The 576,716-nt window shown below is 37.0% G+C and overlaps 3 protein-coding genes and 1 pseudogene across 34 annotated transcripts; 1 reads left to right on the top strand and 3 right to left on the bottom strand.

Moving 5' to 3' along the window:
• Positions 1-5,165: 5,165 nt before the first annotated feature.
• PPIP5K2 (diphosphoinositol pentakisphosphate kinase 2) lies at positions 5,166-79,731 on the bottom strand. Of its 12 annotated transcripts, XM_060009067.1 has the most exons (32): positions 79,455-79,731; positions 71,915-72,299; positions 68,911-69,106; positions 66,308-66,398; positions 64,977-65,062; positions 63,783-63,937; positions 62,273-62,374; positions 60,991-61,152; positions 59,479-59,600; positions 58,117-58,218; positions 49,558-49,644; positions 48,875-48,950; positions 48,682-48,791; positions 47,870-47,955; positions 45,375-45,500; positions 45,014-45,135; positions 44,560-44,742; positions 39,190-39,331; positions 38,362-38,585; positions 32,317-32,444; positions 31,622-31,736; positions 27,959-28,066; positions 27,753-27,869; positions 24,525-24,692; positions 21,983-22,156; positions 20,614-20,686; positions 18,875-18,994; positions 17,912-17,974; positions 15,929-15,988; positions 14,170-14,310; positions 10,891-11,016; positions 5,166-6,874 (listed from the first exon to the last, which is right to left on the bottom strand). In XM_060009067.1, exons 2-32 carry the CDS (start codon positions 72,026-72,028, stop codon positions 6,762-6,764), a joined length of 3,792 nt encoding a protein of 1,263 aa, XP_059865050.1. In that variant the 5' UTR covers positions 72,029-72,299; positions 79,455-79,731; the 3' UTR covers positions 5,166-6,761. The 12 variants fall into 12 exon arrangements, with proteins under 12 accessions (XP_059865050.1, XP_059865052.1, XP_059865051.1 ...); XM_060009069.1 differs by lacking the exon at positions 15,929-15,988 and having other exon boundaries at positions 45,014-45,132; positions 79,506-79,731; XM_060009068.1 differs by lacking the exon at positions 15,929-15,988 and having other exon boundaries at positions 79,506-79,731.
• Positions 79,732-79,841: 110 nt separating this feature from the next.
• Positions 79,842-108,680, top strand: GIN1 (gypsy retrotransposon integrase 1). 4 transcript variants are annotated; one of them, XM_060009080.1, is made up of 9 exons: positions 79,845-79,935; positions 87,666-87,734; positions 89,553-89,698; positions 91,329-91,522; positions 93,129-93,434; positions 99,860-100,051; positions 100,147-100,323; positions 100,803-101,088; positions 108,000-108,680. In XM_060009080.1, exons 2-9 carry the CDS (start codon positions 87,724-87,726, stop codon positions 108,272-108,274), a joined length of 1,587 nt encoding a protein of 528 aa, XP_059865063.1. In that variant the 5' UTR covers positions 79,845-79,935; positions 87,666-87,723; the 3' UTR covers positions 108,275-108,680. The 4 variants fall into 4 exon arrangements, with proteins under 4 accessions (XP_059865065.1, XP_059865063.1, XP_059865066.1 ...); XM_060009081.1 differs by lacking the exon at positions 87,666-87,734 and adding an exon at positions 87,590-87,629 and having other exon boundaries at positions 79,888-79,935; XM_060009082.1 differs by lacking the exon at positions 87,666-87,734 and having other exon boundaries at positions 79,842-79,935.
• A 33,734-nt stretch (positions 108,681-142,414) lies between these two features.
• PAM (peptidylglycine alpha-amidating monooxygenase) lies at positions 142,415-423,103 on the bottom strand. Of its 18 annotated transcripts, none has more exons than XM_060009087.1 (29): positions 423,028-423,099; positions 381,901-382,008; positions 327,420-327,529; positions 302,445-302,501; positions 293,567-294,011; positions 292,498-292,618; positions 255,784-255,841; positions 243,839-243,926; positions 231,975-232,060; positions 230,376-230,459; positions 207,819-207,867; positions 206,293-206,360; positions 205,131-205,211; positions 204,780-204,856; positions 204,358-204,461; positions 198,240-198,424; positions 197,098-197,163; positions 184,328-184,648; positions 176,241-176,370; positions 165,600-165,716; positions 163,826-163,898; positions 162,506-162,716; positions 161,776-161,976; positions 159,689-159,804; positions 154,832-154,931; positions 152,710-152,763; positions 146,829-147,032; positions 143,885-143,941; positions 142,415-143,238 (listed from the first exon to the last, which is right to left on the bottom strand). In XM_060009087.1, exons 5-29 carry the CDS (start codon positions 293,653-293,655, stop codon positions 143,063-143,065), a joined length of 2,916 nt encoding a protein of 971 aa, XP_059865070.1. In that variant the 5' UTR covers positions 293,656-294,011; positions 302,445-302,501; positions 327,420-327,529; positions 381,901-382,008; positions 423,028-423,099; the 3' UTR covers positions 142,415-143,062. The 18 variants fall into 18 exon arrangements, with proteins under 18 accessions (XP_059865070.1, XP_059865069.1, XP_059865076.1 ...); XM_060009086.1 differs by lacking the exon at positions 327,420-327,529 and adding an exon at positions 335,028-335,149; XM_060009093.1 differs by lacking the exon at positions 327,420-327,529 and having other exon boundaries at positions 143,885-143,938.
• A 69,424-nt stretch (positions 423,104-492,527) lies between these two features.
• On the bottom strand, positions 492,528-492,683 carry LOC132422429 (large ribosomal subunit protein eL39-like; annotated as a pseudogene).
• Positions 492,684-576,716: the final 84,033 nt, after the last annotated feature.

Below are 576,716 nucleotides of genomic sequence, written 5' to 3' on the forward strand. Positions count from 1 at the left end.
TGGTTTACCAAATTAACATTTCATTTGATCCTACCAACATTGTACTGCAGGCAGGACTGGCATTATTAGCTTCATTAATAAAATATAACTGGGATGAGAAGACATGGGCTTCTCCTTTTCTCCTTCCTCCTCCTCCTCTTCCTTCTTGTTAAAGGACAGTAACAAAAAAAGAAGCGATTCCCAGTTTGAAAATAAAGGAGGAATTATTTCTCAATAAAAAAAATTATCCCCAAATATAAAACAGAAATATAAACTGTCTTCAACACAACTAGAAGACACCTGTAACCTCAGCCACAGTATATGAGAAAGGGATGACATATGTAGTCAAGGTCAAACAGGATGATGCCTGGAGAGGATGCTCACAGAGCAGATCTCAAAGTCACTAGACCAAAAGACTCCAAAATAGATGGCATATTTGGAGGGGCAAAGCCAATTCCTTGTCTGAAAAAATGGAAATGGGCTGAGTGCCAGCAGGAGGGAATTTTCTGAACACTACCTGGTACCACAGAGTAGCAGGAGAGGCAAAGCCAAAGAAGGAAATATAGACATGTCACATACAAGAAGCAATCTGTGGATGAGTCAGAAGGGAGGAAAGAGATTCCAAAGGTGAGTAGCTCTGCAGTTGCCAACCCTTGTTAGCAGGAGAGAACAAAAGGCTCAAAAAACTCTCTCAGACCCACAGTTCTGTCATAAGTAGCTTCACTGTAACCCAGGAAGAACTATTAATCCAAAATGGTGCCCTAGGGACTTCCCTGGTGGTGCAGTGGTTGGGAATTGCCTGCCAATGCAGGAGACATGGGTTTGAGCCCTGGTCTGGGAAGATCCCACATGCCGCGGAGCAACAAAGCCCGTGCGCCACAGCTACTGAGCCTGCGCTCTAGAGCCTGTGAGCCACAACTACTGAGCCCACATACCACAACTACTGAAGCTCGCACGCCTAGAGCCTGTGCTCCACAGCAGGAGAGGCCACCGCAATGAGAGGCCCGTGCACCACAACGAAGAGTAGCCCCCGCTCACCACAACTAGAGAAAGCCCGCGTGCAGCAACAAAGACCCAACACAGCCAAATAAATAAACAAATAAAACAAAATGCTGCCCTATCCACCATATGAATTTATACCAAATAGGTGAGCCAGAAAGAAACTTACCTCATCTAAAGAAGAGTAATAAATGAGAATGACCTCACACAGTGCTAACATAAACACACTCCAAGAAAAGGAGGAAAGGAACAGAAGAAACAACAGCAGATAAAACCATTCAACAGAGAAAATGAATTTGCTGAGCATACAAAATATGTGACCAAACATACCATCAAAATTCAAAAAATTTAAGGAAGTGAAAAGTTCATCCAGATATACAGTGATCAGAAACCACCTGGCAAAACAACCAAAGGCAATGCAATATGAGCTAACAGAGTTCAGGAAAGAAAGAGAAAAAATAAAGACATCCCAGAAATAAGGTCACACCAGAAAGAATACAGTGGAAATAAGCGAAACTAAGAGAAGGCAAAGAAGAGATAAGGTGAAATGATTTCTTCATCTTGATTAACCAGGGGTTCAAAATATAACATTTAAATTGATAAGCATGTAATAAGGCATAAAAATATTTATAAGAGTTAAACACAGGAAGAACCAAGGAAATCAACCAAAACTGTGAAGTAGAGAAAAGGTAGAAGGAAGTGCACTAATTGGACATTGCTCATAGCAGGGAGTCAGTAGCACCTAAAAAATTAAATGTATAATACAAAATTATAGTTAAAAAGAAAACTATTAGTGGAACCAAAGAAACTATAGCAAACATGGATAATATAATTGATAGTGTACAGTTTATATTGATTACTTATTCATTATCCATCTCCCTACCTCTCCCTCCTATCAGAACCCTAATTTATGTCATATATCCATCCTTTCTTCATACTGTCATGGGCTCTAGGGCACTGTTTCTTAACTGAAGGTGATTCTGCCCCTCCAGGGGACATCTGATCCTGTCTGGAGATGTTGACTCTCACAATTTCGGGGAGGATGCTACTGGCATTTAGGGTAGAGGCCAGGATGACGTGACTGGCTCCAGGCCAAAATCCTGTATGTGATCTTTCAGACCTTATCACAGGCAATTACAAAGGCTTTGCCTGACAGGATTCATGGGGAAAAGCTGCCCTTCCCACATATAGTCTTCCAAGAGAGTTATAATCAATAACCTCTGGGCCTGCATGCTCATATGCATATCTGCATTCCTAGCCCAGGCTTATCAGGAGACCTTGGCTGAGACACACTTTAGATCTCTCCACTGAGACCTCCTTATGGGGCGGGCCTTGACCAAGACATTTTTCTCCACTATGACTCAGTTTTTTCACTCATAGCCTTTCCTCTAGTCCCCTTGGTTCATAAAATGGCAGGAACCTTTTATTCCAGGCTCCTCAGCAGTAAGACAATTTCCTCCACCTGTACTACCTGTCATTTGATTGATCCTTGCTCAGTGCCATTCTATGGGGAGTGGGGGTTTGGAACAGTGAGGAGTGGGCACTGTTTTCCTACTTTCCTTTTTGGCCTCTCGCTTATCACAGTAAGTAAATAAAGACTTGATTGTTACTTTCATTTTGGCTCACTGTCTTAAAACCCTTCCAGCTTGGTGCAGGGATACTGCTAAACATCTTACAACGCACATAACAGCCTCCCACAATGAATTAACTGGTCCAAAATACCAACACTGCTGAGGGTTTTGGGGAAATCTGACCCCATCACCAGCTCTAGGGCCAATAAGTTCATAGGATTCTCCTGGTGAATGTTATTCATCCAGAAAGTAGACAAATAACCAAATAAGTTAGCCCAGTCACACTGAAGAAGATGACTTACTATTCCATGGTTGAAGGAGAATTTTCCTCAATTTCTGTTGTGCTGGACATGAACAAGGCAACATGAAGCCACTGGTAACCATCTTGTGAACATGACGGAAAACAACTTTGGGAAAAAGTTTATTCTATGCTAGAGGAAACAGGGAGAGAACCTAGGCCCTTGATGACATGACTGATAGAACTGTGGCTGAAGCTCACCGTCTTTGGACCTTCAGAAATGTTTAACAGTGAATTTCCTTATGATTTTAAGTTAATTTCAATTGGAGTTTTTCCTACTTGCAATGAAAAGTATTCTTTTACAAAAAGATCAACTAAATAAGCAATAAAAACAAAACATAACTAAAAGCAAAGATATATTACATATAAATAAATACAATTAGACTACACTAATAAATGAAATAAGATACTAAAATAGAATCACAAAGCAAAACCCACTATATAGTAAGTTAAAATAAAATACCTAAATAAATTGACACTATAAAAAAATAAAAGGATGAATAAGGGTATATCAGGCAAATGCAAGCCAAAATAAAACAGGTCATAATCTTAATATCTGACATTTCAAAAGCATCCAATGAGGAAAAAAAATATTGTTATAATGGCAAAGGTAAAACCCACAATGGAAATTTAACAGTTGTGAATTCATTTGCAACAGAAAACAGCCACGTACTGTACAGAAAAAAGTAAAGTAAAAACCACAGATAATAGGAGGAGAACTTAACAGTAATCTGTAAGTGGAGAGTTTAACTTACCTCTCTCTCAAGTCATGACTAAGCATGTGGATCAAAGGAAAAGTCTATAGAAAATCTAAATAATATCTTTAATCAGGATATAATATATATAAAGTATAAAACAATAAAGAGATTTTGTATAGTACTCCATTCTCTGAAAATAGAGACTAGATCTTCCACAAAAATTGACCCATGTAAAGAAAACTTTACATGCCAATAGTTTGGTACCCAGGATTCCATACAAAGGGACAACTGTTTCTACTTGGACTCCTTATCACAAGGGACTCCTTCAGAAGGAGTGTAAAAATTGTTCCCATGGGCAAGAATGCTGCTATTTGTGGTAGCACCAGGTACAGAGAAAGAGAATTAGAGAGAGGCTAGAGAGGGAACTGCTGGGCCATCACAGAAGTGATCCCAACCTGACCAAGAATAGTATGGCTGCCTATACTGTCCAGAAAATAAGGCAAGGGTAAACTGACAGAAAACTAATGAATGCTTTATGTAAGGCAAACTTTGATAAGCACACAAGTAAAGATTGAGAATTTTTTACCAAAGTATGAACACAAAACAAAAAAGTAAAATCTTAGTTCAAACTGGCATGGAAATAAATAATAGTGGACGTGCAGGGTAGATCAGAGTCAGCAGAACCTGGAGAAAAATCTAGGTGACCTTGATCAAAAAACTCTTCCTTTGTCTAAAGAGTTTTAACAAGAGAGTTCTTGAAGAAGAACTATCATTTAACTTTTCTCTCACAATTGCCATCTATCACCCTCTTGCTCTAGGTATGTATATATTAAGCATACTGCCACATGTTCTCTGTTCATTTACTGTCTACCTTCTGCCTCCATTTCCTACTCAAAGGAAACATGATATAAAGTGTTCAGCATACTTTTCTCCATAACCCAAGATTGTACAACACCCCCAAAACATTTTCTAATAGTTAAGAATGGACTACAAGAACTCATTAGAACCAGAGCAGCAGAACCTGCTGGCACTGGACTTCAAGGGCAAAAAATAGGTTTGAGTTCATATGCAGGGTTTTTAAGGGGAAAAGATTGAATAATGCACTATGAAGACTAACAGGCCAGGATAACTGAACAGTACCTCAAGCTGGGCTTTCTCATCTCTTTGCTGGATGGAGGATTAGCTATGAGAAGAAATCTCTTCTAGTATTTAAAACAAACAAAAAACACACTTTACAGGGATAGAATCACGTGAGAAACAGATGCTTCAGTCAAACTTCCATTGAATGGTGATAACTATAATTTCATTTTGTTTGTTTTGGAAAATGAATCTAAGGTTCTTGCAAATAAAACTGTCCTGTCTACACAGCAGTTATTACCAAGTTTGGCGACTACAGTGAAATCACAGTTCTTGTATATCAATGGAAAAATGTGACTTGCACTGAACTTTCTAGTTAGTTTCTATTGTGATAGCTATGGCCAATACTAAGAAATTTTATCTAATATCTAAGATGAGCATTGTTTAATATTAAAATACTTTTCCTCATTCTACTTTGAAAGTTAAAAGTAAACGGTCAAAGAAAAGAATAAAAAATAACTTGCCATTTAAGCCATCCTCTGATTCTAGAAATAAAATATTTTAATTCAGTTCCATTTAAAAAATAATAGTAGTTTCTTTAATCTGACAATGAGCACATTAACCACATTTTCACATACAGAAAGCTTAGGTACATTCAACTGTTTACAAGACATGTCTCCATGTAATACATTTACATTCATGTGAAATATATGAACTTATAGAATTGTATATACTTGTGACTTTTGCATCTGGTACCTTTTAAAATGAACACGTATTATGCTTATTTTCTAAAGTCAATTCATATATGATGATTTAAGGTTAGGAGAGTCTCTACTGAAGGATTTTAATAGCTGCATTCATACGAGAATTCAATAATTTTTCTAAACATAAGCCTCAAACTAAAGCTTTAGCAATTTAAGTTACCTAACTGGCAATGGATGCAATTCTTATCAGGATGTACTGTTTGGTTTACAGTTTAAGTCATTTCAAGTGGTTTATACAATAATTATTTGTGCATCAGGGGAAAGTAAGCACCAAGGATAATAAATATTTTTTCACATTATAGATGAAATCACAATGCAATAATCTCAATTTCCCTTCAAAACCTAACCATTTGAAATGAGAATGTATTTCAAATGCTCAATCTTTAAGTTATCTTAGTGAGATCAACTGATATTCTAGAGATAAGAATGGAAATGGTAAAAATAGGTGCTATACATAGTATCTACTAACAATGGAATTCAGATACTCTTCTTACATTGATTACCTCCATTCTTGAACTCAGTTTTTTAGATCTAAAAAGAACTCTGAAAATAACTAACATTTATAAACTTGTCAACTATATCTTAAAGAGAAACTCTAAAGATGTCTTTCTTGCCAATATACAAAGAAAAATTGTCCTGACGAACAAAAGCACCTTATGGTAAGGAAATATATAAAGAAAATATTTTCTACAAATGTATGTGCATAAAGGTATAGTTATCCCAGCTGCATATGTAATATTTTAAATAATACACAATAAAAATTCAAAGCATAGATTGAAAAAATAACCCATATGCCAATACTCCAGTTATTAAATATTGCAGCATATATGTAATCATAACAATTGGGGAAAAAAAGGTTTCTAATCTATATGGTCAATGAAATCTCTTTGGAAATATGCTTTTTAAAAGTCCCCAGTATGGTCATCAAATTTTAAGCTATAGGTTTTTGCAGCCCAGATGTGATCCTCTGAAAGTGAAAATGTGTACAGAGGCCACCTCACAGGTTCTTCAGCAAACAGCATTACTGTGTGACATTGGCACAGGCTGTCTGGGTTTTCCCATTCCTCTTCTTTACCACAGGCACACAGTAAACATCACATTCAGAACAACAGATCTTTATCACCATAAGTTTTGCTACTCATAAAATGCTAATAAACATTGTTTTAAACATTTCCATATCATGACAAAGGCCTTAACTGAATATATACAAAGAATTCTCTAGATGTCATATATCTTTAAATTAATACAGAGATGTATAAGGAGACACAAATTACTTGCTTTGATACTTTTCAGTCAAGGTTTATTACGTGTCTCTTTCTACTGAACACGTGATTTTTTATAAGTATAATGAGTTCCAGCTTCCGCTAAGAAGATTTCATTTTTTTTTCGCAGTGTTTTTTTTGTGTTCATGCATTTCTGTTTTGCTACTCACACCCTTTTTCCGAGATGAGGTATTGGGAACAACCATACTAGAAGGTCCGCTGGGAGCTATACATAAAAAGAAAAACTACTGTTTAGATTTTCACAAGCAATCCAAGTTCAGATAATACAAAATAATCAACAGAAGTTCAAATAACATAAAACAAACTTCTCTTTTTCCCTGCATTCTTCCTGGGAAACTCATTTATTCCATCATTTTTAATTAACATCTAATGTCCTAACGACCTTCAAATTTATACTTCTGGTCCAGACCTTTTTCCCTTACCTCAAGATCTGTATATCCTGTACATCCTACTACAAACCTCTATATAGATATTTGACAGGAAATATAAACTTACCATGTTTAAAACGGAACTCATCATTTTCCCTATAAACATCTATTTTCTTCAGTATCTCCTATCTTACCACTATCTAAAAAGCTGAAAGATTAAAGAACTAGAAACATTCTTGACTTGGGAATCATCCTTTTATATCCAAACCAACATCAAGCCCCAATGAGTTATCAAAAAGTTATTCTAAGCCAGGTTAAACTTTTGTATGGATGGGCAAGTTCCTGCCAGACCAATCCTCCTCCTGCAGGTAACAAGTATAAGTGCAGGATAAAATATGAAAAAAACAACTACCTGAAGACACTGAAGAATGAACAAAAGCAGGCATATACTAGAAAAGAATCAATATTTGGAAGAAGGGAACGACATGGAGTTAGTCCCCCATGCCCTTTTTAAAAAAGCTTTAGGCTTAAGGACAGGATCCAGTCTGCCCCATGTGGAATGGCTAAAACTACAACATAAAACTCAGTCCTACTAGCATGAAGAACCAGAAGAAAAGTATTGGGGCAAAAATAGCTGCTTGGAAGTCCAGTGGGGAATCCCAAATCTTTGTGTAAACCCTGATCAAGTGTGTGACTTGAGCAGAGTAAGCTCCTAAGAAGTCCGGCTCAGGCTAAAAGAAGTGAAGTGAAATTTGAGCTGTCAGTCACTTCAGAAGACATAGGTTTGCAATCTGAGTTCAGCCAAGGTTAACTCTTTGCTTTAAAAACAATCCAATACTCTTTGGAGGAACATAAGAGAAACAACAGAGTCCAGTGTTTGTCTAGGATACAATCCAAAATTACTTAGTATATGAAAAACAGGAAATAAACCTTCCTTCTTGGGAATGAGAAAATTTATGAGACCAATCCTGAGATCAGCCAGATTAATAGACAAGAATTTTAAAGCAACTATTTTAACTATGCTCAAGAACAAAGGAAAATATGCTTATAATGAATAAAAATATAGGAAATCTCTGAAGGAAAAAAACTACAAAGAAGAATCAAAACAAATGTCTAAAACTAAAGAATAAATATATGAAATAAAATTTCACTGGATGGGTTTAACAGCAGAATAGAGATGACAGGTAAAAGTGACTATCAACCAGGATTTTATTACCAAAAAAAAAAAGTCCTAAGCATGCCGCAGTCAGACTTCTGAGAACCAAAGATAAAGGGAAAACACTGATAGCAGGCAGAGAAAAATAATCCATTAACTCATTGCATACATAGGAACAACCAATTCAAATTAACAAAAATTTCTCATCAGAAATAAGAGGAATGACAAGATAGTGGAACAACATCCTTAAAATGCCAAAAGAAAAAACTTTCTTCCCAAATTCTCTGTCCAGCAAAACTACCTTTCAAGAATGAAGGTAAAATAAAGATTTTTTTTTTTTTTTTTTTGAGGTACACGGGCCTCTCACTGTTGTGGCCTCTCCCATAGCGGAGCACAGGCTCCAGACGTGCAGGCTCAGCGGCCATGGCTCACGGGCCCAGCCACTCCGCGGCATGTGGGATCTTCCTGGACCGGGGCACGAACCTGTGTCCCATGCATCGGCAGGTGGACTCTCAACCACTGCGCCACCAGGGAAGCCCAAAATAAAGATTTTTTTTTCAGATATAGTAACAGATCTGAAGTATAAGAAATGGTAAATAGATTCAAGTTGAAGGGAAATGAAACCAGATGGAAACAAACACTTAAAAGAAGAAATAAAGAACATTAAAAATAGCAAATATGTGGATAATTAAAGACTTCTTTCTCTTTTTAATTTCTTTAAAATACATATGACTCTTTAAAGCAAATATCATAACATTGTACTGTAGCCTTTATAATACATGTGGAAGTAACACATATGGGACACTATGTGTAAAAGATGGAAAGAAGGGAAGGTAAACACACCTATACAGTTGGAAGGTTTCTACATTTTACGTTAAGTGGCACAAAATTGACTCGAAGTAGACCATGAAAAGCCAGAAATATGTATTTACTGCTACCAATAAAAGAATAATGCAAAAAGGTACAGCTAAAAAGCCAATAGATAAGTTAAAATGAAATTCTAAAAAATACTGAATAAAAAAAACAAGAAGTAAAGAATAAAGGAATAATAATCAGAAGGAATAAACAGAAAATATAATAAAAGAGTAGACCTAACTCAACCATATCAATAATTACATTAAATGTTAATGGACTATAAACACTAACTGTAAGGCACATACTGTTAGAATGGCCTTTTAAAAAAGCCAAATATATGCTGTCTAAAAAAGATCCCCTTAAATATGAAGATAGTTTGGTTAAAAAAAATATACACGTGCATGAAGACCTAAATAGTCATTTCTTCAAAGAAGACATACAGATGATCAATAGGCAAATGAAAAGATGCTCATCATTGCTCATTATTAGAGAAATGCAAATCAAAACTACAATGAAGTACCACCTCACACTGGTCAGAATGGCCATCATTAAAAAGTCTACAAATTACAAGTGCTAGCGAGGGTGTGGAGAAAAGGGAACCCTCCTACACTGATGGTGGGAATGTAAACTGGCGCAGCCACTATGGAAAACAGTTTGGAGGTTCCTCAAAAAACTAAAAATAGAGTTATCATATGATCCAGCAATCCCGTTCCTGGGCATATATCCGGAAAAAACTATAATTCAAAAAGATACATGCACCCCTATGTTCACAGCAGCACTATTTACAATAGCCAAGACATGGAAACAACCTAAATGTCCATCGACAGATGAATGGATAAAGAAGATATCGTATATATATATATATATATATATACACAAAGGAATACTACTCAGCCACAAAAAGAATGAAATACTGCCATTTGCAGCAACATGTATGGACCTAGATGAATTTCATGGACCTAGATGGACTTCACTTATCACACTAAGTGAAGTAAGTCAGAAAGACAAATACCATATAATATCACTTATATGTGGAATCTAAAATATGACATAAATGAACTTATCTACGAAACAGAAACAGACTCACAGATATAGAGAACAGACCTGTGATTGCCAAGGGGGAGGGTGGGTGGGGGAGGGATGGATTGGGGGTTTGGGATTAGCAGATGTAAACTATTATATATAGAATGGATAAACAACAAGGTCCTACTTTAAATTAAAGCACAGGGAAGTATACAATATCCTGTAATAAACCAGAATGGAAAAGAATATGAAAAAGTATATATATATATAAAACTGAAACACTTTGCTGTACATCAGATATTAACACAACATTGTAAATCAACTATACTTCAATAAAATAAATTAAATATATATATATATATATATATATCATGCATACAGTAGTCATAAGAAAGCTGAAGTAGCTAAATTCACATTAGATAAAATAAACTTTAAGACAAAGCATTACTAGAAATCAAAGAGGGAAATTTCATGATGATATTGGGGCAATACATTAGGAAGTCATAACAATCAAATGTGTATGCACCTAATAACAGGGTTTCAAAATTCACAAAGTAAAAACTGACCAAATTAAAGAGGGAAGCAGACAATTCCACAGACGCACAGGCTCAGCGGCAACTGCTCACAGGCCCAGCCGCTCCGCGGCATGTGGGATCTTCCCGGACCTGGGCACGAACCCGTGTCCCCTGCATTGGCAGGCGGACTCTCAACCACTGCGCCACCAGGGAAGCCCCTCTAGTTGCTATATATATATCTATATCTATATATATATTTTTTTAATTGCTATATTGAATCCACAAATTCACACACACTCCTAACCTGGTTTGCTGCTTGCTTTAGTACTCTTTATGGTAGCTTCTGGCATTGGGAGGATCTTTGCAGGTGTATATGTATTTAAAGATACTTTTCTTCTTATTATTGGACTGGAACGTGAAGCTGAAGAGGCTGGAAAAAACAAACAAACAAACCCAACATGGTAATTCAATAATTTTCTGACAATTCTATCAAATCTAAACTAACTAGATTACAAATAATTAAATCAGATTGTCTTCCTATATCACCCAGATGAGATTTATCTTCAAGCAAAAGAAATTTAAATATTTTTTTTTCTTTCTAATTAAGGTGGGGAGATTGAGAGGTGTGAAAAGGACAAGTAGGTACAATTCTTAAGTATGAAGTCCTCTGGGAAAGGATAGGCTGGAGTGGGGGAGCTATTGGCATGACCTTTTGGGTTCCTAAACAAAGGGAGTTAAGGAGATAACAAAAGACCGATTTGCCTATTACTGCAATTTTGGAAGAGGACCTGATAGCAATAAACACTGTGTCTCTGAAAAAATCAATATGTGGGCCAATTATGGCAAATGTGCCTTTGGTGGTTGATACCTACACTGAATGAATACAAATTTCACTGGCAGAAGATCAAAGTAGCCATTAATAAAATAATACACAAATGATTAAAAAGTGCCTAAAACATCCTATAAAGCACCACATCATTACTTAGCTCTTTTCTGCTTGCATTTTTTATCCTATTATAACTTCCACCTCTAACTTATCCAATTAGTATTCTCACACCTTTTCCACCAACCTGATATTGTCAGTGCCTCATTGTAAGCTATCTACTAGTTACCACAAAATTAATTTTGTCCTAGGTGAGAAAAAAATCTGTGAATGACAGATATTAACAATGTCTTCTCCCTTGTTATGAATGCCACAAATTCAGTATAGTTCTATATTATGATGCTACTTCCTTGACAATCCAGGGAATTAAGTATAAATTACATAAATATATTGTGACTACTAAATATTTATTCTGCAGTTACACTATACAATACAGGATTCAGATACTTCCATCATAATTGGAACCCTATTTTCTTTAATCAAAGAGAATGGAAAAACCATACACTTTAGGAGACCTGGGTTTTAGTCTTTTTTGAGCACTAACTGGTTAATTTCCTCAATGGTGTCTCTAAGTTTTTCTCTTAAAACAGTAAGCTTTTCTCAAATGAAATCTTAAATAAAACAAATCAAAGCAGAGACTCTGATTGAAGCAACCACAGAAGACACAGGCCTAATCACTCAGCATCCTTCTCTTCCTCATGGAACTTCCTAAAGCTCTTGGGAATATACTTTGAAGACCAATGAATTAGATTAACTCTAAGGTTTATCCAACTCTATGAACTGCATTAACTATACTTACTTTCTCATCTAGTTCCCTTAGTAAGTAATGGAATGAAATTTTAAGAGAACTAGAGGGGTTGGGGTACAACTTGTGTCCATAATATAGAGAAGAGTTAATGAGAACTAGAAAAGGAATTTAATATTTCATTTCATTAATATACCTCAATAATACACTCTGAGGAACTGAATTCACTAACCACAGAAATGAAGCCATCATAAGGTAGCAATGCCACAGCATAAACATTCAAAGATTATCTTTTTGTAAATATTCCACCAAAATTCTCTTTCCAAAACAGATGTCATTACTGCTACTTTACCTTTAAGTCATTTACTGAAGATCTTCTAAACTCAAAGCAGCATTAATGCCTACCCTAAATTCTTATTTACTAATTACAGTCTTTCTTTAATCTCTATTTTAAGATTATAAATCCCTGACCCAGGGAAGCACTGAAATGCCAAGTATAAAGAAAGGTAAACGAGAAAATGAGAATTTATTTATTCAGGTTCTCTACTACGTTCTGAGGAGTAGCATTGTCCATTCTATCAGCTAACAGAGAATATAAAAGGAAGAACATCCTTCAGTTTCCTGACTTTGACTTTATAGCTTGCAGGTTATTTCATTTGGAGTATTATCAATTCTCAGAATCAGACACATTCATATGTACATTTAAAACTGAAACCTACTTCCCCAAACCATTCCTAAAGTGAAATATTTTAGAACATTCACACCAAGATACCTCTCCATTACCCTTAATGGTTAAAAGCTGACCTCTGCCACCAGATGTGAAAGAGAAAGGCAAAAATGCAGGGGGCACGGTTTGGACAGAATACACTGAATAGAACTCTGCAGAATAATACATTGTGGTTCCCCAGGAAAGGGAGGAGAGTAACAGCAACACACAAAAGTGGCTTTCATCCCAAGACCTCCAATTTCATTCTTGGGAAAAACATATTTACAACATTCTCCTTACAAAAAGGAGTTGGTATACATAGAAAGTTTGTACCTTTCCTAAGATATGACTAGGACTAGCAAGACTTTTAACTCTAAGCAGAGCATTCTCTTTCAGAATGAATGCTTCCTAAACTGGAAATTCCAATGTGTCAAAGAATCCTACAGAGCTGAAAATGACAACAGCCAGCTGACTTCTCACATCTAAAAAGATAGCCCTGAACATTTCCCAAACTGAAGTCCCTCAGAATAGTTCTACATGATGTTTAAATGCATTACCAAAAAAAGTGTTTTCTCAGCAAGTAAGTTCTGGAAAATGTGGGTGTATAGTTTTCTTTATAGAAAGAAGAACCTTAGCTGTTTATATGCTGATGAAACTACACCTCTTGAAAGGGAGGTGGGATATAATAAAGTTTCCAAAACTTACTTAGCCACAAACCCCTTTTCTTTTTTTTTTACACAGAGGAATTAACCTCTTCAGAATATTTTCTGCAGAACACAATTTAAAAAACTGTTGTCCTAATTTGCTCTCTTTAGTTAAGGGCTCTTTCTGAGTCTATATGACTGCTTATCAAAAGTGGTGAAGGGATGGGCATGTGGCATGTGTAGGTTAATATAGACTGATGTTTTGTCATTTTTAAAAAGCTTATGATAAAATGACATACAATAGGAATGTGAAAATAAGACCATGACTCTATATTACATGTTGCTGATTTTATTGCTGGGTCTTAGATTTTTCCCCCCTTTCTGTAAAAAAAAAAAAAAAAAAAAAAAAAAAAAGTCTTTGCGGAAGAGTCAAGACAACAGCCTGGTACATTGCATATTACACCAAAGAATTCTAAATAATGTTCTTCTCTTTCTCTCCTAAAATTCTATTTACTATCACTATTGAATTTATGTTTTTATAATTATTTTTATATTCAGATAATCTCTATTGCCTAAAAATCAAATAATAATAATAATTTTCCTACAAATTTCAGGGGTCTTCTGTGGAACTTCACTTGATGGAGAAGCAATGGAAGCAAGAAATTCATCCACCTGCTTTAAAGACAGGGCATTGTGAAGAGTTTCTAGAGGACAAATAGATGGCACCATCGAATACAATTCAAAGCCTGAGGGGAAAAAAACAAAAACAAAAACAAGAGTTGGATATCTTAAAAATCATTAATTAAAAAGGAAGAAGACCATTGCTTAGAACCAGACAGTTTAGACCTTTTCAATCTATCACATGCAAACACACGAGATCTCTGAAGTCATGACACCAGATGCTATGCAGTATGGGGTTGGATCAGGATGTGACAAAGATTTCATTTTAAATGTAACCACATAGTACAGCATGCACACAATTTCTTTCTCTATTTTGGTAAAATCTAAGAATAATACTTAAAGAAAAAAACCTGGGGGAATAATAAACAGAGAAAAATACAGGTTTTTTAGTTTTTACTTTTTAGAATCAGCTCTATTTGATAGGTGAATAAGCTGATGCCATAATGTGTCCCTGATGCCAGAATGCTAAAGGTAATTTCTTGTTGAAAAACAATTAAGCGATTACTTGTGAAGAGTGATTTTAAATACTTTTCTAGTCATAACAAGGCCAATAATACTCTCTAGTGTGACCCCAAAATAACATCCATTCATTTACGCTGAAATTAAAATTCCAAAACATATTTCACCTACCTTTATTGAATTAACACAATAATTCTATTTTTGGAAATTGCTAGCTGAGTGAAGTCAGGCCAAGTAAAAAGCAATACAAAATACATATATGTTTGCATTCAACAACGGCACAGGAATACAAAAATTTCATGAAACAAACCATGCAGATATGTATTAATACCATCAGTGAAACAAAAGCACTTAAATATACAGTTTTTTTAAACAAATAGGACATAGGTTATTCACTTTTTATAAATATTGCCTACTTTATTCAACTGAATGGCTTTTAAAATTGCTTTTATATACAACTAAAATAACAAGTCTTTCTGCATGTACTTTTTCAAAAATTTAAACTAGTTTTCCTCCAAAAGAAATACTTTTAATGTTTAGTTTCTACATAAAGTCTAATATTCTTAACTTAAAAGTAAAAATTAATTAAACTCAAATAGACTGGAAAACTCTCTGCTTCAATAGGCATGTGCTCATTTTAACACTGACTGATACTTATTTAATTTTGGGAGAAAATACTGACCTAAGAACTGTCTAATTCTTAGTTGCAATAGGGAAACTCTGGTTAAAAGAGGATCTATCTTTCAATGAAAACAACAAATCCTTTGATTAACAAAACTGGTATGTTTGATTTTGAGGTGCAAACCAAAGCATGACAGAACATTACATATACTTAAAACAAAACAAAACTATAATACCATAGCAGCAGCTAAAGCACCTAAGTTAAGCACTAAAGAAATTAGGCTTCCACAAGTACTACATTTCTTTAGAAGTACAAGATTCATGCAAATAAGCGCAAACCCTTTCCTTGCATTATGCTAAACTTAATACTGTGGCTTTTTTATCCTTTCCTCAGAATGTTTATAAGTCTTTTGTAACAACTATTTTCTTGCACTTGCCTGTTAGATTTTATAACAGGCAAATGACAATATAATCAAGCCCCTTTGGACTACATCTTTTTCCATCTATCCTTAGTAAACTTTTTCTTTAATGCACAGTGAAAGGGTTAGCGCAGCAGTTTAAAAAGCCACCCTGCTGTCATGTTTAGAAGCTATAAAAACATACCACTGGAGCCTAGAAATTCCACAGAGGAAACGGACCAGCACCTATAGAGGTGTAGGTGTTCTGCACAGAGGCCCAGAAAATAAGGTAAAGCACTGTCAGAAGATACTTGTTTCACCATGTTCTCTGAACTAAAGATGAAGGGGAGGGGTAAGTCCATAATATGTGTTAAGATGGAAAAAACATGAAAGTTAAGGAAAAGAAAAAGAAAGAGTCAAATGACAACTCATAGGACAGATAAGACAACACAGCATAAAAAAGAAAATTTGAAACCCAAAAGAAATATTTATAGAATTGAAAGGGATGCATTTTATATGCATCAAGTCACACAATGTGTGGAAAATCCACATTTTTAAAAAAGTCTAAACCAAAAGAATATAAAATTACTCTATTTTCTGTTAAACTTAACAAAAGCTTTTTTATTTTTAAGCTTCAGTAAACAAAGATTTCTCCTATATAAAACTTGCAATACTGGCTATAAACACATAAGCATTTTGTATAAAAACTATAGTCAGTCTTAAATCTTCAATGTCTCTTCTTTAGAATTTTGTGACTTCGGTTTTCCTTGTGACTTCGGTTTTTCTTGTGACTTTGGTTTTTCTTCTAAGAAGTTCTTATGCATGTGGGTTCTTTAGAAGCTGCAGCTGTATCAAATAAGCATCTTTTTTCTTCAAAAAGTAGCATTTAAACAGCTACAATGGAGGGAAAGCACATTTAGCTTTAAGGCTAAATTTTCACTTGTTGAGGATTAGATCTTCTTACTCCACCTTCAAGAAGTATTAGTGCACTGTTAACTTAGGTGTGCTGTTAAAGGATCCAGAAGGAGAAGAATGACTATAAACTTGTGTTCAATCCCTGAGCTTCATAATAGTTTCTGAAAGAACTGACCTGAGTTTTTGAAAGACTTACTTACAATTAAAAAGAAAAAGAAAAAAAATTGCATGGATAAAAACAACTTCATTCCGAATAAAAGCAAAAACATGTATGTTTTCTTTTAAATTCTTTGATTCTGAGTTATTTAAAAATGATTAGTAAATATTCCCTCTTGTCCCACATGAAAAAAGCTCTATGTAAGAAAGCTGTAATAGTGCAAAATTCAGCTTATAAATAATGGCCACAAAACCTTCCTGTTCAGCCTCAAAAACTGAATTTAATTGAACTGGTTGTCTAGATTTTTAGCCTAGTCTTCTTCCGATCAGGAGCCCTCCAAATCCTAACAAAAAGCAATGATACCCCCCCCAAAATTGGTTGCTCGACAGCAGCAAACCATATTGCCACATGAGGACAAAGTGAACGCTGAATGAAGTTTTCAGAGTGCTCCAGACCAAGTTGGGTTTTGCTTTAGACAGGGATAAATAATGTTACACAGTGAAACCTGCATCCCCTGGTTCCCAAGAAGTTTTCAAAGACACATCTCATTTGGCTATTTGACAAGTGTGGTTCTGTATTTTTGTTAAATAGCTCAATGAAACAACCATGTGATCATGGTTGGGAGAATTGGAAGATTGGGATTGACCTATATATACTAATATGTATAAAATAGATAACTAATAAGAACCTGCTGTATAAAAAAATAAAATTCAAAAATTCATAAAAAAAGAAAATAAATTAGAAAGAAAAACACATTAAAATTATTAAGAATTAAAAAGAAAATAAATAATACTAACTGTATTTTTAAAATTACATAGATTGATCACTTGAGAAATCAGAAGGAATTTTTAGGTGCTAATTAAGTATTAAAACTCATCATCATTGTGGTCATTTAAAAGTTTGATGAGTAGTGCTAAATTATTGTCTAAATTACAGATGAAACAGGGAGCTAGACAGTATCAATATTTTGGGTGAATAATAAGTTAGAATTGTATGCCAATTGAAATTAAGGACTGAGAAATGAATGATACTGTATACCCCACATATTTTGAAACAGAAGAAAAATAAAAAAGGATGAAGCAGGGGATTATCTTTTAAAATAAAAGCAAAACGTACCATTGGTTGGGTGTCGAGCAAATGAGATAGAAAACCTTTTAACAGCAGAACCGCGTGTGGCGTCTGAGAAAGAGAAAAACAGGTACCTGAAATTCATAACAGCTACCAAAAGAAGGACACTTAAAAAAAGAGAAGGAAAAACAAATATATAAGGAGGTTAGAATTAGGTGACATGCAGAAGGGATGGTGAGAGAGAGAAATAAGCCAAAAACTGGTTAAAAGAAGTAAATGGCTTGATGATAGAGGCAAAGTGTTTAACGAAATATACAAAAGAAAGAAAAGCAGGATGAGCTGGCAATTCTGGGAAAGCCATGTTTTACTGAGTAAAATAAATTTGTGGATACATGAGAAAAAGTTTCAAATAAAGCTAATTCAGAAAGGGCTAATAAACACTCCTATTAACAAAAGGGGCAAGCTTCTGTGAGCCTCAAGAGATGTTCTGAATACTATAATTTAAGGTGTATTAACAGTAATGAGAGGATTTCCTTCTACTAGGCGTCCTAAAATATTCTCATCTTATGTTTATTCTTATAAAAATATTGCCAATATGATATTTTCTTCTACTTATAAACATTCCATTCACTTTATTTATTTAGATCAATACTAGTAAATAAAATAAGGTTTAATAATGAACAACCGTTTAAAAGATCAAAGAAAGATTTACTCTTTATAATATGGCTTATCAACTATTTAAAAGAAGAATACATATGATGTAGCTCTAAATTTCATATTTCAGTGAAATACTCACTGAACAAGTACTGTAAGTCTAACTACAATTAACTATTTGATGAAACATGGACCCAAGTAGTGAATAACAGAGCACTGATAGTCACTTAGGCAAAGGGTGCTAGGATTCCACTTGCATCAGTTAGTGGCCTTAGGCTTGCCTTTGAGAAATATCGTATGCTCATGGGTGTGTGCATGGGTGTAGGTATGAATCTGTGTGTGCATGTGTGCACATACCATCTATGCAGCCAGAAGAGGTCAGCTTTTTACGATGAGTACGAGCATAATCCTGTAGGTTAGGTGCGCTTGAAGAACCCCCGAGCACCGAGGTGCTAAACAGGCCCGCACAGTGAGACCCTGATGGGAGTTAGAGAAAATACATACAACAACGGGTGTTCTTCTATTCACATTGGGAATTCATGCAGCATGCAATAACATGGCTCTTACCACACATACTTGGCAGTGCCCTGAACAGGCTCACAATTCACTTTTAATGCCAACTTAATACAATCACCACCACCATTTATCATATGTACAAATGGAGGCATTTTACACTGGAGAAAATGTTCTTTGAGGAAAATAATATGCCCACACAATAATTAGACATATACATATTTAAAAAAACACTATCATAAAAATTAATTTAGGATGATAAGGAATTCTGTCAATCAATTTGCGTGAGCAGGCCATATAAAAAAACTTCTCCTAGCATAAATTAAATCATACTAAATCAATATTTTTGAATGTATATCTGTAAATGAAGAAGCTTTCCTGATGCCCTTGAATTTGAGTTATCAATATCTATTATGAAATTTGTGAGAAGACCAGGTGAAACAATTCCTTTTAAGTGGTCATTCAGGCCTAAATCACTCTAAATTCCTAATACTTAAATGATTTAAGCTCTTAATTAATAAGACCCCAATCTAATGCTTAACTTGTAGTAAAAGTCTTTATACCCAAGTAAAACTTTTACCACTGGGTAAGGATTAAGTAAATTTTTATCAGATGCATTATAATATATAAAGAAAGGAGTTATATATATATATATATATATATATATATATAAAAATATAAATAAAATATGTATGTATATATATATACACACACACATATATATATACACACACACGTGTGTGTGAATGTGTATCTGGCAAGACACTGTGGGAATATCAAAAGTTATCAATTAACAAATATGTAATTAAAGAGAGATTTTTCAAGTATGTAGGCATCAATGGACAGTTCATAAACTTAGTATAGAGATCATAGTACATACATAGTCGAAACATAATGAAATTTATTTATGCTGTTATTAAACTGATTTAGACAACTATTTACAGAAAATAATACGTCATTATCTCATGTAGTTTATCTATCATGACCTTAACACTAAAATAAGTTTAGAAAGGTCTTTTTCAATGTTGCTTTGCTTGAGTGTTAGCAAAGAAACAATTATGTTCTGTAGGTCAATGAAGAATTAACATTGTCACTGTACATTAGTTTTGCTTTGGCTTTCCTTAAGAGATGACCAAAACCAAAAGGATAATTAATATACCCAGACAGGGTTTGAAACACTCCCCACTTAAAAATTTTTTTGATCAGAATAGTAGATTCTTTTTGTATGTGATAGCATATTTTCATCTTTATCAGCTGGGAAAAATGAAGTTTCCTTCCTAAATTAAAACATGTTGGGATTTTAACTTATAGAATACAAGATTAAAAATGAGCACTGGCAATTAGACTAAGTAGTTTACATTATGGGCATTCAAAAGGGTTATGAAACAAAATTAATGCTATTTCGTATTTATTTCATCAAAACTTTATATTTTGAGCTTTATGACTCAACATTTCTGAATTAGTGTATGTTAAATAAAAACTAAAGCATAGCATTTGGTCATGCTTTCACCTCTGAAGAGTTTTACATGTGTGCAAAATAGTGAGTTTAAGATTTGGAATACAACTTCCTTTAGACCACATACCTACAGTAGGGTTCTGCTTCTGTTCTACAAGAGTTCGTGGTGTTCGCAAGTAATTAGCATTTTCAGATACAACCTGCACAAGGAAAGCAAAATAAATGAACTAAAACAGTAAAATAAATTAAAAAGTCCATACTTCATTTGCAGCCTGTTCCAGACAGACAAAGGTTAATAAGCTGTATGATAAATATTAGTAGAAATACACAAATTATGAAAGATCATGCAAGATCCCCTTCTGAAGGGAGTCCATTTCATATGAGGTCCTTGCAATGAAGTGGTGCGAAGCAGGCATTCAGAATTAAATATCATGTATGAAACAAGACAGATGAAAAGAAACAATTAATAGACAATTAATAATTTCACTCTCTCTTAAAAGAAGCCAAATGCCCATTCTTAAACGGCTCCTGTATTTGAAGGGGGAAAAAACAATCACAAACAAAAGAAAGGACAGACAGACTGTTGAGATCACCATACAATTACTGATCCATGCACAGGCTTTATCAGAGTAACCTTTAAATATTCACAGCCTTAATGGATACCATAATCCCTTTTCCTGTAATCAATGCATTATATTTCCAAAAGGAAATTGCTGAAATTCTCGGAAAAGTCATGTGTATGAGCAGACCTTCCATTGTGAAAAAACAAAAAACTAAAAAAACCCACAGTATTTTAAGTTTCCAAATGTCATCACAAAAAGTCCTTCTGAAGAAATTTTATTTTGACCCCTTTTGTTGGGGCATATTATTGATGGGCACATATACATTGTCCCCTTTTATCTTAAAGAGAGCATTAAGATATTATACAACTAAAATAACCCATACTGTATGTAATTATTAGATACTTCCAGATAATAGAAAGCGAGGGAGAGAACCATCAGTATTAGATGTATCCTGCTAATTAACATAGGGCCACATAAATTTTGATATTTAAAAAAATGTTCACATTCTCAGCAAATTCCAAATGGAATCTATTTTTCAATTATGGGGGAAAAGGTTATTAAATTTTCTTATCATCAAATTATGTAATTTCATTTCTGAATGTTTTAAAGAATAAGTCAAAAAAATGATTTCTTTACATTTAAAAAATTTTAATTAACAAGCTAAAGTTCCAGGAGTATAAAATTTATTGACTAATTTTAAAATCCTGGATATTTAAAACCCCCCCAGTAAAAATGCTAAACACATGCAATGTAAGTGGTTTCTTTCCCTCAAATATTGTGAGACATTACAAGCATTTTTAAGTGAATTCAAAATTTAAAAACAGAAGTATTTACTCTGATGTAAAATATAAGGGATTAGATGTCCTCAAAGACAGCTGTTTGTTGCTCTGAATGCGGGGAGGAAAAATGTTTAATGAAGTAAAGTTTAAAAACCTGTTGCCATGAGCCAAAAATACTGGATGTGAAAGCCAATGATTTGGGGGAGACAGGGGAAGAAGTGATTTGTTCCCCTGATCTGCGTCTTCGACGCCCAGTACCCACACCACTGGTGTAATGCAGCCAGGTACCAGTACCCTCTGGGCTAGACACACTCAGGGGGCTCTCTTCCTGGAAGTGAGAAAGGGGCAAAAAAAAAAAAAAAAAAAAAGCAGAGCATGCAAAGTTAGATACAACAGAGCCAAATGATCAGAAAGAAAAAAAAATACAGTTTGTTTGCATTTGTTTATCAATTTTTAAAAAACTATTAAACAGTAATTTGGGAGCCAAATATTTTAATATTTGAGAAATTGATCGGAATGAGTTATAAATCTAATTGTAAGTAATAATGATTATGAGAATTACATTACTATCTTAAATATACAAAATATTTATACTGCTTAATAGTTGTCACTTCCCTCTTAGAACTTGAAAGATTTTAACAATTTTTTATCTTAGCAATGTTAAAAATATGATATTCAGGAGGTTTTATGCTATACTGGGCAAACTTTTCAACCCAAAGCACTAAAGAATCCTGCAAAGGGTTAAAGAGACTTCACTGTATATATGTATGAAAGGAAATCTGTCTGCCAGACAAAAAAAATTAGAGATCGTAAGATGGAGGATTCAAATTGCACTTGTTTACACTTTCAAGCTATCTATTTATTTACCCCCTCCAAAGATTATTTATAGAGTTCAGTAGGCAAAACATGCAGCAAACATTCTCATTTTACATGTTTGCATGTTCAGGTTTCAGACAGTGAGGACAGAGTAAAATCTACTTGCACAAAATGAAGAGAATAGTCTTTTTCTCTGTATGTCTTTTGGAAGTACAAACTTCTGATATCCATGGAGATGATGGACGCTGGAAAAAGTCTTCAAGGTTTTACTTGAATAATTTACCTTATGGAAGTAAAAGTTTAGCATGGCATAGAAATAATCTCTTGAAAGCAACTATTTAAGTATTTACGAGAAAAAGGTTTATAAATGTGTTCTGCGTTTTAAGAGTTAACAAAGGGCAGTGATTTTGTTGAAGATTTCACAAATACAGATGAGACTCAGAATACGTTTGACTGTATCAGTGTTACAGACTTCTTCTGGAGTTCAGAAAAAAGGTTTAATGGTGAAATTCTGAACAGTCTGATGAATTGCAGATTGCTTTGTTCAACAACACCAAAATCACTGCCCTCACGCAAATGGTATTTTAGGTTACATTAATAAATGTCATTTCCCAATTTTCTGAAATTAAAGATAACTGAACATAACCCCAGGTTTCTCATTCTTAAATTAAGCTATAATAGAATAATCCCAAATTCTACAATTTTTAATCATCCTCTTTTTATTGGGTTGGCCAAAAGAGTGCAGGAAAAACCCGAACGAACTTTTTGGCCAACCCATAATTAACTTAAAATATCCCATTCACGGGAATCCTAACTAGTATACATTTTCAACTGTAAAATTACAACAATCTATTTTATCGAGATGTTTTTCCTATACACCATTGTCAAATTGGGACACATACATTTGAAATTTGAGAATCAAAAGCACATATGTTTGTATAATTTGGGGCTATAGAAATGAGCATAATTCTCATTTGTTGGTGTTTACGTTCCTATTCACCAACTGCTAGATGTTATACCTAACTCTTAAGATTTGGCATATTTAATCATCAACAAAAAATATTTTTCTAACTTAAAAGTTGATGGTTCTTCCTATCTTATACTTTTACTTGAGCATTTAGAGAACATTTTTAAGCACTGATCTCAAATCAGTGCTGGGGGAATCATCCTATAGAGAATATAAATAACCCAAAAAGAAGGTATTCAGAGTATAAAAATGTATACAGATGTTAAAGATTTACTTAAACTTTACTCCAACTGCTCAACTTTCCTTTCTTTTTTTTCAACTTTCCTTTTAAATGTTATTTTAGTAGTTATTTAAATGTTATTTTGTTAGTGAGCATAAGAATTAGCCTAAGTTATTTAATTATAGACCTTAATATAATACAAAGGTAAATTTTTCAACCATAGCATCAAAATTTCAAATTCCTATACTGACTTTAGCAATCAGGTTAACAATTCAGAATCTCACATCTTATTATACAGTGTCATTGGAATCAGTTGTTGCTGAAGCATCTCTGGCAATTCCTCACTACTTTTAACCAAAAATTATTCCTGATCCATTATATCAGACTTTGAAAAAAGTTCTTTATTAGAATAACCTAAAGTGACAAGAAAATAATGGATCAAGTCTTCAAAAGGCCTTATTTTACTACTTCTATTCAACTTTGCTATGAAAACTATAAAGCTCCAAATTCTAAAATTAATCTTTGCATTTTCTAACTGCCTCTATATTTTAAAAAATTTATTTGAAAAATAAAGTTGACAATTAAAAATCTGTTAGGTTCCCAAGCTTGATAATTAAAGCTGTATTTTCTTTTCTGTTTTATTAAAATATAGTTAGTTTACTTCATAAAAAACATGCTCTGATATATACTTACTTCATTTGCAGCCATCTTCCTAGATCTTGGAAGTGGAGACTTCCTGTGTATATGAATTGGCTCTGATACCATAGGTTTAAACAATATCACAGCTCGATCAACCTCATCTTTTTTAGAAGTATGTGGCTCATCATCACTATCAATTTTAAAAGATCTCCTGCCTTCACTCTGTGCAGAAAGAACATAACATAATAAAATTCAGATAAAACAAATCAATCTCTTCAGATGAACAAATTCAACCACCAACTGGTGTAGTCACTTGCAGTACATATACAAGTTTGTTTATTCAAGTAAATTAATAATTGAATTCTTATGAAAGCCTAGTATTATTCTGGATATTGTAAGACAGATGACAGAGTTCCTGACTTCAAGAAATACATACTCTTTGGATACATTAAACCATAAAACGACAATAAAGAGCCATATAAAACAAAGTACTTAATTAAATTTCATCCAATGCCCAAATAAATAAGCAATAATAATAAATGACAGTAAGAAAAAAGAGATCAGTTTTGTTACCAGTAATGCCATCAACTCAATCACAAACTGAAACAGTATCTGAAGTTATAAATTTTAGAAAATTCAAACTCTATGCCAAATATTTCCAACAAATGTAATGACTGCATACTTAAATAACCACCATTTGATGACTCACTGAATATTTAGTGAGTATGTACCATGTGCCAAGACACAGATGAATAAGATACTGTCCCAAATTATAAGAATCTCACAGTATAGTACAGAAAACAGATACGTTTGAAAAAGTTACACTAAATATCCATCTAAATAGAATGGGTAGGGCTTCCCTGGTGGCGCAGTGGTTAAGAATCTGCCTGCCGGGCTTCCCTGGTGGCGCTGTGGTTGAGAGTCCGCCTGCTGATGCAGGGGACACGGGTTTGTGCCCCGGTCCGGGAAGATTCTCACATGTCGCAGAGCAGCTAGGCCCGTGAGCCATGGCCGCTGAGCCTGCGCGTCTGGAGCCTGTGCTCCGCAACGGGAGAGGCCACAACAGTGAGAGGCCCGCGTACCGCAAAAAAAAAAAAAAAAAAAAGAATCTGCCTGCCAATGCAGGGGACACGGGTTCGAGCCCTGGTCTGGGAAGATACCACATGCCGCAGAGCAACTAAGCCCGTGTGCCACAACTACTGAAGCCCACACGTCTAGAGCCCGTGCTCCACAACAAGAGAAGCCACCGCAATGAGAAGCCCACACACCGCAACGAAGAGTCACCCCTGCTCGCCACAACTAGGGAAAGCCCACGCACAGCAACGAAGACCCAATGCAGCCAAAAATAAAAAAATAAATAAATTTAAAAATAAACAGGACGGATAAATTGGGTAAATTACACTAAAACACATATTTTAAAGCACTAAGAATGGGCAAACTAAAACTAATTACATCAATGAATCTTATGAACGTACGTTAGTTTAAAGAAGCCAAGCAGAAGTACATAAAAACCTTCATCAAACTAAGGGGTATAGAAAATAAAGATAAACTTCTTCAACCAGGTAAGGATATCTAAAAACTTGAAACAATCATCACAATTAATAAATCACTGGAAGACAAGAGTGCCCACCATCACTAAATCTATTCAACATTTTGCTGGACATTTGTCATCATTCACAGATATGATCATATACATAGAAAATTCAAATGACTCTATGTATAAATTATTAGAATGAATAAACAGCATGCAGTAAGGTTGTTAGTTATAAAATCTCTCTATAAAAATGAGTTAAAATTCAATATGAAAATAGCAAACAGAAAATGAAATTTAAATAAGCCATTTATGATAACATAAAGAATTTAGGAATTACCCTGACAAAGAAAATACAAGACATTAAAAAAAGTCTTAATTTTATCAAGAACATATAAAGAATAGCTCACTAAATTCAGAGCTGTATATCAAGTCCTTGGACTAGAAGATTCAATTCTGTAAAAGTGTTACTTCTCTCAACACTGATCTGCAGAGTTTATGTAATTTCAATCAAAATTCCAAAAAGTTCACTTTGAAACATGACCTTTTGCTTTAGTTTGGGAATGAACAAGGATGATACTAAGGATGCTTAGTATCAACACTTCTACTCAACACCATACTAGTCCTAGCCAGTAGCACTTCACAAAAAGCATATTCAAATAACCAATGAATATAAGAAAAGGTACTAATCCTTATTGGTCATGAGGGTAATGTAAATTTAAGCCACAACAAGATATCACTACATAGTCCCCAAAATAGCTATATTAAAAACACTAATCATACCAAGTGCTGATAAAGATATGGTAGTATCTTTGGAAAGTTATTTGACTGTATTTTAAAAAGTTGAACATATGCATACCCTATAACCCAGCAATTTTACGCCTACATATATATCCAAAAGAAATGTGTACATATGTTCAGAAAAAGACCTGAACAAGAATCTTCATAAAAGCATCCATCTTCAAACCTTGAACTGGAAACAAATCAAATGATCATCATAGTGAAATGGATTAATAAACTGCACCATATTTATTTAATGTAATCCTACATGGCAACAAAAATGAAGAACCGATGAATCTCAAACACATAATGAAAGAAACCAAACCCACTCTCCACCCCCAAAAAGCACATATTTTGTGATTTCATTTGTGATCATAAAGTCCAAAAATAGACAAAATTAATCTAAGTCATGATAGTAGGTAACTTTGGGGAGAACGCAGGGAGGTTGTGAGAAAGAGGGGGCACAACTGGTTCTTCTAGAATGATCTTCTATCTATAACCTGGCTAGTTGTTTTACAATTGTGTTCATTTTGTGATATATCATTAAACTACACACTTATGATTTAGGTATGTTTACGAATATGTATTATAGTTTAGTAAAAAAGGTTTAAAGCTGAGTACATATTTAACTTTTGTAAGGTTAAGAATTAAACTGCAGTAATTCGTAACAAGTGCTTAGCATAGTAAAGAATGGACTAGTCCTCAAGTAGGACTTGAGGACAAAAACAAAAATTATAGTTATCCATGCTAACTACTGATCTTAAAAATCCAAAAAATCTAGAGAAAAGATAAAATATAAAATTCTAATATTCATAAAAATGTTGTCTACCCAAATCATACTTCAAGAAATTTAAACCATCTTGCTACTTAGTTGAGATAAGAATTATAGTACATAATAGAAAATTCTTAAAGAAACCTCATTTATATTTAGAACTGTAGTAACTAAGCAATGAAAATTTCATCTTCATTACCTCCCTTGAAGCTGGTCTATATCCATAGCCAGATGGTAAATTTTTGTCTTCTTCACATCCTTTGGCTCCTGGACTAAAATGTAATTCAACATGAAAGCGTTCCTCAGAGGAAAGATCCTAAAAAATATTACAGAACACTTTCAAAATGAGAAACTTCAAGTTATTTATTTACCTCTGGTAACACACGCAAATCAAGACTCTGTTACCTTGTTAGGATCCTCGTAAAGCATGATAACAATCTGAGTCATGTAGTTGAGTTCACTGACAACATTTAAATAATCCATAGCTCGTTTCCACTGTTCATCCTTTGATTCCTGAACAAATGGTAAGCATTTTCTCATATTATGTTACTTTAAAACCACTTTATTTTCATTATGGTAATTTGTTTAATCCTGATTGATACCACACAAATGAGGTGAATACTTAATACTCAACAAGCTTATATATACTCAACAAGCTTTCTTCTACTGCCACCACCCTAAGTGTAAACTACATCATCTTTCTTTAGATCACTGTGATAGCTCCCTAAATCGTTTCCTCATATCTACTTCTACTTATCTATTGTCTACACAGAAACCAAAGCCATTCACTTCCCTGCTTAAAACCTTTTAATGGCTTCCCAATCCTCTTAGAATCCTCAAGGCATGGCTCTCCAAACTTATCTGTTACAATTTTATGCATCACTCACTATTACACTTCAATTATAGGCTTTCTCTCCATTCTTACATCTTCTATGTTCTTTCTACCGTATAAATAAGTGCAAGAAAGTTAAAAGGTGACCACATAAGAGATGTATCTCTCCTCCCCTAAAACAATTCCATCATTACTAATGGATATATAAGCTCTTGCCTTGCTAATTAAGGGTCATTTTTTTCTCTATTTCTTTTATTAAAGCTCCACTAATCCTCATATGTATGCAAGGGATGCCACTTTGCTATCCTATTAAGGAATAAAAAAGAAATAAAAAACAAGAGAAAAGAACATATGAATTGGAAAATTTGACGGGAAAAGAACACTTACATAGTCTTAGGGTAACTCTGATAATAACTATTCATCAAGGCCCAATGATAAGAGAAATTAAGAATCAGGAGACATATACCAAATCTTCATACATTTCACTGACTGCCCTTTATTTTAAAAAGTACAAAAGAAAACAAAGTTGAATTCATTTTCTTTTAAAGATTATTTTTTTATAGATGTGCATAAATGTATATGCTAATATATATATATATACACATAAAAAGTTTTTTAATTCTTATTTTTTGCTAGTTTGGAGATGGCTGAAAAGATATTTTTGATATATAATAGAAGTGACATTGTATTCTAGATAATTTGTGGTTTGAGTGTACTGAGAAAGAAAGGGGATATTAAAATTTCTAAGTCTGTGTGGTTATCACTTCCACTGCCAATCTCTAAAACATCATTTTCTTTATTTTTTCACATACAAACTTCCTGGGAATCTTATTAATAGCCACTGCTTCAGCCATCATTAATATGTTGGCTTACCAACTCTGTACCTTTAACCCAAACCTCTAGCCTTATATATAAACATACTACTGGTCATCTTCACTTGACTAGCCTACTAGTGCCTCAAATTCAAGCTATCTAACCTCATTACTTTCCTTCTAATGCCTGATACTCCCCCAAGTGTTACTTATCAGTGAATGATGAGTAATTTTGTAGATGATCCTGTTAGAAATATGGGAACCTTTCTTGACTCTCTTTTCTTTCTTACCTTCCACACCTGTAAGCAAAGAAAGGGCCTCAAGGAGAGTGTTGGTGAAAGTTAAAATGCCTCAAAAATAGAGTGTTAGTGAAAGCCTGAAAGGGCACTGAGGAGGTTGTTGGTGAGGGACTATAGGAAGGTTAAAAAAAAATCTTACTGGAAACTATAGGAAAAAGAACCCTTGTTATGTAGTGGCATAAAGTGTAGAAACACTATAGCCTGCAGACAGTGGAACTCAATGAGCTAGCTACCAAAAATTCCAGGAAAAATTCTCAAAAGGCCACCAAGATTCTTCTCACTACCTGTGATGAACTATGAGAGGAGGGAGATAAACTACAGGAAAATGGTTAATTAAAGGAGCCAAGACTTGCAGAGTTCAGAAATAAAACTGTTTCTCATTCCTAGCCTCTCCAGAGAGCAAAAAATGCTATAGTTAAAAAGTGGCTTCCAGGAAGAACAGAAACACAGGAATCTGTCATGAAAACATGGGTGTGATTGTAAAAACACTTGCTAAGACTTCAGAAAGATTTAAGGCTCACAGACCTTTCAAAGACGCAAAGACTTTCTCAGGATTATACTACCATGTCTCTCAGATACTCACTATTAAGCAATAAGGACTGCTGAGTACTATCCCTCAGTAGACACAGAGGGAGCCCAATGTAAAAATGGGCTTATTCTTAAGATTTGTGGGTGTGAACTGTTTAATAAAGTAGATTATAAATTACTCCTTTTTGTTTTGTTTTTTAAATTATACCATCTAAAAATAAACAGACCTTTGGATCCCCAAACTTCCTTGGACAGGACGCAGGTTAAAGAAAACTACTTAGCTGCAAATGTGAGCTACTTTTTATGGAAAAGGAAGGATGACCTAGATGAAGCAATTAAGAACCCAAAGTATGAAGCCATGAACCATTATAAACAACTCCCTGGCAGTAATGACAGAGCCCTAATTAAGGAATGGGCAGTAAGTACCTAGGCAGATTTCAAAATTGCTATGGACCAGTGACCATGGTGTAACTTCTGTTTTCCCCTCTTTTGAAAAGGTTATCTACAGCAGTTATTCTATGCTTATCCCACCACTGTATGTCAAATGTATGAAGGACAGACAATTGGTATCTTCAGTTCATAGGTCTTTGAAACCAGATTGAGTTCTCCTGAGTACTCAAGGAGCTCTGCCCAAGGAGTCCCATCCACACCTGGACCTGATTTAGATAATGAGATCCTGGATGTCAAGTTTATGCTATAATGGATAAGCCTGAGGGAATACTGGAGGAGAGATTACCTGAATTTTGCATGAGGGAGAAATATGGATTGTGTGGGTAATGGACATACTGTGATAGACTCTGTTTTCCAAATATGGCCACCAAAATACATCCAATCCCAAGTATTCATCTTACAATAAGTAAGTGACAGTGATACTCCACTCATCTAGTAATATGGGTCTATTCCCCACCCCTTGAACCTGGATGGGACTCGGTGACTGCCTCCAAAAATGCTCAGCAGAAGTGATACTACGTAACTTCATAAGTTAGGTCATAAAAATGCTTTGTGCTTGCTCCTTGCTCTTTTAGGAAGTTCACTTTTGGAACTCAGCTGCTATGTTCTGTGCATCAAGCACCAGACATGAGAAGAAAGTTGTGAGATGACTTGAGCCCGAGCCACTGTCTGACTGCAATATCACGAGAGGCCCAATGCAAAACTGCCTGATCACAGTCAGCCTTTAAACCATGAGAGAGAAAAATAAAATGACTGTGGTTGTTTTAAGGCAGTAACCTTTGGTATGATTCATTACCTAACAGTAAATAAGAGTCACAATGTCCAACCAAACACCAAGTCCTATTGATTCTAACCTCTAAATAATGCAAATTCATCAGTTTCTCTTTATCTCACTGCCACTGGCCTGTAACATTACCTAAAATATTTTGTATTATTGTTTGCTTAAATGGATCTTCTCCAAAGGGAAGAGAACATGTCATTATCTCCAACATCTAGCAGAGTGCTTGGTATAAAGTAGACCCTTGACAAATGATGGTAAATAATGAATTATTAAAAACTGCACAGTAAAAAAATGGTGTTAGTGATTCGATTATAAATTCAATAACACATATTTGTTAAATAGATTTATATAACTTATCCTACTTACATCACATAAGGCACCATAGCGAAGAATAGACAGTAAAGAATGTACATGACTTTCACTGGTGAAATATAATCTGGTACGGACATGACGTTCAGGTGACAGAACACCCCTGGAATACCTAGAGTAAGGAGCAGACACTGTTAAAATGTAACCATGCAGTTAAAACTTAATGAAATTATTTTGTAAAATGGAATTTAATCTTACTAGAAGTAAAAGAACATAGTAAGCAAATCTATCACTCTTCCAATAACAATTGAGGCGTTATCTTAGCAGGTATTCCTCTAACATGAAGATAACTGGAACTAACTGGGACCACTGAGATTAGTCAAAGAAGCATTAATATTAGTCAAGTTCACTGTAAATAGGTTATTTAAGCACCTTTATTAACAACGAAAGAGGTCATAGCACTAAAGAAGCTCACAGGTGTTAATGCTGCTGAATGAGGATGATCACTGATGATCACATGTGAATGATAACACACATCCTCTTTCCCTGTTTGCCTCAGTTTTTTCTCCAATTTGGAGCCAAAAAGAACCTTGGTTGGAAGTTAACTATTAGAAATACCTAGGTAATATTTATTTCCACAGTGTGCCAAGTGATACACTCCTGATTTAGCCATAGGAACATTAAAAAGTAATTAGATTTGAAGAATGCAAAAACAGATGCCTATAGACTTAAATACCAGTACAGTCTCTTACACAGGATGGAGTTTATTTACAGTGTCATCATCTTGTGTCCTTTGAAGATCTGAGCGAATTTTTCTAACTAGAGGAGTACAGTAGCCTTTGGCAATCTCCAGTTTTTCAGCTTTAGTTATACCATATTCCTGAGCAGAACATACACAACATTAGAAAAAGGGTATAATAATAAAGAACTCCAATAAAGGTACTACTAAATTTAAGAATTTTAGTGAGCGACAAGTATTTTTATTCAGCCTCTTTTGAACATTATACAATGCTCCTAGTTTACATTTCTGCAACTTCAAGTACACTATTCCCCAAAGTATTGAGTGTAATTAGAAGAATTTTATTTTGGTGTAAATGAAAAAGAAAGTAATTTCTAAAGAGGATAGGATGAATGGATGAATGTAATCTTTATGAACAGTATTCAACTCAACCAGGTTTTAAATGTAGAAACAACCCTAAAAGAAAGATGGATTAAGAGCACAAACACTAAAGCACAGAACAAATAGTCAATAAACATACAGAAAGAAATATAAATTGAAACCATGAAATTTTTGTCTATTTGAATGTCAAAGATTAAAAAGGTTAACAAATTATTTAAAAGCCTTTGGCCAATACTGTAAAGGTTTTAACTAGTGGTTAGCCAAAAATGCCGTGAAATTATCAAACTTAATGAGCTCTATAACCATTATAAGTTAATTAAATGAGGAATTACAATCCAAAGTGTTAAGAAAACATAGTAATTGTAAGAATTATAATAAAAATTACAGTTCAAAGAGGTAGATGAGAAAATGACCTGATATAAGAAAAAAATCTGTTTTGTGTGTATAGATGGGAAGAGAGGGTATAAGAGGAAGAGGGCAGAAAGTGGGGTGGAGGCGGAGGAAGGCAGGGACAGAGAGAGAAAGAAGGAAGAGTAGAGAAGAGGGAAGAAATAAGCACACTCTTTCTCTCCCAGTTCCTTCTGGGATACCTGTATTTAAAGGCTACTTGCTGTTATCAGGTACTTCCCAGATGGCAAAACTTTAGTATGGATAATAAATCTCAAAACTGCCTAATAAAGAAAAGGCTGATTGATTAGATGGAAGACGTATGAAAATGGAACCTCTTGGGTCATTTACCTTAAACACAAAAGCTTGGTTAGTTAATTATCTCACCAACATAGATGACTGTGAAATTGGTATGAAAAAAAGAAATACGTATGCAATTGTGTATGTATGTGTAAACAAAAGGAAAATGTTGAAATTAACATCATCAAAGGAAATTTTTCTGTTGTTATTAGCAAGGTGTAATGAAACAGGCACTCTCATACACTGCTGGTCTGTAACAAAACTGGTAAAAGAGTTCTGGAAATCTTCTTGATTTTATGTAGAAGACATATGTATAAGGAGAGTGAAAGAAAGTAAAAGAATCCACATTTCCAAATGTGAGAAATTGATTAAATAGCTATTATTACATCACATCATTCAGCCATTAGGAAAAATGAAGTATATTTAGCTTTACTGATTTGGAAAAAATTTCTTGATGCCAAGAAAAAAAAATCAGGTTATAAAATAGTATGCATTTCCTGGTTCCATTTTTGCAAAGAATACATTTGTCATATATACGAATTTATGAAAAAAATTTTATCCATGAATTTAAGGGAAAAGGCCTTTTAGAATTTTCCAAAACAGTGAAATGTTTTTCTCTAGTTGGTAATGGCATACTGATTTTTTTTTTTTTGGCTATATCTATATTTTATAACAAAGATATATTACTTTCATAACAAAAAAACCTTTCCCTTCAAAACAGTGACATATTTTGTAGAGCTGAAAAAGCAAGCTGCCATAACCAACTAGGACCAAATAATTAATTGTTGGATACCCAAGTTCTCTTATTTCTTCCACAAAAAGAACTGATTAAAATAACCGATGAAGATATTTGAAAGCTTATTATATGGTGATATTTAACGAGAGTATCATTGGACTTTATATTGCAAATGCTATTATAAAGAATCCTCTGCATTTCATAATACAATCACCAAAGAAATGATCTTCAAACTTCAATAAATGTGTGCCATCTCAATTAAGACTCTTAATAACAAATATAATCTTTAGATGTTCTTATCTTCCATCATACCATCGAGGCTCTTTTACTATTTACTTAATTTACTGAGGTAACATTGGTTTATAACATGTCTCATGTGAACATTATATTTTGACTTCTGTATAAACTACAGTATGCTCAACACCAGAAGTTGTTTCTACTCATCACCATACAGTTTACCTCCTTTACGCAATTCACCCCCTTTCCCTTCTGGTAATTATTACTCTTTTCTCTATAAATACATGTTTATTTTGCTTGGTTTGTTCATTTATTTAAAAGAAATTTTAATATTCACATTTGAGTGAAATCATATAGTATGTTTTTCGTTGAATGACTTATTTATCATAACACCCTCAAGGTACAACCATGTTGCCACAAATGGCAAGACTGTATCTTTTTTATGTATTCCACTGTATTATATATACTACTTCATCCATCCATTCATCAATGGGCACTTTCCATATCTTGGCTATTGTAAATAATGCCACAATGAACACAGGGTGCATGTGTCTATTCGAATTAGAGTCTTCATATTCTTCAGATAAATACCCAGAAGTGGAATACCTGGATCATAGGGTAGTTCTAGTGTTAATTTTTTGAAGAATCTCCATACTGTTTTCCATAGTGGCTGCACCAATTTACATTCCCACCAACAGTGTACCACACTTTTTTCCACATCCTCTCCAGTACTAGTTATTTCTTGCCTTTTTGATAACAGCCATTCTAACAGGCCTGAGGTGATCTCTCACTGTGGTTTCGATTTGCATTTCTCCAATAATTAGTGATGTTGAATATCTTTTCATGAGCCTCCTGGCAACCTGTATGTCTTCTTTGGAAAAATATTTAGCTCCTCTACCCATTGTTTAATCAGACTGTGTTTTTGTTGTTGTTGAGTTGTATGAGTTCTTCATATATTTTGGATATTACCCCCAAATTGAATATATGATTTGTAAATATCTTCTCCCATTCCGTAGGTTGTCTCTTCGTTTAGTTGATGATTTACTTTACTGTACAGAGCTTTTTAGTTTGATGTAGTCCTGTTTGTTTATTTTTGCTTCTGTCTCCCTGCCCAAGGAAACATATCCAAAAAGATATTGCTAAGACCAACTTCAAGGAGCATACTATGTTTACTTTTAGTTTTATGGTTTCAGGTCTTACATTCTAGTCTTTAATCCATTTTGAGTTTTGTGTATGGTGTGATATAGTGGTCTAGTTTCATTCTTTGGTATGTGGCCGTCCAGTTTTCCCAATACTATATTGAAGAGACTATGCTTTTTCCATTGTATGTTCTTGGCTCCTTTATCATGAACTAATTGTCCATATATGTGCGGGTTTGTTTCTGGGCTCTCAATTCTGTTCCATTCATCTACATGTCTGCTTTTCTTATCTGTTATAAAAATACAACTTTTTATTGTGTAAAATAAAACCTCTTTTGCAAAATAAAACTTCTATTTAGCAAATGAAAGATGTTGTCAGAGACTAAGTCCTTGTTTTCTAAGCCTATGTTTCTTATAGTGAGGCCCAAAGACATATTCTTGCAGTATGAGATATTTTTATCCTCTTTTAAAGAGAATTTATTTGCAAATCACTGATTTATACAATATACTTAAACCTGTCTACATCATATACACTGACCAAACAAATAAATAGTTGTTCTTTCATGCTGCAAGAATAAGCTAAACTTTAACATGTACACAAATACTTATAGGTAAGTTGTGCAGCCTGAATTCCCAGTTTTTAAAAGTCTCTAGTTTTTCCTGGATATTCTGTGAATATTAGGAAAAGGACACTGGAGGGTTTTTTTTTTTTTTTTTTTGCTGCGCTGGGTCTTCATTGCAGTGCATGCATTTCTCATTATGGTGGCTTCCCTTGTTGCAGAGCACGGGCTCTAGGCATGCAGGCTTCAGTAGTTTCAGAACGCAGGCTCAGTAGTTGTGGCTTGTGGGCCCCAGAGCACATGGGCTTCAGTAGTTGTAGTGCACAGGCTCACTAGTTGCAGCTCGCGGGCTCTAGAGCACAGGCTCAGTAGTTGTGGCACATGAGCTTAGTTGCTCCTCAGCATGTACGATCTTCCCGGACCAGGGATCCCCTGCATTGGCAGGTGGATTCTTAACCACTGTGCCACCAGGGAAGTCCTGAAGTATAGTTTTAATTGTAGTAGATTTACAGTATTGTGTTGGTTTCAATTGTACAGTAAAGTGATTCAGTTATATATTGGGTTGGCCAAAAGGTTCGTTCGGGTTTTTCTATAACATAAAAACCCGAACGAACTTTTTGGCCAATCCAATATTTTTTCAGATAATTTTCCATTATAGGTTATTACAAGATATTGAATATAGTTCTCCTTGAGAACTAGTATATAGTAAATCCTTGAGAGAATATAGTAAATCCTTGTTGCTTATCTATTTTATGTATAGCGGTGTGTATCCCATACTCTTTATCATTCCCCCTCTCCCTTACTGTGTTTGTTTTCTATGTCTATGAGTCTGTTTCCACTTTTTAATATAGATTCATTTGTATTATTTTTTAGATTCCACATACAAGTGATATCATATAATATTTGTCTTCCTCTGACTTAATTCACTTAGTATGGTGCTCTCTAGGTCCATCCATGTTGCTGCAAATGGCAATATTTTGTTTTTATGGCTGAGTAATATTCCATGGTGTGTGTGTATGTATATGTGGTGTGTGTATGTGTATATACGTATATGTGTGTAGAGAGATATATATATGTATATATATACACACACCACATCTTCTTAAACCAATCATCCACTGATGGGCACTCCAGTTGTTTCCATGTCTTGGCTATTGTAAACGGCGTTCCTATGAACACCGGGATGCATGTATCTTTCTGAATTAAGAGTTTTTATCTTTTCTGGATATATGGGAGTGGGATTGCTGGATCATAAAATAGTTCTATTTTTAGTTATTAAGGAACCTCCCCACTGTTTTCTATATATGAGTATCTTTAAGTGAGGCTACTTTTATATACAATCTTTACACTTTTCATGTACAGTGACCCTTGAAAAACGTGGAGGTTAGGAGCACCAACCCTGCATACCACTGAAAATTCGAGAATAACTTATTTGTGGTTCTGCATCCCTGGCAGATTCAACTGTGGATATGTGGATCATGCAGTACTGTAGTATTTACTATTGTAAAAAAATCTGCGTATAAGTGGACCCACTACAGTTCAAACCCACATTGGTCAAAAATCAACTGTATTTCATTTTTCCTGCTTTTTAACTTTGGTTCACAGTTGGAATGTGTGATTTACTCCAATCTCCCTTTTACAATGTCCAAATGATCTTTTAGTAATGAGTTGAAAAAAGTTCTCCAAAGGGCATCTGCAACTGTTTTCTTCTAACACATTTCTTATCTCAACTTGTCTTGTCACCTGTCTCTTTATTATCATCTGATTCTCTGTTTAATTACATTTCAGTTAACTGAATTTTGGTTACACCTCTATTTTTACTCTCCTATAATGATAAGGCCCCCCGTTCCACCTCTACCACACCCCACAAATAACTACTTACATCCTGGCCTCTAAATATTATTTTCAAAATACTTCCACATAAGGTAAAAAAACTTCCAAAATTTATATAGGGACACAACTATCTTTTTCTCCCACTTTGCACACATTCCCATAGCACAGAGCTGGTAGGTGCACAATAAATGCCCAATAAATACTTAAGTGATTTATCCCATCCTATTTTCAGTTGTCTTGTTTGTTGTTAGCATATTAAGAGTATCAATTCTTAAATTTTAAAAAGTCACTATAAACTATTAAAAAATCAAACAATGATTTAATATAACAAAAAGTTTAAAATATAAATTCATAATTAGTTACTTTCCTTTTTAAAATTATAGGCTTACTGGGACACAAAAACCAACTATCTTTTATCCACTGATAGACGTTTTAAAAGTATCTATATAACAGTACAAGAAAATTGATATGTAGGAATTACTTACCTGAGGGATAACAATATCTGCTAATGCCTTTGAAAGCCTATATAATTCCATTGTGTTTTCTAATTTCAAGGAACCATTATGCTGGACATCATATTTTATACAGTCATATATGTCAGGGATTTTACTAATATCATATCTTCCATTCTTTGTTTTAAAGTCTTTCTCCAACTTGGACCATCTACGTAGCATGAGCTCTAAGGTCTCACTATGATAAAGCTGAATATCTAAAACAACATAACAGTTTTAGTGTATTAAACTTCAAAATCAGATAAAGAATATATATTAAAAATTGGTAGTTAGAAACTTCTTAAATATCAAAGGTAAAATTGTTAACAAGCTAGGAAATGTTATCATAGGCATATACTATTAGCAACCATATATTTTGTAGACTTGAATAAAGGTATAAATACATGGGTTAGGAACTGGTTTTATAGAAGACCTTCCATATGTTACATACGTTAGTTGCCCAAGTTATTAACTAAGCTAGTCTCAGAGCCAGAGCACTGATCACCTTCCTGTTGCTTGCTCCTTCTTATTATGCTGCCTATTTGCTGCTGAACTGTACAGTAATGCTACATAATTAACCAAATAAAAATGTTTTATTATCCCTTTCATGCTACCACAGATAAAAGCAATTATAACTTCGCTATTATTCTTTTGCTGGATATATACTAACTCAAATTACACCTAGACATACCTATCTAATGCTAAATATAGCATTAAAGGCTTGAATTTTTTATGATTGGCACATCTTATTTAAAAAATGTTTATAGCAACTGGATAGTGCCTTTTATTTGTTTTCTAATCTAAGGAAAACAAAATATTTACCTGATGATTTGGGATCTTCCATTCGATGTCTGATTTGAGAAGTCAAACTTTGTATCAAGAAATACACTTTGTCACAGGTCTTCACAGGATTTTTAATTAAATGCATTGATTTGATAAGAGAAATGCTTCCAGATGGAGTAAGCTACAAATGAATAGAGTATATATTTTTACATCTGGTTATGCTCAATTGGCCAAGAGAACAATATACAAAATTTTCCAGTAGCTGCAGAATAACTCAAACTACAAATGAAGATACCCCCAAAATACAGAAATAAGATCAAGGAGGAAATAAAAACCTCAAAATTTCATGTTAAAAAAATCCTAAACCTTAGCTAACATTAGATTATCCACAGGGAAAATCTAATAGAAGTACTCTAATTTACAAGGAGATTTTATTCTAATATTTTGCAGACATTTTGCTGATTCACTTGGTATTTGCAAATATGGTTTAACCATTTGACATATATTTACATGGAATAACCTCGAGACTATTATTTTCATCACTTTTTCCAGATGAGGTACTTAACAGAGGTTAAAGCACCTTCCCTAAAATCAAACCATTAGTATGCAAAGAGTGAGATTAAAAAAGCAGGTAATCTGGCTAAAGAGCTGTGCTCTTAACCACCATGTAAATGCCTTTGTGATGAGATTTTTTGCAAGTCAACAAAAGCCATTAATGACAAATAGTTTCAATTTTCACTGTTGAAACTTTGCTTGGCAAGTAATTTAACCCCATCAAATAAATTTGTATAAATATAAAAAATGTAAAGTGGAATTCCACTTCTTGTTATGGTGAACTAGGTAGTTTAGGCCAATCTAACCACTGAAGATTAGTAAAACTCCTGGGCAAAGAACTTCTATACTTCTGCTTTAAGGTATCTGAGAGATAAGATATTAAGAATTATTAAGAATTATGGAAACCAAACTCTCTGGTCAGAGATCCAGAGAGTGATACTGGCTTTTAAGGCTGTTTTTGCATTGGAGACATCTGTTGATTCTGAATAGACAGCAGACAAGAAGAATAGAGCTTTAATATCATTTTATGTTAACGGGACAAAAAAAGTGAAGTCCAGGATTTTCAAAGGTGAAACTCTGGTAAACTCTACATTTAGGGTTCAAAAAAGGGATAAACTGGAGTCTGCATTTTTAACAAGACCCCAGATGATTCTTAGTCAAGTAAGTTTGAAAAACACTTTAGTTCTAGAGTCCTTGCTTTGTCCAGGAAGAGGATAAAAGCATGATGTAAACATTCAATTTGCAGATGTCATAGAAGCCTATTGTTCTCTCTTGGGTAGTGACAAAACAAATAGTAAAATCAAATATAATTTTCTAACTACCAGGGAAATAAATAAATAAAAAGTACCAATTCCAATGAAGCAAGAAAGGAGAGAAAAATAAAAATAGGCAGTATAAATATAAAGCACTTAAAAGGATAATAGATTCATATACAAATTTCAGTAATTTATAATATAAATAATTGTCCTAAACAAAGATTTTCATGACAAATTTTTTAAAAATCTATATGCAGATTTTAAGAGATACATCTAAAAGTATAGTTTCAGAAAGACTGAAAGTTAAAAGATAAAAAAGATACTGTACAAACACCAAGTAAAAGAAAAAACAACTGTTTTAGCTATATTAATCTCAAAGTAAATTTTGAGGCAAAAATACTGATTGAAATATACCAATTCTTAATTTGTATGCATTTAATAGCATGACATCAAAACATGTAAAGCAAGGCTTAAGAGATTACAAAGACAAGAAAAATCCACAATTATAGTGGGAAATTTTAACACACAACAGTAAAGAAAGAAAAAACAGACCAAAAAAAAATCAGCAAGAATTTTTGTTTTTACCAAAACGATATAAAGTTAGAAATAACAAAAATATAACTTAAAAATGCATAGGTTTGAAAATTTTAAAAGTACACTTCTAAATAACATATGATCAAAGAAATCACTAAGGAAATTAGAAAATGTCCCAGATGGCATAAACCTCAATTTATGAATACAGTCAAAACAGTGCATAAAGGGCCTAGAGTGTGTATTTTACAAAAGATTGAACATTCATGAGTTAATAAGCATCCATCTAGTGACATCAGTTTTTAACAATTAGAAAAAGAGCAAAATAAAACTACAGAAGTAGAAGGAATAAAATATTAAACAATAAAAATTAATAAAATAGAAAACAAGTGCATAATTTAGTGAACCAACAAATCTGAAAGACAGTTCTTTTAAAGGGCTAATAAAGCTGATCAACTATGGCAAAACTGATCAAGGAAAAAAAAGGGGGGGAAGACTGTACAATGTTACAAAACAAAAAGGAATATCTCTACTGATCTTGCAGACATTATAAACAACTTAAGAGGAGTGTATACACAAATTTCTAGAAGAATGTAACTTAATACAGACACAAGACATAATAAATGCAAACTACTAAATTACTCTGGAAACCACAATTACAAGCTTTCCCATAAAGAAAATGCCCATGGGATTTACCAGTAAATTTTACCAAACATTTACTGAAACATATATACATGAATTATTCCCCCCAAACAGGACTCTCTAATTAATTTTATGAGAACAGCATAATCTTGATATTGAAAGCAGAAAAAGACAACAAGAATAAAAAAGTAAAGGTCAGTATGACTCATGAACACAGATGTAAAACTCCTAACCAAAAATATTAGTAAACCCAAACCAGTGATATATATATATATTTTTTAAATGAGCTTATTCTAGGAACCACGGTAGCCTCTCCCCCAAATCATATGATGTTTAACAGATAAGAAAATATAAAATTTAAAAACTTGTCATGATAAAACCTCTTAAGAAAACAGGAGTAGAATGGATTTTCCTTATTTTGAAAAAGAGTAGCTTTAAAAAAATCTACAGAGACCATACTTAATGGACAGTGTTAAAAAGATTTCCCTTTGAGAATATAAACAAAAACAGAAAAGCCACTTCTATTTACTATCACTTTGATGGTACTAGCTATTAAAGTAAAGCAATAAAAAGAATTAAAAACATAAAAACTGGAAAGGAAGACAAAAACCTGGGGATATGCTTTGAAAAGATTTTTTTTAATCTACAGATAAATTACTAAGTTAATAAATAAGTTCAATAAAGTTGACACATATAAAGTCAATATTAAAAAAACTATTTGTACATAGCAGCAACAGATAGTAACCTTTTTAGAGGGAGCGTTTACAAGTACACAAAATTTTTTTTTAAAGATGTAAGTTTTCACAAACTATAGATCTAATGCAATCTAAATCAATATTCCAACAGGATTTTAGGCCAGGTTATTTTAAAATTTATATGGAAATACAAGAAAAGCCAAGAAGAACTTGAAGAAGGACCCATGTAGGATTTGGGAGATCTTATTCAATGGCCCAAGAGTCAACAAAAGAATACGTTCTAGAAACAGAGAACACACATATGATAAAGCTGGCACTACAGAGTAGTGGGGAAAGGATGGTCTTTTCAGTATGTGGTGTTGAGACACCTGGATGTACATATGGTTGGGGGAAAACATCAATTTTGACATCCTTATCTAATAGCACACACAAAAGTCAATTTTAGCTAGATTGTAGATAAATGTGCAGGGAAAAACAGTAAAGTATATAGAAGATCGTATATGGGAATACCTTATGACCCCACATTAGAAAAAGGTATTATACTGTATGCTAACACACATATATGGAATTTAAGAAAAATAAAAATGTCATGAAGAACCTAGGGGTAAGACAGGAATAAAGACACAGACCTACTAGAGAATGGACTTGAAGATATGGGGAGGGGGAAGGGTAAGCTGTGACAAAGCGAGAGAGAGGCATGGACATATATACACTACCAAACATAAGGTAGATAGCTAGTGGGAAGCAGCCGCATAGCACAGGGAGATCAGCTCGGTGCTTTGTGACCACCTGGAGGGGTGGGATAGGGAGGGTGGGAGGGAGGGAGATGCAAGAGGGAAGAGATATGGGAACACATGTATATGTATAACTGATTCACTTTGTTATAAAGCAGAAACTAACACACCATTGTAAAGCAATTATACTCCAATAAAGATGTAAAAAAATATATATATATAAGAATAAAATATAGGTTTAATTGTTGAACCTATGATAAATTAAAAAAAAGAAAAAGGTATTATAAAGAATGCATTAAAATGCACTGAACGTAAAGGAAAAAATTGACCTTGAAATACATGGGAAAAAAAAAAAGAAATTCATGGAAAATAAGAATTTCTGCTTATCAAAGGAAATCATTAAGGCTCAGAGTAGATGGCAGTATTTAGAACACATAACAAAGAGCTCATATCCAAAATATACAAAGAAATTCTACTATTCAATAAGAAAAACACAGGCAACTAGTAGAAAAAAAGGACAAGACTTGAAGAGCAGGCCTTATGAAAGAAGATACCTAAATGGTCAACGAATATTAAAACCACAGTGAGGTACTACTATACATCCACCTTCAGAATAGGCAAAATTGAATGGTCTGAAAATACCAAGAATAGAGACTATGTAGAGCAATAACAATTTCCATGGACTTCTGGTGGGAGTATAAATTGCTTCAATGACTTTGGAAAACAGTTTGACATCTACTAATATTGAAATATTAGCACACTGTGGGGCACAACACTTCCACTCCTAGAATACACCAAAGAGAAACATATGCTCATATGCACTAGGAGGCATATATGGATATTCACGGCAGTATTAGCATAACAGCCCCAAACTATAACAATATTAGAAAGCATATATAAATTGGCATATACTCATAAAATAGAATATGGATCAACAAACTAGGCCATACATGACCTGTGATAGCCTGTGAGCTAATAAATGGTTTTTACATTTTTAAAAGGTGGTGTAAAAAAGAAAAGCATATGCAACAAGCAACTATATGTGATCTACAAAGCCTGAAATATTTACTATCTGGTCTTTTATAGAAAAAGTTTGCCAACCTCTGAAATGAAAATTCTCAAAACTATGGATGAATTTCACAAACATAACACTGAGAAAAAGAAGCCAGACATAAAAGAAAACATTCTATTACATGAAGCTTAAAAAATACCCCAAACTGAGACTATGGTAGCTACAGATACATACTTAGCCAAATAAGCACTCTGGGTATAAGACTATAAAAAGTTAGGATAGTGATTATTTCTAGCAGATAGGGAAGGGGCTGCAACTGGGAAGGGACACACAGAGGCTAGAGTTGTTCCAACATTCTGTATCTCTGTACTGATTATATAACTCTTTGCTTTATAATATGATAAGCTCTAAGTTTACATTTTATGCACTTTTCTATGTGTATGTGCATGTAATATTTGACAATGCAAGAGTTTGGTAAGACCCACCTTTTCATAATCTTCAGCAGTAAAATCTCTGTCTTTCTGAAGTATTTCATGAAGTCTTGCTTTCACACGTTGCTGACAACTGCTCAAAGAGTCACTATCACTATCCAAAAGGCCATTCATGTTTGCACTTTTCACCATCTGAACAAGAATGGGTGTAAGTTCTCCTTCTAGAGCTAATAGCCCCTAAATACATAAAATAAAGCCAAAACAGATTAAGAATTAGTATGCAAAATAGAAGGTATCTTAATAATTATCTTGTTACATGCTGAATTTCACAAGGTGTAAGCTTACTATTTACAATAAACTTTATTAATAATGCAACTTGTCATTGCCATTTCAGGGCTTTAGTTAGAAGTTTCAAATTTAGAATATTAAAATAATACCTTAGTAAAAATCTTTTAAAATGCTATATTAGATGAAAATTCTAATAATTCTAAAAAACATTTATTTATACCTTTGCAAAAGCAGCTGCAGTCATCTGGACTCGTCCTTCATCAGAGGCGTATATTTTAAGGTCATGTCGGTAGGTACTGTGTAATCTAAGTAAACCACAACCAGGAAATCCTGCATAATCTCCTGAAAATAAATCCTCAAATCACTTAAGCTATATTTTTACCTCACTGTATTTCTATAAATATTTAATAACATCTCAAAATTAGGATTTGAAAATATGATGTATGAATTTAACTGAATTAAAGAAACTCCAATATTTACCTTGACCTCCAGGATACATACACCTCAAAGCTCTGCCAAGTTCTTCAGCCTGGACCCAGCCTGTATGAATTTAACTGAATTAAAGAAACTCTAAGATTTACCTTGACCTCCAGGGTACATACACCTGAAAGCTCTTCCAAGTTCTTCAGCCTGGACCCTGCCTGCAGGGGTTAGTTCTCCTCCCCATTTTAGAACCAGAAGTAAGGATGGCTCTTCTCTTCGGCTGTCTAAGATACATGTGAATGAATAAAGCAAATGTCAAGGTTTTTTCTTCTAAACAGACATATTTCAAGATTAATTTTTTCTTTGTGTCTCTTCTGCAGTGGAATATGGCCCTTATGTAAATTATTTTGTTCCCTAAATATACCTTTCTTGTAGGCTGTTGCTTCTGCTAGGAATACCCCTTGCTCCACCTGTTAAAATCTTACTAAAATTTCAAAATCTCTCCCACACTCTAGAAAGAAGGCTCTTTCCCAGTTCTCTAAAAGGAAACTTCTCCCTTCCCTGCTCTCAGTGGTATGAGAGCAATGGTATTTGCCCAATGTATTTAGTTGTACTACATATACTAGATTAAGAGCTCCTTGATGACAGGATTCAGATCTTGGCTTTATATTAAGAGCCTCCTGCAGTGCTGTCACATAAAATTTAATGTTATCTGAAGTGAAGAAGATATACACATTTTTATGATTAGTAATCAGTGATTTGCATAACTTTCAAGATGTGAGATGACACAGCTTAATATTTATTATAATTTAAACTTATGGGTGAGATATACAATAAAATATAGCCAAGAACAGCTTTTTAAATTTGGAGTTGTAGAATCTGTATGTTCCAGACCAAAGTATATTCTCAGATATAGGGGAGGTCTGAGTTTCTATATTTAATTTTGACTTGCTCTTTATCACGTCCTAAGATCTGTGCTGGATTACAGAAACAAAGGTCATTTAAAAGTTAGCACTATAAGCACTAAAGAATTTGATGATTCATTAAAAGTGATAGAAAATCACCCTTTCCCCTGGGGCTAGTTAGTAGCTGTATGTGCTTTATCATGCAAGCCAACATTTATAGAAAGGTAATTAATTGACTTGTTAATTATAGTTGTTTATGGATTTTTTTGATATAAACATCAAAATATAGAAAATTAATCTGTGTTGCTATTAATCACAAGGTGTGACAAGAGCAATATATCAAATTTTAGAATATATAAAGATCAACATAATCAAATTTGTTTGCATTTAAAATAATCATTACTTCAATTTTTGCTACTATAAATAATGCCACTGTGAATATCCCTATAGAACAATCTTTCCCTCAATATCTGATTACCCCCTTGGGATAGATTCTTATAAGTAGAATTAAGGTCAAAGCATATGAAAAATTTCTGAAGTGTTTTTTTTCCCCCCAGCTGCACTGTGTAACATGCTGGATCTTAGTTCCCCAACCAGGGCTCGAAACCGTGTCCCCTGCAGTGGAAGAGTGGAGGCTTAACCACTGGACTGCCAGGGAAGTCCCCTGAAATGTTGATATATATTGCCAAATTACTTTTCAAAAAATTATGTCAACGCTTCCCTGGTGGCACAGTGGTTAAGAATCTGCCTGCCAATGCAGAGGACACGGGTTGGAGCCCTGGTCTGGGAAGATCCCACATGCCACGGGGCAACCAAGCCCATGTGCCACAACTACAGAGCCTGAGCTCCAGAGCCCACGAGCCACAACTACTGAGCCCACGAGCCACAATTACTGAAGCCTGAACACCTAGAGCCCGTGCTCCACAACAAAAGAAGCCACCGCAATAAGAAGCCGGTGCACCACAACGAAAAGTAGCCTGCACTTGCTACATTTAGAGAAAGCCCACGCACAGCAACAAAGACCCAATGCAGCCAAAAATAAAATAAATAAAACAAAGTAAAAAAAAAAAAAAGAGTTATGTCAATTTACAATCCTACCAGTAAACTGAAATCTTGTCACATTGTACTCTCATCAGCATTCTTTATTATCATTTGAAAAAGAAGAAAATAAGAAAACACTTTGCCAGTGTGATAGGCAAGACTGATTATTACTATTATCATTATTGTATTGGGCATCTCCACTTCTCCGTAAAATGGCTTCCCAATCCCTGCCCATTTTTCTTTTGAAAAGTAAATGAACTTTTGTGCTCACTGCTCTTAGGAGACTAATTTTAAATGCTTATTCTGATTTATTGGCAGAGAAAAATATCTATTTTAGAAACAAGGTGATTACGTATTTTTTTAAACAATCTTTTCATATTTCTTAAGTTTTCTTCCTGTATACCCTGTATGGGATAGGGACCCATTAAGTAACATTTAGTTACAAACAAATAAGCTTTCAGAAGAGTAAAAGAGAAGTCCTAGACAGTTTTCAAAATAATAAAAGGTATCTTTTACCTAAAGGATAAAACGTAAAACATCTTTTATTTAAAGGATAGAAGGCATAGTTAACACAACTCCATGTTATTTTTCCTCTATTCAGCATGCTAACCCCTAAACTATTAGACAGAAGATTACAAAGGTAATCAACAACGAGTAGTAAGTCCCTACATATAAATAAAACACAATGGGCATTAATAGTGACATACCTTCTTCTTCACTAGATGTCTTAGGACAACCATGAGGGAGATAGGTTAATTGGACCTTACGATTTATTCCAGAAAAATGGCCATACCTGAAAAATAAAATGGCAAACAGAACAGACAATATTCAATAAGCATGCAATGCAACCTCCTAAAGAAAAACTAAAATCCACCTGGACAAAAACTAAATCTTACATATTAATGCTTCCTATTTGTAATTACCTTGCTGAATTCTTCAAAATATCCTAGCGCAAAATCTGTATCCTAGGTAATTATTCTAACCACGTTAAAAATAAAAATACAATAAAGTTTCTCTATAAAAGCTGGAGAATTTTGAATAGATGCCAAAGTATATAAACATTCAAAAACATAAATGTATGTGTCTTTAAAAAAATAAAAGAAAAAACGATTTTAAGTGGTCAAGGAAATAAAGTTTATAAGAGGAATATTGGTGGTACCAATTTCATTTGATTAAAACATAGTTCAAAATTATTTTTCACTTAAACAGCACTGAATCTGTGGTTAACTTAGCAATGTGGCCTTCATCCTAAGTAGTACTTCATACAAGATCTAAATGTGATGCCCTCTTTTGATCTTCTCATCAAAATTAAAACTAAAACAGACACTTCAATACAACAATCTCTTTTCTCACTGTTGAAAATAAAGTTCTTGTTAGATTTCCACTAATTTCTCCTCAGCTACAGTGATAAAGAGAAAGAAGATAAAACTGTGAAGGAAATTAACATGAAAAGTCACATATTAAAAAAAAAAGCACTATAAGTAGTTACCAAAATTATAGGTTTCAAAAAGATACTTACATCTCTAACACGGTCTTAAGTTGTTCAAGTTTTGACTTGTTTTCTTCAATTTCAGAATCATTATTTTGTCCCAACTCTATAAGAAGTTGTCGTGCAATATCCAGCACTTCCTGTAAAATAAATAAAGAATTGAATTTTTATGTAACTTTGCGATTAGCAATTTAAAACCCAACAAGAAATCAGATGCACTTACCTGTAATTGTTTTGGTTTTTTCAGCTTTAATTTCCCAGATTTATATCCATCACACTTTTCAAAAAGATCAAAGAATCTTATAAGAAAGACAGAGCACTGTTAGGCATTTGCAACAATATTACCTCTATAAACTAACACAAATAATTACAATAAATGATAGATATGGGACTAAAACAATAATTAATAATAGATATGGGACTTGGGGTCTATGGACTTCAAACACTGTGTGCCCTCTTTCACTATATGATGTCGCTCCTCTACTTTGATTGATAAAACTTAGTATTTTCTTAAATCATATCAAACTAATAATCACTAGATTCACTGAATAGAAGCAACAAACTTTCATTCTACTAATTTTCATCTAGAAGGTTGAGAAGTTAATGATTCTCAGAAAGCAATGTAAGAGAATAATAACAGAAGACTGAATATTTACAACAATAAATAAAAGCTAGGTCAGGATGATGACCATATATGGATATTGCTACAGTAATTTTCAGATGCTAAAATATACAATTTAAAATGGATTTTGTTGGATTTTATTGCTTTCCAGTGGTTTAAATATTAATGGCCAAGAAGTAGTGGTAAACAGTTTTTCTATATGAAGTATTAATCAAAATAACTAAGCACCTATCAGAAATCTTAAATTATCTCCTAGGAGTTAAATTATTCCCCTTTAAACATACTTTTGATGCCTCACTTCCATTTTCATTTTTTGTTTTGGTGTTCGGTCCCCATGACGTATGACAGCTATGACACATCTAAGTTCCATCCTAAAATTTAAAAAATAACGTTCAATTTTCTGACAAAGATTTGTGTTATATAATTCAGATTAATATATCTAATTATATTATAGAACCATCTTTTACCACTCTAAGATATTCTCCATGAAGCATAGTGCTTATAACAAATAGTCTTAATTTTATCAAATCAAATCCTAAAAAGAATTTAAGAGGCTGGAGGGGGAGTAATATTAAGCTACACAATACCTGCTTCTTCTCTTGAGATGACTATGCTAACTCTAGGATAAAAGTAAATGGAGGGGAGACCTTAAAGATGGTGAAAGAGCAAGACGTGGAGATCACCTTCCTCCCTACAAATACATCAGAAATACACCTACATGTGGAACAACTCCTACAGAACACCTACTGAACGCTGGCAGAAGACCTCAGACCTCCCAAAAGGCAAGAAACTCCCCACGTACCTGGGTAGGGCAAAAGAAAAAACAGAGACAAAAGAATAGGGATGGGATCTGCACCAGTGGGAGGGAGCTGTGAAGGAGAAAAGGTTTCCACACACTAGGAAGCCCCATTGCAGGTGGAGACTGCGGGTGGCGGAGGGGTGAAGCTTTGGAGTCACGGAGGAGAGCGCAGCAACAGGGGTGCACAGGGCAAAGCAGAGAGATTCCTGCACAGAGGATCGGGGCTGACCTGCACTCACCAGCCCGAGAGGCTTGTGTGCTCACCCGCCGAGGCGGGAGGAGCTGGGAGCTGAGGCCCGGGCTTCGGAAGGTCAGATCCCAGGGAGAGGACTGGGGCTGGCTGCATGAACACAGCCTGAAGGGGGCTAGTGTGTCACAGCTAGCTGGGAGGGAGTCAGGGAAAAAGTCTGGACCTCCCTAAGAGGCAAACTTTTTCTTGCCTCTTTGTTTCACGGTGTGTGAGGAGGGGATTCAGAGCACCGCCTAAACGAGCTCTAGAGATGAGCGCGAGCCACAGCTATCAGCGCGGACACGAGAGACGGGCATGAAATGCTAAGGCTGCTGCTGAAGCCACCAAAAAGTCTGTGTGCAAGACAGGTCACTATCCACACCTCCCCTCCTGGAGCCTGTGCAGCCCGCCACTGCCAGGGTCCCGTGATCCAGGGATAACTTCCCCGGGAGAACACAAGGCATTTCTCAGGCCGCTGCAACATCACGCTGGCCTCTGCTGCCGCAGGCTCACCCCACATTCCATACGCTTCACTCCCCACAGCCTGAGTGAGCCAGAGCCCCCTAATCAGCTGCTCCTTTAACCCCGTCCTGTCTGAGCGAAGAACAGACGCCCTCAGGTGATGCAGAGGAGGGGCCAAATGCAAAGCTGAACCCCAGGAGCTGAGCGAACAAAGAAGAGAAAGGGAAATCTCTCCCAGCAGGCTCAGGAGCAGCGGATTAAATCTCCACAATCAACTTGATGTACGCTGCATCTCTTAATACCTGAACAGACAACAAATCATCCCAAATTGAGGCAGTGGACTTTGGGAGCAATGATATATATATATATATACACTTCTTTTTTCTCTTTTGTGAGTGTGTATGTGTATGCTTCTGTGTGTAATTCTGTCTGTATACCTTTGTTTTTATCATTTGTCCTAGGATTCTGTCTGCCCATTTTTTTTTAGTATAGTTTTTAGCACTTCTTATCATTGGTGGATCTGTTTTGTGGTTTCCTTGCTCTCTTCTTTCTTTCTTTTTTTTATTACTTAAAAATTTTTTTATTTTTAATAATTATTTTTTACTTTAACAACTTTATTTTATTTTATTTATTTATTTATTTTTTCTCCCTTTTATTCTGAGCTGTGTGGATGACAGAATCTTGGTGCTCCAGCTGCGTGTCAGGCCTGTGCCTCTGAGGTGGGAGAGTGGAGTTCAGGATGTTGGTCCACCAGAAACCTCCCAGCTCCACGTAATGTCAAATGGCAAAAATCTCCCAGAGATCTCCATCTCAACACCAAGACCCAGTTCCACTCAATGACCAGCAAACTACAGTGCTGGACACCCTATGCCAAACAACTAGCAAAACAGGAACACAACCCCACCCACTAGCAGAAAGGCTGCCTAAACTCATAATAGGTCATAGACACCCAAAAACACACCACCGGACGTGGACCCACCAACCAGAAAGACAAGATCCAGCCTCATCCACCAGAACACAGGCACTAGTCCCCTCCACCAGGAAGCCTACACAACCCACTGAACAAACCTTAGCCACTGGGGGTAGACACCAAAAAAAACAGGAACTACGAACCTGCAGCCTGCAAAAAGGAGACCCGAAACACAGTAAATGAAGCAAAATGAGAAAACAGAGAAACACACAGCAGATGAAGGAGCAAGGTAAAAACCCACCAGAACAAACAAATGAAGAGTAAATAGGCAGTCTACCTGAAAAAGAATTCAGAGTAAGCATAGTAAAGATGGTCCAAAATCTTGGATACTGAATGGAGAAAATACAAGAAATGTTTAACAAGGACCTAGGAGACCTAAAAATCAAACAAACAATGATGAAAAACACAATAAATGAAATAAAAAAGTCTCTAGAAGGAATCAATAGCAGAATAACTGTGGCAGAAGAACGGATAAGTGACCTGGAAGATAAAATAGTGGAAATAACTAAGGCAGAGCAGAATAAAGAAAAAAAAATGAAAAGAATTGAGGAGAGTCTCAGAGACCTCTGGGACAACACTAAAAGCACCAACATTCGAATTATAGGGGTCCCAGAAGAAGAAGAGAAAAAGAAAAGGACTGAGAAAATATGTGAAGAGATTATAGTTGAAAACTTCCCCAATATGGGAAAGGAAATAGTTAATCAAGTCCAGGAAGCACAGAGAGTCCCATACAGGATAAATCCATGCCAAGACACACATTAATTACACTATCAAAAATTAAATACAAAGAAATAATATTAAAAGCAGCAAGGGAAAAACAACAAATAACATAAAAGGGAATCCCCATAAGGTTAACAGCTGATCTTTCAGCAGAAACCTTGCAAGCCAGAAGGAGGTGGCAGGACATATTTAAAGTGGTGAAAGGAGAAATCCTACAACCAAGATTACTCTACCCAGCAAGGATCTCATTCAGATTTGATGGAGAAATTAAAACCTTTACAGACAAGCAAAAGCTAAGAGAATTCAGCACCATGAAACCAGCTCTACAACAAATGCTAAAGGAACGTCTTTATGCAGGAAACACAAGAGAAGGAAAAGACCTACAAAAACACACCCAAAACAATTAAGAAAATGGTAATAGGAACATGCATATCGATAATTACCTTAAATGTAAATGGATTAAATGCTCCAACCAAAAGACACAGACTGGGCGAATGGATACAAAAATAAGACCCGTACATATGCTGTCTACAAGAGACCCACTTCAGACCTAGGGACACATAGAGACTGAAAGTGAGGGGATGGAAAAAGGTATTACATGAAAATGGAAATCAAAAGAAAGCTGGAGCACCAATGCTCATATCAGACAAAATAGACTTTAAAATAAAGACTATTACAAGATACAAAGAAGGACACAAATAATGATCAAGGGATCAATCCAAAAAGAAGATATAACAATTGTAAACATTTATGCACCCAACATAGGAGCACCACAATACATCAGGCAAATGATAACAGCCATAAAAGGGGAAATTGCCAGTAACACAATCATAACAGGGGACTTTAACACCCCACTTTCACCAATGGACAGATCATCCAAAATGAAAATAAATAAGGAAACACAAGCTTGAAATGATACATTAAACAAGATGGACTTAATTGATATTTATAGGACATTCCATCCAAAAACAACAGAATAACTTTCTTCTCAAGGGCTCACGGAACATTCTCCAGGATAGATCATATCTTGGGTCACAAATCAAGCCTTGGTAAATTTAAGAATATTGAAATTGTATCAAGTATCTTTTCCAACCACAACACTATGAGACTAGATATCAATTACAGGAAAAAAAATCTATAAAAATACATACACATGGAGGCTAAACAATACACTACTTAATAACCAAGAGATCACTGAAGAAATCAAAGAGGAAATCAAAAAATACCTAGAAACAAATGACAATGAAAACAAGAAAACCCAAAACCTACGGAATGCAGCAAAATCAGTTCTAAGAGGGAAGTTAATAGCAATACAATCCTACCTCAAGAAACAAGAAACATCTCAAAAAAACAACCAAACGTTACACCTAAAGCAATTAGAGAAGGAAGGACAAAAATCCCCAAAGTTAGCAGAAGGAAAGAAATCATAAAGCTCAGATCAGAAATAAATGAAAAAGAAATGAAGGAAACGATAGCGAAGATCAATAAAACTAAAAGCTCGTTCTTTGAGAAGATAAACAAAATTGATAAACCATTAGCCAGACTCAGTAAGAAAAAAGGGAGAAGACTCAAATCAACAGAATTAGAAATGAAAAAGAAGTAACAACTGACACTGCAGAAATACAAAGGATCATGAGAGATTACTACAAGCAACTCTATGCCAATAAAATGGACAACCACAAAGAAACAGATAAATTCTTAGAAAAGCACAGCCTTCTGAGACTGAACCAGAAAGAAACAGAATATATAAACAAACCAATCACAAGCACTGAAATTGAGACTGTGATTAAAAATCTTCCAAAAAACAAAAGCCCAGGACCAGATGGCTTCACAGGTGAATTTTATCAAACATTTACAGGAGAGCTAACACCTATCCTTCTCAAACTCTTGCAAAACATAGCAGAGGGAGGTACACTCCCAAACTCATTCTACGAGGCCACCATCACCCTGATACCAAAACCAAAGATGTCACAAAGAAAGAAAACTACAGGCCAATATCACTGATGAATACACATGCAGAAATCCTCAACAAAATACTAGCAAACAGAATCCAACAGCGCATTAAAAGTATTGTACACTATGACCAAGTGGGGTTTATCCCAGGAATGCAAGGAATCTTCAATATATGCAAATCAATCAATGTGATACACCATATTAACAAAAAGAGGAATAAAAACCAAATGATCATCTCAATAGATGCAGAAAAAGCTTTTGACAAAATTCAACACCCATTTATGATAAAAAACCTCCAAAAAGTAGGCATGGAGGGAACTTACTTCAACATAATAAAGGCCATATTCGACAAACCCGCAGCCAACATCATCCTCAATGGTGAAAAACTGAAACCATTTCCACTAAGCCCAGGAACAACCCAAGGTTGCCCACTCTCACCACTATTATTCAATATTGTTCTGGAAGTTTTAGCCACAGCAACCAGAGAAGAATAAGAAGTGAAAGGAATCCAAATCGGAAAAGAAGAAGTAAAGCTGTCACTGTTTGCAGATGACATACTATATAGAGAATCCTAAAGATGCTACCAGAAAACCACTAGAGCTAAACAATGAATTTGGTAGAGTAGGAGGACACAAAATTAATACACAGAAATCTCTTGCATTCCTATACACTAATGATGAAAAATCTGAAAGAGAAATTAAGGAAACGCTCCCATTTACCACTGTAACAAAAAGAATAAAATACCTAGAAATAAACCTACCTAAGGAGACAAAAGACCTGTACGCAGAAAATTATAAGACGCTGATGAAAGAAATTAAAGATGATACAAACAGACAGAGAGATATACCATGTTCCTGGATTGGAAGAATCAATATTGTGAAAATGACTATACTACCCAAAGCAAGCTACAGATTCAATGCAATCCCTATCAAATCACCAGAGGCATTTTTCACAGAACTAGAACAAAAAATTTCACAATTTGTATGGAAACGCAAAAGACCCCAAATAGCCAAAGCAACCTTGAGAAAGAAAAACGGAGCTGGCGGAATCAGGCTCCCTGACTTCAGACTATACTACAAAGCTACAGTAATCAACACAGTATGGTAATTGCACAAAAACAGAAATATAGCTCAATGGAACAGGACAGAAAGCCCAGAGATAAACCCATGCACATATGGTCACCTTATTTTTGATAAAGGAGGCAAGAATATACAACGGAGAAAAGAGAACCTCTTCAATAAGTGGTGATGGGAAAAGTGGACAGCTACATGTAAAAGAATGAAATTAGAACACTCCCTAACACCACACACAAAAATAAACTCAAAATGGATTAACGACCTAAATGTAAGGCCAGACACTATAAAACTCTTAGAGGAAAACATAGGCAGGACACTCTATGACATAAATCACAGCAAGATCCTTTTGACCCACCTCCTAGAAATGGAAATAAAAGCAAAAATAAACAAATGGGACCTAATGAAACTGAAAAGCTTTTGCACAGCAAAAGAAACCATAAACAAGATGAAAAGACAACCTTCAGAATGGGAGAAATATTTGCAAAGGGAGCGACTGACAAAGGATTAATCTCCAAAATTTATAAGCAGCTCATGCAGTTCAATCTCAAAAACAAACAACCTAATCCAAAAATGGGCAGAAGACCTAAACAGACATTTCTCCAAAGAAGATTTACAGATTGCCAACAAACATATGAATGGATACTCAACATCAGTAATCATTAGAGAAATGCAAATCAAAACTACAATGAGAGGGCTTCCCTGGTGGTGCAGTGGTTGAGAGTCAGCCTGCCAATGCAGGGGACACAGGTTCGTGCCCCGGTCCGGGAAGATACCACATGCCACGGAGCAGCTAGGCCCGTGAGCCACGGCTGCTGAGCCTGCGCGTCCGGAGCCTGTGCTCCACAACGGGAGAGGCTACAACAGTGAGAGGCCTGTGTACTGCAAAAAAAAAAAAAAAAAAACCTACAATGAGGTATCACCTCACACGTGTCAGAATGGCCATCATCAAAAAGTCTACAAACAATAAATGCTGCAGACGGTGTGGAGAAAAGGGAACTCTCTTCACTGATGGTTGGAATGTAAATTGATACACCCACTATAAGAGAACAGTATGGACGTTCCTTAAAAAATAAAAAATAGAACTACCATACAACCCAGGAATCCCACTACTATGCATATACCCTGAGAAAACCATAATTCAAAAAGGGTCATGTACCACAATGTTCATTGCAGCTCTATTTACAATAGCCAGGACATGGAAACAACTTATGTGTCCATGGACAGATGCATGGATAAAGAAGATGTGGCACATATGTACAATGGAATATTGCTCAGGCATAAAAGGAAACGAAACTGAGTTATTTGTAGTGAGGTGGATGGACCTACAGTCTGTCATACAGAGTGAAGTAAGTCAGACACAGGAAAACAAATACCATATGCTAACACATATACATGGAATCTAAGAAAAAAAATGGTTATGAAGAACCTAGGGGCAGGATGGGAATAAAAACGCAGACCTACTAGAGAATGGACTTGAGGACATGGGGAGGGGGAAGGGTAAGCTGGGACAAAGTGAGAGAGTGGCATTGACATATATACACTACCAAATGTAAAATCGATAGCTAGTGGGAAGCAGCCGCATAGCACAGGGAGATCAGCTCAGTGCTTTGTGGCCACCTAGAGGGGTGGGATAGGGAGGGAGACGCAAGAGGGAAGAGATAGGGGGATATATGTATATGTATAGTTGATTCACTTTGTTATAAAGCAGAAACTGACAAACCATTATAAAGCAATTATACTCCAATAAAGATGTTAAAATAAATAAATAAAATAAATATAAAAAAAATAAAGTAAATGGACTGTAATCCCCTAACTTCTTTAATTATCTGCCCTGTAGCACAGATCACTATAGACTGAGATTTCATTAAATCAAATAAAATAAAGCTGCTATATTTATTTTGCCCACGTAAGAAGAAAAATATTTCAAACTCAAGTTACTGGAAGATAAAACTGTCTTAGCAGGAATGGTAGGGTACAATTTAACACTTGCCAGACTGTGAGACATAGAACATAACTCTATAGAATAAGTTACCCAAAAATATGTTTTGTGTTAAATAAGTTTGGAAATATTGGTTTAAAAACAAAATTAAGTATTTTTGCCCTCCTCTCCGCCCCAATCAGGACTCCTAAGAATATTTAATACGCTAAGATAAAGCTCTAAGCTGTGAATATGAAGCATTTGGTCAACTCACCTGAGTGACAGGTGAATTTCAAGCAGTAACTTTCACTAGAATTTATGAAACACTTTGGCAATGTTGGTCTAATTAATTTACTTCAAGATATAACTGTATATTTTTCCTTTACATGATGAGAGCACTAAAGTTGTATGACCACTGACCACGAACCTTTAGGGAACACATCTGTTGGCACCTCCTTTATTCTTATGGCTTAATTCAATAGTTCTATAACTATATAAGCATTTTTCAGGATTTTATTTGGAACAACAGAAAAGATCTTTAGTCTAAATAGCCCCATGTAAAGCATATAATCTATTTCTCCATCTGCAAAGTCAATCATATGAAAACATACACAGTAGAGTGTCTAATAATTATTCAGAAATATAATCTTCACTGTAATAGCACTAACCAATGGGGAAAACCCAAGGAGTTTCTAAATGAAAATATTTAAACTTACATAGTTCCAGATGTAGTTGGTACAATCGGGATATCTTCAGCTTCTAAGGGTATGGACCAGGGGATATGAAACTGTGGAGCAAGCTCTCGCATTACAATATTCCTTCAAGACAAAAAGAAAAGAAAAATTAAACTAGTTCATTTCAAGACAAACCTGGGTATTTAATGACAAATAACTGAGTATTATAGGAGGTAAAGTCAAACTATCTAGTGATTATGTGAATACAGCACATAAAAAGTAACCTAAAAAATCAATCCTGGTCAAGAAAAATTAGATCAGCAGTGCTAAACTGTTGTATAGAACACACTAACAGGATGTCGTGAATTTGGCTTTACTTATTTACTCTCATGTTAAAAATATAAATTACACAGGATTCAAGTAAATCACTGTAACTGCGTATCTACTTACAAAGATTCTGAAATCCAAGATTATCTCTTCTGTGTGGCCATTGATCATTTCTTTCAGTTTTTATTTATCACCTGCAAAGCTATTTTAAACTATTGCTCATGTTTAACAAATTTCTTATTACTCTTTGCTAATAAGGTTAATAATGAAAACATGTTTAAGTAATTATAAGACACTTTTTGTTTTGTTTAAATTTAGCATTTATTTATGCTAAAATTTAGTAAGCTCCCCCAAATTTCACTTTAAGGGTAAGTTCACAAACCTTTGAAATATACTATAACAGCTGACCCCAATTATTAAAATACATTTTAAAGTGTAAGTTTTTTACGGCTTTGTCAAATATACTTTGAAATGGTTTAAAAATAGTTCTTGTCTTTCAAGTCGTCTAAATCAGGATATAAGAAAATAAGTCAAAGAATATAAAAATGGCATTTCTATATGCAATAATTTCTTTTATATTCACTTCATAATCTCATGAGATTATTTTAAAGTAACATATGCGTGTAGAAAGCAGAATCATTCAAAAGAATTCTAAATTCCAGATATTTCTATTTTATTCTGGTTACTTATTCTGGTTAATTTTGAACCATTAAGTACTATAATTACATATCAAAAACTTGAGAAACAAAATAATCAAATAAATTAGCCATTTTGATGAATAACCACTGTAATAATCACTAAAAATCACTGTTACAGCATTTCTAAATCTATGAAGTTAAATACCTTTAAGCCTTTATCTATACTGGTCATATATTGATTTGTCTTTCATAACCCAAAGTGTAATTCAGGATTTGGCATGGTCTTTGGGCATGTCATTTTATGAACATTGACTTTTACTCTGCAGTGTTTACAAAACCCTGATCACTTGATGTTTACCATTATTTGGTTTCTGAATAACCAGTATGCATTAGCTGTAACAAAAGTAAAGAGGAAGAAGTATAAAGAAGAAAATCTTACCCAAGTATTTTTGCACAATCATCATAATACTTCATGGAATTTTTCACAAAACTGAAGCCATTGACATCACAGACATAGGACTGTCCATTGGCCCGTAACAAATCAAAGCCACAAACTGTTTGCTATTTAAAATAAAGTATAAACTTTAAAGTTCCATTTGAATTATGACTTACAGTTTTCCAGTCTTATTAGAAAACATCAAATTTTATAACTGCCTAAAAGTATATTACTGCTTATCAGTTTACTTCATAGCAAGTAAAAACAAAGAAACTACGTATCTGTAACTTGAATACTCTGAAATATGCATGTCATATGATTATTTAAGTTCTTCCTATGAAGTAGATGTAGAACAATAATGCTTACGGGACTAGAGAGGCAAGAAATTCTTCAATTAACATTTTATTAAAAAATAAAAGTAAAAATTTTTAAAGGCTTCAATAAATTCTGTGCTAGTAGAAATTACATCATTTTAATCCAAAAAAAACCACAAAAAGCTAAACAGGAGAAAGTTTTGAAGACATATCCCAGAGGAAATGTCCCATTATCCCTATGAATCTTTTAAACGCTGATAACCACATACTTGTGAGCACCTGAAATAAATTTACTTTATTTGGGAGAAAACAGTTGAAGGCTTTGAATTTCCTGCTCGGGCTCCAGGAATTTTCTGATCTTCTACATTTTATATTCACATATCACATATTAGTATAATGTTATTTTAAGTCAAGGCTTTTGGAATCCTGGTATTACAAAATTAAAACAATTCACATAAAGCTATTAAAACATATTTCAGGCTAAGATTCCTTCCATGAGAGACTTCAAATTACTAAAACACAAAGAACTTATTTATTATTTAATAACCAGTAATATACACTAGTCTTTAAGTTACATATCCAAGGCAAGGCTTCAACAAGGTAAAGTTTATCCTTTATTAGATTCAAGTTGAACTACTCTATTTAAATCTTTACTGTACAGTACAGGCAAAGCCTAATAATACAGATTGAGAGAACTAGTCAAATGTCATAAGTAAAAAGTTTTCTTTAGGAAGTGTATTAGTATAGCTTTCATGAACATATTTTACTATACATAATAGGCTAAAGGATCAACTGCAAAGGCTAGAAGACTGATGACATTTTTTATTTAAAAAAATCATTTATCAACTCTGAATAGATACTTGTAATCAGTTTTGGTTATAGGGGTATGTTAAATAATACTCCTGTAATTCTACTGTTTCAGTTAAGTTTTCCTCTGTAATTGTAGTTTCTGAATAAATTGACACGGTTTCCTTCTATATAATACAGAAAGAATAAAGAGAAACAAAGGTCTTCATTTATTATATATTTTTAATATTAATGGCACTACAAGAATCCCGTGAAAAGTACATAAACCATTCAGATATACCACTTTATTTTCTCTGCTTCTCTCTCCTGTTATAAGCCCAAATAACATCTCATTTACTCAAAAAAAAAAATTAGAATTTTTACAAGAGTCTATATGGCCTGCATAACATCTTACCTTAAATGCAAGGCAAACTCTCCAAGCAATTAATTTCTCTCGTGCATTGAGAATAACAGGGTACCTTACTTCTTTTCCTTCACTATCTCGTTCCACCTTGCCATCAAGTGCAGGAGATTTTCGAGCTTCAGCATGGGCATAATCTGGACCTACTGTATAAACCTTTCAGAAATATTAAAATACATATTTTACTTAAAAAAAATATATATATATAAAAACAGCAGACAACAAATTCAAATAAAAATAATAAATAAAAAATACCTCAGTGTCCAGACTATTTTTTCACACATCTTTCTATTTTACATGTGAAAATTTTCAATACACTGGAAGAGGTTATAAATAATTAATTATACAGCAAAAATTGGTAAAGTAAGGTCCTGTTCTCTATAAAAAATAATTATACTGAACATTATGAGGGAATACTAGAATGCATATGATGTGACCCTTCTCAAATTGTTTTAGTTTAACAAAGTAGAGGTACAAATAAATTTAAAAATTACAGAAGGAAGTAACTGCCAAAATAAAGATTTAAAAGGGGGTGGGGGATGAGGGACAGCATGAATTCAAAAGCAGACAAGAGACGGAAACGCACTCTAAGCAAAGGTAATAAACACAGACAAAGGGCAGAGAAACAAAACAGCATGATGTATTCAGGTAACAGTACGTATTTGATATGGTTGATAATGTAAGAAATAAGGTTTGTAGGACAGAGGGCAGACTGTGAAGTATCTATGCCAGCCTTATAAATCTGATTATTACCCTGTGGTCAATGAGGATCCACAAGAGAATTTTTAAAAAGAAGTTCATGATCAGGTTTACACCTAAGAAAGAACTCTCTAGACACAGACTGGCTGAAGGTAAAGCAGTTAAGACCTTATTTGTCACCAACAGAAATCACACCTATTTTTTTTTAAATCACTTTATAGTTGTCAAAGTTCTCAAAATATCATTTACACTGATCAATGCCTGGAAACATCGTGGTGGCTATTAGACCCTTAGCCACTATATTTTGGGTTGGTTTTTAAATATTGAATAAAATCTGTCTCCTTGGTAATCCTGTGTGGTTTATTTTAAGCATTTAAGAACATTATCCTGTATAAAGGGTCCATAGGCTTCAGACTGCCAATGGCATTCATAATACAAAACAGATTAAGAATCCCTAGTTAAAAAGAAAGAGATTCAGAATAGAGGTTATGTATAGCTAACTAAAAGGTAATCTCTTTTTCTGAGATCACTGGTAAACTCAAAATACAAAATAAAAATATACTTTAATCAATCCTACCTTAACATCAGTACCATCTGTGGGCATAAACTCTTCATATATATATGAGCCTGTTTTTCGTACATTGCTTTCTGGGGAATAAACACTACTTCTACTGCCAATCTGAAAATAAAAGAAGTCTATCAATGTAAAAACTAAATTATTCTCCTCATTTTTATAAAATAACACTTTTTACCATCTATTTCCATCACTGATATTTCCAAAAATTTTTTTAATCAACAAATATTTAACAACACATTACATAGTTGACACTATATTATTTTTTGCTCTAATGGTAACTTGAATAGCGTAAAAATACAATGAACACTAAGAACAGTGTTTCTAAGATTCAACCATATTGCTGCATGTAACTACTTTCTTAATACTATAGAATTTTCCTCTGTATAAATAGCCCATAATTCATTCATTTGCCTATCAATATATATTTAGGTTGTTTTCTAAGCTTTAGCTAGTAGAGCAATCTTGCTTCGAACTTTCTTTTAAATATCCCCATGGCACACGTGTGCAGGAGTGTTTCTAAGGCATATACTAGAAATGGAATCGCTAGGTTATAGAATATGCTCACATTCAACTTACCAAATAATGCCAAAATCTTTTAAAAACTGTTTTAATAATTTCCAGTCTCTCCAGCAATGTATAAGAGTTTCTACTGATCTACAATTATCTATATTTGGTATTGTCAGACCTCCTAATATTTGCCACTCTAATGAATATAAAACAAGTACCTCATTGTGTTCTTACTTTGCATTTCCATGACTGTTTATGAGTGAACGTGTACATTTTTTTTTTTTTTTTGGTACGCGGGCCTCTCACTGCTGTGGCCTCTCCCGTTGCGGAGCACAGGATCCGGACGCGCAGGCTCAGCGGCCATGGCTCACGGGCCTAGCTGCTCCGCGGCATGTGGGATCTTCCCGGACCGGGGCATGAACCCATGTCCCCTGCATCGGCAGGCGGACTCTCAACCACTGCCCCACCAGGGAAGCCCTGAACGTGCACTTTTAATCCTGATATATTGCTAAGTTATATTGCTAAGTAGAAATGTTGCTAACAACGTTTGGACTTGTACTTGTTTTCCAACTACCTCAATCTTTTTGATCATGCTAATTCAAAAAGTAATTCAATGTCATTACCTTTTAGACTTTACATTTATTTTATTATGGGTGTAAAATTTTGAGCATACTTTCATGTATTTAAGAGTTCATTGGCATTACTTTTTCTATGAACTATCCATTTGGAAGGCCATTTTTCTTAAAAAAAATGCTGATCTTTACCGAATTTCTCACATGACAGATACATAAATGGAAGGTAGAAAGAAGATCAAATAATTTTCTTGGTATTCTGTAGGTAAGCTTTGCTTTTCTAACAAAGTATTGATATGATATCAGTTTTATTAATTTATCTCTAAATGATACATTGTTAATCTTAGTTTTACTAAATACTTCATTACTTTTAGTAAAATTTATACAACAATGTATTTAGAATAGTATTCACTAGGGTAACAAAGGTTTACCTTTCGAAAAAGTCTTTGACTTCCACCACCAGCAGATGTTGGATAATAAATGTAAACATTGTGGTCTTCTGCACTGACTGGCTTTTCTACAAATGGCTTTTGGAAAACTTCCCCATTTACTTCTACATGATCTTCCCCTTCAATCAGATTACATTCTATAAATCAAACACAATAGCAAGAAAAATTATATATTGTATATTACCTAGATATATTATTAAGGACTTTTTTTGTTTTTACTATAATAGAGATTACAAAGAAAAGTTACCTTGGATAATGTACTGATTTGATTTTAATTAAAAATATTTATGCAAACATATGATCTGTGACATTAGGAACTATATTCTTCAAAAATCTAATGGACTGGCCATTTTACCCTGCCACCCCATAGAATTCAAAGTTAGATATGAAATGATACACAAGAAAGATTGAGAAATAACTACATAATGCTATCATCTTCTGAAAAATGTATGGAATCATTATACCACAGATACCATAAAACATGAAATTATTTAAGTTAGAAAATTAACCAATATACAGAGTAACCAAGCAATCCAATCAGCAAGTTGTACCTCTAGACAAATGAGAAAAGTTCCCTGTTACAGATGGTACTATATCTGGTTTTTAATAAAAATTCCTCTAATGTACAATAAAGTCATCAAAATTCCCCCAAATAGTTATCAGAATATTAAATATTAAAACATATAAACATTTATCTTGCCTTTTTAGACTAAGTGTAACTTACATGCTATGCTTTAGATAACCAGGAAAATGAAGCAAAGGGTACTTTAAAATATTAATAAATAGTAGTATTTCAAAATTCCTACTCATCAGAAGTTTAGTTGTGGCATACTAACATGAAGTTTCTAATACTTAAATCAATAGTCATAGATGAATCACTCATTTACCCCAATCAATACAAATTTATTAAGCATGTAATTTAAAAATTCTTCTTTATGATTCTGATATGTCAAATGTAGACCAAAGAAATGTAGGACATACAACTCCTGATTATTAGTTAGCCTTGTAGTTCATAGTGTCACATTTTTATTGAAATTTAATTGCCTATTTGGATCATTTTTTAAAAATTGAATAGAATAACATAATTTAAATTCTTTCCATTTAATTATAGAAGACAGTGGCTCAAAAGTATGTTAAGTGACAAAAGATAGCTTGTTTAAAATCTCTTACTCTTACCTTTGGGATTATTTGGGTCACGATTCAAAATTGCGTAACGAGGAAGTAAAATACCTTCAGCTTGAAGAATACTATATACTTCTCTCCTGAAGAAAAAAGAAAATATCCTTACTGTTTTATTGTTCTGTTTCACAATGAGTATATTGCTGTACTGTTCATAAAGTACATTATTACTGTTCTATCATTAAAAAAGTCATGCATATAAAGTCTTTTTTTAAGTAAACAAATGTCATTTAAAACATTGAAAAGCTGTATTCTAAATAAATATTCAGCAATATTAGAACAAAAGTGTATGTACAATACTTTTTATGGCATATTAAAATACTAATTTTTAAAATTGGGAATGTAAGTGTATAAAAAGAAATGGTTAAAGTTACTATATCACAATGACAGAATATTACCTAAGTATTAAAACCCTTATACAGTACTCAAAGAATATTTAACAATGTGGGAAAATGTTTATAGTCTTTTAATAGAAATGTGATGCTAATTTTGTAAAATATAAGTGCATATATGTATTGCTTTCTATATTAAAAAAATATGGTAAACGTAGTGGCAGGGTTAAATGCCTTTCTTCATAATTTTATTTTTTAAATTTCTTAAAATGAATATGCATTTATATATATACATATATATATTTATACTATATAAACATGTAAACCTAGGACAAATGTTATAAAAATTGAGATATTAACTATCTGGAAAAGGAAAAACAAAAATAGAAAAACAAAAAACTATAGGGCCTTACACTTCATATATCATTTTCATATGTATAACCTCATATTGTAATGCTAAGACAGAATAAAATAGAATACCGGTGAAATTATAAGGGTAGCCAGTAGAGTGAAACACCAATTAAATGAAATATATAAATGCATTTGTATTTTACAATTTCTTTTAAATATCTATGCTTTTGACCTGTTAAATGAATTGCTAAGATATACAGTAAAATATTTCTCAAAATGGTTCCACTTTACCATTAAAAACCTAGTTATAATGGGTAAAGCCGTAGCTTCATCATCAGTCACATGATAGAAAAACTGTTCATAATTTTCAGTGGTTTAGTAGGGTCTGGAAATTAAACAGACCTGGTTTAAGTCCTTGTCCCACTACCTGAGAAACTACTTGTGACTTTTGGCAAACTAAATGATCTGCCTGATTTTCAAGTTTTGTCATCTGTAAAACTGGGTATAAATACCTATTTCTAAGTATTATTTCAAGGATACCACAAATTTATATATGTATAAAAACACCTGATACCATGTCAGTTTAAGTAGATACTAAATAAATGTTAATTTTCCTTCCTTAATTTAGCCAACTTAACCACTCACCTATCTTGTATGAGATACTGCATATTCAAGTCATTGATTACAAATGGATTCCTGAGTTTTGCATAGGCAACTGCCTTGTCCAGTGGAAATCCTAAGAACACATATTAACATATTCTGTAGAATCTCAAGATAAGTTGACATCTATAACTTAATCAACTTGAATTTATGCCATTTCCTATAAAAGACTAATTTCATTATGCATGTAACTGCTTTCTTTAGAAGATAGAATTATAAATACACAAAACTTGATTTATCTTGTACTAGTAAATAAATCTTATTTTTTCTTAGTGAATTTGATAGATAAGGCACAGCAAGCCAGTGGTTACATAACCCAATTTAGAGCACTGACATGTTAGTTGATGCCTGATTATTCAAAGTCACCTGACAGAAGGTAAGACTACCTCATACACAAATAGAAATCTATATACAAATAAGTGTTTCACAATCACCTGGTGAATTTTAAAAAATTTATATAACTCCTCTTCTTCTAACGATATTTTGATGCATATACATATAAATTAGCTGATAATTCAAAGAACTTAAGCATCTTCAAAAACAGCAAAAGAAAAATTAATTTACATTCAACAGATATGCTCAAAATATAAAATATATGAGCAGAATCATGCTTGCTGTTAACTAAGTCAATAACACAGCAGAAATTAAGTCCTTACCATTTCTAGACTTCGGTAAAATTACTAATTACAATGAAAACAAATCAAATGGCAGATATAGTAAGAGATCTAAAAAAAAATCTAAATAATTTTAATGATTATACTTCACTCTCTGTATTAACACTAAAAGACTCCAATTTTATCCATCAACGTATAGTTTATGATTAAGAATGGCAGTATACCATAGATGTTAAGAGCATAAACCAAGGTTCAAACCCTAACTCCACCTTTCATTAGCTATGTGACCGTGGGCAAATTTATTTAATATCTCCAAGTCTCTGATTCCCAGCTGTAAAGGGGTATTTTAACTAAAAGGGTTTTGGGGAAATTAAATATAATACCGTATATAAAACACATTACAATACCTGGCATAATAAGTGCTCAATAAATGTTAACTATTATTATTCCCTAAACAACAATATTTTAATAAATAAGCAAAAGCGTAACAATCATCAGGCATACATAGCTTTAGCATTTAACTATAGTATGCTACAGTGTATCTGTGAAGACACTGTATTTTGTAGCATTATCAGAATAGTTAGTAGAGGAAGGAAGTGTTAAAGCCTACTGAAGTTAAAAAAACAAAAACAAAACAAAGAGCTATGGTCAGTTAAAAAAAAGATTTAATCCTAAATTCCTCTTAGCTTTTAACATTTAATTAGAAGTACTCTATACCAAGAATCAATGGGCCACAAATCACAAACCCATCTAGTGTTATAGACTCCTAAGAATTCATCACTTACTGTAAAGATGTCTCAATGTCTATGGTTTGAAGCCTTGTAACAGAATTCAGGAAATAAGAAACGCCTATACAGTCATTACCCTGCTTTTGTTGCTGTTAAAGAGGCAGCATGTGGGACATGACCTTAGGTAGTATCTAGTTTTTACAAGCAAATAACTAGCTTTAACTTAATAAATAGGAAGAACCACGTGACAGTAAGGGAAGAACACCTTACCATCAAGGATAAGCAAGTTTTAAGATCCTCTAAAATGAATGACTTCAGTCTGTAAAGAAGACCAGGGACTTGACTTCTCTATGAAATAATGAAAATCAATATAGGGTATGGGAGCACAAAAAATCTTAACCTGCTCCATCCCCTTCTTGCTGAAGGGGATGCTTTTTAAACACCTAACTAAAGTGAGACTTTAACACACCTGGAGGCTACATTAGTTTGGTAACAAAAACGATTTAATATGAATACATTTATAACTGAGTGCATATCTTTTAAATTAGAGCTCTTAATGAAAACTCACTTAATTCACAGATTCTTAGGTTATAAATTTTCAGACATACACTTAATAACTTTTGATTAGTGGACTTTACTTTGAAGAAATACTTAAGCTTAATTGATATTTCAGTTTGATTTATAAAAGACAGCAAGGAAAATATAAAATTCAAATATTAAGTTCTTAAGAAATAAAGCATGAATATGTATTGAGGAATGATAGATCATCTTCTATATGGCAAAACATATGGGCTTATAATATTTAAAAAATCAAGAATTTGTCCTAAGAAACTTACAGTTGTAAACAAAGACATACATTCAAAAAGTTCATCACAACCTTATTTTTAATAGTAAAAATTGGAAACCATCTCACTTTTAGGATATTGGCTAAGTATGATATAGATATAGTACATTCACAGGATGATATACTGTGACACCATTAAAAATCAGGTTTTTGACAAATGATATAGAAGGGGAAAACCTCTTGATGTAATTAGGTTAAAAATTAAATATAAAATTACATATACACTATAACACTAAATATGTTTTTAAAAAATACACACAGAAAAAAAGATTGGAAAGAAATATATCAAAATGTTAATATCACTTATCTGTGAGACTAGGTGAGTTTAATTTTATTTTTCTATTTTATCTATTAGTTTTATAGTTAGAAAGGATAAAGAGGTTTCCCTCCCTGTTTTACTACCTTTAGAATGAAAAGAAATAAGACAATCACACAAAGGCCAGTTTTCCACCGGTTCATTCAAAATAACATCTTCTTCAAATACTACTACTGTGATATATTTAAATAAGGAGATCCGTTCAAGAATTTCCTTCATTGGTTTGGATTTGGATTTCTTTGCCATGGAACATATTCCAACCACAATCTGCCTTTCTGGTGGCTAAAACAGAAAGAAAACAAAAAATCAGGTTGACTTGATAACAACTCCAAAGTACAGCTATCTTAAATCTCTGTCAGAAGTACATAAAGTATGTGATGAATCAATAAAAGTGACACATTACCCGAACAGGCATTTTTCAAGATTATATTGTTATAATAAATAATAATAATAGTTTTCTACAAAGGTCTGGAAAAATTTTTTTAAAGTTTCAGAACACTGTTACTATTTTCATTCAGATTTCAAACTTAAATACTTCCTTAACTGTCTCTAGCGTTTATTTGCTAAATAACAATTTAGCAAATTGTTAAATTGCTAAAGGAGCAAATAAGGCCTAAAGGGCCAATAGGAGTGAGATAAAGAATTCTCTTGCCTAAAATAAGATATTTTCACTACAAAGCTATGCAGTGTTAAAATATTTTTGTAGATTGAGCTTAAATATGAGTTGGTCACCAATGACAACTTAGAAGGAAATTTTGGAGAAAGCCACACTGCTAAACAGAGGTGTCTATGCTCTTTGACACCCCAATCTTCGTACTCAACATTCCTAGTTTATAGTGTTGCTCATCTCTGGCACCCTTGCTACAGCTCAAAGGCCATGATTCAGCCTGAAATTTAAAACGCAGAATATAGAAAACTTATGAGTAGCTCATGGGTTTATAAAATTACTCAAGATTCATTCTGAGCTCTTTGCTTTCAGGTACTTTGAGAGTTTTATCAAATATAAAGCTGTGTCCAGTTTTCCATTTCAGTTCTTCTCTCTTCTATATTTATTTATTTCATATGACATTATAATCTGGGCCCAAAAGTGTTTTACTAGACCTTCTCTTATTATAAATCTAAAAATAAAACAGGGCAACATCTGAATAATTCTTCTTCTTTATGCTTAGCATTATTCCTCTCACTCATATGAAATTTAGAGTTCAAATTGGTATTGGATTTGATGTTACCATCAAAGATTGTAAATTCTAACCTCCCTGGGATCTGCTGTCTTTCACCCTCTGATCATCTACTTTTATGTTCCCTTATTCAATTCTTTCCTGATCAAAAGCCTCGGCATAGCTCATTATGATGTTCCTTAAGTAGATTTCCCTAGACAACAAGAGTACTCAACCTAACGTCTTTGATACCTTAACAGAACAATCTGGAACAAATCATTTTATCAATCTACAGGTCAAATGAACCAAATCAAGCTCCTCAAAATGTGAACTCAATTTAATTAGTACCAATATTCCAAGAATTATGCTAAGCACTGAAGAGTTACATACACAGAAACTACCTGTCATCAAGCACTTTGAATCTAACAGGAAACACAGTAATCATACAGTACATAGTGATACACAGAATAGAAGTATATAGTCAAGGTATAGAAATGGTATTGAGGAAAAAATGTTCAAGTTTCTCATGGGGAAAAGAGTAAGGAGAGGGGGAAGACTGAACAACATGAAATCTGAGGTTTTGAAGAACGAAAACTGATTCACAAATTATCCAAAAAGGAGGGGTATTTCACAGAGATAAAGAAGTACATACAACAGCAAAGAGGCATGGTACAAGATGGAATATGTGGGAAATAAAAATCTGATTTTGCTAAAACATAAAAGGTAAAAGAGAAGAGAGACAAGTACAGTTCTAGACATAGGAGAGAGATAAAAATCCTTATATGGAAGAAGACTGGACTTGATTTATCAGCGGTGTTCTCATGTGCTCAGAAGAACTCTAAAGAAAAGGGGTAAGCGTAGCAGAGGCAGAATCAAAAGTACTTTCTAGTCTAAGTCAGTTAGAGAAGCTCTGCTTTTATGTTTTAGTTACTGGACTTCTACATAAGACTTTAGATGAAGAAAAGTTTTGGCTGGTATGAGAAGTTTGAAAACCATCATTTTTTTCTAGAGGTGAGGTGGGGGGGTGGGATAGATTTTAAATGGGTGACAGTCTGATTTTGCATTTCAGATGTATAACTGCACTGTGAAAGGTGTTGTTAAATAACAGTGAAAAAGAATTTGAAGAGTCATCTAATAGCTATTTTTGGTTCAGTTTTACTACTTACATCAAGTATAACAGGTTTTTGTTTTAAAACAAAATTCTTTTTTCAATTGGAAATATAAGAAACACATATTTTAAGTTTGTATTTTAAATAGGTTCTCAAAGTAAAGCAATCTCTAATTGTAAAGGGACAAAAATGATGAGTAATAAAAATGTTGAGCTAACATAACCATAGCAAAATAAACATAATAAATGTGTGTTACTCCTAAAGATCCAGTATGGTTTACACACATACACACACACACCCGTAGATACTTGAGGTAGTTTCTCCTAGTCACACAGTTTAGACTTCTGAATAGTTAATAAAAGGGGTATCTTCAGGTCAGCCACTACTTGTGTTGACAACATGACAAACTTAATGAAGCTGGTTAAGCAGTTCTTCTTTAATACCTTTAAAATTCTTTATCTTGATGTATTTGCTGTAGCACTTCTACATACAAGGAACCCTTTTGATTTATGGCCCTGATTACTCTTTCTCCTTGTCACTTTTTCTACCTAACCCTGTGTTATATTAGACATAGCAATGAAAGACACTAAATTAGTCATTATTAAACAACTTAGAAATCTGACCTCTAATTGTCTTTCTTGAAGCACTATAGATTCAGTAATGTTACTAATGAAACACAGTATGCTTTTTCAGTTTAAAACTTTCCAACAAATTTCTATATGAAAAAAATGTCTTAATAATTTAAGACAATGGTATCAATTCCCCTTCACAGTGATCAGTAAAAAGCCCAGACTGTATTGGTCTTCACTAAACAAACAACTTACAGATTCATCCTCCTCCTCATCATCTTCATCTGCATGGTGGAAGAAGTGTCGATAATTTCCAGGGTTTATTTCTGTATCCTCAGGTCCAACAAAGAATCTGGGGCCTTCACTCATTTTTATTTCATTTGATATAAATATAACTTAAATGTGATATACTAAAACTGTTTCTAAATAAACAGCATCTGAAAAAAGCATTCTCTCTGTAAGAGTTGACACATGGGTCTGTTGCAGCTTGTTTCTGCTTATACAATCACTTGAAATTGTGATGACAGTTAGTTGGCAAATGTTCATTTGTTCTCAGATATTATTGCTTCATTGTTGATGCAGTTTAAAAGACAAGACAGTGACCTATTGCTTCAGTGAGTTGATATGGCAATCTTTTTACCTAAAATGCAATTAAAAAATTAATTTTGGAGACTGTACTTCAAAATCACTCATGTAAAAATAACTTTAAATGACACTTGTAAAATCATTATCAATAACTTGATGTATACCTTCAAATGAAAAGACATTTTTCCATAAACTTAAGAAATTTAGACTCTCATCTTCAATAATATATATCTTGGCAATTTGACAAACTGATACAAAATAACAAAAAAGAGTACACTAAATTCAAGTCTAAAAATATCTAAGGAATTAGGAGAAAATTATTCAAATTATAACAAAATTACACTAAAAGCTAAATCCCTCGGGCTTCCCTGGTGGAGCAGTGGTTGAGAGTCCGCCTGCCGATGCAGGGGACACGGGTTCGTGCCCCAGTCCGGGAAGATCCCACATGCCACGGAGCGGCTGGGCCCGTGAGCCACGGCCGCAGAGCCTGCGTGTCCGGAGCCTGTGCTCCGCAACGGGAGAGGCCACATCAGTGAGAGGCCCGCGTACCACAAGAAAAAAAAAAAAAAAAAAAAGCTAAATCCCTCTGCACATAGCTCAGTAATATCTGAATAGAATGGAAAAGGATAAAATATAATGTGGATTTAAAAATAATTAACAACTATACACCAATCTGAAATTACATTAAATCAATTTTTAAAAAGGCTTCAATTTGTAAAAGTTCAATTTGCAAACAGGTTTTTTGGGGTACATAACCATTCTTCATTTTGGTCTCACATATAAATCAACAGAACAAGATTAGAATGAAAACAGGATTTCATTATAACAGCAGCTCAAAGTTTTAGAGTCACAAACGCTTTTGCAATATTTTATAATAACCATAAATGGAGTATAACCTTTAAAAATTGTGAATCACTGTATTGTATACCTGTAACTTACATATTATATGTCAAGTATACCTCAATTTAAAAAAATAAAGCCTAAAAAAAAAAACCTGTGGCAAATCTACTAAAATCTATGGATCTTCTCAGAAAAAATACACAAGTACACTAAATTCTGCAAGCAATTTTATGTGATTGACAGACATCCAAACTTCCACAAAAACAGATGCCCATGAACATCAGTTTAAGAACTATCATACAACAGTGATATAACCTCAGAATATTCCTTAGCAAAGCTGTTTACATGTACTTGGTTCCTTGGTCATATTAAAACTAATCACCTACCAAGATGAAACTACATATCAAATACTTTATTAGATTACTGGTAATACAAGAAATTACTTGATTAAATATTCTTAGGAGCTGAATGATAAGCTAGCTAGAACTGCAAAGCATAATGCCAAAAGTCCTATCCCTAAAGATCTAATTCCAGTTTAATTGGTGGCTCCCTATGAAACATTAAAACTAGTTTACCTTGGGCTTCCCTGGTGGTGCAGTGGTTAAGAATCTGCCTGCCAATGCAAGGGACATGGGTTCGAGCCCTGGCCTGGGATGATCCCATATGCCGCAGAGCAACTAAGCCCGTGCGCTACAACTACTGAGCCTGAGATCTAGAGCCCGCAAGCCACAGCTACTGAGCCCACGTGCCACAACTACTGAAGCCTGTGCGCCTAGAGCCCGTGCTCCACAACAAGAAGCCACGACAATGAGAAGCCCGCGCACCACAACGAAGAGTAGCCCCCACTCACCACAACTAAACAAAGCTTATACACAGCAACGAAGCCCCAACACAGCCAAAAGTAAATAAATAAATAAATTTATATTAAAAAAAAAAAACTAGTTTAACTAGCCAGGCAACTACACTTTTATGAAATTTAAAACTTTGTCATTAAAGAATAAAAGCAGAAATAATTCATTTTATGTATCAGTGCTTTTTATTCCTATTTCCCTTGCACTGTTTCATACATAAAAGATGTTTGCTGAAAAAAAAAAAGGACGTTTCCAATTGTTGTAAAACTTGATGGTAGTGAATAAGCTGATCTCAGTTCTTCTGTTTTGTATCAAAAGGCAAACTTCTTTGGTTTCTTTTTAGTTTTTAACCCCTCCCATCCACCTAAAACCAGCCCTAATATTGAATATTTAGTACCAGAAAGGGCATGTGTTTCAGAGTCAGATATACCTATTTAAATCTGTCATTACGTAACAAGCAAGTTATGCTAGTTTCTCTAAATTTCTTCATCTATAAAAAAAGGGGTATCATAGTACCCTGTAACTCTGTGAAGAGTAAGTAAATGTTTGGCATATACTAAACACTCAATAAACCTTAGTTTCTATAGGCACTCTATAAACCAAGCTCCCTATTAACATAACATAAAATCTAACAAAATGAATATTGCTCATTACTTGTTGACCTAAATCACAAATAACTTTTATCCTATTACAGAAGGCACAGTATTAGGTGCTAGCAATATAAAGTCAAAGTAAACATGAACCTTTTTCTTAAGCAGCTTAAGGTCTAGAAAGAAGACAGCCAAGTAAATTAACATTTTCTGTTTTAGTGTGATAAGCACACCAACAAAACTACAATAGAAATATGCAATAATGTCTCACTTTTCAGAACGGCAACAGTGGGAGATGTATTTCAGTGCATATAAAGATATATGTTTACTTATATATATATATATATATATATGCATGTAAGTATGTGTATGTGTACACTTTATGGCATGATTTTAATATTGTACTTTCTTCTAATTTAGGTGCTTTAATGAGTGATAATAATCCTGTTCTACAGAGCTGAAAATTAATTTTCAAAAACTGTAATTTTAGAGTGTTCATCGTGAAAAGTCTAGAATGCATAAAAATGAAAATTTATAAGTCAGTTAATAATACCATGACCCAGTGGCAGAACTACTGGTTGTAGTTCTTAGTTGTGGAATTATTGGGTTGTATTTCCTACTAGTCCCTTTACTCTATATTTTCCCAAATTTTTGAGCTACTTTATATGTGTATTATGTGTGAGTAGAAATCAGCTTTTGGAAAAAAATGTGTATCCTGCACATTTTTTTCCAAGAGTATAAATGAATGACTGATCTGTCCCCTTCTCTTCACTTAGTCAAATTTTGTTTCAGTCTTCAATGCTGCTTCAAATACATATATGTCTTCAAATACATATATGTATGTCCCCCATCTGATTATGGGTTTAGGTCTGAAACCATGTCTCATTCACTCATTTGGAGAGAGACGATAGACAAATCAACAAATAAATATATGATAGGAAGACCTCCCTAATATGGTGACATTTGAGTAGAAATCTGAATTAATGAGGAAACCAGCCATGGGGTTATATGACAAGAGCATTCCAGACAAGAAACAAACTCTAAAGGCCCTAAAACATAAATATTTGGCAGATTTCACATGATCAAGGAAAAGTAAGGAGAACATTGCAGCTGGAGCAGAGCAAGCAAGTAAAGGAAAAATGGTAGAAAATAAAGTCGGAGAAGTAGCTAAGATACATACAGAGGACTGAGAAGCCACGGTAAGAATTTTCAATTTTATTAAATGTGATTGGATTGCTTTTAAGAGAACGGGAGAAGAAGAAGTAGAGACAAGCTATATTGACAATTCTTTTGAAGGGCTTTGTTATAAGGGTAGGCAAAGGCTTTATTTTTTGTTTTCTCTTCTGATATATGAATGATACTTACAAATACCAGAAATAGACAGAACAGGCTAGTGGTTAATAGTATGGATTCTGGAGCCAAAAACACTTGGTGTTAAATCTTAACTCCAGTAGCTGTGTGACATTGAGCAAGTTAATTAACCTCTAAGAGCCTCAGTAAATTGTACCTATCTTTCAAGTTATTTTACAGATTAAATTATATTTAGAAAGTTCTTATATCCCACCGCTCAGGCAATACTCCATACCAATTTTATCAAAATATTTGGGAGAAAGGCCCAGGTATTTTTAAGGCTTCTCAGATTCTAATGTGCACCCAAGTTTGAGAACCCCTGTAGAACTCAAAAAAAGGAGGGGAAGTGTAGAACAATGGAAGTACATGGCAAGCAAAACCTGTGTTTGCCATTGTTAGGGGAGCATGCTATTATTACAGGAGATCTGATGATCTGATAAAAAAGGAGACAAAGCTGATGAAGCAGAGTCTTTGTCTTCTTGACGCTTGGCACATCTCAAGTACCCAAAAAATATTCCCTCACAAACCTTTCCTTAACAATTTCCAAGATTTCTTCTCTGAATCATTCATTTTGCCCTTTGGTCACCTCTAACTTTGGCATTATTTAGCTGTTTTGGTTGTGTACATCCCTTCAAAACACGATAAGCTTCAAGAGAACGAACATTTATTCACCATTGCTACCTGGTATGTACTTAATTTGTTAACCCAGAGCCTCGCAACACATTGCCTCACCATGAATGAATACTTTAAGTATGCCAAGTGTGGCAGCTGGAACCCCCGGCCAGTTGCCTCCAACACCACTCTCTTCAGTTTCTCCTGGAAACATCGTACAAATACTATCACTTTCTATGAATACTCTAATATGAAAAAAGTTGGGAAGCAGTTATGACTTTGTGATTTAACAATTATTCTTAGCAATCCTGGGATTAGAGATATTTTCCTCGTTTTACAAATGCTTCCAGTACATAGATAAATGTCCATCATTTGATTATAAATGAGGACTTGAAGCTCAGAAAGTTCAAGAAATTTGACTGTAACCACACACCCAATAAGACCTGTAAAAAGAAATCAAATCCAAGTCTGTTTAAACCAAAGGCCATCATGATCACTTAAGGGCAAAATCAGGACTCCACAGTCCTTACCATAGTATTACACATATTACATAAATACTTATAAAACTAAAAGTATGAAATAAATGTATTTTTTGTTTCCCCTACCCAAGTGATATGTATACTGTAGTACAAGATGAAATTTTATGGGCATGATAGGAAATCCAGGATATTCTAATGAATTGCTATTTCACCTGAACCCCTGACAAACCAAATATACCTTATGCATTTCCACATTATTTAGCATTTCGACCAACCTACATCCTCCATCATGAATTCCAAAACATATAACTGGCCTTAAAGATATTACATTATTCAAGTATCAAAGTTGAGCCTTTCTTATTTTTAAGATTCTTTGTATAGCAGTAGTCCCATAATAAACTGGCTACATCAGAATTATCTGGGACATCTGTAAAAACTCAAGTTAATAGACCTCCCACAAATTTTCTACAGCAGCATTTCTTAACCAGATAATCTATATTTTAACAAATCAAAGTGTAGCCAGGTTTGGTAATCTGTTTAAATTTGTGCAAAAGACAAATACCTATTAAGGCTGATTTCTAAATTTGAAATTAGTATCATGCTACTAAAGTACCCACACTCAAAGCACTGGTTCTCAAACTCTAGAATGCACTCAAATCACCTGGAGGGCTTGTTAAACTACTAAACTAAAAAGTCTGGAAGTCACACCTTTGCTAACCCCCAAATACACATCAGCACCCTCTTCCATCCTCTATGTTCCACAGCATTTTGGATCTATCGTTACAAATATGTTTCCACTACAGTTACAGTTTTCCTCCCCAACTTTTTATTGTGAAAAATTTCAAATATTCACAGAAATTGAAAGAACAGTTCACTGTAAACACCCATATACCCACCACTGGACTCAACAATTGCTCTACCATTTGAAAGTAAGTTCTAGACATCAATATGTGTCATCTCTAAATACTTTACTATGCATCTCCTAAAAATAAGGACATGCTCTTACAAAACCACAGTATCATTTCCACATAAGAACATTAATAGTTCCACAATACTATTCATATGTAGTTGCATGGGAGCTTTTAGAGAACGAGGATGTCATCTATATATTCCCAGTACTTAATTGGTGCATAGCACTTAGTTGGGTGATGAATAAGTGTTCCACCAATTGTTAAGTTTAATACCCTCACAACTACCCTGCAAGTCGTGAGTTTAAAACTTAAACAGCAAGCTTTGATTGCACAACCTGCACCTTCTGCCCACTAGTTTAATCACCTGCTTTAAACAAACCCATGCAAGTTTAAGTATTTTGGTTTCTGAACTATTTAATTCTGCATCAATACTGAAGCTCCATGAAGACAGATGTCACATCTGTCTGCCTTCAGACACCTAAATAGGCATACCAAATATTTTTCTAATGAATACTTTCAGCTACTGAAAACGTTAGTGAAGAAGTTGGAAGCAATGAAGCACAACGGTAGGACAATGGTAATGTAATAGTTAAGTATACAGATTTTGAAGTATGAAAAACCTGCTTTCTAGTACAGGTTTGTTCAAACGTTTACCAGTAGAAAAAATTTACTAGAGCAAGTTAAGTGAGGCTTAGAGATAAGGCTCAGTTCCTACCTCTGTAAAATGAGAATAATAATCTAATACAATACACCTCATGGAATTGTTGAGAGAAGTATATGAGAAACTATGTAAAGCACTTGGCACACATAAGAACTCAGTGAATGGCAGCTATCATTATTTTTTTTATTTGCTTGAAACAAAACCTTTATTTTTCTTGAAGAATTTTCAGTAGCAAAGCAAAACTCTATCCCACTGCAGAGCAAGGATGCTAGGTGCCTAAGTCAGCAAGGAGGCTTCCTACTTCCACAACTAAGCTTTTCAATACGCTAAAGCCAAGGTAAGTATCATCCACGGGACTCCAAAGGTCGCAAACTCCCAGGAAGTCCTAGTAGATGAGATCCAGCGGTCACCACCCTCGCCCCTTCCCCCTCGAAGCGCGCGAGGATGCAACACTCCAACCGATTAGGGGCGGCAGTGACCTGCAGCCTCCTTCCCTACTCTGGAAAGCTGCAACGGAAGGGGCTTTTGGTCTCTTGTAGTGGAGTGGAGAAGCCGAGGAGCAGAAGGACAAAGACTGAGGAATGAAAATGAAAATAGCCATCTCTACCCACAGCAGTCCCCAAACTCGAGACTGCCTACTTCGGTGGAACGAGACCGCAGCCTGGCGTACCAGCCAGAACCTCGGCAGTTCCCTTCGAGCTAAGATGAAACCTCCGGTATCTCAAACCCAAGAAATGGAAAAGGGAAGTGATGGAGGAGAAAGAGAAAATAAGACACGGAAAGACCCTCAAGGCTGTACTGCCACTCGTCCACACCCACGCTGCCTCGCTGGCACATGCCCCTAGGAGGAGCGCGTGTCTAGTCTCCCCCAGAGCGCAGCAGGAGACAAAACAACTGCCCAGCAGCTGCCGCAAACCTCGGGGGACCAGGTTCCACATCTTGATTCCTTCGGTCACTGGGCCCGCACCTGCCACGGCTGCGGTCGTCACGCGAACTGCAGGAAATGACCACGCCCATTCAGGCCTCGGTTTCCCCTTTAATCCCCGGGACAGAACTGAGGTGTTCATCAAAGAGACTCCAGCTGTTAGCTTGAACCTGGGTCTTCTCTCTTCAATAGCAGCTGGAAGGCCACAGAGAGATACTGTAGGCAACACTACACCTCGCCGAACCCTGGTCACGCCTCTTCCCCTCCCGCCTCGGGTCTCACACTGAAACCTCACCGGGCGGAACGATTTCCGGCAAGAACCAAACGATCCGCCCTAACCTTTTGTGACCGAAGCTCCGAGGCCCCCGTAAACACTCCTCTCTTAACCACACGGGTAGTTCCGCTTCCGGCAGCACCACATAAATCGCGAGAGGACGCTTAAATCTTGACGCTTGCGTTTAGGACCACTTCGGTGAGTGGTCGTTTTGGTGTGTTCACACTTGATGATTTTTTAAAATGAGGCGTGAGCTGACAGTAATTTCAAAACCATTCGCGTCAACTAGTTTAAAGAAGGGTTTAATTGACTTTGTGGAGATTGCGCAGGCGCCCTTGGAGCGGGAGGGCCTTGCTTGGGCGTTGCGATGCCCGCGACAGCTGAGCAGGAAAGGGACGTGTTCCGTTGTCGGGCCTAGGGAGGTGCTTTCTGCGTGTGACCGACTTTTACTTATTGGTCGTTTTCTTGCCTACGCTAAATTACCTGGACCTTGCCCTTAAGAATTAGTTAACGAGTAACCCAAACTCTGGAAATGCTCCCTCAGAGTAGCAAATTCAGAAGTTGAGTGCTGCCTTTGGCTGACAGTAAAGAATTCTCCTCCTTACTTTATCATAGTTGTCATTTAATCTTTTGCCCCAGATTAAAATCTCCTGTGGCGGGGAGAAATGCGAGTTTAAGGGAGAATCTTGCCCTGTTGTTTTAAAGGAAAATTACTATCTCTGTGGATGTTCTTTAAATGAGCGTTTCTGAACCAAAGTAGAGAAATAATTTTTAAAATTTAAATTCATTTATCACATGTGGCTTCATGTTTATGCATATGGAGATGAAGGCGTTTTTGTTAAATGAATTTGCACGTTGAAGTGAAGCAGATTATAGGGAAGTGTATTGTGTAATTAGATTTCCCAGTCGTTTTCGTTACATAAAATTGTGCACTTCCAGTTTTTCAGAGATTATAATAGAATAATTCAGAAGTAAAATTAATGATCCCAAGTAAATATGTTTATCGAAATATTACAGATTTTAAGTTTTAAAGTTGGGACATATGCGTATTATAACCTTTAGAAGCTTAAATTGGGTTTTGCCCTTGGTGAAACACAGTTAAATCCTAATTTTATTTAAAGTGGTACCTAACTGCCTTTATTGCACACACAAGATAAAATTATTAAAGGAATCAAGTAATAAGTATTTACACCTACAATAAGTATTCATTGATTTCATCTAATGTTGTACCAGGGACATAGTGTAAAAAGCTCAACCAAATTTGATCCTGACAGTTCCTCAATTAGGATTTGTAATAAGACACCTGTACTGCCTTTTCTCATCCCTACATATTTTAATACATGAGTAATTATTTTTTTTAAGAATTCTTGAAAATATGAGCATATCCAAAAAAGGTGTAATGTAATCTTCGTGTTTATAACTCAAACCACTTAATTCTCCCTTGTAAATTATACCTTTGTTTAATAATATTTGGGAATAGGAAGATATTTATCTTTGTTCTGAGTATTATAGCCTAAAGCCATTTGCTCATATTAACTATTCCATTGGATGGTTTCTAGGGACCAAATATTTCTTTTGAAAAGGAAAAAACTATTAGTTCTTTAAGTTATACCTATATATAAATAGCAAACATTAGCAGGAAACTTTTAACCTTCCACTTAGAGGACTATACTTTTTGTGAACTGATTTTTCTTTCTTATTCGTTTTCTATTTCTCCTTGTCATCTGTCTTTAGTGCCAGAACCACAAACTTGTGAACCCAATTAGACTATAAACTCATTATAAAGTATACAACTCTTGATTCTTCTGGGTTTCGTGTTTAGCAGTAAAACATAAATAAACATTGCTGTGTAACATTAATCTCGTTCCATTAATGAAAGGAACGAGATTTTAAAATCTTTTTTTCCTTGAAGATAAAGGTTTTGAGACAAGAAAGTTCTTTGCTACTTTGAACAGTTTTATATGGATGATAATAATACTTAAAACATTTTAACAGTAATTATATGTTGCGTTACCATTTGCAAAGGACTTTTCAAATTCATAATTATCCCATTGATCTTCATAATTGTGAAAAAGGAAAGGTAAGTATTATTTCCTTTTTGTCAAACATGGATACTGAGACAGGTAACTGTCACATGCTAGAAATTCTGACTCCTAAAAGCCGTACCTTCTTAGACAGGCCCTACTTGTAGTACCATATATCAATACATGCAAGTGAAGTAATGTTTGCTGAAGTGAAATAATAGTCACCTTTGGAACGTGTGCTCTTTTTAAATTCAATGCTACCTCTCCTGTCAGGAAATGCAAGTAATTCTTACTCATTTACAAATAGTTGAATGTCCACTGTGTCCTGAATACTATGTGAAACATTAAAAACTAACAAGACCTTCTCATTCCTCATTTATAACCTAAATTATTTATTACAAAAATCACTTTATAACTTTTCTAGCAGAGGCCTGAACCAAGTATTATGAAAGCTGAGGATGACAAATAATTAAATTAGTGTGTGTCAGGGGACGGACCATGAAATTTGAAGCAACAGAGACCAAGGTTTAAATTTAAGTCAATGGATGCATTCACTAACTGTGTTGCCTTGAGTAAAGTGGATGATCTCTCTGAACCTCCATTTTCTTATCTCTAAAACAGATGTAAAACTAGTACCTGTTCCATAGCATGTTGTGAGGATCATCACAGTAAAGTGCTGTATAAATGTTTGCTATTATTTTTAAAATCTGCTTTTGTAGTTATTTTTCAAAAATCAGTTCAAAAAATTGTTTCCTCTCTTTATAGTTTTGGCTTTTCCAGATGTCATAAAAAGACTGGCGTATAGTATGTATGTAGCCTTTTGTGTCTGCTTTCACTTAACACAATGATTTTGAGATTCCTCTCTATTGTTAAATGTATTTGTAGTTCCTTTTTGCTGAGTGGTATTCCACTGTGTGGATCTACCACAGTTTGTTTATCCATTCACCTGTTGATGAACTTCTGGATTGTATTCAGGTTTTGGCTGTTATGAATAAAGCTTCTAGAAACATTCACATACACATTTTTGTGTGAACATATACTTTCATTTCTCTTGGGTTAAAACTGTTTTCCAACATGTTTACACCATTTTTTATTCTTACCAGCAATGCTTTTCATGCTTGGTAGTACTTAGTATTGCCAGGTTTTGTTTGTTTTTGTTGTTTTTTGCCATTTTGGTGGATTTGTAGTGGTATCTCATTGTGGTTTTAATTTGCGTTTTTGTTGTCTAATGGTGTTGAACATCTTTCCATGTTTTTATTTGCTAACCATACCTTCTTTGATGAAGTGTCTGTTCACACCTTTTGCCCATTTTAAAAATTGGATTGTTTGTTTTCTTATTATTGAGCTTTGAGAATTCTTTATAAATTCTGGACCCAGGTTTTTCATTATATACGTGTACTGCAAATACTTTCTCTGGGCTGTGATTTCTCTATTTTCTTAAATTAAAACAGAAGTTTTAATTTTTTCTTTTATGGGGTTCTTTCTGTTTGTTATCTGAGAGTCATTGCCTAACCTAAGCTCACAAAAATTTTCTTTTTTGTTGTCTTCTAGAAGTTCTGTAACTTTAGGTGTTACATTTAGGTCTGTGACCATCGTGAATAATTTTAATTTCTTCATATGGTGCAAGGTATGAGTTGAGATTCATGTTTTTTCATATGGATGTTTAGTTAGTTGCTCCAGCATCATTTGTTATAAATATTATTCTTTCTCTATTGAATTACCTTGGCACCTATGTCAAAAATAAGTAAACACCATTTCTGTGTGGCTATATTTCTGGATACTCTATTCTGTTCTGTAGATCAATGGCTGTCATTTTGCCAGTACCACACAGTTTTGATTACTATAACATTAAAGTAAGTCTTGAAACCAGGTAATGTAAAATTTTTCAACTATATTCTTGTTTTTCAAACTTGCTTTAGCTATTCTGAGTCCTTTGGTTTTCCATATCAATTTTAGAATCAGCTTGTCAGTTCCTACAAAAGAGCTTGTTGGGTTTCTGATTGCATTGCATTGATTCTATAGATCAGTTTGTGGAGAACTGACATCTTAGTGAACTTATCCAGTTCTTTTCTCATTGTTAGGGTAGGAGTGACTTTTTTTTTTCCAGCTTTCTGCATTCTAGGCAGAAGCCTATATGGGAATTTTTTTTTTTTTTTTTTTTTTTTTTTTTGCGGTACGCGGGCTTCTCACTGTTGTGGCCTCTCCCGTTGCAGAGCACAGGCTCCTGACGCGCAGGCTCAGCCACCATGGCTCACGGGCCCAGCCGCTCCGTGGCATGTGGGATCTTCCCGGACCGGGGCACGAACCCGTGTCCCCTGCATCGGCAGGCGGACTCTCAACCACTGCGCCACCAGGGAAGCCCCTATATGGGAATTTTTAAATGCTGTTTCAGAAAGGAATAATTTACTTCCATTGTTGAGTATTATAATTTACCAGTCAATTTCAATCTGAATTAACCACTTGAAGTCTTTTTTCTTATCTGGAAAATGGGATATTGAATCACAGTCACTGGGCTTCCTTTTGCTGCTATATTAATGTGTTCTTTAGTCAAGATCTAATTTTTCAGTGTGTGATGTGGTATATTTAAGTTTTCAAAAATCTGTTCATCTTTCCCTACTTCTTGAAGATTAAATGTATTTTAATATCCTTTGCTATATTATAATTGTGTGAAAGATGCAAAAGAATAGAAATAATGAAATAAACTAACTCTCCTGTTAATAATGATTGGTCTTTCAAATTAGAAAGCCTTATTTCCTGAACTTTTTGGAAGTTAGAAGTACACATCATCAAGAATGATGTGTATGTTTTAAGAAGTGTAAAAATTAATTTTACAAAGAGAAAATGAAATAAGAAACCTTTTTCTTCTGTGAAATTACCTCTTGCCTTTTTTCTTTATTTAGGAAGTGCTTAGAAAAGAGATAAATGGAATTGACCTGATAGGTGCTTTTTGTTATACACTTAGAGAACTTAGTATTAGCATTGTCATCTGCCAGGTTTTTTTGATTCCAGTTAAAGGAATGTCGAAAACTTTTAGTCTGTACCTCTGAGCGACCTATAATTTATAAATATCAGTGTTATCAGTCTACAACCTTTTAACATCCAAAAATTTAACTTAATAAATCCAATTTGTATTCACTTGTTAAATGCCTTAACTCTGAATTGTCAAGCTGTGTGCCAAGGCTTCCTAGCGCATCATAGTGAATTCACAGGGTGCCGTGAAACACTGTAAACTTTCAAAGGAAACACAGGTGTATTCAACATCTATCATATCCCTTGTGGACCACTAGTTCACAGTTTCAACATTAGGTCACACTACATTCCTTTTTTTTATATCTTTGCAAGACTGGTTTTTGGATGTTTGCTGTGGTAATAATGCAGATACTGTACGAAAATCAGTACGGAAGAAGAAATGAGGGTGGCAGTGTCTAATCTAATTCCAAGGTTTGAGAAATTGTACACTGACCAGAGGTGCAGGCATGCCATTAGTAAGTAACTATAGTTACCTCAATGCTATAGACAATGTTTGTGTCCCCCCAAAATTCATGTGTTGAAATTCTAACCCCTAATGTGATGGTATTAGTAGGTGGCATCTTCGGTAGATGATTAGATCCTGAGGGTAGAACTCTCAAGAATGGGTTAAGTGTCTTTATAAGAGAGAGCTCAGAGAGCTCCTGAACCCCTTCTACCATGTGAGGACATAGGAAAGATGCCATTTATGAACCAGGAAGCAAGCTGTTACCAGACACCGAATCCACCAGATTGTTCTTGAACTTCCCAGCCTCTAGAATTATCAGAAACAAATGTTTGTTATTATTAAGCCACCTAGTCTATAATAAATTACCATAGCAGCCCATATGGACTAAGATACCCAGGAGAAGGGAAATGGGAGGGGTATGGTGGGAACTTAGAAGAGAGAGGTTTTTAAGTATAAGGGCAAGATATAGACATCACTGTGCTTTATGCAGACATTCATGTTTTCCAATGGCCAATTTTTTTCTACCAGTTGCAATTACCCACATCCCTCTGTGTTTTAGTATGGTGTATCACATTGATTGATTTGCGTACATTGAAGAATCCTTGTATCCCCTGGGATAAACCTCTGTGTTTTAGGACCTGTACTTCCTTTGAGGTGTGAGAGTTTGGTCTTTTGCTCCTGCGGGCTTTTTAGAGGCCTGAAAAGGCTTCTCCCCTTTTCTTTTTAATGTCCTTCAGGAAATTTTGCAACCTTTACTGGTCTCTGAAATGGAGGTAACAAAGGATTTTACCTTTTTAAAATAAATTTCATCCTCCTACAGGTAGCATGCTCCCAGTGGCTAGGCTGGGATGTTTTAACGTTTTCTTTTATGATTTAGAACATTGGTGGTCCCAAAAGCCATTAAGGGAAAACAAGAATTTGGGGTCATTTATAATATATTATAAATTTTACAGAATATAGACCATAATGATTTAATGTAAACTAAGAAAGGACGGGTCCTTCTATCTCTTGAACTTGGAAGAGCTTGCGTCAGTGTATCCTAGAGATGAAAATAAGACAGAGAAAAATGATTTTTGCCTGTTTTTTGGTTGATTTTTTAAGAGTTAAGGAGAATTATTAATAATACAGAGCTAGAATGACAGGCAGGCAAATGGATAGGTAGACTGACAGTCTATATTCCATACTTAAAACCACACAAGTCTTCCTAAATTGAAAATTGATGAAGGGCGTAAGTTTGCCACAGAATCTTTTGGCAGAGGAAAGGCTGTAGATAGGATGACATGAAAATAAAGGCATCAAGGGGTCTATTGTCACAGATTTCACAGTTAGTTTGAAAAGCACTGAGGTTTAGAGCAACACGGAACTGGAAAACAACAGAAGTGTCTATAGGGCAAGGACTGAGTATACACAGGGTAAAACCTCTTGATGCCTTTACTGTTTCCAGTTAGGGGTATTATGACTATATAACATCTATGAAAATTTTTATACATGTCTTCTGATACTCATATACTCATTTCACTAGGATATAAACTTAAAAATAGAATTGCCAAGTCCTTAGGGTAAACATGTTTAGCTTTAGAAGAAACTGTCCGTTTTCCAAGGTGGCTGTACCATTTTACACTTCCACAAACAGTGTATGAGTTTCGGTTACCTGTCCTCACAACCCCTGGTGTTGTCTCTGTTTTTAAATTTAGCCTTTTTAATAGTGTGTAGTTGTAAATCATTTTGGCTTTAATTTGCATTGCCCTAGGGGTAATGATGTTGAGCACATTTTCACTTGCTTATTAACCATTTGGATATTCACTTCTTTGAAATGTAAGATTTCCCCCCCCTTTTTTTTTTTTTTGCGGTACGCGGGCCTGTCACTGTTGTGGCCTCTCCCTTGCCGAGCACAGGCTCCAGACGCGCAGGCTCAGCGGCCATAGCTCACGGGCCTAGCCCATGGCACGTGGGATCTTCCCAAATGGGACACGAACCCGTGTCCCCTGCATCGGCAGGCGGACTCTCAACCACTGCGCCACCAGGGAAGCCCCTCCCCATTTTTTTGTATTGAGTTTTATCCTTTTCTTCTTGATTTTGTAGTAGTTAATTATATATGCTGGGTATGAGTCTTTCATGAGATATATATACATTAAAGATATCTTCTCCCAATCTGTGGATTACCCTTTCCCTTCTTAATGGTCTTTTGATGAACAAGTTTTGATTTTAAGGAAATCCAACGTGTTATAATTTTTTTCTTTTATGAATAGTGCTTTTTGTGTCCTGTTTAAGAAATCTTTGCTTATCCCAAGGTTTTGAAGATCTTCTTCTGTGTTTCCTTCCAGAAGTTTTATAGTTTACTTTTCACTTTTAGGTTTATGATCTGTCTGGAATTACTTTTGTTCATGATGTAGGTAGGTGGTCAATATTAATTTTTTTTTCTGATACAGATATCCAATTGCTTCAGCATCATTTATCGAAAAGACCATCTCTTCCCACATCGTATTGATGCCTTTGTTGTAAGTTAATTGACTGCATACATGTGGATTTAATTCTGGACTCCCTATTCTATTTCAGTGACCTGTTTGTCTATCCATAAGTATTGGCTTATGCCAGTACTTCACTGTCTGATTTACTGTAGTTTCATAGATGGTCTTAAAATCTGATCCATTCATTTTTGAGATGTTTTAGAAACTCTGATAAGGTACATTTGTTTGATTTAGGGGTACAACCATTTATTATAAAATGAAAAAAAATTTATGTATTTAATGGAAAGTGAATTAAACTTAGAATAAGCTAATTGTTTTATAGAGATAATTGACCTGTTTTTAGGTTATGATAGGAGAGAATTAGCTTTGCAGAACCTTTGCTTTTAAAATGGCGTACTGATATCCCAAAGTTATGAAAAGATCGGAAAGATGGTTATTAAATGTGCAAAGTGCTGTATCATTGGGAAAGAGACTTAATAAGCTTTTTAAGCCATAGTTTATAAGCATGGTCTATTCTGCTTTGTTCTAACACTCTCTCTGCAGTAATATTTTCTTGTAGCCTTATCCCTGCATCTTCTAGTGGTCAGTAAACATCTATATTGTTTTTGGATATTCAGAATTTTAAGCATTTGTATCAATTATAGTTCTAGCAGGAAACAGAAGATATACTCTGCTAGGATTTTAAAGAAAATTTAATGAAGTTCCTGTTTATAAACATATGATGGAAAGGGTCAAAGAAACCAAGATGGCACCTGGAGACTAGCAACAGCAGAAAATAGCAACCACCTCTAGGGCTGAAGCAGCAAGAAGAAATGTTGTTACAGACTTCCAGTGAGAACTAGAGACACAGAAGATGGGCTTCCTGACAGGAGCTATGATTGTAGAGGGTTGCAGCTTAAACCAAGGAAGGAGCCGGGAAATAAACATCCTGACCTCTTTCTTCTGCCATCTGATTTGCCTGCTCGTATCTCCCATTGGACAAGTCCAACCAGAAAACTATAAATGCAGTCTGCAAGGGTCAGTCTGCAAGGGTACAGCAGCAGGGAGAGAAAGGCCAAACATGTATCTGGATCAGCGGGGATGGTGGCAAACAAAATAACCAGCGCAGAATAGTTCGTTTTGACTGAAAATATGAGGGAAAGGTTTTTTTTTGAATGTAGTAATGGTTTTCCATATGGCTTAGGTCTAAAATAGAGAAGTTTTGTTTTGGCCAGTCCAGCCAGATTTTTCTTTATAACATAGGGAAAGTACACACAGAACAAAAGTCATTTCTATTCAAGAAAAATTAGCTTACATGTAGTTCAGAAGAGTGTATGAGATCTAGCATAGCGAAATATCTTCATTGCCATTTATCATTTGAACATTTCTAAAATGTATCTTTCTCATAAATGATTTGAGAATTTTTTGCATTTTGCAATGACCATGAATATATTTAGAAGTAATATAAAATTACATTTTCCCTCTTATAAGCTGTCATTTGTTCAAATGTCACATAACAGAACTATCCTATGTTAAGTAACATTTCAGTTGATGGTAATAGAGACTTTAAGCAAAACTTTGAAGTGTGCTTGTCATTTCCTTTTTTCCCAGTATGTGGAAATTTTTCAGTATTTCTTTTCACAGGGAAAGAGACGAGATAATGTGTCATGCTGTGTCTCAAAAATAGCATTTGAATATTTTAGTTCATCTACATCACACACTTTTCTGTACTACAATTATCTCTGACACAGATAATATTCCGGGAATGTTCAGTTCACATGTAAGCAGAAATATGACAGAAGGCTAAACTGAAATAGCAACTGAATTAGTTTATCATTTAAATTATATCTTTAAATACCTTTTACCTAGGTTCATGATGGTTCGTAGTGGAAAAAATGGTGACCTTCATCTTAAACAGATTGCATATTATAAACGAATTGGTGAATATCATCCAACTACACTGCCTAGTGAGAGAAGTGGCATAAGAAGAGCAGCAAAAAAATTTGCCTTCAAAGGTAAAATTAATGCCCCCAATTTTTAGTATAGAGTTTATATAGCTGTTTCTCCATATGTAATTCCTTGTGGAATCCTGAGAATTTCTGTAGTAATTGGTCGTTGCTTAACAATTACCATTTAAATTGATAATGCCATTCAGTCAAAAGCAAAATAAAACTCACATTGAAGCTAACTGAAGGCCAGTAAGCGTGAAAAGGGCATTTTAAATCATAGACAGAAAATGATACCATGAACAAAACAAAACACTTACCTAAATTAATGTCACCTGCTTTTGTCCTCAGGTGATTCCTACTCTAGTGGTACACTTGTAAACATTCGTGTCACTCTCAATGAAGAACTTATTTGATGCCTAATACTGAAAATGTTGACAAAGTTAACTTACTCTACTTATTTCTGTGGTTCCTCCCTCTCAGTGCCATTAAATAGTCTCAGGATCATATTTATTTTTGAACTCCTAATCCCCCTGAATGAATTAAATATTTGAAAGACAGTAGAATATTTATCTTGAAAGGTTATGATAATTTTCCCCTCTTTCTCTTCCTCCTCCAAAGGGGAAGAGAAGTTTGGGATGAGATAAGCAAAGACGTACAATCACCAGATGACTAAATGAATGTTGGTACTATTAATGGGAATTTTGCCTGTAGGTACAGAATCAGGCTTTTCTCAAAGCAGGTCAAGAAAATTCTAAGATAATAAATAAATACCTGCTTATTTTTCCCTGTGTACACCCCTTCCAGTAACTCCCTTAAGCTTAAGAACAGGCATACCTATTACATCTTAGACTAAAGAGGATTCATTCATTCATTTATTTAATCATTTATGCAACAAATGTTTACTGAGTTCCTCCTGTGTGCCAGTCACATTTTAGGCCTTGGGAACATGTTGATGAATAAGATAGATAACTCCTGCCCTTAAGTTGCTTACTTTCTAATTCAAGTAAGGAATGTTCCACTCAGCATGTGCTTAATTAAGCATACTAATAGCTTACTGGTGTATTTTGGAGTTTGAATAGCTACTCATCCACACTGGAGAATTAGCTATTCTCTTCCTGCCCTGATTACTTCCCAGCCGTAGACTCTTTCCAGGTGTCTCCAAAGGAAAACAACTGCCCTGAGGATTAAGGTTTGCCCACTTTCTTGGCTTTATGAACCCTATTTCCTACCCAAATCCTGAAAAACTTAAGAGAGGTGGTTGCTTACAAAAATACAGCTATGATGAAATGCTATTTTGGAAAATTCTATTCCAGAAGTTGCTTATCTGTACATAATTTATTTGCTAATTCCTGCCTTTTTTAGGAGGTGCCTGCTGCAAGTATTTTTCTAGTTTGATTACTCCCATAGAAGATAATTTTATACTCCCATATTTACCATGTGCTTTGGTGAACAAGCTAGCCCTACTTGTGTTGATAGCTACAAAACTATAGCGGCTAGTTCTACATATCTATTAGTAAGTGTAACAGCTGAGGACCTTTCAGATTGTATGGTAGCATCATCACAAATATTCTATATTAGAGGGAAAAGGATTTAACAAAAAAAACCTCATGGTTTGAAGATAAGGCTATGATTATCTTAAAACTATATAGATATCTAAAAATTTCAATTATATTTTTTTGGTATTTTTTTATTTCAGAAAAAAAGCTGTTTTATGTCGGAAAAGACAGAAAACAAAATCGTTTGGTAATTGTTTCAGAAGAAGAAAAAAAGAAAGTCCTAAGAGAATGCCATGAAAATGACACTGGAGCCCATCATGGCATATCCAGAACCCTTACTCTAGTGGAATCCAGCTACTATTGGACTTCTGTGACCAATGATGTCAAACAGTGGGTATGGCTTATGTATTTAGAATATTTTGAATAATGTCTTTGTAGTATATATCCAAAATTCATGTTTGCTCCAGATTAACTCTAGATATCACTTCTCATTAAGTACTTTTTGTCTGGGTAGTTTTTCTGCAAAACATTTAAAGGGAGTTTTATTTCCCTTCAAAAATCTTCTTTAAAATCACTGAAATATAATTTGAACTAGAACAAAGCATTATTTAAATATTTGAAAATACTCTGTTTAGATAGATTATCTAGAAACAGATTTTCATCATTGAACTATCTTGTGTAGGCAGAATTTCAATGGGGCTGAAATTTCTTTGACCAAAAATTAATCATTACCTCTTTGATGGCAGTCATACAATCTTTTCTTGAGAGGAGAATATGTTCATTATAAGTCAGGCCCCATGTGTGTCTCCTCTTTTGTCCGTATATTGTCTTGACATAGAAAATGTCAAATATGGCAGAAACACCAAACCAACTAATTGCAAAATCAAGTTGTGAAGATAATGAAATTAGTCCGAGTTTTGTAACTTTATAACCCATTAGGACCTCAACTTCTTCTAATAGAAAATTCACCTAGGAGTTCTGGGATTCTTGCTGCTACTTGATCCCTACTCTTTCTAGTGTGCTCCATATAGCAAATGATAGAAATTCCTTAGTATGTATGTGAGAACCCGTTAATAATCGTAATAGTGCATTAAAAAGACTGTCATTTCAGGCATAAAGAATTAACACAACATTTAATTTAACTAAGTATCATTTGTGAGTCTGTGCAGGTATTCCAAAGACCTCAGTTTTTGTATTTGCCTTTAGAACCTGCCACACATTCCTTTACAGACATTCAATGAAATCTTTGTCACATCTTTATCATTTGAAAAATGATTTTGGGAAATAAGGTAATTTGTGATGAGAATTAGTTTAAGTTAGAAAAACTAGAAGATAAAAATTTTGATCAAAAGTAACTATAATGCAAAAAGACTGGTTTAAAAATTTTGTTCAGGACTTTGTTTGAAAGTAGTTTCCAAAGTGTAATTCCAGAAATACGTTGAACAATGGCACCATCCATATGTTGATCAATTGATCTCATCTCACACAAATGAAAGCTCCATGACAGCATGGGCTTTGTTTTTGTTCATTCTCTTTTTCCAGGACCTAGTGGAATTTCTGGCATCTGTAAATATTGTTTGAATAAAGTTATATTTTAATGAATATTATTGCATACATGAATGAATGAACTCAGTAGAGTGATAACTTTAAAAGAAAAATTTTTTTTGCTTATAGAAATTATATACTCACATACTGATTTAAAATTATAGCAAACATGTTTTAAGATCTATTCATTTAATAAATATTTATTGATTGTAAACCAGAATTATGTTCCATGTGAATAAAAACCCTTAAGGCAGTCATTGAATAGTAGTAGCAAGTAATATTTGCTTATATTCTGAATAGGTTTTATTTTATTATGAGAATAGTCCAAAAGTTTCTCCTTCAAAACACAAAGTACCTATCAACCATTTCAAAGTTCAGATTTATAAGACTGCTTTTATTATATTGAATATATTAACATTTGTATACCTTTTCTTTATTGTATGCCTGTTTTATAGGTATATGCTTGTCAGCATTGCCAAGTGGCAAAAAATACGGTTATTCTAGCACCTAAACAGCATCTTCTCAAAGTGGAGAATCCATGGAGTATAGTTACTGTTGATCTGATGGGCCCTTTTCATACAAGCAGCAGAAGTCATGTATATGCTATAATCATGACAGATTTGTTCACAAAATGGGTTGTGATTTTGCCTCTTTGTGATGTTTCAGCATCAGAAATTTCTAAAGCTATTATCAATATATTTTTCTTATATGGACCTCCTCAGAAAATAATAATGGACCAAAGAGATGAGTTCATTCATCAGGTAAGACAAACTAGTTAGATCTAGGAGCATATTTTACTCACCTTTCAGTGAGCAGCACAACTTACATGGTACTTAATAAGTTTAGAAAATTCCTACAGATATAGAGGTTTAATATTGTATAGTACAAAGGTAGTTGGACTGGAAATTAAGGATTTTAATAGTTACTATGCCACTAAGTAATTGTAAACCTGTCTTTAGTTTTCTTCAAAGTAAAATGAGGAAGTTGGACCAAAGAGTCTTTTTTTGCTTCTAGCTTAAAAATTCTGTGATTGATATGTAGAGGGAGAATTGACTAAATGGAGAAATACAGTCATGCTTGTGAATGAGAAATTCAATATTGAAAGATACCAATTTTTCCCAAATCAAAATTAATTTATATGTTAATGTATTTCTAATCAGCATTAAAAAGGAGGGAGCATTTTCCCTTGCCCTGGCCTTTATCCGCATTAAAGTTAACCTGAAAGAATAAGTGGACAGGAATACATACAAAAATTCTAAAAAAGGAATATAACTACTATACTTAAGGCATATTATTAAATTTTTATAATTGACAGGGTACTGGTGTAAGAAAATAACCAGACTGTCTAGGTTCACGGCACCTTTGATATCTCAGTCCAAAAGAAATACCTAAAATGATACTTATCAAATAGTTAGGGCTTGTGCCAAGGGGTCCCTAAGGTTATCTCCAGGTTTTATAATTCACTAGGAGGACTCAGCAGATGTTCATACTATGGCTAAGATTTATTATAACTAAAGGATACAAAGCAAAATCAGCAGACAAAAGGCTCATGGAGATAAGTCCAGGGGAAACTAGGAACAAGCTTCTAAGACATCCTCTCCCAGTGTAATCACACAGGACATGCTCAGTTCTCCCAGCAGAGTTATAGCAACCCATGTAAATTGTTGTCTACCAGGGAGGCTCACTAGAGACTCAGTGCCTAGGATTTTTACTGGGAGCTGATCACATAAGCACCAAAAATTCTAGATTCTCAAAAGAAAGAAGGTGTTCAGCATAAGCCACCTTGATTGTATAAACAGTTTTGGCACTGTGAGCCACCCTTAATCAGTTAGGGAATGGTGGAAACCCGCACGAAATCCAAGGTCCTAGACACCAGCCAAGGGCCAACTTTGTAAGCAGGACTTTCACAGGATAGCAGCCTTAGTTCTGCTATGTTAACTCTTTTTCTGCACAGGTCCAAACAACTTAGTATTTGTATCCTAACCACTTAGCCATTTAAAAAAATAGTAGTCATAAATTGAAAGAAATAATATTTTCATTTCATTCATTTCATTTCATTTTCATTTCATTCTTAAATAACCACAGTTAGTTACTAATGGGATGTGTATACCTGTTTACCACTGCTAAGCTTTTCAAACTTTGGAATCAGTTTGGACACTGCCATCCTCATTTCCTGTTTTGCATTGATTTTTATACAGTCATTGCTTTTTATCATAGCGCCTGTCAAAAAACAGTTCTGTAAAGAAACATCATCAAAAGGAATGTAGTCTGATCTATTGTTGAAACCATAAACTACCTTAAGCTAGTAGTTTTCAAGGTGTCCAACAGATGTTAAGGAGGCCCTTTGGCACAGAGTTTAGTAACCATGTTTAAAATGATAGAGCTGGTATCATAAATGAGTGGAGTTAGGGAAGGATTATTTAATAAATTTAATTTAATTAACAGCATAGATAACAATTTTCTAGTTATTTCTATAATATGATTTTAGAATTACTGCACACCAAAATTGTTTTCAGGTAAATTAAAAATTTTGTTTTTTTTAATTGAAACAAAAAAATACAATTGACTTTTTTTTTTTTTCAATCTCTAGAGACTGAGTTAACTTTCCAAGCTTAGGGAATAGTGGCATAAATTTAAATGGAAAAATCACCAACTTTGGCTGTTTAAAAATTAGAAATTTATATGTGGTAAAATCACCAAAATGTACAGGCCAAGAAATAGGCCAAAAAAATAAAGCACATTCATGCAGGAAAGGGCTAATGCCTTTATTATAAAAGATTCAAACAAATTAAAAAATTTAGTCAATGGCAGAAATGTAATTCACAAGAGGGAATAAAAATAATAAATATGGAAAAATGTTCAAACCCAATAGTAATGAGTAATGTAAATTAAGACTTTTTTAAATTTTTTGTTTATCTAAATCAAGAAAAATAGTAGTAATACCAAAAATACCAAATAGACTACAGATAAAATAATATAGCCTTACATTACAGGTAGTATAGCAACTTGAAACTAACTCTTGTAAAGCAGTCTGCCAAAGGTCCAGTAAGAGCCATATATATATATATATCTTGGTGAACGATCCTATTTCTAAGAATTCTAAGGCGATTATCCAAAGTATAGAAAAATAGCTCTTTTACGATATTATTTACCACAATGCTATGTATATTAACGAGAAACAGGAAATGACCTAAATATCCAAATAAAGGAAGTGTTTCAGAAAAACGTCAAGCCCCATGATGAAATATTTTGTAGTCATTAAAAATGTTTACAAGAAAAGGAAATAACATGGACACTGATTAAAACATGTTCAGTTAAAACTCTGGGTAAAAGATTTTATTACATACATTATGTATACATATTTTACACAGATAACTATGTAAAAAATAGATGTAAAGAAACTAAAATAAAAATTTATATGGTTAACCATGGAGTTTTTAAGAGTAATGAGATTATAGGTTTTTTCCCTTAACTTTTCAGTTTATATGTTATCATTATGTTGTTTTTATAACTATTAGTGATTAAAATATACATAATCATCTGTTGTTTTGTGATATAAATTACTACTGCTTAGCAATAACTAGTTCTCCTAGCCTTCCAAACATAGACGACTGTCCTAGCCTCTTTCAGGTGGGCAAGCCCAAGTAACACATCTGGGCAAAGAAGTTGAATGGATGAATGTGTGCCCCTTTCAGCCTGAGGTATTGAAAACTTCATCCTCAATTCTTCCTTCTCCCAGTCTTATTCTGTCTCTGGAGAATTAACTGCATATTTCAGATATTACCCTAAAGGGTAGTGGATTTTCTCTCATCCAGGATTTCTGAGGCACCTAGGTGCTTTGGAGAGACACCCTGACCTACAGCTGACCTTGTCTGAGCAAGTAGTAAAATTTTTGAGTTAAACCACTGAGCCTTGAATGTGTTTTGTAACTGCAGTATAATTGCCTACCTTGACTGACATAGCAGTGGTCTGCAAAATGAGGTGTGCAAGACAATCTAGTTTGTAGGATGACAATATTAGAACTTTTGTTTATAATTTTTATCTAATAAGAAAGAAATGAAGCTTTTACTAATAATATATAGAGATTCATAATAGCATCCTGAGTCAACAAAGCAGATGATTGTGTGTCGCACATGGTACGGGAAGGTATCTTGGGAAAAAAGTGAGAATCTGCAACATGTGGGAGTCCATAGTGGTTCCCTCACTCATTCTTTTGCTTTAGCAGCAGTAATTAAATTTATGGATATTGTCCAGTTTTTGCCAAACTACCCTTCATAGAATAACTAGGTGGCTTAATTTTCTTGCAGTGAAACAAGATCATACGAATAATGCAATCACCTTTCAACCACAGGAAAATGATAGAGCTGACACAAGTAACTTCTAGTACTAGCTCTTTCACAGATACATTAACGATATAAAAATAAATGTGGACTAATCAGATCTGATAGGAAATTGGCCACCAAAACTCAAAATTATCAAGAAATCTATTTGAAATAGTCTTACTTTTACCCTTATTAATGAAAAGCCTCATCCTAAATGCATATAGTACTTCAAGATACTAGGTAATGACAATATGAAACCATTATGAATCACCAGCAGTCTTTCCAGTCATGTTTAAAGTCATATGATGTATACATTATTGGTACTATGTATAAAATAGACAGCTGATGGGAACATACTGTGTAGCACAGGGAACTCTACCTAATGCACTGTGATAACCTATATGGGAGGGAAGTCCAATAGAGAGGGGATATCTGTATGTGTATGGCTGATTCATTTTGTTGTGCAGTGGAGGCTAACACAACATTGTAAAGCAACCATACTCCAATAAAAATTAATTTTAAAAATAAAAAAATAGTCATATGATAATCCAAGACTTTGAAAATTTTACCAAAAGTAACAATAAATGTTTATAAGCCTCTTTTATGAGGTTTAACAAAAAAAATAAAAATCACATGTGATTAAGAAAATTTGTTCTTTTTGCTGTGATTTATACGGCTTAAATATTATACAGCAGGCATAATCGTGACAAAATAAAATGGGTTTTTTTGTCAGCATATACTGACATAGGAAACACTGCTAAAGTATTGAAATAAGATTTAGAACATTATACACAATGTGGGAGGTTTATTATAAAGTTGATGAAAGTACAGATGTTTCTAACATATCTCAGCTTAGAGCATTTGAGTATTTGCTAAATTGTTTCAATAAAATACACAAAGACCTTTTTATAAACCTGTGAAGAAAAGAGAATTAACATTTGTAAAGGAAAAATTATTTCTTTAATTTTAAAAATGTGTCTTATGGAAAACTAAAATTGTGACCACTAATGGAATGTCTGGTTTGATGGGGAGAAAAAAAGGCTCTTGGGTTAAGGATATCTAGGTAGCATCTCACAAATGGATTCACTGGATCAGTTCTAGGCAACCTCTTCAAGTTGAAGCCTTTTCCAAAAGTCAGTCATTTTTAAAACCATTAATTATGACCTCAGATTGAGGCTGACCCAAATAATACCTATTTTCTGGGATTTCTTTTAGATTACTTTTGATTTAAAAGGAGGTGGCCTAACATATATACAGTGGAATATTACTCAGCCATAAAAAGAAACAAAATTGAGTTATCTGTAGTGAGGTGGATGGACCTAGAGTCTCTCATACAGAGTGGAGTCAGAAAGAAAAACATACCGTATGCTAACACATATATATGGAATCTAAAAAAAAAATGGTTATGAAGAACCTAGGGAAAGGACAGGAATAATGACACTGATGTAGAGAATGGACTTGAGGTCACGGGGAGGGGGAAGGGTAAGCTGGGACGAAGTGAGAGAGTGGCACAGACTAATATATACTACCAAATGTGAAATAGATAGCTAGTGGGAAGCAGCCACAAAGCACAGGGAGAACAGCTCGGGGCTTTGTGACCACCTAGAGGGGTGGGATAGGGAGGGTGAGAGGGAGACGCAAGAGGGAGATGTGGGGATATATGTATATGTATAGCTGATTCACTTTGTTATAAAGCAGAAACTAACACACCATTGTAAAGCAGTTATACTCCAGTAAAGATGTTAAAAAAAAAAAGGCGGCCTTCGTTAGTACATATATTAGGTAGGAATTGTATTCCACTGTGAGTAACAGAGAACCCTTCTCTTCCCTCCAATATATAAACTCCAATAGGAGTTTATTTTATACTTAGGGAAAAGAAAGCCAGCTTCTCCAGGGTTGGAAGGGTAACTCTGAATGTCATTGGGAACCCATGCTTCTAGCATTCTGTTCCACCATCTTTGAGATGTGACTCTCAATCTTATGCTTACAATATGGCATGCCACAAATTCTACATTTCTGGCAGAAAGAAGGGAGAGGTTAATGGGCAAAAAAAGCTAGAACTAGCTGAGTCTGCCCAACAACTTTCACTTAAATCTTTTTGGCCAGAACTATATCACTACCCCACTACTATATCACTACTATCTGACTACCCCAATGAAAAATAATAAGAAAAAATAGTTTGAGGTGTAAATAAGGTAGGAAAAATAAGTTAACAGGCTTATTCTTATAAGTTTTCTAAACTCATTTTGACTTATTAGGCCCTGCCCATAATAAATATAACAACAAAAATAATAGTAACATTAAGAGTTATAAAGTGCTTACTACTTGCCAAGCACTGTTTTAAGTGCCTTATAAACATTTATTCATTTAATCCTCAAGAGAGTCGTGGGTAGGATTTTCCTCATTTTACAGATGAAGAAACTGAGTACACAGAGGTTTGGTGATTTGGCCAAGGTCATGTAGCTGTCAAGTGGATTATGTTAACTGTGTTTGAGAAACTGTCTACTGAATTAAAATGTTATCTGAACTCAGAGTTAGTGTTAAATTCTGTTCTTCCATTTCCTTGCTGTATGTGTGTGTCTGGCAAGGCACTTAACCTCCCAGAGCTTCAGCTGCTTATCTTTAAAATGGAGTTAATATCTCATAAGATTTTTGTCATGTATAATGACTGTAATGTAAAGCATCAGCACATAGTAAGGACTCAATAAATGGTAGTTACTCTTTTAAACAAAATATGTATGTTTTCATAAAGACTGGCTATGGTCAAGGAAAAGGCAAGATTCAAATTCTTTTGCAACCTTTCAATCCAGGGAAAAATAAAATACAGATTTTAAAATCAGCTTTGTTTTTTATATGTTTTTCAGATCAATGTAGAACTGTGTGAATTGTTTGGTACAAAGCAAATTGTAATTTCTCATGCCTCCCAAACTATTAATCCAACTGTAAGTACACCTAGCACAATCAAAACATTTCTTTCCAAACACTGTGCTGACTACCCAAACAACTGGGATGATCACCTAGCAGCTGTTTCGTTTGCCTTCAATGTTACTCACTCGGTATGTACCTTTTTATAATCTGTACTTGTGAATTATGACTATTTCTTGGCTACATAAATGTTTTATTACAAATTGTTGTTTATTTTTCTTAATAGGAACCTACGAAAAATACACCGTATTTTCAAATGTTTAATAGAAATCTTTACATGCCTGAGACTTCAGATATTCTTCGTGAAGTGGATGGTAATAATACAAGTATGTTTGCCAGAATTCTAGGTGCAATTAAAGAAGCTGATAAAGTAATGGAGAATAAGACAACTTCAGCGGGCCAGGTGATTCTATCTAATAGAAAAAAACTCTATAATCTAAAAATCTATAAAGTGATTTTTTTTTTAAATTTCAGCATACACTCACATACCTATGATATACCCTAAAACCAATTTTTTTCCATTGAATTCTGCATGTTTTGATTAAACAGTATGTTTATTAGCTATGAAATTCTGAGAGACATTACCAGGAAAACTATGTGTTTTGGAATCAAGGTAGAGCTGAATTCAAATCCCTGGTTTTGCTTTCTAGTTGTTTAACTTGGGCATGTTACTTTATCTCATATTACTTTATTTTCTTTATAAAGTTGAGGTAATAATACTGACTTTGAAATATTGTTTTAAAAAATTAAGTGGGATTCTTGCCTAGCTTTCAGTAGCATCTCAATAAGTAATCTTTTTATTATAATATTATCTGTATATACCTTCAAGAAACTCTAGCTCTTTCATCCCTTTGTTCTTTTTTTTTGTTTTTACACTTGCAGATGGAGAACAACAGTTTTGATGAACTAAATAAAAGCAAAATCATTGTTAAAAAGAAACCAAAGCAATTAAATCCATTTCAACTAAAAGTGGGTCATGAAGTTTTAAGACAAAGGAAAAACTGGTGGAAGGATGGTCGTTTCCAATCTGAATGGGTTGGTCCTTGTGTCATAGACTATATTACAGAAAATGGATGTGCTGTTCTGAGAGACAACACTGGGACAAGACTTAAAAGACCCATTAAAATGTCTCACCTCAAGCCCTATGTAAGAGAATCCAGTGAACAAGGTAAATATCTGTCACTTCTCTACATTTTTACTTTCTTTGAATGAAGAGAGAAGTTAAAAATACAAGAAATCTCACCCGCCTCGCACCCCTCCTTTGGTTAGTTTTTCTTTTCCCTTCTCATTTTTATAAAATTTTGTACAGTATTGGAGCCCAGGTAGTCTTTTTTATAAGCATGTGTCTTCTGGAACTGTCAGGTTTGTAAGAGATTTTATCTTGATTTCTAGTGTTATTTTCACACACTTTCCCACAGTTCATGTGGGAGACACTGAATGTGTTTCACAGAAGGAAGAATTATATCTTCATTATTTTCACTTTCAGAATATTTTGTCACTTTTAGCATGAAATGATAGTAACTAAGATAAATAATGCCAAAAACAAACATACTCTCTAGAATTCTGTTGTGAGATAAATATATTAGGGGACATTTTAAAATGTGATTAATTTTTAATGTTGCATCTTAGTCACAGTCATGGTGGATGCAGGGGAGGGTGAGAGTGGGAGATACTCAGAATGCTATAAAGTGCCATTATAAGAAGAGGTAAATAGCACACTGGACAAGGTAATACTTGCCTCAAAATGTGATTACGAATAGTCAAGATATCCTGATCTTCTCTAACCCTTTCTTTCATAGACTGGAGCTAAATGACATGGCTTTCAGATTAAGTCCCACTTTATGTCCTATTTTATGTGCTCCTTAGAGTTTCTTTGGAGTGGATAACTTAGAGGGAGTGAATTGGTACCTTAGCTAGTTAATTTTGTTTATTCTATAAAGAAAGATAAAGCATCAGTATTATTTGAATCTGAGTAGCAGTTAAGGAAGATACAATTTAGTACAATTTTAAACAATATAAACAACTGAGGTATTTAACAAGCTTAAGTAAATAATAATTACAAAAATGATGATAATAGATAACCCTCTTTCTTAGGATATGAAGCCCTTGGGGCTGCTTTGTAATAGCTCAACTCTGTTTCTGATCTGGGTCACAACTCTCATGTTAAAAGCTCTGAGTACCTTCCTTTCTGCTTATGGCAGAACCAGTTGCTCTAGTAGCAAACTTAGCTTGGACTGTTTCAATTCAGAAAGCTCACAGTACCTTCATTCTCGTTGTTAGAAGATAAGCACATTTATTCCTTGTGCCTCCTCTTAGTTCTAAGCTGCCCTTTATGATTTCTCCTTTCTGCAAGTTAAGTAGGGACAAAAGATTATACAGGTGCATGTTGTCCTTTCTTCTTCTTTTGATTTTCCCTTTAATCTTTGGTGTTCAGGACTTGCTCTCTTCTAATGTGTTAACCTTCCTTAATTAATACAAAATTTCTGCTTAAAATGTTGTTGTATCAGGATCTGTTTCAACATTTTGCAATTTGCTCTTGCTGGAGAATTTCTTAAGGAGACCTAACATTTTGCTACTGCTGAACATTTCAGAATCCAATTGAATAGAACAATTTCTAAACAGAGGCAGTACAATTATTGCCTCATGCTTGAATTCTCTGCAGATTATTCTTCCAGTAATACAAAGGAAATTGCAGTATTAGTACTAGTGTATACATATAAGGAACCTGAGATTAATGGGTAAAGTTGTTTTTTCTTATTAATCAAAGGAAGTACTAATCTAGCTATCCTAGAGCCTGGTTCTTGTTTACTCTTTGGTCCGTTTTTGTCTGTTTTTCTTATTTGTAGAAAATTCAAAATAAATGTGATTTCTATCACATATTTTCCTGAAAATCTTCACCTCAAAAGCTGATTTTAAAGAGTCTTTGAATTTAAACTGAATTTAAACCAAACAAAATGTCTTTGAATAGTCATCCCATTCTTTTGACATAAATTTGAATAAGGTATAGCCAAAAGAACTATGAATTTGTCTGCATTGTTTCTCTTACCAGCATTGAGATTTCATAGCTGTATTAAAGTTCACTGTACAAAGCAGATATGCTTCCATTGCGAACTTATCCATTCTTATCTAGAACATAATGTTGAGGGAGCACATTCAGTACTAGGTTGACATTGCTATTTTAAGTAGGCCTATTTGCCTTTTTGTCTAGTTCAGTGCCAGGCACCTTTTCAAGACTAAGTATTTTAACAAGAAATTTTTTGACATACCATAGTGTCTCTTCATAATCGTAATGTTTCCCTTTGAAAGGAAAAATGTTATTGACCCATTATTCTATCTGACATAGATTTTGAGTAGTTTTGTTCTGAGTGGGAATTATTGTGATCAGTTTGTGTCTGCCTCCCCTAAAGGCTTTGGTATGATTGCCCTTCACAATTTGTGAAATGGTTTTTATTCTTTTATAAGTTTCCTATTGCTGCCGTAACAATTTACCACAAATTTAGTGGCTTAGAACAACACAAGTTTATTATCTTACAGTTCTATACTTAGAAATCCAATGTAGGTCTCGTTGGGCTAAAATTGAGGCATTGGCAGGGCTGTGTTCCTTTCTGGAGGCTCAAGAAGATGGTGTTTCTGTGCATTTTCCACCTTCTAGAGGCTGTTCCCATTGCTTGGCTGTGGTCCTCTTCCTCTATCTTAAAAACCAGCAGTGGGGTAGAGTTCTTCTCACATTTATTACATCACTCCATCCTCCTATTCTTCCTTCCCCTTCCACATTTAAGGACTCTTATACTTGGGCCCATCCTGATAATCCAGGATAATCTCCCTGTTTCTCCCTGTTGGTTGGTTAGCAACCATAATTCTATCACTACCCTAAGTCTCCTTTGCCATGTAAGGTAACGTAATCACAAGTTTCATGAATTAGTACATGGCTATCTTTAGGGGTCCGTTATTCTGCCTACCACAATTATGGTCTACATTCGCAAAACAAAATAAAGCTTAGTCCCTATATTAGTATCAAGCCCATGAGCTTGACTTTATTATTAATACACAGTCATCAGTTGGTATCCACAGGGGATCAGTTCCAGGAGCCCTGTGGATACCAAAATCCGCTCATGCTCAGGTCCCTTACATAAAATGGCATAGTACAGTACCCCCAACCTTTATCCCCTACCCCACCCGCACATCCATGGATACGAACCCTGGGATATGGAGAGCCAACTGTAGTTTTAGCAAAGCAGCTCCCTTTGACCTCTAATTATGTAATCTCAAAATTAAAAGTCATTCAGTTCTCTGTGTTAGTATTGGTTATCTATTATGACAATTATGTGTTATGTATCAAATTGTAGTTATTTGTTATTTTATCATAAGAAAAGATCAACTAGTATGGCAATACATTTGTAATAGTTTTAGGATATCAGGCCATGTATAGGATTAGTCAAGACACCTCACTTCACAATAAGAAAATTAATTATTCTGAAACCTTGTACTTTCTATTTGAAAAAATAAATTAATCCAATCACTCAGACTTTTCTGAGGCTTTGGTTTTAACTTATTTTTCTCCCTAGGGAAATTTTAATACTCTTAATCTCATTTTTTTTCTCCTTAAAACTAAATAAGAAAAAGTGTGTCAAAACTGCTGATAACACCTTCCTGAAATGTCTTGAAAATACCTCTGCTTCTAAGAAACTAAAGACTTAAGTATTCAGTCCAGTCAAAACCGAAATAATGCTTTCATCAAACATGTCATAATAGTAACTAAATAAATAGAATGAGAAAATTAAAATAATTAAATTCTATCGTGTAATGTGACTGAGTAGAAAAGTCCTTTAATACGGTTTTGTTTGTTTATTTCTCTGTCTTTTTATCTTGGGTGCAAAAACTTATCTTGTTCTTTTCTGTATCCCTAACTCAGGACTGTTCTAGATCAGTACTGTCCAATGGATATGTAATGCAAAAACTATGTAATATAAAATTTAAAATTTTCTAGTAGCCATGTTTAAAAAGTAGGTGAAAAAAATTTTAATAATATATTTTATAGTTACCCAGTATATTTAAGATAGCATTATTTATTATCTATCTAAGATAGATTATTTCAACATGTATGTAAGGCCTCAAAAATCTCTTTCTGGTAAGTCTTTGGTAATCTTTTTCGAAGTTAAAGAGCATTTCTCTTGGGTCCACTAGATTTAGAACATAGTAGGAATTGAAACATATTTGACCTTTATGAATGAATGAGAATTTTGTTTTTTCCTACACAAAGAAGGCTTGAAATCTCCAGAGTAGTTTTCAATTGCATATAGAGTGATTTGTGTAGAATTTGCTGAGTATAATCTTTATTCTCTACAGTTTTATCACACTAAGTTACTTTAAAGTTTATTTAAAAGAAAGTGTGTGTGTGTGTGTGTGTGTGTATGTATATTCAGATATATATTGGTTACTTTCATATAGAAGCTGTCCTCTTACAAACAGGTGAGGTTGGTAAAGTCCATTTGTTTCTAAGTCTACTGTAATTAGGAGGTGCTTACGCTCAAGGTCTTTGAATGCATTTGCAGGAAATCAAAGTGATAACTTCTAAGAGCTTTACATCTATCCATAGTTTCCCTGTTGATACATGTTTACTGGACATATTTTACTACAATAGACCCGCTTTCTGTATGCAAAAAAATTTTTGAGACAGAAAACTTCCTTCATCAAAGATCTCTGCAAAGATCCAATTTGGAAATACTTTAAATGCTATATTGTAGCTGCTGTCACTAATACATTGCAGCAGTGTACCCTGAACTTATGAAATTCTTCATGGCTTATTAGAAAAATTTCATCAGCAACATTTTTACCATATCTAACCTTTTTAAGTTCTCTTTTAAATTACAACCTATCTTTCTCTAGTATTAACAAGCTAATAGCAGACTTTGATGTTGAAGCTCTAGCAACACATTCTAAAAGTGTTTCAATTTCACTGATCATTTTTTCTTCTTTCCTGCTACTCTTGGGCATAGCACTTCTCATGGGTTGCATGATTTTTGTATCTTTCAGACTGGTTCTCTTGTTCAGCAATACATCCCCTACTAACACACAAAAATCATTTTCTTATCACCTTCAATTACCCATACTTTTATTTCCATCATAAGTATGTATATCTTCTTAACAGCCTTTTCAATCTAATTACTACTTTTGCATTAATAAGAATTGGTGGGGTTAAACTTAGAAAGCCTCTCAAAACTAAAATACCAACTACACTTTGCCTAATGAAGAAGTAAATGGGCAAAACTAAATGTCCATACAAGCCCAAGTCTACTTATGCCATTGTTGGGAGAGAGCATAGCTTTATTTGATCTTTTTTTTAATATTCTTTTTTTTAAGTTTATTTATTTGTTTGTTTGTTTATTTTGGCTGCATTGGGTCTTCGTTGCTGTGTGAGGGCTTTCTTTTAGTTGCGGCGAGCGGGGCCTACTCTGTTGCAGTGCGCGGGCTTCTCATTGTGGTGGCTTCTCTTGTTGTGGAGCATGGGCTCTAGGCACGCGTAGTTGTGGCTCACAGGCTCTAGAGTGCAGCCTCAGTAGTTATGGCACACGGGCTTAGTTGCTCTGCGGCATGTGGGATGTTCCCGGACCAGGGCTCGAACCCATGTCCCCTGCATTGGCAGGCAGATTCTTAACCACTGCGCCACCAGGGAAGTCCTGTTTGATCTTTTGATGTTTGTAAATTTAAAGCTCATAAATGTGTAACTTATAGGGTTGGAATAGATTCAGTTAGCTTTTCACATATTAGTATGAGGATGGGTAGGGTGGAATAATGTTCTGGGATATATTACCAAATTTATCTGCTCTGAGAAACTTTCATTGATCTCTAATCTAAATGGATAATTAATGTTCCTTTTGCTATTTATTAGACTTAAAATTTGAGGATTCTTTAAGGTATTAAAATCTTTAAGAGAATCTGTTAATGTTTTGGGAGAAAATCCAGAAAGAGAAGGCAGGGGTCCAGGAAGTTAATCAGCGGCGGTGGAATAGTTCTTTGTTGTAATGAATTAAAATATTATGTAGGGAGAAATTCTTTTATATAATTAACCTTTATTTATAAAGATGATGCTACTTTGCCATGTGTTTTTCATATTAAGCATTTTTTTCCTGATAGTGATGATAAATTTGCTCAAAATAGAATGAAATGCTGACAGGGAAGATTCCTCGTCTCATTTTAGTATGGATTTAGCTACACCTTTTAAGAGGTCATGAGCATTTTAATATTAAATTAGACTTAAGTAAGCTAAGCTTTTTAATCTAATTCGTTGTAGCCTGCCTACTTTCACATTCCTATTATATAAGCCTGATTCTAGGAACTTAATCTTCATTTTAGTTTATCATTTCATATTGTGACAATTTAATATTATTGCCCTGATATGGATTCTATAAAGACCAGAGAATTATCTAAAGTTGTAAATGTAAGTATTTAACAATTCCATTTGTTAAAATATCTTTCGAGATGTTAATTCACCCAGAAATGCTTTGCAGAAGTATATTAAGAATATCATCAATATCAAAAATATAGTTTTATAACTTTCGTTTTTAATCTATACCATGATTCTCAGCCCCTCACCCACACCTACCACCCACTCCACCCACACCTACCAAACACAGGTCAAGAGAATACTCTGTAATGGCCAAATGGGAAAAGAATCCAAAAAAGAGTGGATATATGTGTATGTATAACAGATTCACTTTGCTGTATACCTGAAACTAACACAACATTGTAAATCAACTATACCCCAATAAAATTTTTTTTTAAATCCTGTAAAAAAAAAAATCCCTTTATATTATTCCTTTTTTTTTTAATTGGAAAAAAAAAGTTTGGCTCTTTTAAAGTCCTTGATCTTTCCTGAATTCTGTATGTATGCACTGTCAAATTCATATGTCATTTTATTCATTCTTTGACATATTTATTTAGGAGATACGAGAACCCACCAGAAATTAATCTTGATAGTTAATTTGTATTACTTGGAATTTTGTTCCTCATTTAACATTATTTAATTTTAAAGTGGTTTAATTATAATTCTAAAAGGCAAACTTATGTTTCTTCTTTCAGACAGTCTTTATCTCTTACAAGGTTCAGTAGTGGCAGATCATGACTACATTGGAATGCCTGAAATTTCAGTCGGAGCATACCAAGCAAATATTCTGGTAGAAGATGCGACTATTGGAGTAGTCGACAATGAATTACTGACATCAAGCAAGGATCGTGAACTGTTAGAATATAGAAATGCCAAAATCTCTCCCTTGATAGAAGATCATAGTACTCTTGAAAAGCAGACTTTTAGTCTCTTGGACTCTTCAAACCAAGTCCTTGAGTACTTAAGTTAGTGAACACCAAAATTCATTTAAAGTGCTTGTTTAGAAAGTATATCTCCTTGAATCTTGTTATCTTTTCCATTCAAAAAGGTTATTTAGAAAAAGTATCTTGACAAACTCTTAATGACTAAATCCTGAAGATTTATTTTATAACTATTTATTTATCTAAAGTTGTGCCTCATTTGAATGTCAGTGCATATATATATATATATATATATATATATATATATATATATATATATGCAAAGGAAGTATATTACATAGATGTCATTTTTTCTTCTAAAAAGAGAACAGGCAAAGCATGCTTGCTTCTTAGGAAGTAAACTAAATTCTAGCTCAAAACTTTGTTTGATATTGGTACCATGTTTTCAGTTTTAATTTTTTTTTTAATATTCCCCCCTTTTAAAAAATGTTTGAACTACCTAGAATTGCATTAATAAATATTTATTAAATGTGATAAATGAAACCTCTTTCTGTGTCATTGGAACGTCTAAAAACAATATTGTAGGAAAAAATTTAGAGTTGTTTAATGGGCTCTTACAGTGTATTGGTAAGTTCACCTTGTTAGACAGGCTCAGGATTAGGATCTGAAACTATATATTGGTTTGAAAACATTTGTGCATTTCCATAGTATATATTAAAGTCAGAAGCATCCATTAATAAGATTTTTTCTTCAGCCTTAAGTAAATAATAATTATAAAATAACTGATATCAAAGATTTTAAACTATAATTTCTATGATAGTTATAACTTTGCTCAACAAATATTTGTTATAAAGCACTTTGAAGAATACTGTGGGAAAAATAAATGCTGTGTGTGCCTTGTCCCCAAGAGAGACATACAGTCCAGTAGGGAATATAGATCATATAAGCCATGTACAACAGTAGTTACAAGTTATGTGCTAAGTTCCATAAGAAAAGTACAAATAATATATTTAGGGAGGAAGAAAAGAAAGAGTTTATTTCTGGATAGGAAACTTAGGCTATTAATGGAAGAAGGATCTTTTGAGCTTGACCCTGAAGAATGAATAGGATTTGGTGAGAGGGTCCAAAAAATTAGAGGAAAACAAATGCACAGAGACAGAAAGTATTGTAATGATTTACAGAAAGGCAGGGCTTTTTGTTGTCTACATTGCCTCCAGTGTAAGGTGAAATGGTAAGGTATGGGGAGATAAAGCTGAAGGGGAAGTAGGAAACCTTGTGGAGGGCTTTGAATACTGTTAGGGGTTGAATTGTGTCCCCCTTCCTCCAAATTCACATGTTGAAGTCATGTTGAAGTTGTAAACCCTAGTACCTTAGAATGTGACCTTATTTGGAAAAAAGGTTATTGCAGATATTGATTAGTTAAGATGAGGTCATGTTGAAGTAGAGTGGGGCCTAATCCAGTATGACTGATATCCTTACAAGAGGGGGAAATTTGGTCATAGAGTCAGGGAGAATGCCATGTGAAGATGAAGGCAGAGATCGGGGTGATTCATCCACAAGCCAAGGAATGCCAGAGGTTACCAGAAAACCACCAGAAACTAAAGGAGAGGCATGGAATAGACTCTTCCTCAGAGCCCAGAGAAGGAAGCAGCCCTGTCAACACCTTCATTTCAGCTTTGTAGCCTCCAGAACTGTGAAACAGTATCTTTTCTTTAAGTCACCAGGTTTGTGGCACTTTGTTACAGCAGCCCTAGCAAAGTAATATAAATACCTAGTTAAATTATTTTTTATTTTCTGAGACCCATTGAAGGTCTTTGTATAGGGAAGTGTCATCAGGACTATGATTTAGGAAGCTTAATCTGGCAACTAGTAAAGAACTGATTAGAGGAGGAGAGAAGCAAAGCATGGAGGATTAGTTATGACTTTGAAGTGATGATGAATAATAGGAACCTGAACTATTCTAGTAGCATTAGTAATAAATGGAGCATATCTCAAGATCTACAGAATATCTCATATTTTTGGCATCAACCATACTGAACAGTGATATTGAAAATAGAAACCTGAGGTGAGGTATTACAGTTACTCATTTAAGAAAGGTTAAATTATGTTTAATATAGGCTAAAGTAAAAGTGATTGGAGGAAAGAAATCAAGGACTCCATCTTATACCACAGACAAGTGAATTCCAAGTAGAATTCCAGAAACAAACCTTTAGAAAACAGAAGCTGAACCAAGATGGCGGAGTAGAAGAACGTGCTTTCACTCCCTCTTGTGAGAACACCAGAATCACAGCTAGCTGCTGGACAGTCATCGACAGGAAGAAACTGGAACTCACCAAAAAGATACCCCACATCCAGGGACAAAGGAGAAGCCACAATGAGACAGTAGGAGGGGCGCAATCACAGCAAAATCAAATCCCATAACTGCTGGGTGGGTGACTCACAGACTGGAGAACACTTCTACCACAGAAGTCCACCCACTAGAGTGAAGGCTCTGAGCCCTACGTCAGGCTTCCCAACCTGGGGGTCCAGCAACGGGAGGAAGAATTCCTAGAAAATCGGACTTTGAAGGCTAGTGGGATTTGATTGCAGGACTTTGACAGGACAGGGGGAAACAGAGACTCCACCTTAGAGGGCACACACAAAGTAGTGTGCGCATCGGGACCCAGGGGAAGGAGCAGTGACCCCAGGGGAGACTGAACCAGAACTACCTGCTAGTGTTGGAGGGTCTCCTGCAGAGGCGGGCGGTGGCTGTGGCTCACTGTGGGAACAAGGACACTGGCAGCAGAAGTTCTGGGAAGTACTCCTTGGCGTGAGCCCTCCCAGAGTCTGCCATTAGCCCCACCAAAGAGCCCAGGTAGGCTCCAGTGTTGGGTTGCCTCAGGCCAAACAACCAACAGGGAGGGAACCGAGCCCCACCCATCAGCAGTCAAGCGGATTAAAGTTTTACTGAGTTCTGCCCACCAGAGCAACAGCCAGCTCTACCCACCACCAGTCCCTCCAATCAGGAAACCTGCACAAGCCTCTAAGACAGCCTCATCCACCAGATGACAGACAGCAGAAGCAACAAGAACTACAATACTGAAGCCTCTGGAACAAAAACCACATTCACAGATAGACAAGATGAAAAGGCAGAGGGTTATGTACCAGATGAAGGAACAAGATAAAACCCCAGAAAAACAACTAAATGAAGTGGAGATAGGCAACCTTCCAGAAAAAGAATTCAGAATAATGATAGTGAAGATGATCCAGGACCTCAGAAAAAGAATGGAGGCAAAGATAGAGAAGATGCAAGAAATGTTTAACAAAGAAGAAGTAAAGAACAAACAAACAGAGATGAACAATACAATAACTGAAATGAAAACTACACTAGAAAAAATCAATAGCAGAATAACTGAGGCAGAAGAACGGATAAGTGACCTGGAAGACAGAATGGTGGAATTCACTGCTGCGGAACAGAATAAAGAAAAAAGAATGAAAAGAAATGAAGACAGCTTAAGAGACCTCTGGGACAACATTAAATGCAACAACATTCACATTATAGGGGTCCCAGAAGGAGAAGAGAGAAAGGACTCGAGAAAATATTTGAAGAGGTTATAGTCAAAATCTTCCCTAACACGGGAAAGGAAACAGCCACCCAAGTCCAGGAAGTACAGTGAGACCCATACAGGATAAACCCAAGAAGAAACACACCAAGACACATAGTAATCAAATTGGCAAAAATTAAACACAAAGAAAAATTATTGAAAGCAGCAAGGCAAAAGCAACAAATAACATACAAGGCAACTCCCATAAGGTTAACAGCTGATTTCTCAGCAGAAACTCTACAAGCCAGAAGGGAGTGGCATGATATACTTAAAGTGACGAAAGGGAAGAAGCTACAACCAAGATTACTCTACCCAGCAAGGATCTCATTCAGATTTGATGGAGAAATCAAAAGCTTTACAGACAAGCAAAAGCTAAGAGAATTCAGCACCACCAAACCAGCTTTACAACAAATGCTAAAGGAACTTCTCTAAGTGGGAAACACAAGAGAAGAAAAGGACCCACAAAAACAAACCCAAAACAATTAAGAAAATGGGAATAGGAACATACATATCGATAATTACCTTAAACGTGAATGGATTAAATGCCCCAACCAAAAGACACAGGCTGCCTGAATGGATACAAAAACAAGACCCATCTATATGCTGTCTACAAGAGACCCACTTCAAACCTAGGGACACATACACTGAAAAGTGAGGGGATGGAAAAAGGTATTCTATGCAAATGGAAATCAAAAGAAAGCTGGAGTAGCAATACTCATATCAGATAAAATAGACTTTAAAATAAAGAATGTTACAAGAGACAAGGAAGGACACCACATAATGATCAAGGGATCAATCCAAGAAGAAGATATAACAATTATAAATATATATGCACCTAACATAGGAGCACCTCAATACATAAGGCAACTGCAAACAGCTGTAAAAGAGGAAATGAACAGTAACACAATAATAGTGGGGGACTTAAACACCTCACTTACACCAATGGACGGATCATCCAAAATGAAAATAATAAGGAAACAGAAGCTTTAAATGACACAATAGACCAGATAGATTTAATTGATACTTATAGGACATTCCATCCAAAAACAGCAGACTACACTTTCTTCTCAAGTGCACACAGAACATTCTCCAGGATAGATCACTTCTTGGGTCACAAATCAAGCCTCAGTAAACTTAAGAAAACTGAAATCATATCAAGCATCTTTTCTGACCGCAACGCTATAAGATTAGAAATGAATTACAGGGGAAAAACCGTAAAAAACACAAACACATGGAGGCTAAACACTACGTTACTAAATAACCAAGAGATCACTGAAGAAATCAAAGAGGAAATCAGAAAATACCTAGAGACAAATGACAATGAAAACACGACAATCCAAAACGTATGGGATGCAGCAAAAGCAGTTCTAAGAGAGAAGTTTATAGCTATACAAGCCTACCTCAAGAAACAAGAAAAATCTCAAGTAAACAATCTAACCTTACACCTAAGGAACTAGAGAAAGAAGAACAAACAAAACCCAAAGTTAGCAGAAGGAAAGAAATCATAAAGATCAGAGCAGAAATAAATGAAATAGAAACAAAGAAAACAATAGCAAAGATCAATAAAACTAAAAGCTGGTTCTTTGAGAAGATAAACAAAATTGATAAACCATTAGCCAGACTCATCAATAAAAAGAGGGAGAGGACTCAAATCAATAAAATTAGAAATGAAAAAGGAGAAGTTACAACACCACAGAAATACAAAGCATCCTACGAGACTACTACAAGCAACTCTATGACAATAAAGTGGACAACCTGGAAGAAATGGACAAATTCTTAGAAAGGTATAACCTTCCAAGACTGAACCAGGAAGAAATAGAAAATATGAACAGACCAATCACAAGTACTGAAATTGACACTGTGATTAAAAATCTTCCAACAAACAAAAGTCCAGGACCAGGTTGCTTCACAGGTGAATTCTATCAAGCATTTAGACAAGAGCTAATACCCATCCTTCTCAAACTCTTCCAAAAAATTGCAGAGGAAGGAGCACTCCCAAACTCATTCTATGAGGCTACCATCACCCTAATACCAAAACCAGACAAAGATACTACAAAACAAGAAAATTACAGATCATTATCACTGATGAATATAGATGCAAAAATCCTCAACAAACTACTAGCAAACAGAATCCAACAACACATTAAAAGGATCATACACCATGATCAAGTGGGATTTATCCCAGGGATGCAAGGATTCTTCAATATATGCAAATCAATCAATGTGATACACCATATTAACAAATTGAAGAATAAAAACCATATGATCATCTCAATAGATGCAGAAAAAGCTTTTGACAAAATTCAACACCCATCTATGATAAAAACTCTCCAGAAAGTGGGCATAGAGGGAACCTACCTCAACATAATAAAGTCCTTATACGACAAACCCACAGCAAACATCATTCTCAATGGTGAAAATCTAAAAGCATTTCCTCTAAGATCAGGAACAAGACAGCGATGTCCACTCTTACTGCTATTATTCAACATAGTTTTGGAAGTCCTAGCCTCGGCAATCAGAGAAGAAAAATAAAAGGAATACAAATTGGAAAAGAAGAAGTAAAACTGTCACTGTTTGCAGATGACATGATACTATACATAGAGAATCCTAAAGATGCCACCAGAAAACCAGAGCTAATCAATGAATTGGGTAAAGTTGCAGGATAGAAAATTAATGCACAGAAATCTCTTGCATTCCTATACACTAATGATGAAATATCTGAAAGAGAAATTAAGGAAACACTTCCATTTACCATTGCAACAAAAAGAATAAAATACCTAGGAATAAACCTACCTAGGGAGACAAAAGACTTGTATGCAGAAAACTATAAGACACTGATGAAAGAAATTAAAGATGATACAAACAGTTGGAGAGATATACCATGTTCTTGGATTGGAAGTATAAATATTGTGAAAATGACTATACTACGCAAAGCAATCTACAGATTCAATGCAATCCCTATCAAATTACCAATGGCATTTTTTACAGAACTAGAACAAAAAATCTTAAAATTTGTATGGAGACAAAAAAGACCCCCAATAGCCAAAGCAATCTTGAGGGAAAAATACGGAGGTGGAGGAATCAGACCCCCTGACTTCAGACTATACTACAAAGCTACAGTAATCAAGACAATATGGTACTGGCACAAAAACAGAATGATAGATCAATGGAACAGGATAGAAAGCCCAGAGATAAACCCATGCACCTATGGTCAACTAATCTATGACAAAGGAGGCAAGGATATACAATGGAGAAAAGACAGTCTCTTCAATAAGTGGTGCTGGGAAAACTGGACAGCTCCATGTAAAAGAAAGAAATTAGAACACTCCCTAACACCATACACAGAAATAAACTCAAAATGGATTCAAGACCTAAATGTAAGACCGGACACTATAAAACTCTTAGAGGAAAACATAGGAAGAACACTCTTTGACATAAATCACAGCAAGATCTTTTTGATCCACCTCCTAGAGTAATGGGAAAAAAAAACAAAAAAAAACAAATGGAACCTAATGAAACTTAAAGTTTTTGCACAGCAAGGAAACCATAAATAAGATGAAAAGACAACCCTCAGAATGGGAGAAAATATTTGCAAAGGAATCAACGGACAAAGGATTAATCTCCAAAACATATAAACAGCTCATGTAGCTCGATATTAAAAAAACAAACAACCCAATCCAAAAATGGTCAGAAGACCTAAATAGACATCTTTCTAAAGAAGAAGACATACAGATGGCCAAGAGGCACATGAAAAGCTGCTCAACATCACTAATTATTAGAGAAATGCAAATCAGAATTACAATGAGGTATCATCTCACACCAGTTAGAATGGGCATCATCAGAAAATCTACAAACAACAAATGCTGGAGAGGGTGTGGAGAAAAGGGAACCCTCTTGCACTGTTGGTGGGAATGTAAATTGATACAGCCACTATGGAGAACAGTATGGAGGTTCCTCAAAAAACTGAAAATAGTATTACCGTATGATCCAGCAATCTTACTACTGGGCATATACCCAGAGAAAACCACAATTCAAAAAGACACATGCACCCCAATGTTCATTGCAACACTATTTACAATAACCAGGTCATGGAAGCAACCTAAATGCCCATCGACAGACGAATGGATAAATAAGTAGTGGTATGTATATACAATGGAATATTACTCAGCCATAAAAGGGAACGAAATTGGGTCATTTGTTGAGACGTGGATGGATCTAGAGACTGTCATACAGAGTGAAGTAAGTCAGAAAGAGCAAAACAAATATCGTATATTAATGCATGTATTTGGAACCTAGAAAAATGGTACAGATGAACCGTTTTTCAGGGCAGAAATTGCGACACAGATAGAGAGAACAAACGTATGGACACCAAGGGGGGAAGCCATGGGGGGTTGGGTTTGGTGGTATGCTGAATTGGGTGATTGGGATTGACATGTATACACTGATGTGTATAGAATAGAACACTAATAAGAACCTGCTGTATTAAAAAAAAAACAAACAAAAACAAACACCTTAAGAAAACATAGTTGTCTCAAACAGTGATACCTATCCTGCTCCTATTAGCAGAACAAAGTTCATGATGGAGTCATACTGAACTCTCTCTGGTAAATATAAGTGGTCAAGTGCCCTTTTCTTGGCTCAAATAAAGTGACTTTTCTTCAGTGATCATCTGACTCAAAGTCTTTTTCCATTGTAACAGGGTAATTAGTAATGAATCATTTTAGAATTACAATTCCTAAGCATTTTTTTTTTTTTTTTTTTTTTAGAATTCTATCTCCTCTAAATACTTTCTCATCAAACAGACCTTTATCCTGTGTGCACTGGTCATGCTGGGTTACACCAGGTTGTGTCTACAAACCACCCCAAAATCTTAGTGGCTTAAAATAACAGAGTGTTATTTCTTAGCCACCCTCTTGGTTCATTAAGCATCCATTTTCATCCTCACTCCAAGATGCAGGCTGAAGGAACCTGAGTACTGGAATACACCAGTGACCATGGCAAGGGGAGAATACGGTGAACTGAGCACTAGCTGTGAAAAGACTTGGTGTGTAATTATGCACATCCTTCCTACTCACATAACAAGGGTAAAACCTAGTCACACACTGCTAATGGGTACAGGTTTCTTTTTGTAGTGAAAACAATGTTCCAAAGTTAATGGTGCTGGATGCATAACTGAAAAACTACTAAGATCCACTGAATTGTATTCTTTAAAAGGGTGAATTTTATGAGAATTATAGCTCAATAAAATTGTTATAAAAAGAGTCTAAACCAAAGTTTTAAAAAAAGAACTAGCCACATAGCCACACCTAATATAGTCCTACTATATTCCTTGAAGGAAGAAAACTAGAATATAACTGCAGTAACTGCCATACTCGTCTTTGTTTGCAAATTCTATTAAAGGCCACCTATGATGAAAGTTATTTTTATTTCCTGATAGCGAATATAAGCTATTCAAATAAAATGCTGATTTTTTACTGAAATCTCAGGATTCTAACGTAGAGATTCCAAATACAGATGTTATGTAAACAAATAACAAATTATATACATATACATAATCTTGTCTCTAATGTTTGCAGGGCCCTGTCAAGAGTGAAAATGGATTTCAATATACCATATACCTAAATATTTAGAAGTTATAAATTGAGCTAATAAACTATTCCTACCTTGGCAAATGTGCCTTAAGGTTCCTAGAATTCTTGGACTCTTCAAGCTTCACACTAATGAGTGGCAAAGCAGGGAGAGCTGGTCATAGAGAGTTCTTTGTCTCAACTCCATCCTCTCCCAAGAACAACTCTCCCCGCTCCATTGCTGCCCCTCTCCCCCATTCAAGCTCCTGCAGATGCACCCTTTGACCAGCCCAAGCCTTTGGGATGTGCTCTCCACCTCTCTGTCCACCGCCTTAGGAGGGAGGCCTTTGAAGAGGTTCTCCAGGAGGGGAGGGGCACATCCCTGAGCCCTGTGATCTTTTCACCCTACAGGGAGGAACATATGCTCAAGGGGGACAGAGCCTAGCCCTCAAGCAAAGGGTCGAGAGTGAGGTCCCTCTTGCCTGGATTTAAGCGAGGTTTTCTGTAAGTATATAGTAAAATTTTGACCAAAAAAATTCCAGTGTCTTTATGAGGTTTTATATGCCACCTTCTGGTATTTTTATGAACACTTCAAACCATGATATAGAAAGAAATGGAAATGCTAAGCTATAATAAAGGAAAAAAATTTTTGAATAATTTCCTCATTTGAAAAGTTATTTTTAAATATCATAATTAACATTCCAAGTGTAAATTTTTTCTTATATCACCATCTTTAAAAAAGAAGTAACTCACTAAGATTTACAAAATAAAACTTACTAGATATTTAGTTATGGGATTCATTCATACACTCAGAAAAGGTATGTATTAAATGTCTACGATGTCCATGTACTGTTTTGGCACTGAGGATATATCAATGAGAAACAAATATCTCTGCCCTCCTAGAGCTTGCATTCCAATAGAATAGTGACCAGTAGTTCTTAACGAATACATTACTTACATCCAATCTTAAAATCTCATTGATAGCCTTTTGCACAGACATCTTGTTGGGATCCCGACCTTAAGCCTCTTCCACTTATTTTTTGACTGTGTAGAAAGTTCTGTTTTTGTTCAGAGGTCTAAAAAGGACTGGGCCACTTCCAGCTGGAGTTTCTAACCATTATGATTAGTAATTAAAAACAAAATAAACATTTAAAAAGCAAATTTTTTCCAAATTTTTGTTTTCCACAAATGCATCTGTTGATTGAGAGGGAAATGCCAGCTTTGTGCAATGTTACAATTGATATTAAACAGGCAAGGATCAATTCAATGTCATCAAATTAGAAAGTATCTAAATTGGTAGATTGCCCTGAACATGAGGACCAGATCAAATGGTTCTCCTGCTTCCTCTAATCCCTCAATTTCCTCCTCTCTCCCCTTTCTTACTTCCTCACCCCCCATTAATACTAGTTCCTGGGCTTCCCTGGTGGCGCAGTGGTTGAGAGTCCGCCTGCCGATGCAGGGGACATGGGTTCGTGCCCTGATCCGGGAAGATCCCACATGCCGCGGAGCGGCTGGGCCTGTGAGCCATGGCCGCTGAGCCTGCGCATCCGGAGCCTGTGCTCCACAACGGGAGAGGCCACAACAGTGACAGGCCCATGTACCACAAAAAAAAAAAACTACTTCCTTTGTGTACTCACCCAAAACTTGTTTAGAAGTTAAGGAGCATTGGGTCCAGGGGACTTCGCTTATCTGACCGCCTCACTGTCCACACATTGAAGTTCCTTGTGAAGAGCTCATAGTGAGGAAAGCCATTTCCTTGGCCTGGTGGGTAGCTGGAGGAGACCAGATAGCCAATGACCACTTCACTCCCTCCTCTCCCCCCACATCCCAATGAAGCCTCTGTTAGTTCTGAGAAGAGGTCCCAGGAAATGAAGTGACGAACAGAAGAGAAATGAAAGGAAAGGGAATCTGACTTCCTTCCTTCCTGTGTATTATTTTGAAATAGAGGTGAAGAAAAAAATACTAAATGGAATGGTTCTCTTCCTCCAATATGTTTTCCTACTGCATTGTAATATATAATCTACAGTCTCTGGATTTCTGGAGAGTGTTTTATTCTGGGTTTTTGCTCTTTCCATTTAGAATTTCATCCTTACAAACAGATGCATATATTATTCAGTTAACAATTTTATGTGGTAAATAAACAGTGATAAAATAATCATAGTGGTGGTTTATATTACTTGGTCATAGCTAGAAACAAGTCAGTGGCAAATCTGCCTAGACTTTGAGAATAGGACTTACAGTCAATCCCCTGTTAAGCCACACTGATCACAAACTATGTTTAATAATCACTAATTCTACCTGAGGTAGCTAATATGTTATCAGTTAAAAGGGTAATGATTTCTTTTTATGTAATGTGGAAAGTCATAAAATCAAGAATATATAAAAACTCTTGTAACTCAACACACAAAAAGACAAGAACCCAATTTAAAAATGGGCAAAAGACTTGATTATACATTTCTCTAAAGAAGATATACAAATGAGACACCACTTCACACTTACTAGAATGGCTGTGATAGTTGGGGGGAAAAAAAAAGGAAAATAAGAAGTGTTGATGAGAATGTGGAGAAATTGGAAACCTTGTATATTGCTGACAGGAATGTAAAATGGTTCAGCCACTATGGGAAACTGTTTGTTCCTCAAAAAGCTAAACATAGTATTACCATATGACCCAGCAATTCCACTTGTAGGTATATACCCAAAGGAATTGAAAACAGGGACTGGAACAGATAAGTGTATGCCAATGTTTATTGTAGCATTATTCAATAGCCAAAAGGTAGAAACAGCCTAAGTGTCTATCAACAGATGAATGAATAAATAAAATGTGGTATATACATGCAGTGGAATATTATTCGGCCATCAAAAGGAATGAATTTCTGAATAATGCTACATGATTGACCCTTGAAGACATTATGCTAAGTGAAATATGTCAGACAAAAAATGAAAAATATCGTATGATTCCACCTACATGAAACATCTAGAATAGGCAAATTCATAGAGATAGAAAATAGATTAGTGTTTACCAGGGAATAGGGGAGGGGAAATGGGGAGTTGATGATTAATGACTACAAGGTTTCTGTTTGAAGTAATGAAGACATTTTGGGAATTGTAGTAATGGTTGCACAACATTGTGAATGTAATTAATGTCACTGAACTGTACACTTAAAATGGTTACAATGGCAACATTTATGTTATATATATTTTACCACAATTTAGAAAAATTAATAATGTAATATACCAAAAACTACTGAGTTATTCACTTTAAACTGGTGAATTGTATGGTATGTGAATTATATCTTAATAAAGCTGTTTTTAAAAGTTTGTGGGATGTAGCTCAAATTGTGCTTAGATGAAAATTTATGACCTACATGATTATACTGGAAAAAAATAAAGGCTATAAAGTAATGAGCTAAGCATCAACTTAATGTGGTATAAAAAGAACAAGTGAATAAGCCTAAAGAAAATAGGTTTGAAATCATGAACATAATAGAAATTAATGGAATAGAAAATAAGCCTATGACAGGATGAACTGAGCCAAAATTTCTTTTCTGAAAACACTAATAAATTGAGACAAACCTAGCAAGTTCTAATTAAGAAAATCTTAGAGAATTTATAAACAATATTGTGATATAAAAAGGGTCAGAACCACATATAATGCAGATATTTAAAAGATAAATGATATTATAACTTTATTCTAATAATTTTGAAACCTTAATAAAACTGATAAATTATAGAAAAATTTAACCTGCAAAAGTGGTTCAAGAAGAAATAATAAGCCATATGATTTTACCAAACATTTATAACAAAATTTAAGGAGTACATAATTTTAATCTTACACCAATTATTCATGGTGCAGAAGCAGAAGGACTGCTCCTTAAATCTTTGGCATGAGGGTAGCATAATCTTGATACCAAAATCTGCAAAGGACAGAATGAGAAAGGAAAATAACAGGTCATTCTCCCATGAACACAAAGACCTAAAAATAAATTAGCAAACCAAATCCAGTGACCTATAAAAATATGCATTATGACCAAATTGAGTGGATCCCCAAAATGCAAGTTTGGTTTAATTAATGACTGCATTTCTAAGAGATCTGGCAAAAAAGAGATGAAACACACAAAACATTTTAACTGAGGAGAATTTAAGGAACTATTTAAAGATTAATGGAACCCACAAGGGATGGTGGGACATTTAGTAACTAGCAATAGCCAGAAACCTCTAGGCTTGAAGGGGCAAAGAGTGAAAATGTCCACTGAGAGACGAATTCATGGAAAAGAGTTTAACCATCAGTGGTGGTAGTCATAGAGGAAAGCAACCTCTGCCAGAACAATACAAGTTAGAACAGTAACAATCATTGTTAAAACTGTGACCATAGCAGGGTACAACCCTCCCGTCTCCTGCTAGAGCCTCTCATTTGTTAGCCCCCATAGGAAGTCAGTGTCAGGGAGCTTGGGGATGCAAGCAGTTAAGATCAGCCTCCTAGGGAACAGAGCAGAAAAGGGCAGAGAATGGATGTTGGCATGTGATTTGAGAAGAACAGGCAAAACCACATGATCAGATGTAAAAAAGAAAAGTCACATAATCATCTAGTTAGGTGGCAAACATTTTCCGTAAAGAGCTTAGCTAGATAGTAAATATTTTTCAGCTTTGCAAACCAAACATTCTGTTGGAACTACACAATTCTGCCATTGTAGTGTAAGCAGCCATATATACACACTAAACAAATGGGTGTGTCTGTTTTCCAGTAAAATTTTATTTCCCCCCAAAAAATTGTGGACTGGATTTGGCCTGTGGTGTAGGCGTTTGTAGACGCTTGATCTAGTAGATGCAGAAAAAGTATTTGCTGAATGTTAACATCCATGTGAAATTAAAAAAAAATTCTTGGCAAACTCAGAAGGGCATTTCCTTATCCTGGTAAAGTGTATTTTATTAAGAAAACAACTATAGTAAGCATTTATACTGAATGAAGCATATATTAAAAGGATTCTCTTTAAGATCATGAACAAGACAAGATTACTACTATTGTATTGGAAGCTATAGCCAGCATATTAAGGCAAGAAAAGGAAAAGTTATAAGAATTAGAAAGAAAACTAATCTTGTTTGCAATAGAAATAATTATCCACCTAAAGAACTAATATAAGTAAATATGAAAAAGATACCCTAATATAAAAATGGGCAATAGTCTTGAATTGGTACTTCATAGAAGAGAAAGAGAACGGCTCCTACAAGTATCTTTTGTTTGCCCCTATATACCAACTTCCCACTGTTCTTCACCTTGTGCTCCGCCCAGGATCCTGGCCTCAGCAGAGTTCCAGGTGGATTTGGCCAATGGGGATTCCTGGCAAAAGATCAGAAGGAAGGAGGAAAATGAGGTTGAGATATTTGTTCTTCTTGTCCGCGTCCTCATTCTGGCTGTTACTTTCAAGAAAAGGCCCCTGCTTTACAGTACTCTACTCTTCTGGGTTTCCAGTAACCTCTTCTTCCTCTGGTCCTTTGGGATCTAGGTGTGGAGTTAGGTCTATTGGTAACAGTCTGGGTTTTGCCTACATCCCACGCACATCTTTGTGCTTAGTCCCTTTGATTATGCTAACTTGTCATTTGTTCACTGTTGAAATCCAGATACAACCAATAAACACATTATAAGATGTTCAATCTCATTAATAGCCAGAAAAAAATGCAAATTAAAACCATTATTAAAGATGATTTAAAACCTACCAGATTGGGGATAATTTAAAATATTAACAAGGATGAGAACAGACAATACAATTATACATTATTGGTGAGTGTATAAATTGATACAACCATTTTTGAAAAAACAATTTAGTATTATATAGCAAAGTTGAAGATGCACAAGCCTATAATCCAGCAATTTTGCACCAGGAGCCATGTTCAAGGAGGAATTTTTGTAATAGCAAAACATTGGAAACAACATAGATATCTATCAACAGAATGGATAAGTGGATTGTGGCTTATTCATACAATGGAATACTTAATAGCAATGAAAATGAATAAATTACAGGTACATAAAAAAGCATGGAGGAAGTCAAGAACACAAAAGGGAGCAGAAAAATCAGCTTAAAGAAGGTGAGACATGGGCAAAGATTTGAAGAAAGTGAGAAAAGGAGGCATGTGCATATCTGGGGGGAGAGCATTCCAGAGGAGAAGAAACAGCAAGTGCAAAGGTGCTGAGGTGTTTGTGTTTGGTGTTTTGAGGAACAGCAAGGGGCCCAGGAGACTTAGAGTAAGAGGGAATACTGTATAACAAAAGATCAGAGAGGCAAAGGGGTAGAATAAGTTGTTTCAGGCCTTGTAGGCCATTGTATGGAATCTGTTTTTAGTGTGAGTAATATGGTAACTCACTGAAAGTACTTGAGAAAAGTGACACGATCTGACGTGTTTTTAGATAATCGCTTTGGAAGCTGGAATGAAAATGGACTGAGAAAGGGCGATGGAGGACTGAGAAGGGTTAGGAGGATGTTCCAATAATTCAGGTGAGAGATGACATGGCACTGGTAGCAGTGGGGTGTGGCGAGAAATGCTTAGTATCTGTTATATTTTAAAGCTAGTTTACATGGAATTTGCTTATATTGAATGTAGGTATCTAGAGGAAGACAGGAGTCTGTGATGACTCTAAACTTTTTAGGTTTGCATAACCAGAAGGATGGAGTTGCCACTAAATGAGATGAGGAAGAGTTTGAAGAGGTGGGTTTGGGAAAGAAGAAAGAACTTCAGTTTTGAACATGTTGCATTTGAGATAAACATGCAGATGGATATGTTGGGTAGACATTTGGATATAAGAGCCTGAAGTTCAAGAGATAGGCATTCAGCATTCGTTTATGCACATTTCAGAACTCTCCAAAATAAAACTTTAATATGCGTCCTTTTGAGAGACCAAGACATTCTCTTTGCTGCAGAGAACTGCACTTGCTGTCGAGCCACCACACTTCTCGTTAAATTATTGCTGAGGCAGCAATCCAAAGCACCTGGTGATTGATTACACATACTTGATGGCATTATTTATACTACCTGGCAGAGCAAACAGATGCTTAAGCAAGGTTCCTAGCTTTATGAATGACGGCAGCAGAGCATTCAACTCCCTTCCCCCTTTTGATGGATATAGCTGATGCTAATATCACATTTGAGGGACTACAAATAAAGCAGGTAAGTTCTCAAGAATCTCATTCTCATCCGCCAGTGGAAACTGAATGAGGCAGAACATTAGCCTCTGCAGCAACTTATTATTTTGCCATCACATAGTACTTTGTCTTTCCTAAGGAATTTGCAATCCAATGTAATTTACATAGAATTTCTGAAGTTGTTCTTACATCATTTTCCTATTTCCAACTCAATTTGCATTTGAAAACTGGAGAGAGAAATTTTTTCCCCAGAATAAAGATCAGATTCTTTGGAATATCTTCTCAAACTTGAAGTTATTCACCCTTAATTCTAATCTTCCTTGTAATTCCTGTCAGTGAATTATAGATTCTAAAAGTCTTAGCATTGTACATAATTTTACTAAGATACCTAAATTATCAAGGTCACTGGGATACAGGGCTTTGCTGAAGCAATAAGACATTTCTGTTCACTCAGAGGAAGACAGTGTGTTTGGCTCCAGTGGTAAAAGGGTTTCATTCGAATTGTGATCAATGACTGGAAGGTCATGTACCACTAGGGAAGACAGAGTGGGCAGTGAAGGCAGCACAGCAGCAGAAAGAAGAATATTTTCTGTTCTCCCCACACACCTCGTTAGCTCTTTCCATAGTTAGCTTCACATCTCTCCCCACTAAGAGGCCTCTTGGGCTTTAGGTTTCCAATCTCACAGACTGAGTCTCCCTGAGCTGAGAAAGCTAAAGTAGGGAGTAGATCTGCCTGATGGTGGGATGCAGGGGCTGGGGGCACGGTTTAATCCATGGCAAAAGGACACCACCTGGCAGGGAGATTCTGCTGTGGGACGACACAGACTTCCAAGGAAAAATCACCCCATATCTGTGAGCCTCTCCCTAAGCAAGGAAGGCAATGTTGCAGGACACCTTGGGGAAAGGTATAGAAAAGCAGACCATCCGCAGATGTTTCCACCAGTGTAGGTTAGGTAATTACTTAACTAGGCCCCTGGAAAGAGTTGGAATAATTCAGTATTCAAAGGAGCCATGACAGTTTGTGGAAGCCAAGAATGCATTTCCACGTGGCCCAGCTGTAACTGGGAGTTTTCAGGCCTTGGAGGTGGACAGGGATTTATCTGGCTTGAAGGTTATTGGACAGTTTTTTTTTCTTTTTTAAGAGCTTTGTTGAGATAGTTTACATACCATACAATCCACTCATTTAAGGTGAAAATTCAAAGGCTTTTAGCATTCAGAGCTGTGATTTTAGTCATGTAATACAGAAACTCTAACTGTAAACAACTTGAAACCAGCTGTCTGAGGGGTGGCAGTAAAGAGCAGAAGAGAGGGGTGCCTGCTAGCTGCACTCCCCTGTTTATTATTCCTCCTCTTTTTCCTCTTCTGCTTCCCCGGAATCCATGCCCATCTCTTTGTAATCTTTCTCTAGAGCTGCAAGGCCCTCTTGGGCCTCAGAGAGCTTTCCTTGCTCCAAGCCTCCCGCATCTTAGCAGTGCACAAAGGTTTGCTCTGTGTGTCTAAGATCAAACTTATGGTCCGGGTGGGTCCAGGCCTCGGCGAGGGCAGTGGTGTCACTTTTATTTTTTAAAATGGCAATAGATAAGCATTCAGTGACTTTTGAATGGCATTATGTATGTATGTTTATTTTTGCCTCCTTAAGTGTTCATGTAAAAAATAGCAAAGCAATTTCACAATTTTCTGTTTTCTGGTTAGAAAACAGCAGTTAGAGAAGAGCAGGCATGGATACCGTCAGTATCTATGTGACACCTGACGTTTCAGATATTTTCAGATACCTGCTTGGCATGTATTAAACTGCACCCTGGGGCTTCCCTGGTGGCGCAGTGGTTGAGAGTCTGTCTGCCGATGCAGGGGACACAGGTTCGTGCCCCGGTCCGGGAGGATCCCACATGCCGCGGAGCGGCTGGGTCCCTGAGCCATGGCCGCTGAGCCTGCGCGTCCGGAGCCTGTGCTCCGCAACGGGAGAAGCCACAACAGTGAGAGGTCCGCGTACCGCAAAAAAAAAAAAAAAAAAAAAAAAAAAACTGCACCCTGCAGGCTTGCAAGCCTTGTAGTTGCACAGCCTCGAGACTGAAGTAAGAGCTCAGAGACAGCGACAGTGACAGCAACATCAATGGTTTATTGGATGGGAGATCTTACTCGTCTGAAGCAAAAAGGTCCTGGAGTGACCTCCCCACGGTATACAGCAGGCAGAACACGGCAGACTCCTTCTGGGAGAAAGAGGCTACCATTTATAGAAGGAATTGATGCCAGTTCGGCTCATCAGTTACCAGAGAAACCGGCAGCTAGGGGCATGTCCTCACAGACCCCTCAGGTTAACAAGTATCACAAGGGCAGATGTTTCTCTTTAATAAACTAGCAGGTGGAGCCACCTGGCCTAAGGATTAGAACAATCACCAGCTTGGGCAGGGGACAAGCACGTTCAAGTGCGTAGGGACTGGTGGAGCAAGGGATGTACAAAGAGCAAGGGCACAGCTGTCTTGAATGACCTGACTGTATACTCCACCCATACAGACCCTGCATGACCCTTACAATCTTGGTCCAACCCTCTTCCTCGCTACCCCTGGAGTCAGTTATGTAGAGGTGCACTGCAACCAAATACCACAAATGCAATACAGGTAATAGCAGCTAAAGAGTATCAAGAGTTCAAGAGCCAGGTGCTTACTGAGTCAGTTTTTCACAGAAGTTCAGAGGACGACACCAACATCTCACTGTAGACTCCACAATCAGATTCATTTCACAGTGAGGCCACTGTTCTCACCCAGTCAGAAGAAATTCCCTCCACTCAGACTAGGGATGAAATGGGAGATGTTTAACAGGCACAATGCAGGGAAGATCATGACCATTAAGTAAAAAAAATAGCGGTGACCACATTCTGAGATAATACCACCTCGTGTGTCGTTTTTGTCCTGACCTGCAGAACCGTCCCGCCTGTTCACCCTCGGAGCCCACAGCCCAAGCTGAATCCTGGACAGGCAGTGTAATATAATGGTGCCTTTCTCCAGTAGAGGGCCTGGATTAATTACTTTAGCAGTCTTAGGCGAGGCTGGTAGAACACCGGTGAAATCGGTAAATCTCTTTCTAATCCTCTTCCCCACAGGGCAGCAAATCCAAACCACCGGGGACTCACCTGCCGGTCCCAGAGCCATTTTTTTTTTTTGCGGTACGCGGGCCTCTCACTGTTGTGGCCTCTTCCGTTGTGGAGCACAGGCTCCGGACGCGCAGGCTCAGCGGCCATGGCTCACGGGCCCAGCCGCTCCGCGGCACGTGGGATCCTCCCGGACCGGGGCACGAACCCGTGTCCCCTGCATCGGCAGGCGGACTCTCAACCACTGCGCCACCAGGGAAGTCCCCAGAGCCATTTTATAATGTGTTCCCCTGCGGGTAGCTCCCGTGGCAAGGGCAGAAGTGAGCTATTGTCCCGACTGGTAGTCGGCAACGGTCTGGTGGTCAACAGCTGAACTTGGCTGGTGTTGACTAGTTGCCTCTGGGTTAACACGGCCTAGGCACTGGGATGATTGCTCCTGGATGTTCAGTTATAGCTCATACGGCTTGAGTTAGCCTCCTGGTCCACACGTTGAGAGATCAGATTTCTGGCTCACTCTTAATTTAAGTCCATTCATCCTTTTGATTATCTAGCAGCAGTGGGGTTCTAAGGCAGGTGGAAATGCCAGTGTATGGCTTTTTTATCAGCTCATTCCTGAACTTCATGGCCTGTGAAATGGGCTCTTTGGTCACTACTGATGTCCATTGGGGTCCCCTATTTCACACATAGCTGTTCTAGACCCGGAACAGTGTTGTTTTCCCTTGCTCCAGGACTCGGGTAAGCGTTTTGTAATGTCTTCCACCTGTTTATGATGCATTGTAGACTGCATATAGCTGTTGTTCCGTCACACTATATGGTTGCTCTGTCCCCCTCCATAGCTGGGATCAGAAACCCAAGAGTACTCTTTTTATTATTTTGCTCTCAGAACAGGCCCCAACCAAACCTTTCGGGAAAACTGGTCACGTCAAATACACAAGCCTGTACCTGAGTTAATATCGCTAAAGCCTGTGTCTGTAATTGTTTAAGGGTAATGGGCTGGGGGTATCCAGGTTCTTGCATTTTGTCTGTACTCACCAGCTATCCCGCTGCAGTCAGATGAGTGCAAGGCTCCGAGGTTAACAGGATGTCACCAATATAATGGAAGAGAAAGACATCTCTCATGGTAGACAGCTGTCACAGGGCCCCATATGCTAGTGGACGGCCACCTCTGAATTACCCCTGCAACCTTCCATTCTCCGTCCTTATTTCCCGACAGCTTGGTGCTCACGGGAGTTTCCCCGGCCTCCTGGCTGGCTCATTAGTTGTTGGGCTGCACCCCGCAGGCCTGCAAGCCTTTGTAGTTGCCCAGCCACAAGACCAAAGTAAGAGCCCAGAGCCAGCGACAGAAACATCAGTGATTATTGGACAGGGGACTCTTACTTGTCTGAAACCAAAGGTTCTGCAGCAACACGCCTACTGTGGACGGCTGGGGGCAAGCAGCATATGGCAGCAATCTATGCTACTTGGGAAGAAGGAGGCTACCAATTATAGGGGAATTGATGTCAGGTTGGCTCATCAGTTACCAGGGAAACTGGCAGAGGGGCATGACCCTCACAGCCCCTCAGGTTAATGTCCATCACCAGGGCAGATGTTTCCCTTTAATAAACTAGCAGGTGGAGACGTGTAAGTGAAGCAGGCACTGGTGGAGCAGGGGATGTACAAAGAGCAAGAGAACAGCCATCTTGAGTGGCCTGATTGTACAGCATGATGTAGCCATAAAAACTAGATGACTAGCAGCATTTTAAATTATTCTTCTTGAAGACAGAGCCGTCATTCACTGAATAGCACCTCTTTCATGAGTGCAAAAATCCATGCAAAATTTTTACTAAGTTTTACCACCAGATGTCAGCCGTTCACTGCACTGGTAACAACTACCCTGAAGCAATCTTGAGGAGACATCTATAAATGTGGATGTCTCTTTCATTGCTCTTTCCCTCTGTCTCTCTTTCACCCCTTCCTGCTAATGACTGTCAGTCTATCAATCAATCATCTATTGATCTAGCATCAATTTATTTACTTGTAATGCACATATTTATTTTTATCTATCTAAATAATAAAAGGGATATACTAGGTATTTTAAGAAAAGTAACATGACAAACAGTTTAACTATTTACATATACAAATGTGAAAACTTCACTAAAAACATTTTCTAAACTTTGGTCTGTAATTCAGACTCTTTTCAGCCCAGGAACTGTGGGACCAATGCAATGTTTTGCAGCCTTTGTTTTCAGAACATACTTTCAGCTGTCACCTGGAAGTTTTGTTTTTTGGAACTTTTTTTAGATTCTTGTTGTTACTCTGGAATTATATTCTTATTGAAAAAGTATCAACAATATATTGAGAAAACCATACAATACTTGATTTTTAGAAAGGCTCTAGGGTGTTTGATTAAAAAGCTATTGGAGGGCTTCCCTGGTGGCACAGTGGTTGGGAGTCCGCCTGCTGATGCAGGGGACGTGGGTTCATGCCCCGGTCCAGGAGGGTCCCACGTGCTGCGGAGCTGCTGGGCCCGTGAGCCGTGGCCACTGGGCCTGCGCGTCTGGAGCCTGTGCTCTGCAATGGGGGAGGCCACAACGGTGAGAGGCCCGCATACCGCAAAAAAACAAACAAAAAAAACCCAAAAAGAAACTCAAAACAATTAAGAAAATGGTCATAGGAACATACATATTGATAATTACCTTAAATGTGAATGGATTAGGGCTTCCCTGGTGGTGCAGTGGTTGGGGGTCCACCTGCCGATGCAGGGGACGTGGGTTTGTGCCCTGGTCTGGGAGGGTCCCACGTGCCATGGAGCGGCTGGGCCCGAGGACCATGGTCGCTGGGCCTGCGTGTCCGGAGCCTGTGCTACACAACGGGAGAGGCCACAGTGGTGAGAGGCCCGCGTACCACAAAAAAGAAAAAAAAAATGTGAATGGATTAAATGCTCCAACCAAAAAACACAAGCTTGCTGAATGGATACAGAAACAAGACCCATCTATATGCTGTCTACAAGAGACCCACTTCAGACCTAGGGACACATACAGACTGAAAGTGAGGGGATGGAAAAAGACATGTCATGCAAATGGAAATCAAAAGAAAGTGGAATAGCAATACTCATATCAGATAAAATAGACTTTAAAATAAAGAATGTTACAAGAGACAAGGGGGGATACTACATTATGATCAAGGGATCAGTCCAAGAAGAAGATATAACAATTATAAATATATATGGACCCAACATAGGAGCACCTCAATACATAAGGCAAATGCTAACAGTTATAATAGAGGAAATTGACAGTAACACAATAATACTGAGGGACTTTAACACTTCAATTACACCAATGGACAGACCATCCAGACAGAAAATTAATAAGGAAACACAAGCTTTAAATGGCACAATAGACCAGATAGATTTAACTGATATTTGTAGGACATTCCATCCAAAACCAGCAGATTACACTTTCTTCTCAAGTGCACATGGAACATTCTCCAGGATAGATCACATCTTGGGTTACAAATCGAGCCTTCGCAAATTTAAGAAAATTAATATCATAGCAAGCATCTTTTCCGACCACAAAGCTATAAGATTAGAAATCAGTTACAGGGAAAAAAACGTAAAAAACACAAACACATGGAGGTTAAACAGTATGTTACTAAATAACCAAGAGATCACTAAAGAAATCAAAGAAGATTTCAAAAAAATACGGAGAGAAAAATGACAATGAAAACACAACGATCCAAAACCTATGGGATGCAGCAAAAGCAGTTCTAAGAAGGAAGCTTATAGCAATACAATCCTACCTCAAGAAATAAGAAAAATCTCAAATAACCAATCTACCCTTACACCTAAAGGAATTAGAAAGAGGACAACAAACAAAACTCAAAGTTACTAGAAAGAAAGAACTCATAAAGATCAGAGTAGAAATAAATGAAATAGAAACAAAGAAAACAATAGCAAAGATTAATAAAACTAAAAGCTGGTTCTTTGAGAAGATAAAAAAAATTGATAAACCTTTAGCCAGACTCATCAAGAAAAAGAGGGAGAGGACTCAAATCAATAAAATTGGAAATGAAAAAGGAGAAGTTACCACAGACACCACAGAAATGCAAAGCATACTAAGAGACTACTACAAGCAACTCTATGCCAATAAAATGGACAACCTGGAAGAAAGGACAAATTCTTAGAAAGGTATAACCTTCCAAGACTGAACCAGGAAGAAACAGAAAATATGAACAGACCAATCACAAGTACTGAAATTGACACTGTGATTAAAAATCTTCCAACAAACAAAAGTCCAGGACCAGATGACTTCACAGGTGAATTCTAGCAAATATTTAGAGAAGCGCTAACATCCATCCTTCTCAAACTCTTCCAAAAAATTGTAGAGGAAGGAGCACTCCCAATCTCATTCTATGAGGCCACCATCACCTTGATACCAAACCAGACAGAGATTGCTACAAAAAAAAAATTACAGATGAATATCACTGAAGAATAGAGATGCAAAAATCCTCAACACACTACTAGCAAACAGAATCCCACAACACATTAAAAGGATCATACACCATGATAAAGTGGGATTTATCCCAGGGATACAAGGATTCTTCAATATATGCAAATCAATCAATGTGATATACCACATTAACAAATTGAAGAAGAAAAACCACACGATAATCTTAATAGATGCAGAAAAAGCTTTTGACAAAATTCAACACCCATTTATGATAAAAACCCTGCAGAAAGTAGGCATGGAGGGAACTTTCCTCAACATAATAAAGGCCATATATGACAAACCCATAGCCAACATCGTCCTCAATGGTGAAAACTGAAAGCATTTCCACTAAGATCAGGAAAAAGACAAGGTTGCCCACTCTCACCACTCTTATTCAACATAGTTTTGGAAGTTTTAGCCACAGCAATAAGAGAAGAAAAACAAAGGAATCCAAATTGGAAAAGAAGAAGTAAAGCTGTCACTGTTTGCAGATGACATGATACTATGCATAGAGAATCCTAAAGATGCCATCAGAAAACTACTAGAGCTAATCAATGAATCTGGTAAAGTTTCAGGACACAAAATTAATGCACAGAAATCTCTTGCATTCCTATATGCTAGCAATGAAATATCAGAAAGGGAAATTAAGGAAACACTCCCATTCACCATTGCAACAAAAAGAATAAAATATCTAGGAATAAAGCTACCTAAGGAGACAAAAGACCTGTATGAAGAAAATTATAAGACACTGATGAAAGAAATTAAAGATGATACAAATAAATGGAGAGATATACCATGTTCTTGGAATGGAAGAATCAATACTGTGAAAATGACTATACTACCCAAAGAAATCTACAGATTCAATGCAATCCCTATCAAATTACCAATGGCATATTTTACAAAACTAGAACAAAAAATCTTAAAATCTGTATGGAGACAAAAAAGACCCCCAATAGCCAAAGCAATCTTGAGGGAAAAATACGGAGGTGGAGGAATCAGACTCCCTGACTTCAGACTATACTACAAAGCTACAGTAATCAAGACAATATGGTACTGGCACAAAAACAGAATGATAGGTCAATGGAACAGGATAGAAAGCCCAGAGATAAACCCATGCACCTATGGTCAACTAATCTATGATAACGGTGGCATGGATATACAATGGAGGAAAGACAGTCTCTTCAATAAGTGGTGTTGGGAAAACTGGACAGCTACATGTAAAAGAAAGAAATTAGAACACTCCCTAACACCATACACAAAAATAAACTCAAAATGGATTAAAGACCTAAATGTGAGACCAGACACTATAAATCTCAGAGGAAAACATAGGAAGAACACTCTGACAAAAATCACAGCAAGATCTTTTTTGATTCACCTCCTAGAGTAATGGAAATAAAAACAAAAATAAACAAATGGGACCAAATGAAACTTAAAAGCTTTTGCACAGCAAAGGAAACTATAAAGAAGACGAAAAGACATCCCTCAGAATGGGAGAAAATATTTGCAAAGGAATCAACAGACAAAGGATTAATCTCCAAAATTTATAAGCAGCTCATGCAGCTCAATATTAAAAAACAAGCAACCTAATCCAAAAATGGTCAGAAGACCTAGACATCTTTCTAAAGAAGACATACAGAAGGCCAAGAAGCACATGAAAATTTGCTCAATATCACTAATTATTAGAGAAATGCAAATCAAAATTACAATGAGGTATCACCTCACACCAGTTAGAATGGGCATCATCAGAAAATCTACAAACAACAAATGCTGGAGAGGGTGTGGAGAAAAGGGAACCCTCTTGCCCTGTTGGTGGGAATGTAAATTGATACAGCCACTATGGAGAATAGTATGGACATTCCTTAAAAAACTACAAATAGAACTACCATACGTCCCAGCAATCCCACTACTGGGCATATACTCTGAGAAAACCATAATTCAAAAAGAGTCATGTACCATTTGTTTCCATGAGCACTAAAGAAAAATGTGTATTGTTGTTTTTGGATGGAATGTCCTATAAATATCAATTAAGTCCATCTTGTTTAATGTATGATTTAAAGCTTGTGTTTCCTTATTTATTTTCATTTTGGATGATCTGTCCATTGGTGAAAGTGAAGTGTTAAAGTCCCCTACTATGAATGTGTTACTGTCGATTTCCCCTTTTATGGCTTTTAGTATTTGCCTTATGTATTGAGGTGCTCCTATGTTGGGTGCATAAATATTTACAATTGTTATATCTTCTTCTTGGATCAATCCCTTGATCATTATGTAGTGTCCTTCTTTGTCTCTTCTAATAGTCTTTATTTTAAGGTCTATTTTGTCTGATATGAGAATTGCTACTCCAGCTTTCTTTTGGTTTCCATTTGCATGAAATATCTTTTTCCATCCCCTTACTTTCAGTCTGTATGTGTCTCTAGGTCTGAAGTGGGTCTCTTGTAGACAGCAAATATATGGGTCTTGTTTTTGTATCCATTCAGCCAATCTGTGTCTTTTGGTGGGAGCATTTAGTCCATTTACACTTAAGGTAATTATCGATATGTATGTTCCTATTCCCATTTTCTTAATTGTTTTGGGTTCGTTATTGTAGGTCTTTTCCTTCTCTTGTGTTTCTTGCCTAGAGAAGTACCTTTAGCAGTTGTTGTAGAGCTGGTTTGGTGGTGCTGAACTCTCAGCTTTTGCTTGTCTGTAAAGGTTTTAATTTCTTCATCAAATCTGAATGAGATCCTTGCTGGGTAGAGTAATCTTGGTTGCAGATTTTTGCCCTTCATCACTTTAAATATGTCCTGCCAGTCCCTTCTGGCTTGCAGAGTTTCTGCTGAAAGATCAGCTGTTAACCTCATGTGGATTACCTTGTGTGTTACTCGTTGTTTTTCCCTTGCTGCTTTTAATAAGTTTTCTTTGTATTTAATTTTTGACAGTTTGATTAATATGTGTCTTGGCATATTTCTCCTTGGATTTATCCTGTATGGGACTCTCTGTGCTTCTTGGACTTGATTAACTATTTCCTTTCCCATATTAGGGAAGTTTTCAACTATAATCTCTTCAAATATTTTCTCAGTCCCTTTCTTCTTCTCTTCTTCTTCTGGAACCCCTATAATTCGAATGTTGGTGCATTTAATGTTGTCCCAGAGGTCTCTGAGACTGTCCTCAGTTCTTTTCATTCTTTTTTCTTTATTCTGCTCTGCAGTAGTTATTTCCACTATTTTATCTTCCAGGTCACTTATCCCTTCTTCTGCCTCAGTTATTCTGCTATTGATCCCATCTAGAGTATTTTTCATTTCATTTATTGTGTTATTCATCGTTGCTTGTTTCATCTTTAGTTCTTCTAGGTCCTTGTTAAATGTTTCTTGCATTTTCTCTATTCTATTTCCAAGATTTTGGATCATCTTTACTATCATTATTCTGAATTCTTTTTCAGGTAGACTGCCTATTTCCTCTTCATTTGTTAGGTCTGGTGGGATTTTATCTTGCTCCTTCATCTGCTGTGTGTTTTTCTGTCTTCTCATTTTGCTTATCTTACTGTGTTTGGGGTCTCCTTTTTGCAGGCTGTAGTTCCCGTTGTTTTTGGTGTCTGTCCCCAGTGGCTAAGGTTGGTTCAGTGGGTTGTGTAGGCTTCCTGATGGAGGGGACTAGTGCCTGTGTTCTGGTGGATGAGGCTGGATCTTGTCTTTCTGGTGGGCAGGTCCACGTCTGGTGGTGTGTTTTGGGGTGTCTGTGGCCTTATTATGATTTTAGGAAGCCTCTCTGCTAATGGGTGGGGTTGTGTTCCTGTCTTGCTAGTTGTTTGGCATAGGATCTCCAGCACTGTAGTTTTCTGGTCGTTGAGTGAAGCTGGTTGCTGGTGTTGAGATGGAGATCTCTGGGAGATTTTCGCCGTTTGATATTATGTGGAGCTGGGAGGTCTCTTGTGGACCAGTGTCCTGAAGTTGGCTCTCCCACCTCAGAGGCACAGCACTAACTCCTGGCTGCAGCACCAAGAGCCTTTCAGCCACACGGCTCCTTAATTTGGGATGATTCATTGTCTACATGTATTCCACAGATGCAGGGTACATCAAGTTGATTGTGGAGCTTTAATCTGCTGCTTCTGAGGCTGCTCGGAGAAATTTCTCACAGCTCCCAGGGGCTCAGCTTTGGATTTGGCCCCGCCTCTGTGTGTAGGTCGCAGGAGGGCGTCTGTTCTTCGCTCAGACAGGACAGGGTTAAAGGAGCCGCTGATGCGGGGGCTCTGGCTCACTCAGGCCGGGGGGAGGGAGGGGCACGGAGTGCGGGGCTAGCCTGCGGCGGCAAAGGCCGGTGTGATGTTGCACCAGCCTGAGGCGCGCCATGCGTTCTCCCGGGGGAGCTGTCCCTGGATCCCGGGGCCATGGCAGTGGCGGGCTGCACAGGTTCTCGGGAAGCGGGGTATGGATAGTGACCTGTGCTCGCACACAGGCTTCTTGGTGGCGGCAGCAGCAGTCTTAGCGTCTCATGCCTGTCTCTGGGGTCCGCGCTTTTAGCCGCAGCTCGTGCCCGTCTCTGGAGCTCCTTTAAGCAGCGCTCTTAATCCCCTCTCCTCGCGCACCAGGAAACAAAGAGGGAAGAAGAAGTCTCTTGCCTCTTCGGCAGGTCCAGACTTTTCCTCGGACTCCCTCCCGGCTAGCCGTGGCGCACTAACCCCCTGCAGGCTGTGTTCACGCTGCCAACCCCAGTCCTCTCCCTGCGCTCCGACTGAAGCCCGAGTCTCAGCTCCCAGCCCCGCCCGCCCCGGCGGGGAAGCCGACAAGCCTCCCGGGCTGTTGAGTGCCGGTCGGCCCTGATTCTCTGCGCGGGAGTCTCGCTGCTTTGCCCCCCGCACCCGTTGCTGTGCACTCCTCCGCGGCTCCAAAGCTTCCCCCCCTCCGCCACCCACAGTCTCCGCCCGCGAAGGGGCTTCCTAGTGTGTGAAAACCTTTCCTTCTTCACAGCTCCCTCCCACTGGTGCAGGTCCCGTCCCTATCCTTTTGTCTCTGTTTATTCTTTTTTCTTTTTCCCTACCCAGGTACGTGGGGGGTTTCTTGCCTTTTGGGAGATCTGAGGTCTTTTGCCAGCGTTCAGTAGGTGTTCTGTAGGAGTTGTTCCACGGGTAGATGTATTTCTGGTGTATCTGTGAGGAGGAAGGTGATCTCCGCGTCTTACTCTTCCGCCATCTTCCCGGAAGTCTTGAGCATTTGTTCTTATGTTCAGTATTGCCTGTGGGCATTTGAGACTACCTTCACGAATACAGTGGTGTAGACTCATCACTCAATGTCCCTTTTTAATGTTATAGTTTAACCATCACACACATAGCTATTTCAGTAAACCCCTTTATCTGAAAATATGGTTAAGTGGTTATGGTCTTATGGTAATAGTAGTGAATATCTGCTATTTTTTTCTTCCCAGAATCTACCCTATTCAACTGGCAACAGTATCTGAAATTTTCTTGGGGGAAGTGAATCCTTTATAAATCGGAAGTGTGGTTACTGTGGGACGTGACCCTGCCCAGGTTCGATGCATCACACTTTCCCTGCCCAGAGAGACTGGTTCTGAGGTTGGTGCATGAACCGGATCAGGCCAATTAGTCAACGTATCGGAACCCTTTAGAAAGAGAAGCTTTTTGTCTCAGTTACTGCTGGTAGGATTTAAACTTAGAGCTGCTGAATGCCACTTTTATTACCACATGTGGAGAGTCTGCATGAAAGTGAATCCTAGAGGGAGGGGAGCCAAACTGAGGGATGGAAGGAGGCAGAATCCTGATAGCATCATCTGAGTCTTGGAATCTAGTTATGTGTATCAGTCAGTAATAATCCTTTTTCTTGATACATTATTAGTTCCTGATTATTATTTTCATTATTATATATTATATCATTAATTCTTAACAAATAAAAGTTGTTCTTCAGCCTATGTTTTTCGTTTTTTTTTTTAAATTGAAGTATAGTTGATTTACAATGTTGTGTTAGTTTCAGGTGTACAGCAAAGTGATATATATATATATAGGTTACTATAAAATATTGATTATAGTTCAGTGTAGGTCCTTGTTAGTTGTCTATTTTATGTATAGTGGTGTGTATATGTTCCAGCCTATTTGAATTGAGCTGTAATTAATGACTGAAGAAGTCTGACTAGAACTTGTTTGCAGAGCAGAGGTAGGGTCACAGATGTGGAGGGTAAACTTGTGGTTGCCGGAGGTTGGGTGGGGAGCACAGGGGGGAGGATGCGTTGGGAGATTGGGATTGACATATATACATACTACTATATGTAAGGGTAGATAACTAATAGGGACCTGCTGTGTAGCTTGGGGAGCTCTTCTCAACACTCTAGAATGACCTGTATGGGAGGGGAATGTAAAGAGTGTACATGTGTATGTGTGGCCAATTCACCTTACTGTGCAGTAGAAACTAACACAACATTGTAGATGAACGATACTCCATAAAAATTTAAAAAAAGAAAAGAAGCCTAATACAATGGCATATAAAATCATCAATTCTAGAACTTGGAATTTCAGATCATTCTGCTCTTAACCCAGTGTCTTTCCAAACTGAACATTGGCTAAGACTGGGCCATGCTAATGAATAACATTTTCTCCTTATCTAGAAGTGAGCTGTAAGAACAAGTGCAATTTTGCTGTTCCTTCCACATGCATGCTTGTCCCACAGTTCCCGCACAATATGTTTTTTTCAAAAGACGTGGAGAATGTTGTAGTACAATAGAGGAAAAAACAGAGCATTCTCAATTGACCGGTTTATTTATTTTAGGAGAGAGTATGTATAACGAAATGCATTTTTGCTCAGAAATGAAAAGGGTACTATCTGCTATTGTCAAACTTGTTTTTATGAACTCCTATTTTATATTTTACTTTGGTATATCAATCTTGAGTACTTTATTGTCAGGTCTTCATTGGTAAACCCCTTCCCTACGACAGTACAGTGTGTACTCAATTTTGGAGCATGGAAAATACATGTACTTGTTTTGTACCTGTAGTTTGGATATATAACTGACATCTTTGAGCTTTGGTACTTCAAAAATTTTAAGGCCGTAATGAGGAGTCACATTTACAATCATCAATATATTCTCTACAATGAATATGCTCCCTTAATTAAATGATGATGCTGGAAAAACACACCAAATGGGTTTGGTTGATTCTTGTCTCCTTTAGATGTGATCCAACCCGCCCCCAACACTTTCACTGCCACAAAAAGAAACAACAAAAAACCCACAAAAAACCAAAAACACAAAGTCTAGCATGGTGACCTGCTGAAGACATGAACATATCACTTGTATTTTATCTTTTGTCTCTGATGCTTTTTTTAAAGGAGGTTATAGGGAGGTCCCTAGTAGCCTTTCTGTGTATGCATCTAAGTTACTTCCCATGGTGGGATAATCGGTGTTAGGGAACTATAGAAAGAAGCTGCTGGTAGGTAAGTTCTGGCCCTGAAGGTAATTTGCATCTACGTTTTCTGTGATCTAGGTTTGAGGAACTGGGGTGGATCACTTCTGGGCCAAACCATCACTCTACAGAGACCACATATTTGAGAAAATGTATTTGTGTACCTAATAATTTGTTTTAAGGCTCAGCTACTCTCTGGAGAACTGTATTTCTTGGAGACAGTCCATGGAACACCTGGATCCAAATCACCAGGGATGTTTTTAAAAAACGCAGCTCTTGGGCTTCCCTGGTGGCGCAGTGGTTGAGAGTCTGCCTGCCGATGCAGGGGACACGGGTTTGTGCCCCGGTCCGGGAGGATCCCACATGCCGTGGAGCGGCTGGGCCCGTGAGCCATGGCCGCTGAGGCTGCGCGTCCGGAGCCTGCGCTCCGCAATGGGAGAGGCCACAACAGTGAGAGGCCCGCGTACCGCAAAACAAAAACAAAACAAACAAAAAAATGCAGCTCTCTAGGCCCCATCCAATGTAGTGAATCAGAAACTCTGGGAATGTGACCAAGAGTCAGTCCTCTTCAAATAAGTACCCCAGTTGGTTCTTACATTCATTGAAGTCTGAGAAGTACTGCTATAGGCTACATCAACTTTGACTTACATCAACTTTGAGCTACTAGGTGATGACAGTCACGGGAATAAGCTCAAATACCACATCTGTGGCTTCTCTTGTCATTCAGCTACTTAAATATTTAATTTATATAACATCTGAGTGAGACTTTAAAGATGCATGAGAACTTTGAAAAAGAATATGCTGATTTAATAAACTAAGAAGAAAGCTTAGAAGAAAAGATTTTATGCATATGATAATTCAGGGCCAACTCAGTGAATGACAAAGCTATTTTTTTAACTCCCCCAAATAATATTCTCTGGATAATTTATTGTAAAAAAAAAAAAAAAATCAAGCACAGCTGTTTCCCTTTGCCTTATTAATAAGTCAATTATGCCTATTTTAATTATCCAATTTAAAGCATTTAACAATTAAGGCATTCAGATCTTGGTACTAACGGTCATATCAAAACACCTCAGACCCCATCTTCTCTCTCCAAACATCTGTAAACTATAATTTATGTGAAAATATAGCTATCCACTTGTAGAAACTGGCAAAGTAAAACAGCCACTCTCAAAGACAGTGGTTTTCAACTCTGGTTGCACATTAGAATTACCTGGAGAAATTAAAAAATATGACCTATAGCAATATCCTATGGTAAGCCAATCAAATCAGAATTTCTGGAGGTAGTGTCCAATCATTTTTTTCTTAAATTCCCCAGTGATTCTACTGCGAAGGGATCCATTCCTTTAGGTACTTCCCAGGCAGTGCAATATCTAACTCAATAAATGAAGTTCAGCTAAGAACAAAAATCAGTGAAGAGATTGCCTGAAGTCAGTGCAGTTCATTCATTTCCAGTTCGCCATCTTTATTTAAGCCAGGTTAGTAGAATAAGGGTGGTGTTCTAGGACAGGATGGTAATGCAGACTTTCTTTTTCTGAATTTTCTTTTTTATAAGGCCATTTGCTTATATTAGGCATATAATGCCATGTGCTATATTAAGGGACATATGTAAGAACAGACCTGCAAATGTATTTGTCTATTCTATGGATATTGTTGAAGATTTTAATTAACACAACATGGTGCTATCTTTCAGAAGATACTTGGGAGGAAATTTTTCTGATCTTATTATTAGGAATTCTAAATGTTTAACTGGCTCATGAATCATGTAACTAGTCAAGTTTTACTTAATGAGCTGCTCGAAAGTTTAGAGCCAAATTCTCCCCATGAACAACAAAGATAAAAATGTGAAAATTTATACAAGAATAATTATCTTTGTTTTCCCTTTTTCTTTACCACCTCCTTGTAACTTATCATTTTGATCTAGTTTTTTTTTTTTTTTTTTTTTTTTTTGCATCCATGAGCCACTGTAAAACTGTTTAGGAACAAAATTAGGCATACATAACTTTAAAGATATGTAACTAATAGAGCTGATGATCTAATACAGTACCACAAAAGATGGCTTTAGTGTAAGTCAACTAATTTCCTCAACGTAAGAAAAGTTGAACATCAAAGTCAGCCTATAACATAACACATTCTGATGCTGAAATACAAACATGTAAGATATAGTGAACAGGCACACATACACCAGAATAGTGTTGTTGTGATTCTACATTTACATGTTTACCACTAACGTGGTGAAAGGGGCATAAAGGAGTGGTCAGAGGGAGGAAAAGTGTGTTCTTCATTTGAAAAGGAAAAAAAAATCTTTCAATTAGCTCAATTTGGTGTAAATTATGAGGGAAAAACATCTAGGTTAAGTTAGATATTTTAAATAACTTAGCTGGAAGACAATTTAATTTTTTTGCAAAGTACTCTATATTGCTTTCGTGATTAGTCAGTTAAATCTATAACATGCTACTACTAAGATACCTGAATTGCAAGTAGGCATTTTGAAGAAAGGGTTCTAGAGTCTGATTATTATAAAAAGAAAAGTTATCAGGTTCTTACTAAATTGCATTGATTATGAAAAAGGTGTTTTAAAAGTAATTTGTAGTCACTTAAGAGATGAGTATTCCTACGAATACATGAGTATTTGGAGTAAAATTATTCTTTAAAAAGAAAACCATTAGTAGTAACCTATACTGATGGATTAATTTGCGTATGTAATTTGAGACACAGGTTTCCTCTTAGCTATGATCACCTTTTATTAAAGTATTTACCTTCTGATTGATATACAGGCAAAAAACCTCTTTGAATTTTAAAAGAAAGCCTGGTTTTACACATGTATGTAAACTCTTAGGCTGGTTTTTAATTTATATCAGCTACATAATAAAATACCATCTTAATTTTAATACATTTCTTTTGGTTGAAGACATTGAATAGGTTTCACTATATCTGTGGTTTGTGTAATTATTACAAAAGTTGTATACAAACCCTGCAAATATGCAAAAACTGCAAAATACACTCCGACAGCTAATGCTCTGAAAACACTTTATTACACAAATTACATTCAGATTCTGAAAATAGTGATCTAACAGTGTAACCATCTAAAAATAAGACATCCCCGAAACACACCAACTGAGGAAGAAAATTTAAAAAAAGAATTTAAATAGAGACTTTTTTTTCTTTCCCTCATTGCAATATAATGTTAGTGATTTTAAAAAAATAGAAGGAGATTTAGCAGCTTTGTTGTCATGTAGCACAAAGTTTCTCTTTACTGCCACAGGCTGAGAATGCTGAACAGGAAAGGCACCAAAGAAAGACACTGGCAATGGAGGTGCTATTGGGAAAATACTGTGTTCAAGCAGAGAATGGGGTTATTTACAAACTACAGAAAAGTCTCAAAAATGCAGATGAGCAAACCTTCCATCATTAAATTACTAGTGTGATGGAAGAAGAGAACTGTTTATTCTACGTTCATATAAAGACAATGGCACTGTTATGAACTTTTAGGAAACTCCTCAACTAGAACCAGAAGCCAACTAAACCAAAGTAAATAAAATGTGTACGGTCCCACACAGACTAGTACAGTTTACAATTAAATACACAAAACGCTAAACGTGCTGAAGGGAAAGGAATCTGGCATTCTTGGCAAATTTCATCAACCTAAATCAAAGCCCCGTTTTCAGGAGGAAGGTGCGGGTACAGGCAGAGGTGCTGAATACTCCTCTTCTGACTCACTTCCGTCATCATCTTTCTCCTGGTCACTTCCCTCCGTGCTAAGGCGGTCAAAGCCTTTTCGGCTATAGCCTTTCCGGCTTGCGAAGAAGTTTCCGAGGTTTAAGCCTCCACTTCCCTTTCCTGCAGAAATCGAACAATGACAGAGGATTGAGGTAACGTTTGCACAAATGATTCTCAGTTTCCTTGTAAATTCTTATGGGGATGGGAAAGGGTAGATATTAGCGGGGGGCGGGGGGGAAGTGACATAGAGAGATACTTATCCTACAGAGTCAGAAAGATACGATTCCACAGATTCATTAAAATAAATAAGGAAAAAACCCAAAGCTCCCCAGGATTATGTGTTTCTGCAGGATTATTTCAGATTCACTTTTCACCTCCTGCCTGTTCCAGGCTCTCTGGAATGGGCATCCCCTTGAGCAGCTCTTCATTTCAATGACTTTACGAAAAGGTCATCTTCACCAAGACATGCACTGACACGCTGACAGAAGTGATAGAAAATATAGTGAAGATAGATGAAGCCAGATGCAAAGGCAGGGGAAGAGAATTCGATAATACAGAAGAGCAAGCTGGGAAAATGAAGCTGGAGAACCTGCACCAGAGCCACACACTTCGGTCAGTTGATGGTTTGCATTCTGGGGATGCTGTGCTGCACAAAGGGAGTTTAATTTCCAGAGAGAAAATAAAAAATATCTCCCTGCTTTTTACAAGACACGCACTTGTTGACTTTGAATCACACGTGAAGGATTCTAAAAGGTCACAGGCATACCTCTAAGTCTTCCCAGAACTCTTCCCGAACTTCCCTCAAGTTTACGTTCAGAATCTGCTAGAAAAAGATGGCATATTTCAAAATGAGTCCCAGACACCTTCCTCAATCCATGGGCTCAACTTTCAACACAAAACAAGGAATTAATTCATGAATGATTAATAACAAGGCCTGGCTCTTGTCTGTATGTATTCTTAGAATTCTAAGGGAAAATAAAGGCAATATATTATTGTGATGTATACAAAGGCCAGAGCTGGGTTTGACTCCTGCCTGTGTCTCTTACAGGCTGTGCAATCTCAATAAATTACTTCTCTGAGCCTCAGTTTTCTCTTCTGAGAAAAGAGAGATCAATGACAATCTCTACCTTTCTGTAAGGTTTAGATGGGATACTGGCATGTGACATGCTTAGAACAGTGCCTGGTACACACACAGTAAATGCTCAGTAAATATTAGTTACCTTTATTAGGACAAAATTCAGTTACCAGTAATGTGTAAAAATTTGGAAGCTTATTACAGTTTTAGGAATATTGGTCTTAGGTTTTTGTCTTTCTATTAAGAACAGTACATGTCCTGCTTGAGAAAGATTTGGATCCATGTACACCATTACCTTTTTATGTAAGACGGAAGGCAAAAAACCTGAAACCCTGAGTACTTTCAGCCATACAAGGTGACCCCAATTCCAAAATTTGGGCTCCCCAAATTCCAGCCCATCTCCATGAAGAATTGACTTTCTTTCCTTAGTTGGAGGCAGAACTCCTTATGGACTTATTTCTCTGTGTGCTGCGTACCTCCCTGCACTCATTGCCCTGCTTCCAACACTCCCTTAAGGGCTATGGTCAGGGAAAGAAGGCTCAAAGTCTCTAACCAGGAGAGGCGGCAGCATCGTGGAGAAAGCTCACAGGCGAGGACAGAGCAAAGGCAGGAGTTGGTGGAGAGAGAAATAGGCAAGAAAAATCTGATGAGACCATTAGAAAGCCAACAAATTAGACTGTAATTTCCATAAGGATGAGGGACAGTCCCTAGTCAGTTTTGCATCCCCTGTGCCTAGGACAGTGTCTGATGTGGAGCTGACATGCTGTAAGGGTGTGCTGAATAAGTGGAAAGCCTTTCATGAGGGTTATTAAAAACCCTCAGAGACTGGATAAGATCTATCAGGAACAAATGTTGAAAAAAGGTGAAAGGCTGATCTACTTTTAGAATTAAATGTATTAGACTGAACCGTATAAAACTGTAGTTTTCTAAATAAAACATGATTGAACAATGGCAGTTTCATATGGTTCGACCTGGGTCCCTGTCTTCCCAACACACGCCTGTAAACTCAGTATCCCGGTAACAGTGCCACCCACGCGTGCTCACAGCAAACAGGAGACACCAAACCTTCTCGACTCCCCAGCCACTCCACCTCCAGTGTGGGTTGATTACCAACATTCCTGCTACCTGCCCCCAGGCCCCATGTGTTCCTGATACTCTGTGTATTTATCACTGCACTTACCACCCTCTCTTAATACCTTTATGTGTCATTTCTTTTTTATGTGTTATCTATTCCCTGAGCTCCATTTATGTATTCAGTCATTTTCCCAATGACTAATTATCAAACCCCTAGTGCCAGGAACTGTTATTTGTGCTGGGGATATATCAGTAAACAAGTAAACATACAAGATTCTTGCTCTTTTGAAGTTTCCATCTAACTCCATGAAGATAATGACTACATTTACTTATCTTTGCCTCTGCTTAACACAGTTCCATACCCGTAACAAGCGCTCCATAGCAGACCCTTTTGGGAAGAGTTAGCTGTATTTCTGCAGAGCTTTACTGATTGCAGATGAAAAGCAAAAGAAAGTCCTAGAAAAATTCCCTTTCACAAATTATTAAATTAAATCCTCTGGTTTTGTTTCTGTGTCAGGGCTTTGCCATGGGCACTGAATCCCTGCCATGGTTGCCTTGGCCTGAAATACGATCAGATGCGCTGTTTCTTGATCAAATGCTTCCTTCCACCCTGGTCCATGGACGCCTTCCCAAGCATAGCTGTAACCTCCTGCCTTAGGACCTGGGGACCCAGCTAAGGGACTGTTCCTGACAGGTGAGGATCACAAGTTGGATTATTTGTTTATTTATGTGGATACCTTGAAAGGGTCCTATAATATGATAATGATTTGATAAAATACTGACACCAGTATTGGACCCTCCCTTGTATGGTTAGGGAAGGCTGATGGCCTAAATTATGACTATTTAAAAACTATCAAATGGTTTCTTATAGAAATAGTTGGTTTCCTGAGAGAGCTGAGGTTTAAGACAAGTATCTTTTATGACTTCTTATGACATTTATTAATTTATTACCAATGATTATTCCTAATAATTATTGGTGGTATTAATTGAGCACTTACTAAGTGCCAGGTACTGTGATAAATGCTTTATGTACATTATTTCATTTAATCGTTACACAACCTTGTGAGTATTTTATCCCCACTTTATAGATGAAGTGGCTTAGAGAGATTAAGTAACTTGCCCAAGGTCATGTAGCTAGGAGCTAGAGCCAGGACTAGGGAAAAATACTACTTCTAAAAAACTGACCCAGGCATTTTGAGGACTGGGCCTGTTTCTAACAGAAGGGATCTCCTCCTTCCTGACCCTTCAGCTAATTTATACTGACTCTACTTATCTATGCAGTTTCATATGGAGACATTAAATGGGTTTAAGCCAACGCTAAAAGGCAATAATAAAGATTATATTTTAATCTAACTATCCAAATTTTGAAGCTCCAGATATATTTTCCACTGTGATACTAACTATAGACAATATTTGGAACATAGACAATGTTGAAAAAGGTAGAGAACACAAGAAAAAAAACAACAACACTGAAAAACATCACAACCAAACTTTGAGGATAATCAGGCCAAACATTCTTTCGAAGGTCAGGTTCCAAGTTCAAGGGGCTCATTTTACTTGCCTCCAAAGGCCCTTGATTTTTTCCACCGAATAAATAAGGCAATGGCCAGCAGGACAACCACCGGAATAACCAGAAGGGTTGTAATGAGAATCACGGGCACTCCCGAGCCTGGCTCTTTGATCAGTTTCTGTTTCTCCTGCATCTTCTGCAATTCTGAGGAGGTGGGTTTGTTCTCCATTTTGGTTTCAACAACTGCCTCGGATTCTTCAGGGAAAGAAGAGTTTACAATATTCAACTAACTCAAAGACTCCAAAACCCTCCCACCCGCCCCTACCCAGTCAAATTAACAGCTGCTCATGAAGAACCTGTTGAGCTCAATGCATGTGGGGTTCATATTTCAATATCTGCATCTACCGAGCTGGCAATTGTGACTAGCAAATTCCCAGTGAATGATTTTTCACCTTTAAATTGGGTTTCTTTGGTTCTGCTCTTTGTTCCCTCTTTAACTATAATTCCACAAAAGATATATCCTACTTTTGCATTTTTTCAAAGTTAAAATGGACAGGCAGCATGGTGTAGGGGACAGAACTGGCATGCACGGTGGAGTCAGATGAATCTGGGCTCAAATTCCAGTTCTCTTACATAGTCAGCGTGTGTAACTTTGGGCAAGTTACTTAAGTGATCTGGGCCTTGGAAACCTCCTCTGTATAACTGTAATGATGATAACAACCTCCTTCATGAAATTATTGAGGATAAATGTTTATCATAAAAAAGGTGCTTAGTATTTGTTTCCTTGTGTCTTCAGTTTATGAACCTCTTTCATGTTCAATGAATTATTAGTACCTCACATGCATAGTTGCACATATTAATTCTAGAATTAAGAAATGGAAAAAGGAACTGTGTCCTTTCCAGGTTCTTTTCTACCATTCCCAGCAAGCTGTAAGTGCACACAGATGCACTGTATATCCATTTGTTGTTGATGAAAATAACTTTCACAACTATTCTGTGATACTGGCAGATACTGGGTAGATATCAGGCCTAAAGTACTGCTTGGGAAATTGATACAATAAAACCATATAAGCAGCTGCAGGAATCTTAATAACTACTGACTTGAAAATGAGGTTGAACCTTGAGGCATTCTTGCCCCCAAGAAGCACATATATGTGTTTGTACAAGAACCCTGTGTGTGAAGGCTGGAAGTGACAACCATGTTTGCCAAAAGGCTCACAAGGTTTCTGAACTTCAACTTCTTGGTGTGCCCTCTGCCCTATGATACAGAGTGCATCATATGGCCTCATGGAAATTTTGACAAAAATGGCAGGGATAAGTGGTTTAACATGATCAGGAAAATCTTTGGTTCATATTTAATATGTATGGACACAGCTTAGTAGCTTGCTGGACACTTCTCCAAGGAAGCATTTCTTAAATTGCTTAAGGCATTGTAAACACAATTTATGATACACACAATTGGGAGGTCCCAGGTTTTTGCCTCAATGTTCTGAGCCAGCCTCCTTCCCAGTCTCAGTTAAATCTATCAAGCACGTACTCTGTTTCGGGCATTGTTCTCATTTAATCATCACACCAAGCCTATGAGTGGGCACTATTATTACCACCATTTTACAGATGGCCTCACAGTCTTCATTTCCTTCCCTGTACTGTGATTAAGGGGAGACCATTATTTCCCTTCCTTTATCCACTGAAGTGGGTCTTGAAACTTCAGTGGGAAAGAAGGAAGGGGATTGGTTCATAGATCTAAATGGTTCAAATTTAATCTTTTAAGTCTCAGTTTCCAAGAGGAATATGAATGTGATTCTTACTCTTCCTGACCACTAGCTGTTTTGTCTTTTTCTTCACTGTTGTAGAAAAGGTATACAAATTGTTCTCTATTTAAGCCTGTTCTATATTTAAGCAAAAAATAACAATAAAGAGATGATAGGATTTAAAAATATAGGCCAAAGATATAGATTGGTAGTCAAGAACTTGTTGCCTTGGAAGAAGGGTTTATTTCTATTTGAAAGTGACTATAATCAGAGTAATTACATAGCACTTCCTACCTGTCATTCAGTGGTTTACCTACACCTAAGACATTGGCTGTACCAGTTCATATCTAGTTTCATCGATAAGGCAGAGCTAGGATCGGGCTCCAATAAAAGGAAAGAAGAACTATGAAGTAGGTGACAGACTAACAGAATCATTTTACCATTCACAGTAAGTGTGCTGAGAATGAGGTAATGAACTTGCTAAGATACGCACACTGCACTGCACTTTAGAAATTCTTGATTTCCACATCCCTTCTGCACGCTGAGTGCCATCTACTAAAAATAGTTGAACTTTCTAACTTTTGGAACCAGCTGAAGTATGTTTAGATTTTAAAAGATGCTCTACATTTTAAAGAAAGAGGATAAAAAATTTTAATTTCCCAATATAAAAGAAAAAATTGCTGCTCTTCTTAGAAGCCGTTATAAGTGGAGTAAAAAGCCTAAAAAATCATTATCACTTAAGAGACTAAGAATTCCATTCAAAGCGTAAAGAACAATCTAAATTCTGTCACTTTTACTTTTTATCCTAAATTCTTTAATTAAAACCCCCAGTAATTTAGAGCATCCCTGATGAAGATGGAATGGAGAAGCTCTAAGATTAGCCAGGACCTGGGGCTTCTGGAAGGTGGGGGTACCCCATGTGACATTGTGACATTCTCCTATATAAGAGGCCAGATGTATTCAATCTGCAACAAAATATGTCTTCAAACAAGCTTTCTTGGAATCTCTAGAGATACTTGGAAATAAAAAGAATTTTGAAAGCTGATGTATAGGAAGTTTTTTCCTTCTTCTTTAAAGCAATGCATTTAGAAAGGGAGGCTAGGTGCACTCCTGTGTGAGCTCACATACACAAGAACGTGCATGTCTCTCCCCCCTTGACAGAAGGAGAGAAGCCCAGAGACCACCTGGAGTAACCGGGACAGGAAAGGACAGACATTCTTAATACAGCAACATAGCAATTATGACCCAGTCCATCACAGATGGAACTGAAGGCTGAAGGTTGTAGACGGCATACTGGCAAGTAGCATGTTAGAAGACATGAAAAGTACATATAGCACCAATGAGATTACAGGCATACTTTGGAGCTGTTGCGGGTTCAGTTCTGGACCAACTCAATAAAGCAAATATTGCAATTAAGCGAGTCACATAAATGTTTTTGTTCGCCAGTGCATATAAAAGTTATCTTTACACTATACTGTAGTCTATTAAGGGTGCAACAGCATTGTCTTAAAAAAACAATGTATATACTTTAATTAAAAAATAGTTTCTTGCTAAAAATGCTAACCATTATCTGAGCCTTCAGCGAGTTCATAGTAGTAACATCAAAGATGGTGATCACAGATCACCATAACAAATAATATTGAAAAAGTTTGAAATATTTCAGGAATTTCCAAAATGTGACACAGAGACATGAAGTGAGCAAATGCTGCTGGAAAACGGCGCCGACAGACTTGCTCAATGCAGGGCTGCCATAAACCTTCCATTTGTAAAACACACAAAGTGCGTATCTACAAACTGCAATAAAACGAGTATTCCTGTACTCATTTTTTGGTTTGTTTGTTAAATGCAATGTGCTTCCCCTACAATGTGTTGCTCTCCATAAGGTCTAAGATGCTAAGTGCTAAAAACAGAGAATTTATTTTTATTTTCTTAAGTCTGATTTGCCATCATCATCTTGTACGGTGGGGGTGGGGAAGGGGTGAAGGGCTATGCTTTTGGTGGGATATTGGCATGTCTATTTTATCCCTAGTAACTTTATTCGAAAGTTTCAATCCCTTTCCTAAGTTTCTATCATCACAAATTCTCTTATCCCTGAAACTCCCTGAGAACACAACACTGGTTCTGAAACTCTATTACTGATCGGTTGTGTAACCTTTCACAGTGGGGATGAGTGTCATCAAAGGTTACTCGAATTTCAAAATTTACAATTACCATGTATCTACAGGGCTGTTAAATCTGGGATGGTGTTTCTCCCTCTCTTTGTAAGAGGTGGTTTAAATTAAGCTTCCAGATTTTGATAAAAGACAAACTCTTGGAGATCCAGAATGATTTATATTCCTTTTTGTAATAAGAAAATAATCTTTTATAAAAAAGTTTAATGAGAGTCATACGGATTCAAAGAGGACTAGAACAAGTTCATTTGGGTTTGGGTATTCCTAACTATTAAAATGGAACTGTCATGACAAGGCATTTCAATTAAATTGACTATTTGAGCTGCTGAGAGGTTTCTCCACCAAACAGACTCAGTGGTGTGCAGCAGAGAGGATGTGGCCAGTGGGTGAGATTAGTGTGGCTGGGCTGTTCACAGCAGGTCAACCAGTATAGTCTCAGAGTTTTGGTGGGATCTATTTAAATAGAAACGGTTTGAGGCCATTTCGAAATCCCAGAGATTTCAGAGTAAACTGCAACCATCTGCAACCTGTAGTTCCTGGAAGAATTTATGGTGAATGAATTGGTGGTATTGATCTCTCCTCAGCACTACAGTAATAGTGGTTAAGAGCATAGCTTTGGTGCCCGACTGGTTTAACTTCTGGCTCTGCCATTTGATATCTTAGTAGTAATTCTGACCCTCAATTTTCTCACATATGTAAAATGGGGATAATAGCAATTAACATATGGCTGGTGTAAGGATTAACCTTAATTCTCTGTATAGTCCATTTTTTGTCCTCCATAAATGACAGCTCTTATTAATAATGGTATCTTTTCCAACGTCTTTATTCCAGGGCGAATAGAACTTATCGATAACTCTTTACATAACAATAACAGAAAAATAGCAGATCAGAAACTTCTTCAATATGTGTAGTATGAATGTCACTCAGTAGTGTCACCTGGGTAGAATCTCTACAAATGCCAAACAGTTGCTATTTATTTATTTTATAATATTATCTTACCCCTTCCAACCTGGAGCCGGCTATATTTTCTTATCTGCCTATATAAAAGCCCTAAATTGCCTCTTGGTTCTGGCTTCTCTTCCTCTCTTTTCCACCTGCTTTCATGAAAAAGGAAAACAAGTAAGCCTAGGCTTAAGTCTTAATATCTGGGAGAATCATTTGTAAAGCAACTAAGAATTGAATCACTTTGCTACTTAAACATTAGGAACACCTCTAGTGAGTTCTTAACTACACGACAATGTCAAATCCCTGAAAATAGTAGAAAATGTATCAATATAAACTGATCCTAAGAAAGGGAGAAAATAATTTGACTGGGATTCCAAATGAACCCAGTAGTTTTGCCAGTAGCTAAATTCCATCCCCCCATGTCTTACAATACATACCAATGATGTAGTACTTATTTCTATATATGAATATGCATGTATGTATGTACACACACACACAGAGTCCTTACAGGCTATAAGTCTCTTGAAGTCAGGCAGTTCCATTGCTATAGTGCCTTACACATAGATGGCCCTCAGTAAATGCTGGGGGCTGAATGGTACTAAGATTGGAGCTTAGGGAGCAGCTAATCTTTTCAGGCCCCTATATTATTAACTCTCCAAAGATATTTTTCACTCTAAAGATTAGAGCCCATTAAAGAAGGCCTTTCCCAGCATGCTGGATGTTATTTTTCTACTTGCCTGAGGTTAAAACTTCCAAAAGTGACTGACTGACTTTTTTTCCACTCTGAATGCCTCTGACCCACTTGTTGTAGATTTCTTACATCCCCAATCACTTTTCATCACTTGAAATCAGTGAGTTTGAGCTCATTATTACTATTCCATTTTATCAGAAAAAGCAGTGGCAGCATGTAGGTTTAAAGCCTCAAGTACACAGTAGATGTTATCGATAATTTACCAGATTATATTATATTTTTAGCCTGATAATATTTAAGTGCAATCAAGAGCCATAAAAGAATTCAACACACATAGCCTTGGGTTTCAAAGTCACAAGAGGAATCTGACCAACCTTTGATCTCCTGGACCTCAATGCCAGCCTTTTTAACTGATCGATGTTCCATTTCTGTAACACAGTACAGCAAGGAGAGAGAAAATCAGAATCCCCAAAAAGAATGTTTGAAAACTTAATTTTGATATTAATTGTTCTCAGTAGATAATATTTCTTTAATTCATCAAATACATGAGTATATTAGAAAAGAGTTTGATACAAGTCACTAATGAGGTGCCAGGTCCATGAATCCTAGATGAAATCCTCCTAGGGAAAGCTGAAATAATATTTCCAAGGTCTTCGTATCTAAAATGAGATTTTCCATGTGGAGTTTACAATTCTGTATTATTTCTGAAATATCAAGTAGTTCTGTTTTCATGTGGACATCTTAGACTGACTACTAGTTCTGCCATGTTTATCAGTCTTCTAGTTGACAGATTGATTTGACTAGTTAAATGCTACAACATAAATATACAAGACACTTGTTTAGTCTTCTACGGCAGTCCTATTGTTCCCAAGGTACTGTTTTTCCCATATTTATTATTTGGTTGCATTCTGGACTGCGCAGAAGGCTTTTTCTCTTTCATAGCTGAATGCTATATTGTAGTGCTCCTCAATCAGGGGATATTTCAAAACAACTTGGGAAGTCTTTCCAAAATACCCATATTATAACTCTTCTTCTTTCTATAGGTCTTGAATAGGGTCTGGCCATGTGTGCTTTGAAAACCTTCTCCAGGTGACTTGGATATGCATCTCTGTTTACTACCAACAGCTAGGGTGGAATAATGAGCCTTAGACGGGAATCTTAATGAGTTCAAGTATCATATTCCTATCTGTAAAATGAAGATACTAGTTAGATTTCTGAAGTTTTTTCCATCTTGAAAGGTATTTATCCATCTTTTATTCTGACAAGCCTGGGTTCAGTCATGCAATTGGGAATTATCCATCTCTCTTTGCTTTCCTGTCTGCCTACACCTTCTGGTTCTTCTTTGAGGAGGCAGGTGGTAGGAGAGGCACACTTGCAGGGGAATGTGCAGCTACTGCTGGAGGGGAATAGTCCATGGGCACCTCTGGACACTCAGCCCTAACTGGGTCCTTATTACAAAACAGCAAAAATTACTCAAAGGACAATTCTGAAGACAACAGTTACCAAATTAACTTGGGCTCCAAGACCTGTACGGTATATGATTAAAGTTTTTGGACTCATGATTTTACTTTTCTTTGTTATACCTTGTATTTTTTCCTTGTTGTAATTTGCATTTTTCCTTATTATAAGTAGTATTTCTTATCTTCATCAAGTCCACAAGTCTTTATTATTTCTCTATTTAAAACTGCTGTTGTAGGTCCTGATACCTCAAATTTATTATCCGCAATTCTTTTCCTTAACCTCATCTTCTACTGTTTGGACCCTGCCATATTTTAAAAGCATCTCTGGACATTGAGGTTTGTGGCTTACTAAGCATCTGGTACTGTTCAATTTAGAAAACTTAAGTTTTTAGTATGGTATCGGTGGCTATGTTAGTATACTTTTTAAGAATTAGAAATAGTGCTCAAATTGCAATTAGAAGTCTCCAAACTATCTGGCCTGATCCTGACAGAGAAACTCTTCTGTCCCCAGACACACTTTTGGAGTTACATGAAAACATAGTTCAGTATTTTGAACAAGCTGAAGTGTAAAGGGAAAATGCAGAGGGCTTCCTGTTCGGGATGATATGTGTCTGACTCAGATGCTGGTCTTCCAAGATGCTCAGCAGCTACTGAGAGCTGAAGAGCCACGTGGGAAGGGATGCCTCAGTCAGGCCCTCTGCTTTGCCAGAGTCATCTCCTCCTTCTGGAACTAAGTTGGAATTAACATTGGCTTTCAATGTAACAGACATTACTTCAGGCATCAAGAATTTCCTGTGGAATATCTGTGGAAATAAGGGGATAATTGCCAGCAGAAAAAAAAAAAAGTTTCTTTCCGCTTTTAAAAAAGTTAATCCCTGAAATGACTACCAACAGGTCTTTTAACAACTGCCAGTCATACCTTGATTCCCTACTCTACTCCTAGCAATAAAAAGAGACGGACATGCAAATTTTTTGACATGTTTTTAAGCAATAAAACTGAGGGAAAATGTGGACAATAATGCTGTAAAAGTCATACTTTCAGTTGAGGTGAACTTCCATACGGTATTGGTGTGAGCGTCTCCAACATACACGGTCCCGTCTTCAGACGCAGTGATGTCATGAGGCATGTCGAAGTGCTGCCAAAACAAGAAGCACATAGTGTGGTGGTGAGCCTGTACTTGAGGTCTTCATGAAAAGGGAGACAAACACAGTACAGCACACAAGAAGACCGTAAGCATGTTACTCAGACCAGAGAAACAATGATTCCCATCAAAGCAACTCTAGGCCAGAAAGAGTCATCCCTTCACGCACTGGACACTGCCTCTGCCAGACATAATTCTGTGTGCTGGGAAACACTGAGGCAGCCTCCTCACTGACTTTCAAGTCTTTTAAGAAGTGAACAGGGCTTCCCTGGTGGTGCAGTGTTTGAGAGTCCGCCTGCCGATGCAGGGGACACGGGTTCGTGTCCCGGTCCGGGAAGATCCCACATGCCGCAGAGCGGCTGGGCCTGTGAGCCATGGCTGCTGAGCCTGCACGTCTGGAGCCTGTGCTCCGCAACGGGAGAGGCCACAGCAGTGAGAGGCCCGCGTACCGCAAAAAAAAAAAAAAAAAAAAAATGAACTGAACATTTACAAGCAGATTATTTTTTTACACTCTTGATTAGTTGGTGTTCATTATTTAGCTAATTATTTATATTTATAAATAATAATAATATTTTTTGCCTTCATATTTCTTCTACCTTTAGTCATTGTCAAATTTGCCAGTTTTAATTTGTACAACTAAAAAGGACCAGGTCTTAATTCTTGTTATTATTCTCATCAAGCTATCATAAGCTTCCTTAAAAAGTACTTTTATATTACTGATAAGAGGAATCATTTCAAAGATTCAGGACATTCAGATTATTTCTGAAATGCATACTAGGCGATAAGCAGTAAGGTCGGGTTTTCTACTCTGAAGCCCAGTGTTGACAATATTTTTGGTCAGCAAACGAAACAAACTGAGTGTGCCCTTCAGTATTTCCTGGTTTTTGTACTTACTTCAGATACACTGGTGTTTTAATATGTCTTTCTTCATGACATATTTCCATATCAAATCATGCCATCTCAATCATGAGGACACAGGAGACAGGGGAGCCCTTTATGTGACTTTATTGGGGTCACCGAGTTGGTTTCTTGAAGAGCAGCCTTAAGATGTGCTGCTTCCATTTCCATCTGTCTACTGAAGATTTCAAGGGTGCCACGTCTTGGCTAGTTGGCAGGATGTGGCTGATTTTTTTCATCTTTGAGGCCAGGAGGCCTGCTTGAGTGTACCATTCTCAAAAATATGATCAGTGAGTATGAATAGGAACATTATCCTGACTTCTGGGCTTACCAGATAGCATCTGTCCACTTTGGTTTGCTGAGTACAAAGGGTGCTAATGAGGCTAACTGCTCTTCTTAGCCCGCTGTAGGAGGGGCAGAATACATGCTCTGGAGAAACTACTGTGCTTTGAAAATCAGCAACAATTTGTCACATTGAAAAGAAAAATGAGACAGCCATGCTGAGGAGGCTCATTCCTTCGAACTATCAAATGAGCTTGACAAATGTGCAGGAGAAGGACAGAGAGCCAGAAATCAAAACACTGCCTTGCTGAAATCCCCCAAACCAGTCGTTAAATGTTCATCTTTATTTTGGGTTCAGCTAATAGGTGGCAACAGAATTGCATCACAGGGAGCTCTTCCTCTATGCCAAAATACGTTTTAAGAAACTGCTTTGCAAAAGATGTGGTTGTAAAGTACTTCATATTTTCTGATGGGAAAAATATTATAATAGGTGGAGAAACAAAGGTGAGGGGGTAATGTTTGAACTATTCATTGGTAAGGACTTTGCTTTAATCACAATATGTCATCAGTTCAAGGCTAGAATAACAATCAACCTCTATCTGTGGTTCTCAAACTGATCCAGGGAGACAGTGTTCAGCTGGAAATATTTTGGGGCCACAGGAGCGGTTCAGGGGGAAGCTTAGTGATGGGACTTTGGGACCTCTATTCCTACTGCAATCACAGGCACTCAACTATAATCTTTTAAATGAATTATTCTACTGCTCTGTGTCATCTGAAACAAAATTATGCTGTAAGGTTTAGTGTTAGGTTTTAAGGCTTCAGAGTTGGACAGATTTAAAGATCTACCCTAGGCTTCGAAATCTTCTCTTGAGGTACTTCTCCCTAACAAAATAAAAGTGATCAGAGAAAAGAATGATAGCAACTTCCTGGGCATCTGGTGACACAGCCCAGGGCAATCTGCCCTCAAAATCTTATATTCTGTCTTAAAAATTCATAAGGAATTTGTGTTCTCCATATCCTATGTTTGCATTAACACAAAATAATGTTTAAACTTACTTCATATTAAGCAAAGAAGTTTTCTAAGAAGTTGTACCAAGTTATGTTATGGTTTAATATATCCCGTGGCCTCAGTATTAAACACATTTTCGAGTCAAAAAGACCTGAGTTTAAGATCCAGGTGTGCTACTTACTGTGTAGCTTTGGATATGTAATTTCACTTGTGTGAAACTTAGGCTCAAACACTGTCAAATACTGTGACTTTAATCTCCATTGTTAAGGTTGGAGAAATAACACGAATCTGGGGTTACTATTCCCTTCTTTCTATCTTTCTGATTTATTTTATTTTATTTTTTGGTATGGAGCAGTGGGGATATTCCTTTCCTTTTCCACATGAGCATCTGTGCAGAAGAAAGAAGACAAAAAAACGCCTGCCTGAGGGGTGTATGAAAGCCGATGACAGGGACCATAGTCCTTGCTATGATTATGGGAGCAAGAATGTGGGGGGCAACTATGTATCTTTTGCCCTCAGAACTTTTTGACACCATTTGATAGAATCATCTTCTTTATTGTCCTACTGTCTCAGCTTCCCTGCATAGAGGTAAAGATGGAGATCATACATTCAGACATAAACATTCCTAAAGAATGTAATAGAAGAGGGAGAACTGAAGTGTATGAGGAGATAAGTAGTGGACAGGCACAAACAGCGGGATAGACACATTATGTAAAACTTGACTTTTGACTTGCAGGAAAAATCACTTCTTACATAGGAGTCAATACACCACATTATTCCCTTCACCCAAACTTAATCTTTGTGATGATAATCTAATTAAGTGAAAATTCTGAGAGATTCATAAACCGGTTTCAGTTTACTGAGTCAACACAGAACACATTTCTATGTTTTGGTGTAATATCAAGTCTTGTTTATTGAAAGGAAAAGCAAATTTCATCTTGGAGTTAGACTCTCTTTTCAAGTTTGCTGTATTGACCCATATATTGTGACTTATTCATTGCTGAATGTCTGATGACTACTGATGTTTAGCCACAAGGCTGTCTGAAAATTTCATTCAGGGCTGCTCTCATTTTTACGAGAGTACGGCTCATTTAGAATCTAGCCTCTAGCTTAGCACTTAGTGTTGACTTCTAGATGCATATTTGAATTAAAAGTTAATATCCTGATTGACATAGTTCATTATTATTAAAAGAACAATCAAGCAAACACTGTTAATGCAAAGTGAAGACCTGAAAGGAAGTGAAGTATCTCACTTTCTTTATCAATAGATATGAAGAAGCTCAAAGCAGCGAAACAATGAAGATCAGATAATCAGTCAGGATCTGAAACAGTACTGAGGTAAAATACCTATCATCGATGTAGTGAATTTCTTTCTGAAGGGCTATTATGATTGGATATTTGATTGCTTATTGCTTTTCAGGTGAAATACTTCTACGAAAAGTCCTGTTTGTTATGTATCAATAGAAACTCCAAAAAAAAAAAAAAAGAAATTTGTACAGGAATATTTACTTCAGATTCAGTTTGGTTCAACTTGGATCCTGTAAGTTTTGTTAAACTTCAACTGAGGGAAAGGCTGTGTCCTGTTCTGTTCACCATCGTATCCTTAGTATCTAGCATAATGCCTGACACAGAGTAGGTACTTAATTAATAGCTCTAGAATGAATTTTAATAAATCCCAGACTGGCTGTCAGTGTTCTAACATTGGCATTGTAAAGTGTTTTTTTTTTAAGCTAGCAAATTTGGTGTCTTAGAGAATACTATAGGAATTTGAGTATGGAAATATGGTTTATCTAGTGGCTTACGACAGCTGCATTTTGATCCATCAAAGCTGATAAATCTTTACAAATTTTGAAAAATAACTCTTATTTGCAGCATTTTAGCTAAAATCTATGTACCACAAGCACATTCAGGCAGTGTATATGAGCATTCTGATCATTTTGGCAATCATTTTGCAAAGAAAGCAAACTGAGGAGACAGAGGGCTATGGGCACACCGCACCACAGTCACTGTGTTTGTAAAAAGCACTGTTAGAATAAACAGTGGTATACCATTGTGAGGTCAAAACTAGACTTTAGTCTTTTACCTAAACCAAATCTCTAGAACTTGAATACATTCTAAGAAGTGCTATTTTCAAGTCTTGTTGCTCAGTGTAGTCATAGCATTAAAAAAAAGCAAACACGATTTCTGTTGAATCTAAGAGAACTATAAAATTATAGTTTAACATATTGTGGTATCTTCTTTACTTGGATGAAACCAGGAAAAGACTTACATTTTAGATAATCTAACTACAGTGAATTTAAACCTGCTCTTGTGTGCAAATCAACTAAGAACCTTAGAATTGCGTACAGTGTTAATTTGCATCTGAAGAAATTCACTGAGGAATAGATAAGGACATTTATTCTAAATAAAACATAGTATACAGCACTCCCATCAACCTCGCTAAGAAAGTAATCACATGTCCTTTAAGTTTTTAAAAACTTATTCAAGTATAAATCGAATTCCAAGATTCATATTTTAGTTTTATTCTCATGAAAACTGATACATAGTTAATGTATGTGAATACCTTGCGCACTGGCTTGAAGACGTCTATAATTTCCCCATTGGAAAAGTTCATCACAAATCCTTGTACAGGTTCTTGGTCCTCAAAGTAAGCCTTCCCATTCACCGCAAAGAGCAAACCTGTGAAAACATATCCAGTCAACCTTCTTTTAAAATATGGATAAGACGGGCTTTTCAATACATGTGTGTACATCACACAAACAAGAAATGTAGGGTCAACCTGGTTCCTCCAATTGGCAACAAAAGTAGAAAACAAAATACTTAGCAGATGTCTCTTTCTGAGTAATAAGATAAGGGGCAAACAGGTTAGGAGACTAACTTCCTTGTAATAGAAAAACCAGGAACTGCAAAGCTTGTTCCACTTAGGAAGCCAGTAGAAATCAGGAATACATAGATATGGAGGAGATGACATAGGTAGAGGAATAGATATATAGACATCACAGGTATTCTAAATAGGGATGGGAAGAGTCAGGTTATTTAAGGCAATCATTCTGGGGTATCAGATCTTTTAAAAAATATGTAATATCTACTATAGCTACAAGTAGAATCAGAGAAAAATATGCAAAGAAAGTGAAGTTACACTGTAGATAGAAGAATGGTCCGATTTTAAACAACTAACACTTGAAAATGTGAGATGCATATTTCAGATTATCAAAGACATTTTTTCCTAATTAAAAAAATTAGACCATCTTTTTATATTAATTCCATGAATACTCTTTGAAGTAAAATTATATTTCTTAGTATAGTAGTGTTTATCCAAAATAATGGAAACTGTGATGTTTTGGTTAAATAAATACTTCAGATGATTGAATATTATGTTTTAAAGAATTAAAACACTAAAATATACAAAATACTAAACCAGTGTTGAAGAGTTTTTCATCTTTCTCTAAGGATTTCAGGATAGGGGTCTTTAGCACATCATATTAAGAAAAAATCAACACTATCAACATCAATTACTATTGTGTAACGTTGTAGAGAGGATTCCAATTATAATACACTTTGTCTTTTGCTGAGATTCTCTTTTTAACCAGATTTCCTCTCATCTTTTCTCCTGATTGTTTTTCTCCTCATATTTGATTTATTTTTTTTCATTATGAACTGGATCACCCTCTTTGTTAAGTAAATCGTCTTGCCAAATTTATTCTTTAAATATGAGGTAAAAACGAACACGAGAATTTATCTTTCATTGACATTAATGAGTCCTTTATTACTTTCTTTTATTACTTATTCCTTAGTGAAGCCAAACTTCTTCCTATTTCAGTCACTTGAGTCCCTTTATTCCATGTCCTAAATAAATTGGGGGCTGCCTCAGAAGATAGTAGCCATACACAACTTTAATAGCATAAGAAATATAAATATTATAGTGATAACCATGTAGTTAATGCAACTTTAATATAGGTATAGATATATTTACTAAGTAATTGCAAAAATTGTATATAAATTCTAGAAATATATTTTCAGTTGTTCAGTATTCATGATATAAAGAAATCTTATGCTAACTTATTTTTTAATATGAATTAAATGAACTTTATTTTGTAAGTTTGGATTATTTTTCTGAGTTTCTTTAAGTCAAGAAATCTATTTTGAAAATGAGAAAAAAATTCCAGATTTCATTGATCATTTCTCCTGACATTTACACATAAGCCTCACTTACATCACCTATTTATCTTTAAAAAATTGGCTGACACTCTTTAAAAAAATGTGAAGCAGAAGTATTTTGAATACTGGTTTTATCAACATATACCATCTGTTGATGATGTGTGAAGACATAATATTAATCATTTAATAACTAAAGCAAATGACCATAATTAAGGAAAAATAAAAATCAACGTTTGGGAACCATTTTTTAATCCATCACAAACAGTTGCTAAATCTTTTGAGTTCTTCATTATTTCCAGATAAAGAACAGTGGCACTTGAGTTGAAAATGATGTACAATGCACTAACAGTTTTAAAAATTTTAAGATCTGATATATAAGTCATCTTCAATCCCTTAATAAAAAAATTACAATGAGAGCGTATTAAGATAAGACAAACACTTTTTAAGAATAGAGTGTAGTATGAAAAAACACAAAAAATAAAGATGAAATACCTGGTATATATGAAATTGCAAATACATTTCTTCCAAATGACGCATGCTTAATCTCTCGCACAAATTCTTTGGTGTCAGTTTTAAAACACTGGATCCGACCGTTTTCCCTGTCTGCCACACATAATTGGCCCAAATGAGGCACTAGGGCCAAGCTGTGAGGAACATTGAACTGGCCTGGTTTAGGATTGCTCTCAGTAGACTCTACAGAACAAAGAAAAACCTCAGATTTACAATTTGTAAAATCACCCAAAGTCTGACTCTAAAGTTTTATAATTTTCAAAATTCATGATAGTAAACCACTAAGTATCTGGAACCAGGGGAAAAAGAAGTTAAAGCACTTAATATCTCTTACCCACAAACACATTACAGATTTTCTCCCTATTTGGACAAACTTTAAAGTTTTTGGGTAGAAGCATTCTTTTTCCTCTTATAAGACTCGTGTGTGTGTGTGTGTGTGTGTGTGTGTGTGTGTGTGTGTGTGTGTGTGTGTGTGTGTGTGTGTGTGTGTGTGTGTGTGTGTGTGTGTGTGTGTGTGTGTGTGTGTGTGTGTGTGTGTGTGTGTGTGTGTGTGTGTGTGTGTGAGAACAGCCAACTGGATGCATAAGGAGGCCCTGTTTTCCTCACTCCAGGGGACAATTACATCCTAAGGAATGTGAGGGGTGGCCAATCTCTTGTTCCTAATGATGTTGGCCAATAATTATAATGAGAGATCAAGAGTCTTACTGAGTACCTTCTCCCCACTGTGTGATGAACTTTCCACTTGGTGAAAACTGCACGATCCGACTGTTGCAGTAACCATCTGATACATAGATGGTTCCTGTGTCTGGATCCACAGCCACATCAGTAGGTTGACAGAAGTGATTCTGGTCACTGCCTGGTTGCATGCTCTTTCCCAGGATTAACAGAGGGGCTTCTTCATTGTTTGCATTCAGTTTGAACACCTTTTAAAAAAAGAACAAAAGCCTTACCCACTTTGCATGGTTATAACTGACACACACCCACCTGACTAAGGCAACCAGAGCGTAAGCTTTCAGAGACTTATTTAAAAGCAGGTACTTTTCAGAACTGGATGGGACTCTAGAAATCATCTGGTCTGATTCCTTCATATGAAAAATGAGGCTTATAGAGATTAAGTGACCTGCCCAAGGTCATCCAGGTCATTAGTGGTGAATGGAGACTAGTATGGATGTCCTGTTCCACCCATCCCCACACTTCCTTTTTGTCTTTCCTTAGCTAATAGTAGAACGCTCTCCAGACAATACAAGAGCAATAAATGTTTACTGAGATGATGTTTGAAGACTAGCTATGCCTTCTGAGCTCTATTTTCTTTTCCTACTTCTTTCCCATCTACTCATTAAACAGGTATTAAACATGAGCTTATCTTTTAAGGGAAAGACATTATGATATATACCCTAATGGAAATATAACTTCCTATAAAAAGAACAAAGATTTGCTGTTTTACATATAAACGTATATACTAGAGACTTTGGCTCAATTTATAGAAGATTAAGGTAGCTTAAGAAAAATACATAAAACACATAAAGTGATTAAAAAAAAGAACTAAGACCTGGAGACAGAGGAAAGAAAAGCAGATATGGAAAAAAAGAACTAAGACCTGGGGACAGAGGAAAGAAAAGCAGATATGGAACCTAAGGAGGTTGGGAGAGCCCAAACAGTTGGTAGAGTGAAGCTTCACATCTGGCCCTAAGATTCCTGCCAGCCACACAGAGAAGGGTGACTTGATCATTTACATGTAAGTTTTTCCTAGCACTGAGTTCTAAAAGCACCATTTCAGACATGGCTGTTCCATTCTTTTGCTATAAACTTTCTGGGTCACAAAGAAAGACCCAGGGGGTGGTGGTGGTCGAATGAACTGGGAGATTGGGATTGACATATATACACTAATATGTGTAAAACAGATAACTAATAAGAACCTGCTGTGTAAAAAAATAAATAAAATAAAATAAAAAAAGACCCAGACAACTCCAGAGTGTTTTGAAAGCATAACTTCATTAACTTCTATTTGAATAACTGCCAAATGGAAGATTACCTGATGAAGAGCCACATCTGTGACCCAATAATTTCCATCTTTATCTATACTTAAGCCATGTGGCAAGTAAAACCTGCAAAATAAAGATAATTGTCTTAATTATATAATTACTCCCAAAGCATACATGAGAGGACATTTTTTTGCTAATTAATTTGTAAAGGCAATATAAATTTAAAAACTGATAAATGTATACCTGTATTACTAAAGAAAAGACCAAAATGAATTGTTAAATGAAAATACCCACAAGGAGAGACCTCCTTGTGAAAAATCTTAAGCGGTACTTAACCATCTAAAAATCTATACACGAAGCCTACGTATCAATTACAAATATTATAAAGTATGGTATATTAAATAACACAAGTAACATCAATTTGAAAACAAGTTCTAAGATCCTAAAGAAATGTGTATAAAACAAATTGTCTAGAGAATTATAAATGGATTTATATGGTTTGAATATGCTGCTTAAATATGCTGCAAGGTAATATAATGCTGTACTAATATAAAATATTAAATATATGACTGAAAAGCTTTAAAAGTACCTACTAAAGACAGTAAAACCCAAAGAAAACAACTTCCAGCAGACATGGGCTGTGATCATCTGAGCAAAGAGAAGTGGTGTGCTGGATAATTATTAGAGAAGGTTAATCTGTTTAACAAATCAATTGGAACGACCTGGATAAAAGAACTGTAACGTGGACAGAGACTCACAGGCTTAAGGAACTTGGACAGAGTTAAAAACACATGGACAATGTCTTAATGTGATTGTGGTCAAACCTGACAATCCACAAGCTACGTTTGTCAGCTTCTAGCCTTTGCAAGGTGTTGTAATCATAGATTTTTTTTTTCATGAGCCAAGAATGTAACACCCTGATCTTGACTAATAAACTGAACTAGATCTCTCTTTTGGTGACTGAATGTGAGACTTATGATTTGCTTTCAACATAGAAACCCCACTGTTGGCCAAGCTGATTTAGCAGCAGTTGCTCTGCCTTCCTCTTTAATTCCTTTCTGGAATGAGATGCTTCTGATTAATGGGTAGAGCACTGAAGAGACAGGTTCAGACACAATGAGTGCTGGGGCTGGCATATTAGAAGTTGGCCCCTGACTCACCATCTTAGAATCCTATAAAAAGCTAATTATTACCATCTCCATAAGCAGCTGCATTCAAAGTGGATGGCTCCCCGCCTTTCAAAGAAGCTGGCTTTCCCTGTGCCTAAGCAGATGGAGTAGGGTATAGCTCCTAACGCTGCCAGGTTATAGCTGTTGTGGACACTCTGTAAGCAGGTGTCCCTTTCTTTCAATGACCATGAATATCAGCCAACTTTTTTTGGCTGCCAAATGCCATCTAGGAATAAGACCAAATAATGAGCAGCTTTCAAAGTCAAATTACCTATGCATGCTATGGAAAGCTGAAAGTGACATTTGTTTAGTCTTCACTTTGAGATGGGAAGAGAGAAGGCTTTTTTCTTAATGGTGATTGGTTGGTGAATTTGGTTATGTAACTTTTCTGCTCAAGAATTTTTTTTTTTTTTTATCCTTCAGATCTAGCTGAGTAGCAAGTCACTTCATTAGCATGTGTATCAATTCTCTCTGAAGCTTGACTACCTACTAGAATCACCTGGGGAGCTTTCAAACTACTATTTTGATACCTGGGCCCGCTCCCAGACTAAATCTCAATCTAATTTTTGGAAGCGTCCCAGGTGATTCTAATATTCAGTCAGGGTTTAGAACCACCTCTTTAGAAAATGAAAGATAGTCAAGTAATTTAACTCACAGATTTTTTCCACTGGACTGGAGTACTGCGGCATTATTTGGATCTATGACAAGAATGGTGTCTTCTTCAATTGGCCCGAGACCTCTTTGCTGGTAAACAAACTTACTGTCAAAAGAGCTAAAAAAAAAAAAAAAAAAAAAAAGCATTAGAATGGAAAATAAACCAATCAGAAACATCAGTGAACTTGAGAAATGCAGACCATTCACTTGAGATTTTAAATAGAGAATCAAGAGAAGGGCTCAGATGCGCCTGACTTCACTCTTTGACTCTTTGCCCTTCACACTTCAGATATACCATTAGCCTGAAGAACTAGTGAATGGTCAGTGGAGCAGCAGCATGGGCAGTGCCTGGAGATGCAAGGTTTCAGACGTACCAAATATGAATCGGCACTTTCACAAGATCCCCAGGTGAGTCATATTCACATGAGACTTTGAGAAACACTACCTAGAACTCTTAAAGTAACTAATTTTTTTCAAAGGCTCTTCAAAATGTTTTAATTCAATAGTTATTTTCTTTCAAACTACAAAAGGCATAACAACTTTTTGTGCAATGATAAGGAAAGTGTAAATGATAGCAGGAAGGATAGTGATCAAAACTATGTTTGCTATTTTACTTGCTGTAGGTACAACATGCAAATACATATTTTAGGATGTAGAACGGAATGTTCAAAATATTTCAAAAATATAAACCATAATTGATTCTTGAAGCAAAAATGTGTTTAGAGACATAAAACTTTCTCCATATAACAATTTTTCTGTAAGTACAAAATGGACATCTATATAATAATTAATGTAAACACTAAAATGAATATGACAATTTCTGCTTTTTTAACTCTGTACCTTCCAGGTTATTATAAAATATTATGAACATGTATGTTTATATATATTTTTCATTTATATTTCTATCTGAATTGTTAGTAGTATCTTTCTTTAAGTTGACAGTTATCACAGACATTGTACTTATTTAAATACCTGTTTTGGAAATTATTTGGGATAAATAACAAAGATAAGCTCTTCTAATGTAAGCTTATGTGAAAGAGGAAAATATACAAAGTGCCAAGAGACTAACTTATATTTTCAAAAGCAAGGAATTGATCAGCACATAGTTAAGCCATATGTGTGTGGGTGTTGGGGGGCATAAAAATATATAATATATATATTTTGCCAGATGAATATTTCTGTAAAATAGAATTTCCCTTATAGAATCAGACAAGTCTGTGAAAAAAACTATTAATATTTTGTAGTTCAACTGTAGAAGCAAAAGAATCTGAATAATATTAAATATTTATGGAGAGACATTTGCAAATTTGGAAGGCGACAGACTGCTCAAATCTGTCATACCTCTATTGATTAGTTGGTTAGTATTACTTATGCAAAGTCCCAGTAGGAGAACAAACATTTCAAAATTACATTCTCTTGCCATTAAAAATATACATCACAATTATTTGAGCTTCTTGACTGTCATAGTCTTTTGGGTATTTTTTTCCTGAAAGATACTAATAAGTCCCTGAAGCAGTTCTTATTAATGATGCATTCAACTGAATAAAAAATATTGATTCAGCTTTCTCAACCTAAAACTTAAGTAATATTGCTTACATACGCTATTACGTGTAGTTAAAACCACACACCAGTACCTAGAAAAAAAATACCTAAGTTAACAAAATGGAAGTAACATCACTAACAGAGCAGATTTTATAAGACAGTCATGAGATCACTATTAAACTGAAATATAAAATTTTATTAGTTCGAACCAATGTAAGAATATACAAGGTATTATTAAATCAGGAGACACTGGTAAAGAGCAAACGTGAAGTAACTCTTTCTCAGTACTATGAAACACCAGAGTTTATCCTATATCTGAAACTGTATTTTCAATGTGACTTTCTGTACTAAAAACATCATACCAATTCCCCTAGAAAACAAAGGTACTGGATTCAACCATCAGTGATCTATATTTTTAACAACTTGTCTATGATACTGGATAACTTAAGTTCAGTATGTCTAGGACTCATAGTATGTTACAGTTTTATATTCATATGTAATAGGATAAAGTCTCTTCATTTATCATTTCTTTTAAGACCTAAGTCATATTTCTCATTATTCAGAAACATTTCATGATTTGTAGTGGCATAATGGTAATTTAAATAATGTGAAAATTATGTTTTCTCTGACTTTAAGGAGTTAAAATTTGTTTTCCCTTTTTTTTTTTAAAGAAAATTTGAGATAACTGTAGATTTACATGCAGTTGCAAGAAAAAATAATACAGAGAGATTCTGTGTACACTTTACCTAGTTTCCTCCATGGTAGCATTTTGCACAACTACAGTACAATATCATAACCAGGATACTGATATTGATAAAATCCACTGATTATACTTAGATTTCCCTTTCCATTTTGTATTTCCTAAAATTTTCATTTATTCTTGCAGTTTATTTACTTGGGCATGGAATATACTAGTACATTACTTCTCCACCCCACCCCCACCTAGGAGTTAGTAATATGGAAAGTTACCGAGTCCTCATAATTCTTACTAAGTGCTATCCACTTGACATGCAGACAGTGTTCTGACCCACCACTGACAGCTAATAACAGTGGCAGTCCAATTGCCTATTGCATATCTTGATAAAACTGGAGCCTATCAGACCTCAGCATACCTAATTCCATATCTCTTATCTGCAAAATGACAAAGCATAGAGGAAGCCTGACATATTTACTTGTTCATGATTTCCTCAAGCAATAGGTTGCAGCAACAGCAATTCTTTGGTCTGTCTTGTCATTCACTTAAATATTCACCATCAGTCTTAAATCTCTGGTCCTACTATTTTAGGAAATAACATTCCTACAACTTATGATGGAGAGAAAGTACATCTCCCCACCCCCACGTTCAAGAGCATATGTTGACCTCCTCTAATTTAAATCATGTTTTTTATAGCTTCAGCTTATTTCTCCAGACACTTAAATATTTAAAAATGCAAACTCTAGTTTAAATTACTCTCTGGCAGCCATGTAAGCTCAAAGTCAAGAACCTGCGATATTGAGCTTGGCTTCCAAGAAAACAAGCTATGTCAAGGAAGAAACATAAATAAACCCCGACTCACAGTCCCAATGCTAGTCAGATCGAATGAAATGTAGCTGATGCGTAGGTAAGTGAAAACATCCTTTATCAATGGTACTGTTCTGCACTGCTCATGAATACAGAAAAAAATGTATCAAGTAGTTGATATTTTGCTGTCACAAACCTAAATTGTGTGTGGGCATCTATACTCACAATCTAGAAATGTCAGATTTCTAATGGTGGGAAAAATAGCAAAATTAACTAATTTGAGGATCATACTCTTTTATTTTATTAACCATTTTTTGGTGATGTTATAATAAATTGTGAAATAGCAAATGAAAGCCAAAAGAAAAATAAGTAACAAAGTAAATAAGCTACAGAGTAAATAAATCAGATTTTGATAATAAAAATTTGGATACACAGAAAATATCAGATCTCTCAACTTATCAAGATTTTTTTCTTAGTATCTCATTACAATGTAACAACTAATAATATGGTTTGTTTTTTAGTGTTTTTTTTATTATCACAAATTACTCCCATGTCATTAGCATGTACAGAGGGCATTTTATGTGACGCTTTAGACTAACCACTTTTCCTATGGTATTTGGCTCTATGATTATTAGTCATAGTATTACTACACTTCCCCATATCCATTAAGCATCTCAGTGATTAGGCAAGTTCTTGAATTTACTGATATTAGCATCATTTGAACATACTAATTTACTTCAGTAACATAAATAACAAATAATAACATTCTAGAATTCTTAGAAAGATCATAGCTTTAAGGAATTAACCACAATAGGCCCAACCATTTCACTGAAAATCTTTTGTGATACCATTTACCAGATGTCTATATGTTTAAACTGGCAGCATCAAGGGACATTCAGTCCCTCAGTGGATTGGTTGATGAGCCCTAATCCTTTCACTTGGGATCACTGGAGCCTCATGCAACTAACAGCTGGCCCCTGGCAGTTACACAGGGCAAGTAATAAAAGGAATTGATGTTTTTCTGAAATGGGAAAATCACACACACACACACACACACACACTCACATTAAATCTGCCAAATAAAGTAATTTATAAACTCTTTTCTAATTCAAAGAAAAGTAACGCTCTAATAGTTCACAAACAGATGTCAGATTACAGAGCTGGATACACTGTTGCTATAGCAAACTGCTTATTTAGTGTTCTAAAGCAGCTACCCTGCATTATATGCTGCAGAGAGGTCTTTATTTCAACCACATTTAACTTTTTACAGGATATAATAATACCCTGCACATTTCACATAGTGCCTGGAGCACTGCTGATTTCTGTTTGCTTCTCTGAAAAAGCACTCAGCGGAAAAGACTGAACTGTGGGCTGGAATCCATCAGTTCTTTATTTTAGAAATTTGAATCCCCCATTAATGATTTTGCACATTAGCAGCTAATCAAACAGTTTAGATAAGGATGAAAAGAAATGCTTTGCAATATTCTCACACAAAGGAACTAGAATAGGGAGAAAATAAACTTCTGTGCCATCAGTCAAAATTAAGGAAATGCAAAATAAATAATAGCAACTGAAGAGAGAAGTAAAATATAATGTTGTAATTATATAAATTAAGAGGCTGGAGAAAGGACCATAGGTTTTCAAGTGAGAAAATAAGTGGAAATGTACCCTCAACATTAGGAAAGCAAAGACATACCATAATAAGACCAAAGACTTTAAATGGAATATAATTTAATACTATGTTAAAAACACTTACTTCTGAATATATACACATTGAAAAATTCCTATGAGGAAGAAAAAAGGTAGGAAAAGAAACCAGTGTGACTATTTAGTGTCCTGATGGACCTACCACTAGAGACATCTCAAATAGGGATGAAAAGAACAAAGAACTAGGTATCACAGCACTGGGCTCTGTTCCATCAATAAGGCCACAGGGAATGAGTCACTTAACAAAGTGCTTTTTATTACTCAACAGAGTGAGGCACTTTTTAAAGTCTTCATTTTTTTGGACTAGGGAACAGAGTCAGGGAGTTCACATGTCTTGATACAGGTCTCAAAGGTAGGAGGTGGTAACCAAGATTCAAACCCAGGTCTCCTGTCTTCAAAAACATGTGGTTTTCTCTTACTAGGATTGACCTCACTGGACTGGAGAATCTCCCCTCCAGTTATCAAATTTAATTTGTAGATGTAGAAGAGATAGGAAGAATAGTCACATAGCCAAGAAGAATCAGAGAAAGTGGCATAAAACTGGAAGAAAATGGCTTGAGTAAAACTGGAAATGGCAATATGAGAGAAAAGGGTAGACTATGGAAACATTCTTTTTGTAGAACTCCTTACAATTTTCTCTCAGATGTGAAGATACTAAGGTACCACTCAGTCATTTTGAGTTCAATTTTCCAGGCCCAATTAATCTTAAGGTATGAAAGAATTTGCAGATACAGAAGCAGGACCTCAAGCAGATATATCTTAACAGAGACTCCAGAAAACTAGGGAGGCAAATCTTGAACTGATTTTTATGAAAGTTAGAGAGCAGATAGATTTCTGAAACAATAGAACCTCACAAGGGTCCATAAAACATTGATGAAGAGGTGGTCTGTGAACAAATTTTTGGAGGGCAAATGGGAGAAGATTCCCAGAAGACCACATCTCTAAGGACAAAACTTGCTAAACCAATCATTCAACTATTCAATTTTATAAACAACATGTATAAAGATGTGAAAGGCAAGCTCATCAAACAGACCTAATACCAGGCTGGAAAGGACAGCTCATTCTCTGGTTAATTAAGAATAAAATAATATCTGTAAATTGAAGCAATGCTAAACCTAATGAGTGAAATGTAATTGGAATAAAATCCTGAATTCAGTGTTTTTAAAGCACTGCATAAGTATAAATTTCCAGTAAAAACTTCAGCACAATTTCATGAAATACATTTGGAGATTCTAGTAGATTACAAATTCAACACAGAGTAACAAGGCAACACAAGATATGACTGCTGAAGAAAAGTGAATAGAACCCTTTTACACTAATAGATATCTAGAATACACATCAAGGAAAGTAATTGCATTGCTGATCAGCTAACACATGAGGTATTGTGGCCACTTCTCAACCAAACACTTTAAAGGACTGAGAAACCAGAGCACCTTCAGATGAAAGTATCATGTCAGTATGAAGACTGGCTGAGGGCCTGGGGGATATTTAGTCTGGAGAAGATAAGACTTTCTTTAAATATGCAAATAATTGACATGAATAAATGGGAGTAAATTCATTTTGCATTTGGCTGTCATGAAGGTGAAGTTACAGGACACAGATGTGAGTTTAACATAATGAAGAACTTTATGACATCTAGATGAGTCCCATAACTGGAAAGTATGTCTCATATCTAGGTCATTTGTTGGCACTGAGAGTTCAAGCTCCAGATGACTATGGAAGATTTTGTTTACAGATGTCCCAGCAGGAAGCTGGAGATGAGCTCTCTGGTGGACATTTGCTATTCTGGGTGCCCAGGGTCTACTGCCCCATTTTGTGCTAATGAAACCTCAGTTTTTCTTTAGTTGACCCAACATTCTGAGCCTCACTCTCAGTCCACTTGCTTTTGATAATGTCAACTCTACTCTCAATTCCAAGGATAGAACAAAAAGTTAGGCTAAGCGAAACAGCAGATTTCAGGGCTTCCCTGGTGGCGCAGTGGTTGAGAGTCCGCCTGCCGATGCAGGGGACACGGGTTCGTGCCCTGGTCCGGGAAGATCCCACATGCCGCAGAATGGCTGGGCCTGTGAGCCATGGCCTCTGAGCCTGCGCGTCCGGAGCCTGTGCTCCGCAGCGGGAGAGGCCATAACAGTGAGAGGCCCGCGTACCACAAAAAAAAAAAAAGAGTGGATTTCATTCCTCTGCCCACAGTGACTGGTTTAGGATGCAAGAAATATGACCTAAAGTCAGGTAGAACACTGACAGTGTTTTAGAACACTGAAAGTCTCCATTTAAGGATCTCCTGTTGACCTACATCAGGGAAATAGACTACCTCTTCTATAATTCTGAAGCTGCAAGTGGGGAGAAAGATCAATCAGGGTCTAAGAATGGAGCCAACCAGGAGAAAATTGTGTTAAATAGGTGCTGGTGGTGTCGTTTGAGCTACCATACCCTTAAAGTTTTTATTTATACAAACTAATAAATTCCTTTTCCTAAGCTAGTTTGTGTTGGGTTTTCTCCCTTATTGGTTACGGAAAGAATTCCAAGTGATAAAACTTCCAAAATCCCTTCCAACTGCATGTGAAGAAATGACAAGTGGTATAATGGAAACACCTTTTAGCACCTAAAAATTAGGGATAAAACCCATGATTTACTTAAGAGGGTATGTGATGTGAGGCCGGCACAGTAGAACCTCAGCTATAGCTGAGATAAATAAAAGAAAGGCCAAGAAGCAAGCCTCTGACAATGGTGGTGATTTTGACAGAGACCGAGGAACAGCTGTTACTGAGGCAGGAGCTACCCAGCTCCTGCTGGGAGGCATTTAAAGAGCTCTAGCTGCCATGCTGCCCGAGCACCAGGGCAGACAAGAGGCTCTTTAAAGTTTCATTACACCCTGCTGGTAATAGGCATTTCCTATTTTAACTAGAAGAAGCCATACTGACAGGGAAGAAAATGGAAATCAAATTGAGAAAGGGAGTTGACAGTCATCTTTCAGAAGGGTAAGTGTTTTATCATCATCATTATTATTATTACTACTATTATTATTATTATTTTGTTGCTATGCTTATTTAGCCTGATTAAGTAGAAAAGTAAGAGTTGATCAAGGCTATCAGGTAGAAATGAAGAGTAATACTACTTATAAAGACAGTTTTTGTGATATCAAAAGACCTTTGAGTACTGAGTATTAATTAGGGATTATTATTAACTCCAAGTACTGTCTGATACTTAAAGAATGATCAACTACAAAAAATTAGGGGATATAGACTACTAAGATTTGATTTAGAACAAGCTCTAGCCTTATGGAACTTATAATTTTGTGAACATGAGAAGTATCAGGATGGGAAAGATTCTGAGGAAAATTAATACAGGATTTCTCATCTTTCTATCCAAACAGTGGTAGCAACAAGAATGCAATTTCCACCCCATTTTTAATTTCCATTGTCTCTCACTAACACATAATAAATTATTCTGGAAAGTGCTGTCTTTTTCTTTGTATAATCCTTGGATAGTCAATGAGGAAAAAGAAAAATTATGTACGTGTCTATTCTATATAATGCAACTTATACATGTAGGAAGGATGGTCATGTATGACCATTCAACGAGCAGGGCCCACACATCCGAATCTATTTTCCTACAAAATAACTAACAGAGTAATCCACTTCTTATTCCCTTTATGAATATTAAAGCAGACAATGTTAAAAGCAGAGATCCGAGTGCCAGAAGAGAACTTCCTCACAACCATGGATTGCAAAGGCTGCTAGAGGCCAACAGGAAATACAAGAGAGGCAGAAGGAAAGAGAGATAACAAATATTCTTACACCTGAAAGATAAAAAAGAAGAAGAAAGAAGAAACAGATTTAATGAGTTAAATCAGCATGACTGCCCTGAAAAAGTCTTGCATTTTTGGCCCTTTGTCAGTGCCATTTATCAGGGTAAACACACTGGGGCTTTGGTAATGGAACTGGAATCTATTTACACATGATACTGGTTATCTAGATGAAAGCAAGAGGCCAGGAAAAAGCAGGTCTTCAGCTAGGACGGCCATATATGTCCCAGAAAATGTTCTTATGTGGCTCTTGTTTCACAGTCTTGTGTCATCTACCCCAAGCTGGCCTTTACAGATCCCTTTTTATTTTTTTCTATTAAACGATTCCAGCCTCTGCTGTTTACTTGGAATGAATATCACATTAAAATGGAAAATTGGACTTTGTCCGATTTAGCTTTAGCCAGCTGAAACAGTATCAATGGGAGAAAATGATGCTGTAATTTTCTCGTCTGGTAAAATGTGGCTAGAAATCCATGCGGAAAATGTAGCAATATTCATTAAAATGAAGAATATGTTACAATGAATAGTAATAGTTTGCTTTTGAAAGCGCTTGTGAAAATATCATTAGATGTTCAATAATGACTAAGATGATGTAACAGAGATGTATAAATAGGGATGCTGAGTTCGATGGCTTTGAACTCTGAATTGATCTCTTCCTCAGATTCCATTTTTGAGTGTGACAACTGGAAAGGACAATTAAACAGTAACAAAGCTATCAATCTATTTTGAAATGCTAATTGAATTCCATCTTCAACTACACAAAGAAAACTACATACATGCGTATGTGACAGAGCAGGCTTAGCCTAAGTTAAATCAGTATCTCTGAAAATGGAGGAAGAAAACAATTGAACTGTGTATGTGGATCCTCAATTTTCCAAATGAAACCCTACAGTTGTACACTTGAAAGGAGAGATTCATTACACTTAATTCATAAGATATTAAAAAATTTACCTTCATATGTAGATTTGTGGTAAAACACATGAATAAATGGATACTCATTACTCAGGAGAATTAAGATAACCTGCTAAATTTTGGAATAAGCTTTTAAAAATACAATCATGTAAATGTGCTCGTAATCCTCTAAAAGGCAGTAAGTTTAACAAACGGTAAGTAGGCTGACTCTGGAGTCAGATGGAAAGGAACTGAAGCCTGACTCTGCCAGGCTAACTGTGAGGTCTGGGGCAGAACACTTACTTCCTCTTGGTTTCTTCACCTGTAAAACGTGAATGATGATGATAATAACAGTGCCTAAATGTTGTGAGGTAATTTATGTAAACAGAACAGTCACAGGAGCACAGTAAACACTCAATGAATGTTAGACTTCTTTACCAAAACTCCCTATAAGATGATAGTGGAAGATAGAATAAAAGGTTGGAAAGAGAAACCCAGAGGGAAAAGCGGGATATTAGTCTTAGTGTTATTCTCAAGTCTTGTTACTCTTTAAGTTTTCGGTGCTCATGAAAAATGCAAATTTGAGTAATAAAATTAATCTGTATGGAAATGTGAAGGCCAAGGTACTGACTATTTCTATAATATGGTGGCCAAGCTGCTCTAACTACAGTCTCCAGAAGGCATTGTTATCATGCCAGGGAGCAGTCTGATGGAAAGGGAGAGTCCCATGGCCTTACTATGGTTCTGTACCCAGTACATGAAAATAATGAAGTGCTTTATTGTAGTCAACTAGTAACTTTCTTCGTTGATCATTGATCATGATGCACTTTTTCTGAAGTCTTGAAATGCCTCAGCCATGTACTGCCTTAACTGCCTTTAATGTTACTTTCCTTAGGAATGTGAAGGTAGCTTCAAGGGGGAGAGAGCAAAATGCTAAGTAGGCAGAATCACAGACTGTTATCGCCTTCTTTCCATAAACTAGTTTGTGAAACTACCTTAATTGTTTTCAAATGCACAAGACTTTCTCTTTTCTATGTGTCACAGTCATATACTAAAAGAACAAATATGTTTTGCTCACAAAAATCAAGTTCAAAGAAAACCTTGATAGTTCTCTCACCATTATTCTCAGTTTAATGAAAAGCAATGCATGCTATTTTTATCTTCATTTACTCCTTCAAGGAAAAATTATTACTTACTTTCCATCCCAGACATGGTTACCTCTGTGGAAAATCACCAGATTATTCGTAGGGTCCAGAGCTATCCCAGAAACCTGGCCTGGTAACAAGTATACTCCAGGCCAATCCAGTGCCTCTTCTACATGGAAATCTAAAAGATAAATCCATACATTTAGTGTAAAAAAGAAAGCTAGTATAACCTCATGAAGATTCACAATGATTATAAGAAGTTCATGCAGTAATGTCACTAGATGCAAAGAAAAAAAATCAAGCCATGCTCTACATAAAATATACCACATGCACATGCCAAGGAGCCTCCTGAGCTATGAATAAAGTAAGTGACTGTGAACTTGTTTGGGGATATGCTCTTTTCCTGTTGATAAGATGCTCGTAAAACCAGTTTATCCTTAAGCCATTAAGGGGCAAATTTGAGACAGTCTTCTTAACAAGATTCTTACTTTAAATTAGTATCTTTGAAAAATATGGCAACATGGATGACATGATTTTAATACAAAGCTTTTAAATGTTGTAAATAAATAGTATTCTTAGGCAATAAGCCCGTTTCTGTGTGTTTGTGTCTGTCTTTCTCATCTAACTTCTGTGTAAATTGTGGATGTTCAGAATACATTAGACCTTATAATAAACCATCATTGATAATACCTTGTACAAGGAACTATGTAAAATACCAATCTCATTTCACCTAACTTTAGTGTTCCTATAACAATGGGAATGGAGAGATATTCTTTCACTGCTTATATTTCACTGTTTCCTAACACAAGAAAGGAAAACATAACAGGAACTCTATGACTGAGTGATTTACAATCACTCTCACTTCTGATCAGAATACACTTATACTTAGAGAATACCTAGGTTCAATTGTTAACCCCTTTTATAAAAATGCTCATGAATAAAGAGGTACCATGTACAGAGTAGCTATATCAACTGAGGATATAAAGTTATGAAGATGCTGTGAAATCCTTTGTATCAGTGTCAATATTTCTTTCCCTCTGAAACGCTTCAACAGAGATGCTGAGAAGTAAAAAAGCAGCAGTTTGAGTCTCCTTTCTCCTTCAAATACTCTGGAGGATGTGGCAACATGCAGTGAAATCCTCAAAGATAAACATTAAAGACTGGAGGAAGAAAGGGAAACACAGGGCTTGTACAGTCAGCTTCTGAAAGCCTGAGAGGATGCTGGTGTGAGAGTAAACACTTTAAGATAATTCTCTCAACTATACAACAGGAAACAGTAACTTTTCACTCAAAATATTCTTACCTTTGCTCATTTAATTTTTAAAACAAAAATTAATAACACAGCACAATCTATAGGATGCCTGGAACAGTTGTGTCTACAACCTTTGCTGAGGCATATTCAACAAATATTCCCTAAGTGTATTGTCTATGTAAGGTGTTATGTTAGATTCTGGGGACACAAAGAAATAAAGCATGGTTTTGGTTCTAGAGGGACTCATAGGATAAAATGAAAAAAAAAAAAAAACCCCAAAAATAACCAAAAAACAAACAAAAAACAGAAAGCAAATATTTATGACACAGTACAGTGCAGGAACACAGGAAAGGGCCCATAATCCTTCCTGAGGCTTGGCTGGGAGAGGGTAGGTGTTCTCACTTAAAGTTTATTGAATATAGAAGTAGGCAGAGAATATTTCAGTCAGAAAGATGGAAAGTGAGGATGATTATAATTGCAGAATGTGTTTCAAGATCTTTACGTAATTTGTATGTCTTTAAGGATATCTGTGTATGTCAGGAGCGGGTATGAGAGTGACAGGCAGGATTAACAGACCCCAAGATCTAGTTTAGAAGGAAAATATACATTTGTACAGCACACGAAGGTATGGATTTAACAATGAATTAATGAATGTAGTTTTGAGCTGTGGTGTCTTGATCTATACTGTGATTAATTTTGAGGTATGCTGCAAGTACTTTATTAATAGCAGTAAAGCACAAAGCTTGGGAATAATTTACTTCTGAAATATATTAGAGCACGCAAGAATGTCATTCTCACTCATGTGTGTTTTGCTATGTCTTCCTGAGTTGGGGAGAAGGGGGCAGAGTAATAACTGGCGTGCCTAAATTTGCACAGCAGTGGATGTAAATGGGGCTGCTAGGATGAATAGCATTCATCATCTATCACGCTTATTATCTATCATAATAGGAGAAAAGGATGCAAATTGTGACTATAGGCGACTGGGAACCACTGAAGGTTTTCAATCATGGGGTGACATGAAAAAAACTGTGTTTCTGAAAGTGAACTCAGGAAGCAGGGTATAAGTATTATAATTAGAGACGTATGGATGGATTCCCCAAAGAAAATGTTTCAAATTATTTTTAAGTTGCTTGAATCTCAGGTTGTACTTCATTCATTCTCATCTCAGTTACAGCTTGTCTTTTCGGTGGTCATTCGGTACTCATTCAGCAGCTCCTGAAGATTCTGGATGGGCTCCAAGGGAGACTTGAACCTCATAACAATACAGATATTTAGTCGCTTTCATCAGCTTCTCAGGGCCCAGCACCACTACAACTAGATGGAATTTTGTGAGGGCAAGGATCATGTCTTATTCACTGTTTTGTCACTAAGTCTTGCACGGGGCCTGGCCCATTGTAATGGCCAAAAAAATGCACTAAATTGAACTCTATGCTCCAGTCTCTACTTGCTTATGTTGTCAACTAGCATTTAAACACCCTTATAATCTTTTAGTTCACTTGTACTACCTCTTTTTACCCCTAGTATTGTGCTGAAGCTACCGTGAAGAGACTAAAAAAAAAGCTAATTGGCTAATTATTTTCATTAAAGACAATAAACAAATGTCAGGTTTCCTGGAACTTTTCTATTCAGTGGTCCACCAACAGGTACTGGAAGCGAGGTGCTCATGAAGATTCAGAAATATTAATTCTGATAGAAATATGCAATGCAGAGATATTAATTCTGATAGAAATATGCAATGTCCCAAATATCAGTAAATACACTATTCTGGCTTCAAATGGGGATTTCATCAAATATTGGAAATACTGTATAAAGAACCTTAATCTGGCTGTGAATAACCCTAATTATCACTGATCTTAGATTGGTAAGCACTCAAAAAGCACTGCCTAATGGGTTGTTTACCTATATAAGAATCCCTTTTGGTTGGGAATTTTCAAGAAGAAAAAGCAGTGTAAATATCTAGAACATATTTATATACTTTTGGTAAATTTTCAAAACAGCAAAGGTGATATGTGAGGAAATATATAAGAGGGTTAACACTGTAAGAAACTTTGCTCTTTTTGTCAATGCAAAGAACTATTTTGTGCACAGCAAGAACGTTCAGAGAAATTATATTAAATTATTTTGAATTTCATTTAAAAATATCATTGTACATTTATTAAGATTACCCAGCCAAGACCTCAAAACTTTCAGGACCTCAAAACCTAGGTCTCTGTGTTAATTACAAATTCTAAAATAGTTAAAGGAAAACTGAGTTCACATCCTCTTTTGTGAACACTACCTCAGTTAATTGATGTTTTTGCTTCCAGTGTCATCTTTTTCATTATTAGGCAGTTAAAGGCTGTTCTCTTTAAGATTAAATGATCAAGAACAAAGCAGTCATTGAGGACAAGTGCTGTATGGATATGGAATAAATACTGATGTTTTCCCAATCCCTGCCCAACTTTATAAGAGAATCACAGAATGCTAGAACAGGACTGGCTCATCCCAGGTCATTTTCTCTATTCATAAAAAAGGAAATACAGGCTTGGGCAAGACTTCAGTCATCAATAGCAAGGGTGATTATTTCCTAATCCTCAATTACAAATATTTCAAATCCTTATTAAAAATTGTATGACAAAATATATTTGGGTTCTAACTTAAACTTAACATTTTCAATCATGGAAAAGTTAAAAATTTGAGTTCAGATTCCTCTTAGTTTTTATCTAAGAAGTAATTCAGTGTATGACTAATGTTGTAGACTTACAGTTTTAATTTGAAAATTAAATACAAATTTCTTACATGTGACCTTGGGCAAGCCAACTCCAAGTGTCAGCTGCTCTAAATTCACATGTCAAACGACAGGATTATTTCAGAAGAATCTTTGTATTCATTATAAATAAAGGTAATTGTGCAGCCTCATATTCCACCATATATTTAGAAAAAAAGTTACTACTCTCAAAAAAAAATTAAATATTACTATTAAAATTGTATCAATAAATCACTAAGAGGATTAATGAATTACACCTTTCCAGAAAAGATTAATGTTAGTAATCAATGCTGCTTTCATATGAAATTATTAATAAGCATTTAAAAGGGCATTTTCATTTATCTGTGTACATAAGGACTAACAGACAAAGTTGAGAAAAAACATAATTTCAAACCTAGGACTATGACTTAACTTCACCATAACAAGGCTCTTCATATTTAATCTTAAGGAAAAGACCCTAGTGAAATCAGTAGAAGATTTCAACAACAAGAACAAAATAAAGTGGTTGCTCTTTCTACACTTGCAAATTCTCGTTTAGTGACGAAAAGATGCCTTATTTTGGTCAGGGATTGTTATTCATCAGAAGTGCCAACAATAACTATAATTAACTGAAACTATAGGAGAAATATTTATACTCAAGTGAGAAAGAAAACAGGAATAATTATAAGGTCTTATTTAGTGGGAGTGAAGTGAGGAAGAGAATTAAGACATAACTAGGGGATCAGAAGTATTAGCAGAGTTCCTTTTCTTTTAAAAATTTAACTGCAAACGAATCCTCACCTTAGTCAAATTGTTTGGATATTGATTGAGAAAGTATGACCAAAGGCAATCTACACCTAGAGTTATTACAGTTGTAGACAAGATGATGGGATGATTGGAAAAAACCAGCATATCTATCTTATCTATCTATCTATTATTTTATTTTATTGTGAGAGGCAGAGTAATAAAGTGATTAAAAACCAAGACTTGGAGCAAACCTGCCTGGCTTTGAATGTTGGTTTATTGAGCTGTGGCACTTTGGATCCATGGCATGACCTTTCTATGCCTCAGTTTCTTCCTCTATAAATGGGTTTATAAATAGGGTTGTTATGAGAATTAAATGAGTTAATGCATCTAAAACACTTAGCCTGGCTCACAGTAAGGGCTATGTGTGGGTTTGTTTTCACTATTCTCCTCTCCTCCAGAGATGAAAATTCAGCCTACTGAATGCTTTATTTTACCCTGGGAATTCTATAAGACTTGAACCTAGGGGTCAGCATATGACTGAAATATGTTAAAAGTAATGGACTCTGAGTCAAGAAAAAGTTGTCCATAGAAATTAAGTAAAATGTAAATGTATCATAACAATATTTAAAGATTCTGTGCATTCTCTTATCTGATGGGAAGCATCACACAAATGCAGATGTATTTTCTGATGTCCAAGGGTGTGTAACAAATGTTGAATCAGGCTTCCATATGCTAGCAAATAGCAGTCCAATCAGATCTGACAGCAAGAGAATAGCTGTCTGCAGTTTTAAATTTATTTTTCAATGAATCTAGTTTCCAGAAGGCAACTAGAATAAAGACTATGATTTCCTTTCTACTCTATTAATGCTGTCTCAATATAGATGTCAAACTAACGGTAGAAACCAAACTGTTAAGTGTAAAAAGGAGTGCATTTGCCTCTCAATTTACCAGGTTGCATATTTTCACACTGTACATCACATATTACAGGAAAACATCAAGGCAGATCAATGTAAGTGATCAGCGATTTGAAGAGCCACAAACTCCCATTACGGTAGAACACTGCCAAGTCATTTTCTCAATTTATCAACTCAGAGTGCCAATTTTTGCAGCTTTCCTACACATTGCAAGAAAATTCTCTCATGGATGCTACTTAAGCTAAAATAATTAATATTTAATAAGTAATTAAAATAATAAATAATAAAACACCAACTACTTTGGTGTTTAAATTTTTGAAATCTTAGTCCAACTTGACATTAATGGTAGCAATTATAATCATAATTATTGTTAACATATAGCACTTATTAAGTGCCTTTCTTTAATTAAAGTTAGATATTAGATAGTGTTATGGTAAACAGTGAAAGAAAATTGAAAAGACTTTTAGAAATAGCTTACCTAAATATGAGTTTTGTTATTTTGCATTTAATTTTTAAAAAATTTTGAATCAGAGCAGTGAAGTAACACTAAAATAAGTCATTTCAGAAAGGAAATATATGCACATCTTCTTCCTGTAACTAGAATTTGTGCTCTGTTTCTGTAACTCATTGTTTTATTTATTTCAGTGACATTCACCCACATACTTAAAATGAAAGGAAACTTTCTGAACCAGATCCTGGAGGAACATTTTTTTCCTGGTCACTGCCATTCTGACTACCTTGGAAGGTATAAGGAGATTTGGCCAGTAAGTGTATTTTGAGTATTTTAAGCATTTCTTTCTTAGAAAAACTAAGTAGGTTTTAGGAATACAATTCCTTAAGTCAAACTGTGATTTTTACATTGACATTTATGATGCCTATAAATGACCATGATATTATTTCACATCAAAGAGTAATAAAGGCAAGTCATAGATAACTAGAAACTAAATTTTTGGTGGTGAGCACACTGTAGGGTCTACAGAAATAAAAATATACTGTTGTACACATGAAACACATATAATGTGATAAACCAATGTTACTTCAATAAAAAATAAATACTTCAATAAAAAAAAAGACAAGTCATAGAATAAAGCAGGATGCAACTCTTAACACTTCATGCTTGAATAGAATTGTATTCTCACCAAAGAGGCCCCTTTCCCTTTTATATTTATATGTTGTTCGGGTTACAATTTACTGTCCTTAATATAGACGTTCAGACAGACACTCCAGTCTTTCTATGAAACGGATAGGGGCATGATAAACTGCAGATTTCTAGACATCATACTCAGAGATGTCAATTCAGTTGGTCTTCAGTAGGATTCAGGAGTCTAGATTTTTCATAATCACCCTAGGTGATTCTGATGCAAGAGGGTCCAGGGACCACCTCTTGAGAAACACAGTTTTATTAGGTAAATTTAGAAGGAGTTAGAGCAGGGCTGACCCTGTTTAAATATGAAGAGGTAAAAATCTGGGCTCCATTTAACATCTCATAGAGACTATTAGGCCAGTCCTAATGGTCAATGATTGAAACTCCTGTGTTAGCAAAAGGCACTGCATCCTAATTTTTTTCAATTATAAATAAAAATCAGTTGGGTGTTGGATAATTTATGGCTTCCTGCAAAGCTCTATTTGAAAACATCAAGCTGGCAGCCTGTGCCATTCCAGCCCACGCATGGACAGCTGCCATGCATGCATATCCGTTACTTTTTTGGGGATTATCTCCACATGCTGTATTATCTGGCTTTCCACATTAGCAAGTAACATGAAACACAATCAATATCACAGAAGCCACAACACAATTAAAGACAAAGATGAGGCATCCATAGCTTGCTGGTACAGAAACCTGAAGGGAATAAGGTATTGTCCTCTAATTACAGAAGCCAATCCTGGTTAGAAGTAAAGATAAATCTGATAGTTACTGACTTGCTGGAGGTCCCTTCAGATATAACTACTCAACTTTCCAATTAAGATAGTAATTGATAATGGAACTCAAGAAATCAAAGTCATAAAAATGGTTACATTTTACAAGTCAATTGGATGAGAACGCTGGAAGTGTAAGATTCCTCTGAGAGGAATTTAATTACCTTAAAGGAAGGTAGTGTATAACCATTTCATACACCGGGACTTTACATATCAGGTTTGAATTTTCAGTTTATTCCCATTGAACTAAATGGAGAATGTTGATTTTGTAAGAATCTGTTACCCTGAATTTCATATGCCACCCTCCCCAATATGATCCAAAGATTTTGGGTCTTAGTAATTCTGGCTCATCAACTGAACAGAGATTGAATTTACGTATTGATAGTACTGGACCAAAACAAAAAGAAAAACTCCTCAAACAAAGGTGACATCTGACAACCCAAATCTGAGTCATGTTTTTTCTAATGATAAATCCTTTTCATTGATGAGCTTTCTCACCCATTAATTTTTATTCCCTTCAGATTTTGCTTATGTGGATTGTAGCGTTTCACATTTTATTCTTTAAAAGAAGCCCTAAACGCACCTCCTGTGTGTTCTGGTTCCCAGGTGCCTTCACCGGGTAGCGGCTGCTGTAATGACAAAACTCTGCTCTCTGCTGGCCTCAAAGTAGATGCTAGTCTGTGGAATTTGTGAATTCTATCTCTGACAAGAAGAGCATTGTCCCTCTCATGTTCTGCACTCTCCCTGGCATCAGACTGACCAAGATCCTTCTTTTGGACTACGTTTGCAATCTCAGCTACCAGGTCTGACTCTGATTCTGCCTTTTCTGTAGGATTATATTTATGCACATGAACAACATCTTCCCTTTCTCCTAGCAGCTTGGAAAGTAGTGAATAGAAATCACCTGTGAAAAAAAGAGAAGAGATAAGGGGTGGAGAGTTGATAAGATTGCAAAATTTACAAAATTTTGTGCCTTAAATAATATCATCTGATTCCTCATAATAAGTGAGAGGGAAAGTTGCTCTCAGATGTTCAAGCATGGGGAGAAAAAGATGATTTTCCAGAACAATGAGAAAATAATATGCTTCACATTTCATCTTACAAACCACCCATTTCCTTCTGTTATCTCAGGAGCCAACGACACTAAATAATCTCTATTAGCATAATAGTAGAAACAAAATAATGTGTATGTGACTGCAGGGCATGTTTTAATAAATGGTTTTCACAAGGTTAGTTTGGATTGATTTGGAAGTCAGAGTTCATCAGCTTTCTAAAACATTATCAACACTACAACAGAAAACAGCTATCTTCACAGGCAAACCCTTTGAAGTTGTCTTCTAAAAGCCTATTAAAGTGTAATCCACAAAAAATTAAATGTTGGGCTTCCCTGGTGGCGCAGTGGTTGAGAGTCCGCCTGCCGATGCAGGGGATGCAGGTTTGTGCCCCGGTCCGGGAAGATCCCACATGCCGCAGAGCGGCTGGGCCCGTGAGCTGTGGCCGCTGAGCCTGCGCGTCCAGAGCCTGTGCTCCGCAACGGGAGAGGCCACAACAGTGAAAGGCCCGCGTACAGAAAAAAAAAAAAAAAAAAAAAATTAAATGTATATTTTTGAGCAGGTGCTATAAAACACAAAAAAATCTAACATCCACTTGGCAACTGGAAAACCAGTTTTATTATTTTGTTAACTGTGTTAATGTAAGTAGCTCCAGTTGTTTATTTTAAATAAGAAACGAATAAATTTCAGAAAAATAATTTTGTGAGAAAAGAATATTTTTAAAACAGTTTCAAGCAAAAGAGATTTTAACAAACTAGTATCATTGGAATGATACATCACTGAAATGTATTTCATGTCTTCCTGTACTAAGAAGTAAACTTGGATATGATAATATAATTCCATGAAAACAAACTATTTATAAAATATTACAACAGATACAAAATATGACTATGGAAGGCTCATGAAGCATTTTAATCCTCATCAGTTACATCTATGGTTTCAAATCCATTCACATCAACTGTGTGAATGGGAAACATGTATATTCTCTATGGAATCATAAATCTGCTATTCTAACCCAAACCCAAAGGAAACCCACAGTTCTTCCTTTTCTCACTCTATACTAAGTGCTGCTAATGAAACTTATGATTGTGGAGTCCTTTTGCTTATGTTTTAATTACATTTATAGCATGATCAGAAAACATTTATAAAATCTTTTTTATGACCATTAGGAAATAAAAATAATAACTGGTTTAGGCAGGATACATTCCACTAAAGAATATGTTATTAAAATATTGGTGCAAGGCGATATGAAGTCTTTCCAAAATGATGCTGAGATCCTGTCATGTTTATAAATAATCTTGGTTTAATGATTCAAAGTAGGTTTTCAATTCTTGCCCATGAAAGCAGCTTATCCTAGGTGAGATCTTCAATCAGAAAATAATTACCAAGTATTAGGGCCAATATCAGTAAAATGAACAAAGCAAATTACAATGCAACCAATTCTGGTAGTCCACAGTGGCATTCTGCCTTAGAGAAAAGAAATTAACCCATTACTGTGTAATTGTCCTGCCCCACACACTAAATATAAATAGCTTAATACGCTGTTGTGCAATGAAACATTTTATATAGAAGATGAAAACAAGATGACTTCAGGAACAGAAAAAGAACACAATTTTAAAACTTGAATCCATGACATTAGGCTAATGTTGATGGAGGAACACAGGCTTAGAACTATGCATAGTTATTGAGGTTTGTCAGTAAAAATCTAAAAGCTGTGATAAAATACCAAATACAGAGTACTCGGTTCCTTTGAAATGATCATTTACAATGATCACTGGATTAGGAAAACAAAAATTTAGCAACGTAAGAGGCTTGGCTTCACACAAATGCACTGGCCTTGTGAGAACACAGCTTCAGAGCAGCATCTCACTTCTAGAGGTTACATGCAGGAGCCCACTAGATGGCTATCTCTTACATTCTTATACACAAACCAAAAAGGTTTCTTTTTTTTTCTCTTCTGGTGTATGGAGTATATGAAATCCCAAAATGTTAACCGTCTTTCTTAGTCATATTAAGATCGTGATTGAGGAAATCTACCTAACCTTGAGTACAATGGATGGAATAGAATATAAACAGAGGAAGTTGGGTGGTCTCTACCCCAGTTTCATTTCTCAATATTCTCTTTTTCTTTTCAGTTTATATTATAGCCATATTGGACTTTTACTTCCTTGAATGTCAACTCTAAGAAGATGTTGTTTCTTCTTCCTGGGACATTCTTTCCCTAGTAATCAACTAGTTCCTCAACCTTCAGATGCTACTTAGGCATCACTTACATCCAAGAAGCCTGCCTTGACAATTGCTGCTAGGTGCACCTACAGCACTCTGCTCTTTCCTTGTATTGTTATTACCCGATGTCTGGTCTGCATTTCACACTAGTGTTCGGATCCAACCCCTGACACTTAATAGCTATTTTCTGTGCCTTTAAGCAAGTTACTTAGCCTTTTAAAATAGATAATGACAACTACCCTTAAAAATTGTTTTGTGGATTTAAAGAAGATAGTTAATGTAAAATGCCCAGTCCAGTGTATTTCATAAAGTAGATATCACTAAATTATAGCTATTATAATTACTAATGACAAAGATATAAACTCTAGTTGCAACATGCATCTGATTCAACCTATTGTTTACCTAAAATTTTTCAAAATCAGTCTCTGTTTCGTATTGGTATTTTCATAATGGAAAAAAGCCACCTTTAAGTTTACAGCCTTCTATTTTCTCAACAAGTCATTACGGCTGCCTTTGTGATTTGCTTCCTGATTTTGCCAAAGAAGGTTGTACCTGCACTTCTGCACTTTCTCTCTCTCTCTTTTTTTTTTATCAGTCTATTTTTGGAGAAAGAACTATCCCTACCCCAGTGTTCTGGATGCCAGCCCTCCCTGAGCCTTCTAAGGCCTTTCCCATCTCCTTTTTCTTTCCTTTTCTAATACAATTACTCTGCCAAAGATTTGACTCAGGCTATAAACACACTCACTTTGGGCTTATCTTGAGTGGTCATGGAGGTGAGAAGAGACCCTCCTCTGACACAGTATGTCTTTCAAGCTTTTTCATTTTCCCTCTTTCTTTAACAAGTTCCAACACCATCTACAAGAGCTTTCTATGATAATGGAAATAGTCTATACCTGTGCTGCCAATATGATAGCTCCTAGACACATGGGACTATTGAGTATTTGTAATGTGGCCAGTAAGACTAAGAAACTTAACTTTTAAGTTTACTTACTTTTAATTCATTTATATTCAAAGTTAAACAGCCACATGCGGTTAGTATCTACCATACTGGACAGTGCGGGGTTATGTGCTGCTTCATCCTTCCTCATATCCTCTTTCTTCCTAAATCGAAGGCATTTGCTTCCACTCCCTACTTCACTCCTGTATGGCTTCTGCATGAGTTGCTGAAGAGCTCCTAGTTGCCAAAGCCAATAGACTCTTCATCCTGACCTACTGGTGGCATGTAGCACTTTCATAGTTCCTTCAGAACCTCTCTCCTTACAATATTGTTCTTTCCAGATCTTCACCTGTCATCTTGGCTTCCTCTTATTCTGCCCAACATATGGAATGTTCCTGTTTTCTGAGGTCTATCCCTGGCATACTTTTATTGTCCCTGGCTAAGACTTCTTCCTACTAAGTGATCTCAGCCACTCACAAAGCTTAAGCTGCTACATTCAGACAAGTGACTCCAAAATCTGGAGATTTCCTAGAACCTAGTGGTACATAAAACTGCCATCTGGAAATTTCCACTTGGATTGAATGTCTATTTCAATGGGATTTTGAACTCAACATGTCTAAACCTGGGCGCTTAATCTTCTCCCCATACTTTATTATTTTTTTTATAGTATCTCTCTCAGCGATGAAACCATGTTTTGGGACCATCAATCCAGAAAACTAGATTCATCTTTCTCTCACCAGTGAATCACAAAGTCATTTGATTCATAGATGCCGATTTGTCAACATCACCTTTTCCCTCCCTCCCACCAGTACTCACCTGAGATTCTTATCACCCCATAATTGTCGTGCTGGAGGACTACCCCTTCGTCTTCAGAACAGACCCTCACCCCTGCCTTCGATGGAAAAGTCTGTCTGGAACGGTATTAAAGCTGCTTGACCTTTGTGCAACTGACTTGTGATTGAGGGTAACCTGCATCCCCTAGATACTTCCCAGTTATGACCCCTTTTCCTCAGCTCAGTTAACCTATGTGTTTCGGGGTAGTATTCTCTAATTCTATTCTGGGTCCTGCTGCTAAGCAGACCATATAATTTAATTACCAAACTGGGACACATTTGAGAAAGGAAAGGGGTGTTGTTAATATTTATACTAGGCATAAACGGTACAATCCTGGAAAAACTGGGAGGTATAATTACCCTACTTATTCTCGACAGAGATAACATATAAAGAAGTACTTTATAAACTACAAATGACAATAATAGTAATAGCAGCTAGTACTTTTTGAGAGCTCAGCATGACCAAGTCACTTTACTGAGTGCTTTATACGACAGAACACATTTAACTTCCGTGGAATACTTACTGTTCTCATTTTAGATGAGGAATCTAATGGCACAGTACTAAGGTGCACAGCTGGCAGCATGTTGCACTTGGATTTGAAGGAGACAGCCTGACAGAGGGATCCACCTTCTAAGTATCACTATACTGGATCCAGGTTACCTTATCTTCTCTGTACTGGCTGTATCTCTTTCCTGTGAATTCACCTCAGACCTGTCAATCTTAGTATATTAATTTTTTTTTCTTTTTAAAGTAACAGTCTACTGAGCTCAGGTGCCAGGTTTATGATTTAATTGAACAAGTTTCTTTTTTTTTGTCCTATCCTGGCTTGTCTTCTTTTTATTATAAGACTCTAATAAATTAGTCAATACAAACATATACAATGTATATGCAAAAAACTGGCCTAAAGAATAATGACCGGTTTCTTTTTGGCTTGAAAAAGTAGAAAAGTTTTCTATTTTCTATTCTCTTTAATAGTTTTCACTTACCACTGGCAATATGCCTTACATGTATGATAAAATTCTCTAAGATGATCCAAAAAAACTTTTTTCGTACATTAAAATTATCTGAGAAGGGACAAATGGCAAGGTATAAATGTGATTTTATATAAAAATAACCCCCTCTCATTTCTTATATATTGTCATATTTCCAGTGATTAGTACTGTTCCTATTATAGCAGATACTCAATAAATAATTCTGGAATGAATACTGTGTTATAAATGGCTTCTACATTAGTAAAGATAAAAATTTTTCCTTGATGATTTTAGGCTGCAGTGAGTTCTATTTCTTTCTTTTCCTCACTTCAAACTTTGATTCTTATCTTAAGAAATGCAGAAACGCTCTAGGTCTTTAAGTTATTTGGCCGAGTGGGTTTGGTATTTGGGAAACACTAGTGAAGTAGCAGCTAATGTGTCAGGAAAAGGAACACAGCATAACACAAGAGAGTCTAAAACACTACCAACTAAACTCCAAGTTTGTTAGCTGTGTGCTTGTTAGCTATTTCATGGCTCAATGTACATTTTTCTATTTAGTTGGGATCACTCAGTATTCCCTCCCACCAGCATGGAAGTTTCTCTGGTTTACTTTCAGGAATATGGTAAGATCAAACTAAACAAGATGGAAACATACCTTGAAAAAGTGCCCCATGCTTTTTTCTTTGAATAAAATGCTTTAAGATTATTGGATTAAAAATTAAGTACCCCTACTTTTAGACAGCATAAAATCTTAATTGTGGCAGGCATTTTTATTTTTAAAGTGATCAAGAGCCTCTTGGTAATCTTTCAGAATATAAACCGCCATTTCCCACACAAATCACTAGTACTTCATTACCTAAAACAAACAGCTTTTGTTACTGCTTATTGCTCTGTGATTTCTATGGTACATGGAGAGTAAATAGGATATTCATTGGCAGTTTAACCACTGACAAAATATGCCAAGTAACCAAGCTAATGAGATCACAATCATGCAACAACAACTGATTAATAAGGGGGATACGACGAATGAAAAGATAAAAGCATTTCTTTTTAGATTTTCGTATTTTAGTTTATGAGTCAGTCATAGCTGACACTTTGCCTTCTGGTTAAAGTTGATTTGGCTTACTGACTGTTTACTTATTACCAACCCACAACATTTATCCTACTAGCCTTAGGGAAATAAAACACATGATCATGATGACCGGCTTAAGGATCATACTTTATTACTTTTTCCTCCTATAGGACTCATCTGATTGTGAAACAATCAGAAATGGGCCTTTTAACTCTTTTCTTTTTTTAAGAAAATGAGACAAATGTGAAAAAGGAGAAGTTAGGAGATGATGACTTTTGCAACTGCCATACATACTGATCTATATCAGAAAGGCCAACCATGCGATAAATGATCATTCATATCTGCCTATTCTGTTATTAGGAAACCAATTCAGAAGAGCATCCCCTCAGCTTCCCAGAGCCTTGGGGGATATTTAGAGTTGTGTTTGATAGATGAGTTCAATAAATAAAGACTTGTGAGCTGCTCATAAATCATAACTGAATGGAAATACAAACAAGACTTGTATCTTCTTTAAAACAGCAAAGTGGTATTGAGAATGCTTGGAATAAGCTAAGAAGATGCTACTAAAATCATTTGGAATTTATTAGGGGATGAAGGGAGTGTCCTATTTTGAACAACAAAGGAATATAAATTTTAACTACTAAGCCCAGCCTGTGTTTCGCTCTTCTCATAAATGGTTTATCAACTGTTACTTTAATAAGCTTTTACAGTAGACTACTGTTGTGTTAAGTTGCAACCTTGTTCCCTTGATTCTGCTTACTTGATGAAACATGCCAATGGTAATTCATTTTTGTTAGCATAAAACCATTGTGAAATTATTCTGTTTCACAGAAGGTATCTGAAGACCTTTAACTATCTGGGGCCATGGAGTGTTTTCCCTCTACAAATTGTATTTTTGTCATATTCCTCCTGCTTTGGGAGTATAGTAGCTCATGCTGACCTTTGAGTATAAAGATTGATTATATGAGGGCATGAAGACTACAGTGAGAAGAGTTTGGAGCAAACTGAATAAAACATGCTAAAGGTCCTATCTGCAGCAAAAGAAATGCTGTCCAGAAAATAATGTACAATAACAAGGACATACTGGTATTGCAGATTTGACTTTCAATTCTGCCTTGAGGTTTTTTTTGTTTGTTTAAAAAAATTAATCAATTAATTAATTTATTTTTGGCTGCGTTAGGTCCTCGTTGCTGCGCGCGGGCCCTTTCCAGCTGCGGCAAGCGGGGGCTACCATTCGCCGTGGTGCACGGGCCTCTCACTGCGGTGGCCTCTCCCGTTGTGGAGCACCGGATCCAGGCGCGTGGGCTTCAGCAGTTGCGGCTTGCAGGCTCTAGAGCGCAGGCTCAGTAGTTGTGGCGCACGGGCTTAGCTGCTCCGCGGCATGTGGGATCCTCCAGGACCAGGGCTCAAACCCATGTCCCCTGCTCTGGCAGGCAGATTCCCAACCACTGGCCACCAGGGAAGTCCCTGCCTTAAGTTTTTTTTTTTTTTTGCCGTACGCGGGCCTCTCACCGTTGTGGCCTCTCCCATTGCGGAGCACAGGCGCCGGACGCGCAGGCTCAGCGTCCATGGCTCACGGGCCCAGCCGCTCCGCGGCATGTGGGATCCTCCCGGACCGGGACACGAACCCGCATCCCCTGTATCGGCAGGCGGACTCTCAACCACTGCGCCACCAGGGAAGGGAAGCCCCTTGAGTTTTTTTAAGACATAAAATCTTCCCAATACAACTGACGTAAGTTTCAACAGTAGATCTATACTCTGAATTTTAAAGGAGAGAAACACCCAAATTCAGAACTCCTAAATGTAGTTGTATAGATTCGTGCTTGAAGCTGGCATGCCTTTTAGTTTCAGCCCACATTCCTTGCCTAAACAATGTTGATAGAACGTTCAGGTTGTACCTTTAGTATAGTGAACATATATAAAAAATCATAATGCATAAGAAATAAAGAGAAAAAAAACATGCCTTAGTTTCCTAAAAGTGCCAACCAGAACATATAAGTAAAGGATACATTTGCGTGTGAAAAATCTCCACATCTTTCTCATTCTGTATAGTCTCCTAGGATTCATTTCCTCCACCCAGAATCACTGTCTAGTTGGGTTTTATTGTTTAGCTTATTGTACTTATTACATACACAGGGAGTTCTTTACTTACAACGTTTTCAAAGCTTGGTGACATTTCCATTTGTTTTGAATAGCCATTAGTGTTTTTCTACATAGAAGCAGGCATAATCAACTCATTCATCTAAGCTCACCTGTAGACAAATAGGCTATTTTCAAAGCACTATGGGCAGGAATATACACATATTATGCAGTCATTAAAAATCCTGCATGCCAATAATTTTTATAGTTGGAGGAAATATTCAAGATATGGTATTTTAAAAAGAAGATACAAAAATGTGTATATATTATGATCTAAATATTTTTAAAATAATATACATATATATGTAAAATATATATTTCACACAGGGTGTACATATACACCCATATTTCTGGGGATTATGGATGATTTTTGTTTACTTCTTAATACTTTTCTATAACTTCCATATATTCTATAATGAATATGATTAAAAAATTCTAATAAGCATTATTTTAAAAAAATCTCTGCAGATTTAATTAAAGCCTCATTAAAATGTTTTCCACTGTTGGGCTTCCCTGGTGGCACAGTGGTTAAGAATCCACCTGCCAATGCAGGGGACATGGGTTCGAGCCCTGGTCCGGGAAGATCCCACACGTCATGGAGCAACTAAGCCCGTGCACCACAACTACTGAGCCTGCGCTCTAGAACCCACAAGCCACAACTACTGAGCCCGTGAGCCACAACTACTGAAGCCCATGCACCTAGAGTCCATGCTCTGCAACAAGAGAAGCCACTGCAATGAGAAGCCCGCGCACCGCAACGAAGAGTAGTCCCCCTTCGCCACAACTAGAGAAAGCCCGCATGCAGCAACAAGACCCAATGCAGTCAAAAATAAATAAATAAAATAAATAAATTTATTAAAAGAAAATGTTTTCCACTGTTGCATGATCCAGGACAACCTGATAGGTAAAGATGTTCATATAATGAGGTTCCTCTGGTGTCTCCATAATTATACTTTTTGAGATAGAGTCTGAGATACATTTGCCTTTGGCCAAATTTTGTTCAAGAGGCAGCAAAGGCAGACAAGGATGCTGCAGCAGGTTAGTGTGCTTGTGAGTAAGCACAGGGTGGGCAATTCTACATGGATTCACACAAAACTCAGATGGCTCTTTCAAACTAGTTAACTTCTGGTCAAGGTTAATATTCTGGTGAAAATTAATAGCTAGCAATTTTAGTGGTAAGAATTTCAAAGGAAATAAAACACATATTTCTCCTGCGGAAAAGAGTATTACATAAACCTGTGTTAAATAGATTATTAGTTTGCTTTGGTTTTTTTTTTCTCTCCATGTTGGAGGTACCTACTACTTCCCGTCCATTTGTGGCACTGCTACATTTCTTTTTTTCAGCCTATGGCATATGAGTCTTTCTCTCTCTCTCTTTTTTTCTTTACTACCTCAGTAAAGGTCATCCCTTCTTTCCAACACAGCATTTATGACATATCATGACCTTTATCTTCCTGCCTGCTTTGCCAATGTATTAAGACAGGAAGCAAAAAAAAAAAAATATTGTTTGTATTATCCAGGTAGAACTTTCTCTATTATTTAGTCACTGATGGGTACAGAGCTTGCCTTTGGTTACATGTCCTCTTATGTTTTGGGTCTTTTCTTCCCTGCCCCTCAACTGTTCTATTTCCAATGGGAGTTTTATATCCTGTGTGACCAACATAGATGTTGTCTGTTAGTTTATGTCTAGCACAACTGAAATAATTCAGGGCTTTTATGTATCAGATATTTAAAATATTGAAAGAGTCAATACAACCAGGAGGAGTACTTGAACATAACTTGTTTTTGCCAGAATACCAAAATAAGGCAAAGGGTTAAGTCTGAGGGATTTCTTTAAAAATCAGCCTACGTGGTGTAATTTATTTGAATAATTAGAGCCCTCCTATCATCTACTTGGTCAATTTAACACCCCAGGGAATGAATACAAATAGACATTTTGTGCAAACAAACATCTCTGAGAAGAATGGGATACTCTCTCAGTAATGAGTAGATTTGCCCTGTGTATTGCAAGGAGATAGATTGATCTCACTAGCAAGTCAAATAAACTATGTGTACAAATATGCATTTGGAATATTTCTATATTTCTCTTTAAATTCCAGGACTAATGGAATAATAGAGAGGCTACATTGGTCATTGAAATAGCTTTTGGTGAGGTATTTGTCTTCACATAATCTAGGAGGTGACATTCTGATGGACCTACTAATTTCAACATATGAATGCCACAGCCTATTTTCTGCAGTATGAAAATTGAGTCAGACTACTGGTTTTTTCTTCCCAAGTTAAATCACTTTACAGCATTTTTATTCATAAGTAGAATAAAATGGTAACTACAGGAAAATAATTTATGTATCCACAGAATTCTTCTCTGAAACCATTAAGACTATACTGGGTATATAGCCCAATATATCAATAAACATATAAGGGTATATTTAAGCTTCTTAATACTATATGTATATGCTATCAAACATAAAAGGGTAAATGAATGGCAGTATATGAAAGTGTATTAAAGGATTTGGTTTTTAGGCATACATGACACCATCTAAAATCCTATGGTTTGAAAAGAACAGATTAAATCTAATATTTAAGGTTCCTCTGCTAATAAAACCTCCGTGTTTCTAATCTTTCAGGGGTTTCAATGTCTTTCTTGATCAACTCATGTAACTTCAAAAGGAAAAAAGTCCAGCCTCAGTTTCCATAGAAAAATTTTACAAGCTGCACCTACTAAATGGTGATCTCATTCCACACTGTACCACATATGCTGGTATTTGGAAATTATTCCAAAGACATACAGTTCAAACAGTGTGTGCAATGTCAAAATAATTCACTTTAAGTCTGATTAAATTTCTGGACAGTTATAGTAAACACTTAAAACTACTATATTTAAGCTACAATTATTGACTTCCTTACAAATTATATACACAGGATTGACAAATTTAGCTATTTTAAGTCATACTCAATAGTTCAGTAGGAACCACTTAGCATAAATTATTCACTATAAAATCATCTCCCTTTTTTTGACTTAATACAAAAATAGAAACAACTTCGAGCTAAGTTTATTTTTAAGCCATTTTGTTAGAATGAGATATGTTCCATGTTATGGAACATACTCTATATAATTTCAAAACTTTTATATTATAGTTTACCTTATTCTCCTTTCAGAATGCATTTTTTTCCTTTAAAAAGTCTGAGTTTTTAATTTTGCAAATACTATTAGTGCAAGAGTACTATCTTTGACATAGACTTAACAGAACACATTTTGAATAATTCCTATAGTGGTTTACAATACCCAAAGAGTCACAAATTTCTATAAGTTGCTAATAGAAAAATCCTATCTATTTCCTATACACTTTATGTTGTTAATAGAAGCATGTTTGCATTAACATTAAACTAATGCTTTTAAATATATTACATCTAGGCCAAAAACGACTTGATAACATACTTCAACACCTAACACAAAGTACTATGTTCCAATTTAACTGGCAAGAAAGCAAGATTCAGGAGAATAAATTTTCAGTGCCAGCACATACAGTATATGACCTACAACATCAAATATTACCACTTTAAATAAATAGAACAGAGGAAGAATGAAGCTTTCCTGACTCATCAGATGGCAACTTACCACAAAACTACAAATGCGTAAGATGATAATCCCGCCTACCTTAACTGAAGGCAGAGAAGAATGACTTAAAAGAGAGGCAAGATATGTTTAGTTCTTAATTTCTTTTTTTCTTGAACCTCAAATATAGTTATGAACACACCATACAAAACATACAAGAATTTAAATGTTAAAGGTCATAAGGTTTCAAAAGCAGCCCACTGATTGTTTCTAATGATTATATCTGCACTTACTTGCACTATATATAAAAGTTACAACATTAAATAAGGTAAAACAAAGACAGAAAAATCTAGTGGGACTAAATTACATTAATACTTTTATTTTCAAAGCCAAAGTGCAACATTTGACCATTTTCTCACGAATTATGTATTATATAAAATCAGCAATATGTAGGGTATTAGGCTGATAAAGAAAGACCTAAAATACCTCAATAACTTTAAAATTTGGTTGCCTATTTGGATAAGGAATACTTTTATAGGCCTAGTTACAGAAGTAAGCATACATACCCTGTTCTAATACTTCTTCTCGTTTTGGCTGCTGTAGTATAGAAGTCTTATCTTTATTCACTGTTTCTGTAAAGGATCAAAAGAGCTGAGCATAAATTTGCAGTATATATTACATACTTTAAATAGTTTATTGGAAATATGCTATCAACATAAAAATATTTTCAGGGTCTTGTATTTCATAAAAACAGTAGTATTATGAATTGACATGGTAGAAATGCTCTAATTCACAAAAAACTCTAGCATAACTACAAAGTACCAGACTCTGACTTAATAACTGGATCAACTACCCTTTCAGTAATATATAAATGATGCAGAATTTTAAAGATGCATTAATAAAACTGCTTGTATTTTTTAAAAGTTGAATCTAGTAATAATTTTAGGATATTTTCAGAACATTTTAAGGTACATTTTATAAATATATTACGATTTTTATAAATGACCTGATTGCTATGTTAATTTCTTTTATAAAATTTCCTATAGAAAGAAATAAGAAGTTCTGGCATTAAGACTGAACTTGTAATACTCAGTAAAGTCTCAGCATACTTCCTCCAATAAAACAGTATGTGGGTTTTGCAATTTTAAACTAAAGAAGTGACAATCAATATGACCATTTTGCAGATGAACAGTAAATTAAAGAACAATTTAGAGAATGAGACCAAAAAGACTAAGGCTAGTAATGCCTCATAAATCAAGAACTGTTCTTTGCTTGAAGACTCATTCAACAGATAATTTAGGGTATGGTCGGAGATGATAACCATTTTCATTGGCAAACTGTAGCACTCTTTAGAATATGGTGTATAAATTCATAAACTGAATCATTCATTACTGGTTATGGGAAGAATGAAACGAGGAAACTAGAAACACAAACTAAATGAAGAAAGATCTACATTTATGGAATTGGTCTCAAATGAATCTGTTTCATCACTAGTTGAGAGTTTTCACTTTAACTGTTTTGATGGGGGAATGTCAGGAGGGGAGATAGAGGATAAAGAGGGAAAAGAGGGAATCAGATTATGTGTACATATGCGACTGTTTGACAGAAGGAGGATGATTTTAAACATTAATCATATAGTCAAGTGAGACACATAAGAAAATATAAAATACAAAATCATACGTTGATTTAAATTAAACACCAATTTTACCTTTGTGATGTCCATGCATCATAACCATATCAGACTTCACAGGAATTGGAATGTTGGCCTCTGGTGGTATGGTTCTGAACAAATCTGGAGCGATATTCTGTGTACAGGTCATGAAAGAAACTGCATGCTTGGCTTCCATGTAATACATAATGTATAAGTTGCACATTTCATCACTAGATGTGCCACTGCAGGCAAAACAAAAAAACAAAAAAAAAAAACCCCAAAAAAACCCCAACCAAACAAACAAAAAAACCCACAGACATGACAAATCAGTCATTCACATAAAACACATTCTTAATGCAAGAAAAATGCAACCGGTAAATCTTCCAACAATGGATTCAAAGATGGAAATATTGTACATTTATTTTATAGCTTTCATTAAAACCCATCACAGTTTTCAACATCAAAAGCACACTTTCAAAGGCATATTTCCACTTAATAATGGAGTATTCTTTTGCAGTCACTCCATGGATATCACCAAATACTACTGACGGTAATGGCATTTCAGTTGCAATGAGATGCTTTCTTTCCTCTTCTAAATCCTTTTATTCTTTAGTCCTTCTTCTATTTGTTAAAACTCATAGATTGAGTAAAGTATTTATCTCATGGAAAATCTTAATTATTTACTTAATAACAATAAAATTCAGAACAGTTCAACAGAAACACCATATATTAATTACAAGTTTATATAAAAGTGGCTTTTTCCATTTAACCCTTAGAGTCAGGGATCTTGGTTTTGGTAACTGCCTGTTCCTCAGGGTGAGATGAATCCAGAATCATGTGTTGATACTAAGACATCATAAACGTTATCTCTGGTATCTGACTTGGCACCTTGACTTCTATAGCAGGGAAGAAAGAATGCCTGAGGAATGATACAAAATGAAACCAGGCCTAATGTCTTCTAAGGGCTCAGACCTGAATGGGGTAGTGCCGTACAACTGAAAAACTCAACGTTGAAGATAGATTTTAAAACAGTGGGGTGGTCATTTCCAAGAAAAAGTCCCGAATAATATAAATCATGCCTAATAGTTTATAGAACATGTTTTCTTCTTCCTCAATTCACATGGGTTACTAGGTACACCTTCACATAAACCACCTTTTATAAAGCAGCGTGGTTTGGGCAAAGCAACATTTCCTTTTTGGTGTTAGTTCTGACAATTTTTAGCAAGCCTCTACTAATAAAAAAAACAAGCTCTGAAATGGATTATTTGCCATACAGAAATACATCAGTGTTGATTTTTCCAGCAATGTCATGTGGCACTTATTTCCTCTCCATAGCAACAGTAATGACATCAGCAAGGGAAGGAAAAAAAAGAAAAATCTTTTCCAAACAGGGATGTGGTTCCTCTAAGCTCTGAAAATGTAGAGCCTGAGAGACCACAGGAATGAGCCCCTGTTATGGGAAGCTCCGTTTGTGCTTTTGAAAATAATTTGTCTTTTCACTCTCTGAATCTGATACCTGCCAGTGTAATTGCCTTTCCCATGGAATAAAAGCAAAGAGTGAAGTGCAAACCCGAGCAAACACCTGTTCACTACACACATCTTCATGTGTCAAAATGCCATTGCTAAGAATTACATTTTAGCAGCTTTGGAGTCAGAAAATTATGTGCTATAAAAGGAATGGCTGGTGCCAAAGTAATAAGCCAGAGCTCCCACCATATTATCCACTCTCCCCTCATTCAAAATGAGGAAAAAGGTATAGATCAAGAGAGTGAAATGAGGGAAAAGTAATTTAAGATGTGGCCCTGGCTTAGAAAACCTTGAATCATTGTGCAGAGAGGGAAAGCAAAATGAAACCTTCCCAAATTAATGAAAGGAGAAAAACTGAATAAATTTGTATGGTAATAAATGAAACTTGCAATTAACCAATGGATAGATCCTTCTATATTTTTTGTTTGGGAATGTCATGCCTATGTTCATCTCTAAACACATGTGATTTTGTGAAACAGCCTAATCAGCTCACTAATATAGCTCATTTAAGGTATTGACTCTATGATACAATATTGAGCTGATTAAACAATTTAAGAATCTTCGCAATCACAAAGAAAATTTCATTAAACAGCTGAAGAAAAAGAAAAGAGTCATACTTTATTCCTTTCCATCTATAATTGAACTTGTAGTCAAAGTAACTCTAAGTTCCTATCTGACACAGAAACTATCATATCCTAAACATGGTAGGATTCAAATCATTGTTAGTATCAGCAACATGGTGTGCCTGTTTTATTCCACATTCATCTTTATTTCACCCAAAAAATATCTGACTTTAAACCAAACTGCTTTCTATGTTCCTAAGGGAGAACAGTGATACATCTACCCTTCTTCTCCATAGAGAACAACATATGCAATGCAACTCTGTCAATCTAATGCTTGTTAACATGAGAAAGTATGGAGGGACACTGTGTTCAGACTTCTGTGCTGGCTCTGCTGAATGGTCCTTTCAACACTCCCTAATGCCAATGTGATTCCCTAAATGATGATGGCTGGCATCACCTATATCCCCAAATTACAGTGGTGCATTTCTTTCCTCTTCATGCATAATAAGGTGCTTAAGTGAGAACTACTTCTTTTATATAGGCTAGCTTTAAATCTGACAAAGTCTGGTGAGCCTGAAAATAGTACATGCTCAATAAATATATGTTGAATGAGGAAGAAGGAACAATCTATCTTAACAGATGTTTATAATGTATTACAGCATAACCTGTTACCCCTAATACACCATACTGCTGAGTCAGGTCAATATTACAAACTCAATTTACAGCATTTCTGAAAAATATTGAGGTCTATCTGTTTATCTATCTTTCTTTTATCTATCTATCTATCAGGGTTTTTATAAAAATATATCATTTCATATTATAAAGATATGTAATTGACATTTAAGAAAGTATCAAATATTGTGAAATGTATCATTTATAAAAACCCAAATATTATGGAACACCATGACTATGTTTCAGACAGTGATGCTCCACTCTGGTGATTCCCTCATCCCTAGCCCCTGCCCCTTACACTCAACAGATGCTACACTTGAAAATAACCAATGACAATAAAAGACTAATTTTGGAAAGAAATATGAACAGGTGCTAGACTTGAAAATAACCAATGACAGTGAAAGACTAATTTTGGAAAGAAATATGAAAACTTTAAAGAAGTTATTTTACAAAGCTTTGAATTGTTTCTTAAGAGGTTTCATGGTACTTTAAAACTTGTACATTAAGAGGCTATTGATCATATAACTTTATTTGCATATAATACACTTTAAATGCTGATTAAACTGTTGTGCTTGGTAACTACAAATATTTATTAGACCTGCTCATATGTATATGAAATAACTGGTCCCAAATGAAAAATATCACCAACAAACTGACCAAACTGGTAAATATTACCTACCAATTCTCAAGAATTAATTTAAAATTTTAGCATATACACTTTTAGGCAAATTAGCTGACTTAATTAGCTTACTTGGCTGACTCAATTAAATTCTTTGTTTGTTGTTTAAACTTGACTAAACATCTGAAATGAATTTAGAGAAGCATCATGTTTAATATAAAATATGTAATGCAGTCAGGTAGAAAATATTGCTTCTTGGTAGGTTAATTAGTACTATATTGTCAATATATACATTAGCGCAACTTTGCCTAAGATATATTACTCATATTTACTATTTAAAAAGAAACATAATATATCTGGATTTAAAATGTTACCATTAAGTAAATTTATTAACATAATTTGTCTTAAATTCACCTGTTTTTTAATGGTTATATTTTGAGATGAATCCCTGGTATGGAAAAATCTGTCCCTAGTTTTTTAAGGGCTTTTTATTAGCTAACTATGATTGCTCTACTTAAGCTAAGTTTTCTCCAGTCCTAAAATTTCTAGCTTAATAGAGTTAAGCTAGGATTGGGTAGAAGAATCACTCAAGTGAAAATCTTCCTAGTAGGCCACTGATGGTACAATTTTCCAGTAAAACCTAGTTTCCAGGTGGCTGCAGAACAAGAAGGTAAAAAACTTGAAGCCCATTTTTCTTCCAGTGCTTGAAGGGGGCATCTGCTGGTCCCATATGATGTTTGGGTAAGTGGGACTTGTATTTAAGTCAGCTTCATGCTCAGGGCTCAAACCTGTGCCACTGGGAGTACATGTTTGTGTATGTGGGTTGGGGGTTAGATGGGAATAGAGAAGATAGAGAGGAGATTTACAGAGTATCATTTAATTTAAAAGACATCATAAAAATACTAGTTTTCTCTTTCTACTGGTTACATTCTCAATTGTGATTCTATAGTACCCTACGGAGGTGGTACCTTTTACTTTACAAAACAGATGCATTATTGTTATTACTAAAAAGTATATTAAGTGCTATAAGAATGCTTTGCATTATTATGAGGATTTAATTCATATTTAAGTTTATTCAAAATTTTCTGCTTCCTTAGTTTAAATTAAATATTCAGAATATGGATTCACCCAATAAGTTAATTTCCTGTAATTTCTTTCTGTTTCATTTACAAAGTGGCATTTTCTTTAGTCCACATGAGAGTTACAAAAAGATAGATTGGTATAGTCATTTTGGGTATTATTTTAAAGCAAAATGCACATTTTAAAAAAGACTAGAATTATTCTGGACTCATGAAACCGAAAGAGGCCCCTAGAGATCACTTTGGCCTCTCATCCTGGTACTATAACAAGTCATTAATTTCTATGGCTGATAATTGTCTCACAGAGGATACTCAAAGGATAGAATCTGGCCAAAGTTACAAGCCCTCCAAAACGGCACAGGAACCTCTAAGCAAAAATATTCTACTTATTCCACACTTAAACTTGTAAGCTAGTACAAAGAATGTGTTGAAAGGGGTTTTTTTACTCCTTTGTTTGTCTATTTCAAAGGTTAATAAAATAACCAATGGCGTTTAAGTTAAGTTCCAGAGGCTCTACACTTCATGTATTTAAAGATTGTTAATAAGTGAATTATTAGACTTTTCAAATCTAATTATGTTTACTTTGTCAGTCCTTTTGTTACCATTTTATGTAACTCAGTAATTTTATTGCTTTACTCAAGTCTCCTTCCCAAATTTATCAGTCATCCAAAAGCAAAGCTGTTAAAAACTTCTTATTTAATAATAACTTGATGACTTTTTTCTATTTGTTTTATCTTTAGCCTTAAAATTGATGCTTATTAATACAAAACCCTTTTAGACTGACATTAAAAAGTCCTATTCCACCATCTCGAATGCTTTTTTTTCTTTTACCTGCATCAGTACCTTTTCTGTTTCCCCTGACAACCAACAGCTAGTGTTGTCATCATAAGAATCATCTTCTGTACATCTAATGCATATTTTCAGACGCCTATTCTCTGTAACTTCTCTTTGATCAAAAGATAAGTGGTTTAAAGCTCCATCTTCTAGGTGGCATCATAAATATTTTATAACCTAGTTTAATATGGAAAGGAGGCTCCTTGGTTCTTTTCTAACAGAAAGAAATGATAAGAGACTTTATCTTTCATTTCTAATTTAGGCAAACCTTTTTTGAAACAATTCATAGTGTTTTGAAAAATTTACTTGGTGTTATAAAGTATACTTATTTCAAAGCAGCTCAGTATTTTGAAAATTATTTAAAAATTCAACATTCTCTTATGGAAAAGGTACTGCATAGTATTATTCTCATTTGGTTTCTTATCTGGAAAACAATGAATACATGAAAGTTTTAACAGGTAGAAAAAAATCAATGGTTCTGAGTAATTAAGGGCCACCACTACATGCAAAACCTATATAATCACCTAAAGTTGAACACAGGGCAAAAGGACACTTGAGAAAAAAAAGTTATAATCATTACATTTTTCTTTATTAAGATGTACAGGAAGTAATACACACTCTTGTGGCAACAATAATATGTAGAGGTGTGATCCTGAAGGTCTTGAATAAGCAGGAAGAAAGGAAGCATGAAAAAGTAAGCACATGTTCTGGAGTTTATCTAAATCAATCAGTTCTAAAATCATAAAATGCTATAGTTTGCTGTAATTGTTCATAATAGAGAAAAATGTGCCTGCCATTCATTCACAAAGACAACTGTCACCTATACTCATGCCTTGTCCTAATGAAAATCATTTTAAATAGTGGAATTTGTGAAATCATACCCAATGTGTGTGGCTTCTGTCCTTCCCTCACCAGTGAATACACATCTTGCAGCCAGTATGTCACCGAAACTAACATCTACTGGGTGTTCTACAGGGTAGAAAGCCTGCAAAGAAGACAAATACAATGATTCGTTAAAATCCTCAATAAAACCCAGAACCACATGCCTTAATAACGTGAGGCTTGGGGCACCCTGGGTAGAGAGGATGAACACACACTTCACCACCCTGCTTAGAAATATTAAGAGAACTGATAAGGAAACCATCAAGTTGGAAAAGAGGTTATATACAACTTAGATATACAGTAAAGGTAGATTTAGAGATGTTTAGATCCTACAGAAACTCACAAGGGCTCTATGAGGGTTTTTTAAATTACTATCTGATTAATATTGTTTTCTCTCAAAATTGTACTAGATTCTACACACCTGTGGCAGCTGGGGGCTTTGGTGTCCAATCAGTGTCCACTGTCCATTTCTTACTCTGTAACCACTTACTACCTTACCTGCAATGAACACAAATTATAATTATATAAGGTATTAGAAAAATAAAAGGCATTATTTTTCTTATTTCAAAATAAAATATGAATATTTTCAGAACTCCAAATGCTAGGCATTTTCATGAAAACAATATGATCAAAAAACATGCAGAATTTCAAGGTATTGCACAAAATCTCTTTCACTGAAACAGATTTAAGGTCAAATATAATTTACATTTTACATTTATAGCATTAGCAAGGACAGTGGTATATCATCTAATATGTAGTTTAAAGTTCTTACCTAAATGGTGGGTGTGAACTCTGTAGGCAAAGACATGCATTGGATACTTTTTATAATGGCATGAAATATCAGAATTCACCACTGTTAGAAATGAAAACACAGAAAAAAGTCACTATTCAACTGGAAAATAACATTATTCTTGACTAAAAGTATGTATAGAGTATTCACAAGTAGCTAAGCATGGGGGTTTGAGTAAACATATACTCATATACTCAGCAGATATTAAGCACTTATTTTGTGCCAGCTACTTTACTAAGATGAGTTAAGAACCCCTTACCCTCATATTTTATTTCACTCATAAACAAAATGACTAGGCCAAATCAACAGTGAAAACATAGGCTTAATTTGATATCTTTATCACGAAATTTACACAGTTGAAAAAGCTTAAACATTTGTTTTTATTTTTAGAACAGAAGGATTTTTGAAAAATTGATTACAGATACCTAAGATAACAAGATTGACAGTTCCTGTTGAGAAGGAAACATTTCATATACTTTTCCTTCCTTGCAGACTAACACATAGTAGCTATTCAACAAACGTCTTTTAAAATAAGCCAATGAAAAGTAATGAGATCATACTTGTCATTAACTTTAAAAGATTCCCAGTAAGAACAAACAAACAATATTTAATATGACACTTTCACCAAAGGATAAGATACACTGATGAATAATATTATATTTATTCCAATAGCTTTTTGTAAGTTTAGGAGAAATCAGCTATTATTATCCCCATTTTACAAATGGAGAAATAAGCCCAGTAAATCTGTGTTCAAAGACTTGAGTTGCACCTGGATTTGCTGGCTTTTGATTCTGAATCTGATATTCTCTGCAGTAGTTTATGCCACAGTATGATATGAAATTTGTTTCTGGCATCAGAAGAATGGATGATTGATTTGTAAAATACTCAAGAATTATTCTTTAATTTGTATAACCCTCTACTTACCCATGGGCCTCAATTCTTAGCATAAAAACTGGAAAATAATAAACTACTGGCTTGGAATAATACAAAAACCTATTTTAACTCCAAGGATAATAAAGAACTGGTGTATTTTTCAGGGACTCAAAAATATTGGTCATTTCAAGTGTTTTGAAAAATATACTGTAAATCCATTCTTAAAGATTAGGTAATGAGGTAAGGGTAATTCTGAAAGATCATTACTCACCTTTCTCTCCTGCTGGTATAACAGTGTCAACAGACATCATAAGGTACATGCCAGCAATTAAAGGCTGTCTGCAGAAAACAGTAATATTTATCTCAACTATTTGCAAAGTCAAAACTATTGCCTTGGAAAAATAAGGTATACTTCAATACATTGGTCTGTAAAATATGATTCATGTGAAAATTAAAATAATATGGTAGAAGAGGTAGAATATATATTTTTTTCTGGAGAAAACTTTACTTTCTTGGGCAAATAATACACATTTTTGTGGCACAGTAAATGTGGAAGGCAGTCTCTTAGTGGCTCCTGTGATGGTTAATTGTATATGTCAAGTTGGCTAGGCTGCAGTGCCCAGTTGTTTGGTCAAGCACTAATTCAGATGTTGCTGTGAAGGTATTTTTTAAGAAGTAGTTGATATTTAAAACACTGACTTTGGGTAAAGCAGATTATGGTCCACAACGTGGGTGGGTCTCTTAAGGGAAAAGACTAAGGTCCCGGGAAGAGGAAGGAATTCTGCCTCCAGACTGTCTTTGGACCCAAGATTGCAATATTGATTCCTGCCAGGATTTCCCACCTGCCAGCCTGCCTTGAATATTTCAGACTTGCCAGATCGGACAACTGTGTGGGTCTATTCCTTAAAGTAAATCTCAATTTCTCTTTCATTCTCTCTCTCTCATACATTCTGTTAGTTCAGTTTCTCTGGAGAACCCTGATCTATACAGCTCCCAAAGACCCACAGCTCTGACATTCGTGCCCTTGTCCAATCTTCTTCCCTTGATGTGGGCTGGACCTAGTAACCAGACCCAGTACTTTGTTATTTCTAACAAACGGAATATAGCAAAAATGACTTCTTTTTCTTCTCCACTGGGTTCAGAGTATGAAGATTTGTTGTTAACTATTTTCTTCACCTATCAGGCTTATACATTATATTCAGTAACTTCTGAAATGAGGATACAAAATGACTCTCTGGCTTCCATCCTGCTCACCCTCTTGCTTTCTCCCTTGCTAGCTGTGATGGACACCAGCTGCCATGCTGTGAGCTGCCCTGTTTAGAGCCCACACGGGGAGGAAAGGAGGGAGTCCTCCAGCCCACAGCCAGCAAGGAATTGAATCCCGTCAATAGCCACACGAGAGATCTTGGAAGCGAATCCTCCTCGATCAAGTCTCCAGATGGCTGAAACCCTGGCCGAGACTTTGACTGCAGCCTTTGTGCGAGACTGCCAGCCCTAGCACCTAGCTAAGCTGTGCCCAAATTCCTGAGCCACAGGAAAATGAGACAATAAATATTCATTGTTTTAAGCCACTACGTTTAGAATAATTTGTTATACAGCAATAGTGGTTTTAAGCCACTACGTTTAGAATAATTTGTTATACAGCAATTGTTTTAAGCCACTACGTTTAGAATAATTTGTTAACAAATAGAATAATTTGTTATACAGCAATTTGTTAACTAGCACAGTGGATTTCCCACTTTTAAGCTCTTGAAGATCTTAAAGTTGTCACTCAGCTAGGATAACAGTAGTACTTACGGCAGGCGTGTAAGGTGTAAGGAAACACCAGAGCAGTCTTTGTGATTATCTGAAAACACACACACAAAATACACATCTTAAATATAAAAATGTGAAAAATGGATTTCAAACTAAAAATGTTAACTAATCACAACCCAATACTACATAAAAACCCTACATACTTCATTTGTATGGTGTTTTATAGTTTACAGAGTACTCTCATATTCATGAAATCCATTTATTTCCAATGTATCCCAGAGCAACAACAAAACTATCATTTCAAGCAGTCTGTAGCTTTTTTTCTTGACTCATCAAACTGACTAGTTATCTGCTTTCCTGCAGATACACTAAATACTAGTCATAAGCTCACAGAAGAAAGCTGTGGCTTCTCTCTATGCATTACCTGTATTGTTGAAACATCCAGAAAAGTTTGTGAACTGAATGGTTTGTTCCATGGGGCTCCAAACAACTAGCTTTTCTACTTTTCAAGAACTGAAGTAGTCCATAATTTGGGCTTTCAAGATATAACCATTTTTTAGAGTCTGTAATGTCTCAAATTTATGTATAGGGATCACCTTATTTGGTTTCTACGCCTCGTTCATTCCCACCTTCTAAACAGGAACCTGATGTTCATTCTTTTTACACCCTAACTTCAGTTGAGAGCTGCTAAGTATCTGCATCTTTGCCAAGGACACATCAGAGACCTCTTACAAATCTTCTCTCTTCTTTCTTCGTCTTCTCCAAATAGAAAGAAGGTAAAAATTTAAATTACTCATTCAAATTCTGATCTCTTTTGAAGTTGCTGATCTCTAACCACAGAGACCATGAAGAGTAACTCAGACTTACTCATTCCTTCCATTTCTGTATATGTTAAATCCTTTCTATTTCACATTTTATTCTAGTAATTATAAAACTCTGTATCTCAACTTTAAGAGTTGATTTTAATGTAACTATTGTGTATGTGTGTGCAAGATTGATAGATTTATATGAGAAATTAAGAAGTGAAGTATACTGGACTTCCTTGGTGGCGCAGTGGTTAAGAATCTGACTGCCAATGCAGAGGACACGGGTTCGAGCCCTGGTCCGGGAAGATCCCACATGCCACGGAGCAACTAAGCTGGTGTGCCACAACTACTGAGCCTGCGCTCTAGAGCCCATGAGCCACAACTACTGAAGCCCGTGCGCCACAACTATTGAAGCCTGCACGCATAGAGCCCGTGCTCCGCCACGAGAAGCCACCACCAAGGAGAAGCCCGCGCACCACAACGAAGAGTAGCCCCCACTTGCCACAACTAGAGAAAGCCCGTGTGCAGCAACGAAGACCCAATGCAGCCAAAAATAAATAAAATAAAATAAAATGAGAATAGTGGAAAGTATACCATTAATTCATACCAAACGAATTCTAAACTCCAGAGACTCACCTAATTAGCTTGGTTGTTTTCAGAAAACATTTCTCCTGTATATAAACAATGTCATATCTATCTTCTAAGGCTATTTTGAGAAATGGTACTCATCCATTCATTCAGTTAATATTCACTGAGCAATTGCTATACTCAGGCGCTGTTCTACACAATGGGGATTCAGTGAAAAACAGTATGTTCAAAATTCCTGCTCTCATGGTGCTTATGCTCTAATGGAAGTGGAGGAGATAGGGAAATGGGGTAGGTGGGACAGGGAAAAACAAAACACCAAATACATAAACATGATAATGTCACACAGTGAACTCAACAGGATAATATGACACTGGGTAGCTTTTTTATCTACTGTGGCCCAGGAAGGATATGGTGGCCAAGAGGCTGGAGACTGTCCAGGCCATGCAGAGTGTGTTAAGAGCCTGGGTTTTATTTTCTGTCTGCAAAGAAGCCACTGGAAGATTTTAAGCAATGCAGGACAGGATCATATAAGGTGTCCACCTAGCACATTACCTAGCACTTACAGATTACTCACTAATTACTTAATGTCGGATTTTGTAATTTTTTGTTTTAATTAACAATATCAAGTGAGAGCTTGTTTTCTCCCTACCATGTCCATCCAAGCAAAAAGTTCTATGTACAATGAGAACTGTCTCTTGGTTTTACATTATATCCTTGTGTTGAAAGAATCAAGTTAATCACATTTTGATATCCAACTTGGCTGATTTTCTTTACCATGACTTAAAAAAAAAGTAAATGGGAAAAATAAATAAGTTAACACATTTCAGGAACTATTAAATAAGTTTATTATTAAAGCTGAAATGTGTCACCAAATTAAGAGTAGCAGGAGTGTTACTAATAGTAACATGCCAGCTATTGCCAGTAACAAGGCATCTTCCTGTTAATGTTCTTCATTAGAACTGTCTAAATTGAGTAGATTTTTAGTCAAAGAAAAGCATGAAAATAAGTCAAAAACAAATTTTAATTTGAAGACATTTTCTAAGCACACATCAAAGTTTTCTCTAAATTAAATAATAGCAAATAGCCAATTAAATAATTTCTATATAATTGTTGTCTGTTTGATTCCCTGTAGAGATTAAAAAGTGAGCCACAGTCTCACCACTCCAGTGCAAAGTACCAGGTTTTCTTTTGATCCCACATGTTTATCAACTACATGCCATATTCTGTAAGAAAGTCAAGGATATCACACAATAATAACAAATCAGCTAAAAACTCAAGTAGTAATATGAGATGTTCAACACATTCTGGAGAAAAATATACTGAACTTCTGACTTAATGTATTATAACATAATGACTTTGGGGAAAACTGAATTTTAGAGACTCTAAGTTTTGTCTTAGAGAATGTAAATCTTATATGGGTAGAGGGCTGGTGAATATACACAGATTCAAAGTGAAAATCTTACCTGTTTTACAAAAAACTCCAGAAATCAAAATATACAGAAGGAAAATTAGTGAAGAAATACACTTAAGAGCCACCCTAAATAAGAGTTGTTTACATCAAATTTATCTTGTCAATCTGATCCACTGAGTCAGCAAAAAACGAGGCATTCTAAAAACTGCTGTGTGCATGTGTGCCTGTGTGTATGAGTGTGTACATACTATGCTTTACATTTTATATAATCATCATTATTTATCCATGGGGTAATAGAATTACACTACTAACTGTGTGACCTGAGGAAATTCTGTTACTTAGTAATGGATAACATTTTTTTTTTTTTTTTTTGCGGTACGCAGGCCTCTCACTGTTGTGGCCTCTCCCATTGCGGACCACGGGCTCCGGACGCACAGGCTCTCAGCGGCCATGGCTCATGGGCCCAGCCGCTCCGCGGCATGTGGGATATTCCCAGACCGGGGCATGAACCCGTGTCCCCTGCATCGGCAGGCGGACTCTCAACCACTGCGCCACCAGGGAAGCCCATGGATAAACATTTTAACGATGATACTTTAGTAGAGCAAAATTCTAGGAGTTATCACAAAGTAAAGAAAATATTTATAAAGCATATTCATATACATTTTAGACATCATTTCAGTCTATTGCTATTTCATAGAGTCATTATTCCAAAATCAAATTTTATTATTGTAAATCATTGTGATTTCTTCTAGTTCGACTTTCTACAGTTTGACCTAAAGAGCCCATGTGTTTGTATATATACATAGTGAGAAGTCCCAGCAGGAGCAACTTGAACTCCCTCAAACAAGGCTGTCTCGAAGTCTGGAGGGCTCTCGGACCACAGCTATTCCTATAGCAAGTGGCAGCTTTGGAGAGAAGCATATTTCAGTCGAGTGTTTGGTGTGAAGATTATGACCTTTTAACTCCAACATGATCTTTACCACAGTGATGCATTATTATTTCCATAACCTCCACACTGATCTTCCTTCTGGTGAACTCAGAAACTTCAGCTAGTTTTGCATATTTTACTGATGATTTCCCAGTGTGCTCTGACTTGCTTGCCCTTCTATTGTAACACAGTGCTTCAGCCACAAGATATGAAGCCTCATAAGAATTAATTCATTTCAATTCACTAGGCTATAAATGAAATCTGTCTCTTAAAATGGATGAGACTTTAAAGGTTTACTACCATAAAGAAACACATCAGTGCTTCTGCTAATATTTTACCACATAAGATGAAAAACAAAATCAGAACTGAGATAGTTAAGAAACAGAGAAAATGAACTCAGAGTATCAAAATCATATGCTGGCTGAAAAAGCTAGTCAAAAAGACTAATTCTGTGACTAGAATAAAAGTAAACAAAAGAGAGGAGAGGAAATAGATGGGAAAATTAATGCAGAGCCGAAGAACCAGAGAAATGGAATCCCACAGCTTAAATAAAGATCGGACAGGAGTGAGTGAAATAACTAAAATGGCCTGAAATCACAGGATTGAATTTGTCCTAATGAAAGGTAGAACAGGAAATGAGGACTATTCCCTGATTTATATTTCAGCATAAATATTGTACATTTACAACATACAATATGTAAGATTTGTTGGGTGGAAAGTTTGGAATTAATTTTTACATTTTCATCACACACAGTTATTTGACCATAGTGCTTTACAAGATCATGACCAGTTTCAACTAGGTGCTCAATGAGTTCCTTTGTTTAAAACGAGCAGGATCTAGAAAGTTATCTATTTAATACTTGGTAGATTAGTACTCGTGATCAATATTGATACCACTAAGAAACTCCAGTCTATAAATGAGACAATCTATAATATGTAAAGAATGTAGCACTCTATTTGGAGCATAGAAAAAATCCAATAAATATTAGTTCTTCTTCTTCTTATTGGTAGATTCCAAAAAATTTCAGCACATGAATATTTTACTTTTAAGAAATATATTTTCATAGTTATAGGTCAGGAATTTCTTTAACTGAAGAAACTAAAGCACATCAAATTTTTCCAACTTAATAACAGGAATAGAAAAAAGGGGGAAAACATGGGAATATTAAATGAGTAAGGAGACAGTTAAAAAAGGAATTAGAATTGAAATGGTATGTTAAACATATTGCACAAAATAGATATTTTCAAAATGTAAATAGAAATGCTGATTCAGAAAGGTATGACCTAGGGAGATACAGAAGAGAGTCATCAGTGATATAGTGAAATTGTAGTAAGACATAAACATCACGGTCTGGCTAAAATGAAATTCTTGGATTAGGGACAGTAGGATCTCAAAGAAGTTGATAATACATTGTTTCAAAGGCCTTCCATGACTTTTAGCAATAAAGCTCCCTTTCACCAGACTCAAGACAACCTGCTTCTTTCTGAGTTCTGGGTCAGAAGAAGTTAGTTCAACAGGATTCTGTGTTTGTAGAAAAAAGAGTGAGGCAATTTTTATATTGATACTGCAATTGTTTTTTTAATCTATGTTTATTCATTTATCCTGTACAGCTATCATTATGCAAAAATTCTGACAACTCTTCTTTCCAGGTATCTTTGTTTTATTTTAGTCTTCTGCTTCAAAAACAGATTGTTCTTTCACTGTACTGGGCTATAGGTGCACTCTCTCTCCAAGGTATACTGGTGAATACTTGACTTTTAGCTATTAATGTTCTGTGTTTACAGATCTTTCATGATTGCTGTTCTCTTTCAGTGAGAAATACTTTTAGCCTGATTGATTTCAAGATATAATGATGAAACTTCATTCACCAGATAGGTATCAGATGACACTGGGAGGTATATTTCATTTTATGTCATTACCGTCCAGTATAATGTCATATGTATGTACTAGAAGTTTTTATAATGGTAAAGATATTAACAGTGAATCTCTTAATGAGAATCATTTTTAAAAAGAAATGTAAAATCAAGTCTAATAATGCCTTAGAAGCGTATCATGGCATAGGAGGGTACTGCAGTACTGTAGGTTGAGTGGTAAGACTTCTGAAGAGTAGTCTGATGATGAAAGAAACAAGTATTTACAGACACTGGATGAAACTTGAAAATAGCACTCAACCCAAATCTAATCTTGAGTAAGATGAAAACTGGATGACCACTCGCTCCACAAGGGTCTCAGTTTCTCTTTTTTGAGAAATTGCTCTCCTCTGCTTAGGCAGAGATGTATAACCACAGCAAGGTATTTTATCAAATATATAGACTCATAGAATTTCAGAACTGGAAGGGACCCTGGAGATGAAGGAGTTCAAATCTTGCACTTTATAGACAGGGGAAAAGAGGCTACCGAGACTGGGTGTTGGCCAAAGCAATTCAGCTCACTGGTGACACACCTGGGTATCAAAACTAATTCTCGAATGTTAGTATTTAGTAAACATTATTTACGTAAAAAAAAGAGTTCTATTTCTTAGAGACTTCCAAAGCATTTTATCTATGAAATGTCCTGAAGTTAAAATAAAGGAATTAAGCAAGAATTGATAAGTAACCAGTGGTACTTAAGGATATCCACTTAAGTAGGAAGTACATTTCTCTTAATGTGAGGTGAATGCATGGGATATGAGGTTATCCATTCCATACTATTTAGCTTGCTTTTCTAATAATAGCTTTTAGTTCCTGCCTGGATTCATAGCTAAGTAGTAAAGTAAGTATGTAGAATAATGCATGATAATAACCTATTACATCTTAGGTCCTTAGAAGTCTGTTGATCTCTCCTAATCTTTCCCTCAAGAGATACACTTCATGAGCTCATCTTGTCCTGGTTGTTTCCTGCTTCAATTAAAAAAAAACAGGTTAATCATCAATCCTGAGGGAACCAATGTGTTGTTATACACTACATCCCACTAACTGGAAAAGTCCTTCAGAAAGACAGTTGTAGAGTGGATTTTAATTCACTGCACTCTCCTCAGAAGATAAAGATAAAGGATAAAGCACACCCATTATCTACTATCCCACCCACAGTTTTAGATGATGGACCCTTTCCTTATGGAAGTACTGAAAAAGCATGCCTGGAACCATTGCCAAGTCTTATGAAAAACAAAGAAGTAACATCTTTAATAATAAAAATGTATTTTAGGAAATTTATGAGCAAACAGTAAACTGTATCATACCTTTCCACCCTCTCAGAGTGTTCTGACATAATTTAAACACCATCTTCTTGACTTTCTGCCTATCTTGAATTAACAGACAAGAATGAATCAAGGATATAATACACACCAATATTTTTTCAATAATATATGTACACAGATTTTGTAATAACTATTTGACCGTTAAGCTGGTTTGATCTTTACCTTATGGTTCTTTGTTCTGAATTAACAACATTAAATTGATGGGACAGATCAATTGATGGCACTTTGCTGAGATTAAATCATGGCTCCCAAGGTGACGAAGAATAGGAGATTACCTGGGGATTCATTTCTATAGTCAGGAAAAATTTCATAGAGTCAAAATTACTTGGAAAATCCCATAGGAGAGTGGAGAGTGAGGTCTCTTAATAGATCGAACACAGCCAGTTTTCTTGGCACTGGAGCAGATGGCTGTCAGTTTTGTCCGTTGGGCCATGTTGTTTTTAAAAAATGTTATTTCTATATAGTTGGACTGTGTTGTTATATAAGAAAGGTTATTTCTGTACATTTGAAACCCTGCAGCAGCAGAGAGACGGACACAAGCACAAGAGGCAAATAGGAAACCGCAGAGGGAATAGCAGATAAGGGTCTCGCGTTCATTCTGGGTACAGGCACACTGAATGAAACTCTGGTTTTAATGAAGGTAAGACACAGTTCCTTTATTGTTTTTTGGTACCACTGGATTATAAATGCAGGTCCTAGAGTCACTTAACAGTACTCAGTAAAAAGATGATTCTCCAAATTAACCAGAAAATGCATATATTAAAGTGTTTTGTTAGAGTTTCCTCAAAACAAATTCTCAGTCACCAAATTTCTCCTAGAGAAATCACTGAAAACATATTTTCGTATGAGGACTCTCCAGTTACAGATACATTGATATAAAATAGTCTCCACTCAAAAAGCACTAACACCTTAAGCTGTCATGGCAAACGTGCATCTGCTTAGCAAATATAACTGAAATAGGTGCACTGTTAATACATGACACAAACTGCACAGAGGTTTTCCTGGGGGCTGCTGAAAGCTGGCTTAGCAGACAAGCCTTGGTGCTAAATAAACCAGCACTACCAAAAAAAAAAAACTTCAAAAAAGAATTCCTTTTGAAGCTGTCACTGCAGTGAGTTAGCCTCTTTTGATTTTGTACTCACTGCTGTGGGACTAGAAATTACTAGCTTCCATTTGTCCTGTGGCAAGGAAGAGAAAATGCATTTTATCCATCCTGCAAGAAGACGACTTTCACAAATGATGGCCTGTGCTGTTCCCAAAAGAGATCAAATGGAAGGCAGGCAGGCAGGCTCACCAACGAGCTTTTATAATCGCTCTGTGTGTGGAGAATGTTGCGGCGAGACTAATGTCAGAGCACTTTCCTCTTTCCATCTTTTATGAATGCAAAGAAAAGAATCCATAGTGAAGCTTATGATTTATACTATTTCTTCTCTCAGAATTATGAGCCTGCTCCAGAATCATACTTCCAAGAAAGTAAAATTAAAAGAAAAAAACCCACGAATCCTAGGTAAATACAGAATTTTTTAAAACGTGGCAGTTTTTTTTTTTAAATTATATTAGCACTTTAATATCTATGCTTTTCAAGGTGGAAGTGAAAGTTATTAAACACTTGACATGGTGATTACTTCTTTTTTAAAAAAATTTTTCAATTTTATTTATTTTTTTATACAGCAGGTTCTTATTAGTCATCAATTTTATACACATCGGTGTATACATGTCAATCCCAATCTCCCAATTCATCACACCACCACCACCACCCACCCGCCGCTTTCTCCGCTTGGTGTCCATACATTTGTTTTCTACATCTGTGTCTCAATTTCTGCCCTGCAAACCGGTTCATCTGTACCATTTTTCTAGGTTCCACATATATGTGTTAATAGAGTTTTTAAATTAATGATTGTTTTTTGAACTTTTCGTTGAACTATATAATATACAGAAAATTGCACAAATCAGAAGTTACAGCTTCAGGAATTTTAAAAAACTAACACACTCCTGTAACCAGCACCCAAATCAAGAAGCAAAAACCCTCCACTTGTGGCCCCTTCCTGAGGCATTAAGTTTTAAATCTTTATTTTGTGTACACAGCATATTTAAACATTTATTTGCCTTTCCGAAGGTGCTGTCTTCTGGCACCTTTAACTAGCTTGTCCACTAGCTTCATGGGCTTTGGTCGGCAGTTTTTAAAATACTATATCTGACTACTAAGAGTTATTTTATTATTTCCCCTTTCTCTCAGTGAAAAGTCCTATCAACCACTTTTTACTTCTGCATCTCAGTTTTTAATATATATTCATTTTTTAATTGAAAGTCTAAGCTTTCTTTTGCATTCTCCCAATTATTGTCTGTTCTCCCTACTGAGGGCAGAATGTAACTGCAAAAGTCTAGGAACCACAGTAAAGGTACCAGAAGAATAAGTAATGGAATGAAAAGGAACTTTAAGAGTTTTAATCAAAGAAACTTTTAAATTCAGTTTGAAATATAAAGCTAAAAATCATATTTCTCATATAAAATGCTCTATTATGAATTTTTGAATTGTCTGGAGGATATTTTTTATATACATAAAAGGTTTACCTTTCACCCCCTTTGGAATTCTCAACTACTTTGTGCAACAGTATATTCTCCATCTTTTATTTAACTTAAACCGCTAAGTGCTCATGAATGATAAGCGAAGAGAGGGTAACCTAGTGGCAATAACATCCTGTTTTGTTTTGCAAACAGGAAGTTTATAGTCTGCAAAAGCGGTAATTTAATTGGAATATATGCTTTTTGAAGCTCAACCTAAAATCAGTGGCTGTATTTTCAACCCAATTATCTTCATCAGCTTAAAATACTATATCGTGTACTGATTTTGGTTCTTCAATGAAAAAATAAATTCGAAGTAGCTAATTTACATATAATTATGCATGCACGTAGTCCTCGGTATTAATTAGGAAATATACTTTGAATATTATAGCTCATATATTTGACTTGGCATTAATTTTCAGTCATTCAATATGTTTACATTGTAATTGGTATGAGGATTAATAAAGTTAATCTTCATAAAGCACTTGTGAGTTGAGAAGTAGTATGGAAAACACTGAAACTGCTCAGTGACCCAAATTATCTCTCAAAATTCCCTGAGACCTTAAGCAAATCTTCCTAATGTAAGATAAAGGGTTTGTTTAGAAGGGTTTGCAGTTACTGCTCAGATTTTATTCTCCTTTCTGTTATTATAGGTGATAGATACATTACACTTAAGTTGGGGAAACAAGGGTAAGGAATACTTGCAAAGAAATGGAGCTAGAAAAGTGTTGGGTAGGGGAGATATCCGTACAAGAAGACAGCCTCTGGAAAATTTTCAAAGATGGAGAAAAGAAGAATTAATATAGAATGAGAAGAAACAGGGAGCAGGACGAAGGGTTTCCAAATGGGATGAAGAGGAGAGCAATGTTTCGTTGGCAGAAAGAGGGAGGTTAGAAGGGTCTCTTCCAGGCCTAAGGAAGGTTGGATTTTATTTTTCTAACAGTTATTTTATAAATGTCATGAGATGTCATATTTGAATGGTTTTCATCAAATGTCTTTTTGGTCACATATTTAGTTAGGGTATCTCATTTTACACGTAAGACAGTCAACTAACATAAAAAAGGAATTAATAGAAAATAGGAAATAGAATGTACAAATCCTAGCCTCTCTAATGACTTCCGTCTTTTACCGTACTTCCTAGAACACAGTAAACAAACGTAAACATGCCAAAGCAATGAGGGGATTAGTGAGGGACAGGGTGTGGAAACCAGCCTGAGTATTTGTGGAGTGTGTGAAAAAATGCCTTGGATCTCCTAATTTTGATGTGAACCCATGAGCAAGTAACTTTATTTTTCCTCTTAATTTCTTTTGGTTAAAAAATAAAATATTATCCGCTATTAATTTAAATGAAAGTAATTAGTTAATGATTATGTACCCTGACCAGTTTAAAAAAAAGAGTTAATAATTAAGGGTGATTAAAAAATCATGAGCTGCAAAGGGGTAAATGAAGGTAAAGTATAAGGTTGTCTCAAAAACAACTAGAAAATAAAAGCGAAATGTGAGAAACTAAATAGTATTAGGGAAACTTTTTTTCCCTAGAAGACATCACTTAAGCTAAACATTATATTGTTCAATGTTACATTGCTCTAAAAAGTACATTTTAAGGAAAAAAGGACATTCTGAATATATTCTTTAAAAAGCAATAATACTGCAGTGCTTTACATATCTTTTCATAACCAAATGAATGAAAATGCAATTCCTGATACTTAATGACCATATTTAGGTATTAAAATAAACAGGTGTCCCATGGAATGAATGAGATGAATAAGGACCATTAGTCCTCCAAACTGAAGATGATTAACAGAATTGAAATGCAGGAAGCTAGAGAATCAGGGAGCTTACACTGGCAAAAGCCAAAAAATATTTCAGGATAATAGCCTTCTTTTGGATCATTTGAGAGGCACTGAATAGTCCTAAAATCATTCCCATGACTCACAACAAGCTGCTTGTGTATAATTAAGGTTAGAGAAGAACATGAAGAACATCCTATTATAATTCTTCTGAAATCAGTGGGATTATCAAGTAACCTGGTGTAGAAATATCCCTACATAAGGGAAGTGGATTCCTTCATACATCAGAATGAAAAGGCATAAATGAGATGAGGTAAGCAACTCCAATCTTTATTCATATTTATTCTATTGTGCAAGGATAATTTCATTCCTCTTCCTTCCTAGTGGTTCAAAGGATTTTTAGAAGGACTGACTCCATTATTTGTTTTATATAGTTAGGACATGAACTTTGATAAACTACACATTAGAAATTCAACACAAATTAAATTCTTTTAGCTTTTAATACCATTGGACTAGTAGCTATACCACCTCTGGCAAGTCACTTAACCTTTCTGAGTATCAATTTCCATTTCTGTAAAATAGAGGGGCAGGGCTAGATGGTCCCTTCCAGTCACACTGCTCTCCTTCTATCACTCCAAAGACTCAGTCTCTGTGTTAAAAACAAGTGCTTTAAAAATGAATTAGTACATAACACATAAGATGTACGGTTTTTACTATTTTCAGAAGAAAAGGAAATCAAAGTCATGGTTTTGTTTTCAATAATGCCTTTTCAGCCATGTTGCAATCTCTTCCCTTTATCTGAAAAGGCCTAAGAGGCTGTGGAATTTCATGCAGGTTGAATGTTACCTTCTTGCCAATCATATCTCTCTCCGAGTTGGTCTCATGGTCTCTGCCTTTCATTTTCTAGTCCCTGTCACCCCATATATTCCACTTAAAAATCAAAAATGTAAAAAAATGGAAGGATATAACTTATTTTTGTTCATTGTTCAAAAAGGTTTATCTAGATTAAGTGTCAAGAAGGAAGATTTGCACCCCTATACATGAAGAGGAGTGTGTCCAAGAAAGTCATATATGCGTTGTGTCGTCTACCATAATAGTAAAATAGCATTTTAAATCCAAACACCAAATTTTGTGAAAAACTTAAGAATAAATATAAACTCTCCTACAAATTTCTAAGTGAAATAAAAAAGTGCTAGAATAACCAGACAGTAAGGGCATTTTCTTCTTTCAAAGCACCCCTTTTCTTAGGAAGATTGGGATTTAATTATACTTATTTTGATAAATGCAAATTATTCTGCTCATGTCCCAAGCCCCAGGAGATTTCCCTGATACACCTGTAGTACAGGAAAAAAAAAATGTAGAAGTAACTTCAATCCTCTAGGAAACTTTGCTCCTCAGTTGTCAAACTTTAGTTTGCATAAAAATCAACTGGGGAGCTTGTTAAAATTTCAGAATGCTGGGCTCAGTGATGTGCTGGTAACACACAAGCTCTCCAAGAAAAATATGCATGCGTGTGTAAATATACATTTATTATAGTTCTACTAATATAAAATGTGTGTAGGACATAATTTACAAACAATAATAAAATAAATAATATTCTTTATCATAAATTCCATATAACCAGTTGAATTTCACAGAATTATTTCCTTAATTTTGTTTTCGTTTTTTGATTTTTTTTAAAACCAGATAGAAAGTTTACTTCTGATTCACATTAAAGTCCAATCTTATAGGAGTCCAGTGAGGTGGGGCTTGATGATCTTCTAGGGATCTGTCTGTATTTTTGCTTTCTCCCCTAGGATATTGCCCTCTTCTGCAAAGCCAAAGTTGGCTCACCACCACCATGTCTAAATGAATGCCCCTTAGAAGTGGAAAGAGCTATGTCCTTAATTTTTCCTTAATTTTTCTCTAGCCAATCTATGGTTATAACTGACTAGTGAGTCGTTTGGACAAGAATGTTTGTTGATATCCTTGTTTATTGAAAAACAAAGATATATGTTGGAACTGTACTTGCTCGTCAACAAAGTGAGCAAAATCTTTGCAGTACTGGATAGTAGTTTTTGAATACTTAAAAAAAAATTTCTTCAAAATTTTTGGCTATTCACAGTAATCAGCATTACTAATATTTTTTTCATTGTTTTCTTAAATCTAAACAACCAACAAAATAATTTATGAAGCACTGATTTGTAGCATTTTTCAATTTCGATGGTGTAAATTTTCCCACTACAGTTAATTTCAAGCTACCAATGTGACATTACTGAACACTGGGTTGGAAAGACACACTATTTTATAGTGTTTCCACGATACAGATACAATAGACATAAATACCCCCCAGAGCAAAGATAGTAGTAAAGTGTAGTAAAATAGTTAGGGAAGGATGACCTTTGAGTATTTATTGCCTTTATTTTTAATCAGGGCTATACTTAACAATCAGCTCACTAACTATCTGAAAATTAGCAATTGGCTCTTACGGGTCAATATGAATCAGCTCTAGTACACCACTGCCTAACCTCTACTTTTTGTGCATTTGATTCAGTAGGTCTGGTTGGAACCAGGAATTTTCATTTTAAAAAGCACTCCAAGAAGATTCTGGCACAAGTAGTACACAGATCAGATTTTGACTGTACATGGACTATGTACTATAGAGGTAATTCTATTAAGAACTTCCAGCTAATTCTAATCCTTTTAATGAAACAGTAAGAGGAGTTCCTTGGTTTAAGTAAACACTGGGCAAAATGTTTTAACTGTGAAAACATCTAGTGCAGGTAAGGATATGAGGTTTGCTCATTCACTATGGATTGTAAATTGGAAAAACTGTTGCATCAGGTAATTTGGTGGAATCCGTTAAGGTTTCAACACTCCATAACCCCCAAATCCCATTTCTAAAAATCTACGCTGCAGTAGCAATACATGGTTACCTAAAACATTTCTAACGTTAAAGTTCACTGCAGTATTGCTTGTAATAACAAAAAACTCAGAACTTAAACGTCTTTAATGGGGAACAGGATATATAAATTATAATATATCCACACAACAGAATACTAGGCAGTCATTATAAATAATGAAAGAGCTTTCCATGTGCTGCCTTAGAAATCCCAGAGTACGTTGTTAAATTCAAAACAACAGCAGATGCAGATCTGTGGAGAGTGTGATCTGAATTTTGTCCAAAAAAGAAAAGAAGTGCAGATATACATACATATCTGTGCTTTCTGTGAGTATAATATAGAAATGCTGGGATAAGCATATGAAAACCTGGCAGATATAAATTCAGTTACCTGGGGGTTGGGGTTGGGGTAGAAGGAAGATGGGATTGAAGAAGGTATATTATAGATTTTTTTTCTTTTGAATCCATATACCTTTTCTTCAATAGCTTTACTGAGATATAATTTACATACGTTACAATTCACCCCTTTAAAGTGTACAATTCAATGGTTTTTTAGTATATTCACAGATCATATGTAACTGTCACCTCACATTATAGATTTTTAAATAGTTAGGTATTGTGAGTAACTTTTGTACTTTTCTTTTTAATGGCTTTTTGTATTTTCCAAAAAATGAAAAATAAAGTTTGGGATAGATTATTTTAATGGGAAAATATTCAGATATATCCAGAGTCCTCCAATCCTTGTTAGTATTTTAACCAATTAACTCAAGTATTAAGGAACAGGTTTCTTTGTTCCCATACTAGAACTATTTGCAATTCTGAAACCTGAAAAGTTTTGGAAGCCTAAAGTTTTTTTTCATAGCGTTTGGCAGCAAAATCCGATCTGAATGATGTGATGCTACTTACGTCTGTCTTTATCCCTTGTAGTGTGACCATTTGAACGTTTTGCTAAAGGAATATTAGCATATTTGATTACGGATAGTGTCTCAGATGCCCAGAGGTGATATAATGTAATATATGATTTATGTACTTGAAAACCTTTCAAAAAGGTTTCAAGTTCATAACTCCAAACTGCATCTGTCCCAAAGCACGTGAATAAAAGTCTGTGCCCCCACATCAAGGAATATTAGACAAATAGAAAGTGGGAGGTGGGGAAGGAAGAAAGGAGACTTGCTGCATGGCACAGGTATCCCAGCCTTGGGAGAGAAAAGGGAAACTGAGGTCAAGTGCACCCTTCCTGGGACCACAGGGCTGCTGTCCCTGGAGTTGAACTTGGGAACATTATGTGTTCCCCGGAACAAAATATCATGTTGAGAACTAACCTTCTATAGGCCGGAAGGGATTAGGCTTGCTGGAATGTGTGCATGTCAGGGTCTCATTCAGAGAAGGCCAGGCTGAATGTTAGAAAGGTGCCATCTCTGTCTCCTTTAGTGTAGAGACTCAATGGCTTTCAGGCATCTCCCCGGGGGAGGGGAATCATTAATAACACCCTCCACATTTGGAGTTTCAAAGGAGCTTCTTAAACATGGAAAGTAATCCAGAACACCTGAAAATACCTGGGTTTAAATACCCCGACCCACAGCATCCCTCACTTTGCAGAGGAGAGAGTAAAAGCAGGCTTGGTATATGTCTCCCTGGAAAGCATGCAGGAGGAAGCTACTTCAACAGATTTAGACAAGACAACACAGGCAGCAACAGGGAGCAACATTCCACCAGTTTCCCACTGTCTCTGCAATCAGGTATCAGGGAGTCAAGAGCACCTCTAATGATTACACTGAAGTCAGAGTAGTCTGCTTTATACTGGAATGAAATAATTTGAAGTGTAGCTGCCCTGCCACTGATCTATGCTCCACCTTGTTCAAAAATGCATTAGCAAGGGATTCTTCCCCGGCCCACAATTTCAAAGCTTTTTCCATAGCTTCCCGGCAGAGTCTTGTAAGAGGCAGACATGCAGCAGGAGTCATAGTGGGATTAGAATTCCTCCAGAGTCCTCTGTTTTCCCTTCTGCCTGCCACTGTCTCCCCTCCCCTCATGCTCACCCTACTACTCCTTCAGTGGTGGCGAGGAAGGAGCCCCTTGTGTGTGTACGTGTACAAGTGTGGAGCGCGCATTTCACGAGTGCATGACCTATGTCTAGTAACACCCACCTGTCTGGAACTAAGCTATTCAGAAGCCACACCAAAACGGATCATAGCCAGGGTGGAACAACACAGGAGGGAAGAGGAAATCAAATCTGAAGGTTACCAAGTCCAGGCACTTGTGTTCCCATGATTTTATTCAAAAAGTTCCCTCTAAGGGTTTCAGTTCAGAGTCTGTTTACCCTAAATTTATAAACAATTATATGAAATTTAGCTGCCTAGATTCCATATCATCAATGTAGTACAAGGCAGAAGGAGGCCTGTAGGAAATCAATCTGGCAACATGAAATCTTTTTCTAAACTAGGTGTGGTCTTGTTTGCTTCTCAACCCCCTCTCTTATTGCACAGACTGTACTGGCTCATGTAATTACAGTTACTGTTTTATTTTCAATTGCCCCCATAGGATGCAGGCAAACTTTTGTTCTTACTCATCTTTGCCTCCATGCGCTGCTCTGTTTGAATTAAAATGAGTTGAAGTGGTAGCTTGACAACAGAAGAAGTTACATAAAATAGAGAGAAGCAGATAGAAGAAGGCAACAAGCCCAGTAAGATGAAAAAACTCTATCTACTCCTAAAATTTGGAGGGAAATAATTGTGCAGTAGCTGATATCCAGAATGATATCCCAAAATTATGAAGGAAAGGGAGAAAGGGATAAGGAAGACAACTAACATTTATTGCCAGTCTGCTCTGTGCTGGGCACAGCATTAGGTATTTAACATCTGCACCTATTTTAATTTCATGAGACGCATTATATATTTGGGAAAGATTTCTGTCCAAAATGTTTTAAGGCTATAGTACTTAGAGCGTTAAAACCTTAGCTTTCTGGAAAACTTGGCTACTGAAAATGATTTGTTCTTTAAGGGTTCTAACTAGAATTTTGTGATCTGATTTTACTAATATAACCCCAGAAATTTGGAGAAGAAACTTCTTAGAGCTCACCCTTACATAATGGAGAGTCAAAAACAGAATCCCTCGGTTTCATTCATCTCATTTAGAATATAAGTATTAAACATTCACTCGAAGGAAAATGAATTGTTTAGCTGTACTCCCAGGAACATGCTAAACTGTAGGTGTACTTTGAGGGCTGTGATGAAGGAGTAGAAGCAAGCTCTGGATGTGTGTGTGTGTGTGTGTGTGTGTGCACGCGTGTGTGTGTGATCTGTATCCTTAATAATACCTGTTAGTTTTCTTAAATGCACCAAGAGCTTAAGGACAGTAAATAGTTTATAGCATGGAAATTTTGCCAACTCAAAGACAGAGATTATGCACTTGGGAAGAAATTCTTGCCTCCTTTTTAAGATATCAGCTCCAAACTTCAGTTGGTGAGTGCAAGAGTTTTCTAATTTGAGAAATGAGTTATTGTTGGAGACTAGTAAGCTAATGCCGGAAACTCTGTAAAGAAGAGGCCACTTTTCTTGATTCCCCTGGGCCAAAACACCTAGAAGAAAAGTGGCAAATTTCTGCAACAATCTCAGCAGAATTTTCTCTATGGAATAAAACTCTATAGAAAAAATTTGGCAATGAAAGAAAGAAAGAAAGAAAAAGGACCAGGAGGAATCTCTAAATCTCTAGTTGCTGCTATTCTAATTTCCTTAAGGGCAGGAACTTGGTCTTACAGTTTATCTCTGTATAACTGAACTATGAATAATGAAAAAGTCTGTGGAAAACAGGAAACAGAGCATAACTAGGAAAAGTCCACTGGCAACGTGACAGACATAAATACAGTTCTGTGTCTAAACATAACAAGAAATTTTGACACCCTTGAAAAGTAACCAACATATTCTTTATATTATGGGCAACTATGGCAAAAGGTTGCATTTAGGGGAATTTATATCACTTTAAAGCCTTTTATGGGAACTATAACGATAGTAGCTAACATCGAGTGCTTACCAGATAACTTTATAGGAACCATTATGATCCCATTTTATAGATGAGGAGGTCAGAGAAGTTTAGAAACTTGGTGAGGATAACAAAATTAGCAAGTGCATTGTCAGGCCATCTGGTCTTAGAGTTTAATCATATAACCAAATACTATGCTTACACTGGACACACATTTCTAATTGGGTTATATTCTGTTTTCCACAGAATATTAATTTATAAAATGTTATAAAGCTTACATTTAAAAAAGAACTCAGGGCTTCCCTGGTGGCGCAGTGGTTGAGAGTCCACCTGCCGATGCAGGGGACACGGGTTCGTGCCCCGGTCCGGGAGGATCCCACATGCCGTGGAGCAGCTGGGCCCGTGAGCCATGGCCGCTGAGCCTGTGCGTCCGGAGCCCTGTGCTCCGCAACGGGAGAGGCCACAACAGTGAGAGGCCCGCATACCACAAAAAAAGAAAAAAGAAAAAAATAAAAAAGGACTCATTCTGGCCTTCCAGAGCGCCTTCCAGGCTCGCCCTGGCCTCCTAACACCCCAATCTTTCTTCATAAGGCTGGTAGCTTTCCCATGCACTCAAGCCTAGGACTGAAGTGAAAATCTGATCAGGTTACTGCTGATAAGCACTCTGGGTGCCATCTCTCTTCTCCTTTCTTGCCACTTACCCCTTTGCATTTCACCCTCCAGTAAGGCCAAATCACCAAGAGTTCCTTGCGGACATGAGGCTTTTCACTCCCCCATGGCCATGCACATACTTCTACTTCATCGGGAACACGTCTTACCCCTGCTCCCACTTATCTGCAGTCTCCTGATCACCATTCAAATCTTTGCAATGGTTCCATCTTCTAAGGAGCCTTTCCCAGACAACGTCCCACTGCCCTTCCAGGCAGAGCTGTTCCGCTCCACCTCTCCACGGCCTCCATATCTGGGATGTGTTTCTATTACTGCCTATAGACACACTGTTCCTGTGCTTGTCTCTCCTGCTAGAATGTACTATACTCCTCTGGGCAAGAAGATCAGTATACCCAGCACTAGCCCAGGTCTGACATTGTGATTGACATGGCATTTAATAAAGTTGGCTCCTTTTAAATGACAATTTACAGTTTCACATTCTGCTCAATTTCCAAAACAAACAACAACCAAAACAAAACAAATATTTTTGGTATCCCACAGACCTATCTTTTCCTACTACTAGGCCTCCCAGTCCAAGATATAACCAGCTGGCTTCAGGTTATGTTCTCTCTGATACTTTATCACATGCCAACAAATTTGAGAAGATATTTTAACTTCACTGTTGATGCTTTATTAAAGAGAAGTCCTAGGCTTCTCAACTCTCTAAAACCTTCCCTATGTGCAAAAATGCTCATACCCTTAAGCCAAACATTTTCCCACTTTTCAATAGAGTGCAGTGATTTCCTCAGAGTGTTAATCTGCTTCTGATTTATAATTTATATTCTTAAAAATATCATCAATAGTTCTAATACCGTGAAGTTCAAATCTTCACTGACACTAAGATGATTATGTATATATATATAATACATATATAACATATCTATAATGCATTTTTAATCATTAAAAGATATGTTATAATTCCACTTCTAGGTTCATCTGGAGATAAGTGTGTGATCACAGTATAGAACCTTTTTAAAGTGTAAGTCACTTCTTATAGTTAATCAGGCACATAAAGATTTACTTTAACTCTTTTTTGTCAGGAGGGTATGAGTGGGAATGCAGCGCACAAACTGGCAGGTACTGGCAGGTATCTAACATAGTGCTTATATTTGTGGAATTTAAAAACATGAAGAGAATGTTATAACATTGTAAAGGAAAAAAAAATCACATGATCCTGTCTCTCATGCTTATTGACTATTTCCTTTTATTCCTTGTTCCTTATAATCCTTGGAAACATACAAGCATACATACGGTTTTATGTAGTCTGTATAAAATTTTATGATTTGCTATTTTTGTTGTTATACCATTTATTTAATTAGTCCCCTATGAAGGGACGTTTGTTAACTTTCCAGGTTTTCATATTACTAGTTAATGGTATATAAATAACTGTGGGTAGGTAGCTCATTAGAAAACAAACCAAAAAATCCAACAAAACCCTTCCTTTAGTTTAGGATGAAAGCCTAGAGCAAGATTTTAATGTTTTATATAAAATGTATATAATATGATAAAGTTGCTTTCTAAAACACTGCACTAATTCACAAAGCTCCCCAAACTGTAGCATATTCATCTAAGCCCTGGCAGTCCTGGGTTTTATAATTCAATCTCCACTCACACCCAATTAAGTAAACGCAAAATGCTCTCTCGTTGTTTTAGTGAGATCTGATATTTTCCCGCGCGTTTACTTACTATTCTAAGCCATGTATAGTTTAAGGCACAAGATAGTATCTAATGCTACTGAAAGAATTATACGGGTGAAATTTTTTTGTTTACATTCTTATTACATTATCATAAGATCTATGAACTATAGGTCCTACCTCATATGCACCTTCTTTTAGAAAAAAGGTTCTCAAGTGAAAAGTGAAACTAGTATGAAAGTTTCTAATCAGTCTCTCATAGTAAATAACTATATATTTATATATTAAATATCAATACTTTTAAATTACCCCATATTAGACATAAATTATAAAATTAATTCCTCATCGGTAAGAAGTTAATTTAAATTAAATTATTACAGTAATATGTTTTAAAAACTAGCATATTATATGTATCACCCATTTCCCCTGGGGTATCAGTATGGTATCTGTTAGGAGGTACTACAAAGCTCAGAGGAATTAGGCTGAAAAGTCAAGTCTAGGGTTCTATAGAAGGATGGAGAGTAGGGGTGGGGTCCCGTATGTGTGGACACTACCAGCTACTTTAGTTGTGGTAATTGGGGAAAGCCTTCCTCACTTCTTTGGAAAAATAATAGTCTTGTCAATGCTTTGGAAGTCAGCAGTCTTAGAATCTGCCTGTTCCCCTGATAGCAGATAATTTGTGTCTTTGTTTCTCAAACATGAACATTATTTATTCCTCTGTTTTCAACAAAACCTTGGCTCAGCACTACAATTAACAACTTAAGATTTTAGGTCCTGTTCCAAAAATGGAAAGCTATTTATACATAACTCAAAGCATAGTTTTTATAAAAAACAGGTTTTACTTGGAAGTTAGGTTCATGAGCTGGTCCACAGGAGCTTGTTTAATCGATAATATATCTGATTGTAGTACTAATTATAATTTTTCATTATATAAATTTATTCTTTTAAAAAAATTTTATTGGAGTGTAGTTGACATAAATTTATTCTTTCTAACATCCTTTTCCAGAGGAAGACTGCATTTATTGTCCCAGTCCTGAATGCTGAGAACCTATGGAAACTTTCAGCATGGGGCGCTCTCAGCAAAGGCCCCAGAGGATATTTCATAGGCAGAGATGGATGTGTACTTCTAAACTTAGTGGCTGGATAGAAAGCTAATGCATCTAGAGAGCAAAATGTATTAGGTTCGTTTGTAGAAAAATTGTGTTAGAGAACTCAAGAAAACACGTAGAGGTCAGCAAGACAAAGTAGAAAGGCTGACAAGCCAAGAAGACGACTGCTTAACATTTACACTCCTGTGAACACCAAAGTGTGAACCTGGAATGCAGTTGGAGTTTGACTAAATGCAGCAGAAGGAATAATAAGCCCAGTCTTGGTTGCCTTAGGAACAGGGCCCCTTCCTCATGTTAATGATTCTATGATAAGAAAAGGAGCACTTAAACAAAGTGCATGGTAATATGGGTAGACCAGCAAGTGTCTAGGGCAGTGTTCAGCAGCCTCTATGGAGTGGGTGGGGTCCGTGCATCGGTGCAGTGGGCAACAGATGAAGTGGCAAGTGTGGATTACAGATAAACCACTGACATGAACCTGAGCATTTGAGAACTTTTAAAAATTTTTTAAAAAAGAATAAATTTATATAATGAAAACTTATAATTAGTACTACAATCAGATATATTATCGATTAAACATGTTTTGTGTTACAAAACATGCTGACTCTCCAGTGGCTTGCTTCTAGTAATATAAATAAATTACTTGTCCCTAGTCTTTCTGACAATGTTGCTAAGAAGGAATCTAATAGGAGACGGTGGATAAGATAATACATTGGAAAGGAAGAGAACCCTGAAGTCAGCATAAGAGAAAGCACAGTAGGATGCATAAGAGAATATGTGCATAAGAGATTATAACTTTCAAAATAAAAGTCATTTCTTCAATAGTCTCAAATTCCAAGAGACAAAAGCAGCTGTTTACTAGTGGGCAGAGGGTGTAGTCAATTCTTCATTTTATTATATAGAAAACAGTATATATATTTTAAACAATATAGTATTGAAGTTCAGCTTAGTTCCAACATTTCAAAACTTACCTCTAAAAGCACTAATATCCCCATAGTGTACTTGTAGTACAAAGTATTTGCTTCCAGTCTCTCCTCCAACTCTGAATCCAACACCTGAAGATATTCAAAAGAAGATAAATTAATATTTTAGAAATGGAAGTTAAATAGAGCTAATCAAAGGTTGCTGATCTATGAAATCCAAAGGGAAAGAAAATAGCACATAATATATGAAATTATGTTATATGAAAATGGAAATAAACTAGGCATTCAATGAAAATCTCTGATATAACCTATCATTCCTTCTCTAAGCTCTGATAGAATTACACTCATAGTCTCCACTTCAGAACCAGAGTGATCACTTACACTTTAAGAGGACAATTCATTCATTTTTCAAGAAACAGAACAAAACAAAACAAAACAAAATTCTGTCCCTGTTGATTACATAACAGACATACATAAACCCATTCTTTCATTTTGTTTTGTATTATACTCATATTCATTTTTATTTTCTGATTGAATATAGGAAACAGACTTCTTAGGACCATCTCAGGAAATTGTTTTTCTTCCCATACAAAATCAGGTATCTGCAAAAATATCATTTAAGAAACCAATTACCTACTAGATTACAATGTCAATAAAGTTTTGGAATCTGAAGGGTGCCTAAGAGTCTTACTGTTAGTAGAGTTTGCTAGTAAGCTAAAAAAAAATCTACAGAGAAAATATTTATAGACAGAGGAAAAAAATTTTTTTAATCTTCTCTACCAATGGATCTTAAAAACATCAACAAATCTATGACAAACCTCCCTATTAGTTTCCAAACTTGTTTGATAGTGGCTGCCTGGTAAACTCTAGAGAGGATTCTGACACTCATTTGAAGTAAAGCAAAACAGAAATCAAACTATTGGGTGAAAGAGAGGCTCAAGGATGTATTGCACAATGCATGGAATATAGTCAATATTGTGTAATAACTATAAAGAGAAAGCAACCTTTAAAACTGCATAAAAAGGTTAAAAATATTAAAAAATTTAAAAATTAGTGCAGGCATGAGTTAGGGAGGCATCACAAGATGCCATCCCTCCATCCCTAAACCACGGCAGTCTTATTCTGTTTCAGAACTATACGTTCACTTTGATACTAAGAAAGATCCAGGTAATAAAGGAGAGTCCGTTAATTCACTCACACGTTGGAAGCTATGAACGGTTTAGAGGTGAATTCAGAAAGCCAGCTGAGGTCTGGCATCACATTAAATACCCAGGTTCCAGGACTGTTAAAAATCTGTCTGCTGAAATGGCAATTTATTTAATTCCTAGCTCTCTTGGCTCGTGAAATGCTCCTGCTGTCAAGAACCAATGTGTCTCAGGCCAAAGGTGGCTTGAGGTATACTCGTTATTTTCTAATTCTATCTAAACTGTTGTGTGAGCCAATTACTTATCAAACAGAGGCAGAGAAAGAAGAACAACCTCAATGAAACCTTTTCAATATAAAGCAGGCAATAAGGGTACTTTTTAGCGTGAAATTGCAACATAGAACATGGTCAAGAGCTGTTGGAAAGAACATATAATAAAAAGTACGTTGGAATCAAAAACGAAGCAGTTTAATATAAGGCTATCCAAGAGGCCTCAGGTATACCTTTGGGGAGTCTGGTTGGGGGAGCATTTCTTGCCCAGGCATATAGAATATTGGCTTTATCTGTACAGGTTCCTTCATCACAAAACCTGAAGAAAAAAAAGTAGCTATAAGTGAAGATTCAATTAGTAAAGTGCATAAATCTCTTCCCATGGGAGGAGTGGGGAGGGAGAGGTTTTTGAAAACAAGGTAAAGAAAAGTACATCAATATACCATCATTATAGTCATATCAACTTTAAGACTGTAAGGGACACTGGAGCGAAGAACAATTTTATATGTGAAAAAGCACCTATAAAGGGAGATTTGTTTGTTAGTTGCCTGATGTGAAACAATCCTGTGAGGTAGATATACAGTTTAATTCACCATTCTTGGAATGTACTCTATGTAATCAGGTAGAAAAGTAAGCATTACACAAAGGGTGTGTAAACCAAAGCCAATGCAGTGGAAATTTGGAAGTGGATTAAAAGAAACATCATACTCATTTCCCATTTGGGGATCGGTGGCATTTATAGTCCTACCCTTAGTAGGGTGAACAATACAAGTATATCCCACTCACAGGGTTCTTGTGGCTTTTTTAAAGTTTGTGAATACGGGTTATGCCATTTATAAATTGTTTCAAGTCACTTAATCTTACAGAGCCTCAGTTTTCTCTCTTGTAAAACAGGGATAGTTATACTTACTTCAAAGAGTTGTTCTATAAAGTAGATGATATAGAAATGAAAGCACTTCATAAACCTCAAAGCACTATACCAGGGTTCTGCATTATTTAACAAAACATTCACTTTATCTAAAGACTCACTGTTGAGAGGCAGTGTTATATGCTCAAAGGAGCACAGGCAGAAAGACATCTCTGGAGTTGAATCCCACAACCTCCCCTTAATAGCTGTGTATCTTGGACATGTACATCAGCCCTCAAAGGCCCAATTTCTGTGTGGAAACCTCTCTGATGGGGAGAGTAATACGTGTAAGTCACCCAGCACAGTAACTAGCACGTTGGTATCTATATGGTAGATCCAATTTCACAAATGGTAAGCTGTCTGACTCCAAACCACACATTTTTTCCCCATTACACTACATCTCTTAGTTGATTCTGTTATATAATTTGACTTGTTCAAAACAATGTTGGGTGACATTTTCATGTCGCTTTTATATATTTGTGTTTTGAGAAACTGGCACCAAGCAAGGTCAGAGTCAGGAGTTTAGGCAGATCTGAAAGGTCTGAGGACCGTCAAGGACAAGGACAAAAATAGCTTCTTGGCCGGGAGGTTGGCTCACACAGGAGAAAAAGTGCATTGCCCATGGCCTGGAAGGGAAGTGAAGGCAGACCGTGGCAGCTTCCTAAACAGGTTAGAAACTGAGCCTAGAAACCTGGAGAAATTGAGCCTAGAAACCTGGAGAACACCCAGGCCATGTCAGAGGCAGGGACTCCTAACATGCTTCCTGGTTACAGCCAGAAATGGTGGGAAAGGATAGGCAATAAGTGCAGACAACAGTTATTCATCTGAATAAAGGGCCAGGAACCAGGAGGTCCCTATAAGGTTATATTTAGCAAATGCTCTAGCTTCTCTAAATCGGGCTGTAGAAAGAAATTGGGTAATGTGCAATGTAAAGCACGTCACCCAGTGGTTTCTTACTGTTCACTGTCAAAAACGATATACTTATGATGCAGGATCATTAGCATGTGAGACGCGTGCATTGGAACAAATGTCTGTGACATCCTTGTGCCAAGTGTGCTAAAAAGCTTGGGGTATTGGACAGTGCACAAAAGCGGAATTTCCCTCCCTGGCCTCATGCTATAATAGTTTAAGAAACGAGATTGCCAGATGCGATGAACTTGGTATCTCACTGCTGTGAGCTACTAAAATTTAAAGATCTTGATGGCAATTTTCATAGCTTTCAACAAAGATCATAAATATACAAGTGCTTAACAGCAATGTGATGACAGTCTTAGGTTAAACAAGATAATTGCTTCCTCTGATATGGAAGTCAATTCAGTGTATGACTAGAAAGAACCAGAATGAAATATAACAGAGAAAACTGGTTTAGTAAAATTTTCTAAGCTACATATTTGACTGTGTCATTTGCTGGCACAAATTCTTTCAAATGTTTCCCAAAAATAACACCAAAATAAAATCTAAACATTGTAGTATAACACATGAGGCTTTTATGATCTGGGTCCCTGTTATATCCCCAGGAAAAAAAAACCCTTTTCAGTCATGCCAAGTTGCTGCCAATTTCTAACTTCTCTCTTCTCCACTGTTCTCTTTCTGGAAAACCCCTTCTCCAACTCTCTGCCTGACAACCTTGTTCTCACCTTTTCATTCAAGATTCACTTCAACTCTTCCTCCTCAGGGAAGGAGGAAAAAAGCCTTGATCAACGGCTCTGATGCCCGTCCCACCCAACTTGCATTCTTTAACCATAGCACGCATCCTAAGTATCACCTTGCTTATCTCCTCTCCAACCAGACTGTGTAGACTTTGAGGTTTGGGTCATATCTTTCACCCTGTACTCCCAGCACCTGCAGCTCTGCCTGGCATTTAGTCAATATTCAAGAAATGTTTGGGGAAGTTAACTTCTAAATACATTTTTAACTTTTTATATACAAACACTTAAATAATTGAATTGGCCTAAGTTTTATTGTACTGTCAAGTATAACATTTAAAAAAAAATTAAATGACAATAAATTTGAATTATCATTTGCCTGGAATTCTGTACAAATTGGCTCATACTCACTCTCACAAGTCATTGCAAGTAGGTTATACTTTACAGCTGAATAAGCTCAGAGACTTTAAGTAACTTTCAAAAGGTCACACAGCCAAGCCATGATTCAAAGCTCTGGCTGTCACACTCCCTTATATCTCTATTCATGAGACTGACTTACAGGCAGAGACTTCATGGTATTATATGAAGATCAGCTTTGATGATTACTCTCATACCTGAACTAAGCTGCAATTCGAGTATGCAATTCTAAAATCAAATTTTACATAAAATAAGTTCTTATTTGCGAAGAGACAATGTTTCATGCTCTCAACAGGTCTGGTAAAAGAAGAGCTCCAAAAGCAAACTTTGATTTGGTTTTAAAATCCTGTTATAATTTTTAAAAAATTGTATAAAACTCAAGGCTGAGTAAACGATGACTCACTGGAGGGCCCTGGGATATTGAAACTCATTCTAAAACTTAATGAGTGACAGGACTAAGTGAAGAGGAAAAACAAGAGGTCAAGAGAAATGAGTCCTACAATGGATAACATAAAGGAGTGGCAAAGAACATTTGGATAAACTCGCCGCATCTTTTCATTTTCAAATTTCCATTTCCCATTTTAAATGGAAACAGTGTCACATTTTCTCCACATAAAATGACCAACAGAATAAAGGCAGTATTGCATATGTTGGCTTTCCAAACAGTGTCTTGTAAAAATAGTGAGAATTTTTATTATTCTTATTGCGAAGAAGAGTATTAAGGCTAGGAAGCAAAGCAACCCTTGATCAACGGCTCTTGTAATTTCAGGCCTCATCGACCAGGTTTCTTATTCTTATAATTCTAACAGCTACTCCTAAAGGCTTGTCTAGATTAAGCCAATTAATTGTGAAAAGATTCACATAGCTCCCTAGTGGTTTCTTAGTATTCATAGCAAAAATGATGAGAATTAACATTTGAAAATAAAACTACTCCGGATTCTTAGACCTTTGCTATAGAACCTTTTCACCTCTAATCTATGGGGAAACCATTCAGATGGCATGAATATTTCCAGACTATGCCAAGCTCTGAAAAGTGCTAGCCTGTCATTTTGAATTATCCAGATAGAGCATAATTGACTGTTAAAGTACTCCTCTGGTTCTATCTGTGAAAGGTTAGTTAAAACCCAAGGTTACTCAGAGAAAATCAGAACTGATAAGTCATTTCTTCTTTGGTCTGAAAAAACTAGTTTTAATAAAATTGTCATGCCCTAAAGTTAAGTCTGTACAGTCTTCAATTACAATTTTAATGCATTAAGCATCTAACAGAATCACAGGAAAATTAATCCAAAGTCAGAAAGTTTCTTTAAGAAACACACATAAAAATCAATGGCATATGTGGAATGTCCTTACTTTTCAAAATTACATCCAGCGTGAGTCAGGTATTCAAATTTCATTAACTGCTCTATAAACCCACAGAACACATTTCCCAATTCAGACAAATCCTATGTGAATTTTAATGCAATGTGTATGCATTAACATAGTAATTAGAAGGATACTTAATGGGAAAACTAAATAGGAGAGGTGATTAAAAGGCACCAGCCTGAAAAAATAGCACCACAATATCTAGGCATCATCCTCACTCCCCACCCTACCCCTCTCCACCAACAGATCAGAGAGGCTCTAAAGTCCACAAGAGCAGAAGGTATATCTGTTTTGTTCACACCAAATTCTCAGTGCCTAAGAATGCCCTTGGTACGTAGTGGATGGTTAATATATATCTTATTAATAAATGAATAAAGAGAATAGTTACCATTTATTAAGTACTTCTATGTGCCAGGCACTGCACCAACCGTATTACTGACATCCCCTCACTTACTCTTTGTGATGGTCCAATCAGGCGGGATTAGTAGCCCCATTTTATAGATGAGGAAACAGACCAATAAAGATTAAATAATTTGACCAATGTTTATTACAACAATCAAGTAGTAGAACTGAGATTTGATCCCAAGATGCTCTGATTTCAAAGTCCTGGCTCTATATTAAATGTTATAGCACTGTGCTATAACACTGCCATCCTATTTAACATAAATACTCATCTTGTGAGAAAATAATAATGTTCAAAATTATGTAATGCTGGTTTCTGTTTAAACTCTCAAAACGGTTACAACCATGCCATTCTATTTTATTAAAGTTGACACTAGTCCACTAAGAATTGGTCAGTTGCTAAGGAACTCCTATCAACACCTCTATTACAGGCACCTAAAACTTAGACGAGGAATATGATCATTGGTGAGCAGAAGTTAGAGCAAGATGCCAACTCTATTTTAATGAAGATTCTTTATACCATTCAGATATGCAGTATAATAATATGAATCTATTACAATATTAAAGGAGAAAAAGGAAAAGGATGCAATTAATTTTAGCCTAGCAGTAATTCATGTCTAAACTTTGCTGCTACACTCAAAGACACATTTTATAGTGCTTAGAACAAGGGGTAGCACAGATTTTGGAGACTGTGTTATTTTTATTTATACTGACAAGGAATTTATGTATGTTAAACTTTAGAAGTCTCATCATGGCAGAAGAAACAGAGGGGATTGCAGAAGACATGCTGTGAATCTTGCTGTATAGTGTATGGATGACAGGTAGCTAGGATGTGGAGAGGGTGCATAAAGGCAGTGTATGCAAATACCATTCTCAACCAAAGAATCATTATCATCATAAGGGAGGCAACAAAGCTGTAGACTTTTCTGGAAAGTGATATCACCCTAAAAAAAAAGGTCATTTAAATGAGTAACCAAGCAAGGTGTCTCACATACAGGACTCTCTCTCTCTCTCTCTCTCTCTATATATATATATTTATATATATATATTTATATATATATTTATTATTTATATATTTCTATTTATACATATTTATATGTTTTAGCTACTTTTCTCTTTCCCCTCATCAGCATCTGTAACCCTGTGAAGACAGTGGCATTTAAAAAGACACAGCAGGTGGTTAATAACTAGAAGCAGTTGAAAGGGATCTTAGCTAAAGCTTCATAGGATGGTAAAGCACTACTGCTTTAGCTTGAGAATGATTCCAAGTTAGAACAGCTGGAAACAGCCTCATCTAACCAGCTGGGATTCTTCTTTTCAAAAAAGATTCAACAACCTGTAGAAGCCCCCTTAGATTTGTAAACAGTAGCTGGTCATAAGCATCATTAGAAATAGTTTCCAAATCAAATATTAATTAATAAGACTGAAAACAATAATTTTAGCTCTGCATAGATTTTGTCAAAGTACAAGACGTAATACAGAAGAAGCCCATTCACTTTAATCACCCAGTATTGTGAACACACAATCTTGGGGCTTGCAGTCCTAAGTTGCCTTAAGCCCTAAGTCCTGTGCTCAGCAGAACAGAAAGTGCTTAAGACTATACAACCTCACATCACAAAGAGAAAGTGCTCCAGAATTACTCCAAATGCCAAAACAATGTGTATAAACAAAACTATGATTTTCAAAGCTTGAAACTCTGAATAGCTAACCACTCATTATTTTTAAAAAATGATTGTTACAGTAAGAATAAAGAAAGGTATTCATTGAATAGATAAATGGATATTTCAATTTCCAAGGTCTCCTAAAATTTACCATATTTTCATGGAGAGCAGGAATAAATTTTTAATATCTAAATTACCTAGTTTTCAGCACCTCATTTCCCTACTGACTCCAAAAAGCCACAAAGAGCATCTGCTCAGTTATGGCTCACATTCAGCCAACAAATCTGGGGAACTTAGAACTGCTACACCTTGACTTAAGTCTGCAAGCACAAATGGAGTCCAACAAATCGTGCTATTGCTATGCTTGCTCCAATCCTGGTGCTATTACTTTCCCTTGGTGCCTGGATGCAGTAATTGTCTCCTCCTTTAAAAGTCTGGGAAAGAAGGGATGAGACTTAATCTGACAGGTACTGCTGCCTTCCTGACATGGGCCAGCAGAGCTGCTGCTTTTCCATCAGCTGGTCCTTATTTGCATCCTCGAGAGGTCTGTTAATTTAGAATTGAGCACCAGGCCCACTCTAACTAGAAAGGGACCACCCCACAGTATATTAAAAGGTTCACATCAATGTATGCAATTTAAATGCACATGCATATAATTAACTAGACACATTACCAGTGTGAGCTGCTAATTTGGAACGAGACACAAAAGACTGGATGGAATATGTGGAGAAAAAATAACTTTAAAATTAAAATGACTAAATAATGAAAACTGCTTCATGCTGTGTCTACTATTTTCATGTGAACTTAATGTAACTGTAAATATCTTTTAATGTACAGTAGAAAGAGGCAATTACAAAGAGCAAAGGAGGGCAGCACAACAGTAAAATGTCATTAGAATAGCACTTTGCCGTCATATTAAAAGTGCTGCCTGAAGACAGGGGATGAATTATAACTTCATAATTTCAGGGGGAAAAATGTTTACTTTATTACAGACACACACCTATTTGCCAACTTGCTGGCAATGAAAACAGAAAACTAAAGTGAAAATGGGGAAATCCTAGCTAACAAACAGAAAAGAGAGGAAATCTGAGCTTGACGCTTTGGTTGTCAACAAAATAAATTAATCAATAGTGAATCTAAGAAAGAAATGGAAAATTTTATTTGAGCCAAACTGAGGTTTATAAGCTGGGAGACGGTCTCTCAGAGAGCTCTGAGAACTGTTTGGAAAAGGTCAGTATATATGTGATTTTGGTGCAGGGAGGGTGTGCAATCTAGCACACATCTCAGTGGAAGGTTGCTGCTAGTCACAAGGAACAGACATCTGAGTTCATGGTTTTAATGCTTTTCTAACTACGGGAAGATGCAAGAAACTTAGTTCATAAAATTTTCTCCTGAAAATGTCTATCAGAGGGCCAGTTTTGCCAGTTTTCCCAGAGCACAAAGTGCTCCATCGTGACCTTCACCCTGAACTCCTTTCAGGGTGTACTTTAGGTCCGCAACTGCAGTGGCTAATGGCTTGACTCTTGTAGAACTGGATGGTGGGCAACATTCTCTATCTTACAATTCCTTCTCTTTCAGTCTTAATTTCGACCAAAGTTTGGGAGGCATTTCGTGACCAATTTGTCCCTTGTTGCTAGGGATGCTCATTCCCAGACCAGGCAAATATTTTGTTGATAGGCCACTCAATGTGCTGTTACTGGACTGGGTCCTGTTATCAGTAGCCAAAAGCCTCTGGACCATCTGTCTTACTAAGCTGTTATGGTTTCCTCTTGCTGCTTTTTCCCATATCTGGAGTTACACTATTACAATCATTGATCTTACAGGACTATATATTTGGTCAATGGTTTCAAGTCGCCTAATCATCATTAATTTTATCTGAGGCTCAGTCACATATTTGGTAGCGTAAGAAACAATTATCTTGTAAAATAGGCAGAATACAAATGATACTGCTAGTGACATGAGTAAGGTCATAGGTGAGTATTTAAGCTAAGGACTTACATTAGGGGTAGCCCAGCATCTCCCAGATTGTCTGACCAGTCAGTTCTCCACCAATCTCTACCGTTAAGGAAAATGATAATTGCCACTGTACATAAAGTTTACCAAAGATGTCTGCACGTACAAGGTGAGTGGTGGGTCATCGTGAGCCCTGACAGGATTGAGAAAGGAATGCTGTCTTCTAAAGAAGTACACGGCTGTTGCCAGAAGAAGAAAAATTGATCTTTATGATTGACCAGATATTTCTGTCATTGGGGAGGTCTGATTAATGCATAATGCAGATGCACAAGGCACACTAGAGGGGAGGGAGGAGGCCAAAGGGCAGAGAAAAAATTTATGTTTAAATTTTTCTCGTCTTGCCTTAAAATGTGAATTTTTAATCTCATCATGGTGTTAAAATATCCTCTTTGCTTATCTTCTTTCACTAAAACAGCTTTGTATTCTCAAAATGATTTCCTTAGGGTGTGAATGAGTTCTTGATATTCTTACACATCAAAAGCCACTACTGGTATCATAACCAAAAATATATGTGAAAGTCTGGGAATGTTCATTTAAGTACTGTCTATATCACGGAGCAACTGAAGAATAGATTTGCATCCATAAAATGAGTGTGATAAAGTCCATGACTCAATGTAGAAAAATAATGCAAGGCTTTTGACACTGATAGATTTTTGTTATTAGTGTTATAACTCAGATGGGAGGATAAGAGGTTAAGCAGTCGGAAAACATCTGCTGACTGTCTCCAGGGCTGAGCCTGAGTGGCATCGGGGGTAGGGAGTAGAGGATGTTTCTGTGAAGCAACTGAAAAGTTCAGCCCACGAAATATGCTGTGAGCTGTAATGCTTTAAAGAAGCATGGATTTTGCCAAATATTGGGGGATAAAAAGCCCATCCCATTTTTAAATGGAGAATAAGGCTGGATTGTTAAAGCCAGGTCACTAGAACAGTTTTAGGTAATGTACATTTACTAGTTTGCATACTGAACAGATTCTATATATGTAGTGAAAAGATCCTACTTTTAAATGTTAGATGAACACTTTGAGCTGGTTAAAAGCATCAATTATTGTCCTTGGTGTACGGTTATAAAGTCGATTATAACTACTCTATAGATTAACAGGGAATATATGCTGCAAGGCAGATTTTAAAAATCCATTTAAAATGACATGGGTATAGGGACTTCCCTGGTGGTCCAGCGGTAGAGAATCTGCCTTCCAATGCAGGGGACGTGGTTTTGATCCCCGGTCGGGGAACTACGATACCACATGCCGCAGGGCAAATAAGTCCATGCGCCACAACTACTGAGCTCTCACCCCTCAATGAGAGAGCCCGTGTGCTGCAAACTACGGAGCCCACGCACCCTGGAACCCACACGTCACAACTAGAGAGAGAAAATCCACGTGCCACAACTAGAGAGAAGCCAGCACGCCACAATGAAGAGCCCGCACCACAACGAAAGACCCTGCATGCCTCAACAAAGATCCCACATACCACAACTAAGACCTGACGCAGCCAGAAAAAAAATAAAGAAAATAATTTAAAAAAATAAATAAAATGACATGGGTATAATGTCATTAAGAATTCTAATTATTCAGTGATGCAACTCAATGGCAAAACACAGTGGCCTGTCTGCTTGAGGTGAGTTAACAAATGCAACTCACTTATGTCTCCAACTCCTAATAAAGATGTCCTTCCAATCTGACTCAGCATTTGTATACAATTTATATTCACAGAATTATGGAATTTTAGAGCACAGAGGAGTTCTCTAAATGATCTAGTGTTAGTCCCTTGCTAGAATGAAAAAATCAAGACCAGCCCACAAGGGATAAATAATTTACCCACGGAATCTAGACAGTTAGCTACACGTTCACTCTATAACGCTGTCTTTCAAGTAATAATTTTAGCAAAAAAAATACGTGCAGCAATTACTTTACTCAAAATTGCTGTTTTCACTTTCACATTTTTCTTTGAATTCTCTCTTTCCCCAACCTGGAAGTCTTTTGGAAATATATTTTATAAACTTAATTTCAAAATAGTATATTTAAGAATATTAATATTTTAAAGGAGGCAACATAATGTGTTTGCTCTGATACTCCCTTAACATGAGAACGGTGAACTACACTTAGTTCACTGTACGTAATTTTTCTTAACAATTAGGGCCATAATAACATTTAAGTGATATTTTATTTTTTCATTCATTCTCTTGAACCAAGAGAATCTGCTAAAGCAGGTTCCCTCTAGCCATTTTCACTAATTCTAGTTCAAAGGTAAATATTGCTAATTTCACAAGACATATTTTTAAAACATAAAGACCAAAATGTGTGATTTGCTGAATAAGATTCAGAAAAGGCTGTCACAGAATAATCTTTTAATGCCAGGATTTTATTTACAAAAATTTACTGAAGAGCAAAAACAGGAATGTTGATATCAACGGGTATTAACTGTGATTTGCTGACTCCATTTTTATATAAACCCAGTCATGTGAGCTGGGTTCCCATGTGATACGCCCCTTTCATCAAATAACTTAAGCCTATTAACAAATGCTTTGATGGTACTTGGTCCATGGAGATTTCCACTAATTGCCCCATGCTTTTAACACTTCCAAATACATATTACAATTGTTTATTGTAAAAATGACTAGAAAGCAGTCGCTGCATGCCTCGAATCAGCCTGATGAATATTAGGATGCACAGAGAAAGGTCTATCAGTCTACACGATCATGCAGGGGCAGGACCACAGAACAGACCCCTTTCCAGTGCAAAGCAGGACACACCAGTCATTCTGGATTGTTAAATATGTAACAGTGATTCTGCCTATAGGTGCAAAATATGAGGCTTAAAACACACGGCTATTTTCAAAGATCACTGATCTTCATGAACTACCAAAGAATAAAATGAAACGGAAGATCTCAAGCCATAATTATGCTGTAAGCTTCTGGGGGTAGAAAATTATTTATCCTAGAACATCCCACAGCACCTGCTGCAGTTCTAGCATATAACAGGCATTTAACAGATGTTTATTGATTGTTCAAGACATGATATTAAGATTCACTGCAGTGATTAAATTCTAAAACTGCAACAGTTACTTGAATAAATGGGAGGCACTGTGGTAAAAGAGAAATAACTTTAGATTTGGAATCTAACAAACCAGGGTTCAATCCTGGTGTGACACCCACCAGCCATGTTACCTTGAGCAAATCACTGAATCTTTGAGCTTCAGACTCCTTGCCTGTAAAGTGGGGACAATAATACCAACTTTGCAAAGACGTTAGGCTAAATTTTAATTTTCATTTTAAATGGGGTATACAGATCACCTAGCACAATGTCTGGGATAAAAGAGTACTCAGTGAACAGATCTATGGTGCTCTTTGGGTTGAATCATGAACTTAAAGAAATAAACATCAGAGTATCCATTATCTCAATTTCAATCTTTCTTCACAAGCTGTCTCCACCTTGACACATTATCTATGACAACAGACATATATTTATAAAGTCAGTGACAAAGACTGATGGCTGTGTTCCACAGCAGACTAAATAACTGTGATAATCAAACCACGGCAACCATGTGATGCAAAAAGAACAACATTGTTTTCTAAAAAAGAAATGTTCTGCCTATTTACTAATCAGTTGTAAAATACCTGCAGAGATGCACTTTGTACTTATAAAAAACACAGTTTCTCACCCATCTATGTACTATGAACCCATCCCTTACCAGTAATTTTCAGTGGACGCTGGCATATTGCATCCAAAAAGTAGCATATGATGGACAGTATCCATGCTGGCATGGGGTTTGAAGTCAACTGTTAAGAGAAAATGATACATGATCGTCAATACAAGTTATACTTCTGTGCACAAGTGTCACAAGAGACCCCAGCATTCAACATTTCAAGTAGCTGTATAACAAAGATATTTTGATGCTCTTATGACAGAATGCTCTGGTTGTATAAATTATCTTATTCCTTAAGATGAACAGCATTTGATAATTTAGTAGGATAATAAACTATTATATAACAAAAGAGAAAATAATAGGCTGAAACTACAGATATACCCACACACACATTAATGAAAGCCCCCTTTTAAAGTGATGAGAGCATTGTGTGGGTATAAAATGAAAGCTCCAGGCTACGTATTCACAATATATTTCCTTCCAGAATTCGGTACAGTTCTGAGCACCATACAATACTGCACAACATTGTACTGAAACAGAAGCCACAGTGAGTGGTCAAAACATAAGCAAAAGGATTCAGAACACAAATCTATTATCATCTTAAAATAACAGTAGCCACTGGATTGTGATATGGAGAAACAAGTTACTAGAAAAGAAAAGAAAAGTGGAAAATGTATCTTTACAAAAATACACAAGAAGAAAAATGTCCTGGATGAGTACTGTGCACTTGTTAAAGGGATACTGAAACTCGCACATTGTCATTTCTCTTTTTGTCCTAATAATAGTGGTTGAAAGACATTAAAATAAACAAAAGTCAGTTCAGAGGTAGAACAAAGAAAAATCAGGGGTAAGTTATATTATTTAGTATGATCAATATCGAGCATGAGCTTTCTTTCCTGGTTTGGGTGTGGCTCATCCCCTTTTGTCCACATTCAAAATGCTGCCCTACTGGGCAGTTTTCAAGTCACCTTTACACATAAAAATGCTAAATAGTCTAAAATGATCTTAAGTCTTGGGTGTGTGTAAAACTGCATCTTTTAGCTCTTTTTGTCTATTTGATAAAATTAATAAAACACCTTTTATTGCTGAAATGTCTATCTGAGACATATGTATTTATAAAATAAAAGATGTTCTACATCAAACTATAGCACCATGACTTGCATAGTGTGGTTGATCAGAAAACACAAGGTGCCTACTGTGAGCCATCTTGACTCCCAACTTTCATGGAAAATAAAAAGCCATTCATTTACTGCACTGAAAATAAGAATTAAAGCCTAAAAATCACATCTTGAGATTTTCATACTGCTATTTAAAAAACCAACAGAGGTTAGCTGGAAAATGGACTTGATATAACTTGAGGCTTTGTTTTCTGTTACCAAAGAATATAGTAAGCCTAGGAAAGTGAAGAAGACACTTTGGAAGGAAAGAAACAATTAGAAATTACAATAGTTCCCAAATCATAGAAAAGCATATCATTACCAAGACTAAGTTTGTTACAAAAGAAATGGAAGAAGGATTCTACCTCCATAGGCTCACTCTCAAGTTGAGTGCGGGATTTCTTTCCCCCCTTCCAGAATCCTCCCAGGAGATCATTCCTCTAAGGAAGCAGATTGAAAAGGCCCTGAGGTGGGAGCACCTAGCCTTTGTCTTTTACTCACTTTACATTTATTTTGGTATGTGATGCAATTTGCTATCTTATATTCATTTTTATCAAATGGCTTCTATCATTCTATGGATGTCTATAACTTTTTGGTCTGATTAAATCTACCTCCCACTCTTTTTTTTTTTTAAAATATATATCCCTATGCCAGCCAGTCTATGAGGGGCTGTCAAATGAGAGGCTGACTCCTCTGCTTTTTCAGAACCTATGTAGATGATCATAGGGTTCCCATCCCCCTTAGATTCTTTGATTATGGGTGGATTATATTAATAGATTTCCCATGATTGAATCATTCTGGGAGTTTTGGTAATAAACCAACATGGCCACGTGCATTTTATCAAGAATTAAACTGCTGGATGAAAAACAATGTGAGTTCGAGGTGTCAGCGAAAAATCCAGGTGTAATGATCCAGCAGAAGATTGGAATTCCATAACTCTTATTCAAGGAAGAGATCAGAGAATTACATATTTGGGAATCACTCAAAAATTGAACCCTGAAGCCATGAGGGTAAACAAAAGCACCAAAGGTGATAATAGGAACCATAGCTAAGGCTCAGGACAGTTTTAGGGACAGCGCTGAGCTGTCAGGGTCTGTGTAGTAGACCCTAACAGTGTTTTGGGTTTTTTTTTTTTAATATTAATGCAGTGTGTGTACTGTTGTGAAACAAAGCAAAAACCTTTTTGAAAGAAGAGTGGGCTACCATTAAATTTATAAAGTCAAATATTAAGCAAAAGATTCAGGTAAGGACAGAGAAGAGACCTATTGGGAGAAGAATAGATCACGAAGACAACAACATACAGTCTCTGTGGCTTTTCACTAGGAAGCAAAGCCAAAAGTTTTGCTTGGGCTCCTGCTTATGCAAGAGGATCTTCTCATTGTCCTTTGTACAGGGCAAACATTATTCAAAGTATAACTTCTCTAGCCACTTTCTGATTTTTTTTTCCCTTCTTCTGACATACTATTTTAAGAAGCACTTATTTGTTCCACAGTGAACTCTTAGTAGACATGTGTTTAATTTTAGTTTCTATAGCGAGAAAGAAGTCAATATCTTTAAGGGGTAGTAAAAGAAAATCCCTCAGGGGCTTCCCTGGTGGCGCAGTGGTTGAGAGTCCGCCTGCCGATACAGGGGACACGGGTCCGTGCCCCGGTCCGGGAAGATCCCACATGCCGTGGAGCGGCTGGGGCCGTGAGCCATGGCCGCTAGGTCTGTGCGTCCGGAGCCTGTGGTCCGCAACGGGAGAGGCCACAGTGGTGAGAGGCCCGTGTACCGCAAAAAGAAAAAAAGAAAAGAAAATCCCTCAAAGTTCCCTTTCATAAAAACTTATTCTCACTGACTCATACATTCCTGCAGAAACTCAAGATCTAATTTAAATGCCAAGTAAATTATTGGTATAGAGTGAAAACAAACAACTAACCATCTTTTTCATCTCCTAAAGAAAGAGTATAATAAACTATTCATATAATTGTATCTGGAAGTAAAATTCATTGCAAATTGAAATGAAAAACACATCCAGCAAAATAAATGTCATATCAAAATACAAATCTAAACCAAACAGTAGATGCCATAAAATAGAGCAAAGATAAAGCAGGACTTGGACAGTTTCATTGAAGGGCCTGCTGCCAGTACTGGGCAGAGGTCAACTGGGAAAAGATTAGGCTGACAGGTCCATTTCCTGGGTTTGTACCACTCCTACTTATTATTCCTGGCTTTGCAAAATAAGACCCCACCCCTAGGGAATAAGAATAATGTCCACTGAGCACAGGATACACAGATAGCTATGCTAGAGATTTCAACACTACACAAAATATAATATGGAAAAATATTTAAAAATCACATCTTAAATTCCCCCTTCTTTCTTTTTCTCTCATCATACACCAAAAGAAATAAAGGATCCAAGGGGAAGGGAGCTAGAGGATAATACTGAAAACAACTGCATTTAAGTGTGCGATTCTGACAGGCAGAATAAACAAAGGCAGCCTTGGGATGGTGACAAACAGGCAAAGACCACTGCCTTGCGAGAATGCAAGCGTGTATTATATCCGATAAGATTAAAAGTGCCACTGACTCCTCTAACTCAATAATAAGATGACAGTTGCTTAAGTGGAAATGGTTCTTCAGCCTCAATGGGTGTTAGCAGTTCAGACGGCCTAATGGATAAGACCAGGGGAAATTTTATAGGCAAGTTAAGTGCGAGTGAGTCCTGGGAACCAAATACTTTTGAAGGACTAAGACTCCAGAAACAGAGACTCAAGCACATTAATTAAAGGAAATGTGATAATACTGCAAGTGCATAGGTTGGAGGATTTCTCAAAGAATAATTTCATCTGAAATGAAAGACTTGAAAGTACATGTGTGGGTGACATATTGAGCAGAGAGATAACTAGGTCTATTTTCTGGAGTTCTAAGCAAAATTTGTTCTAACTGCATGAGCTTGTTCAGGATTTATGGCCTCTTTTAGCTAACATCAGACTACAATCAGGGCCATAAAATTTTCTAAAAATGTGACCTAAGAGAGAATTTCATTTAGCACTTGGCTTTCTCTCCATTTTTCCCTTCCAAGTGGATATCCAGGTCTGCATGTCAAATTCTGATGTATCTGCCAGACCTAGGACGTGGAAATATTTCAAAGAACTCACATAGCCAAGTGGAGGAATATGCAATTTAGGAGATATCTATGTACACATATAACCAACCCCGAAATACCACTGGAAATGGGAGGAACACCCTTTTTAGCCAAAGGAAGGCAGTAGAGAAATACTACAGACCATGGATAATTAACCTATCAAATAAAAAAGAGCTGACTTGCAAATGCAAGTTTGAATCTCCAAAACTTAGGCATTCCTGAATTATTACCTATATGTATCATCAGAGAAAACTGTTAACTTTATTTCTTTTTTCCTCTTAGTGGAATCATATTACACACAGTAAACAGCTTATTTCATATACTGTGGATATTTTTACATGTTATTAAACATTTTTTGTCAATGATGCTTTTCAGCTAGTGCTGTGCATTAGAATTATCCTATGGAGTTTGTTAAAAATACAAGTGCTCAGGGTCAATCCTAGATCAGTCCTGCCCCTTCCCCCATCAATATCTTATTTGAATCTCCAAAAGTTGTTCCAGGCAAGTGTCTCTTTGCAAAATTTCAAAGGTGAATCAGAGGTGATTCTGACAACAGTCAACATTTTCAGTGGCAGTGGCTGAATATATTCTATTACGTGAGCATATGCAGAGTTTACTCATCTTAATTAACTTGGGTTGTATAGCTCTTTTAAATGTACAGAGTAAACAGTAAAGACAAGGTTTCTTTTAAAACGAATTTATAAATGTTTCTGAAGGCAAAAATTAGTTGATCCTTTAGAATTGTTTTATTAAAAGAGATCATTGGAACTCTACATTACGTCAGGCAGTTTTAGCTGTATCACCTAAAATCGTTTTAGGGCTGAGGTCTGAAGCAAGCATACAAATGGAACCCCTGGTGAGTATGTTCATGTCTGTGATAGAGTCCATTTTCTAATAATCCTAGTGCTTTCAAGCCATTTTCAACATTGAGAAAATAGAGAGATGTAAGGTTCAAGAAACAATAATGTAAAAGAGTTGTCATAATTAAAAAAAAATTATCAGTTCCCCAATCTTAATATCACTCCCATAAACATTTCTTTATTTCCAAAAAATAAAGATTATACTTCAGAAACCATTCATAGGAACTGAAGATAATGCTCTAAATTGCAATTTAAGTGTAGGCTATGATCAACCTTAATGTTCATAATCTTGCAGTTGGGCGAGAAAAGTTCAGACAGATGTAAAGCTCACAGCAGCATAGTCCATTTGGCTGCATGTTGAAAACCCACAGCAATGGCATATTATATTACCTTCTGCCGGCTTTCTGCAAACCATAAAGCAATTCTACACTAAAATGAAGACCTCTGCTTGAACATTTTTAATCAGAAAGTTTAAGAGAAAAGTTATCGTTAGCTCTCGCTAGCTTGGACAATGATATACAATTCAGAAAGAATCCTTAACGTGGTTTATGAGGACTTTAAGCTGCTGTTGCCAAATTAACCAAGAAATAAGACACGCAAGCAAGTCTGTAAATTGAACGCAAATTTCAAGTGAAATAATCCTTACCGCTGAATAAAGGAATTTCAGCACAAAAAGAATTAAACTTCTAGATGAAATACCTTTTAAAAAGGAACTTTCTGGTATATGTCAGAACCAACTAAACGGTCAATAAATAGACTTTACCAGCCAGACTATGCAAGATAAAATAGCATAAGCTTCATTAAGCTCTATTTTTGTAATGTCATCTCTGTAACATCCCCCTATTAATTTCCCACAGAATCAAATCCACATTCCCCTCTTGCCTTTCCAGAATATCGCAGCAGTCTCCGATCCTGCTACATCTCCAACAAGACAACCTCCAACATACACTCTGTGCTCTCACTGGCTGCCCTTCTCACCTAGTAGCCATAACCACTAATGTTTACTGAGGGCTTACCCTGTGTATGGCTCATTTACTGCTCACAACAACCCTATGAGTCTGGTCCTTTCCCCCTCAAACAGATGAGCCTGAGTAACAACCGCCCATGGCCATGCAGCCAGCAAGTGGCGAGGCTCACGCGTGTGCCCAGTACGCTCCTTCTGTGCTCATATGGTTGGCAGCTGGAATATTCTCCTCCTTCTGCAGATCCAAATAGACCATCTTCCCAGACCCAGATCAAACACTGCCATCTCTCTCATGAAATTTTCTCTGACTAAAACAGTTCACACTGGTCTTTTTAGAGTTGGCCACTGAAATTGTCCCCACTGAAATAGCTGAAATGGATACTTCAGAATGACTGTCAAAATGCCAAGAACGCCTAGACACTGAAGGACGTTTTACACATCAAACCTGATCCAACCCTGGGCTTTTGGAATTGGCCATTTTCTGGGGAGTGGGGAGGAGTGGCATTTTGACATTACTGCATTAAAACAGCTTTGTCAACATGTCAGTTACTTTTTGGTGACCTCTAGATGCACTGAATTGAAGACATTCCTAAGTCTCAGCTTCATAAAATATAATGAAATGGTTCCTACCCCTCCTCTCTGTTTTATTACCTGACAAAACTCTGGGGGCTTGGGGGGGCTGTCATGTTGGAAATGTGGGTATTTGGGTGACCAAAGGATAGAGGACATTTAAGAAATATGCTGAGACAGAGTGCATAGCAACAGATTCTCCTTCTTGATTATGACCAAGCAAATGAAGTTTTAGCCACTCATCAGAGACCTCCAGTACAGTGTATCTTATTTGTGCTACTTCAGCTCTCTCCAAGTAGCTTTCACTAAAAAACTAGAATAGCCTCTGAGTATGGCTGCTGGGAGGTACCCAACGGTCACGTGGAAGTCAGAGACTAAATTATTCATGTTGGAGAAAATCCTAGGTGAAAAGAGAAGTATATGTAGTCAATCAATTGGAAGCAGAAAGGTGACAGAATGATTGCATTGGGATGGGGACTCACACACACACCCCCTTCTATTTACTGCTGTCAAAGCCATAAAATGTGGATAAATGAGCACTGAACCCTGCCAGATCTTGGTCTTTACAGTCATACTATGTAGCTGACCCATAAGCATGATCAAAATTAGATTGCTTCTGTAGTTTCTGAAGTAGCCCAACATCACCTTAACATGTGCTTTGTTTAAGACAGGTCACATTTGGAAATATTCAAGTCTAACTGTACAATTCTGCAGTAGGAATTGTTTCACATTCAACAGAGAAGCCCAAGAAAATGAAAAGCAATGAATCATTAGATTAATTTTCATCTATTTCTAAATTCAATGCTTCTATCTGATGTGTATAGTGCAATTTGATAGATAGGGACCTGCCATCATTCACTAAGGAAAAGACACATTTATTTACTGGTCATCCATGTCAGGGAAAGCAAGTGGATGAAGATGACAGTCAAATTTCTTGGCTGAGTGGGCTGCTGTCAGAGCCAATTCTTCTGAGTGTCTATAAAACACCTTTCAGACAGCAACACAGTTCAGTGGTCAAATGTAGATTTTATCATACCCTCACCCATTCCAGTTCTGTGGTTCTTTATTAAAACAACAAACAAAAGCAGTGCTCTAGGGAAAGCTATCATTTTGTTCAGAAGATGAAAATTATACTTATCTTCATTATAGTATTTTCTCAAACACCTACTTTAATTCACATTTAATAATTCAATGCTAACATATAAACACATCAAACATGTTGGACAGGCTTATATGTACATATTACAGGCATATGCACATGAAATTCCATGATAATTGTGATGGTATCTTCTCAAAATTAAGAAATATGTTTACTTAAATGAGTTACATAATTAGTCACACAAGTGTAAAAATTATAAATTACTCAAAGGCAATTTTGGCTTTTACCACCATCAAGAGAGTTTGTTTTAGTCCTAACAAGCAGTCTGCCTTTTGTAATTTTCTTCAGAAATTTGAAAAGCAAAAGAAGAAAGTCCTTTTTATATGTTGTAACATTTGTATTCTTGTCTTCTAGAATTCTGCCAGGCTGTGATTTCCTTGAATTTGTATCATACTACATCTCCACTGCCTAGCCCAATAACTGGCACACGGCAGAATTTTAGAAGTTTGCTAAACTATTTACAATAGCCAGGCTATGGAAGCAACCTAAATGTCCATCGACAGATGAATGGATAAAGAAGATGTGGCACACATATACAGTGGAATATTACTCAGCCATAAAAAGAAACAAAACTGAGTTATTTTTAGTGAGGTGGATGGACCTAGAGTCTGTCATACAGAGTGAAGTAAGTCAGAAAGAGAAAAACAAATACCGTATGTTAACACATATATATAGAATCTAAGAAAAAGAAAAGAAAAAAAATGGTACTGATGAACTTAGTGGCAGGGCAGGAATAAAGACGTAGATGTAGAGAATGGACTTGAGGGCACGGGGCGGGGGGGAAGCTGGGGCGAAGTGAGAGTAGCATTGAGATATACACACTACCAAATGTGAAACAGCTAGTGGGAAGCAGCTGTATAGCACAGAGAGATCAGCTCGGTGCTTTGTGACCACCTAGAGGGGTGGGATAGGGAGGGTGGGAGGGAGACACAAGAGGGAGGGGATATGGGGATATATGTATACATATGCCTGATTCACTCTGTTGTACAACAGAAACTAACACAGTACTGTGAAGCAATTATACTCCAATAAAGATCTATTAAAAATTTTTTTTAAGTTTGCTGAATTTATGAACAAGTGCCTTTCTTAGAAAACAATTATTCCGTTATATTCAAATGAGTATAATTTAAGACAAAAGAGTAAATTGTCTACTATTCAATATGTTGCCTTATAAAATGGCCAAACAAAACACTTTTTTAGGGTCCACTCATGTATAAGCAAGCAATTACTGAGTCCCTACCATATCCTGTGGCACATATCCTGCTGGCATTCAAAAATTTTAAGGGCACAGATAATGAAAACAGAAGGTGCAAAATAGTAAGTGTCTTAAGAAAAAAAATGAACAAAGTTTTATAGGTGCTTACAAGTCTTCATTTCTAACCATATTTAATCTTATGATAAGGCACCCTGAGACCCAGAATTTCAGACAACACACAAAAAAGCCAAAATTTCATTCATGGAAAAGCCTTGGTTACCCCACAACTAAAACGTTCACTTTGGGAATTGGGAATGTATAATCACCCTCCCAACATATAACCTGTATATCCAAGCCCTTTGCCTTCTGCAAATGTTTAAATCTTCATGTGTATTGGGTTTTATTTCATAAGATGGTTTGAGGTTTATTTTACTTTTTGGCAGAACTGACCAGAGTGTTCCCAGTAGGGAATGAAGGTAAGGGAATGAAAGAATAATTGTTTTTAATGTGAGGAAGACAGAGATGTGCGATTGCTGTATTTCAGCTCCTTCTATCCATTTGATAACTTCTTCCCTTTATCCCCTGTATCACTATCCCCACACCTAAATCTGTTATGATTTAAATGGCATACATGTAGGGAGCACATATATAGTAAAAGCTTCTTAACCTCTCTGACCTTCTGTTTCTTTTTCTCTAAAATGGCATAAATACACTTAGTTTTCTGTACCTTAGTGTCTGGCAAGTCCTCAGTAAACGATGGCTGGTGGTGGGCTGATTATAGGAACAAGCATGCCTATAATAGGACAAACTATTGTCCTAGCACCTGATTAAATCACAGACACAGATGTTCCTGTCTCTGTTTCTCTATATGAAATAGGACAACCTACAATGCTGTCCTAAGAATTAATGAGATTATACATGCAAATTTTTCCTTACTTATTCCCTTATATAAATCATTGTTGGTACTTCTCTTTGGTTTTCAATTTTCCAGTTCTATTTTGCCTACACCTAAACTTCTGTGGTTGCTGAATTATGTAAACAACGGTAACCACAAATCTCCTGGGGGTAGTATATTAAAGGACTAACACTGAAAATGAAATAATCATGTTTTGAACAGGTGACAAAATGTTTAGTATTCACGCAATCCTCCCAGCAATAAAGAAGAAATACTGAAAATAGTTATAATTATTCTTATAAGATCCTTTAAGGACGTTAGAACTGGAAACAGTTTAATCTTAGATGAGAGCTGCCTAAGAAAAATGGACAAATGTTTAACACCTGGTTGTAATATAGCCCTTTATGTGTTTCCTGTGAATATTTTTCTTGACTGAATATGTTGACTTGTACTTTCAATTTTAAGTTATGTGAAAGTAAACACATTTATATTAGGAGAGCAATAACACATTCCAGGATATATATTTATAGGCCTTAGAGTCACCAGCTCTGAAATCATTTACTACCACTACCTCCAGAAACAAGCCAGTAACCTATTAATATGAGACCTGTAATACTGCTCTGAAACACGACTACCATATTTATACAGGTGTGTAGAGGGGCCTTCTCTTCAAAAACAGGAGGAAGAAAGTCTACTCCTAAACTTGGACAAAGAAAATACAAAATTAGTAAAGAAAAACTTCAGGTACAGTTCCTTTTTATTAGTAAACATTGTTTTCTCCTAAGCTATCGAATATGTGGACATGAAACTGAGGAAAGCTTTACTGTTAATATTTTAATTATGAATTTATATCCTAAATCACTTTTGGTGTTACTCAAAGCACGACAATTAGGAACTTAAATTATTTTTCTCCCTTTAAAGTTAAAGTTCAGGATCTGGAAGCACCATACTTCCTAACTTTTTTCCTGGTAATGTTCAATTGTTACACAAAGGAACATCACTCAGGCAATGTTCAAATTCTCAAGGCTGACTTATTTTTAGGAGTTAACTATGGAGCAAATTTTGTTTAGAGTGTTGATACAGGTTGTATTTTCTGTTGTGATTGCCACCAAAGTGTGTGAAAAAAATAGATGCACATTGTTCTGGCTTTGAAGATCTATAATGTATTTTCCTGTGGGGAACACCTCATGAGAGTTCATCCTCAGATGGCCCCAAGGCTACTGTACACATTTTACAATTCATATAATAGCCATTTCAGACAGTCCACTTGAAGATTAGTTTCAAGGGAACAAAGTACAACTCTCATTACCATCACTTTCTCTCCAAAATCAACATCTCCAAGTAGAAAAACAAGGGACGGGGGCAAATCCATGAATAATTTGCCAATCACATGTCTTCCCTAAACAGTTAAATGTCTGTCATAAGGGATGTTTAAATTAAAACCATCTAGATGAAAACAGATGGTGCTCTGTCACATTTTCTATCTGATTTAAAGGCTCAGCTGGGGAAGGAGCTGTCATTTAAGAGCCCTCTTATTCTATAATATAGACAACAGGGCTGAGGTTCCTTCTGTCCTCCCTCCCTCCCTCTCTCTTTCCCTTCTTCCCTTCTCTCATTCACTCCTACTTTCATTCCTTCCTATCCATCTACTTGTCTGACAGGTAAAATCTTACATTCCCCAATGCTGATTCTGAGTGCAGTCGATTTATAGCATGAACCAGCAGGTATATAAAGAGTCTGTTGAGTGGAGCGGAATTAAGCATCCAGCCACAGACAGAAAGCCAATACTCTACAAATGGGACCACACGGCATTGGGAGCCATCGACATCTGCATGCAACTCCTTAACTACTATTACTCATAAGTCTCTCCAGATACAGTTTGTAATCTTGTCTCTCAGTGGCTCACTGGTTTGTTTCTGCATTAGGCATTATAAATGCATTTTTAGAAACTGACAGTAAAAGATTAATATGTTCATAACCATCAAAGAGAACCTTTCACTGATTTCCAATAGCTGCCCTTCCTTCAACTGCCCACCCCTCCACACCATCCAATTAATACTTACTCACGAAGGCTTCCTCATCCATTGGCAAATGCACTGACATGCAGAAGTACGTATCAGACTATTAAAGAAAGAAAGATACAAAATATGAATTAAACTGCTGCTAGTAAAGAAGAAATAACTTGTAAAAGCATGGGCTCTATGACTGAAAAAGAACTACTGGTCCAGTGAGGTGAAGTTGTCTGCCAAATGCTGGGTGCCAGGTTAATGGAAGGGCTAAGCCTAGAACTTAGGTTCCCTAAACATTTTTCTATGATTCTTTCCTAAACAACGTCAAATCCTATTTATAAAACCAATTATCATGAGTAATATTTCTAATACTGTCACAGTTAAAAGGCAACATTTTAAATGCTTCTATATAAAGTAAAACAATTCAATGCATTTGACTTTAAAATGGTAGGAGTTAGTTTTGACCATCTTTGCTATTTGCATAATTAAATATTTAATTTCTTGAATCACTTTACAACTTCCCAAAATATTAATTAAAAAGATACAATGGGGGGCTTCCCTGGTGGCGCAGTGGTTGGGAGTCCGCCTGCCGATGCGGGGAACATGGGTTCGTGCCCCGGTCCGGGAAGATCCCACATGCCGCGGAGCGGCTGGGCCCGTGATCCATGGTCGCTGAGCCTGCGCGTCCGGAGCCTGTGCTCCGCAACGGGAGAGGCCATGACAGTGAGAGGCCCGCGTACCGCAAAAAAAAAAAAAAAAGATACAATGGGAACTTCCCTGGTGGCACAGTGGTTAAGAATCTGCCTGCCAATGCAGGGGACATGGGTTCTATCCCTGGTCTGGGAAGATCTCACATGGCACAGAGCAACTAAGCCCATGTGCCGCAACTACTGACCCTGTGCTCTAGAGGCAGTGAGCCACAACTACTGAGCCCATGTGCCATAACTACTGAAGCCCGCGTGCCTAGAGCCCATGCTCCGCAACAAGATAAGGCACCGCAATGAGAAGCCAGCGCACCGCAATGAAGGGTAGCCCCCGCTCGCCATGACTAGAGAAAGCCCGCGCGCAGCAATGAAGATGTAACGCAGCCAAAAAATTAAATTAATTTAAAAAAAGATACAATGAATAAAAGTTGGTTTTGAAATATATTATGTCTGGTTGTTCTCCCTTTATTATTTTTTAAAGATTTTTTTTTACGTGGACCATTTTTTTTTAAAGTCTTTATTGAATTTGCTACAATATTGCTTCTGTTTTATATTTTGGTTTTCTGGCCCTGAGCCCTGAGGCATGTAGGAACTTAGCTCCCTGACCATGGACCGAACCCACACCCCCTGCACTGGAAAGCGAAGTCTTAACCACTGGAACCCCAGGGAAGTCCCTGTTTCCCCTTACTTTAAAATTTTTATGTAGTGCATTGAAGAAATCAATATTAACTCATTATTCTTTCTTTTCCAGTTATTAGTCTCTTATCTAAATTGCCATTTTCTACTATCAAATACACTAGCATCAAGAATTTTTAGTGATAAAAATTGCAAATTAAGGAGAATGGGCATCTGTTGATCTATGTATTCCACTTCCTTAATGGAAATCCATATGTAATGAAGATGTGCTATGATTTATAATATACCCAATACAAATAGAGACTGAACTCATTTAATAATTCATACTTCATGGATTATTACTGCACAGTGGTGGAATCAAGAGATTCCGCAAACATGGATAGAGATAATCTGGGTTTCTCTAAACCTACTGGTCAGCACCAAAAATTGTGAAATTTGTACTTCTTTTTTCATTTCTGTGTTGGCTGGGAAGCAAGGAGATTCAAATACACATCAAAGAAGTATCTTAAAATTTAAAAAATTAAAGAAATATGATTCAGTCTTTATTACTACTTTTATATATACCATTTCTTCTACTGGAACAAATCGTTTCATTTCTTAAAAGGCTTTATAGTTATTTAGATTCATTCATTTTGATAAGGAGGAAACAGGCTGGGAAATGTTGAAGGTTGCACAGCAAGAAGGTTAAGCCACATAAATGCTGGAGATGTGACCTCTGTATCCAAAACCCAATATATTGGGTTTGGAAATATATTGGCAAAATACTGCTTAAAGATCTTACCATCATGTATAAGATTGCTCATAAATATTTTTCCAACCTCTGAATTACTAACGTTATAAAACAGACCTACTCTGTTCTAATAGAAATAAGAAATTCAAGATTCCCTTCTAGTTGAACATCCTGAGCCATGAGTAATTCGGGACTGAAAGATATTTAGTGGCAGACTATAGCTGCTGCTGCTACTAATACTACTTCTAGCCAACAGTTATTGAATTCTTATTATGAGCCAGCCATGGTTCTCAATGTTATATATGTATTGTATCATTTAATAACAAAAACAATCCAATAAAGACCCAACAGTATCCACAGATACTATTATTAACTCCTTTAAAGACAGTAAGAGTAAAAATTAGCATTTGTTGAGAGCTTACTATGTGTAAGCACTGTTCTAAGTGCTTTACATGTATTAACTCCTTTAATCCTTAAAACACATTCCTATGACACAGGTACTATTATTATCCCCATTTTATAGATGAGGAAACTGAGGCAAACCAAGATTAAGCAGTTTTACTATTCATTCTGGCCAAAACCTGGTAATAGGCAGATAGGCTTCTGAACCCATCTTAGTGCAGTTACTTTAGAAAGCTGGCAATTGTAAATCTTTTCTCTGCCTCTTTGAGTTGTAAATCTTCTATCCAGAACTGTCTTCTCACATCAAGGAGATAGTTCTCAGCCAATGGATGTCCTGCTCTAAGTTACATCACTGCCTCCTGTCATAAAGATAGAAGTTTGTTTTTCCTCTGGATAAGTGCCAATCAACAAACCCAGATGGCCTAGTCACATGGACTAACTCCTCCAATCCCCCTCAGTGCCTTTCCCTTAGCATAGCTCAGCCTTTAAAATAAGGTCTCCTGCTTTTTTTTCCAGCAAAGTTGAATTCAGTTCATGCTGGAGCTCCTTCCTTATTTGCAATAGTTTTTATTGAAAAAAATCTGTCCTTCCCACTTTAACTAGTGACCACCTACACTAACAAGTGTAGGAGCTGGGATCTGAACACAGACAGTCTGCCTAATGCATCACAGTTCACTCAAAGCAATATGAACAATTAATGACTTAGAAGCAAATATGAAACAAAAGTAAAATTTAAAGTAGTTAAGCATATATTTAGAACAAGAAATGATCCAAAGGTTGCAATGAAATGCAAACCAAACAAGTTCTTTTAAATTTGTACTTATAATTTTTGGGTTTTATTTTATCTTTGATTTTATTATAAGCCACCTCAAGTTATTTTTGGAATAGAGAAGTTATGGGCATAAATAGGTATGACAAATTCAGCAAGTTTGTTCTTTTGATTAAAAAAAACCTAAGCACAATAATGGTTACATACACAGAATAAAGAAAACTACTTTTTATACTCAGAATTGATCAGAACCGTATTATAATTCTTTTTTTTTTTTTATAATTCTTGCTCTTATCATCAGCTGCATAATTTTAAATGGCAGAACAACTTGGGAATGTCTTTCTTCTATAGATTTATATTTCTTGGCTTATAACTTCTCTAATGATAAGAATGTGTTCAGATTTCAAATGTTTCTGTCCTATTCTGTTAAAGCCAGTTTAAAAAAAAAGAGAAGAGATGACATAGATGCTCCACAGAATAAAGAGTATCCTACAAAATTATTTTTCGGAGAGTCTATATTAGACATTGCATCAGTGGTCTACCATGCACCATCATACTCTGATTTAGGATTTTACTTATGCTCCATTTTCAAGATAAAGAATAATTCTGTTAGAAAAAAAGAAGGTAAAACTCTTCTTTTTAAAAAATGAGCACATCAAAAAATGCAGTGTGTATCAGATCAATAATTAGCCTTCAGCTGAAAGCTCTGAAGACCACAGTGCAATAGAACAAAGAATAGCAAAAAGTAATTTATTCTTTCTCTGCAACTATAAAAGGTATCAGTGACTTTGTTCTCAAGTATTCTGGTACCATAGTTTGATTTCTAGAATTAAGTTGAAAGCTCAAGTTCCTTGGAAAGAAGATATGTTCCTAAGGTCATTTACATGGTTCGATGGGAAAAGCCAAATCTCCAAGGTCTGCCTCCCTTTGGCGGGCTGAGTAGAAGTAAGCACACTTTTGTGTTACTTCATTTTCTTCTCACAATTATGCTGTGAGTAGGTCGAAAAGGCACTGCAACTGTTTTATAGAAATGCAAACTTTCACAGAAAGGTTACTTATCCACCTAAGGCCAAGTAGTTAGTGTCAGAACTAGGATTAAAAATCTTCAGGTTTAAAAAATAAACAAATGGGACCTAATGAAACTGAAAAGCTTTTGCACAGCAAAGGAAACCATAAACAAGATGAAAAGATAACCCTCAGAATGGGAGAAAATACTTGTAAACGAAGCAACTGGCAAAGGATTAATCCCCAAAATATACGAGCAGCTCATGCAGCTCAATATCAAGAAAACAAACAACCAATCCAAAAATGGGCAGAAGACTTAAATAGACATTTCTCCAAAGAAGATATACAGACTGCCAACAAACACACGAAAAGATGCTCAACATCATTAATCATCAGAGAAATGCAAATCAAATCCACAATGAGGTATCACCTCACACTGGTCAGAATGGCCATCATCAAAACATCTACAAACAATAAATGCTGGAGAGGGTGTGGAGAAAAGGGAACCCTCTTGCACTGTGGTAGGAATGTAAACTGATACAGCCACTATGGAGAACAGTATGGAGGTTCCTTAAAAAACTAAAAATAGAACTACCATATGACCCAGCAATCCCACTACTGGGCATATACCCTGAGAAAACCATAATTCAAAAAGAGTCATGTACCACAATGTTCATTGCAGCACTATTTACTATAGCCAGGACATGGAAGCAACCTATGTGTCCATCAACAGATGAGTGGATAAAGAAGACGAGGCACATATATACAATGGAATATTACTCAGCCATAAAGAGAAACGAAATTGAGCTATTTGTAATGAGGTGGTGGACCTCGAGTCTGTCATACAGAGTGAAGTAAGTCAGAAAGAGAAAAACAAATACCATATGCTAACACACATATATGGAATCTAAAAAAAACAGTACTGATGAACCTAGTGGCTGGGCAGGAATAAAGACGCAAACTTCTCTAAGCAGACATAGAGAACGGACTTGAGGACACAAAGGGGGAAGGGGAAGCTGGGACGAAGTGAGAGAGTAGCGTTGACATATACACTACCAAATGTAAAACAGATAGCTAGTGGGAAGCTGCTGCATAGCACAGGGAGATCAACTCGATGCTTTGTGACGACCTAGAGGAGTGGGATAGGGAGGGTGGGAGGGAAGCTCAAGAGGGAGGGGATATATGTATACATAGAGCTGATTCACTTTGTTGTACAGCAGAAACTACCACAACATGGTAAAGCAATTATACTCCAATAAAGATGTTAAAAAAAAAAAAGTCAAGTTTATGCCTTCCAGATGATTAGAAATAATTACGTATCTTTCTTGCCACTTTCTTACCATTAAGTTTTAATCCAGTTAAACTGTGATTCTGGCAAGTCTTTCAACCTTCATACCCTGTTTTTTTAACTATGAGACTAAGTCCTATACTTTAAATAAAATTTAAGACTCTTCATAAGTAAATGAATAACTTTTTTTTATAAGATATGTAATTTGTTCAAGAATGGAGTAGACAATGCCTTTGCCAAACTATTATAAGTTCATAACAGCATGGGGAGAAAAAAGATTATTTAGGTGATTACAAAATACTGTTTTATCAGTAAAGGTTAATTTCTATAGCAAGTCACCAAGAATGGACAGCACTTTTTTTTTTTTTTTTTTGGACAGCACTTTTAATTCCATACTGTAAGCAGCAGTCAGTTTAAGAATTTAAGACTACACTAACATGTAATCACATAGTTAACTACAACCAACTCTTCGATGAGAAACTTTTTTTTAAAGCAAACCCTTGTGAGGCAACAACATTAAGAAAATTGGAACAATACATCTCTCAAAGTAATAAAATCATTACATCACTGATATAAATAACCGACTGTGTTTTTCTTTTCTTCAGGATGAACACCAAGAACACTATTTAACAATATCCTGATTAGGTAAATATGATCCCACAACCTCTATCATTCAACAATCCAAAAATATTCAACTGATTTAAACATACGATCAGTACTTAGCATATGATACCCTGTAAAAGGAAGAACATTTACCGCGCATTCTAACGTCACTCTAGAACCTTCCCATCATAATTATTTATCATGGTAACATCACCAGGTAGGTATTATAGACACTACTTTAAAGATGGAAAAACTGAAGTTCAAGAAGGTAAGTAACTTGTGATTAAAAAAAAAAATTCTCAAAACTGATGAAATGGGATTTGAACCCAGTTCACTAAAGCAGTTCTCTTTCCACTATAGAAAGATAGCTATTAAAAGGTTGTTTTTCAAATCTAATATTTGAAAAGAAAATGTCAGTTCTTAGACACAATTTTAATTGTTTATTTGATTAATGGGATAAATAAAGGAATCAAAGGCATAAAATTTAACAAGAAGTTTTAGTCCAAGTCCTCTAAATTTTCAAGGGCACATGAGAACATTTCATGACAGATTGTTGACAAACTGCAGTGAACCAGACTAGAGCCACAGCTATTTAATTTGGTCATCATTTTGTTTCTGCAAGGTAAAGCAATTTGAAAACGTACACATAATTCAGATCAATATTTCTCTCTAACACTCTCTAACATTCTGAAGACACAAATACAGCACCTAATTGCCCATTACAATAGGTTCTTCATTTGAACACACTGCCCTAGAAAGGATGCTTCTGTAATTCAACCTGAACTGCCAGTGCAACCTTTCACGATTTTCCATATATCATCATCATGAATCTTCTTTTTCTCTCTGTGGGAAGAACACCGTATCTGAGCTTGGTGCCAGGCGACTGTCTGTAAAATACTGCAGATTCAAACTGCTAACATAAGGCTCAGATGTACAAAAAGGGAGAAATAATGTGCATCTACATAGCCATGTCTCTCCTTGCTATCTCTTACAGCACATCAGCCAAATCTGAATTAAGAGGGATATGATATTGCTGATGCCTCTTTACTGCTGCTTACTGGAAACTATCCAAGAAAAGCACATTTTCCTGACAAAAGAAGATAGTGTGGTAAAAATGAAAAAAAACTCACTTATTACTAAAGAACTCCTATTATATTCTATTATCACCCATTTTAAACTGAGTTCTCATGTAGACAATAGTGTTCAGTAATACTTTGCTTACATTATTTAAGAAAAAAGTGTTCTTTATTTTGATTTAGTCATTTGTGAGACAGAGATGCAGTGGATTCTACGGAACAAGTAGTTAATAAAATTGACTCCTTATTTAAATTAATATGGGACAGACAAAACCATCTATATACTATTACACATGAAAACTGTTCACATAAAATCAGTAGTTTTTGTTTTGGGAGACCAGAGGTACCATTCAGATTCTAGTATTGAGCACCTTTCGTTTTTTTTTTTTTTTTTTTTTTGGAGGCACGTCGGTCTCTCACTGCCATGGCCTCTCCCGTTGTGGAGCACAGGCTCTGGACGCGCAGGCTCAGCGGCCATGGCTCACGGGCCCAGCCGCTCCGCGGCATGTGGGATCTTCCCGGACCGGGGCACGAACCCGTGTCCCCGGCATTGGCAGGCGGACGCTCAACCACTGCGCCACCAGGGAAGACCTGGACTACCTTTCTTAAGGAGACTATACAATGTGGTGACACAAACAGATGTAGGAACAGACAACATAACCCAGTTTTAGCTGAATATGGCCCTTTTGCTTATATCTGTGGCTATTTGCAAGTTGGTTGCTCTCTGTAAATAAGCCACAACCCATAGAAATGTTATACTGTGTATTAGGTCTCTGGTAACTTTTCTCAGTCATCCTTTGTTAAATAGCCAAAGCAGGGCAACCATCTCATGGTGGCTATAGTGACTTTGTGCCTTTGTTACCCAAAAAGTAGGTAGTAACCTTTCTCTTAACCCAGACCATGCAGTTTAAATCTGATCTAGACAAACCACAAAGGAGCCATCAAGCCCTACATTTTCACACAGTACCACTTAGGGTTCAAATAACTTGAATTCTGCAAAGAAGTAGAGGAAACCTCAGGGACTGACAGTAGTACTGCTAGACCAACAAGAGAAAAGTATAGAAAGTGATCAAGTCTCTTTGACAAGAATTTTGGTTATTGGAGGAAGGAAGCATTTGGAAAATTACTTTTCAAAGTTTTCTTTTAACTGATCCAGATAGATAATAGAATCAAATTGCTGTTTCCCAAAGTAATTTTAATACGTGCATAGTAAGTTTATACTCATTCAGTGGTGTTTGTACTTTCAACATTTTCCTAGAATAAAAGGAAGCTAGGGCAAAAGAAAACTACACCAAAGCATGCACGATTTTTTGCAGTGAAAAATTCAGGTTTAAAAAATCTACCTCTCGGGCTTCCCTGGTGGCGCAGTGGTTGAGAGTCTGCCTGCCGATGCAGGGGACACGGGTTCGTGCCCCGGTCCGGGAAGGTCCCACATGCCACGGAGCGGCTGGGCCCGTGAGCCATGGCCGCTGAGCCTGCGCGTCGGAGCCTGTGCTCCGCAACGAGAGAGGCCACAACAGTGAGAGGCCCGCGTACCGCAAAAAAAAAAAAAAAAAATCTACTTCTCTTACACCAGAATTTAAAGACACTTAATTACAGATAAAATTCCTTAAACTGTCACTTTTGGATGTAGTCTGTTCTAATTTTCCTTTTCCTATTGTCTTTCTCTTACCATATAAATAAAAGATATGTTGCCTATTTATTAGGCTCTGGCAGAATAATTAGGTCTTATGTTAAAACATTCCCAACCGACTAAAAAAGAGGGTGTTTTCCAAAATGCTCTACTCTGTTCCTTACCATTAAACTACTCTCCATCCTCACCAACTTTTCGGATGTTTATCCCAACCTACAAAGTTATCTTGTAGTAATAATGTCTGCTAGCATCCTAAGCGTTTAGAACAATATCTGGCACATACTGAAAGCTCTATAAATATTTGTTGAATTTTGCATGTACCTTCCTCTTTTGCTGGCAATAAACTCACAGTTTAAGAAAGGCTGAACTGAAACCTGTATTATAGATGCCACCTAATTAGGGTTTTATACAGCATCACTTTTTCATATGAATTTTATCCTTCAGTTAATTCATCCCAGAATCCCATTTGCATTTTTAAACTATAATCACACTGGGCTGATAATGACAAGATTCTCAATGCCAAGTAGTTCAAACGAAAGCTACTTTCCTGGCAAGAGCTTTTCTTTGGGAATTACAAATCTGTGCAAGCAAATGATGAAGGAAAAAATATTGTGGTGAGGGAATACCTGACTTAGAGCTCTCACACACTTTCATTTAAGAGGAAACAAAAAGGAGCATATTAATAATGGTCTATAATTAATCGCCTACGCACAACAGGTGGTGACAATCGCAGGCTCTTCATTGGCTTCCTGGTTATAGGGGGAGTTACGCGAGGGGAAACTACCGTTCTGAACAGGGGTTGCTGTTGACCTACACCACTCATCTTCCCCAAGCTTAAGCCAGTGCTTTATGTTTTTCATAAGTTTCCCTTAATATGAAAGCAGTCAATTTTCTGAACCTTTTGCTAACATTAACTGCTCCACCCATGTTTCTCTCCTTTAGCACAGATGATTGGAAACTGACTCTATCCAACCTGTCTGGAGATGCTGTCAAACAAAAAAGCCTCCACAATCACTACCTCCAAACATCATATTTCTTGCTAACTGGCTACATTTGATTTGGGGACAAAACAGCATTGTGGAAGAGAAGCTCTAGACTTGAATGGGTCTGTCAGCTCATTTACTGATTGAGTTGTATTCTATTCTCTTAAAGTTTAAAATGAACCATCCGATACCAAAGTGGTATACACAATTTCTGTTCTTTCTGGGCCTGTTGTCATATATCTTGCCATAGTTATCCCATTAATACTTGCCTACCTTTAAATCTCTTTTAATGCCTACGTAGAAATCCATTCTTCCATCCATCTACTCATGCATCCAAGAAACATATATGTTAAGCAACTCCCAGGAACCAGACACTGTGCTAAACTCATAAAACTGTGAGCAGAAGTACACATGGTCTCAGTCCTCACAGAGTTAGAGGCTACTAGCATAACAAATAATCACACAATTAAGTATTAAATGTTTTCTGTTTTAAATGATACATGGGAGAAATACAGGTTACCACAAGAGCCAGTAATTCAAAGGAAATGATCTTCAGTGAAGGGAGTTGGCAATTGTTTTAGGCATAGAAAATAGCATTTTCAAAGGCCCTGTAATTGGAGAGAGCTAGGTGTGATTGAGAAAAAGACCAGTTCATACAGAAAGGGGGAACAGGTTTTAAATTAGACTGGCAAAGTAGATGTGGCACACAATGAAGGACTTCATTTATAGTCCATGTTAAGGACTTTGGTTGTTTTATTTTGTTTTTCTTGAGAACAACAGAAAGCCAATGAAAACTTTTTGTAGGAAACTGACATGGAGGCTAGAATTAATTAGACAAGGCCAATAAAAAGTCACGTAGTTGTTCAGAAAAGTGATGATAGTAGCTTGAAAATGAGTGATGGTGGTAGAGAAGGAGCAAAGAGGACAGATTCTGGAGACATTTAAAAGATAAAATAGATATGACTTGGAAGTGGACTTGAATAGAAGGTAAGGCAGCAGTGCCGAGGATGATTCCTAGATTTCTGGTTTGCATAGCTGAATATATTTGTGGTAGAATTCATTGAGACATAAAACACAAGAGGACCAGATTTGAAGATGATGAATTTGTCATTGGACATATTAAGTTTAAGAAGCCTTTGAAAAACCTACATGTAAATATCAAATGGGCAGCTGGGTCAAACAGAGTTTGAAGGAAAGGTTGGCCAAGAGATATAAATTCATGTGACATGAAAGTTGGGCAGTGGGTATGGAAGAGGCTGCTGTGTGAGAGTAGAGAGTAAAACAGAAAAGAGAAAGGCCAGAGTTGTGAAGTAGTCAGCCAAAGAGAGAGCAGCCAGGGAGTTTACAGGAAAAAACCACAAAAGTGTTACATCATAGAAGCCTAAAGAAGAGAATGTTTCAAGGAGCGAGCAGCTGACAATGTCACTAATCAAAATCCATATGTTAACAGTGTTCTACTGGGGATGGCACTGTAAACACTAACAACTGGGCATCGACTTTCTTGTGTGTTAATATTCCTGATTTATTTAAGGAGCCCAGTTCTTCCCTGCTGCTCCTCCTATAAGGACTGTGACTGTGGAGACTCTGGCCTCACGACCCAAGCCTTCTCATAGCTCCAGCCACACTCACTATCCGAGTTACTCACAGTCCCTCTAGAGCTGACCTCTACACTACCTCCCAGTAAAGGAATGCCTGCAGCAACAGTATACAGCAGAGTCACCACAGACTTCCCCCACCAGCTCCTTCAGTGATGGTCACAGAGCATAGGGTGACTTGGGAAATAGGAAAGAAGAACACCAACAGAAAAAACACGGATTTAGAAGGCTGATGAAAAAAGATGGGCCAATAAGTCAGTTTTAAAAATTCCAAACATTCAAAATAAAACAATATAAAGAAAAAGTATTTGAAGAAATACTGGTATTATATAAGCTCCAACAGAGTATACTGCCACCACGCAGTGAATCTCTGTTACGGCCTGCCGATTTCCAGTCTAGGAAACTACTCGTGTTCTATAGACTAGTGGTGTCAACACAAACCCAAGAATCTGAATGCCTGAGGTACCCTTTTAGCACAAATTGATTTAATTTCTTACAATGTATTAAGAACTAATGAGGTGATGTACTATAAAAGTACATACTTTTCACATAGAGTTAGAAAAGAGCAAATATTACAATATTAAAATAAGCAACTTTTAGTAACAATCCAACAGACTTCAGCATAACTGTATAAATGCTACAAGTTCTGGGCAAGGCTTCCGGCTTTCAGGCCTTACATATTTGCAAGGAGACTAGTATTTTGAAAATATTAAACTGTTGTATTCACACTCCTCTTCCAAATAAATCACACTTGGTTCCCTCACAGCCATTCTGTTATCATGGCCCCAAGAAAGGAGGCAGGGCTAATGCTAGCTAAGAAAGGGAGAAGACATGACACAGTGGAATACCCTTAAAGGAAGGAGGTGGAAATTAATGAAAGTCTCTGGCCAAGGGGAAATTAATTTCATAATCACAGATAAGGTGCCAGAGTTGACACCAATAAAGGGAACAAAGCTCATAGGCCCCATTCGTTTGGGATCTCTTCCACTGTCCAAGGCCATTCATAGATCACCCCTTTGTGTACACCCAGATATTATCCTGATGAATAAAAAAGGGAGGAGGTGGGGAAACAGTTTAATCAAAAGCTGAGCTGGTTGTCTTGAACCCAAAGAGAGTGGGATTCCTTCAATAGATACTTTTAAGGCTTTCTCCTCTTGCTACCCAGAGGGTCAGGGGTTTAAGAAGGTTAAGTTAGATCGGTTTTAAAAATTAAAATCCTATTTTCTTTGTATACTTGAAGAATAGTGTGTGAATTGTGACTCTGCTACATACGTAAGCAAAGAACAATTTATAAATTAATGTATTACTTGTATTTTTACTTTTTGTTATGCATGGATAACTGGCAGTAGCAAAGTATACCACTGACTGATAGGTTTCCTGTAGAAGAAAAGATGTAAAATATGCAAATAATCTTGTAAAGCTCAAATACTTTTATGTACTCCTGGCACCTATTAGCAGAATTTTCGATCTGAAAGATGATTAATTTTTTATTTTATTGCTGGTGGCACTTAAAATTGGTACAAAGATTTTTAAGAAAACAATATGGAAATACATAGTTAGGAGGAAACCCTTTTTTCCTTAGAGTGGATTGAGCATACAGTCATGAGGACATATCACAAAGACCACAGTAAATCAAATATATGCCATCTCAGTCATATGCAGGAGGCCTAAGAAAATGTTAATCATCACTAAGAATAAATCTGCAAATTACAGAAGACCAACTCAAAATGGCTTAAGCTAACAGAGATGAGGCTTTCACGTAATGAGAAGTCCAGAAGTAGGACAGATGCAAGAATGGTTATTTCATCCAGAATTTCAACAACATCATCGAGGACCTAGGTTCTTTCCATCTTCCAGCCTTGTCATATTCAATATATTGCCTTTTATCTGCAGAATTCTTTCTTCATGATCACAAGATGGTTGCAGCAGCTTCCAGTATCATATTCTCACAAAGCAATTCCTAAAGGCCAGCAGTGGGAGAGTCTGTTCCTTAAGTTCCTTTTCAAAAGCAAAACTTTCCCAGAAGCACTTCACCTCCAACAGAATTCCCTTCACATATAAATGGCCAGAACTGTGTCACATGCCCATCTCTAAACCAATCACTAGCAAGGGACATTTTCTGGGCAAGGGAAGGCCAATGCTGGATCAAAAGTGGGGTTCTGTTAGCAAGAAAGAAAGGGAGGAGATGTATGTGGGGTAGGCAAACAATATGTCCTGACAAGCACATTTTTGAAAGCAAAAATAGAAACTTCATAATTCTAAATTTAACCAGAGGTCGATAATCTTTGGGCAACTTGGTCCATCTCCATGTATTAATCTTCAGTGTTCAGAATTTTTGGAACCTTGTCTACCTCTCTAATAAAATAACCATGTCAATTCTATATTTTCAGTTAGACATTTTCTGCTGCATCTCTTAATTAGATGCTACAATACACTTAGACATAGGGATCAAGAATGGATAAAATGCCAATTCCCAGTTCAGCAAGCCTGACAATCTTGAGGGAAATAAGACATAGAAAGCCAATTCAATTCTAAATTAAATAAAGCCAACTGTGCCTTCTAAAAACCAAACTTTTTTCTTCAAAATAACAGGTATAACAGGCCTAAGATACTTACGTTTAAGGATGAAGTCATATATTTAAATATAACGATCAAGGGGGAAGTCATTCTGCTTCTGTCCACCTCCCTCACAGCAATTCCGTTACCTATTCATTTTCCTTAGACTTCCAACTCACAAAGAAAACATTACAACAGATTTGCATCCTTTGACTTGAACTTCTAACAGGAACTATAAGATCAAATATAAAAATATTCTTTGGAATGTTCTTTGCTTTTCCTTTTCACTTCATAAACATCTCTGTTTCAACATTAGGCAATTACAACAAAGCTCCTTGTTCGCTAGTCTGTCTCCTGCTATTGGACTATGTTTTAAGGGCTGAAACCCTGACTTATTCTTGTTTGTATTCCCAAAGACCAGGTGGCATTAGCACTGGGTATGCCGTGAATGTTGGTTGAATTAGTTCATTGAATTTTGTTATGCTACATGACTAAGAACCTTTCATAAAAGACCTATTCCTACAAAAATAGCTCCAGAGCATTGAGTCATTTTTTCCTTTAAGGATTTTATATATGCTTTTCTGAAAGGCTATCAAACCAAATTTATCCCACTGTAATTTTCCAACTTCCAATAAAAGACAATATTAATAATTCAAGAAAAGGAATGATGCTACAAAGGTTGACTTCTCTTTGTACCGAAACTCCCAAGGGTGAATACTTGTCATAAAGTTAATGGAGCTATTATTATAATGAACCAAATAGCTGTAGAAACTGCAAATGTTCATTTTCCAAATATGTTTTTACTTGTCATCAGTTCATTTTACATTATAAACACAGCACTTCAATGTATCCTTCTTTAAGTCAGCTTGGAAACTTCCTACTACTAAATGAAAAAGTAAATTCAATGCTTTACAATTAAAATCAGCTTTATTTTCTTAAATTTTCTCAGACTCACACACACACAAACATGCAGCACGATAAGTACAATAAAACTAAATAATCCTAAATGATCATCATTATATAATTAGGTTTGTATAGTCAGTGGCCCTTAGTTGGTGTTAAAGGAAAACTCAACCTTTTATATCCAGCAGTTTATAGAATATAAACTGTACAAACAATATAAACTGAACTTAAGAGTGATCAAATAGTTTATGGGGGAATCCTTCTTTTTATAGAAATATTTCCACTGACAAATTCAGGAGGAATGACAGATTAGGATACCCATGATATACAACTTCTAATGAAACTAGACAATGATAAATAGCCATGGCTGCTTACACCAATAGATGAAAAGTTGATAGGAAACTTTATAATGGATTAATCAATCTCACAATTCCTAATGTAATAAGATTAACATCATAAGAAGAAAGATAATCACACATTAGATGTTTCCTGTTGGTACTATATAACATCACCTTTGAAATATTCTTGCCAAAAACCCTAACCTAATCTGATCAAGCCTGTAGATGTTCCACTACAGGCAAACAAAGGTCAGAGGGACATGTTAAATGATATTCTAATGATGCAATCAGCAAATCCTAGAATGCAGAAAACTCTTTAGGACAAATATCACAAAGGAAAAAAACGAGACAAAGGGAAACTCAAGATTATTTTTTTTTTGTATTTTTGAATTTTATTTATTTTTTTAAACAGCAGGTTCTTATTAGTTAGCCATTTTACACATATTAGTGTATATATGTCAATCCTAATCTCCCAATTCATCACACCACCACCACCCACCCATCACTTTCCCCCCTTGGTGTCCATACGTTTGTTCTCTACATCTGTGTCTCAATTTCTGCCCTGCAAACCAGTTCATCTGTACCATTTTTCTAAGTTCTACATTTATGCGTTAATATACGATATTTGTTTTTCTCTTTCTGACTTACTTCACTCTGTATAACAGTCTCTAGATCCATCCATGTCTCAACAAATGACTCAATTTCATTCCTTTTTATGGCTGAGTAATATTCCATTGTATATATGTACCACATCTTCTTTATCCATTCATCTGTCGATGGACATTTAGGTTGCTTCCATGACCTGGCTATTGTAAATAGAGTTGCAATGAACGTTGGGGTGTATGTGTCTTTTTGAATTATGGTTTTCTCTGGGTATATGCCCAGTAGTGGGATTGCTGGGTCATATGGTAATTCTATTTTTAGTTTTTTAAGGAACCTCCAAACTGTTCTCCATAGTGGCTGTATCAATTTACATTCCCACCAACAGTGCAAGAGGGTTCCCTTTTCTCCACACCCTCTCCAGCATTTGTTGTTTGTAGATTTTCTGATGATGCCCATTCTAACTGGTGTGAGGTGATACCTCATTGTAGTTTTGATTTGCATTTCTCTAATAATTAGGGATGCTGAGCAGCTTTTCATGTGCTTCTTGGCCATCTGTATGTCTTCTTTGAAGAAATGTCTATTTAGGTCTTCTGCCCATTTTTGGACTGGGTTGTTTGTTTCTTTAATATTGACCTGTATGAGCTGTTTATATATTTTGGAGATTAATCCTTTGTCCATTGATTCATTTGCAAATATTTTCTCCCATTCTGAGGGCTGTCTTTTCATCTTGTTTGTAGTTTCCTTTGCTTTGCAAAAGCTTTTACGTTTCATTAGGTCTCATTTATTTTTGTTTTTATTTCCATTACCCTAGGAGGTGGATCAAAAAAGATCTTGCTGTGATTTATGTCAAAGAGTGTTCTTCCTATGTTTTCCTCTAAGAGTTTTATAGTGTCCAGTCTTACATTTAGTTCTCTAATCCATTTTGAGTTTATTTTTGTGTATGGTGTTAGGGATCAAGATTCTTAAAAGAGACATATCAGTAAGATTTACCATGTGGACTACATCTGGATCCTGATGCAAATGAACCAACATTTTAAAATATAACAATAAGAGAAATTTGACACTGCTAGATAGTTGATGATATAATGGTAATAATGGTGATTGTGGTTATATTTAAAAAATAAAGTACTTACCTTTTGAAAATATATAACAAAGTACTATGAAATGATGTTTAGTAGACACCTCAAAATAATTCAGTGTGTGTGTGTTGGGGAGGAATCAAGTAGAGGAATATAGATAAAACATGAATGTTGATAATCATTGATGGGTACATGGGGGCTCATTATACAAGCTCTTCAATTTTGTGTATATTAGAAGTCTTCCATTAAAATGTTTAAAACTAAAAAAATACAGTTTGTTCCCAAGAATCTTTGATACCAACCTACCAACCAATTAATGTAACAGCCAACAAACTGAACAACAAATATACATTGATTCTATACATATTTTGCTCCTGGGACATAAGATTAGATAGGAAAAGTCCTCTTCCTTCAGAAACTTCAGAATCTAATAACGGAAACAAAGCCTACCACTAGGAAACAGTGAAGAGTTAAGCTTTGCGTTAAGGGCTGGGAGAGTGATAGGAGTTCAGAGAAGGGAGAGATCCAAACGGATGACCTGGTTCCAGATAGGACCTGTCAGGATTCAGGGGAAGAGGGCCACTTGGATGGGCCTAATATTCAGAGCGTCTTTTCTCCTAACAAGTTTAAGCAGAAAGTGAGAAATACAGACAGGACTGAAAAAAGACGACACATCTTACACCTTTTAACTTGTGTCCAGATTTCACCACTTGTAATGCACAGACTTAAAATATTTTACAAATCCTGTACTTTTATTGTGAATGACAATATATATGGCACTGCATCATTTCTAAAACGTAAGCATTAATTTGCTGGGTTTAATATTTAAAATATGTCAAGATTCCCTTAGGAAATAGAAGGTACAAACAAAGGCGGCAATTGAGGAGTATTTAACCAAAGAACCAAGGACATAGCTGTTGGTTAGGTTAAGAGAAGCATGTAAGGCATGTTGAAACACCCTAGGGATTTATAAAGTAGCAAGCTGTTACCACTCAAAGATATGAGTCAAGAAGAGAAAGAGTTATGAAACCCAGAAATTTTACAGCCATAGATGACAGGAGCTATGACATAGGGAGAGAACCCAAATCACTGTCAACTTGCTGCTCAACAGAGAAGAAACCAAGGAAATAAATAACCTGATCTCATTCTGCTGCTTTCCAGCCTTCTGCCAGTTCCTCCCACTGACTAAAGTCAACTAGAAGCCAGAGAGCAAGAGAGCCTATTGATGGCACCCATAAAGGTCAGTCTCCTGGAGCCTGGAGTAGGCTGGAGTGGAAAGTACATCAGGAGAGGCCAACGGAGGACAGCCAGCATATAGTATCCATACCTGCTTTTATATTCCTGCTTTGGCATTTCTTAATATTTAAAAAAAATGATCAAATGGAAGCTCAAAAACAAAAGGAAGTGACCGAGGCTTCTCTTAGCATCTGAGAGGCCCTGAATAGAGAAGCTGAGTCTCTACAAAGGGGAAGACTTCAGACAAAGGTAATAAGAAGACCTGAGCTGAAAAATTAGTCTGAACAAAACCCAGAAATGGGAGTAAGTGTGGTAGAAGGAGAGATAAGGAGGTGAATGGACAAACAGGCACAAAGGTAACATTTTAGGTAGTTCTAAGAAAGGAAGTTGGATAAATTTGAATTAAGCCAGATACTAAAAGAGCTTGGGTAATGAGGGGTATTTAGATTTGATCTGTTTATATGTGATGTTGGTCACTGTGAGTGACTGAGATGTGGCTCATGAAACTATGAGTGCAGTCTTTTAGGAAGAACACTTTGCTGGAACTGAGGATGAACAATGAGGATACAATGGGAGGGGGAAGGCAATGGAGTGTGGAACCAAACCAGAAGATGCTGCTATCAAATTGGGTTAAGTCTATAACAGGAGAGTAGCAGTGGAAATCCACACATTCACCCAGCCATATGTCCCATAGTCTATCTATCCCACAAATGTATACTGCGTCTACTATTAGCTGACCCTGGACTAGACAGGGAGGACACAATGGTGAGCAAAGACAGGTGTGTTTCCTGCTCTCACACAGTCTGCAGTCTGATGAGGAAATAAAGGTATGAATGGAGTAATGACATAAGCAAATGTAAAATCGCAGTTGTGAAAGATATTCTGGAAAAGAGGCATGAGGTGCTATGAGAGCTATGACAGCTCTCTGAAAGGTGGGAGTGGGGAGTGGAGTAGGAAAGATGGGGGAATGCGAGATGGTCAGGGATAGGTTCTCTGAGAGAATGATGCTTAGGTTGACATTTGAAAGCTGGGAAGGCATTACCCAGGGCACACAGGGAGGGAAGAGCAAGCACAGCAAGGACAGGCAAGGGCAAAAACTCTGGACAGGAAGAAGAGGCCGCACAGGGAATGAAGAAAACCAGTGTCACTGGGACAGAGCGGAAAAGGCACAAATCTGGAAGACATCTCAAAGGAAGAAATAAAAAGAATTTTTAGATAGATACCTAGAATACAGACCATTAGGGAGGTAAAACAATCTAATGCAGTTCCAACCATTTTAAGCAAGGAGATGAGCTATTTAATCAATCCATATTTGCCAGTGTGCTCTGTGCCTTAACCAAAGAACACAACCAATTCTTAACAAATATTTATTAGGTAAGGAACTGGGAATACAGCCTTAACTAGACAGATAACCTTTATTATATCATATGGGTCATCACCCAACTTGCTTTCCCACATGTCCCCAAAAGCAGAAGAAATAGCTAGGCATAGACTCCAGGAAGATCTATTAATCAACAAGTATTCACTGGGTACCTTCCATGTGCAAGACATGATATAAAATATTGTGAAAACAATATCTTGTCTGAAGGACAGGTACGAGCCGGCTTCTTTTAAATATAGATTATGATGTTTGTTTGCTCAGCATGAGCATAAACTGACAAAAATATGCACAAAGATGAATAAGATGCAGTCACTGGTTTCAGAGACGCTTTAGCGGGAGAGATTTAAAACATGCGAATGAATCACTGTAAGTGACAATACAATAGGTTTATAAGAGTGGTGTAAATTATTATGGCACTAGATCAGATCACTCTGAGGAAATCAGTTAGGTTCATGGGGAAAGGAACACAGATTCTGTAACTTAATGGGGTATGATTTCAATAGGTGAAGATGCAGGGTAAAGAAATTATAATAAGCAGAAAGAATAACATCAGGGGGTTCAAAGGTATCTACCTGTAGGAATAATAAACAGGCTAAGTGTGGTAGAAAATGGGGAATTCAGAAAAAAGCAATGCAGGGAATAAAAAGTAAAGTGGCATAGATGGGGACCATAGGGCAGAGAATTTAGAAACCAGAATATGGACTAGGAAATGTATTTGGTCAGAATAAGGAGTTGCTGTAGATTTCTGAGTTGGAGAACAGCATTATCAGAGATGATTAAGAAAATTATACGGAATGAAAAACAGCATCACATAACGGTTTCAAAGCACAGGGTCTGGAGCCAGTCTTGCCTGAGTTAGAGTCCAGACTCTCCCACAGCTAAGACTTGCAATAAAAATGAACAAACTACTGATAAACACAATGTCATGGATGAATTTCAAAGGCATCATGTTAAGTGAAAGAAGCCAGACACCAAAGACTATCCACTGTTGTGATTACATCTATATGTAAATCTATAAAAGGCTAAACTAGTGACGGAAAGACCAGCAGTTGCCAGGGGATAAGGGACGGGGAAAAGCATGGGAGTAGGGAGAACGAAGGGGCACGAGGGAACGTTTTGGGGTGATGGAAATGTTCTTTATCATGTCTTGGTGGCAGTTACACAACTGCATATTATTTGCCAGCATTCATCAAATTGTATACTAAAAATTCGTGAATTTTTATTTTTAAGTAAATTATATCTTAAATATGCCAATAGAAATGAAAATATCATGCAAGAGGAAAAAGTTAGGTAGCAGTTAAAATAAAAACATTGAACTTCAGAATATTTATTCCGTATGAAGAGCACAGCAGCAGGGGACTCCTAAGTTGTGATCAATGTGGAGACACAAAAATACTACAGTCACTGGTGTATATGTGTGCATTGTGTGTGTGAGGGCACGCACACGCTTGGGACTATTGACGAGGGGCAGGAAACATTCATTTTTTTAAAAAAATATTTATTTATTTAGTTGCTCCGCGTCCTAGTTGCAGCAGGTGGGCTCCTTAGTTGTGGCATGCAAACTCTTAGTTGCATCAGGCATGTGGGATCTAGTTCCCTGACCAGGGATCAAACCCAGGCTCCCTGCATTGGGAGGAGTGGGTCTTAACCACTGCACCACCAGGGAAGTCCCAGAAGTATTCTTGATATGAAGATAATACCCGTCCCTTCTAAAAAGAATTTATTCAATTAATCTTTATTGGACACAGCACTGTTTTTAGGCCCAGGGAACAGAATAATGAACAAAACAGACCAGTCTTTCCTCCTAAGGAACTTGACAGTATATCTCAAGAATGACAGAAGTGGAGATGATGTTTCAATGAAGAGGCATGAAATGGAGATTTGTTCCTGTGATGATTAATACTCAGATGGAATTCAGGCTTCACCCCAGGCCCACAAAAGTAATACTGTAAATAATGGCTGGCTAACAAGGCTATCTTATTCACTGCATTACACAATAGGTTAGGTATGTTATGGTGACTGGTGTGCACTGGTGTTACAATGGTGACATAAGATTATTTTATATAACATTTTATTATGTTTAAAACCATTTTATAAAATGGTCTGGCAGACTGATATTTAGAAAATGAAGAGTTGGAAAAATCATTTCAATCTTGTTTATATTTCAATATTTGAGCAAAATTACTATAAAATTTTTATATGTCCCTGAATTAACTGTACTAGTACTAATATACATGCAATAATATTTTTGGATTTCACTAGTAGGTCTGAATATACTTAGAAGAAAAAATTCATTCTCAGTCAATGAGTTCCTGAACTGACTACAATAAAGATTCGAGATCATTCTTTTTTTTTTTTTAAGACCACTCTTAATTTAATCTCCTCCTTCATAACACAGTGATTCACAGGTTTGCAAATCTCTATTCTCTATAAAGTTCTTAGCCACCATAAATAGGTTTTAGAGGTTTTATTTTAAAAATGCAAGGAAATGATCTTGGACTCATATATTTGTAAGTCTTTTTTTGGACAACTGACATTTTTTTATCTTGGGGAATACATGTTGTGGAAAGAAGGAATGTGGGGAAATAAATGACATACAGTCTTACAATAAACTTGGAGTCTTCCAATAGCAGCAGACTTGGAAGCATTAAAAGAATGCTAGATTTGGCTTTTATTTGCTTCAGTGGCACTTCAAATCTCTTTGGCTATTGTAGAAGGTTTTCAGGTCATCACAAACCAAAGTGAAAAGGGAATATTGTGGGCAGTAACTGTATGAAATACCTTATTTATTTCAACTGACTCCTACCACAATTGATTGAAGGACTGAAGTCTCCTTATGCCTAAGAGCTGTGGGCTTCTAGACCCAAGCTTACTGTGCTGATTAAATAAACTCTAGGCAGAAGATTGAACAGTATATACCTCTGGCAGAGTCAAAGAATTCACGTTGAGCAAGATAAATTTTTTACTCTCAACTCTGAGCTATTCAGGGCAGGAACTTAATTTCCCCACCCTTGAGCACAGTTTTCTCCATTTTGTATTATGGAGCAGTTATGACTGCGGAAAAACCATACAGAGACTATTTGTTAACTTCTAAACTTGTTTGACCTCACTACAGTCACCTCTTTAATACCTGCATTTACCCAGACTACCAATCTATCTTCTTTCTTACATCTACTGTGTCTACCTTCAAAGTCTGAGGCAAGGGTCTTCCCTGGTGGCACAGTGGTTAAGAATCCGCCTGCCAATGCAGGGGACATGGGTTTGATCCCCGGTCCGGAAATATCCCACATGCCATGGAGAAACTAAGCCTGTGCAGCACCACAACTATTGAGCCTGTGCTCTAGAGCCCACGAGCCACACCTACTGAGCCCACGTGCCACAACTACTGAAGCCCGCGCGCCTAGAGCCTGTGCTCCGCAACGAGAAGCCACCGCAATGAGCTGCCCGTGCACCGCCAAGAAGAGTAGCCCCCACTCTCCGCAACTAGAGAAAGCCCCCCGCGCAGCAACAGAGACCCAAGGCAGCCATAAATAAATAAATAAATAAATACAAAGTCTGAGGCAAGTAGATGAAACCACAACAGTAAAATATCTGTGAATACTACCTTAGCGTTTATGAAAAATACATTAAGGAGGTGAAGTTAACATTTTAACATGTCCAAAATAGGAAAGCTAAATATTATAACTAAAAACATCAATTGTAGAAATAGTAAGCAGAGAATCTGCATCTTCACAGCAAAATGATCACTCAGCTGGAAGCAAATGATTTAACCATAGTTCAGTACAGCTTACCACAAAATGAAAATTTTTTATTTCCACAAATAGTGAAGACTGAAATATTTTAGTGGTATTTTTCTGCCTGTATTTAGTTTGATATCGCTTCTGTTAAGAGTTTGTTGTTCTGTTTTGGATTCTATTTCCAAATTAAAACATTTAAAAATAATCTATTACAAAGCGTTAGCTTTTTCAGTCTTATATAAAATTACTAAATAAGAGTGTTAAAGTGTTAACTGCGCACCTCTGAGATCTATGAAAGGAAATATTCTAATCTCGCAGAAACATCATTTGCCCTTTATAAATCGATGTTGTCATGGTAAATGTTTTCACTTAATACTGGATTAGCTGAGGTGGGAGGATGACACGGTGTATAGCGGCAATGTACTCCCTATATTTATATACTTTCCTCTTCAAAAATGCTCTAAGGTTTGTTGGATGGGGTGACTTCTGCATGCTAAGACAGAGCCATGCCTTTAGTGTGTACATCAGATTTGTCCCTTTATACAAGATTGAGTAGATTACATTATCTGTGAAAGGCAATCGGTGCCTGGAAAGAGTGTGTTCTGCACTTTTGCTTAAAGAATGCAACATTCATGTGGAGTGGCTCCAAATGCTCCTCTTAAATAGGGTTATTGAAATATTAATTCAGACTACATAAATCCAGAAATAAGTGAAACAAAGAGGATTTTTCTGGTGGCTAATAAGTGCAAAGAGAATCACTTTTGTTGCCAGTGTGGAAGGATATGCATGGTTGCCTTCCACAAATACCTTCAGACCGACTATAATAGACAAATGACCCCCCTACAAATCTGGCTTTATTTGTTTCTAAATGTGTACAAAATTTCCTAAATTCTTTCATTAACCAGGCTCTCCTAATAGCACTGTTGCAAAGCAGAGGAATAGGAATTAAAAATTTATCAATTAGAGGCATTGTGTGGAAAACCCCTCTAGAGATTTCTAGAACATTAAGGGTTTATATTAGGAAGGTAGAAGATCCTTTTTGTTGGTATTCTTTTTGTTAGTGATCTTGTTTCTTTCTTTGTTAATTTTTAACAATTATAAAATAGATAATTTTTTTAATGATAAAACAACTTGGATATATACTAAAAGTCTGTTGTCATCCTCCTTCATTGCTGCCTCTCCAAGGGAACCAGCATTTACAGCTTAAAGTGCCTCTTTCCAACTTCCTCCATGTTTGTACAAAAATGTATACCCAAACAGACACACATATATAGAAATTTTGTTATTATTTATTTTTATTAAGATGGGGTCACACTCTGCGCATGACTGCAGTTTGCTTCTCTCACTTAATACACAATACTTCTAAGGCAAAGTACACAGACCTATCTTAGTTTTTCACTCATTGCATAATATTTTATAGAATGATCTCCCATAATTTTAAAGAAATGAATATTTTTACTTTAAAATTCCAGATAACTTTATTAAAAAGCTTGTGGCAATGTATCCTCCAACAACAATGTATGAGCCTGCCCATGTCTTTTCAACCTTAAAAGCTCTATTATAGCTCTTTTTAACTTTTTTTGCCGTGTTAATGGGTTAAAAAAAAATCTTTTTTCTTTAGTTTTAATTTTTATGATTAACAGGGTTGAACATTTTTCCATTCTGTTAATTTAACATTAATATCCTTCATTTGCATTTTTTTTTTTTTTTTTTGTGGTACGCGGGCCTCTCACTGCTGTGGCCTCTCCCGTCACAGAGCACACGCTCCGGACACGCAGGCTCAGCGGCCATGGCTCACGGGCCCAGCCGCTCCGCAGCATGCGGGATCCTCCCGGACCGGGGCACGAAGCTGTGTCCCCTGCATCGGCAGGCGGACTCTCAACCACTGCGCCACCAGAGAAGCCCCCTTCATTTGCTTTTCTTTTAGGTTGCTTGTCTTCTCAGTAGTCTGTGCGACCTCTTTTTATATTTGGCATATTAGCCTTTTTTCTCTCATATATGTTTTTTTACTCATTCTCAGTCTACTCTTAGTTAAACAACTCTTATCTTTAAAAGTTTGTGTGCGTGTGTGTGTGTGTGTGTGTGTGTGTGTGTGTGTGTATGTAATCCTTTTACCTTTCTAGTTTCTTCTATAGTTAGTGGCCTGTTCAGTTTTTTAAAGACCTTTTTAGGTCAATTTGGATAGCTAATTATTTTCTAGAAAATCACCATTTCCTCAAGATTATTAAAGTTACCAACAGATGGGACTTCCCTGGTGGCACAGTGGTTAAGAATACACCTGCCAATGCAGGGGACACAGGTTCGATCACTGGTCCGGGAAGATCCCACATACCGCATAGCAACTAAGCCCATGAGCCACAACTACTGAAGCCTGCACACCTAGAGCCCGGGCTACACAACAAGAGAACCACCGCAATGAGATGTCCATGCCCCACAACGAAGAGTAGCCCCTGCTCACTGCAACTAGAGAAAGCCCGCACACAGCAACAAAGACCCAATGCAGCCAAAAATGAATAAATAAATAAATTTATTTTTAAAAAAATTTACCAACAGAGGTGCACATAATAGTATCTAAAATGTTTTCTTTATACTTTCTAATAATAATGCATAATTTTTTCACTTTTTAATCTTTAGTTAGGCTTGCCATGAGCTTATCCATTTTAATGGATATTCAAAGAAATGATTTGTTTATATTATTATTTGACCTATTTTATAAATTTCAGCTTTTATCTTTATTAATTCTTCCTTTTCACTGATTTGATTGCTATCTTCCTCATTTTTTTTTGCAGTACGTGGGCCTCTCACTGTTGTGGCCTCTCCCGTTGCGGAGCACAGGCTCCAGACGCGCAGGCTCAGCGGCCATGGCTCACGGGCCCAGCCGTTCTGTGGCATGTGGTATCTTCCCGGACCAGGGCACGAACCTGTGTCCCCTGCATCGGCAGGCAGACTCTCAACCGCTGCGCCACCAGGGAAGCTCTATCTTCCTCATTTTTAAGTTGAATTATCTATATAATTTTACTTTCATTCTACTTTTTCATTATACAAGAATTTAAGGCTATCAGTTTTTCTCTGAGTACTGCTTTAGCTGGGTCTCATGGGTTTTGTTATAAAGTATTTGCCTTGCCGTTACTCTCTAGATAATTTATAATTTCAGTTTTTACTTTTCTCCTTGTTTCATGGGTTGTATAGAAGAATGGTCCTTAATTTCTAAGTAGAAAGTTTTCCATGGCATCTCTTAATAGTCTATTTCTAGTTTTATTGGATTATCATCAGAGGGTAAGAGCTATAAAACTCAAATTATTGTAGTAAACTGAAGTTTCTTAATGTCTAGCTAAGTGATTTTTAAAAAATATTTTATATACATCCAAAAATGTATATTCTCTTTCTAAAATGTAAAATTTTATGTCTACATATATATTAAATTACATTTACTGTATGTTAAAAATATTAAATTATTCTGTTGACTGAAATATTCAAGTTCTTTACACATTTCCTTTTTGGAGTCTATTTGATATACCAAATATCCCTCTATAATTGTATTATAACCAACTTCACCCTAAATTTTTGTTTTACATGTTTCACAGTGATGGTTTTGGTGCCTAAAGGTATATAACTGTTCTCTTAGTAAACTGTACCTACTAGATTCTTTTAAAGACAAAATGATAAAAGTTGAGGTTCTGATTATGTCATCTGTTCACAGCACTATTTCTAGAATGGTGCCCTTTATAGGGATTCTATATTGCTTCTATTTTATGTTGTTTTTTTGGCTGCGAGGCATGTGGGATCTCAGCTCCCGACCACGGATCAAATCCACATCCCCTGCTTTGGAAGGCAAAGTCTTAACCATTGGACTACCAGGGAAGCCCCTTTATAGGGATTCGAAATGTTTGTTTCCAAATCTCTCTCTCTATCCATGAACTACATTCTTCAAATCCTACTGCCTCCACAAAGATTTTCCTAATGAAGAAAGAGAGAAATGCAGAGTCTAATCTGCTTGTATAATGTGCTTTAGAAAATTATGATTGTGGTCCTGACCAAAGTATTGTTGCAATCACCCTCTTCATGCTCAACTTGATCCTTTCTAATTCTTTATTTCAACTATTCTAAGGTATTTATAATACCTTGGTGCCTTGCATTAGTTACTTGATAACATGCCTTAACTCATCTATTGTAATGTACTTTAGGGCAAAAATAATAATAACTAATTATTTCCTGAGTGGTATTGGGCTTTACACATATTAACTCCCTTAACTACAATCCTATCAGGTAAGAACTATTATTATCCCCATTTTACAGATGAGGAAACTGAAGCTCATTAAGGGTTAAATATCTTGCCTAAGATCTTGCAGCCAGCAAGTTGCAGAACTAGAGTTCTGATTTGTCTTTTCCCCATAATGACTTATAACAGGAATAAGGGATGAGAGACAAAGGAGTAGAAAAAGATTGCAGGAAAAATGAAGAACTTTGGAGGTCGCTATAAAGTCTTTGGTTTTAAACGTGAGGGGTATGAAAAGTTCTTAAAGGGTATTCGTAGAAGGGTGATGTGATCTGATTTCTGTTTTAACAGGATCCCTGTGGCTGCAGTATAGGGCACAGACTCTAGGGATATAAGAGTGCAAGGCGGATCAGTTGGGAGAGCTATTGTAATAATCCAGAAAAGATGATGGTGCATGGGCCAGAGTGGGAAAGATGGGTGTGGTGACAAAGGGCTGGATTCTGGATATATTTGGAAGGTAGAACCAATAAGATTTTCTGGCATATCGTTTATGGGGTGTGAGAAAGAAGAGCCAAGAAAGACGCCAGTCTATTTGGCCTAAAGAAACTATAACACAGGAATTGTTATTTACTGAGATGGAGAAGTATGAAATACAATATTTCAAATGAGAACTCTTGGGGGCTTCCCTGGTGGTGCAGTGGTTGGGAGTCCGCCTGCCGATGCAGGGGACATGGGTTCGTGCCCTGGTCCGGGAGGATCCCACATGCCGCGGAGTGACTGGGCCCGTGAGCCATGGCCGCTGAGCCTGCGCGTCCGGAGCCTGTGCTCCACAACGGGAGAGGCCACAACAGTGAGAGGCCAGCATACCGCAAAAAAAAAAAAAAAGTTATTGAACAATTTAGGATGGAGCCAGTAATTTATATTTTGTCTTTTTAACTAAAGGAAGCTTTTATTTTACAATATATGTGTAATAAAAAAAATGTCTATAATAGTAACATTTTCTGGGAAACACATAGGCCATTAATAGATTGGCAGCACAGAATTATGAAATAAGCATGCATCTCAGATTCAAATAAATCTGTATTTAAATCCTTGTTCTTCAATTTACTGGCTATTTGGCTATGGATTTATAGCTTATTTAATCTCCCTTAGTTTCAATTTCTCATACAAAAAAATTGGAATGATAGTACCTTGAACACAAAGTTTTTATGAGAATTAATGAGCCAGTGCTTGTAAAGTGCCTAATACAGTAGCATGACATAATGAGCACTGCATAAATGTTTTCTCCTTTAAAAAATTTACCAGAAAAAAAGAAAACAAAAAGGACTCTAAATCTTATTGAGAAAACAGGTGATCATAAGGGGGTCTCTTACACGGTAGTTACTTTTTCTAATATCCTCTTTAGGTATCATGTTAATTCAAAAATATCAAACATTAATTGAAAATAAAAGTCTCCTTTTTATTTCTCATTTTTAATAAAGAAAGGAAAAAATGGTCAATGTATATTTGCAGCTCTGAACTCAGATATATGACATGTTTAGATTATTCTCACAGTGGCAAACATTGTTAATAGTTCAACCATATGTTCCCTAAGTGGACATTAAATAGGTTTTAGTAAAAATAAAGGTGAAGCATCATAATTTAAACTTAACAATTAGCAATGAGCTACATGAAACTTTAATTTGCCATTTACAAGATCCATTTAACATTTTTGTATTCTATTTATTTGTCTAGTTGAGCCTTGCTGTTAAAACAAGGGGTGAATTATACAAATAAATACAACTTAAGAATTTGACATGTAGCATCCTAAATGATACCAATCCTGAACATTCAAAAGAGAAAGTGGAAAAAACAATTTAATGTGACGCAGCTAAGTAAACAAAAAAGGGCCTGGTAACCGTCCTTTCTAATAATCACAAAATTCTCTTTGCTATTAGCTTCTCCATTGGTAAAACAGATAATATTACGTCCTCAGTTTGGGGAGGGGAAAGGGTATAGCATTTTAATCTCCTTTGTTGCTCTTTTTCCAAATCTTGGAATTTTATACACTTTGCCTAAGTCTTCCTAAATAAAAAGCAAATACTAGTCCAGAATTTGGATATTTCTTGATTTCCCTTCTTCAATAACAAGATCACCATCCTCCTTCTATTTTTTCAGAAAGGGAGAAAAAAATAAGAACAGAGGAAAAAGAAACACTAAAAGCCATAAGTCATGTTCATTTTAAGACAACGACTTAATGGAACCAGTTTTCACTCATAGTCTATTTTTTCCTGCAACAGAAACGCACTGGTGTAGGACTTGCTACTGGAGCCACCACTCCTGTCTTTCACACTCTTGGCCTCACAATTCTTAATATTTTCCAGACAGCTTCTCACAGTCAAATCCCATTAGCCATGTTTGTTCAAGTGTACAGATTGAATCAGAAGAGGTGTAGGGGGAGACAGGCCAGAGGACTAGAGAAGGTAAGAAGGAACTGATTGCTAATCACACAGAGGTGGTCAGGGAATCCATGGGGGGTTGCAAGTTCAAGCTCTGGAGTCAGGTGGGGACTGGCATTTCCCAGCAATCACCCAGCTGCTTTAGGAAGAGCTCGGATCCATTCTCTACAATGAGTATAACAGATAACCTACGGCTGGTGCCCAGACGGCTGAGGTTAATTTTCTCCTTTTGTGCAATGAGGCTTAAGCAGAAAGTCAAGCTGGCCTGTGAGGAGAAATGGAGAAATGGAAGTGTGGGGTGTCTCCCTTCCTTTAATTTTTGTGTCCAAAAGAAAAAAGAGTTTTTATTTTTAAAAAATGCAAATATTATTACATACTAATAACTAGAGCAGAGACAAGTAAATTGCAAACCCCGAAGAACTGAAAATTATTCCAGTAAAGCCTCACTTTTCTGGGCTCCTTTCTAATTTTGTCCTGAATTTTAAACACTAACTAGGGACACTTTTTTTTTCCCCCATAATGATTGAATTAAAAATATATAGATTTGGGACTTCCCTGGTGGCACAGTGGTTGGGAGTCTGCCTGCCAGTGCAGCGGACAAGGGTTCAATCCTTGGTCCGGGAAGATCCCACATGCTGCAGAGCAACTAAGCCCGTGCGCCACAACTACTGAGCTTGTGCTCTATAGAGCCCGCGAGCCACAACTGCTGAGCCTGCGTGCCGCAACTGCTGAGGCCCACGTGCCTGGAGCCCGTGCTCCACAACAGAAGAGGCCACCGCAGTGAGAAGCCCACACACCGCAGCAAAGAGTAGACCCCGCTTGCCACAACTACAGAAAGCCCATGTATCCCCCAAATCAGCCATAAGGCAAACTTCTGTATAACTAAGTGACTTTACATGAAAAGGTTTAATCAGCATTCTGAACATAAATGAAAGCACCACCACAATTCTGCATTTACCTTGTGTATTACCTCTTTGATAAGCATATATCCTGAGGAAATGGTGTTTATAAGTGATGCTATGATAATAGCTTGATGTTTTAAAACTGATTTCTTAAACTAGTGCAGTAAGAAAAGACTGTGAAAGCTGGGTTCTCATTATGTGGTTGTACATGCCTTGTGGAGGTAAGCAGACTTTCTCCCTTCTTCTGTTAGAAAATGAAAAAGTTAAAATATATTAGTAAACATTTTCTAATGGTTCTTCATTGGGGAGAAAAAAGCAAAGGGAAACATCGAGGGAAGCTCTTGAGAAAATTTTGTAGGGAGTATTTTGTTCATTCTGGTTTTATTTCAACAACTACATTCTTTCACCATTATTTTAAAACAAGTGACAACTTAAGGCTCTAATTTCAAGTTTTTCAACTTGTTGCTCTGGGTTGTCTGATCTTTAAACTCAGAATTGTTCTATTTTCTTTCATTCTTGGTGATAGACATTTGTGCTTAGGAACACAGAGGAAGACCACTTTCTGATTTTAAAGGATGATCTGTGACTTCAAAAGATAAAGAATGAGACCATAATTTGCAAGAGGTTCAGAAAGGAAACAGTGTATTCCTTCATAGTTCTCAAATCACTCCCAAAATAAGGGAAGAAAATGGCAGCCTAACACATCCTAATGGAAAGAAATTCAATTATTACATGGTTTCAAGTTATTAGGTTCAGGAGAAAATATTTAATTTTTGTAAAATTATATTTTTTACAAATTAGTTTACATTTGTGAATCCTTAAACCAAGACTGCAGAGGACCTATGTGGCACAAATAACAATTAAATAAAATGCTATGTAAACACAGGATTTGAAAGGGCTTGAACTAGATAAGAGTAATTTTTTAATAAGGTCAATGTACAAAGTTCTCAGCAAAGTGAGGAAATCTAGGCTGATTTCAAATAAATATAGAAAAAAATTAAGGTATCATACTTATGAAATTCCTTTTGATAACTTCTTTTCTAGGCGTAAAAGATATATAAGAACTTTGAGAAGAACACACATCCATCCTCAGTGTTCATTCTCTGATCGTAAGGGCTATTTTTAATGGAAATTACTTAAGAATAAGCACACTGAAAGATTTACTTCCTTGCTTACTTTCCCCAGGTTTCTTTTACCCCAGTTCATACTTCCTATTTTTCTTCATTGGCCACCTTTCCTCTCCTTATTATGATGTCTTACCTTCTCCATGAAGTAATTACTGGAAGTAAAGGGCTGGCAATTTCCTTCTCATCTTAAGGTTCTTTCACATTTCCCTCAACACACAAAATAACAATGAATTCATATTTTGTAAGAACTTAGCCCATACAGGGCAACTGAACAATGCCACTGGTATTACCTTGCTCAGTCCTCACAAGAACCCTGGGTACGTACTATTATTTTTTATTTTTTATGTTTTATTTTTTGTGGCACACGGGCCTCTCACCGCTGTGGCCTCTCCCGTTGCGGAGCACAGGCTCCGGACGCATAGGCTCAGCGGCCGTGGCTCACGGGCCCAGCCGCTCCGCGGCACGCGGGATCCTCCCGGACCGGGGCATGAACCCGCATCCCCTGCATCGGCAGGCGGACTCTCAACCACGGCGCCACCAGGGAAGCCCGGTACGTACTATTATTATTCTGTCTACAGATAAAGGAGCAGGACCAGCTAGTTAAGAAAATTCCTGAGTTGACACTACAAGAGCTGGGACAAAAATGCTGTCAGCCTGGTTCCAAAACCTACATTCTAGCCCACTAGATTTGGCTGATATTGAGACAATATACTTTATGTCAACTCACTGTAATTATGTCTTATTTATTTTATTTTATAATCAACCCCCCATGGGATAGTTAACACATCAAATTGATGATAGCACCTTACAATGACCATAAGCTGGCAGCTTATCAAATTATTTTGTTTGTTGAGATGACAGCTGGTGACAGCAAAAACCCACAGGGGCCCTTGGTTAGAAAGAAAATCAAATGAGGAAGAAAAAGTGTTAAAAGAAAGAGTCTCAAAATATCACCACTTCAAGGCTCTGGATTTGAAGCCAGTGCCATCAGACACCAGATTCTACTTACTTTACCTCTATTCTAGGCTACTTAAAAGCTGCTTACTCTTCTCCCTAATCTTCCCAAAGCCTGAAAAACACTGATTAACAAGAAATTTATTAAAGAGGATGGAAATTATTTTTTGAAATTTCAAGTCAGAAGACAAAGAGTGAGCTCACTTTGAATATAAAATTGACATTGCAATAGATAATAAACTACTTTCCCTAGACTCTCCGAAGCTGGTTTAATGGGAGCAATTTTTTAAAAGGCTGCTTTGAAGTCTATGGTATGGCTGAATGGACTGCGTCTCAGAGGTCTGACATGATTGGATATTCTTTGGTAAGACACCAATCTAGATCTGTATTCCATCAACAAAATTAGTTAGTTGTACTATCTGAATTATAGCTAAGGTTCTTTCCACCTCTACTCTACATCTGCTTGTTTCGCTATCCAAGCCTACCTAACAAACTCAAGTTCCCCAAGGAAAACACTTAAATCAGATTCACTGATGCATCATTCATTATTGCCAAAACTTAAGATTTACTTTATGAAAAAAAAATCTGTTGAGTGAATATATCTCTTTAACTAACTTGGTCTGCTTCAATTAACAACTCAAGGTCTGGGTCCTCAGTTCCTTCTTCCCTTAACCTTTGTTGCTCTTCTTGATCTTCTGCCATCAAAAAAAATACATTTTAACTTCTCAAGGCCCTTCCTTATTTCTATGCTTTCCTTATATGATATTTTCTTATATGATTTTTTAAATGTTCTGGTCTTCATATTATAGTTATTCTTGATTTCTTCTTCCTTTTTTTTTTTGTTGTTGTTCTTTATCAGTTTCTCCATGTTTTTTGGCCAACTGTTCTTATTCCCTTCCATCGTTTATTTTTGTCCTCTAATAGTTGTTCTTTCTTTCTTTGCCTTCTTAGCTCCTTTTCTCTTAAGGATCTGTATTAAACTTAGTTTCATCTGCATTTTAAGAAAAGAATACTTTCTCCACCAAAAGTATTCACACTATCACAGTTCTGGATCTTCCTCACTAAGAACACAGAGTTTAGGAGGAAAGGGTTTCTGGGGTTTCTGTATCCATCTCTTCCTGGGTATACTCAACAGGAGTATAATTACCACTTCTCATGAAGGTTTATTAGGTATATGACCTATATGTCAGCCGGATCAAGTCAGTAAATACTCGTGGCATGTGGTCAATAGAAAGTGGAAGAAACATTCAACAACCAGTTCTGAGCTGACCAGACAGAACAAGGGAATCTCTTACCCAGTTAGGCAGCTTGTTACAAGTCAGAGAAAACCCAACTTAGTCTGGTTGAAACAAGAAAGGCTAACATAAAGGAAAACTGCCTAAGTAGCAATGTCAGCAAGAACCTCTGTTCTTTCAGTCTTTGCATTGCTGTCTATGGTATTAGTTTTGTTCTAGACATGGCTCCTCTCGTGAACTCAGCAGACCCTAGGACTACATGCCCTTTGCTCACATGCAACAAAAACATGCGTTCCCAGCAAAAGATCTGATCGGACTGGTCTAGGTCACACACCTTCTTCTCAACCAGTCACTGTGGAAGGAGAAGTGGAATGCAGTGATTTCCTAATCCTACTCTATGTACTCCACCTCTGGATCCTGGGTAGACAGCTCCAGGAACCACACGGTTTCAGAGAAGCAGCAACGAGGAACTGTATTCTGGGAAGGCAACCAGCAAATGTCCACTGCACGAGGCAAAGCTGAATGCAGCTAGTGCAAAATAACAAGCTGTAATTTACTTGTTAATATATGTTCTTTTTTCCACAGAGTTATTTTGCTAATTACAAAAAAATGAGTTAACACATTTTACTTTACGAAAATAGAGTTCCTTTTTATTCTTTTATAATCAATTCCTTTAGGACTCTTTCTGAGAATGTTCACCCCAACAGTTACCTATTATTATTATTAAATAATTTAAATGTTTTTACTGTAAAATAATGAGAAGAAGAAACACAATAATAACAAACTACAACAAACTATTATTTGAGAAAATAATGATATTTTTGTAGGAGAAGAGTGCTTAAAGACTAATTAGTTTGGGCTTCCCCCGTGGTGCAGTGGTTGAGAGTCTACCTGCTAATGCAGGGGACACAGGTTCGAGCCCTGGTCTGGGAAGATCCCACGTGCCGCGGAGCGGCTAGGCCCGTGAGCCACAACTACTGAGCCTGCGCGTCTGGAGCCTGTGCTCCGCAACGGGAGAGACCGCGATAGTGAGAGGCCCGTGCACCGCGATGAAGAATGGCTCCCACTTGCCATAACTAGAGAAAGCCCTCTCACAGAAATGAAGACCCAACACAGCCAAAAATAAAAAAAAAAGACTAATTAGTGAATTTTTTTTAAAATATTTATTTATTTGGTTGTGCCGGGTCTTACTTGCAACAGGTGGGCTCCTTAGTTGTGGCATGCAAACTCTTAGTTGTGGCATGCATGTGGGATCTAGTTCCCTGACCAGGGATCAAGCCCAGGCCCCCTGCACCACCAGGGAAGTCCCATGAATATTTTTAAAAAGTAATATAATGCCACTTTAAACAAATATACAGGAAAAATCACTTTTAAAAGTGAGAAGAGAAAGAAGAATCACATTTCATAAGTGAGCAACTATCACTGTTCTCTCTTATTCCCAATCTCATTATATCTCTTTTTACTAAGTACTAAATAAAGACCTTATAAAATTAAAGGCCAGGACACTAATAACTAAACACACAGAAGAGTAATTTGCCTGGTCATTTGTGGATGGGCAGGGGTGAGGAGGTGAGGGCCAATTTGACAACAGTAGTTATTTATAGATACTTAGACCATACACGGGTATTGTATTCAAATAAATGCATGCCAATCCTTAGTCCTTCAAAAAGACCACGTGTATTTTCTTAGAGCTTCCGAATGTCAATTTCAAAAGAATTCTCCCCAATACGTAGAATACCTTTATTTTCTCAGTACTTTAAAATAGAAGAAAGAAAAGAAAAATAGAATGTTATCTGCAACAATGAGTCATCAGCCACTGCAGCTCTACAACACCCAGGTCTTCCCCTGTCTCTGCAGCCCTTCAAAAGAGGAAGACTATCTTTTAATGACGCACATAAATCCCTGCACTGCCTGGCTGAAAAGCATAATTAATTCTGGCCTTTTTATGCTTAATGAAACACCTTGCTCACATGACAGCGGTGGGTTTGAGCTTCTCGTGTATACCTAAAATAGGGAAAGCCCCAGCAACAACCCAGTTCTACTCAAAATGCTGTGTAAGTCACGGTGGTATGAATTCTGCTACTACTTCAAAATATATCTCTCATGACAAGCAAATCACTCTAAAGAAAACTCACAATCAACCACCTGCATGAACAGTTTTTTTTAAACTTTTAAAAGTATGGAATGTTTTATTTTTCGAATTCTTGGCAGTAAACACATGCTTTTACTTCTCAACTTGTGGCTGCGATAGAAGGGTATTTAAACAACCTAATCTCTTAGATGCAGCTGCTCAATATCATTTCCCTTTATTAGAATAATTTTTCATATTTTAATATACACTTACATGCTGCATTTCGAAGGCTATTACTCCACTGAGAATTTCAAAACAAATTTTCAAGGTTACATTTCAAAACACAAATAATATGGGTAAACTTTTTAGAAAGAAATTTAACTGAAAGATTTACCTTAAAAAATTTACTCCTCTTTATAATATTCAATTATTCTAGCCCTATTTGAGGACTCTTGAAAGCAAATGCCTACTTTTCAAACACGTTACTACTGCTGTAAATGCAGTTTCTTTGCTTTAATTATAGAATGTATACAGAACATGTGAATAATGAAATAAGAATTCCTCTCACCTGTTTGGGAGTAACCCCAGGCATGCGAATATCCAATGCAAAATCTGATGAATCAACAGGAATTACTGGTCTGGTGGTACCAAGACATTCATTAGAAAATGATCTGGTAGTTTCTTTAAACCTGAAAAAAGAAGACAATTTCAATATCCTTGAACATAATGGTATCTTATGCTCATCTGGATTGAGAAAGGGAAAAAAAAAAAGGAATTCTATGACTTTAAAGATTGTTGATTTAGACCCAATGAAAAGATGTAATAACCACATAACATTCTATAATATTCTCAGAACTGCATTGTGTAGTTCAAGAGCAATATATACCCAACTTGAGAGCAAAATATAATCAAAGCAACCTACATTTAAAACTTAATTCAATAAAAATTTGTCAAATATACATTTGTTTCTAGTTAATGAAAGTACAGTATAAATAAATTATAATTATCACAGGCCTGTCAATCCTCTAATGGCAGAAATATTAACTACAAGCCAGTAAGTGATTATTTTATGAATGTCCAGTATTACTAGTCAGCAACAAAAAACCAACAGTAATATTGCTAGGAGGTGGAGTTTTATGGGGGTGGGGGGAAGACTGTGATGTGAATTACAAATGTACAGGTGCATAAATATTTAACATAGTAATTATGAGGAGTGTGTATACAGCTCAATGTTTTCTCGTGAGCTATTACAGTCCATGATCTGCTTCTCCCCACCAGTTACCTACCTTTATATTTTATTCTTCGGGCTGTTATAAACAAGAAGGCATTCAAGTCTAAACGACTATACTGTAGTTTCTGAAATATCTCCCCAAGAGGGAGTGATTAGTATTGGAAATCACAACTTCTAAGTGGAGTTTTGAAAGCCAGTGCAGCTTGGCTACAAAACAGTGGGCTTTTTCTGCAAGGGGGACTTTTACAAGAAGTTATTGTGCTAAAATTCCAAGTGATTCCAGCAAAGTTAATCAACCATGTATATTTCTCCAACACTCCGGTTCATAAGTGATTACATTTTTCAGGAGCATGCACAGAAACCATCCAAACATTTCGCCTGTTTAAAAACAAAAACAAACACCCACCTCTTAAAGACAGAAAGTGGGCTTCTGAAATCCAAACAGCTGCTTTGAAAAACAAGGAGGAGAACTAGCAGGCTACGAAAGCCAGCCATGGCCACGCCGCTCCGGCCCCGCCGGGAGGACCCGGCAGCGCAGCGCTGGGCTGGGGCCGGCGGTCGGGCAGCGGCGCCGCCAGCAGCCGCTACTTCATGGCCGGGGAGCGGCGGGCGTCCGGCGACAGCCACACACCATCTGCCTGCGAGAGCTGCGAGGTGTCTGGATCAAGAGCCGCAGGCAGAACCCCGTGGGAAGGCGGTACTTTTGTCAGGTCCGCAAGCGGAAGCTCTCCTCCCTTCAGAGCTGCTTTCTGCCCTGGTGCTGGGGCTAGACGTGAGTGTTCCTTATCACTCGGGGATGACAGGGACTGTGAGGGATATCACACAAACCCGCGTCAGTCATCATTCAGAACCTGCAAAAATAGAAGCAGATAATGGATGACTAACACGTTACAGCATTTGTGCTCAGCAAATCCCAGCTGAGGTTCTTCAATACATTAGTAGTTTCACAAGCTTGAGCCCAAGCCTGGTGAAAATGCTGGTCTGTTGATCTCCCTCCCCCAAGATCAGCCCCCAAGATTTCAAAAACCCCCATAGCCCCTGTTCTGCCTTTTCCTCTTTCCTCCTCCCTCACACCCACTCTCTCCTTTTCTCTTCTACTTCTTTCCCCCTTTTACCTCACAACCACCCCAGGCTCCGGATTTCTTCTCCTTACTTCCTATGTCACTCCCTTCTATTATCAAAAATGCACTTAATACCTCTGCTGAATGTAAACAAAGATACTCACACAAATGATAGGCTAAGGCACAAGAAAAGGAAAAAAAGAAACTAAGGCACAGACAAAGCACTTGGATACAACAGTAATCAGAAAGAAAAAGACTTTGAGAACAAAGGCATGTTTACATATATGCATCACAGAGCTATAGATCCAAGAAGAAAGATACCCTCTGCCAAGAATGATCACCACAGAAGTAATTGCTGAAGTTCTCAGAATTGCTTTAAAACAAATCAAAAATCCATAGCTAACACAATATATGAAATGTAAGCACCTACTAAAAAATCCTGCATCTAATATACAAAGTAATAATTCCTTACTTACAAGGCATGCCTCCCAAAAGATATTCTTTCCTGAATAAGGTTTGGAGACTTACAATGCAATACAATTAGAAGCAGTAAGGAGAATCTCAGCTGGCTCCCACATGAATTTTATGTACAAAGGATATGATCAAAACCTTTACATTAATATAAATGACAGGCCATACGGAACTAATGCAACATCTCAACATTTTGTCAAGAGGACTCAACTAGGCTAAATTTTAAAATATTTGTGTTTAGACTTTACTCTTGTTCTGAATATATTTCAGACTATGTATCAAGTATGTACATTTTAGCAAGGTATTATTTTAAAATGTATCATTCACAATATAAAAATACATTCAAAGGAAAAGATGTCTTAAAGTTCTATTTTAATCAGTAATTATAAACATGATTTGGTGAATCACAAATAAATCCATTGGCTAGATGAATAACAGTTAGAAGCAAAAATCAGTAAGATCATTAGAAGTGCTCTACAATAATAAGTTAGCCTCTAAATCATCCTCTGGAAATCACAAGATACTGAAGCTAATCTAAACAAAACAAAACAAACAAAAAATCAAACAAACACTAAGCTAAAACAAACAAAAAAGCATGACCTAAACTTTAAGTCAGCGGAGTTCATGGTCATTGCTTTCTAGAAGAAACATACCTTACACCAAATATAAATAAAACAGGATTGAATATCCAACCTATCCAAGGGTGCTTGAGGCTCACCAGCAACCAAGAACCACAGTTAATTTACACAAGCAATGACATTTTTAAAAGACTGATGATATTTGTTTGAACTTTCTCTTTGGCTTGCTATGTGAGCTTTCAGAACAAAAGCCTTTAGTTTTGTCTGAATTCTGTGGGTAAAAGAAAGAACTTATGGGGGAAGAGAAACAACTGGCCTGAAGGCTATGCTATTGCTTTTGTTTACAACAAAATATAATCCTGTAAAATGACAAGGCTTAACATTCCCTGAAGTTCTTCTTTTTCTTTAAATATATATGAAGAAGGGATTATATTTTATTATTTCATGCAGAACAGGATTCAAGGACAGTCCTTTTTCTAGTTGGCAGGGAGATTTGCTATTACACAAACACTTGAAAACAAATTTAGTATTAAAATTCTCTAAAAGGAACACATCCTTAAGTACTAGTCTTCGAAAAAAATTCCACTTATCCCTCTGATTGATTTTATTACCTTTGATGTCCCTGAACCGCCCACTAAAAGAAAAGGGAACTGAAGTTGTGGGTAAAAGCAAAGTTGCTACTTGCAGCCATGAACAGAACAAAAGGTCTTACAGAAATGAAAGCTAATTATGCTTTTTGGTTCTTGATGCCTTGTAAACTAAAGACAAAATACAAATCATCATATGAAAAAAATCATGTCTAATCATTTCATTTGTTATTTTACAATGACTGATAATTGTGGAATATATGTGTGTGTGTATGTATGTGTGTATATATATATATATAATATTCAAATCTTAGTATTCTTGTTTAGGATAAAAAAATTCAACATAGATTTCCTTGAGATAATTCAAAAAAACACACTTAATTTCATATTTTGTACAAAATATTATAATATATTTTGGAATTTTATAAAATGAATAAAAGTAAAGAGAATGTAGTCTATTAAGGGAGATCCTCATCTTCTCACAAGTAATATAAGGTAAGTTTAGAATGTACTATTCCCGTGAGAGTACTATAAAAGGGACTCAGGGAATTTTGAGGAAGGAAAGATCATTTCAATCTTCAAGAGGAGGGTAAGAAAAAAGAGAAAGGTAAAGCAGTCTTCACTGGAAGAGGTGGTTCTGAGCAAGAGCCTGAATGTGGTTGGGTTTCCGCTGTGAGCGACGGAGAGTGTGTATTCCAAGTGCAGGGCACAGGAGCCCAAATGGGGAGCAGAGGATGTTTGAAAAACGAGTAATAAAGGTTCTGCCTCCTAGACTCAAGCTGCAGACCCAGATTTACTATTTTATTTGTAATACAAAGCAAATATTCTGTTTACACATTATAAATAAATTCTTAGTAAGAATGATGTATAGTTCATACCTGTACAAATATTAATTCCAGGAGCCTAGTAAGGAGGACCATAAAACTCATTTGGCTTTTACAAAGTGAGCAGTCCATTCTTTTCCATTTTTATTTGAAAAAAGAAAAAAACCCAAAAAGATAGTTTAAATTTGTAATTGATCAAAGAATCAAATAAATATATTGGCCATTCACTTACTGATTCATTTATCAACAAGAAAGAACCATTATAACATTGAGGCTGACAGCTTGTAAATTGAAGAAAAACTTCCTGGACTCCTGGCTCCACCGCTGACTAGCCCTGTGAAACTGGGCAAGTACTTAGCCTCTCTTTGCCTCAACTTCCTCATCTGCAAAATGGAAATAATCCTACCACCTATCTCATAGGCTTGTTAGAAGGAATAAATGAATTCATATCCTTAGAACAACACCAGACACATAATAAATGTTTGCTATTACTGTTGCTGCAACAAATATTTACTGAATGCCTAGGACTATCTTAATGTTGGGAATGGTGATAATCAAGACAGATAAAGTTTCCACTCATAGAGATTACTTTCTAGTGGGGGAAAAAACAAATGAAAATAATGACCAAATTATTGATTTCATTTTCTTTCAAGGAGATTTTATGTGGCTTCCTACAATGACTTATGATTAAACTGATTAAAGGATGCATATCCATTCACTTAGAAATTCAACTCTAGGAATTTATTCTTGGGCAAAAATAGAACAAGGGCACAAACATGTTTATGAGGATATTTACTAACATTGTTTATAATAACAGATAACTGGATGTTTATAATAGCAAGGAACTGGAATCAATTTAAATGCCATCAATAAAAGATTGGTAAAATTTGGGGGGTGGTACCATATATCCCTTAAAAAAGGACAGGTGGGGCTTCCCTGGTGGCACAGTGGTTGAAGAGTCCGCCTGCCGATGCAGGGGACACAGGTTCGTGCCCCAGTCAGGGAAGATCCCACATGCCGCAGAGCGGCTGGGCCCGTGAGCCATGGCCGCTGAGCCTGCGTGTCCGGAGCCTGTGCTCCGCAACGGGAGAGGCCACAACAGTGAGAGGCCCGCATACCGCAAAAAAAAAAAAAAAAAAAAAAAAAAAAAGGACAGGACAGGTGGATCTATTTTTATAGGCGAGGTCATATTCCATGACACATTGTTTTCTTTTTACATAATTTTAAAAAATGTTTAAACAATCTCAAACTTGTAGAAATGTTGCAAGTACAGTACAAAAAACTTTTTTTTCTTTAATCATTTGAGAGTAACCAATTGCTGACCTGATGTCTCATTACCCCTGAATTCTTTAGTGTGTAATTCCTAAAGTATATCTACTATATAACCACATGATATTTGTTTGAACTTTTGCTTTGGCTTGCTATGTGAGCTTTCAGAACAAAAGCCTTTAGTTTTGTCTGAATCCTGTGGGTAATAAAAATATTCACATTGACACATTACTATCATCTAATCCTCAGTCTCCAAACTTTGCCAGTTGTACCAATAGTATCCCTTATGGCAAAAGAATCAAGTTCAGAATGGACAATTGCATGTAAAGTTGTCAAGTCTCTACTTAGTCTCCTTCACTCCAGGACAGTTTCTGTCTTTAAATTTTATGCCCTTGACTCTATTGAAGATTGCAGGCCAGTTATTTTGCAGAATGCCTCTCAATTAGTGTTTGTTTTCTGCTTATTAGGACTAGATTCAGGTTGTGCATCTCTGCCAGGAATATCACAGAAGTGACGCTGTGTTCTTTTCACTGCATCTATATTAGTTGCCCATAGCTGCATATCAAATTACTCCAAAACTTAATAGTTGAAAACAATAAACATTCTCTTGCATAGTTTCTGTGCATCGGGTAAAGAAGTAGCTTAGCTGGGTGATTCTCTCATGAGATTTCAAGCAAGATGTTGGCAATGGCTGCAGTCATCTGAAGGCTTGACTGGGGCTGGAGAATTTGCTTGCATGATGGCTCACTCACAAGGCTGGCAAGTTAGTGCTGGCTGTTGGCAAAAACAACATCTCCTCACTATGTGGCCCTCTCTCTAGGGCTGCTTGAGTGTCTTTACAACACAACAGCTGGCTTCTCCGAAAGTAAGCAATATTTTTTGGGACTAAGCATCAGAAGTCACATACCATCACTTCTATAATATGCTATCCATTACACAAGTTGGCCAAACTCAGCATGGATGAAGTCTACCCCAGGGCATGAATGCTAGGTGATGAGAAGCTGGCTACCACAGCATCTTATTAGGTGGCTTGCAATTTTGATTTGTCCCACTACTGATGATGTTAACTTTGATCATTTAATTAAGGTGACATCTTCCAGGCTTTTCCACAGTAAAGTTACCATTTTTCCCTTTTTAATTAATATTTTTTGGTGGAGAGGTTATTTATTGACTTATGAATATTCCATTTCTCATCAAACTTTCATTTTATTCATTTATTTATTATTTCATAATGGTCGCAGAGTTTCTTATTTTATTCAGTGGGTTTTAATCTGTTACTAACTTTATTTACTTCACTTACTTTGATGCTCAAATTATCTCAGTTGTGACTCCTTTAAGCTAGCTTTTGTGTCCTTTTGACATGTCCCATCATCCTTTGAGCACTTCCTTGCTTTCTGTGCCCCCTCTCATCTGGGCTAAAAACCCTCCACCAGGCCTTGCTTTTTGTGTTTTTCATTCCACTTGGCCTTTGCGGACACCTTACACTGGGCTGCCTACACACATGGATGCCCTCCTCACCCTGCTTGGGCCATGACATCCCATGCCAGGCCACCCGTCCTGAACGCCTACCTTGCTCTGCCCCACATAACAGCTCTAGGACTGAATTTTTCAGGAAGAGAAAAGAAAGGCATTAACTTTAAAAAATCAAATTATAGAACAGTATACACATGTATTTAAAATTCTGAAGTAATATAACTCAATTAGATTTCCAATGGTCTTCAATGGGAATAGGTTAAAAAAAAAAGAAGGGGGGATGTTCACTGTCCATTTATATGCTTTTGCAGTCTTTTAACTTTCACAAGCTTATATTACTTTTGTAGCCAGAAGAAAACAGGGATATTTATACACATACATATTTATATTTAAAATACTGAATGTGATTCCACAGATTTCAATTTATGTGTTAATTTCTATCTGAGTTTAGGTTGTGTTTTGAAATATAACTAACTCTCCTTCTTTTCCTTGGCAAGAACTTTACAAACTAAATTTTATGGTAGTTATAGCTGTAATGCAGAGTTCCTCAAACTCAGCACTAGCAACATTTTGAGCTGAATAATTCTCTGTTGCAGAGGACTGTCTTGTTCCTTACAAGATGTCTAACAGCATCTGTGGACTCTACCCACTAGATTCCAGTTGCACTCCCTGCAGTGTGACAACCAAAATGTCTCCAGACATTGCCAAATATCTTCTAGAAGGTCAAATCAAAAATCGCCCTTGTTGAAAACCACTGTTGTAATATGGTTCATCAAGATAAAGCTTAATTTAAATAAAATGATATAATTACACCTGAATCATTATAAATCAATTATACTTCAATTTTTTAGGTGATATAATTCCTTTAAATACATATAATGAGATATAAATGGATTTTTTTGGTTTTTTTATAAATTTATTTATATTATTTATTTTTTTGGCTGCGTTGGGTCTTCGTTGCTGCATGAGGGCTTCAGTAGTTGTGGCTCGTGGGCTCTAGAGCACAGGCTCAGTAGTTGTGGTGCACAGGCTTAGTTGCTCCATGGCACGTGGGATCTTCCCAGACCAGGGCTCGAACCTGTGTCCTCTGCAGTGGCAGTCTGCGCCACCAGGGAATTCTCTATAGACTGATTTTTAAAAGTGCTTGCAGGGACTTCCCTGGTGGCACAATGGTTGAGCATCCACCTGCCAAGGCAGGGGACACGGGTTCGAGCCCTGGTCCGGGAAGATCCCACATGCCATGGAGCAACTAAGCCCGTGTGCCACAACTACTGAGCCTGTGCTCTAGAGCCTGCTCGCCACAACTACTGATCCCACGTGCCACAACTACTGAAGCCCACGCACCTAGAGCCTGTGCTCTGCAACAAGAGAAACCACCGCAATGAGAAGCCCACGCACTGCAATGAAGAGTAGCCCCTGCTCGCCACAACTAGAGAAAGCCCATGCGCAGCAACAAAGACCCAACGCAACCAAAAAAATAAATAAAATTTAAAAAAGATTCCACATTAAAAATAAATAAATAAATGAATAAAAAGTGCTTGCAAATATGGAACTTCTAAAGAATGGGAAAAGAATATTCATAACAGCAAGTAACATTTATCGACTTATACGCCAGATGTTGACCTTATGCGTTATTATCTCACTGAATTCTTATGACTTTTAAGTACCAGTTATTATTCCCATTTTATAGATAACAGATCTAAAGCTTAGGAAAATTAACTAACTTGCTCTGATTACACAACAGTAGAGTAGGGATTTAAATCCTGGCTTGCAGCCTCCAGAATCTATCCTCTCAACGCATATTCTTCAACATAAAACAAACTCTCTACATTCTTAGGGGATGTTTTCTTCAAGTTCAACAAAAAGCAAATCCTCTGAATATCATTTTATTGTGAAGTAACAACAGCCAATGTGATCGAGCAATTACTATATGCCAGGCACTGTACTAATAAGCACTATATACAGATTAGCTCATCTGAATCCTTACAGCAACTCTATGAAATTTGTACCATTATCATTCCCACTTTACTGAAGTGAAAACTGGACACACAGAGTATTGGTAACTTGCCCACAGAACACAGCCAAAATATAAACACAGGCAATCTGATGTCACAGTTAAAGCCCTCACCTGCTCAGCAATAAATGTAACCTAGTCTCTTTTTTCATTCATATATTAGGAAGCATTAACACTTCCTCTACAACCTTACAAACATAACTCATTTAGCTAACTCAGAAAGAACAAATTGAAGATCTATGACAAGGGTCTAAATCTAGTCCCCAAAGTAGATTTTGTTTAGCTTGCAAGAATTTTTCCTAACTCTTCCCTTGAATTTGAATTCTGAGTAAACATTTCAAAATGAAAAGATTTCACATAAAAAGTGTCTCTTGAACAGTTGTAAAAAATCTGGCATCACTGGACCCATATCTCCACATGGGAACAATTAGTTCCCTCTGCTCCCTATGTATTCCCAGATCCTGAGGCCAAGGGTACTTGTTTTAACTGACACTCAACACTGAGGTGCAGTTTTATCTGTCCATTTGTTTTGTTGTCGTTTTTTACATCTGGCCAGTTTTTCTCATTAACATTACTAGCTATACCCTAAAGTCATTTGTGTTGTGACCCCAGAGGTGCACCCTTTCTTTATGTAAGAAGGTAAACTTCACCCTACACATAGCATAGCGTTTGCCACACTCAGATATACTAAGTTGCTACTTCTTTTCTTTCCTTTTCTCTTCTTTCCTTTTCTTCCTTTCTTTGTTTTTTAAGTCTCTCTTTTAGCAAGGCACACGAAATTGAATGGCATTTTCTGCACGTGGGTTTGTTTGAGATTCATCTCTTCTAACAGGTAGTCAATTTGAAGTATTCTTCCCTTGTAAGTCAAAATTGGCTAGGTACCTATTAGAATATATAAGGTTAAACAACCTCAGGGGTACCATTCAGCATATGATTCTACTGCAATAAGAACTTGCCAACGGTAACAAATTTTACTTATTCATTTTTTTGGTTGCCATGATCCGTACCAGATGGCCTTTAAATATGTCCATTAGTCATCAAATTGTTCAGTCCTGTAAATATTTCTGTGGGGGAAAAAACAAGAGACATTATTCTTAATTAAGTTTCTCAACTTTGACTAATTCAAATGTTACTTCATAACACATGAATCTAAATTCAGTGCTAGCATACTTCAGTGTAAGATAAAACAGATCCCTGTGTTCCAGTCAGCACACATCCTTTTGTACTAAGGATGCACTGGAAGTTCTCAAGAGACTAGTGCACTGCACAGGAGAGCATTAACCGTTACTGATGATGTCAGAGAGGTAGAATGGCTCCTTTGCATGTGACTCATTTGCCTACCAGTAGCTTTTTTTAAATTTATAAACGTGACAAAGAATTCAGTTTCATAAGTAGAGCACAAAACACTTCTGCAGCTATAGCTGCCTTCTCCTTTAAATATTCTTGTTGAGTTGGGGGTGCAGGCCATGAGCCTAGTCCTGCAGTCATTTAGCAAGGTGGGGATTTCTGTCCTAACTTACGGAGTAAGTTAGAGATGAGGGCCTGAACTTATAGGCTATCTCCATAATATGCCAATTCAAAAATTAATAAACTCTCTTCTTCCTCTTCAGTGAAGTTTTTGAGGAACTGGTTTGAAACTAATATCCAAGACTTGACTAAATTTCAAAAGTCTGTTTGTTTGTTTTTTTAATAAAGCATGAATCACTGGCTGATATAAGTACTGAAAGATCTTTCCATTACCTTTGTAATGCTTCCTTTGTGGGTCTGTGCATTATTATTTTCTGCTATTTTCAAGAGGAAGTTGTTATTGAATGAAGGATGGTAGGGTGCCACATTTAAGAGCAAATATTCAGTGCCAGGCACTGGGCTTGGATGGATGTGGTCAGAAGGCGGGGATCTGCCTTTCCTTCTGTCTTTCTTGCAACTAATCAACATACTTTTTAATGAGATGTCCTCTTTTGTAGGGATTTTTTTTCCTGTTTATACTTCCACATCCTTAGGCAGAGTTATTCCCGAAGCATTTCAAGACATATTTTGTTAAATGCCTCCCTATGACTTCAGAGGCAGGAGTTATTAACTACACATGAACGTGGCTCAGATCCAGAACATGCAGTTACAAAATAAATATCCTCTTTCTTGATAAGTAAAATCTACAGGAAATGTCTACATTTTCACTCCAAAATTACACTGAACTTTATCTTTTGTGTCGTGTGTTGTTCACATAGAAGCATTTTCTCCCATAGCAGAATCAAATTTTCAAGTGATTCTTATGTTTTCCATTTCAAATGTTCAAATACTTACAGTAAAATGCCCATAAACATACCCCTTGCTATAATAAAAGTTTTGGTATCCTTGTCTTTAAGCCTCTCAGCTGTATAATTATAGTACTTAAAGTGGAATCTACAATCATATAATGTTATTGTATAATTGAAAACCTTATGGGAAATTTTCCTAAAGATCGTGAAAGAATGTTAAAACATTCTCTCATTTATATAATTCTGTTCAACTGAGTTTACAGTAACCTAGAGGGCTTCTATAAAATATACACTATACACTGCCCCCTCAATCCATCTCAACTATATAATTTGAAAGCCATTAACAAAAGAAACACAGTTGCTTAAAAACATTTTAATGTTTTTTATTTTGGGGTATACAAGCTATAATAAAATACAGCTTAATCATAACAAGACTATTTGAATTTTTAAATATGCAATTCAGCACTGAAACAAGCACGATGTACTGAGTAGCTTATATTCAAATATTTTAACTTCTCATCTATAATAATAACAGTTTTCTTTGATCAGTGTCCCCAAACTCCCCATGAACTATCAATTCAGAGCTTCATAATTTTCTTCTGGCTCAAAAGGATCAAAGCATTCTTATGTTTGCTAGAAGTCTTTGATACTGCTGCACAAACAGGTGGTGAATTTATTTCATAGTTATTAAACTGTTTCTTGCTGTCTTGAGCTTAGGAAGAAGTGGTTTATTTTAACAAGGTGCTTACAGACTGGCTTTCCCTTCCCCAGTTTTTAATCTTCTTTACGAAGTTTCCCACAGTGATGTGCACTACACCATGGAAATGAAATAAGAGCTGAAAAAAAGATGAGGGCCATGCTCCTCTGGGTGTGAAAGAACACACTGGATGCCATCCCTGTTGCATCACTCCAAGAAGTGAGGCCCAAGCATGCCCAGTAGATCTTGCTCACCTTCTATCTCCATTACTGAAGTTATATGACCTAACCTTGAGTTTTATCATCAAAAAAGTTGAATTTTTAATAACAATTATCATTGAAGAGTTAGGGGAAAAAAAAGCATTGAAACCCACAAACTTAAACACTCTTTCTAACATTAAAAGTAAGAGCAAAAATAGTAATTCTATACATGATACAAAGGATAATGAGAGATTACTACAAGCAACTATATGCCAACAAAATGGACAACCTGGGAAAAAATGGACAAATTCTTATAAAAGCACAACCTTCCAAGACTGAACCAGGAAGAAATAGAAAATATAAACAGACCAATCACAAGCACTGAAATTGAAACTGTGATTAAAAATCTTCCAACAAACAAAATCCCAGGACTAGATGGCTTCACAGGCGACTTCTATCAACATTTAGAGAAGAGCTAACACCCATCCTTCTCAAACTCTTCCAAAATATAGCAGAGAGAGGAACACTCCCAAACTCATTCTATGAGGCCACCATCACCCTGATACCAAAACCAAAGACGTCACAGAAAAAGAAAACTACAGGCCAACATCACTGATGAACATAGATTCAAAAATCCTCAACAGAATACTAGCAACAGAACCCAACAGCACATTAAACGGATCATACACCATGATCAAGTGGAGTTTATCCAAGGAATGCAAGGATTCTTCAATATACACAAATCAATCAATGTGATACACCATATTAACAAATTGAAGGATAAAAACCATATGATAACCTCAATAGATGTAGAAAAAGCTTTTGACAAAATTCAACACCCATTTATGATAAAATCCCTCCAGAAAGTAGGCATAGAGGGAACTTACCTCAACATAATAAAGACCATATATGACAAACCCACAGCCAACATCATTCTCAATGGTGAAAAACTGAAACCATTTCCACTAAGATCAGGAACAAGACAAGGTTGCCCACTCTCACCACTATTATTCAACATAGTTTTGGAACTTTTAGCCACAGCAATCAAGAAGAAAAGGAAAAAAAAGGAATCCAAATCGGAAAAGAAGTAAAACTGTCACTGTTTGCAGATGACATGATACTATACATAGAGAATTCTAAAGATGCCACCAGAAAACTACTAGAAATAATCAATGAAGTTGGTAGAGTAGCGGGACACAAAATTAATGCACAGAAATCTCTTGCATTCCTATACACTTATGATGAAAAATCTGAAAGAGAAATTAAGGAAACACTCCCATTTACCATTGCAACAAAAAGAATAAAATACCTAGGAACAAACCTACCTAAGGAGACAAAAGACCTGTATGCAGAAAACTATAAGACACTGATGAAAGAAATTAAAGATGATACCAACAGATGAAGAGATATACCATGTTCTTGGATTAGAAGAATCCACATTGTGAAAATGACTACACTACCCAAAGCAATCTACAGATTCAACGCAATCCCTATCAAGCTACCAAATGGCATTTTTCACAGAACTAGAACAAAAAATTTCACAATTTATATGGAAACACAAAAGACCCCTAATAACCAAAGCAACCTTGAGAAAGCAAAACGGAGCTGGAGGAATCAGGCTCCCGGACTTTAGACTATGCTACAAAGCTACAGTAATCAAGACAGTATGATACTGGCACAAAAACAGAAATATAGATCAACGGAACAGGACAGAAAGCCCAGAGATAAACCCTCGCCACCTATGGTCAACTAATCTATGTCAAAGGAGGCAAGGATATACAATGGAGAAAAGACAGTCTCTTCAATAAGTGGTGCTGGGAAAACTGGACAGCTCCATGTAAAAGAATGAAATTAGAACACTCCCTAACACCACACACAAAAATAAACTCAAAATGGATTAAAGACCTAAATGTAAGGCCAGACACAATCAAACTCTTATAAGAAAACATAGGCAGAACCCTCTATGACATAAATCGCAGCAAGATCCTTTTTGACCGACCTCCTAGAGAAAGGGAAATAAAAACAAAAATAAACAGATGAGACCTAATGAAACTGAAAAGCATTTGCATAGCAAAGGAAACTATAAACAAGATGAAAAGACAACCCTCAGAATGGGAGAAAATATTTGCAAATGAAGCAACTGACAAAGGATTAATCTCCAAAATATACAAGCAGCTCATGCAGCTCAATATCAAAAAAGAAAACAACCCAATCCAAAAATGGGCAGAAGACCTAAATATACATTTCTCCAAAGAATATATACAGATTGTCAACAAACACAAGAAAAGATGCTCAACATCACTAACCATTAGAGAAATGCAAATCAGAACTACAATGAGGTATCACCTCACACTGGTCAGAATGGCCATCATCAAAAAGTCTACAAACAATAAATGCTGGAGAGGGTGTGGAGAAAAGGGAAGCCTCTTGCACTGTTGGTGGGAATGTAAATTGATACAGCCACTATGGAGAACAGTTTGGAGGTTCCTTAAAAAGCTAAAAATAGAACTCCCACATGACCCAGCAATCCCACTATTGGGCACATACCCTGAGAAAACCATAATTCAAAAAGAGTAATGTACCACAATGTTCATTGCAACACTATTTACAATAGCCAGATCATGGAAACAACCTAAGTGTCCATCGACAGATGAATGGATAAAGAAGATGTGGCACATATATACAATGGAACATTACTCCACCATAAAAAGGAACGAAATTGAGTCATTTGTAGTGAGGTGAATGGACCTAGAGTCTGTCATACAGAGTGAAGTAAGTCAGAAAGAGAAAAACAAATACCATATGCTAACACATATATATGGAATCTGAAAAGAAAAAGAAAAATGTTTCTGAAGAACGTAGGGGCAGGACAGGAATAAAGACGCAGCCATAAAGAATGGAATTGAGGACACGGGGTGGGGGGGAAGGGTAAGCTGGGACAAAGTGAGAGAGTGGCATTGGACATATATACAAAACCAAATATAAAACTGATAGCTAGTGGGAAGCAACTGCATAGCACAGGGAGACCAGCTTGGTGCTTTATGACCACCTAGAGGGGTGGGATAGGGACGGTGGGAGGGAGATGCAAGAGGGAGGGGATATGGGGATATACGTGTATATATATATAGCTGATTCACTCTGTTATACAGCAGAAACTAACACAACAATGTAAAGCAATTACACTCCAATAAAGATGTTAAAAACATACAATAAAAAACAAAAAAACAGTAATTCTGCAAAAATAGAACTAAAATCTTAACTTATATCATTTGAAATATGTGCCACTAATCAGGAATAACAATTTATGTTTCAAGGGAATTACCACTGTTACATCAAGATTATTACAAAATATTTACTGGGTACCAGCACTGACAGGTATTTTATGTCATGGCTCAAGTTTTTGTTGCACGACTTAAGGAAACTATATAGAGGCAGGTTTGTAGAACCAACAGCCCAAAGAAATTAGCAGTGGAGGTAAATAACACACATTCATATTCCAAAAGCAGTTAGACATTTTCTTAGAACAAACAAATATAAAATGGTAGACCCAACTAGGTGCTTGGGATTTAAATAAGACAAATGGATTCTTATTAGTAATACTTGCCTATCTCTTTATAGGAGTATTGACAAGAAATGTACCTTATTGTCGCTAAAGCATTTTAAAGATGAAATGTGCTCTATGACTACTAAGTACTACACAAATACTAACTGTTAAATGAGTAATCAGTTTTACTACTCTTTACTTGATTCTACTGAATTTAATATTTATTCCTAAATAGAGGAATTATGTGAATTATCTTATTGGAAGATGATTCTTTTGAAAATCATTTTTTTTAGTTTTTGAAATGGAATTTTTAAAGTCAGTATATATGCATTAATTTTACTTTTTAAAAGTTTTGCTTCCCATTATGATGAATTTCTATTATCCTAAGACTAAATCTCTCAAACAGTGAAGAAGTCATGCAGATACCAAAACCTGGATCATCATACAAGTAACTCATGGCAATATGTAAAACTCTAGTGATAAAGCAAACAATGTACTTTCAGTCCAGTAATTCCACCAAAAGACTGTTACCTCTTTTGAAATGACATATTCCTAAAGATTTGGTAAAAATAGAAACCAAACAGAAAAATAGGACCTTAAGTCTTTAAATATACTATTCATAAAAGTACAAAAGGTGTAGATTTAGTAGTGATTATTTATTGTTACTTAAAAATACATCAAGGTCAACATCAAACCTTTTAAAATTCCTTTAACAAAATAAAACTATAAAATAATCAGTGGTTCCTGTAACAGCCCCGAGTTATATCAGAATATCCTTAAAAGAAGCTGGCCATTTTATCTTTCAATATGATTTTCAGGGAAATTTATGTCTCTATCAGTGCATTCAAAATTAATGGCCCATGCTTGACCGGCTGGTGATTTCCACTATCATAGTGGCCGGCAGATGACTGCTTCGTTGATTCAGGGATGGATACCAACTGGGAAGGCAGCTTCTAGATTGGTCACCCTGGCTTACATCTAGCAAAATACTGTACTGATTACTGCTCTTTTGGCATGGTGGAAATTGTATTCTATTTCATGATTTCTTCATCAATGATTAAAGAAAAGATAAGTTGAATGGCAGAGATGAAAGAATGATATTGTTAAATATGAGTGGAGTTATTCAAACATAATAGAAAAATATGCTTTAAATTATTTGATCAATTAGGTTAAGGTTAAAAAAATAAGGTAAAACTTCTTCCTCTATAAATAATAATATAGCACTAACATATGCTGTCTTTGTTCTAAGTAGGCCACAGATTTGTTTTAAGATATTAAAAAAAATACTATTAACCGTTTCATTCTGATTTAGCTGAATTAACATTTTAAGATGGCCTACTTTATTTCTTGCTCCTGAAACTTTGTAATTATCTCCTTCTCTTTTTATAAAATATCAAGTTTTCTTGCTACCAAAGAGGTCAACATCTTTTATCAGTAAGTTTTATCTTAACCAAATGCTAATTTTCAAATCAGAAAAATAAATGGATTAAGCAGTATTAATTTGCCAAAAAGAATAAAACTGTGATAAAATTTCCTTTTCATTTTGATATTTAAATCACTATCAGTATTACATTATAATGAGATAAAGGTTCATTAAGGCAGCCTTTGTTATGTAAAAACACAACACACTAGAGGGGAAATTCATTATTGAGTTACAATTATCCTCCAAGGTATACAGCAAATGAGATATCATTAAAATATTTTAGTTTAATTATGTAATGTGTTCCAATACATAATCAAAATACATATGCACACAACCTAAGCATTTTACTCACTTCTGAAACCTGAATTTTTCTCCTAATGAGAAAGTCAACATTAATAAAATTATAGAAAAATTCTAAGGAGAAGCAATCACACTTTTATGCACATAAAACAGTATTTCCTAAACTAATTGGAGAGGGCATCTGATTACTGAGCAGAATTCTCCCCACACATACAGTTTCAGTTTCTCTCAATCCTTCATTCCTATTGCTCCACACTAATCCAATCAGTACATTATTCTGCTTTTTGCTTTCCCCCAAATGAAACCCGATATTTTGAGTTTCCTGTCCCCTCACATTTTCCCCACAAATTAATTTATTTGAATCTGAGACTTAATGGTAGTCAATGGTTACTCCTGCTTTTCTTTCTACCCGTACATTTCTTTTTTCTCTATTCTTCCTATCAAAATTTCCCAAGCGTATGATTTGTGTAGGGCACCGTATCTGCTGTAACAGAGACACACCTCAGCTGCCCGCAGCTGGGTGGCACAGGAGTACTGTGCACTCAATGGCCATGTGACTTCTTTTAACCAATGAAAAGGGGACAGAAGTGAATTGTGTCAATCCAAGCTGACGTTTCAAAAGCCATTGCTAGTTCACCACACTCAGTTTTCCTGTTTCTTTCTACGTTACCCTGTGTGTCTTCTACTCAGTGACTGGTGATGTTCAGAGAGAGACTACTTCCATCAGCCTGAATCCAAACACTCCCTGAGGAAGGCAGAAGGCAAAAGAAGGAACAGTCCCCCTCACAGGGACCTGAATTTAGAAACTGTCCAAAGATGTACATGAAAAGACAATGTTAAAGCAGAAGAACTAGATAACTCTAATGGGCAAATTTAATTACTTCCCAGCTACTCAGCGGGATGGAGGGTTATGAAGTTTATACGAGTTACAGAGAAAAAAGGTTGTGTATTTCAATATACACTCCCATGCCTACACCTACCCAAGGCATTATGTTTGTGAAAGCCTCATATTCATCTCCACTTAGGAAAAAAAGCTCCTTTTTCTTTTTTTCTTTAAATCCAGTGAGAGTGGAGCATCATCCTACCTGTTCCAACATGACATACTGAATAAATATTAAGCAAATGCATGGGAGCAAGGGATGCAAAGAAATACATCACACAGTTCTCCAGGGTCTCACAGTAAAGTTTAAGAAGAACTATATATACCAAGTTTGGATATACATAAAGTTTTAGAAAAAGAAAATAAACTTTTTAAAAAGAATTTCTAAATCAAAGTACTGTAGTATGTACACATAGTTAAAAGTCAAATAGTGCTAAGATCCTACAATGAAAACAGCAGTCTTTTCCCAACTACCACAAGTCCTACTCATCACATATAACACTTTGGCACTCTTTTAGCAGACTATTCTGGTATTTACCCTCATTTTTCCAAATGTTGATGTTCTCATTGACCAATTCACAGATCTATTCATCATCTATTGGCTTCCTACTTTCGAAGATGAGGACTAAGTCTCTTACAGCCCCCCTTCCAATCCCACCAGCTTTCCAAAAGACACGCCACAATTTTTAGTAAAATCAATATTTAAATTGTTAAAGCTATATAAACACTGTTTTCCACTGAACCAAGTAACTGTCTTATGATTGTTAACTTTCTTGTACACCTTTTTATTTTTATGGAGTTCAGGAACTAGAGCATGGTTCCTGAACCACGTGTGGAATATCTTTATTTTAGCATCATCCTTCATTGTGTTTGGCTGAATATAGATTTACAAGATGAAAATCACTTCTAAGAATTTAAAAGGTACTACTCCTCTATCTTCTTTCTTATAATCCTGTTGTTGAGAATTCAGGTACCATTCTGATTTTTCAGACTTTATTACTAATCTCTCTCAATACCTCCCCAGTCTGGAAGCTTTAAAATATTTCTCTTTAGCTTTCTGTTCTGAATTTTTACTGATGTTCCCTAATATGAGTCTTTTCTCATTCATTCTCCTGGGCACTGCTCATTCAACTTGCTAGGTCATTTTAATCTAAAGACTTAATGAACTACTATGTTGATAAATATTCTTAAATATTTCTTTGATAATTTCTTTTCTTCAATAATCTGGGGTTTTTTTAAAGAACTTTTTCTAGTTTCAACCTTTTCTATTTTCTCTTCCTTTCTACACTGTTTGTTCCAGCTGAGTTCCTTTTTTTCTTTCTTTTTTTTTAAATTCTCTCTTTCAAGTTAGACATTTCCCTAAGTCCCCCATCCACCTGGGGGTTTTCAATTCTCTAGAGAAGAGTCACCCATATTCTGAAAGGGTGAAGTATGCTGCTAAAGTTCAGGGAGCAGGGCAGGGAGAGGGGGCCAGAGGAGACTCCCACATTATCCCCCGATTTTAGCGCCACACAGCATCCCTACTTTCCATGGCACTGGTATCACCAAGGCTTGAAGCTTTCATGTGGTTTTTGAAGCCGAACAGCTTGATTCTCATGGGTCTTTCCTCTCTAGGGCACTTATATGAAACAGCTCCTGCTGTACTAAGTCTGTTATCAGTCCTCTACTTTCCGCTTTCCGAAGACATATTAATCTCTTACTCGCTGTGGAATCTCTCCCTTATATTTGCAAGTTTATAACTTTTAAAATTCTTTTAACGTCCTTTTTAGAGGAGGTCAAGAGACAAAATCATGTACCCAATCTGCCACATTGAACCTGAAGTCCCAGAAATACAATTTTAAAGTGGATTATCTGCAGATTATCTAGTCCAATTTCCTCATTTAATAGCTGAGGAAAGAAACAAAGGTAGGTTAAATGCTCTGCTCCAAGTTCCTTCTCCAAATTCAGAGCAGAACCAGGGGTAACATGTCTCCTGCCTATCAGTCCAGTGTTTCGTTGACTCCTTTCTAAGGAGTCTTTCTAAGACTTTCGTTGACGTCTTTCTAAGAAAAGCATTTTGTTGGCCTTCTGGATGAGAGACAAGAAATACACCACTGAACCATCCATGAATAACATACTTAAAGGGAAAACTAATAACCAGGGAAGTATACACTGAATGCTGTGTGTCAGAAATAATAAGCAACACACGTTGAGAGAAGGGAAGATCCCTGGGGGTTAGGATGATTTCAAAAGGCTCCATGAAGCAGCTGAGATTTGTATTTGATCTTGCGGCAGGAACTCCAGGTAAGGGGCGACTAAGGGCAGTGTGCTGGCAGAGGATCTATACTGGGAGCAGTGAGGGACTGGTGCCTCACAGACTTTCACCAAGGCTGTTTTCATGAAACGTAGAAATCTCTCCTGCAACGAGTCCCTTTCCCACCCCGTGTTCTGACAAGCACCCAGGATACGCAAAACACCAGAATCACTGCTTGCTCTTCTGGACTCTGTCCATCTGTACAAGTGAATAAGATGATGTTGACTCTTACTCTCTGAAGTTTGTACTGTGGAATCAATGGATAGTTTTTCATTTTTTATTATAGTTACATTATCTGATAGCCATTTTCAGACTATTCAACCTGAAATTTATGACTCAGCTTCAATATTTCTAGGTATGACACTGTGTTTAAGGACTCAAACAGTACTTATAGGACAAAAATAGTACTAGATGAGGTAGAATTTTTAAAATTCAACTGAAAGGCAGTCAAAACATCCACAATTTGGCACTTTTCCTTCTTTCTATGTCATATGCCAAAAGAAAGCAGAAAGCAGGAATAAACACTTTTTAACAATCAATAAAGTTTAAAATAATGTATTCAATACTTCTCTCTCTTAGGAAAATAACTAAACATTTAACTCTAAATAGTAAGACAGTGGTAAAACGCAGCATCACTTATTTTTGTTGGTATTTCAAGGCAGTTTTCATAACTAAAATATCACTAAACCTCCACTGCTCCCTGACCTTGGCATATACACTGTCTCCTTCAATGGAAAAGGGCTAGTTTCTACTTAATTTCGTCAACCTAAGTATAAAGGTGTGACTGGATTTTTCACAATAAAACAATGCTTTCAATTAATGAGGCATAAACAAACAAAAAGCATTTACTCTTTGGCAAAACATTTCCATACACTTTCAATTTTTTTGCTTATCTAGTTCCATTGAAATTGTAAGAATATTTAAGGATTTTAAATATGTGTGCTTTAACCATTTATCCAGAACTGCAGTGGGGGGGATTTCCCTGGTGGCACAGTGGTTAAGAATCCACCTGCCAATGCAGGGGACATGGGTTCGATCCCTAGTCCAGGAAGATCCCACATGCCTTGGAGCAACTAAGCCCGTGTGCCACAACTATTGAAGCCCGTGTGCCTAGAGCCCGTGCTCCACAACCAGAGAAGCCACCACAATGAGACGCCCATGCACCGCGATGAAGAGTAGCCCCTGTTACGTAGAATACAATTAGACTGTATTCAGATGAAACTATAATTTAATTGAGAGGAAGAAAGAGATAGATTTTTCAAATCCCTTTAGATTTAGTAATAGCAGTAGACCTGAGTATCTTATAACTGTGGATTCACTAGTGGTCAAGAAACATTCTTGAATTTGCTCTTGAAGCAAGCTAATTCAAGTCTATGTATCATGTCCAAGCTTTGCTCTGCCACAGAATTTTCCACCACTCACTCTGATTACAAGCATTTAAAGGAGAACAGCAAAACCTATTCTTGTCCTCTTTACCTCAAAGGGATTCTGGGAGGACAAAGGAAGACAACAACCATGAAAGAGCTCTGCATATTTTACTTTTAAAAACTTACTCCCTTGAGGATCAATCATAAGGAGAGAAACTGCTCTAAAAAGACCAATATACTCTAGCATCAATCTTGCAGTGTCAAAATCTGGTCTGTGTCCACCCGCTGAGCTACTCCAGCATTTTTAAAAGGTCAAAAAGCAAACTAGGAGATAGGAATATCTTGGAGGCTGTTTTCGAAGCAAAATTAGAGTAGGTAAGCAAAATCAAAAGCTTGCTTAGCCCAAGAATCCTCTGACTATAGATCTTATATCAATGCTTGAGTCCAGACCTACTCAGTCAAAAACTGATGGGAACGGTACAAGGAGCGTATGATTTTAAAGTTCTTCAGGTTAAGAACCTCTGCTCTCCAGGTCATTGTTCTTACTGAAGCCTATCTGCTCAGGTCTAGATGGGTCAGGTCAGAGGCAAAATCAGGAAGCTGTTTCCAGCAGAAAGTCTTCGGGATTTAGGTCACTTTGGGTCTTCCGAAATCTGAGTTTAATTCCTGCAACCCCATAACACAATGTTGTTCAAATTCTAGAATCATCCAGACCTTAAAATGCAGATTCCAGGGTCCACATTTAGTGGACACATTTAGATTCCAATTCAGTAACTTTGGTGAAGGCCCTGGAATATGTATTTTCTATTGCAAGTTGGGTGAAGATCAATTTAAAAAACGATGGCCTAGGAGTTTTGATCACTCTGCAACAGGCAGAGCATTCCAGGGTTTTGCAGAAGTCTGACCATCATCTTAAATTTGATGCATAATGATCCATTCTAGTGACCAGATCCCCAAACCAACAGGATCTCCTCAAGGTCATTTGGGACCAAAGTATAACTACTATTCCCAGGTACCTCTCCCTCCCTGATCTTCCTTCCCTGGGTCTTCATTTTCTTGTGCCAACTACATCTACACTGGTCTACAACACAGGGTGTATGTACTGAAGAACCATTTCATTTGCACTCATCTAGGATTCTGTATCTTGTTTCTAAATGTGGTATCTGGATGAGAATAAAAGGCTCAGAGGCTACCATGAGGGCATAGGTGGGGTTTTGATGTATAAGGGAAACGAGATATAGCCGGATAGTGTTCCAGTCACAGTCCTCTGCCCCCACCCCCATCCCCTTCCAACAATGAAACACTAAAATCTCTCAACGTTAGTGGCTGTGAATGAAACACAGCAATATGACAAGAGAAGGCCTCCTGAGCACACGGTAAGTGCACTTCAGTTCTCCCTGACCCCTCCTTAGTCCAGACCACAGTATGTTCAAGGATGCATACGGCCTTTACAACCATCTCCTTGGCAAGAGCAGAAGCTTCATATGGCCTAAAAGGAACATGAAATGTCAGGGGTGTCCCACCTTGCACAATTACAAAAAAAACCCATTATTTGTTTTGCACAACTTTGCTCATTTTCCATGCAATATGTTTATTCCCAGAAGGCAGAAAACTCTTCTATTAGTTGAGTGATAATAAGGTAAACCTGGATAATTACCTAACCATCTAAAAATGTTAAAAACAAATCAACGTATATCCAAATATAAGTTATGATAGCTGATAAACATAGAATATGCAGACAATTGACAAAGGACTTGTTAACTAGAAGCCAATTTATATATGTCTACTCTGAATCCAATAATTTTTTTTCTGGAAAATAATATGTTCATTAATGACTTTCATTTGATAAAAATGTGTTCAAATTTCTATTCAAAACCAAAACTATTTTAAGGTGAAGAAAACTGTTTCTGAAACTAAATGACTGAAAATAGAACCAAAAAGAATTATTATGCATAAAAGTGCTAAATGTCTTTAGTGTAGCATCTACACCATCAATGAACTACACAAATAGCACTAATTTTCACAAAGGTATACAGTGCTAATTCTCAGCTTTGGGAGTTGGTGAAGACATCACACATTTGTGCTCAAGAAAAATGCCTCTAAAATGTAATAATGGCCTCTCTCTTCCTACCATCTTAAGGTTCCTGCTGCTAGTTATTACTAGGCCTGGTTTTCTTGACTATTTCTGTTATCACAACAGTTCAACAAGAGTAACTGGCTTTTTGGTACTTTGTCAAAATCCTTTGACGTACTGCCAGTGCCATCTGTACAAAAAGGGTCCTTGGCAAAACAAATAAGCTATAGACTAGGAACAAAACGGTCAGTACAATAATCTACTTATATGTTAGTCTTCATAGTAATTAACTGGTTGCTGGCCAACTGCGACTGACTAATTCAATTACCTGCCTGATGATAATGAAGGTGGTATATCCTTACTTCTCCCCTCACCTTCACCTTCATTATCAATGCCCTGCCTTCAAAACATATCTATGCACATAATGTGGACCTGTTAAATTTGTTATGTTCCATGGTCCATGACTACAAGTCTAACCACCACCAAGTACTTCAAAACATAAGCCCTGGCTTACAAGAGGGATTTACTAAAAGCATGTGCTTGGATCAGACACTCATCAATCAATCACCATTTCTAGAAAAGTAAACAGTGGCACACACTCACTGTGCATCAACAGCTACCAAATGTATATGCAATGGGCAACATCAACGATATCTCCTAAGAGCCCTGGGGTCCCTTCCAGCTAAGATCCATGATTTTGATTCTGTGGCTGCAGGCAAACAGTTAAAGCTCTAGAAATGTATATCTCTGCCATGGTCATAACATATAAATCAGACAACAGGACTGGAAGACTTTTTATTACAGCATAATAATGGCTCTCATTTCTTGAGCACGGACCATGTGGTGATGTTCTGCTTCTTCCTTTTTCACTGCTATATCCCTAACATCCAGAACAATGTCAAACAGAGAGCAGGTGCTCAGAAATATTTGTTGAATGAATGGATGGGTGGATGGATGATTGCTTTATTGCCGGACAACATCCTATCAGTTAGGTTTTATTATTATCCTTATTATCGAAATGAGAAAACTGATGCATATATGGTTAACTGACATGTCCCAGGTTACTTAGCTATTAAAAGAAAAAGCCAGGATTTGACACCACATTTTATAGGACCAAGTTCTATAAAATGCCAGAGTCTGCCCACTAAACCCACCACATGCACCACTTCTCATAGTGATAGGCCAGCAGAGGGGACTCCTCTCCTCCCTTTCCCAAACGAAAGCTCTTGTTCCTACTGCTCTGAATCACCAGGACACTTTATTTGCACTTCCCTTAGGGGTCTGGTCAATTTCTTCTTTATTTTATTGAAAGAAAGGAGAACTACCATTTACTAATTACCCATCGAGTTCCAAGCACCACGTGGGTACCTTATTCATACCTTGTCATGATCTACTGGCTAGGCATTTTGCTTTATCTCCCATTTCACTTCATGAACGAAGAAAATGAGAGTAAATCTTTTGTCAGTATTTCCCAAACTTGCCCAATAATAATCTGGGGCGGGGGGTGCTTAAAATAGTAGCAGGCCCTATTCCAAATCTTTTGACTCAGAATGTTCCAGAAAGGAGCCTGGATTTGTCTGACTCCCAAGCTAAGGGTTAACCCTTTAGGGCAGGACCCATGTGTTTGGCATCTTTGTTCCCTTCACTGTACATACGAGGCCCCAAAAGTGTCTCATCTTTCTAAAACGCAACAGTTTATAAAGTACATTCACATGATTCCCCCAAAATAGTCATAAGAAGCAAGCATAACAGATCTCAGTACCCTCCTCTTATAGATGGGAAACGTAAAGAAAAATCAAGTTCTATGGCTCCTGGCTAAAAGAAACAAAAGAGGGGGAAAAAAAGAAGGTTATGTGGAGAGAGAAAGACAGATGATGATTCAAAAAAATTTACCCAGTTCTTCTTCTCTTCGGGTATAGCTTTCTTTTGATACCCCCAGCAGGAAATCACTCTATATATTTTGCAAATCCCAGCATGACGCAAGAGGTCTGTCAGGAGGATCATGCAGGCTATTTGTAATAGGTCCCTCAAAAATAGTATTTTTCATTGGTAATAATCAATAAAATCTTCACCATATTCTTATTCTCCCTATTACAGAACCGGTATTCTCTAAGATAAATTCTCAAAATAGGGCATCATGAGAGAATTTATAGGATGTGGTATGTATTTAAAGAAAAAAACTCTGTAATTCTCTGACCAATTTCAGCTTTGAGTTTCTTTAGGATTTCCACTTAAGTAAGTTTTCCTAGAAAAATTTTTCCCCTTATCATCTAAAGCACTCTCACTGGAATAGTCTTAGGAAGTAGTTTAGAGAGTTGAATGATATTAACCTAAATGTAATTTTACTATCTTTAGCTCACTCAAGTAGATAAATTTTCACAGCACAAGGGGTAAAAAATCCAATTTCTTTTAAATTTTATTGCAAGTTTCCCCCAAATAAACAAAGAATTGAGCACCTTGCATCAACCAAAAAGGAAAAAAAAAGATTTTATAATAAGCCCAGTGAGAGCATGCCCATTCCAAAAAGTGAACTTGCTCTTCTTATTTGGCAAGGAAACCCTGAGAGGGAAAACAACCCTAGAATTTGGAGAAGGGTTTCCTAATATGAAGTGAGATGCTGTGCCCTAAAATCTGAGAACCTTATACACTTTGAGTGAAGGTTAAGTAAAACTGTGTTTAGGAGCTCAGTAAAGTGGGACTTGGGAGAAAAAGGATCGTCTACCTCTGAGTGATGGAATCCGAGCAACAAAACCAAACACAACCTTTCACCCTTGAAAGATGTGCCCCATGTTAAGGTGGGACCCCACTCCCCAGCCATAGCTAATTGGCCACTTGACTTAACCGTGCCAATCCAAATCTCTCTTCCTGGGAATTTGAAATTGGGAAAATGAGAAGATAGCTGAGTTGAAATTCACATAGAATTAGAGCCAAACTGACATAGGGTAACTCCAAGCAAAGCCAGGAACAAGCTGAAATGACAAAAGGGTAGAGAAGCTAAAACATCACTTTTCAAATGAAAAGAATGGAGCAGACACAGAGAGAAGTGATAGAAACCAGGCATCACCACATGAGCAGCCCTGGTTCCTGACTGTCCTCTTCTATCCCCAAAGTCCTAGCTATATTTACTGACCTATTTGGGAATGTCCATGGAGTGGCCTGCTCTGTCGTTTATATAAATGTTTTTATTTGCGATAATTTGAGTGGGTTCCTATGCCCTGAAACCAAACAGCTTTGACTAAGACAGGCAGCTTCATGGAAGAAGTGACATCTGAGCTAAATATCAGGTGTTCACCGGGTGGCCAATGGAGAGAAAGCATCCCAACTAGAGGAAACAGCTTAGAGGTCAATCTTGAGGAAGGAGAAAGCAAGTTGAGTTCTAAGGACTACAAGTACAGCCAGGAACACTGGAAGGGGGAGGGGCAGGAATGAGGCTGAAGAGAAAGGCAGGAGCCAATGCACAAAGGACCTGTAATCCATGCCAAGGTATTTAGCCTTTATCCTGTAGCTGATGGGATCAGAGGTGTATTGTAGGAGATCATTCTGGCTGTGATGTGGAGGCTGAATGCAGGAGGCTGGGGGCAAGACTGGAGGCAGGAGGCCAGTGAGAAAGTGAGCTTCTCAAGGAGAGATTTGTGTGTCATTAGTTCCACCATCAGAGACTATTCAAAGGGAAGAAAAAAACAAAAACAGCAACAACTTGGTCCTAAGAAGCAAGTCAGCACAACACCCTGTGAAATGAGAGGTTTGCAGCTTGGCCAATGGCAGAGCTGTGCATCATTCCACTTTTCATGCCTGATGTTTTAAAGAAGCAATGACAGCCTAAGGGCTTGCTGACCCATGAGCAAACCCACCAGAAAATGTGACCCAGAACATGATAAAATACAGATCACAAAAGAAGCTCACATTGTGAAATACCACACAATTTCACACTTCATTTCCCCAGTTCGCATACTCATTTATTAATTTCCCATCATAATATAAAGCCATATCAAGCTTTAGTTACTTCAGGAAACATGGCACCTTTCATAAAGCCTGATAAAAGCATTAATAATTAAAGGATGACTTTGAAAGAAGGGCATCTAAACCTCTCTGGCACAATGTTTTTGTTCTATTCAGAAATACAAAAGGGAAACCTGCATACCCCTGAATAAATGGAAGCTGTGGATGTTCTGATCTTAATTAGTTTAGATAACAGGACAAATCAAATCCCCAAATACTTAAATGGATGGAAATGGAGCTGTCAGGCCTGATGACAGTGTAGGCTGTGGTCACAATAAACTTCCTACCTTATCAGTAATTTCTCTTACACATGAATGAAGAAAGTAGACATCACATGCACGACAAACAGCTGTTATAATTGCAGCTGACTGCAAAGCACCACTTTAACTTTTTATACTTTGACTCTAGTTTTTCTCTTTCCACTCAAAATGCCTGTCAACTGTCTTCACTTATGGATGAGATTGCCAGGCTTAAGCTACACTCCAACAATGGATCCCTTTCTCTCTCATTCCATTTGCTGTTGGAGTGCAGGATCCTAACCACATCTGAAATGCTGTTTGTTGTAAGGCATTCTTTTAGTTACAAACAGCTATGTTAGAAGTCCCTTTCATCCTTGCTGCTCAGTGAGTGGTCCACGGATCACAGCTTTAGTATCACCTGGGAGCTTATTAGAAACAGGCAGTCTCGGGCCCCATTCAAGACTGAATTAGAATCTGCATTTTATCAAAATCTCCAGGTGGTCTTGTGATGATGAGAGGCACTGCCAGATATTTTTGGAAAACACAGTTGAGAAGAGTTTGACTAGAACCTAAGATCGGATCTCAATTTTCTTTGCTAGTCTGGAGAAGTGGCTTCCAAAGCCTGCATGTAAAAATTACTGCCATTTACCTTGAGTGGGACCTTCCAGGAAGATGGCAAGTGCTGTGCAAATACAGACAAGCCTGAAAGTCAGAGAGACCTGAGTTCAAATCTAAGCTCTGCTACTCATAGGCTGTGGGACTCTGGGCAAGTTACCTAAACACACTGTTGAGTCTTTTGTCCCTTTTCACTTAGTTGAGAAAAAACCATTAGGTTTTTGTTTGCTATTGTTCCTTTTTTTTTTTAAGATCACTGTAGACTCACTTATACAGAGTTCCTATATACCCTTCACCCAGTTTCCCCTGATGGTAACATCTTGCAAAACTCTAATACAATAGTACAACAAGGAAATATGTTCTCCCTCTCTTATAAGTTTGTCATTTCAAGCATGTTATAAAAGCAGAATCTTATAGTGGGTAATCTTCTAGACTGGCTTTTCACTTAGCATAATGCCCTTGGGATCCATCCAAGGTGTTTCATGTAACAATAGTTCATTCTTTTGTACTGCTGAGTCTTATTTCATAGTATAGATGTACTACAGTTTGTATAACTATTCAACTTTCGCAGGACATTTACATTGTTTCCAGTTTTAGGCTTCTACAAATAATGCTGCTATGAGTAAGCATGCAGGTTTTTGTGTGAACATAAATTTCTATTTCTCTGGGATAAATGCTCAAGAATGTACTAACAGGGTCACATGATAATTTTGTGAAAATGTCCTACTCTTTCCCAAAGTGACTACACCACTTTACATTCCCACTAGCAATGTAAGAGTGATCCAGTTCTCCACATCCCTACCAATATTTGACGTTATCACTAATTTTTAATTTTAGCCAGTGTGATAGGTATGTAGTATTTTCTCATTGTGCTTTTAATTTGCATTTCCCAAGTGGGTAGTGATGTTGAGCATCTTTTCATGTGCTTATCTGCCATCTATCTTTTCAGTGAAATGTCCATTCATGTCTTTTTCCATTCTCTAATTGGATTGCTTGTTTTAACCACAATTTTGTAAGCTTTTGTGAATTTGAGAGCTCGTCAGATAATGTGGTTTGCAGATATTTTCTTCCAGTATGTAGCATGTCTTTACATCTTCTTCACAGGGAGTTTCGTGGAGCAAAGTTTTTAGATTTGATGAGGTCCAATTTATCAATTTTTCCTTTTATGGATTGTGATTTTAATGTCAAGTCTAAGAACTTTTTGCCTAGTTCTGAAGATTTTCTCATTTTTCGCTGTTTTCGAGTTTTATGTCTTACATTTAACTCTGTGATACATTTTGAGTTAATTTTTGTATAAGGTGTGAGGTTTAGGTTTTTATTTTTTATTTTATTGCTTTTGAATGCCCATTTGCTTGGACCATTCATTTTGAGATGCACCCTAACTTAACAGTAACTTTGCAAAGAGAAAAAATCAAGTCATCACACTAATTGTACATATCAAATATAAGAAACCACAGTTCTAGAAACTAGAACCACCTAAAACCTAGTATCACTATGCATATCCAATGGAGAAATTATGTCTGGCTCAGAGTCTGACTCATAAAAGTCATTCAATAAGCCTGTGCATTAATTGTTTGCTTTTTCTCACATTTGTAATTGTTTTGATTTAATAAATAATGATTAAATCATTACATTGTTGTTGTTGCCTTAAAATAACATAGCAATACTTGGAGTAAATTGTGGCAGACCACATCACACAACACTCCACATCAATCCCATTTACTTAAATAAAGTAACTTCTTTTAAAAAATTTACATGTGTTCTTTAGTCCCTTTCAATGCATTTACATATATGTGAATATACATATACATAAATTTAGGTTGTATTTTGTGAAATCAAATGATCAATATTTTACCCTCTGTGTTTTTCTCCCATTTTTAAGTCCTTCCCCCACCCTGAGGTTAGTTGAATCATGACTTAATTTTTGTCAGTAATTTTTTAATCCATCAGGACTATTTTTTTGTGTATTGCATGCAATAGGAGTCAAGTTTTATTTTTCACAAATAATTACCCAATTTGGGGTGTGAATGAATGAAATCTTATCTAGACAGTCTTGACACATGCTATGTACCTATAAAAATTTAAGCATATTTTCCAGATGTTTATTCTTTTTCATTGACTTAACTATCATTTTTATTGTCAGATTTTAACTTTAGATATCTGACAGTTCAAGTTCTCCTTGTCTTATTTGTCAATATTTTGTTAGATACTATTATTTCTGCTTATTTCTCAAGACAAATTAATAAATCTATATTTTCAAGTTCAAAAAAACAGTCCTAGTGAGTTTCTGATTATGAGCAAATTTATAAATACTTTTAGGACATGCTCTATATTTTTGCAACTGTTCATTTACACTCCTTAGTAAAGTTATGAAAAGCAGATTAAGAGAAATGGTTGAGAACATTCTCTAAACTTACTTTAAGCATTAAAATTCTCTTTTAACCTTTAAAGCGCTTTAAGTTTTTACGTACACACAACAAAACTGACACAGTCTTCAAAGGACAGAAGAACCATGGACTGTGCATGTTCTGATAAGTACTTAGTTCTGATTAAAAAAAAGAAAAGAGGAAATAATGATCCTTATGCTACAACGTGGAGAAACAACACTGTGTGTGTGTGTGTGTGTGTGTGTGTGTGTGTTTGTAGGAGTTTGAGGGTGAGCAGGTGGAGAGAGTAGAAAAAGCAAGCCTTGCTTCTGGGCCCTAGAATATATAAATAAACAGTATGTTATTACTCCAAGTGCAGAGGACAACTGTCATAATAAGTGCAAATTGAAACCATTTAATCTGGGAAAAAGAGATCGTATAAACCCAGTAATTATGCTGAGTACAATTTGTTAGCATGAGTTGCCCGAAAGAATTAGGTAATTTCACTCTAAATAACTGAATTTTAATGAAGCTTATTGTGTGTTATTTCTTATTTCTATCCTAGTTTGTTTACTATTCACAATGACAAAATTGTCTTAAAAAAAAAACAGCTCAATGACAGACACTATTCCTATACTGAAAGGGACAAGGTAAAATCAAGTAAAGAATATGTTTCTTCTAAATTTCCAACAATTAAACTAGTTTAATTATTAAGTGAAAATGTGCTCCTGTAAAAAAAACCACTAGCCTTATAATATCCCTTCCCCCCTACCACCTTCATCACAAGAATCTAATTTTTAGTTGGTCATAATGCTGCTCAATTAAAGGACAACATGGCCCAGCCTCAACTGCAGATGGGTAAAGCCATGTGGCAAAGTTTGGTTGTGTGCCCCATTTCTGCCCCTTCTTCACTTTTGCTGGTTAAAAGGGGCATATGCTGACTGGAGGCTCAACAGCTGTACTGGACTAAAAGGACAGGGGTTATACTGTAAAGATAAAAGGATGCTGAGCCAGAAGGAGTCTGGATCCTTGATGAATATAAGGAAAAGCCATACCACCTTATCTCCAAAATTCTTTCATTTGTGATAGCAATTAAGTTCTATCTTATTCAAGATATTTCACATATTTTGTTATATGCCGCTGAACCCAATCCCAAATTAAATAGCACTACTGCTGCCCAGGAAGATCAAAGACTGTGGAACCCAATGTATTAAACTACTTTTATACAGAAATTTCTTTTTAAGTTTTCATTGTTATAAAGATTCGCTATGTCCAAGTCAATACATTTTAATTTTATGTCAAAAATTTCCAGCAAAATAGACAATTATTTTCTCTATACTTTGATTTATCCATCAATATCAACACTTCTGAATACAAACAAAGAATATACAGTCATTCCCCAGAATCCACGGGGGATTGGTTCAAGACCCCCATGGATAGCAACGTATACGTCCACTACATTTTCTGTTGATCTATATTTTTTCATTAATTTATGAGATCTTTACTCTTTCATTTAGAATCCTTACTGTCTTCAAATGTTATCATGCAAGTTCACATAAAATCTTCTAATATATCGACCCAAATAATAACACTTCTCAACTATGCCATAATATGTAGAGTTGTTTCCTTAAAAATACTGCCATAAACCAATTTTTTCCATATTTTTGTGGTTATTATTTAATGTCAAACTCTCTCCCAAAAACTTTCATCCTTTAATCCTGCTGTTTGACTTCCAAATCTATGAAATAGAAAGGTACTATAGACAGAAAGTATATGTCCCCCCAAAATCCATATGTTTAAATCCTAATCCCCAATGTGATGGTATTTGGAGGTGGGATCTCGGGTAGACAATTAGGTCTTGAGAGCAGAGCCCTCATGAATGAGATTAGTGTTCTAATAAAGGAGGCACTAGAGAGCTCCCTCACTCCTTCCTCCATGTGAGGATGAATGTGAAGATGGCCATCTATGAATCAACAAGTAGGTTCTCACCAAATCTACTGGAACCTTGATCTTGGACTACTTGCCTCCAGAACTGTGAGAAACACATATTTGTTTATAAGCCATACAATCAATGGTATTCTGTTACAGCAGCCCAGCTGGACTAAGACAAGAGGATTATGATCAATTTTCTTATACTATTCTGCGCTTATTCTGGAGATTCTCATTCCTCACTCCCATCTATAAATTAAAGGAAATCTGTATTAATTACACTTACAGTTGCACAAAAATCAAGAAGGACATTAAATCTAGATCAAAAATGTCTCTTGTCCTTTAGCAATTCCTTTTTGGAGCCAAAAGAGTTGATGAAGTGTTTGTGGATGTTTCTGACAGAAAGAAACGAGGCTGTTATGATCACTTAAAATAGTTAAAAGATACTTATATTCGAGATTCACCTTCCTTTTTAAGTTTCAGTTTTAGTATTTGGTTTAGGATGCTACATCTAAGAAAGTAGATTCATTTGTCTAGTTACAGATAAGGGTGGCTGTGAGACTCTGGAAGGGAGAAAAGTAATAAGAAGTGGGGAGTACACCAATCATTTATTTTATAAATATTCATTTGTTCAATAAATAATTTATAGGGGTTTAAAATATATCATTGGCAAAATACATAAAGATCCTGGCCCTCATGAAGCTTATATTCCAGCAGGAAAATGGACAATAAACATACCTAAGTCAATAACATAGTATGTTAAAAGGTGATAATCATCATGGAAAAAAGAAAAAGAGAAGAAGAGTAATGGAGAGATGGACAGCTGGGTGAGGTGTGGGGTAAGTTGCAAGCCTGTAAGGGGGACATTTGACTAAGACTCATAGGTAGTTAGGGAATGAGCACAGTGGGTATCTGTAGACGTCTCCAGGTAGATAAAAGAGCTGGAGCTAAGCAGCTACAAGGAGGCGAATGCGGTTGAACCAAGAAGGGGGAGCAGATCGGGCAGGTAATGGAGAATGGATTGTAGATACTTGTAGGTCACTCACTGTAGGGACTTTGGTTTGTTCCCTGAGTCAAATGGAGAGTCACCGCAGAGTCTGGGAAGAATGGCGTGATTGGGTTTCTATTTTAAAAAGATCACTTTGGCTTCTTTATTGAGAATGGACCTGGGGGAAGGGAAGGGAAAGGGTTTATACCCTTCCTGCTTAGACAAGGAAATTATATGATATTGTTGTTTTCTGCTGTAATCCCGGTGGTCCAATCAGGGTGGGTGAGATAACAAGTGGTTGAAACCTGGATATATCTTGAAGGTAGAGACAGGATATCCTAATGGATTGTGTATGAGATGTGAGAGAATTTAACTACAGAAGACCTCACCCAGGAAAAGTAAAGGAGAAACAAGAAACAAACAGATGAGGTTGTAAGACATCCAGGGAGAGAACTAGGAAAGAATATTGATTAGTTTTTGTTCTTCACCCCAGGTAGTGATGACAAAACCCATGACCCTTTCACATGTTAAAGAATATACCCTAACTAGAAAACGGAGTACTCCACTCAGAGATGCCTCTGAAGCCAGACAAGTTGTTTCAAATTGATATATAGTAGAGTGAATCCACTTGGTTTTCTTTTCAAAATGTAAAGAGGAGTAGGCAAAAAAAAATACAGTAATAAAATACAGTGCAAACCTTGAAGATGGATGTCATCCAGAGTTACTGGCTGAAGACATTTTTGTGAAGCGATATTTTTCACAATAGCATCTATGTTTTATAGGTCAAAATAAAGAAGACATGTTTTGTCTTACACCATATTTAATGTCCTCTGTGTCTTGGAATGCCAAAACATCTCTCTTTGTGAATTGTCACCTCTGGCTGATGACAGCTCTATCCTGGTAGCAATGATTATTAAACAGATCTGCAACAGAGCCACAGAAGTGAACAAGGAGGTCAAAGGGAATGAAAACAAAGAACGAAGTAGAAGAGGTATAATATTAAATCTTACAGGAGAAGTACTTATTACCCTATAATTTTAATAAATACATATATTTAAAGGCAATGTTTTTTTTTCTCTTTTTAGAAAAATACATATAGACTTGCATGTGGCTAATTTACTTTTTCTCCTTCCTTTTTTCTTTCTGTTCCCGTAATCTAATTACCGACTGTATACTTTGCCAACAGCTCTCCCAGGGGAATAATTTTTAAAAAAACAAACTGCAAAACCCAGCACCCATCTGCTCTTTCATCCCTAGCACCGTTTTGATGATGTTTATAATTCCTTTTACAGTAATAAAGTATCTGCTCAGTGATTAATAATTCAAAATATAGTAAAAGAAAACCAAACAAATGGCTCAATGTAAGAAAGCGGAATAAGAAATAAGTTTGAACACAATATAGTATCTATCAAAATGAAGAAAAGCAACATGTTTTATGGGCAGAGCAACTGAGCTGTATATTTAAAAATCTAGTATCTAGTCAAGGATGGCAGTGGACATTTTTTCCTTCTGAAAAACCTGATTATATTACTGTTACATCATTTGTCTGATGTCTTATTAATTGAAAATTGCCTTCTAGTAGCTGCCTTCTACCCTGCTATTTCAACTACTGATTGTAGTTCTACTGGATTTGTGATATCATCATGAAAGATGGATATAATTGGTCTCCATCCAAGACTCTCTTCTCAACCCCATCCACTCAAACCTCTTTAACTTTTCATGTTAAGCCTCTGCATTTTAAAGTTGGAAAGAAGGATGCTCTCTGCAGCTTATCCACCAAATGCATCAACTGACACAATTATCTAACTGATCCACTTTTACTTTCAGCCACTAAATGCATTTCAAAAGAACCAGGAATGGAAATACCTCTTGCCTCTTCAGGCTTTCTATGGAGTTTAACTCTTTCCAATAATAAATCCCTGGAAGTGTTGGGGGGGGGGACAATGATTCTACATGGAATCCTTGAGTATAAACTGAAAAACAACTGGAGCTAGTTTTGATAGAAAGTGAATGAAATTTCACATGGAGAGGACTTCGGGGATACTAGCAATGTTCTGTTTCTTGACCTGGGTGGTGGTTCCATAGGAGTTTGTAGCTATTCTTTAAACTGTCTATGCTCTATGCATCTGTATGTATGATATATATCACAATAAAAAGTGATATTTCAAGGATTATTCCAGACCTCTGATTCTGTATTTATTACATGCTAGTCAATCCATCACTGTCAACTTTCCATATTAAAGAATATTTAACGGTGAAAAACCAGAAACTCTTCCATCTTAATCAAGATTTTTAATCAAGAATTAAGGACATTCATGATATATGTGTTATCACTAATGGATTAGAATAGGAAGCAGAGGCTGCAATTCTGCCCTCTCCTCACTATTTTCTTCTTATTATTTACTGATCATGGACAGAAACTCATTATGAAACAACCATTCCCTTTGAAGTCACAATAAAATAAAAGCAAAAGAAAACCAGACATTTACCTCGGGAGTACAATTACAATGATGCTATGTTTCTCTTTTAAATAATAAGAATTATTATTCAACCCAAATCTTAGGAATTTAAGTAAGTTTCTCTGCCACATATGAAGAAAACAGAAGTTAGGAAATTATTAAATCATATTCATATATTTTTCTCTATTACATTCAGCTGAATTTAACTTTTTTACTATCTAGTAATTGACATTTTAGAAAGAACAATATAAAAATGGTCTTTAAATGTAGCTATTTTCACAAAAAACAAACTTAAGCATTTGTGTTGTTTATTCTTCCCCCTTTGGGGGAGTAATTCATGTCCAAAGAACATAATGGCCAGCCTTTTAAGACTGGTATGACTAAAAACGGTGAAATCACATACAGACATAAAAAAGACTTTACCAGAAGTAGTGGGAAAATGCCATGTTGTTTAACGGCAATGACTGCTAATCTGTAAACTGATGATATTCATGTACTTTTTTTTAACTAATGAAAAAAGACTGCAAACTGTTTTATAACTGTAAGAATGAACTCACTGTGATTAATTTCTTTCCATCTTCGAAGTGGGCAAACAAGGCAGCTAAATATTCAAAATGTAATTTTCTTTTTAAATGTTGCTTTAAAATGTTTTAAAATTTTTCCATGAAGTTATAAATATCTATACTGATTCCTGTAAATGCATGATGACATCATCCACATAAAATATTTCTTTAGGTCATGGCATTTTTCTCAGCGTTACATTATAATTTAAGGTAAGCCACATAATCGATTGCATTATAATGAATCACGCAGACCTTCAAACGACTTGTCTAATTTCACTTTGCAGTCTAAAAGTGCATATATAATTATGCTGTTTTCTATGTGTCTCTAATGTTTCTTCTGATAAACTCTAAATGTGGTTCAGCATCCTGCTCTCTTCGGTTGAGAAAAATATAAATAGCAAAAGAGAGTAAACTAGTTACTAAGGTACCGTTTACATTTTACTTAATTGACAAGAATACATTAAGTTACTTGAATTAACCCCTTACATTTTATGTTTTCATTTAATCACTTAGATATTAGAAAGGAGAGAAGTATATATGTGTGTTGAAGTTATCATAAGGGCAAGCAGTATAAGATTAAACAATTTATTAATTTGGTTTAAAAATACAATACTTTCTGAAAGTTACTTGTTTCAGACACTGTGTTAGCCTCTGGAAAAACAAAGATGAATAGAAATGATGCTTACCTGGGGACTTCCCTGGTGACACATTGGTTAAGACCCCGTGCTCCCAATGCAGGGGGCCCGGGTTTAATCCCTGGTCAGGGAACTAGATCTCACATGCATGCTGCAACTAAGAGTTTGGCCACAACTAAGGAGCCCTCAAGCTGCAGCTAAGGAGCCCACTGCCACAACTAAGACCCAGCGCAACCAAATAAAGAAAGAAATATTAAAAAAAAAAAAGAAATGATGCTTACCTGGCTTTTAATGGGGCAAATGGGGATGGCATTTTGGAAAGGAATGGAAGACAAATTATTGCAAGGCAATGTGAGAAGGCCTATAATATTTATAGAAGCAAATTCAACATGTTGTGTGGTACTGGGGGATGAAGCAAGGGGCTGGTGGAAGAGGAGGAAAACCTTCTAAAATACATAACAATTAGTGAATTCTTATAGGGAGTAAGAAAGTGAAGGCCTATAAAGGAAGGACAGTCCATCTGTATCTCCCACATATCCCTGGAGAGGGAGAAGAGGTATGGCGTGCCATTGGCTTCAACTCTAGGTACGTGGAAAGCTGTGAATGCAGCCAGGCTATTATGAGTCTGTGGGCTAGAGTGAAGGCAACAAGGGCACAAGGAGGAAAAAACAGCTTGCTCTTTCTTATCATTCAGGATTCAGCTTCCCTGTGGGATGAGTGGCCTTCCCTCCCCACCCAGTACAATATCATACTGCTCTGTCACTACTCCCTGCCTTGGTCTATTCATAGTGAACATTATCCCTTGTTTAAGATGTTCATTGTTCACCCTCCTCACAAGACGGTAAGTTTCCAGAGAGCAGGGAGGTGTATTTCTAGCCCCTAGAATAATGCCTGGCATACAGCAGGCACTTGATAATAAACTGGAGGAATTAAATCAGCAAGAAAAGAGAAAGGAAAAGGATACAGGAGGACACGAAGAGTGGTCCACATAAAAAATGGACAGGAAAAGAGAATAACAATAAACCACTGTCTCAAATGTTCCCCATGCACCAATCCCCTCAGCTGCCCCAGAAGACATTCCCTACCAAAAACTTCAAAAAAAACACTTTGAAGCCACCAGGCCTGCCACATATTCTACATATTGCAAAAGCTTGTCAGGTTGAAAGCCAGAACATCAATTGCATTTTACATACATTGCTATTTCAACTGAAAAGTGAAAAAAATACATCCTTAATGGGGAATATTATAATTGAGGGCTCATTCAAATAAGTAGGTTTTTCAACATAAACTATTAATCTGTTCAATAATCATATCTGTTAGAAAGTAATGGAATACTATTGTGTGAACCACAAGTTCAAATTCCTATCCCGAGCACTTAAATTTTTTTCACAAACATCACTATATTAATCTGCCTTTTTTGCATTTACTGCTGTTATATTCAAAAATTCAATCTCTTAGACAAATGGCAATTCAAGAGCACAATTCAAGTGATATATATATTATTCCTTTTGACTACAAACGTATATTTGCCCATTCAGTTTTTCTTTTTCATTCAAATTTTGCAACAGCTGTTACATGATATATTTCTGAATACAAAATACACACTCTGCTTTCTCAACTACAATATACAGGAATTTCTACCACCTCTCATCTTCTCTGAAACACTTATAATATATTATAAATTTAAATTAAATCACACAGAAGTTATTTATGCTACTTTCTTTGACTTAACTTGAATATGTTAATTGTATTCAATGTATCTTGCAGGTTAAAAGTAAAATGTCACGAGCCTCATTATTTAAATTCCATAAAAGAAAACCATCTTTGCTGAAATATTTTGACATATACAAGGAAACACTGCACCTAGTGTTACTCATCAGCAAAAATTAAATATCTTTTGGTATTATAATTCCCTCAACATTTGGGGGATTCTTCCAGTTTTGGTACACTTTTTTTCTATTCCATCTTTAGATGTGTGAATCCTATAAAGAGATAAGATGAAATTAAAAGGAAAAAATTAGGAATGCTCTTGTTTATAAAGAATCCCCTTTGAACAATTTACAGATTCAATTCCAATAACAATCAAGTTTTTTTAGCTTGACAACCCAGCGACCACCAAAGACAGAGACCACAACAATGCTCATTACTCTTTAATGAGTTGACAGCTGAGTAAATTTCTTTAAGTGCACCCAAGTCCCATTCTCCGGGAAGAGATGATTATTGGTCACTGCTTAGTTTGTATGTTTTTACTGAAGCCAATATGCACACCACCGAAGAGAAGGGGCCAGCTGTGTGACCCTGACATGTCTTATAAACCTGGAAACTGTCACCCACTAAACAGGTCATTGTGAGGGCTAGATGTGGCAATACATATAAGAATGGCTTGAAAACTGTAAAATGCCATATACATGCAAGATTCATATTACTACCAGTAATGGCTAAAAACAAAAGTGAAGTCATTGATTTCTCTCTTTCCCTTCTATGGGAGATTTGAACCACAGGGGAAAAAAAACAGACTGAAAAATAAACCCAAATGGTCCCTTGCACCAGTGTCTGTATACAATACACACAGCAGTAAATGCACAGGAAGTAGATAGATACCATCTTCTCATGCCTGGGTTATTGTAATTGCCTCCTAACTTATCTCCCTGCTTCTGCCCTTGCCACCTTATAATCTGTTCTCAATACACAGCAATCATAGCAAGCCTTTGAAGCTAAAGTAGTCCATGTCACTGCCCTGCCTAACACCTCCTGCAGCTTCTCATTTGGGTCAGAGTAAAAAAAGCAAGAGTCCTTTCACTGGCATGCAAGGCCCTACAAAACCAGCCTCTTAGTCCCCTACCCCACACTGGCCCCTTGCTGTTCTTTACACAGCACGTTCCCACTTCAGGGTCTCCGTACTTGCTGTTTCCTCTGCCTAGAATATTGTCGCTCCTTGTAGCCAAGTGGTTTCCTCTCTTGATCACCTTCAGTCTCTGCTCAATTGTCACCTTCTCTGTGAGGTCTTCACTGACCTCCACATTTTAAATTGCAACCTCCCTGTGCTCCTTGCCTCCCTCACCTCCCTTTACTACTCCAAAATACTTAGCTTCATTACAGTATTTTAGTAACAGTGTTTAATCTCTGACTATAAGCTCTATGTGAGCAGGGGTTTTTGTGTATTTCGTTCACCATTATACCTCCAATAGCTAGCTCAGGACATAGCAGGACATCAGTAAATATTTGTTAAATTAATAGATACGCAACTTTCACATCATAAATATATGTGAGCCACCTGTAAACTACTACAATATTATAGCAAACTTTATTAAACTCAGGTTCAAGCCAAATGTTGCAAAAAGAAGGGGAAAAGATTATACAAATAATGCAGAAAGAAAATGAGGTTTTTCTCTTTTTAAAAATCATCACAAAGGAAAAACACCAAATCATGCCTAGTGAATCAATAAACTGATTAAACTCAGAAGAGTTCCAACATATTCATAAAATCTTTCATTTAACCAAATACTCAATGTAAAATGAAAGAACATATTTCAAGTCCATCTTTGACTAAAATTTTCAAAAATGAAAATGGGAACCATTTAAGGTCGAACACATTCAATAATTAAATTAATTATATATGCCTTTGATTCTCCTCTACATGGAATCAGAATTGTCACTAAAACAAGTAGGAGATACCAATACCTCTGCGTTTTGGTCCCACAAACACATAAACACATAAAAACAAAGTTTGTATTTTGGCCATTCTATTATAACAGCTTATTGGACAATCACAAATAGCTCAATGTAGGATCTGTTGCCAGAAAACGTGGGTCTCTGGGGGACAGGAATAGGATGCCACCTTGGTAGTTCTGAGCTCCACTCATCAGAATGTGAAGAAGCCAAACCTCTAGCTGCCTTTCAAGTATTGATGGCAAATGAATCAAATACTTAAAACAAAAAACTTATTTCTTCTAGGAAATCAAAATCTTGCAAACAAGATCTGGCAAAATTATGATTTTTACAGTAGCTGTTTCAGGATTAAGCTTATTGAATCCTGGTGTCTAACATACTTTTATGCCATTTTATTTAAATGGCCACATCAAAACAGAAAAGTAGAGCTTTCATTCATACGATGTTTGATCCTGACAATGCGTTCATTCCCTCTCCCAATATCCTGTAGCACTGATGATCTTTATACAACAAGCTTTTGTACTTTATTTCTTGTATGTCCATATTATTTCTACACAAGAGCTCCTTGAGGGTAGAAATCCTCAATTAATAAATAATTTGACAAGGATGAATCCCTGTTTATAATATCATCAAAGCAAAACAAGCTAAAATGTTTATAAATAATGGGAAGCAAAGCTGTAGGCACTGGCAGGATATAACGAGTGGGGCCTCTACATTCCCCCAACCAATAGCAGGTAAATAGGACTTCTGGAAAAGATATGATCCCTACAAAATTTGCCTTTAGAGTCCTCAGCTTCTCCTTTATTCACCTTCTCTCCTTCTTCTATAGTCCAATGCATTGATTACTATTTTGTTGTCACACTAATTGACATTTTCAGGTATTGACTAAAAATGAAGTTGCTCAATTTTTTCATAGACTTTTCTTTTAATCTTTCTAATAATACAGTTGATGAGACAGTATTACTTTCATTTTACAGATGAGGAACCAGTGGTCTAAGTGAAGTTATGTAACTTTAACTTGTTCAGTGACATAATGTCTCAGAGAAAAGGCTTAATCTCAGGACTGACTCAAAGCCTGTGTTCCTAGTTCCTTACCTGGTCTGTCTCCTGTTTGTCTAGAGTTGATTATGTGCCCAGCTGTGCAGTTTATACACTTTCATGTGAATGAGCTTCCCATGACTTATCGCTGCAACCAGTTCTTGCAAGGAAGCTGGTATCTATTTACAGAATAAAGGGCAGTATATAAGAATAAAAGAAAATGGGGATAATATTTGGGAAAAAGAGAACATGCAAGCCCCTGAAAATACACCAGACTAGCTTGGCCTTGTCCTAGGTGTGAGCATGGGTTAGTGCTGGGCCTGCATTGAGAGGATGCTAGCTCCAATAATATTTTAGTATTCTTGTTAGAAAGGAATTACTGTGTATCCCCCAAATAATTAACACAGCGATAGACACAAAGTAGAACTCAAATGCCAGGACACAGAAAAGTTTGGAAAGTTGTGATCGTGGCTAAATTTGATCATTTCCCAATTTTTCAAGCTACAGAGAACCACAAAAGAAGTAGAGGGAACAGCCTGAGACCATCTTTAAAGCCTGGGTTTCAATGGAATGTAGGACTCTGGTACCTCTGGTTACTAAGGTGATAAGATGAAAACATAGAGCATGTCACAGGAAAGGCAAATGGCTGGAGGAAGGTGAAGTGTGTATGACAGGGAGAGAGACAGAGAGTTCTAATTAAAAAATGATAATACCATAACAGAATGCCAAGAAATTCATTTAGCATCTTAACAAACTTTAAAAATTGTACAACATGAGCACAGCAGTTTTTTCTAGTTAAAGTAAATACTGTATGGGAAAAGAGTTATTATTGTTAGATATTTACTGTGTGCCAACAATGTTATCCAGGGAAATAACACAAACTACATCCACAGGGCTTAAAAATGGTATGAAATACAGTTGAATTATTCATAACATCACAATACAAACAATTACTCTTAGCTGTTGATAAATATATTTCTACTCCACACACATATATGTGCATGTTTGGGCAATTATAGGCATACCTTGTTTTACTGTGATTAGCGAATAATTTTTTACAAATTGAAAGTCTGTGGCAACCCTGCATCCAGCAAGTCTATCAGCACCATTTTTCCAACAGCATTTGCTTACTTCATGTCTCTGTGTCACATTTCAATAATTCTTGCAATATCTCAAACTTTTTCATTATTAATTATTATATTTGTTATGATGATCTATGATCAGTGATCTTTAACTTACTATTGCAAAAATATTACGACTCACTGACGAATCAGATGATGGTTAGCATATTTTAGCAATATAGTATTTTTAAATTATGTACATTTTTTAGACATAATGCTATTGCACACTTAACAGACTGCAGTAAAGTATAAACATATCTTTTGTATGCACTAGGAAACAAAAAAATTGGTGTGACTCCATTGATTGCGATATTCACTTTACTGTGGTGGTCTGGAACTGAATCTGCAGTATCTTTGAGGTATGCCTGTACTTATAAATAATTCAAGCTAATTTCCCAAAGATTTAATCCATGTTGAAATGTGTCCTTTAAAAAGCTGATGGCACACTTTGTAAAAAAGAGCTTAGTAATGAAGAGTCATGCTTAAAAAGATGTGCATATGAAACTACATTTTTCTTTCTCACATTATTTCTGCATTTCCTTTTTTGCGGTATGCGGGCCTCTCACTGTTGTGGCCTCTCCCGTTGCGGAGCACAGGCTCTGGACGCGCAGGCTCAGCAGCCATGGCTCACGGGCCCAGCCGCTCCGCGGCATGTGGGATCTTCCCGGACTGGGGCACGAATCCGTGTCCCCTGCATCAGCAGGAAGACTCTCAACCACTGCGCCACCAGGGAAGCCCTATTTCTGCATTTTTGAAACTGAATAATAAGCATGATATTTTTAACAAGATAATTTTCACTTTCTTTGCATATAATAAAAATGTCAGAATCTTAACTTTTCATGCCTACATGATGGATTACAAGGTTATAAAAATGTATTCAAAATAAAGGTTTTCATGAGGTTTACAATAAAATGACTAGGAGAAACGAAAACAAGATTAGAAGCCAAAAGAACTGGGTTCTAGTCCAGACTCTACTTCAAACTAGTTATGTGACCTTGATCTAACTGAAGAATATCAAACCTATGTCTTGCAACAGCCCAAATCCCAGAGCTGACATGGAAGTTGAAACTTATCCATCCCTGGGCTAGTAAGTTAACTGCTGTGAAGTTTGTATTCTGAACTATAAATCAAGAGAGTTGGCTTCTGAGTTACTGTGCAACCCTAAGACGCTCAGATACCCAAAAAGCCAGAGTCAGAGATCTAACATCTGTTAAAAGCACTGTTCCTACTAAATCTGTGAGACTCCTTTAACCACACACCCACATCTTTTTCAAAGCAAAAATGCTTAATTTGACATGTACTGTAATATTCTTAATTAACAGAAGAAGAATACCATTCAGTAATACAGACAACATAACAGGGAAAATAGACACGGGCCACATTCTTGGCAACCTAGGTATTTGATGGTGTCAAATAACCAGTTAGAATGTTGACTGACTAAGATGATTTAAATGCTCCTTATGATGTGAATCTGATTTCTAGTATTATCAAATCTCCTGTAAAGACCTCTACCACTCAAGCTTAATGATCAGGACTTTCTAGGGTATCTTCAATTCAGAGGAATTTCAGGTAATAGGAGAGTAACGGAGAAGAAGAGACAAGTAGTTATGAGTCTGTATCTAAAAATACCCGGAAAAAGTCAATAAAGCATAATAACGGTGGCCCAAGAACACATTTCAGTGCTGATGCTGACGTACCACACCTTGTATAAAGTACTGAGGTTCAGTACAGTGACAAATTAAGCCACAAGCCAGCAGATACTGCAGTTCTTCAACAGAAAGGTCTAGCCAATTGCTAAAAACTATCTCACTCTAATGACTTCAACCTTCCTGTAGTAAAAGACAAAGAAAGAATATATAAGATTATATTACTCTGGGCTTCCCTGGTGGCGCAGTGATTAAGAGTCTGCCTGCCAATGCAGGGAACACGGGTTCGAGCCCTGGTCCAGGAAGATCCCACATGCCGCGGAGCAACTAAGCCTGTGTGCCACAACTACTGAGCCTGTGCTCTAGAGTCCGTGAGCCACAACTACTGAGCCCACTAGCCACAACTACTGAAGCTTGGGCGCCTAAAGCCCGTGCTCCACAACAAGACAAGCCACTGCAATGAGAAGCCCGCACACCGCAACGAAGAGTAGCCTCTGCTAGCCGCAACTAGAGAAAGCCCGCACGGAGCAACAAAGACCCAGTGCAGCCAAAAATAAATTAATTAATTAAATTTTTTTTTAAAAAAAGAAAGAATGCCAGCCACACAACTATGACAGTCACACCAGTGCATGCCAGCTAGATCTAAGCCCTGGTTACAGATAGAAATATTTACCTAATAGATTGAAAGAAATTTATGTATATTGTTAGATTAGTTTAATATTGACCTAGTATAATTCCAGAGCCCAGAAAGAGGGACTAATCAATCCTTTCCAGGTTCTGAGATTTCTAAAGGTTATACGCACATGAACAGTCTGTATACATTTGAATAAAAGATAAGGTATATTCAGAATTATTTCTCACAAGTACAATTTTCTAAAAACAAAAAACTCCTATCTGCTAATTTGGGGCTCTTTAATTTAAAGACTACATATTAAAGATCCAAAAGGGGGCAGCTGTTTATATGAATATATTCTGAAATATATGTCCAAAATTTAGCTACTTTACATATTAAGTATAACCACTTAAAGATTAGTTTGTTTTTTTTTCATGAAATACAGAAACATCAGCCTAAATTGGAGTACCTGGAAAATGTTTTGTACGTATGACTCTTAGCTAAATTTGGAGTACCCAAGCTCTATCACAAGGATCTCATCTTCACATTACTAATAATTTACCATTACTGAGTGCTTAGCATGTGCTACGGTCTTTGAATTGTTATATATCATTGAGTCTTTAAAATAACTCTGTGAGGTATGAACTCCTCATTTGTAAATGCAGTTGATTTAGTCATATATTTATATTTTAAGCCTAGGTTGAGGGCCGTATCTACATTGGAGATTACATAGCTTCATTCACTTTTTTTTCTTTTAAATAAAAAGCAAACAAAGAAATGACCAACAATCAAACAATCAAGGCCACAGCTGAAGTCAGCATGTATTCAGCTCCAAACCCAACCATTTGCATTTCCATTTCCATTTACCACGAACTAGGGAACAAAATTTACTGAGCACTTTCCATATGCCAGACATTGTTAGACACGATTCAATCTCATGTAACCCTCACCACCACGCTAAGACAGGTATCTCTAGCCCCATTTAACGATGAGAAAACCGAAGCTCAGAGAGGCTAAGTAATTTACACTAGGTAGTCAGAGAGCAGGTAGTAAATCACAGCTCTGATACTGAAGTCAGTGTTCCCCAGGTTGTACTCCGTGGTTTCTACAGCACAGTCACAACTGATATTCAAAGTCATGACCAGATGCCATCAAGACAAGGTAAATGTAGAGTCAATAAAATACATCCAAGAAGTAAGGGAAATAAATAGAACATTAGAAAAAAATTGAGAACAGTTTCAAAAGAAAAAATTAAAATTAGTATGATGTAAAGTTTTACTATACAATAAACTTTGTTTTTCAAATCTAAATTATTCAGTGTAGTCTGAGTGGTTTTTACATTAAATTCATAGTAACCTTCAAAAGATACTGTAATTTATATTTTATATTCCATTGGAATCTTAGCTATAGAAAAGTATGCTTCATGAAAACAAACTTGGGATATTTCAAATTTATAGACATTTTCTAAAAGTAATAATATTTATTTAAAATGTTCATTATTCATATTAAGATATAATTTAAAATAAAAGGGAAAAAGAATTATAGAATATGATCAGGAATGTGTCATAAAACAAGTTTACTAATATTTTAACTTCTTTTATTTTCCAAGGATCATAATGTCTCAACATACTTATATTATCATCCCAGGGATTAACAGCTGGCTTGTTGAAAGAGGATAGAAAAGAGAAGAATAGAATGGTTCTTGACTTTTATTCCTTTTGTAATGAATTCCAACCAAACAACCTGCCTCAGAACATTTTAAATTATCAAGTGATATACTTAAACTGAAAATGTTTCTTAGCATACTTTTCTTTTAAAAGTAGTAAAAATTAGGGACATTAAAAGGAAAATTTTTCATGACTGGCTTAGAAAAGCATCTATATGTCACTGTCTTCTTAAATTCAGGTTACTCATCACATTCCTTCAATACCAACATCAAAGAAAAAAGATGAGGAGAAACTAATTTTAAGTATGTCAAGACAGAATACTTTCTGTTAAAGTCCTTGAATTTCCTAATCCAGCAGAGGAAAAGAGGTCTGAGGTCTGTGTTTTCCATTCCAAGAGTGTCAGTTACAGTGTAAAACCTGTCAAGGAGCATAGGATTACTAGCTAGAACATTTAGAAACAAATTTGTATCCTTAAAGATTGCAGTCCCAACAGAATGCTAATCCCATTACCTCAGGGAAAAGGCTTGAGGTTGACTCTTTAAATGGATTGTAAGTGGTAGGCAATCGCTGGTGCATCTCAAATATGTTCTCTAGAGAGGGCACATAGCATAGAGGGCATAGTGCCCTTCAAAGGTTTTTTTTCCTCTCAAAATTAAAAAAAAATAATAAAAACTTACACTTATAGAATCATATAAGCTCCTCTTGTTTTATACCAAATCCACCAACAAAACAATTTAATTATTAATTATGGTAAACTATAAACAATGAGAGGATCCTGGACTTCCATTCCTTCTTAGTCTCTTATATCAGAAAGCTAAAACAATACCTATAGAGGGACATTATTTGTTTAGGAAGAAAATTTCTCATTCTACATACAAACTTAGCTTAAAAGTTATTCTAATTTACAGGAAAGTGTGCAGTACCAAGTTTTCAAGTAAAAATACATACCTACTGGGATAGACTTTAAATAACCTTAAACAAAATTTTATGTCATTATATAGATTATAATAAATACATTCACAGAGATTTAGTAAAAATAATAGTGATAACAGCAACTAACATTTTTTGAGCTCCTACTCTGTAACAATCAATTTGCAAACATTGTATACTTATCCTCATTTCACGTTGTGGAAAATAAGGCTTTATTGGATTAGGTAATTTATCCAAAACTACAATGCCAGAAAGTGGTGGAGTCAGAATTCAAACCCAAGTTTTACAATGCACAAATAACTTGCATAAACAATCTCATATATGTCTCATAATTCTGTAATGTCTCATAATACTGTAATGCTAGAAAGCAGTATTATTCTCTTATGTACTCTTATTACCTGTGGTGAAATTGAGACTCAAAGAGGTTCCATGACTTGGCCAAGTTCACACAGCCTGTTCTCCTGGAGCTTGAACTCCAGGCCAGTGCCTCATAAATAAACATTAAATGGTCTTTCCAGCACAGAATGCTGACATTAAAATCTGGTATTCGACATGTGATCTCATACACAGGCAAACAGTAAATGGTCAGGTTCTTATGAAGATTGCTGTTGATTCTCTTCTGAGTCTGTTCTCCTGAACTATTAATAATATATTTGATTTGGATAATATTTAATTTCCCACCCAAAGCATAGATCTAAAACTTGCAATATTGAAGGAAAGATGACTTTATTAGAGAATCCGAAACCAACGGTACCTAGGGAGATACACTACCCAAAATTTCTTCTAAGGAGTTCAGTAAGGAAATGTTTGATTTTGAAAACAAAACTATTAGCCATTTAATGCGTATACTTGAAAATGGTTTAAATTAGATTCTTTCTCTTTCTGTTAACTTACACAAGAGGCTGACATGTTACAGGTTGGGAGCCTACAGGGCTGACACTGAGCACCGATGCTCAGGTACAAAAGGCACTTGCTCTCCAGCTGCCAAGTCTCTTGCATCTTAAGATACCCTCACAGGTCTGTCCTCAAATTGGGACCTATATCAGTAGTGGATGATTTCCTATTTCCTGACCATTCAGCATCCTGCAGGGTCTCTGGAAGTCTAATTAGGCATCTGGACATGGGTTTTTAGATCTAGCAACAATATGCTAACTACATGGGTTATAACACAAAAATGTTTGTTTAGAGAGAATCCTTATTCCAGAAAGTTTACATTTCGTAAAAAAAAAAAAAAAGGTGAAAAGAGCTCATGAATTTTTAAGTGATTTATTTCTGCTCTCATAAAACTAATTAATTTTAACTAATTAATTAGGAAACACTGTCACCTGTATTTAACATTGCTTTGAACCCTCATTCTTTCCCTCACTGGAAAAAAAAAAAAAATTAGCATGTATTAAGTAGGAAGCATAAAAATTTTCACAGAATTGTGATAGTAAAAGAATAAAAAGAATAACAGGAAAAGTAACTAGATGCCAGCTATCACAGTTATACATGGTACCAATTAATTATACTAAGCTTTTTAATATTGTAAGTGTTGGGAAAATATTTAAAGACAAAAACTTAGGGATTCTATATTTGGTGTGAGAGAGTTTAAATACATGACTATTGGGCTTCCCTGGTGGCGCGGTGCTTGAGAGTCTGCCTGCCGATGCAGGGGACGCGGTTTCGTGCCCCGGTCCGGGAAGATCCCACATGCCGCAGAGTGGCTGGGCCCGTGAGCCATGGCTGCTGGGCCTGCGCGTCCGGAGCCTGTGCTCCGCAACGGGAGAGGCCGCAACAGTGAAAGGCCCGCGTACCGCAAAAAAAAATAAATAAATAAATAAATACATGACTATTTATTTCAGTGACTATTACAAATAAAAACATCCATTTGTACAGAGGATGAATAAAATAAAGCAACAGAGCTATAAAGTTTTGACTGGATTCATTATAAAATTCTGTTCTCCGTAGGTTTATTAAAATGTTACATGAATAAATACTACAGATTTAGAGATGTGTGCAGAACCCTCCTCCTATGGAATATCCATTTGGTTTCATATACTATGTTCATGAACACTTGCTTCTTATTTTCCTGAATATTTATGAATAACATTGTCTTTAACTCAACAGCATTGTTCCTGGCATAGCTCTTCTTCCAGATACAGCATCAGGTATGGTCTTGAATTAAGGATCAAGTAGCATCCTTAGTGCTGCTTCCCTAAGCCATCTGCTAATTTTGTGGGGTTTTTAATCAAATGTCATTTTAAATGTTTCCATTTCCAGTGCTCCTCACCACAATAAAAGTATTAAGTAAAATTAACGTAATGCTTAGTAAACTAGAGACACACAAAAAAGGTAAAATAATGAAAGTTTAAGTGTATTTCCCCTTAATAGAGAAGGGGGCAGAACTGATATATTCTTCATGGTAAGCGTCTATTTGAGATACAGTTAATCTGTTTCTGTGGCTGGATTATCACAAGGTCAGACTCTGCTTTATAAAATATACATGAGAATAGGTCTATTAAAAGTTAATAAGCATGGGATGTAAGGGTTTATAGTAAACTTAAACTCAGAACCACCAGAGTTTAGAGTTCCATTCTGGGTCATTTTCCATTTCTTTCTTCATACGCATTTTTGGAAAAAATGCCCACAGGAAAGAATTGATCTAAACTATAATTCTTAGTCAAGTATGCCCTAAGATTACTTGATTTTAATTGCTCACCCTGACCGTAGTTTGACACCTGCTCCAATGTTCCTTCCAGGAATCAAGTCACAGATGCAAGAAAGCCTGAACCATCTAGTTGCTCAGTCTTTCATGTCTAATTATTTCCCACACATGAAAGTCAGACACTTAAAATGAAACGTATTAAGGAGAAAAAATATTTTAAACTCTGATTTAATTTTTTTTAATGTGGGGTATAATATATCACTAATCCCTACTTTGTTTTTAAAAATATTTTTTAAAAAATTATCTTGTAACTTTTTTTCCTTAAAGTTTAGTAAGACTTTACAGCAATTTGTGACTCTATTTCAACTAAAGTGTTGCTAAAGAAACATTGTTATTTTATTCTCATCTATAACAACTTGTGATACTCTTAAAATTCCCTCCTTTGGTGATAAAACTTTAGAATGTGACAGAGTTTATTTTTGTGTATGCTGTTAGGGAGTGTTCTAATTTCATTCTTCTACATGTAGCTGTCCAGGTTTCCCAGCACCATTTATTGAAGAGACTGTCTTCTCTCCATTGTATATCCTTGCCTCCTTTGTCATAGACTAATTGACCATAGGTGCGTGGACTTATCTCTGTGCTTCCTATCCTGTTCCACTGATCTATATTTCTGTTTTTCTGCCAGTACCATACTGTCTTCATTACTGTACCTTTGAGGTATAGTCTAAAGTCAGGGAACCTGATTCCTCCAGCTCCATTTTTTACCTTCAACACTGTTTTGGCTATTCAGGGTCTTTTTTGTCTCCATACAAATTTTAAGATTGTTTGTTCTAGTTCTGTAAAAAATGCCATTGGTAATTTGATAGGGATTGCATTGAATCTGTATATCGCTTTGCGTAGTATAGTCATTTTCACAATATTGATTCTTCCAATCCAAGAACATGGTATATCTCTCCATCAGTTGGTATCATCTTTAATTTCTTTCATCAGTGTCTTATAGTTTTCTGCATACAGGTCTTTCGTCTCCCTAGGTAGGTTTATTCCTAGGTATTTTATTCATTTTGTTGCAGTGGTAAATGGGAGTGTTTCCTTAATTTCTCTTTCAGATTTTTCATCATTAGTGTATAGGAATGCAAGAGATTTCTGTGCATTGATTTTTTATCCTGCAACTTTACCCAATTCATTGATTAGCTCTAGTAGTTTTCTGGTGGCATCTTTAGGATTCTCTATGTATAGCATAATGTCATCTGCAAACAGTGACAGTTTTATTTCTTCTTTTCCAATTTGTATTCCTTTTATTTCTTTTTCTTCTGTGATTGCTGTAGCTAGGACTTCCAAAACTATGTTGAATAATAGTGGCAAGAGTGGACATCCTTGTCTTGTTCCTGATCTTACAGGAAATGCTTTCAGATTTTCACCATTGAGAATGACGTTGGCTGTGGGTTTGTTGTATATGGCCTTCATTATGTTGATGTAGCTTAGCTTCCCACTGTGCCCACTTTCTGGAGAGTTTTTATCATATACAGGTGTTGAATTTTGTCAAAAGCTTTTTCTGCATCTATTGAGATGATCATATGGTTTTTATTCTTCAATATTTTAATATGGTGTATCACATTGATTGATTTGCTTATATTGAAGAATCCTTGCATCCCTGAGATAAACACCACTTGATCATGGTGTATGATCCTTTTAATGTGTTGTTGCATTCTATTTGCTAGTATTTTGTCAAGGATTTTTGCATCTGTGTTCATCACTAATATTGGTCTGTAATTTTCTTTTTTTATAGTATCTTTGTCTGGTTTTGGTATCAGGGTGATGGTGGCCTCATAAAATGAGGTTGGGAGTGTTCCTTCCTCTGCAATTTTTTGGAAGAGTTTGGGAAGGATAGGTGTTAGCTCTTCTCTAAATGTTTGATAGAATTCACCTGTGAAGCCATCTGGTCCTGGACTTTTGTTTGTTGGAAGATTTTTAATCACAGTTTCAATTTCATTACTTGTGATGGGTCTGTTCATATTTTCTACTTTTTCCTGGTTCAGTCTTGAAAGGTTATACCTAAGAATTTGTCCATTTCTTCCAGGTTGTCCATTTTGTTGGCATAGAGTTGCTTGTAGTAGTCTCTTAGGATGCTTTGCATTTCTGCAGTGTCTGTTGTAACTTCTCCTTTTTCATTTCTAATTTTATTGCTTTGAGTCCTCTCCTCCTTTTTCTTGATGAGTCTGGCTAATGGTTTATCAATTTTGTTTATCTTCGCAAAGAACCAACTTTTAGTTTTATTGATCTTTGCTATTGTTTTCTTTGCTTCTATTTATTTCTGATCTCATCTTTATGATTTATTTCCTTCTGCTAACTTTGGGTTTTGTTTGTTCTTGTTTCTCTAGTTCCTTTAGGTGTAAGGTTAGATTGTTTATTATTTGAGATGTTTCTTGTTTATTGAGGTAGGCTTGTATTGCTATAAACTTCCCTCTTAGAACTGATTTTCTGCATCCATAGGTTTTGGATCGTCATGTTTTCGTTGTAACTTGTCTCTAGGTTTTTTTCTTTTTTTCTTTTGCGGTACGTGGGCCTCTCACTGTTGTGGCCTCTCCTATTGCGGAGCACAGGCTCCGCACACGCAGGCTCAGAGGCCATGGCTCACGGACCCAGCCGCTCCATGGCATGTGGGATCTTCCCGGACCGGAGCAAGAACCTGTGTCCCCTGCATCGGCAGGCAGACTCTCAACCACTGCTCCACCAGGGAAGCCCTGTCTCTAGGTATTTTTTGATTTCCTCTTTGATTTCTTCAGTGATCTCTGTTATTTGGTAACATATTGTTTAGCCTCCATGTGTTTGTGTTTTTTACGTTTTTTCCCCTGTAATTTATTTCTAATCTCATAGCGGTGTGGTCAGAAAAGATGCTTGACATGATTTCAATTTTCTTAAATTTACTGAAGCTTGATTTGTGACTCAAGATGTGATCTATCCTGGAGAATGTTCCGTGCACACTTGAAAAGAAAGTGTAATCTGCTCTTTTTGGATGGAATGTCCTATAAATATCAATTAAATCTATCTGGTCTATTGTGTCATTTAAAGCTTGTGTTTCCTTATTAATTTTCTGTTTGGATGATCTGTCCATTGGTGTAAGTGAGGTGTTAAAGTCCCCCACTTTCTTAATTGTTATGGGTTTGTTTTTGTGGGTCCTTTTCTTCCCTTGTGTTTTCCACTTACAGAAGGTCCTTTGGCATTTGTTATAGAGCTGGTTTGGTGGTGCTGAATTCTCTTAGCTTTTGCTTGTCTGTAAAGCTTTTGATTTCTCTGTCGAGTCTGAATGAGATCCTTGCCAGGTAGATTAATCTTGGTTGTAAGTTCTTCCTTTTCATCACTTTAAATATATCATGCCACTCCCTTCTGGCTTGTAGAGTTTCTGCTGAGAAATCAGCTGCTAACCTTAAGGGAGTTCCCTTGTATGTTATTTGTCATTTTTCCCTTGTTGCTTTTAATAATTTTTCTTTGTCTTTAATTTTTGTCAATTTGATTAATATGTGTCTCGGCATGTTTCTCCTTGGGTTTATCCTGTATGGGACTCTCTGCACTTTCTGGACTTGGGTGGCTATTTCTTTTCCCATGTTAGGGAAGTTTTCGACTATAAACTCTTCAAATATTTTCTCTGGTCCTTTCTCTCTCTCTCCTCCGTCTGGGACCCCTATAATGTGAATGTTGTTGCATTTAATGTTGTCCCAGAGGTCTCTTAGGCTGTTTTCATTTCTTTTCATGCTTTTTTCTTTATTCTGTTACACGACAGTGAATTCCACCATTCTGTCTTCCAGGTCAATTATCCGTTCTTCTGCCTCAGTTATTCTGCTATTGATTTCTTCTAGTGTAGTTTTCATCTCAGTTATTGTATTGTTCAGCTCTGTTTTTTTGTTTTTTAATTCTTCTAGGTGTTTGTTCTTTAATTCTTCTAGGTCTTTGTTAAACATTTCTTGCTTCTTCTCGATCTTTGCCTCCATTCTTTTTCCGAGGTCCTGGATCATCTTCACTATCATTATTCTGAATTCTTTTTCTGGAAGGTTGCCTGTTTCCACTTAATTTAGTTGTTTTTCTGGGGTTTTATCTTGTTCCTTCATCTGGTACATAGCCCTCTGCCTTTTCATCTTGTCTATCTTTCTGTGAATGTGGTTTTTGTTCCACAGGCTGCAGGACTGTAGTTCTTCTTGCTCCTGCTGTCTGCCCCAATACTTCATTTTTTAAGATGAGCATTATTCCAACTTCTTAGGTCTGTTCCCTTTCCTTCAATCTTTCCGTCTTGTTTAATGGAAGACATTTTAGTATAATGCATTTTAATTATATTATTTTCTAATACTGGTGTCATCTAACACAGCAGATCATGCATTGCCAATCACTTTTTTTACTTTTTCACGGGATATAACAAAAGAACTAGTTTCAAGCAAATCACTCTTAATTTGTTATTTGTACCTATGGATAAGTTAGTTGACCACCAGGGTGAAAGGAGGCAGTAAAATAATAGTTTAAGATTTAAAACAAAGATAAGAATTTTAAATAAGAAAGAACAAAGGAAACGTTTTAATGAGCAGTCAAAAGTATACTAACACATCCCTCTACAGGAGAAGGATAAAAATGTAGGTGAATGTTTGATTAAACAGAAAAACATGTAGCATGCTGAAGCACAAATAAATAGTGAAATAAACTCAACAGTTCTGTGTAACTAATATTTATGAAGTGTTAACTATGTGACAGGAACGTCTAGATGTGTAAGCTTCACACAGTAACTGTCAGATTTAAAAAAGAAAGAAACTAAGGGGGGTCATTTAAAGAAATAGCAGCAGCTAATTTAAAAAAAAACAGGGGGGGAAGGATTAAAAAAATGTTGTGATGTAATTTTAACAAGACAAGGAAAAAGAAAAACCACATAGTCTCAAAAACATTTCATGAAACAACAGTACTTAAGGGAAGCTAAATAATAGTTTGCACATACACAAAGTCAGTGTCTGTTACTGGGCTATCTTAGGCCACCTTCCTAACGCAGCACCTCTCCAGAATTTTTAGCCCTTATGTATCATTATATTGGTGTTTTTTGTTGTTGTTTCTTTTTGCTTTGCTTTGTATTTGAGATGAAATGCACACCTCAAGTGTATAATTTGATGATTAACCACCATATCAGTAAGCAACTTCTACTCCAATCAATCTCCACACACTCATGGGCAACATTTATTCTTATTTCTTTCACCATATATAAGTTTTTCCCTATATTTAACCTCTTACACACATTTCTCATGTCTGCTCAGATAGACTACAAGCTCCTTATTATCACAAACATTTTTTCAGAGTTGGTAGGGACTCTAGAACTTTTAACCCAGCTCCCTCATATTACCCACAAGGAAATAAAGAACCAGAGAAAGTTAGTGTAAAACCTGCGACTGATTCAAGGGAACACTCCCTCAGGCCTGTGCACTTTCTATCGTATTTGAAGTAGGAGATTCACTTTTGCACATCCCATTCAATACCTAGTCCAGGTGTTCAGAAATCCCTTTTTTTTTTTTTAATGAAAGCTTATTTATTTATTTATTTATTTTATTTTTGGCTGTGTTGGGTCTTCGTTTCTGTGCGAGGGCTTTCTCTAGTTGCGGCGAGCGGGGGCCACTCTTCATCACAGTGCACGGGCCTCTCACTATCGCGGCCTCTCTTGCTGCGGAGCACAGGCTCTAGACGTGCAGGCTCAGTAGTTGTGGCTCACGGGCCTAGTTGCTCTGCAGCATGTGGGACCTTCCCAGACCAGGGCTCGAATCCGTGTCCCCTGCATTGGCAGGCAGATTCTCAACCACTGTGCCACCAGGGAAGCCCCCAGAAATTCCTTTTAATTGGAAAAAAAATTAATGAAGTGAAAGTCCTGTCCCACTCAGGAATACTTTGCCTCACCTTGTTTCTCAGTTGCCCATCAGCCTTTAAAATGGACATAGGTGGAGGAGCATTGACTGGGATGAGGTGGAGAGAACTGATGGGCAAGCCTGGCAGCAGGGAGTCTGTGTACCACCAAAAGTAGCTGTGTGCTGGGTGGGTGCCTGAGCATAAACAGCCTCTTCTGTTAATTGCCCTTCTCAGTCCCTCTTTTTAGTTTAATGTCTCACCGTGAGGCTGTCTTGTCAGCTTCTACTGCCCCTTCCTTGGGTTTAATCCAGAGGGAGTGGGGATGGGGAGGACATTTACTCTTTACACACAGGGCAGTTCTAGGAGCTGGGTGGGTTTAAATGGCACTAGAATACAGTCATCTGGAGTCAGTCTGTCTGGAGTAATCCCAATCCCTCTACTGAATTAGCTGGGTTATTTTAGGTAGTTTCCTCATTTGCAAAATAAGGTGAGAATGAAATGAGAAAGTACTTTGAAAAGTGTCAGACACACAGTAAGTACTCAATAAATGTTTGTTGTCATCATCCAAATGACATTGGATAAAGTTCTCTGGAGAGCCATATTATATATTAATGTTATATATCCATAATAAGATGGGTGTTTACAAATGTAAATATGTAGAAAACGTCGACACAATAAAACTGGCACAGAAAGAAGAAACAGGTTGGGAAAGAAGACAGTGCAAGTTAGAGCAGTGGAACCTAAGTGAAAGTGTATGTAGTTCAGGTGGTCGGGGGCTCCTCTTAATCTGGGAACTCCCTTCTCTGAATCTCTGCGGCACCTCGTTTAGTACATATCCTAGTCTGTTGCATCGAAATTATTCATATCCTTCCCCCCGTGAGAATGTAGGCTTCTCAGGATAAATGTTTACCAAATAAACTAAAATGCATTTTAAATAAAATTAAAACTTTTTTCTTCCTTCCCAACCCCACTCTTTACCTTGAAAAATTCCAAGCCTGAATAGAGGTGTCTATATATTCAAACAAAATGAGAAGCTAATTCAAAGTTTATCTTTAAAGGTTTCTGGTAATAGGAGATGATAAATTTCTATATATTCATAATTATTTTCCTTCTTTTCTGTTGATTCACCTCCAAAACTCATCTTGTTTTTCACTCCAAGTGGAGTGATAAGCTTTACAGATTAATCTTAAAATTCTTGCCAAAGTCCCAAGTCACTCTTGCCCTTTCCCATAAGTGCGTTTCCACAGGAACCATAAGCAATGAGTGTATTCCAGGGTTCTTCAGAATGTTTTTCAATCTAATTCCTTTATTCTTTGTTCTAACATTTAATTCATTCAATTTCCCCCGTAAGTACTACGTAGCATGGTTTTCATCTTGGCAATCATAATTATGTATCCATTTGGACAGCAAAGTTTTCCATTATTTAATTATATATAGAATTCATGTTATTATGCATAATACATGTGCATTCTTTAAAAATGTAGGCTATATGTTTGCACAAGTATACATTTCAAAATATATTTCTAGGAAAATAAAATAATTATCTTTTACTTCTTGTTCAAAAGCCATTCTTTCTGTGCTTCCAATGTCTTGCATTTATGTTTTTTACATAATAATCAACCACATTCACTTATCTTCATCAAAATTGGATGAACCAGGCTTCTCTGGTGGTGCAGTGGTTAAGAATCCACCTGTCAAGGCAGGGGACATGGGTTCGAGCTCTGGTCTGGGAACATGCCGCAGAGCAACTAAGCCCGTGCACCACAACTACTGAAGCCCGTGCACCTAGAGCCCATGCTCCGCAACAAGAGAAGCCACCGCAATGAGAAGTCTGCACACCACGAGGAAGACTAGCCCCTGCTCGCCCCAACTAGAGAAAGCCCATGCGCAGCAACGAAGACCCAACTCAGTCATAAATAAATAAATAAACAAACAACAACAAAAAAAATTGGGTGAACCTAAATTTCTATCCAATTCTTACCCTGATATTTAAATAAAGAAGTACCATCTATCATAATCTATTTCTAAGTTATAAATATACAACAACTTTAAAATTAGCATATTCTATACTATTTGTACTGGGTTTAGGAGACAGCATAATAAAGTATATTTATTTGTAACTAATACTTGCACTGAGGTTCAAAACACAGGACCCTGATTTAAAATAATCTCTAACAACCTCACTACAAACAAAATGCCCCATCAGCTAAATTTGTTTAGAAACTTTAAGTTTTTAAGATGTAGTGATTTTATGTTATACTCTAAATATTTTAGTCAGAGAAAGGGAATAGTGGATTTCAAAAAAATTTATTAATGAATATTTCATTAACCTGCAAACCAACTTCATGAAAACCCTTGTATATATGTAATTTTCCATAAATCATTTGATGGCTTCAGCAAGGGGAATATCCTCTATTTTAACTGGCTCATGAAATGACCAGGAAACTCAGCTGCAACCACTCTCTCTAAGTCAACTGAAGGCAGATGGTGCCTATGTGTTCAGCTGAAAGAAGTGTTGATCACAAAGTATCTGCCAATCAAACACTTGGGAAAGAAATGAGTGCCATCTGTGTTTTAATTACTACAGCAAAACCATCCAGTGTAACTGCCAGAGCTGCACATTTTCGTAAGAGTACAAGAGACATAACACGTACTTTCTTTCATAAATGAAAGCAGAAATTGCCATATACAGTACTGGCCAGAAAAACAAAACAAAACAAGAGTACTGTCAATTTAGAATAAAATCTAGTGACAATATGAATATCCTCTCAAAAATATTATTCTACCGCAGCTCTATGTTTTCCACTCTTTCTCTAAGGCAATTCTAGTATATGAAAGAATTATATACATAAAAGTGAAGATGTGAGATTTGAAAATTAAAATATTATTCAAATGTTTTGGACACCTAAGAGTAATCCCACTAAAATTTAATAGAGTGAGAAAATTTACAAATTTATAAATATACAAATTTACATTATATTTTTATGATCACACAGTATATATTATGTTTGTTAATATATTCTTATATTCATATTATTATAAAAATTTATTTTATTAAAAGAAGTACAGAACTTTCAGAACTTTTCTAGCAAGGAACACCCTGTTCCATCTTCTCTCAAATGATATCAGGTTGTTTCACTGTTGTTCTATTTTGTTTTTCTGTTTGCTATTGTTCTCATAAATGAATTTATTCTGGGACTCACCTTATTTCATCACTGTGTAAATGGAAAATGTAAGCATACAAATATAACTTAAAGTTGTCACTTCTGTCGTGGAGGTTTCAGGAGCTCTTTACAACTGGGACGTGCAAACAAGCAGAAAGGAATAGAGGGTGGGATTAAAGGGAAAGAGCTCTCCTTTGTCTTTCCACTCTCTCACCAGCACCAAATATTTGGCATTTAGGATCAGAAAGTAAGTTCAGAGATTCATACCAATCTCAAAGTTTCAGTTACCTTTTGAAATTTGAGAAGAGGTATGAGCATACACAAATATTAACAACGTAAAGATTTCTAAACCCTAAATGTGCATCATAACAAAATAAATTCATTCTGGACTTCCCTGGTGGCGCAGTGGTTGAGAGTCCGCCTGCCGATGCAGGGGACACGGGCTCCTGCCCCGGTCCGGGAAGATCCCACGTGCCGTGGAGCGGCTGGGCCCGTGAGCCATGGCCGCTGAGCCTGCGCGTCAGGAAGCTGTGCTCCGCAACGGGAGGGGCCACAGAAGTGTGAGACCCATGTACCGCCAAAAAAAAAATAATAATAAATAAATAAATTCATTCTTTCAATAAGCACTTGATGTGCTTATTATATGTTGAGAGTTGGACCACAAAGGTGAATAAAGAGGTCCCTGCCCTAAAGGATCTCAAAGTCTCACTAGGTGGCCATTCCCTTAAGTAACTGAACACAAAACAAGATCACACATATAAGCTGTATGAACAAGGTGCATGACTGGTACCAAAACAAGGGAAGAACTAATCTTGTTGGGATTTGGGGAGACTTTCAAAGGGATTAGTGGGCTTTCACTAGGACAAATAAGGCAGAGGGGAAGAACATACTGGACAGGAGGTAGCATGTAGAAAGGCAGGCATGCTTAATAGTTCATAATGCTTCTTTATGCCTACTTATCTCTTGGGAATGGTGATCTACAGTGTCAAATGCTACCAAGAGATGTGGTCTGAAAAGGCCATATTACGTTTAACCATTTGATAGTTATTGGTGACTTTTTACAGAATAGTTTTAGGTTTGAAACAGGTTGAAACGAGTGAATGAGAAGTGAAGAAGTGGGCAGCAGTTTGAATGAGTGAGAAGTCAAGAAGTAGGTAGCAGTTTGGCAGTGGAAAGAGAGGAGAGAGGAGAAGCGTTGGGGGGAAGTAGGAGGGGGAAGGGAAGGGAGAGATGGAAGGGGAGCAAGAAGAGGGACTTGAAGAGAGAAGGGAGAGGGGAGGCAGATGGGTATCTTGAAAAGGAGACAGGGTGGAATAAGATTTAAGCATTTTGAAGCTCATACAGATACAGAGAAGAGACTGGTGGTTGCCAGAGGCATGAAGTGGGAGGTAGGCAGAATGCGTGTAGTGTGTCAAAAAAACGGTGTAAACTTCCAGTTACAAAATAAATAAGTCACGGGATGTAATGTACAACATATGACTATAGTTAATAATATTGGATTGCATATTTGAAAGTTGCTAAGAGAGTAGATCTTAAAAGTCCTCATAACAAGAAAAAAAATTTTTTGTAACTATGTATGGTGAGGGATGTTAACTGGACTTATTGTGGTGATCACTTTGCAATATATACAAATATTGATATCATTATGCTGTACACCTGAAACTGATATAAAGTTATATGTAAATTATACCTCAATTAAAAAAAAAGATTTGAGCATGTTGACATGTGACAGAAATGGCCACTCAGTGACACTGTGTGGAAGTTTCAATTATTTTTATAATTTTTATATTGAATAATCAGGAAAGTTTATATAATCATATAGAAAATGTTTATCTTTTTCTAAAATAATTCAGTTGATTATTTTTCTTATTCAAATTATCCCCCATACTTAATGCTACCCACCTTCTCATTATTTTAATTCTCATTTGCACCCCCAGAATAAGTAGTGACAAGACAGTTACCAATCTTTTCACAGCATTAGTAAAAAGATTTGGTCTTGCCTTGAGTCAACTTTCACATTCACTATGCAATTCAGATATCAATTCATTATCAGACTCCCATAAGCATGGATAATTCAGAATTGACTGTATTAAGATAAACACTTTCAAAATGTTCTAAAATACACAAAACTTTAGAAATAGGTCACAGATGACCATTATAACCTTAAAATTACCACCATTTTATAATTATCAGAACCTTGATCCTCAATTAAATGCTACCTCTCCACCTGCAAAGGATTATTAGGTAACCAATCTAATATTGACAGTGAAACTTTTCAAAAACTGGTATACTTTCTTTTCCCTTTTTTAAACTTAAATTTTTATAAGACTAGGAGCCACATTACCCAATACCTTTTCCCTGCTCTAACAAATCATGATTATTTTTTAAATAAAATATTTTCTCTATATAACATTATTTATTAGACCAAATTACTAAATATGGAATAGAAGAAAATATATTATATTCTTTGTTATATTGTTACATTAAAGATTCTTCCCCACACACAAGTAAATGTATATGATGATAGATCTATAATTGCAGCCAATATTCCAATTACATAAAATGGTGGGGAGGCAACTATAATCCATTACAGCAGTGGATGAAATTTGCAGAAAATAATACATTCTTTACACAGGGGGAAAGAGAAAATTTTAAATTAAAAGTAAAAAAGAAGCATTTGGGGAAATGACAGGTAAGTGAAAATAAATTCTTTGACATTCATAAATCTTTGAAACTAAAAAATGACTCAAAGCTACCAAAAATCAACCCAAGTAAACTACTTTATATTTCATTGAAAACAATATGGAAATTTCACACAAGGCTTTATGATTTGCTATATAGATACTCTATCCCGCCAGTTGTTCAGGCCAAAAAATTCTGTCATTCTTAGTCCTCTCTTTCTTTCATACTCCAATCTTTCAGCAATTCCTCTCCACTCTACCTTCAAAATATATTCAGAATCTGATCTCTTATTTCCATTGCTACCCTGGTTCCCATCATCTCTTGACAAGATCATCACAGTTTCTCCCAACTCATCTCTCCATTTCCATTCTTGGCTCCTAGTGCCTAGTTTCAAAAGAACAGACAAGGTGAGCCTTGTGAAAGACAAGTCAGACCGTGTTTCCCCCATGCTCAAACCTCCCAGTGGTTTCTCCTCTTCAGGACCTACAGGCCTTGTACAATCTGGTCCTTGTTACCCATCTGACCAAATCTCTGGCTACTCTCAGCATCATTCAGCCCACTCCAGACACAGCGACCTCCTGGCTGTTACTCACGTCTGGCACTCTCCTGCTCCAAGGCCTGTGCCCTTGCTCTTCCTTATGACTGAAAAGCTCCTCCTGCAGCCCTCTGCTTGGCTTTCTCTTTCATCCATCACCTCCTTTAGATCTTTGTCTAATTATAACCCTCTCAATGAGTCATTCTCTGACCACCCAAACTAAAACTGCAAACCCAACCACAAACACCTCATTACCCCTTCCCGAATTATTTTTCTACCTAGGGCTAACCATCCTGTAACGATCAGTACATTTTAATTATTTGTTTATTCTCAGTCTTCTTTCACTAGAATGTAAACTCCATGAAGGCAGGAATTTTTGTTCGTAACAAAAGCACTTGACAAACAGTTGCTTCACAATAAATATTTGTTGGATGAATCAAATCAGACAGTTCAGGGAGCAGACAGTTGGTAACAATACATAAATCTCTCTATTTCCTGTACAGTGGTTAAAAGTTTAGCCTGATTAAATTTTATGAGTGTTCTTTACAACTTACGCTTTAGGTGAAAAGTCCCATAACAAGCTACCTCTGAGGTATAGTCATGACTTTAAATGAAGACCTGGCACTAATAATCAAAAATAAGAGAGAATATCAATGGTAATGTTAATAATTTGAGTCTATCCTTAAACAACCAGAAGAAATTGATGAGATTATCCCTGATACCCACAAACACTGGCCAAATATTCAAAGCACCTTTATGCAAGGCTCCTTGATGTCAGTACAGAAAGCTTTTGAACAGGCAAGGACAGGGCAGACTTCAGTTTTTAAAGACTATATGAAGTCAGAAAACAAAATATCAAAACCAAAATAATGTATAACGTAGTCTCTGACATTCTTTGCAAACATGACTGAAATAATTCAGTTTGAGTCCCACTGGCCGCTCCAATCATGCCAATCCTAATTAGCAGCAAGCAAGAAAATACTCCAAGGTTTTGAGCTGAGCAATTAAAACAGCATTGTCTGAGAGGACCTTCAAGATGGCGAAGGAGTAAGACGTGGAGATCACCTTCCTCCCCACAAATACATCAAAAATACATCTATATGTGGAACAACGCCTACAGAACACCTACTGAATGCTGGCAGAAGACCTCAGACTTCTCAAAAGGCAAGAAACTCCCCACGTACCTGGGTAGGGCAAAAGGAAAAAAGAAAAAACAGAGACAAAAGAACAGGGATCAGACCTGCACCAGTGGGAGGGAGCTGTGAAGGAGGAAATGTTTCCACACACTAGGAAGTCCCTTCACTGCTGGAGACGGGGTGGGCGGGAGGGGGAGCTTCAGAGCCACGGAGGAGAGCACAGCGACAGGGGTGCAGAGGGCAAAGCGGAGAGATTCCCGCACAGAGGATCGGTACTGACCAGCACTCACCAGCCCGAGAGGCTTGTCTGCTCACCCACTGGGGCGGGCGGGGCTGGGAGCTGAGGCTCGGGCTTCAGAGGTCAGACCGCAGGGGGAGGACTGGGGTTGGCTGCATGAACACAGCCTGAAGGGGGGCTAGTGCACCACAGCTAGCCGGGAGGGAGTCCAGGAAAAAGTCTGGACCTGCCTAAGAGGCAAGAGACCACTGTTTCGGGGGGCACGAGGAGAGGGGATTCCTTCCCTGTCCGCCCACAGAAGGCAGAGTACCACCTAAATGGGCTCCAGAGATGGGTGCGAGCCGTGGCTATCAGCTCAGACCCCAGAGATGGGCATGAAATGCTAATGCTGCTGCTTCCACCACCAAGAACCCTGCGTGCAAGCACAGGTCACTATCCACATGCCCCCAACCTGGAAGCCTGTGCAGCCCACCACTGCAAGGGTACTGTGATCCAGGGACAACTTCCCCGGGACAACACACGGCACGGCTCAGGCTGTTGAAACGTCACGCTGACCTCTGCCACTGCAGGTTCGCCCCACATTCCAACTACAACTATCATACCCCTCCCTCCCACTGGCACGAGTGAGCAAGAGCCGCCTAATCAACCGATGCTTTAACCCACTCCTGTCTGGGTGGGGAACAGATGCCTGCGGGCAACCTACATGCAGAGGTGGAGCCAGACCAAAGCTGAACCTCAGGAGCTGTGCGAACAAAGAAGAGAAAGGGAAATTTCTCCGTGGAGCCTCAGAAGCAGCGGATTAAAGCTCCACAGTCAACTTGATGTACCCTGCATCTGTGGAATACATGAATAGACAACAAATCATTCCAAAACTGAGGCGAAGGACTTCGGGAGCAACTTTAGACTTGGGGTTTGCTTTCTGCATCTAATTTGTTTCTAGTTTTATGTTTATCTCAGTTTACTATTTAGAGTTTATTATCATTGGTAGATTCGTTTATTGCTTTGGTTGCTCTCTTCCTTTTATATATATTTTTTTTCTCTTTTCCTTTGTCTCTTTTTGTGAGTGTTTATGCTTCTTTGTGTGATTTTGTCTGTATAGGTTTGCTTTTACCATTTGTCCTATGGTTCTGTCTGTCCATTCTTTCTTAGTATAGTTATTATGCTTGTTATCATTGGTGGATTTGTTTACTGGTTTGGTTGTACTCTTCTTTTCTTTTTAATTACTTTTTTATTTTTTTACTTAAATAATTTTTAAAAATTTTATTATTTTAATAATTTTATTCATTTACTTTCTCTTTCCTTCTTTCTTTTTTCTTTTCTCCCTTTTCTTCTGAGCCGTGTGGCTGACTGGGTCTTGGTGCTCCGGCCAGGTGTCAACCTTGAGCCTCTGTGGTGGGAGAGCCGAGTTCAGGACATTGGTAACCAGAGACCTCCCAGCCCCTCATAATATCAATTGGCGAGAGCTCTCCGAAATATCTCCGCCTCAATGTTAAGACCCAACTCCACTCAACGACCAGCAACTTCCAGTGCTAGATGCCTCCTGCCAAAAAACTAGCAAGACAGGAACACAACCGCACTCATTAAGAGAGAGGCTGCCTAAAATCATACTAAGTTCACAGACACCCAAACCACCAAATTGGATGCGGCCCTGCCCACCAGGAAGACAATATCCAACATAATCAACCAGAAAACAGGCACCAGTCCCTTCCACCAGGAAGCCTACACAACCCACTGAACCAACCTTACCCACTTGGGACAAACACCAAAAACAACGGGAAATATAAACCTGCAGCTTGTGAAAAGGAGACCGCAAACACTGCAAGTTAAGCAAAATGAGAACACAGAGAAATACAAGCAGATGAAGGAGCAAGGTAAAAACCCACCAGAACAAACAAATGAAGAGGAAATAGGCAGTCTACCTGAAAAAGAGTTCAGAATAATGATAGTAAAGATGATCCAAAATCTTGCAAACAGAATGGAGAAAATACAAGAAACGTTTAACAGGACATAGAAGAACTAAAGAGAAAACAAACAATGATGAACAACACAATAAATGAAATTAAAAATTCTCTACAAGGGATCAATAGCAGCATAACTGAGGCAGAAGAATGGATAAGTGACCTGGAAGATAAAATGGTGTAAATAACTGCCACAGAGTAGAATAAAGAAAAAAGAATGAAAAGAATTGAGGACAGTCTCAGAGACCTCCGGCACAACATTAAATGCACCAACATTCAAATTATAGGTGTCCCAGAAGAAGAAGAGAAAAAGAAAGGGACTGAGAAAATATTTGAAGAGATTACATTTGAAAACTTCCCTAATATGGAAAAGGAAATAGTTAATCAAGTCCAGAAAGCACAGAGAGTCCCATAAAGGATAAATCCAAGGAGAAACAGGCCAAGACACATATTAATCAAACTATCAAAAATTAAATACAAAGAAAAAATATTAAAAGCAGCAAGGGAAAAGAAACAAAAAACATACAAGGGAATCCCCATAAGGTTAACAGCTGATCTTTCAGGAGAAACTCTGTAGGCCAGAAGGGAGTGGCAGGACATATTTAAAGTGATGAAAGGGGAAAAACCTACAACCAAGTTTACTCTACACAGCAAGGATCTCATTCAGATTTGACGGAGAAATTAAAACCTTTACAGACAAGCAAAAGCTAAGAGAATGCAGCACCACCAAACCAGCTTCACAAGAAATGCTAAAGGAACTTCTCTAGGCAGGAAACACAAGAGAAGAAAAAGACCTACAATAATAAACCCAAAACAATTAAGAAAATGGTAATAGGAACATACATATCGATAATTACCTTAAATGTAAATGGATTAAAGGCTCCAACCAAAAGGCACAGACTGGCTGAAAGGATACAGAAACAAGACCCGTATATATGCTGTCTATAAGAGACCCACTTCAGACCTAGGGACACATACAGACTGAAAGTGAAGGAATGGAAAAAGATATTCCATGCAAATGGAAATCAAAAGAAAGCTGGAGTAGCAATTCTCATATCAGACAAAATAGACTTTAAAAGAAAGACTATTACAATGGACAAAGAAGGACACTACATAATGATCAATCCAAGAAGAAGATATAACAATTCTAAATATTTATGCACCCAACATAGGAGCACCTCAATACATAAAGCAAATGCTAACAACCATAAAGGGGAAATCGACAGTAACACAGAATAGTAGGGGGCTTTAACACCCCACTTTCACCAATGAACAGATCATCCAAAATGAAAATAGGAGGATGCGACTGGCGTCGGCCTTCCACAGCGAAACGCCGCACTTCCCTCCAGGATGACAGTGATGGGATCCCATGGTCAGAAGAAAGGGTGGTTTGTACTACAAGGTTTAATAAAAAAACAAAGTTTTTTGGAAAAAAAATGAAAATAAATAAGGAAACACAAGCTTTAAATGACACATTAAAAAGATGGACTTAATTGATATTTATAGGACATTCTATCCAAAAACAACAGAATACACTCTCTTCTCAAGTGCTCAATGAACATTCTCCAGGATAGATCATATCTAGGGTCACAAATCAAGCCTCGGTAAATTTAAGAAAATTGCAATGGTATCAAGTAACTTTTCTGACCACAATGCTATAAGACTAGATATCAATTATGGGAAAAAAACTGTAAAAAATACAGACACAAGGAGGCTAAACAATGCACTACTAAATAACCAAGAGATCACTGAAGAAATCAAAGAGGAAATCAAAAAACTACCTAGACACAAATGACAATGAAAACACGACGACACAAAACCTATGGGATGCAACAAAAGCAGTTCTAAGAGGGAAGTTTATAGCAGTACAATCCTACCTCAAGAAACCAGAAAAATCTCAAATAAACAACCTAAACTTACACCTAAAACATTTAGAGAAAGAAGAATAAAAAACCCCCAAAGTTAGCAAAAGGAAAGAAGTCATAAAGATAATATCAGAAGTACTTGAAAAAGAAATGAAGGAAACAATAGCAAAGATCAATAAAACTACAAGCTGTTTCTGTGAGAAGATAAAATTGATAAACCATTAGCCAGACTCATCAAGAAAAAACGAGAAAGACTCAAATCAACAGAATTAGAAATGAAAAAGGAGAAATAACAACTGATCAAAATACAAAGGATCATGAGAGATTACTACAAGCAACTGTATTCCAATAAAATGGAAAACCTGGAAGAAATAGACAAATTCTTACAAAAGCAAAACTTTCTGAGACTGAACCACGAAGAAATAAAAAATATAAACAGACCAATCACAAGCACTGAAATTGAGACTGCGATTAAAAATCTTCCAACAAAGACCCAGAACCAGATGGCTTCACAGACAAATTCTTTCAAACATTTAGAGAAGAGCTGACACCTATCCTTCTCAAACTCTTCCAGAATATAGCAGAGAGAGGAACACTCCCTAACTCATTCTACGAGGCCACCATCACCATGATACCAAAACCAGACAAAGATGTCACAAAAAAAGAAAACTACAGGCCAATATCACTGATGAACATAGATTCAAAAATCCTCAACAAAATACTAGCAAACAGAATCAAACAGCTCATTAAATGGATCATACACTATAATGAAGTGGGGTTTATCCCAGCAATGCAAGGATTCTTCAATATACACATATCAATCAACGTGATACACCATATTAACAAACTGAAGAACGAAAACCATATGATCATCTCAATAGATGCAGAAAAAGCTTTCGACAAAATTCAACACCCGTTTATGATAAAAACCCTCTAGAAAGTAGGCATAGAGGGAACTTTCCTCAACATAATAAGGGCCATATTATGACAAACCCACAGCCAACATTATTCTCAATGGTGAAAAACTGAAACCATTTCCACTAAGATCAGGAACAAGACAAGGTTGCCCACTCTCACCACTATTATTCAACACAGTTTTGGAAGTTTTAGTCACAGCAATAAGAGAAGAAAGAGAAATAAAAGGAATCCAAATCAGAAAAGAAGAAGTAAAACTGTCACTGTTTGCAGATGACATGATACATACAGAATCCTAAAGATGCCACCAGAAAACTACTAGAGCTAATCAATGAATTTGGTAAAGTAGCAGGATACAAAATTAATGCACAGAAACCTCTTGCATTCCTACACACTAATGATGAAAACTCTGAAAGAGAAATTAAGGAAACACTCTCATTTACCACTGCAACAAAAAGAATAAAATACCTAGGAATAAACCTACCTAAGGAGACAAAAGACCTGTATGCAGAAAACTATAAGACACTGATGAAAGAAATTAAAGATGATACAAACAGATGGAGAGTGATACCATAATCTTGCATTGGAAGAATCCCCATTGTGAAAATGACTATACTACCCAAAGCAATCTACAGGTTCAATGCAGTCCCTATCAAACTACCAATGGCATTTTTCACAGAACTAGAACAAAAAATTTCACAATTTGTTTGGAAACACAAGACCCCGAATAGCCAAAGCAATCTTGAGAAAGAAAAACGGAGCTGGAAGAATCAGGCTCCCTGACTTCAGACTATACTACAAAGCTACAGTAATCAAGACAGTATGGTAGTGGCACTAAAACAGAAATATAGATCAATGGAACAGGATAGAAAGCCCAGAGATAAACGCACACACATATGGTTAACTTGTCTTTGATAAAGGGGGCAAGCACATACAATGGAGAAAAGACAGCCTCTTCAATAAGTGGTGCTGGGAAAGTTGGACAGCTACATATAAAAGACTGAAATTAGAACACTTCCTAACACCATACACAGAAATACACTCTAAATGGATTAAAGACCTAAATGTAAAGCCAGACACTATCAAACTCTTAGAGGAAAACATAGGCAGAACACTCTATGACATAAATCACAGCAAGATCCTTTTTGATCCACCTCCTAGAGAATGGGAAATAAAAATAAACAAATGGGACCTAATGAAACTTCAAAGCTTTTGCACAGCAAAGGAAACCATAAACAAGACAAAAAGACAACCCTCAGAATGGGAGAAAATATTTGCAAATAAAGCAACTGACAAAGAAGTAATCTCCAAAATATACAAGCAGCTCATGCAGCTCAATATCAAAAAAACAAACAACCCAATCCAAAAATGGGCAGAAGGCCTAAATAGACATTTCTCCAAAGAATATATACAGACTGCCAACAAACACATGAAAGGATGCTCAACATCACTATCATTAGAGAAATGCAAAGCAAAACCACAATGAGGTATCACCTCATACCGGTCCAAATGCCCATCATCAAAAAAATCTACAAACAATAAGTGCTGGAGAGGGCGTGGAGAAAACGGAACCTCTTGCACTGCTGGTGGGAATGTAAATTGATATAGCCACTATGGAGAATAGTATGGAGGTTCCTTATAAAACTAAAAATAGAACTACCACATGACCCAGCAATCCCACTACTGGGCATATACCCTGAGAAAACCGTAATTCAAAGAGTCATGTACCACAATGTTCATTGCAGCACTCTTTACAATAGCCAGGACATGGAAGCAACCTAAGTGTCCATCAACAGATGAATGGATAAAGAAGATGTAGCACATATATACAATGGAATTATTACTCAGCCAAAAAAGAAACGAAATGGAGTTATTTGTAGTGAGGTGGATGGACCTAGAGTCTGTCATACAGAGTGAAGTAAGTCAGAAAGAGAAAACAAATACTGTATGCTAACACATATACATGGAATCAAAAAAAAAAAAAAGTGGTTCTGAAGAACCTAGGGGCAGGACAGGAATAAAGATGCAGACGTAGACAATGGACTTGAGGACACGGGGAGAGGGAAGGGTAAGCTGGGACAAAGTGAGAGATTGGCATGAACATATATACATCTACCAAATGTAAAATAGATAGCTAGTGGGGAGCAACCTCACAGCACAGGGAAATCAGCTTCATGCTTTGTGACCATCTAGAGGGGTGGGATAGGGAGGGTGGGAGGGAGACACAAGGGGGAGGGGATATGGGGATATATATATATATATATATACGTATAGCTGACTCAGTTTGTTATACAGCAGAAACTAACGCACCATTGTAAAGCAATTATAGTCCAATAAAGAAGTTAAAAAAAAAGCATCATCCTATAGAAATATGTGAGCCACACATATAATTTTTAAGTTGCTGATAGTCACATTTAAAAAAGTAAAAAGATGAAGTCAATTGTTTAAATATATCTTATTTAGTCCAATAAAAGAAAGTATTTCAACAACTAATCAATACAAAAAATTATTAATAAGATTTTTTTTCAAACTAAGTCTTTGAAATCTGTATTTTACTTTTTATGGCCCATCTTAGTTTGGACTGGCCACGTTTAAGTGCTCAACAGCTACTTGTGGTTTGTAAGTACCATGTTGGAATAGTGCAGAACTAGAATCATGAAGTGATTTTTTCTTTCTTTTTTGTAACAAGGATACGAAATGAAATGGGGATACTAGTCATAGTTTACACTTTAATAGTAAGTCATGGAAGGCAATGCAATGTTCACAAAAAAGGTCAGTTAGTAAATGATGGTACAACCAAGTAGCTACTAAAAGCTCAGTTTCCAAAGAATATACAAGGGTGTATAAAACATGTTCATAGTAAAGGGGGTGAGGTAGATTTAGAGAAAGAAAACAGAGCACACAATATTATCTCATGAGTGGCAGTTAGAAATAAACATACATACCCACATGAGTCTGGAAAGGCATATCCCAAAATGTTAACATTGATTATCTGTGGGATAACTGATATAGGAAAGACTAGATTTGACACAAGGGAATCATCAGGAGTTTGGGACACATTATATTTAAGATACCTATTAGATATCCCAAGGGGAAATATGTTGTCTAGAGTCCAAGAGAGAGGTTCAGATGAGAAATGTAAATTTGGAAACTGTCAGTGTATTATAGAACTTAAAACCAAGAAAGAAACTGCATGAGTTGCAAACTCTCACAAAGAGAGTGAGTTTCAGCAGAGAAGAAAACAGGACCAGGGACTTCATCTTAGAATATGCCAACTTTTAGAGTCAGGAAGATGATGGAGAACCAGCAGACTGGGAAGAATAGCAAACTAAGTTGAAGCAAAACCAGAAGATGCAGTGCTTGAAGGAGTAGAGAAAGACCACCTGCTTCAAATAATAACTACAAGCCCAGTCAGGGAGGACTGAGAACTGACCCTGGTTTTGACCTGAAAGCCACTCGTGATCCTGACTGAAGCCGTTTCGGTGGAGAGTTGGGTTCTAAAAGGAGTGGATTCAGAGAGATTAAGAGGAAATGAACTGCAGAGAACATGCATGCACTTCACACGAGCAGTTTTGCTGTAAGGGGGACAAAAGATAGGGGTATTTGTATCAGTCTGCCATCATATTCCTTGTGTTCTCTTCCCTCCGACTGTAATGTAAGTTCCTGGAGGCAGAGAGTGCTTTAATTCTCTGAGCCCAATATTACTTTGGGGGCAAAAAAATTCTGTGTCCAGCAGTAACACAGCAAGTTTACACAGGTGAACTACTGGATCACCATGAGAGTTAATTCCTGATTCAGATCATCAATAGGAGGAACCTTCAACTCAGGGTAAACACCTCTGAAAAGTAACTGCAATCTGATAATTACTGGCTGCCAGGGAGGCAAAGCATAAATTTCTTTGTAACTCAGTGAAAGCTTTCATGAAGAATGATCTTTTTCTTTTTGGCAAATCCCAAGTTTAAAAACCACTAAACCCTACATTTCTTTGTCATTACTGTAAAGATGAAAAAAACCCCAAAAAACCCCAAATATTGAAACTTCAGGCAGATAACTAACTAGTGAAATATCTATATAACACAAAAGACCATAGATTGAAAACCAAATCAATACAGGGGTTGTTACAATGAAAAATACACTGACTAGAAAAATCAGTTATTCTTCAAATTTTCAACATTTTACTAAGTCTGGACAAACTTCAAACTATTGTTTCTGCACAATCAGTCTTTCAACAACAGTTCAACCTAACTGGAAAAATCATCACAGAGCTAACATGCTAGAAGGTAATTCTAGATAATTATCAAGTTCAATATATTTGAATCTTGGCATAAGAACATCTTCCTCTTTAAGATTTATTTAGAAAGCACAGGTTGTTTCTAAATAGAATGTAGGGACTTATTTCAAAAACTTGGTCCCCTAGGTTGAGAAATGATGACCAGAGAATTGGCAGGATAGTGAAATAATTGCAGTGATGTCAAAGAAATGTAAAGTTCTGAGGTTTATAAACTTAGATTTTAAGTAGTTGAAAAGGTTAGACTGGTAACTCAGTGCAGAAGTTTCTATGTGTATATATGGCAATCTATTTTGCTCACCATAAAACGTCTGATAAAACACAAAATAATTCTATTGATGCTGCTTCTTTACTTGGTCCTGTTAACCTAACAAGACTCCACGTTCCCAACATAATCTCAGTGCTCTGTTTCAGTTCTCCTTTTCCTGGCTTACAGATTCTAACTTCAGTGTCTTCTCTCCATAACCAACCATGTCCCTTCCCTCTGCCCACTCTATCCTTTAATTTTACCAACCTCCTACCCGTCAGAAGGAAATACTGGTAACTGTACAAACAAAGGACTGCAGTGGAAGAAAATGAGGGGCAGAGCCCTCACTGTGTAGCACAATCCTTCATACTCAGTAGGGGCTCAAGAATCAAGATTTGGGTTGCTTAAAATAAATTTTATAGACAGGCTAAAGGAATATGGAAACAAGAGTAAAGAGAAGGACTAGGACAGGACTCGTTCACTGTAAAGTAATTCTGTGTGTGTGAGTGTGTGTAAGCTGCATGTGTGGGTGTATATGAAAAAGAGAAAAAGACATTCTATGATATAACACAAGAAAAAGATATGTGTTTTAAAGTCAGGCAAATGGGACTAAGAGAGGTGGGGGGATAAAAAGCTTAGCAAGATAACAATAGGACCGCCATCAAGTAAAGATATCAGTTCATATACAATTTTAGAAAAAATTTACTTTTTAGTAAAATGCAAATAAAATGAATTTATCAAATCCCAACTAGGCAAACTGGAATTTGCCACTTGGCAAAAATTACCATGAAAATAAAACAATAATAATTATTAAGTAATAAGGAAGTCATTCTTAATATATGTTATTCTGTTTTAGCTGAAACTCCTTGAAATTTGAGGTCACGTCCTTTGATTAATTCTGCATTGTGCTTAGTGCACCATCATGCACGTGAGGGCATTCAATAGTAATTACTGAGATTGCATTTTGATCGAAGAGGGCAAGACTGACCTTTGCCTATAAGGAAAACAATGCCACCTGCCTCCTGTCATACTCTAATATTCCAACTGGTAAGTCATATTCCTCTAAATTAGTGATATGTATTTGTGATTGGAAGGTTTGAATTTATAAAATTCTTTGGGCTGGTGAGCTCATTCTCATACTTATGAATCCTGAAGGCTGCCTGACGGTCTCCCATTGCCTCCCCTCTTTTGCACCCTTCATGGAGAAAAGGCATCTATCTCTCAGCATGGCTGTGGCTAAAACCCAGGAACCAACCCCCTGCCCCCAACACAGGCTTACCTTTTGCAAAGTCCTCTAGGACAGACAGTAAGCACCAGGCATGGGGCACAGTTCTTACTAAACCTCCCCACCTCCTGACTAGTCCTATGCTGCAGTGGCCACAGCAACATATCCCACTCCCACGCTCCACCACCACGAAGAAGACGGCAAGCATCAGTCCCCTTGTCTTTGTGCCCTTTCAGGTACTGCTGCTCAAACTTTCTTCTTTCTACTTGCCCCAGCCCACAGATTTTATGTGCAAAACCGATACCCTTTATTTCCATTAATCCTCACTCCAAAGCTGACTATCCTAGAGGAGTTAATGAAAACATTGGTCCGGTTATAGAACCTCATGTCCATAGCAGAAATTGGCAGAAATAGGGGCATTCCACAAATTAAAATAACAGAATTTTCTTTGTAAATAATTCCAATAATTGCTTTCCTTTTTGCAAGTATGACCCAAAGATGGAAGTCAAACTAAAGCAATAAAAAAAGTAAAGAAAAGCAAGTGAACGCAACGTCAGTGAGAAAAATGAGTAGAGTTTATGCTACTGTGATCTGCAAAGCCTTTGGAGCAGGAAAGACTTAGGATAACTTCCTAGATCCATCACTGGATCTAGTAAAGGCTGATTGCCTTTACTCCTGTTACTGGGAAAATCCCCCTAGACATAAAACCCTGAGCTAGTTTTCAAAACAGGCAATGAGAAATCATGACAATCTTTTAAGTTTCTGATTCTGAAGTCTCCTTCCATCTTATCCACCACCCACTGACCAAATACAATTCAGAACCTCAAAACTCTCATCTCCATTAGTTCCTTTATCTCTGATTTGTTTCAAAGATAAACTTTAAAGATAATTTTAACAAAGTTAAAGGATCAGTAAAGCAACTGAGCCAGTTCAAAATGATTTAAAGATTAAACAGTCTCTTTTATCACAGAGAAGGCAGCTGCTCTGTGGTTTTTTGTTTTTTTTTCTTTAACAAAACAGAGAGATTTCATCTCTATTCTCTCTAATTTACCATAGCTGGGAAAATTCAGTATTAAATTGAATATTCCGTATACATTTAAAAAAATGTTTAAAGGTGTTTGCGTTTTATTTATTTATATTTTGCCTTTTATTTATTTATATCATTTATCAAATTGTATAACTCACTGATTTTAATTTTTAAGTTCATTGTCAAATAAGTTTTCCTTTAATGATATTTTAATTGACAAATAAATCCCATGACAGCATAAATTCAGATTTCACTTTTTTTTTTTTTTTTTTTTTTTGCGGTACACGGGCCTCTCACTGTTGCGGCCTCTCCCATTACGGAGCACAGGCTCTGGACGCGCAGGCTCAGTGGCCATGGCTCACGGGCCCAGCCGCTCCGTGGCACGTGGGATCTTCCCAGACGGGACACGAACCCGTGTCCCCTGCATCGGCAGGTGGACTCTCAACCACTGCACCACCAGGGAAGCCCAGATTTCACTTTTATATAGAATCCTAAGGTTGTTTTACTCTCTACGACCAAAGAGAATCAATGTCAAAATAATTACCTCTTGCAAAGAAATGTATGGTGTTCCACAAGCCTTTTCTTCCAAATAAGGGTCTTAAGGTACTGTTTAGTCTTCCTCCAGAAAATTATTCCAAAACTAAAAAGGAATACTTGCAGGAAAACAGTCGGTTTTCTTTCCATCTCCTTTCCTTGAGAGAACCACAGCAAAATGTAATTTTAGGCTTCCTGTCCCAAAGTAATATGCCTGAGCACTTTCTCCTCTGCATCTTTTACCACTAGTGTTTAGCAAACAAGGTTTAAAAACTACTACTAGATATAAATTACCTTATGCTTAGTACAGATGGATACATGTGCTATGAACTGGCTTAAACTGAAAATAAATACAGGATGTAAACAATAAGAGAAACTATTTTTGCAGCTGTTGGTCTCAAGTCTAGCATTATTGATTGTGGTAATAGATTGTGCCTTTCCTAGGAAACCCTGCAAGGCATACCTGCCAGGCTCATTTGCTGAGTCCTGTGACTCATATGGCTTAATGCCAGATCAATGAACGACAGTGTTATTCAAAACTCAGGGTTACCAGATCTCACATTTTGGTCTCTAGTGGCCTTGCTATTACCCTTCGGCTTCTAAAGAAACGCAGGCTCATCCACATAGGAGTTAGCTAATGGAATTTTCACAATCCCAAATCAGTTTTGTTTAATTAACTTCATCTGATGTGAGCCTTTCACTAAAAATATTAAGCTGAGAATAGTGTCGCTTTCTAAGACTCACATCTTTACCTCAGAGTTCTGAACATTTGAGTTGGTGAAACATTTCTTTCTAATATGATTTTCCCTCATTAATTATCTTGAGGCATTTTAATATCCTTAGGGATGACTGCATCCACTGAATTAGGTCAAGATTTCGTGGTCTCTGTTGGCAATCACAAGTTATAGTTATCAGTAAAAATATCTGACTTGTGAATTTAATATTGATAGAATCAGCCATATATTTTGAAGTCTCTGAGGGGGGCAGAATTATGGTCCCCAAAGATGTCCACATCCTAACCCCCCACCCTGTGAATATGTTACCCTACATGACAGAGAGGATTTTGCAGATGTGATTAAGGATAAGGATCTTGTCCTAAAATGGGCTGATTATCCTAGGTTATCCAGTGGGCCACATCTAATCACATGAGCCCCTTAAAACAGGGGTCCCCAAATCCCCCTGCTCCCTGTACCGGTAACAGTACCAGTCCATGGCCTGTTAGGACCCAGGCCGCAGAGCAGGAGGTGAGTTGCAGGTGAGCGAGCAAAGCTTCATCTGTATTTACAGCCGCTCCCCATCGCTCGCATTACCACCTGAGTTCCGCCTCCTGTCAGATCAGCAGTGGCATTAGATTCTCATAGGAGCGCGAACCCTACTGTGAACTGCGCATGTGAGGGATCTAGGTTGCGCGCTCCTTATGAGAATCTAATGCCTGATGATCTGAGGTGGAGCTGAGGAGGTGATGCTAGCGCTGGGGAGCAGCTGCAAATACAGATTATCATTAGCAGAAAGGTTTGACTACACAGAGGGCATAACAAATCAATTGCTTGCAGACTCATATCAAAACCCTATCAGTGAGTGGCAGATGAAAACAAGCTCAGGGCTCCCACCGATTCTGCATTATGGTGAGTTGTATAATTATTTCATTATATATTACAATGTAATAATGATAGAAATAAAGTGCACAATAAATGTAATGAGCTTGAATCATCCTGAAACCATCCCCCCTGCTCTCTGATCATGGAAAAATTGTCTTCCACGAAACCAGTCCCTGGTACAAAAAACGTTGGGGACCACTGCCTTAAAATGAAGGTTGCTTCCCAGCCTTGAATAACCAGAGAGATGGCCTCATAAGGATTCGGTCTGTACTTGCTAGCTGTTAAGGTAAAGGAGGGTGGCCATGAGCCAAGGAATGCAGGTGACCCCTAGAAGCTGGAAAAGACAAACAAATGGATTCTCCCCTAGAGCCTCCAGAAGGGGATACAGCCCTGACACCTTGATTTTCTAGTCCATTGAGACCTGTGTCAGCCTTCTAACCAATAGAGCTCTAAGATAACAAATTTTATTCACCAAGTTTGCAGTAATTTGTTACTGCAACAAAAGAAAAATAATACCTTCCTAGTTTTTATACTGTTTCATCACTCCTTTTTTGGGAGAAAGTAAAAGCTGACTAGGAAAAAGTGCTCTACTCTAACTGGGGCATGTGGGGTCACATAAATGAAAACCGGCCTGTTCAACTGTAGGCATCTAGGTCCCAGCCCTGGCTCTGCCATTAAACGAACACAGACAACTGGGCTAAGCATTTAACCAAGCCCTCACAGCTTGAGCTTCTTTCCTCTCGCTGGACAAAATGTTCATTTCCAGGTCCATGTTCTCTATTACAGCTTCCTCTCATTCTTCTGGATACTGGTTTTATTTGTCTTTCTAGTAAAAGCCAAAATGATCCTTTTTCTGCCATGTTTCATTGTCTCACACTGGTGAAGTCTACAGACCTGGCATTTCCATATTTCAGCAGGAGCAAGTTTAAGTATGCATAAAACTTAAAACATTCCTTATTAGCACATAAAAATAGAATGAAAACTCTCCTAAAGCAATTTTTAAAATCACCCTGCCTAAAACTGCTTGGAACCACTTCCTGCCTGAAGCATGAAGGAAACTGTAATCTTTACAGTACACTCTGTATAAACTGCTACTTGTATTGGTTAAGTCAGCAGGAGGAGATATACATGGATATCTTAAGAATTCAAAACTGCAGAAGTATTTTTCTTACTACGAAGAGTTAGCTACTCAATAGAGTACATTATATTACCCAAAACATTAATACAACAAAGAGCAAAAACCTGATGTAACATAGCCTAGAATATAATATACTCTTATTTCCAATACAAACGTATGAAAAGTGTTTCAATAAAAAGGTTTTAAAAAGTATGGAAACAGTTTATATTGACTTAATTTCTTTAACATTTAACCTACCGTAATCTAAACTAGGTGGTATCATAATTTCTCTCTACTTTTCAGGAACTTTTTTGAAGTAACTAGCAAATTTTCAAACACATAAGCAGGATTAAGTATTCAAAACAGTAAAGAAATTAAAAGTCAAAGCATTTTAGCATATTTTAGGGTAGAAAGGAATTCATTCATAAATAAGCATTTATGATATTCAAGATAAGACAGATATCTTTTATGTGAAACTAAATTTTTAACCTTTTTTTACACTCTCTCACAACTATGTTTTTCACTGATTCTTTAAAGAAAGGTGAATGAAGAACATTATCAGTCCACTAACATAATATTGCACAAAAACAAAGTAAAGGTAGAGAGCAGGGTATATTCCAGAAGACTCCAAAAATACAAGAAAGAAAATGCCAGTTTTAATCAGTCTCTCTAGAAATGGACAGTCTAGACCATTTACTGACCTCTCAAAAGAGCCATCTGTCTACCTCCTACATATAATAAAGGTTCAGCTACATAAAGAAATGGGAGAGTCCCCATCCTACCTACTCCCCTCTTCTTCATTGTCCTGCAAAGCTATCCATTAATTATTTAGAAACTGCCTTTACCTACCACATCCATTTAAACACAGTATTACATTCTTCACAGAGTATACTGAAATAGTCCCTCGGGAATAAGGAAGAGGAAATAAATGCACAACTAACACTGTCATATGGACAGAACTCTCGGAACGGAGAGAGTCAGACATAGGCAGTAGAGAGAAACCTGTGTGTCTCATCACTTAGTGTTTATTGATAGGGCACATTGTGGTAGAAAACTTGAAACAGAAAACTAACTTTTCAAGGGAAATATTCATTCATGGCTCTTCTATTTGAATGCTGTAAATGTCTACAATATTCTTTTCATAAAGCTGAACACAGCTGGCTTATCCTTAAGGAGCATGAGTATGTGTTAAAGGAGAACTTTTATGAAGCGCTGATTTCATTTGTCACAATAATAGAAGCACTATTTTTATTATCAAATTGGGAGATTTTTGAAAAGCATTAAAAGTATGAAATTAGTATGAAATGATGGTTATCAATATACTTTAAACTTCATATATCCCCCTGTAACTAAATCTTTGTTTTAACAATTTAAGTTTTAATTTCCCTAACATGCAAATTCTCAATGTAACTTGGCCCTTCTTTCTAAAAATATCTTCCCATAGCCTCTTAGACCTTTCAAATGTTAATACTGTTTAAAACTGGATAAAATATACAAAGTATCAATAAAAAATACATAATTCACACTCAGAAAACTGCATTTGTGCTGTGACACCTGTCAAAATATTTTAAGGAATTTGTATATTTCAAATCATTTGAAATAAAAAGCTCTACTGTGTTTGCTATTGCTGCTTACCAGGGAGACTAGCCAGCATTACATTGTACACCCACAGTTATTTATATAAGCCCACGCCATGTATGTGCGCATACAGACGCACACAAACACATACACGCACTTTAAGTACAAACTAAAAGTCTGTTCTAGGTAATTGGCTGAAACATATACTATGTTTTCAGTCAGTAGTATATCGTAGAAAGCAAGAAACCATTCATTCACCTGAAAGAGAAAAATAGAGGCATTTGGTAATTCTCCGATATGCAAAACAAGGCACTTACCTTCCATTTCTAGGGATGTCTGAAATAGAACTGGAAACCGAGCAACGGGTGAGGGGCTTTATTGCGGGGTGAATCATCCCCACGTAGAGGCTCTGAACAACCCCTGTATGCATACTGACATCATCAGGAGAGACTTGGAGGCAGAGGATACTATGGTAACCAAGCAATGTGCTGGGAGACAGAAGCCTTTAATTGCTTTAACAACTTCCTGGGGCTCCAGCGACCAGGCTTGGATTTACTAAGTAGGAAATGAAGGTTGTCACAGAAGCAGCGAGTGTGACACAGAGCAAGGGGACTCAATGAATTCTGAATCTCTTCACCTCAATGTGACTTTTAATGACAACTGTCATTACATGATTCCATTAGCAATATTCTTCTCACAGCTGAAGCTCTGACGAAGTCACAGGTCAATAAATAATGCACCCAGGTAGCAACAGTATAAGTATTCATAGATGGTTTTCTCACTTAACAAGCATTTATATTATTACATTACAAACATCCTTTTCCTTGAGGGTGAATACTTGATTCCCTTTGAAAAGAAAGCTCACATCTGTGCCTTCGGAGGTCAGAGTACTGATAACAATGAAAACTGATGCTCTGCGTTTACTTCTCCAGGAGACGGCATCTGCCCGTTCCATTTATCTCCGAGCTCCAATAAATCCCTGCCAATACATCACTTATCCAGAAAACACCCCCAAGCCAAATGCCCAATTATGACACCCAGATAAAATCAGAAGAAATCTACCATCTTACTGCTCCACAGTCTTCCTGGTTAAGTCTTCTATCACAGGCAAAATTACTTCTACTTCTAACAACTCCCAAAACTATACATAATTTAAATCTTCCCTTTGAACTATTTGTTCTCCCGTGCATCTGGCCCCCCATTCACAAGAACACAACCCCTCTTAAAAATACCAGGTTTAAAGTAATTGCTTAAAATAACAAAGTTTCAACATCAAACTGAGTCTATAATGATATATCATGCTTATTTGATCAGATGAGATGTTTTAATAAGTATGTAATTTATCATCTGTACTATAAAAACTATTGTTTTCTTCTCTATATTGGATTGACATTTTTTTAAACAATACCATGGTCTAATTTTTTCTACTGTAGAATACTGTAATTGCAAGAATAATCAAGTAACTTGGCAGATCCACTTTAAGATACTCATAACACAATAAAAAATGAAGGTTGTCATTCTGTACTGTATACTGCAAGCTACTACAAAGAAATTATTATTATGTCTATTTCAATTCAGATGAAGCTAAGCCTGCCTTTTAATGTTTCCCTTGTGAGTAAATACCATACAAATGGATGGCAATAATACTGCTTACAAAAATAGTAAAATGGAATACCACAGCACCGATTTACAGTCTGGAAAAATATAGAGAATTTTAACCTAATTGACAAGTTGGACTTTTTGCTATCATAGAGGTTGGGGAGAATTCTGAAAATAGTATAGTAAGGTCAGCTCTCATGAAAAACATAGTAATTCAGTTTTCCTTAATTTAGGTAAAGTGAAAAGGCTTTCCAACAAAATGGAATTACTCCTAACCTCTCACTTGTTTTTCCTGAGATACCGAGTCTGAGAAGCAAAACATGCAAAGTTTACCACGAAATTCATGAAAATAGTGTGTATATACATATATATGTGTATATATAGATGTATGTGTGTATATTTGTGTGTGTATATATATATGTGTGTGTGCGTGTGTGTGTGTATATATGTATATATATATATACACACACACACACGCACACACATGCACGCACGCACGCACATATTAGGTTGGCCAAAAAGTTTGTTCACATTTTTCTGTAAGATCACATGGAAAAACCTGAGCAAAATTTTTGGCCAACCCTCCTATATATATGATTCACACACACCTCTACATATATATATATATATATATACACATTATATATATGATTCAAATTTTAAAACAAATGCATTTGTTTATTTGAAAATGCCCAAAAGATATACACCTAATTTCTGAGAGTGGTTACTTCTGGCAGTTTCAATTATAGACTGAGAGAGTCCTCCAATTTTTATATTACATAATTTTAAACTTTTAAAAGTTTTTCTAAACACCATGGAAATGAATTACTACTGTAATTCAAAATATGAAAATTCATCTAAATGTGTTCTGAACTTGCAATCCTGATTTACTTGCTCTCAAGACCAATGACAGCTTCAGTGGACTAGATCCTAACATACTAGCCAGACTATTTCAAGGTTGTTTCAAACAACTCTTTCTGGGAGATGATCCACCTGTCTAAACAAAACTAGGTTGGGAAAGGTAAATAAAGGTTATCTGGACAGCATGCGCACAAAAGGGAACAGGTGTATTGACTACTCCAGCGATGGGATGGTCATAAAGTAAGAGTACAACAGTAAAGCTAGTTTGCTAGGGTTTTTGTTTGTTTGTCTTTAATAAATTTTATTTATTTATTGGCTGCATTGGGTCTTTGTTGCTGTGTGCGGGCTTTCTCTAGTTGGGGTGAGCAGGGGCCACTCTTTGTTGCGGTGCACGGGCTTCTCATTGTCGTGGCTTCTCTTGCTGCAGAGCGCGGGCTCTAGGCGCGTAGCCTTCAGTAGTTGTGGCACATGGGCTCAGTAGTTGTGGCTTGCGGGCTCTAGAGCTCAGGCTCAGTAGTTGTGGCGCACAGGCTTAGTTGCTCCATGGCATGTGCGATCTTCCCGGGCCAGGGCTCAAACCTGTGTCCCTTGCACTGGTAGGCAGATTCTTAACCACTGCGCCACCAGGGAAGCCCCCTGCTAGGGTTTTTTTTAAAAAAAGGTTGAGTTTAGAAAAGAGTCTCTCCAAGTCCCTCATGTGCTGAATGCTGAGGCTAAGCAGGATGCCCTAGGTCACCAGCTCCTGCGCTGCAGCACTCACCCACTGGGCTGCCTGCTAACCAAAAATTACTTTTGAGTGTTCTTGAATTTGATCTTAATATTGTAATTGTTTTTTAAAATTGTCTATGTTAATCAATATGATCTTTTCATTGTACTGGTTCTTCTTATAAACATGTAATTTAATTAAATATTCTCTACATCATTAAAGAAATAGCCTATCCAAAAATAAGACCAAACCAAAAGATGTCCGCCCACTACAGAAGGCTGAAGGGAATATGGAAGACCACCAGCAGGAATAGAAATCAAGTGTCCGTGAGACAAATGGCCCCAGATGGCCAGATTTTGTGTCCTGTTAAAGATGCTTGCTTCCACGATGAAGAGTGGCCCTCGCTTGCCACAACTAGAGAAAGCCCTCGCACAGAAACGAAGACCCAACACAGCAAAAATAAATTAATTAATTAATAAACTCCTACCCTAAAAAAAAAAAAAAAAAGACGCTTGCTTTAGGGAAAAGGGGCCTCGTATCTCCAACGTTCATTCCCTAAATCCAGGCTTTATTTAGTTTTTATTCTCTTCTTACGCTACAAAAACAGCTTAATGTGTCACGTTCTCATGAGTGTTCTATTTCCTCTTGCCACTCCACTAAACCTCTTGATCAATGCAATCTCATTCCCACCTTCTTAGGGAAGATGATAAACTCTTTCTTAAATGATAACTACCTCCTTTACTTGGATTCCCAAGGATAGCACAGAGAAGCCCGTGAAGCACACACCCACATTAGGCCACTCACAGCACAGAGCTGGGAGCTGGGACAAAGTACCGCATAACAGCACTAGCTCCACCAAGCTCTGACATATTCTTTCTGGATAACTGTATACCCCCTTTTATCTGTCCTAAATGTCAGAAATCCACTTCTTATTTCCCAATGGATCTTAAGGCTTCACAGACATCCAAACAATATTATAATATCTCAGACTGAAAGACAACAAAAGTTAGAAGGTAAAATACTCTTTCACAGGAAACAAAGACACAGCAAAGAAATCACCCCTTGACTGTCGAAAGTATTATAAATCTCATCTACAAACCACCTTAATCATTAAATTGAAGTTTAGGGTTCAATGAGACTCCGAGCTTAACTTATTTCTTCAACTAAATTCATGTTGGCAAGTGCCAATTCAAAAGCAAATGTAAGTTAAATCACCACTTCTGAGGGGATATTTGGCCAGAATTTCTAAAGCCTTGACTAGTCAGCTACAGTGCCCCCTCCTGGAAACCACCTTTCTGATAAGGCAAAAAACCCTCCGTTCTATTTTTTTTTTTAGGTAAGAAGTGGATTTATTTAGAGAAACATACTCCACAGACAGAGTGTGGGCCATCGCAGAAGGTGAGAAAGGCACCAGGATATGGTGTTGTCAGGTTTTATAGTGGTGGGTAATTTTACAAGCTACTGAGTGGGAGAAGTATTCCAGCTATTTCAGGAAGGGGTGGGGATTTCAAAACACCCTCAATTCTAACCCAGCTTTGCCTCATGATTTACGCTGAACTTCCTCTCAGCCCAGAGAAGCAACATTCTTGGCTCCTCTGGTCTTAATACAACACTTTTCCTAATTCCAATTAAAGATAGTATAAGGACTGAAAAATGACAGTGTATATGGGATTTTATTATTAGCATATGAGCTTAAATTTGTTAAATAAAACAAATTCATACTGATTTAATGAAAAAGTATCACACTAACTTCCAACGGCAAAAGGGTTCTAACTCTTCATCACTGGCCAAACCCACTCAGTGGCCAAATTTCACAGATGTATCTTCTCCTTGCTCCAGCCCCACAGTTGCCCCTCTAGCTTAGATCTTCTCTATCAGTCATCTCATAACGCTCTGGTCCATGGTCTTCCTGACTTCATTGTCCCACCTCTTTAATCATTCTTCGTATCACTTTGTCCTTAATGAGTCTTCATAAATCATGGCCTTGACCAGATTACCACAAAACTCAAAATCCTAAAAAGCTCCTCCTGTGCACCACTGAATAAAGTGCAGAGTTCACAGATTCCATGTGAACACATCTTTGCCAACCTTACCTCCAGGCACCTTCAGCTACAGACAATTAGACAATCTGATACACTAATATGTCCCCATACCTCCCCTCCTCTAAGCCTTTGCTCTTACTGTCTCTTCTTCCTGGAATCCCACACCTACCTCCTCATTCCACCCCGCACATACACTCCTCCTGTGTCTCCTCCCTGGCAGCCCAAATCCTACCATCCTTCAAGATCTACCTCCTCCATCAGGGACTGGTTCCACCCCAGAAATTCCACAGTATTCTCCACCTGGCTAACTGCATTTAAAACATTCTACTACCTAGTTATTATCTTGCGTCTTATTTCCCTCTCCCTTCAATCTTCTGAAAAGTAGAGACAAAGTCTATATTTGCCTCCTATTCTCAATATAGCACCTATGATTTGCCTTTGGCATTCACTTGATAAATATTTATTGAATAAATAAACAAATGTATTGTGTCCTAATTTTCCAAAGTGATTTTTTGATTTTCCAAAGAATAAATTATTTTACTTAATCTCTGAAACAACCTAGTGCGGTAGGGTAAGGTAGAAATTGGAATTTCACCTTTAGAAATGAAAATAAAAAACAGAGTCTCAAAATGATGCAATGATTTCTCTTGAACCACATATCTTCTAGGTCCTCTGGTTCCCCAACAGGCTCCTCACCTGGACATCTACTGCTTCTGATGACGGCCAGAAAGGAGGTGCTTTCATATCCCCTCACAACAAATCCACTGTTTCTGAAGAATTAAGGCCAGAATGGCCTTAATTTTTCTTCCTTACCAGTGACCCATGGCAGAGTCATTCACATCACCATAATATTCTCAAGGCAACTCCTGAGGCTTGGGAGAAACATTTCTTACTACCCGTTTCTCCTCCCTATATCTAGCTACAAGTCTACCTTCTCAAAGGAAAAAAAAAAAAAAAGTATCTTACCTCACGATTCAGCTATGCTGGGCAAATCCCTGACTTTTCTAAACATCAGATCTTCATTTTCAAAAAGAGAAGAACACTAGTTCTGAACAACCTTCAGAGGTACTTTATGCATTATCTTTATAAAAGATAATGCATAAAGATAATGCATAAAGTACTGGCACATCAAAAGCTCTCAATTAAAAAGTTATTACAAGTAATAATAATGAACAAAACCACAGAGAATCAAATTATACCACCTTCTTTGAAAGGCTTCATTTGTATTCCAGTACAGTCTATAATTGGGTGATGAGGAAACAGAAATTGGCCAAGTAAGTAAGAGCTTGAATAATTAAGTGGGGACCTTAGTTTTTTTGTTGTTCAAAATGAGGGTGTTGATCTTTTCCAGTCTAACATTCTATGTGCTAGGAAAGCATTCTAAGGCAATGCTTTTGTTTCTCCCACACAAATATCTGCCCTCTTCTGCAACCAAGCCCATCAGAGTGCCCAATGTATGGGTACTTTTCTTAGTCCCTGTAATAGACTGAAATTATTCAAAGTTTTATCCTTAAAGAATTTAAACTTTGCTTTCATTTAAACATTCAGGATCTTTATACTACCACTGAACTCACCCATGAGTCAATTAACTTTGATGTTTTCCCAAAAGTAAACAATGATTATAAAACCTTCAATGTTTTGAATCTAAAAGTCAAAGGAATTACAGATGATGGCTTACTCTAATACCAAGAATTTACTTCAACATTTCATGATTCTAATTTTGATTATAATTCCCAAAGGAAGCACTGGATTAAGTTCTAATGTAGTTTCTCTAAAGAAGCCAGTTTAAGATAAGTTCCCATTTTAGTCTCTCAATTAGTGGAACTTTAAAATACCTTTTCCCTGGGATACAAATTAAGAACTTTGCTGAAAATGTAGAGCATTTGTATGAATCCAAACACAGATATTGTTTTCATGAAAAAAAAGGAAGCATAAGAGGGGTTAAAGATGATGCCTGCGGCCTAAGAAGACCAACTGAGCTGAAAGGGTCTGACAGCAGGATGTGGGTTATAATGCCTCTGAATGAAATCCTTTTGTGTGAGGGTCTCACAAAGGGCATCCAGGCAGGACTGTGTGTGTTTGGATTTAAATTAATCAACCAGTCAGTTCCACAATGCTAAGATTCCTCCTGTTTAACAGATTAAGGCAGGTTTACTGGCAGTTCCCAAATGATGTCAACAGCTTCTAAAAGGTCGAATGCAGCAACGCACACCAAATGTCCTAGAATAAAGAGCACCAATAACTCTTCCCTCTATAATCTGCTAGGTGTGACTTATTAAATGCAGTGGATTATCCCATTTTAATCAGCTGTCCTGGTATAAATTTTCTTTTTTTTCTTTCCCCAAAAAGCTGAAACACATTTATACATTTTAATGATATACATTTGAAAACTGCCTGTTTTATTCTATAGTATATCTGGTTAAAACGATATAAATAGCCCAGCTTCACCACCGCATCTTGCAAGGGGGTTGGGTGATGGGGCAGAAAGGCACAGAGGTGGAACTATTTTAGTCAATAGGGGCCAAGTACGACCAAAGCATTATCTGTGTTGTTAGCACAAACTCACAAAAAGAAAGTTATAGCTGCAACCACTGCCAAGTAAAAAATGCTCAAAAAACAGCATGTATATAAAAAGGAAGAACCCTGGCCAGGTGGAAGATTCCATATGGGTTCAAACTCATGGATTCTAGCCCTTCGGGAACTTCTTTAAAATCTCGTGTTTCACTGTTTTTCCCAAGCAGTAAAGGATTGAATGCATTCTTGTAAAATATTAATCATGCGTGTCTTGGGCACTGAGTCAAAAAGGAAAAGGGAAGAGAAGATAAGCCAAGGATACTAGAGTATAAGGTGCTCAGGACAAGCTCTTGTCTGACAATGCTGTAGAAACATTAACCGCTGGCCCTGGGACTCAAAGGAAGCTCCAAGAACCAACACAGCCCCCTGCCTCCCACTGACGTTCCTGACCTTCAACTGAGGAAGGGAAGGCATCGTGGCATAGGTTATTAGAGCACAGCATTGAGTCTAAATCCCAGCTCTGCCACCTCTAATCCCTGTGATCTTGGGCAAGCTACTTAAACTCCCTGATCATCACTTCTCTCAACTATAAAACTAAGGAAAGAATAATCATACCTCTGAAGGTTGTTCAGAGCACTCCTGTGAGCCAGGCACAGTTTGAGGTATCAGGAATACAGTGTTGAGTAAACCATACAAGGCCACTGATCTCAAGGAGCTTGCATTCTGGGTTGGGAGATAAAATAATAAACAATTAAATGAATAACATAATTTTATACGTATGGGAAAAGGCTCTGAAGAAACACATCATAGGATGACAAGATAAAAAACTGACTAGATGGAAGAATGACAGAGTTGTCAGAGAGAAACCTCAGTCTCAGTAGAAATGGCATTTGAACAAGGAGAAGGAGCAAGATGCACAAAATAAAAGGATAGAGCCTTCCAGGCATAGCGATCAGCAAGAACAAAGGTCCCAAGACAGAAATGAGCTCAGGATGTTCAAGGAACATGAGGAAGCCCAGTGTAACTGAAGGACAGTGAACAGTGAGCAGTAAGGGTAGACACCTACTAGACAGTTAATTGGAGTCAAGTAATAAGGTAATTCATGAACGGAGCTTGGGGTACAGAGCTGGAAATATAAATGTGGGAGTAACTTAACACAATTTTCTGCAAAGCACCCACCACAGTGCCTGAACATTATGATTATGGATAACCAATCTCTCCATTCCCACTTTTCCAAATAAGTAAATTGATATTTGCATTAGGGAGACTGTCAGCAAAATAGAAAAAAAGAAGGAAGACAGGTAGCATTGGATTCGCTCAGGGAAAACAAAGACGTTTTATGTTGAGTGCCAACTTCTACAAAATAGTAGGAGCTTCCTGCTGTTCTGAGTTGAGCAGGATTCTGAGGCCAGCTATGGCCTGTGTAACAATGTGTCTCATTACTTGCAAAATATATAAATGTAACAGATTTCCAAGGCTTTGGAATTGGCAGTTCTTGTTCACTATAGGTTTTAAAATTTTTTAATTTTGGTAATTATTTCTCAGAATAATAATGTGAATTAGATACCATCACTATCCCTATTTTATAGTTAAGAAATTTGAGGCTCAGAGAGAATAACTTATTTGCCCAAAGTGACCAGCCTTCCAATAGTTAAAACTGAGAACCAAATTTGGGTGTCTCTAACTCCTAAGACCATATTCCTACCTACTGTCATATACATGTGTAATTTTGCTAAACACGCTCCTTATTTGCATTCCCCCAACTGCACTTTAAGGGTCCTCCCAATGGGGCCTGGCTCCAGGATGGAATATCTTGTACCGTCATCACTCTAGCTCTGGCATGTTCTTTGGTTTCTAAATTCTCACGTCTCATTCGGAAGGAAAGCATCCAGGCACAATTCTTTCCTGTATTGATGTTGGTGGAAAACATCTTATTCGTTAAAATGCCAAACCCTATTTGATTTAGTGATTCGGTCATCTTATAAGCAAGCTGACAATTTTAGCAATGTCAGAATTCCAAATTATTTTAGCAATCACCTACCTATTATTCATCACCTATCCTATTTTTCAGCTGACAGGCGTCTCATCTAGCTGTATTTAAAAACACACACATAGGGACTTCCCTGGTGACACACTGGTTAAGAATCCACCTGCCAATGCAGGGGACATGGGTTTGATCCCTGGTCCGGGAAGATCCCACATGCTGTGGAGCAACTAAGCCCGTGTGCCACAACTACTGAGCCTGCTCTCTAGAGCCCACGAGCCACAACTACTGAGCCCGCGTGCTGCAACAACTGGAGGCTGCGCGCCTAGAGCCTGTGCTCTGCAACGAGAAGCCACCACAATGAGAAGCCCGCGCACCACAACAAAGAGTAGCCCCCGCTCGTCACAACTAGAGAAAGTCTGCGCGCAGCAATGAAGACCCAATGCAGCCAAATAATAATAATAATAATTAATTAATTAATTAAAAAACACATACCTACACTAGCAAATTAAGTTAGTGCCACTGTTGTTATTGTTACCTCACCCACACAACAACATATTCATATACTTTGACTAAAGAATAGGAATTTTTTGGAGCTTAGTCCTAAGGAATAGGAATTTTATTATAATAGGATTCCAAGGCAATAAGAAGTAAAAACTCTTGTACAGCTTACAGACTTACCACGACATAGGCAGAAAAGCCAAAATATATTTAACCCTGAATTGCTTTGTCCTTTCCCTCCACCCCATGCTTTCTTTCCCTCCCATCTATTTTCTACGAGAGGGCCTCATAACAGGAGAATAGCATGCCATATACTACCTTGATTTGATTCCAGCAAACTAACCAGAATTTGAATTTTTATTAGCAAGAGCCATAGGCAAGAGCAATAATACACTATATCACAGTGTTTAGTTTTATTCATGAACCCATGCTGGGTTAAGAAAAAAAGAAGAAAAGCTAACTTGAAAGCATTATTGAAAGATGGTTAACTCTCTAGCCACAAATGAGAATCACAAGCTACTTTGATATGTGAGAATTTTTAGTGCCTAAATTTAAAGAAAGGACATCTATGATACAAGTTTAACCATTTAAAAAATTCCAATAATATATTTCTTTTGCATCTCGAAAAACCAGTAATTACCTAAGGGAATAAATAAATTAGAACTCAGCCTCAGAAATTAAGCCTTAAATGCAAAGCATACGAACAATGTCCCTCCCTCATCATATGGTTCAGTGGCAAAATGCCAGCTCTAATATGTTCAGTACGGGAAATATAACTCTTCATATTGTCATTTTCTCACAGTCATCACTCCACAAGGACTTTAGGCATTAACCAAACTGCATACACATCTTCACCTCAAAAATTCAACTAAGTATAAATCAGAGCATTACTCAATGTATAAACTATGTGGCACATGACTGCAAAGACTGTGATTGCACAAAAACTTGTGCCAATACTTGATTTGAAACTAACCTTGACAATGACCTAAAATCGCTAACCTTTGAACCCTAACCAATCTGTCACTTATATAGTGCATGCCATGGTCTACTTTCACACGACATTTGAGAATTATTATTCGGTATGTATAATTCTTAAAGGTTGTATGAAAATAGGCCATGGAATATACTGTGTAAGTTTCAAAAGAAAATGGAAATTACTAAGGAGAAAAGTGAGTGGATTAAAATGTGTGATTTTTCATAACAATGGTCCAAAGATATGGGAAAGGTGGAAAGTTGACACCACGTACTTCGTGTGGCTTTTAACTTATAAATTTATTACATCTGATATTATTTATTAAAATACTTGTATTTACCAATCTGAATACATTTAAACAGTCTTCAAACCTAAATGCTGGAACATCACAATTTTCTCTTCTCTCTCTTACCAAACTGACATGTCTCCATCAATAACTACTTGGAAAAATATTCAAGGCAATCTCAAAAAGAATTACTGTGCTTCATTATGCAAAACAAAAACGCAGCTTTTAAAAAGTACTCTGTCTGACATTCAGTTCTGTATGCTGCTACAGCAGGTCAAAAGCCATTAGCCACCTACTGAAAATTCATACTAGGAAATAATATGTCCTTCAAAATTATTTCACATACAGTAATCTCAAAGTAAAATGGGTGAGGTTATATTCTAAATGTTTAAAAATGTGATGCCTCAAAAAGAAATATACTCACCATGTCAGAAATTAATGTGAACATAGATTTAATAATGGTCATATAATTTAGAACACTCACCTTAGATAAACAAAGTACTGTGTCTGCTATGAGAGAAATGACTACATAAAATAACCAACCACCTCAACACTGTATGGTTATTATACTCTCCTTTTCCAATAAAAGTAACAGACTCAATATGATTCCTCGGACACTTAGGATATTCTCACTATTCAACAGTCTTCTGGGGACTGACCCAACAGTCCTCTTGTATCTTTAAGACATTCTACAAATCTATTTGGGCAGAAGAAGCAAAACAGGAGCCCCTGTCCTACTGGACATTAAAAAGAATTCACAAGTCTATGTTATTTAACATTTTGAAACTTGGCACTGAAGTCTATGGTTTTCTATGGTTTTTCTGCTAATAGATTCTATTAGCAATTATTAGCTAATTGGCCACTTGGCACTTTGTACAACCAGGTACGGAGCTAAGTGCTTGACACATCTTAATGCATTTAATCCTCATAACAACTTTATGATGTAGATAATATCCTATTGCCATCTTACAAGTAAGGAAACCAAGGCACCAAGAGGTTAAGTAATTTGCTCATAGTTATACTGATAGCAGGTGGCTACTTCTCAATGAGGGAGACATAGTTTATAGAATGTGAGGTCCCAAATAGGATGAGGAAACCAAGGGAAAGAAACTGAAAAAGGCAAAAGTACAAGGGGAGTCAATGATAGGATGGAGAAATGCTTTCTCTTTCACTATTTTCTCTAATCTTAGCTGGCTGACTATGGTGCTTAATAAACAAAAATAAAAAGGTAACTTAATCGTAACCCAGTTTTCAAGAGCAAAGGTGACTCCTACTTAAAACCTAGGAAGCTCAAATTTTCTTGCCTTACTTAAAAGATGGATTTCTGCTGTGTGGAACTGCAAACACCCAATCTCACTGCCCAAGCTCTGAGATAACATCTGGTGGATAAATACACATTTTGGTGCCATGTCAGATTTATATTCACAGGCTGTAGGGGCAGAGATGGGTCTATAAGAGCCCTAGACTATTCACTTATAAACCTGGTTCCTAACATGGATCCAGGGCAACCCCTGATGACTGATCTCCTGAAGGGTCAGTGGGGTAACAGATGATTAGTTCTAGAGGTTCCACCTCTCATGGACTTCAGCCAACCTAAACCTGTTTATAGAAATCTTGAACTGGCTCCCCAATATAGTGCCACTGTCTCTTCCAGGGGCCCTATTCCAAAATCTATCATCAGATCACAGGAGTTTTTTGTTGACACCATTGGGTATTTGGATTTTGTTTGATTATGTAATAAAAAGACATTTCTCCCTTAAAAACAATACTGCAGGCCTCTAAATCTCCAAGTATAAATTAAACAAAATAACTCCTGGTTAATAAAATATGAATTCAAACAAAATGCTTCTGTTGAAATGGAGTATCTAAAATATTTCTGGAAAAAATTCACTAATCCCGCTGATAATAAGGTTGGAAAAGATTCCCTTTTCCACACCCAACCCAAAGGAAATTGAATCCCTGCTTTAACTGGAGACTGTTGCTATTTGTCTTATGGGTAAAGGCCAAATTATGCGTATTTTTGGGACTTCGGTCAAGAATCAAGGTCAGTCACCAGATTTTCTCCCGTATCAACAACATAGCGGCAGCATGAATACAGATGTTCCTTATCCCTTTCACCATGATTTTTCAAACTCAGTTTTCCTTCTCAGAGCAGCTAAGATTTCTTCGTTTGTCAAAAGGATAGCCATTAAGAAAATTACTTAGCTAGTAAACAAGGAAATTAGCTAGCAGGCCTGATACAAAACAGATAGTAGCAACACTAACAGTAATTTGTACACACAAAGTAAGGCAGCAAGAGTGGCTCTGATAAGCACTCTGAAACTGCAAGTGGTACTCAAAAAACTGAGTGTCACTAGTACTAGGGGTCAGACAGCAGTTGTAAACTTTTCTCCTTGTCTCACTTGGTTCCCCCAAAAATCTCAATTAGTTCTGAGTTTTATCAAAGTATGTGAAGAGAAAGAAAGCAGCAGAAAGAAAGCAGCAGAAAAGAGGAAACAGGGAAAGTATCTGGGCAGGATAACTCTTCTCCCTCTCCAACCACTTTTCTGTATCTTCTTTTGTCAATGTTTGAAGGAACCAGCTAAACACTTGTTTAATTTTGAGAAAAGCTACATAACCTAAATAAACAACACAATGGAAATAGGACTTGTGAACCCCATGAAGGATGGTGCCAGATTTTGAAGCACATGATTATCAAGCAAAATGATAAGGGCAGAATGTTTATATTTACATTTTACGTGATCAATAGATATGTATTTTTAAAGCTAACAATCTTTAATTTTTTTTTTTTTGCTTTTAACTTGTATACAATTGGGTTTCTATCCCCTACAGTAACTGATTATGGAATAAACAGTTGAAGAGTAAAAAAATATTATACACTCAATTTTTGGGTGGGGAAATTGTAAATTTTACTAAATTTCATATTTCATCAAAATGTCTTCAGTTCTCTACAAAAATTAAACTTTTCCTAAAAGTCTACATTGATATCTTCTCTCTGATTTTAAAACAGGAAGCTTCCCTGATTTAATCACTTCTTACAAAATGCTTGAAATGCTTTATTCAACCCTGGGTTGAATAATTCCTCCCTTCAGTTGGTCAGAAATGTATCTAAATCAATAAGAATCTACTTCTGCCAATTCATTCCAGGAAAACATTCATTTCCACCTGCCCAAATCACACCTCCGCTCCAGGCTGACCCTTCCTGACCTTCACTGAGATGATGTCTTGCCTCCCCCTCTCACCTCCATGTTACCCGGTCATCATAGGGCTGCATGACCCTCAATACACCAGAAATAGAAGAAAACCAGTAACAGTAATTCATGTTTAAATGATCATTTAAATTAGCTTTACAAAATAGAGTCTCAAGTGGTAACTGGCCAAGGATAAATAAACCACTTCATGTACATTCTGAATATGGGGAGATATATATATATATATATATATATGTATAGCTGATTCACTTTGTTACAAAGCAGAAACTAACACACCATTGTAAAGCAATTATACTCCAATAAAGATGCTTAAAAAAAAAGGAAACCAAAAAATAAATAAAATTAAAAAATAAATAAAAATGGGGAAAAAAAATTCAAAAGTATTAAATAAGTAATGAATTTTAGTTAAAGTTCCCCTAGAGATCAGTGAGTATATGAATATTTTTAATGAATTTTAAAAAAGAAAGAAATGGGTCTTTAAATTGTTAAGGCAGAAATTCTCAGGTAAATATAATACAACACATTCAATATGTTTCACATATTGCTGAATTTTTAAGTTTTAAGTTCAAAATGTAAAAATTATCTGCTCTAACTCTAATCACTTTACAAAATTGATAAATTAATTTTGTATATAAATCTAGGATAAAAGTGTTCCTATAATTACTTAATTCATCTAATATTTTCAAAATTCTTTTAAAATCTTTTACTAGTTCAGTTTTTTAAATGAGGAAGGATATTACTATATTACTTAAATAAGATGAGCTTTAAAATAAAACCACTACTTATGTACTTAATATATTGAAGTATATTAATATATATGTATATAACATACTTAAAATACTGCACTAACCAACTTTTTAAAAGATTTTCCAATAGTTTCACAATTTTTTAAATTTCCATTTACAAAAAGCTTTTGATTTAAGCATTAAAATCAGAAACACCTAGACACTTCATATATATTTAAATATGTATCTATGTGTTTTTTCTAGGAATTTTAAAAGCAAAGAAGCAGGTGTTCTAGAAAAAATTCACAAGTTCAGGTAAGTTACCTTAAATAATTTTAAGAGGAAGAAAGGAAAAATAGACCTAAGACATTATTTTAGTGTAGAAAGAAAAAAATGTATGTATTCTGTTCCTATGAGGATCAAGACTCCTAACCGACCATGATGCCAAAGGGGAGATTTTTTTTTAGAGAAAAAAAAAATTATCTCCATGTTACTTGATTAAAGCTAAACTCGACTTGGCAGAACTCTTATCTGCTACTGGAGACTTTTGTGTTACCTTTTTTTATCTAAGATGGCTAAAGAAAGCATATTTCCTACTCACAATCAAACTATCAGCCAGTATGAGATTACCATAAGCCTCAAAAACTGTGAACCTGTATTCTGATTTGCATGAAGAATGAACCAATGGTAATTACGTGCTACAAATTCTTCACTTGACAAAATTATGGTTTGTAGAGCTCCTTTAGATAGGGAGCACCTCAAGTGTATTTAAAAGAGATTTCAAATTACTAAATTTGCCATAAAATTATGTTAGTATACTGCCCCCTTCCAACTCTTCATAATGCCAGTCAATGGCAAATGGGTGACCATGTATCATATTGTTTTTGAAAGCTTATGCAAGCCAAGAGATCTTAATAATCAATTGTTTGGTAAACAGATAAAATAATCAATTGTTTGGTAAACAATTTTTGGTAAACAATTGTTTGTCAGGTGTCTTTTATACAAATACATTCATTTCCTGGAACTAGGTAAATTCTTGAAAGTAACCTTATAGTCTCTTCACATGCCTTTTATCACTATTGAATTGGAGAGTAATTTATGACAATAAAGATTTCATTTACCTTTAATGTTTTTCTCAATGATTTTGGCATTACTTGTGCCACCTCCCATATGTTTTAACATAAACACAAACCCACATATATACACACATCAATGTTAACTTTGATATATCTGAAGTGAATTTCCTAAATTCCATAATACTATGTATAAATATAAACTATAACTCCAAAACAGCAAATGGTTGTAATCTTCATTCATGGAAAAAAGGGCCAGAGAGTTGCTCAAATACTTTGCTGTAAGAAATACTCAATAATCAATTTCTTATTATCTTCCTTATTAGGATGGGGAAAACTTCTCTCAATGTTTGCATATTGCTCAGTAAAAATGTCAACTGCTGCTGAGTTTCAGCAATACTTGGTTTAATGGAGCACACCCAAATGGAACTGTTCACTACAGCTACACTTTCCTTCGAGAGAAACGCCTAGCATATCCTAGATAAAACCCTAGAGACAAGTTATCTGGTTACGGATCATAAAACTGAATGCTTTACAACTAATTGACAGGGTAAGTTTTTCTCACCTGAGGTTGGAGGAAGGTAATTTACCTTATCTATCTTGTATTCAGAAACAAACCCCAAATAGAGTTAAGTAATCTATCTCAAAGGTTTCTGTTGGTTTTTTTGTTTGTTTGTTTTTTTCCTTGGTAATACTTGGCAAAATGTTGAAAACAGAAAAATCCACTGGGGAAAAAGCAGTTGCAAAAGAAACTACATACAGCCAGGTTAATGTCTTTAACACATAAATACATCTCACAAATAGAAAAAAGGAACACATCAGATTAACCATGACATGAAGAAATACATATGCTAAAAAATCATATACAAATGCTCACCACCAATGCAAATTAAAATAAATGATTACAGTTCTCCACTTCTCAAATTGGTGTTAACAAAAGCCCTAATTCTGGGATGGGCAATGGGTGTTCTGATACAGACCACTAGAAAAGTATAAACCTGCACAGTCTTTCTGTGCAGGACAACTTGACACACATATATCAAACGCCTTTGAAAATGTTCATATCTTTTTACTTAATTTTTATCCTAGAGATTTATTCTTAAAAAATAAAGAGATAGGGAAAAGAATAATCTAAATGTTCATATCTTTTTACTTAATTTTTATCCTAGAGATTTATTCTTAAAAAATAGAGATAGGGAAAAGATTAATCTAAAAGTATTTTCATCATAGTGTCATTTATAATAGCAAAAAAAGAAGAATATTCTAAAATCCTAGTAATAGAGGATTGGTGCAGGCATAAAATCAAAGGAAATACAGCTACTTAGAAGGCAGCTGTGAAAGAATATTTAGGGATATGAGCAAATGTTACTATTTAATGCTCAGTGAAAAAATATGCAGGTTATAAAATAGAATAATCATTACAATCCTAATTTTATGTCTCCCAGTTTTGTGTCTCTGTTTGTTAATGTGTGTGCACATATGCATGGACAGAACAGTAGAACTGCTGACACACAAACAAATGGTATCAGTGCCTATCTCTGTGTGGTAAAATAATGGGTAATTTTTTTTTTTTTTGGCTGCACCACATGGCTTGTGGAACCTCAGTTCCCCGACCAGGGATTGAACCCGGGCCACAGCAGCGAAAGCCCAGAATCCTAACCACTGGACCACCAGGGAACTCCCAATAATGGGTAATTTTTAAAATACGACAGAGCTTTTTTTTGCATTAGCCAATATTCCATAATGAACAAATATAATTCAAGAAACAATGGGGGGAAAACATAGTTACTCACAAAAATAAAACTGTATAACCTCTTTTACAAGTGATACTCAGTTTCTGATAACTAGAATAACACTGTTCGGAATAAGGAAAATAATGTTCCTATAAGAGGCTTAAAATAGACTCTGTCCACAGAAATGAAGAGAGTGGCATCACTTCTCCGCCTGGCAAAAGCAGCCAACTGAAACAGCGTTAGGTAACCTAATACCACACTGTTTAGATAGGTTTTCCACACCACCACTTGGATTCCAGGATAAGAGTCAAATTATCCTCATAAGAACCAGAGGGTTAGATGAAGAAGCTACTGTCTGGGACTTCCCTGGCGGTCCAGTGGTTAAGACTCCATGCTTCCAACGCAGGGGGGCGTGTGTTCAATCCCTGGTCAAGGCACTAAGATCCCACATGCCACGGGGGTGCAGCCAAAAAGATAAAAAAATAAATAAATAAAAATAAAATATTAAAAAAAAAGAAGCTACTGTCTTAGTAAAATAAGCATGAAGATGGCCATGAGATCCACCATGATCTTTGTACAGCTATAAAACGGGGATAATAGCACTAGCTATCCTAGAGGCAGTCTTTCAGGCAAATAACTGCTCATTTCTTGAGATCACATCAATATTGCTTTTATATCAACAACAAAAATTCGTGGCATATTTTATAATAACTAAGATACATTAGTTCCCATAATCTAGTATATCTATACTACATTTTTGATTGCCTGTATTTTAAAGGTTATATTTGCTACCTGTTCACTGAGCTTATAAGTAAGCTTACCGAGTTACAGTTAAGCTGATTATTTTGCACATGATGCTATAACTATAATTTCCTGAATAAACAAATATCAATCAACAAATATTTATTGAGCATCTTCCATGCTCCAAGAGTTATGTCAAGTACTGAAAGACAATATTTTTAAATATGGGCAAATCATTCCCCAGATCATATACAAGATAAGGAAAATGTGTTTTTCCCAAATTTAGTCTAATGATGACTACTGAATATTTATGAATATGAGTAGTTAGCTAACCCTTATATTTGTCTCATTAGTTTGTTCTCTAACTGGAAGCATTTTATTACTTTATATTACCATTTTAGTAAGCTTTGTTTTCTTTAGTGCAGTAAAATATACATAACATAAATGTACCTTTTTAACCATTTTTAGGTGTACAGTTCAGTTGAATTAAATACATTCACACTGTCATGCAACCATCACCACCACCCATCTTCAGAACTTTTTCATCTTCTAAAACTAAAACTCTGTACCCATTAAACAACTTTCCCCATCCTCCACCCCCACCCACCCACCCTTGGCAACCACCATTTTATTTTCTATCTTTATGAAGTTGACCACTCCAGGTACCTCGTGTAAGCGGGATCATGCAATATTTGTCCTTTTGTGTCTGGCTTATTTCGCTTAGCACAATGTCTTCAAGATTCATCCATGTCGTAGCATGTGTCAGAATTTCATTCCTTCTTAATACTTAGTAATAGTTCACTGTCTGTATATACCACACTTTGTTTATCCATTCAACCGTGGATGGACATTTGGGTTATTTACACCTTTTGGCTTTTGTGAATATCGCTGCTATGAAAATTGGTGTACAAATACCCATTCAAGTACTTGCTTCCAAATTGTTTGAGAATATACCCAGAAGTATAGAAGTGGAGTTGCTAGATAAGTTTTGCTTTTAAAAGTACCAACTTTCAATAAACGTGTTTCTTGAGTTTTTAAAAATCAATATCATCAAATTCAGTCTCTAGACTGAATTTTTAGCAGCAAAACAGCTGTTTTATTTCATTGTATGCTTCAAAGGCCCAAGTTAAAAATAAAAATACTTTTCATACCTATGACTTGAAGGTGAATCTCCCAATAATTCCAGTGTTAGCCAACTTCCCTCTAGCAAAGCGCATCGCCCTTCAGTAATGTCGTCTATAAATATTCTTCCTGTTTCCCCACACCTTCTAGCCTCTGCCCCTGAGTGTCAACCATCAGGGCACTTAACCACCAAACCATTATGTTCTTGTAGCTGATATGTTCCCCTCCAGCTATTCACACATTCTTATCTCACACATCCTGATTAACACATACTTGTTTTAATAATGCCACCACAATGCTCTCAAGTTTTCTGTTAAAAGTTACTTAATTGGAAGAATTCCAGCCAAATGAAATAAAACAAAGCTGTATGTTTCAGATAAAATTATGAGCCTCTCTCAACACAATATCTGATTTCATACCATCATAAAAACCAGACGTAACACAGCCCATAATGCAGATATTATCATCTGTTACTCAGTCGTGTTACAAAAGAATTCCACCTTATTTTTTAAAATTCATATGAAGGATTCCACTCACACTAATATATGAGTAGTTTTTTAAAAGTATGTAAATATCAATAAGGCATTTCATTGCTGTTGTGAGTAGAGAAATCATCTATAGATGCAAAGCCACCATTTTTGAATCCCTAACTGTGAATTACTGACCACTTGAAAAGAGAAATGTAGTTCCTATCAAAAAGAAAAAGTTATTATGCCTTGCATGCAATCCATAACTTTATGACACCAGTGGCATGATGAAGTTATTAAAGTTTTTCTGACAAAGTAAAGACCATAATAACTCACTGCCACCTTCATTTCATCAAAGCTAGTGAGTTATGGAGTATATGAAGGGTAATTACCCTTTAAGTAAAGTATGTGGGCGGTTTCTTATTATAAATTTTTATCTTTAATACATAAATTTCCACATTTTGTTAACAATTTAGGCTGAATTATGTGATTAAATTATAAAAGAAAATTACTTCGTATCTGTTCATTTCTCATCTAAGACATCAAACATATGATTTCTGTTACTAGGGTCCAGTGATTTGTTTGAAGTCAGTCAGAGCTGTGGAAGTACAAATTAACTGAAATAGGACTTACCTCAAGTATTTTTTTTTAATTTTTTATTTTATAGTGGAGTATAGCTGATTAACAATGTTGTGATAGTTTCAGGTGCACAGCAAACCCTCAAGTATTTTTATAGTGAGAAAGAGCAAAAGATTTTTCACAGATGTGATATAATTTTAGTTCTTAAACCAAAAGCTAATGTATCTATTTTGCCTACTGCCAATGATGATAGTAGCAACTATCTATATATAGTTATATCTATCTATCTATATATAGTTGAAATGTCTATATATATGTATCAGTTAATAAATCCTGATATATGCACTTACTATACATGCTAAATCATGACTTAGAGAATTCCAATTTCTTAGATGGGGAGCTACAAATAGATACTGGAAATACCCAGTATTTATGAGAATACCCAATATTAATATTTATCTATGTAAAGCCCGACATTTGCATTCATTCACTAAGGGACCCACACCTCTAAAATTGCTACTGGCCCCCATCCATATCATGAAATATGGATTTCCTTGATGAGAGTTGCACAACAGTTTCCTTCCAGGAGAAAAGCTGATTGGGGTCTTGTCAGAGCTGATGTTAGACACTTGTACCATAAAGTGGCATATTTTCAATATCTTTTTCTGACCGTAGGAAGTGTGTCCCAAATGTGGACCATTCCCAGAACACAAAAACTCCAAGTAGCACAGGAGAGTGTTAGATATATTTAGAACCTGCCTGGACATATGCCCAAGTTACAAGAGTTCTGTGGATCTGACAGGGCCTAGACATGGTAACCTGAATTACATCTATCCCTCTGCTGCCAGTTCCCAACCCCTATTGAAATAGGTTGAAAAATGTGGATTGTACCACTACTTTGAGGAGGATAAGAAAAATGTTAAAGATGAAGCATTTCTCCTTGGCCTTTACACCAGCATAATGATTTCTAAACTAAGGGAAGATTTTAAATGAAATTCAGATCATTATAATTCAAGAGTGGTGAGGAACAGCCTTAATTTACAAATCTCAGATGCTGCCAGAGGCACTGCCTTCTTCTCATTGTACTGTAAGGGTCAAATGTATCCTGTGGGAATTACCATTGTTATTACTAATTATAATCACACGTTGCTTGGTAGCTTTCCTTTATATAATTTTTGACACAGAAACTGTTACGATATATTCTTGACCTTTACACTATGCATCAAAAGAGTAATAATTTACTTATTCCTGTTCAGAGTAAATTATTGACTTGCTACTGACTATGCTCAGAATGAGGATTAATGAAACACGATTTAAAATCGTAAAGAATTTGGAGCCCAGTTCCTCCTAACCCTCAACTTTAAGCCAAAAATCCAGAACGTGTCTAAATTAAAACGAACATTTTAATTTCTATATGTTTAGAAACTTCTATATGTTTTTGGTACATATCTACATTTTCTCCATAAATGATTCAGAATTTAATTCCTAGAAATCTGCTGGTTTGTAATCTTTCCCTTCAATGTTCAGAAGTTCATAAAGCTGACAAAAATAACATAAGAAAGACTCAGAAACTATCAATAGCAACAATTTAGAAAATAAGACTAAGTAGAGACTGAGAAAAATTGTTTCCAATATTAATAAGAGCTTACATTTACAGATTACTAACTAAATGCTAACCACTTTTCAAAGTACTTTTACAGGTATTTACTCATTCAATGCTTACAAAAAAACCCTGTAACATGGGTAATATCAAGTTAGCCATTTTGTAGATGAGGAAACCAAAGCACATGGAGTTTAAGTAACGTGTCCCAAGTCAGACCTCCTCTAAGTGAATGGAACTCAGCTGGCTCCAGAACCAACAGGCTTAATCATGACATAAAAACTCCCTCCTTTAACAGTTGCAGTGAGAGATTTATTCTTGTTTTTTCCATTTCAATTCTTTCTCTGAAAATTAATGTTTGGTGTACACTTGACACAAGAATGTAAAGTAAGTTTATAAAATGTAACTTTTCTTTTATTATAATTTTGCTAACGTATTCTACAGATTCTATTAATTACTACAAATAACTTCATATAAATGATCCAAATATAAGAGATTATAGACTTTGAAATTCATCACCTTTGGCTCAATCTGAAATGAAGTGGACATGTTTAAAAATAAATTATTTAGTGCATATATAACCATTAGAATGAATGGTTTTAACATGTAAATACCATAGTGAGAATTCCCAATGCCATACCCCCATCTCCATTTGCTTTCAAAGTTCTAGAACCAAATTTTCAACTAGGCAAGACATCTCCTGAATGCTTTAGGGCACCTCATGTTCAATACTTTTATCACTTCCCCAAGCTTACACTTTCTAAAGATATTCCTGCCTTATTTAATAACATGGCTTAATCCACTCAGAAAGAAACGTATACTTTCTTTGACCAAGTTCTGTCCTTCAACCTCAATGCAATCATTCAGTCACAAAATTCCACCAATTCTGTCTCTGAAATATCTCCTCATCTATCACCTCCCTTCATTCCTCTATTCACTGCTCTGGTTCTTAGCCCCATCTTCCCACACCCACGATCCTATAACGATAGCAGCTTCTAACAGGTTGCCTTATCCTCTGGTTTGTTCCTTAAGTTCCCCACATATCTAGCAGAATTATCTTTTAAAACACAATTTTTTAGAAGCTTTTAACAGTTTCCAGTTGTTTATCACAAAGGTTCCAAACTTTAAAGCACGTTAGGGCTTGTTAAAACAAACACAGATTGCTGGGGGGATATCTCCAACTTTCCAATTCAATAGGACTGGGAGGGGGCTCAAGAATCGGCATTTCCTACAAGTTCCTAAGTGGTGCTAATGCTACTGAGCCAGAGAACACACTTTAGCTTCTCAACTGATGTTGTGCATTAAAATTACTTGGGGAAGTTGTATAAAATACCCTGCCACACCCCAAACCAATTATCAATACATACAGGCACAGGTTTGGTTTTTTCTTTTCAATCCTCCAGGTAATTATGGTTTGCAGACAGTATTATATACTCGAAATTTGCTAAGAGGGTAGGTAAGTGTTCTCACCACACATGAAAAATGGTAACCAAATGTGGTGGCGGATATGCTAATTAACTTGACTGTGGTAATGATTTCACAACGTATACATACAGGAAACCATCAAGTTATAGACCTTAAACATACCATTTTTATTTGTCAATTATACCTCAATAAAGCTGAAATAAAGCCAGATTTAACCAGGTGTCTTCTATTTTCATTTTCTAAATCTGGCAGGCCTACCCACATTTTCAGTTCAAACTGGGCCCTACAAAATGTGTAACCAATCCTGATCATGACAACAGATTTAAATATTCATTTCATAAGGCAAATGGATGAACTGAGTAATAAATGTCATCGGCTAAGATTATACTGAATGAAAAACTTTCTTGCTTTTTATTTGAGCATCATCGTTCCCTGCCCTCACACCCCCCACACAAACACACCCTGATGTACAACTTTCCTGCCAAGTCTCCATCTGCGAGGTGTAAAAATGGTACTGCCAACTAGGAAATAAAAACTTGGAAATGGAGACCCATTAGAGTTTCAGATACAACCAAACAATATGATGAGAATAACAGAAAGAAAGAAAACTTAAAAAAGAAACATTTTTCACAAGAGCACAATTTCTTAAAAATAAGAGTTAAGTGGAAAAAAGAAGCCAATGTGTTGCCTGTGCCAATATCACCAGTAAAATATAAAATCAGAGACAGAGAGCAAGCGCTGGGAATACAGAACTTAATTGATTCTGCCTTTTCTCCTACCTGAAATTTAAAAACCTAATATTGACTTTGGAAATATTTCTAAACCCTGTGATGCTATTTTCATTTTTAAATATTATGTGTGAAAGGTTTGCATCCACTTCTCAATAAATATAGATGTTTTTCCTTCAAGTGTCTTGCTAAAATAAGGGCTGGATTTTTTTTCTTTCTTCTTTATAGCTTTCAATCATATATATTATTTGGGTCTACTTCAAACTCATTGTGCAATAAAGGATTTCAAAATCTTCTCTCCTTCCTCAGGGGGAATAAAGAACGGTAAAACAAACAAGGAAAATGACTTTATATAATATCCTTTCATTTCAGATCCTGGTTCCTTGCTACGAACTTCATGCCAGAGGTTCTGCTTTACTGTGCTTCAGATATGGACAAGATGAAAGAAGCTCTTATATCCATAAGGAGCAAGTTCACCTTTGGTATAAATGTTGGAGAACAGTGAAGAATGATTTAATCTTTGAAGAAAATATAATGTGCTCTGAAAGAGTTCAGGTTTGAAATTCTCCAAATGTTTAGCTCTTAAGAATGTCAATTTCACAAGCAAGCTATAACAGCAATCTGTCCTTCATCAGTTCAATGCTTAAGGCTTAAAGCAAGTATACTAGAGCAGACTAGGTAGCAGACAAGAGCATGGACATGGGCAACAGACTGCATGGCTTCAGAGCCCAGCTCAGCCACTTATGAACTCTATGACCTTCAGCAAGTTTCTTAGACTCTTGGTACCTCGCCCACATAAGGTGGATGATAATAACAGCGTCTATTTAATACAGTTGTTGTAAGCATTAAAAGGTACAGTTCGTAGAACAATGACTAGTCCACCAAAGCACCACAAAAGTATTGTTATTACATTAGTATTAAAAACATTTCTGGGTTCAATCTATGAATGCAAGACCCACTATATAATAGCTACCCATCTCACTTATTTTTCCTGGCATACATAATGGAGACCAAGATTTTAAAGAAAACCGTTATTTTGTCTTTTATTTCCTATCAAGAGTCGGTGCTTGCAGAAAGCTAAAACTATTTTACAAATACCTGGTTGAGAGGCTTCGTAATGTACGGGGGGGGGGGGTGCCCAAGACATGGATTAAAGTCCTGGTTCACAGTTAAGCTGTGACTGTACTTTAGCATTTACTGCTTTTCTCATCTGTAAAATGAGAAGGGACCCATTGAATTTCTAATATTTCTTGCACACCTAGAATTCTGATTTTGTAACCTTTAACATTAATGTCAAACTTGTCAAAAAGGAATTTGGTGAACTCCTACTTTATAAGTATAAAAGGGCCTTCCCGGGGCAGTTTTTCTTGAAATTTTCATTCCCTACACTCTCATACTACAAAATTTACCATCCTATGCTGTACATACTTCCCACCCCTCCAAAGCCAGACAGTAAAATAATTCCAATGTTAAACGGCCAGAAAAACAAGAATGAAGAATTAGCAAAAGTGTCCATTACTAGCAGAGCCTGGCAGAAAAATTAATAATACCTATTAGTGTGGTATGCAATGTTTTTATGCATATTAATGAATATTACAGTATCCTAAATTCACATTTTTGGAGCTGGTAAAGACCTCAGAGTGGTGTTTCTCAATCTGGGCAAGTTTACCCCCCAGGAGACATGTGGTAATGTCTGAAGTCATTTTTGACTATCACAACTAGGTGAGTGCACTGGCACCAAATAAGTAGAAGCCAGAGAAGCTGCTAAACATCCTCCACTGCAAAGGACAGACCCCACAACAAAGAATTCCCTAATTCAAAATGTTTAAAGTGCTGATGTTGAGAATGAAGCACTGTACCACATTCTACTCAACTTTCAAACATCCCATGAGCCACACAGATGATAAACTTGTTTATGATTACCTAAGCCTAGAATCTAATTCCATTTTGCATACAAACACAGAGAATTTTTTGCACGGTTTTAAAACTTCTATGTTTAGAAATGAAATTGTGTAAATCAAGAGAAGATGGTTATTTTGTTTGATTTGGAACTTCTCCAAGAGTTGCTCATCATTCTGGAAAAACAACCAACACTACCACCATTCGCAGTATTTGAGTGGCCAATGCGACAAAAATCAATCGGCATTCGTAGCCTTCACATACACTGTTATTCTACGTATAGGCACAAGCTTCTGAATAATTCATTATGTCTTCCCATGTAATCATAACTAAACATTTACATATTAGAACACATATTTTATTGTAAAGTACTTGATTTGTATTGCTCTTTTATGTTAGAGATTTTATATATAAATATTTTTTTAATTATGCATGTAGGCAAGTTATATTATATATGAATTTCATTTCATGGTAGTAAAGAGGGTACTACAAAACATATGCTATAAGGAAGAGGCAATGGGGGCTTCCCTGGTGGCGCAGTGGTTGAGAACCCGCCTGCTGATGCAGGGGACACGGGTTCGTGCCCCGGTCCGGGAAGATCCCACGTGCCGCGGAGCGGCTGGGCCCGTGAGCCGTGGCCGCTGAGCCTGCTCGTCCGGAGCCTGTGCTCCGCAATGGGAGAGGCCACAACAGTGGGAGGCCTGCGTACCGCAAAAAAAAAAAAAAAAAAAAAAAAAAAAAGAAGAGGCAATGGATCCAATAGAGTTGGGAATCTTTGCTTTACAGATTACTTCATTCAATTCCTTCACTTTATGTTAGTCAAGCTGGAGGCCCAGAGAGGAGCCCAGGGTCTTCTGATGGCAGGTTCAGGGGGTTTCCACAACAGGTCATTCTCTTCTATCCTGATCTTAGATCCATGCTATCAATACATCTGAGTTCTAGGGACTGCTCCATTCAAGTTCACACAAAATATTCCCTCCAAACACACAAACCTGACCTGTACAGCATCAGTACATAAAATATTACCATGGGAACCATGACAAGGGCAAACTGAGGAAATTGTCATCGCCAACCCATAGGAAAGCTAAGCTTCATTCATTGGGTTGTTTGTCTATGCCATTTTCCATGTAAAAACAAAATGAAGAAAAATGAGAATGACTCATTTCAGAGGTTTCTAATTTGGCAAGATTAAATTACCACAGGTCTAGAATTTCCTCTGGAACAAAATGCCACAGACCAGGCTTTTGAAGGAAACAAAAACAACAATCTACTTGAGCAGTCCCATAACTCACTGTATCCATTCATATGGGGTCCGGTTTTCTTTGCACTCTAAATGCCTGGGAGACCAAATGCCTGTTTTGATTACTCTGACTCCTTAATATGATTTTTGGTAATATAACAATCTCCTTCCTGAAACCTTAATTTTCCCTCTTGTTTACTTGTGATGAAAACACTAATTGAGTGTTTCTTGTTTAAAACACTGTACAGAATGCTCTAGGGAATTATAAAGTAGAGGACAAACTGTCTGCCTTTGACAACATTACCACCTAAAAAAGGAGACAACAAATATAAACATATAAACACAAGTAGAGGGTAAAATCAAGGAGATGTCAGAAGAGCAATATGCAAGTATTAAAGGGGAAGACAAATCAAATCTTAAAAAACAACAACAAAACCCATGTGGGAAGCTGAGTAGCTGAAAGGCAATCCTCCCAAGTCTTCTTTTTAATTTTCTGTGATACAGGTTCTCTCCTTTGAACTTGTTCTATCTAGTGGGGGGTCCAAGAGGTACTCCTGGATACTTCATCACATCTTCTTGTGTAATTGTAACTAAGCATTTACATAATGAAATATTATTTTGTTATAAACTCCTTGATTTGTATTGCCCTTCTATATTACAGTGGGGTATATATATATGTTTAAATATATATATATTTATATTTATATTAAGTATTATGTATATATATTTAAGCAGATACCCAGTCTGCTTACCCCAAGATGGCATGATGCCGTTCAAATGTTAAGTCACAATTAACACAGTTCTGCCTGCAGAATAAATGACTGCAGGTCTTTCAAGGTCAGATAAAAATTTGGCAGATGACCTTGCATTTACAGCACCACAGAAGAAATAAACAGAACCATCCCATATTAATCTCTAATCTAGTAAAACAGCTTTTCTCCTTCTCTTTTATTTTCATCTCTAAAAATGGAGAAAGATAACTTCAATGACCTCTATTTTGTAGGGGAAATAAGAGGTTAAACCAACATCCTCTCCATTTCTCAGAGAAAATTAAAGAGACCTCCACATGGTAAACAGGGCCCTGGGAATGAACAGCAACACCCTTGTTCCTCACATATTCAAATATAAATCTCTTACCTCTCAGCTGAAAACCTATCTTCCTAACGTGCATTTTACCCACAGATTTCTTCTGGGAAGAAAAAGCCAAATCTGGGCTAATTTTTAAATTCGCTAGTAGAATCAAATTTCTCACCCTTACTCACACACTTAAGTCAGTATTTTCAGAAACCCTCACTTAAAGACTTGATTTTTGTCCAACTAACGTTTTATTCATTCAACTAAAATTTACAGAACATTTGCTATGTTCCAGGCACTGTTCTAAAAATCCGAGCCCAATGAAGCTTCGATTCTAGTAGGAACAAGCAATAAAGGGAAAAATTTTTAAGTAAATTATATAATATGTTAGACAATAACAAGTTCTATGGGGGGAAAATGAGAGCAGGGTAAAGGGATCAAGAATTAGAAGTGAAGGTTTACTAATTTAAATAGAGTAGTCAAGGTAGGTCTCTGAAAAAGTAACTTGAACAGTCTCCAATTTATACAAAATTCCCTTTCTCTCTAGATTAATAAGTCAGTTAACATGTTGCTTCATTTTTTCCATTTTCATATTACTATTTTTATTGTTACATTTCGATTTTGAAAAAGATCCATTTCAATTAGGTTGATGCTCCACGTAAAGAAAAAGACTTTACAATATAAGCAACCCTTCGCGCTTCCCCCACAAAATTTTCTACATACCCACAAAAACAAAATAGAAAATATGAGGGAGGAAGAGGGAAACAGTGCCCATACACAAAATTTTTTAAATAAATAAACAAATAAAGCAAACGAACAAATATAACCCTCATAAGAAATGTGTGGGATACAAAGAAAAACAGCAAAATTTTTGCTGAGAACTATAAATGCAGTTATGCACCAAGGGGAAATACATATTGTTACCCAGTATGAGAAGACTAGATACTGTAAAAATGTTATTTCTCCCAAAAATTATTGCTAAGTTTAACGCAGCTCCATTAAAAATATCAAGGTAGGGGCTTCCCTGGTGGCGCAGTGGTTGGGAGTCCGCCTGCCGATGCAGGGGACACGGGTTCGTGCCCCGGTCCGGGAAGATCCCACATGCCGCGGAGTGGCTGGGCCTGTGAGCCATGGCCGCTGGGCCTGCGCGTCCGGAACCTGTGCTCCGCAACGGGAGAGGCCACAGCAGTGAGAGGCCCACATACCGCCAAAAAAAAAATCAAGGTAGCCTAGAACAATACAAATGTAGCTGAACTGTGGTTCTTAAACATGGACACATATAAGACTCCATCACGGAGTTTTCTCGGAATACACATGCCTGTGTCCCACCTTAGACTTACCTGTAATTTGCAAAGACTACGTATATTTTGCCAAAGCTTCCCAGATAATTCTGATACACAACACTAGTTAAGAATAAATGATCAGGAATACTAAATGTAAGGAAAGTTAACTAAAAGAAAAAGGATAGGAAGTATAACTTACCAGTCATTACAACCCATGTTCAAGCTACAAAAATAACATCAATGCAGTAGTTGAAGAATAGACAGATACATCAATGCAGAAGAATAAACTTATAAACTTTCCAGGAAGGCTCTATATTCACATATGATAAAAGTCACAGACCAATGGGGAAGAAACAGGCTGTTGTCTAAATTGTTTTAAGAAAAGTGGGGAGGGATCAAACTTCAATTATACCTCCCACTACAAAGACCTATGCACACACACACAGACTCACACAACCAGGTGTATGAAAAACTAAGTGGGATGGAGGGTCAAAGATACAGGCCTTAAAGAAATGACTGAAAAAGAAAAAAATAAGAAGATTAGGTCATTTTTACCAGATCACTTAAAAGGAAGGAAAAGGGGCAACAGACAAGGGCCCACAAATTAGATTAGAATACAAATGGTGAGTAAACAGATGAGAGATTACAAAACAGTAAGCAGAGTATGATTCTATTCTATATTATCAACTCACCGATTTGTAAGGATATATACTCATATGTTAACAGTAATTGACTCTGATTTTCTTCCCTCTTAGTTTATGTTCAGTTTCTTAATGTCATGCAATGAATTTGTATCACATTTTAATTTTTTTAAATGGTAATTTTTTCAAAGCTATTTAATTTGTTCACTGATTTTTTTTTCATATAATGGCAATTTTGGCACATAATACGGGAAGCTTAAACTCTTCACGAGTTTTTAAGTGTTTTGTTCATCTTAAAAAGTGTTTTCTGCTAATTATTGCTTTGCTATTTCTTATTAATTTTCAGCCTGATGAAAATTCCTGCTCTAACAGATCATAATTTTTTTAAGCTGGAATAACTAAATGTCCAACCACAACAGTAAGTTATGACAACTGAGTATTCAATGAAAAGGACATATTGGGGCAAACCAAATTTCTACAATAGAGGATAACTGAGTTTCACACAGAGAGGACCTGGTAAATAGCTGTTCAATAAATGAGCCAGACTAGGACTGTTGACCAGCTTAAGAGTCCTACCATAAGAGATTAGCAGGAACAACCTGAAAGTCCAACAACAGAATTCTTGCAGCATTTTTTTTCTACAAAATGTATGCATGCTCTTTAAGATAAATCCAAAGCTACAAAACAGAAAGGACATTTACCATCTGATCAGATTACAGACTAGATTTAAAACATTTCTATTTGACCCAGAATTAGCAAGATATTTTTAAAAAGGAAAAAGTGTTTGCAAGAAGTTCTAAGTGACATTATGTTAAGTGAAATAAGCCAGTTACCAAAAGACAAATACTGTCTGATTCCATTTATATGAGGTATCTAAAGTAGTCAAATTCATACAAACATAAAATAGAATAGTAGTTACCAGGGGCAGTGGGAGGAGGAAGTGGGAAGTTGTTGTCTACTGGGTAAGAATTTCAGTTTCGCAAGATTAAAAAGTTTGGGAGATCCGTTGTATAATCACTACTGAACTATACACTTAAAAAAGGTTAAGATGGTAAGCTTTGTGACGTGTTTTTTTACTACAACTAAAAGTAGATACAAATTCTTAAAGTAAAATAAAATGCTTCATATTACACCAAATTACCAATACTAAAGACCAGAGCATGGTGTCATATTGACAGCCTTGTTTTAAATTTTTTTTTCAGGCCAAATTCCATTCAACTAAATTATTTAGAGTCTCATAAAAGTGGCATTTAAATCAGCAGGGAATAAATAATTATTCAATTAATGATGCTGAACTGACTTGTAAAATCTATGTAAAATATATACATTTAGAAATTTATAACTTACATAAAATTTAATCTCAGAATTAAAGATGTGAAATTATAAAATGTGAAATAAAATGACTAGACTAAAAATATAGGTAAAGAATATCTAACCTTTGATTGAGAATATTTTTATAAAAATAAAAATGAAAATAAATGTATTGAATTGAACTTACCTTCAATAACTGAAATAACTGAAATAATTACCTTCAATAACTGAAATACATAAAAATGAAAGATCTTATCTTTTTAAAAAAAAAACTCAAAAAACCCACCACTACAAAACCAGAAGGCAAAAAGCAGAAAAAAAATAAGCTGCAAAATACCTGGCAATGGGTTGATAACCTTAATATACAAATATTGTGTCAATATATAAAGAACAAATAATAGATATAAATGTAGAATTCACAAAAGAATAAATAAAAAATTTTTAAATGGCCAATGAGCACATGAAAAACTCTATAACCTCAACAGTAATTATAGAAATAATAAGAGCAAAAGCTACAGACTACTTCTCTGTGTTACACATTATACATCCAGTCTTTCATTTCATCTCCTGCAAATGTTCGAGGTACAAAGAAAAAATTTCCCCTATTTTCCAGTTGAGAAAACTGAGTCAAAAATAGGTCACATTCCAGTCTCACTTCAGAGTTACTGTGTTAATCACCACACCAAAACGCCTCCATGAACAAAAGGGAAAAAAAGATCCCCTCTCTACTCTATCAAACGGCATCTAGGGCAGGCCTCCATAAAAGGTTCTCAAGTCAAATGCCCTGCTGTTGTTTTTATTCAGCCTTCAAGCTAAGAATGAATGGTTTTCACATTTTTCAATTGTTGGGAAAAAATTAAAAGAAGAATAATATTTTGTGACACATGAAAATTGTATGAAGTTTAAATTTCAACGTCCATAAATAAAGTTTTATGTATTGTCTATGGCTGCTTCCGTGCTGTAATAACAGGGCTAAGTAGTTGCTACAGAGACTGTATGTGGCCTGCAAAGCCTAAAATATTTACCCTACTGGCACTTTATAGGAAATGTTGTCTGATTCCTGATGTGGGATGTGGTAAACTGGGCTCTCTTCTATATGCTGACTGTAAATGGCAATCAAATACAACACAAAGCAAGAACTTCATAGCTTCATACTTGTTAACCCAGCAGTTTTAGTTTATCACAAAGAAATGTAAAATTCACAGAAATTTTAATGTAAAACATATTGTTGCAGCAAGATGAACCCAGGAAGTCTGATTCTACACCCTAAGCTCAGGGCCAAGACCAGGGTGAAGTCTACACTTAAACACTGACACCAAAGGGAATAAAACAGCTTTTCATGTTTTATCAAGTAACACCCATTAAAACTGGTATTCCTGAAGTTCTATTACTCTGAACTATCAAACTACACCTTAAAATGATTACTACCAAGTTATGTAACATATTTATTTTAAAAGACTTTTTTTTTTTTAAGGTTTTTGTTTGTTTGTTTTTTGCGGTATGCAGGCGTCTCACTGTTGTGGCCTCTCCCGTTGCGGAGCACAGGCTCCGGACGCGCAGGCTCAGTGGCCACGGCTCACGGGCCCAGCCTCTCCGCGGCATGTGGGCTCTTCCCGGACCGGGGCACGAACCCATGTCCCCTGCATCGGCAGGCGGACTCCCAACCACTGCACCACCAGGGAAGCCCAAGACTTTTTTTTAGGTTGAACCATATGAAACTACAGGTATTCAAAGGTTTATAATACATTAATATCATGAAATCAAAAGGCAGATGCAGATTAAACAAAATCCATCCTGAGTATGGATGAGCCCAAAATTGAGGTTACTTTCAGCAAAACGACATATCTGTCACATAAATTAATGTAACTACTTGAATTTTTATTGGTTGTATAGTTTTGTTGGCATTTAATTTGTAAATTTGCATTATTTTATAACGACTTAAGTGCTATAAACTGACGTTTATTCTGCATTGGAATGTATTTATGTAACATCATGACAAACATAATTAAGTCAAACTGGAAGTAAGGGAGGATGTTTTTCTTGGAAAAGGAACTACATATTTCCAAATTTGAGGACACTGTGTGTATCTCGTGAACTTCATAAGCATCCTAGCACATAATTTTCAGAAAAAATAAATCAATCTATTTCTGCTCTATCTTATAAACTTGGTGTTGATGGGCAACGGCAGAGCACAACCATCAGGATGAGGGGGATGGCAACAAAGACCATTTTCACAAGCCTTCACATTCAAAACAAGCGCTTCACCTCTGTGCCTCAGTTTTCTCTTCTGTAAAACAGGGATAATGGTTTACACTGCAGGGTTATAGAAAGCAACAGAGGTACTCTAGGTAAAGTACATAACGTATAATAATAAATATACCTAATATTTACTGAGCAGTTAACCAAGTAGTAGGCATTTTGTATGCATTTTTTATGCATATAACATTTTATACACATCACCTCAAAGAATAATTAGAACCACCACATTCCATGAAAATCCCTTGTTTTAAAGAAGATAAAGCCAAGGCACTGAGACAGTCAGTCATTTGCCCAAGGTCACATAGCTAGTAAGAGGCAGAGCCAAGACTTGCCCGTAATGTCTAACACTAGGAAGCTGGTTTCCTTCTCCTCCATACAAAACTACCTCAATAAATGGAAGCAATTATTATGATATTGCTGTTCACAGTTTACCAGAATGAGAACACATCAACGTTTCTTCTTTTAAACCCAGCCACAGACCTGCTAGTGCACTGCAGCCTCTGAGGGGTACCTGAGCCACTCAGGTCATAAAACTTTCCGGAATGTTATTTTCCAATAGGTGTTAGGCTTCTCTCTATAAAATCTGGGGCATACAGTGTAACTTTCTTTTTGAAAGGCTTCAAAATTCTAGCTGACAGCAGTATAAACATCAATTTCCTCTTCTCAGGATGCTAAAGGGTCCCTCGCCCAGTCTTTCCTCCCTTTGTGTTCCTTAGTTGAAAACTCTAGACTAAGCCACTAGGCATAAGTACACAGTGCTCGTGGGAAGGAGCCAGAAACATCACCAGCAAGTATGCTGTATAGATGAAAAACTGCTTGGTTAACATTACACAGTGGTGAGACTAAACCCCAGAAAGGCTATGCTTTAAAAGATAAAACTGTTTTCTTCTTAACTTCTATGTTTCTCCTGCTTAGAATGGAGCAAAAATAACAAAGATTTTCAATTTCATTCCCACTGGCAAATGGATTTATTAAATGAGTATTATAATAGAATGATAATTTTTAGAAATGGGCAAAATAGTTATTAGGTGATATAGCTCCCAACCACCCTCAAACCTTACACCCTGGAATCAAGCATACACTGTACTGAAAAATAAAGGTTTTAAATTGCTACAGGGCCTAACTTTTATGGAGAAAATCTAAAATAGCCACCAGCAATTTATAACTCCCGAAAAGTTTAACCAAAGCCCTGTAGCTTTTTTTCCATCTGCATAGCCGCAACCTTTAAATGGGTGTACTGTACAAATTACTTTATTACACGGACCTGCTAAAATATTAGGTTGAAAAACAAATGGAAACCCCTTTAAGAACCAATGCAAGTGTTAGTGCATCGGTGGGAAAAAAACATGAAAGAGACACTACTAATGCCATTTTTCAGAGAGAGCATTTGGGAAAATTATTAACTACTATTAAAATGTAGTTAGGTATGAATCAGAGTGGACAATATTAATAGCAGTAAATGATACAAATAAACATATTTATAAAACAGAAATAGACTCAGAGACATAGAAAACAAACTTATGGTTACCAAAGCAGAAACAGGGGGAGGGACAGATTAGAAGTTTGGAATTAACAGATACATACTACTATATATAAAATAAACAACAAGGACCAACTGAATAGCACGGGGAACTGTACTCAGTATCTTGTAATAACCTATAATGGAAAAGAATCTGAAAAAGAATATAACACTTTGCTACACACCTGAAACTAACACAACACTGTAAATCAACTACACTTCAATAAAAAAAAAATTAATAGCAGTCATTGCCATCACAGCAGTCGTAGCAGTAATAGGGATGGGGAAAAGCAGTAGACTGAGTGCTTGCTATGTGCCAGACTCCATTCTAAGTGCATTAAATGATCATCTCATTTATTCCCAGGTGACACAGACCCCTAAGGCAGAGTCTGTGGATTCAAATCCTTGCCCCACTACTTAATACCCATGTGACCCTGGGCAAATTACTTTACCTCATTTTCCCTATTTGTAAATGGAGATAACAGAAGTTACCTCACAGGGATGCTGTAAGAATCATATATGTTAAAAATATGTGACACACTTAGAACAGTGCCTAGCCCATAATAAATACCATAAGGGCCAGTTTACTATTATTATTATTTGGTTTCAGAGATGAAGAAACTGAGGCATACAGAGGGTAAGTCACTTCTCCAAAGTCACACAGCTGGTAAATGTCAGACCTGGGGTTTGACCCCAAGGCTGCCTGACTCTCAAGTCCATACACTTAACCACTTCAAAAAAGTCCCTGTAGTTTTCAAGTATATATATTTTTTTATATTCGTATCTCAGGAAAATGTGTAGGGAATTCACCAAATAGGGTAAATGGTATCACTGAGGTTATGACTGTCCTGGAACCTAGTAGCTAAGCACCCGCAGGGTCCAACACTTCCACCGGATGCTGACACTACACAAAACACCAGATGGTCCCAGGTGTGGTCTGAAGTTCATGTTTTAGGGAGAAAGAACATACATATAAATATTTTAACTTGGAACAACAATGGAAGATTGCAAAACCAAATACAGCAAAAAGAACATTTAAAATGGTCAGAAACAAGGTCTTTCCAGACTCCAGGAATAAATACACTCTTAAAATGTCCTGCCCTAACCGTCACTGCCTCACCCTTCAGCCCACGAAATTTTCTATCTGATACACTCTCTCTTCAACACATTTCTTGGTTGTTATTATCACTTCAGTAACTATTTTGACCTTCTGGTATTTATGTTTTGGAGGGAAAATATTTGTCAAAAAACTTTACTTAAGAACAAGGAAGAATCAAACTTTGCAGATGATGATGAGTAAGTAGCAATAAATTTAATCTCCTGTCCATTATTTTATCCTTTTCATGTAACTCTTTCACTCTTTTATAGTTTCAGAAAGAAGGTATCCTGTTAGATTTGGAAGAGTAAGATCAAAATATTTTTTTCTCCAGGTAATACCTACTTGATAAGACACCAAGAAGAAATTTATTTCTATAATAACACTGAAACCTGGAATTCATTGTCTTTGACTTTAAATTTTTTTTTCACAAAAAAACTATAAGCAGAAATAACAATTTATGGCTGTTTTTTCCTTTAGTGAAAATCTCAATGCAGCAATAATAATGAAGTAAATTAATGGAAGTGCAACAATTAAAAACCTTCTCTATCATGTAGTTTTTTGGAATATGGGAGCTGTGCTCTTCTGGTTGACAAAAAATAGCCACTTTTTAGGTAAAAGTCAAGTATTCAATTTCTATTCACTGAGTCTGAATGACTTCCTACAATAAGCTTCTCAGATGTGATCTATGTGCCAGACTGTTAGGAAACAAAAAATGGTTAAACTTTTAAATTGGTCAGCCAGGTACACAGGAAAATACCACCACACCAGCTTCAGGTGCCTTCCTCAATGTCCCTAAGGCAAAGGCTGTCCTAAATGACAATAAGAGAGCATATGAAGATTAACACAGGTTCACCAAATAAAATGTAACATCCTAATGTCAAATCTGATAAAACTCTACTAGGGATACACTTAGGTACTCACCAACATCAACTGGTAACAATGTATCAAACTCTCCCCTGCACTATCAAAAAATAACAAAACAACAGTAACAACAACAAAAAAAAACTGATGAGAAAAAAATACATCAGTGAGATTTTTAAGTCTAAGAGAGGAATGAGTTTTATCAACAAGGCTGGGGCACCAGATAGGAGAAGAACAACAGACCTTTCTGGGCATTTAGCAGAGAAGGGTCAGTTTGTCATAGGACCACATGTGGCCTTCCAGAAAGTCAAAGAGAAGCATACTGGGCCAAAAAAAAAAAAAAAAAAATCAATTGAAGCAATAAAATTTTTCACACAAAAAAGTTCACATAAAGATTATATGAATAAGCACATGCACTGCATATTTTTTCCATTCATATCAGTACAAGAACTGAATGTACTATTACAATTTGGAAGAAAAGTTACTGTGTTCTTTTGTTCCTCCTCTTGGCTGGCCCTCTATGCTCTAATTTAAACCAATTTGAAATTAACAGGACTTGCAGAACTCTGAAATAGTATTTATGAATGTTCAGATTTCACACATATTTTTTACCAAGTATTTCATTTATTTTGCCCTACATCATACAGGAAACTAGCTCTTCCATACCTAATTCATCTCTGTGAGTCATTCTAGTAATACAGAGCTAATTCACCAAGTTTGTGACGTCCCTTTCTTGTATGTATATTGAATCATGTTCATATGGGTTGAATTCTGTTCTGTAAAAAGATTAGTTAAAGTCTTAATTTCTAGTACTTGTGAATGTGACCTTATTTGGAAATAGGGTCTATGGAGATGATCAAGTTAAGATTAGGTCACAAGGGTGGCCTACAATCCAATGACTGTGCCCTTATCAAAACAGGAAACATGGACACAGTGACATAGAAGAAAGGCAATGTGAAGACACAGGGTGAGTTCCATTTACAAGCCAAGGAATGCCTGGAGCTACCAGAAGCCAAGAGAGAGCAAGAAAACAGATTCTCCCTCACAGCCCTCAGAAGGAACCAGCCCTGCCAATATGTTGATTCAGAGCCTCCAGAGCTATGAGACAATAAACTTCTGTTGTTTAAGCCACCTAGTTTGTGGCACTTTCTTACAGCAGCCCTAGGAGACTAATACACATGCCATGGATTGAGTTGTCCCCAGCTTGCAGAATGTGGATGGAAGCTCGAGACACCTCACAGAACTCCTGCAGCACACATAATTCCACGCTGGTGGGAACTGGTGTGAAAAACCTGCAATTTAGATGAGGATATGAAATATGCCCATCAAAAATATTAAAAAATGTCTTGCATCTATTTAAAACACATTTTCCGTGTTTTACTTCATTTGCTCCTTACAACCACACTGGGGAAGAAACAGGGGAGTGGACAGGGAAACTGAACCTCTGTCAGGTGAATGCTCTGGCCAATGTCACATATACACATGGCAGAGCTGGTAGTAGTGCCAATTTTTTTCTAGGAAGAAAGAATATGATCATAAATAACTTAATTTGGAACAATGGTGGCACTTTTAAGCAGTGCATTTTCAAGTGACACAAGGAAGAAAGAAAAAAATGACATCACACAGACTGAGTAGGCTGAGGGGCTCAGTGATCCAGGTAAGGTGGAATAAATCAAAAGAAACTAGTAGAAAAGGTAACACTTCACTTGTGAACCTGGTCTTGAAGGAAGAGATGGAAACAGACTAATAGGAAGGAAAGAGGCATCATGGTGAATAAATGTAACACCAAGGAGAAAAACAATAAATGATGTGGAAGGTCTAAACAAACACTGGAGGACGGCCTTCAACTGCCTAATTGAGAAGTCCAGAGAGGGTTGTAATGGGAAGTGGGCTTAAAGCAGGAGAGGAGCCCTCCCACTGAGCTGACTGAAGAGTCATCATTGACAGGACGGACATGCAAATATCACCACCAGGTTTTTAGCAAGGTGTGAAAAGGAAGCTGTTCCAATAGCAGTGTTAAAAACAGGTTAGGGGCCAAGCAACCTGGGATTGTGTGGCTTATGACTGAAGAGAATATAATGAGCCTATTAAGATGTTTTAAGTTTCAAGTATTGGCAAGGCATCCTCGACATCTGTCTTTCTTCCCTCCTCCCATATTTCTATACATTTTGACCTCCTTGGTATTCTTGGAAGGTGAGGGGTCCCTCTTCCAGCCTCAAGCCCTTGTACTTATTGTTCCCTCTGTATGGTAGACGATTTTTTGCATGGTTAGCTCCCCCACTTCATTTGGGTCTTTGCTGAAATGCCACCTCTTCAAAAACGTTTTTCTTGACCACCCTATATGAGGACTCTCCTGTCATTCTCCATTCCCTTGTACAGCTTCATTTTTCTTTATAGGACTTATTATTATCTGAAATTATATTTATTTTTTATTTCCTATTAGCTGTCATTCCTATTAATATGTAAACTCCGTTGGTACAGGGATCTTGTATATCTTGGTCATAGCTATATTCCCAGAGCTTGGCACAGAGTTTGGCATAAAGTTTAAAACTCACTAAATATTTGTTGAATGAATAAAAAATAATCCCATCTTATTCCCAAGTATAATTGATGTTATCCCCTAAAACACTTTTTAATCTATTTTCACTGCCACTTTCCAGTATACACAACAGGCTTAGTACATCCTGTCATTCTACTTGGATTAATGCAGAAGCCGCCTAACATCTCCCCACTGCCAACCTGGGCCCCTCTCCAATTCATTCCCCTACAGATGACCTTACCCACACACAAATCTCATGGGGTCACCAGCCCCTACTTAAAACACAGTCCTTAGGATAAAGAAAAAATTCTTGACTGGCCCCCGCCTAGGTGTCCAGCCTCATCTCATTCCATTCTCCCCTGAATTCTCCTCAGTTACTTGATCTCACTCTGCTCCCTTCTGTTGCAGGGCCTCTGCACAAACTTCCCTCTGCTGTGGGGAACGCCCTTCCTCCCACCCTCTCTCACATTCTCCTACTCATGCTTCTGCTATCAAGCAAGTGTCACTTCCCTGGGTTGCTGTTATACAAGCCCACAAAAGTACTGCTCTATTCAGAGCATTTATCTCTGTTTGTAACTATGTAATTGTTAATTGCTGTGCTTTTTAAAAAACTGATTAATGATTGTCTTTATCTTGGACTCTTCACTCCATGATAGCACAGACCATGAATGTTTTGCTCACTCTCAAATTTCTAGGGTCAAGAATAGTGCTTAGAATATGGCTTGGCACTGAATAAATATTTGTTGAATAAGCGAAAGAAGGTACCCTATTAGGAACCAAAAAGCTAGAAGTCAATATCAAATACACAGATATAAAAACGTTCCACAAATACTGAAGTAAAGACAAAGACAAAGATATTAGTGAAAATCTGTAATAGGATGACAAGCTGCTGTTAAAAACAGGAGAGAGGGAAAGCCTAGGGCAATGCAAACTTTGAAATGGCAGTGACTGTAGACTGGAAAAGAATAGGAACAAGACAATCTGTTTCATTAAGGAACTAGAACCAGTTCAAACAATTTGCTAAAACGACATAGTTATGATTTAGGTAATGACAGTAACTAGGTGAAAGGTTACATTTACATATCCTATTAACAACTCCTTGACTCATCAGTCTCTCTGGAAACATTTAACTATGCAAAGAAACCATTCAAACTTTCCTTCTGGGCATTTTCCTTTATAAAAATTTTCCCCAGAGTCCTTAGTCCCCTAGAAAATGTTTTAAAGACATTTCACTGTGGTCGATTAGGCATACAGTAATAGCTAAGTGAGGCAAGGGCCATGGAGGAAATGGCTTATAATAGAAAGAACCTACTTTGCTCCTGATTAAACTCACTCATGTGCAAGTTGAGAAATGTACACCCTAAAAAGTTCTCAGCACCACAGGAAATCACGGGTTAAAGGACAAGGCCTAATTTGTGACCCTCAGTGTTACTGTTTTAATCACCTAACACTTCTAAATTCTCTGGGGAAAAGAGCTTATCAGTTTATTTTTATTTCCTTATTTCAGGCCTATTTTAAAATAAGATGTAATAATTACGCGCATGAAAAGCAATCTGTCATTTCCTTTCATTTGAACCCATAAGTGACTCATGCAATAAACAGCAAGTCTCCTGCGTTTGTTTCAACTGCACACTCCAGTTTTACTGGAGCCAGTTTTCGAAAGATGATTTACCACACCCGGTCTGAGAAGGGACAGCATGAAACTGGTGAAATTCTGATCTTCAGAAATACAACTGACAATGATTATTTCTAATTTCATGCTGTCTGCATGAAGAGAAGGGAGGCACAGGAAATGCAAGCCTGAAGCATAAGTTAGGAACTGTGGCAAACCAAACAGAAAGAGAAAAATGAAAGCACAGTGAACAACTGATGTTACCACATTTAGGAAGACGATGAGGGGAGAATGTAGGGGGGACAACCAAGCTTTTCCATCCCTACAGAAATAAGATATTTTTAATTCACAATTTAAAAAATAAGACATTTAGGGCTTCCCTGGTGGCGCAGGGTTGAGAGTCGGCTTGCCGATGCAGGGGACACAGCTTCGTGCCCCGGTCCGGGAAGATCCCACACGCCGCGGAGCGGCTAGGCCCGTGACCCATGGCCGCTGAGCCTGCGCAACGGGAGGGGCCACAACAGTGAGAGGCCCACGTACCGCAAAATAAATAAATAAATAAATAAATAAATAAAATTAAAAATAAGACATTTAGCAAAGTATAATAGCATTAAAACACTAAATGGAGTAAAACCTCACTGACTGAGACATTTATGTAAGGGACTCTACATTGGTACAAACCCTAATAGCACCTGATCTTGGCTCTCCCAAAAGTTACTGAAACTTGAGAAGGATTATCTGTGAAAATAAGGGTTTGTTGATGCAATTAGTATCGTTAACAAGAGGTAAACGTGGGCTTCCCTGGTGGCGCAGTGGTTAAGAATCCGCCTGCCAATGCAGACGACACAGGTTCGAGCCCTGGTCTGGGAAGATCCCACATGCCGTGGGGCAACTAAGCCCGTGCACCACAACTACTGAGCCTGTGCTCTAGAACCCGTGAGCCAGAACTACTGAGCCTGTGTGCCACAACTACTGAAGCCCACGCACCTACAGCCTGTGCTCCACAACAAGAGAAGCCACCGTAGTGAGAAGCCCATGCACCGCAACGAAGAGTAGCCCCGCTCGCCGCAACTAGAGAAAGCCCGCACACAGCAAGGAAGACCCAACGCAACCAAAGATAAATAATAAAATACATTTTTTTAAAAAGGAGGTAAATGTATAACCCACATAAGTTTTCTTTTAAACACTCTAATAAAAGCCTCCAGTTACATGCAAACAATCATCATTCTACTTCAAAATTAACATATCTCTTTATAAAAACTTTCTTCAAAACAGTTTTACAAGGTAACAGGCTTAGCAGGTTCTGGGTTATGTATGTAAGCACTTAAAACTAATAAGTTCAATCTTTAAAATATTCTAAAACTTAGATTTTTAAAAATATGAATTAGTCTTCATATAAGTAAAATTTTACCACACTACAAATAGGTACTATTTTGAAGCAAATTTCTTCCAGCACAGGTAAATGAAATTTGTAATATCTGAAATTTCTGAAAAGGCATTTTTACCGATGGAAATAGCAGGTAGTAGTATGATTCTTCTATACAGGCCTCTGTGTTTATTGTTTAACATTTCTACCACTGTCCTTTGTTTTGCTTATGTTGTAATGACAGGACTAGCAGTCAACTGCACACTCAATGCAGGTATAAAAACTGTCCTTTGCGGCTGCAGCAGCTGTTGGCTGGGCTGACAGAAATACAGAATGACAGAAAGAACACTGTGCTTTCACTTTCCAGTACTTGTGGTCCATGTCCTCCTCAAAATGAGCTTCCCCCAACAGATAGGGAAGCAGGGATCTACTGCTTTTATTGTTTCTTGGCATCCTCCCCCATCTCTGCTGTGCCACTTCAGGTTGTGCTTTACAGTACTACTGTGTTTTGCTGGGTTTGGAGTTTGTTTTTTGGTTTTTCTTTTGACTCCAGTTCCTTCTTTTCTTGAGGCCGTCCTCTTAAACTCCCTGAGCAAGAGCCATGTGGAAATCTTGTTCCTGTCCTCCATCCTTTATGTGAGTGCAGGCAGCACAGCTGGGTTGCAGCAGGCGCTGCCTGGGTGCTTTTGGACTGGCTGTGTTGCAGAACCTCGCTGCAAATGTGCCTATCTTGTCCTTCTATGTTAAGCATGGCTAGTAGATGAAGCTGAAGACAGTGCTCAGAAGTTCAAGCTCCTTTTAGCATAGATCCCTATCTCACGGTCACACATGATTTTGAAGAATGCCATATATCTGGAGAACTTACGCTGCCACATGGCTCCAGTCTCCAAGTTGACATTGCAGATAATTCTCTACTTTTTTTTCCCCCAGCAGGTGTGAACTAAATACTGTACTAACTATTCAAACTGATATTTCCTTTGTATGAAAAAACCCCGATGAACCTAACACAAAAACAAGCATCATTTGTATGCTGTCATAATCAACAACTTCTGCCTCTACTCATCCAAGAAGACAAAAAATCTGAAGCTTTAAACCAACAACATCCAACAGAACTTTCTGCGATGATGGAAATTTCTGTGTCTGCTCTACCCACTATAGTAGCCACCTGCCACATGTGGCTATTAAGCATTTGAAATGTGGCTAGTGTGACTGAGGAAGTAACATTTTTTATCTTAATTAATTGAAACAAATCTAAACAATGTGGCTAGTGGCTAAACTGGTGGCTAGTGCTAACAAATAAGCACACCACAGCTTCATGGATGCTGGCACAAGGAATGAGATTCCTAGGTCAGAGACAGAGGATTACATTACTCACAGAAAAAGCAGTAGCAGAAGTATTAGCATAGCATACCTACACACTAAATGATCTGCATTAGAGAAGTGGACCCCTGAGCTTAGAGTACCAAATCTTTTACAATTGACAGTAAACCTACCTGCCCTTTGCTCCATAGAGAAAGGCTACCTCTATCTTCCATAGCTATCTGCTATATAAAAGTCCTTGAAAAGATAGTCTGGAATGAAAACAGTCAGTACCTCTGCTCACAAGACGTGCAGAAACATGAGTGACTAATGGAGAATTATCTCCCAACAGTGGAAGTTCACACACATGTCTGAAATCTACCCATCTCTCTCCAACCTGCCTGAATACCCTGTTTCTAGACATATTTATTTCTTGCTAGGACCACTGCAATAGCTTCCTAAATGGTTATCACTATAGCCTCTTCCCAGGCATTTTCCATACAGTAGCCAGAATGTATCAATACCTTGTAAACACAAATCTAAGCATGCCACTCTTGTTTCAGTCTTTGATGTCATCCGTTGCACTTAGGATCAAGCCAACCCTCCTTGGCAAGTGCCACAAGGCCCTGAATGATGTGGCTCTGCCCCTACCTGTGGGCTCTTCCCTTACCTCTTCTTCTAAGATGCATTCCTATAGCCACACTAAACTTCTTTCATTTCCTAAAATACAGGTCATAAAGTACTGGCCCTGGGTTGAATACCAACTACGAAATACATCTGGTTTTTGGCCCACACAATAGTTTTAAAAACATTTGGGCCATTTCACATTTATGAAATATGAATTTTAACTCCTCTTAAAAAAAAATCAGGGCATCTGGCAGCACTTGGCCAGCATCCCAACCTGACAACGCTTGGCTGGAGCTGAGTATCTACTGTTCCCTTTAGACAAAGCCTGGGTCCTCCAGTTGCCACACCTCTCTCTCCAGCTCTCACTTATTTATTCTTTTACATTATCTACCTGAGTTCCATTCTAAACATCATGCTCTGTTCCCCTTGGTCTGGAACGCTCTTCAGTCCTCCAACTTCTTCAGTTGCTAACTATCACTCATTCTTAGAGTATTCATGGGAAGTCTTCCCTGACCACCACCAACCCCAGTTAGGATGTGACGCACTGTATGACACCATCCCATCCTACCTTCTGTGGTTCACTGCATTACTCCACACACAAATCACATAAGATTATAAATTTCTGTTTACAAATCTATATCCTTCCCCAGACTTTTAGACCATAAGAGAGTGACTATGACCATCTTGTATCCCACTGTATGCCACTGCCTAGGAAAAGGCCCAACATAGTAGGAGCTCAATAAACACTTGTTAAATAAATTAACAAAGCCATTGGGAATGGCTAATTCAAAATACTGAGAGTGGTGCTGTATTTATATTTTTATGCACTTATTTATTTTTAAACTTTGGACCTTTGCATTGTCATCCCCCTCCCCTCAGAAAACTGAAATAACTATTTGAGTTTCAGGTATGTACTAAGTAACAGGCAATGTGCTAAGCACTTCACATCAATTAGTTCATTTAATCCTTACAACCGTCCTTTGAGCTAAGTACTTCCTTTATTCCCACTCTGCAGATGAGGAAACTGAGAACTTGGGAGGTTAAGTAACTTACCCAGGGTTACACGACTGGTAAATGCCTGGCAGGACTCAAACCCATGCCCATCAGAACCCAAAGCCAAAATTCTTAACCATACACAATTTATAAATGTGAGATTTTTAATGTGCCCTGGATGATAAGAGACCACACAGGGTAAGGAGAAACCAGAGAACTATTTTCAGGCAATTGAAATTATAGTTCTACTCCTGCCACTAGCTGTTCAACCTTGGATAAGATGAAGGTATTATTCTCTACATCAGTACAGTAAATTGTAGGAGATAAAATGATGGAAACTTCTCTCACGAGACTTGAGAGCACAGGACACCACTACCAACTTTATGCAGAGCCCTTCTTTTCAGCTATTTGTATGTGATTTTCACAATTAGCTTTTACTGGCTAAAGGAATTAAAGGGGAAAAGAAAGTTCTTACACACACAAGAAGCTTTCTGGCTCGATATTCATGACTATTACACCAAACCACACAGTTCCAAGCAGTGACACAATCTTTCATCTCATTTCACAAATAGGAAAACAAATGTACTGAGCAATAAGGCCAAGTGTAAAGTTAACTTCATATCCCTCAGGCTGTCCCGAAACCTGCCTAGCCTCACTGTGTGAGTTGAATCCAAGCTCTCAAAGCCAAGTACTGGTGGTATGTTAAGCCTATGAAATTCTACACATACCCTGCAGATGGATGAATTCTTCCTAGAAGCAGGAGAAGAATCAGAAATGTCACCGAGTCACACCAAATTCAACCTAGTCTGGTCAATCTTTTCCATGTGGGATTCCTGCCCATTCTTTGCACCAAGCCAAACGTTTTAAAGTGGTTTTCTTAAAAAAAAAGTCTCACTAAGAATCTTGTAACTTTTTAAGCCAAATTTCCGAAATCAATCCAGGGCCCACCAGGCCATTAAGTGTTCAAGTTTCAGCTTATTCCATCTCTGTATTTTTTCTAGGCATTATGGTATAATTTCCTTTCTCAAGGAGTTGAGAAAAAATTGTATATGGACACCATAAATCGACTTACTGACTAAAGTTAGAATTGAAATTTCTATAGCTTTTAACATTTGATTACTACTTCATACATACATGGATGCTTTTCTGAGCTTTCATTCTAAAAACACAGAATTCATTTTATTTCCAAGTATGCCTCCCATTTGATGATGTAGAAGCACCTGAAGTTTTATTTCAGAAAACACTGGCTTATCTAAACTTATTTTTTTCCAATCTATTAAGTATATTCACCAAACAGTGATCTTAAAGGGCCTTCAGTGATGTATTCTTGACATCATTTTACTTGCCATATGTAGTTGCTAGAATACATGATGTTTATATAAAAATATGAAATAAAAATATTAATCTCTAAGTTAGATTGGAAGTCCCTCTAGGGCAAGAAACATATTCTATATCTCTCTTTAAAAGCACATAGCACAATGCACTGCACAATACAGGAACTCATGAAATGCCTATTAAATCATGAATTCATTAAAGACAGGCCATAGCTATTTAACTTCAAGTCTAAAGCTGACTTTCTTAGGCCATTTACTTGTTTTCTTCATAAAGTGATAAGAGTAGTGCTAACAATGCTTCTTGTGCCTGTGATTTTAAACTGAAAATTTACAAATGATAGGGCACAAGTAATTTGAGCTAAATATCTGAACTTACTTTACTAAAATAAAAGTCTACTTCCTGAACTGTTTAAATTAAAAGCAAATTTAAATTTGCACTTAAGATGGAAAAGAGGTTTTCAAGATTGGCAAACATCTGAAGCAAGCACAGTTCTTATTTCCAAAGACTTGTGCCAATAACGATCTTCTGCTATTTTAAATCCTATGACCACAGAAATATGTAAGGTCCTAGCTTTGTACATTGATTGGGTTGGGTGGGGAAGAGACGATTTCAATTCTGAACACTAATTATCAGATCCAGAAACACGAGTTTTTACCCTAATAAAGCTATTGGCCAAATCACCTAGAGACATAATTACATCTCAGCTGAAGGACCTGGACTCTGACGATTAGAACGAACACAGGACCTGCCATCAGGCACCTTCATAAGACCAGAGACCAGTGGCTCAAAATCAAGTAACACACCTAAGTGATCCCACTGGATCGTCACAACGACGCTCTGCGGCGGGCAAAGCAGACACGCGTTTTACAGAACAGAACATAGGGTATCCAAAGGGTCGCGACCAAGGCCACACAAATAGGAATGTGACTGAGAGCAGGCTTAAATCCCTATTTTCCAAGTATCCGAGTGGTGGTTACTTTCCATCCCGCCTCTGCGATCACCCAGCGTATTATACTCCACGGCAGGAAGGACCGCCGAGCTGGGCCAGGACTCGAGAGAAGAGGAGAGGGAATTGCCAGCGCTTCCCGGCACTCGCCGATACTCAGGCACCTCGGGTCGCTGCTCGGCTCCAGCCCAGCTCTACCCTCGCGGCGGCCCCCGCTGCGACCCGAAACTAGTCTCGGGGGCGGGTCTGGGAACCGGGGAGCCTTTCTCACTGGCACGGAGAGTTCTCCAAGTTGGGGGCAGAAAGGCCGAATGAACAATTTTACCCACAGCGTGAGGGCGCCAGGAGGAGTGCGAAGGTGAGGAGGACGGGAGGGTGACCCCTTTACCAACTGGCGTCGGCTGTGGTGGTGCTGAGGGGTGGTCAGGGAGGGGCTCGGGGAGTGCGAGGAAGGCTCAGTGCCCGAAATCCTCCCCGGCCGCGCCGCCGGATCCCCCGCGACCCCAGCAGCCTGGGAGGAAACCAACGACCGCCTCGGGCGCGGGGAAGCGGAGGGAGCTGAGACACCAGGATCTCCGTCCCCGCCCAGCATCTGCCCAACTTCCCGAGCCCCCTTCAGCGCTCCCACCCCAGCCCTTGCCCTGCCCGCCGGCCGGCAGCGGACACGGCGGCGGCGGCGGCGGCACCAACCTGCGCGGCTGCGAGCACACTCCGAGACGGAAGCGGGAGCCTGCGGACGGCGGAGCGGCGGGCGCGGCGGGCGGAGTTAGTTGGGAGGCTCCGGCCCCCTGGGCGGGGACAGGCCGAGCACGCGGCGGCCGCGACAGAGGCAGGAGCTCCCTCCTGGCGCACGCGGGGCCCAAGCGTGTCCGCCGCTCGCCCTCAGCTCCGGGGTACAGCTCCCAGTCCCTCCCCCGGGGCGGCTCCGCGATTCCTGGCCGCCCCCGAGCCCGCCCCGTGCTCGACGCCTCCGCTCCGCCCCTGCCCCCTCGCGCTCCCGGGCCGCGGGGGTTGGGAACGAGGTCCCCGCAGAGTTAGCTCCAGGTCGCGCGCAGCGTCCCAGGCTTTCCCTGCGGGGATCGCCGTCCTGGGTGTTCGGACTCACGAGCGGGCAGGAGGTGGCCAAGAGCTGGAACTCTCGCCGTGGGAAGGGGGTCAAGGCCCGGCCTGAAAGTCTTTTTCTCCGCCCGAGTCCCTAAAAGCAGCCCTGCGAGGTGGCCACGCCGGCTGCCCGGAGAGAGGCCGAGGAAAATGTCGGACTCTCCCTCCGCCCAGCGCGGGGCTGGGAGGACTTTTCCCGAGAGAATCGAGGACCCCTCCCTCCTGTTCCCGCCCAGGGTTAGGGACTCCGGCAAAGAAAGTATGCAGAACCGGCAGATGGGGCACCGGGGTTGAACCTGTGGAAAAAGTGCAATTTCTTTCACATGCACACGCCTGCCGGTCGCTGGATTCAGGCCACCTCGCTCAGGTTTTCGCAGTGCTTCCGTGCCCGCACCCGAGGCCTGGCGCGGGGAACCTCCTTTCCTAGCTTGGTTTCCCACCTCTGCACATCTCTTTTTTCGAAACCCTTTTCATCCCGCAGTGCGCCCAACGCGCACACTCTGACCGCTTCTTCCCTAAACTGCAAGCAGGGAACCCAGAAATCAACCCCCTCCCCGCCTCACCCCGAAGCAGGACAAAACTGGAAGCCAGGGATCTGGGATGTTCCAGTCGGAAGGATTTCTACCCAAGTGGCTTGGTGCTGTGCATTACTGATCTCACACAAATTGATACGCCTTTAATTCAAGGGCAGGTGTTTGCCAGTGCCTTTACCTCCCCGGAGGTAACCTGTAGAGTGCGTTCACTGCGCCTTTTCCTTCCCAGCACCAGCCGCTTATCATCTTCCAAAGTCCTATCCTCCTTTCCCCAAACCTCTCCCATCCAGGTTCCCGGCACAGATCCCCAGCGCAGTGAGCTCTGGTCTTTCCAGGCACTTTCTCCTTCTGGGGCCCTCGGGTTGGGGGATGGAGGAAGACCAGACCTGGAGGAGGGATCTCGAAGAAGGTGAGGTAGAAGCCAGTGGAAGGCGAGGAAGGAAAGTGAGAACCAACTAAGAGGGTGAGAGGCTGCATGAAGGAGGCAAAGCTCTCCAGCCATCGGGGAACTCCCAGGAAAGAAAATCCATTTCTCTATAGGGAAAACACCGATGCCTGTAGTGGATAGATTGCAAAATCTGGACCGCCTCCCAAAAGAATTCTCAGCGAGCCGTGGTGAGTCAAGGATAAACTTCAGGACTCAGAGCAGGCCTTCACCCGCCCCACTTCCCAAATTCCAGAGAAGGCTGATGACGTCAAGCTCTTGGCCAGTGATGAGAAATCCATCCTGTAAATGATGGGCACTGACAAGATGCAAGGAAACAGAGCTAAGTCAGTTTACAGCTCGTTGGGCTGTTCTTTCGTTTAGACATCCCATAAGACACTTATTCCTCTCCCCTGGCCTGCATTATTAACTAAAGCAAGCAGTTGGGACCCTCCCTTAAATAAGAAGTCACTCCTTGTGGGAAGGGAAGGAAATGGGGACGGACAGGAGTCCTATGGCTGTGGTGGTCGTTATTTTTAAGATCAATTCTGTGCATTTTTATGTCAAGATAATTTTCCTGTTCAGTGGGCGACCACATTTTTACCTTAAAATGTAGGAGAACAGCTGGGATGACACATCCAACGTTACCTGATGGCAACCTTCTCTCACACCCTCAAGGTCCTGGTGGGCACAGTGACAGCTTCAGCTGCGCTGACAGCCAATGTGCCTGAGGAAGCCACCGCCAAGCCTGGATGTCAGACATTACAGCCTTAGGGAGAACCAGTCTGTGTGCAGTCCAGCCACTGAAGGCTCAAGCTTAGCATGTACTTAGTGACGCAGGCCACCCCTACCATTTTGCATTCACAGGTAAGGAGAAGACTCCTTTCTCCTGACCTCAGGGCTCCACCTCACCTGAGGTTGGCTGTGCACTCTGGAAGGGTCATTACAAAACCAGTCCTTAGTGTCCCAGTTTTTCTTTTGTAAAGACTACTTCCAATTTAATTGCAAAATCTCCTTTCCTTCCCTTATTTCCTCTAGTGCACAAAAGGCTAAGCCCTTGCAAGTTCAAGAGGCTAGAAGAGACCTGCCTGAATAAAGTTTCTCTTTCTCTTCTCACTAGAAGAAAAATCGTCTCTGAAATGAAACCTCATTAAACTTACATCCTTTCTGAATATGGTAATCCCTCTGTATCTATTAGTTATTTTAATTTTATATTCATAATAGAATCTTATTGCAAGAAGTATCTAGTCAGCTGATGGGGATAAAGAGCCCAGTTTCCCCTGGGAAAAATTCTGGTAGGAAAAAAAAAGAAAAGAAAAAATTGAGAGAGTTCATTTACAGGCAGCAGAATTGGTCTCAGGCAGTGTTAAAAGTAGGTGCAGATGGACATTCATCCATAAACCTCCCGTTTTCTCAGTTTCCCTTCACAGCAGCCTTGTTCACCTAACACTGCCAATTCTCCAAGCCAGTCCACCTCACACAAAAGTGTCAGAGTCTTCAGATGCTGTTGCCTACTAGTTTTTGTCTTGGAAAAGAGTAGCATTTTGAGCACAAGTAACAGAGTAAAGGAAGCTCCATGGAGAATCTTTCTTTCTCATACTCCTTATCTTTAGACTTTTCTGGTAGTCATTTCATTGTAAAGATGGGTCGAGGGGACAGAACTTAGCCTGGGCAATTTGAGGAATGTGCTGGCCTGTAGACTTCCCTGAAAAGAAATAAAAGTGCACCCTTCCTCATTACACAGCACTTCAAGTAATATCTAAGAGCTCCCAACTTTTATTGAGAACAGAAAGTTACATTCAAATAGTAGAATAAGCTTCAAATTGGTTATATCAAACAGTGAAATTTGCTTATGCACATTCAGAACGACAAGAGAAAATATTAATTTCAATTTACAAGTCGTCAATAAGCACCTTCTGGGCCACATAATGAATAGCCCCATGTTAAATCAGTAATATATGTTTCTTCTTTCGCAAATAAATTTTCCTCTGAAATATAGACATCTGTCATGGAGTCAATTATCTTGCATTGCATGTGCTATAAAAGCACATAAAAGAAATAATATACTACAGTGTTTATTTGAAAGTGATCAGGAATACACAGCTCCATGCTGGCATGTCTTTAATTTCATGGTGTTAAGAAAAAACTATAGGAGTATGAAATAGCAAACCCTTTCCTACTTGTGTACTAATGCAATTACCTATCATGATATATACAGGAGGAAACATTTTTCCCATTAACTGACAGAAATATTATGGGACTATTTTCTTGTCTTCCTCTACTAACCCCTGTAGAACGTGAACATGAAGTCTCATTTGAAAACAAAGGGATCACCACACTCTGATCAGCTCTGGGGTGTGCAGAAGAACGAGGCTAGAAATGGCATTCTAAGTACATAGATTATTTAAATGAGTCTAGAATTTTAAGAAATTTATGCATCAAACAGACCTCAAGATGTGAAAAATGCAATAAGAGATAGTTAGACCAACTCAAACTCCCTTGATGTAATGCCAGTGTGAAAACTTTCTCTCTCTTTTCTCAGGCAAACTCCCACTCTCCCTTCTTTCACTGAGTGATGCACATATAAATAAAATACCAAAATATTTTGCAGAAAGCTCTGCCAGATTAGGTACGCAGAGCCTTCATGAATACCTCACATTACTTTATCTTGTGACACTTTAAAATAGACTTGAGAGAATTCCCTGGTGGCGCAGTGGTTAAGAATCTGCCTGCCAATACAGGGGACAAGGGTTTGATCCATCCCTGGCCCGGGAAGATCCCACATGCTGCGGAGAAACTAAGCTAGAGTATAGCTTAGTTGGTAGAGTATAAACACCTTGCAAATAAAAATAAAACCATACTTGTTTAATATGGTATTTAATATGAGCTCATCTACCTATTAGGTGCAGTATTTTACTTTTTTTAATTAAGAAAGTTGTTAATTTGTTTTGGCATGGTAAGTTTTTCCTACCAAATGATGTTCTCTCTACCTAGCTTTCTGGCTAAGATAGCAAGTCTGACTCACAATGAAAGTCCATGAGCTACTCTCATTTTGGTGGGTTTGTTACTAAAATCAAAGCCATAGATCACTGCAGAAAAACAGACTTTGGGGAAAATGAGTCTTATAAGTGTTAAATTCCCACAAGTAATACCCTTGAGCTATTAAACTATTATCCAATTTAGCAGTTAAAAAACAGACATATGTTATAATTAATTATTTCTATAAAGTCCAAGGTTTAGAAACAAAATAACTACGAAGACAACCAGGATCATCAATTTTATGTAGATTCAGCACTAACGAAGAACCAAATATTTGATTCTGAAAAGAGTGTTAAAATGCTGCCAGCAGTATCACATAAGTAGTTAATACTTTGAATATGCTTGTAGACTGAAACTAAATCTGACCCCAAAGAGAATACATGATAGGTTTTATATATAATATTATAATGTAAGCTATAAAAACTTTCCCCATACACAATTTAGTATGATGGGATTAAGGAGAGGGGAGGTGGAATAGGGAGATATAAGAAGGAAATCAATTAATAGGAAATGGATTTATTGGAGAAGCTGAAGAGGCTAATAGTATTTGACTGGACAGTAGAGATTACAAGGTCAAGTAAAGTCTGAGTAAATACTGCTTTTCTCCACTGCCATTTTTGGAAAGGTTACTAGCAGAGTGAGAAGCTGGTATGGCAGAAACAAGGGCTACAATAGCCACTGAATCACTAGAAATTTCTGGAAAGCATTGTCTCCAACAGTGCTCCACAAACTTTGATTTTTTTTTTTTTAATAAGAAATTAAGTTAGGGAATTCCCTGGCAGTCCAGTGTTTAGGACTCCAAACTCTCACTGCTGAGAGCCCAGGTCCAGTCCCTGATCAGGGAACTAAGATCCCACAAGCCAAAAAGAAAAAAAGAAATTAATTTCTTGCCAGATGGACTAATTTAATTTCTGATAAAAAATGGAAATCCCACATATTTTTCAAGTGAAAAATATTTAGTTTTAGCACAGGTAGATGAAATTAGAAGGACTGATAAACTCTTCAAAGATATTTGAGTGTATGATCTCAATTTTGTTGAATATGAAAAAAATCTATCATACTTTTCTGGACTTTCCAAAATAAGTACGTAATACACTTATTGTTAGAAAAATGGTTATGTTATTTTTGAAAGGCGTAATCTCTACCCTTTGTCATAGCATTCTGTTTCTTTTCAGTGACTTGAAAACTGAAAATGAGGTACATTTGCTACACAGTTTTCTTTCTCATCATATTTGTATTTTATTTTCATTTTGCAGCTGTAGATTTGCATCTCTATTTAAGTTCTTAGTGGGATGGCATTGGAGATTTGGTTTCAATAAGAAAAAGCCCTAGATGTATAAAAAAATGACATAGATTTTCCAGTCATATTTAGAAGCAGAAGAAGACTACGTAAGGGTGTTGAAAATTTTTGTTTTTAACATGTATTGGAAAAAAAAAAAAGCTTTTCAAAGTAGCCTACAGGAAGTCAGAATACCTGACTCTCATTATTGTGAATTTGTTGCTAACGAGTTATGTGACATGCACATCATTTCTCCTCTCTGGGTCTCATTTTTTCCAATACACAGTGAGAGGTTGGCCTAGGGGACTGAAAATGTCTTTCAAAATTAACATGAGATTATTTTATGAAAAAAATACAAAAATTAATACACGGAGATGCTTTGAGATTAGACCTCTATGTTTCTGAAATATTGATGGCTACAACAAATAACTTTTTAAATGCCAGTATTTTCTTGATGCTTGAGAAGCCGGGTACTATGCTGTTGCCTTTGTAGGAGGGTGCTGTGCTGGGTGGATGCTCCAGTGGGCATTTATACTCTCCTGAGATAAAGGCCTGAATCTCCCGAAAGGACACCTGAGACACTGAATGCTTGAATATCTGAAGCAGGTATGGAGGAACCCGTCAATGTGTACTCTGGTCAGTGGCAGCCACATTGATCCCAGCAGCAGAGCAATCAGACAGAAATGGTCAGTGGGGGGTCATTGTATAGGGGTACAGGAAGTAGACTCTGTGAATAGTCATAACAAATATCCAAGTTTGTTTCCCTGTCTGCATTGTATCCATTTTCTCATCCCTGTGTCCTAGCTTTGCTGAGTTTTAGAGAATGAAGGGAAAGGTGTGGGTCAATGCTTAGGTAAGCGCTGGGACAGATCTGCAGCAGTGGGGAAATTATGGTGGTGTGACCTGCAGAGCAGCCCTGGGTCACAGTGCAGAGGGAGAGGCAAGGAAGAATCCCAGGACTGATTTGTGGAACATGTAGTGGTCCTTGAATTGCCTGGGAAGGGGAACATAGCAAAAGGCAGTCCTTCCTATCAATCCAGCAAAGTGGAGGATTGGATTATTGTTTGAGCATTAAAGAGACGGCATCTGAGGGTGGGATAATTGATTATTGAGGACATTTGGGTTACAAGAGATAGCCTATCTGTTGAATGCTTGTTATGTGTCAGGCACTGTGCTATGTTCCTCACTTTCTGCATCTTGCTGTCTTCCCGGGGGGGGGGGGGGAAATTTTAGAAAAATATAATCATTCAAAGGATAGTTCTTGTCCTTTCTTACCATGGCTGCTTCATTAATCACCAGTCCATGGCTATACATTAATAAGTATGTGTCCTTTGTTTTTCATTTTATAATTTAAAAAAAATCCATTGTGGTAGGCAGAAAAATGTCTTCCAAATATGTTTACACCCTAATCCCTGGAGCCTGTGAATATGTTACTTTATTTGGCAAAAGGGACTTTGCAGATGTGATTAAGGTTAAGGACTTTGAGATGGGGAGATTTTTCTGGATTATCTGGGTGGGCCCAATCTAATCATATGAGTCCTTCAAAGTGGATGAGGAAGGCAGGAAGATTGGTCAGAAAGATTCAATGGTGGAAGAAGAGGCAGGACAGATGAGACGTGAGAATGACTCAGCTGCCATTTCTGACTTTGAATCCATGGAATGCAGGTGGGTCTAGAAGCTGAGAATGACTCCTGGCCAACAGCCAGCAAGGAAACAAGGCCTCAGTCCTACAACCCCAAGAAGCTGAAGTCTGCTGGCAATCTAAATGTGCGAGAATATGGATGCTTTCCTAGAGCTTCCGAAAAGGAACGTGGTCCTCCAACACCTTCATTTTGGCCTAGTGAGACCTGCTTTGGACTTCTGACCTACAGAACTGTAAGATAAAAATTTTGTGTTTTCCAAAGTGCTGAGTTTGTGGTAATTTGTTACATCAGCAATAGAAAAGCAATGCATCCACTAGATTTTGAATAGAAGCTTAGACCCATGGCTATTCACTTTTGACTCCTGGTACCTTGCATGAGATTGACATTTAGTTAGAGTGAATATCAGATGAAAAAAGTGAAATAAAAAGGGAGGAAGGGAGAGAGGGAGTAATCTAGGTTCCTGGACCCCAATTTCAATGTGTGTGTGTGTGTGTGTGTGTGTGTGTGTGTGTGTGTGGTCTTCCCCACACCAGCAAGCACTTCTCAGATACCAGCAATTCTGACACCATCGACCCAGAGATATTGTCAGATTCCACATGTAAAGAACTCAGCCTCACAAAACTGCCCTCCACTACAGCCAGCTTCACAATCCAGGTTGTTACTTGTTCTTCTGACTGACTGGCTACAAATGGAGGTTCTCAGGACCCCCTCCAACTCAGGATGCCAATGGCAAGTCCAGGTTGTTACTTGTACTTCTGACCGACTGGCTATAAGTCAGAGGTTTCCACAACCCTCTCCTTGGGTTCTACTAGTTTGCTTGAGTGGCTCCTAGAACTCAGAAAACCCATTTACTCTCTAGACGACTGATTTGTTACAAAGGATATTAAAGGATACAAATGAAGAGTTACACAGGGCGAGGCCTATGCATCGAGGAGCTTCTGTTCTTCTGGAGCTTAGAACCCGGTATGGTGGCACATGGCAGCTCTCTGAACCCCCTCTTTTGGGGAGTTTTTACGGAGGCTTCATTACATAAGCATGATTGATTAATTCATTGGCCATGAGGTGATTGATTCAACCTCTAACCTCTCTCCCTTCCCTGAAAGTCAAGGGGTGGTACTGAAAGTTGGTTCCCCTGGCAACCAGCTGCCATCCTTAGGTACTTTCCCAAAGTCACCTCATTAACATAAAACCAGTTGTGGTAGAAGGGAGCTTGTTATGAACAAGACACCCATTTCAACTTTATGGCTCTGAAAGCATTTTCTGGAACTGAGGACAAGAGACCAAATATTATAACAAAAGATATTCCCATTGCTCTTATTACTCAGGAAATTCCAAGGGGCTTGGGAGCTATGCAACAGGAACTGTGGATAAGGACCAAATACATATGAGAAATATTTTTTGGTCATCTGAATGACCAAATATATATATTTCTTAATATAAATCAGAATATCACTGGGAGACATAGCATAAGTCTTTAATTTCCATAAATATTTTTGGAAACATAAAAGAGCAAATCTGTATCTAGGGAACCAACTACAGATATGGAGATGGTGGGACAGAAGAGGAGTGGAATGGAAGGTCAATATGTCACAGCTCATGTTTGGAGAACCTCTGCACCAGTATTGCTAGTTGAAAATTAACTCTTGTTATAATTTTACCCAAATGGGTCATGAATTACACATCACACATGTACTTCCTTATATGCCTACTATGACCACCCTTGATCAAGTCCTTATTATTTGTTTTCAACTTTTCAACTTGTGAAATGTATCGCAACTACTAAAGTGCATATAAAATGGACCTATACCGCTAAATAATAACAAAATAAACTCAGCTGTTGTGAAAGAAAATCAAAATGGAGTCAATATAGCTAAGCAAGCCCTGTAAAGTGGAACTGGGAGGTCATTAAGGAAGTGTGACTTATGCATGTCTCAGCCTGGAAGGAATCCGACCTTCTGACTGATGAAGTCATCAGAACACCTGCCAGAAATTCAAGATACTTATTGAACTGTTACCCTAAAATAACTGGTGACAGTCTATCTACTTATCAGACTCCTATCCTGAAACAACTTGTGATTTTTTTAAGTTGTTTTAAATATTTTCTGACTCAAGTCACAGTCAATCACAATTCTTGCCAGGCAACAACCTCGTGGCTTTTTGTCTTTTTAAGCCCCTGACTCTTTTGCTTCCCCAGAACACTCTTTTGGGGTTACCCGAATCTGTGTCTCCTGAATTGCAATTCTTAAGACCCCAAATAAACTCTTTTCTTATTTGCATCCTCCCGCATTATTTTTTGGCTAACACTATACACGCCCAGTTTAAGAAGCAGGATGTCACCAGAACCTCAGAAAGGTCCTGTGGGCTCGTCCTCAGTCATACACGCCCCCTTTCCCCAGAGGTGAACAACACCCTGAACTTTATGTCATTCCATTACCATTCCTTATAGGTTTTCCACGTTGGTATGTATTCCTAAAGGAAATATAATTGTTTTATATGTCTTTGAAATTGGTAAAAGTGAAATATGCGATTAAAACAATTCACAAGAGAATTTATGTATGTATACACACATAAATATATAAATAAATATTTAACTGTGTATGTATAATTAACAAAGTAATATATACAATTCTCACAAGAGAATTTATATATGTATATACACATAAATATATAAATATATTTAAATGTGTATTATATAATTAACAAGATTATATATAACATTCGCTTGTGAATTGTCTTTTTTCCAGTCAACATTATGATTGGGTGGTTCTTACATGTTGATGGAACTGTAGTTCACTCATTTTCATTGCTCTGTGTGAATATGCTACAATGTATTCTACTCTTAATGAATACTTGAGAGATTTCCAAGATTTTACTGATACAAATAATACTGCAGAACACATTCATATCCAGGTTTTCTAATGCATATGTGAAGAGTTTCTTTAGGGACTGCACCAAAGAGCAGAATTGCTGGGCCATGGAGTATGTGTCTGTGCAGCTGTACCAGGTAGTGCCAAATTGTTTTGCAAAGTGGTTGCACTAATTCACCCGTATTACTTTTCTAAGACTCTTAACTGGTGTTTCTGCCTCCAGTTCTTCTCTAAATCAGTCTATCCTGTCTACTACTGTTAGTCTGGTCCAACTAAAATGCTACTATCAGCATGTTTTCCTCACATCCTAAATGCTAATTTTACTATAGCAACTTAATGTCTACATCAACAAATCCAAACTCTTGACATCTTTTCAAGGCTGTTTTGACTTCTCAGTGATAATTCTTTGTGCTACTGATCTTTGTAGTTTTTTTTCCCCCGTAATGCATGTTCTTTTTTGCTTTTGAGCTTTTGCTACTAAAACTCCCTGCCCAGAATCCATCTCTTTCTTCTCTGCTTCCTAAGTACTACCCATTCTTTAAAGCCCATTGATGTAATTTGAAGATCCAAATGACTTTATTTCATGCTTCATGAATCAGGCATCCTCCCATCTAGTATCAGTAAATGGAAGCCACTCTGAGGAGCTGTACAAAATGGAAGGTTTTTATAGAAGGAGGGTGGGGCAAAGAAGTTATTAGCAAAAGAAAAGAAAGAATTGTTTCAGACCAGCTCACCTTCTCCTAGGGGAAAAGCAAGATCTGTCATGCAGATTACCTCTTCTACTTTTCAGGGAAGGAGATGGCCCACATGACAGATTATCTCACTAATGCTAACCAGAAAATTCTAGACTGGTGGACTAAGATTACATTCCCAGGGAAGGTTGAAACTGCAGTCAGGTCAGGTATTAAATCTAGGTTTGGTATCATGGGCTTTAGCACAAGCGATGCCATTTTCGGCTGTGGTTTTCTCTTTAACACTTGCTTTTCTATGAAATTTTCCCTGGCTATTATTGAGGTAGATTATTCAGTCATTAAACACAGTTTGAGGGTTCATATTATTTGAATTCATGATGTATACAGAGAGAAAAACCAGGGTAAGGAGCTTGCTTTTAGAACAATATGCCCATCAATTATGCATCATTCTTCAAGCAGAAGCTAGATGATAATTTGTCATGGGTGCTTAAAGAGGGAATCTAGGGTTACCTGGTAAGTTGGGCCTGATCATCACCACTGTCCCCTTCACTGTAGGATTCTATGGATCTTTGACTTACCAAGAGAGATCTGGCATGCAGCACTCTCCATTCTGATCTCAACCTTCCTTTCCTTCTTCATCTGTCAGCAGGCACTGACAGGACCCTGTGCTCTAATCCAGGTGGTCTTCCTATCTTCCAAACTCATTCTTCTGGCCTGTTTCCAAGTGTCTGCTTGGGCACCGCCCTCTATAAAGAGGACCTCAACACTCCACCCTGCTGAGCTAAGTGCTCTCTGTCCTTCAAGAACTGTCTAGGAAGCCTCTCCAGATCATCCTAGCTTACTATGATCCTCTTCTCTCATAGAATTTTTGGTGCTCAACACATATTGCTTCGTATAGTTAGCTGTCTTTTTATGCATAAACGTCAAAATCAAGAACCATGTCTTAAACTCAGCTGAACACAGGGTCTTGAACAGTGGTGGTGTTCAAAGACTAACTCTTGATTGACAGATGATGGATACTTTTGAAATAACTGTGATTTTGGTTTTATAGGTGGCAGATACATTTTACATTCAAAGAAGATTATATTTCCTATGTGGATTTACTCATGTCAGCAAGAATTACGCTTGAATTCTTAACTGGAATATTGTTTTGTGTTGGTTATTTTTGTTTTGTTTTGTTTTTTACTTTACCAGGCTGCTAATATTAAATACATAATGAAAATCAGTACATGGGACATATACAATCCATGAACGTTGCCAGACTTCTATTGTATCTAAAGTTGGAATGCTTGACATCTGTGCTATTTCGATATGATGTAAGTCCCCTACTTCTAACCTAATCTTTAAGCTTTTTGAATATTTGCTACTGTTGTTTTCTTTGTGTTAGGCCTAAGAAAGACCAGCTTCTAATACAAGATCGTTTGACTTAGGATTGCTGAAAAATTGTACCTTAGTTTTCTTTTTTTTTTAAATAAATTTATTTATTTTATTTATTTTTGGCTGCATTGGGTCTTGGTTGCTGTGTGCGGGCTTTTTCTAGTTGCAGCGAGCAGGGGCTACTCTTCGTTGCAGAGCACGGGCTTATCATTGCGGTGGCTTCTTTTGTTGTGGAGCACGGGCTCTAGGCACGTGGACTTCGGTAGTTGTGACTCGCAGGCTCTAGAGTGCAGGCTCAGTAGTTGTGGCACACGGGGTTAGTTGCTCCACAGCATGTGGGATCTTCCCGGACCAGGGCTCTAACCCGTGTCCCCTGCATTGGCAGGCGGATTCTTAACCACCGTGCCACCAGGGAAGCCCTGTATCTTAGTTTTCAAATCCTAGTGTTTTTTGGCGCATAAATTTCCTTTTAAGTTTAGCCTCATTTAAATGCTAATGTCTGTTTTCAGGCAGCCAGTTTCTTGTTCTCCTCTATATATTCTCAGAACTGATCTGAGTGTGGAGATTCCATTCACTTCAAAGGAAACTTCACGCTTGGATCCTCTCCACAGGGGTGCTCAGACTAAGACAAGAAATGATCCCTATAGCTTCCGCCCCCCTGCGTTTTTGAGGAAAATAAAATAGAACGAAAGATTTCCAAATGCATTTAACATTCTAAGTAATTGAATCAGTAGCATATACTGGAGCATTCATACACTATTGTTAGTTCACAGTCTTAAAGACATTAACACTGGGACATTAAAGGTATGTCAATATGGTAATTGAATATTCTAGTGTACCTATTACTTTCAAACAAACCATATACCACGTTATTACTCTCATGTGTGTATGTTGGGAATGGTCTCATGCTGTGGAGATAATTGACTGCATGATAGATAGACATACTTTACTTGCAAAAAATATTTTAAAGGGAGGACAAAATACATTACCTTAATGTGGTCATAGATAGTTGTTAGTTCAATAGGTGTTTTTATCAGTGGTTTGTAAATTGCAATTAATCCTTTATTCAGCTGATATCTTGAATCTTAAAATTCTTTTCCTCTGTTTTTTATTGTGAGCCTTAGAACATGCATGATTCAGAGCTCATCAGTTTGGAGATAGGAAATTATTTAAATTGCCAATACTCTTTGTTCTCAAAGATAGAGTGGTAAAGAAATTCCAACCTAGTGTCTGCAGGGCTAATTCATTCATCCATTAATTCTTTATCCAACAAGTATTTGTTGAACACCTATTGTGTGCTAGTTACTGTTCTAGTAGCTCGGAAATTCTAGTTGAACAAAGAAAATATTTCTTTTCTTTTGCTTTAAAGAAGCAAAAGATTTGTTCTAACAGAGCAGTGGCTGTCAAAAATGTAGTCCCTAGAACCCTGGGGGTCTCTTACCCCTTTCAGGGGGGGTCCATGAAGTCAAAACATGTCAACATTTGAAAGATTTGCCTAACTCAGTGAACCAATATTTTTCAAATATTGGTTCACTGACCACCTGTGATGTTACTGAATGATTTTGGGGTAAAAGATTCATTGAAAATGCAAGATGGACTAATTGATTTTAATGTAAAGAATTGTTGTGTGGAATGTTTTATAAATGTCTCTTAGACCTGGTGATTGATTATGCTTTAAATTCTTCTATATTTTTGCTGATTTTTGTCTAAATGTATTATCAATTGTTGAAAGAGGTGTGTTGAAATCTCCAGCTGTCTTGTGGCTTTGTCTATATCTCCTGCAACATTTCTTTTTTTTTTTTCTTTTTTTCCGACAACTCTACATCCTTCCCAAATCTGTGAGCCAACAAATTATCTTGTTATGCCAGTTTCATTTCTACCACTTACAGTAAACTTGACTTAAGTCCTGGACTGAAGTGAAGGTTCAACCAGTCATTCCATGATAACATTATTTCTCAAACTGGTGTCTACAAACACATTTTTAGAATGTCCAGAAAACTATACAAATTTTAAAATGTTCATTTGTATTTCAATTCTAACTTAAAATAATTAATGTAAAAATAGTCTGGAATAATTGAGGACTGCCATGTAATTTCATTGCTTTTGCTTGTCACAAGTCATTTTTGTAAACTGAAGGGAAAGAAATACTGGTGGTTTAATTAGACATCAAGCTCTGGAACTCCACTGCCTGGGTGTGAATCCTGACAATATCTCTTATAATTTACTCTAATCTTTGGTTGCTAGTATCCTTGTCTGTAAAATAGAGAAAATGATAGTACTAATCTCATAATGTTGGTGTGACTATTAAAGGAGTTGGTATGTATAGTGATCTTAGAATATTGTCTGCCTCATAGTAAATGCTCAACAATGTTCTTTTTACATAAATAGTGTTTTTGAGTCAAGTGAAGGACATGTAACATCAGATATGCTATAAGCTTTGCTACAGTTTTAATAGAGAAAAATGGTCAAAGAAATGACTTATTTCACACATATTCATTCAGTGGAATATTATACAGTAGTTAAAATGAATGAAGTGAAGCATCATGCAGGAATATCATATAGATAGATATTGCAATTTAATAATAAAGGAAAAAAGTCTCCAAATATTATAATATCACATTTCTCCTTCTATGAAGTTATAAACTATAAAATTAAAATAGGTACTTTTGGGCTTCCCTGGTGGCGCAGTGGTTGAGAGTCTGCCTGCTGACGCAGGGGACACGCGTTCGTGCCCCGGTCCGGGAAGATCCAACATACCGCAGAGCAGCTGGGCCCGTGAGCCATGGCTGCTGAGCCTGCATGTCCGGAGCCTGAAAAGGTACTTTTTAGAAATACACAAACCCTTTTAAAGCATATGTAAAGCTATGTATTGAAATAAAATTATATTTTAAAAAGCAAAAAGGATGGGCTTCCCTGGTGGCGCAGTGGTTGAGAGTCCGCCTGCCGATGCAGGGGACACGGGTTCGTGCCCTGGTCTGGGGAGATCCCACATGCCGCGGAGCGGCTAGGCCCGTGAGCCATGGCCGCTGAGCCTGCGCGTCCGGAGCCTGTGCTCCGTAACGGGAGAGGCCACAACAGTGAGAGGCCCATGTACCAAAAAAAACCCCAAACAAACAAAAAAACAAAAACAAAAAGCAAAAAAGATGATAAGTACAGAGTTTAGAGTAGTTGCCATGGGTGGGAGGAGCCTAGGGAATAGAATGAGAGGGCTGTATTGTGAGTAAATTACTGTCAAGATCTTAAGTTTTATTTTGTTATCTTCGTTTACTGTCTTTTATAACACTGTAAAAATTAACTAGATAACTAAATAAAAGGGGGACATGAAGAGATCAATGATGAGAATGTGTCCTTAACTAAAGATTATAATTTATTTAATTTCGTGCATCTGAGTTCCAATGAAAAAGAGAGAGAGAGAAACGTGTTACACATGGCACAGGGTAGTACATACATGCTGATGAACCTTGCTACCAGAGCAGTATTATATCTTGTTAGAAGGGGCGATTTTGTTTCAGCAAAAATCATCTGTCACATCAAGTCGATGTTAAGAATTTGAGGGGGTTTTTGTTTATATTTACTTTATAATTTTAAATTTGAATTTAATAGTTGTCCAATGGCTATGCGATGGAATTTCCAGCTAGTTTTTAGTTTATATTATGTTGGAGATGACTTAAGGAATCATCGGAGAGTCTGTGAAATTATTTTTTACTTCAAAAGGATTCTATTCTTTATTCACCTTTAAGAGACACAGCACTGTACTTTCAATGGTTCCATTCTCAAGTTCCTTATCCCAGAGATTCTCAAAATGAGATCCAGGGATGGCTGAGGGATGCTGAGACACTTTCAGGATTATGCCACACAAAGTATAAAAGACCCCACAGTTGTGAGGTTAAACTACAACAAGGTGGTTATTTGTCTTTTTCGCTCTCACTCACAAGTGTACAGTGGAGTTTTCCAGAATCTATAAGACGTGGTACCACAAGAGATGAACTGTAGAAGTAGATTAAGAGAAACCAGAATTTACATTTAATGCTGGCTATTAAATCAGACATTAAAGAGTTTTGCCAAAATGTAAATAATGACATTTTTCTCTCTGTATTTCTTTCACTGTGGAAAATATAGGGTATATTTTCATAAATACATTATTAGTGTTACCATGTAATGGGTTTACGATGGTTATTTTTGAGATGAATGAGTAAATAAACTTTTAAAAATTTCTGCTTTACTTTCTAATACAATAAATATTAATAGATATTGTCCATATAAACAAAAATTCTTTGGGATCCTCAATAATTTGTAAGAGTATGAATGAGATACAGAGACCAAAACCTTTGAGAATTGCTGCTTTAACCTATCTCCTCTTATTTTTATACTCTAACTAGGAGTACACTGAAATTCATAAAACATCAAGTACTGTCATGTCTCTTACTATATTGAGCAGCTGGGAATTTATACATAACAGAGGACACAGGGGAAGCACAGAAGGCTGTAAAGGCCACAGGTTCATGAGAAGACTAGGAGGCAGACTCTTGGTTGAGAGGAAGCAGGTGGGCAGGTATGCACTATTACATAGACAGACACTTAAAACCTGAGGAATTTCTGAAGAATAAGATCAGAATTTCCACGTGAATGGCATAAAAGAACACCAAAGAAAGCAGGGGAGGGGGAAACAAGAGGTTGTGGTCATGGATGTCTGCCCTTCATTTGGCAATTCATTGTGCTTTCCATGGCCTGACATGGCCTGCTGAGTAATGTCTCTGGTCAGTTTGCCTGGAGGCCCAGAACATTGAGAGCAGGATGACATTTTTGTTTAAAATATGTTCAAGCATACACACACACACGCACATGCACACGCACACACAATGAAGGATGCTCAGATCTCTGTCAGATACAAACAAATCCCTTCCCATAAGCTCCTGGAAAAAACTGCATTTACTATAGATAATCTCTATTTCTATTTAATGGAAAATGCAATGTCAGGTTTTTGGTTTTTGCTTTGGCATTCATGTCACTGGAGTGAGATGAGCCATATTTTAGGCACTAATAAAGGTTTCTCAGTCTTTGCCTAAATCACATAGAGATATAACTCTGAATGATAAACTCAACAAGAAACAGATTTTTAAACAAAATTGTGCCACGTGTGGAGAGCTCAATAATAAAACCTGTGAAAAAATATATATTTAAAAATTTAATATAGTTTTCATTTCATGAAACATCATGAACTGCTTTTAGCAACATCATTATGCCTGCTTTTTGGCCCCTTGGCTTTGTCATTTCCTCAGAAAAAAACGGGCACTGTTCATTTTATTAAGACTTGGAATATTTTTAGACCTATGCACCATTCTTCATGTAACTGACATATTACTTCTCAGACATTTAAAAAAAGAATTCTGCTCCCTTAAGTACTTCACCAATAAACTTTGATCACATTTATCATGTTTTATGTAATTGTCTCACACAGACATTTTTCTTAAGCATATAAATACCACCCACATAGCAGAATTTATGACAGGATATCTGAGGCCATGGCATGTACAAAGCTTACCACTTTTCTCTGTCCTTAACTCAGGCTGTCATTCTGTTTAGTTTGGTGTCTTAGGAAGAATGTGCCAATATCTCTGTTTTTCCTATTGCTCTTCTGAGGTTCAAAAACACAGAAATTATCTTATTTTAACAGAAGACCCTGCTGGCAACAAGAAAGCATGAGAATCTTCAAAGATCTCTTTTAAGGATGGAAATTATCCCATAAATTCTTGCAGGCTTAAGAATCCTTCACGATATTTTCTCTGCAGGCCCTCACCTTTGTCCTCCATCCTACCCCAACCCACCCCGCATCCTAATAGCTCACCCTAAATTTCATTGCTTCCAGTAGAAAGAGAACCTGCTGAGATTCAACTCTCTATCCATCAGGGCACAGTTCTCTTAAACTGATGTGCTGAGCCACTAATACTAAAGAGAGGAACAAATTGATTTTAAAATGCAAACTTCGTGAATTCAAAAACAGTGTTTACGATTTCTATATTCTAATACATTTTTTGGTATCTGCACAAGTAAGACACTGCAGAAAAAGTGGAGAAGTGCTGCAATGAGCTAAAGAAGAGGATGAAATACTCCTCATTTCATATATCTATCATAAACAACTGGAAAACAAAAATTTTTTCTGTTCAGCAGTTAATATGGTAGTTTTCACAATTCCAGTTTTACTTTCAAATGCACTCAAAGGAAAACCAGAAACAATTATATGCAAATAATCTGGGAAATGAGATATTTAAAAAACATTTGATGTTGAATTATAATTGCCCATCCAGTAAAATGCCTTACTTTCTGCCTCTTGTTTATATATTGTATATTCTACATTCTATATTCCAGTCTCATAAGCTCAGTTTAAATGGTTGGACTTGCTAGCTCTTGTCTTGATATTATACCCTTTCCTAATTATTTGAGAAAAGAAAATTGCTTTTGCCAAAACAAAAAGTTCAATTGGTCCTGGAATCTTTAAACATAAATATCACTGAGAGCTTCATCTGCAACTTGTTCCTGTCTGGGTCCAATTTTTCTCACATATTGTCCATCAAAAGTATAGATCAACTTTTATATATATTAAGAAAGTTCAAGTTTATCTCATATTTGTCAATGTTGCGAGGCATTCATCAGGAATGCCACACAAGAGATGACTCTTTCAAAGACATAGCTCTAAATTAACTTGAGAGCTTGAAAAGTAAAATACTATGGAGAGCACTACTGTATATTGATAAGGTTAAATAAAATGACAACATGGTAATATACTCTGCTCAGTCAGAGACTTGTTAACATAACTTAGTTGTTCATGAATGTGTGTGTGTGTGTGTGTCTAATGAAAATGTCAGTGACCTCTAAGTTTTTATTTATTAATTTATTATTTCATAAAAAGTTTTCTTAACTACTACAAACCGATAACCCTTATGCTGATATCCTAAATGAACCCAAACCATGCTTTTTCCTGTAAATTGTATTGATTGAGATCCTGGATTTGCAGTGGGCTTTTTGATATACTTTGTTTTTAAAGTCCAGTCTTTCCTTTCTTTTAAAATACAGTTGAGAGATAAAACTTATCTTGCTTTAAATGGAAGGGTTAATTCAATTCTAATGCTGACCAATGTTTATGAAGTGCTTATAAATGAAAGGGGTTGCTATAGAGCTCGGGAAGGAGACAAGAGCAAGAACACCAGTAGATGCTTACACATAAAGCCTTGCCTCTATTCTTACTACCGGTTTGAATTCGGGCAAGTTACTGAACCTCTCTGTTTCCCTATTTTCTCACTAGTAAAATGGAGTAAAAGTAGAGCTTACTTTTTAAGGTTATGGTAAAGATGACATGAGACAATGCATTTAAATTGCTTAGCAGACTATCTGGTACATAGGTATCCAGTATGCCACACACTGGATGTTTGTGTCCTCTCAAAATTCACATGTTGAAGCTTAATCCCCCATGTGATGGTATTTGGAGGTGGGGGCCTTTGGGAGGTGATTAGAGCAAGCAGGCACTAATGAGATTAGTGCCCTTATAAAAGAAGCCATTTTCTTCCTGTCTTGACATTTTCTGTCCAGATTGCTTCTGAATGCTGTTGGTTTATGTATAGATGGTTTAGGAAGCTCAGGAGAGGGAACTCTGTAGTGGGCCGTAAACTGAAGATGAGTCAACTGTATTGTAAATCAGATCCTCCAATTACACATACCTCTTCGGAATTTTTTTTTTCTTTTATGATCCCCTATCCTTTGGTAAAGTCAGGTTTAAATATTTCAGCATTGTTTCTGGTGGGCCATGGGGTGTAAAGGGGAGATCCATTTGTTTTTGCGGGGTAAATGATACAGGTGAAACAGTGCTTCTTCCTATGCAGTGGAAGGATTAGTCTTGGAATGGAATGACATCTCTGCCTTAAGCTCATGGAGTAATTAAAAAGAATAGATTTCCCCAAGAAAATTTGAAACAATGGGTGGATACCAGAATAGGAATTTGCCTGAGAGGGCTTTGGTTTTCCTTGTAATTTAGGTGAATGGCAAAGTTATTTACTGAGAATAAGGAAGACAGGTGTGGGTTAGGGGCCTTGAGATGCATTTTCCAACAGTTATTGTGGCAAATGCAACAGAGGATCAATTACAGTTAAATAGAAGAATTGCTGATAGTGCTTGGGGCCTAGCTGAGGTATTTAATGCAATGCAATTAAAAAGAGAGAGAGAGACACTATTCTTTACATTACTTATAAAAAAGGTGAATATTGGGCTTCCCTGGTGGCGCAGTGGTTGAGAGTCCGCCTGCCGATGCAGGGGACACGGGTTCATGTCCTGGTCCGGGAAGATCCCGCATGCCGCGGAGCGGCTGGGCCTGTGAGCCATGGCCGCTGAGCCTGAGCGTCCGGAGCCTGTGCTCAGCAACGGGAGAGGCCACAGCAGTGAGAGGCCCACGTACTGCAAAAAAAAAAAAAAAAAAGGTGAATATAGAAGAGGGGCTGCTCTGAAGGAGCTCAGTTTAAAGCCTTCAAGGAGGAAAATGTTATCAATGGTAATCAAGAATGATGTGGAAGAGGTTTAAAAACAGAGTACAGTTTCCAGTTGAGATCAAGCAGAGTAGTTTACATGTTGGCTGTATATCTAAGTGAATTTTTAAAATAAGATAATCTAAAATAAACTGGTAAAGTCCATTGAACAAGCAGTTGAGTTACTTAATGGTCTGTGCCTTTGTTTAATGGGCTAATTTCTGATAAGACTGTAGGTTATAGGCAATTTTAAGACGATAATAGATAGAATGAAACAAGTAGCTGGAATATGAAAAAATTAAAAACAATTAACCAATTGAGATATAAGTCTGATAATTAAAATCAGTCCTTGAATGTAAAGGTGGGATAAAAGTTTTATACATTATTGTTCCTTTTAATTGTGTTTTACTTTTCCTAAAATTTCAGAAGCGGTGCTGTGGACTGTAAGTGGGAATAAGAAAACATGTAAATAATCCAAAAACAATAGCCTACTTTACAGTTTCTACATGATTTCACTTATTAACCAGGTAGCAGGAGCTACTGACCACATATAGCCTGCACTGCTAACTTCATGAACTGATTTTGGAAGCAGGTCTGGCTTCTTGTTTCAGAAATTCAGAGATACTTACGGCACATGGTAGGACCTGGAACTCATTCATGTAGGTACTGAAGGCACTAAAAATTTTAAGAGAAGCCTGTTAAAAGGAAGCCATCTTGGTAAAGAACAAACTGGGTGTGAGGAATAACTACTGTTCATTTTCCAACCCTGATACAGAGTAAATACTTCTGTAGAGAGAGAGCAAGAGGGAGAAGTCAAGAGAGTGGGTACTGGTGGAGAGACTGGAAGAGAATCAAAGGCATATTTCTTTCTTTCTTTCTTTTTTTTTTTTTTTTGCGGTACGCGGGCCTCTTACTGTTGTGGCCTCTCCCGTTGCGGAGCACAGGCTCCGGACGCGCAGGCTCAGCGGCCACGGCTCACGGGCCCAGCTGCTCCGCGGCATGTGGGACCTTCCCGGACCGGGGCACGAACACGTGTCCCCTGCATCGGCAGGCGGACTCTCAACCACTGCTCCACCAGGGAAACCCTCAAAGGCATATTTCTACTTCACATTTTTCCCTAGGACTGGGAAATACTAAGGCTCTTTTAGAATTCTTTTGCTAGCATAAGAATGCCAACAAGCATATCCCTCTGTATGTATTGTTAAATTCTCCATGTGATTTCTTTTACCATCTTTGAAGTTCTTTTTTAGTAAAAAAAATTATTTTTAATGAAGAAAAAAACAGTTTTTCATTTAAGTTTTCTAACTTGTATATTAAAAACTGCATAACTGAAAATTAGCAGTAATACAAGAGTTGTAATTTAACCCAATTACATGGTTCTAGCCATGCAGAAGCTTATACTTTTACAGTCACTTGGCTAAAGCTATTTTTTTTTACAGAATGACATCAGCTCTCTTTTAAGGTTGTCAAATATGCATCATTTCCCCCTTCCAATATCTTATTATAAAGTATTTAAAAATTTAGAAAAGTTAAAAGAAAAAGTGTACAATAAACAGGCACATATCTACTTTCCAGATTCTACAATTAGCATGTTGCTATTTTTGCTTTATTATATACTTACTCATCTATTCATCCTTCTATCCATTTGTTGTTTCATCTTTTTTTGAGCTTTGCATCTTTTTATAAAATAGGAATAAAATTACTAATATGTGCATGTATTTTGAGACTAACCAGAAGGATTGTAAACATATTTTGTATTTTTCAGAGGATACTTCTTATAGAGGATTGTATTAATTTCCTACTGCTGCTGTAAAAAAATTATACAAACACAAAGTTAGAGGCCTAAAAGCAACACAAATTTATTTCTCTTACAGTTCTGGAGGTCAGAGATCTGAAATGGGTCTAACAGGCTGTAATCAAAGTCTCAGCAGAGCTACATTTCTTCTGAAAGCTTGAGAGGAAAATCTGTTCCCTTGCCTTTTCCAGCCTCTAAAGGATCACTTCATTCCTTGGCTCATGGGCCCTTTATCCAGCTTCAAGGTACATCCCTCTAACCTTTTCTTCCATGCTTTAAGCTTGTCTAACTCTCAGCCTCCAGCCTCCCTGTTATAAGGACCCTTATGATTACATTGGACCCACCCAGATGATCCAGGATAATCTCCCTATAGTACACCCTTAATTTAGTCACACCTGCAAAATTCCTTTTGACAGGTAAAATGAAATAGTCACTGATTCTGGGGGTCAGAATGTGGACACCTATTGGAAGCCAATATTCAGCTTACCACAGGATACTGTGTTGTGATCCCTACCTTGTGTTTTTGTGTGTGTGTGTGGTACGCGGGCCCCTCACTGCTGTGGCCTCTCCTGTTGCGGAGCACGGGCTGTGGACGCAGAGGCTCAGCGGCCATGGCTCACGGGCCCAGCTGCTCCGCAGCATGTGGGATCTTCGCGGACTGGGGCACGAACCCGCATCCCCTGCATCGGCGGGCGGGCTGTCAACCACTGCACCACCAGGGAAGCCCTCTACCTTGTGTTTTGTCATTAGTATCCTTTAGTGCTAGGAAAACACATATGCTGCGTTTAATTCTTTATCTGTTTGGCCCATTCCATGAAATAAGTAATGCTCTCTTATGACTGGTTCTTAATAGATAATAGATAGAATGAAACAAGTCATGAATAATCTACCATTTGTCATGATCAAAAAGATGTACTATCATTTTATGTTGAAAGAAAAAAAGAAAACACTGCCAATTAAACTGATTCACTCCCTAACCTAAGATGCATTTTGATTTGATACATGTTAAAATGTGGTAAAATGTATCTTAAAATGGATGAAATGTTTGATATTGTGGTTTCAGTGGACTGCAGGCACAGAGATGGCCCAAGAAGTTCCTTCCTTTTCTAATAACAGTATGACTATTATAAAGTTCCCATTTCAGGTAGGAAATCTACTTCTGTTAACATGCAGCATTGAAAGAAATACCCAAGTGATTTAGTGCTTGCAATGACTAAATGTATGCACATTTCTACTGTAGGTTATATTTAGCAATTTCCTTTATTCCAGTACTCTGGACACTAAAATTAAAAATACTAGTCCTGTTAAGGCCATGTCTTTTAAAGATGGACCTATTATTTCATACCTCCCAGTGATAAACTAACAGTGCAATCATCTACAGTATGCACTAGATACCTAAAGGGCACTGAAGTAATTAAGTCTGCATTATTTAATTGGAGCTTCCAGATCTCTGGGTTGACAGTTGCTTCATAGCCAGGATGGATAGGAATAGAATGGAAACATAATTTTCTTTAAATAAAAAAGCAAATAGGCTGCATCTTGATGCTCCTTATCTGTATTTCACCTTTATTGTCTCAGGAGCAATTTGTCCAGTACACAGCACAGCCCTTGTGTTTTCATTATTTTCTGCCAGTAATCTCTTTCTCTTTCCTGTGAGAAACATCTAAAGTTAATAAAGAGATAAAACCTATTTTCTTCCAGCTGTTTTTTTTTCCAGATTTTTCAATATTCAATTAAGAAAGGGCAAAAGTTGCAGACCACCTTAGAGGAACACTGCTAGACTACTCTGATTAATTTTCCCCTCATAATGGTATTTCTCAGCTTGGATTGTGATAAGAAACCTTATAAACAATGATAATGCTTCTGAAGCCCAGAAAAACTTGGAACAAAAAGAAGATTTTCATTTCTCAAAGCTCTGCTTTGTGAAGGGCTCCCCTACATTCAAGAATATGTTTCTGAAAATTCTTCTTGACATAAAAGTTTAAACCTTATATTTTCTTGTCTATTGCAGTGAGTAGCATGACTTGAGATGTTGGTCTCATGAGGTAGGACCACCTGAAAATGCAGCTTTGTTTCCTAGCTCAACCAAGAGGAAAAAGGATCATAGAATGTTTAAACTAGTGAGAACTGTAGACTTAATCTAGTCCCAAATCCTTAATTTTACAGATTAAGGAATCATATCAGACCTGGTGCTGTAGATCAATTTTTCCATTTGGGAGGTAAATTCTCACTTATTTACTATTCGATTTCTTTTAGTTTTGCGGTATACAGAGCTAAGTTAATTTGCAACTCTAAATTAAGGCTGCTACTGAGAATTCAAGCCATCACACATACTGAGACAGGTTTTGTTCATTTATTTTGCACTTTCTGGAGGAAAATGTCTGGGGCAGAATTTCCACTAGCTGAGAGCTTTACGCAGCAGAGTTGAAAGTACTTATTCTTTGGGACTGATATATAAATAACTTCTATGAAAAGTGATTCCTTTTCTCTCCCTCAGAATTTATTTGGATATAAGACTAAAAAAATTATTTGGCTTATGGAACTTCATGGTTTCAAGAGTAAATATAGAAGTCCCCTCCGATCCGCGGTTTTGCTTTCTGCGGTTTCAATTACCCGCAGTCAACTTTCTACTGAAAGTATTTAGTAGCAAATTCCAGAAGAAAAACATTTCTGTTTTAAATTGCGCTGCTGTTCTGAGTAGCTTGATGAAATCTCGCGCTGTCTCGCTCCCGCCCGCCCATTAGTCGCTCAGCCGCCATCTTGCTTACCAGATCTACTGTCAGAGGTTTCGCTGTGGCAGCGCTGTGTTCAGGTAACTCTAATTTGATTTAAAAATGGCCCCAAAGTGTAAGAGTCGCGATGCTGGCAATTCGGATATAACAAAGAGAAGCCGTAAAGTGCTTCTTTTAAGTGAGAAGTGAAAGTTCTTGCCTAAATAAGAAGAGGGAAAAAAAAATCGTGTGCCGAGGTTGCTAAGATCTATGGTAAGAACGAATCTTATATGAAATTGTGGAGAAGGAAAAAGAAATTCATGCTAGTTTTGCTATCGCACCTCAGACTGCAAAAGTTACGGCCACGGTTGCGTGATAAGTGCTTAGTTAAGATGGAAAAGGTATTAAATTTGGACAATAAGATATTTTGAGAGACAGACCACATTCATATAACTTTTTTATTACAGTATGTTGTGATAATTGTTTTTTATTAGTTATTCTTGTTAATCTCTTACTGTGCCTAACTTGTAAATTAAACTTTATCATAGGTATGTGTGTATAGGAAAAAACATAGTATGTATAAGGTTTAGTACTATCCAAGGTTTCAGGCATCCACTGGGGACCTTGGAATGTATCCCCCCCAGATAAGAGGGGACTACTGTATTCTTCTTCTTACTAAAAAGCAAAATGTATTTCCAAAGACTTGGACTTTGTGTCCAAGGAGTTCAGAACGTGAACAAAAGGGAACTGGACAGTTGATGTCCTTCTGGGGTTCAGGGTAATGTGTTGGTGAGCGCTTGTATTTCCTGTTTTGATGGTAGAAATTGCTAGGAATTGTCTCACGTTGTAAGAGCGTGATACCAACAATTTGAGGTTTGTAGATTAAGTATCTTTTTTTTGTTTTTTTCGGTACACTCGAGCAGCATTTGCTAACCTTGTTGCCATTCCGCAATCAATGTGACCATAATATTTACACATGAGTCATATTCCCAAGGTACCTCCAGTTTATGGACTTCCCTGTAGCCATTAGACACCAAAAGAGCATCACTTCCAAATTCCCAGCAAGCGGTTGTAATCCCTCCTCTTTCTCTCCTAGTCAAGAAAGCACATTGGACATCAAGTGCATGAGAGTATTGGAGAAAACATTGACTCTACTATAATTTATTTTTTAAAAAATCATTCCTAAGCTTTAATATTTTATCATACAGAATACTTCATATCTGATAGAGACAAAATGTTTTGGAGCATTATGCCTGAGAACAACTTTTATGCAGCATTCACTAATTAGATCATGAAACGGGTTAGGAGTGCAAACAATAGATTTTGTTTCATTTTTCTTTCAGTGCTCTTATTTTTTTAATAGCTAACATAGTTATTCAAAAATCAGGTTGATATAAAAAGCTGTACACTGAGAAGTCTAATTCTCACATCTGTTCTCATTAACCCTTTTCCCTTTCTTGCTATTTTGGTAACCTTTGTTTAGATTTTACCTGTGTTTCTTCATATAAATACAAACTTATACAAATATATAAACTTATTTTTCCCCTTTTCTTTCACAGATGAAGGCTACTATATTCATTGTTTTGCATAATGCTTTAAAAAGAATTTTTAATGATCTAACCTATATCATATACTGTGATAATATACCACTACACAGAATATACATATATAATAAATTATATATATATATAATTTCCTTTTTGCAGCTACACAGTCTATATCATAAGCTATTTAATCAGTTCAGTATTGATGGACACAAGAAATTCTAATCTTTTACTATTGTAAACAATGTTGCAACAAATAACATTGTATATATGTTATTTTGTACCTGAGTGATATAAATATCTTCTTACTAAAAAACAGGAAGTGTTTCAAATGACATGAGTTTTGGGGTCCAAGAAGTTACACAATCTGAAAAATGAAAGGAATCCTGGCAGCCCAAGCCCTTTTTTGGTTCAGTATAGGATAAACTACCAGAAGTGGGATTGAAGATAAAGGGTTAATGAATTTGTAGTTTTTATATTTTTCAAAATTCCCTTCCTTAAGGTTTCAACAGTACCATAGGAGTTCAAAGTAGTCAAACTTTTGCATTTTTGCCAATTTTATGGGTTAAAAGCAGTATCTCCATGGATTTTTTTTTAACATCTGTATTGGAGTATAATTGCTTTACAATGGTGTGTTAGTTTCAGCTTTATAACAGTGAATCAGCTATACATATATCCCTCCATATACTTTTCATTTGCATTTCTCTTGTTGTGAGTGACGTTACATATTTTTTTATATGTTGGTTTAAGAGCCAGTTGTATTTGCTTTCCTGTGAACTGTCTGCTCATATAGTATGTCTGTTTTTATTGACTGTTGGTGATATTTTTATGGAGTTCAAGGAGCCCTGTATGTATTAGGAGATTAGTTGTTTCTAATATGAAGGGCATATATTCTTTTCCAGTATGTTTATTTGTTTAATTACTTAGCTATGGCATAACTCATCCACATTTTTTTCAGAGACTTTCCCTTGCAGGGGCTCCAGCTCTTTCCAATTTCTCCACTTTTGCTCTGGACCCCATGATCCCCAACATCCTTTATTAGTTACCTCCTTTCTCCATCTCATATCTCTCCCTTGTTGCTGGAAGTTACTGAATTATCCTCACTGTATACACATATTTACATATCTCCTATCTTAAATGCATAAAATGTCTTTATCTTACATTGTCTTTACTTCTACATTCTTTCCTTTGTATCCAGGTTGCTTGAGAGAAGAGTTTTCACTCCATGTTTCCATTGTCTCTTTCCACAGCTCTGAGCTTAAAAAGTTAATTCTATGACATTACAAATTGACCCCTAGTTCTCAAATGACTGTGTACTTTCCCTTCGTATCCTACTTCATCTCTCTTGCAGAATCTGACACTTCAGTCACTCTTTTTTGACATCATTTCCTTCTTTGGTTGTTTTCATGATACTCTCCCCTCTGTATTCTTTAACTATTCTACTCACCCTATCTTATTCTTCTTTGTTGTCCTCATTATACGTGTTAAAGGATTTGACTATCACATGTAAGTGAAGGACTCCTAATCTATGTCTACATTCCATACCCTGGCCTCCAAGGACCATATATTCATATCCAAATGCCCCTGACGGGTGGGCCATAGACACCAATCTCTCCCTCCTCTGCCTCTCTCCACCCAGTCACTTCTATTTCTCAGACAACTTTGATAAAGTTACTTAATGCCTTTGCATCTTGATTTACTAATAAGTAAAATTGGGTCTATAATGTTACCTACCTCATAGAGTTATGATAAGGATTAAACAGGAAAAGAAACAGTGGCAATTAGGAATCCCTTCAGATTTCCCCTTCTCCTTTCCCTCCTCTTTCTTAATATTATAATTATTATTAATAGTATAATTACCATTAGGGGTTTTGAAATTTTGTTCAAATATTTCCTTCTCTGGGAAGTCGTTACTGGCAAGGACTGTGCTGACAGTGATTTTGCTTTTAAGAAACATAAGTCTACTTGAAAAGGCAGATAAGAGAATGAATCATTCTTGTAATATGTGAAAAGCGCTAGGTTAGAGGTAAGCCATGCATTGCTAAGGCTACCAGTATGTCTGGTACATAGTAGGTGTGCAGTAAATATTTGGAAGGAGTGTTTATAAGCTGGTATAACAATACATGTCAAAAGAATATACTTAAAATTACATGCAGTGGTTTATAAATCTATTTAATTTCCATGATAGTGAGATGTGCTAATATTGGGTTTATGATTTTGCTTCATACTAGTATTTGTATTTGTAGGGGATATATTAGAGGCAATTTAGACTGTTAATTCTCTCTTTCTGTAGAATAAAAAAAATTCTGTCCACTGTAGTTAGAACCTTTGGGTTTATAATAAATGAGGACAAGTTAAACAACCAGATATATTTTTCTATTAGCCCTTAAAGAATTTCTTTGGTCCTGGAATTATTGTCAAAAATCATTAATTCTATAATTTGGTAGAGGAAGAAATTTTACATTCTCAAATGAATGGTATTTCTTCTCCCCCTCACCATATCCTTTATATTCATCTAGTTTTCATGTCAATAGATCAAGAAAACTAAAGGCACTCTACAGAAAAGGCTCTCATAAACAGGATCTTATGAAAACCAAATAAACTGGAACAAAAGAAAGAGGCATAGATATAAATGCTCTGAAACCATCTAAATTTTTCTTTAAGTCCCAGGGTTTATTTTCATGTCTGAAACATAATATAAACAGAGAAATGTAGCTTTCTGACCACTGCCTTATTGTTATTTTACATTTCCCAACACTGGGAAGCATAATCTATGTGTTGATAATTTATCTTTGAAGTATAAATTGTTTGATATTTTCAGAGTAGAAGTCATATGGTTTAGAGTCACAAGAAAATTGCATCAGCATTCTATCTTTATAATGAAAGACTAGGGTTTATTATTCCATTGACCTATGAAGACACTTTAGAGAATTAATGTACTGTACTGTAGGTGTTATATACTAGGGTTGACATGTATAAATATTCTGAAAAATTACTCATTTAGTTAGCTGGATGGTTTAACAGATTTAGCAGAAATAATAATACTTTTAGCAAATATTTGTTAATGTTGGCTAAATGTTTAAATATTTGTTAAATATGTATGCAATTTGTGTACAGTAGCATTTGAAAGAAAGATTAAAGCAATCACGTTTCTGTAACAAGTTACTACATCTCTAGTTTCCTGTATACATGAAGCGATTCCTATCTTCCTTAATCTCTAAAATTCCATTAAATAACTTGACCCAGACTAAAATCAAATATGATGCCTGAAAAAAAAAAAATATGATGCCTGGCACTGTGTCATATTTAGTGCTGGACTGCAGTTCAGAAACAAATTAGACCATTGTTTTGAAGTTCAAATGGTAGATCCCTTTCTGAGGCTTAACATGAAGAATCATATAATCATATAATCTGTCCAAGCTGAGGACACTGATATTCCAAGGAAAGTAGAGCTCTCCTTATTTGTTTTTCAGACAGCTTTAACAAATTATTTTAATATTGTTAAAGAATATTCAAGATTAAAAATGGAATTATGTTTTTTCCTCTACTTCTAAATAAGAAAAAAGAGAAAGAAACCAAATCTCCCTATTACTTCTCAGTTCTAACGTGCTGAAGTTAGGCAGCAGAAATATATGTAACTTAAAAAATTGGGTATCAGAGTAGAGAGTAGTAATTTGTGGTGTAAGCAATATTCTGAAAAATGGCAATAATTCTAGGCTCATGTGTGTGTGCATGAATGTGTGTGTGGTTTCAAATCCATCAGGTCCAATGCAAAATGTGTCACCCCTCTTCAATATTCCCAAGGGGGAAAATGGACCTAGATTTTAAACAAAGAAAATGATGTATTTAGATGTTAAATCTTGAATCAAATCTTCAGTAATTTCAAAGTTTGTAATATAGTCATGTTGCTTTGAAGGTTATAACAATTATTATCTTATTAACTGATAGCCCAGGCACTATGTTTAAGTGAAAGTTATTTGGCAGAATTTTAGCTTTTTTCTCACAATAGTACACCAAAGGAGGGAAGGTGATATAGCACAGGTGAGGTCAATGACATTGATGGCTGGAACATGTCTTCCATTTCTTCTGAAAGTTAAAAAGTTTCATACTTTTAAATTTCTCTAGGGCTCTGTACATCATGGACATTCAATAAATAATTTGGATGTAGCTGATATGAGCACAGAAGATAAAAGTTCTAGCATCTGTTTCCTACAATCAATTATTACTCTAAAGATGGGAGACTATTGGATATCCTTATAACCTCCCCCCCTGTTTTTCCTGCTCATTATCTCAGGAATTTTTGCAAATTTTCTATTTGTAATCAGTAAAGCTATCCTTACATGTTCAGTAGCAGAAACATTAAACAGTTGTTCTTTTTTATTTTATTTTTTTTTATTTTTTTTTAAACAGTTGTTCTTAGTGTAACTTTCCTTATGCTCATTGTACTCATAGCAGCCTGACTGACAATCAGTGAAGAGTCAGTGTTCACCACACCCATGGTGCCATTCGTCTAACTCAGGGTTTCTCAATCCTGGAGCTATTGAAATCTGGAGCCATGTAATTCTTTGCCATGGGGGATATCCTGTGCTTTGTAATATGTTCAGCAGTATCCCTGGCCTTTACCACTAGATGAGCAACACTATACCAGTTGTAATAAGCAGAAATGCCTCCGGATATTGCCAAATGTCCCCTGAAAGCCAAGTCACCCTCAGTTGACAACTATTGCTCTAATTGGTTGGTTTGATGATAATTTGTATTTTGAATGTCTCTGTTGCCAAATATGTAAGTGACCTCTTCATGGGCCTGTGTTTCTTGAGTCATATGTGTAAGGTAGTTCTGGTCTTACATATCTTCACAGGGCTGCCCAAGCATCCCAGTAAAGATATAGATAAAGAAATAGAGTTTCCTAGTGAAAAATGTGTTGTGCCTTTATTGTGTAGAGTCAGAAGATACCTTTCCTTATTTACACAAGAGTCAGGATTATAAGCAGAGCTTTCTGCACAATGACTTGCACATTAAAAAAATGACTAATAAATCAACAGCTACTTTTGTTTTTGCACTCTTATTATTAATACATTGTAGAACTGTACATTCTCTTCATTCCTGAAATCTGGAATATCACCCTACTTGGCAAGTATTTGGAACAGCAGTGATCTCTTTGTCCTGTGTCTTTTGGCCTGCGTAAGAATATTTAAGTGCTATAACCAGCTGACTCACTAATGAAGTTATGTTGCCTTTCCTTTACCTAGTGACAAATAGAAAATGGAGGAATTTCCACTAAGAACATAGTACATGGAGTTTTTCTTCTAGAGCCACAGTAGTTTTTCTATAAATTCACTGGAGTTAAGAGTAGAGAGTTCAGCTTTCTGGAGATATTTTCTCATTTCCTTTAGGAAATACATTTACATTTCCTTTAGGCTACTTAAGAAGGCCTTAGAGCTGTTGTCAATAATCCAAACTCAGCAGCAGTTCCTAGTTTTTGTTTGTTTGTTTTTTTAATTGGCTGAGCCTGGCATATAGTAAGGGCTCAAGAAATATTTGCTGGTGAGTGAATGAATGATTGAATATTCTGTGCTTTTCTGTCTGAGACATTTGATTTAAAACCAAAGACATTTTGTAACAACTTAATGGCACATGTAATATTTCATCATTCAATTCAGTTCAAGTCAGAGCATTTAATTGAGGCTAGGATGCCAAAGGCAGGGTGAGAAAATTCATGTTCACGGGCTTGGTTTGGCTTCATTTCCTTTTTGCTTTCATTTACTTCATAATAACATAAGTCACTGTTGCTGGTGGGCTGGGGAATGGGGTGGTACATACAGAAGCAACAGTAACTTCTGGATTAAGAGTTATTGTTAGTTTGTTTCTCAGTATAGGTGAAAGCAGATTTGCTACAAACCTTTACTGAGTGGTGGCAACAACTTAATCTTTCTAAAGGAATAATGAAAGTGTAAATGAAGTTCACTCTTAGTCACTCAATATGTAAAAGCATATGGGAACTATACTTCAGAAGAAAGAATACTGTCTCATATGGAAAAGAATACATTTACATTTCCTTTAGGAAAGCATGTTTCATGGAAGCAACCTAAGGTGTTCTTTAATTGAAATATTATTCTAGATGTTATCTTAAAAACATGAACATTCTCACTTATATTGTATCCCTTGAGATAAGTCAAATGCCAAAATTTATGTATGTTTGTGTATATGAGTGTGTATGTGTGTATGTGTGTGTGTGTATTCTAAGGTTTTTCTCTCTGTGTCTAAATTTCTGGTTTTCTTCTTTGTCTCTGTCACCAGCCAAACTAAATAGGCGTGAAAGAATGTGGTAAGAGGGTCTATGAACAACTATCCCACAAAAGTTATCATAAGAAATAAGATTTTTGCTTGTGTTTTTGTTGTTGTTATTGCTTTTGTTTTTTAGTAAAGCACATAACACAAAGTCTGTCACATAATATGAGTTTAGTAAATATTAATAGTATGTCAATTACAGTGCTGCCCTTTCACTGTGATTATGCCTCCTCCCTGGTTTAGAGTTTTCTGCAGAGAGAATATTAAAAACAAATCCAAGGCATTTTCTTGAGGTTTGACTCTGTTTATATGGGCAAGGAGAAAACATAGTTTTAGAAATTTGTACTCTCCCCTGGCTTAAAGCCTTTTCCTGTCATTATCCCAACCTTCATTATGTCAATTGGAATATAGGAACAAGAAAAGAAAAAGAATCGACTGCGGTACGCGGGCGTCTCACCGTTGTGGCCTCTCCCGTTGCGGAGCACAGGCTCCAGACGCGCAGGCTCAGCGGCCATGGCTCACAGGCCCAGCCACTTCGCGGCGTGTGGGATCTTCCCAGACCGGGGCCCGAACCCGTGTCACTTGCATCGGCAGGCGGACTCTCAACCACTGTGCCACCAGGGAAGCCCTTATAGCGTAGTTTTCGTTTCAGTTATTGTATTGTTCATCTCTGTTTGTTTGTTCTTTACTTCTTCTAGGTCTTTGTTAAACATTTCTTGCATCTTCTCGATCTTTGCCTCCATTCTTTTTCCGAGGTCCTGGATCGTCTTCACTATCATTATTCTGAATTCTTTTTCTGGAAAGTTGCCTATCTCCACTTCATTTAGTTGTTTTTCTGGGGTTTTATCTTGTTCCTTCATCTGGTATATAGCCCTCTGCCTTTTCATTTTATATATCTTTCTGTGAATGTAGGTTTTCCACAGGCCGCAGGATTGTAGTTCTTGCTTCTGCTGTCTGCTCTCTGGTGGATGAGGCTATCTAAGAGGCTTGATTGGAGGGTCTGGTGGTGGGTAGAGCTGACTGTTGCTGTGGTGGGCAGAGCTCAGTAAAACTCTAATCCACTTGACTGTTGATGGGTGGGGCTGGGTTCCCTCCCTGTTGGTTGTTTGGCCTGAGGCAACCCAACACTGGAGCCTACTGGGGCTCTTTGGTGGGGCTAATGACAGACTCTGGGAGGGCTCTCGCCAAGGAGTACTTCCCAGAAATTCTGCTGCCAGTGTCCTTATCCCCACGGTGAAACAGAGCCATTCCCCGCCTCTGCAGGAGACCCTCCAACACTAGCTGGTAGGTCTGGTTCAGTGTCCCCTGGGGTCACTGCTCCTTCCCCTGGGTCCCGATGCGCACACTACTTTGTGTGTGCCCTCCAAGAGTGGAGTCTCTGTTTCCCCCGGTCTTGTCGAAGTCCTGCGATCAATTTCCACTAGACTTCAAAATCTGATTCTCTAGGAATTCCTCCTCCTGTTGCCAGACCCCCGGGTTGGGATGCCTGACGTGGGGCTCAGAACCTTCACTGCAGTGGGTGAACTTCTGTGGTATAGGTGTTCTGCAGTCTGTGAGTCACCCCCCCACCAGTTATGGGATTTGATTTTACTGTGATTGCGCCCCTCCTACCATCTCATTGTGGCTTCTCCTTTGTCTTTGGATGTGGGGTATCCCTTTTGGTGAGTTCCAGTGTCCTCCTGTCGATGACTGTCCAGCAGCTAGTCGTGATTCCGGTGTTCTCGCAAGAGGGAGTGAGAGCAAATCCTTATACTTCACAATCTAGGTTCCTCTCCAATTTCCCATTTTATGGCTGTTAGTATTTGCCTTATGTACTGAGGTGCTCCTATGTTGGGTGCATAAATACAATTGTTATATCTTCTTCTAGGATTGATCCCTTGATCATTATGTAGTGTCCTTCTCTGTCTCTTGTAATAGTCTTTGTTTTAAAGTCTATTTTGTCTGATATGAGAATTGCTACTCCAGCTTTCTTTAGATTTCCATTTGTGTGGAATATCTTTTTCCATCCCCTCACTTTCAGTCTGTATGTGTCCCTAGGTCTGAGGTCAGTCTCTTGTAGACAGCATATATACAGGTCTTGTTTTTATATCCATTCAGCCAGTCTATGTCTTTTGGTTGGAACATTTAATCCATTTACTTTTAAGGTAATTATCGATATATATGTTCTTATTACCCTTTTCTTAATTGTTTTGGGTTTGTTATTGTAGGTCTTTTCCTTCTCTTGTGTTTCCTGCCTAGAGAAGTTCCTTTAGCACTTGTTCTAAAGCTGGTTTGGTGGTGCTGAATTCTCTTAGCTTTTGATTGTCTGTAAAGGTTTTAATTTCTCCATCAAATCTGAATGAGATCCTTGCTGTGTAGAGTAACCTTGGTTGTAGGTTTTCTCCTTCATCTCTTTAAATATGTCCTGCCACTCCCTTCTGGCATTCAGAGTTTCTGCTGAAAGATCAGCTGTTGAACTTATGGGGATTCCCTTGTGTGTTATTTGTTGTTTTTCCCTTGCTGCTTTTAATATTTTTTCTTTGTATTTAATTTTGGTAGTTTGATTAATATGTGTCTTGGCCTGTTTCACCTTGGATTTATCCTGTATGGGACTTTCTGTGCTTCCTGGACTTGATTAACTATTTCCTTTTCCATATTAGGGAAGTTTTCAACTATAATCTCTTCAAATATTTTTTCAGTTCCTTCCTTTTTCTCCTCTTCTTCTGGGACCCCTATAATTCGAATGTTGGTGCATTTAATGTTGTCCCAGAGGTCTCTGAGACTGTCCTCAATTCTTTTCATTTTTTTTTCTTTATTCTGCTCTGAAGTAGTTATTTCCACTATTTTATCTTCCAGGTCACTTATCTGTTCTTCTGCCTCAATTATTCTGCTATTGATTCCTTCTACAGAATTTTTAATTTCATTTATTGTGTTGTTCATCACTGTTTGTTTGCTCTTTAGTTCTTCCAGGTCCTTGATAAACGTTTCTTCTATTTTCTCCATTCTATTTCCAAGATTTTGGATCATCTTTACTATCATTATTCAGAATTCTTTTTCAGTTAGACTGCCTATTTCCTCTTCATTTGTTAGGTCTCGTGGGTTTTTGCCTTGTTCCTTCATCTGCTCTGTGTTTCTCTGTCTTCTCGTTTTGTTTAACTTACTGTGTTTGGGGTCTCATTCTGCAGTTTTGTAGTCCCCATTGTTTTTGGTGTCTGTCCCCAGTGGCTAAGGTTGGTTCAGTGGGTTGTGTAGGCTTCCTGGTGGAGGGGTCTAGTGCCTGTGTTCTGGTGGATGAGGCTGGATCTTGTCTTTCTGGTGGGCAGGTCCACGTCTGGTGGTGTTTTTTGGGGTGTCTGTGGCCTTATTATGATTTTAGGCAGCCTCTCTACTAATAGATGCGGTTGTGTTCCTGTCTTGCTAGTTGTTTGGCATAGGGTGTCTAGCACTGTAGCTTGCTGGTCATTGAGTGGAGCTGGGTCTTGGCGTTGAGATGGAGCTCTCTGGGAGATTTTTGCTGTTTGATATTATGTGGAGCTGGGAGGTATCTTGTGGACCAGTGTCCTGAACTTGGCTCTCCCACCTCCGTGGCACAGCCCTGACACCTGGCTGGAGCACCAAGAACCTGTCATCCACACGGCTCAGAATAAAAGGGAGAAAAAAAAGAAAGAAGAAGATAAAATAAAGTAAAATAAAATAAAGTAAAATAAAAGTTATTAAAAATAACAAATAATTATAAAAAAAATTTTAAAGAAGTAATTAAAGTAAAAAAAAGAGAAAGAAAGAATTGAGCTACCAAACTGCTAAACAATTCCACCAATGATAACAAATGCTAAAAAATATACTAAAAAAAAAAAAAAACCAGACAAACAAATGGAGAGACAGTACTCTAGGACAAATGGTAAAAGCCAAGCTATAGAGACAAAATCACACACAGAAGCATATACATACACACTCACAAAAAGAGAAAAAGGGAAAAAATATATATATCGTTGCTCCCAAAGTCCACCTCCTCAATTTGGGATCATTCGTTGTCTATTCACGTATTCCACAGATGCAGGGTACATCCAGTTGACTGTGAAGATTTAATCCGCTGCTCCCGAGGCTGCTGGGAGAGATTTCCCTTTCTCTTCTTTGTTCACACTGCTCCTGAGGTTCAGCTTTGGATTTGGACCCACCTCTGCATGTAGGTCACCTGAGGGCATCTTTTCTTTGCTTAGATAGGACGGGGTCATAGTAGCAGCTAATTCGGAGGCTCTGGCTCACTCAGGCGGGGTGCGGGGGGGTATGGATGCGGGGCGAGCCTTTGGCAGCAGAGGCCGGCATGACGTTGCACCAGCCTGAGGCGCGCTGTGCGTTCTCCCGGGGAAGTTGTCCCTGGATCACGGGACCCTGACAGTGGCGGCCTGCACAGGCTCCTGGGAGGGGAGGTCCCCTACATTTCTTAATTCTTTTTCTCCAAACCTTTTCCCACTACCTTTTAGAATGGTTTATTTGTGTCCTTATACAAACACAAAGTTTGAAGATATTTTTAGTCTATAACATGGGCAGTGGGTATAAATCTTACCATCCTCTAAACTTGGATGAAAAAATTTTTACAATCCTTCATTTTTCTAAAACAAATTACATTTGTCTTTAAAGCGAGATTCTTCAGGGATGGCCAGAAATTCAGTCTCAGTCACTAATGTGACTCCCTTTCCTTCAGGACTATGCTAAAGTGAGAGGGTTTGAAGCAGTCCAGGAGAGGAGAGAGGGTGTTCTCAACTTTGCTCCCTTCTGGACATTGGGTATACTGCCACTATCTAAGCCTTCTTTGACGCTTCATCTGCCCTGCTTGCGTATGTGATCTGTGATGAGGTTGTCAGTTTCAGTCCGGTTTGCAGCTTTTCTGGGGGTTAAGGGGGGGGTACCAAATCATTCTTCAGGGCCCTGCCAGATACCCCGAGTGCAATGTCTGCTACTCCCCTAAACCCACCAAAACCTTCCCATACATTTCTCTTTGTAGCTTCCTCTTGACCCCCTTTCCTCATGAGTTAATCAATATAATCTCTCATGTTGAGAGATTCTTCCTTTTAGGAACACCATGTTCTCCTTTTTAGGAGTGGGTGTGAATGAACTACAAGCTAAAACCAATATTTTTTTTACTAACTCACCCTGTTAAACATGCTGATTCATCAACAGAACACGTGGAACAAAAATGGCACACTTACAGAGAGTTGACCTCATCCTCGAAGTTTCTGATGTCTTTTCCAGCATTTGCTAAATAGATAAACATTTATAGAGCTCAAAACTTATTACAAGTTATTTTAAACGTATGCCAATGACTCATGGAAATATTATTCCACTGTTTTATCTCCAGATTTTTCTATTCTCTAATTACTTGAGAAGAAAATGTTATTTGTGACATCTTAAAGCAAGGCCCTACCCTAACTATTCCTGTTTACTGATAATTATGTGAGTTCACTGATTACACTGGATAATTATATTCATGCTGAGAGTGGAGTCAATATAATTACAGGCTGAGAGCTGGGATTGGGATGATGGACAAATTTTTAAGGACAGTCTTCTCAGGTGTGTGTATAGAGACAGTCAAGACTCTCAAAGTGAAAAATGTAATGCATTTCAACTTGTAGGGTGGTGGCCAAGTACCAAGAATGAGGAGATAAAGAAAGACTTAGGCCAAGGGCAATATGCTTGTGGGTGTGGACAGGTCCAGGACCAAAGTCCTGCCAGATGCCAGTCCTTCCCTTTTCAGATCTTGCTCAGCAGCATTCATTGAGGGTTGTAGACAGGTTCGAACCACCTAGTCCCTGGGCCAATACTGGCCAAGTCTGCCAATACATATAATAGGATGCTTTTGCTTCCTACAAGTAGGGGTTTGGAATTTATCTTGTATCTATAAGCTGGGGGTCCCTGAAATGAGCCCCTAATCACCTGATCACCATATTGTGGCTTTCTTCTCAATCTGCACTGTGGTACACTCAACTCCTCAGGTGCTCTGTCTGCATTACAAATACCTACCTGGAAGAGAGCTCTAACACCAGCTCACTTATTTGGAGACTGGGTGTCTTGGTTATCTCTTAATGCACCTTGCTTCCTGTGCCTATGGTAACAAGTTCAGATCTTTTTCTCAACCAGAATTGCCACTCACAGCTGGGAAACTTCTGTCTCTTATATCACTAGCCTGTTAGGTGTTAGCTCTGGTCTGGTTGGAGCCGGAGTTCACTCTGATACTTTGGCAGCCATGGTTTAGAGCACTGGTTACACTTTGAGCCATGGACTCTGGCCCGTTGTGACTCTCTTTCCCAATCAACCATCATTAACTGAAGTCTCAATATGCCTCATGGTTAAGTCCACATAGATTCATTGGCTGGCTACCATTCTACCTGTTCAATTTGTCCTAGGTACACACACACATTTTTTGGGAAGTCTTCAGCCAGCTTTCTTAACAAACCTAAACTCAGGAATCACACTGAAAAGATCAACCTGTTTCAATTTGTGCAGAAGTAGAGGGTTTTGAGTTTAAAATTTTTAAATGTTTGGTCACAAAGCCTCCTATCATAAACACTTTTTCTTTAGAGATTATTTCAGGGGAAGATTTCTAACTACTGTCCATGCTGAGATAATTCATTGTTTTCTCACCATGGAGAGGGGTGAAGAAAGATCAGGACTGGAATAAGGCTCACTGATTCTCAGCTTCCTCCCACACTCCCCTTAAGACACCAACAATATAAAGATCTAAGGATCATTTCCAAGATGCAGTCACAGATCTGAGATTCACACTCAAGTGACCCTAGTGCTTTCAGTGAATGCTAAGATATAGAGACATCAATTAGGGGTTTTAGAGGCACAGGTTTTGTTTTAAGGACATTGGGATTCTCACTTGCGTATGTGTCTAGACTCAGTTAACTGTTGAATTTTCACCAGGTTTGGCTGATACAGATGTTCCACTTGTACTGGCAGTGTGACCGCCAGTTAATGAAGCATCTCAGTTCATGAATCTCTCCTGCCGCTCATCCTGACAAGTTGGAGAGGAAGAGGCTGCCTACAGATGGTGTTTCAAGTGTGTACAATATAGTGGGTTCCAAACACATGGGGGCTTTATTCAGGTTGCCAAAACTCACTGTGCTCTCACACGTAGTAGATGCATCTGATTAAAGGGGATCAATCTATAAGCAGTGTTTCATGATTAGAGAGAAAAATATTGCCTTTCTTGGCTAAGGAGCAAATTTAAACTGAGCCCTATGGAGAAGAGAGGAAGCAAGAGTTACTAGTTTTAAAGAAGTAGCTTGTCCTAGATGCTCTTTTGTCACTTTACTTCGTTAATATAGGAGGTCTCACTAGTGTGGATTTGTCAGATTACAAGTTAACTGTGATTGTGGACAATGGCACCAAAATGTGATTGCAGTGGTTCCCTGTTCCTTAACTCTCTGCAGGCTTTTCATTAGTCACAGCTATCATTCCTTCACCACCGGCAAAGAGTTGAATGTTAATGTCCATGCTGAATGAGGGATCCAAAGTTGGAACACAAATTTGTATTAAAGACCTGTTTTGAGAAAGAACTATTGTGAAAGTGGAGGATACCTGGGTAGCAGAAATTTCAGTTTTGGGAAAAAATAGATATTCCTGGTTTTTCTGTAGGACTGAGAACTCCTCAGAGATATCCTCTGTGTTTAGCACAGTGCCTTTTTTACAGTAGGCACTCAATAAATGTTTGTATAAATAAAGGAGTGAATGGCATTGCCTAACACAAGCAATTGATACTGAATTTAGAATAGATGAATTTTATCTTTCTTCACTAATGTTTTCTTTGAAGCATACAACAATGAAAGTAAAATTGCAAAATTTTAGAAAGAAGAGGAATAAGGTGACCATTCAGACTGATTCTATTATGTTAGAGATTATAATGATGATATTTAGTGTTTACCATGCCAGGCATTGTGCTAAGCGTTGAGTATGTCTTATTTAAGTCTCATAACAACTCTAGAAATAGTGCTAGCCCATTGTATAGAAAAGGAAATTGAGGCATAGAAGGCCCACACAGCCAGTAAGTGATGAAGCCAGGATTAAACCCAGGCTGTCTGACTCATTCTTTCTCATTTTCTACTTCGGCTGTTGCTCAACCTCCAAGAGGTTAGATGACATATCCAAGGCTGTCATGTGATGGGGTCTCAAACTTTATCTCATGATTTTCATCCTATTGCTTTTTCTCCTGCAACACATTTTTTTTGAGTAAAAAAACCTTTTCTGTAATACATGCCCTTCAAATTATGACCTAAATCTCAGAGATAACTGGAGAACTGGTGGTGCTGGTATGGAATTAATACATAAGTTAGGATGCTGTCAACAGCAAATAATAGGAAATCATAAATCAGCTGACTTATACAATAAATAAAAAGTATTATTCTCAAAACAAGAAGCCCGAAGGTTGGATAGTGTTGAAAAATAATTTAAGTACACTGACACTCTTACAGATATGTACAGTACTAAACATTTATTAGTGAGCAAATGAATGAAAGGTGTTCACATAATCTATTGTCCAGGCTTGAACAAGTCCCAACTCTCTAACCCTTTAACACCTCAGCACACCATCTTGTGTAAGAGAATCACTGAAGACAATCTCTAAGATTCCTGAGATAAGGTTCCACATACAGTCCTTACAGCTGGTTGCATACAGTCTGAATTTTAGATTGCATGGCTGGAGACTATCTTGTTTAGGAATTTAGCCTGAGGCAAAATCCCAAGGAGTACAAGCTTCTGATCTTACTAGATTCTTATTCTCTATTCATGAAAGAATAGGAAGTATCTATAAAATAATTTTAGCTAATCCACATAACTTGAATACCTTTAATTTCACCAGTGAGAGCTTAATTTTAACATTCATCATGCTAGTCAACAGGCTGCTATTTTTATCACTAAAAGCCCTTTTCTGACATTTAGTATGTTAATTAGCAAAATGTAGGTTACTGAGGAAGGTACAGTTAACAGAAGTTCTTATAATAGCCCTTCTGGAGTTTAGACTTCCTGATCAGAGTTCCAGTAACCACTCCTGTGTTCTTGATTGCCATGTTCATTGACCACTCCTAGACAGGGAATCTTTGATTAGAATGCTTAGAGCTCAACCCGGGTTACACTCACATAATATCACAATGTTTATGCTGAAGTATTTAAAAGTATAGTAATTTTAACAGTGTCATCCAGATTGGTTAATTCAGCAATTAAATGAAATCCTCAAGAATCCAAGCTGCCCTTGTTTCCGCCCTGCTGTCTGACTCTGTCCTTGACTAGTACCCTTAACGGTAGTGAGGTGATGGCTGCTCGAGTTCTAGGTGTCATCAAATGCAGACTTGATACCATCTCAAAGAAAAAGGGGACAGGGGTAACGGACATCCCTTTGTGTGCTCCTCTTCTCAGCAGCAAAGAAACTTCACCCAGAAGCCACTCAGTAGATTTCCCCTCATCTGACGGGACAGAATAATATAGCATATTCATTTTGAAGCCAATCATTGGGAAGTAAAATTGAATTTTTTTGAATATTGGTAAACTTTATTAGGACTTAACACTAAGTCATCTGAGGAGTGGGGAAAAAAATTAGAGCTTCATGAACAATAATGAATAAGGAAGAGGTGGTTGGGAAGGCAAGATCTGCAGCATGTGGAAAATGATTTCTTCTTTTTTTAAGTGTGAATATCTTTAAGGGCAACATTCATCTTTATTTGACCCTTCATCCCATATTCTTCCTTAGTCACAGCTCTCTTTGTTCCTTTTTTGGTTGATTTGTCTTTGCTGCTCTACTCCCAATCACTGAGAGTCTTCAGTTAATACCCCAGCATCTTGAATTAGGGGAAGGAAGTTACAGCTTTAATGAGCATTTCTTTTTTTGATAGTTAGCCTAGAGTCATTTCAGGCTCCCTGATGCCTTCTTATCTTGGTGCATGCTGTTTATCATGTTAAATCTGGGATGAACCTGTCAGGGAATATTCCTGATTTGGGAACATAGAGGCCAGAGGAAAAAGATTTGCTAGGGCACTGTAATCACTGAAACCATCCTTTAAGAATGCTGTTGTCAGGCTGTTTGCTTCTCTTCCTTGACCAGCTAGAATCTCACTCAAAAACAAGTGCTTAATATTTTTCTAAAAATGTTTGATTTCAAGCAATCACATCCAACTTCTTCCTCTACCCCCTGGCTAGTTTTAAGATGAAAGAAATTGCATGGTGTTTTAAAAGCAGATTAGAGAGCCTGTGTCAGAGGATAAGGGCATATTCTCTAAATATTTACTTCTCCAGTGTCTTCAGAGAAAAGAAAGTAGAGACTGTACAAGTCAAGAATCTGTTTTCTGGAAATGAAAGAAAATGAACTAAACTTTCTGCAGATTATAGAATTGATTCTTAAAAGCTTACACTTATTTAATGCCAAAAAGCAGCAAGTCTAGATGGCAAGGGTTCAGGATTATTAAAAAGGTATGGTTAGGGAAATAAAGGTCAATTTAATTGATATTTTTAAAACTTTCATTTTACATAGGTCTGATTCAGAGTTAGTGACAAGAAAAACATAAATAAGATTTTAAAACTCTAAATATACTATAAATTGTATCTTAACATTCACACATTGTAGAAGGTTGTCTTTTTAAACTGCATCACTAAACTTCCCATCATCATTTATTTCCTCTCTGCTATGAGGTCATTCTTCACCCTTTGCCCATGCCCCCACCCCACTCCACTAACGTACACAAAACAGGTACACATATACAAACCTCCTTCCCTTCTGTGATATCTAGCTTTGGTAATGGTGTCACCATTTTCCTAAATTAAAGTCTTGAAAAATGTTTTTTATTTCTTCCTCTTTCAATTCTCACAACCAATTATTGACAAGTCCTATTGATTCTACTTCCCAATACTTCTTGCTTCAATTTCTTTCCTTTATTACTTCCTTCCTTTCCACTATGATTGCACTCAGAATTTGGCCATGACCTCTCAGTGGGATTCCTTGCCTCTGGCTTGTTTCCTCCAATCTATCTTTTACACCACTACTACCAGAACATTCTTTCTATACGACAGCTCTAGCTACTCTGCACAACTCATGGCACTCTGCAGATACTTGAAGATCTTCTGCGATTGGCCCTCTTTGCCTGAAGAATTTTAGCCCTCCCACCCAGTGTAACATCCATACTCTATTCACCAACTACATTTATAAACTCATCTCCTTTTATAATTCTTTCAACTGTTCTACTCTCAAGCCACTAGACACTACTTTTACCCTCTTTGCCTTTGTTCTCTTACCATTAACACTGTCCCCATGATCTCTCATGTCAGGATGCCTCCATCTTTCAAGGCCTTTTTCCATGATGCCTTCCCTTGTGACTTTCTCTCCCTCTTTAATAACCTCTTCAGGTTCCACATCCCCCTATCAAGGAACTTTATCGGCATTTCTGTTATAGTACTTATCGTTGTCTATTCTGAGTTATAGTTGGTTATGTGTCTGTCTTTTTAATCAATCAGTTAATGTCTAACAGAGTGCTTCACAAATAGTTTGGTTGTTGCATTGGGTTGAATCTGGGAGCTGATGGTACATTCTATTAGCTTATTTAATGCAGAACCCAATTGAGTATTGTCTTTTACTTTAGAGTCCAGGAATGAGGGCAAAGCAGGGTTTATTTCTCTTAAACCCCACTGATTTTTATATGCATTATGGTAAGAACATCCTTTATATTCTACTCTAATTTTTTTGAAGGTTTTCAAGTGACAGCTGTTGTTGTTGTTGTTAATTAATTAATTAATTTGTTTATTTTTTGGTTGCGTTGGGTCCCTGCCGCTGTGCGCTGGCTGTCTCTACTTGTGGTGAGCGGGGGCTACTCTTCGTCATGGTGCGCGGCCTTCTCACTGAAGTGGCCTCTCCTGTTGCAGAGCACGGGCTCCAGGCACGCAGGCCTCAGTCGTTGTGGCTCATGGGCTCTAGAGTGCAGGCTCAGCAGCTGTGGTGCACGGGCCTAGCTGCTCCGCAGCACGTGGGATCCTCCCTGACCAGGGCTCGAACCCATGTGTCCTGCACTGGCGGGTGGACTCGCAACCACCGCACCACCAGGGAAGCCCTCTACTCTAATTTTTCTTTTTCTGTCCTGTATGCTTTCTGCACCACCATAAAATGACTTTCTTACCTGAGCTCCCTCACCAGTATTTTATGATTTCTATCTCACTTTGCTTATTTATACCCCTATTTCTATGCTGTGGTGGACAGCTTTGACATTTGCTTTCCTGGTATTATTCTTCCTTCATCTAGTGACATAAACTGATTTTTCTTTGGAGGGTGATTGGCACTAGGAATAACATAGGTCTGGTGAATCATGCCACAGAGATCGGCAGGCACCCAATTTGGTGGGCATGTGTTCAATGAAACTCCAACATAGTACTATGACTTTGATGAGTGGAATGAAAAATTCTCTTTGTGGTGTGATTGCTAAAGTGATAAGATCCAAGCCAGGAGCTGTGGCTGAATCTCTCTAGCCCTCCAGCAAGAGCTGACCTGAATGAAACCACCACAAAGGAAAGCAGACCCAAAAAATAGAGACCAAATGCTGAGGACACGATTTTAACTAAGCCAACTTGAGCTGAAGTTTCTTCGCATGTAGCCAAGAGTCCCTATTCCTCATACCAGAGATAGGCTTCCTCACTAAAGCTACTCCTTTTAGCCTTTCTCTTTTTCATTGATCTTAGAAAATCCCCCCTCCCCCACTCACACACACAACAACACACAAGCCCTTTATGAAAGAAGTTTTTAAAAAAGAATAATAATGATACCTGTATTATTTGGCTTTTCTGAGGGTCAAATAAATGTAAAATGCTTGAAAAGGTGCCTGGCATATTGTACCATGTTAATGTTAACTTTTGTCATCACCACCATCATCATCATCATCATCATCATCATCATTTTTTTTTTTTTTTTTTTTTTGGTACGCGGGTCTCTCGCCACTGTGGTCTCTCCCGTTGCGGAGCACAGGCTCCGGACGCGCAGGCTCAGCGGCCATGGCTCATGGGCCCAGCCGCTACACGGCACGTGGGACCCTCCCATACCGGGGCGCGAACCCGCATCCCCTGCATCGGCAGGCGGACCCTCAACCACTGCGCCACCAGGGAAGCCCCATCATCATCATTTTCATGTTACTTATTACAATGATCAGATCATACAATCGGAGACTTAAATCCACTGAAACTTCAATTTCTAGAAACATTTATTTGTGAATTGACTTTTATTTGGCCAGGGTATCACCCCTCGGCATGTTATACATTGCTGTTTCCATGAATGACTTTCTATGTGTTTGGCAGTGCATTCCATTTAAAAAAGTGCAATGTAAAGATTGTGTCTGTCAACTCTGCGCTTGGGAGATGCATACCGAAGAACATCACAGAATACTATTTGTAGCTGCCATTGGTTCATAATACTTATACTGTAAATTTCTATATCCCTTTAAGGTGGTTGAAAAGACTGTTTATTTCATTTTGCAGATAAAAGATAACAAAAAAACATACTTCTTAATGTTTATCTATTAATGGAGACTATGGAACATTGGTCTCTAGATTTCTAATCTAGGAAATGAGTAATTATCTCTTAAAACATGAAATTAAAATATTTCAGTATGATCCTCTTCTTAGTATAATGTTGTTTTGATTTGGAATTAAGTTCCCAGAGTTCTAATTTTTGCTCTGACATTAACTAATTCTGAGCAGACCATATAATCTCTATTGACCACAGTTTCCTCCACTGTAAAATGAAGAGTTTATACTTTACATTTAATTTGCATTCCAACTTGAATATTCTCTAAATTCCTTTCAAAGAAAGATTTATCATGAACACAATTTAGAATCACTGTTATCCACAAGAGAGAAGAGCTGCAGAGAGGGGCACTGAAATTCTTCCTTCAAGTATGCAGATAATATTTAGTTTCTAAGATTCATTTGAAGAAATAAAGAGGAATAGCATGTATAATGCAAAAAGGTTTAGATCAATTTAAGGTGAGAGCTTAAAGGTGGCAAGTTCAGTTCATTCTAGTAAAACAAAAGCTAATTAAAGTGAGAGCTAAGACCCAAATTGGGAAAAAGGTGATGAACTGTACAATCACACTACATGGCAATTGGGAAAAGGGTTTGGTGAATAGGACAGAGGTCACTGAAATTATCATCTTATGCTGCAGGAAGGTAAGGAGAGGCACATTTACCAAGTATTACTATCACATTTACCTAGTAATACTACTGGTGCATTTATTAGGCATAGCACACTTGTCTAGAACTGAAAGGGCTCTGAGACAGAGGAGGATTTTTGCCTGAATCTCCCTCCTAAGGTGCACCCAGGCTATATAACTTGGCAGACATTCTGAGTCAGAGCTCTTTTCCCAAAATTAGCTCTTGAAAAACACACACAAAAGGTTTATTTCTTTTGGGTTTGTGTTAATTAAATGTAGTCAAAGTGAAATCAGTTCCCTCTCAAAGTGACTGGCTTGCTGCCTATCAGAAGAGCTACAACAATTAGGTTGGACCTAGCAATTCAAAGCACTTATTCCCTACTGGATTACTGTATCTAGCAGTTCAATAGGTAGATAGGTAGATTTAGATGTATAGATATAGATAGGTATATAGACATTCAGAGATGTGTATTATTATTGACTGTGTTGTGTCCCCTCAAAGTTCATATGTTGAACCTTTAACCCCCAGTGTGACAGTGTTTGGAGATAGGGACTTTAGTGGGGTAATTAAAATTAAGTGAGATCATAGGGTGGGGCTCTGATCTGAGAGACTGGTGTCCTTAAAAGAAAAGGAAGAGACACCAGAGATATCTCTCTCCTTACACATACAGAGAAGATGCCATGTGAGGACACAGTGAGAAGGCAGCTGTATACAAGCCAAGGAAGAGAGCTCTCACCAGAAATCAGCCCTGAAGGCACCTTCATCTTGGACTTCTGGCCTCCAGAATTGTGAGAAAATAAATGTTTAAGCCACTCAATCTGTGGCATCTTGTTATAGCAGCCCAAGCTGACTAATACATATAAATTATCTGCTTATTTGTCTATCTGTCTATATACCTGTATCATCTATATCTATCTATCTATCTTTCTCTATATCCATCTATCATCTATTATCCATCTATCTACCCATCCATAATCTATCTATCTATCTAGTTACAGTTTCTTATACAATTGAGAACTTTATTCAACCCACTTTATTTGTTTCTTCTCTTTCCAGTTTTTCTATATTTACCATCTCACAATGGGGTGTAACTATACACTGATTTTTAATTCTGAAATAAGGAGCACAGGTCCCCAAAGAATATCCTATAATTCAATATGTTATCAGTAGGGTGAGTGGTTCTCAAACTAAGGGCTAATATTAGAATCACCCAGGAAGATTTTTTAAGCTTTAAAACTAGAAAGCTAGTTTTGGGGGTTTATCAGAAGCTTCAAAAGGGAAATGGGATATGAGTTGTTTGAAACAGTTCACCTGCTAATGTCTGCCCAGAATGTCTTTTCTCCTTCCTCCTCTAACTTCAGGAGGAGAATAACTATCCGGCTGTGAGTATTCCCAAATCATAATTTTTGAGGGTTTATTATGTGTTACTTAAATATATGTTCTATCTCATCAATCAGATTTCTTGAGTTTAGGTGTATGGTTTTAATTTTTATAATTCTAGTACCTAGCCCAGTGGTATGGAAGGTAAGTGGTGATATCTTGGATGTAGAATAAACTCAGGATGATGTCTTATCCTGATATGACCTATTCTAGAGACCCAACAGAATTATCCTGGATCAAGAGAATTAACATTACCACATGTGCTGAAACAGTGGTCCCAGACTTGGTCATTTGCTTATCACCCACTGTCTGTTTTTACTCCTGCTCCACTGGAGTTTATTCTCAACATAGCAGCAAGGATAATCCTTTAAAAATATCTTCAGTGGCTCTCCATTTTACTCAGAGTAAATGCCAAAGTCCTTACATTGTCCTATAAGTAGAGTGAACCTATGTTCTAGGTCGACTGGGATAAACCCCATTTATGCATGTTAGTTTGGTGTAATTATTATTATTTTTTAATTTACTTAATTGAAGTATAGTTGATTTACAATGTTGTGTTAATTTCTGTACAGCAAAGTGATTCAGATACATATATATATAATATATATACTTTTTCATGTTCCTTTCCATTATGGTTTATTACAGGATATTGAATCTATTTCCCTGTGCTATACAGTAGAACCCTGTTGTTTATCCTTTCTATATATAATATATATATATTAGCATTTGCTAATCCCAAACTCCCAGTACATCCCTCCCCCACCTCCCCCTGCCCCACAACCACAAATCTGTTCTCTATGTCTATGAGTTTCTGTTTTATAGATAAATTCATTTGTGTCATATTTTAGATTCCATATTTAAGTGATATCATATGGTATTTTTCTTTCTGACTTACTTCACTTAGTATGATAATCTCTAGGTCCATCCATGTTGCTACAAATGGCATTATATCATTCTTTTTTATGGCTGAGTAATATGCCATTATATATATATATATGTATATATATATACATATACATACATACATATATATATATAATGTTCCATGGCATTTAGGTTACTTCCATGTCTTGGCTATTGTAAATAGTGCTGCTGTGAACATAGGGGTGGATGTATCTTTTCAAATTATAGTTTTGTTTGGGTATATGCTCAGGAGTGGGATTGCTGGGTCATATGGTAGCTCTATTTTCAGTTTTTAAGGAACCTCCATACTGTTCTCCATAGTGGCTGTATCAATTTACATTCCCACCAATGGTGCAAGAGGGTTCCCTTTTCTCCACACCCTCTCCAGCATTTGTTACTTGTGGACTTTTTAATGATGGCCATTCTGACTGGTGTGAGGTGGTACCTCACTGTAGTTTTGATTTGCAGTTTGGTGTAATTATTAAATAAATGTGTCCTCTTTTATTCTAATGTGTCCCAGACTTATGTTAAATTATGGTCACCACTTAGAAGGCCCTACCTGATCTGGCTCCATGTAATCTCTTTGGCCTACTCTCTCTGCTCCAGCCACACTGGCCTCCCTATTGTTCCTTGAACACACCAGGCACTCCTACTTTAGGGCTTCTGTTTTAACTCTTTCCTCTACATGGAACACTCTTTCCCAGATATGTACTCGGCTCACTCCCTCGGCTTCTCCAAGTCTCCTCAAATCTCACCTTCCCAAGGAGATCAGCTCTGACCACCTGCTTAATGCTTGTAGAATGAACAACTGAATACTGAATATTTTTCTCTAAATTTATCCCTTTTTTACCTTAAATATCTTCTTCACTCTTAGTCTTAACAAATTATGTTGGTGTGGTGAATGTTATATTTTTTCTAATATACAATTCTAATGTTTATTTTAGAGTAAATATATTAAAAGCTGAGTAAAGGTAGGTACTACCTAAAATTATCACACCACTAGCAGTGTGCATACTGGATTTTATGGAACAATACATGTAGGTTTCCTGAAAACTCTACAACACGGAATTCTGAGACCCAGGGGCTCTGTGGCTATGCTGAAATGTCCTATGGTCCCCACTCAATATGGAATAAGTTTATTATTTGTAGTTGAACACATTTCCCTGGATCTTCCCAGCAAGTATATTATATCTTACTGGGCCCAAAGAGAGCACAATATAGTACATCTTAATAGATGTTGACACCCACTTATGAGTTTATTATATCACCAGTCTTCAGTCTTCCAAAATTCAAGGGTTTCATTCCAGCTACCAGGTAATTTGATTCTTTCTTACTTGCTTGGCACAGACGCTAAACCCCTTATCTGGCTTGTTTTTATTGTTGAATCGGCAATCAATCTTAATTACATTCAGCTGTCTGACCCCTTTTTATGCTACAAGGTTCAAATTTAAGAATCTCATCTAGACTTTATGAAATTAAAAATAGCATACCTGGGAAATAAGAAGCTATAGATATGAATATACGTGGAATGAAAGTGAAGAAAATAGAGAATGAATAGCTCATGGCATTAAACAAATGGGAGACGGGCATTGTAGAAAGGGAAAATAATGGAACTAATCTTCACTCATTTGAATCAATTCCAATTTGAACTTGAAAAGGAATTGCCATTTAGAAAGCTAAAATTATCTATGATTTTCCCCCTTAAGTCATAGTAGTAAGTGCAGTTTGAGCAAGACATTTTGATTGCAACGATATAGAAAGAAATTGCATTATAAGAATAGGTCTGTCTGAACTTATTAGTAGCACTTTTTAAAAAAAATCTAAGTTCAGTGTAAATGTTTAAAGAAATAGACGGTACGAGAAATGGCCCAAATCTCTAATATGTTTCTTTTAATTACTGACATTTATAAGCAGATATTTTAATACTGTTATTGATGTTAAATAATGATAAATAAAATGTTATAATATACAAAGAATCACATGATAACCCTGGGTAGAATTCCATTATTTCCAATCACAAGTAATGTACTTTGTGCTAGAACAGAAAAACAAAAGAAAATTAGGAGAAGTCGTATATCAATAACAAATGAACATCACAGAAACTATGAAGCTCTGAGAAAAACAATCACAATAGCATAAAATGTTTTAAGATATCTAAGCCACACTTGGGGTCATTATAATTACTTGTCTGTCTAGCATCCTTCTCTTTGGAGGACCAGTTCTTCCTACCTTTGTAGAATTTCTTTCTTCCCCCCAACCCCACCCCCCATCCCCCATCCCAACTCGCCACATGGTTTGAATTGGAGCTACCTTTCTTCCAGACACTATCTCAAAGGCTTTAGTAATGAGTTGGAGGTGAATACTTCAATTGTATGTTTTGGAGAAGTTTCAGACTAAGGTTAGGGTGAGAATCAAGAATGGTAGAAAAGAATTTATTCTTTTTGATGGTGAATCTGGGATGATCTGAACCCAGAGCTTGCTGCCACTATTCAAGTCTCCTGCAGCCATGGAAAGACCTGCCTGCTTTGGAGCAATTAGCAGTTCCTAACATAGAAAGAAGCAGAGAGCAAAGGAGTCCTGAAGATGTGTGTGAGTCCCTTGTTCCAGCAGCTCTTGCTGTTTCCTTTGTCATGAGTTAATGATTTCTCTATTTCTGCCCAAGTTAGTTCAAGTCGAGTTTCTTCACTTGAAATCAAGAGCCATAATATACATCCTGAACTTCTGTCTAGAAATTGTATGAACATGTGTGTACAAGTAAGTTCCCACAAATAGGAGTATAATTCATTAATGCAAGTCAAGTCTGTTCACTTATTAAAATTTTCAGTAAGATTTTAGGCAATTGAGAAAAAGTGGCTTTAAAAATCTGTTGTGCAAAGAAATACAGTATAACAAGTGTGATAACAAAGTGTTTTTTTCTCTTACAAAAACAAAATCCTGATCTTTAGTCAATGACCCACTTATACAAAGTCTAAAAAACAAAATAATTTGGATGATAACTATGTTCTTTGTAATGGAATTTAATCTATCTCTCTTTCCTTGGAATAACTGGTAGAAAGTTTTCCCTTATTTCCTGTGCTGGGGCCTGAAAATGTTCCTCTCAGTTTATATAAATGAAAGTCTCATAAATAAGATCAGCAGCAGGTCTTGACCCCTGACTTTCAGATTTTTATAATACCTCTTTTAGTACATGCCCTGTCCTGCAAAAGAGCAAGGATTTTCTATTTTTAATTTGTGTAGCTATCCATAGGTCCTAACGCATTGTACTATGTACTATGTTCTATGTACTATGTACTAGTAGTTAGTAAAAAATACCTGTTAAATGAATGAATGAATGGAAGATTGGCAGTTGCAAGACAACTCATTTTCTCTAAAAAGAATTTAAATTCTCTCATCCTACTCCCTCTAACTGCATTTGCAATTCCTTCTTTAGGAGGCACGTTTACCACATAGTTTATAAATGGTACAAATAGACTTTTTCTGTTTTCTGTGCTGCTTTCATCTCGCTATAAAAAACAAAACAGACAAAAAAGAAAACGAAGAAGAAAGCAAAGAAAGAGAGAAAGAAGAAAAAAATAAAATCTATGCTCTACCCTGTGGGTTGTTTACAGTTTCTCTGTAAGCTGAAAGGAGACACAGTTTGGTGGGATTGATGAATTGGTGAGAGCTGGTGCCGGATGTTGACCACAACAGATGCATAATAAAAACATCCATTGAGGTTTTCCCTCAGAATTCTAAATATATTTGGAAATAAGGGAAACATCTGCTTGATATTTCTTTCATTGACAGACTGCTATAGCTTTTTGAACTGATTTTTTTTTAATTGGGGGGATTACTTTTGTGACATTGTAAGTGCTTCATCTAAATGTTCTTCACAAGCAAAATTCTAGCCCATGTTTTGATACCATTTCACTTAGTAAATGGCTACATTGTTTCTTACATTCCTATGCAGCTCTCTTTTGGTTCAGAGCAAAGTCATGAATGCTTAATAAAAATGGAACAACCCTATTTATTATAATTTCAAGATTGCAAAAATTGTGCTGCAACCAGAGTATTCTTTTTCCTGCATCTTGGCCTCTGGTTACCATGGTTGTGACAGCATTTGACACAGTTCTTGGTGGCTAGGTTAAGGATATGTGTGAAAGCCATATGAAAAGTAATATGTTATATTTGAATCAGTGGCTTCACCATAACTCTCAATGATGCTCCCTAGACAAGCACCATGACCTGACCTTCAAAGACTGAATAGCTTCTCTCTCAATCTATTCAGTTTTGACATCTCTGACCAATACAATATGGAAAGAAGTTAGCAGCAACTGTAATGGCATGTGATCTCAGTTTGGCCAGTGGAATGAATGGACAGATGGAGATGTTTCTCAGAATTTATAGTGCACAGACAAGTGCAAATGAGGAGTCATTGGGCCCTCATGGATGACAGTACTGTAGCAGGTGCCAGCTGAGTCTGGGACTGGAGTGGGAGAAGAAGGGAAAAGGGGCTCACTGGGAAGAGGAAATGGGCTCCACCTAACAGAGGAGACCATTTTGCTTCTCTCATATTTCTGAGACAATTCATATTCATATAATCCACAAAGTCCAATGCTATACTCCCTTCTCTTAGCTTCATCAGAATGTGTTACATATGGTCAAGAAAGCCTCGTTTAGAACAAATTTTTTCCCACATTTTGGAGCATTATAAAATAAGTGTTAAGAGTTGTGGGAGGTGCATACTATTTAATGTTTCAGGTCATTAGTTCTTAACCTGATGATAACATGGAAAAGTCTGGGGCATTTCAAAGTTAGTGGAGAAGAGTCTATAACATTGGTGGTAAGTCTGTGAGCTATGGAAACAGCTTGAATTTGCCTCCTTAAGATTTTTTAATCCTTCGTTTTCTCATATTGGTCTGTGATGCAAAGTCTTTGTGTTGGCCTCATTGGCCCCCAGCTAGGGAGCCTTGAGCTAAAATCTAGGTTTGGGCTTTATGGGTTGTGAATCCCTTGACAAGACATTCAAAAGTTCGAATAAATGTTGAGCATATTCATGAAAAGATTTTCATAGCTTTAAGCAAATCATCAGAGATAATTTTAAAAAGGAGCTTAAAAAGTAACTTCTAAAAAATTGCCTTTCATTTTTCTCTGCCTTCAGCAGTTAAGTGACTTTTTACACTTCCCTTTTTCTTTTGATACTTTCTACTAAGATTGCTTTCAGGAAATGACTTCATATTTGTCACTAACACTTTATTAGTGTTACTTCTCAGGAACAGTTGCTCTTTTTTGTTTCATTTCTGATTGTGGAGCTAAAAATGTCATTGCCTTTTTAAGGACTACCAAGCTTTAGGATGTGAGAGAGGTGGTACTTTGGGTGGGAAAATTTTCTAGATTGGTCGAAATCATACAACCACATTCTAGGAGACTATAGAATTATAAAACCCACACAATTTTATTTTTCAAGATGTTGAGAAAGCATCTTGGTTTTGTGAAAAAGTGCTGGGCTTGGAGCTGGCTAATTTTGGCTTTATTTCCTGGATCCACCAATTACTAGTAGTGAGACTGTGGGTAATATATTTAATCTGAGTTTCACTGTCATCATCTATAAAATGGAAGCTAACAATACTTCCATTACAGGGTTGTGAGGATTAGTAGTAATTTATGTAGTACGCTTTACCACTCAATAGATGGTTGCTATGACAGATGGAAATGCATTGGGAAAGCAATGTGGTAAGGAAGAAAAACGCTACAACAGTGAAAGTAGTAAGCTTTAATAATGTTTTACATACATTGTTTTGTTTAAGTCTCACAACAACACAATTATTGCTTCCATTTCACAGAAGAAAAACTGAGGCAGAAGTGGCTCAGCAACTGGCTAAAAGCTATTCAGCTGACAGTTGGTGGACCAGGTGAAATCAGTGAGCAGTCTCCAGAGCCCACCCTTTAACTTCCAGTCCAGACTATCTACCCTCATTATGATGACAGACATGGGTGTGAGGTGTATACATTTGAGAATTTTTAGCTTTGATGACATTTGATTTTGTATTTTTGTGGTGGCTAGCAATGTAAATCCATTAATATGCTCAACATTATCTACCCATAAGTTTTGTCCTGATATTAAAACAGGATTTTCCCCTTAATACTTGCTTTTCAGTTTAGTGAACAAAAAACCAAAAAACACAACTTATTTGAAGTCTGTTATGTCCAGGCATTGTACTTAGCTCATTAGCCTCATAGAGCTCACAGTCTAGATGAAGAAACACATGCAGAAACAGATCATTTAAATATACATATAGTAGGGGAAAAACATAAATGTATCTTGGTTGCTATGGGAATATAAGGAAGGGGACCTTTGACCAACCTGGGGAAACAGGGGTGCTTCCTAGAGGAGATGATCATAGTAAGTGTTGATGAGTAGGTGAGAACCAGCCAGACTAGGGAAAGTGGAGAGGGGGTACGGTACTTAGCAGAAGGAATAGCAAGGGTAAAATCATGGAGGCAGAAAACAGCATGGGACATGGGAGGTGAGAGAAGTGGAGGGCAGAACTGCAAGCAACTGGGCTTTGCCAGACATGGATGGACATGGGGCACAGCAGGAAGGTGCGACACAGGGCATGGACTCACATACCCCCCTCACTGAATAGTCTGGTTGGTTGGCTGTCATTCTGTAGAGATGGGAACTAAAGAAGAATTAAGAAGGAATGAAATGGTCAGATCTCCCTCTGTCTCCACTGTGGAGAATGGAGAGGTGATGGGGACAGGGTTTATTTCTTGGATACCCTTTTATCAACCAGTATCCCTTGTGGAAACTTTTCATTTTCTTATTATATTTTTCCTTTCTTTTCTCTCCCTGGCTTTTGTTTCTACAATCCAGTGGGGAGATCAGAATTTAATAACTAAATGCAGTAACTTTTGATAGCTTCTGCCTCTTCCATTCTTTTCTCAATCCTTCTGTATGTTTAATCTGATTTATTCAAACTTCCATTTGGTAGTTATGTCTGAGTGAGTCTCATTCTGTGACTATCCCTGGAGACCTGGCTTATGTAAACTTAGGGTCCTGGGCTTTACCTGATATTCTGATAGAATTTTCCCAGAAGTAGAATAAGAATCCCCCAAATCCCAAATCTGAAAATTGTCTGTATTGTTTGCAGGAAAGCCTAGAAAAATATCGAAGCCAAAGAACTTAGGAGAGTAATGTGAGGAGATAAGAGAGAGAATCTGCTCTTCATAAATAGAAAGCCTATGTTCCCTAGAGTGGAGAAGGTGAAGTGGGGCAATTTATACATAAAGCTCATAGTTAGTAAAGCTCACAGTTGTCTTCTCAGTTGTCTTCCTTAATCACACAAGGGCACACATGGAAACTCATCCCCCTTGCACAATTCAGTTCTGCATGGTGGAGCAGTGATTCTCAAGGCGAATGAAGGGTACAATGAAAACCAGCTCTGGGTCTTTTTCAAACAGAGAATTTTGTGAAAACTCTCCCACTGCCCACATCTCCCACACTCCCACTCCCCACATTGAAAGTTACCAACAAAGTGAGATACAACTGCTGATACGAATGTGTCACATCCCTTAAGTGCATCTGGGTAAATAAAAAGTTGAGAACAACTGTAGACATCCTCTGGTGGTGTATGCTGTGGTGTGCAGGGAAACCTACCAAAAACCAGGCATAATTATGCAAAGCTGGCAGCCATGTTTTTCCCAGTTCCCCACTGTCAGCTGTGTTTTCTTTTGTGACAAAGAAGTAGTGACTTACAGTGGGTCATAAATCTAAGGCTGTTCTCTTATCAGCATTCAGAAGGCAAGGACTATGTCTTATTTATCTTTCTATTCCCACTGCCTTGCACAGTGCCTGATAGAGAACAATTGCCCAACAAATGAACTGCAAAATGAATGAAAAATTATCTTGAGAGGGTAGTGAGCTAAAAGGCAAAGATTTTATAGACTTCCAATTCTTCAAAACACTGCATTTTCCTACCCAAATGTTTGAATTGGGGCTTTTATATGTTAAGTATTTGGCTTATTTTGTGATTATTGTTCTGTTACCTGACACTTAGAAAACCTAGCATTATGAATAAAACTAATTTGAGGTCTCTCAGCAACTGTTGATTTTCAATACTTTTCTTCCCTGCAACAAATAATACTCTTTAGGGCATATACTTCCCCTCCATGGTTTTTAAAATTTATCTTGATGAACGAAACAACAATAATTTGACAGTGAAGACATTTAAATCATGCACTTTAGTGCAATTCCCAGAGCTAGAGAAAACAGGCCACTGTGATTGAAGCAATGGATTGAATCTCTACTGCCAGATGGCAGCTGAAATATAACAGGCTTACAGCTGTCAGCCACACCTAGAGGTCTGCACGCAAAGGGTAAGCATGTCAGCAATGGAAATAGAAAGCTGGGTGGTTACCTGAAATTCTTGCATTGTTCCTAGTGGCTTATAAAGGCTAAGGGAAATCTGTTTAGTATTTGTAATGGAGCTGTGTAAATGTACTGCTTGCGTCCTGGGTATTATTGCTATTTTCTATATGTGCTGTGTTAGATTTTTAAACACATACCTCTGAAATCAGAACCAGCATTATATTTCTCAATCTATGATGTTTACATGATTTTGTTCAAATCATTCTTAAAAACACACAATCTGTGAGAAATGGCTTCCCACATCCCTAAAGCTTTTAAGCATGGGTTTTCAGAATTTTCTCTAATGACTGATTTGATTTTTCTTCTTATTCTGTATGCTACAGTTGATTCAGGGCAAAAGTATTTTGAATTTCCCACTCCATGCCAGAATAGCCCTGAAATAATATAATACTTTATAGGATGAAGCTGTTGTCCATGTTTCCATAACTTCTGTTAGAGAATGCATCTGGATCCATTCAACCATGTTCAATGTTTTTAAATGCCAAATGAGAGCTTCAGAAGAGCCCCTTGAGGAAGGAGAGATGACATTTGCCGAGCTCTGCTCATATCAACTCAGGAAGAAGACTATATCTGGCAATACATTTATCCTGATAAACGTGATGATAGGAAAATTTTTGTTTAAGCAGTGGCAGCATGTATTTACTGCTACATCTATATACGGGCTGTCAGGTCACATAAAACAGGCCATAACAGAAGACAGTTGCAGGGAATAGGTTATGTAATGAGATCAAGCCAATCAAACTCTGGCATCCAGCTGTAATTCTACTAACAGTGCGGGGAGTCTGCTTATCCACCCAAGTCAAGGATATATTTCTTTTTCTTTTTGATCACTGTTCATGAAATTACATTGTTATCCCCTTCAGCTGTTCAGTGAGCCACTAGAAAGAAGAATAAAATGTATAAAAAATGGGAGGAAAAGGAGAAAGGCCTCAGGCTATGGAATTTATAGCTGGAGAACTCAAGATTTTTATGCAGGTAAATTTCCTAAATAGAAAAGGACCACAGAGTCTTGAACTATTCAGAAGTAAATATGCTGTTTTAAGTTTATGATGCTCACAAAACCCCACGGTATTGTAACTCTCATTCTGACAAATACAAGGCACTAGTCTTTAGAACAGCCTGAAAGATCATTCAAATGAGGGAGATATCAAAAACTACTGAAGCAGAGATTCCTTAAGTGTAAGTTAGTAGGTTTTCAATCACTTTAGTTTCACAATTTGACATTATTAAGGCTAATATATAGGTGCCTGCCAGCACAGCTACCATTAGGAATCTATCAGTATTTCCATTATAAATCCCATTTTTCAGGAGTTAATAACTTGGTCATAAAAATTTACTGCAGGCTGAAATCAAGTCTTGAAGGAAAATCTCTTTCCTTAATCCCAGCAGAAGAGTTTGCTCGTGTTTCTGATGCTAAGATAGTCAGAGACCAGAAAAGGTAGAGTATGTATAAACTTTCATTTCTGAAAATTTAGCATCAATCCTGGTGCTGTCAGATGTGGTGATATGTGCTGGTATTTTGTTTGTTTGTTGGCTTGCTTTTTCTTCTTCTCCTCTCCCCACCCCCTCCTCCACCTACTCCCCTTTCTTTTTTGTATCTTGGTCCTAAGTGGAAGTTTGGTCCTTCTAAAATGTTCAACATATGCATTTTGCTCAGTGGAGAAAGAGCAAGGAAGTCAGAGTTTATATAGATTCATCAGAAAATAAGCTCTGAGCTTCTTTTCCTTCTGGTTCCCTATAATCTTTTCAGCACTGAAATGCTCTGCATGGAAACATTATAAAGTTACTTCAGTAAGTAGGGAAAGCTATAAACTGTTACTTTGTGGCTAGGCGAGAAAATTGATCTACCATCTTACAACCTTTTTGACTATCCAGCAAAATATTTATCCACTTTCTCTGCATTTACCAAATGCATAATAACTATGAAGGGGTACCATATTAATATGGTGAAACTAGTAAGGAATTAAACAATTCAAAATTTTCTCGTTGCCTAATATCTTTTTTTAAATTTATTTTTTAATTTTTAAATTTAAAAATTTTTTTAAATTTTATTTTCTTTATTTTTTAATACAGCATGTTCTTATTACTCAACAGTTTTATACACATCAGTGTATACATGTCAATCCCAGTTTCCCAATTCATCACACCCCTACCCCCACCCCCCTGCCGCTTTCCCCACTTGGTGTCTATACGTTTGTTCTCTACATCTGTGTCTCAATTTCTGCGCTGCAAACTGGTTCATCTGTACCATTTTTCTAGGTTCCACATATATGCGTTAATATACGATATTTGTTTTTCTCTTTCTGACTTACTTCACTCTGTATGACAGTCTCTAGATCCATCCAGGTCTCTACAAATGACCCAATTTTGTTCCTTTTTATGGCTGAGTAATATTCCATTGTATATATGTACCACATCTTCTTTATCCATTCGTCTGTCGATGGGCATTTAGGTTGCTTCCATGTCCTGGCTATTGTCAATAGTGCTGCAGTGAACATTGGGGTGCATGTGTCTTTCTGAATTATGGTTTTCTCAGCGTATATGCCCAGTAGTAAGATTGCTGGCTCATATGGTACTTCTATTTTCAGTTTTTTAAGGAACCTCCATACTGTTCTCCATAGTGGCTGTATCGATTTACATTCCCACCAACAGTGCAAGAGGGTTCCCTTTTCTCCACAACCTCTCCAGCATTTGTTCTTTGTAGATTTTCTGATGATGCCCGTTCTAACTAGTGTGAGGTAGTAACTAATGTTAGTTTTGATTTGCGTTTCCCTAATAATTAGTGATGTTGAGCAGCTTTTCTTGTGCTTCTTGGCCATCTGTATGTCTTCTTTGGAGAAATGTCTATTTAGGTCTTCTGCCCATTTTTGGATTGCGTTGCTTGTTTTTTTAATAGTGAGCTGCATGAGCTGTTTATATATTTTGGAGATTAATCCTTTGTCAGTTGATTCGTTTGCAAATATTTTCTCCCATTCTGAGGGTTGTCTTTTCGTCTTGTTTATGGTTTCCTTTGCTGTGCAAAAACTTTGAAGTTTCATTAGGTCCCATTTTGTTTATTTTTGTTTTTATTTCCATTTCTCTAGGAGGTGGATCAAAAAAGATCTTGCTGTGATTTATGTCAAAGAGTGTTCTTCATATGTTTTCCTCTAAGAGTTTTATAGTGTCCAGTCTTACATTTAGGTCTCTAATTCATTTTGAGTTTATTTTTGTGTATGGTGTTAGGGAGTGTTCTAATTTCATTCTTTTACATGTAGCTGTCAGGTTTTCCCAGCACCACTTATTGAAGAGACTGTCTTTTCTCCATTGTATATCCTTGCCTCCTTTGTCATAGATTAGTTGACCATAGGTGTGTGGGTTTATCTCTGGGCTTTCTATCTTCTTCCATTGATCGGTGTTTCTGTTTTTGTGCCAGTACCATATTGTCTTGATTACTGTAGCTTTGTAGTATAGTCTGAAGTCAGGAAGTCTGATTCCTCCAGCTCTGTTTTTTTCCCTCAAGACTGCTTTGGCTATTCGGGGTCTTTTGTGTCTCTATACAAATTTTAAGATTTTTTGTTCTAGTTCCGTAAAAAGCGCCATTGGCACTTTGATAGGGATTGCATTGAATCTGTAGATTGCTTTGGGTAGTATAGTCATTTTCACAATATTGATTCTTCCAGTCCAAGAACATGGTATATCTCTCCATCTGTTGGTATCATCTTTAATTTCTTTCATCAGTGTCTTATAATTTTCTGCGTACAGGTCTTTTGTCTCCTTAGGTAGGTTTATTCCTAGGTGTTTTATTCTTTTTGTTGCAATGGTAAATGGGAGTGTTTCCTTAATTTCTGTTTCAGATATTTCATCATTAGTGTATAGGAATGCAAGAGATTTCTGTGCATTAACAAATTCATTGATTAGCTCGAGTAGTTTTCTGGTGGCATCTTTAGGATTCTGTATGTATAGTATCATGTCATCTGCAAACAGTGAAAGTTTTACTTCTTCTTTTCCAATTTATATTCCTTTTATTTCTTTTTCTTCTCTGATTGCTGTGGCTAGGACTTCCAAAACTATGTTGAATAATAGTGGTGAGAGTGGACATCCTTGTCTTGTTCCTGATCTTACAGGAAACGCTTTCAGTTTTTCACCATTGAGAATGATGTTTGCTGTGGGTTTGTCATATATGGCCTTTATTATGTTGAGGTAGGTTCCCTCTATGCCCACTTTCCGGAGAGTTTTTATCATAAATGGGTGTTGAATTTGTTGAAAGCTTTTTCTGCATCTATTGAGATGATCATATGGTTTTTATTCTTCAATCTTTTAATATGGTGTATCACATTGATTTGCGTATATTAAAGAATACTTGCATCCCTCGGATAAATCCCACTTGATCATAGTGTATGATCCTTTTAATGTGTTGTTGGATTCTGTTTGCTAGTATTTTGTTGAGGATTTTTGCATCTATATTCATCAGTGATAGTGGTCTGTAATTTTCTTTTTTTGTAGTATCTTTGTCTGATTTTGGTATTAGGGTGATGATGGCCTCATAGAATGAGTTTGGGAGTGTTCCTTCCTCTGCATTTTTTTGGAAGAGTTTGAGAAGGATAGGTGTTAGCTCTTCTCTAAATGTTTGATAGAATTCACCTGTGAAGCCATCTGGTCCTGGACTTTTGTTTGTTGGAAGATTTTTAATCACAGTTTCAATTTCATTGCTTGTGATGGGTCTGTTCACATTTTCAATTTCTTCCTGATTCAGTCTTTGTCCCTTTCTAGGGACAAATTGTCCCTTCTAGGGACAAATTCTAGGGACAAATTCTTTCTAAGAATTTGTCCATTTCTTCCAGGTTGTCCATTTTATTGGCATAGAGTTGCCTGTAGTAGTCTCTTAGGATGCTTTGTATTTCTGTGGTGTCTGTTGTAACTTCTCCCTTTTAATTTCTAATTTTATTGATTCGAGTCCTCTCCCTCTTTTTCTTGATGAGTCTGGGTAAAGGTTTATCAATTTTGTTTATCTTCTCAAAGAACCAGCTTTTAGTTTTATTGATCTTTGCTATTGTTTTCTTTGTTTCTATTTCATTTATTTCTGCTCTCATCTTTATGATTTCTTTCCTTCTGCTTACTTTGGGTTTTGTTTGTTCTTCTCTATCCAATTCCTTCAGGTGTAAGTTTAGATTGTTTATTTGAGATTTTTCTTGTTTCTTGAGGCAGGCTTGTATAGCTATAAACTTCCCTCTTAGAACTGCTTTTGCTGCATCCCATAGATGTTGGATCATCGTGTTTTCATTGTCATTTGTGTCTAGGTATTTTTTGATTTCCTCTTTGATTTCTTCCGTGATCTCCTGGTTATTTAGTAACATAGTGTTTAGCCTCCATTTGTTTGTTTTTTTCTGTTCTTTTCCTTGTAATTGATTTCTAATCTCATACTATTGTGGTCTGAAAAGATGCTTGATATGATTTCAATTTTCTTAAATTTACTGAGGCTTGAATTGTGACCCAAGATGTGATTTATCCTGGAGAATGTTCCGTGTGTGCTTCAGAAGAAAGTGTAATCTGCTGTTTTTGGATGGAATGTCCTCTAAATATCAATTAAATCTATCTGGTCTATTGTGTTATCTGTTTCCTTATTTACTTTCACTTTGGATGATCTGTCCATTGGTGTAAGTGAGGTGTTAAAGTCCACCACTATTATTGTGCTACTGGCTATTTCCTCTTTTATAGCTGTTAGCAGTTGCCTTATGTATTGAGGTGCTCCTGTTTTGGGTGCATATGTATTTATAATTGTTATATCTTCTTGGATTGATCCCTTATCATTATGTAGTGTCATTCCTTGTGCTTGTAACATTCTTTATTTTATTTATTTATTTATTTATTTTTGCGGTACGCAGGCCTCTCACTATTGTGGCCTCTCCTGTTGCAGAGCACAGGCTCCGGACACGCAGGCTCAGCGGCCATGGCTCACGGGCCCAGCCACTCCGCGGCATCTTCCCGGACCGGGGCACAAACCGGTGTCCCCTGCATCGGCAGGTGGACTCTCAACCACTGCACCACCAGGGAAGCCCCATTCTTTATTTTAAAGTGTATTTTATTTGATATGGGTATTGCTACTCCAGCTTTCTTTTGATTTCCATTTGCATGGAATATCTTTTTCCATCCCCTCACTTTCAGTCTGTATGTGTCCCTAGGTCTGAAGTGGGTCTCTTGTAGACAGCATATATATGGGTCTTGTTTTTGTATCCATTCAGCAAGCCTGTGTCTTTTGGTTGGAGAATTTAATCCGTTCACATTTAAGGTAATTATCGATATGTATTTCCTATGACCATTTTCTTAATTTTTTGGGGTTTGTTTTTGTAGGTCCTTTTCTTCTCTTGTGTTTCCCACTTAGAGAAGTTTCTTTACCATTTGTTGTAGAGCTGGTTTGGTGGTGCTGAATACTCTTAGCTTTTGCTAGTCTGTAAAGCTTTTGATTTCTCTGGCGTATCTGAATGAGATCCTTGCCGGGTAGAGTAATCTTGGTTGTAGGTTCTTCCCTTTCATCGCTTTAAGTATATCATGCCACTCCCTCTGGTTTGTAGAGTTTCTGCTGAGAAATCAGCTGTTAACCTTATGGGAGTTCCCTTGTATGTTATTTGTCGTTTTTCCCTTTCTGTTTTCAAAAAGTTTCCTTTGTCTTTAATTTGTGCCAATTTGGTTACTGTGTGTCTCGGTGTGTTTCTCCTTGGGATTATCCTGTATGGGAGTTGCTGCACTTCCTGGACTTGGGTGGCTATTTCCTTCCCCATGTTAGGGAAGTTTTCGACTATAATCTCTTCAAATATTTTCTCTGGTCCTTTCTCTCTCTCTTCTCCTTCTGGGACTCCTATAATGCGAATGTTGTTGCATTTAATATTTTCCCAGAAGTGTCTTAGGCTGTCTTCATTTCTTTTCATTCTTTTTTCTTTATTCTGTTCCCCAGCAGTGAATTCCACCATTCTGTCTTCCAGGTCACTTATCCGTTTTTTTTGCCTCAGTTATTCTGCTGTTGATTTCTTCTAGTGTATTTTTCATTTCAGTTATTGTATTGTTCATCTCTGTTTGTTTGTTTTTTACTTCTTCTAGGTCTTGTTAAACATTTCTTGCATCTTCTCGATCTTTGCCTCCATTCTTTTTCCGAGGTCTTAGATCATCTTCACTGTCATTATTCTGAATTCTTTTTCTTGAAGGTTGCCTATCTCCACTTCATTTAGTTTTTCTGAGGTTTTGTTTTGTTCTTTCATCTGGTACATAGCCCTTTGCCTCTTCATCTTGTCTATCTTTCTGTAATTGTGGTTTTTGTTCCACAGGCTGCAGGATTGTAGGTCTTCTTGCTTCTGCTGTCTGCCCTGTGCCCTAATATCTTTTAGACCTAGCTTAATTTCTTTTAGGGCCTAGCTCTCTGGGCATATTATGACACACAAAACCTAGTCTATTCTTGGACCAAACTATTTTTTCTGTAGTTATGTACAACTGAAAGTCCCTCTTCTCTTTTCCTGGGAGAAAAATAGTCAACAGTCATTGTCGACCACCAAACTATTCAAGATGTTGTGGAACTACTTTCCATGAAGGTTTAAAGACAATGAATAGAAAGAAAGAAAGATAAAGCACTCAGATTTAACTGTGAGAAATAAGTGCAAGATTATCCCAACATTCTGTACTATTTTAGTGAATTTGGTGGAAGAATTAAGGAATTGCTGGTATATACTGATTTCTAGAAGGATAAGCATTCTCATTTCCAACCCAAAGCTTTCCATTGGTGTGCATAAAATTTTGACTTGTGTGTTCCTACCATCTCCTCCGTCTAGTGCCTGGCCCTGACTTATAACGGTTTCTTTTTTTTTGCATATCTCATGCTGTTATGTCTCACCTTGCTCCCCTCGACACTTCCTAGCTAACCTGGCAAGCATCCCTTGAGTTTCAAACAGTGAGGGATCTCATATGCCTTGCTGCCCCCTATTGGTGAGCAAAGACAATCTTAGATTTTTTAAATTAATGCCTATATTTGAGAGGTACTTCCTATGGAAGCTTTTTATAAAGTTTTAAAAAAATTATATAAATATTATGTGATGATTTTATTTATAATTAATGGCTTTATTTTTTAAATGTTTATTTTGACTTAGCTTTTTCTTCATAAATTTATAAGGAATTTCTTCAGTTCATGTCATGATCTTTTTCTAGAATTGACACTGCATAACTGAAAGTGCAAGGCAAAGTTTTCTATCATCATTGCACAAAGATTTTCTTTCTTTGTACATTTAAACGAAGGAATTGATTTCTAATGGTTTTTAATGTAGTTCTTTAAATTTGAAACATACATATTGGATTTGCATATTGCTTCCTCAAAATGGGTTTCTTTTTTGTTTTGTTTTGTTTTAATGTTGTATTAGCCTATTTGGGCTGCCACCAAAATATGCCATGGACTCGGTGGCTTAAACACAGAAATTTATTCTCATAGTTCTTGAGGCTGGAAGTCCCAGGTCAAAGTCTGGCAGGGTCAGCTTCTGGTGCGAACTCTCTTCCCAGCTTGATATCCTTAAAATGGTAGAGGGAGAGAGCGCTAGTGACTTTCCTCTTCTAATAAGGTCACCAGCCCTATTGGGTTAGGACTCCATCCTACAACCTCATTTAACCTCTATCACCTCCTCACAGGCCCCTTCTCCAAATGCAGTTACATAGGGAGTTAGGGCTTCAACATATGAATTTGGAGGTGGGGGACACAAACAGCAAAATGTTGATATGTGAATTTTAATAATCCAACTTATTTTTTAATGAATCAATCAAATTATTATTATTATTTTTAAAATCACATACCATGGTCTAAGAGTAAATGAGAATGGGATTTGTATTAGAATAATAAGGCATTACCCTCACCATGGTAAACTGATAACACAGTTAAGAAAATGAATTAAAATCAGACTAAAACAAGGAAAAATGATAAAAGTGCAAAGTACTAAATCATCATACTGTCTTTAATTACAAAAGAAGTTGTATTTGTGGGCTGGAATAACCAGAGAAGTCTGACAGCTTAGTGCTTTCAGAATTTTCTTAAATCACCTGATATATTTTTACCAGGCTACTGCTGCTAACTGAAACAGTGGGTTATGTGTCTTGGGCTGAATGAAGCATGCCACAGAATCATTGATGTTGGGCTAAAAAACCCAAAACTCTTCCTTCTTTTGTTTCTTTATTTGTTTGACTGCCTGTTGAGTCCAGAACAATTTCAGAGCATCCAGTGGAGCCCCTAACCATTCCAGAGGGCAAGAGATTGGACACACTGATTGGTTTGAAAACCTTGATATCTAATTTTTTCTGTGGCTTCTCTGTAAGTTCAACTCAATAGTTCATTTATTTATTCCTCCAACCATAGGGAAAACAAGCCTGAAAACACCAGTTCATAACACTAAATTATGAATGTTAAAGACATGCACAGCTCCACCTACCAGCAACACCTATGGGCAGAGCCTGTCATACTGTGGACACTGACATATTTCTAATTATACCATTTCTTATCAAGTAACCGTCCTGGGTTGATCAGAAAAACAGAAAATATCGCCATGATCAAAATAAATCTATAATTTAAGCTGGATTTTCTACCACTATCAGGCAAAAGGTTGTTTAAAAAAAAAGTTGTGCTGTAAATCACATCTCATTTTGCAGGATCTGGTATGAAGGAAAACTCGTGTGTTTGAAATTTGTCCCTGAATTTATCTCTAATTTCAAAATCATTTTCCTTCTTCTGTGAAGCCTGTCCCCAGCCCAGGTTATTGCATTTCCCTTGTGCTCTCACTTCTGCTCTCCTCCATTTATCAAAGCAAAGTATCTGCTAACAGTCATGTAAAACCTGGTATGAATTTAAGTCATGGTGTTATCTCTCTTCAGGGGATTTATAATTTTGGATTTATCTATAATTCTGGAATAAATGCCTTTGACTCCTGCAGAAGAAGCTTTATGTATGAGCATAGTAAAGAGAGATGTTTTTGGAGTTGAGGACTTTCTGTTACTGTTGAAATCACACAAAGAGCTAGCAGTCAACTTTATTGAGAAGATTGGTATCTAAATTGTAAAATTATCTCAAAGTTAGGGATTTATGTAAAATGCAAGGTCAGAATTACAATGAAGGGACATATTAAGTATTTTGGAGATGAGAAAATGGAACTAGCATTTATTGGGTATCATATGCCAGGAAATGTGCCAGGCATCCTCACATTTCTTTAGCTCATTTAAAGCACTTCTGTAAATTCTTCACCCCATTTTACCATCAAGGAAACAAAGTTCTGGAGGTTAAGTTTCACAGATATCCTGCAGCTAGCAAATAATGGAACCATGTCTCCCTGGCTTCAAAGTCCATTATCTTGGTATAGAAAAGAGAAAAGTTGTCAAAATACGTGACACTTAAACATGTGATTTATTTTGCTCTATTAAAAATTTGCTTTGAACATTTTGAATTAAACTCCTTTAATCACATGATAACATGTACTTTGTACCATACCACCTTGCTGGCTTTTGGTATGCAGAGCCAAGATGAATTGCCTTCAAAAAATTTTTCAATTTATTTCTTCTATCAGAAACTGTCAATAATAGAGGATGGTGAGGCTGTAATGCAGAAATTACAAGGTTATCCAAGACCTGCCTCATATGTAGTTGGCATATGTTGCTCTCCAACTAACCTATGGATATGAATATTTCTGTACTAATTGAAAGTAAGCTAGCCAAAGTCAACCTACACAATCATATGGGTGGAATAATCATATAATTTGAACCAAAAATTGGGACACATCAACAGACTGAATATTTGAAATTATGACTATTACATTATATCTAGAATATATGGTTAGCTTATTAAGGGTTGGGGGCTAATTTTGTATTTTTTCTCAATTAAATTTAACTGTAGATTCACTTGAGAATGTGTTTTAATGCTTTACTGAATGAATCTACCCACTTTTACATTTTTTTGAGAAATAAAGAAAAAAATTAGGTGGTAAACAGAATCTATTACTAAAGTCATGTATATGATCCAAGGCCAGTTTGAAGCTGCATTTTTGTGCGAGGAAGCCCATTTTGTTTATTGCTTTCCAAAAAATTTAAAATATTAAGTGTGATTATTTTTCCAAACTTTTTAAGGTTACATTAAATCAATGTAAATAATAACAATAAAGCTTGCTAACTTAAAAATGTGGGTGTTTTAGGTGTATGCTTTAGATTGAAGTATTAATTAACTTGTGAATTGGAAATATTAATCTACAAAAGCAATAAAAAGTGTATTTTAACTCTTATTCTATCTAATATGAAGATAATATAGGCTCTTTGCTTTTACTATTTTCCCTCTGGTTGCCTGTACTTTTTTTTTTTTTTTTTTTTTTTTTTTAGGTTTCACATATTCATTACTGAGCAACACAGTGAGCAGTGGTGAGGAAAGATCAAGAAAAGAGAAGAGAACCATTCCATTTCTCCCATCAAACACAGGCAGCTGTTCCAGACAGTAGTGATGTTCTGATATGGTAAGACACAATTGACCTTAATAGCGTAAGTGTGTGCCACTTCATATGTGAGGCTCCTTATAGACCCAGCTTGGTTCTTCTCCAGTGTCTTCTCTTGGAGCTGTACCTGATTGTATTACCAGTTTTCATTTGAATCCATGGGGGAATGGGACGATTTTGCTTTTGTTTCTTGGCCAGGAATCACTTGATCCTGAAAGTGTTGTGAGAAGACATGGTGAGGAGGAAATTCAACTGCACATAGGATGGCAGACAAGAGAAAAGATCCCCTCTGGTTACCTGTCCTTGAGTAATCCTTTCTGCTTGTAATTATCATGACCAGAGGTTGGATAGGAAAATAAAAGACTATAGGAATTACTCGGGGCTTAATCTGTCCTTGCATATGATGGTGGTGGGGAAATAAGTTGAAAAAGGTACATAATGTGGTACTTGGGTTTTCTAAGGGCTCATTTATATACTATTTATATTCCCAATTTGGCATAAAAAAATTGAGGCTCTGACGATGTAATTTATAAAACTGATACATGGTACTATAAAAGATGGTTTCATAAAAATGTATTTTAAAACGTAATGACAAAACATTCTGGCTATCTTTAAAAAATAGACTTTGACTGATTTGGAAGTGCCCAGGTCACTTTAAAGAGAATCTTTATTAGTCTATAGAAAGTAATGTTTATAACAGCTTGAAACTCAAAGGAAAGGGAACTCGGGGAGAAGCATGTTCAATAATTTCCAAGGTAACATGGATGCATACTGTGTATGCTCCTTTCATCTCATTTCTTACTGCCACAGCCTTTCAAGGAAGAAAATAATATATTATTCATGGAAAAAATGTGTAAAGAAGGCAGTATAAGAAAGGCATACTTGAGAACTAATTGAAGTGCTCATGAGGCAAGTTAATGCTTTTTTGCCAATAACTTGTGTGTACAGATAGGTTAAAAGGATTTTGAAGCCCTCTCTGAATCTGCCCCTTCCACACCCAAACTGGGATACATTTACTGAGAAAACAAGGATCTGGCATTTTAAAAACATTAAAAATATTTTATGTGAGTTATTTTTTACTTAGCACAGTAGAAGAAAATCAAGATTAATTCATCAGTATATAGTCACCTTAAAAATGTGGAGGGCACTTCGATGGCCTCAATGGCCAGTAGAAGGTAATAAGTCAAAATGGGGAGGGAGCAGGCTGTGTACAAAGTCGGCTCTAAACCCTCTTTTGCTGTGGTGCAGTTTTTGTGGACTGGATGGCTGAGAGATCCAACAGAGAGAAAGAAATCATCACCAGGATCAACAGAGATAGGAACAGGGGAAACTTGGAAAGCTGTTGTGACAAAGTCAGTGATAAGAAGCCAGATCCCTGGGGTGGGTATCTGATCATGAAGCAGAGAACAGCATGTCATTAAGAATTTGATCAGGATTGAATAACTTCTGGCGATTTACTTACAAAATGACTCTTGCAGCCCTGGATCATGGTACTCTTGCAGCCCTGGAGCATGGTACTCTTGCATGAACCACTGAAAAGTATCATTACAAAATATAAAATAAATTTTTTTAAAAAGAAGAAAAAATTAAAATGATCTTTGCCAAGTATATAGGTGAAAATAATATATAACTTTTTTGTTGGCTTACTAGTAAAATTGAATTATTTTCCATACTTTTAAAATTTTTACTATTTTTTCCCTGTCAACTGAATTTGGTGCCTTATTTTAGTAAATATAATTTACCTCCTGTTTACTGATCATATATTACATGTAAAGCAGGGTGCCAATGTTTTGGAGCGGGGGCTGTGGAGAAATAAAAGAAATGACAAATCCCTTCTCTTAAAGCCATATACTGGGTTGGGGAGAACAGCTTGTGCAGAATAATGTGACAGAAGTAAGGAAAGGAATGTGGATTGGGAAAACGGGACAGCTACATGTAAAAAAATGAAATTAGAACACTAATGCCATACACAAAAATAAACTCGAAATGGATCAGAGATCTAATGTAAGGCCAGATACTGTAAAACTCTTAGAGGAAAGCATAGGCAGAATACTCTTTGACATTAATCGTAGCAATATTTGATCCACCTCCTAGAGTAATGAAAATAAGAACAAAAATAAACAAATGGGACCTAATTAAACTCAAAAGCTTCTGCACAGCAAAGGAAACCATAAACAAAACAAAAAGACAACCCACAGAATTGGAGAAAATATTTGCAAACAAAGCAACCAGCAAGGGATTAATCTTCAAAATATACAAACAGCTCATGCAACTCTATGTCAAAAAAACAAACAATCCAATCAAAAAATGGGCAGAAGACCTAAATAGACATTTCTCCAAAGAAGGTATACAGATGGCCAAAAAGCACATGAAAAGATGCTCAACATCACTAATTATCAGAGAAATGCAAATCAAAACTACAATGAGGTTTCACCTCACACTGGTCAGAATGGCCATCATCAAAAAGTCTACAAGCAATAAATGCTGTAGAGAGAGGGTGTGGAGAAAAGGGAATCCTCCTACACTGTTGGTGGGAATGTAAATTGGTACAGCTACTATGGAGAACAGTATAGAGGTTCCTTAAAAAACTAAAAATAGAACTACCATATGACCCAGCAGTCCCCCTCCTGGGCATATATCCAGAGAAAACCATAATGCAAAAGGATACTTGCGCCCCAGTGTTCATTGCAGCACTATTTACAATAGCCAAGACATGGAAGCAACCTAAATGTCCATTGACAGATGAATGGATAAAGAAGATGTGGTACATATATACAATGGAATACTACTCAGCCATAAAAAAGAATGAAATAATGCCATTTGCAGCCACACAGATAGACTTAGAGATTATCATACTAAGTGAAGTAAGTCAGACAAAGACAAATATCTTATGTTATCACTTATATGTGGAATCTAAAAAAAAGTACAAATGAACTTATTTACAAAACAGAAATAGAGTCACAGATGTAGAAAACAAATTTATGGTTACGGGGGAGGTGGGAGGAGGGAGGGATAAATCAGGAGCTTGGGATGAACTTACACACACTACTACACATAAAATAGATAGCTAATAAGGACCTACCATATAGCACAGGGAACTCTACTCAATACTTTGTAACAACCTATATGGGAAAAGAATCTAAAAAGGAGTGGATATATGTATACGTATAACTGGTTCACTTGCTGTAGAGCAGAAACTAACACAACATTGCATTGTAAATCAACTATACTCCAATAAAAATTTTAATAAAGAGAAAGGGATGCGGAAAGGAGGGGTAGTGTTAAATGCAGACACACTTCGGAGCAGCTAGCTTCAAGGTTCTAAACAGAACCACTGGTGAGTGGAACTCACACACCTCCTTTGAGTTCTGTTCCAGTGGTCAATGTTGGAGAAATATCTTTGGGTCTGGAGGCAGAAGAGCAGGACAGAGGGACAATCCAAGAAGCCCTCTGAGACTCAGTGAATGCTTTATGACATGTTTACTTGCTGGCTCATGAGTTGAAAATGGCAAGAAAATGTCAGGTTTGACTTCCAGTGAGATAAAACAGTGTTCTGCCAAAGAGGTCCTATAAAGGGCTTACTTTGGGCTCCTACCTTCGTTTGGGATATGTGCTCAAAGTGTATATTCCTGGGGCCACTGGCTGAAGGTCTTTCCATTTTAGGGAAAGCAAAATGTAGAGAAGACATTTTTTTTTTTTGCGGTACGTGGGCCTCTCACTGTTGTGGCCTCTCCCGTTGCGGGCACAGGCTCCGGACGCGCAGGCTAAGCGGCCATGGCTCACGGGCCCAGCCGCTCTGCAGCATGTGAGATCTTCCCGGACCGGGGCACGAACCCGTGTCCCCTGCATTGGCAGGCGGACTCTCAACCACTGCGCCACCAGGGAAGCCCGGGAAGACATTTTATCCTATGTTGTACCCTGCCTCTGGGTGTTGACAGTGTGTTCAGCCTTCAGCAGGGAGAGTCAAATTTGGTTATTTTTCCGCAGCCTTTGATTAATGAGCAGGACAATTCATCCCAGTCACAACCATGTTAGTGACTTTCTCAATGGTTCTCAACTGGAGAAGGAAGTCAGCAGATGGCTGGGAAATACCCACCAGCTGTTTACAGTCAGTCTGAGGCTTGTTAAGCTCGTTCTTTCAGGAATCTCATGTGGACAAGAGTAGACACCATGCTACTTTATGCACATTTTCAAAATCCCTTTTTTGCCCTTGGTTCAACTCTCAAATGGTTGAATGGTTGAAGTGAAATATTTTGCAGGTCTCTCTGAGATTGGTTGGATACTTATGTGAAGACAGAAAATTATATGACAGGTTTAGTAGTGACAGCGTGGACATGAGACTCGGTACATCTGCTAAAACATGGAACTTGATCCATCTATCAATAATTCTTTGAATTAAGAATTGGATAGTGGAGAAAGCACTTAGATTCTTTTCCTGGATGTATCATTTATTTATCACCAGCGTAATTCTGGGTTTTGCAATGAACTACTCCGAATTGTAGTTTCCTTTACTCTGCAAAATGGGGATTGTAAGCAGCAAGCCAGCATACTTCACTGGGTATTATAAGGATCAAAAAGACTGCATAAATGAAAGAATTTACAAAGTATAAACATGATACAGATACTGCCAATAAGGGGTATGTGCAGATCACCTATGATGTTCCTGACACAGCTCTAGGTTTTTGGAAGATACTGAATAGATAAAAGGTGTGGCTCCTGCCCTCAACATCTATATGGTCCAGCTAACTGAGGAGCAGCACAAGGCAGTACCTAAATCAAGACCTAAAGGGGCTGATGGAAAAGAAGTGCCATCAGAGTTTAGAGAAGAATGAGATGAGCAAGGGTTAATGTGCAGATAGACAACATTATGGAAGAGGTAGGCATTGAGTTGCACTTTAGAACAGGGAAACGGGTGAACTGAGAGGACTGAAATTAAAAGAAGCTGAAAAGGACTTAAAATTCGAAGTTCAGCCTTTTCCAAAAATGTCCTTTCCCTACTATGTTCACTGTCAAACTCCTTATTTACAAGTTAACCCCTTTCTAAACCCTAGGAATTCTTTTCTGACCCTCCCAAATGGAGCTGGTCATTCTCTCCTCTAGTGGTTCCTGTCCTCAAAAGATACACATTTACATTATTGAAAGTATCTCATTGTGTCAAAACAGTAATATAAATACCATTTTAAAAATGAGACAGACCTGGGATCTACACCCAGTTTTACTGCTAACTGACTCTCTGACTTAGGGCAAATCATTTACCCTTCACCAGTTGAGTAAATCTTTCATCTGTAAGCTAGAAATGATAATAACAACATTATTATTCTGAGCATTAAATAAGGAATAGTGTCTCAATGAGTCCTGTGTGTAGTGAACACTTCAGAAATGATGTCCGTTGTTGATTTTATGGATCTGTTGCCCTCATTGGTCAATGTGGAACTCTCATTTTGCTTTTCTTTAGATACTAGCGTCTAGCCTGGGGCCAGGCACAAAGTAGGTACCTGATAAATATTTGAACCAAAATGAGCATTCAAGATGGAGGAGGCATTTTAGGAAGTGGCAACAGCAAAGATACAGAAATAGAAATAGAGATAATCTGTGTGAAAAGTAGTGAGTGTGGAAGTGGGAGGGGAGAGATAATGAAATAATTCCTCTGATCTGATGAGAGGAAAGATTTATATTGGAGAATAAATTATGCTAGATGAATTCGTGGGGCACAGATGGAGGAGGACCAGGATTTGGGTTTGATGTAGTGGGTAATAGGGAATCATAGTTTTTTGAGGAGGAGTGACATGATGAAACATGTTGAGTAAATAGATTAAGACTTCCCTGGTTCAATAAGCAAATTATTTTTAGACTAAAAGCTATATCACTATGACCATTTATGACTATAATTTGTTGCCTTCTCACTCGATTGTAAGAGAAACAAGTCAATATTGTTCTCTTCTTTCCAAGTTTTTAAAGGAAAAAGAAACATTATTTTTCATACTTGATATGGCTGTGTGGTGAGTCTCCTTCAGATCAGTGAAAGTACTCCTCTCTGAAGACATTGAAGGGTGTCTTAACGATAATGATTAATGACTTGAAAACACCCATAAATCTTTGAGGAATGAACAAACCACTATTAGAGCCATATGTTGCCCTCACTCTTTGCATGGAACTTCTACGAAAGTCGCTAGGAATTCAGTGGAATGATGAGGGGAAGCATATGGCCCTAGATCTGAACTAAATTAGTAACAGTATGAAAACACAGTTAAATAGTGATAATCCCCCTTGTTATCCAGCTTTTTTCCTTTTTCAGACCACCTTGTGGTGTATAGTTAACCACAAAAACGATACTTGTTAAATGGGGAGAGCCAACCTGCGAGGAGAAACCATGTGGCATATCTTTTGAAACAAGCTGAAGAGGCAGTGATTTGGGGCTTTGTTGCTCAGGACTTCCATGGAGTCATTTAGAGATCAAAAAAGAGCGTAACCCGACGACTATGCATTAGGCACTCCATCTGGCTCTGTCCCACACTGTTGCCATAGTCACCTATCTCCTAGCAACAATGAACAGCATTTTCATGTCTCTAAAGTGACAAAGCATGCAAGTGAAAAATATAGATGTAATCACAATAGGATAATAATCTGAGAGGTTATCTTATGGTCAGGGTTCACTGTGAAGATCTATATGAATCTGTGGTTTCATGGTCCTCTCTCCTGTGATGGGTTTCGATAAGAAAATGCCTTGGCTCAAACTGAGGCAGCCCAACAGCTTCCTATTGAATATAAAGACTACAGATATCATTACAAAGAACATGGTAAAGGGGAAGTTTATTTTAAAAGGTGGAAAAACACAATTATCAGTTTGAATAACCTGACAATCATTATCTAGAACTCTGGGTAGAAGGGACTGGGGATGGAAAAACCCTGGCCTTCAGTCTGGGAAGAAGGAATATTCCATCCTGACAAATTCAGGCTCAAACAGTCCATTAGCAGCCTTTGCAATGAGCAATGAGTCTCAATTGAGGTCACTAATCAGAAGCAGTAAAGAAGCTGAAATAAAGATAAAAGGAAAAGGCTATATGCGTCATGCTTGTCTTTGAGGCAAAGTGAAAAACAAACTGTGTGACACTAAGAGGATCTTTAGCTGTTTATTTCTAAATGTTTGTACCATATTTCAAATAATCTTTATTTAAATATTCTGCCAAAAGAAATCCATTGAGATACCAGCCTTGTTTTTTTTAATGTCACAGCATTGAATCCTAATAAACCTTGCTATTATACTGACTCATGTGCATAAAATGAGAGCTCAGAAGAGTTTAGACATCCACACAGAGGTTAGTAACAAAGAAATCAATGCCAGTTTTCATCTTTAAATGCCATTTTGTGTATTATTTACTAGTTTCATCACCTATGTTCCATGACCCACTTCTCCTTTAGAAAGAAGAATACATAGGTCTTTCCTGATTTTGTATCAGAACGTATGCATTTGGTAAATGTCAATGAAAGATGCACACTGTGGGAAGTAGATTCAGGAATGTCTCTGAGAGATGTCACTTGAGGGGAAGTAGAGCATCAAAACAGTGTTGACTCCAGGATGAAATAAGTAATCTCCACACCTAGGCAGGCCATCACAATGTGTTTACACATTACATGCAGAGCTGAGTTTAGCTGTGCTAACTGCTTTGTCAGAAAATCCTCCTGAAATGAAATAATCATAGAAGATAGGTGAGTGCTGATTTTGTGAAATAAACAGTGATTGAGGAAAGAAGAAAAACCAGCAGGACTCAGCATGAAGCAAATTAATTCATGCTGGAGATTTACTCTCCAGAAGAAATTAAATTGCCCACTTCCTAAACAGTACAGTTCTTGGCATGCCGTTTCTTTCTCTTTCTTCCTATATTTGTTTCACGTTAGAGCTCCTTAATATTTCTTTCCACTATTTATATTTTACTTTATTTATTTATTTTTTGGGAGCTAGGAGATATGTGATTAAATGGATACATGGAAATTTTTTTTATGGGCTTGCATTTTACTTTTATTTTTAACATCTTTATTGGAGTATAATTGCTTTAAAATGATGTGTTAGTTTCTGCTTTATAACAAAGTGAATCAGCTATACATATACGTATGTCGCCATATCTCCTCCCTCTTCCGTCTCCCTCCCACCCTCCCTAACCCACCCCTCAAGGTGGTCACAAAGCACCGAGCTGATCTCCCTGTGCTATGTGGCTGCTTCCCACTAGCTATGTATTTTACATTTGGTAGTGTATATATGTCCATGCCACTCTCTCACTCCGTCCCAGCTTACCCTTCCCCATTCCCGTGTCCTCAAGTCCATTCTCTACGACTGCATCTTTATTCCTGTCCTGCCCCAAGTTCTTAAGCACCATTTTTTTTTTTAGATTCCATATATATGTGTAAACATAAAGTATTTGTTTTTCTCTTTCTGACTTACTTCACTCTGTGTGACAGACTCTAGGTCCATCTACCTCACTACAAATAACTCAGTTTCGTTTCTTTTTATGGCTGAGTAATATTCCATTGTATATGTGTGCCATTTCTTCTTTATCCATTCATCTGTCGATGGACACTTAGGTTCCTTCCATGTCCTGGCTATTGTAAATAGAGCTGCAATGAACGTTGTGGTACATGACTCTTTTTGAATTATGGTTTTCTCAGGGTATATGCCCAGTAGTGGGATTGCTGGGTCATATGGTAGTTCTATTTTTCATTTTTTAAGGAACCTCCTTATTGTTCTCCATAGCTGTATCAATTTACATTCCCACCAACAGTGCAAGAGGGTCCCTTTTCTCCACACCCTCTCCACCATTTATTGTTTGTAGATTTTTTGATGATGGCCATTCTGACTGGTGTGAGGTGATACCTCATTGTACTTTTGATTTGCATTTCTCTAATGGTTAGTGATGCTGAGCATCCTTTAATGTGTTTGTTGGCAATCTGTATCTTCTTTGGAGAAATGTCTATTTAGGTCTGCCCATTTGTTGGATTGGGTTGTTTGTTTTTTGATATTGAGCTGCATGAGCTGCTTGTGAATTTTGGAGATTAATCCTTTGTCGGTTGCTTCGTTTGCAAATATTTTCTCCCATTCTGAGGTTGTCTTTTTGTCTTGTTCATGGTTTCCTTTGCTGTGCAAAAGCTTTTAAGTTTAATTAGGTCCCATTTGTTTATTTTTGTTTTTATTTCCATTTCTCTAGGAGGTGGGTTAAAAAGGATCTTGCTGTGATTTATGTCATAGAGTGTTCTGCCTATGTTTTCCTCTAAGAGTTTTATAGTGTCTGGCCTTACACTTAGGTCTTTAATCCATTTTGAGTTTATTTTTGTGTGTGCTTTAGGGAGTGTTCTAACTTCATTCTTTTACATATAGCTGTCCAGTTTTCCCAGCACCAGTTATTGAAGAGGCTGTCTTTTCTCCATGGTATATCGTTGCCTCCTTTATCAAAAATAAGGTGACCATATGTGCGTGGATTTATCTCTGGGCTTTCTATCCTGTTCCATTGATCTATATTTCTCTTTTTGTGCCAGTACCATACTGTCTTGATTACTGTATCTTTGTAGTATAGTCTGAAGTCAGCGAGCCTGATGCCTCCAGCTCTGTTTTTCTTTCTCAAGATTGCTTTGGCTATTCGGGATCTTTTGTGTTTCCATACAAATTGTGAATTTTTAGTTCTAGTTCTGTGAAAAATGCCATTGGTAGTTTGATAGGGATTCCATTGAATCTGTAGATTGCTTTGGGTAGTGTAGGCATTTTCACAATGTAGTTTCTTCTAATCCAAGAACATGGTATATATCTCCATCTGTTTGTATCATCTTTAATTTCTTTCATCAGTGTCTTATAGTTTTCTGCATACAGGTCTTTTGTCTCCTTAGGTAGGTTTATTCCTAGGTATTTTATTCTTTTTGTTGCAGTGGTAAATGAGAGTGTTTTCTTAATTTCTCTTTCAGATTTTTCATCATTAGTGTATAAGAATGCAAGAGATTTCTGTGCATTAATTTTGTATCCTGCTACTTTACCATATTCATTGATTAGCTCTAGTAGTTTTCTGGTAGCATCTTCAGGATGCTCTATGCATAATATCATGTCATCTGCAAACAGAGGCAGTTTTACTTCTTCTTTTCTTATTTGTATTCCTTTTATTTCTTTTTCTTCTCTGATTGCTGTGGCTAAAACTTCCAAAAGTATGTTGAATAATAGTGGTGAGAGTGGGCAACCTTGTCTTGTTCCTGATCTTAGTGGAAATGGTTTCAGTTTTTCACCACTGAGAACGATGTTGGCTGTGGGTTTGTTATATATGACCTTTTTTATGGTGAGGTAAGTTCCCTTTGTGACTACTTTCTGGAGGGTTTTTATCATAAATCGGTGTTGAATTTTGTCAAACCCATTTTCTGCATCTATTGAGATGATCATATGGTTTTTATCCTTCAGTTTGTTAATATGGTGTATCACATTGATTGATTTGCATATATTAAAGAATCCTTGTGTTCCTGGGATAAACCCCACTTGATCATGGTGTATGATCCTTTGAATGTGCTGTTGGATTCTGTTTGCCAGTAGTTTTGTTGAGGATTTTTGCATCTATGTTCATCAGTGATATTGGCCTATAGTTTTCTTTTTTTGTGACATCTTTGTCTGGTTTTGGTATCAGGGTGATGGTGGCCTCGTAGAATGAGTTTGGGAGTGTTCCTCCCTCTGTTATATTTTGGAAGAGTTTGAGAAGGATAGGTGTTAGCTCTTCTCTAAATGTTTGCTAGAATTTGCCTGTGAAGCCATCTGGTGCTGGGCTTTTGTTTGTTGGAAGATTTTTAATCACAGTTTGAATTTCAGTGTTTGTGATTGGTCTGTTTATATTTTCTATTTCTTCTTGGTTCAGTCTCAGAAGGTTGTCTTTTCTAGGAATTCATCCATTTCTTCCAGGTTTTCCATTTTATTGGCATACAGTTGCTTGTAGTAATCTCTCATGTTCCTCTGTATTTCTGCAGTGTCAGTTGTTACTTCTCCTGTTTCATTTCTAATTCTATTGATTTGAGTGTTCTCCCTTTTTTTCTTCATGAGTCTGGCTAATGGTTTATCAATTTTGTTTACCTTCTCAAAGAACCAGCTTTTAGTTTTATTGATCTTTGCTATTGTTTCCTTCATTTCTTTTTCATTTATTTCTGGTCTGATCTTTATGATTTCTTTCCTTTTGCTAACTTTGGGGTTTTTTGTTCTTCTTTCTCTAATTGCTTTAGGTGTAAGTTTAGGTTGTTTATTTGAGATGTTTCTTGTTTCTTGAGGTAGGATTGTATTGCTATAAACTTCCCTCTTAAAACTGCTTTTGCTGCATCCCATAGGTTTTGGGTTATTGTGTTTTCATTGTCATTTGTTTCTAGGTATTTTTTGATTTCCTCTTTGATTTCTTCAGTGATCTCTTGGTTATTAAGTAGTATATTGTTTAGCCTCCATGTGTTTGTATTTTTTACAGATTTTTACCTGTAATTGATATCTAGTCTCACAGCATTGTGGTCGGGAAAGATACTTGATACGATTTCAATTTTATTAAATTTACCAAGGCTTGATCTGTGACCCAAAATATGATCCCTCCTGGAGAATGTTCCATGAGCACTTGAGAAGAAAGTCTATACTGAGTTTTTTGGATGGAATTCCCTATAAATATCAATTAAGTCCATCTTGTTTAATGTATCATTTAAAGCTTGTGTTTCCATATTTATTTTCATTTTGGATGATCTGTCCATTGGTGAAAGTGGGGTGTTAAAATCCCCTACTATGATTGTGTTACTATTTCCCCTTTATGGCTGTTAGTATTTGTCTTATGTATTAAGGAGCTCCTGTGTTGGGTGCATAAATATTTACAATTGTTATTTCTTTTTCTTGGATTGATCCCTTGATCCTTATGTAGTGCCCTTCTTTTTCTCTTGTAATATCTTTATTTTACTGTCTAGTTGGTCTGATATAAGAATTGCTACTCCATCTTTCTTTTGATTTCCATTTGCATGGAATATCTTTTTCTATCCCCTCACTTTCAGTCTGTATGTGTCCCTAGATTTGAAGTGGGTCTCTTGTAGACAGCATATATACAGGTCTGTTTTTGTATCCATTCAGCCAGTCTATGTCTTTTGGTTGGAGTATTTAATCCATTTACATTTAAGGTAATTATTGATATGTATGTTCCTATTACCATTTTCTTAATTGTTTTGGGTTTGCTGTTGTAGGTCTTTTCCTTCTCTTGTGTTTCCTGCCTAGAGAATTTTCTTTAGCATTTGTTGTAAAGCTGGTTTTGTGGTGATGAATTTCCTTTGCTTGTCTGTAAAGGTTTTAATTTCTCTGTCGAATCTGAATGAGATCCTTGCTGGGTATAGTCATCTTGGTTGTAGGTTTTTTTCCCTTTCATCCCTTTAAATATGTCCTGCCACTCCCTTCTGGCTTGCAGAGTTTCTGCTGATATATTAGCTCCTAACCTTATGGGGATTCCCTTGTATGTTATTTGTTGTTTTTTCTCTTGCTGTTTTTAATATTTTTTCTTTGTATTTAATTTTTGATAGTTTGGTTAATATGTGTCTTGGCATGTTTCTCCTTGGATTTTTCCTGTATGAGACTCTCTGTGCTTTCTGGAGTTGATTGACTATTTCCTTTTTCGTATTATGGAAGTTTTCAACTATAATCTCTTCAGATATTTTCACAGTCCCTTTCTTTTTCTCTTCTTCTTCTGGGACCCCTGTAATTCAAATGTTGGTGTGTTCAATGTTGTCCCAGAGGTCTCTGAGACTGGCCTCAATTCTCTTCATTCTTTTTTCTTTATTCTGTTCTATGGTAGTTTTTTCCACTATTTTATCTTCCAGGTCACTTATCCGTTCTTCTGCCCCAGTTATTCTGCTATTGATTCCTTCTAGAGAATTTTTAATTTCATTTATTGTGTCATTCATCACTGTTTGTTTGCTTTTTAGTTTTTCTAGGCCCTTGTTAAACGTTTCTTGTATTTCCTCCATTCTATTTCCAAGATTTTGCATCATCTTTACTACCATTACTCTGAATTCTTTTACAGGTAGACTGCCTATTTCTTCTTCATTTTTTTGGTCTTGTGGGTTTTTACCTTGCTTCTTCATCTGCTGCGTATTTCTCTGTCTTTCCACTTTGCTTAACTTACTATTTTTGGGGTCTCCTTTTCGCAGGCTCCCGGTTTGTAGTTCCCATTGTTTTTGGTGTCTGCCCCTAGTGGCCAAGTTTGGTTCAGTTGGTTGTGTAGGCTTCCTGGTGGAGGTTACTGGTGCTTGTGTTCTGGTGGATGAAGCTGGATCTTGTCTTTCTGGTGGGCAGGACCGCGTCCGGTGGTTTGTTTTGGTGTGTCTGTGACCTTATTATGATTTTAGGCAGCCTCTCTGCTAATGGATGGAGTTGTGTTCCTTTCTTGCTAGGTATTTGGCATCGGGTGTCCAGCACTGTAGCTTGCTGGTCGTTTAGTGGACCTGGGTCTTAGCATTGAGATGGAGATCTCTGGGAGAACTTTCGCCATTTGATATTACGTGGAGCTGGGAGGTCTCTGGTGGGCCAATGTCCTGAATTCAGCTCTACCACCTCAGAGGCTCAGGCCTGACACCTCGCCAAGCACTAAGACCCTGTCAGCCACTCGGCCAGGTACATGGTGAGTTTCTTGCCTTTTGGGAAGTCTGAGGTCTTCTGCCAGCAATCAGTAGGTGTTTTGTAGTAGTTGTTCCACGTGTAGATGTATTTCTGATGCATTTGTGGGGAGCAAGGTGATCTCCACGTCTTAGTCCTCCACCATCTTGAAGGTCTCTCCTTTCCACTAATTTTAAAATTACAGTTTGAAGCTCCAGTTCTCTGTGTAGTTCTGTGAAGTCTGGCCTTCAAGTAGTTTCTTTACCACTGATTTGTTTTGTAAAAGAACATTTCTTCCCAGTTATCTCACTTGTTTATTTCATTCATGTCTGCTCCAGAGGAGAATATAAGGAGTCACCATGGTTACTTTGTCTCTTCTGCTTTATACTGATTTAGTGACTCAAGGGATATTAATGTTTTCATTATACTAATTTGGAATCACTGAAGGAAAACTGTATCTTAGTGTCCATTCACAATATATGGCAGCTCAGTGTAAATAAAGATTGCTGGGTTCTTTCCCTATTCTTCTCATCCAGTAGCAAAAGAAAAATAAAAGGCACAAACTGTTGTTCTTCCATTTATTTCTGCACACAGAGAAAGATGTCAGCACACATTAAAAGTGAAACCACATTTGAGAAGACATGCAGAACTTTGCAAATGCCATAGCTGTTTGTAGAGCTTTGAGCTGGAGGGGATATCATATGTTTTTCAATCTGTTTTTATCTCTTCTGCTGTCTTAAAATAAACATGTAATTCTTGTTCTTGGCCTTAGAACGTGAGTTGTGCCATCAGTCTGTTGTGATCCATTTGCTAAAATGTTCCAATGATGAATGACTCTTCCTTCCTGTAATAACTGTTGTGGTATTATTTTTGCCTAGTGAAAGTCTTTGTGTCTCTTGGAGGGCTAACAATAGGAAAGGACAGCTATGTGGCACAAGCCCTGGTTGATAACCAAAGTTCGTAAGATTTCATTTGAATCCTATGTCCCTTACAGGCACAGTTGGGTGGTGGGAAAATTCCATTGGCACCACCTGCATACCAACTTTGATTTCAAATGGTGAGACCAGATTTCTAAAAGTAAGGTATTGGAACATGGCCATGCCTTAAAGTTGAAGCCAATATTACAACTTGCTCTCTAACTTATGTATGTGAAAGTAGTTTTTGTGATGACTAACATGTCCAGGCAGTTTTCTTCTGCCTGATATATCTGGATTTGACTAGTTTGTGTAAAGGGTTGTGTGTGGTATTTGTACCTTTGGGGCATTAATTATAGCTTCTTGTAACCATCAGAAGACAAAAGGGCTGTCCTGAATATCTAAACAGCTGGGTTACTGGCAGATACTCAGATTACTAAAGGCAAGGAGGACACTGTTTTTGACACTTAGTGGAAATTGAGTCTGTTGTTGCTACTGCAGTTTGAAGGTAGTTTAGTATTGTAAAAGATCGTCCCCCTGGCATGGGGAGGTTGGTGGGAGGTATCCCCTGAGGAATGAGTGAGGAGTGGTGAGATAGAAAATGTAAGACAGAAAGGACTTGGTCAGCCAGTAGTCTTTGGATTGCCAGTTCTTTCTGTTGACATAATCTCACATTGGAAATAGAACTTGAAGTAAGGTCAAATAGAGTACAAGCTTCAAAGGAAGAAGAGATAGAAAATTTCCAGGGCTGTATGTATGTCTGTTGAGGTGATGTGTTTGGCATCTTTGACCCAGGGACCCTAATGAAACCATGCTAGATATCGGCTAGAACAAAAGGTGAAGGGTAGAATGAGCCTCAGTACCTAATTTAGTTAGATTTAAGTTAGTAGCTATAACAAATAAATTTCTAAATTGTGTTTAACAATAGAAATCTATTTCTCCTTCTCATAATGGTCCACTGCAGATGTTTCAGGTAGGCAAGATTCTTTCCTCAACATAATGATTCCGAGAGTCAGGCTCTTTCCATCTCATCTCTACAACAGTAAGGACCTCAGAGCTTTCTGATTCAGCTAGTGAAAGCAGATTTTAAAAAAGGATTATGGAGAAGATGCACCTACTTCTTATGTTCCTTGGCCCCAAAGTCATACTCACCACTTTTGTTCATATACCATTTGCAAGAAGTAGCCACACAGCCTCATCAAGGAATGGGAAATATTGCCCAGCAATAATCTAACACTGTGCAAATGGAAGCTTAAATTGTGGTGGATTGCCAACTGGCAAATGTGTCAGGATAGTTGGAAAGGGAAGGACTCTAGGTCTCAAATGGGAAAGTGCTTTATTACAAATGTGTGAAGGGCAAGGACAAGGACAATACATGCAAGTTTGTCAAGTAGGCAGATAGAATAAGTTCAAGTTTTATCCTAGAAGAAATATAATGAGTCATATTCTAAAAAAGACTAAGAGTCCATAAGAATTTTCATCAAATACAAAATTTCATAAAGCAAATATCTGTATCAAACATTACCAGAAAGGTTTAGGGTTGTGGGTAGAGGGAATGTATAAATGTACAAGACAGGAATTTGTGATCGTTTGCAGGATAATCTAAAAAGGGAAAAGTGTTTGGTTTCAAATGGTGTCTGGCTTGGAGTACTTGATGCAGCTTCCCTCATATTTCCACTACATGTTATTAGAGACTAGAAGAAGCTATAACTTGGTGCTGAAAGTTAAGGTTATCAGAAAACTTAATGTCAAATTTGAGACATGTTCTTACCAAATAGGAAGAAGATAGAGCTGTATTGAGAAAAAATAGCTAGGTTACACACTTATCCTGGCCTCTACCCACCAGAAAATTGTTCAGGTACCCCTCTAATGTGTGAATTCTGCTTTTTAAGGTGGTTTGAATGCTTGTCCCTGCTTCCATCTTTTCATTCAGAAATAGAGAAAGGGACTAAGAGTGTACATTGGAACCTGGTTGATTTTAAAAAAAAAAAAAGGTGGAGCATAGAAAGGAACAGCTTTGGCAGCAGTCCATGCTGGATGCTGGTAGTTTTATAAACTTTATTAAATCAGAAAACCAGGCAGGGGAGGTGGTAGAAAATTTCGCTTTGTTATAGGAAAGCTGCATTATAGAAATGCCTGTGAGGCCCTAGTATTGAGCTAAAGGTATACATGTCAAAATGCTCTCCTACTGTAAATCTGAGAAGGGAATGCAATCAGTATTTGTGGTCTCCTTGTAGGTAGACAGTGACCCTGAGTAAATGTCCCTTTGTTCAAAGATGAGAAGTGTGGGGAAAGATAGATTTACTATAGAATAGCTGGGCCCTGGGCTAAGCCTGTGTGTATATGTTCAGCTTTAGTAAATATTACCCAGCTGTGTATGAGATTACAGTTGTTCTATATTCTTGTTAACTCTTGGTACTTTCTGTCTTTTTAATTTTAGCCATTCTGTAGAATGTGTAGTGGTATTTCATTGTGGATTTGCTTGTCCCTGATGGCTAATGAAGTAGAGCATGTCTGATGAATTAATAGGGCCATCTCTAAGAGACCAAGGCGCCACCTAAGGGACTGTCTCATTCAGGGGTAAGTTCAAAGTATTTAAGAGCCAGTAAGACACAGCACTGGCCAATCAGAATGAACACTAGCTAGGAGTAATGAACTAAGGTCCTGCAAACCCTGTCTGTGCCATGCGCTAACCCTTAGTTGCTGGCATATTGCCAGGTTTGAGTGGTCCTGGAGGAGGCCTGGGTTGGCTAGGGAAGTGGGAGGAGGAACTCCACTCAGGGTCACAGAACCGGCTATTTGCAACCCATGGAGATCATTTCAGTATTTAATCAACTGCATGTCCAAAATGGTGCAATCTAGCAGAATATTAGCTATATCTCATCCTAAGGGAGCAGAGAATCAGATTCATAAGACTAATGAAATGGAGGGTGAAGAGAGAAGTAATTTTGAGTATAGTGATAATTAGTTCAGTGTATCTGAGTACAAGGTAGGTGGCAAAGACTGATGGTTGTAAACAACACCAGAAAATTTTTTTTACTAAAAACTCTTTAAGATGTTGATGAAGAAGAATCATAACTTTTATATACCCTTTATAGAAGGCAAAGCCAAAAGGAGATAATTTACTCCCAATTTTATTTTGACATCTCCGATCCATTACTTTAGGTTCTAAAGTAGGAATAGGAAATAGGAATAGTCTAAAATAGGAAATGTTGGTGCTTACTGAATAGTGGGATCAGAACAGAAAAAAATTCATGTATACTGTGCTACAGCTCAACAGATTTGTTCTGGAGCACACATGAGAAAGTCCTCATAAATTTCAGAAGTGATTAGAAGTAGATTTAATCAGAGGACTGGAGGACCTTCACAAGCAGGTCAAGGAAGGAGCTAGGGCTACATTTATTTTAAAAATTGTGATAAAAAATAATATAAAACTTACCATTTTAATCATTTTTAAGTGTCCAGTTTAGTGACATTAGATACATTCACATTGTTGTGCAGCCATCACCACAATCCATCTCAAGAAATTTTTCTTTTCCCCAAGTTGAAACTCTGTGCCCGTTAAAGAACAACTCCCTTTCCCCCCTTCCCTTTAGCCCTTCACTATTCTACTTTCTATTTCCATGAATTTGACTACTCTAGGTACCTCATAAAAGTGGAATCATGCAATATTTGCCTTTTTGTATGTCTTCAAGTTTTGTTCATGTTGTAGCATGTGTCAGAATTTCATTCCTTTTTTAGGCTGGATAAAATTTCGTTGTATGTATATACCACATTTTGTTTATCCATCCATTCATTGATGGACACCTGGGTTGTTTCCACCTTTTGGCTGTTGTGAATAATGCTGCTATGAACATTGATCTACAAGTACCTGTTTGAGTCAGGGCTACATTTTTATAACTTAACTAATATAGCTCTGAGGCAGTGGCCTTTGTAAGTGGATGTGGGCCCTTCTGGGGACCTTGTCATCCCTTTCTCTCCACACCTATAATAAAATAATAATTGCTACCGTTACTAGGTGGTTACTATATGTTTTAAGTGTTTAAGACACTGTTTTAAGTATGTTAGCTGTATTACGCCATTTAAAGCTCAAAACAAATCCATAAAGCAGGTAATATATTTATATTTATATATGTTACATATCTAGTAGGTAGTATAAGATAATCTTATTTTTTCACAGGGAGGGTTTCACCCAAGGTCACATGCTAATATGTGCTTGAGTGTGCTAACCATTACATTGGGCTTAGAGATGCTGTAGATCTAATGTAGACTTCAAGCCCAAGTCACATGCTCTATATCCAGGTATGCATTAGTGTTGTTCAGCAGCCCCTAATAATAAGATAAAATTTTGTCTCCCATTCTATCAGTTTTCTTTTGGGAACAGCATCTTTAGGAACCCAGGGCAGGGATTGTATATCCATGATCACACTAGTCAGATATTATCAAATATTCTCAAAAACTTATCATAATCCTCAGTAGGTTGCTTAACTCCATGGGTCCTGCCCATGGGAGGCAACTGTGGAAAGTAAGCACAGATGCCAAATTCCTCATTATACTCCCTGAGACCAGATGTGTTTCAGATTTTAAAAAAAATTTTTTTAGTTTTAAAATAAATTCTGTAAAACCCTCAGTGGGAATTGTGCATCATATGAAATTCAATTTTTAATGTTCCCAACAACAAAATATATGAATATTCATAGTAAGTGAGATCAGTCAAGATTATAAATAGCCTCATGTCAGTTCCAGCTAGGTTTTGTTGACAAATGAGTTTTGATGCCAAATAATAAACATATCTTTAGGTTTTCAGAACTTTTAGAATTGTATCATTGGGATAAGGACTTGTGGAACTATACCCTGAAATAAGCATGGCCTGAGCCTGCCTTCCCAAAAGTCAGCCATGTTCCATCCAGCAGGCCAGGTAAACCATGGCCTTTGGGGTTGGTTTCATTTCAGTGGCAGATTCAGGTTTTGTGCAGTCTGAAACTTAATTTGATTGGACCCCATACCAGAAAAAGAGTATAAAATTACAAATAGAAAACTAGGTGTGAAAATGAACATTTATTTAGAATGATAAATCACAACAAATTACAGTAAAAAACAGCTAATGAATATCACAGGTATTTCCTTTTGGTTTATGATTTTGGTTTCTACTTGGATACTTTCTTCTTGATACATCTGAATTTTGGAATGCTCAGGAATTCTGAAAAAAGAGTAAAGGTAATCTGAAATTAAGGAATACACAAGAGCAAGTTAAGTGTACTCTAGAATTGCTGCTATGTTTAATGGGCTACATAATTGTGTAATCAAATTACTCTTATGTAATATACATTGAATAATTACATGAAGGTGTTTGGTCATAGAAATACTTATTTCCTCAGGACATTTTCTTGCCCTGGTAGCGTTTTTGTATGTCATTTCATCTGGAACCTCTGGTCTTCAACAGGACAGTGTATTTCATATACTATGATGTGATCTAATGAAATTAATAAAGCATGTGACTTTACATGCTATATTTGTTTTTTTGTAGTACTACTTCAGGTTTGCGCCCTACAAACTCAGACATTCTGATAAATTCTTTTTTGGACCATTCCATAAAAAATGTGCATTTTTAATTGCATATGCTGTATTATTGTTTATAGTTCTGACAGGAGAAAACCAGTTTTGATCAGTCATTGATGAGAATTGGTTCCTATTATTATAATTCTGTATGTCTGATGATTAGAAGAATTTTCTGCTTCTATCTCTGGATTTTCAAACCTCACTTCTCCACCGCTCACATACTTAAATCACAATAAAACCTTTGGCCCTGTACCTTCCTGCAGATAAATCATCATTTAGCCATTCTTGGAGTCATTCTGCATCAGGATGTCTATATATCCTGATGCAATGCCCAAAGCTATGTATATATAGAAGTCACTGTGAGCCATACTAAACCCGTATTAAATGAATTTGCACCTCAAATTTCCTTTAGCTGAATCTCAAAAAGCTCTTGGCTACTTCAGTGCCACCAGACACATGGGACAGTGTTATGGAGAGGAGGTTGGACAGGAAAGGGACAACGGTGGTAATTGGTTGCCGTTAAAATAACTTATTTTGCAAATTTTCAAAAGCAAAGAGTCATATGAATGCCTCACTAAAACCTCTCAGGGCCATGAAAGTGCCCACAAAAGTGAAGGGCTCTGAAGGTTAAACTTCATTAGCTTCACAAAAATCTTTGTCTTTCACTGCTATCTTTCACTTAGACTGGTAAGCCTTTGCTGGAGTCTGAAGTCCAAGTTTGCAGTTTGTATCTGAACATCCCAGTTTTCTCCTGTCATGAGAAATGTGGAGTTAGAGTTGAATAAATACTTCTAGAGCTATTCAGAGCTGAAGCAAGTTAAAAGGGCCCAGCCAAAGCTCATTGCCAGACACTACCCAAAGCTCTCCTTTGGGAAACAATAGGGGATACTAGGAAGCATATTATGACATTAAGAGAATGGGGGTAGAGGTAGAATACTGCACCGCTACTTTACTGTTGTATAGCCTTGGGCCTCAGTTTCCTCATTTGCAAAGTAAGATAACACTACTGACCTCATAGGGTTGTTGTGAGTGCATGTTAAGTGTTTAGCATTGTCTTTGGCAGGTGTTATGCATTCAATAAGTGCTAATGAAATATAAGCAGAAGAAGAGAGTCCAGGACAAAGGCCTGCTCACATTACCACATTTTTGGATTTTTTCTACCAACCAACGTTGTGACTTCGTTTTTCAACTTTTGATGAAGGTACTCCTTAAAGCATGATTGTGGTTCATAATGATAAAAGCTTGTGTTATGCTCAATAATAATATTTTATCGCCCAAATCTTACACAATTTGTAGAGCTGTTCCTTGTTATCAGAGGCTGTCAGTGGTGATAGAATGAGTGTGCTCATATGAAATTATGCTGCTGCAGCTGTGGACAAGATTGAAATAATCTTGCTGCTTTGGGTTTTAAGTTTGAATCAAAAATGGATATAGCATTCAGTTGCATTATTGTACCTGGCTCCCTTTTAACACTCACTTGTCCCCGTGGGTAGGAAGCAGTACTCTGAGGTCTTTAGCTTCTCAACTCAGATACTGCATTCAAGCAAAGACTGGAGAAGAGAAAAGTGACTTAAAATAAAAGCATAATTGACCAAACTGATAGCATTTTATAGATGATATAGAAGCAGAGCAAAAAATATATGAGAAAGCCCCTCTCCTCTAATATCATCCATATTTAACAAAAAATTCTACAACATAGAAAACGTTCTCAGTGTTCTTTTAATACATGGAACATGTACTACGTTGAGGTGCAATTTTAAAGAGGTTATCTATCTATCTATCAAATGGGATCTTGTCACAGTAAGATTATTAGTATATCTAGGTGGTTGGAACCATGCCACTAGAATCTGCAGAGTGTTTGGTATTGACAGTATTTGAGCTAAGCTCACGCTTTGGGAGTTTTTACACAGTTAATCTGTAACTTTGCTCTATGATTATAGTGTTCCTGTGACAGCTAATGCCACAGTACATACACAGCTACTGCTTGCCCTACCATCTCCATCCCTATCCACATATTACTTACTTTATAGCCTAACGATTCCTGTGGAAAGCAAACCTAAAATGTGACAGTAGTAATTCTAGGTCCTTTTTCTTTACAGTTCTTTCAAATAGCCTTCCAGAGAACAGTGGTGAAACAATTCAATTAAAATTTCTTGTTCTTCCTGTTACCAGAAGAGCTGTCTATGTAGTAGTATCACATAGCAAGGGCAGATTTAGAAAGACTTTACATATGTTTACATACAACTGTTCAGAGATCAGCAAGGTGACAAGGGAAAACCGTGTCTTTCTCTTTAGACCTTGTGCCTATCTCTGATACTTCAAACCATAATATAACAATCCAAATACTCATAGGAAACTTTGTAAATATATCATGAATTAAAAAAAGCCTTGCACTTATTGAGGGTGTTTTTCTCATAACATCCAATCACAGAAAAGACATTAATCAAATTATGATTGAGAGGTAGGTAAAGCAGGACTACCTGTTAGGAGTTATGTACAGATTAATAGAAAACTGAAGTTTAGTTGCATGATATTCCATGATCGTATATTTAAGAATTATGAAATTAAATTATTAAAATTATTTTATATAAAATAATTATTTTATATAAATTTAAAATTATTAAAATAAATTATGGATTTGTGAATTAAGAAAAAGTGCTTTTAGAAACTTACTTCATCCCCTTTTTACAGATCAAGAAACCATGCTTAAGAATTATTTGGGCACTGCTTCATTAATTACCTAATGGATTAATTCAGCAAAATTTAAGGTCAGCCCATTTTAAACCAGTTCTGCTCTCTCCACTGTAATTACTGAGGAAGATACACTAGTACTGTTCAGTGGCAAAGCTAAGTTTTGGATGTTTGCTCTCAAGTCTGTATAAGTGGAAAAGCAGAGAGAAGAGTAAACTGGTGCTCTGTCTCTTGTTTCCTATGTGCTTATCTGTCTATAAACAAGTTAAAATTCAAAGTGTTTTGATACACACTAATCTTTAGAGGGAAATCTAGGCTCCTGCCACCATTCTTTCCTCTTTCATTACCTCCCATCAAAATCCCTCCACTCCACTTTCTCCACCAACCCCCAAACGTTTGAATTCTGATGTGAGTCAAGCACATTTCTTTACTGAGAAGAAGGAGGAAAGAAGTTAACCATTCTCTCTTCTGCAGGTTCCCCTTTCATCCAGGTCTCTTGAATGATCTCTTTAGAATGATCTCTCTTGGATCTTTTCTCTCTCTTCGTCCCATGGGGTACAGTCAGATAGTGCAGGGCTGCTCTGACTTGGGATCTTCCTTCCCCCAGCACTGGGAGATCACCCACTGGGAGACTTGGTAGAACCAGGGTAAAGGTGACTTGGAGCGCACTGTGTACCTGGAGGGCCAAAAAGAGGTCTCAAAGTTCACCTGGGCTCATGGAGATATAAATAACTCAGAGGTTTGGGGCTGTAGTCTTAGCTGGTAACTAAGAATTCATTTGCCTCAAGTATCTTTTGTGCACAGACTTCTTGGGCACCCATTACGGCAGGATTTGGGGAGAGGGGATTCTGGCTACTTGTCTCTCTTCATTAGAGACACTGCTAATTCAAGGCAGGCACTTTGTGTTAGCTTTAGCATCCCAGCCTCCCCCTTCTCTTTTTGTGGCTGATGTCCATGTTGGTGACCAATATTCTCAGAGTCTCTTCTTCTTAGGTCATGAAAGACCAACTTTTAGATAAGAATCTGGTAACTTAGGAACTCATGAGTTATAACTGATAAGACTATCTATTTTCTGTTCAGAGGTCTTTGCAATAGATCATGGCTTAAAACCCTTCATTATTTTGAAATTTACATGTAATATACAGAATAACAAATTTTAGGATTTTAAGCATCTGCCACTATGGTGTAGGAAGAGCTTTGGAAGCCTCATCTTACTTTATAGAAGCCTCCTCAATTATGGGTAAGGCTGAAGGGTGAAGCACTTGGCTGGTGCTACCCCAGAGTATGTGAATCACTTCGTTGTTCAGTGCCCAAGGCAGCATCCATAAAGGTGAAAATTTCATAAATACTGCATGAAGTGTGAAGATGATGGAGAATCTAACTCCTACCTTCATCAGGCATTCCATGCTGGCTGTAAACAATTTTACTGAGTAAAAATCTCACCACTTACCAATGACCTTGTAATAAAAACACCTTGTAGCAAGCTGGAAACAAATACTGTACTCCACCCCCCCCACCCCCCATGGTTATTTTGTACCAATCTGCAGAGGCATATTCATATCGTGGAAATCACTTGTAGCTGTGAATATACTGTGGTCCTGTTCTTTGGGTTCACCAGAAAATTCCTGGTCTTTCAGGATACCTTGCCTGTATTGGAACTTTTTGCTCTCTCTAAAGCAATCTTTTCTTTTCTCCCCCCATCCCCCAGCAACTATGCAGTATTAGTTGTTAAGATAAGAATGACTCCATTTGGAATATTGCATAACATGTTGCAATCTGTCTAAATCCATAACTTGATTTTCTGGCAAAATGTGAGGGCAACCTTGCTGTAACATCTGTTACTCCTTTAATGGCCAGGATTGATTCAACCAATTTAGTTTGGGTAACTCTTCCTAAATTTACCCAGTTTAGAATTACTTCCAGGTATGGGTTTCACTGATCATGAAGATGAAATTAGTTTTTCCTACATAATGGCTTTTTAGAGGCAGACCTTTGTGTGGAGAAGAACATAAAGAACATGAACCCAGATATGGAAAATTTCTTTATTTTTTGTTGTTTTCTAATTGACTGTATCCCTTCTTTTCATTGCTTTGGCAAGGTTGGGAGATATTGGCTCATTAGCTCTATATTTACAGAAGCTTGTCAATCAATTCCATGTCTTTGTCAGCTCCCAGGCAGGGCTCCCTGCCAAGCACAACAGAGCTCCATTTACCTTCAATGCAGCAGGTCTATGGTACCCCACTGTGGGCACTTTAGTAACCAATGGTAAAACTGACAGCAAATGTCTGGCATGGGAGAAGTGAGATAGGCACTTATAAGAATCAGGGCTTAAGGGAGGAAGGGTGATTTGGGAAAATAGCCACCTCATGGGGACTCTTTCAAGTGAATTTTGTAGCAAGTTCATTGATTAATTAACTCATTCATCCATTTATTCACTAAATGAATATTTCTCACGTGCCTCCTATGTGTTAGCATATTGCCAAGTATTATGTATGAACACTCACCCTTTTGTGGCTTCATTCTGAATTGAGAGTTTCCTATAACTCTGTCCAAGATTAAAATTTATAACCCCTCTCCAAAACACTTACTGATTTAAATCTGGAATTAAGTTTGAAGAATTAGCCTTCCAGCTATGCTTCCATTCTCTCTTAGTCTTGATTTTCTTCTTCCAACTAATATGGTTGGTTGTGAATCTCAACTCCGCATTCTCATACTTAAATCAGTGTGTGTGTGGAGAGGTCTTTAAAAATTATGAGGTTGGCAGGTAAGGGAGAAAAGTCAAATGATTAAGTTTGTATTTAACACAGTTGAAAAGACTTGGGAATCATTAGGGAAGGTTTCTGTCCTCAGATTTCTAGGTAAGCACAGAATGTGCCTTGGTTATGGGTAAGGTAATTGCTCTAGAAGATCAGGGCATTGCTCTGTGTGCTGTAAGCATTTAGAGATATGATATGCTTCAATAAGCTGAAATTGTAAAGAAAATCGTTATAGGGAACCAAACTCTCGGCAACTGGAGTCAGGTGATTGCATTGGTTTGAAGAATGGATAAATCAAGAAAAGAATAATTAAAATGGTTTTGGACTTATACTTGCTGTCTGAAACATTCCCCAACTATTTGAGCTTTCTTCTAACCCCCTCCACATCCCCTTGCTTCTTCATGAATTCTGGTCTCACTGTCTGCCTGAAATAGGGTAGCACATGATGTATATTTAACTGTAGCATGATGAACTAATAACTTTCAATTAGAGATTTGCTTTGCTATAGGTCTTTCGAGGGACTTAGAAATTTTAAGTCACCATGCAAATGCTACTGAGTTTATCCAATGTGTGGAGATGCAGGTCTTTGAGATTTTGGCAAGACACTTACCAAACTGCTGTAGGTCTCCAGACTCATGTGTGAATGAATTTCATTGAATGAAAGAGAAAGCCTAAACTAAAATGCCGTCAGGGGTCTGGCATTTTTCATTGCATGAAACTGGCCTAAAATAAGAATAGGAGATGGTGGAGATTGTGGTAAACCAGAGCAGTACATTTCAAATTATCTGTTTGGATTCAACAGACATATGATCAGTTTGCTAAATTGCTATAAAAGTTTCTAAAGCTGAGGCTCAGTTTCTGTAGTTAACTTGTTGCAGACCATTAACAGTTCATGGACTGACACCAGTTTGTGGATGAAACTTAGAGCAGGCTAAGGATATTAAAATTCAGAAATTTAAAACATATGTACAAACCAGATAAAATCTACCCTTAGACAAAATCTGACCTGCAGCCTTCAGTTGTGACCTCTAGTTTAGGCACTGACTAGGGAATTTTTAATTTCTTATATTCCACAAGTTTGTCAGTTTTTCCTGCACTGTGTAAGCCTGGTCTAAGTCACTTAATGTTTAATTTCACTTATGACCTGTATCCTATGCCATTCCAGACTAATCTTGTATTTTTTAATAATTCATTTAACTTCTCATGTAAGTTTTCCCATCTTATAAAATCTGAAAAGTACAGTGATATAATTTTCTGACTTATTGGCATTTATTTAGCCACTCACATGTAAACAGTTTCTCCAGGAAATCTCTTCTGATAGAATCTTCTTAACTCCTTAAGTTTAATATGGTAGATAAAACTGTACCTTTACTATGATTTTAGGTCACCATTTTGAACAAACTCTAGTTATGTCCTAAGGCGCTGGTATGTAGGGCTGGTTGTCAGTTTTCTTTCCAGAAAGTGGCCTCAGACTGCTTCTTTTATGTCAGCTAATGATTTTGGATTTTTGTCTTGGAAGCAGTAAAAAGCCATTGGAAGATTTTAAGCAGGACCATGAGAGTATCAGATTTACATCTTAGAAAAGGTCATTATAGCAGCCATTTATTTGGAGTTTGAGATTTTAGGGGTTGAGATAAGAGACAAGGTATTGTAAAATAAAACATTATGATAGTTTAACCAAAGTATAGAATGTATACATGTATACAATGTGTGTGGTCCAAGAATAACAGGTAAAAGAAAATAATTGAAAAATTCCACTTACAAAAACCTGAAACCATTTAGCATAATACAGTTACGTTCACTATATTCAACTTAAGAAATCAAGTTAGAAAATTTAATTTACTTGTCACAGTCTTCTTTCAAGTATTAAGAGATAGAGGCATCTACATGAAAAGTTAAACAATTTTTAAATAAAGCACAAGATGAGTTTGGAGTGGCATTAGAATCTTGGACTTGGTTGCAGTAAACTAGGCAAAATATTATAAAGAGGTGACTAAAGCACTGGCAGAGAAGGTGGAGAGAAGAAAATAGATTTGGGGGTTCAAGAACCATAAAAGAGGTAGAATCCATTGGATTCAGTTTTCAATTGGATGTGAGAATTGAAGGAGAAAGAACTGTCAAGAATACCTCCTGGGGACTTCCCTGGTGGTCCAGTAGTAAATAATCTGCCTTTCAATGCAGGGGATGCGGGTTTGATCCCTGGTCAGAGAACTAAGATCCCACATGCCACAGGGCAACTAAGCCCACGCGCCACAACTATTGAGCTTGCGCGCCTCAACGAGAGAGTCCGCGAGCGGCAAGCAACAGAGCCCACACACCCTGGAGCCCACGGACCACAACTAGAGAGAGAAAACCCGCACACAACAACTAGAGAGAAGCCCGAGCTCTGCAATGAAGAGACCACGCACTGCAACGAAAGGTCCCGCATGCCTCAAGGATGATCCCGCGTGCCGCAACTAAGACTTGATGCAGCCAAAAAAATAAAGAGAATAAATAAATAAATATTAAAATAAAAGAATACCTCCTGGCTTGGGCAGCTAGGTATATAATATTACTCATTAGGAAGTTAAGGACTTGAAAAGGAAGAACAGATATGGGGAGGGGATACAGAAGATGAAGTTTAATTGGGGATATGTTGAGCTGGAGGTAACTGTTGGACATTGAATTAAGGATGTCCTAGGGGCAGTAAGATGCACAGATCTAGAACTCAGGAAAAAAAGCTGAACTGGAAGGTAACTCTAGTAGTCATTAGCTTCTAGGTGCTGGTTGCAGCCATAAATTTGGATGAGATCACTTATGAGTAAATGTTGCATGAGAAAAGCAGAAGTCAAGAATGCAACACAGAGAAACAAACAATAATCCTGTTCAGGAAGGCCATGTAGGATAGTAAAGGTAGCTCTGTTGGAGCCTAGCTTTCCCCCTACTAGCTTGGGTGAGTTACTTAACCTCTCAGCTTTGGTTTCTCATCTATAAAATGAGGGTAAATAGTGTCTACCCTTAGGATAGTTAAAATGGTTATCAGGATAATTAGAAATAATGTAATGCTCCTAGGCCAGTGCTAGGATATGTAGCTACCATCAGCATCTTCTTCATCACTATAGTCACTACTAATCAAATTTGTTAGAACTAGGTGACAAGACAAATAGCCTCTGAGTGAAGATAAAGATGCTGACCAGAAGAAACTCATAGGTTTTGGTGTTTCAACATTGGAGTGTCCATTTTGGACACTCAGAAAACTTTTTTTGCTAATTACTATTTTCCAACTACTTTAGGATAGCTAAAATTATTGGAAATATATTATTATAACACCTTCATCTATATTGTTCAAATAGTTGTCATAAAAATAGAGCATCAAATATTAGGCAAAAAAGACAAAAAATGACTACAGTTTGTCATAGGACAAATTTCTCTATCAAAGACAGGAAAGTCTTATATCTGTATAGAATAAAAAAGAAAGTACAAGATGAAAATTAACTTCTTTTTCTTGGCAAGTGTGGGAGATGCTCCCCCTTCACCACCAATATTTCTTTACTCCTATATTTACCATATCAATGAATAAACATTGATCCATCATTCTCCTAGGCATACAAGCAAGAAACCTTAGAGTCATCCTGGTATGGGTAGTAAAGAGAAGGAAGCTTCTGAAGAATTTGAGAACAGCTTTCTGAACAAAACCATGTCATTGTTCTTGGTCATGACCTTAGTGGACCTTGTGAATTTACAGCTGAGCACATAAGTCACAACTCAATTTTGTGGTTGACAGCATTTTCCTTCCCTACCCTCACCTTTTAGGCAGTCTGCAACATTGTGAGCCTGTCACACTGTGTCTCTAGGAAGAGAATATTAGGCAAAATTTGCAGTTTCTTCTGTCATATTAAGACAAAGGCTAGTGGACATACTATTATGTAATTCACTGAAAAGAAAAGCTCCAAGACAAATTACTAGGCTTATCAATCAAAAGAAATATATCCAACTTGATGCACAGAGTTTAGGATGTTTCTCTATAAGATACCAGCTTTGTACTAAAGCCTGATAAAGTCACTTTTCGTAAAACAGCCGCTGCGGTACCCTGGCAGTTTGAAGGCAGGCAGTATTTATGCAAGGTCAGAATGTTCTAGGGATACATGGGCACATCCTCAGAGGGCAAGCCATTCAATCTCATTTGCAAGAGGGAGGAAGGCTTATGACTGTTTTAGCACCTTAGTAATCTGACTTGAATGGATTAAGTCATACAATCTTGCTCAAACTAAAGAATATCTTAAGAACTTGTTGAAGATTCAGGGATAAACCAAAAAGTTGGTTAGAAAATAAGAGCTTCAGGAAGATTAATTGAACTGGGGTTATTCTGCTGGAAACATGAAAGGCTAGTGAGAAATTTAATAGCTGTCTACTTCTGTCTTCGTTGCTGTTACAGGTTAAAAGAATGATAATATGCTTATATTAAAAAACTCAAGAGATGAAGGAATGTATATGCACAGAGGGAAGGATCCCTGTCATCCCCCAGCAAAAACCACCAATAGTGTGTATATATATATCTATTCTTCCATACTTTCTCCCATGCTCATATCAATGTATTAATAATGCTGTTAATAATAATATTCAAGTCCAAAGCTTCTCAAATTGGTGGGGGAGGAAGAGAAGGGAGAAAAGAAAGGTGTTACAATCACTCCTGAGCTGGAGACAACTAAAAGATTTGATGAATATTTCTCTCTATGACCAAAGACATACCAGATTTCAGTGAGGAAGAAAAGTTGTGTCTTTAAGAATATGGAGAATACAGATTCCATCTCTATTCTCTGCATTACCATATTTCACTGCAGAGAGAAAGGGTAGAGTTCACACCAATGGGTAGATCCCAAGTTAAATGTTGGTTCCTGTAGTTGGCTAACCCACACACATTCCTGAATCCATCTCTATTGTCACCTCCCAGAGACCAGAAACCCACACATACTCCTTTTGGCTGAAGGTGGCCAAAAAGATATTTTTTTAAAGTCAGATGGTGGAAAGATTAAATGCTGTTTGTACAAACCACTTTTCATCTTCTTCGTACCTTGAACACAGCATGTGATGAAACTGCAGTAGCTGTCTTGATATCATGAGATAACAAGCTTGATGGAGACCAACACATTCTAGATAGAGGGCCAAACGATGGGAAGAGCCTGGAACCCTGACAGCATTTTTTTTTTTTTAACATCTTTATTGGAGTATAATTGCTTTACAATGGTGTGTTAGTTTCTGCTTTATAACAAATTGAATCAGTTATACATATACATATGTCCCCATATCTCTTCCCTCTTGCATCTCCCTCCCTCCCACCCTCCCTATCCCACCCCTTTAGGTGGTCACAAAGCACCGAGCTGATCTCCCTGTGCTATGCGGCTGCTTGCCACTAGCTATCTGTTTTACATTTGGGAGTGTGTATATGTCCATGCCACTCTCTCACTTTGTCCCAGCTTACCCTTCCCCCTCCCCGTATTCTCAAGTCCATTCTCTAGTAGGTCTGCATCTTTATTCCCGTCTTGCCCCTAGGTTCTTCATGACCGTTTTTGTTTTCTTTTTTTTTTTTTTTGGAGTCCATATATATGTGTTAGCATACGGTATTTGTTTTTCTCTTTCTGACTTACTCTGTAAGACAGTCTCTAGGTCCATTCACCTCACTAAAAATAACCCAGTTTTGTTCCTTTTTGTGGCTGAGTAATATTCCATTGTATATATTACCACATCTTCTTTATCCATTCATCTGTTGATGGGCATATAGGTTGCTTCCATGACCTGGCTATTGTAAACAGTGCTGCAATGAACATTGGGGTGTATGTGTCTTTTTTTTTTTTATAATATATTATTAATATAGCAATACTTTTTTTTTTACATCTTTATTGGAGTATAATTGCTTTACAATGGTGTGTTAGTTTCTGCTTCATAACAAAGTGAATCAGTTATACATATACATATGTTCCCATATCTCTTCCCTCTTGCGTCTCCCTCCCTCCCACCCTCCCTATCCCACCCCTCCAGGCGGTCACAAAGCACCGAGCTGATCTCCTTGTGCTATGCGGCTGCTTCCCACTAGCTATCTACCTTACGTTTGGTAGTATACATAGGTCCATGCCTCTCTCTCGCTTTGTCACAGCTTACCCTTCCCCCTCCCCATATCCTCAAGTCCATTCTCTAGTAGGTCTGTGTCTTTATTCCTGTCTTACCCCTAGATTCTTCATGACATTTTTTTCCCTTAAATTCCATATATATGTGTTAGCATATGGTATTTGTCTTTCTCTTTCTGACTTACTTCACTCTGTATGACAGACTCTAGGTCTATCCACCTCATTACAAATAGCTCAATTTCGTTTCTTTTTATGACTGAGTAATATTCCATTGTATATATGTGCCACATCTTCTTTATCCATTCATCTGATGATGGACACTTAGGTTGTTTCCATCTCCTGGCTATTGTAAATAGAGCTGCAATGAACATTTTGGTACATGACTCTTTTTGAATTATGGTTTTCTCAGGGTATATGCCCAGTAGTGGGATTGCTGGGTCATATGGTAATTCTCTTTTTAGATTTTTAAGGAACCTCCATACTGTTCTCCATAGTGGCTGTATCAATTAACATTCCCACCACAGTGCAAGAGGGTTCCCTTTTCTCCACACCCTCCCCAGCATTTATTGTTTGTAGATTTTTAGATGATGGCCATTCTGACCGGTGTGTGGTGATATCGCATTGTAGTTTTGATTTGCATTTCTCTAATGATTAATGATGTTGAGCATTCTTTCATGTGTTTGTTGGCAATCTGTATGTCTTCTTTGGAGAAATGTCTATTTAGGTCTGCCCATTTTTGGATTGGGTTGTTAGTTTTTTTGATATTGAGTTGCATGAACTGCTTGTAAATTTTGGAGATTAATCCTTTGTCAGTTGCTTCATTTGCAAATATTTTCTCCCATTCTGAGGGTTGTCTTTTGGTCTTATGGTTTATGGTTTCCTTTGCTGTGCAAAAGCCTTGAAGTTTCATTCGGTCCCATTTGTTTATTTTTGTTTTTATTTCCATTTCTCTAGGAGGTGGGTCAAAAAGGATCTTGCTGTGATTTATGTCATAGAGTGTTCTGCCTATGTTTCCCTCTAAGAGATTGATGGTGTCTGGCCTTATATTTAGGTCTTTAATCCATTTTGAGTTTATTTTTGTGTATGGTTTTAGGGAGTGTTCTAATTTCATTCTTTTACGTGTAGCTGTCCAGTTTTCCCAGCACCACTTATTGAAGAGGCTGTCTTTTCTCCACTGTATATTCTTGCCTCCTTTATCAAAGATAAGGTGACCATATGTGCGTGGGTTTCTCTCTCAGCTTTCTGTCCTGTTCCATTGATCTATATTTCTGTTTCTGTGCCAGTACCATACTGTCTTGATTACTGTAGCTTTGTAGTATAGTCTGAAGTCTAGGAGCCTGATTCCTCCAGCTCCGTTTTTCTTTCTCAAGATTGCTTTGGCTATTTGGGGTCTTCTGTGTTTCCATACAAATTGTGAAATTTTTGTTCTAGTTCTGTGAAAAATGCCACTGGTAGTTTGATAGGGATTGCATTGAATCTGTATACTGCTTTCGGTAGTAGAGCCATTTTCACAATGTGGATTCTTCCAATCCCAAATCATGGTATATCTCTCCATCTCTTTGTATCATATTTAATTTCTTTCATCAGTGTCTTATAATTTTCTGCATACAGGTCTTTTGTCTCCTTAGGTAGGTTTATTCCTAAATATTTTATTCTTTTAGTTGCAATAGTAAATGAGAGTGTTTTCTTAATTTCACTTTCAGATTTTTTATCATTAGTGTATAGGAATGCAAGAGATTTATGTGCATTAATGTTGTATCCTGCTATTTTACCAAATTCATTGATTAGGTCTTGTAGTTTTCTGGTAGCATCTTTAGGATTCTCTATGTATAGTCATGTCATCTGCAAACAGTGACAGCTTTACTTCTTTTCTGATTTGGATTCCTTTTATTTCTTTTTCTTCTCTAATTGCTATGGCTAAAACTTCCAAAAGTATGTTGTATAATAGTGGCGAGAGTGGGCAATCTTGTCTTGTTCCTGATCTTAGTTGAAATGGATTCAGTTTTTCACCATTGAGGACGATGCAGGCTGTGGATTTGTCACATATAGCCTTCATTATGTTGAGGAAAGTTCCCTCTATGCCTACTTTCTGGAGGTTTTTTATCATAAATGGGTGTTTAATTTTGTCAAAAGCTGTCTCTCCATCTATTGAGATGATCATATGGTTTTAATCCTTCAATTTGTTAATATGGTATATCACGTTGATTCATTTGCATATACTGAAGAATCCTTGCATTCCTGGGATAAACCCCGCTTGATCATAGTTTATGATCCTTTTAATGTGCTGTTGGATTCTGTTTGCTAGTATTTTGTTGAGGATTTTTGCATCTATGTTCATCAGTGATATTGGCCTATAGTTTTCTTTCTTTGTGACATCTTTGTCTGGTTTTGGTATCAGAGTGATGGTGTCCTCTTAGAATGAGTTTGGCAGTGTTCCTCCCTCTGCTATATTTTGGAAGAGTTTGAGAATGATAGGTGTTAGCCCTTCTTTAAATGTTTAATGAAATTCACCTGTGAAGCCATCTGGTGCTGGGCTTTTGTTTGTTGGAAGAATTTTAATCACTGTTTCAATTTCAGTGCTTGTGTTTTGTCTGTTCATATTTTCTATTTCTTCCTGGTTCAGTCTCAGAAGTTTGTGCATTTCTAAGAATTTGTCCATTTCTTCCAGGTTTCTTCCATTTTATTGGCATATAGTTGCTTGTACTAATCTCTCATGATCCTTTGTCTTTCTGCAGTGTCAGTTGCTACCTCTCCTTTTTTGTTTTTAATTCTATTGATTTGAGTCTTCTCCCTGTTTTTCTTGATAAGTCTGGTTAATGGTTTATCAATTTTGTTTATCTTCTCAAAGAACCAGCTTTTAGTTTTATTGATCTTTGCTATCGTTTCCTTCATTTCTTTTTCATTTATTTCTGATCTGATCTTTATGATTTCTTTCCTTCTGATAACTTTGGAGTTTTTTTGTTCCTCTTTCTCTAATTGCTTTTGTTGTAAGGTTAGGTTGTTTATTGGAGATGTTTCTTGTTTCTTGAGGTAGGATTGTATTGCTATAAACTTCCTTCTTAGAACTGCTTTTGCTGCATCCCATAGGTTTTGGGTCATCGTGTTTTCATTGTCATTTGTGTCTAGGTATTTTTTGATTTCCTCTTTGATTTCTTCAGTGATCTCTTGGCTAATAAGTAGTGTGTTGTTTAGCCTCCATGTGTTTGTATTTCTTACAGATATTTTCCTGCAATTTATATCTAGTCTCAAAGTGTTGTGTTCAGAAAAGATACTTGATATGATTTCAATTTTCTTAAATTTACCAAGGCTTCATTTGTGACCCAAGATATGATCTATTCTGGAGAATGTTCCATGAGCACTTGAGAAGAATGTGTATTGTGTTGTTTTTGAGTGAAATGTCCTATAAATATCAATTAAGTCCATCTTGTTTAATGTATCATTTAAAGCTTGTGTTTCCTTATTTATTTTCATTTTGGATGATCTGTTCATTGGTGAAAGTGGGGTGTTAAAGTCCCCTACTATGATTGTGTTACTGTGAATCTCCCCTTTTATGGCTGTTAGTATTTGCCTTATGTATTGAGGTGCTCCTATATTGGGTGCATAAATATTTACAATTGTTATATCTTCTTCTTGGATTGATCCCTTGATCATTATGTAGTGTCCTTCTTTGTCTCTTGTAATAGTCTTTGTTTTAAAGCCTATTTTATCTGATATGAGAATTGCTACTCCAGCTTTTTTTGATTTCCATTTGCATGGAATATCTTTTTCCATCCCCTCACTTCCAGGGTGTACATGTCCCTAGGTCTCAAGTGGGTCTCTTGTAGACAGCATATATACGGGTCTTGTTTTTGTATCTATTCAGCCAGTTTATGTCTTTTGGTTCGAGCATTTAATCCATTTACATTTAAGGTAATTATCAATATGTATGTTCCTATTACCATTTTCTTAATTGTTTTGGGTTTATTATTGTAGATCTTTTCCTTCTCTTGTTTTTCCTGCCTAGAGAAGTTCTTTCAGCATTTATTGTAAAGTTGATTTGGTGGTGCTGAATTCTCTTAGCTTTTGCTTGTCTGTAAAGGTTTCAATTTCTCCGTTAAATCTGAATGAGATCCTTGCTGGGTGGAGTAATCTTGGTTGTAGGTTTTTCTCCTCCATCACTTTAAATATGTCCTGCCACTCCCTTCTGGCTTGCAGAGTTTCTGCTGAAAGATCAGCTGTTAACCTTATGGGGATTCTCTTATGTGTTATTTGTTGTTTTTCCCTTGCTGCTTTAATATTTGTTCTTTGTATTAATTTTGATAGTTTGATTAATTTGTGTCTTGGCATGTTTCTCCTTGGATTTATCCTGTATGGGACTCTGTGTTTCCTGGACTTGATTAACTATTTCCTTTCCCATATTAGAGAAGTCTTCAACTATAATCTCTTCAAATATTTTCTCATCCCCCTTCTTTTTCTCTTCTTTTTCTGGGACCCCTATAATTCGAATGTTGGTACATTTTATGTTGTCCCAGAGGTCTCTGAGACTGTCCTCAATTCTTTTCATTCTTTTTTCTTTATTCTTCTCTGAAGTAGTTATTTCCACTATTTTATCTTCCAGGTCACTTATCCGTTCTTCTGCCTCAGTTATTCTGCTCTTGATCCCTTCTAGAGAATTTTAAATTTCATTTATTGTGTCGTTCATCATTGTTCATTTGCTCTTTAGTTCTTCTAGGTCCTTGTAAAACGTTTCTTGTATTTTCTCCATTCTATTTCCAAGATTTTGGATCATCTTTACTATCATTATTCTGAATTCTTTTTCAGGTAGACTGCCTATTTCCTCTTCATTTGTTAGGTCTTGTGGGTTTTTGCCTTGCTCCTTCATCTGCTGTGTATTTCTCTGTCTTCTCATTTTGCTTAACTTACTGTGTTTGGGGTCTCATTTTTGCAGGCTGCAGGTTCGTAGTTCCCATTGATTTTGGTGTCTGTCTCCAGTGGCTAAGGTTGGTTCAGTGGGTTGTGCAGACTTCCTGGTGGAGGGGAGTAATGCCTGTTTTCTGGTGGATGAGGCTGGATCTTGTCTTTCTGGTGGTCAGGTCTACGTCTGGTGGTGTGTTTTGGTGTGTCTGTGACCTTATTATGATTTTAGGCAGCCTGTCTGCTAATGGATGGAGTTGTCTTCCTTTCTTGCTAGGTGTTTGGCATAGGGTGTCCAGCAATGTAGTTTGCTTGTCATTGAATGGAGCTGAGTCTAGGCATTGAGATGGAGATCTCTGGGAGATTTTTACTGTTTGATATTACGTGGAGCTGGGAGGTCTCTTGTGGACTGGTGTCTTGAACTTGGCTCTCCCACTTTAGTCACACAGCCCTGACACCTGGCTGGGGCACCAAGAGCGTGTCCTCCACATGGCTCAGGATAAAAGGGAGAAAAGAAAGAAAGAAGAAGATAAAATAAAATAAAGTAAAATAAAATAATGTTATTAAAATAAAAAATAATTATTTATTAACAATTTTTTTAAAGTAATTTAAAAAACCCAAAAAAATAGACAGAACTCTAGGACAATGGTAAAAGCAAAGCTATACAGACAAAATCACACACAGAAGCATACACATACACACTCACAAAAGAGAAAAAGGAGAAAAAATATATATATCGTTGCTCGCAAAGTCCACCTCCTCAATTTGGGATGATTCATTGTCTATTCAGGTATTCCACAGATGCAGGGTACATCAAGTTGATTGTGGAGATTTAATCTGCTGCTCCTGAGGCTGCTGGGAGAGATTTCCCTTTCTCTTCTTTGTTTGCACAGTTCCTGGGTTTCAGCTTTGGATTTGGACCCGCTTCTGTGTGTAGGTCGCCTGAGGGTGTCTGTTCCCGCCCAGACAGGATGGGGTTAAAGGGGCAGCTGATTCTGGGGCTCTGGCTCACTCAGGCCTGGGGGAGGGAGGGGTATGGATGCGGGGTGAGACTTCGGCAGCAGAGGCCAGCGTTACGTTGCACCAGCGTGAGGCGTGCTGTGGGTTCTCCCGGGGAAGCTGTCCCTGGAACACGGGACCCTGGCAGTGGCGGGCTGCACAGGCTCCCGGGAGGGGAGGCACGGACAGTGACCTGTGCTCACACACAGGCTTCTTGGTGGTGGCAGCAGCACCCTTAGCATCCCATGCCCATCTCTGGTGTCCGTGCTGATACCCGTGGCTCGCGCCTGTCTCTGGAGCTCCTTTGAGTGGCGCTCTTAATCCCCTCTCCACGTGCACCAGGAAACAAAGAGGCAAGTAAAAGTCTCTTGTCTCTTCGGCAGCTCCAGACCTTTTTCCGACTCCCTCCCGGCTAGCTGTGGCGCACTAGCCCCTTCAGGCTGTGTTCACGCCGCCAACCCCAGTCCTCTCCCTGGGATCCGACCTCCGAAGCCCGAGCCTCAGCTCCCAGCCCCCGCTTGTCCCGGCAGGTGAGCAGACAGTCCTCTCGGGCTGATGAGTGCCGGTCGGCACCGATCCTTTGTGCAGGAATCTCTCCGCTCTGCCCTCCGCACCCCTGTTGCTGCGCTCTCCTCCGTTAATCCAAAGCTTCCCCCTCTGCCACCGCAGTCTCCACCAGCAAAGGGGCTTGCTAGTGTGTGGAAACCTTTCCTCCTTCACGGCTCCCTCCCACTGGTGGGGGTCCCATCCCTATTCTTTTGTCTCTGTTTTTTCTTTTTTCTTTTGCCCTACCCAGGTGCGTGGGGAGTTTCTTGCTTTTTGGGAGGTCTGATGTCTTCTGCCTGCGTTCAGTAGGTGTTCTGTAGGAGTTGTTCCACATGTAGATGTATTTCTGAAGTATTTGTGGGGAGAAAGGTGATCTCTGTATCTTACTCTTCCGCCATCTTGAAGCTCCTCCGGGAGCTAACCCCTGACAGCATTTTTGAGCAGCAGTAACAATGCTGCAACCACATAACTCTAGATTTTTTTGTGGAGAAATAACCCCAGTTTGTCTAAGCCATTGTCAATAGTGACATTTGTTACTTGTAGCTGAAAGCATCCCTAACTGATATAATGTCAAAACCATTTCTATTATCTGCCTAGACAATACTGGTGGATAGAATCCTAATGTCAATATCTTTAGGAATTGAAATCAAGTTTTATGTAGTCCAAGGAGACATATCAAAAAAAATCAATAGTTTCAGATTAGAGACCTGTTAGGCAGTGAAGACAATTCTTTTCTTGGGTATCCTGCTATCTCAGGAGCACATATCAGAGACAAATTGTCTTAGGGCTATGTAAAGAATACATATCAGAGATGCATGGGCTAGTGTTTTCATTGGGAACCAGAATAGCACCAGCCCTGAAGTCAAAAAGTACTAGGTTGGATCTGGCACCAACAATGACTGTTTCTTACAAAATTATCCATCTAATGAACGTGAAATGGAAGCATTTTTGGCTTTTGTTTCATATTATGAGTAATTATAGCACAGTAGTTAAAAAAGTAGACTAAGAGTTTAAATTGCCTGGGTTTTTACTCTATTACTTCCCAGCTATGAGTCCTTGGGTGAACCAACCTCTTTGTGCCCCTATTTCCTCACATGCAAATTGAGCAGAATAATAGTACCACTTCACAGGATTTTCACAAGGATTTAATGAAGTGGTGCATGTAAATTCCTTAGAAGAATGCCTGATCCTCTATAATTAGTGGGTCTACATAGAAGGCTGTTATGCTTAGCATGGTGCCTGTCATGAAAAATGCCTGGTAATGTGAGCTATTATTCTATTTAATTCATTCTCCCCAGATTTTCCATATAGTATTTTTGGAGGCCACAAATTAAAAAATTAAAAATCATGCCAAGGATATTTTATTGGAGTGCTCTCTTCTTGCATTTTTGCATTAAGCTCAATTAATACTTTTATAGACTATTGCTCCTGCCCTGCCTTCATATAATCTATTTGTTCTTTTATAAGATATCTACAAAACAGTTTAGAGGGTACTCTGGATGTCATTCTACTTAAGACAATTCAGCCTGAGCTGACTTTAGTATCGTCTCCTTGCCCAAGGGCTTAGCCACAGGTGCTCTGTGGGCAGCCAATAAATAGGACAACCCTAGAACTTATTGTCCAAACTGGGAGATTTCTGATAGAGAAAGGGAGTGCTAATAATAAAAAAACTAAGACAATAGGAATGAACCTGGTTGTGTGGTCCCTAAATGACTCCCTCTGTTCGGGTAGAGTTGTTCCAGGGAATTTCCCCAAGCTCTGCCCACCCATACCATTACAGACCTTTTCATTAGCTTCCAGTGTTTGAATGACAGATTCATTTTGCCTGGGTTTAGGGAGCCTCAGAACAGGGGACCATGTGGGAAGAGGAAGAAGCTGAACTTCCTAATACCGTACCACAGGGAATGTCCTTCCTGGAAAGGGGCATAACAAACTGGCTAAAAATCCACATATTGTAATATTTTAATTTGCTTTGTAAGCTTTTCAATGTCTTTTGTTTTAGCTCCACATATGTGAGGTCCTCTTGAGCTTGTCCTTCAGTTTGAGCTGCTATAACAAGTACCACAGACTGGGTGGCTTAAACAATAAACATTATTTCTTACAATTCTGGAGTCTGGGAAGTTTAAGACCAAGGTAAATTCCAGGTCTGGTGAGGATTGTCTTCCTGGTTTGCAAATGGCCATCTTCTTGTTCTCATTGTATTCTTACATGGCAGTGAAGAAAAGAGAGAGAGAAAAATTTCTTGTGTATCTTTTTAATAAAGGCACCAATTCCATTCATGAGGGCTCCATCCTCATGACCTAATCCCCTCCCAAAGACCCACATCTTCCTAATTCCATCACACTGGAAATTAGAATTTCAACCAAATTTGGGGGGTACACAAACACTCAGCCTATACACTGACCTTATTCACTTCTTAATTATTTTGTGCAGAAATACCTTGTTCCAGTCAAATGTTTTATTTATTGTTATGCAAACATATTGCTTGCCATTTCTATCTCTAATCTTGTATACATCTGGTCTCTGTATGTAATACCCTCTCCCATATGAGAAGGTATTATCATAAACTTACATATATATATATAACAATTACAGAAATAATACATTGCTACTACTTGTCATCATAATCATATAACATGGCAACATAAAGACTCCCTCAAATGACCAAATTAGAATGAGTATTTCATCTCCCATATTAAATCAATTCTATTATATAATTTCCTAAGCTTTCTTAGAAATTAGGTTTATGATCCTATAAATGTAAAGAGGTAGGTTTTTTTCTCCTTCCTCCTTATAGAAGATTACATTTCTGACATTTTTGATGTGGTCTTTATGTAGGAATTTATTACTTGGGAGGCAAAAATGAACATTAAACTATATGATTCATTGTTGCTATTGAAATAAGAGTAGGCAGGGATAAAAAGTAGTTTGTGTGACTCTTCCCCATTAAGAGTATTCAGTATGATCTTATATACATACGTGTGGCCAGGGCTGTCCTCACCCCTTAACCTCTTCTTTTCGGCCTCACATCTATTCATATCAAACTAAAAACTGACTTACAATGGGCAGTAGAGCTCTCTGACGTTGCAGCCTCACACAGTGATGAAAATACAGTATATGATAATATTTAACAATTTGCTTAATGTGGAGAATGATTTTAAAATATGAAAAAGTTTTACCTTCTTCTTAATCTCTAGTTACTAGGATAAGCTGAAAACCCCTAGTTAAAAGTGCTTTTTACAGACAACTTACAGTATTACCGAAATCCTCTGTATAATTTCTTCCAGACCTCTACTAAATGATTTAGTTAATCTAGTCAGGTTTCTAGGATTAAACTCCTGTCATTAACTGTTCCATTTCAAGTTTGCTCAAAACGTGATTGATGAGAAGGTGATGAATTCTAGAAAACATTTTTTCTCTGTCTATTGACATGACCATGTAGTTTTTCTTCTTTAATCTGTTAATGTGTTCAGTTACAATACTAGGTTTTCTAATTCCAACGAACCTTGCATTCATGAAAGAAATATAATTTAGTCACAAGTATTTTTTTGAAGTCAGTTTGCTAATATTCCTATATCCAGGTTTATAAATGAGATTATCCCATAATTTTTTTTCCTTGTACTGTCCTTATGTTTTGTTTTGTTTTGTTTTTTAAATGTTGGGGGTAGGAGTTTATTAATTAATTAATTTATTTTTGCTATGTTGAGTCTTCGTTTCTGTGCAAGGGCTTTCTCTCGTTGTGGCAAGCGGGGGCCACTCTTCATCGCGGTGCACGGGCCTCTCACTATCACGGCCTCTCTTGTTGCGGAGCACAGGGCTCCAGACGCGCAAGCTCAGTAGTTGTGGCTCACGGGCCTAGTTGCTCCGCGGTATGTGGGATCTTCCCGGACCAGGGCTCGAACCCATGTCCCCTGCATTAGCAGGCAGATTCTCAACCACTGCGCCACCAGGGAAACCCTGTCCTTATGTTTTTAAAAAACATAATCACTCATTCTTCTCTAGGCATTTGAAATGGCTTAATGTCATAAAAGCCAGACTAGGACTACAACTTTATCTTTTAACTATATAACATTTCAGAAACTGTCCGTAGACTTAGAATTCCAAGTGTTATAAGGGGTGATTGCAATTCGTGATTATATTGCTATTAATTAATAAGGAAGGGCTTCCCTGGTGGCTCAGTGGTTGAGAGTCCGCCTGCCGATGCAGGGGACACGGGTTCGTGCCCCGGTCCGGGAAGATCCCACATGCCATGGAGCGGCTGGGCCTGTGAGCCAATGGCCGCTGAGCCTGCACGTCCGGAACCTGTGCTCCACAATGGGAGAGGCCACAACAGTGAGAGGCCCACGTACCGCAAAAAAAAAAAAAAAAAAAGGAAGAATAAAAAGAGCCCCCAAATCTAAAAGAACTAAAAATTTAAAAACCCAGGGTCTCTGTTTCTCACTCTGACACGTTTATTAACTGTGTGGTCTTGAATGTAACAGGAGAATTTTATGTTGAGTTACGCATTTTAAAAATTGATTTTGTTGTTAAGTGTAAAAGATGGACTGACAAGGAAGAGATGAAAACAGATTGGTTAGGAGGCTGTTGCAATAGGCTTAGCAGCAATAAGACTCAAAACTAAGACCATAGTTATGGAGATGAAGAGAGGGTGCAGATGTAGATCTTTTGGCCACAGCGAATCTTCATAATCTTACCCTTACTTCTACTGAAATTTAGACATAGATCCAAGGGGTGGTTACTAGTTTTTTTTCCCCCAACATCTTTACTGGAGTATAATTGCTCTGCAATGGTGTGTTAGCTTCTGCTGTATAACAAAGTGAATCCACCATATGTATGCACATATCCCCATATCTCCCCCTCTTGCATCTCCCTCCCACCCTCCCTATCCCACCCCTCTAGGTGGTCACAAAGCACCGAGCTGATCTCCTTGCGCTATGTGGCTGCTTCACAAAAGCCACCTGTTCTACATTAGGTAGTGTATATATATCCATGCCACTCTCTCACCTTGTCCCAGCCGACCCCTTCCCCTCCCCATGTCCTCAAGTCCTCTCTCCACATCTGCGTCTTTATTCCTGTCCTGCCCCTAGGTTCTTCAGAACTTTTTTTTTTTTTTTTTAGATTCCATATATATGTGTTAGCACATGGTATTTGTTTTTCTTTTTCTGACTTACTTCACTCTGTATGACAGACCCTAGGTCCATCCACCTCACTACAAATAACTCAATTTCGTTTCTTCTTATGGCTGAGTAATATTCCATTGTATATATGTGCCACATCTTCTTTATCCATTCATCTGTCGATGGACACTTAGGTTGCTTCCGCGTCCTGGCTATTGTAAATAGTGCTGCAGTGAACGTTGTGGTACATGACTCTTTTTGAATTATGGTATTCTCAGGGTATATGCCAAGTAGTGAGATTGCTGGATCGTATGGTAGTTCTATTTTTAGTTTATTAAGGGACCTCCATAATGTTCTCCATAGTGGCTGTATCAATTTACATTCCCACCAGCAGTGCAAGAGGGTTCTCTTTTCTCCACACCCTCTCCAGCATTTATTGTTTGTAGATTTTTTGATGATGGCGATTCTGACCGGTGTGTGGTGATACCTCATTGTAGTTTTGAGTTGCATTTCTCTAATGATTACTGATGTTGAGCATCCTTTCATGTGTTTGTTGGCGATCTCTATATCTTCTTTGGAGAATGTCTATTTAGCTCTTCTGCCAATTTTTGGATTGGGTTGTTTGTTTTTTTGATATTGAGTTGCATGAGCTGCTTGTAAATTTTGGAGATTAATTGTTTGTCAGTTGCCTCATTTGCAAATATTGTCTCCCATTCTGAGGGTTGTCTTTTCGTCTTGTTTATGGCTTCCTTTGCTGTGCAAAAGCTTTTAAGTTTCATTAGGTCCCATTTGTTTATTTTTGTTTTTATTTCCATTTCTCTAGGAGGTGGGTCAAAAAGGATCTTGCTGTGATTTATGTCATAGAGTGTTCTGCCTATGTTTTCCTCTAAGAGTTTGATAGTGTCTGGCCTTACATTTAGGTCTTTAATCCATTTTGAGTTTATTTTTGTGTATGGTGTTAAGGAGTGTTCTAATTTCATATTTTTACATGTAGCTGTCCAGTTTTCCCAGCACCAGTTATTGAAGAGGCTGTCTTTTCTCCATTGTATATTCTTGCCTCCTTTAGCAAAGATAAGGTGATCATATGTGCGTGAGTTTATCTCTGGGCTTTCTATCCTGTTCCATTGATCTATTTTTCTGTTTGTGCCAGTACCATACTGTCTTGATTACTGTAGCTTTGTAGTGTAGTCTGAAGTCAGGGACCTTGATTCCTCCAGCTCTGTTTTTCTTTCTCAAGATTGCTTTAGCTGTTCAGGGTCTTCTGTGTTTCCATACAAATTGTGAAATTTTTTGTTCTAGTTCTGTGAAAAATGCCATTGGTAATTTGTTAAGGATTGCATTGAATCTGTAGATTGCTTTGGTAGTATAGTCATTTTCACAATGTGGATTCTTCGAATCCAATAGCATGGTATATCTCTCCATCTATTTGTATCATCTTTAATTTCTTTCATCAGTGTCTGATAGTTTTCTGCAAATAGGTCTTTTGTCTCCTTAGGAAGGTTTATTCTTAGGTATTTTTTGTTATTGTTGCAATGTTAAATGGGAGTGTTTCCATAATTTCTCTTTCAGATTTTTCATCATTAGTGTATAAGAATGCAAGAGATTTCTGTGCATTAATTTTGTATCCTGCTACTTTACCATATTCATTGATTAGCTCTAGTAGTTTTCTGGTACCATCTTTAGGATTCTCTATGTGTAGTATCATGTCATCTGCAAACAGTGGCAGCTTTACTTCTTCTTTTCTGATTTGTAGTCTTTTATTTCTTTTCCTTCTCTGTTTGCTGTGGCTAAAATTTCGAAAACTATGTTGAATAACAGTGGTGAGAGTGGGCAACCTTGTCTTATTCCTGTCTTAGTGTAAATGGTTTCAGTTTTTCACCATTGAGAACGATATTGGCTGTGGGTTTGTCATATATGACCTTCATTATGTTGAGGTAAGTTCCCTCTATGCCTGCTCTCTGGAGGGATTATATCATAAATGGGTGTTGAATTTTTTTGAAAGCTTTTTCTGCATCTATTGAGATGATCATATGTTTTTTCTCCTTTAGTTTGTTAATAATGGTTTATCATATTGACTGATTTGCATATATTGAAGAATCCTTGCATTCCTGGGATAAACCCTGCTTGATCATGGTGTATGATCCTTTTAATGTGCTGTTGGTTCTGTTTGCTAGTATTTTGTTGAGGATTTTTGCATCTATGTTCATCAGTGATGGCCTGTAGTTTTCTTTTTTTGTGACATCTTTGTCTGGTTTTGGTATCAGAGTGATGGTGTCCTCTTAGAATGAGTTTGGGAGTGTTCCTCCCTCTGCTCTATTTTGGGAGAGTTTGAGAAAGATAGGCATTAGCTGTTCTCTAAATGTTTGATGAAATTCACCTGTGAAGCCATCTGGTCCTGGGCTTTTGTTTGTTTGAAGATTTTTTTTGTTTGCAGTACGCGGGCCTCTCACTGTTGTGGCCTCTCCCGTTGCGGAGCACAGGCTCCAGATGCGCAGGCTCAGCGACCACGGCTTATGGGCCCAGTCACTCCACAGCATGTGGGATCTTCCCTCACTGGGGCACGAACCCGTGTCCCCTGCATCGGCAGGCGGACTGACAACCACTGCGCCACCAGGGAAGCCCTGTTGGAAGATTTTAAATCACAGTTTCAGTTTCAGTGCTTGTGATTGGTCTGTTTATATGTTTGATTTCTTCCTGATTCAAGCTCGGAAGTTTGTGCTTTTCTAAGAATTTGTCCATTTCTTCCAGGTTGTTCATTTTATTGGCATATAGTTGCTGTAGTAATCTCTCCTGATCCTTTGTATTTCTGCAGTGTCAGTTTTTACTTCTCCATTTTCATTTCTAATTCTGTTGATTTGAGTCTTCTCCCTTTTTTCTTGATGAGTCTGGCTAATGGTTTATCAGTTTTATCTTCTCAAAGAACCAGCTTTTGACTTCCCTGGTGGCGCAGTGGTTGAGAGTCCGCCTGCCAATGCGGGGGACATGGGTTCGTGCCCCGGTCCGGGAAGATCCCACATGCCGCGGAGCGGCTGGGACTGTGAGCCATGGCCGCTGAGCCTGCGCGTCCGGAGCCTGTGCTCCGCAACGGGAGAGGCCACAACAGTGAGAGGCCCGTGTACTGTTAAAAAAAAAAAAAAAAAAAAAAAGAACCAGCTTTTAGTTTTAATGATCTTTGCTATCGTTTCCTTTATTTCTTTTTTCATTTATTTCTGATCTGAGCTTTACTTTTTCTTCCTTCTGCTAACTTTGGGGATTTTTCTCCTTTCTTCTCTATTTGCTTTAGGTGTAACGTTTGGCTGTTTACTTGAGATGTTCTTGTTTCTTGAGGTAGGATAGTATTAATATAAACTTCCCTCTTAGAACTGCTTTTGCTGTATTCCATAGGTTTTGGGCCGTCATGTTTTCATTATCATTTGTTTCTAGGTATTTTTTGATTTCCTTTTTGGGTTCTTCAGTGATCTCTTGGTTATTAGGAGTGTATTGTTCAGCCTCCGTGTATTTGTATTTTTTACAGTTTTTTTTTCCTGTAATTGGTATGTAGTCTTATAGCGTTGTTGTCAGAAAAGGTACTTGATATGATTTCAATTTTCTTAAATTTGCCAAGGCTAGATTGTGACCAAGATATGATATCTCCTGGAGAATATTCCATGAGCACTTGAGAAGAAAGTGTCTTCTGTTGTTTTTGGATGGAATGTCCTATAAATATCAATTAAGTCCATCTTGTTTAATGTATCGTTTAAAACTTGTGTTTCCTTATTTATTTTCATTTTGGATGATCTGTCCCTTGGTGAAAGTGGGGAGTTAAAGTCCCCTACTATGATTGTGTTACTGTCGATTTCCCCTTTTATGGCTGTTAGCATTTGCCTTATGTATTGAGGTATCTAATGCATCTTCTTCTTGGATTGATCCCTTGATCATTATGTAATTAGTGTCCTTCTTTGTCTCCTGTAATAGTGTTTATTTTAAAGTTTATTTTGTCTGATGTGAGAATTGCGACTCCAGCTTTCTTGTGATTTCCATTTGCATGGAATATCTTTTTCCATCCCCTCACTTTCAGTCTGTATGTGTCCCTAGGTCTGAAGTGGGTTTCTTGTAGACAGCATATATACGGGTCTTATTTTTGTATCCATTCAGCCAGTCCATGTATTTTGGCTGGAGCATTTAATCCATTTACATTTAAGGTAATTATCGATATGTATGTTCCTACTACCATTTTCTCAATTGTTTTGTGTTTGTTATTGTAGGTGTTTTCCTTCTCTTGTGTTTCCTGCCTGCAGAATTTCCTTTAGCATTTGTTGTAAAGCTGATTTGGTGGTGCTGAATTCTCTTAGCTTTTGCTTGTCAGTAAAGCTTTTAATGTCTCCATCAAATCTGAATAAGATCCTTGCTGTGTAGAGTAATCTTTTTTTTTTTTTTTTTTGCGGTACACGGGCCTCTCACTGTTGCGGCCTCTCCCGATGTGGAGCACAGGCTCCGGACACGCAGGCTCAGCAGCCATGGCTTATGGGTCTAGCTGCTCCACGGCATGTGGGATCCTCCTGGACTGGGGCACGAACCCGTGTCCCCTGCATCGGCAGGCAGACTCTCAACCACTGTGCCACCAGGGAAGCCCTTGTAGAGTAATCTTGGTTGTAGGTTTTTCCATTTCATCACTTTAAATATGTCTTGCCACTCCCTTATGGCTTGCAGAGTTTCTGCTGAAAGATCAGCTGTTAACCTTATGGGGAGTCCCTTGTATGTTATTTGTTGCTTTTCCCTTGCTGTTTTCAATATTTTTTCTTTTGACAGTTTGATTAATATGTGTCTTGGCATGTTTCTCCTTGGATTTATCCTGTGTGGGACGCTCTATGCTTCCTGGACTTCATTGACTATTTCCTTTTCCATATTAGAGAAGTTTTCAACTATAATCTCTTCATATATTTTCTCAGTCCTTTTCTTTTTCTGGGACCCCTATAATTTGAATGTTGGTGTGTTTAATATTGTCCCAGAGGTCTCTGATACTGTCCACAATCTTTTCATTCTTTTTTCTGTATTCTGCTCTGCAGTAGTCATCTCCACTATTTTATCTTCCAGGTCACTTATCTGTTCTTCTGCCTCAATTATTCTGCTATTGATCCCTTCTAGAGAATTTTTAACTTCATTTATTGTGTTGTTCATCATTGTTTGTTTGCTCTTTAGTTGTTCTAGGTCCTTGTTAAACGTTTCTTGTATTTTCTCTATTCTATTTCCAAGATTTCGGGTCATGTTTACTATCCTTTCTCTGAATTCTTTTTCAGGTAGACTACCTATTTCCTCTTCATTTGTTCTGTCTGGTGGCTTTTTACCTTGTTTCTTCATCTGCTGTGTGTTTTTCTGTCTTCTCATTTTGCTTAACTTACTGTGTTTGGGGTCTCATTTTTGCAGGCTGCAGGTTCGTAGTTCCCGTTGTTTTTGGTGCCTGTCCCCAGTGGCTAAGGTTGGTTCAGTGGGTTGTGTAGGCTTCCTGGTGGATGGGACTGGTGCCTGTGTTCTGGTGGATGAGGCTGGATCTTGTCTTTCTGGTGGGCAGGACTATGTCCGATGGTATGTTTTGGGGTGTCTGTGAACTTCATATGGTTTTAGGCAGCCTCTCTGCTAATGGGTGGGGTTGTATCCTTGTCTTCTAGTTATTTGTCATTTGGTGTCCCACAGTGGAACTTGCTGGTCATTGAGTGGAGCTGGGTGTTAGCATTGAGACGGAGATCTCTGGGAGAGCTCTTGCCGATTTTTATTACATGTGGCCGGGAGGTCTCTGGTGGACCAATTCCTGAACTCGTCTCTCCCACCTCAGAGGCTCAGGCCTGACACCCGGCCAGAGCACCAAGACCCTGTCAGCCACATGGCTGGAGAAGATGGGCTCTGAGTTGGGTGTCAACCACTGCCCTGTTGTAGCTCTGTCTCATCTGTCTCCAAAGGTCACCCAGATACATTGGGTTGTTCCACCATACCTTAGAACTTGCACATGCCAGTCTGGGATTTGTAGATGTCCTGATACTCTTCATTGAAATACCTTGCATTCATGATGTGCTAATAGTGTTGGTTCTCTTCAGTTCAGAGACTGGGACAGTCTGACCTTCATGTGACCAAGGCAATGGTCCCAAAGTGATAACATGTCAGATTCCAAGAAGGCTTTCTACAGCGCCTGAGCAGTAGTCCCAAGCAGCCACTCCACTCAGCTGTAGTACTCTGACTGGGGAACTTGGTGGGACCCTCAAACAAGGATTTCTGCCAGCCCTAAATCCTGACTTGCCAACCCAGGCAAGGAGCTGAGGAGAGTGTCTCCTGGCCCCATCTCACTAGAGGAGCTGACACCTGGAAGCTGCTCAGTTTCTAGTTTTTAAATTTTATGCTCTACATAGTTCAGTATCACTAAACATTGCTTTATTCATGCAATATATATAAAAAAGTGTCCATCTTATTTAAGTCATTGTGAAATTAAGTGGGAACTTCTAGATAAAGTTCTTATTTTAATGCCTGAAACATAGCATGTACTCAGTAAATAAAAGGTAGTTATTTTTAATTATGATAAACTATTCAGACCCTAGATGTACTTAAGCCAAAGTGGAGAGAAAAGGGAACTGAGAGAGGAGGCAGAAAATTTGGATTCTAGTCCAGCTCTGTAACTAGATGGTGATTTATCTTGGGAAAGTTGAGCTTCAGTTTTCTAATTTGTCAAGTGAAGGGTTTGTATGGCTTATATGGGTCTCAACTGTAAGCAGTGCAGGTAAGTAAGTCACAGTAGTTGCCTAGGTAAGAACCGTACTTTTCAAAGAAATTGGTAAACAGTCGCTGTTCCTCAGTCTGCGTGATCTGCCATCTCTTTCCAGTTCTTCCTCTCACAGGTTATCTGTCTTAATTGAGTTGCTAGTCATAACCTTGAATTGTTTCAGTTAATCATGTTTCTCTCCTGTACTTGCCTAAACTTTTTAGATGTTCTTCATTTGTACTAGTGAGCTAGTGTGTATCTGAACCTCCTCCACCACTCTTTGAAAGAGGCCACATGGATGACTCCATGGAGGGCAACCTGGGATGTCAGACCAAGATGATAACAACTTGGAGGACCATGCCAACAGACTGGCAACTCCTGGCCCTTAGTTGCTCAGGGTTCTGTTTGTTTTCGTGACTTGTGTTGTTTTGTTTTTTTTTTTAAACAGTGGTGTTGGTTCCTTGGCTTCTCATCACCTCTTCCTTGTTCTTTTGGTATTCCTCAACCCCAATAACTAATTGGTTGAATTTATAATGTGAAAGGCTCAGTTATGCTAGAAAAGTTAATTCCTAAGATCTCTGCAAACATAAGGATTTTATTCTAAAATCATGCAGGAAAAGCTTCTTCTAGAGTTAAAATAAGATGGTCAGCTTGATGTTTAATTGAGAATTGATCCCTTTCTTCTTCATAAAAAAGTGTAATACTTATTCAAAAGCAGAGGCAAAGTTGTGTTTGTCATTATAAGAGATATCTCTGAGATTTGAAGAACTAAGATTAAGGAGACTACAATTATTCTCAAAGTAGAAATAAATAGTTATTTAAAATGCATGTCTTATAGGCAAATGGTTCTTAAAAAATGTTCACTTTTGCAAAGATGAGAAGACAAGGTTAAGAGGAAGGTTTTATTGACCTTCCGAGTACTAAAAGACATCCCTTTATCATTCTTTTAAGAAAGTTGGTGATATTCTAACAGGGCACTAGGCACAAACAGTTTAAAAATTAGATCTGAGAGCCAGGTGTTAGAAGATGAATGCATTATGGTCGAATTATGAGTGTCAGCTACATCTCTTCTTGTCTTAATTAAATACCTCACTAAACCTGCTGGCAGATCTGAGCCACTTCATCAACAGACTCTTCCTCTCATGAGTAATTCCAGCAAATGGGCAATTCTGCTTACCCTCAAGAAGTGTGAGAGATGCCTGTGAGGGTGTGTGTGCTGTGTGCTCCCTATTTGAGGAATGGCATGTGAGGATCAGCTATGGAAATTAGCAGCTTTGGGGTAAGCTGGGTCAAGAGCAGGCAATATATACTCAAATGCTCTCTTAGACAAGAACAAAACATCCTAGGAATATGTAGAACAGGAAGCAGGGTGAGCTTCTGCTACAGTGATCAACAAAACATATTACTGGATATTTTTGGCAGGAGAATATTAAGCTTCCCAGACCCCTGTGCACTTAGCCAATTGATATCAGTTTATGACACTGATGGTAATTTTAGTGGAGTGGCATGATAAGTTAGGCAGACCAGCAATTCATTTCTCTTGGACCACTGCAAAGCCCTACATGGTTATAATTTTCTCTTCACATTTACCATGACCCAGGGTTGCAGCACTCTCATTCTCATTTTGTTCAGTATCAACCATCCAAACGTTAACATTCAGGTAATGGAAAGAGAATGGTTCTTAAGAATTACAAAGTTAAGAAATTTCATCTGCTGAATACAGGATAAGTAGATACAAGTATCTGAATACTACTAAGGTCTATAAAGCATAGAAATTATGGATAGTATTTTACTGTTATTTTATTTAAGAAAAAAATAGTTTCCATTATAATCATCCAATTTAATACTAATATGCAATAGTATATTGAATACAATATAATATATTGTACATGTTTTATGTTTTTTTCATTTTAAGAAGTATATCTGTCTCCACAGTAGGCCATAAACTCCTGGAGGGTAGGAGAAAGGGTCTAGCGATAAACCCTTATTCATGACAGGGTCTAGCAATAAACACATGCTAAAAAATGTTAATTGAATAAGCGAATGAAGTATTACCAGATCCCTTTAAAATAAACTAACAAAAATACTACGTGTTAGGCTGTGGAAACCTTATTTCACTCATTTCTAAGTTCTCTTTTCTAAGTTTCTCATTTCACTCGTTTCTAATTGCCACTGTAAAATCTGGGTACTTTTATTTTTTCTAATTTAGGGAAGGAAGAAGAGGCCTAGCAGGTTAATTAATGTGCCTAGTGGCATAGCTAGTAAGAGTTGCACCAGGATTTGAACCCAGGTCTTCTAACTTCATAGTTAGAGTAAGATTTCCACTTAAAATAAACATATTTTGAGAAAGTGTTTGTGTTTTATTAATCAAGAGAGAAAGACGTGGTAATACTACTTTTTGTGCAAATTCGAAGGTAACATTATATATATAATGGCTCTTGGGAACTTGATACTTTTAAAATGCTATGGCCCTTATACAGTGAAAATCTTTAGTTACTTAGTTGTTGTTTTATATAAAACAGGTTTGGAGATAACAAGGACCTACTCTGTAACACAGGGAACTATATTCAATATCTTGTAGTAACCTATAATGGAAAAGAATCTGGAACAGTATATATATGTATATATAACTGAATCACTTTGCTGCATACCTGAAACTAACACAACATTGTAAATTAACTGTACTTCAATTAAAAAATGATTAAAAAAAAACAGATTTAGGCAGAAGAACCTGCTGATTCCAAGTATGAGCCTAGGAGAATGGGCTGAGTCAGAACTCACTAACCTTTTCAAAATGGTCTGGGAACACTTTCTGCCAGCTAGACCGCAGGATGAGTCATCCAAAGGGAAAAATCACCCACTGTATTTTATTAATGGGAAATTTGTCATTCTGCTTTTAATTGAAGGATTAAAAGGGAGAAACAAGAATACTTCATATTTTAATTCCTGTGTGATTTAGGGTTCCAGGCTTCAGAGATTTCTCCCAGGCACACAAGGATGGCAAGGCTTGGTCAAGAGTCACTGCCTTTGCTTGGTTCCCCCCACCCCCTGGCCCTGAACCGTACTGTGAGACAAGGATTTGTGTGCATGTGGTTTATTCAAAGGCACTCCAGGAAACAGCATTGGGAGTGGACAAGTTAGACAGGGAAGGATAGGAAACCAGCAGTTTAGTATCAGGCAAGTTACTTCTGTGGTTAAACGGGCCCTTGTTCCCTCTGAGGAATTACAGGAAGGCCTGTTGAAGGTGCACTTCAAGTTATTCCATCCGAGGGGCAAGGAAGCTGAGGTGTACTGTCCACCAATCTCTCTTTCACCGTTGATTGATGGCTACTTCTGAGATAAGTAATTGGTACTTCCTGCTTGCCTGGAGTGGGCCAAGCTTCTCTTATGATCAGAAAGACACAGCTGTTTTTAGTGATCAGCTTTGGGTGTGCAGAAGTGAATGCTAAGGGTATATGGAGCTACATACCTATGAAGGGAAAAATAATAATGCCCAACAACATCTTTAGCACTTTACATTTACAAAAGATTTTTTTTTTTTTGCGGTACGCGGGCCTCTCACTGTTGTGGCCTCTCCCGTTGTGGAGCACAGGCTCCAGACGTGCAGGCTCAGCGGCCATGGCTCACGGGCCCAGCCGCTCCGCGGCATGTGGGATCTTCCCGGACCGGGGCACGAACCCGTGTCCCCTGCATCGGCAGGCGGACTCTCAACCACTGCGCCACCAGGGAAGCCCTACAAAAGATTTTTAGAAGCAATACCTGATCTTAGTTTTGATTCTTACAACCATCTTGTGATATCAGGCCAAGTACTACTATTTTTATTTTACAGAAGAGGAAATGGAAGCACAGAGAGGTTAAGTATGCTGTCCACTCATATATCCATTCACCACTTATGGATGAAAGAAGAGGGTAAGTGAGATTATCTAAGAGAAAGAATTTTCTTTTAATCCCATGGAGACTATGTACCACATAAAGGGACTATTAAATTATCAGTTTTTTTTAAGCTTTAAACAGTTGACTATATAGTTTACCCTTTTCCTACTTAGCAGAGGAGTGGGGATGGGGAATCAAAAGGAAGACCACATCATCTAAAGATAAAATGAAAACATTATTATTTGCTCTTCACTTCCAAAATGCACTGTGATTTAACATTTTCAACTCTTATATATTCATGTTCTTTAAAATATCAACTTTTTTAACCCTTACAAATGGGGACATCAAATTGGCCTTTACCAAATCCTCTTCATTCTACCTCTGTAATATTTCTAAATGCCTTTTGTCCTATCTCCCTTGCTATCACCATAGTCCAGATCCTTTTTTTTTTTAACCTCACATGGACTAAATCTTCTAATTTGTATATTCAATTAATGTCTTCCCATTCCAGTCCATCTACAGACTTGCTGCCATGTGAATTTTACTGAGAACACCTCATATCTTGCCATTTCCTGCTCCAAAATCTTTTTGCCTAAAGAACAAATTCTGTGTACATCAAAATGGGATTTGAAATTTTTTTGACAGGGCCTCAGTCCACCAGTAGATCCCTCCAGGATCTTTGGAACAGTGTATATGTCCCCCTATTGCATCTTTGTACTGGCTCTACTTCCTGGAAGGTCCTTCCTTTTCATCTGTATAGGCCCCTATACTCTGCAAATTCAATCTTTAGAACAAATGCCACCTCTTCCAGAAAGCCTTTCCTGATATGTTCAGGCAAAAATTATTTTTACTACCTAGTCTCAGCATTGTTTGCATGGTCAATATCAGTGTATCTGTCTTATTCCCCCATTAGACTGTATCTTTTACAGTGACTTGCTCATGACAGATGTTCAAAATATGTTGATTTTTTTGAATGATTAAAGGGAGGCAATATATCTGTTCAACTATAACACCTAATTAGTAATGTTAAACATCTTTGTGTTATTTACTATACATGGACACTGAATGATTTTTTTTTTAAATTTTTGGCTGCATTGGGTCTTCATTGCTGTGCGTGGGCTTTCTCTAGTTGCTGTGAGTGGGGCTACTCTTCGTTGCAGTGCGTGGGCTTCGTATTCTGGTGGCTTCTCTTGTTGCGGAGCATGGGCTCTAGGCACGTGGGCTCAGTAGTTGTGGCTCGTGGGCTCTAGAGCACAGGTTCAGTAGTTGTGGCACACGGGCTTAGTTGCTCCGCGGCATGTGGAATCTTCCTGGACCGGGGCTTGAACCTGTGTCCCCTGCATTGGCAGGCGGATTCTTAACCACTGCGCCACCAGGGAAGTCTGGACACTGAATGATTTTTAAGAAACACAAATTAAATACAAATAATTTCTTATGCCATGTAGCACATCTGTAAATGTTGTTGCCGATAAGTTAAACAGGGATGTGTGAAAAGTCATTGCAGGATCTAACAGTTGGAGTGGATGCCAAGGCCTATAAATACCTAAAGAGAACTCTTGAAGACTGAAGGATGCTTTTAATGGCACACATTGTTCCATGTAGATTATATAAATGCATGGTTTTAAATACATAATTAGAGTCTTGTTTGTAGTTCTGTACCCACTGGATCTTAGCAGATTCTGTATTTTCAAACCACTTGAAAAGAAACAAATGAAAACTTATATAACATGAATGAGTTAATATTTTTAACCTGATGTATTTTTTTAATGGAAAAGATTCTTCCTTTGAATCATCATAGGTAATATTTATTCTGATGATGAACATGTATTAAACATAATAACCTGTAATTTCTGACAGGTGAAACAGGATTGGATTTCACATATTAAAATAGTTTGATTTTCCATCTCTTTGAAATTTATTTGAAATGCAGACATTCTCATTGATTTTTGTTTCCACAGTCTACATTCCAAGGACACTGCATATTTTGGATACAAATAGTGTTTTCTTTCTTTTCAATTCTTGTCTTTGTGCAAGAGGAAAGTTTGGATGGCCAATAAAATGAAATTATTAGGCATTCCTCTAAACTGTAAAATATAGGGCCAACAAATTGAATAAATATTCCTTAGCCTCTTAAGATCTTTCATAGACTTAGATTTCTTGTAGTTAGGAAAATATTTAGTATAGGGGACCTATTTGAGGAGAGAGAAGTAATACTTTCCTTTCTATAATCTTCCTCATCTCCTGTTCCTTCTTCAAACAAGATTTGAAAACATGAAACTTGATTAAATAATCTAATTTTAAAATTATAAAATGAACACACAAAAAGGAAGTCTTTGTATTTCAAATGAAATTAATTCTTGGCGTCAGGGACACCCCAAAGGGAACTAATTTTAACCAGTGTCTCAAGAGTAGTATTACACTTTAGTAATTACACTTTAGTAGACTAAGCAATAAGAAAACGGCTAATCCAAAAAAAGTATGTCTATGTGAATGTTTTTAAAGACAGATTGGGAAACTGGGCTATCATGATGTGCATTTAACCATAATGCAGCAATCATTTCCCTTGCCCTTCGTGCTCCAATGGAAGGAGACACAGGGAGGATTGCCACTTCCCAAGACCTCCACATTTCTCTCCTCTTCGGCACGCCTTGATTGGCGGCCCCTCAACATCTCGTTTCCCTCCATTTGATTTATATACACTAGGTGACTGTTTTGAGGGCTACATGATTATGTTTGTTTGGTACAATTGATGAGCCTTGACCTCATAAAAACTGTATTGGAATGACACAAAACAATTGTTTTCAAATCGAGCAATCTTACAGCCAATTAAAAGACTCTTTAGAAAAAACATAATGCATTTTATCAAGCTAAAAAATTCAGTGATTCGTGTGAGTGCATGTCCCTCTTTTGTTGTTTTTTTATTTATTTATTTATTTTTTAACATCTTTATTGGGGTATAATTATTTTACAATGGTGTGTTAGTTTCTGCTTTATAACAAAGTGAATCAGTTATACATATACATATGTTCCCATATCTCTTCCCTCTTGCGTTTTTGTTGTTTTTTTAAGTTTCTACTGTATGAGAATGGCCCACCAGCCAAATATCCATTTGCAAAGCAAATATTATAGATTGATACTCTATGGTGTTTTTATTACATGGTTAGTTTAGATATCTCTCCTTTCCCTAGTGAGGCATTTTGATAATTAGTTGCTTGCTTTCTAAAATTTAGATTCTAATTCACCCTTTAAATCTAGCTAGGAGGAAATTTAAGTTAAAATGATAAACATGGTATCTCACATACACTAATTAAATTGTCTTAAAAAAAGATGGCTTGCATGTGTATCTGTTTAACATGTTTCATCAAAACTGTTGTGGTGGTATGTAATTTTAATGTAAAATAGCCCTCTTTGCAGGGAATTGGGCCTGCTGCTAGATCTTTAAATTTTCAGTGTCTGTTGCCATAGCAACCAGAATTGACTCTGGTACCCACTGTGTTCAACATAAATTAATTTAAAGACATAGCATTTGAAACAGTTTAGTCAATTTTAAGTCCATGTCTGGCTAGGCCTCAGACTTCAGTGCTGTTTTATATTAAAAATGTCATTAAAATATGTTCCTTTTATGCTAATTAGACTTATTTGTAGGATTCAGTGCCTTAAGTGTGATTTAAGAAAAATGTTGGAAAACTAGTTCCTGTATTGTTTGTAAGATGTGAGCTTCTAATAATGTAAAGAGTGTTTCCTTTTTTTAAACAGTAGAATGTTACTGCTTCTCCTGCCTGAATACGCTGATATTAGCTGAATAGATAGGCTTGATGTTACCTAAATCTCATTTTTGCATGCTTTAGTGGATCCCTCAGGCTCTGTACTCTGATAATCTTCTGAGAAGAAGGAAGCTGGCTATCTTCTGCCACTTTTTATGCCTAATCAGTCCCTGCTACCTTGAGACATGAATCTTTTCATTAAATAATTCTAAACAGTTTCAAAATACTTTTCTCATGTAAACTTTGGGACATTTGGTTTTCTAGGTAGACAGAGTTAAGAGACCAAAGAAGTAATATATATATATATATATATATATATATATATATATATATATATGTATTTTGGTGAGGTTGAAACTTGTCCTGCTTTCTTTTTTTTTTTTTGACCTAGGCAATTTTTACAGCTAAACCTACTGCACTTGTTCAGTGAATATTTTTTTATACTCTGTTATTATAAAAGCAAGCATATGGAGGTAGACTACACATTGTGATAGATGTGAAAGCTTAAGGAAGAGAGAAGCTGTGCTGTTTTGTTTTGTTTTTTTTTTGCAGTACGTGGGCCTCTCACTGTTGTGGCCTCTCCCGTTGCAGAGCACAGGCTCCGGACGTGCAGGCTCAGCGGCCATGGCTCACGGGCCCAGCTGCTCCGCGGCATGTGGGATCTTCCCGGACTGGGGCAAGAACCCGCGTCCCCTGCATCGGCAGGTGGACTCTCAACCACTGTGCCACCAGGGAAGCCCTAGCTGTGCTGTTTTTTCACAATAATATAGTATTCATATTTTTATTATAGAAAAAGATTTCTGATATTTTCTAATTTGTCCAGTAAAAGACATTACACCTCAGGAAAGACTGTTTTTCATGGTGCTATTTAGCTTTATATCATGCTCTTCTGATCACAGGAAATATTATGGCTACTGTGTAGAAAATAAAATACACATTTAAAAATCTCCTCTTTCCAGAAAAAAGTGTGATTTTCTTTGGAATGGTTTCATTTCTTCTGAACCATCTAATGCTAACTTGAAGTCATTTGAACCATAACCCTTCACGTTTGGATTTAAAATGAAAGACTAGCTTGTGGAATTTCAGGAGCACTGCCTTCATATTTCTTCTGAAATTTGAAAGAACCCTGTATATTAAATATTTAGGACTTTAGTTAGATACATAAAACTCAGCTGCTACATCAGACTAAGGTCTATACGCATGAGTTGTTTTCTAGCTTGCTATATTGATGTAAATTAGAATAAGACATTTAAGGAAAGACAGGAATCTGTTACAGCCCTTAGGTGACTCATTGATGCCCACCAGTGTCATTAATATACCAGCAGACAACACATTTGAAATTCACTGCTCCTGAGGGGATTTACTGTGTGTGTGTGTGTGTGTGTGTGTGTGTGTGTGAGAGAGAGAGAGATAATCAAAATGTGGAAGTCTAAAAACTTTCCTGTTTGAATTAAATCCCATGAACACCTGTCTCTAGATGAGTATGCCATCAATCATTATGCTAAACCTTTTTTGCCAATTACCACAAACTTGGAAATTTATCACTAGATTCAATTGAGAACATGTTTTTAAAAGAAGAGTGAGGGCTTCCCTGGTGGCACAGTGGTTAAGAATCCACCTGCCAATGCAGGGGACACGGGTTCGAGCCGTGGTCCGGGAGGATCCCACATGCCTTGCAGCAACTAAGCCAGTGCACCACAACTGCTTAGCCCAATGCGCCACAACTATTGAAGCCTGCACGCCTAGAGCCTGTGCTCCGCAACAAGAGAAGCCACTGCAATGAGAAGCCCGCGCTCTGCAACGAAGAGTAGCCCCTGCTCACTGCAACCAGAGAAAAGCCCGCACACAGCAACGAAGACCCAGTGCAGCCAAAAATAAAATTAATTAATTAAAAAAAAGAGTGAGAATTCCTTAAATAGTAAGCACCTACTTGGGGATTAAAAACAATCATAATAATTTGACCCATAATTGAAAGCTTGATATGAATGGAATCTGATGCAGTTTATAATGATCCAGAAGAGGCAATAGTTAATGATAGAGAAAAGAATCTACCAAGAAATTTCTGGGCTTAGATAGTATTTTCTCCAAATTATTCTTACTTTCATCCTGAGAAGCTTAAATTTGATATGGTGACTCAGGCTCAGAGAGTTGGGAAAAATAGGAGTTTGACTTCCATAAAGCATTATCGTGAGGCTTGTGACCAGAGCTACACCCTTCACTAATCTGAGAATCTCATGCTAAGGAATTCTATCTGAAATGCAACGGGCCTCAAGGCCCATATGACTAGTAAATTTATCCTGAAATGTATTTCTACCTTAAAGCTCTGTCCATATAGCATAGTCATAAATAAAATACGTTATGGAGTAATAGTAATATTTTGAAAAGTGTCACTGTACTTCTCTCTGTTTCTCTCTGTCTCTGTCTCTCTCTTTCTCTTTGTCCTATTCAGCTTCAGCAGTCCAGATGTCTAGGGAGAAGATTAGAGTTTGCTGGAAAAGGAATGCAAAGACAGAGAATAAATAGCTTCTGCTTTGACAGATAAGGTTGTAAAACAACAATAGTCAGGCAATTGCCTTAAGACAGTATTTCCCAATTTTCTTTATCCCCTCCTACTCTTAATAGCTCAGGTATTAAGGTTGTAGGACTCTGCTTATAGCATTCTTCTGTAAGATAGAGATGGTGCTTACACAGAGAGAAGGATATAAACCACAGGAAGAAATAATACCTTTTCCTGGCCTGGGAATTTTGTTAGAGGTTGCCAAGAAAGCAAGAAGGATTTCCTCTCTCCAAGTTAAAGTCCAGAGGGTGTAAGGTAAGTCAGAGAGTATCAGTAGATTTGGGAGTGGAGAGGATAGGGAGGGTTGGGGGACAGGGAGAAAGTGTCATCTTGCTTCCCATTTGGGACTTTGAAAAGTGGTCACCTCTCTGGCTGTACCTGTACCATCTTGGAGGCTAGGCTATATCAGTGAGACTGTTCAGTGGGCAGGAAGGAGGCTGTGAAGCTCAGGATTCCAATGTGGCATTAAAGCAGAATTGAGTCGGCAAGTCTATCATAGCAGTAGAAGCCAGGGTTGAACCAATGGACCAAAAGGCTGGAAGAAGAATGTGGCAGATACTTGAGAGATAGTAGGAATGGGAGCTTAGGGGAGGCTCAGTCAGCCTCTGTCCTGCTCACAGCAGGCCTTAATTCCACTAAACACAAGCTTTAGTTGTGAGTGTCAGAAGGGGCAGCTGCATTCAGGTGGACAGGGACATCATCCCAGAGATCAGAGGACCATGTGCTCAAGGACCCTGATCCTTCTCTGCACAAGGTCAGCCAATTGCTTCCAGCATACAACTAGTCATCACCTTGGGAAAAGGGAGAATGTTTGTGGAAAGGAGCATTTTTTCCAGGAAAGATTGAGAACTGCTACCTATAGAAACCAGATTTTCAGATTGAACTGAGTTTAAAACTGAATTGAAACCTATCTATCTTTCTATTTGGTTGCTTTGTTTTCCCTCACATTTCTCTCTGTAGGACTCCAGTCACGATGTGTCCCAAGTTCACAGAGGTTTTGTTCATTATTTTTTCAATCATGCTTCCCTCCATGCTTCAGTTTGGATGATTTATTTTGACTGTCTTCAAGTTAACTAATCCTCTCTTCAGTTATATCCAATCTACTATGAATTTCATCCACTGAATTGTTTTTTCCCATTTCAAAATTTTATTATTTATTTAGTTTCCACATCCGTTCTGAAATTCCCTCTTTACCCATTGTATCCAATTTTCTTTATAGATTCTCTAATATATTTATTATTATTATTCTGAAGTTTAAGTCTATCAATTCTAACATCTGGTTTGTCTTGTCTAGCAACTGTTTTCTTTTTCCTCTTGACTATGATCATAATTTTAAGTATTTTCATATGTCTGTTCATATTGATAGCATACTGGATATTGTATTGATACACTATAGAGATTCTAGATTCAATTATCTTCCTCTGAAGGGTGTAATTTTTTTTCTATCAGGCAGTTAAATTATTGGTAGACCACTTAGTCCTGGTTTGTAGTTTTTAATCCTAAAACGGGGTCCTTCTGGAGCTTTAATGGAAATCTTGATGTATTCATTAAGCCACTCTAACTCAGCAGAACTCTAATTCCAAAATATGACTGCCCTGTAGTGTTCATTCACTGAATTCTCTCCTAACTGTTGCTTTCCCCCAATACCCTGCACATCTGCAGTTTAGGAGTCAGTTACGGATTTGAGTGGGGGTTATCTGTGGATTTGAGGGTTTTCTCTTCTCTTTCCTTCCCAGAATTACCCCTTCTCAGTTTCTAGGTCGCCTCCAATTTTCTCCTTTGACTCCTCAAGCTAATAATGTTTTACTTGAGTTCTATTCACCCTGGGTTGTAGACTGGGAAGTGCCATTAGTGGAAAAACATATAAATGTGGGTCTCCACTAATGTGGTTTCCTTCTTTCAAAGATTGGATCTCCTTTAGTTTATGCTGATTTTGTCACTTCTCTATGCCTTCAAAGAGTAGTTCTTTTCCCCAAGGTTTTTAGTTGTTACAAGCAGGAGGGCTAGTCTGATACAAGCTACTTGGCTTGTCTGATACAAGCTACTTGGCCTTTATACTGCCATTTGCAGTATAGAGGCCAAGGAGGAACGATAGGAGATAAGGTTGGAAATATAAAGAAATACTTAATCATATAGGGCTTTGTAGGCCTTGGCAAGGAGATTGAAGTTTATTCTAAGCATTATGTAGGTGTTAGAGAATTTTAAGGAGTTATTCAATCTTATTTAAAGATACAGTGGTAGTTCTACATGAAAATATGGTAAATAATAGTATTGGTAATTCTACATGGAAACAGGTGTAAATAATAATATTGGATAGGGTTTATTAATCATAAAATATATGTCTAGGTCAGTAATAGGTGACATAATGTAAAACTTAATAGTGGGGAATAATAATGATGACTTTACTTACCAAGCAAGGATACTCACGAGTTGACCTAGGAAATAAAAGAGGGATGGTTATGGCTTTAAAAACTGAGATTCTTTTGATACTGAGATACACTACCTCATTCATTCATTTATTCACACTTCCTAGGTACTATTCTAGGTACTAGGGACACAACAGTGAATAAACACATTCTTTGGAGAAACATAAGTCTATGTGGTTTTGACGTTTCATCTCTGACATACCCCAAATAAAGTCAGAGACTTGGTTTCTCAATGAGACCTGATAATTGAAATTTTCTTTAGCTTCTTTCACTAGTGATTAAATTTTAGCCCTAAATTACAGAAAAATGTATATAGTGGAAAGAACGCTTCAGGCCATGGCTACAGTATGGCAATAAAAATTCCTTTTAATTTGAGTTCTGATTTGACTAAATTAATTACCATTTTTTGGGACAAAAGATTATTTCTAACAGCATGGACTACTTCACATTTTTTTTTTTTTTTTTTTTTTTGTGGTACGTGGGCCTCTCACTGTTGTGGCCTCTCCCGTTGCGGAGCACAGGCTCCGGACGTGCAGGCTCAGAGGCCATGGCTCACGGGACCAGCTGCTCTGCGGCATGTGGGATCTTCCTGGACTGGGGCACGAACCTGTGTCCCCTGCATCGACAGGCAGACTCTCAACCACTGCACCACCAGGGAAGCCCTACTTCACATTTCTTATGGAAAAATGATGAGTTAGGGTTGTAGTTTATCTGTTAATGTTTTAGGTTGACCAAGGAGACTGTAAAAAATATGATGTAAATTAAGAAAAATCTTGCCATCAATTTCAGAATGAAAACCATGTTCCTCCTGATGCAAATCTCTGAAGGGTGTGTGTGTGTGTGCACGTGAGTGTGTCAGTGTGGGCAGCTCAAAAGCCAGCAGCCAAATAATAAAACTAAAAGGAATATTTACAGATCCATTGCATACAGATTTGTTGTCTAGGTTTTTCAGGGAGTCTTACTTAACTTTATTATTTCAGGGCTTTTGGCTCAATTTTGAATAAACAGTGCACATCCATGTGGGAGCAATGAGGAGGAACTGTAGCATCTGCTATGACTTTAAAAATAACTTCCTACTTATATAACTGAGATTTCACCAAAGATCAATGAGATTTTTCAAGTCTGAGACCTAAGGTTGTATAGCATGAAATAGTTCCTTTAGAAGCTGTTGATTCATGTAGCACTGCTATTTTGAAAGAAAAACATTCCTACCCAAGAAGCAGATGTTAACAGACCACAGCCCTAGAGTCATAACTACAGGTTACTGAGATCCGAGTTTGTGTTCTCAGCTTCATTTACAATCATTAAGAGTCTTTTACTTTTAATTACTTCTTTATTGATTTCATATCGCACATTTCTACTAGTCTGTACAAAACGTCAGCTTCAGTGGAATGGGCAGGATGGCATTCGCAACTCACTATCAAGCCGGCCTGCTTAGATACAACACAGAATGGTGCCTACCAGTCATTGTTTCTGGATGACAATGTTATTCATGATGCTGTATGCTTCTGAGACAAAAACCGCTTTATTGCTTTAGCAGCTAAGCTCTGTACTGTTTTTGAAATATGATATTGTAGAACTGTCTTTAGCTTTTTAGCTCTGGGGAGATGTGGAACATGTTGAAATCAGAACTTATTTGTGCCCCATCTAAAAAAAATATTCATCTGGGTTCTCTTTTAAACTTTCTTTGGAGGATGTTTTTCTTCAACATGAAATGTATCTGTAAGTGGAAATCATTTCCTGAAGAGTTCTGAGCTTTGACAAGTCACAATAAATGTCCCACTATCTCTTAAGTAAGAGCTTTCTAAGTGTTACGTTATAAAGCCCAGTGTATAATAATGAATGTTAATCCTAGGCCCTTAAGCAATATTTTTTAGGGGAGATGGATTAAAAAGTGGGTACCCATCATCATTTTTTGACAAATTGTAAGATATTTCTGTGACTTTTCCCCTTTTTCTGTGTTCTCCTTTTCAGTTCTCTGTCAATGGCATAAGAAGTTGCTGCTCTCACGAGCTGAATCTGAGGTTCAGGGGAAACTGAATTAATGATGTATATTTTAAAAGAAAGGTTTGTAAAGGTCTTCCTGTATAAACTATCAAAAAGAAAGAAAAAGAGAGAGTGCACATATTTTGTAGGCTGTAGTATGCCTAGCACATATTTATGGTCTGTCATTCCATCATCTGGTCATTAGCAGTTGATTTCGCTGTTATGGTTGCTTTTAATAATTCCTGTCTCTTTTGAGTTCTAGAAAAATAATTTGTGTATCCTAATTGGCCATCTTTGCCTTATTTCTTTGAATTATGAAAATTTTAGTCATTCCTATACCCCAAATAATCAAATTACTGTGCTAATAAAAACAGATTGCATATACTTAGGCCACAGACTCTACTATCATGTGCTGCAAGAAACACTGTTGCTTTCCTAAATCACATTAAATGTAATAAAGAATTTCTTTCATGCATAAAGAAATAGGTCCTGAACAATGTTAGAGAAACATTATGCAATGTGGAAAAGAATGGGGCAAGGAAATAGCTTGATAAAGTACTGACAGGAGTAAATTTAGAAAACTTCTACTTCTTTTCATTGAATATATAGATATATAAATTTAAACACTTCAATAAACATCAGATAATACTAGCTTACTTTTTGGTTATTTATTATACCCCTAATGTGTGCACAGAATTCTGCTGGAGGAACTCAGAAACAGTTAAAACTAAGACCTACAGTGTAATAGTCAAACCGGTGCCCAAATGTACATGTTTTCCAGGTGATTGGCTATACAAAATATTGTTTGATTTGGCAGATTTTCTCCAAGTTCTCTTAGAACCTTTACAATAGCTAAATGATGGGATATTTCTATTAGCTATCTATGAAGCTGACTATGAGGTTATTGTGACAGAAATTAAGTACTAGGAAATGACTTGCAATAACCTTATCATTAAACTGAGTGTGAGAACTGAAATTCTCCATGCTGACCCAATCCCAATCTTTGAATGGCCTTTTATTTAATGAGTGGTTTGTCTTCTTGCTTCATCTTTTCCATTGGTTATCTGATGCCTTCTCTAGCAGCAGCCCTCCGAGCATTGCAAATCAATATTCTGTACTCCCATTGTGTGCAAGGCCTCCTGTGTTAACTTTGAATCCACTGCTTCCACTTTGTGCCTTTATGGAGAGAAAAATTGGAGACAAAGTGTATTCTTTTTTTGCATCTTATCATTTTTATATTTTCTCTTTCTGTTGAAAATTTGCCATCCTATCAAATAAAATACAATACAATTTACAAAGTCAAACCAAACCCAGCATATTCACATATGGTAATTCCTTTCTGAATATTTCATCTATCCTTCAATTTGTAACAAGGCATTCTGGTTGTCAGTGCTGAGACTTATCAATGCAACTGTGTGCAGTTTAACAAACTCAGTCTCTCTAGTGCCTATCCCAGAGGTATTTTTTGTTTTTTTCTTTCTTTGTGCTCTGTGCAGGCAAAGACTCCTTTGCCGCCATAGAATCCTTGGGGATGTGATCGGCCTCTTGAGAGAAATATTCCTTTGTGTGAAGAAATGATCTGTCAGGATAGGCTAGGCTAGCAGCAAGTCCTAGTAGTGTTTGAACCATCACATCAAGAATTTTAGCAGCACCTGTATGCATTTGGAAGGAGAGAAAAGGGGATAAGTGTAAAAGAACTGTATTGCTAGGCCTCCAGCCCCTCTGTTCTTGTGCTAAAAAGAGACTAGATGAGGAGCCCCACGAGTGCTTTAAATTTGCTTCTCAAACTTTAGCAAGCATGAACATCATCTGGAAAGCTTGTAAACCAGAATTCTGAGATTCTGATTTGGTAAATTTAGAGTGTGGCCAGAGATTTTGAAATTTAACAAGCCCCCAGTTCATCTGATACTGCAGATATATGGACCACATTTTGAGCAGTTCTGCTGTAAAGCACAGCCTGTCAGATTTTAGTGAGCATCACAATCAATTAAGGTTCATTAAAACACAGATTGCTGGGCTCTGCCCCCAAGGATTCTGACTCATAATTCTCAATGAGGGCCCAAGAATTTGCATTTCTAACAAATTCCCAGGTAATGTTGAAGCCACTGGTCCCGGGACCACACTGTGAGAACCACTGCTCTAACGAATGGAGGTAAATAGTCACTAGCACTGTGTGTGGGGGTCTGAGGAGTCTTAGTAGCAGCTTTGGGACAGAGCCAATCTGGAGACAGATTGAGGTGCTCTAAGTGACAGCTGTGACATTAAGGTTCTAGCAGTCCACAGGATTATTGGAGACATTTTGGAGACATGTTGCATTTTGTTCAAACCAAATTTTATTTGAATCTCAAAGAACAAGTATTGACCTAAAACAAATAGACTGCCAGTTATTTCTCTAGCCAAAAAATGTGTTGTTTTTTTTTTAGGATTAGCAGAGAATTGCAATTTGGCGTCTGCCAAATTGGTAAGCCACAAGAAATCCCCCTGTACAGTAAGAGAAGAACTCTTTTACAGAGAGGAAAAAGGAAGTTGAGAGAGCTATAGTAAACACAGAGTCCACTTTTCATTGGCTGATTTGTTGTCAGGAAAGAGGAATCTTTCTTCTTCCTGTTGGGCTGTTATCTTCACAAGGCGTGAGAGCTCCTCCTTCTGGTCTCCCAACTCTGTTTAAATGAGGTTTCTGTTTATTAATTTTTTACTCAAGATAACTTCACCTAACACTTGGTTCGTAAAATTTAGAACAAAGAAAGTGCAGTGTTCCAGGCATGACTCTAATTATACTTAAGATAGTCTCCCTTTGGGGGATTCGTAAAAAGGTATAAGAAGAAAGAAGGCTAAGTGAAACACTCGCTTTGCCAGTATGAGTGACTAAATGGATGGGATGGGGGACAAACTTACCTTACTTAGGCCATGTGAGTAAAATAAAAGAAGGAAGGCTTTGGCTGTGATACTTTAATGAGAGTAGTTATGCTTAAAACACCCCCAAAGAACCCCATTTTCTTTATTTTTGAAGTGGAATACTTACCTCTTTACACCATAGTGTCAAAGGTAAAGTGTTTTCATCATATCAGGAGAGTCTCTCTCAGAATACTTCAAAGTATCATAACTCTCTTAATAGTAATCTATTCATATGCATTTCTGTTCAATCTCAGAAATCAGTGTCTCTAAGGAAACCCTATATCCAGTGCTCCATTGGAATAAAACCTCTTTCTGTGACAGGGATATTCTCAACAGAAGGCTGGGAATCAGCCTATCATGGGGATGCTAGATCAGAATAACATGGTAGGAAAATGCCACACATCCTCCTGATGTTCTGATGTTGCTTCTTAGGTGAGAGACTCCTTCCCCAACTCTCTTCCCTCCCACACTGAGAATTCTAGCCAGCTTTATGGATGAGGAATATGTGAGAATCCTTAGGGATGTTGAGGTAGAGAAAAAGTAATTAAATACTGTATTTGAGCCTGGTGCATTAAGATTATGTTCATAGATTCCATCCACTGAGAGTTTTCATCAAGTCAGACTCTGCCTTTCCTTTAAGCCATGTATTTTCCTCTTGTGGGAAACTTGAGGAGATAGCTAAATGGTTGAGCAGAAAATATTCCTCCTTGCTCTAAATAACTCAAAGTGGAAATATGCCTATCAACTGTGGGTAAGTTGGGCTAACTTCTCGTATACAAAGAATGCGCATATCCTCATCAATACCTTATAGAGAAAGACACAACTACAATTTGACCCCCATCTGTAAAAATCCTTCAGGATACAGGGGGGACAGGACAATTGCAGCTTATGTATGTTTGCTTGAAGCCAGTGATTAAAATTCTTTCCCAAATTTGGGCTGATTCCTACTAAGTCAAGATTTGGAATTTGGGAACTGGAGAGCTAATATTCTGCTTCTCAAACATGCCCAAGTAATGATTGCTTGAATCAAGTACATCACTATTAAAGTTATGACAATCCTGCCTTTTGGTTCATTACCTTTTAAGAAGGTAATGAATTTGAAAAACATCCCATTGAACTTCTTTTTAAAAAAAATAAATTTATGTATGTATGTATGTATGTATGTGTGTATGTATGTATGTATGTATGGCTGCGTTGGGTCTTCACTGCTGCCCACGGGCTTTCTCTAGTTGTGGAGAGTGGGGGCTACTCTTTGTTGTGGTGCGTGGGCGTCTCATTGCAGTGGCTTCTCTAGTCGTGGAGCACAGGCTCTAGGCACACAGGCTTCAGTAGTTGTGGCTCGTGGCTCTAGAGCAAGCGCAGGCTCAATAGTTGTGGCCCACAGGCTTAGTTGCTTCATGGCATGTGGGATCTTCCCGGACCAGGGCTCGAACCCATGTCCCCTGCATTGGCAGGCAGATTCTTAACCACTGCATCACCAGGGAAGTCCCTGAACTTCTTTTTAACAATCTAAAATGAAGATAAATTTAGATAAATACCAAGAATTAATCATGAAAAGAAGATAGAGCAATATTGAATAAAAGTGATATGGTTTGCATATAAAACGCAGTTCACCTCAGTTCAACAAACATTTATTGAATGTATATTATATTCCAGGTACTGGTGACAGAGATGAATAAAGTACTGTTCCTGTTTTCAGTTAATCCCAGATAAGGGGTAGGGGGAACTGATATAAACAAATAATACAGGCAGAAATAGGAGGTAGAATGTGGTAGTGGGCAATGTATAGACTTTGGAGATAGACAGGTCTGGAGTACAATTCTGGGTCTTACTTTAATTTTGTGGCTTTGAATAAGCTACTCTACTCTTCTAAAGTAACCTTTGTTATTTGTTTTATCATCTCTGGAACAAATGGAAGCTAATAATAATAAAAACTATGTATAAGGTACAAAGGTAATACAGTAGAGAAAATGATTTTGGTGAACTGATCAGGGAAGACTTCAAAGAGGAGGTTGTACCTCCAAAGTGTTTTGACACATGAATAGGAAATTTCCAGGTAGACAATATTTGTGAAAGGACTCCAGGTAGAGGAAATTACACTTTCAAAAGCATAGGAAGTGGAAACTGAAAAATAATAACAGTTTAATATTGCTGTTGCTTATTTGTGGATAGTAATTTGAGATGGGGCTTGAGAGGAGGCAGGGGCTAGTTCCTCATCCCAGCCTGTGCTCTGATAAGAAGTTTGGACTTGATCCTTTAGATCAGAGATGGAAGCTGTGTTTTTTTGTAAAGAGTTTTCTGTTTTGGTTTTGCTTGAGTTTTGTTTATATCACCCAAGGTTTAAAAATAGGGATATTTCATTTAAAATCCCAGATTTTTTCTGACTTCTCTTAGAAATTTGCCACATCGAATCTGCATTTGCTCATGGCAACAACTGGGTGAAATAGAGGCTGCCCCCACAGGGGGGCATGTGCTTTCTTGCTATTGATGGGCAATGAGGAAACTTGGAGGTTTTAAGTAGGTTGGTTATATGGCAGGATATGTCATAGGGCTGTCTTTGTCTCTTCCTAACACAGTTGAGGGAGAGGAGGCCAGGAATCGAGAAGAGGTGATTGGACATAACACCTTCCAAGGACAGGTTAATGGAAGAGGGATTTGTAATGTTATTCAGGTTGGTAAGGACAGACATACTTTTTAAAAAAACAAAACAAAGTAAGGTTAAACATTACTCTAGGAGAGGGGATATGAATGTCATACATAAACCCTCTTGACTGTTACTGGCTGGAGAATAATCCTTGCAGGATAAGATCTCTGTTTTTTTTTTGTTTTTTTTTTTTGAAGATACCTCTTAAGAAAAACAAAAATAAAAATTAAGCTGCAATACAAAATGGTGATCACTCCTAATGTCCTTTCTCACCTCTTGTAAGAACTGGAAGTTCCCCTTCTTCCCCTTAGTCAGCAGTAGAAGTAGATAGAGAATGAATGGTTATGCCTGACTCACAACTCAAAACCAGCAACCCTCAGCATACAACTTGGAGACCATAAAGATTTCCAAAATCCAAGAAGATGCCAGAAACCTAATAATTGCTGGGGGAAGGTTCACTATCCATGAAGGGAGGAGGAAGAAGAAGTTAAAAACTCCAGGCACAGGGGAGTCAAGAAGAGGGTAACATGAGGAAGAGAGAGGAAGTGGTCTGTGGGGAGACACTCTGCGATTGAAGGGAACATCCATGTGGACACATGCTGAAGGTCTAGGAAGGGACCTTCAAGAATGGGGATTAGATAAAATAAGGATGCAAAGCTATCCAAAGTCCACCCTGACCCCACCCTACCACTCTATACAATTTGTATTTTATCCTCTGAAACCTCAGGTAAATAGCTCTTTGGATCTTCTTTAGATTAACTGGTCAGAAAGACGAGAAAATACTCTCCCTCCAGCCCAGAATGACAGGCATCATCATCTTTCCTATTACAGATTGGGCAGCAAGAGGAGCCCCTTGTGGACTTCACACAACCAGAGAAGGAGGCAGAGTGCTTCCCTGACCATCTTCTTCATTCCCCAGAGGAGCAATACACACCTCTCCAGCTGTGGGCTGAAGATAAAGTGCCTGGGTTACAGATAAGATACATCGCTGGCTGAAGAGTACTGAGTGATTTGGTATGTGCATGTACAAGATTGGAGACAGCGGTTTAGAGGCTATCAATTAGAAGATTTTTGAAATAGTTTAAAGAAAGAGGAGGGCCTGAATTAACCTTAGGTATATGAATAGAAAGGAGATGGCTTCATGATATCTCATATCTCTGGGGCTTTGCATGTTCCTCTTACTTCACCTGGAGTAGATTGCCCTCACTCCCTTATCCATTCAAACTCAGTGCTACCTCCACTGTGAAGATTTCCTTAAGAATACTCAGATATTTCTTCTCTGTATACTTTCTACCCTATAAATAACTTAATTTTAACAAGGAGGTATTTTGTTGAAACCCTGTTTGCCTGCTCACCAGAATTTAAGTTTCTTAAAGCTAGGGCAGAATGTCTTTGAGAACTGTGATCACCTACATCAGCGTGACATAGTTACTAGGACTGAGAACAGAGACCACCTTTGTCAATATGAGTTAGTGTTTTGCGCCAGGAAACATTTGCCCAAAAAAGATAAGACTGTAAACCAATAAATAGTCTTACTATTTGCGTCAGGTAATTCCTGCAAATCAATTTATCTGAGACAACAGTCTGCTCATCTAGACAAATAGCTCACTTATCAAACAGCAGTTTATGATGACCAATTGTAAACTATTATGTCATGACCACTGCTCAATCCCAATCAGCTTTCTGCTTTGAAAGACCATTTTTCAACCACCTGAACCTAGACCCCTGACCCCTTATCAATATCTTCTCTTCTGTGACCCTGCTAAGACTGTCAAAGAGATATTCTCTCTTACTATAGAAAAGCACATTGTCTGGTGGTGATATTTTGGGGTATTCAGCACCGTTAGTCTTAATCCAGACTAGACTGGCATATAGTAGTGCTTAATAAATACCTGTTGAAAGAAGTATTGAACAGCGAAAATCAATATAACATGGTGCTTTGACTGGATGGGGGCAGGTGGGGAAAGAGTCAGGGAGTCAGAGATGCTTCCAAAGTACTAAGTGTTAACTTGCGCCATCACTTAACATGGCAAAAACACAAGAGCAGATATTCAGTGAAAAGATGGTGATTTCAACTCTAGACATGTCGACTTTGCAATTCCTGTGATGTGGAAATAGAGATGTTCGATTCAGTGCTCATTGATGGAAGACCCCAGATATAAGTTTTGTGGGGGAGACAGGGAACTTGTTTTCTTAATCATTGGTTCTCAAAGTGTGGTCTTCAGACCAGCAGCAGCAACATCACCTTGGGACTTGTTTGGAAATGCAAATTTTGGGGCACCACAACAGACCCACTGAATTGAAAACTGTGGATGGGGTTCAACTATCTGTGTTTTAATAAGCCTTCCAGGTGCTCTGATGCACCATAAAATTTGAGAACTATTGCCTTAGAGATTAATCACAACCACGAAGATCTAAGACAAGATTTTACCCAAACTTCTGATGATGTGCTTGCTAAGGCATGGTAATCCTGTGTTCTTTGCATGAGCAGGTCTTCTCTAACATGGTGGCCTGAGAGGCTGTATAGCAAAGCAATTAAATATCTTACTTACTGCATCTGAATCTGGCTATACTACTTTCTTCTTGTGTGCCTTAGGGAGTCAGTTGCTTAACCTTTCTGAGCCTATGTTCCTCATCTGTAAAATGGGAACACTAATGATACCTACCTCTTTGAGTTCTTATAATTAAATGAGTTAATATACATAAAGTGTTTAAATCTATAATAAGTTTAGTGCTTTTAAAATCTTTACTTCTTGAGAAAGTCACTGCCCTTTTATCTACTTAACTAAATATTTTCTGTCTTTACATGTTCACCTCAAAGCTCTCACCTGTTGAAAGCTTCTTTCTACTGGTTAGCCATAGCATTAATTATCTTACTTGACCCGTGGGAGGTATTCAACAAATTATTAGTTGAGTGAATGCACAGTCTAGTCCTCATTTCCTTATTTCTTCTCTGAGTTTTATAGTTTTTATTATCAGTACTCTTGTTTTTGCACTAAATTATACATTGTTGTATTTATGTCTTGCTTCCTGATTATAAGCTCTTGGAGGGGAAGTATTATGCCTTACTTACCTTGTCCACCTACACAGCACCTGGCACAGTGTTGACAACATAAATGAAATTCAGTAATACTCTGTGAAAAATAAAGAACTGAATTTATTTTGGTCTCAAATCCATTTACTAAGTTTTTTGTAATTTCCTATCCCCCAACCCCTCCATTACAATTTCAAGATCTTAAATCTCTACTGTCACTTTCTCCCAAGAATCACAAGATGAAAAGAACAGGGATTCTTTTCCTATTTCTGTTGTCATCCAGTAAGATGACTCATTATTTTGAGTCTCCATGTCAATGTCATGTCTCTCTCTCTCTCTCAATACACCTGTAAGACTAAGATACACCTTTAAGACTCAATACACCTTTAAGACTAAGATATGCTGTTACTTACCTTTTATATAGCCTTATTTTTACCAGCAGCTTCCGTCAGCTTTCCTTTAACCTTTTTTTTTTAAACATCTTTATTGGAGTATAATTGCTTTACAATGTTGTGTTAGTTTCTGCTGTATAACAAAGTGAATCGGCTATATGTATACATATATCCCCATATCTCCTCCCTCTTGCGTCTCCCTCCCACCCTCCCTATCCCACCCCTCTAGGTGGTCACAAAGCACCAAGCTGATCTCCCTGTGCTATGCAGCTGCTTCCCACTAGCTATCTGTTTTACATTTGGTAGTGTATATATGTCAATGCTACTGTCTCACTTCGTCCCAGCTTACCCTTCCCCCACCCCGTGTCCTCAAGTCCATTCTCTACGTCTGCGTCTTTATTCCTGTCCTTCCCCTAGGTTTGTCAGAACCATTTTTATTTTTTAGACTCCATATATATGTGTTAGCGTACGGTATTTGTTTTTATCTTTGTGACTTACTTCACTCTGTTTGACAGACTCTAGGTCCATCCACCTCACTATGAATAACTCAGTTTCGTTCCTTTTTATGGCTGAGTAATATTCCATTGTATATATGTGCCACAACTTCTTTATCCATTCTGATAAGCTCACTGCTTTGTGTAGCCCTGAGTTGAAATTCTGCTGGCATGGAGGATTGAAAATGTCCCTTCTTATATAGTTATGAAGCTCCTTTAAACATATAGAAAATTAGTATAATGTATATAATGAAAGAAGGCACACTTTGGAGGCAAATAAGTCTGAGATCAAAATGTTAGCTCTGTTACTAATTTGCCATATGGCCTTGAGTAAACTACTCAACATGTCTGGGTCAATTTACTGGTCTATAAGCAGGGATGTAAATATTTACCTTATAGTGTTATGTGAGGAGATTAAATAAGGTAAATTATATATTGTACTCAGCATATGGAAGGTATTTAATTAGTGGTGAATATTATTACAAAGCAAAGGAAAAGAGCAAAATACTGTAAACTTCAGAAACAGAGTCTACTTTAGAGTCTATACATTGTCATTATCTATAAAATATGATCCCTGATATTGTGGACATTAGTTCAATTCTGAAATTCTATTTAATCAAGCATCGCCCCATCAAATCTCAAATCACTTTGCCTTTGACAATTGATCCTCAAATAAAGTTTTCTAACTAATTATGTAACTGAAGGGTCTCTCTCCCTAAGTGTGAAGGGAACCTACCATACTTTACCCTGAAAACTGTTCACTGCTCACCTTAGGCAAAGGCTGGCTACAGTTAACTGCTTATTCACTAACTAAGTCTGTTTCCTCCCCTGGGAAACCTTCAGTGTCCTTCCTTTAGGATCTGTTAGGAATAGTTTTTCTCCCCAAGGGCTCTTCCAATCTTTTCATAAGACTCTAGTGGAGACAGTGAGAAACTGGAAATCCAATGACATACTTTTTTTCTTCTCTAGAAGCACATTTGTATTCAAAAGAAAAACAGAAAAGCTATTCTAGGCAAGCAAGGTCCAGTGGTCCTGGGTGACTGAGAGAGTTCTGAAGGGCTGTTTGGAGATAAAAATATAGTGAAATACAAACATGTCACATGGTTTCTAGGGATCTCTATCTATATTTTTTTCCTGCAACGTACCTGGAATAAAATTCCTGATTAAAATTCTGAATCCAATTGTAAGTACCACTAACTGATAGATAAGAATAGCTATCCTCATTCCTGCCCTCCTCCATCATCTCCTGCAAGGACCCACCAAGAGGGAAACGGAATTCTTAAATAACTTGGGGTTCAGAAGTGTAGGCAGAGAAGAGCTAGGGCTGGTTTATAGAAGTTGACTTCAAAGAAGGACTCATGTCTAGACAGAGGGCAGACTTTGCTGCAGGCCTTCTTCACATTTCTTCTTCATATTGCCAAATAGAGCTTCATTTTTATTAGTAAACTTTCTATATTTTAAAAGGGGTCTAGAAACTCAAGTCATTCACACACAGACATGAATTACTTACTTGAATTCAATTAAGTTATTACTGTCTGGTTGTCTACATTATGAAACCTATCACAGATGTGTGATAGTTTGAATAGAAGAGTGAACCATTGACACCTATAAATAATGGTTAAACTGATTAAGTTACAGCTAAATATACTTTGTGCTGTAATTAGTTTTTGTTCTCTGTCCCTCCTTCTCCTATGGAGAAAAGTGAAGGAGTATTTTTCATTTTCATATAAACATGGTTCTCAGTCCTTTCACTTATGACTATAAAGAAGTATGTGTGGAGTCAGGAATGGTCAGAATGTTCTCACTTCAAATTTAATTTTCATTTATGAAGGTGCCCTACTGGCATTTGCACTTCCAAGTTATTTCCATGCTCTTTCCCTGTCATGGTTTCATCTTTTGCCTTAACATCCCTTTTAATATCTTGAAAAATTAGCCTACATTTACTTCTACTTCCTCTCCCTCATTTGTTTTTCAAATCTTTGTAATCCAAATTTTGACCCCACCATTTTACTAAAGCACTTCTCAGAGCAAAAAGTATCCTCCTGTTAGTTAAATTGAAAGCCTCCTCTCTGTTCTCATTCATTCAATTTTACTGCAGAATTGAATCATCTTCTCATAGCTTCAATTTAGTGGTTTTTCTCCCATCTCTTAGAACATCTGATTTACTCATTTCTCTTCTAGTGCCCATCCTTCAACGTTCTTTCACAGCTTAAACCAGTGGTTCTCAGCCTTGGCTGCACATTTTAAACATTAATGATGCCTGCATCCCCCTCCCAGAGTTTCTGATTCAGTTGTTCTGGGGCGTAGCCTAAGTACTGGCTGTTATTAACAGTTCCCCAGGCATTTCTAACACTCTGCCAGGAATGAGAACTGTTTTAAACTGTAACTCAGATTTCAGGGGAGCCTCTTAACTATCTTGGAGGCTCAAACAAAATTGGCTCAAGCTCTCATCCCATGGGAAGGCTCAGGACCTCTTTAAGATAACTGTAAATCCTGAGGGCTGACATTCTCATGGCCTTCTGGTTCCAAGTTCCTAACCTCCTGAACGTTTGGTATCATTTGCATCTCACCTTCTAAATCAACTGGTCCTCTTGCCTTTGGCTCTACACAAGTCATGATGTAGAACTCAGCCTCCTTTCTTTGCCATCTCCATGAACCATACATTGAAGACAGTTTTATGGTGGCAGACTTTACTGCAGGTTTGTCAGTGTCAGGATTTGGGGTCAATGTAACAGTTTTACATTAAAGCAAATAGACAAGGGCAATTTCTATGTAGACTCCAATCTCCAGCCATATACCTGAGTTTTCCCTTGCCTGCAAAATCCTTCTCACACTTTAATTATCCTCATAATAGTATGAGGATAAGTAATTTAATTAGTAATTTAGATTTCCATTCCTTTTGGTACCTCTTAGCAGGAGTCTTCTCTTACTACTGTTTTAAAGTGGAATGGGGTAGTATGTAGATTAACTTTTACTCTGATATAAATAACATCTCCTCATGCCTCTTTCCTTACCCCTACCTTCCTTAGAAGACAGAAGTTCCTACATTCACTTCTGGTTTTAAAGTTTTTTTTTTTTTTAATCCGGCAGCACATGGCTTAGTGATCCATTACTATGGTAGGCAGAATCCTAAGATGTCCCCTCAAGATTCCCATCCTCTGGTTATTCAATCAAACACTTATGTAGGTACTGCTGTGAAGGAACTTTGCAGATGTAATTAAGATTATGGACCTTAAAATAGGGAGATAATATTGGATTATCCATGTGGGTCCAATCTAATCACATGAGCTCTGAAAAGCAGGGGTCAACAGACCAGAAAGGCCTGCCAAAGACTCAAGAACATGAAAGATCTTTATGTGTGATGAAGACATTTCAATCAATGATATACTGGACTTCTAGGCTAGGTTGCATAGTAAATGCATGATTTGTTCACTCACTCCCTGTGGTCCAAATGTATAGCAGCAATGGAACATAAAAAGAAAGAAGAGAAAGATCCAGTTTCAAAAACAAAATAATCATCGCCATGAACTGAGAAAGTAATAAAGCACAATACAGTGAACAGGGCTAAATCTCCAGCTTATTGGTCTCTTGAGTCATTTGTGCCTGAGATGTGGAATCTTGTAGGGTAAAGGGTGGAGGAAGGTAAGTCAGAAGTCAGATGTTGGGGTTAGACTGTCTCCCTTATGAAAGGAACCTTAAAAATAACACACTATACCTGATCTCTGCTTTAGGCTTTGAGAAAGTTGTGGGCTTAGGGAGGCAGAACGAAATAGACATAAGACATGGGACCAATAAATGAGGCAAGTTATCCCTTGTTCTGTGACCAAACCGGCAAAATCTACAATATTTCCATAAACAGGACCCCAAATCACTGTGATAAGGTCCTGGTTGTGGTTCTGGAGGGCTGCAAGAGGCAAGTGCAAAGTCAGTAGACTGCCAGGGATATTGCAGACGGGGTGAAAAATAAAAAGAGAAAAAGCCTCTATTCACAATGTATTTGTAATTTGTCTCCACCTCTTACCTACTCCCCGCCCCCACCACCAAGTAGTCTAGAAGAAATCTAATGCCAGGACAGATAGATGACAAAATCAATGGTCAAAGCAGAAATTTACTCCGGATTAAAAATAAAAATTTTAAATAAGCATGCTTAGAATGTTCAAAGAGATGAATGAGGCATAGTTTCCATTTTTAAAAGACAACAGATTATTAACACCAGACAAAAATGAAATAAAATAGGTAAATATGAAATAGAATTGATTATAAATCTTAGAAATGAAAAATACAGTCATTGAAATAAAAAAGTAATTACTTCAGTTATCTGTTATAGTGTAAAAAACTATCCCCAAATGTAGCAGCAGTCTTCCGATCATTTTGGGTCTGGACCTTAGGCAGTGCTCAATTAGTAGCATTTGCAGGGGTGACTTAGTTGGCTGCAGTCAGCTGGGCTATAGGGTTCCAGGAGCCTTCATTTACAAGCCTCAGGGTTTTACCATGTGGCTTTTTCTCTCCACCTTGTGTCCTTTCATTCATTAGTGTAGTCCATGCTTCTTTAAAGCATGGCGGCTGGTTTCCTTGAGAGAGTATGAAAGCAGAAGCGCCAGACCTCTTAAAGGGCTGGAACTGGTACATGCCTTTTGGGATACAGTCTACTGGTCAAACAAGTCATAGGACTGATGCAGATTCATGTGGAAGGGACACAGACTCAATCTCTTCCCGACAGGAATAGCAAAGTCTCACAGCAAAAAGCATGTATACATATATACTACCAAATGTAAAATAGTTCGCTAGTGGGAAGCAGCAGCATAACGCAGAGAGATCAGCTCCGTGCTTTGTGACCACCTAGAGGGGTGGGATAGGGAGGGTGGGAGGGAGGCTCAAGAGGGAGGGAATATATGCATGCATATGGCTGATTCACTTTGTTGTGCAACAGAAACTAACAGTATTGTGAAGCAATTATACTCCAATAAAGATCTATTTAAAAAAAAAAAAAGAACGTGGGATGGGAGGTAGTGTGTGATCATCTTTGGAAACACAATCAACCACAGCAGTAGATGGGATAAACTTCATAGAGAAAAAAACTAGTGAATTGGAAGATGGTATTGAAGAATTAACCCAGAAAACAGCATGAAAAATAGACATAAACAAAATGAAAGGGCAGTTAAGAGAATAGATTGATGGTTAGAATAGTGTTGAATGAATGACAAAGAAGCAATATTTGTTGAGATACCTGCTAAAAATTTTCCAAAACTGAAGAAGTAATGAGACCTAAGGTCAAAGTAACTGGATAACAAGCAAAATAAATGGTGATAAATCTATACCTAGATATACTATAATCAAACTGCAAAATGTCTGAGAAAAAAAATGATTTAAAGCTCTTGGAGAGTTACTCTACAATGGAATGAAAAATGAAACCTAGACTGTTACATTCCAGAATGCAATGGAATGTATTCAATGTACTGAGAGAGAATAATCTTCAGTCTAGAATTTATATCTAATTAACTATAAATCAAGAATGCTGGCAAATATAAGACATTTTCAGTCATCGTTAGCCTTAAAAAATTTATGATCCAGGCTCCAGTTAACTTTGCAAGACAAAAAATGAACTGAAAGCAAAGGATACAAGAAATAATAGAAATCACAGAAATTGATAATATATGTTGGTAAATTTAATTATATACAGTTAAAACAAATAATTGTACTCTTGTGTTTTGAAAATTGTTGATATTAAAATTTTAAACAAAATAATAAGATGGGGTGGTGTTGTAAAAGACTGCCAAGGTTCTTGTCATTGTCGGGAGAATCAAAATGTGGAATAACTGTAGGCTTTGTGAGAACAATTTATGGTTAATTACATATGTTAAAATTTAAGATTAAGATCTAAGATTAAAAACCAGCAGAGTTTTGTGCAGAAAATATAGAATACTTTATCAAATCAACCAAAGATAAAGAATTAAAAAGAAAAGATACAGGAAGTTAACAGAAAAAATAAAAATGTCAGAAATAAGTCCAAATATATCTGAAATCACAATAGTAAAATTAGATTAAACTCATTTATGAAAGAAAGATGGTCAGATTAGATTTTTAAAAATCTAACTGTATGCTGCTTACAAATAAAAAGCTGTGTAGCAAAAAATATAATTTAAGGCAAAAAGGGTGAATAGACATAGTAGCTCTACATAGTAATACAATGAACAGTCAATCACGAAGACATAATAATCATAACTCTTTTTTCATTCACATCAAAGCCTCAAGATATATGAAACCCGGGCTTCCCTGGTGGCGCAGTGGTTGAGAGTCCGCCTGCCGATGCAAGGGGACGGGGGTTCGTGCCCCGGTCCGGGAAGACCCCACATGCCGCAGAGCGGCTAGGCCCATGAGCCATGGCTGCTGAGCCTGCGTGTCCGGAGCCTGTGCTCCGCAACGGGAGAGGCCACAACAGTGAGAGGCCTGCGTACTGCAAAAAAAAAAAGATATATAAAACCCAAACTGACAGAATTAGAAAGACAACTGGATAGGTCCTCAATCAAAATGAGATTTTAAAGGTATTCTGTTAGAAGTGGGTAACTTATGATGTCACAGACAAAAAATTAATAATGGTGTATAGCAGAACTTTTGTGTGCCCCATGGGTTACCAGTATGCTAATATATTGTCCTCACCTTGTGATTGCTGAGTGGCCCTGGAGCACCTGGAACATCCCTCCACTCCCTAGAGTTATGAGCTTCTTAAAACATTTATAAAACTGATCATGTACCAGCTCAAACTGGTGAGAAAACATTAAAAAAGAAAACATAACATCTAGCATAGGAAATGGAACCAGAAACTTAGTACATTCATACACAGTTTCTAGGTATTTAAATTGGTATAAACTCTCTGCACTGTAATTTGGCAATGCTTTTTAGGAGCCGTGGAATTTTGCATATATTTTGATTCAGCAATAACAATTCTAGAAAGTTTTGTTAAGAATATAATTATACAAATGGGCAACTATATATGCATAAGGATGTGCATCATGGTGTTATGTGTAACAGGGAAAAATCAAAGATAACCTAAATGTCCAAATACATGGGATTGGTTTAAATATATATGCAATTATATGATAGAATAACATGTGGTATTAAAAGAGAGAAAGAAATGAACCAGCAAATATACGGTGTTTGTAGCACAGATCCCCTAACCTGGACCTGTGGGGACATTGCTAAATGGATCAAAGCCTTCTTTCTCACTTAGAACATGGTCTCAGAATCCTCAGTATCAAACTCTAAGCAGCCATAATCAGGACCAGAAATAAAAGGAAACATGAAACATATGAGCCATACCTATGTTAGAGTAATAGCTAATGACATAGAAAAATGTTCATTGTGTATTGTTAAGGGAAAAATGTAGTCTACAAAGGAGTATGCACTGATGATTACATTTCTTTAAGGAGTATTCATGCTTACATATAGATAAAAATGTTGAATGTTAAAAGTAATTATTTTCAGGTGATGGGATTCTGTGTGATTTTTATCTTCTTTCCTTTATTTTACACAGTGAAGTAAGAAAAGTAAAAGAGTTTTACTCATTTTTTAAGCCCAGCCTCTAAAAATCCTTCCTTATATTGAATCAATTTCTCCCTTGACTCCCTTAGGTTTCTGAGCCTCTTTCATCACACTTATCACAGTTTGACCTTTGCTAGAGTAATCTGTGTATGTGCCTCTTTCTCCTCAACTAGATTGGACACTCTTGAGTGTAGTGATTCATTTAACTCAACGAAAGTGTATTGCTCTTAATAGGTGCTAGGACACGTTTTGTTGAATTGAGTGAATGAACCTTTGGAACACATTTTCATCTAAGTCAGATAGCAATACTTCCTTATACCCTATGCTCAAGTACAGAGTCAGTAATTGGAAACTCTGATTCCAAGGGTCTGTGGAACCTTGAGAGAGGAAAGAAACTGGCTTGTCAGGCTTAGTGAACTTGAGTCCCTTTGTAGAGCTCTCCCCCTTCAATATTTTCATCTTGTGCAAACAAAGTCGGATATTTTATTTTATTTTCACTGTGTGGAACTTGGCAGGATGAATTATTTAGGCAATAATTTTTCAGTTTTCCATCTGTAGCTGAAGAAGAGTTCACCTTTTCAAAGGTTCTTAAAGACAGCAAAGGTAGACTGTTTTCACCTCTGAAAGACTAGGGTGTGTTACTGTTAAGAAAGGTTGAGCTGGAATAATTTCTCTACAGGGCAGAATACTCAGTGATGTGGTAAAGCAGTTCCCTACTCAGATGCCTTGTCTGTATCTTCAGAACTAATTTTTGGTAGAAGGCACGTGAAAGAGGAGGTAATCTAAACTCAGGACCAAGTAGAGTGGGGGAGAGAAACTTCTGGTTCCTATTTAATGGAACAAAGAACTTGGGAAGCTAACCTGGGCCTGAAAAAAAGGTACTGGAGCTGAATAATAGAAGTTCAAGAGAAGTAAACTATTATTATCAGCTAATTTTTTTGTAAGTTAAGGCTTAAACAATGACAACAAATCATAATGCTGGAGTCCATCTTGTTCACTGTTTTGGTTTTATATTGGTCATTGACAAACCTTTTCAAGAAAGAAAAGGCCTTCTTTTTAATGATCTTCAAAGAAGAAACGTGTGTAACCTTTCTTGGTAAACTATTCCAGAATTGAGCAACACATACTCTAAACAGGGAAGGGCATTACATGTATAAATAACTGACAGTAAAATGAAAGACTAGGCCCTTTTGTTCTGTGCTTGGTAGATATGGGATTAGTGATCCTGGTTCTCAGTATTATCAAACTTCTTTTTTTTAACTTTTTATTTTATATTGGAGTATAGCTGATTAACCATGTTGTGATAGTTTCAGGTACACAGCAAAGCGACTCAGCCATACATACACATGTATCCATTCTCCCCCAAACTTCCCTCCTATCCAGGCTGCCACATAACATTGAGCAGAGTTCCCTGTGCTGTACATGACAACTGATACCAGCACCAGAGTTATAATTATAAGGGAGATAGCAGTAGGAGACTTAGATGTGCCTAAAGTTTACTGCAGTCTTTCCAATTACTTGTGGGTGGTTAAAGCAGTTATTTGACAGGCATGAATCATTATGCCTAAGTCCATAAGTAATTTTGTGTAGGTCATGGAGCTGCGTCCAAGCAAATACAATAATAAATTTTCCCACTTTTCTCCACGTTAAATAACCTGGCCCATTTTTCTTCAGAAGTCTTCACTTTATTTTTATTTATTTATTTATATAGAATACAATTGACTTTTACATATGGCTTTTGCATCCCACCAAATAACTAAAAAGCCTCGATAAATTTGCTTTTTAGTTATTTTTGTTCTTTTGTCCCTAGATTATTTGATTGTAGAAAGTAAATTACAATATAATCAATGAATAAAGACAGTTTTGCATCTTCTTTCAGGTATTTATGCCTTGTGTCTTTTTCGTACCTTAATTCACTGGCAAGCATCCCTCGTACCAAGCTGAGGTAAGAGCAGGCATCTTTACTTTGTTCTTTATCTTAAGGAGAACATATTATGTGTTTTACAATTAATTGTGACAGTAGCTGCATTTTCTGCAACAATTTTGACTATGGCATTTCTCCTTCATTCTGTTAGTATGGTGAATTTCATTGTTAATATGTGGATTTCATTTGCATACCTGGAATAACCCCATTTGGTCATGATGCATATTTCTTTCACCATAATGCTGGATTCAGTTGGCTAATAGTTTGTTAAGAATTTTGGCATCTGTGTTTATAGGAACTATAGGTCTTTAATTTTTCCTTTTTTGCTTTGTTTTGTTTTATTTTTGGTCTGATTTTTCTATCAGGGTGATAGGGTAAAATGTCTAATACAATGTACCAGTAAACCCTTCTGTGCATGCTGTTTATTGAGTGACATTTTAAATTGTGAATTCAATCTAGTAAATATAAAACTATTCTGGTTTTTTAATGCTTCTTATTTCTGTTTGTGTCTTAGGAAGAATTTGCCCTTTTGGTTATAATTTGCCAAATTTCTTGGTGTAAAGTTGTTCACGATATTACTTGTTATCCTTATAAATTGTGTAGTGATATCTTCTATTATATTTCTAATATAAATCATGTGTTTTCTAGCTTTTGTTCTTAATGTGTCTAACAATATGTATATAAATATTATGGACTGTTTTAAAAACCCAGCTTTAGTTTAGTTGATGTACTGTATTTTTTCTCTGTTTTTTACCTCCTTGGTTTCCACTCATTTTTATTTCTACTTCCTTGTATTTACCTTGTGTTTAATTTACTCTTTTTCCCCC

Source organism: Delphinus delphis, chromosome 3 (assembly GCF_949987515.2).
Source record: "Delphinus delphis chromosome 3, mDelDel1.2, whole genome shotgun sequence".
Taxonomy (NCBI): domain Eukaryota; kingdom Metazoa; phylum Chordata; class Mammalia; order Artiodactyla; family Delphinidae; genus Delphinus; species Delphinus delphis.

Coding starts and splice junctions, on each gene's coding strand:
- PAM (XM_060009091.1), bottom strand. CDS start 293,655: ATGGCTGGCTTTCGTAGCCTGCTAGTTCTCCTCCTTGTTTTTCAAAGC. Junction 204,857..205,130: donor AGTTCACACCCACCATTTAG/GTAAGAACTTTA, acceptor TGTTCATTGCAG/GTAAGGTAGTAAGTGGTTAC. Junction 154,932..159,688: donor TCTTCAAGCCAGTGCGCAAG/GTATTCACATAC, acceptor TTGTTTTGGCAG/CACTTCGACATGCCTCATGA.
- GIN1 (XM_060009080.1), top strand. Junction 89,699..91,328: donor AAAAAAATTTGCCTTCAAAG/GTAAAATTAATG, acceptor TTTTTATTTCAG/AAAAAAAGCTGTTTTATGTC. Junction 100,052..100,146: donor CCTTCAATGTTACTCACTCG/GTATGTACCTTT, acceptor TTTTCTTAATAG/GAACCTACGAAAAATACACC.
- PPIP5K2 (XM_060009067.1), bottom strand. CDS start 72,028: ATGAGTGAAGGCCCCAGATTCTTTGTTGGACCTGAGGATACAGAAATA. Junction 63,938..64,976: donor TGACCCAAATAATCCCAAAG/GTAAGAGTAAGA, acceptor TTTGATTTATAG/AATGTAATCTGATTGAAGGG. Junction 32,445..38,361: donor CAGATATTGTTATCCCTCAG/GTAAGTAATTCC, acceptor TGTTCTGCTCAG/GAATATGGTATAACTAAAGC.